Source organism: Electrophorus electricus, chromosome 12 (assembly GCF_041902795.1).
Source record: "Electrophorus electricus isolate QZ-2024a chromosome 12, ASM4190279v1, whole genome shotgun sequence".
Taxonomy (NCBI): domain Eukaryota; kingdom Metazoa; phylum Chordata; class Actinopteri; order Gymnotiformes; family Gymnotidae; genus Electrophorus; species Electrophorus electricus.
The window spans coordinates 25,636,422-26,132,500 of NC_137508.1; the positions used below are offsets into that span (position 1 = coordinate 25,636,422).

The window sequence follows — 496,079 nt, forward strand, 5'->3', positions numbered from 1 at the left end:
CTGACGTTGGTGAGGACAAATTTGTAGTCTGTGATGTAGGTGATGTCACAGTGGTCAGAGTAGTTGTTGTTGCTGCTGGTGTAGATAAAGTGGTTAAATATGGAGTGGATGTACTTTTGGGTGACAAAGTATCTGGAGATGTTTCTGTAGATCCACTACTCGTCTCTTGCGTGGATGCAGTAGAAGTGGTAAATGTGGTTGGAGTCGTTATTTGTGTGGATGCCGTACTTGTCACTGATTTGGATGTGGTGGAAGATGAGAATGATGTAGTTGTTGGCTCTGACGTAGATGTAGACAAACTTTCTGATGTTGGTGAGGACAAAGATGTAGTCTCTGATGTAGGTGATGTCACAGTGGTCAGAGTAGTTGTTGTTGCTGCTGGTGTAGATAAAGTGGTTAAATATGGAGTGGATGTACTTTTGGGTGACAAAGTATCTGGAGATGTTTCTGTAGATCCACTACTTGTCTCTTGCGTGGATTCAGTAGAAGTGGTAAATGTGGTTGGAGTCGTTATTTGTGTGGAAGAAGTACTTGTCTCTGATGTGGATGCCATGGAAGATGACAATGATGTAGTTGTTGGCGCTGATGTAGATGTAGACAAACTTTCTGACGTTGGTGAGGAAAAATTCGTAATTTGTGATGTAGCGGATGTCACAGAGATCAGAGTAGTTGCTGTTGTTGCTGGTGTAGATGCAGTGGTTGAATATGGATTGGATGTACTTTTAGATGTCAGAGTATCTGTAGATGTTTCTGTGGAACCACTGCTCGTCTCTTGCATGGATGCAGTAGCAGTGGTAAATGTGGTTGGAGTCATCATTTGTGTTGATGCCGTACTTGTCACTGATGTGGATGTGGTGGAAGATGACATTGATGTAGTTGTTGCCTCTGATGTAGATGTAGACAAACTTTCAGATGTTGGTGAGGACAAATATGTAGTCTCTGATGTAGGTGATGTCACAGTAGTCAGAGTAGTTGCTCTTGCTGCAGGTGTAGATAAAGTGGTTGAATATGGAGTGGATGTACTTTTAGGTGACAGAGTATCTGGTGATGTTTCTGTAGATCCGCTGCTGGTCTCTTGCGTGGATGCAGTAGAAGTGGTCAATGTGGTTGTAGTCGTTATTTGTGTGGATGCAGTGCTTGTCTCTGATGTGGATGCGGTGGAAGATGACAACGATGTAGTTGTTGGCTCAGCGATAGATGCAGTCAAACTTTCTGACGTTGGTGAGGACAAATTTGTAGTCTGTGATGTAGGTGATGTCACAGTGGTCAGAGTAGTTGTTGTTGCTGCTGGTGTAGATAAAGTGGTTAAATATGGAGTGAATGTACTTTTGGGTGACAAAGTATCTGGTGATGTTTCTGTAGATCCACTGCTGGTCTCTTGCGTGGATGCAGTCGAAGTGGTCATTGTGGTTGGAGTCATCATTTGTGTGGATGACGTACTTGTCACTGATGTGGATGTGGTGGAAGATGAGAATGAGGTAGTTGTTGGTTCTGATGTAGATGTAGACAAACTTTCTGACGTTGGTGAGGACAAAGATGTAGTCTCTGATGTAGGTGATGTCACAGTAGTCAGAGTAGTTGCTCTTGCTGCAGGTGTAGATAAAGTGGTTGAATATGGAGTGGATGTACTTTTAGGTGACAGAGTATCTGGTGATGTTTCTGTAGATCCACTGCTGGTCTCTTGCGTGGATGCTGTAGAAGTGGTCAATGTGGTTAGAGTCGTTATTTGTGTGGATGCAGTGCTTGTCTCTGATGTGGATGCGGTGGAAGATGACAACGATGTAGTTGTTGGCTCAGCGATAGATGCAGTCAAACTTTCTGACGTTGGTGAGGACAAATTTGTAGTCTGTGATGTAGGTGATGTCACAGTGGTCAGAGTAGTTGTTGTTGCTGCTGGTGAAGATAAAGTGGTTAAATAAGGAGTGGATGTACTTTTGGGTGACAAAGTATCTGGAGATGTTTCTGTAGATCCAATACTCGTCTCTTGCGTGGATGCAGTAGAAGTGGTAAATGTGGTTGGAGTCGTTATTTGTGTGGAAGAAGTACTTGTCTCTGATGTGGATGCCATGGAAGATGACAATGATGTAGTTGTTGGCGCTGATGTAGATGTAGACAAACTTTCTGACGTTGGTGAGGACAAATTCGTAATTTGTGATGTAGCGGATGTCACAGAGATCAGAGTAGTTGCTGTTGTTGCTGGTGTAGATGCAGTGGTTGAATATGGATTGGATGTACTTTTAGATGTCAGAGTATCTGTAGATGTTTCTGTGGAACCACTGCTAGTCTCTTGCATGGATGCAGTAGCAGTGGTGAATGTGGTTGGAGTCATCATTTGTGTTGATGCCGTACTTGTCACTGATGTGGATGTGGTGGAAGATGACATTGATGTAGTTGTTGGCTCTGATGTAGATGTAGACAAACTTTCAGATGTTGGTGAGGACAAATATGTAGTCTCTGATGTAGGTGATGTCACAGTAGTCAGAGTAGTTACTCTTGCTGCAGGTGTAGATAAAGTGGTTGAATATGGAGTGGATGTACTTTTAGGTGACAGAGTATCTGGTGATGTTTCTGTAGATCCAATACTCGTCTCTTGCGTGGATGCAGTAGAAGTGGTCAATGTGGTTGTAGTCGTTATTTGTGTGGATGCAGTGCTTGTCTCTGATGTGGATGCGGTGGAAGATGACAACGATGTAGTTGTTGGCTCAGCGATAGATGCAGTCAAACTTTCTGACGTTGGTGAGGACAAATTTGTAGTCTGTGATGTAGGTGATGTCACAGTGGTCAGAGTAGTTGTTGTTGCTGCTGGTGTAGATAAAGTGGTTAAATATGGAGTGGATGTACTTTTGGGTGACAAAGTATCTGGAGATGTTTCTGTAGATCCACCACTCGTCTCTTGCGTGGATGCAGTAAAAGTGGTAAATGTGGTTGGAGTCGTTATTTGTGTGGATGCCGTACTTGTCACTGATTTGGATGTGGTGGAAGATGAGAATGATGTAGTTGTTGGCTCTGATGTAGATGTAGACAAACTTTCTGATGTTGGTGAGGACAAAGATGTAGTCTCTGATGTAGGTGATGTCACAGTAGTCAGAGTAGTTGCTCTTGCTGCAGGTGTAGATAAAGTGGTTGAATATGGAGTGGATGTACTTTTAGGTGACAGAGTATCTGGTGATGTTTCTGTAGATCCACTGCTGGTCTCTTGCGTGGATGCTGTAGAAGTGGTCAATGTGGTTAGAGTCGTTATTTGTGTGGATGCAGTGCTTGTCTCTGATGTGGATGCGGTGGAAGATGACAACGATGTAGTTGTTGGCTCAGCGATAGATGCAGTCAAACTTTCTGACGTTGGTGAGGACAAATTTGTAGTCTGTGATGTAGGTGATGTCACAGTGGTCAGAGTAGTTGTTGTTGCTGCTGGTGAAGATAAAGTGGTTAAATAAGGAGTGGATGTACTTTTGGGTGACAAAGTATCTGGAGATGTTTCTGTAGATCCAATACTCGTCTCTTGCGTGGATGCAGTAGAAGTGGTAAATGTGGTTGGAGTCGTTATTTGTGTGGAAGAAGTACTTGTCTCTGATGTGGATGCCATGGAAGATGACAATGATGTAGTTGTTGGCGCTGATGTAGATGTAGACAAACTTTCTGACGTTGGTGAGGACAAATTCGTAATTTGTGATGTAGCGGATGTCACAGAGATCAGAGTAGTTGCTGTTGTTGCTGGTGTAGATGCAGTGGTTGAATATGGATTGGATGTACTTTTAGATGTCAGAGTATCTGTAGATGTTTCTGTGGAACCACTGCTCGTCTCTTGCATGGATGCAGTAGCAGTGGTAAATGTGGTTGGAGTCATCATTTGTGTTGATGCCGTACTTGTCACTGATGTGGATGTGGTGGAAGATGACATTGATGTAGTTGTTGGCTCTGATGTAGATGTAGACAAACTTTCAGATGTTGGTGAGGACAAATATGTAGTCTCTGATGTAGGTGATGTCACAGTAGTCAGAGTAGTTACTCTTGCTGCAGGTGTAGATAAAGTGGTTGAATATGGAGTGGATGTACTTTTAGGTGACAGAGTATCTGGTGATGTTTCTGTAGATCCACTGCTGGTCTCTTGCGTGGATGCAGTAGAAGTGGTCAATGTGGTTGTAGTCGTTATTTGTGTGGATGCAGTGCTTGTCTCTGATGTGGATGCGGTGGAAGATGACAACGATGTAGTTGTTGGCTCAGCGATAGATGCAGTCAAACTTTCTGACGTTGGTGAGGACAAATTTGTAGTCTGTGATGTAGGTGATGTCACAGTGGTCAGAGTAGTTGTTGTTGCTGCTGGTGTAGATAAAGTGGTTAAATATGGAGTGAATGTACTTTTGGGTGACAAAGTATCTGGTGATGTTTCTGTAGATCCACTGCTGGTCTCTTGCGTGGATGCAGTCGAAGTGGTCATTGTGGTTGGAGTCATCATTTGTGTGGATGACGTACTTGTCACTGATGTGAATGTGGTGGAAGATGAGAATGAGGTAGTTGTTGGTTCTGATGTAGATGTAGACAAACTTTCTGACGTTGGTGAGGACAAAGATGTAGTCTCTGATGTAGGTGATGTCACAGTAGTCAGAGTAGTTGCTCTTGCTGCAGGTGTAGATAAAGTGGTTGAATATGGAGTGGATGTACTTTTAGGTGACAGAGTATCTGGTGATGTTTCTGTAGATCCACTGCTGGTCTCTTGCGTGGATGCTGTAGAAGTGGTCAATGTGGTTAGAGTCGTTATTTGTGTGGATGCAGTGCTTGTCTCTGATGTGGATGCGGTGGAAGATGACAACGATGTAGTTGTTGGCTCAGCGATAGATGCAGTCAAACTTTCTGACGTTGGTGAGGACAAATTTGTAGTCTGTGATGTAGGTGATGTCACAGTGGTCAGAGTAGTTGTTGTTGCTGCTGGTGAAGATAAAGTGGTTAAATAAGGAGTGGATGTACTTTTGGGTGACAAAGTATCTGGAGATGTTTCTGTAGATCCAATACTCGTCTCTTGCGTGGATGCAGTAGAAGTGGTAAATGTGGTTGGAGTCGTTATTTGTGTGGAAGAAGTACTTGTCTCTGATGTGGATGCCATGGAAGATGACAATGATGTAGTTGTTGGCGCTGATGTAGATGTAGACAAACTTTCTGACGTTGGTGAGGACAAATTCGTAATTTGTGATGTAGCGGATGTCACAGAGATCAGAGTAGTTGCTGTTGTTGCTGGTGTAGATGCAGTGGTTGAATATGGATTGGATGTACTTTTAGATGTCAGAGTATCTGTAGATGTTTCTGTGGAACCACTGCTAGTCTCTTGCATGGATGCAGTAGCAGTGGTGAATGTGGTTGGAGTCATCATTTGTGTTGATGCCGTACTTGTCACTGATGTGGATGTGGTGGAATATGACATTGATGTAGTTGTTGGCTCTGATGTAGATGTAGACAAACTTTCAGATGTTGGTGAGGACAAATATGTAGTCTCTGATGTAGGTGATGTCACAGTAGTCAGAGTAGTTACTCTTGCTGCAGGTGTAGATAAAGTGGTTGAATATGGAGTGGATGTACTTTTAGGTGACAGAGTATCTGGTGATGTTTCTGTAGATCCAATACTCGTCTCTTGCGTGGATGCAGTAGAAGTGGTAAATGTGGTTGGAGTCGTTATTTGTGTGGAAGAAGTACTTGTCTCTGATGTGGATGCCATGGAAGATGACAATGATGTAGTTGTTGGCGCTGATGTAGATGTAGACAAACTTTCTGACGTTGGTGAGGACAAATTCGTAATTTGTGATGTAGCGGATGTCACAGAGATCAGAGTAGTTGCTGTTGTTGCTGGTGTAGATGCAGTGGTTGAATATGGATTGGATGTACTTTTAGATGTCAGAGTATCTGTAGATGTTTCTGTGGAACCACTGCTCGTCTCTTGCATGGATGCAGTAGCAGTGGTAAATGTGGTTGGAGTCATCATTTGTGTTGATGCCGTACTTGTCACTGATGTGGATGTGGTGGAAGATGACATTGATGTAGTTGTTGGCTCTGATGTAGATGTAGACAAACTTTCAGATGTTGGTGAGGACAAATATGTAGTCTCTGATGTAGGTGATGTCACAGTAGTCAGAGTAGTTGCTCTTGCTGCAGGTGTAGATAAAGTGGTTGAATATGGAGTGGATGTACTTTTAGGTGACAGAGTATCTGGTGATGTTTCTGTAGATCCACTGCTGGTCTCTTGCGTGGATGCAGTAGAAGTGGTCAATGTGGTTGTAGTCGTTATTTGTGTGGATGCAGTGCTTGTCTCTGATGTGGATGCGGTGGAAGATGACAACGATGTAGTTGTTGGCTCAGCGATAGATTCAGTCAAACTTTCTGACGTTGGTGAGGACAAATTTGTAGTCTGTGATGTAGGTGATGTCACAGTGGTCAGAGTAGTTGTTGTTGCTGCTGGTGAAGATAAAGTGGTTAAATAAGGAGTGGATGTACTTTTGGGTGACAAAGTATCTGGAGATGTTTCTGTAGATCCAATACTCGTCTCTTGCGTGGATGCAGTAGAAGTGGTAAATGTGGTTGGAGTCGTTATTTGTGTGGAAGAAGTACTTGTCTCTGATGTGGATGCCATGGAAGATGACAATGATGTAGTTGTTGGCGCTGATGTAGATGTAGACAAACTTTCTGACGTTGGTGAGGACAAATTCGTAATTTGTGATGTAGCGGATGTCACAGAGATCAGAGTAGTTGCTGTTGTTGCTGGTGTAGATGCAGTGGTTGAATATGGATTGGATGTACTTTTAGATGTCAGAGTATCTGTAGATGTTTCTGTGGAACCACTGCTCGTCTCTTGCATGGATGCAGTAGCAGTGGTAAATGTGGTTGGAGTCATCATTTGTGTTGATGCCGTACTTGTCACTGATGTGGATGTGGTGGAAGATGACATTGATGTAGTTGTTGGCTCTGATGTAGATGTAGACAAACTTTCAGATGTTGGTGAGGACAAATATGTAGTCTCTGATGTAGGTGATGTCACAGTAGTCAGAGTAGTTACTCTTGCTGCAGGTGTAGATAAAGTGGTTGAATATGGAGTGGATGTACTTTTAGGTGACAGAGTATCTGGTGATGTTTCTGTAGATCCACTGCTGGTCTCTTGCGTGGATGCAGTAGAAGTGGTCAATGTGGTTGTAGTCGTTATTTGTGTGGATGCAGTGCTTGTCTCTGATGTGGATGCGGTGGAAGATGACAACGATGTAGTTGTTGGCTCAGCGATAGATGCAGTCAAACTTTCTGACGTTGGTGAGGACAAATTTGTAGTCTGTGATGTAGGTGATGTCACAGTGGTCAGAGTAGTTGTTGTTGCTGCTGGTGTAGATAAAGTGGTTAAATATGGAGTGAATGTACTTTTGGGTGACAAAGTATCTGGTGATGTTTCTGTAGATCCACTGCTGGTCTCTTGCGTGGATGCAGTCGAAGTGGTCATTGTGGTTGGAGTCATCATTTGTGTGGATGACGTACTTGTCACTGATGTGGATGTGGTGGAAGATGAGAATGAGGTAGTTGTTGGTTCTGATGTAGATGTAGACAAACTTTCTGACGTTGGTGAGGACAAAGATGTAGTCTCTGATGTAGGTGATGTCACAGTAGTCAGAGTAGTTGCTCTTGCTGCAGGTGTAGATAAAGTGGTTGAATATGGAGTGGATGTACTTTTAGGTGACAGAGTATCTGGTGATGTTTCTGTAGATCCACTGCTGGTCTCTTGCGTGGATGCTGTAGAAGTGGTCAATGTGGTTAGAGTCGTTATTTGTGTGGATGCAGTGCTTGTCTCTGATGTGGATGCGGTGGAAGATGACAACGATGTAGTTGTTGGCTCAGCGATAGATGCAGTCAAACTTTCTGACGTTGGTGAGGACAAATTTGTAGTCTGTGATGTAGGTGATGTCACAGTGGTCAGAGTAGTTGTTGTTGCTGCTGGTGAAGATAAAGTGGTTAAATAAGGAGTGGATGTACTTTTGGGTGACAAAGTATCTGGAGATGTTTCTGTAGATCCAATACTCGTCTCTTGCGTGGATGCAGTAGAAGTGGTAAATGTGGTTGGAGTCGTTATTTGTGTGGAAGAAGTACTTGTCTCTGATGTGGATGCCATGGAAGATGACAATGATGTAGTTGTTGGCGCTGATGTAGATGTAGACAAACTTTCTGACGTTGGTGAGGACAAATTCGTAATTTGTGATGTAGCGGATGTCACAGAGATCAGAGTAGTTGCTGTTGTTGCTGGTGTAGATGCAGTGGTTGAATATGGATTGGATGTACTTTTAGATGTCAGAGTATCTGTAGATGTTTCTGTGGAACCACTGCTAGTCTCTTGCATGGATGCAGTAGCAGTGGTGAATGTGGTTGGAGTCATCATTTGTGTTGATGCCGTACTTGTCACTGATGTGGATGTGGTGGAATATGACATTGATGTAGTTGTTGGCTCTGATGTAGATGTAGACAAACTTTCAGATGTTGGTGAGGACAAATATGTAGTCTCTGATGTAGGTGATGTCACAGTAGTCAGAGTAGTTACTCTTGCTGCAGGTGTAGATAAAGTGGTTGAATATGGAGTGGATGTACTTTTAGGTGACAGAGTATCTGGTGATGTTTCTGTAGATCCAATACTCGTCTCTTGCGTGGATGCAGTAGAAGTGGTAAATGTGGTTGGAGTCGTTATTTGTGTGGAAGAAGTACTTGTCTCTGATGTGGATGCCATGGAAGATGACAATGATGTAGTTGTTGGCGCTGATGTAGATGTAGACAAACTTTCTGACGTTGGTGAGGACAAATTCGTAATTTGTGATGTAGCGGATGTCACAGAGATCAGAGTAGTTGCTGTTGTTGCTGGTGTAGATGCAGTGGTTGAATATGGATTGGATGTACTTTTAGATGTCAGAGTATCTGTAGATGTTTCTGTGGAACCACTGCTCGTCTCTTGCATGGATGCAGTAGCAGTGGTAAATGTGGTTGGAGTCATCATTTGTGTTGATGCCGTACTTGTCACTGATGTGGATGTGGTGGAAGATGACATTGATGTAGTTGTTGGCTCTGATGTAGATGTAGACAAACTTTCAGATGTTGGTGAGGACAAATATGTAGTCTCTGATGTAGGTGATGTCACAGTAGTCAGAGTAGTTGCTCTTGCTGCAGGTGTAGATAAAGTGGTTGAATATGGAGTGGATGTACTTTTAGGTGACAGAGTATCTGGTGATGTTTCTGTAGATCCACTGCTGGTCTCTTGCGTGGATGCAGTAGAAGTGGTCAATGTGGTTGTAGTCGTTATTTGTGTGGATGCAGTGCTTGTCTCTGATGTGGATGCGGTGGAAGATGACAACGATGTAGTTGTTGGCTCAGCGATAGATTCAGTCAAACTTTCTGACGTTGGTGAGGACAAATTTGTAGTCTGTGATGTAGGTGATGTCACAGTGGTCAGAGTAGTTGTTGTTGCTGCTGGTGTAGATAAAGTGGTTAAATATGGAGTGGATGTACTTTTGGGTGACAAAGTATCTGGAGATGTTTCTGTAGATCCACTACTCGTCTCTTGCGTGGATGCAGTAAAAGTGGTAAATGTGGTTGGAGTCGTTATTTGTGTGGATGCCGTACTTGTCACTGATTTGGATGTGGTGGAAGATGAGAATGATGTAGTTGTTGGCTCTGATGTAGATGTAGACAAACTTTCTGATGTTGGTGAGGACAAAGATGTAGTCTCTGATGTAGGTGATGTCACAGTAGTCAGAGTAGTTGCTCTTGCTGCAGGTGTAGATAAAGTGGTTGAATATGGAGTGGATGTACTTTTAGGTGACAGAGTATCTGGTGATGTTTCTGTAGATCCACTGCTGGTCTCTTGCGTGGATGCTGTAGAAGTGGTCAATGTGGTTAGAGTCGTTATTTGTGTGGATGCAGTGCTTGTCTCTGATGTGGATGCGGTGGAAGATGACAACGATGTAGTTGTTGGCTCAGCGATACATGCAGTCAAACTTTCTGACGTTGGTGAGGACAAATTTGTAGTCTGTGATGTAGGTGATGTCACAGTGGTCAGAGTAGTTGTTGTTGCTGCTGGTGAAGATAAAGTGGTTAAATAAGGAGTGGATGTACTTTTGGGTGACAAAGTATCTGGAGATGTTTCTGTAGATCCAATACTCGTCTCTTGCGTGGATGCAGTAGAAGTGGTAAATGTGGTTGGAGTCGTTATTTGTGTGGAAGAAGTACTTGTCTCTGATGTGGATGCCATGGAAGATGACAATGATGTAGTTGTTGGCGCTGATGTAGATGTAGACAAACTTTCTGACGTTGGTGAGGACAAATTCGTAATTTGTGATGTAGCGGATGTCACAGAGATCAGAGTAGTTGCTGTTGTTGCTGGTGTAGATGCAGTGGTTGAATATGGATTGGATGTACTTTTAGATGTCAGAGTATCTGTAGATGTTTCTGTGGAACCACTGCTCGTCTCTTGCATGGATGCAGTAGCAGTGGTAAATGTGGTTGGAGTCATCATTTGTGTTGATGCCGTACTTGTCACTGATGTGGATGTGGTGGAAGATGACATTGATGTAGTTGTTGGCTCTGATGTAGATGTAGACAAACTTTCAGATGTTGGTGAGGACAAATATGTAGTCTCTGATGTAGGTGATGTCACAGTAGTCAGAGTAGTTGCTCTTGCTGCAGGTGTAGATAAAGTGGTTGAATATGGAGTGGATGTACTTTTAGGTGACAGAGTATCTGGTGATGTTTCTGTAGATCCACTGCTGGTCTCTTGCGTGGATGCTGTAGAAGTGGTCAATGTGGTTAGAGTCGTTATTTGTGTGGATGCAGTGCTTGTCTCTGATGTGGATGCGGTGGAAGATGACAACGATGTAGTTGTTGGCTCAGCGATAGATGCAGTCAAACTTTCTGACGTTGGTGAGGACAAATTTGTAGTCTGTGATGTAGGTGATGTCACAGTGGTCAGAGTAGTTGTTGTTGCTGCTGGTGAAGATAAAGTGGTTAAATAAGGAGTGGATGTACTTTTGGGTGACAAAGTATCTGGAGATGTTTCTGTAGATCCAATACTCGTCTCTTGCGTGGATGCAGTAGAAGTGGTAAATGTGGTTGGAGTCGTTATTTGTGTGGAAGAAGTACTTGTCTCTGATGTGGATGCCATGGAAGATGACAATGATGTAGTTGTTGGCGCTGATGTAGATGTAGACAAACTTTCTGACGTTGGTGAGGACAAATTCGTAATTTGTGATGTAGCGGATGTCACAGAGATCAGAGTAGTTGCTGTTGTTGCTGGTGTAGATGCAGTGGTTGAATATGGATTGGATGTACTTTTAGATGTCAGAGTATCTGTAGATGTTTCTGTGGAACCACTGCTCGTCTCTTGCATGGATGCAGTAGCAGTGGTAAATGTGGTTGGAGTCATCATTTGTGTTGATGCCGTACTTGTCACTGATGTGGATGTGGTGGAAGATGACATTGATGTAGTTGTTGGCTCTGATGTAGATGTAGACAAACTTTCAGATGTTGGTGAGGACAAATATGTAGTCTCTGATGTAGGTGATGTCACAGTAGTCAGAGTAGTTACTCTTGCTGCAGGTGTAGATAAAGTGGTTGAATATGGAGTGGATGTACTTTTAGGTGACAGAGTATCTGGTGATGTTTCTGTAGATCCACTGCTGGTCTCTTGCGTGGATGCAGTAGAAGTGGTCAATGTGGTTGTAGTCGTTATTTGTGTGGATGCAGTGCTTGTCTCTGATGTGGATGCGGTGGAAGATGACAACGATGTAGTTGTTGGCTCAGCGATAGATGCAGTCAAACTTTCTGACGTTGGTGAGGACAAATTTGTAGTCTGTGATGTAGGTGATGTCACAGTGGTCAGAGTAGTTGTTGTTGCTGCTGGTGTAGATAAAGTGGTTAAATATGGAGTGAATGTACTTTTGGGTGACAAAGTATCTGGTGATGTTTCTGTAGATCCACTGCTGGTCTCTTGCGTGGATGCAGTCGAAGTGGTCATTGTGGTTGGAGTCATCATTTGTGTGGATGACGTACTTGTCACTGATGTGGATGTGGTGGAAGATGAGAATGAGGTAGTTGTTGGTTCTGATGTAGATGTAGACAAACTTTCTGACGTTGGTGAGGACAAATATGTAGTCTCTGATGTAGGTGATGTCACAGTAGTCAGAGTAGTTGCTCTTGCTGCAGTTGTAGACAAAGTGGTTGAATATGGAGTGGATGTACTTTTAGGTGACAAAGTATCTGGTGATGTTTCTGTAGATCCATTGCTGGACTCTTGAGTGGATGCAGTAGAAGTGGTCAATGTGGTTGGAGTCGTTATTTGTGTGGATGCAGTGCTTGTCTCTGATGTGGATGCGGTGGAAGATGACAACGATGTAGTTGTTGGCTCAGCGATAGATGCAGTCAAACTTTCTGACGTTGGTGAGGACAAATTTGTAGTCTGTGATGTAGGTGATGTCACAGTGGTCAGAGTAGTTGTTGTTGCTGCTGGTGTAGATAAAGTGGTTAAATATGGAGTGGATGTACTTTTGGGTGACAAAGTATCTGGAGATGTTTCTGTAGATCCACTACTCGTCTCTTGCGTGGATGCAGTAAAAGTGGTAAATGTGGTTGGAGTCGTTATTTGTGTGGATGCCGTACTTGTCACTGATTTGGATGTGGTGGAAGATGAGAATGATGTAGTTGTTGGCTCTGATGTAGATGTAGACAAACTTTCTGATGTTGGTGAGGACAAAGATGTAGTCTCTGATGTAGGTGATGTCACAGTAGTCAGAGTAGTTGCTCTTGCTGCAGGTGTAGATAAAGTGGTTGAATATGGAGTGGATGTACTTTTAGGTGACAGAGTATCTGGTGATGTTTCTGTAGATCCACTGCTGGTCTCTTGCGTGGATGCTGTAGAAGTGGTCAATGTGGTTAGAGTCGTTATTTGTGTGGATGCAGTGCTTGTCTCTGATGTGGATGCGGTGGAAGATGACAACGATGTAGTTGTTGGCTCAGCGATAGATGCAGTCAAACTTTCTGACGTTGGTGAGGACAAATTTGTAGTCTGTGATGTAGGTGATGTCACAGTGGTCAGAGTAGTTGTTGTTGCTGCTGGTGAAGATAAAGTGGTTAAATAAGGAGTGGATGTACTTTTGGGTGACAAAGTATCTGGAGATGTTTCTGTAGATCCAATACTCGTCTCTTGCGTGGATGCAGTAGAAGTGGTAAATGTGGTTGGAGTCGTTATTTGTGTGGAAGAAGTACTTGTCTCTGATGTGGATGCCATGGAAGATGACAATGATGTAGTTGTTGGCGCTGATGTAGATGTAGACAAACTTTCTGACGTTGGTGAGGACAAATTCGTAATTTGTGATGTAGCGGATGTCACAGAGATCAGAGTAGTTGCTGTTGTTGCTGGTGTAGATGCAGTGGTTGAATATGGATTGGATGTACTTTTAGATGTCAGAGTATCTGTAGATGTTTCTGTGGAACCACTGCTCGTCTCTTGCATGGATGCAGTAGCAGTGGTAAATGTGGTTGGAGTCATCATTTGTGTTGATGCCGTACTTGTCACTGATGTGGATGTGGTGGAAGATGACATTGATGTAGTTGTTGGCTCTGATGTAGATGTAGACAAACTTTCAGATGTTGGTGAGGACAAATATGTAGTCTCTGATGTAGGTGATGACACAGTAGTCAGAGTAGTTACTCTTGCTGCAGGTGTAGATAAAGTGGTTGAATATGGAGTGGATGTACTTTTAGGTGACAGAGTATCTGGTGATGTTTCTGTAGATCCACTGCTGGTCTCTTGCGTGGATGCAGTAGAAGTGGTCAATGTGGTTGTAGTCGTTATTTGTGTGGATGCAGTGCTTGTCTCTGATGTGGATGCGGTGGAAGATGACAACGATGTAGTTGTTGGCTCAGCGATAGATGCAGTCAAACTTTCTGACGTTGGTGAGGACAAATTTGTAGTCTGTGATGTAGGTGATGTCACAGTGGTCAGAGTAGTTGTTGTTGCTGCTGGTGAAGATAAAGTGGTTAAATAAGGAGTGGATGTACTTTTGGGTGACAAAGTATCTGGAGATGTTTCTGTAGATCCAATACTCGTCTCTTGCGTGGATGCAGTAGAAGTGGTAAATGTGGTTGGAGTCGTTATTTGTGTGGAAGAAGTACTTGTCTCTGATGTGGATGCCATGGAAGATGACAATGATGTAGTTGTTGGCGCTGATGTAGATGTAGACAAACTTTCTGACGTTGGTGAGGACAAATTCGTAATTTGTGATGTAGCGGATGTCACAGAGATCAGAGTAGTTGCTGTTGTTGCTGGTGTAGATGCAGTGGTTGAATATGGATTGGATGTACTTTTAGATGTCAGAGTATCTGTAGATGTTTCTGTGGAACCACTGCTCGTCTCTTGCATGGATGCAGTAGCAGTGGTAAATGTGGTTGGAGTCATCATTTGTGTTGATGCCGTACTTGTCACTGATGTGGATGTGGTGGAAGATGACATTGATGTAGTTGTTGGCTCTGATGTAGATGTAGACAAACTTTCAGATGTTGGTGAGGACAAATATGTAGTCTCTGATGTAGGTGATGTCACAGTAGTCAGAGTAGTTACTCTTGCTGCAGGTGTAGATAAAGTGGTTGAATATGGAGTGGATGTACTTTTAGGTGACAGAGTATCTGGTGATGTTTCTGTAGCTCCACTGCTGGTCTCTTGCGTGGATGCAGTAGAAGTGGTCAATGTGGTTGTAGTCGTTATTTGTGTGGATGCAGTGCTTGTCTCTGATGTGGATGCGGTGGAAGATGACAACGATGTAGTTGTTGGCTCAGCGATAGATGCAGTCAAACTTTCTGACGTTGGTGAGGACAAATTTGTAGTCTGTGATGTAGGTGATGTCACAGTGGTCAGAGTAGTTGTTGTTGCTGCTGGTGTAGATAAAGTGGTTAAATATGGAGTGGATGTACTTTTGGGTGACAAAGTATCTGGAGATGTTTCTGTAGATCCACTACTCGTCTCTTGCGTGGATGCAGTAAAAGTGGTAAATGTGGTTGGAGTCGTTATTTGTGTGGATGCCGTACTTGTCACTGATTTGGATGTGGTGGAAGATGAGAATGATGTAGTTGTTGGCTCTGATGTAGATGTAGACAAACTTTCTGATGTTGGTGAGGACAAAGATGTAGTCTCTGATGTAGGTGATGTCACAGTAGTCAGAGTAGTTGCTCTTGCTGCAGGTGTAGATAAAGTGGTTGAATATGGAGTGGATGTACTTTTAGGTGACAGAGTATCTGGTGATGTTTCTGTAGATCCACTGCTGGTCTCTTGCGTGGATGCTGTAGAAGTGGTCAATGTGGTTAGAGTCGTTATTTGTGTGGATGCAGTGCTTGTCTCTGATGTGGATGCGGTGGAAGATGACAACGATGTAGTTGTTGGCTCAGCGATAGATGCAGTCAAACTTTCTGACGTTGGTGAGGACAAATTTGTAGTCTGTGATGTAGGTGATGTCACAGTGGTCAGAGTAGTTGTTGTTGCTGCTGGTGAAGATAAAGTGGTTAAATAAGGAGTGGATGTACATTTGGGTGACAAAGTATCTGGAGATGTTTCTGTAGATCCAATACTCGTCTCTTGCGTGGATGCAGTAGAAGTGGTAAATGTGGTTGGAGTCGTTATTTGTGTGGAAGAAGTACTTGTCTCTGATGTGGATGCCATGGAAGATGACAATGATGTAGTTGTTGGCGCTGATGTAGATGTAGACAAACTTTCTGACGTTGGTGAGGACAAATTCGTAATTTGTGATGTAGCGGATGTCACAGAGATCAGAGTAGTTGCTGTTGTTGCTGGTGTAGATGCAGTGGTTGAATATGGATTGGATGTACTTTTAGATGTCAGAGTATCTGTAGATGTTTCTGTGGAACCACTGCTCGTCTCTTGCATGGATGCAGTAGCAGTGGTAAATGTGGTTGGAGTCATCATTTGTGTTGATGCCGTACTTGTCACTGATGTGGATGTGGTGGAAGATGACATTGATGTAGTTGTTGGCTCTGATGTAGATGTAGACAAACTTTCAGATGTTGGTGAGGACAAATATGTAGTCTCTGATGTAGGTGATGTCACAGTAGTCAGAGTAGTTACTCTTGCTGCAGGTGTAGATAAAGTGGTTGAATATGGAGTGGATGTACTTTTAGGTGACAGAGTATCTGGTGATGTTTCTGTAGATCCACTGCTGGTCTCTTGCGTGGATGCAGTAGAAGTGGTCAATGTGGTTGTAGTCGTTATTTGTGTGGATGCAGTGCTTGTCTCTGATGTGGATGCGGTGGAAGATGACAACGATGTAGTTGTTGGCTCAGCGATAGATGCAGTCAAACTTCCTGACGTTGGTGAGGACAAATTTGTAGTCTGTGATGTAGGTGATGTCACAGTGGTCAGAGTAGTTGTTGTTGCTGCTGGTGTAGATAAAGTGGTTAAATATGGAGTGGATGTACTTTTGGGTGACAAAGTATCTGGAGATGTTTCTGTAGATCCACTACTCGTCTCTTGCGTGGATGCAGTAAAAGTGGTAAATGTGGTTGGAGTCGTTATTTGTGTGGATGCCGTACTTGTCACTGATTTGGATGTGGTGGAAGATGAGAATGATGTAGTTGTTGGCTCTGATGTAGATGTAGACAAACTTTCTGATGTTGGTGAGGACAAAGATGTAGTCTCTGATGTAGGTGATGTCACACTAGTCAGAGTAGTTGCTCTTGCTGCAGGTGTAGATAAAGTGGTTGAATATGGAGTGGATGTACTTTTAGGTGACAGAGTATCTGGTGATGTTTCTGTAGATCCACTGCTGGTCTCTTGCGTGGATGCTGTAGAAGTGGTCAATGTGGTTAGAGTCGTTATTTGTGTGGATGCAGTGCTTGTCTCTGATGTGGATGCGGTGGAAGATGACAACGATGTAGTTGTTGGCTCAGCGATAGATGCAGTCAAACTTTCTGACGTTGGTGAGGACAAATTTGTAGTCTGTGATGTAGGTGATGTCACAGTGGTCAGAGTAGTTGTTGTTGCTGCTGGTGAAGATAAAGTGGTTAAATAAGGAGTGGATGTACTTTTGGGTGACAAAGTATCTGGAGATGTTTCTGTAGATCCAATACTCGTCTCTTGCGTGGATGCAGTAGAAGTGGTAAATGTGGTTGGAGTCGTTATTTGTGTGGAAGAAGTACTTGTCTCTGATGTGGATGCCATGGAAGATGACAATGATGTAGTTGTTGGCGCTGATGTAGATGTAGACAAACTTTCTGACGTTGGTGAGGACAAATTCGTAATTTGTGATGTAGCGGATGTCACAGAGATCAGAGTAGTTGCTGTTGTTGCTGGTGTAGATGCAGTGGTTGAATATGGATTGGATGTACTTTTAGATGTCAGAGTATCTGTAGATGTTTCTGTGGAACCACTGCTCGTCTCTTGCATGGATGCAGTAGCAGTGGTAAATGTGGTTGGAGTCATCATTTGTGTTGATGCCGTACTTGTCACTGATGTGGATGTGGTGGAAGATGACATTGATGTAGTTGTTGTCTCTGATGTAGATGTAGACAAACTTTCAGATGTTGGTGAGGACAAATATGTAGTCTCTGATGTAGGTGATGTCACAGTAGTCAGAGTAGTTACTCTTGCTGCAGGTGTAGATAAAGTGGTTGAATATGGAGTGGATGTACTTTTAGGTGACAGAGTATCTGGTGATGTTTCTGTAGCTCCACTGCTGGTCTCTTGCGTGGATGCAGTAGAAGTGGTCAATGTGGTTGTAGTCGTTATTTGTGTGGATGCAGTGCTTGTCTCTGATGTGGATGCGGTGGAAGATGACAACGATGTAGTTGTTGGCTCAGCGATAGATGCAGTCAAACTTTCTGACGTTGGTGAGGACAAATTTGTAGTCTGTGATGTAGGTGATGTCACAGTGGTCAGAGTAGTTGTTGTTGCTGCTGGTGTAGATAAAGTGGTTAAATATGGAGTGAATGTACTTTTGGGTGACAAAGTATCTGGTGATGTTTCTGTAGATCCACTGCTGGTCTCTTGCGTGGATGCAGTCGAAGTGGTCATTGTGGTTGGAGTCATCATTTGTGTGGATGACGTACTTGTCACTGATGTGGATGTGGTGGAAGATGAGAATGAGGTAGTTGTTGGTTCTGATGTAGATGTAGACAAACTTTCTGACGTTGGTGAGGACAAATATGTAGTCTCTGATGTAGGTGATGTCACAGTAGTCAGAGTAGTTGCTCTTGCTGCAGTTGTAGACAAAGTGGTTGAATATGGAGTGGATGTACTTTTAGGTGACAAAGTATCTGGTGATGTTTCTGTAGATCCATTGCTGGACTCTTGAGTGGATGCAGTAGAAGTGGTCAATTTGGTTGGAGTCGTTATTTGTGTGGATGCAGTGCTTGTCTCTGATGTGGATGCGGTGGAAGATGACAACGATGTAGTTGTTGGCTCAGCGATAGATGCAGTCAAACTTTCTGACGTTGGTGAGGACAAATTTGTAGTCTGTGATGTAGGTGATGTCACAGTGGTCAGAGTAGTTGTTGTTGCTGCTGGTGTAGATAAAGTGGTTAAATATGGAGTGGATGTACTTTTGGGTGACAAAGTATCTGGAGATGTTTCTGTAGATCCACTACTCGTCTCTTGCGTGGATGCAGTAAAAGTGGTAAATGTGGTTGGAGTCGTTATTTGTGTGGATGCCGTACTTGTCACTGATTTGGATGTGGTGGAAGATGAGAATGATGTAGTTGTTGGCTCTGATGTAGATGTAGACAAACTTTCTGATGTTGGTGAGGACAAAGATGTAGTCTCTGATGTAGGTGATGTCACAGTAGTCAGAGTAGTTGCTCTTGCTGCAGGTGTAGATAAAGTGGTTGAATATGGAGTGGATGTACTTTTAGGTGACAGAGTATCTGGTGATGTTTCTGTAGATCCACTACTGTTCTCTTGCGTGGATGCTGTAGAAGTGGTCAATGTGGTTGGAGTCGTTATTTGTGTGGATGCAGTGCTTGTCTCTGATGTGGATGCGGTGGAAGATGACAACGATGTAGTTGTTGGCTCAGCGATAGATGCAGTCAAACTTTCTGACGTTGGTGAGGACAAATTTGTAGTCTGTGATGTAGGTGATGTCACAGTGGTCAGAGTAGTTGTTGTTGCTGCTGGTGAAGATAAAGTGGTTAAATAAGGAGTGGATGTACTTTTGGGTGACAAAGTATCTGGAGATGTTTCTGTAGATCCAATACTCGTCTCTTGCGTGGATGCAGTAGAAGTGGTAAATGTGGTTGGAGTCGTTATTTGTGTGGAAGAAGTACTTGTCTCTGATGTGGATGCCATGGAAGATGACAATGATGTAGTTGTTGGCGCTGATGTAGATGTAGACAAACTTTCTGACGTTGGTGAGGACAAATTCGTAATTTGTGATGTAGCGGATGTCACAGAGATCAGAGTAGTTGCTGTTGTTGCTGGTGTAGATGCAGTGGTTGAATATGGATTGGATGTACTTTTAGATGTCAGAGTATCTGTAGATGTTTCTGTGGAACCACTGCTCGTCTCTTGCATGGATGCAGTAGCAGTGGTAAATGTGGTTGGAGTCATCATTTGTGTTGATGCCGTACTTGTCACTGATGTGGATGTGGTGGAAGATGACATTGATGTAGTTGTTGGCTCTGATGTAGATGTAGACAAACTTTCAGATGTTGGTGAGGACAAATATGTAGTCTCTGATGTAGGTGATGTCACAGTAGTCAGAGTAGTTGCTCTTGCTGCAGGTGTAGATAAAGTGGTTGAATATGGAGTGGATGTACTTTTAGGTGACAGAGTATCTGGTGATGTTTCTGTAGATCCACTGCTGGTCTCTTGCGTGGATGCAGTAGAAGTGGTCAATGTGGTTGTAGTCGTTATTTGTGTGGATGCAGTGCTTGTCTCTGATGTGGATGCGGTGGAAGATGACAACGATGTAGTTGTTGGCTCAGCGATAGATGCAGTCAAACTTTCTGACGTTGGTGAGGACAAATTTGTAGTCTGTGATGTAGGTGATGTCACAGTGGTCAGAGTAGTTGTTGTTGCTGCTGGTGTAGATAAAGTGGTTAAATATGGAGTGGATGTACTTTTGGGTGACAAAGTATCTGGAGATGTTTCTGTAGATCCACTACTCGTCTCTTGCGTGGATGCAGTAAAAGTGGTAAATGTGGTTGGAGTCATCATTTGTGTTGATGCCGTACTTGTCACTGATGTGGATGTGGTGGAAGATGAGGATGATGTAGTTGTTGGCTCTGATGTAGATGTAGACAAACTTTTTGACGTTGGTGAGGACAAATTTGTAGTCTCTGATGTAGGTGATGTCACAGTGGTCAGAGTAGTTGCTGTTGCTACAGGTGTAGATAAAGTGGTTGAATATGGAGTGGATGTACTTTTAGGTGACAAAGTATCTGGAGATGTTTCTGTAAATCCACTGCTCGTCTCTTGCGTGGATGCAGTAGAAGTGGTCATTGTGGTTGGAGTCATTATTTGTGTGGAAGAAGTGCTTGTCTCTGATGTGGATGCGGTGGAAGATGAAAATGATGTAGTTGTTCGCTCGGATGTAGATGTAGACAAACTTTCGGACGTTGGTGAGGACAAATTTGTAGTCACTGATGTAGGTGATGTCACAGAGATCAGAGTAGTTGCTGTTGTTGCTGGTGTAGATGCAGGTGTTGAATATGGATTGGATGTACTTTTAGATTTCAGTGTATCTGGAGATGTTTCTTTAGACCCACTGCTTGTCTGTTGCGTGGATGCAGTAGAAGTGGTCATTGTCGTTGGAGTCATCATTTGTGTGGATGCCTTACTTGTCACTGATTTGGATGTGGTGGAAGATGAGAATGATGTAGTTGTTGGCTCTGACGAAGATGTAGACAAACTTGATGACGTTGGTGAGGACAAATTTGTAGTCACTGATGTAGGTGATGTCACAGAGATCAGAGTAGTTGCTGTTGTTGCTGGTGTAGATGCAGTGGTTGAATATGGATTGGATGTACTTTTAGATATCAGAGTATGTGTAGATGTTTCTGTAGAACCACTGCTTGTCTGTTGCGTGGATGCAGTAGCAGTGGTAAATGTGGTTGGAGTCATCATTTGTGTTGATCCCGTACTTGTCACTGATGTGGATGTGGAGGAAGATGAGAATGATGTAGTTTTTGGCTCTGATGTAGATTTAGACAAACTTTCTGACGTTGGTGAGGACAAATTTGTAGTCTCTGATGTAGGTGATGTCACAGTGGTCCGAGTAGTTGCTGTTGCTGCGGGTGTAGATAAAGTGGTTGAATATGGAGTGGATGTACTTTTAGGTGACAAAGTATCTGGAGATGTTTCTGTAGATCCACTACTCGTCTCTTGCGTGGATGCAGTAGAAGTGGTAAATGTGGTTGGAGTCGTTATTTGTGTGGAAGAAGTGCTTGTCTCTGATGTGGATGCCGTGGAAGATGACAATGATGTAGTTGTTGGCTCAGCGATAGATGCAGTCAAACTTTCTGACGTTGGTGAGGACAAATTTGTAGTCTGTGATGTAGGTGATGTCACAGTGGTCAGAGCAGTTGTTGTTGCTGCTGGTGTAGATAAAGTGGTTAAATATGGAGTGGATGTACTTTTGGGTGACAAAGTATCTGGTGATGTTTCTGTAGATCCACTGCTGGTCTCTTGCGTGGATGCAGTAGAAGTGGTCAATGTGGTTGGAGTCAATATTTGTGTGGATGCAGTGCTTGTCTCTGATGTGGATGCGGTGGAAGATGACAACAATGTAGTTGTTGGCTCAGCGATAGATGCAGTCAAACTTTCTGACGTTGGTGAGGACAAATTTGTAGTCTGTGATGTAGGTGTTGTCACAGTGGTCAGAGTAGTTGTTGTTGCTGCTGGTGTAGATAAAGTGGTTAAATATGGAGTGGATGTACTTTTGGGTGACAAATTATCTGGAGATGTTTCTGTAGATCCACTACTCGTCTCTTGCATGGATGCAGTAGAAGTGGTAAATGTGGTTGGAGTCGTTATTTGTGTGGAAGAAGTGCTTGTCTCTGATGTGGATGCCATGGAAGATGACAATGATGTAGTTGTTGGCTCTGATGTAGATGTAGACAAACTTTCTGACGTTGGTGAGGACAAATATGTAGTCTCTGATGTAGGTGATGTCACAGTGGTCAGAGTATTTCCTCTTGCTGCAGGTGTAGATAAAGTGGTTGAATATGGAGTGGATGTACTTTTAGATTTCAGTGTATCTGGAGATGTTTCTTTAGAACCACTGCTTGTCTGTTGCGTGGATGCAGTCGAAGTGGTCATTGTGGTTGGAGTCATCATTTGTGTGGATGACGTACTTGTCACTGATGTGGATGTGGTGGAAGATGAGAATGAGGTAGTTGTTGGTTCTGATGTAGATGTAGACAAACTTTCTGACGTTGGTGAGGACAAATATGTAGTCTCTGATGTAGGTGATGTCACAGTAGTCAGAGTAGTTGCTCTTACTGCAGGTGTAGACAAAGTGGTTGAATATGGAGTGGATGTACTTTTAGGTGATAAAGTATCTGGTGATGTTTCTGTAGATCCATTGCTGGTCTCTTGCGTGGATGCAGTAGAAGTTTTCAATGTGGTTGGAGTCGTTATTTGTGTGGATGCAGTGCTTGTCTCTGATGTGGATGCGGTGGAAGATGACAACGATGTAGTTGTTGGCTCAGCGATAGATGCAGTCAAACTTTCTGACGTTGGTGAGGACAAATTTGTAGTCTGTGATGTAGGTGATGTCACAGTGGTCAGAGTAGTTGTTTTTGCTGCTGGTGTAGATAAAGTGGTTAAATATGGAGTGGATGTACTTTTGGGTGACAAAGTATCTGGAGATGTTTCTGTAGATCCACTACTCGTCTCTTGCGTGGATGCAGTAAAAGTGGTAAATGTGGTTGGAGTCGTTATTTGTGTGGATGCCGTACTTGTCACTGATTTGGATGTGGTGGAAGATGAGAATGATGTAGTTGTTGGCTCTGATGTAGATGTAGACAAACTTTCTGATGTTAGTGAGGACAAAGATGTAGTCTCTGATGTAGGTGATGTCACAGTAGTCAGAGTAGTTGCTCTTGCTGCAGTTGTAGACAAAGTGGTTGAATATGGAGTGGATGTACTTTTAGGTGAAAAAGTATCTGGTGATGTTTCTGTAGATCCATTGCTGGACTCTTGAGTGGATGCAGTAGAAGTGGTCAATGTGGTTGGAGTCGTTATTTGTGTGGATGCAGTGCTTGTCTCTGATGTGGATGCGGAGGAAGATGACAGCGATGTAGTTGTTGGCTCAGCGATAGATGCAGTCAAACTTTCTGACGTTGGTGAGGACAAATTTGTAGTCTGTGATGTAGGTGATGTCACAGTGGTCAGAGTAGTTGTTGTTGCTGCTGGTGTAGATAAAGTGGTTAAATATGGAGTGGATGTACTTTTGGGTGACAAAGTATCTGGAGATGTTTCTGTAGATCCACTACTCGTCTCTTGCGTGGATGCAGTAGAAGTGGTAAATGTGGTTGGAGTTGTTATTTGTGTGGAAGAAGTACTTGTCTCTGATGTGGATGCCATGGAAGATGACAATGATGTAGTTGTTGGCGCTGATGTAGATGTAGACAAACTTTCTGACGTTGGTGAGGACAAATTCGTAATCTGTGATGTAGCGGATGTCACAGAGATCAGAGTAGTTGCTGTTGTTGCTGGTGTAGATGCAGGTGTTGAATATGGATTGGATGTACTTTTAGATGTCAGTGTATCTGGAGATGTTTCTTTAGACCCACTGCTTGTCTGTTGCGTGGATGCAGTAGAAGTGGTCATTGTCGTTGGAGTCATCATTTGTGTGGATGCCTTACTTGTCACTGATTTGGATGTGGTGGAAGATGAGAATGATGTAGTTGTTGGCTCTGATGTAGATGTAGAAAAACTTTCTGATGTTGGTGAGGACAAATATGTAATCTCTGATGTAGGTGATGTCACAGTAGTCAGAGTAGTTGTTGTTGCTGCTGGTGTAGATAAAGTGGTTAAATATGGAGTGGATGTACTTTTGGGTGACAAAGTATCTGGTGATGTTTCTGTAGATCCACTGCTGGTCTCTTGCGTGGATGCAGTAGAAGTGGTCAATGTGGTTGGAGTCGTTATTTGTGTGGATGCAGTGCTTGTCTCTGATGTGGATGCCATGGAAGATGACAATGATGTAGTTGTTGGCTCTGATGTAGATGTAGACAAACTTTCTGACGTTGGTGAGGACAAATTCGTAATCTGTGATGTAGCGGATGTCACAGAGATCAGAGTAGTTGCTGTTGTTGCTGGTGTAGATGCAGGTGTTGAATATGGATTGGATGTACTTTTAGATGTCAGTGTATCTGGAGATGTTTCTTCAGACCCACTGCTTGTCTGTTGCGTGGATGCAGTAGAAGTGGTCATTGTCGTTGGAGTCATCATTTGTGTGGATGCCTTACTTGTCACTGATTTGGATGTGGTGGAAGATGAGAATGATGTAGTTGTTGGCTCTGATGTAGATGTAGAAAAACTTTCTGATGTTGGTGAGGACAAATATGTAGTCTCTGATGTAGGTGATGTCACAGTAGTCAGAGTAGTTGTTGTTGCTGCTGGTGTAGACAAAGTGGTTGAATATGGATTGGATGTACTTTTAGGAGACAAAGTATCTGGAGATGTTTCTGTAGATCCACTGCTCGTCTCTTGCATGGATGCAGTAGAAGTGGTCAATGTGGTTGGAGTCGTTATTTGTGTGGATGCAGTGCTTGTCTCTGATGTGGATGCGGTGGAAGATGACAACGATGTAGTTGTTGGTTCAGCGATAGATGCAGTCAAACTTTCTGACGTTGGTGAGGACAAATTTGTAGTCTGTGATGTAGGTGATGTCACAGTGGTCAGAGTATTTGTTGTTGCTGCTGGTGTAGATAAAGTGGTTAAATATGGAGTGGATGTACTTTTGGGTGACAAAGTATCTGGAGATGTTTCTGTAGATCCACTACTCGTCTCTTGCGTGGATGCAGTAGAAGTGGTAAATGTGGTTGGAGTCATTATTTTTGTGGAAGAAGTGCTTGTCTCTGATGTGGATGCCATGGAAGATGACAATGATGTAGTTGTTGGCTCTGATGTAGATGTAGACAAACTTTCTGATGTTGGTGAGGACAAATTCGTAATCTGTGATGTAGCTGATGTCACAGACATCAGAGTAGTTGCTCTTGTTGCTGGTGTAGATGCAGTGGTTGAATATGGATTGGATGTACTTTTAGATGTCAGAGTATCTGTAGATGTTTCTGTGGAACCAATGCTCGTCTCTTGCGTGGATGCAGTAGCAGTGGTAAATGTGGTGGGAGTCATCATTTGTGTTGATGCCGTACTTGTCACTGATGTGGATGTGGTGGAAGATGAGAATGATGTAGTTGTTGGCTCTGATGTAGATGCAGTCAAACTTTCTGATGTTGGTGAGGACAAATTTGTAGTCTGTGATGTAGGTGATGTCACAGTGGTGAGAGTAGTTTCTGTTGCTGCTGCTGTAGACAAAGTGGTTGAATATGGATTGGATGTACTTTTAGGAGACAAAGTATCTGGAGATGTTTCTCTAGATGCACTGCTCGTCTCTTGCGTGGATGCAGTAAAAGTGGTAAATGTGGTTGGAGTTGTTAGTTGTGTGGATGCAGTGCTTGTGACTTTTGTGGATGTGGTGGAAGATGACAATGATGTAGTTGTTGGCTCTGTAGTAGATGTAGACAAACTTTCTGATGTTGGTGAGGACAAATTTGTAGTCACTGATGTAGGTGATGTAACAGAGATCAGAGTAGTTGCTGTTGTTGCTGGTGTAGATGCAGTGGTTGAATATGGTTTGGATGTACTTTTAGGTGACAAAGTATCTGGAAATGTTTCTGTAGATCCACTACTCGTCTCTTGCATGGATGCAGTAGAAGTGGTAAATGTGGTTGGAGTCGTTATTTGTGTGGAAGAAGTACTTGTCTCTGATGTGGATGCGGTGGTAGATGACAATGATGTAGTTGTTGGCTCTGATGTTGATGTAGACAAACCTGACGTTTCTGAGGACAAATTCGTAATCTGTGATGTAGCTGAAGTCACAGAGGTCAGAGTAGTTGCTGTTGTTGCTGGTGTAGATGCAGGGGTTGAATATGGATTGGATATACTTTTAGATGTCAGTGTATCTGGAGATGCTTCTATAGAACCACTGCTTGTCTGTTGCGTGGATGCAATAGCAGTGGTAAATGTGGTTGGAGTCATCATTTGTGTTGATGCCGTACTTGTCACTGATGTGGATGTGGTGGAAGATGAGAATGATGTAGTTTTTGGCTCTGATGTAGATTTAGACAAACTTTCTGACGTTGGTGAGGACAAATTTGTAGTCCCTGATGTAGGTGATGTCACAGTGGTCCGAGTAGTTGCTGTTGCTGCGGGTGTAGATAAAGTGGTTGAATATGGAGTGGATGTACTTTTAGGTGACAAAGTATCTGGAGATGTTTCTGTAGATCCACTACTCGTCTCTTGCGTGGACGCAGTAGAAGTGGTAAATGTGGTTGAAGTCGTTATTTGTGTGGAAGAAGTGCTTGTCTCTGATGTGGATGCCGTGGAAGATGACAATGATGTAGTTGTTGGCTCTGATGTAGATGTAGACAAACTTTCTGATGTTGGTGAGGACAAATTCGTAATCTGTGATGTAGCTGATGTCACAGAGATCAGAGTAGTTGCTGTTGTTGCTGGTGTAGATGCAGTGGTTGAATATGGATTGGATGTACTTTTAGATGTCAGAGTATCTGTAGATGTTTCTGTAGAACCACTGCTCGTCTCTTGCGTGGATGCAGTAGCAGTGGTAAATGTGGTTGGAGTCATCATTTGTGTGGATGCCGTACTTGTCACTGATTTGGATGTGGTGGAAGATGAGAATGATGTAGTTGTTGGCTCTGATGTAGATGTAGACAAACTTTCTGATGTTGGTGAGGATAAATTTGTAGTCTCTGATGTAGGTGATGTCACAGTAGTCAGAGTAGTTGCTCTTGCTGCAGGTGTAGATAAAGTGGTTGAATATGGAGTGGATGTACTTTTAGGTGACAGAGTATCTGGTGATGTTTCTGTAGATCCACTGCTGGTCTCTTGCGTGGATGCAGTAGAAGTGGTCAATGTGGTTGGAGTCGTTATTTGTGTGGATGCAGTGCTTGTCTCTGATGTGGATGCGGTGGAAGATGACAACGATGTAGTTGTTGGCTCAGCGATAGATGCAGTCAAACTTTCTGACGTTGGTGAGGACAAATTTGTAGTCTGTGATGTAGGTGATGTCACAGTGGTCAGAGTATTTGTTGTTGCTGCTGGTGTAGATAAAGTGGTTAAATATGGAGTGGATGTACTTTTGGGTGACAAAGTATCTGGAGATGTTTCTGTAGATCCACTACTCGTCTCTTGCATGGATGCAGTAGAAGTGGTAAATGTGGTTGGAGTCGTTATTTTTGTGGAAGAAGTGCTTGTCTCTGATGTGGATGCCATGGAAGATGACAATGATGTAGTTGTTGGCTCTGATGTAGATGTAGACAAACTTTCTGACGTTGGTGAGGACAAATTCGTAATCTGTGATTTAGCTGATGTCACAGACATCAGAGTAGTTGCTCTTGTTGCTGGTGTAGATGCAGTGGTTGAATATGGATTGGATGTACTTTTAGATATCAGAGTATGTGTAGATGTTTCTGTAGAACCACTGCTCGTCTCTTGCATGGATGCAGTCGCAGTGGTAAATGTGGTTGGAGTCGTTATTTGTGTGGATGCTGTGCTTGTCTCTGATGTGGATGAGGTGGAAGATGACAATGGTGTAGTTGTTGGCTCTGATGTAGATGGGGACACACTTTCTGATGTTGGTGAGGACAAATTTGTAATCTGTGATGTAGGTGATGTCACAGTGGTCAGAGTAGTTGCTGTTGCTGCTGTTGTAGATAAAGTGGTTGAATATGGTGTGGATGTACTTTTAGGTGACAAAGTATCTGGAGATGTTTCTGTAGATCCTTTGCTCGTCTCTTGCGTGGATCCAGTAGAAGTGGTAAATGTGGTTGGAGTCGTTATTTGTGTGGAAGAAGTACTTGTCTCTGATGTGGATGTGGTGGTAGATGACAATGATGTAGTTGTTGGCTCTGATGTAGATGTAGAAAAACCTGACGTTTCTGAGGACAAATTCGTAATCTGTGATGTAGCTGAAGTCACAGAGGTCAGAGTAGTTGCTGTTGTTGCTGGTGTAGATGCAGGGGTTGAATATGGATTGGATATACTTTTAGATGTCAGTGTATCTGGAGATGCTTCTTTAGAACCACTGCTTGTCTGTTGCGTGGATGCAATAGCAGTGGTAAATGTGGTTGGAGTCATCATTTGTGTTGATGCCGTACTTGTCACTGATGTGGATGTGGTGGAAGATGAGAATGATGTAGTTTTTGGCTCTGATGTAGATTTAGACAAACTTTCTGACGTTGGTGAGGACAAATTTGTAGTCTCTGATGTAGGTGATGTCACAGTGGTCCGAGTAGTTGCTGTTGCTGCGGGTGTAGATAAAGTGGTTGAATATGGAGTGGATGTACTTTTAGGTGACAAAGTATCTGGAGATGTTTCTGTAGATCCACTAATCGTCTCTTGCGTGGGTGCAGTAGAAGTGGTAAATGTGGTTGAAGTCGTTATTTGTGTGGAAGAAGTGCTTGTCTCTGATGTGGATGCCGTGGAAGATGACAATGATGTAGTTGTTGGCTCTGATGTAAATGTAGACAAACTTTCTGACGTTGGTGAGGACAAATTCGTAATCTGTGATGTAGCTGATGTCAAAGAGATCAGAGTTGTTGCTGTTGTTGCTTGTGTAGATGCAGTGGTTGAATATGGATTGGATGTACTTTTAGATATCAGAGTATCTGTAGATGTTTCTGTAGAACCACTGCTCGTCTCTTGCATGGATGCAGTAGCAGTGGTAAATGTGGTTGGAGTCATCATTTGTGTGGATGCCGTACTTGTCACTGATTTGGATGTGGTGGAAGATGAGAATGATGTAGTTGTTGGCTCTGATGTAGATGTAGACAAACTTTCTGATGTTGGTGAGGATAAATATGTAGTCTCTGATGTAGGTGATGTCACAGTAGTCAGAGTAGTTGCTCTTGCTGCAGGTGTAGATAAAGTGGTTGAATATGGAGTGGATGTACTTTTAGGTGACAGAGTATCTGGAGATGTTTCTGTAGATCCACTGCTCGTCTCTTGCGTGGATCCAGTAGAAGTGGTAAATGTGGTTGGAGTCGTTATTTGTGTGGAAGAAGTACTTGTCTCTGATGTGGATGCGGTGGTAGATGAAAATGATGTAGTTGTTGGCTCTGATTTAGATGTAGACAAACCTTCTGACGTTTCTGAGGACAAATTCGTAATCTGTGATGTAGCTGAAGTCACAGAGGTCAGAGTAGTTGCTGTTGTTGCTGGTGTAGATGCAGGGGTTGAATATGGATTGGATATACTTTTAGATGTCAGTGTATCTGGAGATGTTTCTTTAGAACCACTGCTTGTCTGTTGCGTGGATGCAGTAGCAGTGGTAAATGTGGTTGGAGTCATCATTTGTGTTGATGCCGTACTTGTCACTGATGTGGATGTGGTGGAAGATGAGAATGATGTAGTTTTTGGCTCTGATGTAGATTTAGACAAACTTTCTGACGTTGGTGAGGACAAATTTGTAGTCTCTGATGTAGGTGATGTCACAGTGGTCCGAGTAGTTGCTGTTGCTGCGGGTGTAGATAAAGTGGTTGAATATGGAGTGGATGTACTTTTAGGTGACAAAGTATCTGGAGATGTTTCTGTAGATCCACTACTCGTCTCTTGCGTGGATGCAGTAGAAGTGGTAAATGTGGTTGGAGTCATTATTTGTGTGGAAGAAGTGCTTGTCTCTGATGTGGATGCCGTGGAAGATGACAATGATGTAGTTGTTGGCTCTGATGTAGATGTAGACAAACTTTCTGATGTTGGTGAGGACAAATTCGTAATCTGTGATGTAGCTGATGTCACAGAGATCAGATTAGTTGCTGTTGTTGCTGGTGTAGATGCAGTGGTTGAATATGGATTGGATGTGCTTTTAGATGTCAGAGTATCTGTAGATGTTTCTGTAGAACCACTGCTCGTCTCTTGCATGGATGCAGTAGCAGTGGTAAATGTGGTTGGAGTCATCATTTGTGTGGATGCCGTACTTGTCACTGATTTGGATGTGGTGGAAGATGAGAATGATGTAGTTGTTGGCTCTGATGTAGATGTAGACAAACTTTCTGATGTTGGTGAGGATAAATATGTAGTCTCTGATGTAGGTGATGTCACAGTAGTCAGAGTAGTTGCTCTTGCTGCAGGTGTAGATAAAGTGGTTGAATATGGAGTGGATGTACTTTTAGGTGACAGAGTATCTGGAGATGTTTCTGTAGATCCACTGCTCGTCTCTTGCGTGGATCCAGTAGAAGTGGTAAATGTGGTTGGAGTCGTTATTTGTGTGGAAGAAGTACTTGTCTCTGATGTGGATGCGGTGGTAGATGACAATGATGTAGTTGTTGGCTCTGATGTAGATGTAGACAAACCTTCTGACGTTTCTGAGGACAAATTCGTAATCTGTGATGTAGCTGAAGTCACAGAGGTCAGAGTAGTTGCTGTTGTTGCTGGTGTAGATGCAGGGGTTGAATATGGATTGGATATACTTTTAGATGTCAGTGAATCTGGAGATGTTTCTTTAGAACCACTGCTTGTCTGTTGCGTGGATGCAGTAGCAGTGGTAAATGTGGTTGGAGTCATCATTTGTGTTGATGCCGTACTTGTCACTGATGTGGATGTGGTGGAAGATGAGAATGATGTAGTTTTTGGCTCTGATGTAGATTTAGACAAACTTTCTGACGTTGGTGAGGACAAATTTGTAGTCTCTGATGTAGGTGATGTTACAGTAGTCAGAGTAGTTGCTCTTGCTGCAGGTGTAGATAAAGTGGTTGAATATGGAGTGGATGTACTTTTAGGTGACAGAGTATCTGGTGATGTTTCTGTAGATCCACTGCTGGTCTCTTGCGTGGATGCAGTAGAAGTGGTAAATGTGGTTGGAGTCGTTATTTGTGTGGATGCAGTGCTTGTCTCTGATGTGGATGCGGTGGAAGATGACAACGATGTAGTTGTTGGCTCAGCGATAGATGCAGTCAAACTTTCTGACGTTGGTGAGGACAAATTTGTAGTCTGTGATGTAGGTGATGTCACAGTGGTCAGAGTATTTGTTGTTGCTGCTGGTGTAGATAAAGTGGTTAAATATGGAGTGGATGTACTTTTGGGTGACAAAGTATCTGGAGATGTTTCTGTAGATCCACTACTCGTCTCTTGCGTGGATGCAGTAGAAGTGTTAAATGTGGTTGGAGTCGTTATTTTTGTGGAAGAAGTGCTTGTCTCTGATGTGGATGCCATGGAAGATGACAATGATGTAGTTGTTGGCTCTGATGTAGATGTAGACAAACTTTCTGACGTTGGTGAGGACAAATTCGTAATCTGTGATGTAGCTGATGTCACAGACATCAGAGTAGTTGCTCTTGTTGCTGGTGTAGATGCAGTGGTTGAATATGGATTGGATGTACTTTTAGATGTCAGAGTATCTGTAGATGTTTCTGTGGAACCAATGCTCGTCTCTTGCGTGGATGCAGTAGCAGTGGTAAATGTGGTGGGAGTCATCATTTGTGTTGATGCCGTACTTGTCACTGATGTGGATGTGGTGGAAGATGAGAATGATGTAGTTGTTGGCTCTGATGTAGATGCAGTCAAACTTTCTGATGTTGGTGAGGACAAATTTGTAGTCTGTGATGTAGGTGATGTCACAGTGGTGAGAGTAGTTGCTGTTGCTGCTGCTGTAGACAAAGTGGTTGAATATGGATTGGATGTACTTTTAGGAGACAAAGTATCTGGAGATGTTTCTCTAGATCCACTGCTCGTCTCTTGCGTGGATGCAGTAAAAGTGGTAAATGTGGTTGGAGTTGTTAGTTGTGTGGATGCAGTGCTTGTCACTTTTGTGGATGTGGTGGAAGATGACATTGATGTAGTTGTTGGCTCTGTAGTAGATGTAGACAAACTTTCTGACGTTGGTGAGGACAAATTTGTAGTCACTGATGTAGGTGATGTCACAGAGATCAGAGTAGTTGCTGTTGTTGCTGGTGTAGATGCAGTGGTTGAATATGGATTGGATGTACTTTTAGATATCAGAGTATGTGTAGATGTTTCTGTAGAACCACTGCTCGTCTCTTGCATGGATGCAGTCGCAGTGGTAAATGTGGTTGGAGTCGTTATTTGTGTGGATGCAGTGCTTGTCTCTGATGTGGATGAGGTAGAAGATGACAATGGTGTAGTTGTTGGCTCTGATGTAGATGGGGACACACTTTCTGATGTTGGTGAGGACAAATTTGTAATCTGTGATGTAGGTGATGTCACAGTGGTCAGAGTAGTTGCTGTTGCTGCTGTTGTAGATAAAGTGGTTGAATAGGGTGTGGATGTACTTTTAGGTGACAAAGTATCTGGAGATGTTTCTGTAGATCCATTGCTCGTCTCTTGCGTGGATCCAGTAGAAGTGGTAAATGTGGTTGGAGTCGTTATTTGTGTGGAAGAAGTACTTGTCTCTGATGTGGATGCGGTGGTAGATGACAATGATATAGTTGTTGGCTCTGATGTAGATGTAGACAAACCTGACGTTTCTGAGGACAAATTCGTAATCTGTGATGTAGCTGAAGTCACAGAGGTCAGAGTAGTTGCTGTTGTTGCTGGTGTAGATGCAGGGGTTGAATATGGATTGGATATACTTTTAGATGTCAGTGTATCTGGAGATGCTTCTTTAGAACCACTGCTTGTCTGTTGCGTGGATGCAATAGCAGTGGTAAATGTGGTTGGAGTCATTATTTGTGTGGAAGAAGTGCTTGTCTCTGATGTGGATGCCGTGGAAGATGACAATGATGTAGTTGTTGGCTCTGATGTAGATGTAGACAAACTTTCTGATGTTGGTGAGGACAAATTCGTAATCTGTGATGTAGCTGATGTCACAGAGATCAGAGTAGTTGCTGTTGTTGCTGGTGTAGATGCAGTGGTTGAATATGGATTGGATGTACTTTTAGATGTCAGAGTATCTGTAGATGTTTCTGTAGAACCACTGCTCGCCTCTTGCATGGATGCAGTAGCAGTGGTAAATGTGGTTGGAGTCATCATTTGTGTGGATGCCGTACTTGTCACTGATTTGGATGTGGTGGAAGATGAGAATGATGTAGTTGTTGGCTCTGATGTAGATGTAGACAAACTTTCTGATGTTGGTGAGGATAAATTTGTAGTCTCTGATGTAGCTGATGTCACAGTAGTCAGAGTAGTTGCTCTTGCTGCAGGTTTAGATAAAGTGTTTGAATATGGAGTGGATGTACTTTTAGGTGACAGAGTATCTGGCGATGTTTCTGTAGATCCACTGCTGGTCTCTTGCGTGGATGCATTAGAAGTGGTCAATGTGGTTGGAGTCGTTATTTGTGTGGATGCAGTGCTTGTCTCTGATGTGGATGCGGTGGAAGATGACAACGATGTAGTTGTTGGCTCAGCGATAGATGCAGTCAAACTTTCTGACGTTGGTGAGGACAAATTTGTAGTCTGTGATGTAGGTGATGTCACAGTGGTCAGAGTATTTGTTGTTGCTGCTGGTGTAGATAAAGTGGTTAAATATGGAGTGGATGTACTTTTGGGTGACAAAGTATCTGGAGATATTTCTGTAGATCCACTACTCGTCTCTTGCGTGGATGCAGTAGAAGTGGTAAATGTGGTTGGAGTCATTATTTGTGTGGAAGAAGTGCTTGTCTCTGATGTGGATGCCGTGGAAGATGACAATGATGTAGTTGTTGGCTCTGATGTAAATGTAGACAAACTTTCTGACGTTGGTGAGGACAAATTCGTAATCTGTGATGTAGCTGATGTCAAAGAGATCAGAGTTGTTGCTGTTGTTGCTTGTGTAGATGCAGTGGTTGAATATGGATTGGATGTACTTTTAGATATCAGAGTATCTGTAGATGTTTCTGTAGAACCACTGCTCGTCTCTTGCATGGATGCAGTAGCAGTGGTAAATGTGGTTGGAGTCATCATTTGTGTGGATGCCGTACTTGTCACTGATTTGGATGTGGTGGAAGATGAGAATGATGTAGTTGTTGGCTCTGATGTAGATGTAGACAAACTTTCTGATGTTGGTGAGGATAAATATGTAGTCTCTGATGTAGGTGATGTCACAGTAGTCAGAGTAGTTGCTCTTGCTGCAGGTGTAGATAAAGTGGTTGAATATGGAGTGGATGTACTTTTAGGTGACAGAGTATCTGGAGATGTTTCTGTAGATCCACTGCTCGTCTCTTGCGTGGATCCAGTAGAAGTGGTAAATGTGGTTGGAGTCGTTATTTGTGTGGAAGAAGTACTTGTCTCTGATGTGGATGCGGTGGTAGATGAAAATGATGTAGTTGTTGGCTCTGATTTAGATGTAGACAAACCTTCTGACGTTTCTGAGGACAAATTCGTAATCTGTGATGTAGCTGAAGTCACAGAGGTCAGAGTAGTTGCTGTTGTTGCTGGTGTAGATGCAGGGGTTGAATATGGATTGGATATACTTTTAGATGTCAGTGTATCTGGAGATGTTTCTTTAGAACCACTGCTTGTCTGTTGCGTGGATGCAGTAGCAGTGGTAAATGTGGTTGGAGTCATCATTTGTGTTGATGCCGTACTTGTCACTGATGTGGATGTGGTGGAAGATGAGAATGATGTAGTTTTTGGCTCTGATGTAGATTTAGACAAACTTTCTGACGTTGGTGAGGACAAATTTGTAGTCTCTGATGTAGGTGATGTCACAGTGGTCCGAGTAGTTGCTGTTGCTGCGGGTGTAGATAAAGTGGTTGAATATGGAGTGGATGTACTTTTAGGTGACAAAGTATCTGGAGATGTTTCTGTAGATCCACTACTCGTCTCTTGCGTGGATGCAGTAGAAGTGGTAAATGTGGTTGGAGTCATTATTTGTGTGGAAGAAGTGCTTGTCTCTGATGTGGATGCCGTGGAAGATGACAATGATGTAGTTGTTGGCTCTGATGTAGATGTAGACAAACTTTCTGATGTTGGTGAGGACAAATTCGTAATCTGTGATGTAGCTGATGTCACAGAGATCAGATTAGTTGCTGTTGTTGCTGGTGTAGATGCAGTGGTTGAATATGGATTGGATGTGCTTTTAGATGTCAGAGTATCTGTAGATGTTTCTGTAGAACCACTGCTCGTCTCTTGCATGGATGCAGTAGCAGTGGTAAATGTGGTTGGAGTCATCATTTGTGTGGATGCCGTACTTGTCACTGATTTGGATGTGGTGGAAGATGAGAATGATGTAGTTGTTGGCTCTGATGTAGATGTAGACAAACTTTCTGATGTTGGTGAGGATAAATATGTAGTCTCTGATGTAGGTGATGTCACAGTAGTCAGAGTAGTTGCTCTTGCTGCAGGTGTAGATAAAGTGGTTGAATATGGAGTGGATGTACTTTTAGGTGACAGAGTATCTGGAGATGTTTCTGTAGATCCACTGCTCGTCTCTTGCGTGGATCCAGTAGAAGTGGTAAATGTGGTTGGAGTCGTTATTTGTGTGGAAGAAGTACTTGTCTCTGATGTGGATGCGGTGGTAGATGACAATGATGTAGTTGTTGGCTCTGATGTAGATGTAGACAAACCTTCTGACGTTTCTGAGGACAAATTCGTAATCTGTGATGTAGCTGAAGTCACAGAGGTCAGAGTAGTTGCTGTTGTTGCTGGTGTAGATGCAGGGGTTGAATATGGATTGGATATACTTTTAGATGTCAGTGAATCTGGAGATGTTTCTTTAGAACCACTGCTTGTCTGTTGCGTGGATGCAGTAGCAGTGGTAAATGTGGTTGGAGTCATCATTTGTGTTGATGCCGTACTTGTCACTGATGTGGATGTGGTGGAAGATGAGAATGATGTAGTTTTTGGCTCTGATGTAGATTTAGACAAACTTTCTGACGTTGGTGAGGACAAATTTGTAGTCTCTGATGTAGGTGATGTTACAGTAGTCAGAGTAGTTGCTCTTGCTGCAGGTGTAGATAAAGTGGTTGAATATGGAGTGGATGTACTTTTAGGTGACAGAGTATCTGGTGATGTTTCTGTAGATCCACTGCTGGTCTCTTGCGTGGATGCAGTAGAAGTGGTAAATGTGGTTGGAGTCATTATTTGTGTGGATGCAGTGCTTGTCACTTTTGTAGATGTGGTGGAAGATGACAATGATGTAGTTGTTGGCTCTCTAGTAGATGTAGTCAAACTTTCTGACGTTGGTGAGGACAAATTTGTAGTCTGTGATGTAGGTGATGTCACAGTGGTCAGAGTAGTTGGTGTTGCTGCTGGTGTAGATGCAGGGGTTGAATTTGGATTGGATCTACTTTTAGATGTCAGTGTATCTGGAGATATTTCTTTAGAACCACTGCTTGTCTGTTGCGTGGATGCAATAGAAGTGGTAAATGTGGTTGGTGTCATTATTTGTGTGGATGCCATGCTTGTCTCTGATGTGGATGCGGTGGAAGATGACAATGATGTAGATGTTGGCTTTGATGTAGATGTAGATAAACTTTCTGACGTTGGTGAGGAAAAATTTGTAATCTGTGATGTAGGTGATGTCACAGTGGTCAGAGTAGTTGCTCTTGCTGCTGGTGTAGATAAAATGGTTGAATATTGACTGGATGTACTTATAGATGTAAGAGTATCTGGAGATGTTTCTGTAGAACCACTGCTCGTCTGTTGTGTGTATGCATTCGAAGTGGTCATTGTGGTTGGATTCGTTATTTGTGTGGATGCCGTACTTGTCACTGATGTGGATGTGGTGGAAGAAGAGAATAATGTAGATATTGGCTCTGATGTAGATGTAGACAAAATTTCTGACGTTGGTGAGGACAAATTCGTAATCTGTGATGTAGCTGAATTCACAGAGGTCAGAGTACTTGCTGTTGCTGCTGGTGTAGATAATGTGGTTGAATATGGAGTGGAGGTACTTATAGATGTCAGAGAAGCTGGAGATGTTTCTGTAGGTCCACTGCTCGTCTCATGCTTCGATGTAGTAGAATTGGTCAATGTGGTTGGAGTCGTTATTTGTGTGGATGCCGTACTTGTCACTGATGTGGATGTGGTGGAAGAAGAGAATAATGTAGATATTGGCTCTGATGTAGATGTAGACAAAATTTCTGACGTTGGTGAGGACAAATTCGTAATCTGTGATGTAGCTGAATTCACAGAGGTCAGAGTACTTGCTGTTGCTGCTGGTGTAGATAATGTGGTTGAATATGGAGTGGAGGTACTTATAGATGTCAGAGAAGCTGGAGATGTTTCTGTAGGTCCACTGCTCGTCTCATGCTTCGATGTAGTAGAAGTGGTCAATGTGGTTGGAGTCGTTATTTGTGTGGATGCCGTACTTGTCACTGATGTGGATGTGGTGGAAGATGAGAATGATGTAGTTGTTGGCTCTGATGTAGATGTAGACAAACTTTCTGAAGTTGCTGAGGATGAAGTCGTAATGTGTGATGTAGGTGATGTCTCAGAAGTCAGATTAGTTGTTGTTGTTGGTGTAGATGCCGCGGTTGAATATGGAGTCGATGTATTTATAGATGTAAGAGTAGCTGGAGATGTTTTTGTAGATCCACCGATCATCATTGTTGATCTGAATTCAGTGGTTTTCTTTGTAGTGGATGCAGTTATGGTTGTCAGACTTTCTGGTGTTAATGTTTTTGTGGGTGCAGTGGATTTTGATGCTCTTGTAGTTTTTGTCTTTGATGTAAATGGATTCAAGCTTTCTGAACCTGTCTGTCTTGATGTTTTATGAGCTGTTGCTTGAGTCCAATTTACAAAAGTTGTTGTTGTTGATTGTGATGTAGATGCAGTTGTTTGTTCATGGGATTCAGTTGAGTTGACCAAGGTTGGTACCATTGTTGTCGTTGTAATCCCAATAAATATCCACCAAAGATAAACTGTTATAAAAAGAACATTATTTGTTGCAATATTCTTTTTTATTATTTAAGAATATATGTGCTTGTTAAATCAGAAATATCAGTTAGAACTAGATTCCCATTTTTTCCTTTTTCATTTACTATTTACAGATTTAAATTGTAACTAATTTACTATTATTTCATAATTTTTGCATATAGTTTTAAAATAAAGGATTAAAGAAAGTAACAAGGACATTATAGGTTAAAAATATAGGTAAAAAAAAAAAAAAAAGTTTTTAAAAGTGTTTTTTAAGTTTAGCGCATGTCCGGTAAAGTGTGTGTGTGTGTGTGTGTGGGTGGGGCGGGGGGGGGGGGGGGGGGGCATGGTAGATGAGTGTAGGGCTCATCCCTTGCAAAGCAGCTGATGATGGTTGGGACTGATCACCCAATGGGATTGACGATCACAGATAGAAGATCATTGAAATAGGGCCTCCCATGGACAAAACAAAAGAAGGTCGGAAGTAACAGGTCAAGGGCACATTTTCTCCCTTGACATCAACAATTTGGCAACGTACCAGGAACATTGGATATATATTTTTTCCTACCCTGGGGTAATATTGACTGTCAAAGGAACATTTCTGAGGGATTTACAGACTATGTTTTCCACCCTACCTAAGGGAACTGTGGGGGTGAGCTTTAACTGGAACAGAGCGAGACCACCAAATCTCCAGTTTTGACTTTTCATGTTCACTAATCCACGGTTATGAAATATAATGTCATTTGTTATAATGTCGAATGTTATAATTTGCAGCGTGAGATCGTGTGTTCACAAAGTTTACATCGCTAAATTGTTAGTTGCACCACCCTGTCCTTGTTTGTGTATGTGATTAAGTCCTGAGGGAATCAGTATGGGGAACTATATTATGTTTGTAATGGTAGCAATGCACTTTTAGGGTTAGGCATTAGGTTTTTTTGCATTGTGTTTTGTAACCATTTCAGATTTATTTCTTTGGCCATCGTTTTGTCTGGTTTTAGAATTAGCCTATAAGGTTGAGACTAAGGGCTGTTACTGCACTTACTCACACCACAGTAAACCTTTATAAAGGAGGCAGCTAAGAGCCTTGGTGAGACCCCTAAGCATGTGACATGCAGGCAACCCCATGGGGATATCTTCGAGATCTCTAGTTTGTTGGAACAATTATACATAGACGAAGCAAGGCCACATGGATTAATAAACACGGAGAATCAAGAAGGTGAGAATGAGGATAATCTGGGCATATTGGAGGAACATGTCACAAATCTTGAGGAGAGATTGGACACCGTGGAAGGCAGACTAAGATATAGTTGATTCATCCCTTGTAAGTGAAGAGGGGTTGAGGTCTTCTGTGGAGAAACTTGCGGAAGATAATAAGACCTATATAGATGAGAGGTTCAGTCATCTTGATCGTGTAATTGTTGATTGCCTACACTGTCGAGAAGGTGGGGGAAGGGCAGATGAGAGAGAATATCCACCAAAGTATACGCTGCATGTGGAAACCAACCACTTTATCTACTCCCTCAGCAAGACTGTTCCACAGCGAGATAAGTGCAATTCTGTCAAGTGCAAAACCTTCTACCCCTCCTATTTGGATGGATTTCCCTAAGTTTGGGGAGTCAACCAGTACAAATTATGTCACAGATTTTATAGAACAATGTGAATTTTTTTTTAACCCTAAGACCCCTGAGTGACCCTGAGCTGTTTGTCATACTGAATGCTGTTCTCCTTGGGCCTGCTCAGAGTTGGTGGTTAGCATCCAGAGCCAAGATAAGGCAATGTTCAAAACTGCATTCTTAGAACCTTTTCTTCCAGAGGATTATTCAGATGAGATTGAGGATCATCTTTGTGCAATGGTGCAGGCTCCGAACCGAGGCCTCAGAGACTTCTGCTATGACTCACTTTGTACCTGAAGTGGCGACCTGAGATGGCTGAGGAGGAGATGGTCAGGAGGATTTTGAATGTCTGTAATCCTTGTCTTCATAGTGGATTAAGGGAAGTCATAACCACTGTGGACCAGTTTGTGAAGACAGGCTCCATGCTAGAGAGAGACTGGGCATCCTCAAAGGGGTACTGGAACAGAATGCGAACAGTGCCAATCGCCATGCCTCCAAGAAACCCCCAAAAAGTGGTGGGGAGCAGAACAGAGAAGGTGAGATTGCGTCTTTGCACGCAGAGCCTTCTCTTCTTGTGGTTCCTGTGTAAATCAGGGGAGTTGATTGTGACACCATGCTGGATACTGGAAGTACCTTCGCCCTCATGCAAGAAAGTCTATGGAAACATATAGCCATGTGATGGCTGATGGATAGGAGAGCCATGCTATCGAGAAGGCTCTATTGTTTCTTTGTCTTCATGATACCGCTTATAAGTTGGAGATATACATCCTCAAGGACAACAACATGCACATGCCTATTCTGCTTGGACTAGATTGTCTAGTAGTTAGCAAACTCACCCTCTCCAACCTTATCACTAAAAATATAAAACATCCAATGGCCAGGTTTACCAGTTTCAGTATAAGAAAACATCGTCACTAAGGGGAACTAGCACCAATTTTTATATGGCCGTTAAGAAGGAGCAACCTTTAGCACTCTATCAGAACATTGTCTCTCAACCTGAGATTGTTAGACCGCTGCTGCAGAAGTGGTGTGCCGTATGGACAGAGAGTTTAGGTTCTGTGAGGATGGTGCGACATCAAATCTACACTACTGATGAGGTGCCAGTCAGGTGATGAGTATAGTGGACCTCCTCCCATAAGCAGGAAGTAATTGAGAACCCAATGTCCAAAAGATGGTGACTGAAGGACTAATAGAACCGTCATCCTCTTCCTGGGCGACTCCTGTGGTCTTGGTGCCTAAACCAGATGAGTCCTTCTGGTTTTGTGTAGATTATCATGGGTTGAATGCCAAGACATGCCTGGATGCCTACCCAATGCCTCTGGTACATGAGATTTTGGAATCAATGGAAGGTGTGGCATACTTCAGTACATTGGATCTCTTGAGTGGCTATTGGCAAGTGGCTATGGATGAACAGAGCAAGCAAAAAAACTGCTGTCATCACTCCGCAAGGCCTGTATTAGTTCAAAGTTATGCCTTTTGTTCTCAAGAACACAAGTGCTACCTTCTAACAGCAGATGGAGCAGGTACTGGGTGAATTGAAAGGGAAGATATGTTTTGTTTATATTGATGACATCATTGTATTCTCTCAAACTTGAGAACATCTCCAAAATTTAGAAACCATGTTTTAAAAATTACATCTAGCTAATCTAACATTGAACATAAAAAAGTGTTAGCTTTTCCAAACCCACCTTATATTCTTGGGCCATGTGGTATCAGGTAGAGGGGTTGAAGTAAACTCAGAAAAGGTAAGAGTTATATGGGAATATCCACCGCTGACGGACCTCAAGAGTCTGCAGAGATTCTTGGGATTGGTGGGCTGGTACCACAAGTTCATCCCTTGTTAAGCAGATATTTCGGCCCCCCTAACCCGTTTGAAGAAGCAGAATGTGTGCTGGGAGTAGACAGAAGAGTTCCAACAGGCTTTCACAAGGTTGAAAGAGGCCCTTCAATTGTCCCCAGTACTAGCTCAGCCTAGAATGGGATCTGACATACCAAGTAAAGATGGGTGCCAGTGACGTTGGGCTGGGTGCCGTTCTTACTCAACAGCAGGATGGAGGAGAGAAGGTTATAACCTACACCTCACAGCCTTTAAGGGGTGCAGAGTTGAGATATTCAACTTTAGAGAAGGAGTGTTTGGCTGTAGTATGGGCAGTAGGGAAGTGGCACCATTACCTGGAGGAGTCTACATTTGATTTGTACACCGACCATGGCACTCTCACTTGGGCTTTTAATTAACCAAGAACAGCTTCCAGGTTGACTAGGTGGACATTGAGGCTCCAAGCCTTTGACTTCAGGGTTCATTATAGGAAAGGGTGCAACAATGTTCTCCTAGACACACTATCAAGGGCTCCCGCTGATTTCCAAGGTGTTATCTACTCAGCTGTGGCAAAGACTTATTGGTGTGATTTGCCGACCTCTCTCCAGGACATTGGAGCTGCACAAACCTTGAGCACCATCTGTGAGCAATTTAAGGAGATGAATCAGGACATCAAAGCAAGTAGGGTCCACTACCAGGAGCAACAAGGGATCTTGTACCGGGGTGTGCCCTCTAGACACTTACTTATCAACTAGTGGTCCTTGAGGGATTGGTACAACAATTTCTTCATTATTATCACACCAGCCTATTTGGAGGCCATCTAGGCCACATGAAGACCCTCAGGAAAATCCTGGAGGTGGCCTGGTGGCCTACCATCTGTAAGGATGTGTTGACATTTGTCAAGGCATGTCAAATGTGCCAACAGCACAAAAACCCTAGTGTCCTGCCTGCAGGATTAATACAACAGACTGAAGTTCACCAACCAGGGGAAATGCTAGGGGTGGACTTCATGGGACCTTTTTCAATGACTTGAGCAAAAAACACAGTACTTATGGTAGTGGTAGACTACTTTTCTAAATGGGTGGATTTGTTTCCATTAAGAGACGCTAAAACTACTCAGGTGTGTAATGTGCTACAGACCAACATCTTCACTTGTTGGGGGGTGCCAAAATTTATGGTGTCTGATAGAGGGTCTCAATGGATGAGCAAGCTCCTGAACAGGCTATGCAAAGCCTGGGGAGTCACCCAGAAGATGGACTACATTTTCCACCCTACCTAAGGCAACCATAGGGGTGAGCTTTAACTGGAACAGAGACGCTGAGTCTCCAGTTTTGACTTTTCATGTTCGCTAATCCACGGTTCTGAAATATAATGTTGATGTACACAATCAAAGGGAAAAATTAAATGGTATAATTCGCAGCATGAGTTCGTGTGCTCACAAAGTTTACATCGCTAAAGTGTTAGTTGCATCACCCTGTCCTTGTTTGTGTATGTGATTAAGTCCTGAGGGAATCAGGGTGAACGCCACACTGCAATTGTCCTTGTTTGGCAAGTTTCAAGACTAAAATGAATGTTCAGTGATACTGAGATCAGCTGATTAACGGAGATCAGTTCAAATGCTTAGGACTTTACACACAACCCTTAATTTTCTTTTGTTCCTTTTTATTGAGTATTAATTTTATCAACATTATTTGTCAAATAAATCAGGATAGAGGAATATCTCTTTATAGTGATCAGTTGGGGCAGTGGTAGCTCAGTGGTTAAGGTACTCAGGTTGCCAGTTCAAGTCCCCCCACCATCAAATTGCCACTGATGGGCCTGAGTATGGACCTTAACCCTCAACTACTCAAGTTGTGTCTAATCATAATTGTAAGTCTCTTTGAATAAAAGCATCAGCTAAATGCCTAAAATGTAAATGACAGAGACCATGGTTTTGAAAAACAAAATGTGTGTTGTTGCACTCAATCCACAAAAACAAATCAGAAAGACATTTCCTGTAGGTGCATGAAGCAAATACTAGAATATCTGCAAAGATGAAGAGCATTGCCAAAAAGGTCAGGAAAGTCCAGCAGATGTTTTAATGAATTTCCATTAGCATGTTGTGAGTCACACCAGTGAAGCAAGAGCAAATGTTTCAGCTTACATGCTATCATCAGTGCACATGGGAAACCTTCTTGCATACTGCTCACCTTTTATAGGCTAAAACATTTAGGCTACACCTGTACAGGTTGTCTTAAAGAGATAGTGACATCAAAAGAAATGCTAACACTTCTTCATGATAAGAAATACTACTTCACGCTTCATGTTATCCGCTGCAGTGGCTCGATTCTGTGTTAGTGAATGTATGAGCTTCATGCAGGAAAGCAGTCCAGAAGGTTGTATCAATGAACAATATGTTGTGTTCAGGATAACAAAAAGATTACTGACAACCACTGGCACATTTTAGAAAGTGATCTTTTTAAAAATCCTCCTCTTTGTGTCTTCTCCAGAGGAACAATTACATTGCAGACACATACACTGCACAAGGCTGTTTTTCATGCTATAATTGTACCTCTTATTCTCATTTGCTTAAATGTAAATCTTTTATACATCATGTGACTTTAAAAACATATCAGCCATTTCATTAATTGCAGATCCACATATGTGGTTTATGCTATCATGTGTCCTTGCCCTCTTTAATATATTAGCCTATAATCAGTGAGCAGGGTGCAAGATGGTTTAACATGAGCCCTGAAGATAGCATGTAAACTAAAACGTTTGTTCTTGCTTTACTGTTTAGACTCACATTATACATGGAATAAAATAGATTAAAACTTTTGTTGGACTTTCCTGATCCTTTTGGTAGAGTGAACGCAACAGTCTTCTTTTTTTTTGCAGAGATCATGGCTTTTAAATCTTTGGCTGGAAAGAATTAATTTATTTGAACATGTTTAAATAGGTTTGGGTATAATTGCACATCTTTATTCAAAATTTAGCCTACCATTTATGAGGTGATTAATTTTTGTACAGAGAGAGGAGTGTGTGTGGAACATATTATGAAGCTGTCACCAGACTGAGCATTACTGGACATGCCATCTCAGCATCATTCTCTATTGGCACAAGAGCCTCTCCTAACCAGCACAACAGTAAGACTGTTTTACACTGGGAACCAACACTATGTTTGGGACTCTCACATTAAATCAAACAGTTATGCACAACAATAATAGAATCTCAGCTGCAGAAATGTACATGTTTATTTATTTTAGATTTGTTATTTTTATGAATGGCCATTCCATTTTTTTTTTGTTTTGAATTGTGCAAAGTTGATTTTTGTAAAGGTAATTCTTTCAGTATACATTCACCAGCCACTTCATTAGCTACACCTTGCTAGTACCACATTGGACCCGTCTTGCCTTCAAATGCTTTAATTCTTTGTGGCATATATTCAACAAGGTGCTGGAAACATCCCTCAGAAATGTTGGTCCATATTGATATCATAGCAGCATGCAATTGCTGCTGATTGATCAGCTGCCCATCCATGATGCGAGTCTCCTATTCCACCATATCCGAAAGTTACTCTTTTGGATTGAGATCTTGTGAGTGTGGAGGCCATTAGAGTACAGTAAACTCACTGTCATGTCCAAGAAACCAGTTTCAGATGATCAGAGCTTTGTGGCATGGCATATTATCCTGCTGGAAATAACCATCATAAGATGGTCATAAAGGGATGGACATGGTCTGCAACAATACTCAGATAGGCCCAAAGTGTACCATGAAAATCCTCCACACCATTTCACCACTAACAGCAGCCTGAGCCTTTGATACAAGGTGGAATTAATTCAAGCATTCATTTTGTTTATGCTAAATTCTAATCATAGCATTTGAACGTTGCAACAGAAATTGAGCCTCAACAGGCAAGGCAATGTTTTTCCAATCTTCTGTTGTCCAGTTTTGCTTGGTTTGAACTTCAGCAGGATCTTGATGGTGTCTACATGCCTAAATGCATTGAGTTGCTAACATGTGATTGGCTGATGAGATGTTTGCATTATTGAGCAGTTGAACAGATGTGCCTAATAAAGTGACCGGTGAGTGTTTTTTTGTATATCTTAGCAGAATTTTAAACATGTAATATTTATTTCTTAAATAATATATTTCTGTGTGTTTGTGTGTGGGTTTGGTCTAAGAGTATTACTCAGTCAACAGAGAAGCATAAGAGAAAAGTTTTAAAAAAAATTGAGTCAGAAACTGGAACATTCTTACTTAATGGGTAGTGGTCATAGACCCTGTAGATTACTTTTCCAGCAGCCATATACACACATTTTTATTGTTGGGTTATACAGTTTAATGGGTCTCCTTGTTTAACATGACATTGGAATTCCCATTTCATTTGTGATACCTATAGGGACCACTAGGTGGCAATATTTATATTCACTGTTTCTATCGTTCTTTGCTGAGGTTCCAACCAGGAATTTACAGTATTGTTTTATTTTTTATTTTATCAAGGTAAACCATGTTGATTGTGTTACTGCGGTTAATTGGCATAGAACATCCAGCAAAGCTTTGCACAAATTTGGGCAGTAGTAATTCCTGTGTCATTTATTTTATTGTTTTATTGTTGGCTATGTTTACATTGTTGCAATTTTCTTTCTTAGAGGTGAATATAATCTGGATTGTAGAATTAAGGCAGCAGCAATTGTTATATACAGTATCAGTTTCTAAGAGAAAAAATGCTATTTACAATTACATTGACAGCATTTGTCAGATGCCATTGTCTAGAGCAACTGTGCTTTATTGTCTCATAAAATGTCCTATCAAAAGTATATATATGTTAGTGTCAATAATACTATCGGGCTAAAGTAACTGAGCTGAAGGAGACTGTTTAAGCATATAATTCAATTTGAGATGCAAATGGATAGGCCAAATGTTCCTACAATTTATTAAACAGTTTTGTTCAATTATTAAATGTAATTGACATCTGGAGATTTCAGCACCCTACCTGTTCCTACATAAGTACACTTTAGCGGGCCCATTGTGGCTCCAAGTCAAATCATTTGACAGCATTGAATATTCTTAAAACGCAGTCCAACACACCAAATGAAATTTCTTAGAACTAGTAGAACTGCCTGCTTAGAACCTTTCAGCCATTTACATGCAACCGCTCAACATAAATCCCATACTGCATACATTGTTTTTCCTCTTTGTTTACATGAAGAACATGCCTCTCCAAAATTGTAGCCTTTCAAAATATGTTTAGGATGTAAGAAAACTGCAGATTTTGTCATAAAAATTTCACTTATCATCAAAGCAGCTGTATAACACTTTTAAACATACATACATACATATACATATATATATATATACATATACATATATATATATATATATATATATATATATATATATATATATATATATGCAATGTTAGTAAAGTTCTTTATTTGCTTGCGCACATCCTCTTACAAAGCAAGCATTTATTTCCATTGTAACCAGAATGTAATATTCTCAAGATCTTAGCGAGTACACAGTATACATTTTTCAAATAGAGTTGTATGTGAATTAAAAACTAAACATGTCCTCTCTTAGATTCTGTGATTGTTATTGGGCCATACATAACTACTTTCTTTGAGTGTCATTTGTTAATACGTATTAATACGTTTTTTGTGTATAACTTGATCTCCAATACCTTTGTACACTGTGGAAAGTAAGAGGCTTACTTTGGCTGAAGTTAATGAGGAGTTATTTAGGTGCAATGATGAGCTGGAAAGCTGAAAGTGACAGCATGTGGCTTGCGTATGTGATTAGGTGGTTATATTAGTAGGTTACCATCTCATTTTAGATGCAAGCATGGTTGTTATAGCATCAAAAATGTTACAAAGTGTTATGAATAATACTGTGAAGACTTTGCTGTTATGAGAATTACTGGCAAGACTTTGCTGTTAGATCTAGTCCTAGTAATTTATTTCTTCTTCATACTGGTTTTCTCTTTTCTCTTCACCCCAGCCCAATGTGGATAGGTAAAAAACAGGCATGCTATGTTAGGAGGTCACTGTCTAGACTCACTAGGTAAGGGGTGCGGGCCACCCACTGTATTTTTGGATAGATGTGAATAGTTAGGCAGGGTAGAAGTGTTTTGTTCCTTTCATAAGTTTGTCACTGTCTTTATTCCTCCTGGTCCTTTTGTATCACCCTCTTATGTATTTTGTGCTTTGTACATAATAGCTTTTGTGTACACAACTTACTAAACACCTGTTGCATTTATTAACGCTGCAAATATACTACACTTGTAGCAAACCTAACAATTTGAAGGCAGCACAATGAAGTGATAGACAAAGAAGATGGTTTGACAATGAGAGAGAAAAAGATAATATTCCAGCCTGTTCAGATGATCTGGAGAGGTATATTAGCCTATTTGTTACTCTATTGGTGCCACATTTATAGAGTTTTATACAATATTTACTGTTAAATATGTCTAGTCTGTTTCAAACTTCTGTCACTGGGACATGATACCAGATTTCAATAACAAATCTTTCCCCATCACTTTTAGAAGTTTGATGTCACCTCTGAAAAGGAATGAATCTTGACATAAAGCCTACTCCACCTTCCTTCTACATCTTCCCATCTTCTTCCCAACACTGCCTTTGAATTAGGGTATACATTAATTAATGGGACTAGTGAGATATTATTTTGAAATATGGTTTCAAGTTGCCTAAAATTCAATGTTTTACTAATTTTTATATGTTAAAATGATAGCTTCTGTATTTTGTGTTTACTGTTGTTAGGAAAAGACAGTCCTTCCTGTCTAACTATCTATAGATGTGTTTAAGTAGGACAAAACTCTTCTGTAATTTCTTTTACATAAAAGTGATACATTTGCATCATTTACATATATTGGATATGCATGCATATATTCGATACTTGACTAGTAATTGGAAGGTTGCCAGTTCAAGCCCCACTATCGCCAAAATCCCACTGTTGTGACACTGTTGTCTTCAGTCATTGTAAGTCCCTTTTGATAAAAGCGACAACTAAATGTCATAAATGTAAATGCAGTTATGAAAGTAACAGCGATTTCGCTTACATATGTTGACTTGTGTTTTTCTGGCGCTGCCATATTCAGAGAGAGCAAACCTAGAAAGATACAATGAGATGAAAGTTATATTAATTTTTTGTTAAATGTTTTAAAATGCTCGTTGTCATTTTAAATCACCAACAATTAATTTCTAAGTTTAAAACCAAATCCTGGCATATGGCTTGGGTGTCTTAGTCTACATTTCACTAACCTACGACAGCCCTATGGTTACTTAGCCTTAAGTTTATTTGTTGCATTATTTGCATTTCTAGACAATGTGGCTTTTATCGCAAAATGTTATTTGGACAATCAGAATGTGTTGTTTATGAATCTATAGTCTTTAAAGCAAAGATTACCCTTCGCAGTATTTGCTGCGAATACCTATAGATTCAAATGCGCTTCATGTAAGAAAAGGAAGCCAACAACTAAAAAATTAAAATACTAAATTAACGGTAAAACGAAAAACGTTATGAACTTACCTTATATTATTTTCCAAAGTCATAACCATCCAATGTTAAACAGTAATCTTAGAGTAACGCGCCGACTGTCTTCAAGATAACAAGGGTAGAATAATTCTCAAAACGGTAAACTGACGTTATAAGGAGTGGTTATAGGTGTAACTTTGGTGGTTTATCATTTTGAACTCACTTCAACAATAATGGGTGTATATCAGGTCAGGGTAATTTTGACAGTATGAATGCTAAAAATGCGGTTCAGTAAGTTTACATAACAGTAAATGCTTTCACGGCATAAGGAGAAGATGACAGCCCACTAATTCCAATAATTTTGAAATCAGTCTATGCAACCAGCGAAATTATGCAATTATAAGCCTGTTTGAATTTACCTTGGATTTGTCTATAAGCTATATCACTACCACGAAAATGCTAAAAAATAAAGAGTGAATTAAAAACAAAAAATATGTATAATGAAAGTCATAGTAAGGTACTGTCATTTACAGAGCACATTCATAGTATATTAATTTTGTTATTTTTTGTTTAATCTCTTTTCTATAAAAGTATTTTATTTTACTAGGTTTTCTGAAAGGTGCATGGAATTACACTTGTGGATGTGTCCTACTCATTTATTTAAGTAATAGGTAGTTCACAACTATTTATTTCATGGAAGCTTCATATTCATCCCATTCTGCCTGTATTTATTTTAAATTCATTCATTTTGTAAGCAGCACATGATAAGTAAACCTCAAAATCAGGAAAGCAATGTATTTAAAAAAACAAACAAACCAGCACACAATACCTCCGTTTTGCTACCCTTTTCCATTTACAGCACTTCTAGGCTACATAAGACATATTGAGAGATTGTTTATTTTCATTTGAGCACATAAGACCACATCAGTTTTGGCACCACAGTTTTGAAATTCCCTCAAATCTTTTAGCACACTTTATGTTTGTGTACAAGACTGTCATATTGGCTTGTCGTACCCAACAACACTAATTCAGTCAGGCATAGAGTATGGACCTGTCTCTGCTTGTTTGTGTTTTGGTGGTGTACCTTTGCTTGTACAAACTTCACTGTTTATTGCATATTACTCTGTATGGTAACTGTAGTGTCTGGTATTATTTGTACACTGCAAGCCCCTCTAGCTAAAATCTTTTAGTGTCTGACTAATCCTAAATCTAATTCTAACCCTTGATAATTCAACATGTTTAATGATAACTTGTTATTTCTTCTTTAACTCTAGAAGTACTGCCTACTCCCTTGGGTGGCGCTTTGAACCCAGTTTTGTTTTTGTTTTTTTAAACCAACTTATATATGTTACTCATAAAGTTTGTAATTGTTAGCATAGTTGTTTCTACCATGATTCTATTGTTGTCAGGTTTGTGTGCCGGGCATTCCTTGACACAAATATTCATGAAATGCAAACCAAAAATATCACATTTCATATTTAAATCACATTGATTATTTCTGTTGCTACTGCTCCAACCCCATTGAAAATCATACCAGCAATTAAAATTTTGATCATGTACTAATTTTTAAATATGTATAACAAACTTAATAACTCTGTACATACTTAATGGTATCCAGCCAGCCATCACAGACCACATCCACCAATCGTAGCACATGTTCACTTCCCTGGCCTCAATTGCCTACTTATTGATTTATCACCCACACCCATCCCTTATTACCTGTTTAATCCCCAACAGGTGCCTGTGTTCAGTGATTTGCACTGATAAGCACTAGTTCCCTGGTATACTTTGCCTTCTTTGTAATGAGTTGCTTCCTGTCTTCATTTGTATTTCAATGTACAAATGCCTTTTTGACGTTCCTCACTGCTGACTCAATGTCATGATTAATCTGAGAATACTATTAGAAAAATGTGGTGAGGTGTGGACTAATTGTGGGCTTAGAGGTTGCTAAATCAGGAACATTATAATAAAAAAAGGAACAATAGATCACTACGTAATGTAAGATTTGTATGGAATGAAGGTATAGCTACATCACATTTTTTTAAAAATTGGCCTGTTGATGTGTTGGGATTAGAAGCCTTTGTGCTACTCAAACATGTTCCTCTAGCTGAAAACTTGTTTTGCTGTGCGTGTATCCAGACTCTTACATATTGTAACACCATGTCTAATAATATCCAATACTGTTTTTCATGGCAAAGGTCATTAGAAGCAATTTGTCTCATGGTATATTTAAAATATGAATATAGTACAGTGCTAGCATAAGTGGTTAAGTTTGGTTAAGATGATAATCACATATTTACTATTTTATTATAAATCTGTCTTTACTATTTTACTACTTTTATTATATGTTATTCAATGTATCCTGAACACTTCTGGAATTCTGTTGGAAAATTGTTCTGAGACCCTACTAATATATTTGTTCTACATAAACTGAAGTCTTAAATAGATATCTTGCAGTTTGTTTATTATATTATATATGTACCTATGTGATAATCACAGACATTCTTAGACATCTAAGAATGTCTTTGATTATCATATACATACACTTTTATCAAACAACATATTTTTCATATGGACTTTCTCACACATACTCTGTCAAATAAACAGGAATGACTGGTATGTAAAAATCAATAACAACTTTCAAGTCAAATAACAACTTGTAGCTGTACAGGTTTTGTTATGGGTGTGTCCATAAGAATATCTCTCTCAGAAAACACACACAAGTACAATTGTGTTAAATATCTCTATTTCTCACAGCCGCAGAGACACAAAACTGTGATGTCTGTCCCACAGATTGATGCACAAATTTAATATAATGGAATAGAATTCATGTTATTTAATAAGGGTATCTCTCAACACTAGGTGGAGTCTTGATCACCACACACACACACACACACACACACACACACACACACACACAGCTATTAAGCCAAACATAACTTAAAGGCCTGCCATTCGCTTCATGCTACAGAGATGCTGTTAACAACAAAATATATTTTTGGTTTCAGAAAACACAAATATAACCCCAGAACACTGCATGAATGTATTAACATGATGATATTATGATAGCATATGAGGATATTTTGGAGAATCTCCTGCCTACAACAAGAAAGGTGTTTAGAAGGTCATTCCTGCTTCATCAGGACACTCAGTTAAGACATTTTTAGTAACGTCTCATGCTTGGCACTATCTTTTTATGCTCTCTGCTTACTGCACTAGCTTTTAATCACTGCTCTAGCTTTTCAATCTCTTCCATTAGGAATTGCATTATAAAAGGTCAGCAACCCCCACTTCCCGCTCCATCATAGCACACCAGAAAGTCATAGCGCACCTCATCTGAATTCTGGTCCTGTTCCAGTCCCCGGCACTACAGATGCTACCCGTCCTGATCCTGAGCCTGTTTCTGGCACAAGAGACACTGCCTGGCCTGATCCTATTCCAGTCCCCGGCGTGAGAGATGGCGCTGGCCTGTTCTCGCCGCTGAAGAGGTCTCTCAACCAGTTCCTGTCTCCTATGTTAATACTGTGCCTGTAGGTGCACCCCCGGACCTCGCTGCAGTGCTGCTGACCAGCACAGCCACCCCACCGGACACGTCTCCGGTCCCTCCGCTGGCCGCTGCAGTCACACCCACAGACCTGCCGGTGACTGCTATGCCTCCGGACCTGCTGCCGCTGAACACCACAGCTGTGCCTCCGGACACGCCCCCGGCCACAGCAGTCAAGCCCGTGGACCCGCCGGTGACTGCTGCACTCCCGGAACCATCGCCAGCCACCACAGCCACACCCAAGGACCCCCTGGTGACTGCTGCACTCCTGGACCCGTCGCTGGTCGCCGCAGCCCCACCCAAGGATCCATCGCTGACTGCTGCGCTCCTGGACCCGACGCTGTACCTCCGGACCTGCCTCTGCCTCTGATGGCCGCTGCCACGCCTCTGCACCCACTGCCACCGCTGATGGCCGCTGCCGTGCCTCCAGACCCACAGCCACCAAATTCCTTAGCCACACCCTTGGATTCCCCGCCGCACCGCAGCCACAGCCCTGGGCCCGCCTGTTCCTGGAGGAAAAAAAGGCACTCCACAACTCCCCATGGCTCGTGCCAGACCCATCCCTGGGGTATCCACTATTGACTCTCCTGTGCCTAAGCAGGCTGCTACAGGTGCACTCCCAGAGACACCTAGGACTTCTCTGCTCCATGAGACTGCTGTGTCCACCCCAGTGACTGTTCCACCTGTTACCCTAGTTCCTGTGTTGGGTACATCCTGTTCCTGGTTTGGTCTATGTTCCAATTCATAAATCCAAGCCTGTTTGTGTTTCTGTGCTTAAACCCATTGCCCTGCCTTGTGGCATTAGAGTCACCCTACCTGTCCCTGTTCCTGTATCCATGCCTGTTGTGTTTTGTTCTGGTACCCTTATCTGTCATAGTTCATGTGGTGTGTGCCCCATATCTCGTCAAGAACCCTACCCAGAGTCTTGCCCCTGAACCTGAACCTACTCCTGTGTCTCCTTCTCGCATTGTCTCTGCCCCTGTGTCTCCTACTCGTGTTGGTCCTTCATTTGTCCCTTGTTGTTTTTTGGTTTCTGGTTCTTGTCCCTCCTTAGTTGGTTTCACGCCTCCGGAGTCGCGCGGGGGGGGCACTGTCTTGTCCACAGACCAGAGCGTTCCCCGTTTCCCGGGCAACCTAGTTACTTCCGAGTTTACGTCAGTCTCTGTGGTTCCCTGTCTCCTCCCCTTAGTCTCCAGCTGTTCTGCGTTTGTCCCTAATTGTAATCCTATAACCATCCTGTTCTCACATCTCTTGTTTGTGGGTTATTGTTTTTGGTAAGATATGTGTTTGATTAGCTCTCGGGTTTTCTCGTTTTCATTCGTTCAATTGTGTTTAATCCTGCTTCCCATTCCTTGCCCCACGTTCATATATATGTTATTTCCCCGTACTCTCTGTTAGTTATCCTTGCTGTTTTGTTGTTTTATTTGTCTTATGTTTTGTCTGTTTAGTCTTTCTTCTAGTCGGTATTGTTAGTCTGTGTCTGTTAATAAACATATTTCATTATTATATCCCTAATGTCATGGCATCCTTAGTTAGTTCCTTGCATCATAACATCCAAGGCACCGGCACTTCACACGTGTGTTCGCCCTTGCTCACCACCCCTCCCGCGTTACACTCATTCTCAAATGAATGTCCTATTTTAAACACTATTCATTCTTCCAGTTTCTCTTTTAATTCCAATTTGATTTTTTTAAAATTCTTTACAACAATTTTTCTTTTCTTTTAATTATAGATGAATTTTTATTTATTATTCATTCTGTTAATTACTTAAATGTATTCACTGTATTCTTAAATAACTTATTTTATTTCTTTCAATTTTGACTTCTCAAGTGTAAAGCACTTTGTAAACTCTATTTAAGAAACTGATATATAAATAAAGTTGTTTATTATTTTTATTTTAGTACTAATTGACCACACACAAACACATACATTGCCAAGATATGTGATTCAGCAGAAGTCCAAGCATTTCTCATAACACTGGAGGTAATACAAATAATTTAACTGTATTATCAGGAATAGCGGTGTAGATTGCCTATGATTCCTGTTTAAGAAACTGAAATGGACATTAGGGAAAAGCACTGAGTAGTTATCAAAAAAGCAATGCTCAGATGAAGACTTCAAATAGTCCTGAAAACATTTTCAACTCACTGGGTTTTCCTTTTGAAGGTGATCCCCCCCCCCCCCCCCCCCCATTTCTGACAAAGTCTCATATTTTGTGCAGTGCACCTTGGACCACAGGCTCATCAGAAGCCTGACATTGTGGTCAGTTTACTATTGATTATATGAGCCCTAAAATACTTAATCACAGCCACTTCCTCCTGTTTAGACCACAGTGTGTGCCCTATTCTTAGGCTGTTCTGTCCCTGCTGGAGTTTTGATTACGCTAAAGAAACAATAATCATTCAGCATAAGTCAGCATTAACTTGTATTAGTATTACTAATACTTGTATTAGTATTAGGGTGTCACAAATTGTATTAGTAAGAGATTTGTAAGAATGAGAACTGAATAGAAATAAGTTAAAACAGGTGCATGTCCATTGTGTAGTGAAAAAGAAGCATATGAATAACTCCTCTATAAAATGTTATGACAGCCTCCACATTTTTTTTTTTTTTTTTTTTTTTTCATTTAGGAGACCATATAACTACAAAGACAGATTGGTACATGCTGATTACTGTAAGAAGAAAAAAAAAACATTGACTATCCTACATGTTGCCACAGGTATTAACACACAAACCTCTCTTATGCATTGGACAAACTGGAATGACAAGTTCTTTTTGGTGTTCCGTTTACTTTGTTACCCAGATCCTTTCTCTGTAATAGCTACATTTTGAATTACATCTAAATTATACTGATAGTTACCCTTATTCCTAAGTTTTTCCAGCAGTCCAGCACTTTTTTTGTGTGCTTTGCGAATTACAGTGCTTCTGCAACTATTGTCTTATGGGTTTTTACATGTCAACTCCATCTGTTCTGTCATTAATCCCTGCCATTAATACATCCTCAAAATTTCCATGTAAAATCAGTGCCACCATTTGCACCTATTCCTAAAGTTGTTGCCTTGAATATTTTATAGTGACTGATTTTGTCTAAACCAGTCCCTAAAGCTACAACTTCTGTGAGTACCTAAGACTTGTTTAACATTAACCGCCCTTCAAAGTTCTCTACATCTGTCTGAAACAACATCCAATCGAACATGTATCAATTGCTCCTCATAACAAAATAAATCAATGTGACAGTGGCGGCACAGAGGGAGCGAGAGGTGAGACTAAAATAAAGTCCTCTTTATTTTCTATTAAAAAAAACCCAAAACGTTTGGTGCTGCTAATGTGCAGTGCTGACTTCAGAGCCTGTGGGCTTAAATAGTGAGATAGGAAAATAAGGAACAGGTGATTCTGGTTAAAATGCAGGTTATTGGGACTGTGGCAGGTGTGTGGTGCAGTTGAGCAGGAGTGGGTGTGTCCCTCCTGCTGGATGACTGGCCTACTGTGACAATCAACTTCTCCATATAAGTTAGATCTTTTCCTGCAAGTCTTTGCTTGCATCTTTTGGTGGCATTTCTCAGCTACAAATCTTGATGAACAGTTTTTCTTATTTTCTTATACACAGCTGTCCAAGAGTGCATATATATTTTGATGACCATTACCATGCCACTCTGATGTGTATGAACTCTGGAATAATATCATGGCTGAAATACAGCTGGCTTTGCCAAGTTACTCCTAGATTTGTACTTAATTAATGAACTAGAAATGTACTTAATTAATGAATTAAATTAATGAATGAAATAAGAGCCTACCTATGACCTTGACAACTCAAGGAGGTAGGGCAATTCTCTTTGTACACTACACTATATTTAATACTTATTAATAAACTGGGATAATGGACTGGGAGTCAGTGTAGGTCTTTTAACTTGTGGTTATATGTTGTCTTGATCTAATCTGCATGAGAACTCTTGCCACAGAATTCAGAAGACTGGCAGCGAGCCCAACTAAACTGAGTTGCAATAATCCAGTCTGCTGGATGTAATGATATCATAAATTTCATCTACAGAATCAGGGAGTGAGAGATGCACTCTAGTGATATTTTTAAGGTAGAAAATGGTAATTTTGGTGATGTTATTAATGTCAGCCTCAACAGAGAGTGTAGAGTCCATGATAACACAGAGGATTCTGAAAGGTCACAAAGGACGTGATAAAACCAAGGATAGATTTTTTTTTGAGAGGGGAAGAGGATGCTATGAGAATGCTTCAAGAGATGTTATGAGGGGATGCTTCAGATTTAGTGCTATTTATTTTGAGGAATTTCAAGGCCATCCAGTTTTTAATGTCAGCCAGGCAGATGATCAGTGAGTCAGGCAGCAGTGTAACAGAGGGGTTGTGCAGATATAGATATGAGCATCATCTGCATAACGGTGAAACTTTAGACTATGCTGTCCGATAATGTCACCAAGTGGAAGCAAGTAGATTATGAAAGAAAGGGGGCCAAGGACTAAACCCCGTGGGACACCATGAGCACGAGTAGAAGTATCTGACATGAAGCGTGATGAATTATTGAATTTCATTGAGATATGACCTAAACCAAGCAATTGCTGTGTCTGTGACACCAGTCCAAGTCTCTAGCCTATGTAGCAACATATGATAACAGACCGTATCAAACACTGCAGTAAGATCCAGTAGGACAAAGATGTTCACTAGATCAGCAAAAAAAGCTCATTCATCGACTACCAACAACAGATCATTCATAACCCTTACCAGAGCAGTTTCAATGCTGTGATTTACTCCGAATCCAGACTGAAACTGCTCAAAAAGGTTGTTGGAGGTCAGATGATCTTGGAGTTGGGCCGACACTGTACATTCCAGTATCTTACTGAGGAAGGGAAGGTTTAATATAGGACAATAATTAAAGATTATGTAAAGATTATGTGAGTCAAGGCCTGACTTCTTCATGACTGGGAAATAGCAGCTACTTTTAAGTTGGGAGGAAAATAACCTGAGCTATGAGCGGCATTGTTGATTGTGGTGATGAGTGGGCAGAGTGAAGGCTGGCAAGCTTTAATCAGGAGGGTGGGCAGTGGGTCTAAAACACAAGCAGTTGCTTCTCATCAGCTTGGTGAAAAGTTGAAAGCTGGTTAGCAACTGAGGGAAAGATAGAGTGAGATCTAAGGGACCGGAAGAAGCCAGAACTTGAATATGTTGCTGACTTTCTCAATAAAGGAAGCCAAGAAGTCATTGTAGAGGGCCAATGAAGGGGTTAAAGAGAAAATTCAAGCAGGCTGCAGCAGCTTATTAATTGTAAAAATAGGGCTCTTGGACTAGCACAGCAGTTGGTAATATTGGTGGATTGAAAGTCAGCCTTCATCTTTTGCAAAGCAGTTTTGTAAAAGAGAATGTATTCTCTATACGCAACCGTATTAACTGTCAGTTGACATTTTAATCTCTTATAAGATTATAACGGCATATTGTTGTGCCATCACAAGTCAGACAAAAAAGATGTCTCATGCCATGTAGTGGCTGGCTGAAGTATAACTTTTTAACCCCACCCATTCTCATATAAGTGAATGGCTCAGGTCACAATCTTTAAATTCAATTGGCACATCTAATAATTTTTTTGGCAATTGTGTTCTGTTAATTCTATAAGCTCTCCTTGCATTAATATATTTCCCAGTAATTTTCTTTACAATGAACAGGTTTTATAGAAGTCATATGGTAATAGTTAAAGGGGTGTCACAATGAGGTGATTTACAGCAATGGGCTGTGTTGATTGACAGCTTATACTAACAGTCAAATATGAATGGACATGCAGCTATATTAAACTTTGCTCGACATATATTTTTACCTTTGACTGCTCACTTTGACATTTTTAAAGCAAAGCATTGTCTTGTTCATCAGTAAATTGTTCTCCTCAGGATCAAGTTCATTTTAGCCAGCTAAGTGATTAGCTGTTAGTAGTAACTTCACTAATGTTAGAAAACTATCAAGCTAGTTTGTCAAAGTGTCACTGAAGCACTTCATAAGATTTTTTGTGATAAAGAAATTAAGTGGTTCATTCCAGAACAGTTGATGGAAATGAAAGCATATGTTTATAGATTATAAGTGATCATGAATCATTGGTGTCATAGAGAAGTTTCTCTTCTCCAGTTAAATTCAGGACAAAAGAACACAGCATATTACACAAGTACTAAGAATCGAGAAAAACTTTATTACAAAAAATCCATTCTCTGTTACAATTAACAGCTCATACTCAATCCCCATTTCTCCCTAGTGGCTGAACCACCACTGCCTTACTTATTCTGTCTCACCTACTCTTAATACCCCAATATCACCACTAATTGTCATCCTATAGCTATGCAGAGCTTACATGACTATCTCAGTGTGTGCCAGCGAAGAGGTTTTTACAGATGCATGCGCCTATGTTCAAGTTCAAGTTCAAGTTCAAGTTCGGTTTATTCGTCACATACATAGTCATACAGTATAACTCGCAGTGAAATGGTGGAGTGCTCTGTCCAAACTGAGGAAAGGAAACAGGGGTGCATAGAGAAAAATGTATATATGCAAGATAAATATATATACTCTATGTATGTACAAAATATATTAACAATGTATGTACAATATTTGTATATTATGATTATATACACAATGTACAATGTATATGGTTGGGTATACATGTACACAATCTACAGAATGTACAGTGCAGGTGTAATATGGTTGGGTATATATGTACACAATCTACAGAATGTACAGATCCATTTTGTATAATAACATCTACAGTTGTTGTGTAACAAGGTAATTGAGTATAAATCTATATATACAGGTGTACAGATATACAGTTAATGTTACATGGTGGTGGTGGTCCCCACAGTTTATCAGTTTCCCTGATTCAGGGCCCAAATGGCCTGTGGGAAGAAGCTCCTCTTCAGCCTCTCTGTCTTGGTCTTCAGGGAGCGGAAGCGCCTCCCTGACCTCAAGAGAGAGAAGAGTCTATTGTTGGGATGGGTGGGGTCCTTCACAATTTTCCTGGCCTTGGTCTGGCACCGCTTGTAGTAGATGGTCTGCAGATCAGGAAGTTCCGTGTGAGTGATGCGCTCTGCTGAACGCACTACCCTTTGGAGTGCTTGTCTGTCCTGGTTGGTGCTATTCCCAAACCAGACTGTGATGTTCCCCGTGAGGATGCTCTCGATAGTGCAGGTGTAGACGTTCTGCAGAAGTTCCGCAGGAGTGCAGTCTGAAGTCTCTTAGGCGTCTGAGGTGGTAAAGACGCTGACGAGCCTTCTTTGCCAGGGAGTTGGTATGGCGGGACTAGGACAGGTCCTGCGAGATGTGAACTCCAAGGTACCTGAAACTATCTACTCTCTCCACCGTGGTTCCACTGATCCTCACAGGTTGGTAGTGCCGCTCCTGCTTTTTGCTGCAATCCACGATCAGCTCCTTTGTCTTACTGATGTTTAGGAGGAGATTATTTTCCTGGCACCAGTTTTCCAGGTGTTTAATCTCCTCCAGGTAGGCCCTCTCGTCGTTGTCCGAGATCAGACCCATGACAATGGTGTCGTCAGCAAACTTGACAATGATGTTAGAGCTGGAAGTGGCTGTGCAGTCGTAGGTGTACAGTGAGTAGAGCAGGGGTCTTAGGACACAACCCTGAGGAGCTCCAGTGCTGAGGGTGAGGGTGGATGAGGCGCAATTGCCCACCCGTACTAACTGTGGTCTGTCTGTTAGGAAGTCGGAGGTCCAGTCGCACAGGGATGTATGCAGTCCTAGATCCCCCAACTTAGTAGTGAGTAGGGAGGGAATGATGGTATTAAATGCTGAACTGTAGTCGACAAATAGCATTTTAACATAATTTCCGCTCCCTTCGTCCACGTGAGTCAGTGTAGTGTGGAGCAGATGTGCAATTGCATCGTCAGTGGAGCGGTTGTGGCGGTATGCAAACTGCAGTGGGTCCATGGAGGCTGGCAGTGAAGATGTGATGAAGTCTCTGACTAGCTTTGCAAAGCACTTCATCACGACTGATGTGAGGGCGACAGGGCGGTAGGGTCGAGGTTTCTTCGGGACGGGGACGATGGTGGACCGCTTGAAGCTGGACGGGACGATACCGAGCGTCAGGGAGAGATTGAAGATGTCGGTGAATACCGCGGCTAGCTGATCTGCGCAGGCTTTGAGGACCCTCCCGCAGATACCGTCTGGTCCCATCGCCTTCCTGGTATTCACCCTTTTAAACACTCTCCTCACGTCACTCTCCGTGATGATGAGAGGGCGCTGTTCCATGGCGCATGTGCCATTGGCTGCGCCGATAGTGCCATTTGGATTAGCGCTGTTAGCACTAGCGCCGTTAGCATTGGCGCTGTTAGCATTAGCGCTGCTAGATGTAGCCTCGAAGCGAGTAAAGAATGTATTCAGCTCGTTCGCCAGAGACTCATCCCACCCTCTGGACTGATGAGGGCGGCTCCTGTAGTCCGTGATCATCCGTAGTCCCTGCCACAGGGATCTAGAGCCACTCTGCTGGAACTGTGTCTCTAGTTTCTTCCCGTAGCGCCGCTTCGCCTCTCTCACCATCCTGCGCACTCCGTATGCTGCAGACTCGTACTCGTCCATGTTCCCGCTGATGATCTCCGCATTGTAGGCAGCAGTGCGAGAGTCTCGCGGATAGTTCTGTCCACCCAGGGCTTCTGGTTGGAAAACTTCTTGATGGTAATTCTTGGGATCGTGTCGTACACCAGTTTCCCAATAAACTCCACTACTGCCGCCGTACACTCGCTGACATCATCAGTGCTGCGCCGGAACATGTCCCAGTCGGCGTCATCCAGAGCGTCCTGCAGAGCGGCCACCGATTGGTCTGTCCAGCGCGCGACCTCCCTCTGAACCGGAGCTTCCCGTTTCAGCCTTTGTTTATATTTTGGTAGGAGGAAAATGGCGGCGTGGTCCGACATACCAAACGGTGGATGAGCTAGTGCCTTGTAATTGTCCTTGTATGGGGTGTAGCATTGGTCTAGTGTCCTAGTTCCCCTGGTGGGGAAGGTTACGTGCTGGTAAAGGTTGGGCACTGCACGCTTGAGGTTAGCGCTGTTGAAATCCCCAACCACAATAAGTGCAGCGTCCCGGTGCTGTGCCTGAAACTGTGTGAGAGCCTCATGAAGTTCACACAGTGCAGTGTCCATGTTAGCCTGAGGTGGGATATACACGGTGTTGATGATGACCGAAGTGAACTCCCGGGGAAGGTAGAAAGGCCGAAGCTTGAGGGCGAGCAGCTCCAGGTTGGGTGAGCAGGAGCAGGCGAGAGTAACAACATTGGCATTGTTGCACCAGCTGTTGTTTACCATCACACACACTCCGCCGCCTCTCGACTTCCCCGAATCTGCCGTCCTGTCCATGCGGTGAACCGAGAAGAACTCGGCCGGCTGGATAGCGTGGTTTGGTACCGCTGGGTTCAGCCACGACTCGGTGAAGCAGAGGAGATTGCAGTCCCGAATGTCCCTCTGGAACTTTATCCTGGCCCGGAGGTCATCGAGCTTGTTATCCAGAGACTGGACGTTGGCTAGCAGGATGCTAGGTAAGGGAGCTCGGTGTGCCCGAGCCCTCAGCCTGTTCCTGACGCCGGCTCGCTTCCCTCGAGGCCTTTTCCTTGCGCCGCGTCTTTTTTCCCTCAGGATCTCCGTCGGCCATCTTGGGTCCGGGGTCACAGACGGCTTGAGGTGAGTGCTATGTAGATTAAGAGAAATAAGGGCGTCTCTGCTGTACGAGATACGCGCCGTGGTGTGTAGAAAAGGGCTGCGGAGAAATCAGGGGTAGCGGAAAGAGCGAAAAAAAGTGCCAGGTGTGGACGGAGCAGTCGTGACGGCAGCCGACCTCACCGGCGCCATTTCAGCCTATGGTGTCTGTAGTTTGGATCAAAATGTGTTCCTTTTAGAATGTGTTTGTTACTTGATAGCATAAAGAAGACTTATTCTCTGAGCTGTCAGGCCCTGAACTACTTTCCTAAGAGAGGATAGAAATTAATGTATTTTTCTGATCATATATTAATACTAAACCCTACCCATCACTTGATTATTCCATAAATATAAAATTATATGTTCTAATTTTCCCGCACTAGCTAATGTATAAGACAATGTATTATTTTGTTTTGTTGTGTTTGCTCGCAACATGAAGAGAGGTCATGCACTAAGAAATGTGACCAGGGTTTCACCTACATTCTGTACTACACATGCTCTGGTCCCAGTTTTGATCTACTGCACAAGTGTACACAAGATGCAGCTCCCACCCTGTTGCCTTCAAAAATGTACGATTCATGAGATGTACTATCCATTCACAGTCAGTACTACAGAATAAGTGTTAACTCATAATTAAACCTTTGTTTCTTTTGTTTATTTTTGACATTCATTCTCAAAAAAATGTGACAACAGATTTTTGAATTCTTATTGAATAATGAGATACATTTTTGCCTGTGCTTCCTGTGTGCTGTCCGGCTGCCTCTCGACACTACCTATTCAAACTCCACTACCCAGATTACCCCAGGCAGTCATGTGGAGAGCCATCAACATAATTCCACCAATCCAATTAGTCATAGGTGATCCACATCTCCCAAGTATTGTTTGAATCCACCTATTTCTCATCATTTCCCTGTGTTACCTGATCTGTTCATTTCCTCTTTGTGAAGTATTGCTGCTCTGTGTGTTCACAGTGAGCAGTCAATGATTTGGTTACTTTAGATAAATTACTTGTACTGCATTTTATTGCTATGGGTAGCTAGCATAGCTGCTTTACATGCAAATGCAAGTTCAAATTAGCGAAGTAATAGTAAACAATATTATTTTAAGCATTTAGTTTGATTGTGTCACTAACAGCTTTTTAACGTTACTGACAAGTATCCCCAGCCTCTGTGTTTTTCCTTATTTTTTTATTTCTATCTATATGTCTATCTATGATTATTTTTTGGTTTCTCTTGATTTCAGTTTATTCTGGCTCTGACTACATATTCCAAATTTCCTCTATATCCCAACTACATCCTGTCTCATAGATGATAATGGATTCACCCTAAATAAACATATCTCAACTTAGAACATGCATCATGCTTTCCCTTGCTTCTTGTGACTATCAACCCTTTTGTGAGCTATTAAATTGCAACGCTGGCGAATGTCTAGCAAATATCAAGCATCCAATATCAAGCAATATCAATATCCAATATCAAACTTTATATCAATTAACATTATTATGATATAATTAGCTAGCTAACCAGTCGTTTCTGTGAAAAATACAGCACAAAAACTTTTCTTCAAACCGCATGCAGGTTATAAATAAGGTTACATACTTGTCATTGTGATTTAGGGCATAGTTGACTTACTGCAAAACATAAAATTAACCAAATAGCTGCTGTCTGAAATGGCTGAATGTATTGTAAAATATTATTAACAAATGGGCTATTTGAGTGACTACTCAGTGTTAGCAATTTTGTAAATATGACTTCGGAATTCCTTTAAAATTGTCTTTATTATCTTTAATATTGATTAATGCTCCCCTGCCATCCTTTTAGTATACGATGTGACACAGAGGACTGTTGCATGGCACAGCAATATTCTGAAGACTTTAAATTGAACCCACCCATAATACAAGCTAGGTTTTATGAATTTGTTTTGTTGTATAGTTTGTATTCTTTGTATTTTATACTGTTAAATATAAACGAGTGGTTGCTGGAGACAGCCTAATGAATTCATATGAATTAATGAATATATTTTCACTACAATATTCCTAAAGACTGACATTTTCTTCATCATTCATCATAAACATTTGTGTCATCATTCAAAAGTTAGTATTAGTACAAATATATAGCATAGTTATCATCCATGCACAGGATTTGGCTGAATCTATACCTGTACCCATTCTTAATGTTGATCTGGTTGAGAGGATTCAAGCCTATGCAATATAGCAGTGAGGCCACAGAATCTCCATGGTATATATCTCACTTTATGGTGATCTGAGCAATTGTCTTTGAGTTGGCTTCTAGTGTTGTGATGAGGTACATTTTCATACGACCCTTTATATAATATATGTATATATAAAGCTGGCATTCCACATACAGCTAACCTAGATTGCCATCTGTATCTGTATCTATATCTGTAGGTGTGGATCATGTCAGAGCAAGATTGTGGTGCTGTGCTTTGAGGTCTATTAACCACTGAGCTCCGGTGTTGTGTGATGTTTCATTCTCCCATATGCTCTTTCTCTACTGTCATATTTCAACTCTGGGTGATGCACTGTCAGGGTTAAGTTGCATTGCAACTGAAAGTAAGCTTTGGTTGATTCATTGATGAAGAAGGCATTTACTCTTTTTGGTGTTGTTTCTTTTGTATATCTCTGCAGTCTTGATGCCACTGCTTTTGTCATGGTTGATCCCTCCTATTGTCCTTCTCTATGGTTTCCTTGTCTCATTTTTCACTTTTCCAGTCCCGTTCCAGTACTTGCTTTGGTTTTCACTGTTTAGTATTTGCACCTGTGCCTTGTTTAGTGTTCATTAGTTCAAACATTTAAACCCTTTCTGGTTCCCTTGGAGTTTTGTTGTTCATTATTTGAATGGTTGCGTTTGTGTGTTTGGATGTTTGGATGTTTGGATATGCCCGTCTGTTTTTCAAAGCCTGCGTTTGTTAGCCCTTGTGTTATCTTAACCGTTTGGTTTTCCTTGCCTCTGTGTGTTATTTCCTAGTTTCTGTTGTAGCCTGTTTCCCCTGTTTGCCTTCGTGTACTTATGTTTTTGGTTCATTTCCTTACTGCTCAACGTTACACCTTTGTTTAGCAGACTGTATAGCCTCACTTAGGGGTCATATCAGGGGTACATAAGAAAATGTATTTCAAGACTTTAATGGAATGATTTGATAATTAGTTTATTTTATAGAGATTCAAAATGTAGTGAACTGAATGGATATTTTGCATGTGTTTTCCATCCCAATACTCCAAATTCCTACAGTAAAAACACTTCAGTGTCATTTTGTGAATATGTTAGAACGTGTTCTCCAAGACTATAGCAGAGTGAATTGATAACAATTTGACTTTTTAAAATAACAATTTGACAGTTTTTTTTTTGAATTTTATATACTATTACTATTCTAATAATATTTTACTTTTACGGCATTTAGCAGACGCTCTTATCCAGTGCGACTTACAAAAGTGCTGTCATTTACTCATAGAATATATCTTAGTACAGTACAGTAGGTTAAAGTCCAACAAACCAATGAACTAGAATACTGTAGAATACAGGGATAAATGCGGATACCTAGAAGTACAAAATACATAAGGTCTATCTTAAAAAATGATAAGTGCTATAAACAATAAGTGCTAGAGTTTGTTAAACAACATAATTGTAATAAACAATACCCTACAATAAGTACTAATTTAGTCAGTCAATATGGGAGCAGTGTCAGTTGTCCTTTAAACATTCTGCAAATAGATGGGTCTTCAGTCTGCATTTGACGACTGCAAGGCACTCTGCTGTCCGGACAGCAAGTGGGAGTTCATTCCACCATCTTGGAACCAGGACAGAAAATAGTCTCAATGCTTGTCGTCCATGAGACCTGAAGCAAGGTATTTCAAGCTGAGCTGTACTTGAGGTTTGAAGTACTCGAGATACAGATTGGCCTTTGACCATTGACCTAAGGTATGAAGGGGCTGGTCCATTTTTGGCTTTGTAGGCAAGCATCAAGGTTTTAAATCTGATGTGTGGAACTACTGGGAGCCAAAGAAGGGAGCGCAGCAGTGGAGTAACGTGTGAACTTCAGAAGATTGAAGACCAGTCGTGCTGCTGCATTCTGGACAAGTTGTAGAGGTTTGATGGCTCTTAGAGGAAGACCAGCAAGTAGTGAGTTGCAGTAGTCTAGCTTTGAGATCACAAGAGATTGCACAAGCACCTGGGTAGCTTCCTGTGAGAGAATGGGCCGAATCCTTCGTATGTTACAAAAGAGGAATCTGCAAGACCAGGTAAGAGTAGAAAGATGAGTTGAGAATGACAACTGGTTGTCCAAAGTTATGTCCAGGCTACGGGCAGTTTTGGATGGTGATACTAGGGAGTTCTCATAGGAAAGTGTGAGGTCATGGTAAGGGTTGTGAGTAGCTGGGATGAACAGAAGCTCAGTTTCACTGGGGTTGAGCTTCAAGTGGTGGGCTCTCATCCATGTCAGTCAAGCATGCTGAGATACATCTTGAGACCTGCATGTAGAAAAGAAAGAAATAATTGAGTGTCATCAGCATAGCAGTGGTAGGACAAACCATGAGAAGATATTACATCACCAAGAGAATGAGTATACAAAGAGAAGAGAAGGAGGACTAATACTGAACCTTATGGAACACCAGTGGAGAGTCTACATGGTTTGGATGTAGATCCTCTCCATGTCACCTGATAGGACTGTCCCTCCAGATAGGACTGAAACCATCTCCAAGCAGAGCCAGTCACATCAAGCCTGGAGAGAACAGAGAGAAGAATGTTGTAGTTCACTGTGAATCAAGACAGATCAAAACAGATGACAGTTTGGCAGCTTTAGCAGAATGAAGTTTTTCTATCACTGCTATAAGGGCTGTTTCTGTAGAATTTGCCAGTTTATAGCCAGACTGTTTGGGATCATGCAGCTGGTTCTGGGTGAGTAAAAGAGACAATTGATTATAAACTGCTCATTCAAGGGCTTTTGAGAGGAAAGAAAGAAGTGATACTGGTCTGTATTTGGTAACATTGGAGCCATCAAGTGTGGCCTTCTTGAGGATTGGTACCACCCTGGCGGTTTTGAATGCACTTGGCATGTATCCAGAAGATAAGGAGTTGTTGATTATGACAGAGATGAAAGGAAGCAGATCTCTTGCGATTGTCTGAGTGGAAGCAATTTGATCCACCGGACATGTAGTCGAATTGCTGTGTAGTATAGGATTACTATGCTATACTATGCTATACTATACTATACAAATATACAAATATATTATAAATATACTAAATATACTATTGTCATGGTTACCCTGTCTCGTATCTTTGTTTTGTTTTGCTTCCTTGGTATTCCTTGTATGAGTTTCTCAGCCCTCCATGAGCCTGTGTCTTGTTAAATCTTATTACACACGAATTCAAACCCTGCCTTGTTGCCTGTGTGTTTGCTGGTCATTGTTATGCATGCCCTGTTCATTATAGCTTGTGTTATATACTAGCCACTCCTTGTGATTCCTAGCCTCTGTCTGTTAAACCCTAGCCTCGCTGCTATTCCTAGCCCACTTTATTGGTTAGTGTTAGTTTTTATTGTTACTTGTAGCATTGTTATTGCATGCTCCGTTTTGTTATCATGTGCTTTTGTTTTTATTTCAGATGCATTCCCAGACTCTACACATTGGAACATTGACCCTGGACTGTACTAACGACTGTGACTGTGAATTTGACCTTAATAAATCTCGCTCTTCTCAGCATATGCATTTGCTTCGTGATCGCGCCATGTTACAACTATAGTGAACTGATTGGCTATTTGCACAGTACAGCTATATATTTTCTTCATCTTGTCAGAGCAAAAACAAAGAAATCTTATCATGCATAGCTAATAAATTGGAATTTATCAATACAGTGGATTTAAGTGAAAAGAAATGGATTTCAACAGGGAAGGTGTAAATTTCCAACAAATTTAAGACTTCTCTTCTACATATGTTTTAACAAATTTTCTTTAGATGCATTAGACCTCAATAATATATGTTTAATTAAGCTTTTGAACAAATTTATTTTAAAATTTCCCCCCTATGTCATTTCACAGAAGGGTTATTGTAATACAAGATGTAGACAAGCACTTAAGCCTTAAATGTAAATAGCGCGACTGAGCTTGTACAGAGTGCCGATGGTGTAACCATGGTTTCAGTGTAGTAGTGCATCAATTCAAAAGTGCTTCAACACAGTCTACTTCAATCAAGAGGTTAACAATCGATACCATTTGCATGGCAGTCCTTTTATTCATCAAAAGTCACTACATGGATTAATTCACTCATGCTAGTGCTCTCATTCGTGCATTGAAACAGCTGAAAGTTCCGCCACTTTCTGTCCTTTCAGGAGTTCTGTCTAGATTAAAGAATCATGTTCTGCAAAACATGCTATCCCCATTTTACCACAACCCCCACAATGACGCATACACCTTACACAAAACACAAAACCAGTATAATTCTACACTACCAATACAGAGCTTTAATCACTGCTGGCAAATGTTCTGAACGTTTCAATATAAAGTGTTATATGCTGTGGTTTGTCAAATGGATAACCCATTTAATTCTTCGTGGTATATGTTATGCGTTTCAAATATCTTGCCTTGATGGGTTTTTTTTAAATCAAATTTATAATCTGTTGAATTATTTTTGTCACGGAATGCTCACCTCCTGCGAGTCACGTGGTTTGGCCAGCCACTTGTAGTGGGAGGATCTGTTTGTTGACACACCTGCACCTTGTTTGTCTGTATGTATTTAAACCCGTGTCAAAGTGTGCAGAGTGTTGGTCATTGTGGGTGTAACGTGTGGATGTAACTTGTTGATGTTTCATGGAAATTTTAAATGTTTTCGTTATTGTTAACTGTGTTCGTGCTTGTTTAATGTCAACCGTTTCATGTTCGTATTAACGTTTGTAATGCTTGTGAGTGCCATTATCGTTCCGTGTTTATATGTCAATAAATGTACGTCCCAGTCGCTGGAGTCTCTGTGTCCTGCACCTTGCCCTGCTGCACTCGGGCCACCACGTGTTACAGTTTTAAACATAAGTCTGTTGTCTTCATTGCTCATCTTTGAATTCTTATAGTTTGTGTGAATAGAGATGTTCATTGCACAGCCTTCGAAAAGAGTCCAGTCTGTCACAATACGGCCCCTCCTCCCTTCGCTTTGTCCCCTTTGGTGTCCGTCCCTGTGTCTGTTCTTGTCCTGGTCCCTGTCCTTCCCCCCTCAGTCTTGCTTGTGCTGGCCCGTGTCGGGTCGCTCAGTCCTTTGGCCTTGCCGTTTCAAGTTCAAGTTCAAGTTTGGTTTATTTGTCACATACATAGTCATACACAGTATAACTCGCAGTGAAATGGTTGAGAGTGCTCTGTCCAAACTGAGGAAAAAGAAAAACAGGGGTGCATAGAGAAATATATATATATATACACACAAAATATATTAACAATGTATGTACAATATATGTATATTATGTTTATATACACAATGTACAATGTATATATGGATATGTGTATATATATACATTTGGTGTTGTTTCAGGGCCGTAGCCCGATAGGCTGGCGTGCTGGGAGTCGAGCCGTCAGGGAGCGGCTCTGTTACAATATGGCACCCCTCCTCCCAAACGTCTCCTCGTGTGTGTGTGTGTGTGTGTGTGTGCTCATCAGTGTGGCCACACCCCCTGTGTTCCACACCTTCTCCTCATTGTGTCATTATTATGCGTGTATAAAAGTCTCCTGTTTACGTGTTGCTGTTGTCTGTGTTTGGATTTGATAGCCTACGAGCTACATCTTTCATGTTATGTGCATGAATAAATGTGTGGTCCTGTTTACGCGACTCGTCCCCACATCCTGCTTAACCTCCATATGCATTACAGAAACACAGACCGACGAAGGATGCCTGGGAAGGGGAGCAAAAGAAGGAAGGGGAGGAAAGGAAGCAAATGCCCTTCCACAACCCCGCAGAGAGACCCTCCGTCATCCTGGCCTCACTCCAGACTTCCACAACAGAGAAGGAGGCCACTGGACAATTTTGGGAGGGGCCCTGAGTATGATCCAGGGTCGGACTCTGCGGAGTCCTACAGACCTCAGCCAGACTACAAGGATCCGGCACTCGGAAGTGGACTCCGCTGGGTCCTTTGACTCCTACATGGACTACTACGAGGGTTACGCAGATTATGGAACTAGAGGGGAGTGTAGCGACGTCAGTATGCGGTCGGACTTGGGGTTCGACTATGTGGAGGATCTTCCAATGGAGGTGGAGGAGGACCTCTATGGGGATCCTCCCACTGACAGTGACGTTCAATGTGCTGTCTCCAAGAATGACTAGCCTCTGGCACCTAAGATACTGCCCAAGACTCTGCACAGGAGGTAACGCTTAGGGCAAGCAAGCCATCCTGTGCAACAGATCTAGAGGTGACCTCCTCCAAAGAGGAAACTCCCTTCACTAGGGCACACAGCCCCAGAATTCGTGCACCTGTACTGAAACCTCGCAGAGGCAAAAAGGAAGCGACACCAGTGCTCACCCCAGAGAGGGGTAAAGTAACTGGTGCGCCTCCTGAAACAGGGCAGCAAAAGTTACCGCCCCCCAAATCAGCAAGGGGCGATCCCTCACAGGTGGGTCGGACTACAGCCCAGCCGATGACTGCGGGACAGCCAAGGGCTCTTGCCAACTTACCTGGACTCCTTTATAGTCCTTTGTGTAATTTTGTACCTGTTGCTGTCACTGTGTCTGTCCCCATTACGTTGTCTGTCCCAGTCGCTTTGTCCCCCTTGGTGTCTGTGCCTGTACTTGTCAGTGTATCTGTCCCTGTGTCTGTTGTTGTCCTGGTCCCTGTTCTTCCCCCCTCAGTCTTGCTCGCGCTGGACCATGTCGGGTCACTCTGTCCTTTGGCCTTGCCATTTGGCGTTGGTTTCGGAGCTGTAGCCCAATAGGCTGGCGCGCCAGGACTCACACCGTCAGGGAGGGGCTCTGTTACGATACGGCCCCTCCTCCAAAACATGTCCTCGTGTGTGTGTGTGTGTATGTGTGTGTGTGTATGTGTGTTCATCAGTGTGGCCCCCCCGTGTTCCACACCTTCTCCTCATTGTGTCATTATTATGCGTGTATAAGTCTACAATTTATGTGTTGCTGTTGTCGGTGTTTGGATTTGATAGCCTACGAGCTACGTCTTTCATGTTATCTGCATGAATAAATGTGTGGTCCTGTTTATGCGACTCATCCCTGTATCCTGCTTAACCTCCTATGTGTTACACAGTCCACCATTCCAGTTCAAGCATGCATAAGAATCCAACTGAAACACCGACAAAGCCAAGACAGAGAGTCACCTTCACTTCTCTATTAACTCATCAGGAATCATGTACTATTATGCAAGTCACAACTAGAGGGGGAGGTGGTTGCAAAGTACAATTCTAAAATCTACTAAAATCTAAATCTAAAAATCTAGTTTATCCCGCTTTTAATTTATGATAATCTGTAGGTGTCCAAGCTCTAAAGATCATTTTTCACAAGTCAGGAAGGTGAGGAAGCCTGTCATGGTTTCCTCCTCCTGGTGTTGTGGTTCCCACCATGACATCTTCATGTGCTTGTTTTGGTTTTCCTGGTTTTATTTTGGCGCTTTTTTTATCCTTCCTTGTTTTGGTTTCATTCTATTCCACCCCCTTGCCTGTATCCCTGCCTGTAAATATATTTACTCATGTTTGTTTAGTTTTCATCAGTCTCAGTTATTTAAGACCTCATGTCTGTTTAGACTCTGTTAGCCTCCCATGTTTTTGTTTCCCTCACTCATATAAAGAACCTCCTGCACTTGCATTCTGCCTCTCACCTCATCCCTGCTAAAACGTTGCAGAGCCAGACAAGGGAGGGGACAGAAATGCACGCATGACATGCACACCAAAAATAGCCAGTAAACTGACAAGAGCTCTTACAGAGACTCAAAGGCATTGGTTTATTGCAAATACACTTAAATAAAATTAAACAAACTCCTTTAATTTTGAAATATAATGTGTACGTTTGGTAGGCGCAGACAGATAAATCCGCCAGCAGATGGAGCTGTTGTGTCATTGGTGTATGGCCCTACCTGTGAGCAGTAGTACTAGTTGGGAATCACTCAGAGGAAGAATCTGAATGTGTTTGGAGCTGGATGACCCATGGCTGTCCTCATTGTCAATGTGATGTGTGACATTTTACTAAGCACAAAGCAAGACGTGAGTGGTACACAAAAGAACAGAATTTAATAAAAGTCCAAAAAAAGGATAACATCAATGGAGTAAAGTTGATGAGTAAAGTCCATCTGTTAGGAAGGCACCTAGGCAGACAACTCACTAACTCAAATATGAAGCAGAGCAGATCGGATATTTATGGGAAGCTATTATTAATTATTTACTTTTAGTCTTATTAAATATTTAGTCAGTCAATTTCATTTTTAGAGCACAAAAGACTACAAAAGCCAACCAATGTGCTATACAACTTAAACAAGCACATCAAATTAAAAACATTCAACTTTCACATAAGTAAAAATAAAATGAATAGCAAAAATAGTACACCAATAAAAACCGATGCTTTACTTTTCAAATTTGTCAGCTGTGTTTTTTTGTTGTTGTTTTTTTTAAAATAAATGTCTCAGTATGTTGAGAGATGCTGCTGCAACCTGTTCCTTGCCTTGAGAATGTTTTAAATTTAATTTAATAAGGATGTTATCTACACTTAATATTGTTATTTATTATTACTCATATCAATATTATTATCCTTTCTGGTAATTCAATTATCCATTTTAATTGAAACAAAGAAACATAAGCAAAAACTATAGGAACATAAAACAAAGGCAAAGGCAATGCTAAAAGCTCAGGATAAAGAAAATAACAAGCTACAGAAGTAACAAACCATACAATAGCCAACAATGACACTAACAAAATACAGGGCTTAACAAAAAATAACTAGACTCCGCTGAAAGTACTCAGGAGCAGGGAACAAAACAAGGAGTCAGAACATGGAACGACCAAAACAAAGTTGTACATGGAATAGCTTTGCTGGGCAACAGCTAGCATGTATGCCTTAACCACCACCACCAGGTGTCCTAACTACACTGACTTCCCAGGTGTAGGAGCAATTATTTGACACCCCTGGAGGGCAAGGAGTTCCCATGATATGCAGATTAAAGAAATGCATTGTTTCCACAAAGAAGCACCAACACAGCAAGGCAGTAAAAGAACCATTAGTTTTTTGTTTTTTTTCTAGACAGGACGGCACTTACAGAACTTGCTGGACCTGGTGGACTAGGACTAACTGAAAGCCTATGTATACTCTGCAATTTCAGAGCATTCAATGGAGAAAAACACTGTAATAAGAAATACAATAAACTCAAGCATTCTTGGAACTCATGATTCCAAATTGTGGATGTTTGTCAGCTGCAGTGGTTCTAGGAAGTTTTACACAGGGTGGAAAGAGATTTAGTGGAGTAGCAGGAATTTTTGGGCAGGTAGCATGTTGGGGGTGGATAGGATCACATAATTTCTCAATGTTAATTTTTACTGAATTGTCTCCAATTTATTTTGTCATTTTGCGTGATATTGTGCATTCAGAATGCACATATTTATTGCTTCCCTTTATAGCACTAATGGAACAGTCCTGTCATGCTTTTGCTCTCTCTGGCACTGGGGTTCCCATGGTGACACCTTGTTCCTCCTCCTTGTCTAATTCCCTGCCTGTCATAGGTTTCACCTGTGTTTTGCATGTTTGTTTGTTGGTTATTGTCACTGTCGCTTCTATATCACTACCTTTATCCTTGTTGCTATTTAAACATTACTTTACCTAGCTCTTTCTCCATGCACATCTCTTTTAAGCAAAGTTATTTGGTTTATTGGTTGTACTTGTTTCTAGTTGTCTTCTAGTTTCCCAATTCCTTATGCTTTGTGCTTGCTTTCATTGTTATATTAGTTTCACTGTTTGTTCTGTTTATTTCCTTCATTTAAATGCCTCCTATCACTTGCTTGGCAATGCCCATCAGCACAGCCACTGAACACCTTAGTAAAATCCAGGCAGCACATAAATCTATGCCCATAAGTGAGCTGCGGGGGTGTTGTTGACAGCAGCAATTGTATTATTAACCTGACACAACTCTCACCTTTGAACCACCTCATATGCATGTTTGCAAAATTTGGTGTTTTACCATACTGAGGGGAAGAAGTGAACCATACTGCGAACACTTCCATGCCCTAACCTGAATTTGTTGAGCCAGATAGGGTGGGAATTCATCTGGAGCTACACATCTTGCATTTTTTATCCAAAAACCATTAGAATCAACGTACCTTTGTCCATCCAAGAGCAGACCTCAAAGGCTGGAGCATCATAATACATCTATAACAGTAAGGAACATCATTTTGCTTGTCATCCATTGGAGTAGTAATAGCAGCAATTGAAAGAATGGGCAACATTGCTGCAGCTTTGCTGCCCTGTCACCCATAAAGCCCAATGTTTGATTAGCTTAATGCTTTTTCCTGCTAAGTGTCCTGGAAGCTCACATGACGACATGAGATCAGAGACAAATGAAACATGTTTCTTGGGTGTAGCAAAGCCATGCTACCACCACATCTGACCAAAGTTATGTATTAAGCCAAAAGCATAATGAGAACATGTAAACCGTAGGGCTAGATGGTAAAACTCAAGCAGCGGTCAGTGCTACAAACTTGGCAGCTTGTGTGGAGAAATGATCAGGGAGACAAACCTACACCACCAATGGATGTGGCAATTAGACAGCCCACCCAATATGTTTACTGCCATTGATAACCTGAGCTTAGCCATCAGCAAATGAAATTAAATATGGATTCTCCAGAAGAATTTCTGAAATACCTAATGGTCAGATGGTAGATAGCACTGCATAGTCATCAGATTCACATTCATCATTATTAAAGTCACATTAAAGATAAGGGATTAGTGATCTGACCCTTTTGAAGGTGAATGTTAATAGCTGTAAGAACATCCAGCCAACTGCTCCAGCTTTGTGTAGTAACTGTGATAACCCAAACTGATGACAACAGAGAGACTACTACATGAGAACAAAGTACTGTTGACCAATGAGACAGGACAAAAGAGCATAAACCATGACAGTCGTACAAGTTGCTTAAAGCACACCCAGACATGGATCATACCCAGTGGCACCGATATCTAGCTCAACTGAAAAATAATGTACTAGCTGCAGCTGACCACCACGATCCTGCATAAGTCTTGCATTCATAAAATGATAATGTCCGTGCACATACAACATCAACTGTAATTCAGTTTGCACAAAGCCCGATGCTACATCAAATATATGCCACCCATGGTGTTATTTGAACTATGCACAAGGGCAGTGGTAGGTCAGTGGTTCAGGTACTCGACTAGTAATCAGAAGGTTGCCAGTTACATTTACGGCATTTAGCAGACACTCTCATCCAAAGCGACTTACAAAAGTGCTTTTTCATTTATTCATAGAATACATCCTAACCAGTAGAGTGGGTTAGTCAAATTTACCAACAAACTAGAATAATGTAGAAATACAGGGATCAGTGCTGATGCCTAGAAGTACAAAATACATAAAGCTTTATCTTAGACAATGATAAGTGCAATAAACAAGTACTAGAATTTGTTAGTCAACATCAGTGTAATAAACAATACCCTACACTAAGAAGTAGTTTCAGTTAGTCAACATAAGAGCAGGGTCAGTGGTCATTTAAATATTCCATGAATAGATGGGTCTTCAGTCTGTGTTTGAAGACTGGAAGGGACTCTGGACAGCAAGCGAAAGTTCATTCCACCATCTAGGAGCCAGGACAGAATAGTATCGATACTTGTCTTCCATGAGACTTGAAGTGTGGTATTTCAAGCCAAGCAGTACTTGAGGTTTGAAGTACACGAGGTACGAATTGGGCTTTGACCATTGACATCATGTATGGAGGGGCTGGTCTATTTTTGGCTATGTAGGCAAGCATCAAGCTTTTAAATCTGATGCGTGTAGCTACTGGAAGCCAATGAAGGGAGCACAGCAGCGGAATGACACGTGTGAACTTCGGAAGATTGCTGCATTCTGGACAAGTTGTAGAGGTCTAATGGCTCTTAGAAGAAGACTAAGAAGTAGTGAGTTGCAGTAGTCTAGCTTTGAGATTACAGGAAACTGCACAAGTACCTGGGCAGCTTCCTGCCAGAGAAAGGGCCAAATCCTTTGTATGTTACAAAGGAGAAATCTGCAAGACCGCATTAGATTTGAAACACGAGTTGAGAACGACAACTGGTTGTCCAAAGTTATGCCCAGGCTATGAGCAGCTTCGGACGGTGATGCCCGGGAGGTCTCAAAGGAAACTGAGGTCATGCTAAGGGCTGGGAGTTCCTGGGATGTACAGAAGCTCAGCTTTACTGGGGATGAGCTTCAAGTGGTCATCCTTTTCGCAGTGTCAGTCAAGCATGCTGAGATATGTCTGGAGACCTGCATGTCAGAGGGTGGAAAATAAAGAAATTGTTCAGTGACATCAGCGGAGCAGTTATAGTAGAAGATATTACATCACCAAGAGAACAAGTATACAAAGAGAGGAGGCGATGGCCTAATACTGAGCCCTGTGGAACACCAGTGGAGAGTCTAAATGGTTTGGATGTGGAGCCTATCCATGTTACCTTATAGGACCATCCCTCTAGGTAGGACTGAAACCATTTCCATACAGAGCCACTTACACCAGGCTAGAGAGAACAGAGAGGACAATGTTGTGATTCAAGCCCACTACTGCCAAGTTGCCATTGTTGGGGCCCTGAGCAAGGCCTTTAACCCTCAATTGGTCAAATTATACTCAGTCATAATTCTAAGTCACTTTGGATAAAAGCATCAGCTAAATGCCAATGAAATGAATGCACAAGTTTCCGATGTGGTAATCCACTGTCTGTAGCCATGGCTGAAGGGATTACAACATCTTTTGCAGCTGTATGTACCAAACAAATCATGCTCCTAATCATTCACAGATGTCTCTACATATAACCGTGCTCTAGACTGTTGTCACAGTTCTCATGTTTTTTAGTGTAAACATGCCCCTAGGGAAGCATGTTGGTCCACCTGCTGTATCAGTTTACCTAACTGAAACATGTGTTTGTGTTCTGTGCACTAGTGGCTGCACATTTATGATTGGCACACTGTTGTAACCACAGTACTCAGTTATTATTAAAGAAGTGACACTCCTGCAGTTCAGTCTTTAATAAAAAATGGCAATGTCTGAACAATTGAATGTCCCCATTATGCACTTGTCTAAGGCTCTAAGACATTGCTCCTGACCCCATTCTGACACTTCTTGTCCTTATTATTACTTAACTCTGTGACTGCAACAATATCACAAAGACAAACTACAGGAAACACCTCTGTACTTTTTTCCTAAAGAAACACTACTGGGAATAACCACACAAAAACAAATAAAAAAAGAATGATTGAGACACGTACATCTATGTTTCTCGAAGCAGAAACACTGTCTGCTCTCATAGACTAACATCTGATCTGTGATCTGGAAAACATCATTTACAGATCAATGCAACTCATAATTTTTGTCTTGTGGTTACATACAACAGGATAACATAGATGAGAAAACACAGTATGCCAACCTCCTAGATTAATATTCTAGGGATAGTCAAACAAAAACAAACATAAATGGACTGTTTGCCTTTGCTACTTCTTTGTCTAGAAGGTTTAACTCACCAAGTTTAGAGAGTGATCAACCATTCCACTTTCGTTGCTATAAATTGTTGTGTATCTTCGTCTATGCAAAGGAAGAGTCAAGAGAATCTGGAGGTTGAGGCAGAGTGTTGTTTATTGAGGTCAGTGTCTGTTTTCAATACTCACCACCTGTCTCACCAATAGGCTGCATCAATCATAATCCCCGGACCTCTGGCTAACACCACCTGTTACCAATTCATCTCAGTGAAATTAAGCACCATTACATTAAAGCAGTCTTTTGATGTGTTGCCTTGGTTATTGCCTGTGCATATTAAGAGGTTTTCTAATTTTGTTTCCTGTTGTGTTTTTGACACTGTTCTCTTGTTACTTTGCTTTTCTGGATTTGTCCCTTTGTACTCCTGCTAGTGGTGGGGTTCTTTGGGGGGGGGGGGGGGGGTTGGGTTGTGCCTCTGCCAGTGTTTGGACTATGTTATTGGATTGGCCTGTAATCAATAAAGCTACACCTGACCTTTTCCAAAAGTTTCTGATTCCTTACACAATAATAGAATAGAATATGGAAACAAATTCCACCTCCACGTCAGTTAGATGAGGGCGATAAGAGCTATATCCAGAAGGTTATTTAAAGCTATGTACTCATTTGACCTGATCCAAGTTCTGTTAGATAGAGTAGGTTAAATCCATGATCAATGGTGGTATCGTTTATGCTAATTTCTTTAGATGTTGGAGTGCTGGCAATATTCTGTGTGCCATTTCGTTTAATACTACTTAGGTTATTTAAACATTTTTTTTAAGGTTTTCTGTATTTCTGCTTAGCTCAGGGAACAGAAGTGTCAATACAGTGGACCTTGAGTGATGTCTCATAGCAATCAGGAGATGGTTTATCTTCTTTCTCTGCTATCTGGTCTCCACTCTGTATTGTCATTGAATAACTAAGACTGTCATAAAACTCTGAATTATGCTAAAGGAAAGGAGAGCAGCACCCTACCGAGCAGAATGTATACCATCCCACCATAAAAGGCCAGGCTTTTCCTCAAACGTAGCCCATTTATCTTTGAACCCCACATTGTTTTGTGAGAACCACTTAGACATCCAGCCAACAGTTCAACGATAAAACCGGTTGTACATTATATTTCCACGCAGCACTGGAGTGGGTCCAGAGCATACTACAGCATCAGACATTGCCTTCACACTTAAATTTTACTCTTAATAATCTCTGAAGGGTGAAGGCATATACCATTAGGTCCTATATGAATGACTGCCTTAAAGAAACTATGGTTGCCTAAGACCTTAAGATTATTTGCAATGTCTGGTAACCTGGAAGCCATTATGCAGCTAACTACAGCTACTGGTGTCCCTAAAGGCCTAGCTAATTTCACCTGTTGCAGAACAGAGCCCCCTATAATCAGAGCTCTTTCAACAGGTTTCTCAGTGGGTGCCTCATTGAGTAGGGCAAACCTGTTGTGTACACAAATGGAAAGGGTGTAATGCTGTCATGGGTGAGCTGACGTATGACTATTTCACCATGATGTCACTGATTCATGAAAGAAACAGGAAGAAAATGTCCTGTCAAAATCTCTTTAGTGCAGTACATTAATAACATCATCTTTTCTTCATTCAATTTAAGAGTACATTCGACTTCCATACCACTGACTTTTTGGCATTTCTTTCATATCTTAGTTGACATGGTAATAAAGCTAATTTGGCTGAAGCACAAATAGCCTCATCCTCTGTTCAGTTTTTAGTAGAGCTAATGACTTTGAGCTAGAGTGGCTGGAACATTCTGTTGTGCCTTCTAATAAAGGTATTCAGCCAAACCCTTTTGACTAGAAATATAAAGCAGCGAAAATTTTAAGCAGTGCTGTGTGTCTGTACTATGATTTTTCCTAAAACCTGAAAGATAATTCTAAACTATTGTACACATTGAGGTTAATAACTCTGCTTCACTTGATGCTAGAAAGACAGGGTTACTCTTCTTGGAAAGGAACATACGAGAACTACTTGTATTTAAAATTAGATGGATCTACATGCTGTCCTTGCAATATCTCTCCTGCTAAAAGCTGTGAAAAAAAAAACATTGCACTGATTGTATAAAACCCCTTATGGTATTTTTATGGATGTTTCAAGCACACATACTTTTTTCAGTTGTTTATTTGGCTCATGACTATTAGTCAGTTGCCCTTCACCACAACAATTAACCATTTAATTTTTCTTTGATGGTGAAGGGAAAGAGAGGACATACATCCTGCAAGATTTTACATCATCAGCTCTACCTTGCATCATCAAGGTGTCACAGAATGCTCCTCCCCCCATGTGTCATATGTTACAGCCTGCCGCGTGCAGGGGGATTCACATGTGTATTGTTTGTAACCATGCCCCCCTGGGATAGCACACACCTGCACAGGATTTAATGTTACATGTTTGGTTGTGTATTTAAACCCCTTTCAGTGTGTGCTCCTTGGTCATTGTCGCTACTTATGTGTTAGTATAGATCTCTGTAGCTGTAACGTTGGTTTGTGTTATCACCAATTCATGTGTATATGTTAGTTGTTTAATGTTTAACATGTAACTTTGTTCAACATAGATGTTGTATGTGAGTACCACCTTTGTCATCTATGTTTAATGTAAATAAACATTTTGCACCACCGAGGAAGTCTGTGCGTCCTGCTCCATGCCCAGCGGCACTCAGGCTATCAGTGTTACACAAGGTGGAATCTGTAAGAAGCAGAATGTCATTTCAACATGTCTTCCTTAGTGCAGTGTATAATTAACATCAGGTTTGCTTCATCCAATTTGAAAGTGCATACCACTGAATTGTTGGCATTGCTTTCACATGTTAGGTCACATGCTAAAAAATCAATGTGTCTAAAGCACAAATAGCCTCTCCCTCTGTTCAGTTTTTAGGACAGCTAGTGACTTTGAGTCAGAGTGGCTGGAACATTCAGTATTTGAAGGGTGACTCCCTGCCATGCCTCCTAATATAGGTATTTTGCTCAGCCCTTTTGTGTTTGCTTGAGTAGGTTTCATTCGCTGAAATAATTTCATTAATATGCTCATAAATTACTGCAACCCTTTGATTGTTAATGGCACAGGGAATAAGCACACAGCAGTAGTGTAGCAGCAGAATCAGGCTGGATAGAATGCTATCTAGCTGATAAATATCAAACACTTCCAAATTAGCCGAACCAAGCGTGATGTCATACAATCTATAGTGATCCACATTACATGTTTGGTTTCATAAATGATTTTGGTGACATTATATTTCATCCTTTTTAGATTAAATAAACATTCACACTCTCAATATAATAGTAGTGATTTAGCAGTAGTGAAGCATTGACCTTTATAGCATTTAGCTGACACTTTTATGTAAAGTGACTCACAATTATGACTGAATACAACTTGAGCAATTGAGGGTTAAGGCTCAGGGGCCAAACAGTAACAATTTGCCAGTGGTGGGACTTGAATTGGCAACTTTCCAATAACAAGTTGAATACCTTAGCCAGAGCTACCACTGCGCTGCATTTAAATACATTTCCTGCACCACATTTAAATACATTCAGCAAATTAATCAAAAATATTTTTAATTGTTTAAGTGTTTAAATAAGATTTGTTTATAATCTGACACATTCAGTTGTTTCTCACTGTATTTGGAGTGTCCAAATAAAAAACTGTAGAAGTTAACCTTAGAAGTCACTGAACATGTAACAGGTATAATACATACTGTCTCAGCACACTTAACAAGCTGTTATAGACATTCTGTTGACAACATTATGAAACTTGACTTGATTTTGGTTCAGGTAAGGGTCAAGATTAGGGCCGAGGTGAGGGATAGAATAAGATTTTGGGTTGAGGTTAAGGTTGGGATAAAAATTAGGGTGAGGGTGTTAATATTAGGTTCTGGATTTTGGTTGGGGTAAAAGATCTTCCCTTGACACTGAGGAAGTATGAGCAATGTTATAAATAATTATGTAGACCCATCTATTTGCAGAATATTTAAAGGACAACTGACACTGCTCCCGTATTGACTGACTAATTTAATACTTATTGTAGGGCACTATTTATGCTTTTTAACTCTAGCACTTATTGTTTATAGCAATCATTGTTTAAGATAGACCTTATGTATTTTGCACTTATAGGTATCAGCATTCATCCCTGTATTCTACAGTATTCTAGTTCATTGGTATGTTTAATTCTAACCTACTATACTGTACTTGGATATATTCTATGAATAAATGACAAAGCACTTTTGTAAGTCGTTCTGGATAAGAGCGTCTGCTTAATGCCGTAAATTTAAATTATGTAGACAAGGCTGCAGCAAAGTTTCCCAATGTGTGATTTTCTGCCACAAATTTTTGTTAATCCTCAGTGTCTGCATTCATTTCTAAATGTAATAAAACTTTCTAAATGCAGTAAGACATCGAAGGTTTAATTGTTTTTATTTAATGAAGAATTGAATGCATGAGAGAGAAGCAGCCAATTTAATCTCTTCTGATCAAATTCCACAAAACATTCAATTCATATCTACACACATGGCAGTGATGGCATGGATACATGGATACATACTGTTTTTCCTCAGATTACTCTGCACCAAACATAGCTCCATCTTAAAACACACGTGTATCAAAACAAGTACACAAAACAAGTTATTGTTCCTGACAGGATCCTTGTCCCTATTCCAGGCTTTGTCCCTATTCCATGCTGGCCCCTGCCCCAGCTCCCGTTCCTGTCCCAATTTTGGAGTCATTTTTGGCTCCTGTGGCCATTGAAGGCCCAGCTCCATCTTCTGTCCACATTACTAATTGAGCCACTGAGTTATTATAATAATTTCCTTGAGTAGGTAGTGCATGCAATACATGAAGACCATGTAAGAGAGTGGGTTGATAAATTAGTATGGGAGAGGCAACTCAACTTGTTCTCATCATGTTCATGCACTATTTATACTCTGGCAAAATGGTCTTTCTCATGTATAAACAACTTAAAAGGACTATAGTCTAAAAAGCAGATTAAAGCACTGCCTTCAATGTCTCAAAAGAAGTTTTACTCTCTGGACTCCATTGAATTGAGATAATTCTTTAAACTCATTTCTATAACTGGGAGGGATGACAATATCCTGCTCTCCCCCCAAAGTGGAATGTGTCTGAACCTAGATAACAGGCCTGAGGGCTGCACCATAAGCAGGCTGAAAAAAACTTGGGGGTTTCAGTAGGATAGCAAACTTCACTTAATAAAACATTTACATGCTGGTTTAATTGATATCGTGATGTGGGTTAGCAACTTTAGGTTTAACCAGGCTTTACTGATCAATTCCTATGAACTAGTGCAATAAATGCCTTGCCTTCAGCAACTTTGGGCTGAATGCAAATGCTGAAGCTGCAACAAAACCATAATAACCAGGTTCTTAACGCAGTATCAGGTTAAAATAATCACATCATATAAAAAATTTAATCATTCAATAAACATGGATATTACACGTTTCATTTGTGAAGCCCGAACCAGAATACAATAATCTTTTTTTCTATAGGTTTGTTCTGACTGCTATCTCTTAGAAGGGAAGTGATCTATAGGAAGACAGTAGTTTATTCAACTTAGTTGAAGATGAAATTAAATGGAGTGGAATAGATCACGCTTGGACAATGAGGATAAAAATGTAAAAATATAATAAAAGAAAAATAATCGAGAACTTATTTTACCATTACATTACTCTTAAAATATCCTTATGCTCCTACATAATCAATAAAAAAATAAATCACATATGTAAAACTTTATGTACACAGTGAGGCAATGATAAAAACAAACCTTCTACCCACCACAGTCAGGATAGCAGGCTCAATGTACCAACTTTATTTATATAGCAACTTTCTTACATACAGATGTTTTTATATATATATATATATATATATATATATATATATATATATATATATATATATATATATATATATATATATATATATATATAATGTGTGTGTGTGTGTGTCATAGTTAGTCCCTCCCAGCTTCTGTGTTCCATCGTTTCCCTCTCATGTGTGTTTTGGTTCCATTCCTTAGTTTCGTTTTCTCCACCCCTTGCTTGCTTTTCCACGTCCATCATTACTTTCACTTGTTCCTCGTTTCTAGTCTTATTAAGTTCATGTATTTAAATGAACAGCCATTGGCTCCCCTTGAAACACTAGAGAGGTAGTTTAGTGGAGTTGGCTAGGTCCCTGGCTGGTGTTGCTGTAGCCTATGTTCCAAGTACAGGCCATGAGCGCTGGACGGGTCTGCTCAAAGCCCATGAGGACTGTCTCAAAGGCTCCACCTCTAGGATGGGCTCTCCCTGGGTGGCTGGTGACAGGCGGGACATAGTCAGTAGCAGCACGTTTGGACCCAGGGCAGACGTGCCCCTCTGCAGGGCCAAGGACACGCCTCCACTGCCTGCCCTAGACTGCCTGCGTCTATGCGCCTTTTGCGTATGTATATAGGTGCATCTACTTGTCGTTGTGTGTACCCACGGGGCATGTGGGTGCGATATATTGTTTGTTCAGGCTGGGTCCCTCCGAGGATGCTTTCGCCATTGAACATAGTAGCTGCACCTCTGGACGCACTGCTTAACATTGTAGCTGTGCGTCTGTATGTATTTAAACTACTGTTGGTGTGTGCCCCTTTGTTGGTCTTTGTTATGGTTTTGGTTCTGTTTGTGATGCACATCTTGTTCCTGGTTGTTGTATCAATGTTGTATGTTACTCAACCTGCATGTTCTACATGAGTGCCATTATGTTTACCATTTGTGTCTCGTCAATAAATCTGTCCATGCCAAGGGAGTCTGTCCGTCCTGCTCCTTACAAAAGGTCTTTAGAGAAATATTGGTCAATTTTTTCCTTCAGTCTTTGTGTCTTTTGATTACACACACACACACACCCAGAGTTCAGTAATGCATAAGAATTTATTAAATATATTTTATTTTAATTACAATTAAGATCTTGGAATTATCATTCAAAATAGATAAATAACAACCACTGAGAAAACAGATTCTAACATAAATAGATTTAACAAATGTTAACAGATATATGCACATAAATATATTTAAAATATATTAACAAATAAGTTTGATTTTTGGGGCATATTTAAAATAATTTTGTCTTTTTTTCTTCAAAAGAGTCCATTCCGTGTTGTGTACTGGACAGTGTAGGACCGTCTTCTGTTGTAACGCCTCCTTATAGCAGCACAGCAACCACACAGTAAACACTGAGATATGCAGAGAGAAACATACACACACACAAATAGAAGGAGAGAGAAAATGACAGAACAACAGAGAAAAATAGTGGAGAGATTAAACAGAAGAAAACTTTATACCTTCTTGATAGGGTCTTATAGTTACTGTTTATTTGTGCTGATATTGATATTTAGCAAAATGCTCTGTTTTTAGCCAAATAGTAAATTGCAGATAAATGACTTTAAAAGAGCTTTAATGGTACTTACACAGAGTAGAATCCAGCATGGTACAAGAATGATGGCTATAGCACAGGGGATAATGATGCCCAGAACCCACCATGCTCCCACAGGTGCCAGACCACAAAGTTTAAGTATTTCAGCAAGAAATGCGCTTGGAAAGTTGAGATCACCTGGCTTATACACATACTGTTCCTTAGCCACGATCACTGTAAAATTAACTCTGCAAGAATTTGACAAATCAGTTAGTTAATCTGAAACATTAAAGTATCCAGTTGTTCTTCATTCTCTATAAACCTAAAATAGTAAATGTATCACTTACGTGATATTAGCTGGTGGAAAGGTAACATTTTGATTCTTGGTCAGTATTGTGTTCATCTGAAATTTAGTGTAAAGAATGATTGATTTTAAATGCTAAGCATTATTTTTATTTAAAAGTTGGTCAAATTTTAATTTCAGGACACGTAAAAAGAAAATAATTATGAGACCCAATGCCAGGGTAAGTCTGATGCAGGTATGATGGCAGCAGGTAGGGAGGGAGGGAGACATGGGCATAATTGGAGTTCCTTAATTCTCCATAAAGAATGAAAAAAGAAAGCTCATCAAAGACCTGGCATAATGCAACAAAGAAAAGGAAAGCAACAAGGACTGGCAGTAAAGCTTGAGGCATGTGGATGCAGCAAAGGTAAGAAGTACAGCAGTATCTAGCAGTAGACACACTTAGGGGCAAGACATAATGCACAGCACTGGACAAGCATTCGTGCAGGCTCAAATCAGAACAAGGCAGAGGTGCAAGTGGTCAGTAATCAGTATATTGGGAGCAGGGCACGTGCGTGCGTGCGTATGTGTGTGTGTGTATGTGACAGTGGGTGTGTCCCTGTAGTTTGGTGCCTTGCACACCATGACAATAGAAAATAAAAGTGAGTAATAAATGGTAATCAGAAAAGTAAATGCTAATTCCATTACCTAAATAGTAAGCAATATTTTTAAAGTTTTTTCCTAGAAAATAATTTTGGGACTCAATTCTAGGATAAATATAACCCAAAGCATAAACGTGGCTCACACTTACCAGGTTGTTGGTTGTTTGTTGAATTACATTATTTGTTTCACTGCTCAGCTCATTTTTTGTAACCATGGATACATTGCTGAGCATGAATCCAAAGTTGATGCTGAGCGAGGTATTGTCAATTTCTAAAAGACAGGTAGAGTCATTGCATGCTATCCAGACTTCTGATAATGCATTAGTTGTTTGAGGTCACTATTTGGGAAAGTGTATTCAGGAGGCCCTCCAATGCAGCACATAACATATTCAGGAACATTGACATTTTGTTAATTTTTTTCATTCACTACAGAGGAGACTCACTGTGCAATGTGGGAATTTGGATGCTCTTGGGGTCATTTAGGTTTTGGATTCTATTTTGTGTTGTTTTGACTCTTGGGTCCAGCAGATCATAAGCAGAGAGAAACTCATTCTCACTTGGCATGTGTGTGACATTCTTAAACACCACTTCAATATAAAACCATGCAGTCGCAATTCTGAAGCAGGAGAGAAAATAAGAAGTTATTACTGAGATAAACAGAATGAAAAGAGAACAATTTCTAATTCATTTTCTTCAGTACAACCAGTTATATTAATCTAAAAATTTGTCCACTTGTGTAGCAGCGTGTAATGTTAATGGAATGACAACACTTTAACCACTGCATGCAAGAACACACAGATGCACAATGCACAGCAATAATACTTTGGCATCAGTACACTCACAGAGTTGACTGAGCAGTTGACTGGATGGACTGGGCAGCTGTTGTTGTTGTAGCAGGAGTGGTCATGGATGCCAAACCACTAACTTGAAGTATTTGAGCAAGAAATCCACTTGGCGATTTGATATCTCCCCGCACATAGACATATTCTGTGTTAGCCACAATCACCGTAGCGTTACCCCTGGAAGAAACAAAGTGAATCATTGATGCATTCTGTTCCGCCTCCCCCCTCCCATCTACAGGATGATTCTGCATAAGGATTCAAATCAAATTGTGTGTCATTACTTACGAGAAGTTAACTTGAGGGAATACAAATGGAGTAGCATCTGGGTTGTTCATTATTTTGTTAAGCTGAGAATAGTAAATGTTAATGAGAATAACACATGTTAATTACATGACCTCAATTTTAAGCAATTTTTTTTTATTTTGAAAATGCGAAGATATTAATAAAGTACAATAAAGATCATAAAAGTATCTCACACTCACCAGGTTGTTGATTGATAGATTAATTAAATAATATGTTTCATTGCTCATTTCAATGTTTGTAGCCATGGACACATTACTGATCCTAAATACAAAACTGATGCTAAATGAAGTATTGTCCATTTCTAAAAGAGAAGTGGAGGCATTATAGAACATAATTAACAAATTCTGGGATGTCCAGACTTCTGATAATGCATTATTTGTTTGAGGTCATTATTGGCTAAAGTATATTTAGGATGCGCACAAAGAACCTACACATAACATATTCAGGGTCATTGACATTTTTGTTAAATTTACAACACAGGAGAGTAATCAGGTAAGAGACTCACTTTCGTAGGTAATGTTCTGTATGCTCACAGGGTCATTCAGCTTTTGGTTTCTGATATCTCGCTTTGTTCTGACACTTGGGTCCAGCTGAGCATAGGCAGCAAGAACCTGAGCCTTATTAGGTACAATCATGAGGTTCTTAAACATCACACGAATATAAATCAGTACTGTCACCTGCCTGAAGCTGGAAAGAAAAGAAGTCAAGATTATTGAAATTCATCGAGAATAAAATGTTACCAATTACTTATGTACAATGGTGTCTTGTTAATGGAATGAGGAGACCTTAAGCACACATGCAAGAATAGAATACATTACAATATTACTTTAGCATCAGTACACTCACAGAGTTGGGGTTGTAGTATTCTGTAGAGCTATGTTGGTTATGGATGGTGTGATGGATGGTGTGGTTGTTCTCATTTCTTAAAAAAAAAATTATGTAAGATAAATGTTTAAATATTTGGGCATAAAAAAAAAAAAACAAGAACCACTTGTAAGTAAATGTTAAAACATATGATTTATTTGTAACTAAAACTTTGAAATTGTGATGTGACAACATACCAGAAGTCAACATTAGATTGCTTGTGGATGTTGAAAGAACTGCTGTATTTGATGCTGCATGAAAGTAACAGTTAGTGACAGGTAAAGTTAAAAAATACAAACTCTTCTGAAACTAGCTGTGATAAGATACTGAACATATATTTTTCTCTAACATACCACTTTGTCTTTTGAGCTCATTTAGGTAGGTGACTGGTCTTCTGGTATCTCCATCTTGGAACTGGTACATCATGTTCCCTTCAATCAAATTTGAAAAGCTCCTACCAAAATAATTTAGAAACTATTTACTTTATGAACACTACTAAATGTAAATTTGAAAAGAATACAGATGTAACCTTACATGAATTTAGTACTCAGGGGTTCAATTGGTACTGAATCGGGATCATTTATAAGTGAGTTTAGCTGGAGAGAAAAGCACATTTTTTAGTTTTTACATTTTTGGATAAGTAATTTCACACGTCATGTTTTTAAAAGATTTTAAAAGATGCAAAACTTTACCATTAAAAAGTAATTGGATTAATTTCAAGTGTACCTGTTGTGTACATACTGAAATTGATTGTCTGTTGTGATTGTACGTTTTAAACATGATTTATGTAAGCAGCATTTTGCAGTTTAAAACCATCAGAATAGATTTTATTTTATGTGATTGTTTTTAAATTTTGGAACTTTGAAATTTACATGTTAAGGTCTATAAAACTGCAGAATATGCAAATGGGAGAAATATGTCCTTTTAGGCAGACTGTAAGGTACACTCACTGCTTTGTTGATGTAGCTCTGCACTTGGCTATAAGTGGAGTTCCTGAGGACGGGGCTGTTTGGCATGCTGATGTTACTAAGACTAAATATGAAGATGACGGCATAGGAGGTAATTGAAATTTCTGTGGAACAAAACAATTGTCCATAGATTTCATTGGGAAATAAGCAGTTAGTGTATAGTTACAGAAGTATTGTACAATTAGGAAAACTTACTCTCATAGGTAACATTTAGCACTTTGACAGAATCAGTGATATTTGTGAATCGTGAGCTGAGCAGATTTCTTGTAGCATTGAGGACCAAACTCTCACTGGGGACAGGAGAGGAGGAGTTGAAGACGAGCCTGGTGGTGACCACAGCTGAACCAGATCTAGAGGGAAACAAAACAATTTTTCAAAGTAAATTCACAATGAACACATCTCTAATAAATAACTTTGAATACCATGACTGAAACATACATTATAGAGGGTGTTGTTTCAGAAGTCACCACCAGACTGCTTGTAGATGTTGGAGGAACTGTTGTAGATGAGGCTGCAAAAAAATAAGTCATTAAGACAGAAATTTTAAAATCATGCATTAATTGTTTAGAAATTAGCTGTGACACCACATAAATGTTCTAAAACATACCACTCAATGTTTTGAGCTCATTGAGGAAGCTGACAGGTATTTTGGTATCTCCATCTTGGAAGTGGTACTCCATGTTACCTTTAATGACATTTGCTAAACTCCTATAAAATTAAAAAAAAAAAAAAGAGCAAAACTTTTACTGTACAAGTTTTGTCCTAATTATGATGAGAAACAAATGTCAGAAAATAAAACAATAAACTTACGTGAAGCCAGAGCTCTGAGGTTCAATTGGTTGTGCATCATGTTCATTCAGAAGTGTGTTTAGCTGGAGACAAACATGAACTGTCAATTCTAAAGATACTACAGATGACATCTCAGTGTATATATTGGGTTTGACATCACATTTCGGATTACAAGATAAAACTGGAATAATCTTCAACTCATTTTAATGTATTAAAAGCATATTAAATGCAAGTTTTTTCTAAGACAAAATTACTTTCCTTTCAACAATAAAGGTTATAATGTTTCATACAATGTGTATCTGTCCACCACATGTTCGAATTTGTAGAGATGTCACAAACATTCATTATACATAATAAAATATTCTTATCAGAGGAATCTTTTTAGTAAGAGAGATATTTATATATCCTTACCACTTTGTTAATGGTATTCTGCACCTGGCTGTATGTGTTGTTAACAAGAGTTTTATTGTCTGGCATGCTGATATTGGTTAGGGTGAATGTGAAGATGACTGCATAGGATGTGTCTGTAATTTCTGTGAAGTGAGGAAAATGCATTAATATCAATGATCAAGACAGAGAATTCATGAAGGTGGGATGGCGTAATGGATTGCTGTAGCAAGACTGTGGAACTGAAAAGGAAACATACTCTCATAGGTAACATTGAGCACTTTGACAGAATCGGTGATATTTGTGAATCGTGAGCTGAGCAGATTTCTTGTAGCATTGAGGACCAAACTCTCACTGGGGACAGGAGAGGAGGAGTTGAAGACGAGCCTGGAGGTGACCACAGCTGAACCAGATCTAGAGGGAAACAAAACAATTTTTCAAAGTAAATTCACAATGAACACATCTCTAATAAATAACTTTGAATACCATGACCGAAACATACATTATAGAGGGTGTTGTTTCAGAAGTCACCACCAGACTGCTTGTAGATTTTGGAGGAACTGTTGTAGATGAGGCTGCAAAAAAATAAGTCATTAAGACAGAAATTTTAAAATCATGCATTAATTGTTTAGAAATTAGCTGTGACACCACATAAATGTTCTAAAACATACCACTCAGTGTTTTGAGCTCATTGAGGAAGCTGACAGGTATTTTGGTATCTCCATCTTGGAAGTGGTACTCCATGTTACCTTTAATGACATTTGCTAAACTCCTATAAAATTTAAAAAAAAAAAAAAAGCAAAACTTTTACTGTACAAGTTTTGTCCTAATTATGATAAGAAACAAATGTCAGAAAATAAAACAATAAACTTACGTGAAGCCAGAGCTCTGAGGTTCAATTGGTTGTGCATCATGTTCATTCAGAAGTGTGTTTAGCTGGAGACAAACATGAACTGTCAATTCTAAAGATACTACAGATGACATCTCAGTGTATATGTTGGGTTTGACATCACATTTCGGATTACAAGATAAAACTGGAATAATCTTCAACTCATTTTAATGTATTAAAAGCATATTAAATGCAAGTTTTTTCTAAGACAAAATTGCTTTCCTTTCAACAATAAAGGTTATAATGTTTCATACAATGTGTATCTGTCCACCACATGTTCGAATTTGTAGAGATGTCACAAACATTCATTATACATAATAAAATATTCTTATCAGAGGAATCTTTTTAGTAAGAGAGATATTTATATATCCTTACCACTTTGTTAATGGTATTCTGCACCTGGCTGTATGTGTTGTTAACAAGAGTTTTATTGTCTGGCATGCTGATATTGGTTAGGGTGAATGTGAAGATGACTGCATACGATGTGTCTGTAATTTCTGTGAAGTGAGGAAAATGCATTAATATCAATGATGAAGGTGGGATGGCGTAATGGATTGCTGTAGCAAGACTGTGGAACTGAAAAGGAAACATACTCTCATAGGTAACATTGAGCACTTTGACAGAATCGGTGATATTTGTGAATCGTGAGCTGAGCAGATTTCTTGTAGCATTGAGGACCAAACTCTCACTGGGGACAGGAGAGGAGGAGTTGAAGACGAGCCTGGAGGTGACCACAGCTGAACCAGATCTAGAGGGAAACAAAACAATTTTTCAAAGTAAATTCACAATGAACACATCTCTAATAAATAACTTTGAATACCATGACCGAAACATACATTATAGAGGGTGTTGTTTCAGAAGTGACCACCAGACTGCTTGTAGATGTTGGAGGAACTGTTGTAGATGAGGCTGCAAAAAAATAAGTCATTAAGACAGAAATTTTAAAATCATGCATTAATTGTTTAGAAATTAGCTGTGACACCACATAAATGTTCTAAAACATACCACTCAGTGTTTTGAGCTCATTGAGGAAGCTGACAGGTATTTTGGTATCTCCATCTTGGAAGTGGTACTCCATGTTACCTTTAATGACATTTGCTAAACTCCTATAAAATTTAAAAAAAAAAAAAAAATGCAAAACTTTTACTGTACAAGTTTTGTCCTAATTATGATAAGAAACAAATGTCAGAAAATAAAACAATAAACTTACGTGAAGCCAGAGCTCTGAGGTTCAATTGGTTGTGCATCATGTTCATTCAGAAGTGTGTTTAGCTGGAGACAAACATGAACTGTCAATTCTAAAGATACTACAGATGACATCTCAGTGTATATATTGGGTTTGACATCACATTTCGGATTACAAGATAAAACTGGAATAATCTTCAACTCATTTTAATGTATTAAAAGCATATTAAATGCAAGTTTTTTCTAAGACAAAATTACTTTCCTTTCAACAATAAAGGTTATAATGTTTCATACAATGTGTATCTGTCCACCACATGTTCGAATTTGTAGAGATGTCACAAACATTCATTATACATAATAAAATATTCTTATCAGAGGAATCTTTTTAGTAAGAGAGATATTTATATATCCTTACCACTTTGTTAATGGTATTCTGCACCTGGCTGTATGTGTTGTTAACAAGAGTTTTATTGTCTGGCATGCTGATATTGGTTAGGGTGAATGTGAAGATGACTGCATACGATGTGTCTGTAATTTCTGTGAAGTGAGGAAAATGCATTAATATCAATGATGAAGGTGGGATGGCGTAATGGATTGCTGTAGCAAGACTGTGGAACTGAAAAGGAAACATACTCTCATAGGTAACATTGAGCACTTTGACAGAATCGGTGATATTTGTGAATCGTGAGCTGAGCAGATTTCTTGTAGCATTGAGGACCAAACTCTCACTGGGGACAGGAGAGGAGGAGTTGAAGACGAGCCTGGTGGTGACCACAGCTGAACCAGATCTAGAGGGAAACAAAACAATTTTTCAAAGTAAATTCACAATGAACACATCTCTAATAAATAACTTTGAATACCATGACTGAAACATACATTATAGAGGGTGTTGTTTCAGAAGTCACCACCAGACTGCTTGTAGATGTTGGAGGAACTGATGTAGATGAGGCTGCAAAAAAATAAGTCATTAAGACAGAAATTTTAAAATCATGCATTAATTGTTTAGAAATTAGCTGTGACACCACATAAATGTTCTAAAACATACCACTCAGTGTTTTGAGCTCATTGAGGAAGCTGACAGGTATTTTGGTATCTCCATCTTGGAAGTGGTACTCCATGTTACCTTTAATGACATTTGCTAAACTCCTATAAAATTAAAAAAAAAAAAGAGCAAAACTTTTACTGTACAAGTTTTGTCCTAATTATGATGAGAAACAAATGTCAGAAAATAAAACAATAAACTTACGTGAAGCCAGAGCTCTGAGGTTCAATTGGTTGTGCATCATGTTCATTCAGAAGTGTGTTTAGCTGGAGACAAACATGAACTGTCAATTCTAAAGATACTACAGAGGACATCTCAGTGTATATATTGGGTTTGACATCACATTTCGGATTACAAGATAAAACTGGAATAATCTTCAACTCATTTTAATGTATTAAAAGCATATTAAATGCAAGTTTTTTCTAAGACAAAATTACTTTCCTTTCAACAATAAAGGTTATAATGTTTCATACAATGTGTATCTGTCCACCACATGTTCGAATTTGTAGAGATGTCACAAACATTCATTATACATAATAAAATATTCTTATCAGAGGAATCTTTTTAGTAAGAGAGATATTTATATATCCTTACCACTTTGTTAATGGTATTCTGCACCTGGCTGTATGTGTTGTTAACAAGAGTTTTATTGTCTGGCATGCTGATATTGGTTAGGGTGAATGTGAAGATGACTGCATACGATGTGTCTGTAATTTCTGTGAAGTGAGGAAAATGCATTAATATCAATGATGAAGGTGGGATGGCGTAATGGATTGCTGTAGCAAGACTGTGGAACTGAAAAGGAAACATACTCTCATAGGTAACATTGAGCACTTTGACAGAATCGGTGATATTTGTGAATCGTGAGCTGAGCAGATTTCTTGTAGCATTGAGGACCAAACTCTCACTGGGGACAGGAGAGGAGGAGTTGAAGACGAGCCTGGAGGTGACCACAGCTGAACCAGATCTAGAGGGAAACAAAACAATTTTTCAAAGCAAATTCACAATGAACACATCTCTAATAAATAACTTTGAATACCATGACTGAAACATACATTATAGAGGGTCTTGTTTCAGAAGTCACCACCAGACTGCTTGTAGATGTTGGAGGAACTGTTGTAGATGAGGCTGCAAAAAAATAAGTCATTAAGACAGAAATTTTAAAATCATGCATTAATTGTTTAGAAATTAGCTGTGACACCACATAAATGTTCTATAACATACCACTCAGTGTTTTGATCTCATTGAGGAAGCTGACAGGTATTTTGGTATCTCCATCTTGGAAGTGGTACTCCATGTTACCTTTAATGACATTTGCTAAACTCCTATAAAAAAAAAAAAAAAAAGCAAAACTTTTACTGTACAAGTTTTGTCCTAATTATGATGAGAAACAAATGTCAGAAAATAAAACAATAAACTTACGTGAAGCCAGAGCTCTGAGGTTCAATTGGTTGTGCATCAGGTTCATTCAGAAGTGTGTTTAGCTGGAGACAAACATAAACTTTTAGTTCTAAAGAGTATAAAAATTCATATTGTCACCTATAACTGGAATAATGTCTATCTCATTTATACATATCAAAAACATGTTAATTTTAAATTTTTCCAAAGCAAAATTACTTCCCATTTTTAGGATTATTAGAATTCACTCCATTTTGTACCTGTCCAACACATTGGTATATGTAGAAATGTAATAAATATGGATGATACATAATGAGGTATTAATATACCCTTACCACTTTGTTGATCGTACTCTGCACCTTGTTGTATGTGTTGTTTCTGAGATCTATACTATCTGGCATGCTGATGTTGGTGAGGATGAATGTGAAGATCACTGCATAGGAGGATTCTGTAATTGCTGTGAAGTGAGGACAATGCCATTGATATTAAATGAGCTATGGAATTCAGGAAAGTGAGAGGGTGATATGGGTACTTGTAGCAATGTTGTGGAATTGAACAGGAAACTTACTCTCATAAGTAATATTTAGCACTTTCATTGAATCTGTGATGTTTGTTAATCGAGAGCTCAGCAGAAATTTGCTAGCACTAAGGACCAAGCTCTCACTGGGGATGGGAGTGGAGGAGTTGAACACAAGCCTGGTATTGACCACAGCTGAACCAGGTCTAGATGAGAAAAAGCACATAATGTATTGATTTTTCAATTAAAATTCATAATCAACACATTTCTACTGCATAACTTTGAATTTCATGAATTGAACATACATTATAAAGGATGTTGTTACAGAAGTCACCACCACATGACTTGTAGACAATGATGGCCTTTGTTGTGTTGAAGCAATTGTAGATGGCAAAAGTGTTGTTAACATTTTGATATTGATTGGGAGAACTGCACTTGAAGTGGATGGTATTGTAGTTGTTACAGTTTCTGGTGTCATTGGTTCTTCACTTGTTCTGTTTTCAAATGCTTTAGTTGACATTGTTATAGATGTTGCCTTAGGTGTGGATGAATTCATCATGTCCAATTTTGTAGGAGTTAATGATGTTGTGGATGCAGTGGTTGTCTGGGGAGTAGACATAGACAAACTTTCAAATGTTGTTGTTGTGTTCTGAGATATGGTTTCATCAGTTGGTTGTACATCAGTTGATGTAACCAATTTTGTTGGGTGTGTAGAGTTAGTTGAAGATGCCAAAGTTGTTGCTGCTTTCTGTGGGGTGGATGATCTTGATGTCTGTGAAGTAGATGCAGGTGAAGTAGCCAAAATTGACATGGTCATCTGGGGAATGACTGTAAATGAAGATGCTAAACTTGTTCCTGCAGTCTGTAGTCTGGATGGAGTGGATGTGCTCAAAGTTGTGGGAGTGGTTGGTGGCTTGGTTGAACTGGTTATCTGTGATGTGGAACCAGTTGATGTTTTCTGAGATGTGGTGCCAGGTGAAATGGCCCAATTTGTTGCTGTTGTCTGTTGATTTGATGCAGGAGTCGCTTGTGGTGCAGTCAAATTGGCAAGTATTGATGTTAACATCTGTGGTGTAGATATAATTGAAGATGCTAAACTCATAGCTGCTTTCTGTTGGTTGGATGCATTGGATGGGCTCAAAGTCATTGTAGTGACTGTTGGTGTGGATGCTATTGGATTTGACACTGGTGGTGATGTTTTCTGAAATGTGGTTTCAGCTGACATGGCCCAAGTTGGTGCTGTTACCTGTTGTGTTGTTAAAGGGGCCGGCTGTGACATATATGAAGACGAATTGGCAACTATTGAAATTGACATCTGTGGTGTGAATACAACTGAAGATGCTAAACTCAAAGCTGTATTCTGTTGGATGCTGGCATAGGATGGGCTCACAGTTGTTGGAACTCTTTTTAGTGAAGTTATCTGTGATATAGAAGCAGCTGAAGTTGAGACAAGTAAAGTTGTTTTGTGAGGTACGCTTTCAGCTAAAGTGGAGAAAGTTGTGGTAGAGGTTCGAGGGTTAGATGAAGTGGATGCATGTAGAGTGGATGATGTTGAGCTGGACACTGTTGATGTTTTCTGAGGTGTGGATTCAGTTGAAGTGGACATGCTTGTGGGAGATATTTGTGGTGTGGATGAAGTGCTGTACTTTGGTCTAGAAATAGATGAAGTGGACACTGTTGATGTAATCTCAGGTGTGGTGTCAGGTGTAGAGGATAGAGTTATGGGAGTGGTTGGGTTCGATAAAGTGCTAATCTGTTTTGTGGATGCTGTTGAACTGGAACCTGTTGATATAATCTGAGGTGTGGATTCAATTAAAAAGTCCAAAGATGTAGGAGTGGTTATTGGGTAGCCAGAAATGGGGATTTGTTTTGTGGATGCTTTTGAAGTGGTCACTGTTGATGTTATCAGAATTGTGGATTCAGTTGAAGAGGCCAAAGTTGTTGGAGTTGTAGGGGAATTAGATGAAGAGGTGACCTGTTTTGTGGATGGTGTTGAACTAGTATCTGTTGAAGTTTTCTGAGGTGTGGATTCAGTTGAAGAGGCCACGGTTGTGGCAGAGGTTGGTCGTGTGGATGAAGTGGTTAAATCTAGTGTAGAAGATGAGGAAGTGGACACACTTGATGTTTTCTGAGTTGTGGATTCATTTGAAGAGGCTAAAGTTGTTGGAGTTGTAGGGGAGTTAGAGGAAGAGGTGACCTGTTTTGTGGAAGCTGTTGAACTGGAACCTGTTGATGTAATCTGAGGTGTGGTTGCAGTTGAAGAGGCCATGGTTGTGGCAGAGGTTGGTGGTGTGGATGAAATTGATGGAGTCACCACCTTTGATGGAATCTGAGGTGTGGTCACAGGCATATAGGCCAAAGTTGTAGCAGTGGTTGTTGAGTTGGCTGAACTGGTGATTTGTATTGTAGATGCAGTTGAAGTGGTCACTATTGATATTTTCTGAGTTGTGGATTCAGTGGAAGAGGCCAAAGTTGTTAGAATGGTAGGGGAGTTAGATGAAGAGGTGACCTGTTTTTTGGATGCTGTTGAACTGGAACCTGTTGATGTAATCTGAGGTGTGGTTTCAGTTGAAGAGGCCACAGTTGTGGAAGAGGTTGGTGGTGTGTAGAGGGCTGATGAAGGGAACACTACTGATTTAATCTGATGTGTGGTTTCAGGTGTAGAGGCCAAAGTTGTGTGAGCGGATGGTGATTTAGATGAAGTGGTTATCTGGTTTGTGGATGCTGTTGAAGGGGAACCTATTGATGTAATTTGAGGTGTCATTGCAGTTGAAGAGGCCACAGTTGAAAGAGTAGTTGTTGGGTTGGCTGAAGTGGTGATTTGTTTTGTGGATGCTTTTGAAGTGGTCACTGTTGATGTTTTCTGAGTTTTGGATTCAGTTGAAGAGGCCAAAGTTGTTGGAAAGGTAGGGGATTTAGATGCAGAGGTGACCTGTTTTGTAGATGCTGTTGAACTGGAACCTGTTGATGTAATCTGAGGTGTGGTTTCAGGTGTAGAGGCCAAAGTTGTGGCAGTGGTTGGAGATTTAGATGAAGAGTTGAGCGGTTTTGTGGATGCTGTTGAAGTGGAACCTATTGATGTAATCTGATGTGTGGTTTCATGTGTAGAGGCCACAGTTGTAGGAGTGGTTGTTGGGTTGGCTGAAGTGGTGATTTGTTTTGTGAATGCTGTTGAAGCGATCACTGTTGATCTTTTCTGAGTTGTGGATTCAGTTGAAGAGGCCAAAGTTGTTGGAGTGGTAGGGGAGTTAGATGAAGAGGTGACCTGTTTTATGGATGCTGTTGAACTGGAACCTGTTGATGTAATCTGAGTTTTGGTTGCATTTGAAGAGGCCATGTTTGAGGCAGAGGTTGCTATTGTTGATGAAATTGAAGAATTGAACACTTTAGATGTAATCTGTGGTGTGGTTTGTGGTATAGAGGCCAAATTTCTGGGAGTGGTTGGCGAGTTGGATGAAGAGGTGACCTGTTTTGTGGCTGTTGTTGAACTGGAACTTGTTGATCTAATCTGAAGTGTGGTTGCAGTTGAAGGGGACAATGTGGTTGGAGTTTTTATTTGAGTGGATGCAGTGCTTATCACTGATGTGGAGGTAGTGGAGGAAGACAATGATATAGTTGTTGGCCCTGATGTAGGTGCAGACAAACTTTCAGAAGTTGGTGAGGATGAAGTCGAAATTTGTGATATAGCTGATGTCACAGTGGTCAGAGTAGTTGCTGTTGCTGCTGGTGTAGATAAAGTGGATGAATATTGATTGGATGTACTGATAGATGTCAGAGTAGCTGCAGATGTTTCTGTAGGTCCACTGCTCGTCTCATGCTTCGATGTAGTATAAGTGGTCAATGTGGTTGGAGTCGTTATTTGTGTGTATCCAGTGCTTGTCTCTGATGTGGATGTGGTGGAAGAAGACAATGATGTAGATTTTGGCTCTGTAGTAGATGCAGTCAAACTTTCTTGAGTTGATGAGGACAAAATCGTAATGTGTGATTTGGGTAATGTCACAGAAGTCAGAGTAGTTCCTGTTGTTGATGGTGTAGAGGCGGTGGTTGAATATGGATTGGATAGACTTTTAAATGACAGAGTAACTGGAGAAGTTTCTGTAGAACCACTGCTCATCTGTTGCGTGGATGCAGTCGAAGTGGTCATTGTGGTTGGATTCGTTATTTGTGAAGATGCCGTACTTGACACTGATGTGGATGTGGTGGATGATGACAATGAAGTAGTTTTTGGCTTTGATGTAGATGTAGACAAACTTTCTGAAGTTGGTGAGGACAAATTTGTAATCTGTGATGTAGGTGATGTCACAGTGGTCAGAGTAGTTGCTGTTGCTGCAGGTGTAGATAAAGTGGTTGAATATGGAGTGGATGTACTTTTAGGTGACAAAGTATCTGTAGATGTTTCTGTAGAACCACTGCTCGTCTCTTGCGTGGATGCAGTAGAAGTGGTAAATGTGGTTGGAATCATTATTTCTGTGGAAGAAGTGCTTGTCTCTGATGTAGATGTGCTGGAAGATGGGAATGATGTAGTTGTTGGCTCTGATGTAGATATAGACAAACTTTCTAAAGTTGATGAGGATGAAGTCGTAATGTGTGATGTAGGTGATGTCACAGTGGTCAGAGTAGTTGCTGTTGTTGCTGGAGTAGATGTGGTGTTTGAATATGGAGTGGAAATACTTTTAGGTGACACAGTATCTGGAGATGTTTGTGTTGATCCACTGCTCATCTGTTGCGTGGATTCCGTCGAAGTGGTCATTGTGATTGAATTCATTATTTGTGTGGATGGAGTGCTTGTCACTGATGTGGATGTGGTGGAAGTTGACAATGATGTAGTTGTTGGCTCTGATGTAGATGTAGACAAACTTTCTGACGTTGATGAGGACAAATTTGAAGTCTGTGATGTAGGTGATGTCACAGTGGTCAGAGTAGTTGCTGTTGCTGCGGGTCTAGATAAAGTGGTTGAATATGGGTTGGATGTACTTTTAGGTGACAAAGTATCTGGAGATGTTTCTGTAGATCCACTGCTCGTCTGTTTTGTGTAAGCATTCGAAGTGGTCATTGTGGTTGGATTCGTTATTTGTGTGGATGCCGTACTTGTCACTGATGTGGATGTGGTGGAAGTTGACAATGATGTAGTTGTTGGCTCTGATGTAGATGTAGACAAACTTTCTGACGTTGATGAGGACAAATTTGTAATCTGTGATGTAGGTGATGTCACAGTGGTCAGAGTAGTTGCTGTTGCTGCTGGTGTAGATGCAGGGGTTGAATATGGTGTGGATGTACTTTTATTCGGCAAAGTATCTGGAGATGGTTCTGTAGATCCACTGCTCGTCTCATGCTTCGATGCAGTAGAAGTGGTAAATGTGGTTGGAGTCGTTATTTGTGTGGATGCAGTGCTTCTATCTGCTGTGGATGTGGTGGAAGAAGACAATGATGTAGATGTTGGCTCTGTAGTAGATGCAGACAAACTTTCTGACATTGCTGAGGACAAATTTGTCTTCTGTGTTGTTGGTGAGGTCACAGTGGTGAGAGTAGATGCTGTTGTTGCTGGTGTAGATGCAGGGGTTGAATATGGATTGGATGTACTTTTAGATGTCAGAGTATCTGGAGATGTTTCTGTAGAACTACTGCTCATCTGTTTTGTGTATGCATTCGAAGTGGTCATTGTGGTTGGATTCGTTATTTGTGTGGATGCCGTACTTGTCACTGATGTGGATGTGGTGGAAGATGAGAATAATTTAGATGTTTGCTCTGATGTAGATGGGGACAAACTTTCTGAAGTTGGTGAGGACAAATTTGTAGTCTGTGATGTACGTGATATCACAGTGGTCAGAGTAGTTGTTGTTGCTGCTGGTGTAGATAAAGTGGTTAAATATGGAGTGGATGTACTTTTAGGTGGCAAAGTATCTATAGATTTTTCTGTAGATCCACTGCTCATCTCTTGCGTGGATGCAGTATAAGTGGTAAATGTGGTTGGAGTCGTTATTTGTGTGGGTGCAGTGCTTGTCTCTGATGTGGATGCAGTGAAAGATGACAATGATGTAGTTGTTGGCTCTGATGTAGATGTAGACAAACTTTCTGACGTTGGTGAGGACAAATATGTAGTCTCTGATGTAGGTGATGTCACAATTGTCAGAGTAGTTGCTGTTGCTGCAGGTGTAGATAAAGTGGTTGAAAATGGAGTGGATGTACTTTTAGGTGACAAAGTATCTGGAGATGTTTCTGTAGATCCACTGCTGGTCTCTTGCGTGGATGCAGTAGAAGTAGTAAATATGGTTGGAGTCATTATTTGTGTGGCTGCAGTGCTTGTCTCTGATGTGGATGCGGTGGAAGATAACAATGATGCAGTTGTTGGCTCTGTAGTAGATTCAGTCAAACTTTCTGATGTTGGTGAGGACAAATTTGTAGTCTGTGATGTAGGTGATGTCACAGGGGTGAGATTAGTTGCTGTTGTTGCTGGTGTAGATGCAGGTGTTGAATATGGATTGGACGTACTTTTAGATGTCAGTGTATCTGGAGATGTTTCTTTAGAGCCACTGCTCGTCTCTTGCGTGGATGCAGTAGAAGTGGTAAATGCGGTTGGAGTCGTTATTTGTGTGGAAGAAGTGCTTGTCTCTGATGTGGATGCCGTGGAAGATGACAATGATGTAGTTGTTGGCTCTGATGTAGATGCAGTCAAACTTTCTGATGTTGGTGAGGACAAATTTGTAGTCTGTGATGTAGGTGATGTCACAGTGTTGAGAGTAGTTGCTGTTGCTGCTGCTGTAGACAAAGTGGTTGAATATGGTTTGGATGTACTTTTAGGTGACAAAGTATCTGGAGATGTTTCTGTAGATCCACTGCTTGTCTCTTGTGTGGATGCAGTAGAAGTGGTAAATGTGGTTGGAGTTGTTATTTGTGTGGATGCAGTGCTTGTCTCTGATGTGGATGCTGTGAAAGATGACAATGATGTAGTTGTTGGCTCTGATGTAGATGTAGAAAAACTTTCTGATTTTGGTGAGGACAAATATGTAGTCTCTGATGTAGGTGATGTCACAGTAGTCAGAGTAGTTGTTGTTGCTGCTGGTGTAGATAAAGTGGTTAAATATGGAGTGGATGTACTTTTGGGTGACAAAGTATCTGGTGATGTTTCTGTAGATCCACTGCTGGTCTCTTGCGTGGATGCAGTAGAAGTGGTCAATGTGGTTGGAGTCGTTATTTGTGTGGATGCAGTGCTTGTCTCTGATGTGGATGCCATGGAAGATGACAATGATGTAGTTGTTGGCTCTGATGTAGATGTAGACAAACTTTCTGACGTTGGTGAGGACAAATTCGTAATCTGTGATGTAGCTGATGTCACAGAGATCAGAGTAGTTGCTGTTGTTGCTGGTGTAGATGCAGTGGTTGAATATGGATTGGATGTACTTTTAGATGTCAGAGTATCTGTAGATGTTTCTGTAGATCCACTGCTGGTCTCTTGCATGGATGCAGTAGAAGTGGTCAATGTGGTTGGAGTCGTTATTTGTGTGGATTCAGTGCTTGTCTCTGATATGGAAGCGGTGGAAGATGACAATGATGTAGTTGTAGGCTCTGATGTAGAAGTAGACAAACTTTCTGATGTTGGTGAGGACAAATGTGTAGTCTGTGATTTAGCTGATGTCACAGAGGTCAGAGTAGTTGCTGTTGCAGCTGGTGTAGATAAAGTGCTTGAATATGGTTTGGGTGTACTTTTAGGTGACAAAGTATCTGGAGATGTTTCTGTAGATCCACTGCTCATCTCTTGCGTGGATGCAGTAGAAGTGTTCAATGTGGTTGGAGTCATTATTTGTGTGGATGCAGTGCTTTTCTCTGATGTGGATGCGGTGAAAGATGACAACGATGTAGTTGTTGGCTCAGCGATAGATGCAGTCAAACTTTCTGACGTTGGTGAGGACAAATTTGTAGTCTGTGATGTAGGTGATGTCACAGTGGTCAGAGTAGTTGTTGTTGCTGCTGGTGTAGATAAAGTGGTTAAATATGGAGTGGATGTACTTTTGGGTGACAAAGTATCTGGAGATGTTTCTGTAGATCCACTACTCGTCTCTTGCGTGGATGCAGTAGAAGTGGTAAATGTGGTTGGAGTCGTTATTTGTGTGGATGCCGTACTTGTCACTGATTTGGATGTGGTGGAAGATGAGAATGATGTAGTTGTTGGCTCTGACGTAGATGTAGACAAACTTTCTGATGTTGGTGAGGACAAAGATGTAGTCTCTGATGTAGGTGATGTCACAGTGGTCAGAGTAGTTGTTGTTGCTGCTGGTGTAGATAAAGTGGTTAAATATGGAGTGGATGTACTTTTGGGTGACAAAGTATCTGGAGATGTTTCTGTAGATCCACTACTTGTCTCTTGCGTGGATTCAGTAGAAGTGGTAAATGTGGTTGGAGTCGTTATTTGTGTGGAAGAAGTACTTGTCTCTGATGTGGATGCCATGGAAGATGACAATGATGTAGTTGTTGGCGCTGATGTAGATGTAGACAAACTTTCTGACGTTGGTGAGGAAAAATTCGTAATTTGTGATGTAGCGGATGTCACAGAGATCAGAGTAGTTGCTGTTGTTGCTGGTGTAGATGCAGTGGTTGAATATGGATTGGATGTACTTTTAGATGTCAGAGTATCTGTAGATGTTTCTGTGGAACCACTGCTCGTCTCTTGCATGGATGCAGTAGCAGTGGTAAATGTGGTTGGAGTCATCATTTGTGTTGATGCCGTACTTGTCACTGATGTGGATGTGGTGGAAGATGACATTGATGTAGTTGTTGCCTCTGATGTAGATGTAGACAAACTTTCAGATGTTGGTGAGGACAAATATGTAGTCTCTGATGTAGGTGATGTCACAGTAGTCAGAGTAGTTGCTCTTGCTGCAGGTGTAGATAAAGTGGTTGAATATGGAGTGGATGTACTTTTAGGTGACAGAGTATCTGGTGATGTTTCTGTAGATCCGCTGCTGGTCTCTTGCGTGGATGCAGTAGAAGTGGTCAATGTGGTTGTAGTCGTTATTTGTGTGGATGCAGTGCTTGTCTCTGATGTGGATGCGGTGGAAGATGACAACGATGTAGTTGTTGGCTCAGCGATAGATGCAGTCAAACTTTCTGACGTTGGTGAGGACAAATTTGTAGTCTGTGATGTAGGTGATGTCACAGTGGTCAGAGTAGTTGTTGTTGCTGCTGGTGTAGATAAAGTGGTTAAATATGGAGTGAATGTACTTTTGGGTGACAAAGTATCTGGTGATGTTTCTGTAGATCCACTGCTGGTCTCTTGCGTGGATGCAGTCGAAGTGGTCATTGTGGTTGGAGTCATCATTTGTGTGGATGACGTACTTGTCACTGATGTGGATGTGGTGGAAGATGAGAATGAGGTAGTTGTTGGTTCTGATGTAGATGTAGACAAACTTTCTGACGTTGGTGAGGACAAAGATGTAGTCTCTGATGTAGGTGATGTCACAGTAGTCAGAGTAGTTGCTCTTGCTGCAGGTGTAGATAAAGTGGTTGAATATGGAGTGGATGTACTTTTAGGTGACAGAGTATCTGGTGATGTTTCTGTAGATCCACTGCTGGTCTCTTGCGTGGATGCTGTAGAAGTGGTCAATGTGGTTAGAGTCGTTATTTGTGTGGATGCAGTGCTTGTCTCTGATGTGGATGCGGTGGAAGATGACAACGATGTAGTTGTTGGCTCAGCGATAGATGCAGTCAAACTTTCTGACGTTGGTGAGGACAAATTTGTAGTCTGTGATGTAGGTGATGTCACAGTGGTCAGAGTAGTTGTTGTTGCTGCTGGTGAAGATAAAGTGGTTAAATAAGGAGTGGATGTACTTTTGGGTGACAAAGTATCTGGAGATGTTTCTGTAGATCCAATACTCGTCTCTTGCGTGGATGCAGTAGAAGTGGTAAATGTGGTTGGAGTCGTTATTTGTGTGGAAGAAGTACTTGTCTCTGATGTGGATGCCATGGAAGATGACAATGATGTAGTTGTTGGCGCTGATGTAGATGTAGACAAACTTTCTGACGTTGGTGAGGACAAATTCGTAATTTGTGATGTAGCGGATGTCACAGAGATCAGAGTAGTTGCTGTTGTTGCTGGTGTAGATGCAGTGGTTGAATATGGATTGGATGTACTTTTAGATGTCAGAGTATCTGTAGATGTTTCTGTGGAACCACTGCTAGTCTCTTGCATGGATGCAGTAGCAGTGGTGAATGTGGTTGGAGTCATCATTTGTGTTGATGCCGTACTTGTCACTGATGTGGATGTGGTGGAAGATGACATTGATGTAGTTGTTGGCTCTGATGTAGATGTAGACAAACTTTCAGATGTTGGTGAGGACAAATATGTAGTCTCTGATGTAGGTGATGTCACAGTAGTCAGAGTAGTTACTCTTGCTGCAGGTGTAGATAAAGTGGTTGAATATGGAGTGGATGTACTTTTAGGTGACAGAGTATCTGGTGATGTTTCTGTAGATCCAATACTCGTCTCTTGCGTGGATGCAGTAGAAGTGGTCAATGTGGTTGTAGTCGTTATTTGTGTGGATGCAGTGCTTGTCTCTGATGTGGATGCGGTGGAAGATGACAACGATGTAGTTGTTGGCTCAGCGATAGATGCAGTCAAACTTTCTGACGTTGGTGAGGACAAATTTGTAGTCTGTGATGTAGGTGATGTCACAGTGGTCAGAGTAGTTGTTGTTGCTGCTGGTGTAGATAAAGTGGTTAAATATGGAGTGGATGTACTTTTGGGTGACAAAGTATCTGGAGATGTTTCTGTAGATCCACCACTCGTCTCTTGCGTGGATGCAGTAAAAGTGGTAAATGTGGTTGGAGTCGTTATTTGTGTGGATGCCGTACTTGTCACTGATTTGGATGTGGTGGAAGATGAGAATGATGTAGTTGTTGGCTCTGATGTAGATGTAGACAAACTTTCTGATGTTGGTGAGGACAAAGATGTAGTCTCTGATGTAGGTGATGTCACAGTAGTCAGAGTAGTTGCTCTTGCTGCAGGTGTAGATAAAGTGGTTGAATATGGAGTGGATGTACTTTTAGGTGACAGAGTATCTGGTGATGTTTCTGTAGATCCACTGCTGGTCTCTTGCGTGGATGCTGTAGAAGTGGTCAATGTGGTTAGAGTCGTTATTTGTGTGGATGCAGTGCTTGTCTCTGATGTGGATGCGGTGGAAGATGACAACGATGTAGTTGTTGGCTCAGCGATAGATGCAGTCAAACTTTCTGACGTTGGTGAGGACAAATTTGTAGTCTGTGATGTAGGTGATGTCACAGTGGTCAGAGTAGTTGTTGTTGCTGCTGGTGAAGATAAAGTGGTTAAATAAGGAGTGGATGTACTTTTGGGTGACAAAGTATCTGGAGATGTTTCTGTAGATCCAATACTCGTCTCTTGCGTGGATGCAGTAGAAGTGGTAAATGTGGTTGGAGTCGTTATTTGTGTGGAAGAAGTACTTGTCTCTGATGTGGATGCCATGGAAGATGACAATGATGTAGTTGTTGGCGCTGATGTAGATGTAGACAAACTTTCTGACGTTGGTGAGGACAAATTCGTAATTTGTGATGTAGCGGATGTCACAGAGATCAGAGTAGTTGCTGTTGTTGCTGGTGTAGATGCAGTGGTTGAATATGGATTGGATGTACTTTTAGATGTCAGAGTATCTGTAGATGTTTCTGTGGAACCACTGCTCGTCTCTTGCATGGATGCAGTAGCAGTGGTAAATGTGGTTGGAGTCATCATTTGTGTTGATGCCGTACTTGTCACTGATGTGGATGTGGTGGAAGATGACATTGATGTAGTTGTTGGCTCTGATGTAGATGTAGACAAACTTTCAGATGTTGGTGAGGACAAATATGTAGTCTCTGATGTAGGTGATGTCACAGTAGTCAGAGTAGTTACTCTTGCTGCAGGTGTAGATAAAGTGGTTGAATATGGAGTGGATGTACTTTTAGGTGACAGAGTATCTGGTGATGTTTCTGTAGATCCACTGCTGGTCTCTTGCGTGGATGCAGTAGAAGTGGTCAATGTGGTTGTAGTCGTTATTTGTGTGGATGCAGTGCTTGTCTCTGATGTGGATGCGGTGGAAGATGACAACGATGTAGTTGTTGGCTCAGCGATAGATGCAGTCAAACTTTCTGACGTTGGTGAGGACAAATTTGTAGTCTGTGATGTAGGTGATGTCACAGTGGTCAGAGTAGTTGTTGTTGCTGCTGGTGTAGATAAAGTGGTTAAATATGGAGTGAATGTACTTTTGGGTGACAAAGTATCTGGTGATGTTTCTGTAGATCCACTGCTGGTCTCTTGCGTGGATGCAGTCGAAGTGGTCATTGTGGTTGGAGTCATCATTTGTGTGGATGACGTACTTGTCACTGATGTGAATGTGGTGGAAGATGAGAATGAGGTAGTTGTTGGTTCTGATGTAGATGTAGACAAACTTTCTGACGTTGGTGAGGACAAAGATGTAGTCTCTGATGTAGGTGATGTCACAGTAGTCAGAGTAGTTGCTCTTGCTGCAGGTGTAGATAAAGTGGTTGAATATGGAGTGGATGTACTTTTAGGTGACAGAGTATCTGGTGATGTTTCTGTAGATCCACTGCTGGTCTCTTGCGTGGATGCTGTAGAAGTGGTCAATGTGGTTAGAGTCGTTATTTGTGTGGATGCAGTGCTTGTCTCTGATGTGGATGCGGTGGAAGATGACAACGATGTAGTTGTTGGCTCAGCGATAGATGCAGTCAAACTTTCTGACGTTGGTGAGGACAAATTTGTAGTCTGTGATGTAGGTGATGTCACAGTGGTCAGAGTAGTTGTTGTTGCTGCTGGTGAAGATAAAGTGGTTAAATAAGGAGTGGATGTACTTTTGGGTGACAAAGTATCTGGAGATGTTTCTGTAGATCCAATACTCGTCTCTTGCGTGGATGCAGTAGAAGTGGTAAATGTGGTTGGAGTCGTTATTTGTGTGGAAGAAGTACTTGTCTCTGATGTGGATGCCATGGAAGATGACAATGATGTAGTTGTTGGCGCTGATGTAGATGTAGACAAACTTTCTGACGTTGGTGAGGACAAATTCGTAATTTGTGATGTAGCGGATGTCACAGAGATCAGAGTAGTTGCTGTTGTTGCTGGTGTAGATGCAGTGGTTGAATATGGATTGGATGTACTTTTAGATGTCAGAGTATCTGTAGATGTTTCTGTGGAACCACTGCTAGTCTCTTGCATGGATGCAGTAGCAGTGGTGAATGTGGTTGGAGTCATCATTTGTGTTGATGCCGTACTTGTCACTGATGTGGATGTGGTGGAATATGACATTGATGTAGTTGTTGGCTCTGATGTAGATGTAGACAAACTTTCAGATGTTGGTGAGGACAAATATGTAGTCTCTGATGTAGGTGATGTCACAGTAGTCAGAGTAGTTACTCTTGCTGCAGGTGTAGATAAAGTGGTTGAATATGGAGTGGATGTACTTTTAGGTGACAGAGTATCTGGTGATGTTTCTGTAGATCCAATACTCGTCTCTTGCGTGGATGCAGTAGAAGTGGTAAATGTGGTTGGAGTCGTTATTTGTGTGGAAGAAGTACTTGTCTCTGATGTGGATGCCATGGAAGATGACAATGATGTAGTTGTTGGCGCTGATGTAGATGTAGACAAACTTTCTGACGTTGGTGAGGACAAATTCGTAATTTGTGATGTAGCGGATGTCACAGAGATCAGAGTAGTTGCTGTTGTTGCTGGTGTAGATGCAGTGGTTGAATATGGATTGGATGTACTTTTAGATGTCAGAGTATCTGTAGATGTTTCTGTGGAACCACTGCTCGTCTCTTGCATGGATGCAGTAGCAGTGGTAAATGTGGTTGGAGTCATCATTTGTGTTGATGCCGTACTTGTCACTGATGTGGATGTGGTGGAAGATGACATTGATGTAGTTGTTGGCTCTGATGTAGATGTAGACAAACTTTCAGATGTTGGTGAGGACAAATATGTAGTCTCTGATGTAGGTGATGTCACAGTAGTCAGAGTAGTTGCTCTTGCTGCAGGTGTAGATAAAGTGGTTGAATATGGAGTGGATGTACTTTTAGGTGACAGAGTATCTGGTGATGTTTCTGTAGATCCACTGCTGGTCTCTTGCGTGGATGCAGTAGAAGTGGTCAATGTGGTTGTAGTCGTTATTTGTGTGGATGCAGTGCTTGTCTCTGATGTGGATGCGGTGGAAGATGACAACGATGTAGTTGTTGGCTCAGCGATAGATTCAGTCAAACTTTCTGACGTTGGTGAGGACAAATTTGTAGTCTGTGATGTAGGTGATGTCACAGTGGTCAGAGTAGTTGTTGTTGCTGCTGGTGAAGATAAAGTGGTTAAATAAGGAGTGGATGTACTTTTGGGTGACAAAGTATCTGGAGATGTTTCTGTAGATCCAATACTCGTCTCTTGCGTGGATGCAGTAGAAGTGGTAAATGTGGTTGGAGTCGTTATTTGTGTGGAAGAAGTACTTGTCTCTGATGTGGATGCCATGGAAGATGACAATGATGTAGTTGTTGGCGCTGATGTAGATGTAGACAAACTTTCTGACGTTGGTGAGGACAAATTCGTAATTTGTGATGTAGCGGATGTCACAGAGATCAGAGTAGTTGCTGTTGTTGCTGGTGTAGATGCAGTGGTTGAATATGGATTGGATGTACTTTTAGATGTCAGAGTATCTGTAGATGTTTCTGTGGAACCACTGCTCGTCTCTTGCATGGATGCAGTAGCAGTGGTAAATGTGGTTGGAGTCATCATTTGTGTTGATGCCGTACTTGTCACTGATGTGGATGTGGTGGAAGATGACATTGATGTAGTTGTTGGCTCTGATGTAGATGTAGACAAACTTTCAGATGTTGGTGAGGACAAATATGTAGTCTCTGATGTAGGTGATGTCACAGTAGTCAGAGTAGTTACTCTTGCTGCAGGTGTAGATAAAGTGGTTGAATATGGAGTGGATGTACTTTTAGGTGACAGAGTATCTGGTGATGTTTCTGTAGATCCACTGCTGGTCTCTTGCGTGGATGCAGTAGAAGTGGTCAATGTGGTTGTAGTCGTTATTTGTGTGGATGCAGTGCTTGTCTCTGATGTGGATGCGGTGGAAGATGACAACGATGTAGTTGTTGGCTCAGCGATAGATGCAGTCAAACTTTCTGACGTTGGTGAGGACAAATTTGTAGTCTGTGATGTAGGTGATGTCACAGTGGTCAGAGTAGTTGTTGTTGCTGCTGGTGTAGATAAAGTGGTTAAATATGGAGTGAATGTACTTTTGGGTGACAAAGTATCTGGTGATGTTTCTGTAGATCCACTGCTGGTCTCTTGCGTGGATGCAGTCGAAGTGGTCATTGTGGTTGGAGTCATCATTTGTGTGGATGACGTACTTGTCACTGATGTGGATGTGGTGGAAGATGAGAATGAGGTAGTTGTTGGTTCTGATGTAGATGTAGACAAACTTTCTGACGTTGGTGAGGACAAAGATGTAGTCTCTGATGTAGGTGATGTCACAGTAGTCAGAGTAGTTGCTCTTGCTGCAGGTGTAGATAAAGTGGTTGAATATGGAGTGGATGTACTTTTAGGTGACAGAGTATCTGGTGATGTTTCTGTAGATCCACTGCTGGTCTCTTGCGTGGATGCTGTAGAAGTGGTCAATGTGGTTAGAGTCGTTATTTGTGTGGATGCAGTGCTTGTCTCTGATGTGGATGCGGTGGAAGATGACAACGATGTAGTTGTTGGCTCAGCGATAGATGCAGTCAAACTTTCTGACGTTGGTGAGGACAAATTTGTAGTCTGTGATGTAGGTGATGTCACAGTGGTCAGAGTAGTTGTTGTTGCTGCTGGTGAAGATAAAGTGGTTAAATAAGGAGTGGATGTACTTTTGGGTGACAAAGTATCTGGAGATGTTTCTGTAGATCCAATACTCGTCTCTTGCGTGGATGCAGTAGAAGTGGTAAATGTGGTTGGAGTCGTTATTTGTGTGGAAGAAGTACTTGTCTCTGATGTGGATGCCATGGAAGATGACAATGATGTAGTTGTTGGCGCTGATGTAGATGTAGACAAACTTTCTGACGTTGGTGAGGACAAATTCGTAATTTGTGATGTAGCGGATGTCACAGAGATCAGAGTAGTTGCTGTTGTTGCTGGTGTAGATGCAGTGGTTGAATATGGATTGGATGTACTTTTAGATGTCAGAGTATCTGTAGATGTTTCTGTGGAACCACTGCTAGTCTCTTGCATGGATGCAGTAGCAGTGGTGAATGTGGTTGGAGTCATCATTTGTGTTGATGCCGTACTTGTCACTGATGTGGATGTGGTGGAATATGACATTGATGTAGTTGTTGGCTCTGATGTAGATGTAGACAAACTTTCAGATGTTGGTGAGGACAAATATGTAGTCTCTGATGTAGGTGATGTCACAGTAGTCAGAGTAGTTACTCTTGCTGCAGGTGTAGATAAAGTGGTTGAATATGGAGTGGATGTACTTTTAGGTGACAGAGTATCTGGTGATGTTTCTGTAGATCCAATACTCGTCTCTTGCGTGGATGCAGTAGAAGTGGTAAATGTGGTTGGAGTCGTTATTTGTGTGGAAGAAGTACTTGTCTCTGATGTGGATGCCATGGAAGATGACAATGATGTAGTTGTTGGCGCTGATGTAGATGTAGACAAACTTTCTGACGTTGGTGAGGACAAATTCGTAATTTGTGATGTAGCGGATGTCACAGAGATCAGAGTAGTTGCTGTTGTTGCTGGTGTAGATGCAGTGGTTGAATATGGATTGGATGTACTTTTAGATGTCAGAGTATCTGTAGATGTTTCTGTGGAACCACTGCTCGTCTCTTGCATGGATGCAGTAGCAGTGGTAAATGTGGTTGGAGTCATCATTTGTGTTGATGCCGTACTTGTCACTGATGTGGATGTGGTGGAAGATGACATTGATGTAGTTGTTGGCTCTGATGTAGATGTAGACAAACTTTCAGATGTTGGTGAGGACAAATATGTAGTCTCTGATGTAGGTGATGTCACAGTAGTCAGAGTAGTTGCTCTTGCTGCAGGTGTAGATAAAGTGGTTGAATATGGAGTGGATGTACTTTTAGGTGACAGAGTATCTGGTGATGTTTCTGTAGATCCACTGCTGGTCTCTTGCGTGGATGCAGTAGAAGTGGTCAATGTGGTTGTAGTCGTTATTTGTGTGGATGCAGTGCTTGTCTCTGATGTGGATGCGGTGGAAGATGACAACGATGTAGTTGTTGGCTCAGCGATAGATTCAGTCAAACTTTCTGACGTTGGTGAGGACAAATTTGTAGTCTGTGATGTAGGTGATGTCACAGTGGTCAGAGTAGTTGTTGTTGCTGCTGGTGTAGATAAAGTGGTTAAATATGGAGTGGATGTACTTTTGGGTGACAAAGTATCTGGAGATGTTTCTGTAGATCCACTACTCGTCTCTTGCGTGGATGCAGTAAAAGTGGTAAATGTGGTTGGAGTCGTTATTTGTGTGGATGCCGTACTTGTCACTGATTTGGATGTGGTGGAAGATGAGAATGATGTAGTTGTTGGCTCTGATGTAGATGTAGACAAACTTTCTGATGTTGGTGAGGACAAAGATGTAGTCTCTGATGTAGGTGATGTCACAGTAGTCAGAGTAGTTGCTCTTGCTGCAGGTGTAGATAAAGTGGTTGAATATGGAGTGGATGTACTTTTAGGTGACAGAGTATCTGGTGATGTTTCTGTAGATCCACTGCTGGTCTCTTGCGTGGATGCTGTAGAAGTGGTCAATGTGGTTAGAGTCGTTATTTGTGTGGATGCAGTGCTTGTCTCTGATGTGGATGCGGTGGAAGATGACAACGATGTAGTTGTTGGCTCAGCGATAGATGCAGTCAAACTTTCTGACGTTGGTGAGGACAAATTTGTAGTCTGTGATGTAGGTGATGTCACAGTGGTCAGAGTAGTTGTTGTTGCTGCTGGTGAAGATAAAGTGGTTAAATAAGGAGTGGATGTACTTTTGGGTGACAAAGTATCTGGAGATGTTTCTGTAGATCCAATACTCGTCTCTTGCGTGGATGCAGTAGAAGTGGTAAATGTGGTTGGAGTCGTTATTTGTGTGGAAGAAGTACTTGTCTCTGATGTGGATGCCATGGAAGATGACAATGATGTAGTTGTTGGCGCTGATGTAGATGTAGACAAACTTTCTGACGTTGGTGAGGACAAATTCGTAATTTGTGATGTAGCGGATGTCACAGAGATCAGAGTAGTTGCTGTTGTTGCTGGTGTAGATGCAGTGGTTGAATATGGATTGGATGTACTTTTAGATGTCAGAGTATCTGTAGATGTTTCTGTGGAACCACTGCTCGTCTCTTGCATGGATGCAGTAGCAGTGGTAAATGTGGTTGGAGTCATCATTTGTGTTGATGCCGTACTTGTCACTGATGTGGATGTGGTGGAAGATGACATTGATGTAGTTGTTGGCTCTGATGTAGATGTAGACAAACTTTCAGATGTTGGTGAGGACAAATATGTAGTCTCTGATGTAGGTGATGTCACAGTAGTCAGAGTAGTTGCTCTTGCTGCAGGTGTAGATAAAGTGGTTGAATATGGAGTGGATGTACTTTTAGGTGACAGAGTATCTGGTGATGTTTCTGTAGATCCACTGCTGGTCTCTTGCGTGGATGCTGTAGAAGTGGTCAATGTGGTTAGAGTCGTTATTTGTGTGGATGCAGTGCTTGTCTCTGATGTGGATGCGGTGGAAGATGACAACGATGTAGTTGTTGGCTCAGCGATAGATGCAGTCAAACTTTCTGACGTTGGTGAGGACAAATTTGTAGTCTGTGATGTAGGTGATGTCACAGTGGTCAGAGTAGTTGTTGTTGCTGCTGGTGAAGATAAAGTGGTTAAATAAGGAGTGGATGTACTTTTGGGTGACAAAGTATCTGGAGATGTTTCTGTAGATCCAATACTCGTCTCTTGCGTGGATGCAGTAGAAGTGGTAAATGTGGTTGGAGTCGTTATTTGTGTGGAAGAAGTACTTGTCTCTGATGTGGATGCCATGGAAGATGACAATGATGTAGTTGTTGGCGCTGATGTAGATGTAGACAAACTTTCTGACGTTGGTGAGGACAAATTCGTAATTTGTGATGTAGCGGATGTCACAGAGATCAGAGTAGTTGCTGTTGTTGCTGGTGTAGATGCAGTGGTTGAATATGGATTGGATGTACTTTTAGATGTCAGAGTATCTGTAGATGTTTCTGTGGAACCACTGCTCGTCTCTTGCATGGATGCAGTAGCAGTGGTAAATGTGGTTGGAGTCATCATTTGTGTTGATGCCGTACTTGTCACTGATGTGGATGTGGTGGAAGATGACATTGATGTAGTTGTTGGCTCTGATGTAGATGTAGACAAACTTTCAGATGTTGGTGAGGACAAATATGTAGTCTCTGATGTAGGTGATGTCACAGTAGTCAGAGTAGTTACTCTTGCTGCAGGTGTAGATAAAGTGGTTGAATATGGAGTGGATGTACTTTTAGGTGACAGAGTATCTGGTGATGTTTCTGTAGATCCACTGCTGGTCTCTTGCGTGGATGCAGTAGAAGTGGTCAATGTGGTTGTAGTCGTTATTTGTGTGGATGCAGTGCTTGTCTCTGATGTGGATGCGGTGGAAGATGACAACGATGTAGTTGTTGGCTCAGCGATAGATGCAGTCAAACTTTCTGACGTTGGTGAGGACAAATTTGTAGTCTGTGATGTAGGTGATGTCACAGTGGTCAGAGTAGTTGTTGTTGCTGCTGGTGTAGATAAAGTGGTTAAATATGGAGTGAATGTACTTTTGGGTGACAAAGTATCTGGTGATGTTTCTGTAGATCCACTGCTGGTCTCTTGCGTGGATGCAGTCGAAGTGGTCATTGTGGTTGGAGTCATCATTTGTGTGGATGACGTACTTGTCACTGATGTGGATGTGGTGGAAGATGAGAATGAGGTAGTTGTTGGTTCTGATGTAGATGTAGACAAACTTTCTGACGTTGGTGAGGACAAATATGTAGTCTCTGATGTAGGTGATGTCACAGTAGTCAGAGTAGTTGCTCTTGCTGCAGTTGTAGACAAAGTGGTTGAATATGGAGTGGATGTACTTTTAGGTGACAAAGTATCTGGTGATGTTTCTGTAGATCCATTGCTGGACTCTTGAGTGGATGCAGTAGAAGTGGTCAATGTGGTTGGAGTCGTTATTTGTGTGGATGCAGTGCTTGTCTCTGATGTGGATGCGGTGGAAGATGACAACGATGTAGTTGTTGGCTCAGCGATAGATGCAGTCAAACTTTCTGACGTTGGTGAGGACAAATTTGTAGTCTGTGATGTAGGTGATGTCACAGTGGTCAGAGTAGTTGTTGTTGCTGCTGGTGTAGATAAAGTGGTTAAATATGGAGTGGATGTACTTTTGGGTGACAAAGTATCTGGAGATGTTTCTGTAGATCCACTACTCGTCTCTTGCGTGGATGCAGTAAAAGTGGTAAATGTGGTTGGAGTCGTTATTTGTGTGGATGCCGTACTTGTCACTGATTTGGATGTGGTGGAAGATGAGAATGATGTAGTTGTTGGCTCTGATGTAGATGTAGACAAACTTTCTGATGTTGGTGAGGACAAAGATGTAGTCTCTGATGTAGGTGATGTCACAGTAGTCAGAGTAGTTGCTCTTGCTGCAGGTGTAGATAAAGTGGTTGAATATGGAGTGGATGTACTTTTAGGTGACAGAGTATCTGGTGATGTTTCTGTAGATCCACTGCTGGTCTCTTGCGTGGATGCTGTAGAAGTGGTCAATGTGGTTAGAGTCGTTATTTGTGTGGATGCAGTGCTTGTCTCTGATGTGGATGCGGTGGAAGATGACAACGATGTAGTTGTTGGCTCAGCGATAGATGCAGTCAAACTTTCTGACGTTGGTGAGGACAAATTTGTAGTCTGTGATGTAGGTGATGTCACAGTGGTCAGAGTAGTTGTTGTTGCTGCTGGTGAAGATAAAGTGGTTAAATAAGGAGTGGATGTACTTTTGGGTGACAAAGTATCTGGAGATGTTTCTGTAGATCCAATACTCGTCTCTTGCGTGGATGCAGTAGAAGTGGTAAATGTGGTTGGAGTCGTTATTTGTGTGGAAGAAGTACTTGTCTCTGATGTGGATGCCATGGAAGATGACAATGATGTAGTTGTTGGCGCTGATGTAGATGTAGACAAACTTTCTGACGTTGGTGAGGACAAATTCGTAATTTGTGATGTAGCGGATGTCACAGAGATCAGAGTAGTTGCTGTTGTTGCTGGTGTAGATGCAGTGGTTGAATATGGATTGGATGTACTTTTAGATGTCAGAGTATCTGTAGATGTTTCTGTGGAACCACTGCTCGTCTCTTGCATGGATGCAGTAGCAGTGGTAAATGTGGTTGGAGTCATCATTTGTGTTGATGCCGTACTTGTCACTGATGTGGATGTGGTGGAAGATGACATTGATGTAGTTGTTGGCTCTGATGTAGATGTAGACAAACTTTCAGATGTTGGTGAGGACAAATATGTAGTCTCTGATGTAGGTGATGACACAGTAGTCAGAGTAGTTACTCTTGCTGCAGGTGTAGATAAAGTGGTTGAATATGGAGTGGATGTACTTTTAGGTGACAGAGTATCTGGTGATGTTTCTGTAGATCCACTGCTGGTCTCTTGCGTGGATGCAGTAGAAGTGGTCAATGTGGTTGTAGTCGTTATTTGTGTGGATGCAGTGCTTGTCTCTGATGTGGATGCGGTGGAAGATGACAACGATGTAGTTGTTGGCTCAGCGATAGATGCAGTCAAACTTTCTGACGTTGGTGAGGACAAATTTGTAGTCTGTGATGTAGGTGATGTCACAGTGGTCAGAGTAGTTGTTGTTGCTGCTGGTGAAGATAAAGTGGTTAAATAAGGAGTGGATGTACTTTTGGGTGACAAAGTATCTGGAGATGTTTCTGTAGATCCAATACTCGTCTCTTGCGTGGATGCAGTAGAAGTGGTAAATGTGGTTGGAGTCGTTATTTGTGTGGAAGAAGTACTTGTCTCTGATGTGGATGCCATGGAAGATGACAATGATGTAGTTGTTGGCGCTGATGTAGATGTAGACAAACTTTCTGACGTTGGTGAGGACAAATTCGTAATTTGTGATGTAGCGGATGTCACAGAGATCAGAGTAGTTGCTGTTGTTGCTGGTGTAGATGCAGTGGTTGAATATGGATTGGATGTACTTTTAGATGTCAGAGTATCTGTAGATGTTTCTGTGGAACCACTGCTCGTCTCTTGCATGGATGCAGTAGCAGTGGTAAATGTGGTTGGAGTCATCATTTGTGTTGATGCCGTACTTGTCACTGATGTGGATGTGGTGGAAGATGACATTGATGTAGTTGTTGGCTCTGATGTAGATGTAGACAAACTTTCAGATGTTGGTGAGGACAAATATGTAGTCTCTGATGTAGGTGATGTCACAGTAGTCAGAGTAGTTACTCTTGCTGCAGGTGTAGATAAAGTGGTTGAATATGGAGTGGATGTACTTTTAGGTGACAGAGTATCTGGTGATGTTTCTGTAGCTCCACTGCTGGTCTCTTGCGTGGATGCAGTAGAAGTGGTCAATGTGGTTGTAGTCGTTATTTGTGTGGATGCAGTGCTTGTCTCTGATGTGGATGCGGTGGAAGATGACAACGATGTAGTTGTTGGCTCAGCGATAGATGCAGTCAAACTTTCTGACGTTGGTGAGGACAAATTTGTAGTCTGTGATGTAGGTGATGTCACAGTGGTCAGAGTAGTTGTTGTTGCTGCTGGTGTAGATAAAGTGGTTAAATATGGAGTGGATGTACTTTTGGGTGACAAAGTATCTGGAGATGTTTCTGTAGATCCACTACTCGTCTCTTGCGTGGATGCAGTAAAAGTGGTAAATGTGGTTGGAGTCGTTATTTGTGTGGATGCCGTACTTGTCACTGATTTGGATGTGGTGGAAGATGAGAATGATGTAGTTGTTGGCTCTGATGTAGATGTAGACAAACTTTCTGATGTTGGTGAGGACAAAGATGTAGTCTCTGATGTAGGTGATGTCACAGTAGTCAGAGTAGTTGCTCTTGCTGCAGGTGTAGATAAAGTGGTTGAATATGGAGTGGATGTACTTTTAGGTGACAGAGTATCTGGTGATGTTTCTGTAGATCCACTGCTGGTCTCTTGCGTGGATGCTGTAGAAGTGGTCAATGTGGTTAGAGTCGTTATTTGTGTGGATGCAGTGCTTGTCTCTGATGTGGATGCGGTGGAAGATGACAACGATGTAGTTGTTGGCTCAGCGATAGATGCAGTCAAACTTTCTGACGTTGGTGAGGACAAATTTGTAGTCTGTGATGTAGGTGATGTCACAGTGGTCAGAGTAGTTGTTGTTGCTGCTGGTGAAGATAAAGTGGTTAAATAAGGAGTGGATGTACATTTGGGTGACAAAGTATCTGGAGATGTTTCTGTAGATCCAATACTCGTCTCTTGCGTGGATGCAGTAGAAGTGGTAAATGTGGTTGGAGTCGTTATTTGTGTGGAAGAAGTACTTGTCTCTGATGTGGATGCCATGGAAGATGACAATGATGTAGTTGTTGGCGCTGATGTAGATGTAGACAAACTTTCTGACGTTGGTGAGGACAAATTCGTAATTTGTGATGTAGCGGATGTCACAGAGATCAGAGTAGTTGCTGTTGTTGCTGGTGTAGATGCAGTGGTTGAATATGGATTGGATGTACTTTTAGATGTCAGAGTATCTGTAGATGTTTCTGTGGAACCACTGCTCGTCTCTTGCATGGATGCAGTAGCAGTGGTAAATGTGGTTGGAGTCATCATTTGTGTTGATGCCGTACTTGTCACTGATGTGGATGTGGTGGAAGATGACATTGATGTAGTTGTTGGCTCTGATGTAGATGTAGACAAACTTTCAGATGTTGGTGAGGACAAATATGTAGTCTCTGATGTAGGTGATGTCACAGTAGTCAGAGTAGTTACTCTTGCTGCAGGTGTAGATAAAGTGGTTGAATATGGAGTGGATGTACTTTTAGGTGACAGAGTATCTGGTGATGTTTCTGTAGATCCACTGCTGGTCTCTTGCGTGGATGCAGTAGAAGTGGTCAATGTGGTTGTAGTCGTTATTTGTGTGGATGCAGTGCTTGTCTCTGATGTGGATGCGGTGGAAGATGACAACGATGTAGTTGTTGGCTCAGCGATAGATGCAGTCAAACTTCCTGACGTTGGTGAGGACAAATTTGTAGTCTGTGATGTAGGTGATGTCACAGTGGTCAGAGTAGTTGTTGTTGCTGCTGGTGTAGATAAAGTGGTTAAATATGGAGTGGATGTACTTTTGGGTGACAAAGTATCTGGAGATGTTTCTGTAGATCCACTACTCGTCTCTTGCGTGGATGCAGTAAAAGTGGTAAATGTGGTTGGAGTCGTTATTTGTGTGGATGCCGTACTTGTCACTGATTTGGATGTGGTGGAAGATGAGAATGATGTAGTTGTTGGCTCTGATGTAGATGTAGACAAACTTTCTGATGTTGGTGAGGACAAAGATGTAGTCTCTGATGTAGGTGATGTCACACTAGTCAGAGTAGTTGCTCTTGCTGCAGGTGTAGATAAAGTGGTTGAATATGGAGTGGATGTACTTTTAGGTGACAGAGTATCTGGTGATGTTTCTGTAGATCCACTGCTGGTCTCTTGCGTGGATGCTGTAGAAGTGGTCAATGTGGTTAGAGTCGTTATTTGTGTGGATGCAGTGCTTGTCTCTGATGTGGATGCGGTGGAAGATGACAACGATGTAGTTGTTGGCTCAGCGATAGATGCAGTCAAACTTTCTGACGTTGGTGAGGACAAATTTGTAGTCTGTGATGTAGGTGATGTCACAGTGGTCAGAGTAGTTGTTGTTGCTGCTGGTGAAGATAAAGTGGTTAAATAAGGAGTGGATGTACTTTTGGGTGACAAAGTATCTGGAGATGTTTCTGTAGATCCAATACTCGTCTCTTGCGTGGATGCAGTAGAAGTGGTAAATGTGGTTGGAGTCGTTATTTGTGTGGAAGAAGTACTTGTCTCTGATGTGGATGCCATGGAAGATGACAATGATGTAGTTGTTGGCGCTGATGTAGATGTAGACAAACTTTCTGACGTTGGTGAGGACAAATTCGTAATTTGTGATGTAGCGGATGTCACAGAGATCAGAGTAGTTGCTGTTGTTGCTGGTGTAGATGCAGTGGTTGAATATGGATTGGATGTACTTTTAGATGTCAGAGTATCTGTAGATGTTTCTGTGGAACCACTGCTCGTCTCTTGCATGGATGCAGTAGCAGTGGTAAATGTGGTTGGAGTCATCATTTGTGTTGATGCCGTACTTGTCACTGATGTGGATGTGGTGGAAGATGACATTGATGTAGTTGTTGGCTCTGATGTAGATGTAGACAAACTTTCAGATGTTGGTGAGGACAAATATGTAGTCTCTGATGTAGGTGATGTCACAGTAGTCAGAGTAGTTACTCTTGCTGCAGGTGTAGATAAAGTGGTTGAATATGGAGTGGATGTACTTTTAGGTGACAGAGTATCTGGTGATGTTTCTGTAGCTCCACTGCTGGTCTCTTGCGTGGATGCAGTAGAAGTGGTCAATGTGGTTGTAGTCGTTATTTGTGTGGATGCAGTGCTTGTCTCTGATGTGGATGCGGTGGAAGATGACAACGATGTAGTTGTTGGCTCAGCGATAGATGCAGTCAAACTTTCTGACGTTGGTGAGGACAAATTTGTAGTCTGTGATGTAGGTGATGTCACAGTGGTCAGAGTAGTTGTTGTTGCTGCTGGTGTAGATAAAGTGGTTAAATATGGAGTGAATGTACTTTTGGGTGACAAAGTATCTGGTGATGTTTCTGTAGATCCACTGCTGGTCTCTTGCGTGGATGCAGTCGAAGTGGTCATTGTGGTTGGAGTCATCATTTGTGTGGATGACGTACTTGTCACTGATGTGGATGTGGTGGAAGATGAGAATGAGGTAGTTGTTGGTTCTGATGTAGATGTAGACAAACTTTCTGACGTTGGTGAGGACAAATATGTAGTCTCTGATGTAGGTGATGTCACAGTAGTCAGAGTAGTTGCTCTTGCTGCAGTTGTAGACAAAGTGGTTGAATATGGAGTGGATGTACTTTTAGGTGACAAAGTATCTGGTGATGTTTCTGTAGATCCATTGCTGGACTCTTGAGTGGATGCAGTAGAAGTGGTCAATTTGGTTGGAGTCGTTATTTGTGTGGATGCAGTGCTTGTCTCTGATGTGGATGCGGTGGAAGATGACAACGATGTAGTTGTTGGCTCAGCGATAGATGCAGTCAAACTTTCTGACGTTGGTGAGGACAAATTTGTAGTCTGTGATGTAGGTGATGTCACAGTGGTCAGAGTAGTTGTTGTTGCTGCTGGTGTAGATAAAGTGGTTAAATATGGAGTGGATGTACTTTTGGGTGACAAAGTATCTGGAGATGTTTCTGTAGATCCACTACTCGTCTCTTGCGTGGATGCAGTAAAAGTGGTAAATGTGGTTGGAGTCGTTATTTGTGTGGATGCCGTACTTGTCACTGATTTGGATGTGGTGGAAGATGAGAATGATGTAGTTGTTGGCTCTGATGTAGATGTAGACAAACTTTCTGATGTTGGTGAGGACAAAGATGTAGTCTCTGATGTAGGTGATGTCACAGTAGTCAGAGTAGTTGCTCTTGCTGCAGGTGTAGATAAAGTGGTTGAATATGGAGTGGATGTACTTTTAGGTGACAGAGTATCTGGTGATGTTTCTGTAGATCCACTACTGTTCTCTTGCGTGGATGCTGTAGAAGTGGTCAATGTGGTTGGAGTCGTTATTTGTGTGGATGCAGTGCTTGTCTCTGATGTGGATGCGGTGGAAGATGACAACGATGTAGTTGTTGGCTCAGCGATAGATGCAGTCAAACTTTCTGACGTTGGTGAGGACAAATTTGTAGTCTGTGATGTAGGTGATGTCACAGTGGTCAGAGTAGTTGTTGTTGCTGCTGGTGAAGATAAAGTGGTTAAATAAGGAGTGGATGTACTTTTGGGTGACAAAGTATCTGGAGATGTTTCTGTAGATCCAATACTCGTCTCTTGCGTGGATGCAGTAGAAGTGGTAAATGTGGTTGGAGTCGTTATTTGTGTGGAAGAAGTACTTGTCTCTGATGTGGATGCCATGGAAGATGACAATGATGTAGTTGTTGGCGCTGATGTAGATGTAGACAAACTTTCTGACGTTGGTGAGGACAAATTCGTAATTTGTGATGTAGCGGATGTCACAGAGATCAGAGTAGTTGCTGTTGTTGCTGGTGTAGATGCAGTGGTTGAATATGGATTGGATGTACTTTTAGATGTCAGAGTATCTGTAGATGTTTCTGTGGAACCACTGCTCGTCTCTTGCATGGATGCAGTAGCAGTGGTAAATGTGGTTGGAGTCATCATTTGTGTTGATGCCGTACTTGTCACTGATGTGGATGTGGTGGAAGATGACATTGATGTAGTTGTTGGCTCTGATGTAGATGTAGACAAACTTTCAGATGTTGGTGAGGACAAATATGTAGTCTCTGATGTAGGTGATGTCACAGTAGTCAGAGTAGTTGCTCTTGCTGCAGGTGTAGATAAAGTGGTTGAATATGGAGTGGATGTACTTTTAGGTGACAGAGTATCTGGTGATGTTTCTGTAGATCCACTGCTGGTCTCTTGCGTGGATGCAGTAGAAGTGGTCAATGTGGTTGTAGTCGTTATTTGTGTGGATGCAGTGCTTGTCTCTGATGTGGATGCGGTGGAAGATGACAACGATGTAGTTGTTGGCTCAGCGATAGATGCAGTCAAACTTTCTGACGTTGGTGAGGACAAATTTGTAGTCTGTGATGTAGGTGATGTCACAGTGGTCAGAGTAGTTGTTGTTGCTGCTGGTGTAGATAAAGTGGTTAAATATGGAGTGGATGTACTTTTGGGTGACAAAGTATCTGGAGATGTTTCTGTAGATCCACTACTCGTCTCTTGCGTGGATGCAGTAAAAGTGGTAAATGTGGTTGGAGTCATCATTTGTGTTGATGCCGTACTTGTCACTGATGTGGATGTGGTGGAAGATGAGGATGATGTAGTTGTTGGCTCTGATGTAGATGTAGACAAACTTTTTGACGTTGGTGAGGACAAATTTGTAGTCTCTGATGTAGGTGATGTCACAGTGGTCAGAGTAGTTGCTGTTGCTACAGGTGTAGATAAAGTGGTTGAATATGGAGTGGATGTACTTTTAGGTGACAAAGTATCTGGAGATGTTTCTGTAAATCCACTGCTCGTCTCTTGCGTGGATGCAGTAGAAGTGGTCATTGTGGTTGGAGTCATTATTTGTGTGGAAGAAGTGCTTGTCTCTGATGTGGATGCGGTGGAAGATGAAAATGATGTAGTTGTTCGCTCGGATGTAGATGTAGACAAACTTTCGGACGTTGGTGAGGACAAATTTGTAGTCACTGATGTAGGTGATGTCACAGAGATCAGAGTAGTTGCTGTTGTTGCTGGTGTAGATGCAGGTGTTGAATATGGATTGGATGTACTTTTAGATTTCAGTGTATCTGGAGATGTTTCTTTAGACCCACTGCTTGTCTGTTGCGTGGATGCAGTAGAAGTGGTCATTGTCGTTGGAGTCATCATTTGTGTGGATGCCTTACTTGTCACTGATTTGGATGTGGTGGAAGATGAGAATGATGTAGTTGTTGGCTCTGACGAAGATGTAGACAAACTTGATGACGTTGGTGAGGACAAATTTGTAGTCACTGATGTAGGTGATGTCACAGAGATCAGAGTAGTTGCTGTTGTTGCTGGTGTAGATGCAGTGGTTGAATATGGATTGGATGTACTTTTAGATATCAGAGTATGTGTAGATGTTTCTGTAGAACCACTGCTTGTCTGTTGCGTGGATGCAGTAGCAGTGGTAAATGTGGTTGGAGTCATCATTTGTGTTGATCCCGTACTTGTCACTGATGTGGATGTGGAGGAAGATGAGAATGATGTAGTTTTTGGCTCTGATGTAGATTTAGACAAACTTTCTGACGTTGGTGAGGACAAATTTGTAGTCTCTGATGTAGGTGATGTCACAGTGGTCCGAGTAGTTGCTGTTGCTGCGGGTGTAGATAAAGTGGTTGAATATGGAGTGGATGTACTTTTAGGTGACAAAGTATCTGGAGATGTTTCTGTAGATCCACTACTCGTCTCTTGCGTGGATGCAGTAGAAGTGGTAAATGTGGTTGGAGTCGTTATTTGTGTGGAAGAAGTGCTTGTCTCTGATGTGGATGCCGTGGAAGATGACAATGATGTAGTTGTTGGCTCAGCGATAGATGCAGTCAAACTTTCTGACGTTGGTGAGGACAAATTTGTAGTCTGTGATGTAGGTGATGTCACAGTGGTCAGAGCAGTTGTTGTTGCTGCTGGTGTAGATAAAGTGGTTAAATATGGAGTGGATGTACTTTTGGGTGACAAAGTATCTGGTGATGTTTCTGTAGATCCACTGCTGGTCTCTTGCGTGGATGCAGTAGAAGTGGTCAATGTGGTTGGAGTCAATATTTGTGTGGATGCAGTGCTTGTCTCTGATGTGGATGCGGTGGAAGATGACAACAATGTAGTTGTTGGCTCAGCGATAGATGCAGTCAAACTTTCTGACGTTGGTGAGGACAAATTTGTAGTCTGTGATGTAGGTGTTGTCACAGTGGTCAGAGTAGTTGTTGTTGCTGCTGGTGTAGATAAAGTGGTTAAATATGGAGTGGATGTACTTTTGGGTGACAAATTATCTGGAGATGTTTCTGTAGATCCACTACTCGTCTCTTGCATGGATGCAGTAGAAGTGGTAAATGTGGTTGGAGTCGTTATTTGTGTGGAAGAAGTGCTTGTCTCTGATGTGGATGCCATGGAAGATGACAATGATGTAGTTGTTGGCTCTGATGTAGATGTAGACAAACTTTCTGACGTTGGTGAGGACAAATATGTAGTCTCTGATGTAGGTGATGTCACAGTGGTCAGAGTATTTCCTCTTGCTGCAGGTGTAGATAAAGTGGTTGAATATGGAGTGGATGTACTTTTAGATTTCAGTGTATCTGGAGATGTTTCTTTAGAACCACTGCTTGTCTGTTGCGTGGATGCAGTCGAAGTGGTCATTGTGGTTGGAGTCATCATTTGTGTGGATGACGTACTTGTCACTGATGTGGATGTGGTGGAAGATGAGAATGAGGTAGTTGTTGGTTCTGATGTAGATGTAGACAAACTTTCTGACGTTGGTGAGGACAAATATGTAGTCTCTGATGTAGGTGATGTCACAGTAGTCAGAGTAGTTGCTCTTACTGCAGGTGTAGACAAAGTGGTTGAATATGGAGTGGATGTACTTTTAGGTGATAAAGTATCTGGTGATGTTTCTGTAGATCCATTGCTGGTCTCTTGCGTGGATGCAGTAGAAGTTTTCAATGTGGTTGGAGTCGTTATTTGTGTGGATGCAGTGCTTGTCTCTGATGTGGATGCGGTGGAAGATGACAACGATGTAGTTGTTGGCTCAGCGATAGATGCAGTCAAACTTTCTGACGTTGGTGAGGACAAATTTGTAGTCTGTGATGTAGGTGATGTCACAGTGGTCAGAGTAGTTGTTTTTGCTGCTGGTGTAGATAAAGTGGTTAAATATGGAGTGGATGTACTTTTGGGTGACAAAGTATCTGGAGATGTTTCTGTAGATCCACTACTCGTCTCTTGCGTGGATGCAGTAAAAGTGGTAAATGTGGTTGGAGTCGTTATTTGTGTGGATGCCGTACTTGTCACTGATTTGGATGTGGTGGAAGATGAGAATGATGTAGTTGTTGGCTCTGATGTAGATGTAGACAAACTTTCTGATGTTAGTGAGGACAAAGATGTAGTCTCTGATGTAGGTGATGTCACAGTAGTCAGAGTAGTTGCTCTTGCTGCAGTTGTAGACAAAGTGGTTGAATATGGAGTGGATGTACTTTTAGGTGAAAAAGTATCTGGTGATGTTTCTGTAGATCCATTGCTGGACTCTTGAGTGGATGCAGTAGAAGTGGTCAATGTGGTTGGAGTCGTTATTTGTGTGGATGCAGTGCTTGTCTCTGATGTGGATGCGGAGGAAGATGACAGCGATGTAGTTGTTGGCTCAGCGATAGATGCAGTCAAACTTTCTGACGTTGGTGAGGACAAATTTGTAGTCTGTGATGTAGGTGATGTCACAGTGGTCAGAGTAGTTGTTGTTGCTGCTGGTGTAGATAAAGTGGTTAAATATGGAGTGGATGTACTTTTGGGTGACAAAGTATCTGGAGATGTTTCTGTAGATCCACTACTCGTCTCTTGCGTGGATGCAGTAGAAGTGGTAAATGTGGTTGGAGTTGTTATTTGTGTGGAAGAAGTACTTGTCTCTGATGTGGATGCCATGGAAGATGACAATGATGTAGTTGTTGGCGCTGATGTAGATGTAGACAAACTTTCTGACGTTGGTGAGGACAAATTCGTAATCTGTGATGTAGCGGATGTCACAGAGATCAGAGTAGTTGCTGTTGTTGCTGGTGTAGATGCAGGTGTTGAATATGGATTGGATGTACTTTTAGATGTCAGTGTATCTGGAGATGTTTCTTTAGACCCACTGCTTGTCTGTTGCGTGGATGCAGTAGAAGTGGTCATTGTCGTTGGAGTCATCATTTGTGTGGATGCCTTACTTGTCACTGATTTGGATGTGGTGGAAGATGAGAATGATGTAGTTGTTGGCTCTGATGTAGATGTAGAAAAACTTTCTGATGTTGGTGAGGACAAATATGTAATCTCTGATGTAGGTGATGTCACAGTAGTCAGAGTAGTTGTTGTTGCTGCTGGTGTAGATAAAGTGGTTAAATATGGAGTGGATGTACTTTTGGGTGACAAAGTATCTGGTGATGTTTCTGTAGATCCACTGCTGGTCTCTTGCGTGGATGCAGTAGAAGTGGTCAATGTGGTTGGAGTCGTTATTTGTGTGGATGCAGTGCTTGTCTCTGATGTGGATGCCATGGAAGATGACAATGATGTAGTTGTTGGCTCTGATGTAGATGTAGACAAACTTTCTGACGTTGGTGAGGACAAATTCGTAATCTGTGATGTAGCGGATGTCACAGAGATCAGAGTAGTTGCTGTTGTTGCTGGTGTAGATGCAGGTGTTGAATATGGATTGGATGTACTTTTAGATGTCAGTGTATCTGGAGATGTTTCTTCAGACCCACTGCTTGTCTGTTGCGTGGATGCAGTAGAAGTGGTCATTGTCGTTGGAGTCATCATTTGTGTGGATGCCTTACTTGTCACTGATTTGGATGTGGTGGAAGATGAGAATGATGTAGTTGTTGGCTCTGATGTAGATGTAGAAAAACTTTCTGATGTTGGTGAGGACAAATATGTAGTCTCTGATGTAGGTGATGTCACAGTAGTCAGAGTAGTTGTTGTTGCTGCTGGTGTAGACAAAGTGGTTGAATATGGATTGGATGTACTTTTAGGAGACAAAGTATCTGGAGATGTTTCTGTAGATCCACTGCTCGTCTCTTGCATGGATGCAGTAGAAGTGGTCAATGTGGTTGGAGTCGTTATTTGTGTGGATGCAGTGCTTGTCTCTGATGTGGATGCGGTGGAAGATGACAACGATGTAGTTGTTGGTTCAGCGATAGATGCAGTCAAACTTTCTGACGTTGGTGAGGACAAATTTGTAGTCTGTGATGTAGGTGATGTCACAGTGGTCAGAGTATTTGTTGTTGCTGCTGGTGTAGATAAAGTGGTTAAATATGGAGTGGATGTACTTTTGGGTGACAAAGTATCTGGAGATGTTTCTGTAGATCCACTACTCGTCTCTTGCGTGGATGCAGTAGAAGTGGTAAATGTGGTTGGAGTCATTATTTTTGTGGAAGAAGTGCTTGTCTCTGATGTGGATGCCATGGAAGATGACAATGATGTAGTTGTTGGCTCTGATGTAGATGTAGACAAACTTTCTGATGTTGGTGAGGACAAATTCGTAATCTGTGATGTAGCTGATGTCACAGACATCAGAGTAGTTGCTCTTGTTGCTGGTGTAGATGCAGTGGTTGAATATGGATTGGATGTACTTTTAGATGTCAGAGTATCTGTAGATGTTTCTGTGGAACCAATGCTCGTCTCTTGCGTGGATGCAGTAGCAGTGGTAAATGTGGTGGGAGTCATCATTTGTGTTGATGCCGTACTTGTCACTGATGTGGATGTGGTGGAAGATGAGAATGATGTAGTTGTTGGCTCTGATGTAGATGCAGTCAAACTTTCTGATGTTGGTGAGGACAAATTTGTAGTCTGTGATGTAGGTGATGTCACAGTGGTGAGAGTAGTTTCTGTTGCTGCTGCTGTAGACAAAGTGGTTGAATATGGATTGGATGTACTTTTAGGAGACAAAGTATCTGGAGATGTTTCTCTAGATGCACTGCTCGTCTCTTGCGTGGATGCAGTAAAAGTGGTAAATGTGGTTGGAGTTGTTAGTTGTGTGGATGCAGTGCTTGTGACTTTTGTGGATGTGGTGGAAGATGACAATGATGTAGTTGTTGGCTCTGTAGTAGATGTAGACAAACTTTCTGATGTTGGTGAGGACAAATTTGTAGTCACTGATGTAGGTGATGTAACAGAGATCAGAGTAGTTGCTGTTGTTGCTGGTGTAGATGCAGTGGTTGAATATGGTTTGGATGTACTTTTAGGTGACAAAGTATCTGGAAATGTTTCTGTAGATCCACTACTCGTCTCTTGCATGGATGCAGTAGAAGTGGTAAATGTGGTTGGAGTCGTTATTTGTGTGGAAGAAGTACTTGTCTCTGATGTGGATGCGGTGGTAGATGACAATGATGTAGTTGTTGGCTCTGATGTTGATGTAGACAAACCTGACGTTTCTGAGGACAAATTCGTAATCTGTGATGTAGCTGAAGTCACAGAGGTCAGAGTAGTTGCTGTTGTTGCTGGTGTAGATGCAGGGGTTGAATATGGATTGGATATACTTTTAGATGTCAGTGTATCTGGAGATGCTTCTATAGAACCACTGCTTGTCTGTTGCGTGGATGCAATAGCAGTGGTAAATGTGGTTGGAGTCATCATTTGTGTTGATGCCGTACTTGTCACTGATGTGGATGTGGTGGAAGATGAGAATGATGTAGTTTTTGGCTCTGATGTAGATTTAGACAAACTTTCTGACGTTGGTGAGGACAAATTTGTAGTCCCTGATGTAGGTGATGTCACAGTGGTCCGAGTAGTTGCTGTTGCTGCGGGTGTAGATAAAGTGGTTGAATATGGAGTGGATGTACTTTTAGGTGACAAAGTATCTGGAGATGTTTCTGTAGATCCACTACTCGTCTCTTGCGTGGACGCAGTAGAAGTGGTAAATGTGGTTGAAGTCGTTATTTGTGTGGAAGAAGTGCTTGTCTCTGATGTGGATGCCGTGGAAGATGACAATGATGTAGTTGTTGGCTCTGATGTAGATGTAGACAAACTTTCTGATGTTGGTGAGGACAAATTCGTAATCTGTGATGTAGCTGATGTCACAGAGATCAGAGTAGTTGCTGTTGTTGCTGGTGTAGATGCAGTGGTTGAATATGGATTGGATGTACTTTTAGATGTCAGAGTATCTGTAGATGTTTCTGTAGAACCACTGCTCGTCTCTTGCGTGGATGCAGTAGCAGTGGTAAATGTGGTTGGAGTCATCATTTGTGTGGATGCCGTACTTGTCACTGATTTGGATGTGGTGGAAGATGAGAATGATGTAGTTGTTGGCTCTGATGTAGATGTAGACAAACTTTCTGATGTTGGTGAGGATAAATTTGTAGTCTCTGATGTAGGTGATGTCACAGTAGTCAGAGTAGTTGCTCTTGCTGCAGGTGTAGATAAAGTGGTTGAATATGGAGTGGATGTACTTTTAGGTGACAGAGTATCTGGTGATGTTTCTGTAGATCCACTGCTGGTCTCTTGCGTGGATGCAGTAGAAGTGGTCAATGTGGTTGGAGTCGTTATTTGTGTGGATGCAGTGCTTGTCTCTGATGTGGATGCGGTGGAAGATGACAACGATGTAGTTGTTGGCTCAGCGATAGATGCAGTCAAACTTTCTGACGTTGGTGAGGACAAATTTGTAGTCTGTGATGTAGGTGATGTCACAGTGGTCAGAGTATTTGTTGTTGCTGCTGGTGTAGATAAAGTGGTTAAATATGGAGTGGATGTACTTTTGGGTGACAAAGTATCTGGAGATGTTTCTGTAGATCCACTACTCGTCTCTTGCATGGATGCAGTAGAAGTGGTAAATGTGGTTGGAGTCGTTATTTTTGTGGAAGAAGTGCTTGTCTCTGATGTGGATGCCATGGAAGATGACAATGATGTAGTTGTTGGCTCTGATGTAGATGTAGACAAACTTTCTGACGTTGGTGAGGACAAATTCGTAATCTGTGATTTAGCTGATGTCACAGACATCAGAGTAGTTGCTCTTGTTGCTGGTGTAGATGCAGTGGTTGAATATGGATTGGATGTACTTTTAGATATCAGAGTATGTGTAGATGTTTCTGTAGAACCACTGCTCGTCTCTTGCATGGATGCAGTCGCAGTGGTAAATGTGGTTGGAGTCGTTATTTGTGTGGATGCTGTGCTTGTCTCTGATGTGGATGAGGTGGAAGATGACAATGGTGTAGTTGTTGGCTCTGATGTAGATGGGGACACACTTTCTGATGTTGGTGAGGACAAATTTGTAATCTGTGATGTAGGTGATGTCACAGTGGTCAGAGTAGTTGCTGTTGCTGCTGTTGTAGATAAAGTGGTTGAATATGGTGTGGATGTACTTTTAGGTGACAAAGTATCTGGAGATGTTTCTGTAGATCCTTTGCTCGTCTCTTGCGTGGATCCAGTAGAAGTGGTAAATGTGGTTGGAGTCGTTATTTGTGTGGAAGAAGTACTTGTCTCTGATGTGGATGTGGTGGTAGATGACAATGATGTAGTTGTTGGCTCTGATGTAGATGTAGAAAAACCTGACGTTTCTGAGGACAAATTCGTAATCTGTGATGTAGCTGAAGTCACAGAGGTCAGAGTAGTTGCTGTTGTTGCTGGTGTAGATGCAGGGGTTGAATATGGATTGGATATACTTTTAGATGTCAGTGTATCTGGAGATGCTTCTTTAGAACCACTGCTTGTCTGTTGCGTGGATGCAATAGCAGTGGTAAATGTGGTTGGAGTCATCATTTGTGTTGATGCCGTACTTGTCACTGATGTGGATGTGGTGGAAGATGAGAATGATGTAGTTTTTGGCTCTGATGTAGATTTAGACAAACTTTCTGACGTTGGTGAGGACAAATTTGTAGTCTCTGATGTAGGTGATGTCACAGTGGTCCGAGTAGTTGCTGTTGCTGCGGGTGTAGATAAAGTGGTTGAATATGGAGTGGATGTACTTTTAGGTGACAAAGTATCTGGAGATGTTTCTGTAGATCCACTAATCGTCTCTTGCGTGGGTGCAGTAGAAGTGGTAAATGTGGTTGAAGTCGTTATTTGTGTGGAAGAAGTGCTTGTCTCTGATGTGGATGCCGTGGAAGATGACAATGATGTAGTTGTTGGCTCTGATGTAAATGTAGACAAACTTTCTGACGTTGGTGAGGACAAATTCGTAATCTGTGATGTAGCTGATGTCAAAGAGATCAGAGTTGTTGCTGTTGTTGCTTGTGTAGATGCAGTGGTTGAATATGGATTGGATGTACTTTTAGATATCAGAGTATCTGTAGATGTTTCTGTAGAACCACTGCTCGTCTCTTGCATGGATGCAGTAGCAGTGGTAAATGTGGTTGGAGTCATCATTTGTGTGGATGCCGTACTTGTCACTGATTTGGATGTGGTGGAAGATGAGAATGATGTAGTTGTTGGCTCTGATGTAGATGTAGACAAACTTTCTGATGTTGGTGAGGATAAATATGTAGTCTCTGATGTAGGTGATGTCACAGTAGTCAGAGTAGTTGCTCTTGCTGCAGGTGTAGATAAAGTGGTTGAATATGGAGTGGATGTACTTTTAGGTGACAGAGTATCTGGAGATGTTTCTGTAGATCCACTGCTCGTCTCTTGCGTGGATCCAGTAGAAGTGGTAAATGTGGTTGGAGTCGTTATTTGTGTGGAAGAAGTACTTGTCTCTGATGTGGATGCGGTGGTAGATGAAAATGATGTAGTTGTTGGCTCTGATTTAGATGTAGACAAACCTTCTGACGTTTCTGAGGACAAATTCGTAATCTGTGATGTAGCTGAAGTCACAGAGGTCAGAGTAGTTGCTGTTGTTGCTGGTGTAGATGCAGGGGTTGAATATGGATTGGATATACTTTTAGATGTCAGTGTATCTGGAGATGTTTCTTTAGAACCACTGCTTGTCTGTTGCGTGGATGCAGTAGCAGTGGTAAATGTGGTTGGAGTCATCATTTGTGTTGATGCCGTACTTGTCACTGATGTGGATGTGGTGGAAGATGAGAATGATGTAGTTTTTGGCTCTGATGTAGATTTAGACAAACTTTCTGACGTTGGTGAGGACAAATTTGTAGTCTCTGATGTAGGTGATGTCACAGTGGTCCGAGTAGTTGCTGTTGCTGCGGGTGTAGATAAAGTGGTTGAATATGGAGTGGATGTACTTTTAGGTGACAAAGTATCTGGAGATGTTTCTGTAGATCCACTACTCGTCTCTTGCGTGGATGCAGTAGAAGTGGTAAATGTGGTTGGAGTCATTATTTGTGTGGAAGAAGTGCTTGTCTCTGATGTGGATGCCGTGGAAGATGACAATGATGTAGTTGTTGGCTCTGATGTAGATGTAGACAAACTTTCTGATGTTGGTGAGGACAAATTCGTAATCTGTGATGTAGCTGATGTCACAGAGATCAGATTAGTTGCTGTTGTTGCTGGTGTAGATGCAGTGGTTGAATATGGATTGGATGTGCTTTTAGATGTCAGAGTATCTGTAGATGTTTCTGTAGAACCACTGCTCGTCTCTTGCATGGATGCAGTAGCAGTGGTAAATGTGGTTGGAGTCATCATTTGTGTGGATGCCGTACTTGTCACTGATTTGGATGTGGTGGAAGATGAGAATGATGTAGTTGTTGGCTCTGATGTAGATGTAGACAAACTTTCTGATGTTGGTGAGGATAAATATGTAGTCTCTGATGTAGGTGATGTCACAGTAGTCAGAGTAGTTGCTCTTGCTGCAGGTGTAGATAAAGTGGTTGAATATGGAGTGGATGTACTTTTAGGTGACAGAGTATCTGGAGATGTTTCTGTAGATCCACTGCTCGTCTCTTGCGTGGATCCAGTAGAAGTGGTAAATGTGGTTGGAGTCGTTATTTGTGTGGAAGAAGTACTTGTCTCTGATGTGGATGCGGTGGTAGATGACAATGATGTAGTTGTTGGCTCTGATGTAGATGTAGACAAACCTTCTGACGTTTCTGAGGACAAATTCGTAATCTGTGATGTAGCTGAAGTCACAGAGGTCAGAGTAGTTGCTGTTGTTGCTGGTGTAGATGCAGGGGTTGAATATGGATTGGATATACTTTTAGATGTCAGTGAATCTGGAGATGTTTCTTTAGAACCACTGCTTGTCTGTTGCGTGGATGCAGTAGCAGTGGTAAATGTGGTTGGAGTCATCATTTGTGTTGATGCCGTACTTGTCACTGATGTGGATGTGGTGGAAGATGAGAATGATGTAGTTTTTGGCTCTGATGTAGATTTAGACAAACTTTCTGACGTTGGTGAGGACAAATTTGTAGTCTCTGATGTAGGTGATGTTACAGTAGTCAGAGTAGTTGCTCTTGCTGCAGGTGTAGATAAAGTGGTTGAATATGGAGTGGATGTACTTTTAGGTGACAGAGTATCTGGTGATGTTTCTGTAGATCCACTGCTGGTCTCTTGCGTGGATGCAGTAGAAGTGGTAAATGTGGTTGGAGTCGTTATTTGTGTGGATGCAGTGCTTGTCTCTGATGTGGATGCGGTGGAAGATGACAACGATGTAGTTGTTGGCTCAGCGATAGATGCAGTCAAACTTTCTGACGTTGGTGAGGACAAATTTGTAGTCTGTGATGTAGGTGATGTCACAGTGGTCAGAGTATTTGTTGTTGCTGCTGGTGTAGATAAAGTGGTTAAATATGGAGTGGATGTACTTTTGGGTGACAAAGTATCTGGAGATGTTTCTGTAGATCCACTACTCGTCTCTTGCGTGGATGCAGTAGAAGTGTTAAATGTGGTTGGAGTCGTTATTTTTGTGGAAGAAGTGCTTGTCTCTGATGTGGATGCCATGGAAGATGACAATGATGTAGTTGTTGGCTCTGATGTAGATGTAGACAAACTTTCTGACGTTGGTGAGGACAAATTCGTAATCTGTGATGTAGCTGATGTCACAGACATCAGAGTAGTTGCTCTTGTTGCTGGTGTAGATGCAGTGGTTGAATATGGATTGGATGTACTTTTAGATGTCAGAGTATCTGTAGATGTTTCTGTGGAACCAATGCTCGTCTCTTGCGTGGATGCAGTAGCAGTGGTAAATGTGGTGGGAGTCATCATTTGTGTTGATGCCGTACTTGTCACTGATGTGGATGTGGTGGAAGATGAGAATGATGTAGTTGTTGGCTCTGATGTAGATGCAGTCAAACTTTCTGATGTTGGTGAGGACAAATTTGTAGTCTGTGATGTAGGTGATGTCACAGTGGTGAGAGTAGTTGCTGTTGCTGCTGCTGTAGACAAAGTGGTTGAATATGGATTGGATGTACTTTTAGGAGACAAAGTATCTGGAGATGTTTCTCTAGATCCACTGCTCGTCTCTTGCGTGGATGCAGTAAAAGTGGTAAATGTGGTTGGAGTTGTTAGTTGTGTGGATGCAGTGCTTGTCACTTTTGTGGATGTGGTGGAAGATGACATTGATGTAGTTGTTGGCTCTGTAGTAGATGTAGACAAACTTTCTGACGTTGGTGAGGACAAATTTGTAGTCACTGATGTAGGTGATGTCACAGAGATCAGAGTAGTTGCTGTTGTTGCTGGTGTAGATGCAGTGGTTGAATATGGATTGGATGTACTTTTAGATATCAGAGTATGTGTAGATGTTTCTGTAGAACCACTGCTCGTCTCTTGCATGGATGCAGTCGCAGTGGTAAATGTGGTTGGAGTCGTTATTTGTGTGGATGCAGTGCTTGTCTCTGATGTGGATGAGGTAGAAGATGACAATGGTGTAGTTGTTGGCTCTGATGTAGATGGGGACACACTTTCTGATGTTGGTGAGGACAAATTTGTAATCTGTGATGTAGGTGATGTCACAGTGGTCAGAGTAGTTGCTGTTGCTGCTGTTGTAGATAAAGTGGTTGAATAGGGTGTGGATGTACTTTTAGGTGACAAAGTATCTGGAGATGTTTCTGTAGATCCATTGCTCGTCTCTTGCGTGGATCCAGTAGAAGTGGTAAATGTGGTTGGAGTCGTTATTTGTGTGGAAGAAGTACTTGTCTCTGATGTGGATGCGGTGGTAGATGACAATGATATAGTTGTTGGCTCTGATGTAGATGTAGACAAACCTGACGTTTCTGAGGACAAATTCGTAATCTGTGATGTAGCTGAAGTCACAGAGGTCAGAGTAGTTGCTGTTGTTGCTGGTGTAGATGCAGGGGTTGAATATGGATTGGATATACTTTTAGATGTCAGTGTATCTGGAGATGCTTCTTTAGAACCACTGCTTGTCTGTTGCGTGGATGCAATAGCAGTGGTAAATGTGGTTGGAGTCATTATTTGTGTGGAAGAAGTGCTTGTCTCTGATGTGGATGCCGTGGAAGATGACAATGATGTAGTTGTTGGCTCTGATGTAGATGTAGACAAACTTTCTGATGTTGGTGAGGACAAATTCGTAATCTGTGATGTAGCTGATGTCACAGAGATCAGAGTAGTTGCTGTTGTTGCTGGTGTAGATGCAGTGGTTGAATATGGATTGGATGTACTTTTAGATGTCAGAGTATCTGTAGATGTTTCTGTAGAACCACTGCTCGCCTCTTGCATGGATGCAGTAGCAGTGGTAAATGTGGTTGGAGTCATCATTTGTGTGGATGCCGTACTTGTCACTGATTTGGATGTGGTGGAAGATGAGAATGATGTAGTTGTTGGCTCTGATGTAGATGTAGACAAACTTTCTGATGTTGGTGAGGATAAATTTGTAGTCTCTGATGTAGCTGATGTCACAGTAGTCAGAGTAGTTGCTCTTGCTGCAGGTTTAGATAAAGTGTTTGAATATGGAGTGGATGTACTTTTAGGTGACAGAGTATCTGGCGATGTTTCTGTAGATCCACTGCTGGTCTCTTGCGTGGATGCATTAGAAGTGGTCAATGTGGTTGGAGTCGTTATTTGTGTGGATGCAGTGCTTGTCTCTGATGTGGATGCGGTGGAAGATGACAACGATGTAGTTGTTGGCTCAGCGATAGATGCAGTCAAACTTTCTGACGTTGGTGAGGACAAATTTGTAGTCTGTGATGTAGGTGATGTCACAGTGGTCAGAGTATTTGTTGTTGCTGCTGGTGTAGATAAAGTGGTTAAATATGGAGTGGATGTACTTTTGGGTGACAAAGTATCTGGAGATATTTCTGTAGATCCACTACTCGTCTCTTGCGTGGATGCAGTAGAAGTGGTAAATGTGGTTGGAGTCATTATTTGTGTGGAAGAAGTGCTTGTCTCTGATGTGGATGCCGTGGAAGATGACAATGATGTAGTTGTTGGCTCTGATGTAAATGTAGACAAACTTTCTGACGTTGGTGAGGACAAATTCGTAATCTGTGATGTAGCTGATGTCAAAGAGATCAGAGTTGTTGCTGTTGTTGCTTGTGTAGATGCAGTGGTTGAATATGGATTGGATGTACTTTTAGATATCAGAGTATCTGTAGATGTTTCTGTAGAACCACTGCTCGTCTCTTGCATGGATGCAGTAGCAGTGGTAAATGTGGTTGGAGTCATCATTTGTGTGGATGCCGTACTTGTCACTGATTTGGATGTGGTGGAAGATGAGAATGATGTAGTTGTTGGCTCTGATGTAGATGTAGACAAACTTTCTGATGTTGGTGAGGATAAATATGTAGTCTCTGATGTAGGTGATGTCACAGTAGTCAGAGTAGTTGCTCTTGCTGCAGGTGTAGATAAAGTGGTTGAATATGGAGTGGATGTACTTTTAGGTGACAGAGTATCTGGAGATGTTTCTGTAGATCCACTGCTCGTCTCTTGCGTGGATCCAGTAGAAGTGGTAAATGTGGTTGGAGTCGTTATTTGTGTGGAAGAAGTACTTGTCTCTGATGTGGATGCGGTGGTAGATGAAAATGATGTAGTTGTTGGCTCTGATTTAGATGTAGACAAACCTTCTGACGTTTCTGAGGACAAATTCGTAATCTGTGATGTAGCTGAAGTCACAGAGGTCAGAGTAGTTGCTGTTGTTGCTGGTGTAGATGCAGGGGTTGAATATGGATTGGATATACTTTTAGATGTCAGTGTATCTGGAGATGTTTCTTTAGAACCACTGCTTGTCTGTTGCGTGGATGCAGTAGCAGTGGTAAATGTGGTTGGAGTCATCATTTGTGTTGATGCCGTACTTGTCACTGATGTGGATGTGGTGGAAGATGAGAATGATGTAGTTTTTGGCTCTGATGTAGATTTAGACAAACTTTCTGACGTTGGTGAGGACAAATTTGTAGTCTCTGATGTAGGTGATGTCACAGTGGTCCGAGTAGTTGCTGTTGCTGCGGGTGTAGATAAAGTGGTTGAATATGGAGTGGATGTACTTTTAGGTGACAAAGTATCTGGAGATGTTTCTGTAGATCCACTACTCGTCTCTTGCGTGGATGCAGTAGAAGTGGTAAATGTGGTTGGAGTCATTATTTGTGTGGAAGAAGTGCTTGTCTCTGATGTGGATGCCGTGGAAGATGACAATGATGTAGTTGTTGGCTCTGATGTAGATGTAGACAAACTTTCTGATGTTGGTGAGGACAAATTCGTAATCTGTGATGTAGCTGATGTCACAGAGATCAGATTAGTTGCTGTTGTTGCTGGTGTAGATGCAGTGGTTGAATATGGATTGGATGTGCTTTTAGATGTCAGAGTATCTGTAGATGTTTCTGTAGAACCACTGCTCGTCTCTTGCATGGATGCAGTAGCAGTGGTAAATGTGGTTGGAGTCATCATTTGTGTGGATGCCGTACTTGTCACTGATTTGGATGTGGTGGAAGATGAGAATGATGTAGTTGTTGGCTCTGATGTAGATGTAGACAAACTTTCTGATGTTGGTGAGGATAAATATGTAGTCTCTGATGTAGGTGATGTCACAGTAGTCAGAGTAGTTGCTCTTGCTGCAGGTGTAGATAAAGTGGTTGAATATGGAGTGGATGTACTTTTAGGTGACAGAGTATCTGGAGATGTTTCTGTAGATCCACTGCTCGTCTCTTGCGTGGATCCAGTAGAAGTGGTAAATGTGGTTGGAGTCGTTATTTGTGTGGAAGAAGTACTTGTCTCTGATGTGGATGCGGTGGTAGATGACAATGATGTAGTTGTTGGCTCTGATGTAGATGTAGACAAACCTTCTGACGTTTCTGAGGACAAATTCGTAATCTGTGATGTAGCTGAAGTCACAGAGGTCAGAGTAGTTGCTGTTGTTGCTGGTGTAGATGCAGGGGTTGAATATGGATTGGATATACTTTTAGATGTCAGTGAATCTGGAGATGTTTCTTTAGAACCACTGCTTGTCTGTTGCGTGGATGCAGTAGCAGTGGTAAATGTGGTTGGAGTCATCATTTGTGTTGATGCCGTACTTGTCACTGATGTGGATGTGGTGGAAGATGAGAATGATGTAGTTTTTGGCTCTGATGTAGATTTAGACAAACTTTCTGACGTTGGTGAGGACAAATTTGTAGTCTCTGATGTAGGTGATGTTACAGTAGTCAGAGTAGTTGCTCTTGCTGCAGGTGTAGATAAAGTGGTTGAATATGGAGTGGATGTACTTTTAGGTGACAGAGTATCTGGTGATGTTTCTGTAGATCCACTGCTGGTCTCTTGCGTGGATGCAGTAGAAGTGGTAAATGTGGTTGGAGTCGTTATTTGTGTGGATGCAGTGCTTGTCTCTGATGTGGATGCGGTGGAAGATGACAACGATGTAGTTGTTGGCTCAGCGATAGATGCAGTCAAACTTTCTGACGTTGGTGAGGACAAATTTGTAGTCTGTGATGTAGGTGATGTCACAGTGGTCAGAGTATTTGTTGTTGCTGCTGGTGTAGATAAAGTGGTTAAATATGGAGTGGATGTACTTTTGGGTGACAAAGTATCTGGAGATGTTTCTGTAGATCCACTACTCGTCTCTTGCGTGGATGCAGTAGAAGTGTTAAATGTGGTTGGAGTCGTTATTTTTGTGGAAGAAGTGCTTGTCTCTGATGTGGATGCCATGGAAGATGACAATGATGTAGTTGTTGGCTCTGATGTAGATGTAGACAAACTTTCTGACGTTGGTGAGGACAAATTCGTAATCTGTGATGTAGCTGATGTCACAGACATCAGAGTAGTTGCTCTTGTTGCTGGTGTAGATGCAGTGGTTGAATATGGATTGGATGTACTTTTAGATGTCAGAGTATCTGTAGATGTTTCTGTGGAACCAATGCTCGTCTCTTGCGTGGATGCAGTAGCAGTGGTAAATGTGGTGGGAGTCATCATTTGTGTTGATGCCGTACTTGTCACTGATGTGGATGTGGTGGAAGATGAGAATGATGTAGTTGTTGGCTCTGATGTAGATGCAGTCAAACTTTCTGATGTTGGTGAGGACAAATTTGTAGTCTGTGATGTAGGTGATGTCACAGTGGTGAGAGTAGTTGCTGTTGCTGCTGCTGTAGACAAAGTGGTTGAATATGGATTGGATGTACTTTTAGGAGACAAAGTATCTGGAGATGTTTCTCTAGATCCACTGCTCGTCTCTTGCGTGGATGCAGTAAAAGTGGTAAATGTGGTTGGAGTTGTTAGTTGTGTGGATGCAGTGCTTGTCACTTTTGTGGATGTGGTGGAAGATGACATTGATGTAGTTGTTGGCTCTGTAGTAGATGTAGACAAACTTTCTGACGTTGGTGAGGACAAATTTGTAGTCACTGATGTAGGTGATGTCACAGAGATCAGAGTAGTTGCTGTTGTTGCTGGTGTAGATGCAGTGGTTGAATATGGATTGGATGTACTTTTAGATATCAGAGTATGTGTAGATGTTTCTGTAGAACCACTGCTCGTCTCTTGCATGGATGCAGTCGCAGTGGTAAATGTGGTTGGAGTCGTTATTTGTGTGGATGCAGTGCTTGTCTCTGATGTGGATGAGGTAGAAGATGACAATGGTGTAGTTGTTGGCTCTGATGTAGATGGGGACACACTTTCTGATGTTGGTGAGGACAAATTTGTAATCTGTGATGTAGGTGATGTCACAGTGGTCAGAGTAGTTGCTGTTGCTGCTGTTGTAGATAAAGTGGTTGAATAGGGTGTGGATGTACTTTTAGGTGACAAAGTATCTGGAGATGTTTCTGTAGATCCATTGCTCGTCTCTTGCGTGGATCCAGTAGAAGTGGTAAATGTGGTTGGAGTCGTTATTTGTGTGGAAGAAGTACTTGTCTCTGATGTGGATGCGGTGGTAGATGACAATGATATAGTTGTTGGCTCTGATGTAGATGTAGACAAACCTGACGTTTCTGAGGACAAATTCGTAATCTGTGATGTAGCTGAAGTCACAGAGGTCAGAGTAGTTGCTGTTGTTGCTGGTGTAGATGCAGGGGTTGAATATGGATTGGATATACTTTTAGATGTCAGTGTATCTGGAGATGCTTCTTTAGAACCACTGCTTGTCTGTTGCGTGGATGCAATAGCAGTGGTAAATGTGGTTGGAGTCATTATTTGTGTGGAAGAAGTGCTTGTCTCTGATGTGGATGCCGTGGAAGATGACAATGATGTAGTTGTTGGCTCTGATGTAGATGTAGACAAACTTTCTGATGTTGGTGAGGACAAATTCGTAATCTGTGATGTAGCTGATGTCACAGAGATCAGAGTAGTTGCTGTTGTTGCTGGTGTAGATGCAGTGGTTGAATATGGATTGGATGTACTTTTAGATGTCAGAGTATCTGTAGATGTTTCTGTAGAACCACTGCTCGCCTCTTGCATGGATGCAGTAGCAGTGGTAAATGTGGTTGGAGTCATCATTTGTGTGGATGCCGTACTTGTCACTGATTTGGATGTGGTGGAAGATGAGAATGATGTAGTTGTTGGCTCTGATGTAGATGTAGACAAACTTTCTGATGTTGGTGAGGATAAATTTGTAGTCTCTGATGTAGCTGATGTCACAGTAGTCAGAGTAGTTGCTCTTGCTGCAGGTTTAGATAAAGTGTTTGAATATGGAGTGGATGTACTTTTAGGTGACAGAGTATCTGGCGATGTTTCTGTAGATCCACTGCTGGTCTCTTGCGTGGATGCATTAGAAGTGGTCAATGTGGTTGGAGTCGTTATTTGTGTGGATGCAGTGCTTGTCTCTGATGTGGATGCGGTGGAAGATGACAACGATGTAGTTGTTGGCTCAGCGATAGATGCAGTCAAACTTTCTGACGTTGGTGAGGACAAATTTGTAGTCTGTGATGTAGGTGATGTCACAGTGGTCAGAGTATTTGTTGTTGCTGCTGGTGTAGATAAAGTGGTTAAATATGGAGTGGATGTACTTTTGGGTGACAAAGTATCTGGAGATATTTCTGTAGATCCACTACTCGTCTCTTGCGTGGATGCAGTAGAAGTGGTAAATGTGGTTGGAGTCATTATTTGTGTGGAAGAAGTGCTTGTCTCTGATGTGGATGCCGTGGAAGATGACAATGATGTAGTTGTTGGCTCTGATGTAGATGTAGACAAACTTTGTGACGTTGGTGACGACAAATTCGTAATCTGTGATGTAGCTGATGTCACAGAGATCAGAGTAGTTGCTGTTGTTGCTCGTGTAGATGCAGTGGTTGAATATCGATTGGATGTACTTTTAGATGTCAGAGTATCTGTAGATGTTTCTGTAGAACCACTGCTCGCCTCTTGCATGGATGCAGTAGCAGTGGTAAATGTGGTTGGAGTCATCATTTGTGTGGATGCCGTACTTGTCACTGATTTGGATGTGGTGGAAGATGAGAATGATGTAGTTGTTGGCTCTGATGTAGATGTAGACAAACTTTCTGATGTTGGTGAGGATAAATTTGTAGTCTCTGATGTAGGTGATGTCACAGTAGTCAGAGTAGTTGCTCTTGCTGCAGGTTTAGATAAAGTGGTTGAATATGGATTGGTTGTACTTTTAGGTGACAGAGTATCTGGTGATGTTTCTGTAGATCCACTGCTGGTCTCTTGCGTGGATGCAGTAGAAGTGGTCAATGTGGTTGGAGTCGTTATTTGTGTGGATGCAGTGCTTTTCTCTGATGTGGATCCGGTGGAAGATGACAACGATGTAGTTGTTGGCTCAGCGATAGATGTAGACAAACTTTCTGACGTTGGTGAGGACAAATTCGTAATCTGTGATGTAGCTGATGTCACAGACATCAGAGTAGTTGCTCTTGTTGCTGGTGTAGATGCAGTGGTTGAATATGGATTGGATGTACTTTTAGATGTCAGAGTATCTGTAGATGTTTCTGTGGAACCAATGCTCGTCTCTTGCGTGGATGCAGTAGCAGTGGTAAATGTGGTTGGAGTCATCATTTGTGTTGATGCCGTACTTGTCACTGATGTGGATGTGGTGGAAGATGAGAATGATGTAGTTCTTGGCTCTGATGTAGATGTAGACAAACTTTCTGACGTTGGTGAGGACAAATTTGTAGTCTGTGATGTAGGTGATGTCACAGTGGTCAGAGTAGTTGTTGTTGCTGCTGGTGTAGATAAAGTGGTTGAATATGGAGTGGATGTACTTTTAGGCGACAAAGTATCTAGAGATGTTTCTTTAGAACCACTGCTTGTCTGTTGCGTGGATGCAGTCGAAGTGGTCATCGTTGTTGGATTCGTTATTTGTGTGGATGCCGTACTTGTCACTGATATGGATGTGATGGAAGATGAGAATGATGTATTTGTAGGCTCTGATGTAGATGTAGACAAACTTTCTGACGTTGGTGAGGACAAATTTGTAATCTGTGATGTAGGTGATGTCACAGTAGTCAGACTAGTTGCTATTGCTGCGGTTGTTGATGAAGTGGTTGAATATTTACCGGATGTACTTATAGATGTCAGATTAGCTGTAGATGTCTGTGTTGATCCACTACCCGTCCGTTGCGTGGATGCAGTCAAAGTGGTCAATGTTGTTGGATTCGTTATTTGTGTGGATGCAGTGCTTGCCTCTGAGGTGGATGTGGTGGAAGATGACAATGATGTAGATATTGGCTTTGTTGTAGATGCAATTAAATTGACTAAAGTTGGTGAGGACAAATTCATAATCTGTGATGTAGGTGATGTCATGGAGGTCAGAGTAGTTGCTGTTGTTGCTTCTGTAGATGCAGTTGTGGAATATGGATTGGATGTACTTTTAGATGTCACAGTATGCGTAGATGTTTGTGCAGATCCACTGCTTGTCTCTTCTGTGGATACAGTCGAATTGGTCATTGTGGTTGGAGTCATTATTTTTGTGGATGGCATGCTTGTCACTGATGTGGAGGTGGTGGAAGAAGACAATAATGTAGACGTTGGCTCTTTAGTAGATGCAGTCAAACCTTCTGAAGTTGACGAGGATGAAGTCGTAATGTGTGATGTAGGTGATTTCTCAGAAGTCAGATTAGTTGTTGTTCTTGTTGTTGTAGATGCCTTCGTTGAATATGGAGTCGATGTATTTATAGATGTAAGAGTAGCTGGAGATGTTTTTGTAGATCCACCGATCATCATTGTTGATCTGAATTCAGTGGTTTTCTTTGTAGTGGATGCAGTTATGGTTGTCAGACTTTCTGGTGTTAATGTTTTTATGGGTGCAGTGGAGTCTGATGCTCTTGTAGTTTTTGTCTTTGATGTAAATGGATTCAAGCTTTCTGAACCTGTCTGTCTTGATGTTTTATGAGCTGTTGCTTGAGTCCAATTTACAAAAGTTGTTGGTGTTGATTGTGATGTAGATGCACTTGTTTGTTCAGTGGATTCAGTTGAGTTGGCCAAAGTTGGTACCATTGTTGTCGTTGTAATCCCAATAAATATCCACCAAAGATAAACTGTTATAAAAAGAACATTATTTGTTGCAATATTCTTTTTTATTATTTAAGAATATATGTGCTTGTTAAATCAGAAATATCAGTTAGAACTAGATTCCCATTTTTTCCTTTTTCATTTACTATTTACAGATTTAAATTGTAACTAATTTACTATTATTTCATAATTTTTGCATATAGTTTTAAAATAAAGGATTAAAGAAAGTAACAAGGACATTATAGGTTAAAAATATAGGTAAAAAAAAAAAAAAAATTTTTTAAAGTGTTTTTTAAGTTTAGCGCATGTCCGGTAAAGTGTGTGTGTGTGTGTGGGTGGGGCGGGGGGGGGGGGGGGGGGGGGCATGGTAGATGAGTGTAGGGCTCATCCCTTGCAAAGCAGCTGATGATGGTTGGGACTGATCACCCAATGGGATTGACGATCACAGATAGAAGATCATTGAAATAGGGCCTCCCATGGACAAAACAAAAGAAGGTCGGAAGTAACAGGTCAAGGGCACATTTTCTCCCTTGACATCAACAATTTGGCAACGTACCAGGAACATTGGATATATATTTTTTCCTACCCTGGGGTAATATTGACTGTCAAAGGAACTTTTCTGAGGGATTTACAGACTATGTTTTCCACCCTACCTAAGGGAACTGTGGGGGTGAGCTTTAACTGGAACAGAGCGAGACCACCAAATCTCCAGTTTTGACTTTTCATGTTCACTAATCCACGGTTATGAAATATAATGTCATTTGTTATAATGTCGAATGTTATAATTCGCAGCGTGAGATCGTGTGTTCACAAAGTTTACATCGCTAAATTGTTAGTTGCACCACCCTGTCCTTGTTTGTGTATGTGATTAAGTCCTGAGGGAATCAGTATGGGGAACTATATTATGTTTGTAATGGTAGCAATGCACTTTTAGGGTTAGGCATTAGGTTTTTTTGCATTGTGTTTTGTAACCATTTCAGATTTATTTCTTTGGCCATCGTTTTGTCTGGTTTTAGAATTAGCCTATAAGGTTGAGACTAAGGGCTGTTACTGCACTTACTCACACCACAGTAAACCTTTATAAAGGAGGCAGCTAAGAGCCTTGGTGAGACCCCTAAGCATGTGACATGCAGGCAACCCCATGGGGATATCTTCGAGATCTCTAGTTTGTTGGAACAATTATACATAGACGAAGCAAGGCCACATGGATTAATAAACACGGAGAATCAAGAAGGTGAGAATGAGGATAATCTGGGCATATTGGAGGAACATGTCACAAATCTTGAGGAGAGATTGGACACCGTGGAAGGCAGACTAAGATATAGTTGATTCATCCCTTGTAAGTGAAGAGGGGTTGAGGTCTTCTGTGGAGAAACTTGCGGAAGATAATAAGACCTATATAGATGAGAGGTTCAGTCATCTTGATCGTGTAATTGTTGATTGCCTACACTGTCGAGAAGGTGGGGGAAGGGCAGATGAGAGAGAATATCCACCAAAGTATACGCTGCATGTGGAAACCAACCACTTTATCTACTCCCTCAGCAAGACTGTTCCACAGCGAGATAAGTGCAATTCTGTCAAGTGCAAAACCTTCTACCCCTCCTATTTGGATGGATTTCCCTAAGTTTGGGGAGTCAACCAGTACAAATTATGTCACAGATTTTATAGAACAATGTGAATTTTTTTTTAACCCTAAGACCCCTGAGTGACCCTGAGCTGTTTGTCATACTGAATGCTGTTCTCCTTGGGCCTGCTCAGAGTTGGTGGTTAGCATCCAGAGCCAAGATAAGGCAATGTTCAAAACTGCATTCTTAGAACCTTTTCTTCCAGAGGATTATTCAGATGAGATTGAGGATCATCTTTGTGCAATGGTGCAGGCTCCGAACCGAGGCCTCAGAGACTTCTGCTATGACTCACTTTGTACCTGAAGTGGCGACCTGAGATGGCTGAGGAGGAGATGGTCAGGAGGATTTTGAATGTCTGTAATCCTTGTCTTCATAGTGGATTAAGGGAAGTCATAACCACTGTGGACCAGTTTGTGAAGACAGGCTCCATGCTAGAGAGAGACTGGGCATCCTCAAAGGGGTACTGGAACAGAATGCGAACAGTGCCAATCGCCATGCCTCCAAGAAACCCCCAAAAAGTGGTGGGGAGCGGAACAGAGAAGGTGAGATTGCGTCTTTGCACGCAGAGCCTTCTCTTCTTGTGGTTCCTGTGTAAATCAGGGGAGTTGATTGTGACACCATGCTGGATACTGGAAGTACCTTCGCCCTCATGCAAGAAAGTCTATGGAAACATATAGCCATGTGATGGCTGATGGATAGGAGAGCCATGCTATCGAGAAGGCTCTATTGTTTCTTTGTCTTCATGATACCGCTTATAAGTTGGAGATATACATCCTCAAGGACAACAACATGCACATGCCTATTCTGCTTGGACTAGATTGTCTAGTAGTTAGCAAACTCACCCTCTCCAACCTTATCACTAAAAATATAAAACATCCAATGGCCAGGTTTACCAGTTTCAGTATAAGAAAACATCGTCACTAAGGGGAACTAGCACCAATTTTTATATGGCCGTTAAGAAGGAGCAACCTTTAGCACTCTATCAGAACATTGTCTCTCAACCTGAGATTGTTAGACCGCTGCTGCAGAAGTGGTGTGCCGTATGGACAGAGAGTTTAGGTTCTGTGAGGATGGTGCGACATCAAATCTACACTACTGATGAGGTGCCAGTCAGGTGATGAGTATAGTGGACCTCCTCCCATAAGCAGGAAGTAATTGAGAACCCAATGTCCAAAAGATGGTGACTGAAGGACTAATAGAACCGTCATCCTCTTCCTGGGCGACTCCTGTGGTCTTGGTGCCTAAACCAGATGAGTCCTTCTGGTTTTGTGTAGATTATCATGGGTTGAATGCCAAGACATGCCTGGATGCCTACCCAATGCCTCTGGTACATGAGATTTTGGAATCAATGGAAGGTGTGGCATACTTCAGTACATTGGATCTCTTGAGTGGCTATTGGCAAGTGGCTATGGATGAACAGAGCAAGCAAAAAAACTGCTGTCATCACTCCGCAAGGCCTGTATTAGTTCAAAGTTATGCCTTTTGTTCTCAAGAACGCCAGTGCTACCTTCTAACAGCAGATGGAGCAGGTACTGGGTGAATTGAAAGGGAAGATATGTTTTGTTTATATTGATGACATCATTGTATTCTCTCAAACTTGAGAACATCTCCAAAATTTAGAAACCATGTTTAAAAAATTACATCTAGCCAATCTAACATTGAACATAAAAAAGTGTTAGCTTTTCCAAACCCACCTTATGTTCTTGGACCATGTGGTATCAGGTAGCGGGGTTGAAGTAAACTCAGAAAAGGTAAGAGTTATATGGGAATATCCACCGCTGACGGACCTCAAGAGTCTGCAGAGATTCTTGGGATTGGTGGGCTGGTACCACAAGTTCATCCCTTGTTAAGCAGATATTTCGGCCCCCCTAACCCGTTTGAAGAAGCAGAATGTGTGCTGGGAGTAGACAGAAGAGTTCCAACAGGCTTTCACAAGGTTGAAAGAGGCCTTTCAATTGTCCCCAGTACTAGCTCAGCCTAGAATGGGATCTGACATACCAAGTAAAGATGGGTGCCAGTGACGTTGGGCTGGGTGCCGTTCTTACTCAACAGCAGGATGGAGGAGACAAGGTTATAACCTACACCTCACAGCCTTTAAGGGGTGCAGAGTTGAGATATTCAACTTCAGAGAAGAAGTGTTTGGCTGTAGTATGGGGAGTAGGGAAGTGGCACCATTACCTGGAGGGGTCTACATTTGATTTGTACACCGACCATGGCACTCTCACTTGGGCTTTTAATTAACCAAGAACAGCTTCCAGGTTGACTAGGTGGACAATGAGGCTCCAAGCCTTTGACATCAGGGTTCATTATAGGAAAGGGTGCAACAATGTTCTCCTAGACACACTATCAAGGGCTCCCGCTGATTTCCAAGGTGTTATCTACTCAGCTGTGGCAAATACTTATTGGTGTGATTTGCCGACCTCTCTCCAGGACATTGGAGCTGCACAAACCTTGAGCACCATCTGTGAGCAATTTAAGGAGATGAATCAGGACATCAAAGCAGGTAGGGTCCACTACCAGGAGCAACAAGGGATCTTGTACCGGGGTGTGCCCTCTAGACACTTACTTATCAACTAGTGGTCCTTGAGGGATTGGTACAACAATTTCTTCATTATTATCACACCAGCCTATTTGGATGCCATCTAGGCCACATGAAGACCCTCAGGAAAATCCTGGAGGTGGCCTGGTGGCCTACCATCCGTAAGAATGTGTTGACATTTGTCAAGGCATGTCAAATGTGGCAACAGCACAAAAACCCTAGTGTCCTGCCTGCAGGATTAATACAACAGACTGAAGTTCACCAACCAGGGGAAATGCTAGGGGTGGACTTCATGGGACCTTTTTCAATGACTTGAGCAAAAAACACAGTACTTATGGTAGTGGTAGACTACTTTTCTAAATGGGTGGATTTGTTTCCATTAAGAGATGCTAAAACTACTCAGGGGTGTAATGTGCTACAGACCAACATCTTCACTCGTTGGGGGGTGCCAAAATTTATGGTGTCTGATAGAGGGTCTCAATGGATGAGCAAGCTCCTGAACAGGCTATGCAAAGCCTGGGGAGTCACCCAGAAGATGGACTACATTTTCCACCCTACCTAAGGCAACCATAGGGGTGAGCTTTAACTGGAACAGAGACGCTGAGTCTCCAGTTTTGACTTTTCATGTTCGCTAATCCACGGTTCTGAAATATAATGTTGATGTACACAATGAAAGGGAAAAATTAAATGGTATAATTCGCAGCATGAGTTCGTGTGCTCACAAAGTTTACATCGCTAAAGTGTTAGTTGCATCACCCTGTCCTTGTTTGTGTATGTGATTAAGTCCTGAGGGAATCAGGGTGAACGCCACACTGCAATTGTCCTTGTTTGGCAAGTTTCAAGACTAAAATTAATGTTCAGTGATACTGAGATCATCTGATTAACGGAGATCAGTTCAAATGCTTAGGACTTTACACACAACCCTTAATTTTCTTTTGTTCCTTTTTATTGAGTATTAATCTTATCAACATTATTTGTCAAATAAATCAGGATAGAGGAATATCTCTTTATAGTGATCAGCTGGGGCAGTGGTAGCTCAGTGGTTAAGGTACTCAACTTGTAATCAGATTGCCAGTTCAAGTCCCCCCACCATCAAATTGCCACTGAGGGGCCTGAGTATGGCCCTTAACCCTCAACTACTCAAGTTGTGTCCAATCATAATTGTAAGTCTCTTTGAATAAAAGCATCAGCTAAATGCCTAAAATGTAAATGACAGAGACCATGATTTTGAAAAACAAAATGTGTGTTGTTGCACTCAATCCACAAAAACAAATCAGAAAGACATTTCCTGTAGGTGCATGAAGCAAATACTAGAATATCTGCAAAGATGAAGAGCATTGCCAAAAAGGTCAGGAAAGTCCAGCAGATGTTTTAATGAATTTTATTCCATTAGCATGTTGTGAATCACACCAGTGAAGCAAGAGCAAATGTTTCAGCTTACATGCTATCATCAGTGCACATGGGAAACCTTCTTGCACACTGCTCACCTTTTATAGGCTAAAACATTTAGGCTACACCTGTACAGGTTGTCTTAAAGAGATAGTGACATCAAAAGAAATGCTAACACTTCTTCATGATAAGAAATACTACTTCACGCTTCATGTTATCCGCTGCAGTGGCTCGATTCTGCGTTAGTGAATGTATGAGTTTCATGCAGGAAAGCAGTCCAGAAGGTTGTATCAATGAACAATATGTTGTGTTCAGGATAACAAAAAGATTACTGACAACCACTGGCACATTTTAGAAAGTGATCTTTTTAAAAATCCTCCTCTTTGTGTCTTCTCCAGAGAAACAATTACATTGCAGACACATACACTGCACAAGGCTGTTTTTCATGCTATAATTGTACCTCTTATTCTCATTTGCTTAAATGTAAATCTTTTATACATCATGTGACTTAAAAAACATATCAGCCATTTCATTAATTGCAGATCCACATATGTGGTTTATGCTATCATGTGTCCTTGCCCTCTTTAATATATTAGCCTATAATCAGTGAGCAGGGTGCAAGATGGTTTAACATGAGCCCTGAAGATAGCATGTAAACTAAAACGTTTGTTCTTGCTTTACTGTTTAGACTCACATTATACATGGAATAAAATAGATTAAAACTTTTGTTGGACTTTCCTGATCCTTTTGGTAGAGTGAACGCAACAGTCTTCTTTTTTTTTGCAGAGATCATGGCTTTTAAATCTTTGGCTGGAAAGAATTAATTTATTTGAACATGTTTAAATAGGTTTGGGTATAATTGCACATCTTTATTCAAATTTTAGCCTACCATTTATGAGATGATTAATTTTTGTACAGAGAGAGGAGTGTGTGTGGAACATATTATGAAGCTGTCACCAGACTGAGCATTACTGGACATGCCATCTCAGCATCATTCTCTATTGGCACAAGAGCCTCTCCTAACCAGCACAACAGTAAGACTGTTTTACACTGGGAACCAACACTATGTTTGGGACTCTCACATTAAATCAAACAGTTATGCACAACAATAATAGAATCTCACCTGCAGAAATGTATATGTTTATTTATTTTAGACTTGTTATTTTTATGAATGGCCATTCCCTTTTTTTTTGTTTTGAATTGTGCAAAGTTGATTTTTGTAAAGGTAATTCTTTCAGTATACATTCACCAGCCACTTCATTAGCTACACCTTGCTAGTACCACATTGGACCCGTCTTGCCTTCTAATGCTTTAATTCTTTGTGGCATATATTCAACAAGGTGCTGGAAACATCCCTCAGAAATGTTGGTCCATATTGATATCATAGCAGCATGCAATCAGCTGCCCATCCATGATGCGAGTCTCCTATTCCACCATATCCGAAAGTTACTCTTTTGGATTGAGATCTTGTGAATGTGGAGGCCATTAGAGTACAGTAAACTCACTGTCATGTCCAAGAAACCAGTTTCAGATGATCAGAGCTTTGTGGCATGGCATATTATCCTGCTGGAAATAACCATCAAAAGATGGTCATAAAGGGATGGACATGGTCTGCAACAATACTCAGATAGGCCCAAAGTGTACCATGAAAATCCTCCACACCATTTCACCACTAACAGCAGCCTGAGCCTTTGATACAAGGTGGAATTAATTCAAGCATTCATTTTGTTTATGCTAAATTCTAATCATAGCATTTGAACGTTGCAACAGAAATTGAGCCTCAACAGGCAAGGCAATGTTTTTCCAGTCTTCTGTTGTCCAGTTTTGCTTGGTTTGAACTTCAGCAGGATCTTGATGGTGTCTACATGCCTAAATGCATTGAGTTGCTAACATGTGATTGGCTGATGAGATGTTTGCATTATTGAGCAGTTGAACAGATGTGCCTAATAAAGTGACCGGTGAGTGTTTTTTGTATATCTTAGCAGAATTTTAAACATGCAATATTTATTTCTTAAATAATATATTTCTGTGTGTTTGTGTGTGGGTTTGGTCTAAGAGTATTACTCAGTCAACAGAGAAGCATAAGAGAAAAGTTTAAAAAAAAATTGAGTCAGAAACTGGAACATTCTTACTTAATGGGTAGTGGTCATAGACCCTGTAGATTACTTTTCCAGCAGCCATATACACACATTTTATTGTTGGGTTATACAGTTTAATGGGTCTCCTTGTTTAACATGACATTGGAATTCCCATTTCATTTGTGATACCTATAGGGACCACTAGGTGGCAATATTTATATTCACTGTTTCTATCGTTCTTTGCTGAGGTTCCAACCAGGAATTTACAGTATTGTTTTATTTTTTATTTTATCAAGGTAAACCATGTTGATTGTGTTACTGCGGTTAATTGGCATAGAACATCCAGCAAAGCTTTGCACAAATTTGGGCAGTAGTAATTCCTGTGTCATTTATTTTATTGTTTTATTGTTGGCTATGTTTACATTGTTGCAATTTTCTTTCTTAGAGGTGAATATAATCTGGATTGTAGAATTAAGGCAGCAGCAATTGTTATATACAGTATCAGTTTCTAAGAGAAAAAATGCTATTTACAATTACATTGACAGCATTTGGCAGATGCCATTGTTTAGAGCAACTGTGCTTTATTGTCTCATAAAACGTCCTATCAAAAGTATACATATGTTAGTGTCAATAATACTATCGGGCTAAAGTAACTGAGCTGAAGGAGACTGTTTAAGCTTATAATTCAATTTGAGATGCAAATGGATAGGCCAAATGTTCCTACAATTTATTAAACAGTTTTGTTCAATTATTAAATGTAATTGACATCTGAAGATTTCAGCACCCTACCTGTTCCTACATAAGTACACTTTAGCGGGCCCATTGTGGCTCCAAGTCAAATCATTTGACAGCATTGAATGTTCTTAAAACGCAGTCCAACACACCAAATGAAATTTCTTAGAACTAGTAGAACTGCCTGCTTAGAACCTTTCAGCCATTTACATGCAACCGCTCAACATAAATCCCATACTGCATACATTGTTTTTCCTCTATGTTTACATGAAGAACATGCCTCTCCAAAATTGTAGCCTTTCAAAATATGTTTAGGATGTAAGAAAACTGCAGATTTTGTCATAAAAATTTCACTTATCATCAAAGCAGCTGTATAACACTTTTAAACATACATACATACATATATATATATATATATATATATATATATATATATATATATATATATATATATATGCAATGTTAGTAAAGTTCTTTATTTGCTTGCGCACATCCTCTTACAAAGCAAGCATTTATTTCCATTGTAACCAGAATGTAATATTCTCAAGATCTTAGCGAGTACACAGTATACATTTTTCAAATAGAGTTGTATGTGAATTACAAACTAAACATGTCCTCTCTTAGATTCTGTGATTGTTATTGGGCCATACATAACTACTTTCTTTGAGTGTCATTTGTTAATACGTATTAATACGTTTTTTGTGTATAACTTGATCTCCAATACCTTTGTACACTGTGGAAAGTAAGAGGCTTACTTTGGCTGAAGTTAATGAGGAGTTATTTAGGTGCAATGATGAGCTGGAAAGCTGAAAGTGACAGCATGTGGCTTGCGTATGTGATTAGGTGGTTATATTAGTAGGTTACCATCTCATTTTAGATGCAAGCATGGTTGTTATAGCATCAAAAATGTTACAAAGTGTTATGAATAATACTGTGAAGACTTTGCTGTTATGAGAATTACTGGCAAGACTTTGCTGTTAGATCTAGTCCTAGTAATTTATTTCTTCTTCATACTGGTTTTCTCTTTTCTCTTCACCCCAGCCCAATGTGGATAGGTAAAAAACAGGCATGCTATGTTAGGAGGTCACTGTCTAGACTCACTAGGTAAGGGGTGCGGGCCACCCACTGTATTTTTGGATAGATGTGAATAGTTAGGCAGGGTAGAAGTGTTTTGTTCCTTTCATAAGTTTGTCACTGTCTTTATTCCTCCTGGTCCTTTTGTATCACCCTCTTATGTATTTTGTGCTTTGTACATAATAGCTTTTGTGTACACAACTTACTAAACACCTGTTGCATTTATTAACGCTGCAAATATACTACACTTGTAGCAAACCTAACAATTTGAAGGCAGCACAATGAAGTGATAGACAAAGAAGATGGTTTGACAATGAGAGAAAAAGATAATATTCCAGCCTGTTCAGATGATCTGGAGAGGTATATTAGCCTATTTGTTACTCTATTGGTGCCACATTTATAGAGTTTTATACAATATTTACTGTTAAATATGCCTAGTCTGTTTCAAACTTCTGTCACTGGGACATGATACCAGATTTCAATAACAAATCTTTCCCCATCACTTTTAGAAGTTTGATGTCACCTCTGAAAAGGAATGAATCTTGACATAAAGCCTACTCCACCTTCCTTCTACATCTTCCCATCTTCTTCCCAACACTGCCTTTGAATTAGGGTATACATTAATTAATGGGACTAGTGAGATATTATTTTGAAATATGGTTTCAAGTTGCCTAAAATTCAATGTTTTACTAATTTTTATATGTTAAAATGATAGCTTCTGTATTTTGTGTTTACTGTTGTTAGGAAAAGACAGTCCTTCCTGTCTAACTATCTATAGATGTGTTTAAGTAGGACAAAACTCTTCTGTAATTTCTTTTACATAAAAGTGATACATTTGCATCATTTACATATATTGGATATGCATGCATATATTCGATACTTGACTAGTAATTGGAAGGTTGCCAGTTCAAGCCCCACTATCGCCAAAATCCCACTGTTGTGACACTGTTGTCTTCAGTCATTGTAAGTCCCTTTTGATAAAAGCGACAACTAAATGTCATAAATGTAAATGCAGTTATGAAAGTAACAGCGATTTCGCTTACATATGTTGACTTGTGTTTTTCTAGCGCTGCCATATTCAGAGAGAGCAAACCTAGAAAGATACAATGAGATGAAAGTTATATTAATTTTTTGTTAAATGTTTTAAAATGCTCGTTGTCATTTTAAATCACCAACAATTAATTTCTAAGTTTAAAACCAAATCCTGGCATATGGCTTGGGTGTCTTAGTCTACATTTCACTAACCTACGACAGCCCTATGGTTACTTAGCCTTAAGTTTATTTGTTGCATTATTTGCATTTCTAGACAATGTGGCTTTTATCGCAAAATGTTATTTGGACAATCAGAATGTGTTGTTTATGAATCTATAGTCTTTAAAGCAAAGATTACCCTTCGTAGTATTTGCTGCGAATACCTATAGATTCAAATGCGCTTCATGTAAGAAAAGGAAGCCAACAACTAAAAAATTAAAATACTAAATTAACGGTAAAACGAAAAACGTTATGAACTTACCTTATATTATTTTCCAAAGTCATAACCATCCAATGTTAAACGGTAATCTTAGAGTAACGCGCCGACTGTCTTCAAGATAACAAGGGTAGAATAATTCTCAAAACGGTAAACTGACGTTATAAGGAGTGGTTATAGGTGTAACTTTGGTGTAACAATAATGGGTGTATATCAGGTCAGGATAATTTTGACAGTATGAATGCTAAAAATGCGGTTCAGTAAGTTTACATAACAGTAAATGCTTTCACGGCATAAGGAGAAGATGACAGCCCACTAATTCCAATAATTGTGAAATCAGTCTATGCAACCAGCGAAATTATGCAATTATAAGCCTGTTTGAATTTACCTTGGATTTGTCTATAAGCTATATCACTACCACGAAAATGCTAAAAAATAAAGAGTGAATTAAAAACAAAAAATATGTATAATGAAAGTCATAGTAAGGTACTGTCATTTACAGAGCACATTCATAGTATATTAATTTTGTTATTTTTTGTTTAATCTCTTTTCTATAAAAGTATTTTATTTTACTAGGTTTTCTGAAAGGTGCATGGAATTACACTTGTGGATGTGTCCTACTCATTTATTTAAGTAATAGGTAGTTCACAACTATTTATTTCATGGAAGCTTCATATTCATCCCATTCTGCCTGTATTTATTTTAAATTCATTCATTTTGTAAGCAGCACATGATAAGTAAACCTCAAAATCAGGAAAGCAATGTATTTAAAAAAACAAACAAACCAGCACACAATACCTCCGTTTTGCTACCCTTTTCCATTTACAGCACTTCTAGGCTACATAAGACATATTGAGAGATTGTTTATTTTCATTTGAGCACATAAGACCACATCAGTTTTGGCACCACAGTTTTGAAATTCCCTCAAATCTTTTAGCACACTTTATGTTTGTGTACAAGACTGTCATATTGGCTTATCGTACCCAACAACACTAATTCAGTCAGGCATAGAGTATGGACCTGTCTCTGCTTGTTTGTGTTTTGGTGGTGTACCTTTGCTTGTACAAACTTCACTGTTTATTGCATATTACTCTGTATGGTAACTGTAGTGTCTGGTATTATTTGTACACAACTGCAAGCCCCTCTAGCTAAAATCTTTTAGTGTCTGACTAATCCTAAATCTAATTCTAACCCTTAATAATTCAACATGTTTAATGATAACTTGTTATTTCTTCTTTAACTCTAGAAGAAGTACTGCTTACTCCCTTGGGTGGCACTTTGAATCAAGTTTTTTTTGTTTTTGTTTTTTTGTTTTTGTTTTTGTTTTTTTAAACCAACTTATATATGTTACTCATAAAGTTTGTAATTGTTAGCATAGTTGTTTCTACCATGATTCTATTGTTGTCAGGTTTGTGTGCGGGGCATTCCTTGACACAAATATTCATGAAATGCAAACCAAAAATATCACATTTCATATTTAAATCACATTGATTATTTTTGTTGCTACTGCTCCAACCCCATTGAAAATCATACCAGCAATTAAAATTTTGATCATGTACTAATTTTTAAATCTGTATAACAAACTTAATAACTCTGTACATACTTAATGGTATCCAGCCAGCCATCACAGACCACATCCACCAATCGTAGCACATGTTCACTTCCCTGGCCCCAATTGCCTACTTATTGATTTATCACCCACACCCATCCCTTATTACCTGTTTAATCCCCAACAGGTGCCTGTGTTCAGTGATTTGCACTGATAAGCACTAGTTCCCTGGTATACTTTGCCTTCTTTGTAATGAGTTGCTTCCTGTCTTCATTTGTATTTCAATGTACAAATTCCTTTTTGAGGTTCCTCACTGCTGACTCAATGGGATGATTAATCTGAGAATTCTATTAGAGAAATGTGGTGAGGTGTGGACTAATTGTGGGATTAGAGGTTGCTAAATCAGGAACATTATAATAAAAAAAGAACAATAGATCACTAGGTAATGTAAGATTTATATGGAATGAAGGTATAGATACATCACATTTTTTAAAAAATTGGCCTGTTGATGTGTTGGGATTAGAAACCTTTGTGCTACTCAAACATGTTCCTCTAGCTGAAAACCTGTTTTGCTGTGCGTGTATCCAGACTCTTACATATTGTAACACCATGTCTAATAATATCCAATACTGTTTTTCATGGCAAAGGTCATTAGAATCAATTTGTCTCGATGGTATATTTAAAATATGAATATAGTACAGTGTTAGCATAAGTGGTTAAGTTTGGTTAAGATGATAATCACATATTTACTATTTTATTATAAATCTATCTTTACTATTTTACTACTTTTATGTTATTCAATGTATCCTGAACACTTCTGGAATTCTGTTGGAAAATTGTTCTGAGACCCTACTAATATATTTGTTCTACATAAACTGAAGTCTTAAATACATATCTTACAGTTTGTTTATTATATTATATATGTACCTATGTGATAATCACAGACATTCTTAGACATCTAAGAATGTCTTTGATTATCATATACATACACTTTTATCAAACAACATATTTTTCATATGGACTTTCTCACACATACTCTGTCAAATAAACAGGAATGACTGGTATGTCAAAATCAATAACAACTTTCAAGTCAAATAACAACTTGTAGCTGTACAGGTTTTGTTATGGGTGTGTCCATAAGAATATCTCTCTCAAACAACACACAAAAATACAATTGTGTTAAATATCTCTATTTCTCACACTCACAGAGACACAAAACTGTGATATCTGTCCCACAGATTGATGCACAAATGTAATATAATGGAATAGAATTCATTCTATTTAATAAGGGTATCTCCAACACTAGGTGGAGTCTTGATCACCACACACACACACACACACGCACAGCTATTAAGCCAAACATAACTTAAAGGCCTGCCATTCCCTTCATGCTACAGAGATGCTGTTAACAACAAAATATCTTTTTTGTTTCACAAAACACAAATATAACCCCAGAACACTGCATGAATGTATTAACATGATGATATTATGATAGCATATGAGGATATTTTGGAGAATCTCCTGCCTACAACAAGAAAGGTGTTTAGAAGGTCATTCCTGCTTCATCAGGACACTCAGTTAAGACATTTTTAGTAACGTCTCATGCTTGGCACTATCTTTTTATGCTCTCTGCTTACTGCACTAGCTTTTAATCACTGCTCTAGCTTTTCAATCTCTTCCATTAGGAATTGCATTATAAAAGGTCAGCAACCCCCACTTCCCGCTCCATCATAGCACACCAGAAAGTCATAGCGCACCTTATCTGAATTCTGGTCCTGTTCCAGTCCCCGGCACTACAGATGCTACCCGTCCTGATCCTGAGCCTGTTTCTGGCACAAGAGACACTGCCTGGCCTGATCCTATTCCAGTCCCCGGCGTGAGAGATGGCGCTGGCCTGTTCTCGCCGCTGAAGAGGTCTCTCAACCAGTTCCTGTCTCCTATGTTAATACTGTGCCTGTAGGTGCACCCCCGGACCTCGCTGCAGTGCTGCTGACCAGCACAGCCACCCCACCGGACACGTCTCCGGTCCCTCCGCTGGCTGCCGCAGTCACGCCCACAGACCTGCCGGTGACTGCTATGCCTCCGGACCTGTTGCCGCTGAACACCACAGCTGTGCCTCCGGACACGCCCCCGGCAACAGCAGGGTCGCCGCAGCCCCACCCAAGGATCCATCGCTGACTGCTGCGCTCCTGGACCCGCCACCGTACCTCCGGACCTGCCTCTGCCGCTGATGGCTGCTGCTCTGCCTCCGGACCCACCTCTGCTGCTGATGGCCGCTGCCACGCCTCTGCACCCACCGCCACCGCTGATGGCCGCTGCCGTGCCTCCGGACCCACAGCCACCGAATGCCTTAGCCACACCCTTGGATTCCCGGCTGCACCGCAACCACAGCCCTGGGCCCGCCTGTTCCTGGAGGAAAAAAAGGCACTCCACAACTCCCCATGGCTCGTGCCAGACCCATCCCTGGGGTATCCACTATTGACTCTCCTGTGCCTAAGCAGGCTGCTACAGGTGCACTCCCAGAGACAGCTAGGACTTCTCTGCTCCATGAGACTGCTGTGTCCACCCCAGTGACTGTTCCTCCTGTTACCCTAGTTCCTGTGTTGGATACATCCTGTTCCTGGTTTGGTCTATGTTCCAATTCATACATCCATGCCTGTTTGTGTTTCTGTGCTTAAACCCGTTACCCTGCCTTGTGGCATCAGAGTCACCTTACCTGTCCCTGTTCCTGTATCCATGCCTGTTGTATGTTTTGTTCTGGTACCCTTATCTGTCATAGTTCATGTGGTGCGTGCCCCATATCTCGTCAAGAACCCTACCCAGAGTCTTGCCCCTGAACTTGAACCTACTCCTGTGTCTCCTTCTCGCATTGTCTCTGCCCCTGTGTCTCCTACTCGTGTTAAAATAATTTAACTGTATTATCAGGAATAGCGGTGTAGATTGCCTATGATTCCTGTTTAAGAAACTGAAATGGACATTAGGGAAAAGCACTGAGTAGTTATCAAAAAAGCAATGCTCAGATGAAGACTTCAAATAGTCCTGAAAACATTTTCAACTCACTGGGTTTTCCTTTTGAAGGTGATCCCCCCCCCCCCCCATTTCTGACAAAGTCTCATATTTTGTGCAGTGCACCTTGGACCACAGGCTCATCAGAAGCCTGACATTGTGGTCAGTTTACTATTGATTATATGAGCCCTAAAATACTTAATCACAGCCACTTCCTCCTGTTTAGACCACAGTGTGTGCCCTATTCTTAGGCTGTTCTGTCCCTGCTGGAGTTTTGATTACGCTAAAGAAACAATAATCATTCAGCATAAGTCAGCATTAACTTGTATTAGTATTACTAATACTTGTATTAGTATTAGGGTGTCACAAATTGTATTAGTAAGAGATTTGTAAGAATGAGAACTGAATAGAAATAAGTTAAAACAGGTGCATGTCCATTGTGTAGTGAAAAAGAAGCATATGAATAACTCCTCTATAAAATGTTATGACAGCCTCCACATTTTTTTTTTTTTTTTTTTTTTTTTTCATTTAGGAGACCATATAACTACAAAGACAGATTGGTACATGCTGATTACTGTAAGAAGAAAAAAAAAACATTGACTACCCTACATGTTGCCACAGGTATTAACACACAAACCTCTCTTATGCATTGGACAAACTGGAATGACAAGTTCTTTTTGGTGTTCCGTTTACTTTGTTACCCAGATCCTTTCTCTGTAATAGCTACATTTTGAATTACATCTAAATTATACTGATAGTTACCCTTATTCCTAAGTTTTTCCAGCAGTCCAGCACTTTTTTTGTGTGCTTTGCGAATTACAGTGCTTCTGCAACTATTGGCATATGGGTTTTTACATGTCAACTCCATCTGTTCTGTCCTTAATCCCTGCCATTAATACATCCTCAAAATTTCCATGTAAAATCAGTGCCACCATTTGCACCTATTCCTAAAGTTGTTGCCTTGAATATTTTATAGTGACTGATTTTGTCTAAACCAGTCCCTAAAGCTACAACTTCTGTGAGTACCTAAGACTTGTTTAACATTAACCGCCCTTCAAAGTTCTCTACATCTGTCTGAAACAACATCCAATCGAACATGTATCAATTGCTCCTCATAACAAAATAAATCAATGTGACAGTGGCGGCACAGAGGGAGCGAGAGGTGAGACTAAAATAAAGTCCTCTTTATTTTCTATTAAAAAAAACCCAAAACGTTTGGTGCTGCTAATGTGCAGTGCTGACTTCAGAGCCTGTGGGCTTAAATAGTGAGATAGGAAAATAAGGAACAGGTGATTCTGGTTAAAATGCAGGTTATTGGGACTGTGGCAGGTGTGTGGTGCAGTTGAGCAGGAGTGGGTGTGTCCCTCCTGCTGGATGACTGGCCTACTGTGACAATCAACTTCTCCATATAAGTTAGATCTTTTCCTGCAAGTCTTTGCTTGCATCTTTTGGTGGCATTTCTCAGCTACAAATCTTGATGAACAGTTTTTCTTATTTTCTTATACACAGCTGTCCAAGAGTGCATATATATTTTGATGACCATTACCATGCCACTCTGATGTGTATGAACTCTGGAATAATATCATGGCTGAAATACAGCTGGCTTTGCCAAGTTACTCCTAGATTTGTACTTAATTAATGAACTAGAAATGTACTTAATTAATGAATTAAATTAATGAATGAAATAAGAGCCTACCTATGACCTTGACAACTCAAGGAGGTAGGGCAATTCTCTTTGTACACTACACTATATTTAATACTTATTAATAAACTGGGATAATGGACTGGGAGTCAGTGTAGGTCTTTTAACTTGTGGTTATATGTTGTCTTGATCTAATCTGCATGAGAACTCTTGCCACAGAATTCAGAAGACTGGCAGCGAGCCCAACTAAACTGAGTTGCAATAATCCAGTCTGCTGGATGTAATGATATCATAAATTTCATCTACAGAATCAGGGAGTGAGAGATGCACTCTAGTGATATTTTTAAGGTAGAAAATGGTAATTTTGGTGATGTTATTAATGTCAGCCTCAACAGAGAGTGTAGAGTCCATGATAACACAGAGGATTCTGAAAGGTCACAAAGGACGTGATAAAACCAAGGATAGATTTTTTTTTGAGAGGGGAAGAGGATGCTATGAGAATGCTTCAAGAGATGTTATGAGGGGATGCTTCAGATTTAGTGCTATTTATTTTGAGGAATTTCAAGGCCATCCAGTTTTTAATGTCAGCCAGGCAGATGATCAGTGAGTCAGGCAGCAGTGTAACAGAGGGGTTGTGCAGATATAGATATGAGCATCATCTGCATAACGGTGAAACTTTAGACTATGCTGTCCGATAATGTCACCAAGTGGAAGCAAGTAGATTATGAAAGAAAGGGGGCCAAGGACTAAACCCCGTGGGACACCATGAGCACGAGTAGAAGTATCTGACATGAAGCGTGATGAATTATTGAATTTCATTGAGATATGACCTAAACCAAGCAATTGCTGTGTCTGTGACACCAGTCCAAGTCTCTAGCCTATGTAGCAACATATGATAACAGACCATATCAAACACTGCAGTAAGATCCAGTAGGACAAAGATGTTCACTAGATCAGCAAAAAAAGCTTATTCATCGACTACCAACAACAGATCATTCATAACCCTTACCAGAGCAGTTTCAATGCTGTGATTTACTCCGAATCCAGACTGAAACTGCTCAAAAAGGTTGTTGGAGGTCAGATGATCTTGGAGTTGGGCCGACACTGTACATTCCAGTATCTTACTGAGGAAGGGAAGGTTTAATATAGGACAATAATTAAAGATTATGTAAAGATTATGTGAGTCAAGGCCTGACTTCTTCATGACTGGGAAATAGCAGCTACTTTTAAGTTGGGAGGAAAATAACCTGAGCTATGAGCGGCATTGTTGATTGTGGTGATGAGTGGGCAGAGTGAAGGCTGGCAAGCTTTAATCAGGAGGGTGGGCAGTGGGTCTAAAACACAAGCAGTTGCTTCTCATCAGCTTGGTGAAAAGTTGAAAGCTGGTTAGCAACTGAGGGAAAGATAGAGTGAGATCTAAGGGACCGGAAGAAGCCAGAACTTGAATATGTTGCTGACTTTCTCAATAAAGGAAGCCAAGAAGTCATTGTAGAGGGCCAATGAAGGGGTTAAAGAGAAAATTCAAGCAGGCTGCAGCAGCTTATTAATTGTAAAAATAGGGCTCTTGGACTAGCACAGCAGTTGGTAATATTGGTGGATTGAAAGTCAGCCTTCATCTTTTGCAAAGCAGTTTTGTAAAAGAGAATGTATTCTCTATACGCAACCGTATTAACTGTCAGTTGACATTTTAATCTCTTATAAGATTATAACGGCATATTGTTGTGCCATCACAAGTCAGACAAAAAAGATGTCTCATGCCATGTAGTGGCTGGCTGAAGTATAACTTTTTAACCCCACCCATTCTCATATAAGTGAATGGCTCAGGTCACAATCTTTAAATTCAATTGGCACATCTAATAATTTTTTTGGCAATTGTGTTCTGTTAATTCTATAAGCTCTCCTTGCATTAATATATTTCCCAGTAATTTTCTTTACAATGAACAGGTTTTATAGAAGTCATATGGTAATAGTTAAAGGGGTGTCACAATGAGGTGATTTACAGCAATGGGCTGTGTTGATTGACAGCTTATACTAACAGTCAAATATGAATGGACATGCAGCTATATTAAACTTTGCTCGACATATATTTTTACCTTTGACTGCTCACTTTGACATTTTTAAAGCAAAGCATTGTCTTGTTCATCAGTAAATTGTTCTCCTCAGGATCAAGTTCATTTTAGCCAGCTAAGTGATTAGCTGTTAGTAGTAACTTCACTAATGTTAGAAAACTATCAAGCTAGTTTGTCAAAGTGTCACTGAAGCACTTCATAAGATTTTTTGTGATAAAGAAATTAAGTGGTTCATTCCAGAACAGTTGATGGAAATGAAAGCATATGTTTATAGATTATAAGTGATCATGAATCATTGGTGTCATAGAGAAGTTTCTCTTCTCCAGTTAAATTCAGGACAAAAGAACACAGCATATTACACAAGTACTAAGAATCGAGAAAAACTTTATTACAAAAAATCCATTCTCTGTTACAATTAACAGCTCATACTCAATCCCCATTTCTCCCTAGTGGCTGAACCACCACTGCCTTACTTATTCTGTCTCACCTACTCTTAATACCCCAATATCACCACTAATTGTCATCCTATAGCTATGCAGAGCTTACATGACTATCTCAGTGTGTGCCAGCGAAGAGGTTTTTACAGATGCATGCGCCTATGTTCAAGGTCAAGTTCAAGTTCAAGTTCGGTTTATTCGTCACATACATAGTCATACACAGTATAACTCGCAGTGAAATGGTGGAGTGCTCTGTCCAAACTGAGGAAAGGAAACAGGGGTGCATAGAGAAAAATGTATATATGCAAGATAAATATATATACTCTATGTATGTACAAAATATATTAACAATGTATGTACAATATTTGTATATTATGATTATATACACAATGTACAATGTATATGGTTGGGTATACATGTACACAATCTACAGAATGTACAGTGCAGGTGTAATATGGTTGGGTATATATGTACACAATCTACAGAATGTACAGATCCATTTTGTATAATAACATCTACAGTTGTTGTGTAACAAGGTAATTGAGTATAAATCTATATATACAGGTGTACAGATATACAGTTATGTTACATGGTGGTGGTGGTCCCCACAGTTTATCAGTTTCCCTGATTCAGGGCCCAAATGGCCTGTGGGAAGAAGCTCCTCTTCAGCCTCTCTGTCTTGGTCTTCAGGGAGCGGAAGCGCCTCCCTGACCTCAAGAGAGAGAAGAGTCTATTGTTGGGATGGGTGGGGTCCTTCACAATTTTCCTGGCCTTGGTCTGGCACCGCTTGTAGTAGATGGTCTGCAGATCAGGAAGTTCCGTGTGAGTGATGCGCTCTGCTGAACGCACTACCCTTTGGAGTGCTTGTCTGTCCTGGTTGGTGCTATTCCCAAACCAGACTGTGATGTTCCCCGTGAGGATGCTCTCGATAGTGCAGGTGTAGACGTTCTGCAGAAGTTCCGCAGGAGTGCAGTCTGAAGTCTCTTAGGCGTATGAGGTGGTAAACACGCTGACGAGCCTTCTTTGCCAGGGAGTTGGTATGGCGGGACTAGGACAGGTCCTGCGAGATGTGAACTCCAAGGTACCTGAAACTATCTACTCTCTCCACCGTGGTTCCACTGATCCTCACAGGTTGGTAGTGCCGCTCCTGCTTTTTGCTGCAATCCACGATCAGCTCCTTTGTCTTACTGATGTTTAGGAGGAGATTATTTTCCTGGCACCAGTTTTCCAGGTGTTTAATCTCCTCCAGGTAGGCCCTCTCGTCGTTGTCCGAGATCAGACCCATGACAATGGTGTCGTCAGCAAACTTGACAATGATGTTAGAGCTGGAAGTGGCTGTGCAGTCGTAGGTGTACAGTGAGTAGAGCAGGGGGCTTAGGACACAACCCTGAGGAGCTCCAGTGCTGAGTGTGAGGGTGGATGAGGCGCAATTGCCCACCCGTACTAACTGTGGTCTGTCTGTTAGGAAGTCGGAGGTCCAGTCGCACAGGGATGTATGCAGTCCTAGATCCCCCAACTTAGTAGTGAGTAGGGAGGGAATGATGGTATTAAATGCTGAACTGTAGTCGACAAATAGCATTTTAACATAATTTCCGCTCCCTTCGTCCACGTGAGTCAGTGTAGTGTGGAGCAGATGTGCAATTGCATCGTCAGTGGAGCGGTTGTGGCGGTATGCAAACTGCAGTGGGTCCATGGAGGCTGGCAGTGAAGATGTGATGAAGTCTCTGACTAGCTTTGCAAAGTACTTCATCACGACTGATGTGAGGGCGACAGGGCGGTAGGGTCGAGGTTTCTTCGGGACGGGGACGATGGTGGACCGCTTGAAGCTGGACGGGACGATACCGAGCGTCAGGGAGAGATTGAAGATGTCGGTGAATACCGGGGCTAGCTGATCTGCGCAGGCTTTGAGGACCCTCCCGCAGATACCGTCTGGTCCCATCGCCTTCCTGGTATTCACCCTTTTAAACACTCTCCTCACGTCACTCTCCGTGATGATGAGAGGGCGCTGTTCCATGGCGCATGTGCCATTGGCTGCGCCGATAGTGCCATTTGGATTAGCGCTGTTAGCACTAGCGCCGTTAGCATTGGCGCTGTTAGCATTAGCGCTGCTAGATGTAGCCTCGAAGCGAGTAAAGAATGTATTCAGCTCGTTCGCCAGAGACTCATCCCACCCTCTGGACTGATGAGGGCGGCTCCTGTAGTCCGTGATCATCCGTAGTCCCTGCCACAGGGATCTAGAGCCACTCTGCTGGAACTGTGTCTCTAGTTTCTTCCCGTAGCGCCGCTTCGCCTCTCTCACCATCCTGCGCACTCCGTATGCTGCAGACTCGTACTCGTCCATGTTCCCGCTGATGATCTCCGCATTGTAGGCAGCAGTGCGAGAGTCTCGCGGATAGTTCTGTCCACCCAGGGCTTCTGGTTGGAAAACTTCTTGATGGTAATTCTTGGGATCGTGTCGTACACCAGTTTCCCAATAAACTCCACTACTGCCGCCGTACACTCGCTGACATCATCATTGCTGCGCCGGAACATGTCCCAGTCGGCGTCATCCAGAGCGTCCTGCAGAGCGGCCACCGATTGGTCTGTCCAGCGCGCGACCTCCCTCTGAACCGGAGCTTCCCGTTTCAGCCTTTGTTTATATTTTGGTAGGAGGAAAATGGCGGCGTGGTCCGACATACCAAACGGTGGATGAGCTAGTGCCTTGTAATTGTCCTTGTATGGGGTGTAGCATTGGTCTAGTGTCCTAGTTCCCCTGGTGGGGAAGGTTACGTGCTGGTAAAGGTTGGGCACTGCACGCTTGAGGTTAGCGCTGTTGAAATCCCCAACCACAATAAGTGCAGCGTCCCGGTGCTGTGCCTGAAACTGTGTGAGAGCCTCATGAAGTTCACACAGTGCAGTGTCCATGTTAGCCTGAGGTGGGATATACACGGTGTTGATGATGACCGAAGTGAACTCCCGGGGAAGGTAGAAAGGACGAAGCTTGAGGGCGAGCAGCTCCAGGTTGGGTGAGCAGGAGCAGGCGAGAGTAACAACATTGGCATTGTTGCACCAGCTGTTGTTTACCATCACACACACTCCGCCGCCTCTCGACTTCCCCGAATCTGCCGTCCTGTCCATGCGGTGAACCGAGAAGAACTCGGCCGGCTGGATAGCGTGGTTTGGTACCGCTGGGTTCAGCCACGACTCGGTGAAGCAGAGGAGATTGCAGTCCCGAATGTCCCTCTGGAACTTTATCCTGGCCCGGAGGTCATCGAGCTTGTTATCCAGAGACTGGACGTTGGCTAGCAGGATGCTAGGTAAGGGAGCTCGGTGTGCCCGAGCCCTCAGCCTGTTCCTGACGCCGGCTCGCTTCCCTCGAGGCCTTTTCCTTGCGCCGCGTCTTTTTTCCCTCAGGATCTCCGTCGGCCATCTTGGGTCCGGGGTCACAGACGGCTTGAGGTGAGTGCTATGTAGATTAAGAGAAATAAGGGCGTCTCTGCTGTACGAGATACGCGCCGTGGTGTGTAGAAAAGGGCTGCGGAGAAATCAGGGGTAGCGGAAAGAGCGAAAAAAAGTGCCAGGTGTGGACGGAGCAGTCGTGACGGCAGCCGACCTCACCGGCGCCATTTCAGCCTATGGTGTCTGTAGTTTGGATCAAAATGTGTTCCTTTTAGAATGTGTTTGTTACTTGATAGCATAAAGAAGACTTATTCTCTGAGCTGTCAGGCCCTGAACTACTTTCCTAAGAGAGGATAGAAATTAATGTATTTTTCTGATCATATATTAATACTAAACCCTACCCATCACTTGATTATTCCATAAATATAAAATTATATGTTCTAATTTTCCCGCACTAGCTAATGTATAAGACAATGTATTATTTTGTTTTGTTGTGTTTGCTCGCAACATGAAGAGAGGTCATGCACTAAGAAATGTGACCACGGTTTCACCTACATTCTGTACTACACATGCTCTGGTCCCAGTTTTGATCTACTGCACAAGTGTACACAAGATGCAGCTCCCACCCTGTTGCCTTCAAAAATGTACGATTCATGAGATGTACTATCCATTCACAGTCAGTACTACAGAATAAGTGTTAACTCATAATTAAGCCTTTGTTTCTTTTGTTTATTTTTGACATTCATTCTCAAAAAAATGTGACAACAGATTTTTGAATTCTTATTGAATAATGAGATACATTTTTGCCTGTGCTTCCTGTGTGCTGTCCGGCTGCCTCTCGACACTACCTATTCAAACTCCACTACCCAGATTACCCCAGGCAGTCATGTGGAGAGCCATCAACATAATTCCACCAATCCAATTAGTCATAGGTGATCCACATCTCCCAAGTATTGTTTGAATCCACCTATTTCTCATCATTTCCTTGTGTTACCTGATCTGTTCATTTCCTCTTTGTGAAGTATTGCTGCTCTGTGTGTTCACAGTGAGCAGTCAATGATTTGGTTACTTTAGATAAATTACTTGTACTGCATTTTATTGCTATGGGTAGCTAGCATAGCTGCTTTACGTGCAAATGCAAGTTCAAATTAGCGAAGTAATAGTAAACAATATTATTTTAAGCATTTAGTTTGATTGTGTCACTAACAGCTTTTTAACGTTACTGACAAGTATCCCCAGCCTCTGTGTTTTTCCTTATTTTTTTTATTTCTATCTATATGTCTATCTATGATTATTTTTTGGTTTCTCTTGATTTCATTTTATTCTGGCTCTGACTACATATTCCAAATTTCCTCTATATCCCAACTACATCCTGTCTCATAGATGATAATGGATTCACCCTAAATAAACATATCTCAACTTAGAACATGCATCATGCTTTCCCTTGCTTCTTGTGACTATCAACCCTTTTGTGAGCTATTAAATTGCAACGCTGGCGAATGTCTAGCAAATATCAAGCATCCAATATCAAGCAATATCAATATCCAATATCAAACTTTATATCAATTAACATTATTATGATATAATTAGCTAGCTAACCAGTCGTTTCTGTGAAAAATACAGCACAAAAACTTTTCTTCAAACCGCATGCAGGTTATAAATAAGGTTACATACTTGTCATTGTGATTTAGGGCATAGTTGACTTACTGCAAAACATAAAATTAACCAAATAGCTGCTGTCTGAAATGGCTGAATGTATTGTAAAATATTATTAACAAATGGGCTATTTGAGTGACTACTCAGTGTTAGCAATTTTGTAAATATGACTTCAGAATTCCTTTAAAATTGTCTTTATTATCTTTAATATTGATTAATGCTCCCCTGCCATCCTTTTAGTATACGATGTGACACAGAGGACTGTTGCATGGCACAGCAATATTCTGAAGACTTTAAATTGAACCCACCCATAATACAAGCTAGGTTTTATGAATTTGTTTTGTTGTATAGTTTGTATTCTTTGTATTTTATACTGTTAAATATAAACGAGTGGTTGCTGGAGACAGCCTAATGAATTCATATGAATTAATGAATATATTTTCACTACAATATTCCTAAAGACTGACATTTTCTTCATCATTCATCATAAACATTTGTGTCATCATTCAAAAGTTAGTATTAGTACAAATATATAGCATAGTTTTCATCCATGCACAGGATTTGGCTGACAGTAGTTCTACCCCTGAATCTATACCTGTACCCACTCTTAATGTTGATCTGGTTGAGAGGATTCAAGCCTATGCAATATAGCAGTGAGGCCACAGAATCTCCATGGTATATATCTCACTTTATGGTGGTCTGAGCAATTGTCTTTGAGTTGGCTTCTAGTGTTGTGATGAGGTCCAGTGGTAGCTCAGAGGGCAGTGGTAGCTCAGGGTTTAAGGTACTTGAGTTGTAACTGGAAGGTGGCTGGTTCAAGCCCCACCGCTGCCAAGTTGCCACTGTTGGGCCCCTGAGCAAGGCTCTTAACCTTCAATTGCTCAAGTTGTACTCAGTCATAATTATAAGTTGCTTTGGATAAAACTGTCAACTAGATTCTGTAAATGTAGGCTCCAAGTGTGTGTGTTCTTGTAGCTGATCCACGCAACACTTAAGTTGGCCTCTGATGTTATTGCCTTCATCTATTTGAACATATGCTTACTGGCTAGAATTCTTTCTGGTGTTAATTTCCTGCCAATAGTTGAGAGTACATTTGTTTTAAATGTGAGAGTGTGATTCACATAGCATTCATTGATTTCCTTTGCTCGCATGTGATCACTCATAGTTACTCTGCTCTTGCTCAGATTCACTTTGCTCTGCTACAAAACTGCTTGCGCACACTTAGATATATCATGCTTTCACACAAACTTGTTCTTTTGTGCACTCAAACTCACCCTAAGCACTTCCGTATCTTTGTATTAACATGTGTTCAGGTTTTCATTGCTACACCACTGCCAAAAGTCATCGGCTAATTAGAAAGAAGTAGCAGATATTGACAAAATGAAATTGTTCCTGCTGCTCCTCTACATTCTCATTGGTTGCGAAGGAGCGATGAAAATGTCTGTAATCTATACCTTGCTTCACCATGGACTGACAGAGTCAATGGCCCCAAGTAATGCAATTAATTATTTTAAAACATTTTTGCTCAATTTTTTTAAAAGCATATTTAGGTTTGTTCTCTGTAGAGCATATGTAACATTTTTTATACAAAAGAAAAATCAATAAAACCTGAAATTTGATAGTGTTCAAACATTTTCATACGACCCTTTATATAATATATGTATATATAAAGCTGGCATTCCACATACAGCTAGCCTAGATTGCCATCTGTATCTGTATCTATATCTGTAGGTGTGGATCATGTCAGAGCAAGATTGTGGTGCTGTGCTTTGAGGTCTATTAACCACTGAGCTCCGGTGTTGTGTGATGTTTCATTCTCCCATATGCTCTTTCTCTACTGTCATATTTCAACTCTGGGTGATGCACTGTCAGGGTAAGTTGCATTGCAACTGAAAGTAAGCTTTGGTTGATTCATTGATGAAGAAGGCATTTACTCTTTTTGGTGTTGTTTCTTTTGCATATCTCTGCAGTCTTGATGCCACTGCTTTTGTCATGGTTGGTCCCTCCTATTGTCCTTCTCTATGGTTTCCTTGTCTCATTTTTCACTTTTCCAGTCCCGTTCCAGTACTTGCTTTGGTTTTCACTGTTTAGTATTTGCACCTGTGCCTTGTTTAGTGTTCATTAGTTCAAACATTTAAACCCTTTCTGGTTCCCTTGGAGTTTTGTTGTTCATTATTTGAATGGTTGCGTTTGTGTGTTTGGATGTTTGGATGTTTGGATATGCCCGTCTGTTTTTCAAAGCCTGCGTTTGTTAGCCCGTGTGTTATCTTAACCGTTTGGTTTTCCTTGCCTCTGTGTGTTATTTCCTAGTTTCTGTTGTAGCCTGTTTCCCCTGTTTGCCTTCGTGTACTTGTGTTTTTGGTTCATTTCCTTACTGCTCAACGTTACACCTTTGTTTAGCAGACTGTATAGCCTCACTTAGGGGTCATATCAGGGGTACATAAGAAAATGTATTTCAAGACTTTAATGGAATGATTTGATAATTAGTTTATTTTATAGAGATTCAAAATGTAGTGAACTGAATGGATATTTTGCATGAGTTTTCCATCCCAATACTCCAAATTCCTACAGTAAAAACACTTCAGTGTCATTTTGTGAATATGTTAGAACGTGTTCTCCAAGACTATAGCAGAGTGAATTGATAACAATTTGACTTTTTAAAATAACAATTTGACAGTTTTTTTTTGGAATTTTATATACTATTACTATTCTAATAATATTTTACTTTTACGGCATTTAGCAGACGCTCTTATCCAGTGCGACTTACAAAAGTGCTGTCATTTACTCATAGAATATATCTTAGTACAGTACAGTAGGTTAAAGTCCAACAAACCAATGAACTAGAATACTGTAGAATACAGGGATAAATGCGGATACCTAGAAGTACAAAATACATAAGGTCTATCTTAAAAAATGATAAGTGCTATAAACAATAAGTGCTAGAGTTTGTTAAACAACATCATTGTAATAAACAATACCCTACAATAAGTACTAATTTAGTCAGTCAATATGGGAGCAGTGTCAGTTGTCCTTTAAACATTCTGCAAATAGATGGGTCTTCAGTCTGCATTTGACGACTGCAAGGCACTCTGCTGTCCGGACAGCAAGTGGGAGTTCATTCCACCATCTTGGAACCAGGACAGAAAATAGTCTCAATGCTTGTCGTCCATGAGACCTGAAGCAAGGTATTTCAAGCTGAGCTGTACTTGAGGTTTGAAGTACTCGAGATACAGATTGGCCTTTGACCATTGACCTAAGGTATGAAGGGGCTGGTCCATTTTTGGCTTTGTAGGCAAGCATCAAGGTTTTAAATCTGATGTGTGGAACTACTGGGAGCCAAAGAAGGGAGCGCAGCAGTGGAGTAACGTGTGAACTTCAGAAGATTGAAGACCAGTCGTGCTGCTGCATTCTGGACAAGTTGTAGAGGTTTGATGGCTGAGTAGTTATCAAAAAAGCAATGCTCAGATGAAGACTTCAAATAGTCCTGAAAACATTTTCAACTCACTGGGTTTTCCTTTTGAAGGTGATCCCCCCCCCCCCCCATTTCTGACAAAGTCTCATATTTTGTGCAGTGCACCTTGGACCACAGGCTCATCAGAAGCCTGACATTGTGGTCAGTTTACTATTGATTATATGAGCCCTAAAATACTTAATCACAGCCACTTCCTCCTGTTTAGACCACAGTGTGTGCCCTATTCTTAGGCTGTTCTGTCCCTGCTGGAGTTTTGATTACGCTAAAGAAACAATAATCATTCAGCATAAGTCAGCATTAACTTGTATTAGTATTACTAATACTTGTATTAGTATTAGGGTGTCACAAATTGTATTAGTAAGAGATTTGTAAGAATGAGAACTGAATAGAAATAAGTTAAAACAGGTGCATGTCCATTGTGTAGTGAAAAAGAAGCATATGAATAACTCCTCTATAAAATGTTATGACAGCCTCCACATTTTTTTTTTTTTTTTTTTTTTTTTCCATTTAGGAGACCATATAACTACAAAGACAGATTGGTACATGCTGATTACTGTAAGAAGAAAAAAAAAACATTGACTACCCTACATGTTGCCACAGGTATTAACACACAAACCTCTCTTATGCATTGGACAAACTGGAATGACAAGTTCTTTTTGGTGTTCCGTTTACTTTGTTACCCAGATCCTTTCTCTGTAATAGCTACATTTTGAATTACATCTAAATTATACTGATAGTTACCCTTATTCCTAAGTTTTTCCAGCAGTCCAGCACTTTTTTTGTGTGCTTTGCGAATTACAGTGCTTCTGCAACTATTGGCATATGGGTTTTTACATGTCAACTCCATCTGTTCTGTCCTTAATCCCTGCCATTAATACATCCTCAAAATTTCCATGTAAAATCAGTGCCACCATTTGCACCTATTCCTAAAGTTGTTGCCTTGAATATTTTATAGTGACTGATTTTGTCTAAACCAGTCCCTAAAGCTACAACTTCTGTGAGTACCTAAGACTTGTTTAACATTAACCGCCCTTCAAAGTTCTCTACATCTGTCTGAAACAACATCCAATCGAACATGTATCAATTGCTCCTCATAACAAAATAAATCAATGTGACAGTGGCGGCACAGAGGGAGCGAGAGGTGAGACTAAAATAAAGTCCTCTTTATTTTCTATTAAAAAAAACCCAAAACGTTTGGTGCTGCTAATGTGCAGTGCTGACTTCAGAGCCTGTGGGCTTAAATAGTGAGATAGGAAAATAAGGAACAGGTGATTCTGGTTAAAATGCAGGTTATTGGGACTGTGGCAGGTGTGTGGTGCAGTTGAGCAGGAGTGGGTGTGTCCCTCCTGCTGGATGACTGGCCTACTGTGACAATCAACTTCTCCATATAAGTTAGATCTTTTCCTGCAAGTCTTTGCTTGCATCTTTTGGTGGCATTTCTCAGCTACAAATCTTGATGAACAGTTTTTCTTATTTTCTTATACACAGCTGTCCAAGAGTGCATATATATTTTGATGACCATTACCATGCCACTCTGATGTGTATGAACTCTGGAATAATATCATGGCTGAAATACAGCTGGCTTTGCCAAGTTACTCCTAGATTTGTACTTAATTAATGAACTAGAAATGTACTTAATTAATGAATTAAATTAATGAATGAAATAAGAGCCTACCTATGACCTTGACAACTCAAGGAGGTAGGGCAATTCTCTTTGTACACTACACTATATTTAATACTTATTAATAAACTGGGATAATGGACTGGGAGTCAGTGTAGGTCTTTTAACTTGTGGTTATATGTTGTCTTGATCTAATCTGCATGAGAACTCTTGCCACAGAATTCAGAAGACTGGCAGCGAGCCCAACTAAACTGAGTTGCAATAATCCAGTCTGCTGGATGTAATGATATCATAAATTTCATCTACAGAATCAGGGAGTGAGAGATGCACTCTAGTGATATTTTTAAGGTAGAAAATGGTAATTTTGGTGATGTTATTAATGTCAGCCTCAACAGAGAGTGTAGAGTCCATGATAACACAGAGGATTCTGAAAGGTCACAAAGGACGTGATAAAACCAAGGATAGATTTTTTTTTTGAGAGGGGAAGAGGATGCTATGAGAATGCTTCAAGAGATGTTATGAGGGGATGCTTCAGATTTAGTGCTATTTATTTTGAGGAATTTCAAGGCCATCCAGTTTTTAATGTCAGCCAGGCAGATGATCAGTGAGTCAGGCAGCAGTGTAACAGAGGGGTTGTGCAGATATAGATATGAGCATCATCTGCATAACGGTGAAACTTTAGACTATGCTGTCCGATAATGTCACCAAGTGGAAGCAAGTAGATTATGAAAGAAAGGGGGCCAAGGACTAAACCCCGTGGGACACCATGAGCACGAGTAGAAGTATCTGACATGAAGCGTGATGAATTATTGAATTTCATTGAGATATGACCTAAACCAAGCAATTGCTGTGTCTGTGACACCAGTCCAAGTCTCTAGCCTATGTAGCAACATATGATAACAGACCATATCAAACACTGCAGTAAGATCCAGTAGGACAAAGATGTTCACTAGATCAGCAAAAAAAGCTCATTCATCGACTACCAACAACAGATCATTCATAACCCTTACCAGAGCAGTTTCAATGCTGTGATTTACTCCGAATCCAGACTGAAACTGCTCAAAAAGGTTGTTGGAGGTCAGATGATCTTGGAGTTGGGCCGACACTGTACATTCCAGTATCTTACTGAGGAAGGGAAGGTTTAATATAGGACAATAATTAAAGATTATGTAAAGATTATGTGAGTCAAGGCCTGACTTCTTCATGACTGGGAAATAGCAGCTACTTTTAAGTTGGGAGGAAAATAACCTGAGCTATGAGCGGCATTGTTGATTGTGGTGATGAGTGGGCAGAGTGAAGGCTGGCAAGCTTTAATCAGGAGGGTGGGCAGTGGGTCTAAAACACAAGCAGTTGCTTCTCATCAGCTTGGTGAAAAGTTGAAAGCTGGTTAGCAACTGAGGGAAAGATAGAGTGAGATCTAAGGGACCGGAAGAAGCCAGAACTTGAATATGTTGCTGACTTTCTCAATAAAGGAAGCCAAGAAGTCATTGTAGAGGGCCAATGAAGGGGTTAAAGAGAAAATTCAAGCAGGCTGCAGCAGCTTATTAATTGTAAAAATAGGGCTCTTGGACTAGCACAGCAGTTGGTAATATTGGTGGATTGAAAGTCAGCCTTCATCTTTTGCAAAGCAGTTTTGTAAAAGAGAATGTATTCTCTATACGCAACCGTATTAACTGTCAGTTGACATTTTAATCTCTTATAAGATTATAACGGCATATTGTTGTGCCATCACAAGTCAGACAAAAAAGATGTCTCATGCCATGTAGTGGCTGGCTGAAGTATAACTTTTTAACCCCACCCATTCTCATATAAGTGAATGGCTCAGGTCACAATCTTTAAATTCAATTGGCACATCTAATAATTTTTTTGGCAATTGTGTTCTGTTAATTCTATAAGCTCTCCTTGCATTAATATATTTCCCAGTAATTTTCTTTACAATGAACAGGTTTTATAGAAGTCATATGGTAATAGTTAAAGGGGTGTCACAATGAGGTGATTTACAGCAATGGGCTGTGTTGATTGACAGCTTATACTAACAGTCAAATATGAATGGACATGCAGCTATATTAAACTTTGCTCGACATATATTTTTACCTTTGACTGCTCACTTTGACATTTTTAAAGCAAAGCATTGTCTTGTTCATCAGTAAATTGTTCTCCTCAGGATCAAGTTCATTTTAGCCAGCTAAGTGATTAGCTGTTAGTAGTAACTTCACTAATGTTAGAAAACTATCAAGCTAGTTTGTCAAAGTGTCACTGAAGCACTTCATAAGATTTTTTGTGATAAAGAAATTAAGTGGTTCATTCCAGAACAGTTGATGGAAATGAAAGCATATGTTTATAGATTATAAGTGATCATGAATCATTGGTGTCATAGAGAAGTTTCTCTTCTCCAGTTAAATTCAGGACAAAAGAACACAGCATATTACACAAGTACTAAGAATCGAGAAAAACTTTATTACAAAAAATCCATTCTCTGTTACAATTAACAGCTCATACTCAATCCCCATTTCTCCCTAGTGGCTGAACCACCACTGCCTTACTTATTCTGTCTCACCTACTCTTAATACCCCAATATCACCACTAATTGTCATCCTATAGCTATGCAGAGCTTACATGACTATCTCAGTGTGTGCCAGCGAAGAGGTTTTTACAGATGCATGCGCCTATGTTCAAGGTCAAGTTCAAGTTCAAGTTCGGTTTATTCGTCACATACATAGTCATACACAGTATAACTCGCAGTGAAATGGTGGAGTGCTCTGTCCAAACTGAGGAAAGGAAACAGGGGTGCATAGAGAAAAATGTATATATGCAAGATAAATATATATACTCTATGTATGTACAAAATATATTAACAATGTATGTACAATATTTGTATATTATGATTATATACACAATGTACAATGTATATGGTTGGGTATACATGTACACAATCTACAGAATGTACAGTGCAGGTGTAATATGGTTGGGTATATATGTACACAATCTACAGAATGTACAGATCCATTTTGTATAATAACATCTACAGTTGTTGTGTAACAAGGTAATTGAGTATAAATCTATATATACAGGTGTACAGATATACAGTTATGTTACATGGTGGTGGTGGTCCCCACAGTTTATCAGTTTCCCTGATTCAGGGCCCAAATGGCCTGTGGGAAGAAGCTCCTCTTCAGCCTCTCTGTCTTGGTCTTCAGGGAGCGGAAGCGCCTCCCTGACCTCAAGAGAGAGAAGAGTCTATTGTTGGGATGGGTGGGGTCCTTCACAATTTTCCTGGCCTTGGTCTGGCACCGCTTGTAGTAGATGGTCTGCAGATCAGGAAGTTCCGTGTGAGTGATGCGCTCTGCTGAACGCACTACCCTTTGGAGTGCTTGTCTGTCCTGGTTGGTGCTATTCCCAAACCAGACTGTGATGTTCCCCGTGAGGATGCTCTCGATAGTGCAGGTGTAGACGTTCTGCAGAAGTTCCGCAGGAGTGCAGTCTGAAGTCTCTTAGGCGTATGAGGTGGTAAACACGCTGACGAGCCTTCTTTGCCAGGGAGTTGGTATGGCGGGACTAGGACAGGTCCTGCGAGATGTGAACTCCAAGGTACCTGAAACTATCTACTCTCTCCACCGTGGTTCCACTGATCCTCACAGGTTGGTAGTGCCGCTCCTGCTTTTTGCTGCAATCCACGATCAGCTCCTTTGTCTTACTGATGTTTAGGAGGAGATTATTTTCCTGGCACCAGTTTTCCAGGTGTTTAATCTCCTCCAGGTAGGCCCTCTCGTCGTTGTCCGAGATCAGACCCATGACAATGGTGTCGTCAGCAAACTTGACAATGATGTTAGAGCTGGAAGTGGCTGTGCAGTCGTAGGTGTACAGTGAGTAGAGCAGGGGGCTTAGGACACAACCCTGAGGAGCTCCAGTGCTGAGGGTGAGGGTGGATGAGGCGCAATTGCCCACCCGTACTAACTGTGGTCTGTCTGTTAGGAAGTCGGAGGTCCAGTCGCACAGGGATGTATGCAGTCCTAGATCCCCCAACTTAGTAGTGAGTAGGGAGGGAATGATGGTATTAAATGCTGAACTGTAGTCGACAAATAGCATTTTAACATAATTTCCGCTCCCTTCGTCCACGTGAGTCAGTGTAGTGTGGAGCAGATGTGCAATTGCATCGTCAGTGGAGCGGTTGTGGCGGTATGCAAACTGCAGTGGGTCCATGGAGGCTGGCAGTGAAGATGTGATGAAGTCTCTGACTAGCTTTGCAAAGTACTTCATCACGACTGATGTGAGGGCGACAGGGCGGTAGGGTCGAGGTTTCTTCGGGACGGGGACGATGGTGGACCGCTTGAAGCTGGACGGGACGATACCGAGCGTCAGGGAGAGATTGAAGATGTCGGTGAATACCGGGGCTAGCTGATCTGCGCAGGCTTTGAGGACCCTCCCGCAGATACCGTCTGGTCCCATCGCCTTCCTGGTATTCACCCTTTTAAACACTCTCCTCACGTCACTCTCCGTGATGATGAGAGGGCGCTGTTCCATGGCGCATGTGCCATTGGCTGCGCCGATAGTGCCATTTGGATTAGCGCTGTTAGCACTAGCGCCGTTAGCATTGGCGCTGTTAGCATTAGCGCTGCTAGATGTAGCCTCGAAGCGAGTAAAGAATGTATTCAGCTCGTTCGCCAGAGACTCATCCCACCCTCTGGACTGATGAGGGCGGCTCCTGTAGTCCGTGATCATCCGTAGTCCCTGCCACAGGGATCTAGAGCCACTCTGCTGGAACTGTGTCTCTAGTTTCTTCCCGTAGCGCCGCTTCGCCTCTCTCACCATCCTGCGCACTCCGTATGCTGCAGACTCGTACTCGTCCATGTTCCCGCTGATGATCTCCGCATTGTAGGCAGCAGTGCGAGAGTCTCGCGGATAGTTCTGTCCACCCAGGGCTTCTGGTTGGAAAACTTCTTGATGGTAATTCTTGGGATCGTGTCGTACACCAGTTTCCCAATAAACTCCACTACTGCCGCCGTACACTCGCTGACATCATCATTGCTGCGCCGGAACATGTCCCAGTCGGCGTCATCCAGAGCGGCCACCGATTGGTCTGTCCAGCGCGCGACCTCCCTCTGAACCGGAGCTTCCCGTTTCAGCCTTTGTTTATATTTTGGTAGGAGGAAAATGGCGGCGTGGTCCGACATACCAAACGGTGGATGAGCTAGTGCCTTGTAATTGTCCTTGTATGGGGTGTAGCATTGGTCTAGTGTCCTAGTTCCCCTGGTGGGGAAGGTTACGTGCTGGTAAAGGTTGGGCACTGCACGCTTGAGGTTAGCGCTGTTGAAATCCCCAACCACAATAAGTGCAGCGTCCCGGTGCTGTGCCTGAAACTGTGTGAGAGCCTCATGAAGTTCACACAGTGCAGTGTCCATGTTAGCCTGAGGTGGGATATACACGGTGTTGATGATGACCGAAGTGAACTCCCGGGGAAGGTAGAAAGGACGAAGCTTGAGGGCGAGCAGCTCCAGGTTGGGTGAGCAGGAGCAGGCGAGAGTAACAACATTGGCATTGTTGCACCAGCTGTTGTTTACCATCACACACACTCCGCCGCCTCTCGACTTCCCCGAATCTGCCGTCCTGTCCATGCGGTGAACCGAGAAGAACTCGGCCGGCTGGATAGCGTGGTTTGGTACCGCTGGGTTCAGCCACGACTCGGTGAAGCAGAGGAGATTGCAGTCCCGAATGTCCCTCTGGAACTTTATCCTGGCCCGGAGGTCATCGAGCTTGTTATCCAGAGACTGGACGTTGGCTAGCAGGATGCTAGGTAAGGGAGCTCGGTGTGCCCGAGCCCTCAGCCTGTTCCTGACGCCGGCTCGCTTCCCTCGAGGCCTTTTCCTTGCGCCGCGTCTTTTTTCCCTCAGGATCTCCGTCGGCCATCTTGGGTCCGGGGTCACAGACGGCTTGAGGTGAGTGCTATGTAGATTAAGAGAAATAAGGGCGTCTCTGCTGTACGAGATACGCGCCGTGGTGTGTAGAAAAGGGCTGCGGAGAAATCAGGGGTAGCGGAAAGAGCGAAAAAAAGTGCCAGGTGTGGACGGAGCAGTCGTGACGGCAGCCGACCTCACCGGCGCCATTTCAGCCTATGGTGTCTGTAGTTTGGATCAAAATGTGTTCCTTTTAGAATGTGTTTGTTACTTGATAGCATAAAGAAGACTTATTCTCTGAGCTGTCAGGCCCTGAACTACTTTCCTAAGAGAGGATAGAAATTAATGTATTTTTCTGATCATATATTAATACTAAACCCTACCCATCACTTGATTATTCCATAAATATAAAATTATATGTTCTAATTTTCCCGCACTAGCTAATGTATAAGACAATGTATTATTTTGTTTTGTTGTGTTTGCTCGCAACATGAAGAGAGGTCATGCACTAAGAAATGTGACCACGGTTTCACCTACATTCTGTACTACACATGCTCTGGTCCCAGTTTTGATCTACTGCACAAGTGTACACAAGATGCAGCTCCCACCCTGTTGCCTTCAAAAATGTACGATTCATGAGATGTACTATCCATTCACAGTCAGTACTACAGAATAAGTGTTAACTCATAATTAAGCCTTTGTTTCTTTTGTTTATTTTTGACATTCATTCTCAAAAAAATGTGACAACAGATTTTTGAATTCTTATTGAATAATGAGATACATTTTTGCCTGTGCTTCCTGTGTGCTGTCCGGCTGCCTCTCGACACTACCTATTCAAACTCCACTACCCAGATTACCCCAGGCAGTCATGTGGAGAGCCATCAACATAATTCCACCAATCCAATTAGTCATAGGTGATCCACATCTCCCAAGTATTGTTTGAATCCACCTATTTCTCATCATTTCCTTGTGTTACCTGATCTGTTCATTTCCTCTTTGTGAAGTATTGCTGCTCTGTGTGTTCACAGTGAGCAGTCAATGATTTGGTTACTTTAGATAAATTACTTGTACTGCATTTTATTGCTATGGGTAGCTAGCATAGCTGCTTTACGTGCAAATGCAAGTTCAAATTAGCGAAGTAATAGTAAACAATATTATTTTAAGCATTTAGTTTGATTGTGTCACTAACAGCTTTTTAACGTTACTGACAAGTATCCCCAGCCTCTGTGTTTTTCCTTATTTTTTTTATTTCTATCTATATGTCTATCTATGATTATTTTTTGGTTTCTCTTGATTTCATTTTATTCTGGCTCTGACTACATATTCCAAATTTCCTCTATATCCCAACTACATCCTGTCTCATAGATGATAATGGATTCACCCTAAATAAACATATCTCAACTTAGAACATGCATCATGCTTTCCCTTGCTTCTTGTGACTATCAACCCTTTTGTGAGCTATTAAATTGCAACGCTGGCGAATGTCTAGCAAATATCAAGCATCCAATATCAAGCAATATCAATATCCAATATCAAACTTTATATCAATTAACATTATTATGATATAATTAGCTAGCTAACCAGTCGTTTCTGTGAAAAATACAGCACAAAAACTTTTCTTCAAACCGCATGCAGGTTATAAATAAGGTTACATACTTGTCATTGTGATTTAGGGCATAGTTGACTTACTGCAAAACATAAAATTAACCAAATAGCTGCTGTCTGAAATGGCTGAATGTATTGTAAAATATTATTAACAAATGGGCTATTTGAGTGACTACTCAGTGTTAGCAATTTTGTAAATATGACTTCAGAATTCCTTTAAAATTGTCTTTATTATCTTTAATATTGATTAATGCTCCCCTGCCATCCTTTTAGTATACGATGTGACACAGAGGACTGTTGCATGGCACAGCAATATTCTGAAGACTTTAAATTGAACCCACCCATAATACAAGCTAGGTTTTATGAATTTGTTTTGTTGTATAGTTTGTATTCTTTGTATTTTATACTGTTAAATATAAACGAGTGGTTGCTGGAGACAGCCTAATGAATTCATATGAATTAATGAATATATTTTCACTACAATATTCCTAAAGACTGACATTTTCTTCATCATTCATCATAAACATTTGTGTCATCATTCAAAAGTTAGTATTAGTACAAATATATAGCATAGTTTTCATCCATGCACAGGATTTGGCTGACAGTAGTTCTACCCCTGAATCTATACCTGTACCCACTCTTAATGTTGATCTGGTTGAGAGGATTCAAGCCTATGCAATATAGCAGTGAGGCCACAGAATCTCCATGGTATATATCTCACTTTATGGTGGTCTGAGCAATTGTCTTTGAGTTGGCTTCTAGTGTTGTGATGAGGTCCAGTGGTAGCTCAGAGGGCAGTGGTAGCTCAGGGTTTAAGGTACTTGAGTTGTAACTGGAAGGTGGCTGGTTCAAGCCCCACCGCTGCCAAGTTGCCACTGTTGGGCCCCTGAGCAAGGCTCTTAACCTTCAATTGCTCAAGTTGTACTCAGTCATAATTATAAGTTGCTTTGGATAAAACTGTCAACTAGATTCTGTAAATGTAGGCTCCAAGTGTGTGTGTTCTTGTAGCTGATCCACGCAACACTTAAGTTGGCCTCTGATGTTATTGCCTTCATCTATTTGAACATATGCTTACTGGCTAGAATTCTTTCTGGTGTTAATTTCCTGCCAATAGTTGAGAGTACATTTGTTTTAAATGTGAGAGTGTGATTCACATAGCATTCATTGATTTCCTTTGCTCGCATGTGATCACTCATAGTTACTCTGCTCTTGCTCAGATTCACTTTGCTCTGCTACAAAACTGCTTGCGCACACTTAGATATATCATGCTTTCACACAAACTTGTTCTTTTGTGCACTCAAACTCACCCTAAGCACTTCCGTATCTTTGTATTAACATGTGTTCAGGTTTTCATTGCTACACCACTGCCAAAAGTCATCGGCTAATTAGAAAGAAGTAGCAGATATTGACAAAATGAAATTGTTCCTGCTGCTCCTCTACATTCTCATTGGTTGCGAAGGAGCGATGAAAATGTCTGTAATCTATACCTTGCTTCACCATGGACTGACAGAGTCAATGGCCCCAAGTAATGCAATTAATTATTTTAAAACATTTTTGCTCAATTTTTTTAAAAGCATATTTAGGTTTGTTCTCTGTAGAGCATATGTAACATTTTTATACAAAAGAAAAATCAATAAAACCTGAAATTTGATAGTGTTCAAACATTTTCATACGACCCTTTATATAATATATGTATATATAAAGCTGGCATTCCACATACAGCTAGCCTAGATTGCCATCTGTATCTGTATCTATATCTGTAGGTGTGGATCATGTCAGAGCAAGATTGTGGTGCTGTGCTTTGAGGTCTATTAACCACTGAGCTCCGGTGTTGTGTGATGTTTCATTCTCCCATATGCTCTTTCTCTACTGTCATATTTCAACTCTGGGTGATGCACTGTCAGGGTAAGTTGCATTGCAACTGAAAGTAAGCTTTGGTTGATTCATTGATGAAGAAGGCATTTACTCTTTTTGGTGTTGTTTCTTTTGCATATCTCTGCAGTCTTGATGCCACTGCTTTTGTCATGGTTGGTCCCTCCTATTGTCCTTCTCTATGGTTTCCTTGTCTCATTTTTCACTTTTCCAGTCCCGTTCCAGTACTTGCTTTGGTTTTCACTGTTTAGTATTTGCACCTGTGCCTTGTTTAGTGTTCATTAGTTCAAACATTTAAACCCTTTCTGGTTCCCTTGGAGTTTTGTTGTTCATTATTTGAATGGTTGCGTTTGTGTGTTTGGATGTTTGGATGTTTGGATATGCCCGTCTGTTTTTCAAAGCCTGCGTTTGTTAGCCCGTGTGTTATCTTAACCGTTTGGTTTTCCTTGCCTCTGTGTGTTATTTCCTAGTTTCTGTTGTAGCCTGTTTCCCCTGTTTGCCTTCGTGTACTTGTGTTTTTGGTTCATTTCCTTACTGCTCAACGTTACACCTTTGTTTAGCAGACTGTATAGCCTCACTTAGGGGTCATATCAGGGGTACATAAGAAAATGTATTTCAAGACTTTAATGGAATGATTTGATAATTAGTTTATTTTATAGAGATTCAAAATGTAGTGAACTGAATGGATATTTTGCATGAGTTTTCCATCCCAATACTCCAAATTCCTACAGTAAAAACACTTCAGTGTCATTTTGTGAATATGTTAGAACGTGTTCTCCAAGACTATAGCAGAGTGAATTGATAACAATTTGACTTTTTAAAATAACAATTTGACAGTTTTTTTTTGGAATTTTATATACTATTACTATTCTAATAATATTTTACTTTTACGGCATTTAGCAGACGCTCTTATCCAGTGCGACTTACAAAAGTGCTGTCATTTACTCATAGAATATATCTTAGTACAGTACAGTAGGTTAAAGTCCAACAAACCAATGAACTAGAATACTGTAGAATACAGGGATAAATGCGGATACCTAGAAGTACAAAATACATAAGGTCTATCTTAAAAAATGATAAGTGCTATAAACAATAAGTGCTAGAGTTTGTTAAACAACATCATTGTAATAAACAATACCCTACAATAAGTACTAATTTAGTCAGTCAATATGGGAGCAGTGTCAGTTGTCCTTTAAACATTCTGCAAATAGATGGGTCTTCAGTCTGCATTTGACGACTGCAAGGCACTCTGCTGTCCGGACAGCAAGTGGGAGTTCATTCCACCATCTTGGAACCAGGACAGAAAATAGTCTCAATGCTTGTCATCCATGAGACCTGAAGCAAGGTATTTCAAGCTGAGCTGTACTTGAGGTTTGAAGTACTCGAGATACAGATTGGCCTTTGACCATTGACCTAAGGTATGAAGGGGCTGGTCCATTTTTGGCTTTGTAGGCAAGCATCAAGGTTTTAAATCTGATGTGTGGAACTACTGGGAGCCAAAGAAGGGAGCGCAGCAGTGGAGTAACGTGTGAACTTCAGAAGATTGAAGACCAGTCGTGCTGCTGCATTCTGGACAAGTTGTAGAGGTTTGATGGCTCTTAGAGGAAGACCAGCAAGTAGTGAGTTGCAGTAGTCTAGCTTTGAGATCACAAGAGATTGCACAAGCACCTGGGTAGCTTCCTGTGAGAGAATGGGCCGAATCCTTCGTATGTTACAAAAGAGGAATCTGCAAGACCAGGTAAGAGTAGAAAGATGAGTTGAGAATGACAACTGGTTGTCCAAAGTTATGTCCAGGCTACGGGCAGTTTTGGATGGTGATACTAGGGAGTTCTCATAGGAAAGTGTGAGGTCATGGTAAGGGTTGTGAGTAGCTGGGATGAACAGAAGCTCAGTTTCACTGGGGTTGAGCTTCAAGTGGTGGGCTGTCATCCATGTCAGTCAAGCATGCTGAGATACATCTTGAGACCTGCATGTAGAAAAGAAAGAAATAATTGAGTGTCATCAGCATAGCAGTGGTAGGACAAACCATGAGAAGATATTACATCACCAAGAGAATGAGTATACAAAGAGAAGAGAAGGAGGACTAATACTGAACCTTATGGAACACCAGTGGAGAGTCTACATGGTTTGGATGTAGATCCTCTCCATGTCACCTGATAGGACTGTCCCTCCAGATAGGACTGAAACCATCAAGCCAGTCACATCAAGCCTGGAGAGAACAGAGAGAAGAATGTTGTAGCTCACTGTGAATCAAGACAGATCAAAACAGATGACAGTTTGGCAGCTTTAGCAGAATTAAGTTTTTCTATCACTGCTATAAGGACTGTTTCTGTAGAATTTGCCAGTTTGTAGCCAGACTGTTTGGGATCATGCAGCTGGTTCTGGGTGAGTAAAAGAGACAATTGATTATAAACTGCTCATTCAAGGGCTTTTGAGAGGAAAGAAAGAAGTGATACTGGTCTGTATTTGGTAACATTGGAGCCATCAAGTGTGGCCTTCTTGAGGATTGGTACCACCCTGGCGGTTTTGAATGCACTTGGCATGTATCCAGAAGATAAGGAGTTGTTGATTATGACAGAGATGAAAGGAAGCAGATCTCTTGCGATTGTCTGAGTGGAAGCAATTTGATCCACCGGACATGTAGTCGGATTGCTGTGTAGTATAGGATTACTATGCTATACTATGCTATACTATACTATACAAATATACAAATATATTATAAATATACTAAATATACTATTGTCATGGTTACCCTGTCTCGTATCTTTGTTTTGTTTTGCTTCCTTGGTATTCCTTGTATGAGTTTCTCAGCCCTCCATGAGCCTGTGTCTTGTTAAATCTTATTATACACGAATTCAAACCCTGCCTTGTTGCCTGTGTGTTTGCTGGTCATTGTTATGCATGCCCTGTTCATTATAGCTTGTGTTATATACTAGCCACTCCTTGTGATTCCTAGCCTCTGTCTGTTAAACCCTAGCCTCTCTGCTATTCCTAGCCCACTTTATTGGTTAGTGTTAGTTTTTATTGTTACTTGTAGCATTGTTATTGCATGCTCCGTTTTGTTATCATGTGCTTTTGTTTTTATTTCAGATGCATTCCCAGACTCTACACATTGGAACATTGACCCTGGACTGTATTAACGACTGTGACTGTGAATTTGACCTTAATAAATCTCGCTCTTCTCAGCATATGCATTTGCTTCGTGATCGCGCCATGTTACAACTATAGTGAACTGATTGGCTATTTGCACAGTACAGCTATATATTTTCTTCATCTTGTCAGAGCAAAAACAAAGAAATCTTATCATGCATAGCTAATAAATTGGAATTTATCAATACAGTGGATTTAAGTGAAAAGAAATGGATTTCAACAGGGAAGGTGTAAATTTCCAACAAATTTAAGACTTCTCTTCTACATATGTTTTAACAAATTTTCTTTAGATGCATTAGACCTCAATAATATATGTTTAATTAAGCCTTTGAACAAATTTCTTTTAAAATTTCCCCCCTATGTCATTTCACAGAAGGGTTATTGTAATACAAGATGTAGACAAGCACTTAAGCCTTCAATGTAAATAGCGCGACTGAGCTTGTACAGAGTGCCGATGGTGTAACCATGGTTTCAGTGTAGTAGTGCATCACTTCAAAAGTGCTTCAACACAGTCTACTTCAATCAAGAGGTTAACAATCGATACCATTTGCATGGCAGTCCTTTTATTCATCAAATGTCACAACATGGATTAATTCACTCATGCTAGTGCTCTCATTCGTGCATTGAAACAGCTGAAAGTTCCGTCACTTTCTGTCCTTTCAGGAGTTCTGTCTAGATTAAAGAATCATGTTCTGCAAAACATGCTATCCCCATTTTACCACAAGCCCCCACAATGACGCATACACCTTACACAAAACAAAAAACCAGTATAATTCTACACTACCAATACAGAGCTTTAATCACTGCTGGCAAATGTTCTGAAAGTTTCAATATAAAGTGTTATATGCTGTGGTTTGTCAAATGGATAACCCATTTAATTCTTCATGGTATATGTTATGCGTTTCAAATATCTTGCCTTGATGGGGGGTTTTTTTAATCAAATTTATAATCTGTTGAATTATTTTTGTCATGGAATGCTCACCTCCTGCGAGTCACGTGGTTTGGCCAGCCACTTGTAGTGGGAGGATCTGTTTGTTGACACACCTGCACCTTGTTTGTCTGTATGTATTTAAACCCATGTCAAAGTGTGCAGAGTGTTGGTCATTGTGGATGTAACGTGTGGATGTAACTTGTTGATGTTTCATGGAAATGTTACATGTTTTCGTTATTGTTAACTGTGTTCGTGCTTGTTTAATGTCAACCGTTTCATGTTCGTATTAACGTTTGTAATGCTTGTGAGTGCCATTATCGTTCCGTGTTTATATGTCAATAAATGTACGTCCCAGTCGCTGGAGTCTGTGCGTCCTGCACCTTGCCCTGCTGCACTCGGGCCACCACGTGTTACAATTTTAAACATAAGCCCTTTTCTATAGGCTGTTGTCTTCATTGCTCATCTTTGAATTCTTATAGTTTGTGTGAATAGAGATGTTCATTGCACAGCCTTCAAAAAGAGTCCAGTCTGTCACAATACGGCCCCTCCTCCCTTCGCTTTGTCCCCTTTGGCGTCCGTCCCTGTGTCTGTTCTTGTCCTGGTCCCTGTCCTTCCCCCCTCAGTCTTGCTTGTGCTGGCCCGTGTCGGGTCGATCAGTCCTCTGGCCTCGCCGTTTCAAGTTCAAGTTCAAGTTTGGTTTATTTGTCACATACATAGTCATACACAGTATAACTCGCAGTGAAATGGTTGAGAGTGCTCTGTCCAAACTGAGGAAAAAGAAAAACAGGGGTGCATAGAGAAATATATATATATATATATATATATATATATATATATATATATATATATATATATATATATATATATACACAATGTACAATGTATATATGGATATGTGTATATATATACATTTGGTGTTGTTTCAGGGCCGTAGCCCGATAGGCTGGCGTGCCGGGAGTCGAGCCGTCAGTGAGCGGCTCTGTTACGATATGGCACCCCTCCTCCCAAACGTCTCCTCGTGTGTGTGTGTGTGTGTGTGTGTGTGTGTGTGCTCATCAGTGTGGCCACACCCCCTTCTCCTCATTGTGTCATTATTATGCGTGTATAAGTACAATTTACATGTTGCTGTTGTCGGTGTTTGGATTTGATAGCCTACGAGCTACATCTTTCATGTTATCTGCAGGAAAAAATGTGTGGTCCTGTTTATGCGACTCATCCCTGTATCCTGCTTAACCTCCTATGTGTTACACAGTCCACCATTCCAGTTCAAGCATGCATAAGAATCCAACTGAAACACCGACAAAGCCAAGACAGAGAGTCACCTTCACTTCTCTATTAACTCATCAGGAATCATGTACTATTATGCAAGTCACAACTAGAGGGGGAGGTGGTTGCAAAGTACAATTCTAAAATCTACTAAAATCTAAATCTAAAAATCTAGTTTATCCCGCTTTTAATTTATGATAATCTGTAGGTGTCCAAGCTCTAAAGATCATTTTTCACAAGTCAGGAAGGTGAGGAAACTTGTCATGGTTTCCTCCTCCTGGTGTTGTGGTTCCCACCATGACATCTTCATGTGCTTGTTTTGGTTTTCCTGGTTTTATTTTGGCACTTTTTTTATCCTTCTTTGTTTTGGTTTCATTCTATTCCACCCCCTTGCCTGTATCCCTGCCTGTAAATATATTTACTCATGTTTGTTTAGTTTTCATCAGTCTCAGTTATTTAAGACCTCATGTCTGTTTAGACTCTGTTAGCCTCCCATGTTTTTGTTTCCCTCACTCATATAAAGAACCTCCTGCACTTGCATTCTGCCTCTCACCTCATCCCTGCTAAAACGTTACAGAGCCAGACAAGGCAGGGGACAGAAATGCACCCATGACATGCACACCAAAAATAGCCAGTAAACTGACAAGAGCTCTTACAGAGACTCAAAGGCATTGGTTTATTGCAAATACACTTAAATAAAATTAAACAAACTCCATTAATTTTGAAATATAATGTGCACGTTTGGTAGGCGCAGACAGATAAATCCGCCAGCAGATGGAGCTGTTGTGTCATTGGTGTATGGCCCTACCTGTGAGCAGTAGTACTAGCTGGGAGCATTGGAATCACTCAGAGGAAGAATCTGAATGTGTTTGGAGCTGGATGACCCATGGCTGTCCTCATTGTCAATGTGATGTGTGACATTTTACTAAGCACAAAGCAAGACGTGAGTGGTACACAAAAGAACAGAATTTAATAAAAGTCCAAAAAAAGGATAACATCAATGGAGTAAAGTTGATGAGTAAAGTCCATCTGTTAGGAAGGCACCTAGGCAGACAACTCACTAACTCAAATATGAAGCAGAGCAGATCGGATATTTATGGGAAGCTATTATTAATTATTTACTTTTAGTCTTATTAAATATTTAGTCAGTCAATTTCATTTTTAGAGCACAAAAGACTACAAAAGCCAACCAATGTGCTATACAACTTAAACAAGCACATCAAATTAAAAACATTCAACTTTCACATAAGTAAAAATAAAATGAATAGCAAAAATAGTACACCAATAAAAACCGATGCTTTACTTTTCAAATTTGTCAGCTGTGTTTTTTTGTTGTTGTTTTTTTTAAAATAAATGTCTCAGTATGTTGAGAGATGCTGCTGCAACCTGTTCCTTGCCTTGAGAATGTTTTAAATTTAATTTAATAAGGATGTTATCTACACTTAATATTGTTATTTATTATTACTCATATCAATATTATTATCCTTTCTGGTAATTCAATTATCCATTTTAATTGAAACAAAGAAACATAAGCAAAAACTATAGGAACATAAAACAAAGGCAAAGGCAATGCTAAAAGCTCAGGATAAAGAAAATAACAAGCTACAGAAGTAACAAACCATACAATAACCAACAATGACACTAACAAAATACAGGGCTTAACAAAAAATAACTAGACTCCGCTGAAAGTACTCAGGAGCAGGGAACAAAACAAGGAGTCAGAACATGGAACGACCAAAACAAAGTTGTACATGGAATAGCTTTGCTGGGCAACAGCTAGCATGTATGCCTTAACCACCACCACCAGGTGTCCTAACTACACTGACTTCCCTGGTGTAGGAGCAATTATTTGACACCCCTGGAGGGCAAGGAGTTCCCATGATATGCAGATTAAAGAAATGCATTGTTTCTACAAAGAAGCACCAACACAGCAAGGCAGTAAAAGAACCATTAGTTTTTTGTTTTTTTTTCTAGACAGGACGGCACTTACAGAACTTGCTGGACCTGGTGGACTAGGACTGACTGAAAGCCTATGTACACTCTGCAATTTCAGAGCATTCAATGGAGAAAAACACTGTAATAAGAAATACAATAAACTCAAGCATTCTTGGAACTCATGATTCCAAATTGTGGATGTTTGTCAGCTGCAGTGGTTCTAGGACATTTTACACAGGGTGGAAAGAGATTTAGTGGAGTAGCAGGAATTTTTGGGCAGGTAGCATGTTGGGGGTGGATAGGATCACATAATTTCTCAATGTTAATTTTTACTGAATTGTCTCCAATTTATTTTGTCATTTTGCGTGATATTGTGCATTCAGAATGCACATATTTATTGCTTCCCTTTATAGCACTAATGGAACAGTCCTGTCATGCTTTTGCTCTCTCTGGCACTGGGGTTCCCATGGTGACACCTTGTTCCTCCTCCTTGTCTAATTCCCTGCCTGTCATAGGTTTCACCTGTGTTTTGCATGTTTGTTTGTTGGTTATTGTCACTGTCGCTTCTATATCACTACCTTTATCCTTGTTGCTATTTAAACATTACATTACCTAGCTCTTTCTCCATGCACATCTCTTTTAAGCAAAGTTATTTGGTTTATTGGTTGTACTTGTTTCTAGTTGTCTTCTAGTTTCCCAATTCCTTATGTTTTGTGCTTGCTTTCATTGTTATATTAGTTTCACTGTTTGTTCTGTTTATTTCCTTCATTTAAATGCCTCCTATCACTTGCTTGGCAATGCCCATCAGCACAGCCACTGAACACCTTAGTAAAATCCAGGCAGCACATAAATCTATGCCCATAAGTGAGCTGCGGGGGTGTTGTTGACAGCAGCAATTGTATTATTAACCTGACACAACTCTCACCTTTGAACCACCTCATATGCATGTTTGCAAAATTTGGTGTTTTACCATACTGAGGGGAAGAAGTGAACCATACTGCGAACACTTCCATGCCCTAACCTGAATTTGTTGAGCCAGATAGGGTGGGAATTCATCTGGAGCTACACACCTTGCATTTTTTTATCCAAAAACCATTAGAATCAACGTACCTTTGTCCATCCAAGAGCAGACCTCAAAGGCTGGAGCATCATAATACATCTATAACAGTAAGGAACATCATTTTGCTTGTCATCCATTGGAGTAGTAATAGCAGCAATTGAAAGAATGGACAACATTGCTGCAGCTTTGCTGCCCCGTCACCCATAAAGCCCAATGTTTGATTAGCTTAATGCTTTTTCCTGCTAAGTGTCCTGGAAGCTCACATGACGACATGAGATCAGAGACAAATGAAACATGTTTCTTGGGTGTAGCAAAGCCATGCTACCACCACATCTGACCAAAGTTATGTATTAAGCCAAAAGCATAATGAGAACATGTAAACCGTAGGGCTAGATGTTAAAAGTCAAGCAGCGGTCAGTGCTACAAACTTGGCAGCTTGTGTGGAGAAATGATCAGGGAGACAAACCTACACCACCAATGGATGTGGCAATTAGACAGCCCACCCAATATGTTTACTGCCATTGATAACCTGAGCTTAGCCATCAGTAAATGAAATTAAATATGGATTCTCCAGAAGAATTTCTGAAATACCTAATGGTCAGATGGTAGATAGCACTGCATAGTCATCAGATTCATATTCATCATTATTAAAGTCACATTAAAGATAAGGGATTAGTGATCTGACCCTTTTGAAGGTGAATGTTAATAGCTGTAAGAACATCCAGCCAACTGCTCCAGCTTTGTGTAGTAACTGTGATAACCCAAACTGATGACAACAGAGAGACTACTACATGAGAACAAAGTACTGTTGACCAATGGGACAGGACAAAAGAGCATAAACCATGACAGTCGTACAAGTTGCTTAAAGCACACCCAGACATGGATCATACCCAGTGGCACCGATATCTAGCTCAACTGAAAAATAATGTACTAGCTGCAACTGACCACCACGATCCTGCATAAGTCATGCATTCCTAAAATGATAATGTCCGTGCACATACAACATCAACTGTAATTCAGTTTGCACAAAGCCCAATGCTACATCAAATTTATGCCACCCATGGTGTTATTTGAACTATGCACAAGGGCAGTGGTAGGTTAGTGGTTCAGGTACTCGACTAGTAATCAGAAGGTTGCCAGTTACATTTACGGCATTTAGCAGACACTCTCATCCAGAGCGACTTACAAAAGTAGAGTGGTTTAATCAAATTTACCAACAAACTAGAATACTCTAGAAATATAGGGATCAGTGCTGATGCCTAGAAGTACAAAATACATAAGCTCTTAGACAATGATAAGTGCAATAAACAAGTACTAGAGTTTGTTAGTCAACATCAGTGTAATAAACAATACCCTACACTAAGAAGTAGTTTCAGTTAGTCAACATAAGAGCAGGGTCAGTGGTCATTTAAATATTCCATGAATAGATGGGTCTTCAGTCTGTGTTTGAAGACTGGAAGGGACTCTGGACAGCAAGCGAAAGTTCATTCCACCATCTAGGAGCCAGGACAGAATAGTATTGATACATGTCTTCCATGAGACTTGAAGGTGATATTTCAAGCCAAGCAGTACTTGAGGCTTGAAGTACACGAGGTACGAATTGGGCTTTGCCCATTGACATCATGTATGGAGGGGCTGGTCTATTTTTGGCTATGTAGGCAAGCATCAAGCTTTTAAATCTGATGCGTGTAGCTACTGGAAGCCAATGAAGGGAGCACAGCAGCAGAATGACACGTGTGAACTTCGGAAGATTGCTGCATTCTGGACAAGTTGTAGAGGTCTAATGGCTCTTAGAAGAAGACTAAGAAGTAGTGAGTTGCAGTAGTCTAGCTTTGAGATTACAAGAGACTGCACAAGTACCTGGGCAGCTTCTTTGTATGTTACAAAGGAGAAATCTGCAAGACCGCATTAGATTTGAAACACGAGTTGAGAACGACAACTGGTTGTCCAAAGTTATGCCCAGGCTATGAGCAGCTTCAGACGGTGATGCCCGGAAGGTCTCAAAGGAAACTGAGGTCATGCTAAGGGTTGGGAGTTCCTGGGATGTACAGAAGCTCAGCTTTACTGGAGTTGAGCTTCAAGTGGTCATCCTTTTCGCAGTGTCAGTCAAGCATGCTGAGATATGTCTGGAGACCTGCATGTCAGAGGGTGGAAAATAAAGAAATTGTTCAGTGACATCGGCGGAGCAGTTATAGTAGAAGATATTACATCACCAAGAGAACAAGTATACAAAGAGAGGAGGCGATGGCCTAATACTGAGCCCTGTGGAACACCAGTGGAGAGTCTAAATGGTTTGGATGTGGATCCTATCCATGTTACCTTATAGGACCATCCCTCTAGGTAGGACTGAAACCATTTCCATACAGAGCCACTTACACCAGGCTAGAGAGAACAGAGAGGAGAATGTTGTGATTCAAGCCCCACTACTGCCAAGTTGCCATTGTTGGGGCCCTGAGCAAGGCCTTTAACCCTCAATTGCTCAAATTATACTCAGTCATAATTCTAAGTCACTTTGGATAAAAGCATCAGCTAAATGCCAATGAAATGAATGCACAAGTTTCCGATGTGGTAATCCATTGTCTGTAGCCATGGCTATAGATCTCTGTAGCTGTAACGTTGTTTAAGTGTTTAAATAAGATTTGTTTATAATCTGACACATTCAGTTGTTTTTCACTGTATTTGGAGTGTCCAAATAAAAAAACTGTAGAAGTTAACCTGAGAAGTCACTGAACATGTAACAGGTATAATACATACTGTCTCAGCATACTTAACAAGCTGTTATAGACATTCTGTTGACAACATTATGAAACTTGACTTGATTTTGTTTCAGGTAAGGGTCAAGATTAGGGCCGATAGAATAAGATTTTGGGTTGAGGTTAAGGTTGGGATAAAAATTAGGGTGAGGGTGTTAATATTAGGTTCTGGTTTTTGGTTGGGGTAAAAGATCTTCCCTTGACACTGAGGAAGTATGAGCAATGCTATAAATAATTATGTAGACCCATCTATTTGCAGAATATTTAAAGGACAACTGACACTGCTCCCGTATTGACTGACTAATTTAATACTTATTGTAGGGCACTATTTATGCTTTTTAACTCTAGCACTTATTGTTTATAGCAATCATTGTTTAAGATAGACCTTATGTATTTTGCACTTATAGGTATCAGCATTCATCCCTGTATTCTACAGTATTTTAGTTCATTGGTATGTTTAATTCTAACCTTGGATATATTCTATGAATAAATGACAAAGCACTTTTGTAAGTCGTTCTGGATAAGAGCGTCTGCTAAATGCCGTAAATTTAAATTATGTAGACAAGGCTGCAGCAAAGTTTCCCAATGTGTGATTTTCTGCAACAAATTCTTGTTAATCCTCAGTGTCTGCATTCATTTCTAAATGTAATAAAACTTTCTAAATGCAGTAAGACATCGAAGGTTTAATTGTTTTTATTTAATGAAGAATTGAATGCATGAGAGAGAAGCAGCCAATTTAATCTCTTCTGATCAAATTCCACAAAACATTCAATTCATATCTACACACATGGCAGTGATGGCATGGATACATGGATACATACTGTTTTTCCTCAGATTACTCTGCACCAAACATAGCTCCATCTTAAAACACACGTGTATCAAAACAAGTACACAAAACAAGTTATTGTTCCTGACAGGATCCTTGTCCCTATTCCAGGCTTTGTCCCTATTCCATGCTGGCCCCTGCCCCAGCTCCCATTCCTGTCCCAATTTTGGAGTCATTTTTGGCTCCTGTGCCCATTGAAGGCCCAGCTCCATCTTCTGTCCACATTACTAATTGAGCCACTGAGTTATTATAATAATTTCCTTGAGTAGGTAGTGCATGCAATACATGAAGACCATGTAAGAGAGTGGGTTGATAAATTAGTATGGGAGAGGCAACTCAACTTGTTCTCATCATGTTCATGCACTATTTATACTCTGGCAAAATGGTCCTTCTCATGTATAAACAGCTTAAAAGGACTATAGTCTAAAAAGCAGATTAAAGCACTGCCTTCAATGTCTCAAAAGAAGTTTTACTCTCTGGACTCCATTGAATTGAGATAATTCTTTAAACTCATTTCTATAACTGGGAGGGATGACAATATCCTGCTCTGCCCCCAAAGTGGAATGTATCTGAACCTAGATAACAGGCCTGAGGGCTGCACCATAAGCAGGCTGAAAAAAACTTTGGGGTTTCAGTAGGATAGCAAACTTCACTTAATAAAACATTTACATGCTGGTTTAATTGATATCGTGATGTGGGTTAGCAACTTTAGGTTTAACCAGGCTTTACTGATCAATTCCTATGAACTAGTGCCTTCAGCAACTTTGGGCTGAATGCAAATGCTGAAGCTGCAATAAAACTATGGACCATAATAACCAGGTTCTTAACGCAGAATCAGGTTAAAATAATCACACCATATAAAAAATTTAATCATTCAATAAACATTGATATTACACGTTTCATTTGTGAAGCCCGAATCAGAATACAATAATCTTTTTTTCTACAGGTTTGTTCTGACTGCTATCTCTTAGAAGGGAAGTGATCTATAGGAAGACAGTAGTTTATTCAAATTAGTTGAAGATTAAATTAAATGGAGTGGAATAGATCACACTTGGACAATGAGGATAAAAATGTAAAAATATAATAAAAGAAAAATAATCAAGAGGGAATATGGTACTGGTTAACTCAGTACACCTGCAGGCCCTTAATACTTACTAGGTAGACATCTATCTCATCAAGCCACACCGCAAACTAGTGTAGAACACACGATGGACTGCTTTGCCACATGTATTATTTTATCATCAAATTAGTAGCTATTGTACTTAATGGCTTAAACTTAAAATGAGCAGTGTCAAAATAAGAGCATACATGATAAAAACAAGAAGGAAATAAAAACTTATTTTACCATTACATCACTCTTAAAATATCCTTATGTTCCTACATAATCAATAAAAAATAAATCACATATATAAAACTTTATGTACACAGTGATGCAATGAAAGAAACAAACCTTCTACCTACCACAGTCAGGATAGCAGGCTCAACTTTATTTATATAGCAACTTTATATATATATATATATATATATATATATATATATATATATATATATATATATATATATATATATATATATATATATATATAATGTGTGTGTGTCATAGTTAGTCCCTCCCAGCTTCTGTGTTCCATGGTTTCCCTGTCTTGTGTGTTTTGGTTCCATTCCTTAGTTTTGTTTTCTCCACCCCTTGCTTGCTTTTCCACACCCATCATTACTTTCAACTGTTCCTCGTTTCTAGTCTTATTAAGTTCATGTATTTAAATGAACAGCCGTTGGCTCCCCTGGAAACACTATAGAGGTAGTTTAGTGGAGTTGGCTAGGTCCCTGGCTGGTGCTGCTGTAGCCTATGTTCCAAGTACAGGCCATGAGCGCTGGACGGGTCTGCTCAAAGCCCATGAGGACTGTCTCAAGGGCTCCGCCTCTAGGATGGGCTCTCCCTGGGTGGCTGGTGACAGGCGGGACATAGTCAGTAGCAGCACGTTTGGACCCAGGGCAGACGTGCCCCTCTGCGGGGCCAAGGACACGCCTCCACTGCCTGCCCTAGACTGCCTGTGTCTATGCGCCTTTTGCGTATGTATATAGGCGCATCTACTTGTCGTTGTGTATACCCACGGGGCATGTGGGTGCGATATATTGTTTGTTCAGGCTGGGTCCCTCCGAGGATGCTTTCGCCATTGAACATCGTAGCTGCACCTCTGGACGCACTGCTTAACATTGTAGCTGTGCGTCTGTATGTATTTAAACCCCTGTTGGTGTGTGCCCCTTTGTTGGTCTTTGTTATGGTTTTGGTTCTGTTTTGTGATGCACATCCTGTTCCTGCTTGTTGTGTCAATGTTGGATGTTACTCACCCTGCATGTTCTACATGAGTGCCATTATGTTTACCATTCGTGTCTCGTCAATAAATCTGTCCACGCCAAGGGAGTCTGTCCGTCCTGCTCCTTACAAAAGGTCTTTAGAGAAATATTGGTCTATTTTTTCCTTCAGTCTTTGTGTCTTTTGATTACACACAGACACACACACACACACACACACACACACACACACACACACACACACACACACACAGAGAGACCCAGAGTTCAGTAATGCATAAGAATTTATTAAATATATTTTTATTTTAATTACAATTAAGATCTTGGAATTATCATTAAAAATAGATAAATAACAACCACTGAGAAAACAGATTCTAACATAAATAGATTTAACAAATGTTAACAGATATATGCACATAAATACATTTAAAATATATTAACAAATAAGTTTGATTTTTGGGGCATATTTAAAAAAAATGTGTCTTTTTTTCTTCAAAAGAGTCCATTCCGTGTTGTGTACTGGACACTGTAGGACCGTCTTCTGTTGTAACGCCTCCTTATAGCAGCACACCAACCACACAGTAAACACTGAGATATGCAGAGAGAAACATACACACACACAAATAGAAGGAGAGAGAAAATGACAGAACAACAGAAAAATAGTGGAGAGATTAAACAGAAGAAAACGTCATACCTTCTTGATAGGGTCTTATAGTTACTGTTTATTTGTGCTGATATTGATATTTAGCAAAATGCTCTGTTTTTAGCCAAATAGTAAATTGCACATAAATGACTTTAAAAGAGCTTTAATGGTACTTACACAGAGTAGAATCCAGCATGGTACAAGAATGATGACTATAGCACAGGGGATAATGATGCCCAGAACCCACCATGCTCCCACAGGTGCCAGACCACAGAGTTTAAGTATTTCAGCAAGAAATGCGCTTGGAAAGTTGATATCACCTGGCTTATACACATACTGTTCCTTAGCCACGATCACTGTAAAATTAACTCTGCAAGAATTTGACAAATCAGTTAGTTAATCTGAAACATTAAAGTATCCAGTTATTCTTCATTCTCTATAAACCTAAAATAGTAAATGTATCACTTACGTGATATTAGCTGGTGGAAAGGTAACATTTTGATTCTTGGTCAGTATTGTGTTCATCTGAAATTTAGTGTAAAGAATGATTGATTTTAAATGCTAAGCATTATTTTTATTTAAAAGTTGGTCAAATTTTAATTTCAGGACACGTAAAAAGAAAATAATTATGAGACCCAATGCCAGGGTAAGTCTGATGCAGATATGATGGCAGCAGGGAGGGAGGGAGGGAGACATGGGCATAATTGGAGTTCCTTAATTCTCCATAAAGAATGAAAAAAGCAAGCTCATCAAAGACCTGGCATAATGCAACAAAGAAAAGGAAAGCAACAAGGACTGGCAGTAAAGCTTGAGGCATGTGGATGCAGCAAAGGTAAGAAGTACAGCAGTATCTAGCAGTAGACACACTTAGGGGCAAGACATAATGCACAGCACTGGACAAGCATTCGTGCAGGCTCAAATCAGAACAAGGCATAGGTGCAAGTGGTCAGTAATCAGTATATTGGGAGCAGGGCACGTGCGTGTGTGTGTGTGTGTGTGTGTGACCGTGGGTGTGTCCCTGTAGTTTGGTGCCTTGCACACCATGACAATAGAAAATAAAAGTGAGTAATAAATGGTAATCAGAAAAGTAAATGCTAATTCCATTACCTAAATAGTAAGCAATATTTTTAAAGTTTTTTCCTAGAAAATAATTTTGGGACTCAATTCTAGGATAAATATAACCCAAAGCATAAACGTGGCTCACACTTACCAGGTTGTTGGTTGTTTGTTGAATTACATTATTTGTTTCACTGCTCAGCTCATTTTTTGTAACCATGGATACATTGCTGAGCATGAATCCAAAGTTGATGCTGAGCGAGGTATTGTCAATTTCTAAAAGACAGGTAGAGTCATTGCATGCTATCCAGACTTCTGATAATGCATTAGTTGTTTGAGGTCACTATTTGGGAAAGTGTATTCAGGAGGCCCTCCAATGCAGCACATAACATATTCAGGAACATTGACATTTTGTTAATTTTTTTCATTCACTACAGAGGAGACTCACTGTGCAATGTGGGAATTTGGATGCTCTTGGGGTCATTTAGGTTTTGGATTCTATTTTGTGTTGTTTTGACTCTTGGGTCCAGCAGATCATAAGCAGAGAGAAACTCATTCTCACTTGGCATGTGTGTGACATTCTTAAACACCACTTCAATATAAAACCATGCAGTCGCAATTCTGAAGCAGGAGAGAAAATAAGAAGTTATTACTGAGATAAACAGAATGAAAAGAGAACAATTTCTAATTCATTTTCTTCAGTACAACCAGTTATATTAATCTAAAAATTTGTCCACTTGTGTAGCAGCGTGTAATGTTAATGGAATGACAACACTTTAACCACTGCATGCAAGAACACACAGATGCACAATGCACAGCAATAATACTTTGGCATCAGTACACTCACAGAGTTGACTGAGCAGTTGACTGGATGGACTGGGCAGCTGTTGTTGTTGTAGCAGGAGTGGTCATGGATGCCAAACCACTAACTTGAAGTATTTGAGCAAGAAATCCACTTGGCGATTTGATATCTCCCCGCACATAGACATATTCTGTGTTAGCCACAATCACCGTAGCGTTACCCCTGGAAGAAACAAAGTGAATCATTGATGCATTCTGTTCCGCCTCCCCCCTCCCATCTACAGGATGATTCTGCATAAGGATTCAAATCAAATTGTGTGTCATTACTTACGAGAAGTTAACTTGAGGGAATACAAATGGAGTAGCATCTGGGTTGTTCATTATTTTGTTAAGCTGAGAATAGTAAATGTTAATGAGAATAACACATGTTAATTACATGACCTCAATTGTAAGCAATTTTTTTTTATTTTGAAAATGCGAAGATATTAATAAAGTACAATAAAGATCATAAAAGTATCTCACACTCACCAGGTTGTTGATTGATAGATTAATTAAATAATATGTTTCATTGCTCATTTCAATGTTTGTAGCCATGGACACATTACTGATCCTAAATACAAAACTGATGCTAAATGAAGTATTGTCCATTTCTAAAAGAGAAGTGGAGGCATTATAGAACATAATTAACAAATTCTGGGATGTCCAGACTTCTGATAATGCATTATTTGTTTGAGGTCATTATTGGCTAAAGTATATTTAGGATGCGCACAAAGAACCTACACATAACATATTCAGGGTCATTGACATTTTTGTTAAATTTACAACACAGGAGAGTAATCAGGTAAGAGACTCACTTTCGTAGGTAATGTTCTGTATGCTCACAGGGTCATTCAGCTTTTGGTTTCTGATATCTCGCTTTGTTCTGACACTTGGGTCCAGCTGAGCATAGGCAGCAAGAACCTGAGCCTTATTAGGTACAATCATGAGGTTCTTAAACATCACACGAATATAAATCAGTACTGTCACCTGCCTGAAGCTGGAAAGAAAAGAAGTCAAGATTATTGAAATTCATCGAGAATAAAATGTTACCAATTACTTATGTACAATGGTGTCTTGTTAATGGAATGAGGAGACCTTAAGCACACATGCAAGAATACAATACATTACAATATTACTTTAGCATCAGTACACTCACAGAGTTGGGGTTGTAGTATTCTGTAGAGCTATGTTGGTTATGGATGGTGTGATGGATGGTGTGGTTGTTCTCATTTCTTAAAAAAAAATTTATGTAAGATAAATGTTTAAATATTTGGGCATAAAAAAAAAACCAAGAACCACTTGTAAGTAAATGTTAAAACATATGATTTATTTGTAACTAAAACTTTGAAATTGTGATGTTACAACATACCAGAAGTCAACATTAGATTGCTTGTGGATGTTGAAAGAACTGCTGTATTTGATGCTGCATGAAAGTAACAGTTAGTGACAGGTAAAGTTAAAAAATACAAACTCTTCTGAAACTAGCTGTGATAAGATACTGAAAATATATTTTTCTCTAACATACCACTTTGTCTTTCGAGCTCATTTAGGTAGGTGACTGGTCTTCTGGTATCTCCATCTTGGAACTGGTACATCATGTTCCCTTCAATCAAATTTGAAAAGCTCCTACCAAAATAATTTAGAAACTATTTACTTTATGAACACTACTAAATGTAAATTTGAAAAGAATACAGATGTAACCTTACATGAATTTAGTACTCAGGGGTTCAATTGGTACTGAATCGGGATCATTTATAAGTGAGTTTAGCTGGAGAGAAAAGCACATTTTTTAGTGTTTACATTTTTGGATAAGTAATTTCACACGTCATGTTTTTAAAAGATTTTAAAAGATGCAAAACTTTACCATTAAAAAGTAATTGGATTAATTTCAAGTGTACCTGTTGTGTACATACTGAAATTGATTGTCTGTTGTGATTGTAAGTTTTAAACATGATTTATGTAAGCAGCATTTTGCAGTTTAAAACGATCAGAATAGATTTTATTTTATGTGATTGTTTTTAAATTTTGGAACTTTGAAATTTACATGTTAAGGTCTATAAACCTGCAGAATATTAAAATGGGAGAAATCTGTCCTTTTAGGCAGACTGTAAGGTACACTCACTGCTTTGTTGATGTAGCTCTGCACTTGGCTATAAGTGGAGTTCCTGAGGACGGGGCTGTTTGGCATGCTGATGTTACTAAGACTAAATATGAAGATGACGGCATAGGAGGTAATTGAAATTTCTGTGGAACAAAACAATTGTCTATAGATTTCATTGGGAAATAAGCAGTTAGTGTATAGTTACAGAAGTATTGTACAATTAGGAAAACTTACTCTCATAGGTAACATTTAGCACTTTGACAGAATCAGTGATATTTGTGAATCGTGAGCTGAGCAGATTTCTTGTAACATTGAGGACCAAACTCTCACTAGGGAAAGGAGAGGAGGAGTTGAAGACGAGCCTGGTGGTGACCACAGCTGAACCAGATCTAGAGGGAAACAAAACAATTTTTCAAAGTAAATTCACAATGAACACATCTCTAATCAATAACTTTGAATACCATGACTGAAACATACATTATAGAGGGTCTTGTTTCAGAAGTCACCACCAGACTGCTTGTAGATGTTGGAGGAACTGTTGTAGATGAGGCTGCAAAAAAATAAGTCATTAAGACAGAAATTTTAAAATCATGCATTAATTGTTTAGAAATTAGCTGACACCACATAAATGTTCTATAACATACCACTCAGTGTTTTGAGCTCATTGAGAAAGCTGACAGGTATTTTGGTATCTCCATCTTGGAAGTGGTACTCCATGTTACCTTTAATGACATTTTCTAAACTCCTATAAAAAAAAAAAAAAGCAAAACTTTTACAGTACAAGTTTTGTCCTAATTATGATGAGAAACAAATGTCAGAAAATAAAATAATAAACTTACGTGAAGCCAGAGCTCTGAGGTTCAATTGGTTGTGCATCAGGTTCATTCAGAAGTGTGTTTAGCTGGAGACAAACATGAACTGTCAATTCTAAAGATACTACAGATGACATCTCAGTGTATACATTGGGTTTGACATCACATTTCGGATTACAAGATAAAACTGGAATAATTTTTAACTCATTTTAATGTATTAAAAACATATTAAATGCAAGTTTTTTCTAAGACAAAATTAACTTCCTTTCAAAATTAAAGGTTATAATGTTTCATACAATGTGTATCTGTCCACCACATGTTCGAATTTGTAGAGATGTCACAAACATTCATTATACATAATAAAATATTCTTATCAGAGGAATCTTTTTAGTAAGAGAGATATTTATATATCCTTACCACTTTGTTAATGGTATTCTGCACCTGGCTGTATGTGTTGTTAACAAGAGTTTTATTGTCTGGAATGCTGATATTGGTTAGAGTGAATGTGAAGATGACTGCATAGGATGTGTCTGTAATTTCTGTGAAGTGAGGAAAATGCATTAATATCAATGATCAAGACAGAGAATTCATGGAGGTGGGATGGCGTAATGGATTGCTGTAGCAAGACTGTGGAACTGAAAAGGAAACATACTCTCATAGGTAACATTGAGCACTTTGACAGAATCCGTGATATTTGTGAATCGTGAGCTGAGCAGATTTCTTGTCGCGTTGAGGACCAAACTCTCACTGGGGACAGGAGAGGAGGAGTTGAAGACGAGCCTGGTGGTGACCACAGCTGAACCAGATCTAGAGGGAAACAAAACAATTTTTCAAAGTAAATTCACAATGAACACATCTCTAATAAATAACTTTGAATACCATGACTGAAACATACATTATAGAGGGTGTTGTTTCAGAAGTCACCACCAGACTGCTTGTAGATGTTGGAGGAACTGTTGTAGATGAGGCTGCAAAAAAATAAGTCATTAAGACAGAAATTTTAAAATCATGCATTAATTGTTTAGAAATTAGCTGACGCCACATAAATGTTCTATAACATACCACTCAGTGTTTTGAGCTCATTGAGGAAGCTGACAGGTATTTTGGTATCTCCATCTTGGAAGTGGTACTCCATGTTACCTTTAATGAAATTTGCTAAACTCCTATAAAAAAATAAATAAATAAATAAATAAATAAATAAAAAGCAAAACTTTTACTGTACAAGTTTTGTCCTATTTATGATGAGAAACAAATGTCAGAAAATAAAATAATAAACTTACGTGAAGCCAGAGCTCTGAGGTTCAATTGGTTGTGCATCAGGTTCATTCAGAAGTGTGTTTAGCTGGAGACAAACACAAACTGTCAATTCTAAAGATACTACAGATGACATCTCAGTGTATACATTGGGTTTCACATCACATTTTGGATTACAAGATAAAACTGGAATAATCTTCAACTCATGTTAATGTACTAAAAACATATTAAATGCAAGTTTTTTCTAGACAAAATGACTTTCCTTTCAAAAATAAAGGTTATAATGTTTCATACAATGTGTATCTGTCCACCACATGTTCGAATTTGTAGAGATGTCACAAACATTCATTATACATAATAAAAGATTCCTCTGATAAGAATATTTTTAGTAAGAGAGATATTTATATATCCTTACCACTTTGTTAATGGTATTCTGCACCTGGCTGTATGTGTTGTTAACAAGAGTTTTATTGTCTGGCATGCTGATATTGGTTAGCTTGAATGTGAAGATGACTGCATAGGATGTGTCTGTAATTTCTGTGAAGTGAGGAAAATGCATTAATATCAATGATCAAGACAGAGAATTCATGGAGGTGGGATGGCGTAATGGATTGCTGTAGCAAGACTGTGGAACTGAAAAGGAAACATACTCTCATAGGTCACATTGAACACGTTGACAGAATCTGTGATATTTGTGAATCGTGAGCTGAGCAGATTTCTTGTAGCATTGAGGACCAAACTCTCACTGGGGACAGGAGAGGAGGAGTTGAAGACGAGCCTGGTGGTGACCACAGCTGAACCAGATCTAGAGGGAAACAAAACAATTTTTCAAAGTAAATTCACAATGAACACATCTCTAATCAATAACTTTGAATACCATGACTGAAACATACATTATAGAGGGTGTTGTTTCAGAAGTAGCCACCAGACTGCTTGTAGATGTTGGAGGAACTGTTGTAGATGAGACTGCAAAAAAATAAGTCATTAAGTCAGAAATTTTAAAATCATGCATTAATTGTTTAGAAATTAGCTGTGACACCACACAAATGTTCTATAACATACCACTCAGTGTTTTGAGCTCATTGAGGAAGCTGACAGGTATTTTGGTATCTCCATCTTGGAAGTGGTACTCCATGTTACCTTTAATGAAATTTGCTAAACTCCTATAAAAATAAAAATTAAAAAAAAAAAGCAAAACTTTTACTGTACAAGTTTTGTCCTAATTATGATGAGAAACAAATGTCAGAAAATAAAATAATAAACTTACGTGAAGCCAGAGCTCTGAGGTTCAATTGGTTGTGCATCAGGTTCATTCAGAAGTGTGTTTAGCTGGAGACAAACATGAACTGTCAATTCTAAAGATACTACAGATGACATCTCAGTGTATACATTGGGTTTGACATCACATTTCGGATTACAAGATAAAACTGGAATAATTTTTAACTCATTTTAATGTATTAAAAACATATTAAATGCAAGTTTTTTCTAAGACAAAATTAACTTCCTTTCAAAATTAAAGGTTATAATGTTTCATACAATGTGTATCTGTCCACCACATGTTCGAATTTGTAGAGATGTCACAAACATTCATTATACATAATAAAATATTCTTATCAGAGGAATATTTTTAGTAAGAGAGATATTTATATATCCTTACCACTTTGTTAATGGTATTCTGCACCTGGCTGTATGTGTTGTTAACAAGAGTTTTATTGTCTGGAATGCTGATATTGGTTAGAGTGAATGTGAAGATGACTGCATAGGATGTGTCTGTAATTTCTGTGAAGTGAGGAAAATGCATTAATATCAATGATCAAGACAGAGAATTCATGGAGGTGGGATGGCGTAATGGATTGCTGTAGCAAGACTGTGGAACTGAAAAGGAAACATACTCTCATAGGTAACATTGAGCACTTTGACAGAATCCGTGATATTTGTGAATCGTGAGCTGAGCAGATTTCTTGTCGCATTGAGGACCAAACTCTCACTGGGGACAGGAGAGGAGGAGTTGAAGACGAGCCTGGTGGTGACCACAGCTGAACCAGATCTAGAGGGAAACAAAACAATTTTTCAAAGTAAATTCACAATGAACACATCTCTAATAAATAACTTTGAATACCATGACTGAAACATACATTATAGAGGGTGTTGTTTCAGAAGTCACCACCAGACTGCTTGTAGATGTTGGAGGAACTGTTGTAGATGAGGCTGCAAAAAAATAAGTCATTAAGACAGAAATTTTAAAATCATGCATTAATTGTTTAGAAATTAGCTGACGCCACATAAATGTTCTATAACATACCACTCAGTGTTTTGAGCTCATTGAGGAAGCTGACAGGTATTTTGGTATCTCCATCTTGGAAGTGGTACTCCATGTTACCTTTAATGAAATTTGCTAAACTCCTATAAAAAAATAAATAAATAAATAAATAAATAAAAAGCAAAACTTTTACTGTACAAGTTTTGTCCTATTTATGATGAGAAACAAATGTCAGAAAATAAAATAATAAACTTACGTGAAGCCAGAGCTCTGAGGTTCAATTGGTTGTGCATCAGGTTCATTCAGAAGTGTGTTTAGCTGGAGACAAACACAAACTGTCAATTCTAAAGATACTACAGATGACATCTCAGTGTATACATTGGGTTTCACATCACATTTCGGATTACAAGATAAAACTGGAATAATCTTCAACTCATGTTAATGTACTAAAAACATATTAAATGCAAGTTTTTTCTAGACAAAATGACTTTCCTTTCAAAAATAAAGGTTATAATGTTTCATACAATGTGTATCTGTCCACCACATGTTCGAATTTGTAGAGATGTCACAAACATTCATTATACATAATAAAATATTCTTATCAGAGGAATCTTTTTAGTAAGAGAGATATTTATATATCCTTACCACTTTGTTAATGGTATTCTGCACCTGGCTGTATGTGTTGTTAACAAGAGTTTTATTGTCTGGCATGCTGATATTGGTTAGAGTGAATGTGAAGATGACTGCATAGGATGTGTCTGTAATTTCTGTGAAGTGAGGAAAATGCATTAATATCAATGATCAAGACAGAGAATTCATGGAGGTGGGATGGCGTAATGGATTGCTGTAGCAAGACTGTGGAACTGAAAAGGAAACATACTCTCATAGGTAACATTGAGCACTTTGACAGAATCCGTGATATTTGTGAATCGTGAGCTGAGCAGATTTCTTGTAGCATGGAGGACCAAACTCTCACTGGGGACAGGAGAGGAGGAGTTGAAGATGAGCCTGGTGGTGACCACAGCTGAACCAGATCTAGAGGGAAACAAAACAATTTTTCAAAGTAAATTCACAATGAACACATCTCTAATAAATAACTTTGAATACCATGACTGAAACATACATTATAGAGGGTGTTGTTTCAGAAGTGACCAGCAGACTGCTTGTAGATGTTGGAGGAACTGTTGTAGATGAGACTGCAAAAAAATAAGTCAGTAAGACAGAAATTTTAAAATCATGCATTAATTGTTTAGAAATTAGCTGACACCACATAAATGTTCTATAACATACCACTCAGTGTTTTGAGCTCATTGAGGAAGCTGACAGGTATTTTGGTATCTCCATCTTGGAAGTGGTACTCCATGTTACCTTTAATGAAATTTGCTAAACTCCTATAAAAAAAAAAAGCAAAAAAAAAAAGCAAAACTTTTACTGTACAAGTTTTGTCCTATTTATGATGAGAAACAAATGTCAAAAAATAAAATAATAAACTTACGTGAAGCCAGAGCTCTGAGGTTCAATTGGTTGTGCATCAGGTTCATTCAGAAGTGTGTTTAGCTGGAGACAAACACAAACTGTCAATTCTAAAGATACTACAGATGACATCTCAGTGTATACATTGGGTTTCACATCACATTTCGGATTGCAAGATAAAACTGGAATAATCTTCAACTCATGTTAATGTACTAAAAACATATTAAATGCAAGTTTTTTTCTAGACAAAATGACTTTCCTTTCAAAAATAAAGGTTATAATGTTTCATACAATGTGTATCTGTCCACCACATGTTCGAATTTGTAGAGATGTCACAAACATTCATTATACATAATAAAATATTCTTATCAGAGGAATCTTTTTAGTAAGAGAGATATTTATATATCCTTACCACTTTGTTAATGGTATTCTGCACCTGGCTGTATGTGTTGTTAACAAGAGTTTTATTGTCTGGCATGCTGATATTGGTTAGGGTGAATGTGAAGATGACTGCATAGGATGTGTCTGTAATTTCTGTGAAGTGAGGAAAATGCATTAATATCAATGATCAAGACAGAGAATTCATGGAGGTGGGATGGCGTAATGGATTGCTGTAGCAAGACTGTGGAACTGAAAAGGAAACATACTCTCATAGGTAACATTGAGCACTTTGACAGAATCCGTGATATTTGTGAATCGTGAGCTGAGCAGATTTCTTGTAGCATGGAGGACCAAACTCTCACTGGGGACAGGAGAGGAGGAGTTGAAGATGAGCCTGGTGGTGACCACAGCTGAACCAGATCTAGAGGGAAACAAAACAATTTTTCAAAGTAAATTCACAATGAACACATCTCTAATAAATAACTTTGAATACCATGACTGAAACATACATTATAGAGGGTGTTGTTTCAGAAGTCACCACCAGACTGCTTGTAGATGTTGGAGGAACTGTTGTAGATGAGGCTGCAAAAAAATAAGTCATTAAGACAGAAATTTTAAAATCATGCATTAATTGTTTAGAAATTAGCTGACGCCACATAAATGTTCTATAACATACCACTCAGTGTTTTGAGCTCATTGAGGAAGCTGACAGGTATTTTGGTATCTCCATCTTGGAAGTGGTACTCCATGTTACCTTTAATGAAATTTGCTAAACTCCTATAAAAAAATAAATAAATAAATAAATAAATAAAAAGCAAAACTTTTACTGTACAAGTTTTGTCCTATTTATGATGAGAAACAAATGTCAGAAAATAAAATAATAAACTTACGTGAAGCCAGAGCTCTGAGGTTCAATTGGTTGTGCATCAGGTTCATTCAGAAGTGTGTTTAGCTGGAGACAAACACAAACTGTCAATTCTAAAGATACTACAGATGACATCTCAGTGTATACATTGGGTTTCACATCACATTTCGGATTACAAGATAAAACTGGAATAATCTTCAACTCATGTTAATGTACTAAAAACATATTAAATGCAAGTTTTTTCTAGACAAAATGACTTTCCTTTCAAAAATAAAGGTTATAATGTTTCATACAATGTGTATCTGTCCACCACATGTTCGAATTTGTAGAGATGTCACAAACATTCATTATACATAATAAAAGATTCCTCTGATAAGAATATTTTTAGTAAGAGAGATATTTATATATCCTTACCACTTTGTTAATGGTATTCTGCACCTGGCTGTATGTGTTGTTAACAAGAGTTTTATTGTCTGGCATGCTGATATTGGTTAGCTTGAATGTGAAGATGACTGCATAGGATGTGTCTGTAATTTCTGTGAAGTGAGGAAAATGCATTAATATCAATGATCAAGACAGAGAATTCATGGAGGTGGGATGGCGTAATGGATTGCTGTAGCAAGACTGTGGAACTGAAAAGGAAACATACTCTCATAGGTCACATTGAACACGTTGACAGAATCTGTGATATTTGTGAATCGTGAGCTGAGCAGATTTCTTGTAGCATTGAGGACCAAACTCTCACTGGGGACAGGAGAGGAGGAGTTGAAGACGAGCCTGGTGGTGACCACAGCTGAACCAGATCTAGAGGGAAACAAAACAATTTTTCAAAGTAAATTCACAATGAACACATCTCTAATCAATAACTTTGAATACCATGACTGAAACATACATTATAGAGGGTGTTGTTTCAGAAGTAGCCACCAGACTGCTTGTAGATGTTGGAGGAACTGTTGTAGATGAGACTGCAAAAAAATAAGTCATTAAGTCAGAAATTTTAAAATCATGCATTAATTGTTTAGAAATTAGCTGTGACACCACACAAATGTTCTATAACATACCACTCAGTGTTTTGAGCTCATTGAGGAAGCTGACAGGTATTTTGGTATCTCCATCTTGGAAGTGGTACTCCATGTTACCTTTAATGAAATTTGCTAAACTCCTATAAAAATAAAAATTAAAAAAAAAAAGCAAAACTTTTACTGTACAAGTTTTGTCCTAATTATGATGAGAAACAAATGTCAGAAAATAAAATAATAAACTTACGTGAAGCCAGAGCTCTGAGGTTCAATTGGTTGTGCATCAGGTTCATTCAGAAGTGTGTTTAGCTGGAGACAAACATGAACTGTCAATTCTAAAGATACTACAGATGACATCTCAGTGTATACATTGGGTTTGACATCACATTTCGGATTACAAGATAAAACTGGAATAATTTTTAACTAATTTTAATGTATTAAAAACATATTAAATGCAAGTTTTTTCTAAGACAAAATTAACTTCCTTTCAAAATTAAAGGTTATAATGTTTCATACAATGTGTATCTGTCCACCACATGTTCGAATTTGTAGAGATGTCACAAACATTCATTATACATAATAAAATATTCTTATCAGAGGAATCTTTTTAGTAAGAGAGATATTTATATATCCTTACCACTTTGTTAATGGTATTCTGCACCTGGCTGTATGTGTTGTTAACAAGAGTTTTATTGTCTGGCATGCTGATATTGGTTAGAGTGAATGTGAAGATGACTGCATAGGATGTGTCTGTAATTTCTGTGAAGTGAGGAAAATGCATTAATATCAATGATCAAGACAGAGAATTCATGGAGGTGGGATGGCGTAATGGATTGCTGTAGCAAGACTGTGGAACTGAAAAGGAAACATACTCTCATAGGTAACATTGAGCACTTTGACAGAATCCGTGATATTTGTGAATCGTGAGCTGAGCAGATTTCTTGTAGCATGGAGGACCAAACTCTCACTGGGGACAGGAGAGGAGGAGTTGAAGATGAGCCTGGTGGTGACCACAGCTGAACCAGATCTAGAGGGAAACAAAACAATTTTTCAAAGTAAATTCACAATGAACACATCTCTAATAAATAACTTTGAATACCATGACTGAAACATACATTATAGAGGGTGTTGTTTCAGAAGTGACCAGCAGACTGCTTGTAGATGTTGGAGGAACTGTTGTAGATGAGACTGCAAAAAAATAAGTCAGTAAGACAGAAATTTTAAAATCATGCATTAATTGTTTAGAAATTAGCTGACACCACATAAATGTTCTATAACATACCACTCAGTGTTTTGAGCTCATTGAGGAAGCTGACAGGTATTTTGGTATCTCCATCTTGGAAGTGGTACTCCATGTTACCTTTAATGAAATTTGCTAAACTCCTATAAAAAAAAAAAGCAAAAAAAAAAAGCAAAACTTTTACTGTACAAGTTTTGTCCTATTTATGATGAGAAACAAATGTCAAAAAATAAAATAATAAACTTACGTGAAGCCAGAGCTCTGAGGTTCAATTGGTTGTGCATCAGGTTCATTCAGAAGTGTGTTTAGCTGGAGACAAACACAAACTGTCAATTCTAAAGATACTACAGATGACATCTCAGTGTATACATTGGGTTTCACATCACATTTCGGATTGCAAGATAAAACTGGAATAATCTTCAACGCATGTTAATGTACTAAAAACATATTAAATGCAAGTTTTTTTCTAGACAAAATGACTTTCCTTTCAAAAATAAAGGTTATAATGTTTCATACAATGTGTATCTGTCCACCACATGTTCGAATTTGTAGAGATGTCACAAACATTCATTATACATAATAAAATATTCTTATCAGAGGAATCTTTTTAGTAAGAGAGATATTTATATATCCTTACCACTTTGTTAATGGTATTCTGCACCTGGCTGTATGTGTTGTTAACAAGAGTTTTATTGTCTGGCATGCTGATATTGGTTAGGGTGAATGTGAAGATGACTGCATAGGATGTGTCTGTAATTTCTGTGAAGTGAGGAAAATGCATTAATATCAATGATCAAGACAGAGAATTCATGGAGGTGGGATGGCGTAATGGATTGCTGTAGCAAGACTGTGGAACTGAAAAGGAAACATACTCTCATAGGTAACATTGAGCACTTTGACAGAATCCGTGATATTTGTGAATCGTGAGCTGAGCAGATTTCTTGTAGCATGGAGGACCAAACTCTCACTGGGGACAGGAGAGGAGGAGTTGAAGATGAGCCTGGTGGTGACCACAGCTGAACCAGATCTAGAGGGAAACAAAACAATTTTTCAAAGTAAATTCACAATGAACACATCTCTAATAAATAACTTTGAATACCATGACTGAAACATACATTATAGAGGGTGTTGTTTCAGAAGTCACCAGCAGACTGCTTGTAGATGTTGGAGGAACTGTTGTAGATGAGACTGCAAAATAATAAGTCATTAAGACAGAAATTTTAAAATCATGCATTAATTGTTTAGAAATTAGCTGACACCACATAAATGTTCTATAACATACCACTCAGTGTTTTGAGCTCATTGAGGAAGCTGACAGGTATTTTGGTATCTCCATCCTGGAAGTGGTACTCCATGTTACCTTTAATGACATTTGCTAAACTCCTATAAAAATAAAAATTTAAAAAAAAAGCAAAACTTTTACTGTACAAGTTTTGTCCTAATTATGATGAGAAACAAATGTCAGAAAATAAAATAATAAACTTACGTGAAGCCAGAGCTCTGAGGTTCAATTGGTTGTGCATCAGGTTCATTCAGAAGTGTGTTTAGCTGGAGACATACATAAACTTTTAGTTCTAAAGAGTATAAAAATTCGTATTGTCGCCTATAACTTTAATAATGTCTATCTCATTTATACATATCAAAAACATGTTAATTTTAAATTTTTCCAAAGCAAAATTACTTCCCATTTTTAAGATTATTAGAATTCACTCCATTTGTACCTGTCCAACACATTGGTATATATAGAAATGTAATAAATATGGATGATATATAATGAGGTATTAATATACCCTTACCACTTTGTTGATCGTACTCTGCACCTTGTTGTATGTGTTGTTTCTGAGATCTATACTATCTGGCATGCTGATGTTGGTGAGGATGAATGTGAAGATGACTGCATAGGAGGATTCTGTAATTGCTGTGAAGTGAGGACAATGCCATTGATATTAAATGAGCTATGGAATTCAGGAAAGTGAGAGGGTGATATGGGTACTTGTAGCAATGTTGTGGAATTGAACAGGAAACTTACTCTCATAAGTAATATTTAGCACTTTCATTGAATCTGTGATGTTTGTTAATCGAGAGCTCAGCAGAAATTTGCTAGCACTAAGGACCAAGCTCTCACTGGGGATGGGAGTGGAGGAGTTGAACACAAGCCTGGTATTGACCACAGCTGAACCAGGTCTAGATGAGAAAAAGCACATAATGTGTTGATTTTTCAATTAAAATTCATAATCAACACATTTCTACTGCATAACTTTGAATTTCATGAATTGAACATACATTATAAAGGATGTTGTTACAGAAGTCACCACCACATGACTTGTAGACAATGATGGTCTTTGTTGTGTTGAAGCAATTGTAGATGGCAAAAGTGTTGTTAACATTTTGATATTGATTGGGAGAACTGCACTTGAAGTGGATGGTATTGTAGTTGTTACAGTTTCTGGTGTCATTGGTTCTTCACTTGTTCTGTTTTCAAATGCTTTAGTTGACATTGTTATAGATGTTGCCTTAGGTGTGGATGAATTCATCATGTCCAATTTTGTAGGAGTTAATGATGTTGTGGATGCAGTGGTTGTCTGGGGAGTAGACATAGACAAAGTTTCAAATGTTGCTGTTGGTTTCTGAGATATGATTTCATCAGTTGGTTGTACATCAGTTGATGTAACCAATTTTGTTGGGTGTGTAGAGTTAGTTGAAGATGCCAAAGTTGTTGCTGCTTTCTGTGGGGTGGATGAACTTGATGTCTGTGAAGTAGATGCAGCTGAAGTAGCCAAAATTGACATGGTCATCTGGGGAATGACTGTAAATGAAGATGCTAAACTTGTTCCTCCAGTCTGTTGTCTGGATGGAGTGGATGTGCTCAAAGTTGTGGGAGTGGTTGGTGGCTTGGTTGAACTGGTTATCTGTGATGTGGAACCAGTTGATGTTTTCTGAGATGTGGTGCCAGGTGAAATGGCCCAAATTGTTGCTGTTGTCTGTTGATTTGATGCAGGAGTTGTTTGTGATGTATATGCAGTCAAATTGGCAACTATTGACATTGACATCTGTGGTGTAGATATAATTGAAGATGCTAAACTCATAGCTGCTTTCTGTTGGTTGGATGCATTGGATGGGCTCAAAGTCATTGTAGTGACTGTTGGTGTGGATGCTATTGTATTTGACACTGGTGTGGATGTTTTCTGAAATGTGGTTTCAGCTGACATGGCCCAAGTTGGTGCTGTTACCTGTTGTGTTGATAAAGGGGCTGGCTGTGACATATATGAAGAAGAATTGGCAACTATTGAAATTGACATCTGTGGTGTGAATAAAACTGAAGATGCTAAACTCAAAGCTGCATTCTGTTGGATGCTGGCATAGGATGGGCTCAAAGTTGCTGGAAGTGAAGTTATCTGTGATATAGAAGCAGCTGAAGTGGAGACAAGTGAAGTTCTTTTGTGAGGTATGCTTTCAGCTAAAGTGGAGAAAGTTGTGGTAGAGGTTGGTAAGTTAGATGAAGTAGATGATGTTGAGCTGGACACTGTTGATGTTTTTTGAGGTGTGGATTCAGTTGAAGTGGACATGGTTGTGGGAGAGATTTGTGGTGTAGATGAAGTGCTGTACTTTGGTCTAGAAATAGATGAAGTGGAAAATGTTGATGTAATCTCAGGTGTGGATTCAATTGAAGAGGCCACAGTTGAAGGAGTGGTTGTTGGGTCGGCTGAAGTGGTGATTTGTTTTGTGGATGCTGTTGAAGTGGTCACTGTTGATGTTTTCTGAGTTTTGGATTCAGTTGAAGAGGCCAAAGTTATTGGCGAGGTAGGGGATTTAGATGAAGAGGTGACCTGTTTGGTAGATGCTGTTGAACTGGAACCTGTTGATGTAATCTGAGGTGTGGTTTCAGGTGTAGAGGCCAAATTTGTGGCAGTTGTTGAAGAATTAGATGAAGAGGTGAGCGGTTTTGTGGATGCTGCTGAAGTGGAACCTATTAACAAAATCTCAGGTGTGGTTTCAGTTGAAGAGGCCAAAGTTGTAGGAGTGGTTGTTGGGTTGGCTGAAGTGGTGATTTGTTTTGTGGATGCTGTTGAAGTGGTCACTGTTGATGTTATCAGAGTTGTGGATACAGTTGAAGAGGCCAAAGTTGTTGGAGTTGTAAGGGAGTTAGATGAAGAGGTGACCTGTTTTGTGGATGGTGTTGAACTGGTATCTGTTGAAGTTTTCTGAGGTGTGGATTCAGTTGAAGTTGCCACGGTTGTGGCAGAGGTTGGTGGTGTGGATGAAGTGCTGATATCTAGAGTAGAAGATGAGGAAGTGGACACACTTGATGTTTTCTGAGTTGTGGATTCAGTTGAAGAGGCTAAGGTTGATGGAGTTGTAGGGGAGTTAGATGAAGAGGTGATCTGTTTTGTGGATGTTGTTGAACTGGTATCTGTTGAAGTTTTCTGAGATGTGGATTCAGTTGAAGGTGCCACGGTTGTGGCAGAGGTTGGTGGTGTGGATGAAATTGATGGAGTCACCACTTTTGATGTAATCTGAAATGTGGTTTGAGGTGTAGAGGCCAAAGTTATTGGAGTGGAAGGGGAGTTAGATGAAGAGGTGACCTGTTTTGTGGATGCTGCTGAACTGGAACCTGTTGATGTAATCTGAGGTGTGGTTGCATTTGAAGAGGCCATGGTTGAGGCAGAGGTTGGTGGTGTGGATGAAATTGATGAAATGAACACTTTTGATGGAATCTGAGGTGTGGTCACAGGCATAGAGGCCAAAGTTGTAGCAGTTGTTGTTGAGTTGGCTGAAGTGGTGATTTGTGTTGTGGATGATGTTGAAGTGGTCAATATTGATATTTTCTGAGTTGTGGATTCAGTGGAAGAGGCCAAAGTTGTTAGAGTGGTAGGGGAGTTAGATGAGGAGGTGACCTGTTTTTTGGAGGCTGTTGAACTGGAAGCTGTTGATGTAATCTGAGGTGTGGTTTCAGTTGAAGAGGCCACAGTTGTGGAAGAGGTTGGTGGTGTGGAAGAAGTTGATGAAGTGAACACTTTTGATGGAATATGAGGTGTGGTTTCAGGTTCAGATGCCATAGTTGGAGGAGTGGTTGTTGGGTTGGCTGAAGTGGTGATTTGTTTTGTGGATGTTGTTGAAGTGGTCATTGTTGATGTATTCTGTGTTGTGGATTCAGTTGAAGAGGTCATGGTTGAAGCAGAGGTTGGTGGTGAGGATGAATATGATGAAGTGAACACTTTTGATGTAATCTGAGGTGTGGTCTCAGGTGTAGAGGCCAAATTTGTGGGAGTGGTTGTCGAATTAGATGAAGAGGTGAGCTGTATTATGGATGCTGTTGAACTGGAATATGTTGATGTTTTCGGAGGTGTGGATTCAGTTGAAGTGGTCACAGTTGTTGCAGAGGATGGTGGTGTGCAGGGGGCTGATGAAGGGAACACTTCTGATTTAATATGAGGTGTGGTTTCAGGTGTAGAATAGAACGTTTTGGGAGTGGTTGGCGAGTTAGATGAAGTGGTTATCTCTTTTGTGGATGATGCTGAAGTGGAACCTATTAAGGAAATCTCAGGTGTGGTTTCAGTTGTAGAGGCCACAGCTGTAGGAGTGGTTGATGGGTTGGCTGAAGTGGTGATTTGTATTGTGGATGCTGTTGAAGTGGTCACTGTTGATGTTTTCTGAGTTGTGGATACAGTTGAAGAGGCCAAAGTTGTTGGAGTTGTAGGGGAGTTAGATGAGGAGGTGACCTGTTTTTTGGAGGCTGTTGAACTGGAAGCTGTTGATGTAATCTGAGGTGTGGTTTCAGTTGAAGAGGCCACAGTTGTGGAAGAGGTTGGTGGTGTGGAAGAAGTTGATGAAGTGAACACTTTTGATTTAATCTCAGTTGTGGATTGAGGTGTAGTTGCCAAATTTGTGGGTGTGGTTTGCGAGTTAGAGGTAGGGGATTTAGATGAAGAGGTGACCTGTTTTGTAGATGCTGTTGAACTGGAACCTGTTGAGGTAATCTCAGGTGTGGTTTCAGGTGTAGAGGCCAAATTTGTGGCAGTTTTTGAAGAATTAGATGAAGAGGTGAGCGGTTTTGTGGATGCTGCTGAAGTGGAACCTATTAAGGAAATATCAGGTGTGGTTTCAGTTGAAGAGGCCACAGTTGTAGGAGTGGTTGTTGGGTTGGCTGAAGTGGTGATTTGTTTTGTGGATGCTGTTGAAGTGGTCACTTTTGCTGTTATCAGAGTTGTGGATTCAGTTGAAGAGGCCAAAGTTATTGGCGAGGTACGGGAGTTAGATGAAGAGGTGACCTGTTTTATGGATGGTGTTGAACTGGTATCTGTTGAAGTTTTCTGAGGTGTGGATTCAGTTGAAGTTGCCACGGTTGTGGCAGAGGTTGGTGGTGTGGATGAAGTGCTGATATCTAGTGTAGAAGATGAGGAAGTGGACACACTTGATGTTTTCTGAGGTGTGGATTCAGTTGAAGTTGCCACTATTGTGGCAGAGGTTGGTGGTGTGGATGAAATTGATGGAGTCACCACTTTTGATGTAATCTGAAGTGTGGTTTGAGGTGTAGAGGCCAAAGTTATTGGAGTGGAAGGGGAGTTAGATGAAGAGGTGACCTGTTTTGTGGATGCTGCTGAACTGGAACCTGTTGATGTAATCTGAGGTGTGGTTGCATTTGAAGAGGCCATGGTTGAGGCAGAGGTTGGTTGTGTGGATGAAATTGATGAAATGAACACTTTTGGTGGAATCTGAGGTGTGGTCACAGGCATAGAGGCCAAAGTTGTAGCAGTTGTTGTTGAGTTGGCTGAAGTGGTGATTTGTGTTGTGGATGCTGTTGAAGTGATCAATATTGATATTTTCTGAGTTGTGGATTCAGTGGAAGAGGCCAAAGTTGTTAGAATGGTAGGGGAGTTAGATGAGGAGGTGACCTGTTTTTTGGAGGCTGTTGAACTGGAAGCTGTTGATGTAATCTGAGGTGTGGTTTCAGTTGAAGAGGCCACAGATGTGGAAGAGGTTGGTGGTGTGGAAGAAGTTGATGAATTGAAAACGTTTGATAGAATATGAGGTGTGGTTTCAGGTTCAGATGCCATAGTTGGAGGAGTGGTTGTTGGGTTGGCTGAAGTGGTGATTTGTTTTGTGGATGTTGTTGAAGTGGTCATTGTTGATGTATTCTGTGTTGTGGATTCAGTTGACGAGGTCATGGTTGAAGCAGAGGTTGGTGGTGAGGATGAATATGACGAAGTGAACACCTTTGTTGTAAACTGAGGTGTGGTTTCAGGTGTAGAGGCCAAATTTGTGGGAGTGGTTGTCGAATTAGATGAAGTGGTTATCTCTTTTGTGGATGATGCTGAAGTGGAACCTATTAAGGAAATCTCAGGTGTGGTTTCAGTTGTAGAGGCCACAGCTGTAGGAGTGGTGGTTGGGTTGGCTGAAGTGGTGATTTGTATTGTGGATGCTGTTGAAGTGGTCACTGTTGATGTTTTCTGAGTTGTGGATTCAGTTGAAGAGGCCAAAGTTGTTGGAGTGGTAGGGGAGTTAGTTGAAGATGTGACCTGTTTTGTAGATGCTGTTGAACTGGAACCTGTTGATGCAATCTGAGGTGTGGTTTCAGGTGTAGAGGCCAAATTTGTGGCAGTTGTTGAAGAATTAGATGAAGAGGTGAGCGGTTTTGTGGATGCTGCTGAAGTGGAACCTATTAAGGAAATCTCAGGTGTGGTTTCAGTTGAAGAGGCCACAGTTGTAGGAGTAGTTGTTGAGTTGGCTGAAGTGGTGATTTGTTTTGTGGATGCTGTTGAAGTGGTCACTGTTGATGTTATCAGAGTTGTGGATACAGTTGAAGAGGCCAAAGTTGTTGGAGTTGTAGGGGAGTTAGATGAAGAGGTGACCTGTTTTGTGGATGGTGTTGAACTGGTATCTGTTGAAGTTTTCTGAGGTGTGGATTCAGTTGAAGTTGCCACGGTTGTGGCAGAGGTTGGTGGTGTGGATGAAGTGCTGATATCTAGTGTAGAAGATGAAGAAGTGGACACACTTGATGTTTTCTGAGGTGTGGATTCAGTTGAAGTTGCCACTATTCTGGCAGAGGTTGGTGGTGTGGATGAAATTGATGGAGTCACCACTTTTGATGTAATCTGAAGTGTGGTTTGATATGTAGAGGCCAAAGTTATTGGAGTGTAAGGGGAGTTAGATGAAGAGGTGACCTTTTTTGTGGATGCTGCTGAACTGGAACCTGTTGATGTAATCTGAGGTGTGGTTGCATTTGAAGAGGCCATGGTTGAGGCAGAGGTTGGTGGTGTGGATGAAATTGATGAAATGAACACTTTTGATGGAATCTGAGGTGTGGTCACAGGCATAGAGGCCAAAGTTGTAGCAGTTGTTGTTGAGTTGGCTGAAGTGGTGATTTGTTTTGTGGATGCTGTTGAAGTGGTCACTGTTGATGTTATCAGAGTTGTGGATACAGTTGAAGAGGCCAAAGTTTTTGGAGTTGTAGGGGAGTTAGATGAAGAGGTGACCTGTTTTGTGGATGGTGTTAAACTGGTATTTGTTGAAGTTTTCTGAGGTGTGGATTCAGTTGAAGTTGCCACGGTTGTGGCAGAGGTTGGTGGTGTGGATGAAGTGCTGATATCTAGAGTAGAAGATGAGGAAGTGGACACACTTGATGTTTTCTGAGGTGTGGATTCAGTTGAAGTTACCACTATTGTGGCAGAGGTTGGTGGTGTGGATGAAATTGATGGAGTCACCACTTTTGATGTAATCTGAAGTGTGGTTTGAGGTGTAGAGGCCAAAGTTATTGGAGTGTAAGGGGAGTTAGATGAAGAGGTGACCTGTTTTGTGGATGCTGCTGAACTGGAACCTGTTGATGTAATCTGAGGTGTGGTTGCATTTGAAGAGGCCATGGTTGAGGCAGAGGTTGGTGGTGTGGATGAAATTGATGAAATGAACACTTTTGATGGAATCTGAGGTGTGGTCACAGGCATAGAGGCCAAAGTTGTAGCAGTTGTTGTTGAGTTGGCTGAAGTGGTGATTTGTTTTGTGGATGCTGTTGAAGTGGTCACTGTTGATGTTATCAGAGTTGTGGATACAGTTGAAGAGGCCAAAGTTGTTGGAGTTGTAAGGGAGTTAGATGAAGAGGTGACCTGTTTTGTGGATGGTGTTGAACTGGTATCTGTTGAAGTTTTCTGAGGTGTGGATTCAGTTGAAATTGCCACGGTTGTGGCAGAGGTTGGTGGTGTGGATGAAGTGCTGATATCTAGAGTAGAAGATGAGGAAGTGGACACACTTGATGTTTTCTGAGCTGTGGATTCAGTTGAAGAGGCTAAAGTTGTTGGAGTTGTAAGGGAGTTAGATGAAGAGGTGACCTGTTTTGTGGATGTTGTTGAACTGGTATCTGTTGAAGTTTTCTGAGATGTGGATTCAGTTGAAGGTGCCACGGTTGTGGCAGAGATTGGTGGTGTGGATGAAGTGCTGATATCTAGTGTAGAAGATGAGGAAGTGGACACACTTGATGTTTTCTGAGGTGTGGATTCAGTTGAAGTTGCCACTATTGTGGCAGAGGTTGGTGGGGTGGATGAAATTGATGGAGTCACCACTTTTGATGTAATCTGAAATGCGGTTTGAGGTGTAGAGGCCAAAGTTATTGGAGTGGAAGGGGATTTAGATGAAGAGGTGACCTGTTTTGTGGATGCTGCTGAACTGGAACCTGTTGATGTAATCTGAGGTGTGGTTGCATTTGAAGAGGCCACAGTTGTGGAAGAGGTTGGTGGTGTGGATGAAATTGATGAAGTGAACACTTTTGATGGAATCTGAGGTGTGGTTTCAGGTTCAGATGCCATAGTTGGAGGAGTGGTTGTTGGGTTGGCTGAAGTGGTGATTTGTTTTGTGGATGTTGTTGAAGTGGTCATTGTTGATGTATTCTGTGTTGTGGATTCAGTTGAAGAGGTCATGGTTGAAGCAGAGGTTGGTGGTGAGGATGAATATGATGAAGTGAACACTTTTGATGTAATCTGAGGTGTGGTCTCAGGTGTAGAGGCCAAATTTGTGGGAGTGGTTTTCGAATTAGATGAAGAGGTGAGCTGTATTATGGATGCTGTTGAACTGGAATATGTTGATGTTTTCGGAGGTGTGGATTCAGTTGAAGTGGTCACAGTTGTTGCAGAGGATGGTGGTGTGTAGGGGGCTGATGAAGGGAACACTTCTGATTTAATATGAGGTGTGGTTTCAGGTGTAGAATAGAACGTTTTGGGAGTGGTTGGCGAGTTAGATGAAGTGGTTATCTCTTTTGTGGATGATGCTGAAGTGGAACCTATTAAGGAAATCTCAGGTGTGGTTTCAGTTGTAGAGGCCACAGCTGTAGGAGTGGTTGTTGGGTTGGCTGAAGTGGTGATTTGTATTGTGGATGCTGTTGAAGTGGTCACTGTTGATGTTTTCTGAGTTGTGGATTCAGTTGAAGAGGCCAAAGTTGTTGGAGTGGTACGGGAGTTAGATGAAGATGTGACCTGTTTTGTGGATGCTGTTGAACTGGAACCTGTTGATGTAATCTTAGGTGTGGTTACACTTGAAGAGGCCTCGGTTGAGGCAGAGGTTGCTGTTGTGGAAGACATTGATGAAGTGAACACTTTTGATTTAATCTCAGTTGTGGATTGAGGTGTAGTTGCCAAATTTGTGGGTGTGGTTTGCGAGTTAGATGAAGAGGTGAGCTGTTTTGTGGATGCAGTTGAACTGGTATATGTTGATGTTTTCGGAGGTGTGGATTCAGTTGAAATGGTCACACTTGTGGAAGAGGATGGTGGTGTGTATGGGGTTGATGAAGGGAACACTTCTGATTTAATCTGATGTGTGGTTTCAGGTGTAGAGGCCAAAGTTGTGTGAGCGGATGGTGAGTTAGATGAAGTGGTTATCTGGTTTGTGGATGCTGTTGAAGTGGAACCTATTGATGTAATCTGAGGTGTCTTTGCAGTTGAAGAGGCCACAGTTGAAGGAGTGGTTGTTGGGTTGCCTGAAGTGGTGATTAGTTTTGTGGATGCTGTTGAAGTGGTCGCTGTTGATGTTTTCTGAGTTTTGGATTCAGTTGAAGAGGCCAAAGTTATTGGCGAGGTAGGGGATTTAGATGAAGAGGTGACCTGTTTTGTAGATGCTGTTGAACTGGAACCTGTTGATGTAATCTGAGGTGTGGTTTCAGGTGTAGAGGCCAAATTTGTGGCAGTTGTTGAAGAATTAGATGAAGAGGTGAGCGGCTTTGTGGATGCTGCTGAAGTGGAACCTATTAAGGAAATCTCAGGTGTGGTTTCAGTTGAAGAGGCCACAGTTGTAGGAGTGGTTGTTGGGTTGGCTGAAGTGGTGATTTGTTTTGTGGATGCTGTTGAAGTGGTCACTGTTGATGTTATCAGAGTTGTGGATACAGTTGAAGAGGCCAAAGTTGTTGGAGTTGTAGGGGAGTTAGATGAAGAGGTGACCTGTTTTGTGGATGGTGTTGAACTGGTATCTGTTGAAGTTTTCTGAGGTGTGGATTCAGTTGAAGTTGCCACGGTTGTGGCAGAGGTTGGTGGTGTGGATGAAGTGCTGATATCTAGAGTAGAAGATGAGGAAGTGGACACACTTGATGTTTTCTGAGTTGTGGATTCAGTTGAAGAGGCTAAAGTTGATGGAGTTGTAGGGGAGTTAGATGAAGAGGTGATCTGTTTTGTGGATGGTGTTGAACTGGTATCTGTTGAAGTTTTCTGAGATGTGGATTCAGTTGAAGGTGCCACGGTTGTGGCAGAGGTTGGTGGTGTGGATGAAGTGCTGATATCTAGTGTAGAAGATGAGGAAGTAGACCCCTTTGATGTTTTCTGAGGTGTGGATTCAGTTGAAGTTGCCACTATTGTGTTAGAGGTTGGTGGTGTGGATGAAATTGATGGAGTCACCACTTTTGATGTAATCTGAAATGTGGTTTGAGATGTAGAGGCCAAAGTTATTGGAGTGGAAGGGGAGTTAGATGAAGAGGTGACCTGTTTTGTGGATGCTGCTGAACTGGAACCTGTTGATGTAATCTGAGGTGTGGTTGCATTTGAAGAGGCCATGGTTGAGGCAGAGGTTGGTGGTGTGGATGAAATTGATGAAATGAACACTTTTGATGGAATCTGAGGTGTGGTCACAGGCATAGAGGCCAAAGTTGTAGCAGTTGTTGTTGAGTTGGCTGAAGTGGTGATTTGTTTTGTGGATGCTGTTGAAGTGGTCACTGTTGATGTTATCAGAGTTGTGGATACAGTTGAAGAGGCCAAAGTTGTTGGAGTTGTAAGGGAGTTAGATGAAGAGGTGACCTGTTTTGTGGATGGTGTTGAACTGGTATCTGTTGAAGTTTTCTGAGGTGTGGATTCAGTTGAAATTGCCACGGTTGTGGCAGAGGTTGGTGGTGTGGATGAAGTGCTGATATCTAGAGTAGAAGATGAGGAAGTGGACACACTTGATGTTTTCTGAGTTGTGGATTCAGTTGAAGAGGCTAAAGTTGATGGAGTTGTAGGGGAGTTAGATGAAGAGGTGATCTGTTTTGTGGATGGTGTTGAACTGGTATCTGTTGAAGTTTTCTGAGATGTGGATTCAGTTGAAGGTGCCACGGTTGTGGCAGAGGTTGGTGGTGTGGATGAAGTGCTGATATCTAGTGTAGAAGATGAGGAAGTGGACACACTTGATGTTTTCTGAGGTGTGGATTCAGTTGAAGTTGCCACTATTGTGGCAGAGGTTGGTGGGGTGGATGAAATTGATGGAGTCACCACTTTTGATGTAATCTGAAATGTGGTTTGAGGTGTAGAGGCCAAAGTTATTGGAGTGGAAGGGGAGTTAGATGAAGAGGTGACCTGTTTTGTGGATGCTGCTGAACTGGAACCTGTTGATGTAATCTGAGGTGTGGTTGCATTTGAAGAGGCCATGGTTGAGGCAGAGGTTGATGGTGTGGATGAAATTGATGAAATGAACACTTTTGATGGAATCTGAGGTGTGGTCACAGGCATAGAGGCCAAAGTTGTAGCAGTTGTTGTTGAGTTGGCTGAAGTGGTGATTTGTGTTGTGGATGATGTTGAAGTGGTCAATATTGATATTTTCTGAGTTGTGGATTCAGTGGAAGAGGCCAAAGTTGTTAGAGTGGTAGGGGAGTTAGATGAGGAGGTGACCTGTTTTTTGGAGGCTGTTGAACTGGAAGCTGTTGATGTAATCTGAGGTGTGGTTTCAGTTGAAGAGGCCACAGTTGTGGAAGAGGTTGGTGGTGTGGAAGAAGTTGATGAAGTGAACACTTTTGATGGAATATGAGGTGTGGTTTCAGGTTCAGATGCCATAGTTGGAGGAGTGGTTGTTGGGTTGGCTGAAGTGGTGATTTGTTTTGTGGATGTTGTTGAAGTGGTCATTGTTGATGTATTCTGTGTTGTGGATTCAGTTGAAGAGGTCATGGTTGAAGCAGAGGTTGGTGGTGAGGATGAATATGATGAAGTGAACACTTTTGATGTAATCTGAGGTGTGGTCTCAGGTGTAGAGGCCAAATTTGTGGGAGTGGTTGTCGAATTAGATGAAGAGGTGAGCTGTATTATGGATGCTGTTGAACTGGAATATGTTGATGTTTTCGGAGGTGTGGATTCAGTTGAAGTGGTCACAGTTGTTGCAGAGGATGGTGGTGTGTAGGGGGCTGATGAAGGGAACACTTCTGATTTAATATGAGGTGTGGTTTCAGGTGTAGAATAGAAAGTTTTGGGAGTGGTTGGCGAGTTAGATGAAGTGGTTATCTCTTTTGTGGATGATGCTGAAGTGGAACCTATTAAGGAAATCTCAGGTGTGGTTTCAGTTGTAGAGGCCACAGCTGTAGGAGTGGTTGTTGGGTTGGCTGAAGTGGTGATTTGTATTGTGGATGCTGTTGAAGTGGTCACTGTTGATGTTTTCTGAGTTGTGGATTCAGTTGAAGAGGCCAAAGTTGTTGGAGTGGTACGGGAGTTAGATGAAGATGTGACCTGTTTTGTGGATGCTGTTGAACTGGAACCTGTTGATGTAATCTTAGGTGTGGTTACACTTGAAGAGGCCTCGGTTGAGGCAGAGGTTGCTGTTGTGGAAGACATTGATGAAGTGAACACTTTTGATTTAATCTCAGTTGTGGATTGAGGTGTAGTTGCCAAATTTGTGGGTGTGGTTTGCGAGTTAGATGAAGAGGTGAGCTGTTTTGTGGATGCAGTTGAACTGGTATATGTTGATGTTTTCGGAGGTGTGGATTCAGTTGAAATGGTCACACTTGTGGAAGAGGATGGTGGTGTGTATGGGGTTGATGAAGGGAACACTTCTGATTTAATCTGATGTGTGGTTTCAGGTGTAGAGGCCAAAGTTGTGTGAGCGGATGGTGAGTTAGATGAAGTGGTTATCTGGTTTGTGGATGCTGTTGAAGTGGAACCTATTGATGTAATCTGAGGTGTCTTTGCAGTTGAAGAGGCCACAGTTGAAGGAGTGGTTGTTGGGTTGCCTGAAGTGGTGATTAGTTTTGTGGATGCTGTTGAAGTGGTCGCTGTTGATGTTTTCTGAGTTTTGGATTCAGTTGAAGAGGCCAAAGTTATTGGCGAGGTAGGGGATTTAGATGAAGAGGTGACCTGTTTTGTAGATGCTGTTGAACTGGAACCTGTTGATGTAATCTGAGGTGTGGTTTCAGGTGTAGAGGCCAAATTTGTGGCAGTTGTTGAAGAATTAGATGAAGAGGTGAGCGGCTTTGTGGATGCTGCTGAAGTGGAACCTATTAAGGAAATCTCAGGTGTGGTTTCAGTTGAAGAGGCCACAGTTGTAGGAGTGGTTGTTGGGTTGGCTGAAGTGGTGATTTGTTTTGTGGATGCTGTTGAAGTGGTCACTGTTGATGTTATCAGAGTTGTGGATACAGTTGAAGAGGCCAAAGTTGTTGGAGTTGTAGGGGAGTTAGATGAAGAGGTGACCTGTTTTGTGGATGGTGTTGAACTGGTATCTGTTGAAGTTTTCTGAGGTGTGGATTCAGTTGAAGTTGCCACGGTTGTGGCAGAGGTTGGTGGTGTGGATGAAGTGCTGATATCTAGAGTAGAAGATGAGGAAGTGGACACACTTGATGTTTTCTGAGTTGTGGATTCAGTTGAAGAGGCTAAAGTTGATGGAGTTGTAGGGGAGTTAGATGAAGAGGTGATCTGTTTTGTGGATGGTGTTGAACTGGTATCTGTTGAAGTTTTCTGAGATGTGGATTCAGTTGAAGGTGCCACGGTTGTGGCAGAGGTTGGTGGTGTGGATGAAGTGCTGATATCTAGTGTAGAAGATGAGGAAGTAGACCCCTTTGATGTTTTCTGAGGTGTGGATTCAGTTGAAGTTGCCACTATTGTGTTAGAGGTTGGTGGTGTGGATGAAATTGATGGAGTCACCACTTTTGATGTAATCTGAAATGTGGTTTGAGATGTAGAGGCCAAAGTTATTGGAGTGGAAGGGGAGTTAGATGAAGAGGTGACCTGTTTTGTGGATGCTGCTGAACTGGAACCTGTTGATGTAATCTGAGGTGTGGTTGCATTTGAAGAGGCCATGGTTGAGGCAGAGGTTGGTGGTGTGGATGAAATTGATGAAATGAACACTTTTGATGGAATCTGAGGTGTGGTCACAGGCATAGAGGCCAAAGTTGTAGCAGTTGTTGTTGAGTTGGCTGAAGTGGTGATTTGTTTTGTGGATGCTGTTGAAGTGGTCACTGTTGATGTTATCAGAGTTGTGGATACAGTTGAAGAGGCCAAAGTTGTTGGAGTTGTAAGGGAGTTAGATGAAGAGGTGACCTGTTTTGTGGATGGTGTTGAACTGGTATCTGTTGAAGTTTTCTGAGGTGTGGATTCAGTTGAAATTGCCACGGTTGTGGCAGAGGTTGGTGGTGTGGATGAAGTGCTGATATCTAGAGTAGAAGATGAGGAAGTGGACACACTTGATGTTTTCTGAGTTGTGGATTCAGTTGAAGAGGCTAAAGTTGATGGAGTTGTAGGGGAGTTAGATGAAGAGGTGATCTGTTTTGTGGATGGTGTTGAACTGGTATCTGTTGAAGTTTTCTGAGATGTGGATTCAGTTGAAGGTGCCACGGTTGTGGCAGAGGTTGGTGGTGTGGATGAAGTGCTGATATCTAGTGTAGAAGATGAGGAAGTGGACACACTTGATGTTTTCTGAGGTGTGGATTCAGTTGAAGTTGCCACTATTGTGGCAGAGGTTGGTGGGGTGGATGAAATTGATGGAGTCACCACTTTTGATGTAATCTGAAATGTGGTTTGAGGTGTAGAGGCCAAAGTTATTGGAGTGGAAGGGGAGTTAGATGAAGAGGTGACCTGTTTTGTGGATGCTGCTGAACTGGAACCTGTTGATGTAATCTGAGGTGTGGTTGCATTTGAAGAGGCCATGGTTGAGGCAGAGGTTGATGGTGTGGATGAAATTGATGAAATGAACACTTTTGATGGAATCTGAGGTGTGGTCACAGGCATAGAGGCCAAAGTTGTAGCAGTTGTTGTTGAGTTGGCTGAAGTGGTGATTTGTGTTGTGGATGATGTTGAAGTGGTCAATATTGATATTTTCTGAGTTGTGGATTCAGTGGAAGAGGCCAAAGTTGTTAGAGTGGTAGGGGAGTTAGATGAGGAGGTGACCTGTTTTTTGGAGGCTGTTGAACTGGAAGCTGTTGATGTAATCTGAGGTGTGGTTTCAGTTGAAGAGGCCACAGTTGTGGAAGAGGTTGGTGGTGTGGAAGAAGTTGATGAAGTGAACACTTTTGATGGAATATGAGGTGTGGTTTCAGGTTCAGATGCCATAGTTGGAGGAGTGGTTGTTGGGTTGGCTGAAGTGGTGATTTGTTTTGTGGATGTTGTTGAAGTGGTCATTGTTGATGTATTCTGTGTTGTGGATTCAGTTGAAGAGGTCATGGTTGAAGCAGAGGTTGGTGGTGAGGATGAATATGATGAAGTGAACACTTTTGATGTAATCTGAGGTGTGGTCTCAGGTGTAGAGGCCAAATTTGTGGGAGTGGTTGTCGAATTAGATGAAGAGGTGAGCTGTATTATGGATGCTGTTGAACTGGAATATGTTGATGTTTTCGGAGGTGTGGATTCAGTTGAAGTGGTCACAGTTGTTGCAGAGGATGGTGGTGTGTAGGGGGCTGATGAAGGGAACACTTCTGATTTAATATGAGGTGTGGTTTCAGGTGTAGAATAGAAAGTTTTGGGAGTGGTTGGCGAGTTAGATGAAGTGGTTATCTCTTTTGTGGATGATGCTGAAGTGGAACCTATTAAGGAAATCTCAGGTGTGGTTTCAGTTGTAGAGGCCACAGCTGTAGGAGTGGTTGTTGGGTTGGCTGAAGTGGTGATTTGTATTGTGGATGCTGTTGAAGTGGTCACTGTTGATGTTTTCTGAGTTGTGGATTCAGTTGAAGAGGCCAAAGTTGTTGGAGTGGTACGGGAGTTAGATGAAGATGTGACCTGTTTTGTGGATGCTGTTGAACTGGAACCTGTTGATGTAATCTTAGGTGTGGTTACACTTGAAGAGGCCTCGGTTGAGGCAGAGGTTGCTGTTGTGGAAGACATTGATGAAGTGAACACTTTTGATTTAATCTCAGTTGTGGATTGAGGTGTAGTTGCCAAATTTGTGGGTGTGGTTTGCGAGTTAGATGAAGAGGTGAGCTGTTTTGTGGATGCAGTTGAACTGGTATATGTTGATGTTTTCGGAGGTGTGGATTCAGTTGAAATGGTCACACTTGTGGAAGAGGATGGTGGTGTGTATGGGGTTGATGAAGGGAACACTTCTGATTTAATCTGATGTGTGGTTTCAGGTGTAGAGGCCAAAGTTGTGTGAGCGGATGGTGAGTTAGATGAAGTGGTTATCTGGTTTGTGGATGCTGTTGAAGTGGAACCTATTGATGTAATCTGAGGTGTCTTTGCAGTTGAAGAGGCCACAGTTGAAGGAGTGGTTGTTGGGTTGCCTGAAGTGGTGATTAGTTTTGTGGATGCTGTTGAAGTGGTCGCTGTTGATGTTTTCTGAGTTTTGGATTCAGTTGAAGAGGCCAAAGTTATTGGCGAGGTAGGGGATTTAGATGAAGAGGTGACCTGTTTTGTAGATGCTGTTGAACTGGAACCTGTTGATGTAATCTGAGGTGTGGTTTCAGGTGTAGAGGCCAAATTTGTGGCAGTTGTTGAAGAATTAGATGAAGAGGTGAGCGGCTTTGTGGATGCTGCTGAAGTGGAACCTATTAAGGAAATCTCAGGTGTGGTTTCAGTTGAAGAGGCCACAGTTGTAGGAGTGGTTGTTGGGTTGGCTGAAGTGGTGATTTGTTTTGTGGATGCTGTTGAAGTGGTCACTGTTGATGTTATCAGAGTTGTGGATACAGTTGAAGAGGCCAAAGTTGTTGGAGTTGTAGGGGAGTTAGATGAAGAGGTGACCTGTTTTGTGGATGGTGTTGAACTGGTATCTGTTGAAGTTTTCTGAGGTGTGGATTCAGTTGAAGTTGCCACGGTTGTGGCAGAGGTTGGTGGTGTGGATGAAGTGCTGATATCTAGAGTAGAAGATGAGGAAGTGGACACACTTGATGTTTTCTGAGTTGTGGATTCAGTTGAAGAGGCTAAAGTTGATGGAGTTGTAGGGGAGTTAGATGAAGAGGTGATCTGTTTTGTGGATGGTGTTGAACTGGTATCTGTTGAAGTTTTCTGAGATGTGGATTCATTTGAAGGTGCCACGGTTGTGGCAGAGGTTGGTGGTGTGGATGAAGTGCTGATATCTAGTGTAGAAGATGAGGAAGTAGACCCCTTTGATGTTTTCTGAGGTGTGGATTCAGTTGAAGTTGCCACTATTGTGTTAGAGGTTGGTGGTGTGGATGAAATTGATGGAGTCACCACTTTTGATGTAATCTGAAATGTGGTTTGAGATGTAGAGGCCAAAGTTATTGGAGTGGAAGGGGAGTTAGATGAAGAGGTGACCTGTTTTGTGGATGCTGCTGAACTGGAACCTGTTGATGTAATCTGAGGTGTGGTTGCATTTGAAGAGGCCATGGTTGAGGCAGAGGTTGGTGGTGTGGATGAAATTGATGAAATGAACACTTTTGATGGAATCTGAGGTGTGGTCACAGGCATAGAGGCCAAAGTTGTAGCAGTTGTTGTTGAGTTGGCTGAAGTGGTGATTTGTGTTGTGGATGCTGTTGAAGTGGTCAATATTGATATTTTCTGAGTTGTGGATTCAGTGGAAGAGGCCAAAGTTGTTATTGTGGTAGGGGAGTTAGATGAGGAGGTGACCTGTTTTTTGGAGTCTGTTGAACTGGAAGCTGTTGATGTAATCTGAGGTGTGGTTTCAGTTGAAGAGGCCACGGTTGAGGCAGAGGTTGGTGGTGTGGATGAAATTGATGAAATGAACACTTTTGATGGAATCTGAGGTGTGGTCACAGGCATAGAGACCAAAGTTGTTGGAGTTGTAGGGGAGTTAGATGAAGAGGTGACCTGTTTTGTGGATGGTGTTGAACTGGTATCTGTTGAAGTTTTCTGAGATGTGGATTCAGTTGAAAGTGCAACGGTTGTGGCAGAGGTTGGTGGTGTGGATGAAGTGCTGATATCTAGTGTAGAAGATGAGGAAGTGGACACACTTGATGTTTTCTGAGTTGTGGATTCAGTTGAAGAGGCTAAAGTTGATGGAGTTGTAGGGGAGTTAGATGAAGAGTTGATCTGTTTTGTGGATGGTGTTGAACTGGTATCTGTTGAAGTTTTCTGAGATGTGGATTCAGTTGAAGGTGCCACGGTTGTGGCAGAGGTTGGTGGTGTGGATGAAGTGCTGATATCTAGTGTAGAAGATGAAGAAGTGGAGACAAAAGATGTTTTCTGAGGTGTGGATTCAGTTGAAGTTGCCACTATTGTGGCAGAGGTTGGTGGTGTGGATGAAATTGATAGAGTCACCACTTTTGATGTAATCTGAAATGTGGTTTGAGATGTAGAGGCCAAAGTTATTGGAGTGGAAGGGGAGTTAGATGAAGAGGTGACCTGTTTTGTGGATGCTGCTGAACTGGAACCTGTTGATGTAATCTGAGGTGTGGTTGCATTTGAAGAGGCCATGGTTGAGGCAGAGGTTAGTGGTGTGGATGAAATTGATGAAATGAACACTTTTGATGGAATCTGAGGTGTGGTCACAGGCATAGAGGCCAAAGTTGTAGCAGTTGTTGTTGAGTTGGCTGAAGTGGTGATTTGTGTTGTGGATGCTGTTGAAGTGGTCAATATTGATATTTTTTGAGTTGTGGATTCAGTGGAAGAGGCCAAAGTTGTTATAGTGGTAGGGGAGTTAGATGAGGAGGTGACCTGTTTTCTGGAGGCTGTTGAACTGGAAGCTGTTGATGTAATCTGAGGTGTGGTTTCAGTTGAAGAGGCCACGGTTGTGGAAGAGGTTGGTGGTGTGGAAGAAGTTGATGAAGTGAACACGTTTGATGGAATATGAGGTGTGGTTTCAGGTGTAGAGGTCAAATTTGTGGGAGTGGTTGTCGAATTAGATGAAGAGGTGAGCTGTATTATGGATGCTGTTGAACTGGAATATGTTGATGTTTTCGGAGGTGTGGATTCAGTTGAAGTGGTCACAGTTGTTGCAGAGGATGGTGGTGTGTAGGGGGCTGATGAAGGGAACACTTCTGATTTAATATGAGGTGTGGTTTCAGGTGTAGAATAGAACATTTTGGGAGTGGTTGGCGAGTTAGATGAAGTGGTTATCTCTTTTGTGGATGATGCTGAAGTGGAACCTATTAAGGAAATCTCAGGTGTGGTTTCAGTTGTAGAGGCCACAGCTGTAGGAGTGGTTGTTGGGTTGGCTGAAGTGGTGATTTGTATTGTGGATGCTGTTGAAGTGGTCACTGTTGATGTTATCAGAGTTGTGGATACAGTTGAAGAGGCCAAAGTTGTTGGAGTTGTAGGGGAGTTAGATGAAGAGGTGACCTGTTTTGTGGATGGTGTTGAACTGGTATCTGTTGAAGTTTTCTGAGATGTGGATTCAGTTGAAAGTGCAACGGTTGTGGCAGAGGTTGGTGGTGTGGATGAAGTGCTGATATCTAGTGTAGAAGATGAGGAAGTGGACACACTTGATGTTTTCTGAGTTGTGGATTCAGTTGAAGAGGCTAAAGTTGATGGAGTTGTAGGGGAGTTAGATGAAGAGTTGATCTGTTTTGTGGATGGTGTTGAACTGGTATCTGTTGAAGTTTTCTGAGATGTGGATTCAGTTGAAGGTGCCACGGTTGTGGCAGAGGTTGGTGGTGTGGATGAAGTGCTGATATCTAGTGTAGAAGATGAAGAAGTGGAGACAAAAGATGTTTTCTGAGGTGTGGATTCAGTTGAAGTTGCCACTATTGTGGCAGAGGTTGGTGGTGTGGATGAAATTGATAGAGTCACCACTTTTGATGTAATCTGAAATGTGGTTTGAGATGTAGAGGCCAAAGTTATTGGAGTGGAAGGGGAGTTAGATGAAGAGGTGACCTGTTTTGTGGATGCTGCTGAACTGGAACCTGTTGATGTAATCTGAGGTGTGGTTGCATTTGAAGAGGCCATGGTTGTGGCAGAGGTTGGTGGTGTGGATGAAGTGCTGATATCTAGTGTAGAAGATGAGGAAGTGGACACACTTGATGTTTTCTGAGTTGTGGATTCAGTTGAAGAGGCTAAAGTTGATGGAGTTGTAGGGGAGTTAGAGGAAGAGGTGACCTGTTTTGTGGATGCTGTTGAAGTGGTATCTGTTGATGTTTTCTCAGCTGAGGATTCACTTGAAATGCCCATGGTTTTGGCAGAGGTTGGTGGTGTGGATGAAATTGATGGAGTCACCACTTTTGATGTAATCTCAGGTGTGGTTTCAGTTGTAGAGGCCACAGTTTTAGGACTGGTTGTTGGGTTAGCTGAAGCGGTGATTTGTTTTGTGGATGTTGTTGAAGTGGTCACTGTTGATGTTGTGAACACTTTTGATCTAATCTTATGTGTGGTTTCAGGTGTACTGGACAAAGTTGTAGGAGTGATTGGGTTAGATGTAGTGGTTATCCTTTTTGTGGATGCTGTTGAACTGGAATCTGTTGATGTTTTCTGAGGTGTGGATTCAGTTGAAGTGGCCATGGATTTGGCATAGGTCGGTGCTTGGGATGAAGTACTGATATCTAGTGTAGAATTTGAGGAAGTGAGCACTGTTGAAGTAATCTGAGGTGTGGATTCACTTGCAGAGGCCAGTGTTGTTGGAGTGGAAAGGAATGTAGATGAAATTATGATCTGTTTTGTGGATGCTGTTGAACTCGTCACTGTTGATGTTTTCTGATTTGTAGTTTCACTTGAAGGGGCTAAGGTTCTGGGACTGGTTGTTGGGTTAGATGAACTGTGTACCTGTTTTGTAGATGCTGTTGAACTGATCACTGTTGATGTTTTCTGAGCTGTGGATTCTGGTGCAGTGGCTACTGTTTTGGCAGCAGATATCAGATTTGTGGATTTAGTAGGGCTGGACGCTTGTGATGTTTTTTGGGTTGTTTCAATTCCTCGGTATGACCTACTTGTTTGTGTTTGTGGTGTTTTTGCAATTGACATAGACATTCTAAATCCTGTTTGTAATGTGGACTCAGTTGACATGACCAAACTTGTTGGTCTTATTTGTGTTGTAGATGCATTTGTTGTTGCCAAAGTTGTGTCCATTGCTGCTCCTGAAATTCCAGTAAGTACCCACCATATACACACTGTTACAAAAAAGAATATTATTGTATTATTGTATTATACTTTGTATTTACACTTTTTTGAATATATTTATCTTGCATTATGTGTTCTATTCAGCATTTTCTAATGACATCATTAGAAAATATAACATGGCTGAGATTGTTCATGACTCCATTCCATTTAGTTGAGTGTTGCATTCAATTAATCTTTCCCATCTAATTCATTTTCTTTAAGAAATCAAGCCATCAGGCATGTGCTCACGGAAAAGAACAACAGAGACTGAAATGTGGATGTCCATGAAATTTTGATGGCTGCATTTGTTAAGCCTTTAATTTAATATTTACATTTAATATTACAAGAAATATCAGCATTATGGTTTTAAAAATACTTGTATTACAATTGTTTTTTATTATTGGTTTGTTTATTTGATGGAAAAGTCATATGACTTTTCATCAGCAGTTCATTCAGCTTTTTCACAAAACTCATACACCATGACAGCCACTGGTCACATTTCAAGGCAAAGGTTGACCAAATACATTTTTTTCACATTTTAGTGCTGTTTTCACAGACTGTTCGAACTGATATCCAAATCAACCCTTCAATCACATTATCAGGGCCTTAGGTTTGTCATAAGAAGTGTGTGTCATCTATATAGAAATCTATTGTCATGTTATTTATGTCTAAGTGGAAATCCAGAAATGGAGGCATTCTGTCATATCTCTTCTGTTGCAATTTTGAGAATTACGGTGAATAGTAAATGGATCGAAGACATTCCCTACAATACTGTCCACAGCCACCAGCAGCCTCTCTTGAATAATAATATCTAATCATCAGCTGATTGCCTTCAGCTATTCCCAGGCACATAAATACTTCGTTTTTATGTTAATTGTGAAGTCTTGCTTTTCATTGTGTTCCACAATCTGAGGTAGCAGTATTCTCTATTGTACTCTGACTGACCGTGTTTTGTACTTTGGATCTCACCTTGGTTTGAACACCATATATTGTTTTGTATCACTGTCCACAACTTTTGCTTTGAATGTTACTTTTACTCTTTTGTACTGTGTTTTTGGTATTGCTGACCCTCACCCTCATCATCATAAAAAAATGGATCGTAAAAGTCTTTAAAGTTTAATTCCCCTATGTTACACATTTAATAAGAGTATGTTAATGTATTTTGCTCAAACAGTATCCTCTGAAAACAATGCACTCTTGTGGGAAAACTAGAAACTAAGATTGCAAACTAGAAACTAGAAATTTACAATCTAGAAACTAGAAATCAGAAATCTTACAATCTAGAAACTAGAAACAAAGTTTACAATCAATGCCTATTCAATAATATGTCCCACTGGGCCATGATAGCAGATTTCTATAACAAATTTTGCCCCATGACACTTGGAGATTTATTGCCTTCTCTAGAAATGACTACATTTTAATGTAAACGCCATAGCACCTCTCTTCTTTATAACTATTTGTCTTACCAACAGTGCCTTTGAAATGGGGTATAATAAGATATATTACAGTGATCAGTGAGACATTGTCTAATTTTTTTTACACAATTTTTCATTTATATAGGATAGTCTGTTTTTATTTAAAATGACTGTCCCATTTATCTATCTATCTATCTATCTATCTATCTATCTATCTATCTATCTATCTATCTATCTATCTATCTATCTATAAAAGGATATGTTTAATAAAGCATTTAAATTTACATTTCTTTTACATAAAAGTAATGGATTTGCATCATGTACATATATTGGATAAGCATGCAAAAAGTAATAGCGCTTTTACTTACATATGCATGTTTTTCTTGAGCTGCCATATTCAGAGAGAGCAAATCTGCAAGCATACAGTAAAATGAAATTTATATGAAATGATTTAAAAATTGTTTAAAAATTTGCTTTCATCAAATCAACCATCAAATAAACTCTATTATTATTAAGACAAACCCTGGCATATATGACTTAGTGTATCCTAGGATAATAAAATATCCTACAATAGCCTTAAGCCTACTTGATCCATCACTGATATGGCTATTGTTGTTAAATATTATTTGAAAAACTATCTGAATATTTTGTTTAGAAATTCTTAGTCTTTAAAGCACTAAGTTCCCTACACAATATGTAGGTATTTGTCAGAGAACACCTGTCAATGCTATGAATACCCATCATTTTAAATGAGCTTCATGTGAGGATGACAACTGAATGATTAATATACTAAATGAACAATAAAACAGAAAAACATGTTACCTTATCTTATTTTCCAAATTCATCACCATCTAAAGTTAAGTGATAATCTGAGCAAATGATTCCGTTCTTGTAATTCACTGACTTGTCTCCAAGATTTGTCTCCAAAACTTGTCTCCAACACAGGCAGGTTATTTCTGACATTTAAAAGAGTGGTTATAGGTGTAACTTATTATTTTCATCTCACTTCAACAATAACAGGTGTATATTAGGTCAGAGATCATTTTGACTGTGAATGCCAAATATGTGGTTCAGTAAGTTTACATAACAGTGACGTCAGCCCAACTCCAACAATTTTGAAATCAGTGAAACCAGTGAGTTTTGCAATAAGAATAAACTTATTTACCTTGATTTACCTTGATTTGTCTGAGAAACATCACTAATATGAAAATACTAAACAAAAACATGATTATTTTAAATTTCATTTACATGAGAAGTAAACCTCAAAATCAGGAAAACTTTAAAGGTGTTTAAAAACATCAAACAGCACACATCACCTTTTTCAATTTTCAAGAGTTCTATGCTACATAACACATTATGTTTAAAGATTTTTTTATTTTTATTTGAGCACATAAGACCATATCAGTTTGGCACCTCATTTTTGAAATTCACTCAAATCTTTTAACACATTTTCTGCTTGTGTACATTATAACGCTGAATCAGTAAACGCCTGCAATATGGACCGATCTCCATATGTGTTTGTGTGTTGGTGGTATGGTGACCTTTCCTGGTGCAAACCTCACTGTTTATTGGATATTTATCTATATGATAACTGTAGTGTCTTGTATTATTTGTAAACAGCTGCAAGTCTCTCCATCCAAAATCCTAAATCTAATTCTAAACCTTGATAACCCTGTTAAGATGTTTAATGATAAATTGTTATTCCTTGTTTAACTCTAACAGATATACTACCTACTCTTTTGTGTGCAGTTTTAAACCCAATTTATTAAACAACATATATGATCCAGGCTACAGGCAGAGCAGTCACCAAAGGCATTTCACTGCCAGTTATACTGTGACAAATTAACTTTTAACTTTGATCCTTGTTTGAAGGTTCAATAAACAGAACAACCACTTATAACAATTACTATTCATAGCTGTTGCTACAATGATTTAACCATTCTTAGGTTTATTGTGGGCTAAACTCTTAACACTGAGTATTGGTGAGTTTAAGGTTTATTAGATTTAAGGTAACTAGTATACTTTATGGATTAAATTTATGAAACTCTCTACCATCAGGGAGAACAGACAGTCCTAGAGCACCACACTGAAGGAATAGGATGAATATCTAACTGAACACTGGGTCTTTGCCATTACTTCATGCATTTCAGGATACATTAAATGCAAACCAAAAATAACAAATTTCATATTACAATGTATTTTTTTTCATTTATCTGATGCTACTGTTCCCAGCCAAGTGATTAAAATTGTGTTTATATACTACATTTTAATCCTGTATAACACACTAAAAAAAAGTTGGACATAATCCGTTTGAGAGACATTTGTAATGGGGTAAGTGTAGGATAAGGGATTGTTATTTCAGGAGCCTAATAATTAAACAGGAACAATAGACCACAAAATGGTGATGTAAGGCATGTATGGAAGCAAGGTTTAAATAGATCATATTATTTTTTAAAAATTAGCCTATTGATGTACTGTGAGTAGAAACTTTGTAACACCAAAATATGTTCCCTTAGATTAAAACTGGTTTTGCTGTGAGAGATTCCAGACTGTCACTCACTATAATGTCCTTTCTAATTATATCATGATAAAACATCATGACAAACATCAGTATATAATATTTTTCACTGTATATTTAAAGTATATACATAGTAAAATTATATCATAAGCAGTTATTTTTGTTTAAGTGATTATCACACAATTACTAATTCTATTTCATGAAAAGTCAATGTAGCCTGTATCATTGTGGAACATTGTTCTGAGAGCCCATTAATATGTTTGTTACATGTAAAAGTCTTATAAATTCACATAAATTCCCTTTAAATTAGTTGATTATATTATTCTGTATTATACATCTATATTATACTATGAAATCTCTCTTTGACATAATGAGCTATGCGCTCATAGACACAGTCATAAGAACAAGAATGACTAGTATTGCAAGTGTAATATCAACACCTATCTGCACAGGATTTGTTGAGGGTGTGTACACAAGAATATCTGTTGCTTTCTCTCAGGCAACAGACACACACACACACACACACACACACACACAAATACGTTTGGTTGACACAGACACAGACACACTCACCCACACACACAGGTTTCTGATGTATTAAGAGGACTTCTGTAATCAAATCATTTGAAACATGGTGTAAAGGGACAAACCTTTCCCTTAATGCTACATTTTTTTTTATTATTCTACATGGCACAAGTCTATTAACCTGACAACCTGACTTCATTGTAACATGAGAACATTCCAAGAATCTCCTGTCTATTGTGAGAAAGGTGTTTGAAAATTCACCATTTTTACTAGGACATCAATCACTGATTTAAGAAGCCTTTTAACTGTTTTCCTTTTTTAAGGCAATCCCCCTATTTCTGATAAAATCTCTGATACTTGCTAGCAGGGGATTATCAAAAGCCTTGTACTACAGACACTCTGTAATCAGTCCTTCAGTCCTTCATGTGAGATCTGTCAGTCCTTCATGTGAGATCTGTGATCCGGATTCAAAGTGTTTTTGGGCCATTATTTTCTTGGGCTAAGGCATGGATCCATTCAGTAAATCCACACATGAAGTTACGATATGTATGATTCAATTCTGGCACAGACTCTCTTTGCTATCTGGATGGACAGATACATCTTGAATAATAATCATAATATACATTGTATTATTCCAAAGATATAAAATTAACTAATGCAAAATATGCAGGGCCAACACCTATACAGGGCAACAGAGCTACCACAGAAATATAATTTTTCACTTTTATGCTTCTCAAAAGTAGCTTGCATGAGAAGAAAGATGGTGTTAGTTTAACTTTAAAAGCACTGGAGCTGAGAAGAACTCATCTTGGAAAAGCCAGTAGACTCCATTGTTATAACCACACCATTACCATTTCTAACACTATAACTTCACCATACGGATCAAGCTATATTCAGCATTTTGCCATTAATGGACATATTGATGGATTTTCTATAAATATAATTTGTTAAATGCATTTACCACAAGTAGTAAAGCAAAAAATTGATGGATGCTAATTTAGGGAAGCTGTAGTGAGATTTGGAGGTGTGACTTGGATGGCATGAGCACAGCCAGATAATGAATAGTTTATGAGTATACCAATGGAAAGAATCTATGGAATTCTTTATCTCTTTGTTCACTGACCTTAAGTACAATGAAGTCGAAGGGGTGTAGGTAGCCTAAAATACATTCAAATGGGCTTATGCCTGTAGTGGAACTTATAAAAGAATTTTGAGCCATCTCTGCCCACAAGAAGTTTGACTATTCAGAGGGATTATTAAGACAAAAGTACCATATCAATTTACTCAGTTCTTAGTTTGTTCTGTTCATACTCGCTGTTGGACTAAAGGTGATATCCTTTAGCAACAGGGCAGTGATAGCTCAGTGGTTAAGCTACTTGACTTGTAATTGGAAGGTTGCTGGTTCAAGCACCACCATTGTTCAGCAATGTCCTAATGTCCTGTCCAGAAAACAAAAAACAGTCTTAATGGGCGTTTTACTGCCTTGAGCTGTTGGTGTTTCTCCATGGAAACTGTAATCGTGAGCAGTTAGGAGGTGGATGCATGTGCAGAGAAGAGCGAGATTAATTATTGACAAATCCAAAATCAGAGTTGTTATAACGTTCCAGGGTCATAGAGCCAACATGGAGAGCATAGGGATACATTGCAAACAACCAAAACACATGAAGGCAAACAGGGGAAGCAGGCTATAACAGAGGCTAACAAGAAACAAGAAGGCTAAGATAACAACAGACTAACATAAACGAAGACTTTGAAACACAGACGGGCTTTCAGATTTTCACCAAACGCAATGAAGTAAACAATGAAAAGCCAAGGCCACAAGGCAGGGTTTAAATACATGAACTAAACAAGGGACAGATGTGGAAAATCAAACAAACTAAAATACACAAGACAGGGGAAACACGGAACACGGAAGCTGGGAGGGACTGATCATGAAACAAAGTAAAATATTTCTGATGCTTTTCCTCTATGCCCTCCAGGAGTTTCAAATAATTGCACCTACAGCATGACGCAGTTTGGTTTTTACTGGGGGTCACGGCAGACATGCTATCTTCAGAGTATCACACCCTGTTTGGCACCAAGTCAACTTCACACACCTGCCCTGATCACTCCCATTATCACAATCAGCCACTTATTAGTTGATTGTGTGCACATATGTATTGCTTTCTTTTGACTATTTTTTCCTGCAGGTCCCATCTAGTCTTACTTGCATTAGCTTTCACAGGAGACTGTGCCACTCCATTCTGAGACCTCCTTTCCAAGCCTGCATCCTGCAGCTAGCCTCTGAGTTTGCCTGGTTACCTGTTATGAAAGAATTAAGTTACATTTCTTTAGCAACTTTCAAGGAACCAAAGGTCTTGTAACATGGAACACACACAGATTTTACATGCAGTCACATGCTGTTGAGAAACAGCAGCCAATTATGCACCACATACTCTCAACCAGAAATGTCAACTCCCTGAGGAGCTGAATCAGATGCAAGGAAGAGAGAGAGGACAACACACAGGACAAACTACCATCCACCGCTGGGCACACACAATCATTCACACTCACTCACACTCACTCACACTAGGACAGTTTATTAGGACAGTCAGTTGACCTAACCTAACCTTCTAACCTCCTTGTTAGGATTATTGGAGGAAACCAGAGACCCCAGAGGAACCCCACCCCGGCAAGGGGAGAACATCTAAACTTCACCCAGATAGGGACTTGAATCCAAGACAAGCGCTAGGAGGCAAATGTGTTACCAACCACGCCACCATGCTGTCCTTGTAGGTTGTTAGGTTAGGATATTTTTTGTTTATTTAAATAAACCTCTGCCTACCGCTCCATTCGTGCCTCACTCCCTATCTCCAATGTCACATTACAGGTAGCTAATGATTTGAGCCAAGGAAAGGATACCGAAATTTTCAATATGGGTAACCAATAATATTTGGATTAGTAATGTTAAATAGTAGTCTATCTGTTTTTATAAGCATGTCACCTAATGTTTTTAAGTCTAATTTAAAAATATATTTATATTCCAAGGATTTTGAGTCCTCTTAAATGGTTTTAAATATCAAGCAGATCTATTTAGATTTAATAAGCATATCATATAATATATAAAATCACAGACAGGGCAATACTCACTAATAAAAAAATTCAGACACCTACATAGTACTTAGGCTATGTTCACACAACAGGTAAAAGTAAACAAACATATGATTTTCTGGCCAAATCAATATTTCTTTTAAGGTGATGGATGATGAATTTCACAACCTAATTCGAGAGGAACAAAACCTTTTCAGAAATTAAAGATATTGTACAATGATTATAAGAGTATAGCATTGGAAGTTAATTTAATAGCAGAGCAAAAAACTGGTGCATAAAACAAACCCAAAATCATTAGAATTCTTATTGAAAAACCTAAATAACACATAACATCCATATATACACCGTACAAATTAGTTTAGAGCAAAAATATAGAAACATCAGCTGTGCCTTGAGGCACATTCTCCTAAATGACATCTTAGACCTTTCTCACACTGGGGCAGGAATGTTTCTTTAAACTTTTAGAAATACAGGGGTCAGAGAGGGTTGGCATGGCTATTTGCAGTATGTTGAAATTGTCACATGCAAGGGTGCCTAAAAATCACACTTAATCCTACCATAAAATACTCAAATGCTTTGACTTTATTCTCAGAGAAAAGTGCTTAATATAAAATAATACTCAAATGTATACATTACTTTTAGTGTAATCAATATTTATGCATCAAGTTTATTGTAATAATTTACTACTTTTTTGTTAATTGTATCATATACGTTTTTAGCCTGTTGCCTTAAAATATTCTAAACACTCAAGTTTTAGGTTAACTGTGAAAGGATTTAGCAAAATTATGCTTCTGCTTTTTGTGGTACAGGTCTATCATGGGTCTTTTGTTATTCACAAATGCTCACAAATGTTAAAATATTTCTAAATGAATAATTCAAAACTATTGTACTCTTTCAGTACAGTCAGGATTAGAAAGTCAGGGTTAGTCTCGTGGGAAAGAAGCAGCAGAGAACTGCTTGTATTTAAAATTAGGTGGGTCTACCTGCTTTCCATGCCCAGACAATAGCTCTCCTATTGCTCTAACAGTGGTCACTTAAGAAAGCTGTTAAAAACATTGCACTGATTGCATAACACCCATTGTGACATTTTTAAGGGTGTTCCAAGCATGCATACTTTTTCAGTTAAATATAAGGCTCATGACTTTTTTGGTCAGTTGCCCTTCACCTGAAAAGCTAGCCATAGCATTCTCCTTTGATGGTGAACAGTACAAGTGGACACGCCTCCCGCATGGTATTACAGCAGCCGTTCCTATCATCAGGGTGGAATCTGGGTGAACCAGAATGTAATATCAAAGTGTCCTATTTAGTGCTGCACATTAATAACATGTTTACTTGATCCGGTTTGAAAGTGCATATCACTGAATTGTTGGCATTTGTATTCACATCTTAGTTCACATGGTCAAAAAGACAATTTGGCTAAATAGCTTCTCTAAATAGCAAGTGACTTTGAGGCAGAGTGGCTGGAACATTCAGTATTTGAAGGGTGACTCCCTGCCATGTCTTCTAAGAAAGGTATTTTCCTGAGCCCCTTTGAGTGGGCTTGAGTAGTTTTCATTTGCTGAACATTTGTAGGTAATTCAGTTTCTTCTGACCAAAACATATACCTAAGCCTATACCTAGGCAGTGATGACATGGATTTGTCAAACATAGCTCTATCTTAAACCACATACTAGTGTTGGAGCTAGTACACAAAACAAGTCACTGTTCCTGACTGAGCCCTTGTCCCCATTCCAGGCCTGGCCCCAACCCCTGCTTTTGATCCTATCCCAATTTCTGGCCCATCTTTGGCTCCTGTGCCAATTCTAGACCTGGCTCCATTTTGTGACCACATTAATAACTGGGCCACTGTCCATATTCTGAGTCGATTGAGGAGTTATTGTACATAATGCAGGGGCAAAGTCAGATTGCCATATAAGAGTATTTTCCTTACTATGAAAGGAAATATTAAAAAGATATTGTTAGAGGTCTTGCTATAAAATTTTGTCTTAATCTTCTTAAACAGCGACGCTACATTGGCAACAACTGAAGTAGTGTTGGTTTGTGTTTGTCTCTTATCTGTTTGCACTTTGCTGTAAATTGTTTATAACATGTTTGAGAACCATCTGCTGTAATTCAATACAGCAGAGCAGATTTACAATCTATACGGATTTACTCGGGGCTGACACAAGAAATGTATTAATTGGAGTTAACTGGAGTGTCGTTTAGACAGTGGGGCTACTGGTGGCTTGACATAACAAAGAAGCTGGGCAGGAGAGGAGGTGTACAGAAGCATCTCAGAGACCCACTAAAATTCAAAAAGACCCACCGTAACCATCACAAATGCTGGTAAATGTTAGAACACTGAGAAACAAATGATGAATACAAAGATGCCAATCTTATCTGTTTAATAGAAACTTGGCTTGATGGGACTGTGGATAATACAGAACTTGTCCTAGACGTTACCACTCAGATTAGAACTCGTACACATCACAAAGGCGGGTTATGTTTGTGCGTGCAGGAAACTTTGTGTAAAACTTCAAATATTTGTGCCACACTGCTCAGTGGGCATTGAATTATTACCAATTACACTCAGACCAAGGTACCTGTCTAGAAAAATTGGTCTGCTGAGTCTGGTTATTGTTTACATTCCTCCTTCCGGGAATGTCTCTCATGCAGCAGAGATAGTGGCTGTGTGTGTACAGCATATAGTGGATGACACATCAGACTCTCCTGTTTTAATCCTCAGAGATTTTAATACCTGCAGACTCAAAAATATTTTACCCACATATAAGCAGCATGTGTCCTGCACCACCAGAAGAGACAGAACAATTGATCTCTGCTATGGGAATGTAAACAACACATACAGCAAAACCTCTGACCACAATGCGATTCAGTTGGTACCCATATACCAGAAAGTACTTCAAAGAGAGGGTGTGGCTAAAAAGCATGTTAAACAGTAAAATAAGGATACAGTGGAAACCCTAAATGTACTGACTGGATATGCTGACATCCAGAGAAAGCCTGAAGGAGACTAGAAACAGGGTATCGGATTACATTCACTTCTGTGAAGACATGATTATACCCACAAAATCAGCTAAAGTGTTTTAGAGCAATACACCTTTACAGAGGACCAAAAAAACTCTTAATCAAAAGGAAACAGCATTTACCTACGGAAATAGATTAGAAGCTAAACATTTGCAGGCAAAATTTAAAAAGAAATAAAACAGGCCAAAAATAAACTAAGGACAAAGTGGAAAAACTCTTTCAGGAGGGTAAAGCCAAGGGATCATGGAAAGGCATCAGATTTATAGCTAGTATCTGTATCAAATTTGCAGAGGAACTGAATAGCTTTTTCTGACAATTTGATTAGTACAGTTTCACAGCAGAGAGAGAGGAGCTGATCTCCCGTCTTCTCTTGGAGGCATCACCAAACTCTAAAATACAGTTACCCTGCGGAATGGAGAGAGTTTTTAGCTGATTAAAATCCAGTAAGGCTCCAGGCCCCAGATAGCATCATGGACAGGGCCTGAAACTGTACCCTAGCCAGCTGGCAGAAATGTTCTGTCACTTCTTCAATTGCACCATGGCAGAACACACCATACCAATTTCACGGAAATCTGCCATGATCTGCCCAGTCCCTAAGAAGAGCAATCCCACCTGCAATAATGACTATGGTCCTGTAGCTCTAACATGCTAGTGATTAAATCCTTTGAGAGACTTCTCCTTGTACATCTACAACAGACAGTGAATGGATTAACAGTCCCACTTCAGTTTGAATATAAGCAGGAAGAGGTGTCAATGATGCAGTGCTGATGTTTCTTTCATCACACCTATGAACTGAAGAGACCCAAAGCATTTATTAGGTATTTATGGACTTCTCTAGTACATTTAACACTGTATAGCCTCTCCTCATGATACAGAAACTTCACAGTATGTGTGTTAATGTTTTCTGATGGACAGGTCACAGAGTATGAGATACAGTGGTCATCTGAGTACTAATAAATGTATAACAATAGGAGTACCACAAGGCTCAGTCATCTCACTGGTCTTGTTTACACTCTAAACATGATTGTAGAAGTGTACACCTGGGGAAGTAGTACATAAAGTACTTAGATGACACTGTTATCCTCAACACCGTCAATTCTGATAGCTGTATTTGACAGAAGGACAGATTTTCTGAGTGGTGTACAGACAATTTCCTGGACCTGAATCCCAATAAAACAAAAGAAATGCTGATGGATTTCAGGCAGCACCCACATGTGGCCCCAACAATGGAAATAAAGAGACAGAGAATTTTAAAAGGTTGGAGAATATAATACTTAGGAACAACCATTGACAACACTCTGACAAGAAAAGAAATGGTGAGCTGATGTCTTCCAAGTGACAAAAAAGGTTTTTCTTCCTTAGGAAGATGAGAAGACTTCAGATAAAGCCATCAGTTCTCCAAACATTCTATAATTGCTTTGCTGAGTCCATACTAAATTCTAACATAATGGCATGGTTTGGAGCAATGAAGACTATTACAATGCTTCAACAAGATTGTCAGAATCAGTAATAAAATCAGGCCAGGAACAGGAGTCTCTAAGCAGCGTCCACCAGACATGGACCCAAGCAAGTGACTAATGACCCCACACATACATTTTACAATACACACTCATGCACTTTGGCAATAGATTATGGGTTATAGGTCACTGAATGTAAGGACAAGCAGAGCATCAACAAGCTTTGTTGCTTCTTCTATTTGCCTTTTGAAATCGTAGATAGCATTTTATTGTTTTGTTATACTTTTTTTCTATTCATTAATGATTTATAAAACCACGAAGTAGATAAATACACCAGACAAACAACAGACACATATGTTTTGGTTTTTTTTACTACTTCTCAAATGAAGTTTCTCACAGAAAATAAAAAACTTGAACTGAAATGAATAGAATCAGTTGCTAGCCTAAGTAAGGATCCAATCATCAGGATCTTTTCTAGTATCTAAAAGAGCAACGGCTTTATGCAGCTCAATAACACTTTAAAGTTAAGTTTAAGTTTAAAGATTAAAGATAGTATGATTATCATAACAAACAGTAATGAAACATTGATTAATATATATTGAATAAAGATCCAGAAGTAATGAAATTATTAAAATTGTTAAGAATTTCTACATTATCAGTATTTTTTTTAGTCCTTAACACAGTATAATGGAAACCCTATATCATTATTATCTCCAGATAAAATAATCAGTATGAGTTGTATGTGCCCAAACACAAATGTCAATTTTAACACACATACATACATTCAAATGGATAAATCCAAGTCCTGTCCTTGATTTAAAAATCTGCAGGAGTGTTAAAACTTATAGCAGAGTCTGGGGCTGGATTGAGTTGTACATTTCCAGAGATGAGCAGTAAAATTAAAACATTTCTGCTTATGTGATTTTTTTTGTTAGTGGCTTTTGTTACAAAATGACAAAAATGCGTTAATGAAAGTAGAATTTTCTTATAGAACCATGACACTGGACAGACAGGCCAAGTACACAGGGTCAGAGAAGAAAGACAAAAGGAAAGGGAATGATTTCACACCTGGTGTAACATTTTGGGGGCTGAGGGCGAACACACACATGCAATAGCATCATCTCAGAGGAGGCAGTGTAAATTATCGGAGACATGGAAAACCATATTAAGAATGAAGAAACAGACAGGATAACACAAACAAGCAAGTTTAATACAGTATCACACAACTAGAGAAACAAAATGTAAATAGAACCAACTAACATAATAAACTAACATGCTAATGGGACTGAGAAGATTAATCAACAGGAAACGAAACACAAAGGAATAACGGAAGAGTCACGACGATGCATAAACCTAAGATAACCAAGCATGACTAACGAGTATGACAATACAAAGGAAGTTGAATAAGCAGAACTGGAACACTTAGCTAGACAAATGACAACTATACTAAAACAGAAAGCAAACCAAACAGGAAACATGACTAAACAGAAGACCAGAGAGTTACATAAAGACATAAGATGAAACCATTTTATAAGGAAAACCAGACAATACTTGCGTATATGAGCAGGGAGAGAATAACCTAGATGATATCAGAGAAGCATAGCGAAGAGAAGAGAACACAACAGACAAGGTGAAAATTACCAGCAAAGAAGAGATGAGAAAGCAAGGCTTAAATAGCAATGACAGACAAACAAGGAACAGCTGGAGATATTGAGAGGAGGAGACAGGTAACCATAGAAACAGACAAGAACCGGAAGGGAAAATATTTTTAAAAAGTCATTAATCATACTAGTGTCACCATCACTGAGCATGGGGCATAAGTATGCAATATTATGCAAATGGTAAAAAGTAGTGTTAGTGACTAACATTGTGAGACTCCACACAGAGACATCTGAGGTTTGTAATAACTTGGGTTGGCTTGATAGCATATACATTTATGGCATTTAGTTGACACTTTTATCCAAAGCGACTTACAATTATGACAATTATGACTAAGTGGGTTAAAAAACATTTCTCAAAAGACAATGCACGTTATTCCATACTGCGCTTGCTCAATCAAGGGCCTTGTCTGCAAATCAAGAGGTAAGGAAGGCTATCTCAGCTTTGTTGGAATAAGGTGGACCACTGCTAAAATACAAAGAACACTGTATCAAAACTTCCCCGACATTTATCTTGGGAGCCATCATGTTTGTCTGGTTTGTTGACAGGAAAACCAAAGTAATTACCAAGGGGAAGAGCAACCAAAGCTGAAGGAAGATATCACTGAGTAGATGGCTTGCAGTTTGGAGGTGAGTTCTCTCATACATCTCCCGAATTCTGCCATTTGGCTTTGTTGTTCAGCCTGCTGTTTGGTGATGCCCTCAATAGAGCGAGTAAACCTCCAGTAGCTGCTTATGTTGACCGAGAAAATGTCCTTTAGTGGACAAGGCTTTCATCAAAGCATCTGAATCCGCCATCTGCAAAGTATTATGTAACATTTCAGATAAAGCCAGACGCATGTAGTTAAGAGTTGCGGGTTTATTCAGGGGAGGACAATTCAATACGGTAGCCAAAAAACAAGCAAGGACCAGAACCAGCACTTTGGGATTAACAGAACCAGGGAGTAATACAAATAAAGTAAAAGTACAGTCCAGATCAAAAGCCATTCCTACCACCAGACAGACAAATGCAAACAGGAAAAGGCAAAAAGTTGTAGTGATCCAGGAAAATGGGTGGCATGACACATTCTTTGTTTAAGAAATGATTAAACATTTGTGTAACATGAATGTGTAATATCATAATTTTATGTAGTGTTTTATTACTCATCACCAAAATGGCAAATTCTGACTCCTTTTCTGAATCCTTTTCTTATTCTAAACTACATAGGTAACGAGAACATCAGCTATAAATGTTTTATAATTGAACCTCTGAAGTGAAAGTAGGCTTAAAGAATACTTAGTGTAACGCTGAGAGGTAAGAAGGTGGATGCAAGTGCGGAGAAGAGCGAGATTTATTACGGGCAAATCCAGAGTCGTAGCCATTATAGCAGTCCAGGGTCATAGAGCCAAGACAGAGATTACGGGGATACATTACAAACAAACAAAAACACATGAAGGCAAATAGGGAAAGCAGGCTATAACAGAGTCTAGGAAACACGAAGTCTAGGATAACAAAACAGGCTAACATAAACAAAGGCACTGAAACACAGATGGGCTTTCAGACTTCCACCAAACACAAACACACAGATTCAAATAAACAATGAACAGCAAAGACACAGATCATGACAGGGTTTAAATACATGAACTTAACAAGACTAGAAGCAAGGGACAGGTGTGGAAAATCAAACAAGGAGCGGAGAAAATGAAACTACAGCATGGAACTAAAATACACAAGACGGAAAACATCGAACACAGAAGCTGGGAGGGACTAATCATGACACTTAGAGTAACTGGAAACAAACTATTATTTAAAATATCCAACAATTAAGAAATAGGAAATATAATGGAAAATGAAAATAAATAAATACATTTAAAAAAAACATCAACAACCTTGAATTGATTTAATGGAAGCTTGTTGTTTTTTTTAATGGAAGCTTTGTTGTTTACAAGCTACAATTTAAAAATAAAAATGAATATTATATAATGAAGAAAAAATTAAGTAATTACAAATAAAAACTGTAATAATGTAAAAATATATATATAAAAAAAAAACCTGACAAATGTACAAAGCATCATGAATACAGGTAGTCTTGCAGACACACTATAATGTGGTGCAGCTACAGGTGCAGCCAGATTTTTGCATACATCTATATCTGACCTCACCTATGTATTTGCAGGGTCTTGTGGCTCATCACCATCTTCCACCAAAACGTTTACCAGACTATGCATACCAGTTCCTTGTTAAACCCACAGGAAATGCCTCTAGTGATTTTCATTTGCTTCCAAGCTTAAGACACCAGCTTGTGCTAAGAGACTTTTATTTAAAGATGTCCTTTTTCTTCATTCACTCGCATAAGATAATAAATGCCTCTTTTGCCAATATGCACTCATGCTTCGCTCTCTCTCTCTCTCTCTCTCGCTATGAGAAGTCACATATTATTATTATTATCATCATCATCATCAAAGACATATTATTCATTTATTTCTCTCCCAGAACTACCCCCCATTAAAAAGGTTGATTTACCTACATACTGTTGTTTACTCAAAGCCCACTATATGTTTGGTATGAAGGCAGGGAAGAGGACATGGGTCCAGTCATGGGTCCAGTTTGTGGAGAAGTGTGATTAGCTTAATGATGTCCACCCCATGAGTGAGTCTGAGCCCTTGTGTGAACTGCTAAGGAATGGTGGTCTGCAGCACATAGCCACAGTTAAAAGCTGTGTTTCTGAGATCCTTTCTGGTGGATGACCATGATGCAGAGGTAGAGAGCAGGGAGGCAGGTGACTGATCTATAATGTTGTTATCATGTTGTTGCAGAGTTTTCTTGAATCTTATAAAATGTCATAATACATGAGACATTGCTGAACTTAAATGAACATTTATTTAACCCTGTTATTGTCTGCATTGCCTCTGTTTGCTTAAAGGAAATTTTTGTATAGTGATTCACATTATGAAAGCCTGTATACTGATACATAGTGACCTGCATATTTAAGATATTCTGTATTAAATCTATTTTAATCATGTCTGCCTCTATGTGGGTAACCTATTCAACAGACAATAAACTGGTTCATTTGAGGACTATAAAGAAATTTGAAGAGCACTTTATGGAAAAAAATCAAACATAATAAATAATCACTTACCTTAAGAGTGTTTGCTACTTTATGGTGCTCAAAATTACTGATTGAGCCTTTAAGTAGATCTGCACACTGTCTGCAGTACGCTTTTTGTAAATGAAAGAAATGCATCCACTAAAGGTCCACAGGTTATCAAAATGCTAAACTTTGTTTAAAAAAACAAACAAAAAAAAAACTTTTGGTCCATGTGGAAGAAGTGGTTGCAGTGTTTCAGGAGCAGGCGTGTGGCTGAGGTTCCTGATGTGAGGGCACAGGAGGGCAGTATACACTAGGAAGGGCCAGCAGGGAAATTTCAGTGCTCAAAGAGCATGCATGGGCTGAGGCACAAATCTAATCAGATCTACATATGTTATGAAAAGGGGTTATAGATGGATGGTTGGTTTTATTGACAAAAAGGTTACCCAGAGTCAAAGTCGTTAACAATGCGGAGATCAAAAACCACAGAAAACAAAAGAAAAGCACAAGGGGCAGGCCAGAGCATAAGGAGCCAAAATGTATAGAGTCAAATATAAATCTATCAGAATAAACACACCAGATAGGGATAAGACAGACACAATAACTATGCAGCAAAACAGATGGGTAACTGGAGATACTAATAGGGATAATGATCAGTACACATGCAATGATCATGGCAATATTTCACAATGAATACGAATGACCAAACAGGCTTAAATAGATAGATGATAAATAAGGATCAGGTGTCATGAGTCAGTAATTAAGAGAGACAGATCTGATGAGCATGTGACCATTGGAGGAATGGGGTAGTGTGACTGGAGAACTGTCAACAGGCTAACAGGGGGATGCTAGGAAACAGAGCCCAAGCTAGCGATCATGACACTGAGGAAGCTGCAGAATTATTTATAAATGCTTAGCCGCATCTGAGGCAGGTATTAATGTGGAGTTGTATGTTCCTGGTATAACATGGTATTTCGGCTCATGTATGGGATGTTAGCAACCATTTTATTCTAAAAAGTGTTTTGAACAAACAATAATGTTTCTGATAGTTTGTTATACTTTGTAAAAGTTTGGTTTTGTTGTATATGAATGGTACATTTAGATGTCAACATGACAGCTTCAGTTCTACTGATTACTGCAGCATGATCTTATACACTTGCTCTTAAAGTGATTTCTGGTAGCAACAGTAGAGGGACTACATGAGGTGAGCTTGCAGTATTTGAAAATCTCCTCCCATTGAATGTTAATCAGTCACATTAATCTCAATTTACTGGCTGTTAAGCAAATATATTCATTCTGCCTTCAAGGCAGAGTTGCCTTCAGAACAGTTTTAATATAGTGATTTTCCAGATGAGCATGATCTGTGGTCCACCTCCCATCTCACTCTGTCACAGGCCTCTCCTTTGACGACTGAACAAAGTTTCTTTTTATGTCCTCATCATGTAATGGATATCACAATTTTGAAAATGTATTGTTTTAAACAGGATTTGATATTTCATTCATGACAGAACATGGTATATCTTGAATTTTCACATACAATTCAGGACAAGGAATGGATTAAAGCTTAAATGACATCCTTGCACAGCATATAGCAGGTCACAGGGTGTTATGAATGTGTTGTGAAATTTCTATTTCAGTGTTGTTAAAGAAATTTTTCTTATTAAAGTGTTTTTGTTTTTAAAGAGTTTGCAAAGTGCACACAGGCTACCAGTCCACTGGGTCAAGCAAGGTAATACACACTTGGCTAGAAAAAGTTCCTTAAGTGATGTCCTGTCCAGAAAACAAAAAAACGTCTTAATGGGTGTTTTACTGCCTTGAGCTGTTGGTGCTTCTCCATGGAAACTGTAATGGTGAGCGGTTAGGAGGTGGACGCATGTGCGAGATTAATTATCGACAAATCCAAAATCAGAGTTGTTATAACGTTCCAGGGTCATAGAGCCAAAATGGAGAGCATAGGGATACATTGCAAACAACGAAAACACATGAAGGCAAACAGGGGAAACAGGCTATAAAAGAGGCTAGGAAACAAGAAGGCTAAGTTAACAACAGACTAACATAAATGAAGACTTTGAAACACAGACGGGCTTTCAGATTTCCACCAAACGCAATGAAGTAAACAATGAAAAGCCAAGACCAAGGCCACAAGGCAGGGTTTAAATACATGAACTAAACAAGGGACAGGTGTGGAAAATCAAATGATGGTCGGAGAAATCGAAACTGTGGCATGGAACTAAAATACACAAGACAGGGGAAACATGGAACACGGAAGCTAGGAGGGACTGATCGTGACAGAAACAAAGTAAAATATTTCTGATGCTTTTCCTCCATGCCCTCCAGGAGTTTCAAATAATTGCACCTACAGCATGACGCAGTTTGGTTTTTACTGGGGGTCACGGCAGACATGCTATCTTCAGAGTATCACACCCTGTTTGGCACCAAGTCAACTTCACACACCTGCCCTGATCACTCCCATTATCACAATCAGCCACTTATTAGTTGATTGTGTGCACATATGTATTGCTTTCTTTTGACTATTTTTTCCTGCAGGTCCCATCTAGTCTTACTTGCATTAGCTTTCACAGGAGACTGTGCCACTCCATTCTGAGACCTCCTTTCCAAGCCTGCATCCTGCAGCTAGCCTCTGAGTTTGCCTGGTTACCTGTTATGAATGAATGAAGTTATATTTCTTTAGCAACTTTCAAGGAACCAAAGGTCTTGTAACATGGAACACACACAGATTTTACATGCAGTCACATGCTGTTGAGAAACAGCAGCCAATTATGCACCACATACTCTCAACCAGAAATGTCAACTCCCTGAGGAGCTGAATCAGATGCAAGGAAGAGAGAGAGGACAACACACAGGACAAACTACCATCCACCGCTGGGCACACACAATCATTCACACTCACACTAGGACCATTTATTAGGACAGTCAGTTGACCTAACCTAACCTTCTAACCTCCTTGTTAGAATTATGGGAGGAAACCAGAGACCCCAGAGGAACCCCACCCCGACAAGGGGAGAACATCTAAACTTCACCCAGATAGGGACTTGAATCCAAGACAAGCGCTAGGAGGCAAATGTGTTACCAACCACGCCACCATGCTGTCCTTGTAGGTTGTTAGGTTTTTATAAGCATGTCACCTAATGTTTTTAAGTCTAATTTAAAAATATATTTATATTCCAAGGATTTTGAGTCCTCTTAAATGGTTTTAAATATCAAGCAGATCTATTTAGATTTAATAAGCATATCATATAATATATAAAATCACAGACAGGGCAATACTCACTAATAAAAAAATTCAGACACCTACATAGTACTTAGGCTATGTTCACACAACAGGTAAAAGTAAACAAACATATGATTTTCTGGCCAAATCAATATTTCTTTTAAGGTGATGGATGATGAATTTCACAACCTAATTCGAGAGGAACAAAACCTTTTCAGAAATTAAAGATATTGTACAATGATTATAAGAGTATAGCATTGGAAGTTAATTTAATAGCAGAGCAAAAAACTGGTGCATAAAACAAACCCAAAATCATTAGAATTCTTATTGAAAAACCTAAATAACACATAACATCCATATATACACCGTACAAATTAGTTTAGAGCAAAAATATAGAAACATCAGCTGTGCCTTGAGGCACATTCTCCTAAATGACATCTTAGACCTTTCTCACACTGGGGCAGGAATGTTTCTTTAAACTTTTAGAAATACAGGGGTCAGAGAGGGTTGGCATGGCTATTTGCAGTATGTTGAAATTGTCACATGCAAGGGTGCCTAAAAATCACACTTAATCCTACCATAAAATACTCAAATGCTTTGACTTTATTCTCAGAGAAAAGTGCTTAATATAAAATAATACTCAAATGTATACATTACTTTTAGTGTAATCAATATTTATGCATCAAGTTTATTGTAATAATTTACTACTTTTTTGTTAATTGTATCATATACGTTTTTAGCCTGTTGCCTTAAAATATTCTAAACACTCAAGTTTTAGGTTAACTGTGAAAGGATTTAGCAAAATTATGCTTCTGCTTTTTGTGGTACAGGTCTATCATGGGTCTTTTGTTATTCACAAATGCTCACAAATGTTAAAATATTTCTAAATGAATAATTCAAAACTATTGTACTCTTTCAGTACAGTCAGGATTAGAAAGTCAGGGTTAGTCTCGTGGGAAAGAAGCAGCAGAGAACTGCTTGTATTTAAAATTAGGTGGGTCTACCTGCTTTCCATGCCCAGACAATAGCTCTCCTATTGCTCTAACAGTGGTCACTTAAGAAAGCTGTTAAAAACATTGCACTGATTGCATAACACCCATTGTGACATTTTTAAGGGTGTTCCAAGCATGCATACTTTTTCAGTTAAATATAAGGCTCATGACTTTTTTGGTCAGTTGCCCTTCACCTGAAAAGCTAGCCATAGCATTCTCCTTTGATGGTGAACAGTACAAGTGGACACGCCTCCCGCATGGTATTACAGCAGCCGTTCCTATCATCAGGGTGGAATCTGGGTGAACCAGAATGTAATATCAAAGTGTCCTATTTAGTGCTGCACATTAATAACATGTTTACTTGATCCGGTTTGAAAGTGCATATCACTGAATTGTTGGCATTTGTATTCACATCTTAGTTCACATGGTCAAAAAGACAATTTGGCTAAATAGCTTCTCTAAATAGCAAGTGACTTTGAGGCAGAGTGGCTGGAACATTCAGTATTTGAAGGGTGACTCCCTGCCATGTCTTCTAAGAAAGGTATTTTGCTGAGCCCCTTTGAGTGGGCTTGAGTAGTTTTCATTTGCTGAACATTTGTAGGTAATTCAGTTTCTTCTGACCAAAACATATACCTAAGCCTATACCTAGGCAGTGATGACATGGATTTGTCAAACATAGCTCTATCTTAAACCACATACTAGTGTTGGAGCTAGTACACAAAACAAGTCACTGTTCCTGACTGAGCCCTTGTCCCCATTCCAGGCCTGGCCCCAACCCCTGCTTTTGATCCTATCCCAATTTCAGGCCCATCTTTGGCTCCTGTGCCAATTCTAGACCTGGCTCCATTTTGTGACCACATTAATAACTGGGCCACTGTCCATATTCTGAGTCGATTGAGGAGTTATTGTACATAATGCAGGGGCAAAGTCAGATTGCCATATAAGAGTATTTTCCTTACTATGAAAGGAAATATTAAAAAGATATTGTTAGAGGTCTTGCTATAAAATTTTGTCTTAATCTTCTTAAACAGCGACGCTACATTGGCAACAACTGAAGTAGTGTTGGTTTGTGTTTGTCTCTTATCTGTTTGCACTTTGCTGTAAATTGTTTATAACATGTTTGAGAACCATCTGCTGTAATTCAATACAGCAGAGCAGATTTACAATCTATACGGATTTACTCGGGGCTGACACAAGAAATGTATTAATTGGAGTTAACTGGAGTGTCGTTTAGACAGTGGGGCTACTGGTGGCTTGACATAACAAAGAAGCTGGGCAGGAGAGGAGGTGTACAGAAGCATCTCAGAGACCCACTAAAATTCAAAAAGACCCACCGTAACCATCACAAATGCTGGTAAATGTTAGAACACTGAGAAACAAATGATGAATACAAAGATGCCAATCTTATCTGTTTAATAGAAACTTGGCTTGATGGGACTGTGGATAATACAGAACTTGTCCTAGACGTTACCACTCAGATTAGAACTCGTACACATCACAAAGGCGGGTTATGTTTGTGCGTGCAGGAAACTTTGTGTAAAACTTCAAATATTTGTGCCACACTGCTCAGCGGGCATTGAATTATTACCAATTACACTCAGACCAAGGTACCTGTCTAGAAAAATTGGTCTGCTGAGTCTGGTTATTGTTTACATTCCTCCTTCCGGGAATGTCTCTCATGCAGCAGAGATAGTGGCTGTGTGTGTACAGCATATAGTGGATGACACATCAGACTCTCCTGTTTTAATCCTCAGAGATTTTAATACCTGCAGACTCAAAAATATTTTACCCACATATAAGCAGCATGTGTCCTGCACCACCAGAAGAGACAGAACAATTGATCTCTGCTATGGGAATGTAAACAACACATACAGCAAAACCTCTGACCACAATGCGATTCAGTTGGTACCCATATACCAGAAAGTACTTCAAAGAGAGGGTGTGGCTAAAAAGCATGTTAAACAGTAAAATAAGGATGCAGTGGAAACCCTAAATGTACTGACTGGATATGCTGACATCCAGAGAAAGCCTGAAGGAGACTAGAAACAGGGTATCGGATTACATTCACTTCTGTGAAGACATGATTATACCCACAAAATCAGCTAAAGTGTTTTAGAGCAATACACCTTTACAGAGGACCAAAAAAACTCTTAATCAAAAGGAAACAGCATTTACCTACGGAAATAGATTAGAAGCTAAACATTTGCAGGCAAAATTTAAAAAGAAATAAAACAGGCCAAAAATAAACTAAGGACAAAGTGGAAAAACTCTTTCAGGAGGGTAAAGCCAAGGGATCATGGAAAGGCATCAGATTTATAGCTAGTATCTGTATCAAATTTGCAGAGGAACTGAATAGCTTTTTCTGACAATTTGATTAGTACAGTTTCACAGCAGAGAGAGAGGAGCTGATCTCCCGTCTTCTCTTGGAGGCATCACCAAACTCTAAAATACAGTTACCCTGCGGAATGGAGAGAGTTTTTAGCTGATTAAAATCCAGTAAGGCTCCAGGCCCCAGATAGCATCATGGACAGGGCCTGAAACTGTACCCTAGCCAGCTGGCAGAAATGTTCTGTCACTTCTTCAATTGCACCATGGCAGAACACACCATACCAATTTCACGGAAATCTGCCATGATCTGCCCAGTCCCTAAGAAGAGCAATCCCACCTGCAATAATGACTATGGTCCTGTAGCTCTAACATGCTAGTGATTAAATCCTTTGAGAGACTTCTCCTTGTACATCTACAACAGACAGTGAATGGATTAACAGTCCCACTTCAGTTTGAATATAAGCAGGAAGAGGTGTCAATGATGCAGTGCTGATGTTTCTTTCATCACACCTATGAACTGAAGAGACCCAAATCATTTATTAGGTATTTATGGACTTCTCTAGTACATTTAACACTGTATAGCCTCTCCTCATGATACAGAAACTTCACAGTATGTGTGTTAATGTTTTCTGATGGACAGGTCACAGAGTATGAGATACAGTGGTCATCTGAGTACTAATAAATGTATAACAATAGGAGTACCACAAGGCTCAGTCATCTCACTGGTCTTGTTTACACTCTAAACATGATTGTAGAAGTGTACACCTGGGGAAGTAGTACATAAAGTACTTAGATGACACTGTTATCCTCAACACCGTCAATTCTGATAGCTGTATTTGACAGAAGGACAGATTTTCTGAGTGGTGTACAGACAATTTCCTGGACCTGAATCCCAATAAAACAAAAGAAATGCTGATGGATTTCAGGCAGCACCCACATGTGGCCCCAACAATGGAAATAAAGAGACAGAGAATTTTAAAAGGTTGGAGAATATAATACTTAGGAACAACCATTGACAACACTCTGACAAGAAAAGAAATGGTGAGCTGATGTCTTCCAAGTGACAAAAAAGGTTTTTCTTCCTTAGGAAGATGAGAAGACTTCAGATAAAGCCATCAGTTCTCCAAACATTCTATAATTGCTTTGCTGAGTCCATACTAAATTCTAACATAATGGCATGGTTTGGAGCAATGAAGACTATTACAATGCTTCAACAAGATTGTCAGAATCAGTAATAAAATCAGGCCAGGAACAGGAGTCTCTAAGCAGCATCCACCAGACATGGACCCAAGCAAGTGACTAATGACCCCACACATACATTTTACAATACACACTCATGCACTTTGGCAATAGATTATGGGTTATAGGTCACTGAATGTAAGGACAAGCAGAGCATCAACAAGCTTTGTTGCTTCTTCTATTTGCCTTTTGAAATCGTAGATAGCATTTTATTGTTTTGTTATACTTTTTTTCTATTCATTAATGATTTATAAAACCACGAAGTAGATAAATACACCAGACAAACAACAGACACATATGTTTTGGTTTTTTTTACTACTTCTCAAATGAAGTTTCTCACAGAAAATAAAAAACTTGAACTGAAATGAATAGAATCAGTTGCTAGCCTAAGTAAGGATCCAATCATCAGGATCTTTTCTAGTATCTAAAAGAGCAACGGCTTTATGCAGCTCAATAACACTTTAAAGTTAAGTTTAAGTTTAAAGATTAAAGATAGTATGATTATCATAACAAACAGTAATGAAACATTGATTAATATATATTGAATAAAGATCCAGAAGTAATGAAATTATTAAAATTGTTAAGAATTTCTACATTATCAGTATTTTTTTTAGTCCTTAACACAGTATAATGGAAACCCTATATCATTATTATCTCCAGATAAAATAATCAGTATGAGTTGTATGTGCCCAAACACAAATGTCAATTTTAACACACATACATACATTCAAATGGATAAATCCAAGTCCTGTCCTTGATTTAAAAATCTGCAGGAGTGTTAAAACTTATAGCAGAGTCTGGGGCTGGATTGAGTTGTACATTTCCAGAGATGAGCAGTAAAATTAAAACATTTCTGCTTATGTGATTTTTTTTGTTAGTGGCTTTTGTTACAAAATGACAAAAATGCGTTAATGAAAGTAGAATTTTCTTATAGAACCATGACACTGGACAGACAGGCCAAGTACACAGGGTCAGAGAAGAAAGACAAAAGGAAAGGGAATGATTTCACACCTGGTGTAACATTTTGGGGGCTGAGGGCGAACACACACATGCAATAGCATCATCTCAGAGGAGGCAGTGTAAATTATCGGAGACATGGAAAACCATATTAAGAATGAAGAAACAGACAGGATAACACAAACAAGCAAGTTTAATACAGTATCACACAACTAGAGAAACAAAATGTAAATAGAACCAACTAACATAATAAACTAACATGCTAATGGGACTGAGAAGATTAATCAACAGGAAACGAAACACAAAGGAATAACGGAAGAGTCACGACGATGCATAAACCTAAGATAACCAAGCATGACTAACGAGTATGACAATACAAAGGAAGTTGAATAAGCAGAACTGGAACACTTAGCTAGACAAATGACAACTATACTAAAACAGAAAGCAAACCAAACAGGAAACATGACTAAACAGAAGACCAGAGAGTTACATAAAGACATAAGATGAAACCATTTTATAAGGAAAACCAGACAATACTTGCGTATATGAGCAGGGAGAGAATAACCTAGATGATATCAGAGAAGCATAGCGAAGAGAAGAGAACACAACAGACAAGGTGAAAATTACCAGCAAAGAAGAGATGAGAAAGCAAGGCTTAAATAGCAATGACAGACAAACAAGGAACAGCTGGAGATATTGAGAGGAGGAGACAGGTAACCATAGAAACAGACAAGAACCGGAAGGGAAAATATTTTTAAAAAGTCATTAATCATACTAGTGTCACCATCACTGAGCATGGGGCATAAGTATGCAATATTATGCAAATGGTAAAAAGTAGTGTTAGTGACTAACATTGTGAGACTCCACACAGAGACATCTGAGGTTTGTAATAACTTGGGTTGGCTTGATAGCATATACATTTATGGCATTTAGTTGACACTTTTATCCAAAGCAACTTACAATTATGACTAAGTACAACTTGAGCAGTTGAAGGTTAAGGGCCTTGCTCAGGGGCTCAACAATGGATAATTGGTGGTGGGGCTTGAACTAGCAACCTTCCAATTACAAGTCACGTACTGAGCTATCACTGCCTGTAACAATGCTACCAGGAGCAGGCAAGAGGCAGAATGCATATGCAGGAGACAGTTTATTACACGAAGGAAACACAAACAGCAAAATAAACAGAGGCAAGGGGAAAACACTAAGGCAGGTAATACACAAACTCGGCAAACAGTAACGCGTGGGCAACAACAACTACAATGAACCTAACTCACCAAAATAACCAACAAACTAGAAAATGAAACACATGGCTTAAATAACCAAGACAATCAGGCACTAAATAGACTCAGGTGAACATGGGAACAGGGAGAACCAAGCATGGACTGGAATCTAGGAACAGACGAGGGGCGGAGACAATGAAACCAAGGAGCGGAACCGGGAAGTAAAGGAAAACAAAGACGCGAGAGGGAAATCATAAAACAGAGACGCTAGGAGGGTAGCCAATTGTCACACTGTCCTAATAAAACTCATAGCAAACCTTGAAGTAGTGATTTGGCTCCAAGTAATAAAACTTCTGTTTTATCTGTGTTGGGTTTTAGGAAAAGTTTTAAATCTGCAATACAAAAAATCAGAGCCTGGGCAGAAGCAGTGTGGCAAGTAGTGCTAATATTAATCTGAATATCATTTATATTTACATTTGCATTCAGCAGAATGTCTTATCCAGAGCAACTTACCAAGCAGTGAAATTTAACTCTCTGAAGTCTAAGGGCATTTTCTCTGGTTTTGCATACATTTTAAATTCACTTTAAAGGTTCTTACTTATAGTATGATACCAATGAGTTTCATATCAAAATGTTCAGACCAGTCTCAACTCTGTCCTTAATGAGGTACCATTTGACAGAGCACTGCATAAAGTAATAATATGGCCATATGGCTGAAAATATGAGGTCCACTTTTAGAAATGTATCATATTTCATCTGAAAACATACCTTTACTCATGTGAACCAACTGTTTTGTTGTTTAAAGTAAGTTTACCAAAATGTTTGGTTCACAAAAGCAGTGAAATATATTAATAAGGTTGTATAAAAATGTGTAATAAATGTCTAAAATGACAGTTTGTACAATGGTTTACTGAGTAAAGGTGTGGTCTGTCACTCTACTTTCACCAAATCTTAGATGGAGTAAAAGAAAATGTTACTGAACAATGATTTTATATTACATATCATGCTTCATGGATTATCGGTATATCAAGCTTCATGTGTGCAATTGAAAAAAGATCATTACAATTATGACAACAGAAAAGTCAGCTGCAAAGAATAGTATTCAATATGGTCAAAACACATCTATTCATCTATACTATACGAGCTTACTTTCACACAAAAAACTTTAACAAAGTAAACATTTACTAATGGACAGTCAATTTTGTCAAACAAAAATTATGACTACTGTATGAGAAATCATTTTCACAAATATTGCACAGAAGCAGCATTTAGCTTGTTAGCTAGCTAGGAAGTCTGTCGACCACATCAGGTTATGAGCATGACTTGATGTAATGTGATCAAGAGGGGGAATATATATGATGAAGAGGAGAAATGTATATGATTAAGTGGAGAGGTCCTAGAGCAGATTTATGGGGTACACCTCGATCAATGAGACCATAAATGATTTGTGAGAGCCTATTGCACTGAATTGTTGTCTGTTGGTGAGGTGACCACAACTGGTTAAGGCTAGTTAAGGTTAAGGCCAATGCCAACAGATCACATCTTAGAAATTAGAAGATCTTGATTAACAGCATCAAAAGCTGCTGGTAGGTTTAAGAGAACCAGGATGTTTAGAAATCTGGCAGCAGCAAATCACTGACAACTTTTACAAGGGCACTCAGTGCTGTGAAAACCAGAATGAAAGGGCTTGTATAAATTGCTGCTTGATAGTAAGTCATGTAGCTGTGCGGCTACACTCTTTCCATGACCTTATATAGGAAAGGGAGGATGGAGATAGGTCTGTAAATGGCCAATAAAGGCTAATATCCCAGGTTTCTTTAGTATGGGAGTGACAGCAGCTAATATAAGAGATGGTGGAACCATACCAGATGAGAAACACAGGTTAATTGGACACGTAGCAGAAATAACAGAAGCAGAAGATTTTAGAAAAGTACAGACAGGGAGGCAATTATCAGGTATCTGAGAGATGGTGGCCTGTGAAAAGAGAGGAAGGGATATGCTTATAAAGTTGTATTAATCCCAGTGGCCCTAAGTGAATTTGGCAGCAGATTAAGACAAAATATAAAAAATATAATATAAAATGGTAAGGATGCCTTAATGTTGTTTGTGTTACTAACAGGTTTTCCATCCAAACAAAAACAAGCATGTTTCTCAGTCTCAGTCGTCAAATTCACTTAACACGAATGCTGCCACATTTCAGCATTTACAGAGATGGCCAAGAAAGGGGAATTGCTCAAAGGGAGCTATAATTAAAAAAAACCCAATGCTATTTTAAAGAAAAAAATAGTGATTTCGATTCATGTATAGTTCCCCAGTAGTTAAATACTGATTTAAAGTTTTTATCAACACATACTGGTTCTAACACAAACATACTGCTATAATTACCCATTTAAGTTTTAAGCCATTTGTGCCAATAGAATCATTTCACATTTGGATATTTATATAAATAAAAGCAATGTGCTATTCATTGTGCTAATAAGTTTGCACATAGGCTTATAGTTATTATTATTATGCAATGGATAACATTTAGCAGCTGTTTGAGTCTGACCATTTTGTCTTGTGACCTGTATCAGTTGTTATGGGAAAGTTAAGAAAGCCAAATGTGAACAATTTGCAACCTGCATGAAATTGCAAAGGAAAACATGTCAACCCAATTTTTTTGTCAGCAAACCACAACCCAAAAACAAGGTTTTGTCATGTAGTGATATCACGTAATGCATTTGTATTGTTAAAAGTCAGTTTCATGATAACTAGCTGCTGAACAGAAACTTTCTCATCTCATTTCACAAATTTCCATTATATTACTTGCAATTTGTGCTGAAAGTCAAGAGAAACATAACTAATGTGCTCTTATATTTCTTACAGTTAACAACAAAAAAAACAGAAAGAAATAAAAACAACTGGTGGTCTCCATCCCCTGAATACAATGTAGAAGAAAAAATGACCTTAAGCAGGGCCATTGTGTAATGGAGGGCATAGGTGGGAGTACATCTTCTGACCCTGGTGGCTGAAGCATTTGCAAGCCTTTGGTAGAAGGTTAGTACATTTGGATTAACATGTAGGTGATAATGTCACTAATGTTGTTTGCATAATAATTTTCGTGAAGGGAGGGGCCAACCGTGACACCAGATGTTTGGCCAGCAAAAACATTCTTTGTGATGCATATGAAAACATGTGGGATAATCCATGATAGAGAGAATAATGGCTGTGGTTTCTGCCTTTACTCTGTTTTTCACTACACTGCATTTTATGATAGACCACACAGTCCACATTTTTGTTATCTGCTAGACCTCATTTTTGTTATCTGTATATGATACTGTGAATACTATTTACTATAAGAATTTTTCAGCATTTCTGTCACTCTTTTAAATATTTTATATATTTCTTTAATTACTTTTATATTGCATCTTAATGAAGCCATGCCCTCTTTTATTATACAAATGTTCTTGCACATTGTGAATGACAATAAATTGAATTGAACTGAAGTAATTAATAAATTGAAATCTGTATTTGATGTAAGAGCATTGCAATCAATATTTTGGGCTTGGGTTTACTATGTAAGAATGTCTATGTACATACATATTGATCAGTTTTTGTACCATTTGTTTTTATCATAGCTCTACCATTGATCGTTGTACAATTGTCTTGTTTTGTTTGATAGTTTTGTGTTTTGTTTCTTCACACCTGTTGTGTTATATTCTTCTACATAGGACACCCAAACTATTCATCAGATCTAACAAAGTCTAAATAGTTCTCTGAAGTATAAAATTGTCTAAATCATTCTAAAACATTCCTGTACACTTAAATACAGCAGAAAGAATAAGGCAAACAAGGGACAGGTACAGAAAATCAATAATCAGGGGATTGGGGAGGTGCAACATGTGTGTCTGGCATTGGGTGTGTCCCTTGGGCTGGAGGCCTGCTGCCCCATGACACAGACCATATAAGAAATTCATTCATTCAATAAACATGCAGCTTACAGGTTTTATTTAACACTCTTGAAATACCGTTACATAATCAATACAAAACAAAATATCATCTAAACAGTGATGATCAAAACCCTGAGAATAGCAGGCTCAATCTCCAAAATTTAACTTTATTTATATAGCATCATCATATATACAAATGCAACTCAGTGCTTTACATCAAACAATATAACATAAAACCCATATATAAATCAATAAAAAACTAAAAGCATAAAAAAAAAAATATTCTTTAGAGAGCCCTTTCTTTCTCCCAGATTGCACAACCTGAGTCTCAGGCACACACCTCCATATGCAGTTGGTGACAAGTACTGTTAAGGACTATATTAGCAAAGCGACAAAGTCCCAGACTCCAACCTCAAAGGGAAGTTTTGGCATAAAATAATCCCTTATGCAGGGATTCTCCTGCAAGTGCTCAGCAAGTCAAGTGTTCAGCAAGAAGTTTATTGAGGATGGAGAAAGAATGTATATTTGTGTGTAACAAAAAAAGTGAAGTGGTGTAGGGAGGGGTGCAAAGATAAGCAAATGAGACAATGTGTTACTGATATAAAGGACATAAAGTATATGTTGAACTTATAGTCTAATAGGCTAACAAACATCAAAGCATGTATGGAAATGAGGGCGGAAGCATCTTCCCCAAGGACAGCAACTACACAGTGCTTCAGATACTATCTAAAGAGATATTTACATAGTATACATACAAGAGAGATATTTAATCAAGGAGATTGTTTACTCTTACAGGAGAAGGTTTTATTCTTATAAGAAAGGATTTTAATCTTACAAGTTGGCTCAGACATACATACACATAACAGTAAGGGTTATTTATTTTCTTTATAACACCAGAGTCCCAGGCTCACCTCCCAGTGCAAGTGGCCACAAATACTGACAATAACAATATTAGTAAAGAGACCAAGTACCAGGCTACAAACAGAAAAAAGTTGCATCTCTGATTGAACCACCAACCTAATTGATTATGAGCTTTACAATGATAGGGATTTTTCCAGGCCAGAGGCTGTCCAGATCTTTGTGCTGCTGACTCATTTTTGAATATCTGCTCATTCCTTGTTGCAAAGGTCTTTAGAGTTTGCCAAATATTTTGATACCAATTAATCCACTTTGGTCTGTTTTTCTCCTTTGGTCTTTGTTCCTTTTGACTTTCATTTGAAGTTATCAGCCCACTTACATATGTGCAAAACACTACATATTAATTTCAATGATACTTAATAATTTAACATTTTTTAATCAATGATTGAAATTAAGATCTTTGAAATATATGTATCAGCAAAAAGGAATAAATAACAACAAATCATAGTAAAATAATAAAAACTAACTTATAAACAGATTTAATAAATATTAATAGATATAAACATATAAATACATTTTAAATTATATAATCAAGTAAATTAGCATATTTTAAATATTTTGCCCTCAGTTTCTTTTCAAAAGAGCCCATTTTGTGTTGTGTACTGGACACTGTAGGACCGTCTTCTATTATAACGCCTCCTTAGAGCAGCACAGCAACCACACAGTAAACACTGAGACATGCAGAGAGCCACACATACACAGACATAGAGAGATGAATTAGAAATACTATTTAATTACTGTTCAATTAAAATTGTTCTTAATTCATAAATTGTAAAACAAAGCTATATTTCCTTTATTATTATTATTATTATTATTATTATTATTATTATTATTATTATTATTATTATTATTATTATTATTTCTGACTTTATTGATATTCAACACTAATATATATATATATATTACCTAACAGTAAATTGCAGATAAATGACTTTAGAAGAGCTTTGGTGGTACTTACACAGAGTAGAATCCAGCATGGTACAAGAATGATGACTATAGCACAGGGGATAATGATACCCAGAACCCACCATGCGCTTTCAGGTGCCAGACCACTGATTTTAAGTATTTCAGCAAGAAATGAACTTGGAAAGTTGATATCACCAAGCATATAGACATACTCTGCATTAGCCACAATCACCGTAGCATTATGCCTGCAAGGAACAGACAGACAAATTAAACAGAATCATTAAAGTTTCCAGTCATTCTTCATTCTCTATGAACTTCAGATAGTGCTGATGAAGTGCAGAAGGAATTTTGACAAAAGCAAAAATATCAAATAGTGCATCACTTACGTGATATTAGCTTGTGGGAAGGTAAAGTATTGATTCTTGGTCAGTAGCATATTCAACTGAAAATTAGTGTAAAGTTTAATTACTTGATTTGAATGTTTAATTACTTTGATTTAAAATGATAAGCAATACTTTAATCTTAAAACTGGTCAAATTTTAACTTCAGGACATACATTTCAGGACATAAAAATGCTACAGTTAGTATAATGCAGAAAATTAAAGTGAATAACAAATTCACTTAATGGTAATAGTATAAGTTAATTCCAGTACCCAAAATGTAAGCATTATTTTTTATTTTGAAAACAGACAGATATGGATTTCATGTTTTTTGGGGGTTTTTTTTCCCAGTCAATTATTTTGGGATCCAAAGCCAGGATAACTATAACAGAGAGCATAAATGTAGCTCACACTCACCAGGTTGTTTGTTGTTTGTTCAAGGACACCATACGTTTCAATGTTTAGTTGATCATTTGTAGATATGGGAACATAACTGATCATGTATCCAAAGCTGATTGTGAATGAGGTGCTGTCAATTTCTAAAAGAGGTGGAAGCATTATATGTTGTCCAAACTTCTAAAAATGCATTAGTTGTTTGAGGTCATTATTAGGTAAAATATATTTATGAGGCCCTCATAGAAAGTATACATAACCTATTCAGGAACTTAGACATTTTGTTCATTCACTACATAGGAGAGGTTAATCAGGAAAGATACTCACTGTACAAGGATACACTGTTCTGGATGCTCACAGGGTTGTTTAGCTTCTGGTTTTTACTGGCCGTTCTTGTGACACTTGAGTTCAGCAGAGCAAAGGCAGTAAGAAACTCAGTCTCACTGGGTATGTGTGTGACGTTCTTAAACACCACACTAATATAAATCAGTGCAGTCCCAAGTCTGGATAAGGACAGAAAGTAAGAAATTATAATAAATACAGAGAATAAAAAGAGAACACTTACTAGTTCATTTTCTTCATTATAACCAATAGAACGTATCTAGAAACATGTGTACTATGGTGTAATGTTAGTGTAATAAGGATACTTTAACCCGTGCATGCAAGACATAGATATCCAATACATTGCAATACTGCTTTAGCATCTGTTCACTCACACAATTGACTGGGTGGACTGGGCAGCTGTAATTGTTGTAGTTCTTGTAGTTGTTGTAGTAGGAGTGGTAGTGGATACCAGACCACTGTCTTGAAGTATTTGCTCAAGAAACCCACTTGGCAAGTTGATATCTCCACGCGCAAAGACATATTCTATATTAGCCAAAATTGCTGTATCATTCATCCTGGAAGAAATGGAGAAATAAATTAATCTGTATCATTAACTTATACACTTCTTCCCCTCTTCATTTTTATGTAAATTTTAAGTAGGGTCGATAATCTACAATTGGAATCTGTATAAGGATTCAACACAGCTTCTGTCTCAAAACTTACCTGAAATTAGCTGGTTTGAGTTCAAATTGTGTAGCATTTGGGCTGTTCATTATTTTGTTCACCTGAGAATAATAAATGGTAATGAGAATAGTACATGTTAATTATGTAATCTAAATTGTAGCCAATGTTTTTTTATTACCTTTAAAATTGTACATTTTTTATTTCAAGACATTTTTCCTAGGAAATAATTTTGAGACCCAAAGCAAGGATAAGTATAATACAGAGAATAAAAGTAGATCACACTCACCACGTCTTTGATGACATTGTTAATTGAAACATTTGTTTCATTCGTAGCCATGGGCACATCATTGATCCTGAATGCAAAGCTAATGCTGAATGCAGTGCTGTTAATTTCTAAAAGAGAGATGAAGGGATTATAGAATGCATGATTAACAAATGCTGAGATGTCCAGACTTCTAATAATGCAATAGTTGTTTTAGGTCATTATTTGCTAAAGTATATTTAGGATGCCCACAAAGAACCTACAAATAACAATCAGGAACATTGATATTTTTCTTTCATTTACAACACAGAAAAGTAATCAGGAAAAAGACTCACTTTTGTAGGTAATGTTCTGGATGCTCACAGGGGTATTTAGCTTTTGCATTGTGATATCTCGCTTTGTTCTTATTAAACTTGTGTCCAGGTAAGCATTGGCAGCAGCAAGAATCTGAGCTTCACTAGGCACGATTGTCAAGTTCTTAAACACCAAGCTAATATAAATCAGTACAATTCCCAATCTGAAGCAAAAAAAGAAAGTAAGTTGGAATTACTGAATTACATAGAGAATGAACTGTTGACAACTAGAACTGTTACAGTGCAATGTCTACATTACAGCCAATAACAGTCATCTAATTATTAGTTACATAGTTGTTACAATATTACTTTGGCATCAGTACACTTACTGAGTTGGTGTTTTGACGGACTGGGTAGCTGTAGATGTACCAAGCGTATTAGTGTTCTCCAGCGGTGTGTTGGCTATAGAAGTTGTGGTTGTGGTTGTTGTCATGCCTATAAAAATATAAATTTGACTTTAAAAAATGCCATAATTTTTGTAAGGTAAATCATTAAATGTTTGGGGATAACAAAACCATGAATCACATGCAAGTAAATGTTTTAATATATGACATTATTTGTATCTATAGCTATGCAAAAATAACATTTAGTGACATTTAAAATTACTGAAACAATATTGTTTTAGTATATACCATTCTGTCTCCGGAGCTCAGTGAGGTAGTTGACTGGTCTAGCATCTCCATCTTGGAACTGGTACACAATGTTTCCTTCAATCTGATTTGATGAGCTCCTATCAAGAAAAATAAAGTAAGAAACCTCTTACTGTGCAAAATAACTACAAAATGTAAATTCTAACATTCTAGAATACAAATGTAAACTTACTTAAAGTGAATAATCTGGGGTTCAAGTGATTCTGAATTGGGGCCATTTATGAGTGAGTTTAGCTGGAGAGAGAAAGATGTTTTAGTTTTAAACTATTATGACCAGTTAATTTGCATGTAATGCAAGTTTAAACTTATTCACACCTACAAAAAGAAGAACATGATTTATGCTGGCAAAACTTTACAATTTAAAATTACATGGGTTCATTGAATGTCTATCTGTACTGTACATACTGGGCACTTATATACAATGTCCAAACTTATGCATATGAAAATTATGCAAAACATTAATGTTGCTGGACTCCACAGCTTCTTTTAATCTCATGGACTCTCAAAGACAGGTAGTTGTTGAAGGAAAATTAAAATAAAAACTAAATCAGGATTATTTTAATCAGTACTGTGGAAGTACTATGAAGTGATTGTGTAACTGTATTAAAGAAAAGAATTTTGATGCTTGTCTTTCCTGTCTTTTGAGAGATGGTAGTACAAGTCAAGCTATATGTGTGATATTAAATGTGATTTATATATGCAACACCTTGGAGCTTAAAACTGCCAGGATTTATTTTACATATTATTGTTTGAAACTTGGGAATTTACAGGAGGTGTAATACTGCAGCAGATTCTAATAGGAAAAATCTGTACTATAAGGCAGATTGTAAAGTACACTCACTGCATTGTTCACGGAGCTCTGCACTTGGCTGTATGTGGAGTTCCTGAGTTCAGGACTGTTGGGAATGCGGATATTACTGAGACTGAATGAGAAGATGACTGCATAGGAGGTGTCTGAAATTTCTGTGGAAAGAAAGCAAATGTCTGTAGATTTGAAGGGGATGAAAGCAGTCAGAAAAAAAAGGATTAGAAGTATTCTGCAATTAGGAAAACATACTCTCATAGGTAACACTAAGCACTTTGACAGAATCGGTGATATTTGTGAATCGTGAGCTGAGCAGATTTCTTGTAGCATTGAGGACCAAACTCTCACTGGGGACAGGAGAGGAGGAGTTGAAGACGAGCCTGGTGATGACCACAGCTGAACCAGATCTAGAGGGAAACAAAACAATTTTTCAAAGTAAGTTCACAATGAACACATCTCTAATAAATAACTTTGAATATCATGACTGAAACATACATTATAGAGGGTGTTGTTTCAGAAGTCACCACCAGACTGATTGTAGATGTTGGAGGAACGGTTGTAGAGGAGACTGCAAAAAAATAAGTCATTAAGACAGAAATTTTAAAATCATGCATTAATTGTTTAGAAATTAGCTGTGACACCACATAAATGTTCTATAACATACCACTCAGTGTTTTGAGCTCATTGAGGAAGCTGACAGGTATTTTGGTATCTCCATCTTGGAAGTGGTACTCCATGTTACCTTTAATGACATTTGCTAAACTCCTATAAAAATGTAAAAAAAAAAAAAAAAAAAAAGCAAAACTTTTACTGTACAAGCTTTGTCCTAATTATGATGAGAAACAAATGTCAGAAAATAAAATAATAAACTTACGTGAAGCCAGAGCTCTGAGGTTCAATTGGTTGTGCATCAGGTTCATTCAGAAGTGTGTTTAGCTGGAGACAAACACGAACTGTCAATTCTAAAGATACTACAGATGACATCTCAGTGTATATATTGGGTTTGACATCACATTTTGGATTACAAGATAAAACTGTAATAATCTTTAACTCATTTTAATGTATTAAAAACATATTAATGCAAGTTTTTTCTAAGACAAAATTAATTTCCTTTCAAAAATAAAGATTATAATGTTTCATACAATGTGTATCTGTCCACCACATGTTCGAATTTGTAGAGATGTCACAAACATTCATTATACATAATAAAATATTCTTATCAGAGGAATCTTTTTAGTAAGAGAGATATTTATATATCCTTACCACTTTGTTAATGGTATTCTGCACCTGGCTGTATGTGTTGTTAACAAGAGTTTTATTGTCTGGCATGCTGATATTGGTTAGGGTGAATGTGAAGATGACTGCATAGGATGTGTCTGTAATTTCTGTGAAGTGAGGAAAATGCATTAATATCAATGATCAAGACAGAGAATTCATGGAGGTGGGATGGCGTAATGGATTGCTGTAGCAAGACTGTGGAACTAAAAAGGAAACATACTCTCATAGGTAACATTGAGCACTTTGACAGAATCGGTGATATTTGTGAATCGTGAGCTGAGCAGATTTCTTGTAGCATTGAGGACCAAACTCTCACTGGGGACAGGAGAGGAGGAGTTGAAGACGAGCCTCGTGGTGACCACAGCTGAACTAGATCTAGAGGGAAGCAAAACAATTTTTCAAAGTAAATTCATAATGAACACATCTCTAATCAATAACTTTGAATACCATGACTGAAACATACATTATAGAGGGTGTTGTTTCAGAAGTCACCACCAGACTGCTTGTAGATGTTGGAGGAACGGTTGTAGAGGAGACTGCAAAAAAATAAGTCATTAAGACAGAAATTTTAAAATCATGCATTAATTGTTTAGAAATTAGCTGTGACACCACATAAATGTTCTATAACATACCACTCAGTGTTTTGAGCTCATTGAGGAAGCTGACAGGTATTTTGGTATCTCCATCTTGGAAGTGGTACTCCATGTTACCTTTAATGACATTTGCTAAACTCCTATAAAAATGTAAAAAAAAAAAATTTAAAAAAAAGCAAAACTTTTACTGTACAAGCTTTGTCCTAATTATGATGAGAAACAAATGTCAGAAAATAAAATAATAAACTTACGTGAAGCCAGAGCTCTGAGGTTCAATTGGTTGTGCATCAGGTTCATTCAGAAGTGTGTTTAGCTGGAGACAAACACGAACTGTCAATTCTAAAGATACTACAGATGACATCTCAGTGTATATATTGGGTTTGACATCACATTTTGGATTACAAGATAAAACTGTAATAATCTTTAACTCATTTTAATGTATTAAAAACATATTAAATGCAAGTTTTTTCTAAGACAAAATTAATTTCCTTTCAAAAATAAAGATTATAATGTTTCATACAATGTGTATCTGTCCACCACATGTTCGAATTTGTAGAGATGTCACAAACATTCATTATACATAATAAAATATTCTTATCAGAGGAATCTTTTTAGTAAGAGAGATATTTATATATCCTTACCACTTTGTTAATGGTATTCTGCACCTGGCTGTATGTGTTGTTAACAAGAGTTTTATTGTCTGGCATGCTGATATTGGTTAGGGTGAATGTGAAGATGACTGCATAGGATGTGTCTGTAATTTCTGTGAAGTGAGGAAAATGCATTAATATCAATGATCAAGACAGAGAATTCATGGAGGTGGGATGGCGTAATGGATTGCTGTAGCAAGACTGTGGAACTAAAAAGGAAACATACTCTCATAGGTAACATTGAGCACTTTGACAGAATCGGTGATATTTGTGAATCGTGAGCTGAGCAGATTTCTTGTAGCATTGAGGACCAAACTCTCACTGGGGACAGGAGAGGAGGAGTTGAAGACGAGCCTCGTGGTGACCACAGCTGAACTAGATCTAGAGGGAAGCAAAACAATTTTTCAAAGTAAATTCACAATGAACACATCTCTAATCAATAACTTTGAATACCATGACTGAAACATACATTATAGAGGGTGTTGTTTCAGAAGTCACCACCAGACTGCTTGTAGATGTTGGAGGAATGGTTGTAGAGGAGACTGCAAAAAAATAAGTCATTAAGACAGAAATTTTAAAATCATGCATTAATTGTTTAGAAATTAGCTGTGACACCACATAAATGTTCTATAACATACCACTCAGTGTTTTGAGCTCATTGAGGAAGCTGACAGGTATTTTGGTATCTCCATCTTGGAAGTGGTACTCCATGTTACCTTTAATGACATTTGCTAAACTCCTATAAAAATGTAAAAAAAATAAAATTAAAAAAAAAGCAAAACTTTGACTGTACAAGCTTTGTCCTAATTATGGTGAGAAACAAATGTCAGAAAATAAAATAATAAACTTACGTGAAGCCAGAGCTCTGAGGTTCAATTGGTTGTGCATCAGGTTCATTCAGAAGTGTGTTTAGCTGGAGACAAACACGAACTGTCATTTCTAAAGATACTACAGATGACATCTCAGTGTATATATTGGGTTTGACATCACATTTTGGATTACAAGATAAAACTGTAATAATCTTTAACTCATTTTAATGTATTAAAAACATATTAAATGCAAGTTTTTTCTAAGACAAAATTAATTTCCTTTCAAAAATAAAGATTATAATGTTTCCTACAATGTGTATCTGTCCACCACATGTTCGAATTTGTAGAGATGTCACAAACATTCATTATACATAATAAAATATTCTTATCAGAGGAATCTTTTTAGTAAGAGAGATATTTATATATCCTTACCACTTTGTTAATGGTATTCTGCACCTGGCTGTATGTGTTGTTAACAAGAGTTTTATTGTCTGGCATGCTGATATTGGTTAGGGTGAATGTGAAGATGACTGCATAGGATGTGTCTGTAATTTCTGTGAAGTGAGGAAAATGCATTAATATCAATGATCAAGACAGAGAATTCATGGAGGTGGGATGGCGTAATGGATTGCTGTAGCAAGACTGTGGAACTAAAAAGGAAACATACTCTCATAGGTAACATTGAGCACTTTGACAGAATCGGTGATATTTGTGAATCGTGAGCTGAGCAGATTTCTTGTAGCATTGAGGACCAAACTCTCACTGGGGACAGGAGAGGAGGAGTTGAAGACGAGCCTCGTGGTGACCACAGCTGAACTAGATCTAGAGGGAAGCAAAACAATTATTCAAAGTGAATTCACAATGAACACATCTCTAATCAATAACTTTGAATACCATGACTGAAACATACATTATAGAGGGTGTTGTTTCAGAAGTCACCACCAGACTGCTTGTAGATGTTGGAGGAACGGTTGTAGAGGAGACTGCAAAAAAATAAGTCATTAAGACAGAAATTTTAAAATCATGCATTAATTCTTTAGAAATTAGCTGTGACACCACATAAATGTTCTATAACATACCACTCAGTGTTTTGAGCTCATTGAGGAAGCTGACAGGTATTTTGGTATCTCCATCTTGGAAGTGGTACTCCATGTTACCTTTAATGACATTTGCTAAACTCCTATAAAAATGTAAAAAAAAAAAAAAAAAAAGCAAAACTTTTACTGTACAAGCTTTGTCCTAATTATGATGAGAAACAAATGTCAGAAAATAAAATAATAAACTTACGTGAAGCCAGAGCTCTGAGGTTCAATTGGTTGTGCATCAGGTTCATTCAGAAGTGTGTTTAGCTGGAGACAAACACGAACTGTCAATTCTAAAGATACTACAGATGACATCTCAGTGTATATATTGGGTTTGACATCACATTTTGGATTACAAGATAAAACTGTAATAATCTTTAACTCATTTTAATGTATTAAAAACATATTAAATGCAAGTTTTTTCTAAGACAAAATTAATTTCCTTTCAAAAATAAAGATTATAATGTTTCATACAATGTGTATCTGTCCACCACATGTTCGAATTTGTAGAGATGTCACAAACATTCATTATACATAATAAAATATTCTTATCAGAGGAATCTTTTTAGTAAGAGAGATATTTATATATCCTTACCACTTTGTTAATGGTATTCTGCACCTGGCTGTATGTGTTGTTAACAAGAGTTTTATTGTCTGGCATGCTGATATTGGTTAGGGTGAATGTGAAGATGACTGCATAGGATGTGTCTGTAATTTCTGTGAAGTGAGGAAAATGCATTAATATCAATGATCAAGACAGAGAATTCATGGAGGTGGGATGGCGTAATGGATTGCTGTAGCAAGACTGTGGAACTAAAAAGGAAACATACTCTCATAGGTAACATTGAGCACTTTGACAGAATCGGTGATATTTGTGAATCGTGAGCTGAGCAGATTTCTTGTAGCATTGAGGACCAAACTCTCACTGGGGACAGGAGAGGAGGAGTTGAAGACGAGCCTCGTGGTGACCACAGCTGAACTAGATCTAGAGGGAAGCAAAACAATTTTTCAAAGTAAATTCACCATGAACACATCTCTAATCAATAACTTTGAATACCATGACTGAAACATACATTATAGAGGGTGTTGTTTCAGAAGTCACCACCAGACTGCTTGTAGATGTTGGAGGAACGGTTGTAGAGGAGACTGCAAAAAAATAAGTCATTAAGACAGAAATTTTAAAATCATGCATTAATTGTTTAGAAATTAGCTGTGACACCACATAAATGTTCTATAACATACCACTCAGTGTTTTGAGCTCATTGAGGAAGCTGACAGGTATTTTGGTATCTCCATCTTGGAAGTGGTACTCCATGTTACCTTTAATGACATTTGCTAAACTCCTATAAAAATGTAAAAAAAAAAATAAAAAAAAAAGCAAAACTTTGACTGTACAAGCTTTGTCCTAATTATGGTGAGAAACAAATGTCAGAAAATAAAATAATAAACTTACGTGAAGCCAGAGCTCTGAGGTTCAATTGGTTGTGCATCAGGTTCATTCAGAAGTGTGTTTAGCTGGAGACAAACACGAACTGTCAATTCTAAAGATACTACAGATGACATCTCAGTGTATATATTGGGTTTGACATCACATTTTGGATTACAAGATAAAACTGTAATAATCTTTAACTCATTTTAATGTATTAAAAACATATTAAATGCAAGTTTTTTCTAAGACAAAATTAATTTCCTTTCAAAAATAAAGATTATAATGTTTCCTACAATGTGTATCTGTCCACCACATGTTCGAATTTGTAGAGATGTCACAAACATTCATTATACATAATAAAATATTCTTATCAGAGGAATCTTTTTAGTAAGAGAGATATTTATATATCCTTACCACTTTGTTAATGGTATTCTGCACCTGGCTGTATGTGTTGTTAACAAGAGTTTTATTGTCTGGCATGCTGATATTGGTTAGGGTGAATGTGAAGATGACTGCATAGGATGTGTCTGTAATTTCTGTGAAGTGAGGAAAATGCATTAATATCAATGATCAAGACAGAGAATTCATGGAGGTGGGATGGCGTAATGGATTGCTGTAGCAAGACTGTGGAACTAAAAAGGAAACATACTCTCATAGGTAACATTGAGCACTTTGACAGAATCGGTGATATTTGTGAATCGTGAGCTGAGCAGATTTCTTGTAGCATTGAGGACCAAACTCTCACTGGGGACAGGAGAGGAGGAGTTGAAGACGAGCCTCGTGGTGACCACAGCTGAACTAGATCTAGAGGGAAGCAAAACAATTATTCAAAGTGAATTCACAATGAACACATCTCTAATCAATAACTTTGAATACCATGACTGAAACATACATTATAGAGGGTGTTGTTTCAGAAGTCACCACCAGACTGCTTGTAGATGTTGGAGGAACGGTTGTAGAGGAGACTGCAAAAAAATAAGTCATTAAGACAGAAATTTTAAAATCATGCATTAATTCTTTAGAAATTAGCTGTGACACCACATAAATGTTCTATAACATACCACTCAGTGTTTTGAGCTCATTGAGGAAGCTGACAGGTATTTTGGTATCTCCATCTTGGAAGTGGTACTCCATGTTACCTTTAATGACATTTGCTAAACTCCTATAAAAATGTAAAAAAAAAAAAAAAAAAAGCAAAACTTTTACTGTACAAGCTTTGTCCTAATTATGATGAGAAACAAATGTCAGAAAATAAAATAATAAACTTACGTGAAGCCAGAGCTCTGAGGTTCAATTGGTTGTGCATCAGGTTCATTCAGAAGTGTGTTTAGCTGGAGACAAACACGAACTGTCAATTCTAAAGATACTACAGATGACATCTCAGTGTATATATTGGGTTTGACATCACATTTTGGATTACAAGATAAAACTGTAATAATCTTTAACTCATTTTAATGTATTAAAAACATATTAAATGCAAGTTTTTTCTAAGACAAAATTAATTTCCTTTCAAAAATAAAGATTATAATGTTTCATACAATGTGTATCTGTCCACCACATGTTCGAATTTGTAGAGATGTCACAAACATTCATTATACATAATAAAATATTCTTATCAGAGGAATCTTTTTAGTAAGAGAGATATTTATATATCCTTACCACTTTGTTAATGGTATTCTGCACCTGGCTGTATGTGTTGTTAACAAGAGTTTTATTGTCTGGCATGCTGATATTGGTTAGGGTGAATGTGAAGATGACTGCATAGGATGTGTCTGTAATTTCTGTGAAGTGAGGAAAATGCATTAATATCAATGATCAAGACAGAGAATTCATGGAGGTGGGATGGCGTAATGGATTGCTGTAGCAAGACTGTGGAACTAAAAAGGAAACATACTCTCATAGGTAACATTGAGCACTTTGACAGAATCGGTGATATTTGTGAATCGTGAGCTGAGCAGATTTCTTGTAGCATTGAGGACCAAACTCTCACTGGGGACAGGAGAGGAGGAGTTGAAGACGAGCCTCGTGGTGACCACAGCTGAACTAGATCTAGAGGGAAGCAAAACAATTTTTCAAAGTAAATTCACAATGAACACATCTCTAATCAATAACTTTGAATACCATGACTGAAACATACATTATAGAGGGTGTTGTTTCAGAAGTCACCACCAGACTGCATGTAGATGTTGGAGGAACGGTTGTAGAGGAGACTGCAAAAAAATAAGTCATTAAGACAGAAATTTTAAAATCATGCATTAATTGTTTAGAAATTAGCTGTGACACCACATAAATGTTCTATAACATACCACTCAGTGTTTTGAGCTCATTGAGGAAGCTGACAGGTATTTTGGTATCTCCATCTTGGAAGTGGTACTCCATGTTACCTTTAATGACATTTGCTAAACTCCTATAAAAATGTAAAAAAAAAAATAAAAAAAAAAGCAAAACTTTGACTGTACAAGCTTTGTCCTAATTATGGTGAGAAACAAATGTCAGAAAATAAAATAATAAACTTACGTGAAGCCAGAGCTCTGAGGTTCAATTGGTTGTGCATCAGGTTCATTCAGAAGTGTGTTTAGCTGGAGACAAACACGAACTGTCAATTCTAAAGATACTACAGATGACATCTCAGTGTATATATTGGGTTTGACATCACATTTTGGATTACAAGATAAAACTGTAATAATCTTTAACTCATTTTAATGTATTAAAAACATATTAAATGCAAGTTTTTTCTAAGACAAAATTAATTTCCTTTCAAAAATAAAGATTATAATGTTTCCTACAATGTGTATCTGTCCACCACATGTTCGAATTTGTAGAGATGTCACAAACATTCATTATACATAATAAAATATTCTTATCAGAGGAATCTTTTTAGTAAGAGAGATATTTATATATCCTTACCACTTTGTTAATGGTATTCTGCACCTGGCTGTATGTGTTGTTAACAAGAGTTTTATTGTCTGGCATGCTGATATTGGTTAGGGTGAATGTGAAGATGACTGCATAGGATGTGTCTGTAATTTCTGTGAAGTGAGGAAAATGCATTAATATCAATGATCAAGACAGAGAATTCATGGAGGTGGGATGGCGTAATGGATTGCTGTAGCAAGACTGTGGAACTAAAAAGGAAACATACTCTCATAGGTAACATTGAGCACTTTGACAGAATCGGTGATATTTGTGAATCGTGAGCTGAGCAGATTTCTTGTAGCATTGAGGACCAAACTCTCACTGGGGACAGGAGAGGAGGAGTTGAAGACGAGCCTCGTGGTGACCACAGCTGAACTAGATCTAGAGGGAAGCAAAACAATTTTTCAAAGTAAATTCACAATGAACACATCTCTAATCAATAACTTTGAATACCATGACTGAAACATACATTATAGAGGGTGTTGTTTCAGAAGTCACCACCAGACTGCTTGTAGATGTTGGAGGAACGGTTGTAGAGGAGACTGCAAAAAAATAAGTCATTAAGACAGAAATTTTAAAATCATGCATTAATTGTTTAGAAATTAGCTGTGACACCACATAAATGTTCTATAACATACCACTCAGTGTTTTGAGCTCATTGAGGAAGCTGACAGGTATTTTGGTATCTCCATCTTGGAAGTGGTACTCCATGTTACCTTTAATGACATTTGCTAAACTCCTATAAAAATGTAAAAAAAATAAATAAAAAAAAAGCAAAACTTTTACTGTACAAGCTTTGTCCTAATTATGATGAGAAACAAATGTCAGAAAATAAAATAATAAACTTACGTGAAGCCAGAGCTCTGAGGTTCAATTGGTTGTGCATCAGGTTCACTCAGAAGTGTGTTTAGCTGGAGACAAACACGAACTGTCAATTCTAAAGATACTACAGATGACATCTCAGTGTATATATTGGGTTTGACATCACATTTTGGATTACAAGATAAAACTGTAATAATCTTTAACTCATTTTAATGTATTAAAAACATATTAAATGCAAGTTTTTTCTAAGACAAAATTAATTTCCTTTCAAAAATAAAGATTATAATGTTTCATACAATGTGTATCTGTCCACCACATGTTCGAATTTGTAGAGATGTCACAAACATTCATTATACATAATAAAATATTCTTATCAGAGGAATCTTTAGTAAGAGAGATATTTATATATCCTTACCACTTTGTTAATGGTATTCTGCACCTGGCTGTATGTGTTGTTAACAAGAGTTTTATTGTCTGGCATGCTGATATTGGTTAGGGTGAATGTGAAGATGACTGCATAGCATGTGTCTGTAATTTCTGTGAAGTGAGGAAAATGCATTAATATCAATGATCAAGACAGAGAATTCATGGAGGTGGGATGGCGTAATGGATTGCTGTAGCAAGACTGTGGAACTGAAAAGGAAACATACTCTCATAGGTAACATTGAGCACTTTGACAGAATCGGTGATATTTGTGAATCGTGAGCTGAGCAGATTTCTTGTAGCATTGAGGACCAAACTCTCACTGGGGACAGGAGAGGAGGAGTTGAAGACGAGCCTCGTGGTGACCACAGCTGAACTAGATCTAGAGGGAAGCAAAACAATTTTTCAAAGTAAATTCACAATGAACACATCTCTAATCAATAACTTTGAATACCATGACTGAAACATACATTATAGAGGGTGTTGTTTCAGAAGTCACCACCAGACTGCTTGTAGATGTTGGAGGAACGGTTGTAGAGGAGACTGCAAAAAAATAAGTCATTAAGACAGAAATTTTAAAATCATGCATTAATTGTTTAGAAATTAGCTGTGACACCACATAAATGTTCTATAACATACCACTCAGTGTTTTGAGCTCATTGAGGAAGCTGACAGGTATTTTGGTATCTCCATCTTGGAAGTGGTACTCCATGTTACCTTTAATGACATTTGCTAAACTCCTATAAAAATGTAAAAAAAATAAATAAAAAAAAAAGCAAAACTTTTACTGTACAAGCTTTGTCCTAATTATGATGAGAAACAAATGTCAGAAAATAAAATAATAAACTTACGTGAAGCCAGAGCTCTGAGGTTCAATTGGTTGTGCATCAGGTTCATTCAGAAGTGTGTTTAGCTGGAGACAAACACGAACTGTCAATTCTAAAGATACTACAGATGACATCTCAGTGTATATATTGGGTTTGACATCACATTTTGGATTACAAGATAAAACTGTAATAATCTTTAACTCATGTTAATGTACTAAAAACATATTAAATGCAAGTTTTTTCTAGACAAAATGACTTTCCTTTCAAAAATAAAGGTTATAATGTTTCATACAATGTGTATCTGTCCACCACATGTTCGAATTTGTAGAGATGTCACAAACATTCATTATACATAATAAAATATTCTTATCAGAGGAATCTTTAGTAAGAGAGATATTTATATATCCTTACCACTTTGTTAATGGTATTCTGCACCTGGCTGTATGTGTTGTTAACAAGAGTTTTATTGTCTGGCATGCTGATATTGGTTAGAGTGAATGTGAAGATGACTGCATATGATGTGTCTGTAATTTCTGTGAAGTGAGGAAAATGCATTAATATCAATGATCAAGACAGAGAATTCATGGAGGTGGGATGGCGTAATGGATTGCTGTAGCAAGACTGTGGAACTGAAAAGGAAACATACTCTCATAGGTAACATTGAGCACTTTGACAGAATCGGTGATATTTGTGAATCGTGAGCTGAGCAGATTTCTTGTAGCATTGAGGACCAAACTCTCACTGGGGACAGGAGAGGAGGAGTTGAAGACGAGCCTGGAGGTGACCACAGCTGAACCAGATCTAGAGGGAAACAAAACATATGGTTTCAAGGAAAATTTACAATTCACAAAACACATCTCTGTTGCAAAATTATATATCATGAATTAAACATACATCATAGATGGAGTTGTTTCTGATGTCAAGAGCATATGGCTTGTAGATGATGGTGGTCTTTTTTGTGTTGCAGTGCTTCCAGATGTTAGCATTGTTGTAGACATTTTAACATCGACTGATAGTAGCTCACTTGAAGTCAGTCGTACAGTAGTTACTTTTAGTGGTGTTTTTTGCCATTCACTTGTAGTACTTTCAAATGTTTTCACTTCTTTTGTTGTATCTGACTGTTGTAATGATTCTGTAGATGACGAAGTAGTTGAAACAGCAGCTAGTGGAATAGTTTTGTTGGGAGACTGAGATATTGCTGTTTTAGTAAACAACAATGCTGCTGTTGTTGGTTTAGGAGTTGGTAATATAATTGAAGTGTTTTTATCTGCCGTTGTTAGAATTACCATTGATGCTGGTGACTCAGCAAATGTAAATGGAACTGTAGTGGATAATGTTTTATTTCTCAGAAATAATATTGATTCTGAAGCAGTTGATAATGTATTTTTTGTGGTTGTATGAGTTTTTGTCTGTGCAGAAGATTTGTTTGAAGTGGGCAAAGCCAAAGTTGTGGTTAGTTGAGTGTAAGCAGTTGAAAAGGACCAACGTGGCATGATTGTCAAAGGTGTGGATACAGCGGTTGTGGTAAAGGCTGATGCTCTTGAATCTTGAGATGTAACTGATAATTTTAACTCTGATGTTGTTTTCTGTGGTGGTGGTGTAACTGATGTGTCCAAACTTTTTGCTGTTTTCTGTGGTGTAGATGCATCGGAAGAGGTCAAAGTCATTGGATGTGTTGTGGGTGCAGTTGAAGTATGCAATATTGAAGTTGTCTTCTCTATTTTGTAAGCAGATAAAGACGCCAAAGTGTTGGCTGTTTTCTGTGATGTTGATGCATCGTTTCTTTGTGTAGTAGATGCCATCGGAGTTTCTGAATGTGAAGAAATTGTCAGTGGTGTGACTGCAGTAGAAGAGACAAAATTATTTGCCCTTGTCCAGGCTGAAAATCGAGTTGATGTGCCCAAATATGTTGGCATTGTTTTTGGTGTGGTTGCAGTATTTGTCTGTGGATTGGATTCAGTGGAAATGAACAATGCTGGAGGTGAAGTCTGTGTTACGGATGATGTTGTAGTGCTTGTCTGTGTTGTACTTGCAGGGGAAGTAGCCAATGTTGATGATGATGTCTGTATTCGGGATTCAGATGGAGTAGACAAAGTTGATGTTGTATTTGCTGTTGTTGTAGAGGTTGTCTGTGTTGTACTTGAAGGTGAAGTAGCCAATGTTGATGTTGGTGTCTCTGTTGTGGATTCAGTTGAAGTGGCCAAAGTTGGTGTTGTATTTGCTATTGTACTCGTGGATGTCTGTGTTGTACTTGTAGGTGAAGTAACCAATGTTGATGTCTGCATTGTGGATACAGTTGGAGAGGACAAAGTTGGTGTGGATTTTGGTGTTGCTGTAGTGGTTGTCTGTGATGTACTTGTAGCTGAAGTAGCCAATGTTGATGATGATGTCTGCGTTGTGATTTCAGTTGAAGTGGCAGACATTGGTGTTGTATTTGCTGTTGTTGTAGAGGTTGTCTGTGTTGTACTTGTAGGTGAAATAGCCAGTGTTGATCTTGATGTCTGTATTGTGGATTCAATTGGAGTAGACAAAGCTTCTGTTGTCTTTGCTGTTGTTGTAGAGGTTATCAGTGTTGTACCTTTAGGTGAAGCAGCCAATGTTGATATTGTTGTCTGTATTGTGGACTCAGTTGGAGTGGACAAAGTTTCTGTGGTCTTTGCAGTTTTTGTAGTGGTTGTCTGTGATGTCCTTGTAGGTGAGGTATCCAATGCAGATGTTGATGTCTGCGTAGTAGACTCAGGTGGAGTGGACAAAGTTGGTGTTGTCTTTTTTGGTGTTGTTTTAGTGGTTGTATGTGTTGTACTTGTAGGTGAAGTAGACAATGCTGATTTTGATGTCTGTGTAGTAGACTCAGTTGGAGTAGATAAAGCTTCTGTTGTCTTTGCTGTTGTTGTAGAGGTTGTCTGTGTTGTTCTTGTAGGTGAAGTAGCCAATATCGATGTTGATATCACTGTTGTGGATTTAGTTGATGTAGCCAGATTTACTGTTGTTATTGGTATTGTACTCATTATTGTCTGTGTTGTACTTGTAGGTGAAGTATCCAATATTAATGTTGATGTCTCTGTTGTGGATACAGTTGGAGAAGACAAAGTTGGTGTGGATTTTGGTATTGCTATAGTGGTTGTCTGTGATGTACTTGTAGGTGAAGTAGTCAATGTTGATGATGATGTCTGTATTGTGGTTTCAGTTGAAATGGTGGAAGTTGGTGTTGTATTTGCTGTTGTTGTAGAGGTTGTCTGTGTTGTACTTGTAGGTGAAGTAGACAATGCTAAAGTTGATGTCTGTGTAGTAGACTCAGTTGGAGTGGCCGAAGTTGGTTTTGTATTTGCTGTTGTTCTAGAGCTTGTCTGTGTTGTACTTGTAGGTGAAGTAGCCAATGTTGATGATGATGTCTGCATTGTGGATTCAGTTGAAGTGGCCAAAGTTGGTGTTGTATTTGCTGTTGTTGTAGTGGTTGTCTGTGTTGTACTTGTAGGTGAAGTAGCCAATGTTGATCTTGTTGTCTGTATTGTGGATTCACTTAGAGTAGACAAAGCTTCTGTTGTCTTTGCTGTTGTTGTAGAGGTTGTCTGTGTTGTACTTGTAGGTGAAGTAACCAATGTTGATCTTGTTGTCTGTATTGTGGATTCAGCTGGAGTAGACAGAGCTTCTGTTGTCTTTCCTGTTGTTGTAGAGGTTGTCTGTGTTGTATTTGTAGTTGAACTATCCAATGTTGATGATGATGTCTGCATTGTGGATTCAGTTGAAGTGGCTGAAGATGTTGTTCTCATTGGTGTTATAGGCGTGGTTGTCTGTGTTGTAATTGTAGGTGAAGTATCCAATATTAATGTTGATGTCTGCGTTGTGGATACAGTTGGAGAGGACAAAGTTGGTGTGGATTTTGGTGTTGCTGTAATGGTTGTCTGTGATGTACTTGTAGGTGAAGTAGCCAATGTTGATGATGATGTCTCCATTGTGGATTCAGATGAAGTATCCAAAGTTGGTGTTGTATTTGCTGTTGTTGTAGTGATTGTCTGTGTTGTACTTGTAGGTGAACTATCCAATGCTGATGTTAACGTCTGAGTTGTGGACTCAGTTGGAGTGGCCGAAGTTGGTGTGGATTTTGGTGTTGCTGTAATGGTTGTCTGTGATGTACTTGTAGGTGAAGTAGCCAATGTTGATGATGATGTCTGCGTTGTGGTTTCAGTTGAAGTGGCCAAAGTTGGTGTTGTATTTGCTGTTGTTGTAATGGTTGTCTGTGATGTACTTGTAGGTGAAGTAGCCAATGTTGTTGATGATGTCTGCGTTGTGGTTTCAGTTGAAGTGGTGGACGTTGGTGTTGTATTTGCTGTTGTTGTAGAGCTTGTCTGTGTTGTACTTGTAGGTGAAGTAGCCAATGTTGATGATGATGTCTGCATTGTGGATTCAGTTGAAGTGGCCAAAGTTGGTGTTGTATTTGCTGTTGTTGTAGTGATTGTCTGTGTTGTAATTGTAGGTGAAGTAGCCAATATTAATGTTGATGTCTGAGTTGTGGACTCAGTTGGAGTGGCCAAAGTTGGTGTGGATTTTGGTGTTGTTGTAGTGGTTGTCTGTGATGTACTTGTAGGTGAAGTAGCCAATGTTGTTGATGATGTCTGCGTTGTGGTTTCAGTTGAAGTGGTGGAAGTTGGTGTTGTATTTGCTGTTTTTGTAGAGGTTGTCTGTGTTGTACTTGTAGGTGAAGTAGCCAATGTTGATGATGATGTCTGCATTGTGGATTCAGTTGAAGTGGCCAAAGTTGGTGTTGTATTTGCTGTTGTTGTAGTGGTTGTCTGTGTTGTACTTGTGGGTGAAGTATCCAATGTTAATGTTGATGTCTGCATTGTGGACTCAGTTGGAGTGGCCGAAGTTGGTGTGGATTTTGGTGTTGCTGTAATGGTTGTCTGTGATGTACTTGTAGGTGAAGTAGCCAATGTTGTTGATGATGTCTGCGTTGTGGTTTCAGTTGAAGTGGTGGAAGTTGGTGTTGTATTTGCTGTTGTTGTAGAGGTTGTCTGTGTTGTACTTGTAGGTGAAGTAGCCAATGTTGATGTTGATGTCTGCATTGTGGACTCAGTTGGAGTGGCCGAAGTTGGTGTAGATTTTGATGTTGCTGTAATGGTTGTCTGTGATGTACTTGTAGGTGAAGTAGCCAATGTTGATGATGATGTCTGCGTTGTGGTTTCAGTTGAAGTGGCCAAAGTTGGTGTTGTATTTGCTGTTGTTGTAATGGTTGTCTGTGATGTACTCGTAGGTGAAGTAGCCAATGTTGTTGATGATGTCTGCGTTGTGGTTTCAGTTGAAGTGGTGGACGTTGGTGTTGTATTTGCTGTTGTTGTAGTGATTGTCTGTGTTGTACTTGTAGGTGAAGTAGCCAATGTTGATGATGATGTCTGCATTGTGGATTCAGTTGAAGTGGCCAAAGTTGGTGTTGTATTTGCTGTTGTTGTAGTGGTTGTCTGTGTTGTACTTGTGGGTGAAGTATCCAATGTTAATGTTGATGTGTGCATTGTGGACTCAGTTGGAGTGGCCGAAGTTGGTGTGGATTTTGGTGTTGCTGTAATGGTTGTCTGTGATGTACTTGTAGGTGAAGTAGCCAATGTTGTTGATGATGTCTGCGTTGTGGTTTCAGTTGAAGTGGTGGAAGTTGGTGTTGTATTTGCTGTTGTTGTAGAGGTTGTCTGTGTTGTACTTGTAGGTGAAGTAGCCAATGTTGATGTTGATGTCTGCATTGTGGACTCAGTTGGAGTGGCCGAAGTTGGTGTGGATTTTGATGTTGCTGTAATGGTTGTCTGTGATGTACTTGTAGGTGAAGTAGCCAATGTTGATGATGATGTCTGCGTTGTGGTTTCAGTTGAAGTGGCCAAAGTTGGTGTTGTATTTGCTGTTGTTGTAATGGTTGTCTGTGATGTACTCGTAGGTGAAGTAGCCAATGTTGTTGATGATGTCTGCGTTGTGGTTTCAGTTGAATTGGTGGACGTTGGTGTTGTATTTGCTGTTGTTGTAGAGGTTGTCTGTGTTGTACTTGTAGGTGAAGTAGCCAATGTTGATCTTGATGTCTCCATTGTGGATTCAGATGAAGTGGCCAAAGTTGGTGTTGTATTTGCTGTTGTTGTAGTGATTGTCTGTGTTGTACTTGTAGGTGAACTATCCAATGCTGATGTTAACGTCTGAGTTGTGGATTCACTTAGTGTAGACAAAGCTTCTGTTGTCTTTGCTGTTGTTGTAGAGGTTGTCTGTGTTGTACTTGTAGGTGAAGTATCCAATATTAATGTTGATGTCTGCGTTGTGGATACAGTTGGAGAGGACAAAGTTGGTGTGGATTTTGGTGTTGCTGTAATGGTTGTCTGTGATGTACTTGTAGGTGAAGTAACCAATGTTGATGATGATGTCTCCATTGTGGATTCAGATGAAGTGGCCAAAGTTGGTGTTGTATTTGCTGTTGTTGTAGTGATTGTCTGTGTTGTACTTGTAGGTGAACTAGCCAATGCTGATGTTAACGTCTGAGTTGTGGACTCAGTTGGAGTGGCCGAAGTTGGTGTGGATTTTGGTGTTGCTGTAATGGTTGTCTGTGATGTACTTGTAGGTGAAGTAGCCAATGTTGTTGATGATGTCTGCGTTGTGGTTTCAGTTGAAGTGGTGGAAGTTGGTGTTGTATTTGCTGTTGTTGTAGAGGTTGTCTGTGTTGTACTTGTAGGTGAAGTAGCCAATGTTGATCTTGATGTCTGTATTGTGGATTCACTTAGTGTAGACAAAGCTTCTGTTGTCTTTGCTGTTGTTGTAGAGGTTGTCTGTGTTGTACTTGTAGGTGAAGTAGCCAATGTTGATGCTGATGTCTCCATTGTGGATTCAGATGAAGTGGCCGAAGTTGGTGTTGTATTTGCTGTTGTTGTAGTGATTTTCTGTGTTGTACTTGTAGGTGAACTATCCAATGCTGATGTTAACGTCTGAGTTGTGGACTCAGTTGGAGTGGCCGAAGTTGGTGTGGATTTTGGTGTTGCTGTAATGGTTGTCTGTGATGTACTTGTAGGTGAAGTAGCCAATGTTGTTGATGATGTCTGCGTTGTGGTTTCAGTTGAAGTGGTGGAAGTTGGTGTTGTATTTGCTGTTGTTGTAGAGGTTGTCTGTGTTGTACTTGTAGGTGAAGTAGCCAATGTTGATGATGATGTCTGCATTGTGGATTCAGTTGAAGTGGCCAAAGTTGGTGTTGTATTTGCTGTTGTTGTAGTGGTTGTCTGTGTTGTACTTGTGGGTGAAGTATCCAATGTTAATGTTGATGTGTGCATTGTGGACTCAGTTGGAGTGGCCGAAGTTGGTGTGGATTTTGGTGTTGCTGTAATGGTTGTCTGTGATGTACTTGTAGGTGAAGTAGCCAATGTTGTTGATGATGTCTGCGTTGTGGTTTCAGTTGAAGTGGTGGAAGTTGGTGTTGTATTTGCTGTTGTTGTAGAGGTTGTCTGTGTTGTACTTGTAGGTGAAGTAGCCAATGTTGATGTTGATGTCTGCATTGTGGACTCAGTTGGAGTGGCCGAAGTTGGTGTGGATTTTGATGTTGCTGTAATGGTTGTCTGTGATGTACTTGTAGGTGAAGTAGCCAATGTTGATGATGATGTCTGCGTTGTGGTTTCAGTTGAAGTGGCCAAAGTTGGTGTTGTATTTGCTGTTGTTGTAATGGTTGTCTGTGATGTACTCGTAGGTGAAGTAGCCAATGTTGTTGATGATGTCTGCGTTGTGGTTTCAGTTGAATTGGTGGACGTTGGTGTTGTATTTGCTGTTGTTGTAGAGGTTGTCTGTGTTGTACTTGTAGGTGAAGTAGCCAATGTTGATCTTGATGTCTCCATTGTGGATTCAGATGAAGTGGCCAAAGTTGGTGTTGTATTTGCTGTTGTTGTAGTGATTGTCTGTGTTGTACTTGTAGGTGAACTATCCAATGCTGATGTTAACGTCTGAGTTGTGGATTCACTTAGTGTAGACAAAGCTTCTGTTGTCTTTGCTGTTGTTGTAGAGGTTGTCTGTGTTGTACTTGTAGGTGAAGTATCCAATATTAATGTTGATGTCTGCATTGTGGATACAGTTGGAGAGGACAACGTTGGTGTGGATTTTGGTGTTGCTGTAATGGTTGTCTGTGATGTACTTGTAGGTGAAGTAGCCAATGTTGATGATGATGTCTCCATTGTGGATTCAGATGAAGTGGCCAAAGTTGGTGTTGTATTTGCTGTTGTTGTAGTGATTGTCTGTGTTGTACTTGTAGGTGAACTATCCAATGCTGATGTTAACGTCTGAGTTGTGGACTCAGTTGGAGTGGCCGAAGTTGGTGTGGATTTTGGTGTTGCTGTAATGGTTGTCTGTGATGTACTTGTAGGTGAAGTAGCCAATGTTGTTGATGATGTCTGCGTTGTGGTTTCAGTTGAAGTGGTGGAAGTTGGTGTTGTATTTGCTGTTGTTGTAGAGGTTGTCTGTGTTGTACTTGTAGGTGAAGTAGCCAATGTTGATCTTGATGTCTGTATTGTGGATTCACTTAGTGTAGACAAAGCTTCTGTTGTCTTTGCTGTTGTTGTAGAGGTTGTCTGTGTTGTACTTGTAGGTGAAGTAGCCAATGTTGATGCTGATGTCTCCATTGTGGATTCAGATGAAGTGGCCGAAGTTGGTGTTGTATTTGCTGTTGTTGTGGTGATTTTCTGTGTTGTACTTGTAGGTGAACTATCCAATGCTGATGTTAACATCTGAGTTGTGGACTCAGTTGGAGTGGCCGAAGTTGGTGTGGATTTTGGTGTTGCTGTAATGGTTGTCTGTGATGTACTTGTAGGTGAAGTAGCCAATGTTGTTGATGATGTCTGCGTTGTGGTTTCAGTTGAAGTGGTGGAAGTTGGTGTTGTATTTGCTGTTGTTGTAGAGGTTGTCTGTGTTGTACTTGTAGGTGAAGTAGCCAATGTTGATGATGATGTCTGCATTGTGGATTCAGTTGAAGTGGCCAAAGTTGGTGTTGTATTTGCTGTTGTTGTAGTGGTTGTCTGTGTTGTACTTGTAGGTGAAGTATCCAATGTTAATGTTGATGTCTGCATTGTGGACTCAGTTGGAGTGGCCGAAGTTGGTGTGGATTTTGGTGTTGCTGTAATGGTTGTCTGTGATGTACTTGTAGGTGAAGTAGCCAATGTTGTTGATGATGTCTGCGTTGTGGTTTCAGTTGAAGTGGTGGAAGTTGGTGTTGTATTTGCTGTTGTTGTAGAGGTTGTCTGTGTTGTACTTGTAGGTGAAGTAGCCAATGTTGATGATGATGTCTGCATTGTGGATTCAGTTGAAGTGGCCAAAGTTGGTGTTGTATTTGCTGTTGTTGTAGTGGTTGTCTGTGTTGTACTTGTAGGTGAAGTAGCCAATGTTGATCTTGATCTCTGTATTGTGGATTCACTTAGTGTAGACAAAGCTTCTGTTGTCTTTGCTGTTGTTGTAGAGGTTGTCTGTGTTATACTTGTAGGTGAAGTAGCCAATGTTGATGCTGATGTCTCTGTTGTGGATTTACTTGATGTGGCCAAATTTACTGTAGTTATTGGTGTTGTACTCATGGCTGTCTGTGTTGTACTTGTAGGTGAAGTAACCAATGTTGATCTTGTTGTCTGTATTGTGGATTCAGCTGGAGTAGACAGACCTTCTGTTGTCTTTCCTGTTGTTGTAGAGGTTGTCTGTGTTGTACTTGTAGGTGAACTATCCAATGTTGATGTTAATGTCTGAGTTGTGGACTCAGTTGGAGTGGCCGAAGTTGGTGTGGATTTTGGTTTTGCTGTAATGGTTGTCTGTGATGTACTTGTAGGTGAAGTAGCCAATGTTGATGATGATGTCTGCGTTGTGGTTTCAGTTGAAGTGGTGGAAGTTGGTGTTGTATTTGCTGTTGTTGTAGGGGTTGTCTGTGTTGTACTTGTAGGTGAAATAGCCAATGTTGATGATGATGTCTCTGTTGTGGATTTAGTTGATGTGGCCCAATTTACTGTTGTCACTGGTGTTGTAGGCGTGGTTGTCTGTGTTGTAATTGTAGGTGAAGTATCCAATGTTAATGTTGATGTTTCCATTGTGGATACAGTTGGAGAGGACAAAGTTGGTGTGGATTTTGGTGTTGCTGTAATGGTTGTCTGTGATGTACTTGTAGGTGAAGTAGCCAATGTTGATGATGATGTCTGCGTTGTGGTTTCAGTTGAAGTGGTGGAAGTTGGTGTTGTATTTGCTGTTGTTGTAGGGGTTGTCTGTGTTGTACTTGTAGGTGAAATAGCCAATGTTGATGATGATGTCTCTGTTGTGGATTTAGTTGATGTGGCCCAATTTACTGTTGTCACTGGTGTTGTAGGCGTGGTTGTCTGTGTTGTAATTGTAGGTGAAGTATCCAATGTTAATGTTGATGTCTCCATTGTGGATACAGTTGGAGAGGACAAAGTTGGTGTGGATTTTGGTGTTGTTGTAGTGGTTGTCTTTGTTGTACTTGTAGGTGAAGTATCCAGTGTTGATGTTGATGTCTGCATTGTGGTTTCAGTTGATGTGTCCAAAGTTATCATCTTTTGTGTCATTGCAGGGGTTGTCTGTGTTGTAGGTGAAGTATCCAGTGTTTCTTTTGTTGTCTGCATTGTGGATGTCGTCAAAGTAACCAAGTTTGTTTGTGTTGTGGATGCATTTGTTGTGTCCAACGCTGTTGCCATTGAAGTCGATGAAATTTCAATAAGTACGCACCATAGACACACTGTTACAAAAAAAGAATATAATTGTATTTTTCAGCAGTATATTAATTTTCTGGAATTATGAAATCTTCTCTCATGTTGTTTTTGTGGCTTATAGCAGTGATTAGCTCCAAAAAGGTCCATGACAATAATGTCCATCCATGTTTATTATGATTATGACCGTGATATATTATAGTACCACCCTGCTAAATCACAAATCTCTTAGTAGATACAAAAACTTTATTGATAACATCTTTACTGAGAAGAGGCATAACTGCAAATACCAGTCATCCCAAATCATTTAACATTATATAGTTTAAATATTGAAAATACATTTTCAATATTGTAGATTTTGTAAAAAGTTCACTGTTGATTGCTAACTAATGTAAAAAAAATTATTCCTCATATATACAGAAGTTGGAGAATATAGGTGTTTAATTTTGTGGTCTTTGTTACTGTTTTTAGAGATATCAACTTTAGAAACTTAACATTTACTGGAAGTGTCACTGGCTTGCAAGGTTGGAAATACAATATTTAGTGACACTGACATTATCAACTTTCATTCTCATTGCTTAGCTGGACTTTGCAATAGGCCTACAAACATGTTTTTTTGTTTTGTTTTGTTTTTTTTACATTTTTTAAACAATTTAACACATTTATGTGGCAAACACAATGCATCTGCATGTGGCCAAAATACAGATATTTGAAAATTTGAGATTTACCATTTCAGATGTTTGTTTGAGACCACACGCAACAATTACCATGCATATCCAATCCTAGATAACCACCTATTTGTAAAATCCACTTGATTTCACCTCTGCATGCAACAGTGTAAGATATAGCTTTTATAGGCTAATATGAAATATCACCAGCCCAATTTAATACAGATTATGTATACTCACCAAATACCATACAGTAGAATGACTGAAAACAACTGTTTTCAGCATTTTGGCACATGTATCTTCAAAGGTTTCTTAATTTTACATAAAATATTTGGAACACCAGCCAGTTTATTGCTCATGATTTAATGATTTGTGTCTTATTTGGCAAATGTCCTGATTACTGCAATAGACGTTTCAATTTCTGAATTTACTGAATATGCACTTGTTCATACTCAAGCTTTTCTTTTTATTATTTATGCCACTGATGCCCTTCATGTTATGGAATTATACCATATAAACATTTTATTCAATGATAGTGAGACAAAAAACCTTTTTTGTATTCAATTAGATTGGTAGCTGTCAGGTTAATGGAACTGTCAAAGCATGGCTTCAAAATTAACTTCACTGCCACATTTAATATGCCAGCTCAAATTGCAATAATATTGCAATAATGCTGTCATGTATATAATTGAGTGTACATGCTTAATAAAAGTTTGTGCAATTGAACATGTAAATTTGTCTCCAATAAAAGTATTAATGACCTTTTCTGTGTAGCACTTAGAAACTTCTTCTGGCAAGCCTGGTAAATTGTTTTGAGACATGGAGATTGCCTCTAAACTTAAAAACGTTTAGAAATAAGTTGTCTGAGTTCACTCTCCAACAGTTTCAGAATCATTCCCTATCCAACCATCACTGAAAGTAAGATCATTTCCAGCATAATTATTTTTCAGCCTTAGAACTCCAGGAAATATAATCCTTTTAACCAAGCAGTCGTTAAATGTGCATCTATAAAATAGATGTACCTAATAAATTGCCCCATGTATATATGTGCAAAGTAGGTTTTTGTAACAAAATGACTGCAAGGGTGTTTTAATTATATGAATTTCTTCTCATAATTGTGATGCATTTTAACAGCAACAACCAAAAAACATTTTACTTTTTCTTTAAATAATATTACCCCACTGAAACATTATATTTCGATTGTATTTTCACAGCTTGTTGAGTCCCTTTTGAAAAAAAATTGTCATAATCAGGGAATTAGCATATTTAGGGAGCATGATAATCACCAAACTGTGCTCAACTCAAGCCCTCCTGGACCAGACTGGTCAACACTGCCTTAGAGTCAGGGTGTAGCAAGTAAATCACATTAATGCACTGTAAGACATTATTTTCAAGGGTCTGTGCTTATTTCCACTTTTTAATTCCACGTTTAGGAGGTTTTTTTATTCTATCTATCTATCTGTCTACGCTAGTAAAGCATGGCAAGTACTTGTGCAAATTATTAGGCTGCATAAAATGAATACATCTGCATTTCGTACATATGTTGGCAAAGCATACAGTTTTATCTTCAGGTCTATCTTTCCATTTAATTTGTACTCTATCTTTCTAAGATGCACTTTATTAATATTCTTTTTAAAATGTTACATAAAGCAATTAAATATTATTATTATTATTATTATTATTATTATTATTATTAGTAGTAGTAGTAGTAGTAGTAGTAGTAGTAGTAGTATCTTGCGGTAAAAGTAGCATTTTTACTTACGTATGGTGATGCCCGTTTTATTGGCGCGATCATGTTTAGAGAGAGCAAACCTGAAAACATACAGCGAGATCAAAGTTTATTTTTCTTATATACCTTAAAAGTTGTTTAAATATCTCTGTTATTAAATATACCACCTACTATACAATAAATCTTTTTAAACATTTAGGCTGTTTTCCATTCATTATGGCCATTGCTGCTAAATATTTATTGAATAACAAAATTAAAATATGTTGATTATAAATTCAGTCTCTAAACTACAGAGTAGCCTAAGCAATATGTTCCGTCCTATTGTCGAACACCTGATATTCTGTTGTGAACAGCCATCGATTTAAATGAGCAGCATGCAAGCAAAGAACGAAAAAATAATTAAATTAAATTATTAAAATAAAGAAAGACGATGGATTACCTTTTTTTATCCTTCAAAGTCATAACCGTCCAATTTCAAATGATAAGCAAATGATTTGGTTCTTTTAACTCTCGCCGATTTAGATAATAACACTGGTAGACTAATTCTCAAAACGGTAGTGTCGTTATAAGGAGTGGTTATGGGTGTAACTTGGGTGGACAATCCTTTTCCAATGTGCGTACTAAGACGATTTTTTACTTCTTACTCACGTCGATTACGTGTGTATATCAGGAATGTGATAATAATAAATGTGTATAGCATATGCCAAATATGCGATTCAGGAAGTTCATGACACTGTAAAAATATGTTTGATATACGATATATCCCAGTGCTATACGATGGTATATTTACCCTTAATATGTTAAATACATATTTACTACATTTGTACTTATGGTGTTAACCAGACGCTCTTATCCACAGCGACTTACAAAAGTACTTTAGTTGTCTACACAAAAAATCTTTACTACAAATATGTTAGAGTCCCAAAATACAGAAATAAGTGTCAATATATAACTTAGAATGGCAGACACAATACATTACAAAACAATATAATCCTATAGAATAAGATTTCCCTTCACTGGAACTAAGGGGCCTAGGCCAACACCTGAAAAACAGCAGCATAGCATTAATACTCATCCACCAAGCTTTACACTTGGCAAAGTTCATTCAGACAGATAGGTTGTCCTGGCATTTGCCAAACCCACAGTCATCCATCAGCCTGCCAGATAGAGAAGCTTTAAATGCAGTGGCTCATAAATGCTTTCACTTATCAATATTACCACACACAGTTGAACATGGAATATCAAGGAGGAAAGAAATTTAACAAACTGAACTGTTGAAATAGTGGCATCCTATTAATTAACACGTTCCAATTCAGCTCTGTAGAACATCCTATTCTTTCACACATGTTTGCAAAGGTAAAACTGCATGGCTAGGTGCCTGATTTCATACGCCTGTGGTAATGGGACTCAATTAAACACCTGAATTCAATGATTAAGAGGTGTGATCTTTGTCAATTATATCACATTATATTATGTTTATTTGAGCACATAAGAGTACCTTAGTTGTTTTTGTTGTCTTATTTTTGGAATTACATCAAACCTTTATCACATTTTACACACAGCTGTAAGTAATAATAGTAAATTGGTTGATATTTAACTACCGCTGTATGTGTTTGCTTTGTGGTGTTGTGACGTCTAATGTAGACTAGAATTTATACTGCTCAGTGTGGTAACTGTAGTGTATTTTATTTATTATTTGTTCACAACTGCAAACTTGTTCTAATCCTAACTTTAACCCTCAGCCTTTTTTGAACCTGTTAACCCAAATATTTGGTACCTTAATTAATTAATTTCATCAAAGGGATTAAGTGTGAGAATTCCTACTTTTTAACTGTTAACTGTTTAACCTGTTTTCGCTACATTACATTTTTCTGATGCTACGGGTCCCCCTATACCTTTTTGATGGATATATTTTGGAGATCTAATAAGGAGTAAGATAGTTGTACGTTTAAGATGTATTAGATCAGAATCTATAATAAAGAACAATGCATCATAAACTGGTTATGTGCAGGAAACAAATTATAAATAGATCTAACTGTTAAACATGGTGTTGACGTCTAGGTCGTAGAACACTGTTACACCCAAACGTTCCTGAAGACTGAAACTTGTTTTGCTAGGTGTGTGCTCACACTGTCACAACATGTCTAATAATATCTTTACATGACAAAGGTTCCAAAATAATATTCAAATAAATATACAGCACCAGGTTACCATAGGCTGCTCAATTTTATTAATCAGTCCCACATTTTTACTCACCTCTATTTTTAAGTTGGCTTGCAAAAGCCACCTTTTATAACATTATTCATCTCACAGCTTTGGAGCCACCAAACTTTTCAGAATGAGGTGCTTGTGTTTTTTTAAGTGATACACCACCTGCATAATCTTCTTCATCCCTCCATTCAGCTACTTTCTCCCAGATTATTTCATGGGGAAGTCTATCAAATTACTCCCATTTAGATAAAAGTCAAGCTAAAAACAACAAACTTTCTATGAGAACACTGAGTAGTGATAGAAATTCATGTGTTAAACTTCTGTACCTCTTTTATCTCCTTTCCTTATGTAACGCTGCTGGCCCGAGTGCCACAGGGCAAGACGCACAGAATCCCTCGTTCGTGCAAGACATTTATTAACATTAAACAAGGACAACACAAGTGGCACTCACATACAAGTATACGAGTGAACATTATTAAACATTTAACACTAACGATATACACTTAAATACGAAACGTTGGAAACAAACACAGACGTTACGTGCTACAGCTACTGTTTATATTTACGACTCACAGGAGACATAGATAGCGACAATAACCGACAAAGGGAGCACATACGGACAGGAGTTTAAATAGACACACAAGACATTAGCTTTAAACCCTATACACGTGTGTGCAATCCCAGGGGGTGTGGTAACAAAAACAGAGACACACTATATTTGTGGAACTCCCTGCACTCGGCGGGCCGTACCACATGACTTATGCCTTCTCCACTGTCTGCTCTAACCATCAATATACATATACATATACATAATATAACTGACATAATCTATCTACACATTCATTTTTTCTGTTTATTTTTTCCTTTCTTTCCCCAATAGGAAACCAGTGACTTTGATAATCCTTGAATTTTCTAACTGGAACCACTAAACTTGCACTACAAATTCAACCACTGGTGCCAAGCACCAAAATATATTTTATCATTTATCTATCTTGTATCCTTTCATTATCCTGATGGCACTCATTTATCTAACACTGGTGTCCTTTGTTTCATTTCTCAAATGTACTAGAGAAACCTTTTAATTTTATAACTTTATGAAATTTCAAGCTACACTCATTGAACATGATTTTAAAAAAGACTCAACAACTGGTCCAAAGCAATAGACTGCATTGCAAATTAATGGAATTCACATAACCCTTCTATCCGTTTTTTTTTCCATCCTTGCAAAGAAACTACCATATGTAGACAGAAAGCTACATATATACCTACCTGAAGTAATTAAACCTTTACTAAATCTAATAAACTCCTCCTTGAATATTGGCTACATTCCTAAATCATTCAAATTAGCAGTAATCAAATTACTTGTCAAAAAAATCTAACCTCAACCCATGTCAGCTGTCAAACTACAGGTCGATCTCCAACCTTTCATTTATTTACAAGATCCTAGAAGAAGCTGTAGCTCAGCACTGAAGCTCAAACGTGAATTAGAACCACAAACATGAAGTCTTTCAGTCATGGTTTAGGCCTAATCATAGTATGGAGACAGCACTAATTAAAGTAGTTAATGACCTGTTGCTGGCTTCTGACCAGGGTGATGTCCCTTTGCTTTATATTGCTTTATCTGAGTGTAGCATTTGACACTAGATAACATTTTACTAGATAGACTCAAAAATGTTGTTGGCATTATGGGAATAGCCCTTTCCTGGTTTAAATTTTATCTAGTCAGTAGTTACTAGTTTGTTAACATAAATGGAGACTTCTCAGCATACAACAAGGTTAGCTATGGTGTCCCACAAGGATCTGTTTTAGGGCCTTTGCTTTTTTCTTTATATATGCTACCTCTAGGTGACATTATACGTAACCACTGTGCTAGTTTCCACTGCTATGCTGATGATACTCAGCTTTATGTCTCAGCCAAACCAGATCACAAATATCAGCTTAGTATTATTGATGAATGCATAAAGGATGACAGACACCTGATGTTGAGGAACTTTCTCTCTGAATCCTGACAAAACAGAGATGCTTCTATTAGGCCCAGAGATAGCTAGGTCCTCACTCTCTAATTACTCAATGGTCTCCCTACCACATCTTCTCTAACACTTAAAGATCTTGGCATTATTATGCATCCCAGTCTCTCATTTGAAGCTCATGTAACTAATATTTCTAGGACCACCTTTCTCTATCTCAGGAACATTTCAAAGATAATGCTCTCCTCGCATTATGCAGAAAAGCTAGTCCATGCATTTTTCGAGATTGGACTACTGTCATGCCTTACTCTCTGTACCATTAAGTGCCAGAGTTCTTACTTGAACTAGAAAATTTTATCACATCACTCCTATCTTAGCTACTTTACACTGACTCCCCGTAAAATTTCATATTGATTATAAATTACTTCTAATGACCCTCAAAGAACTGGATGGTCTTTCCCCACAGTACCTTAGAGAACTCCTAGTGCATTACAATCCACCACATTTGCTAGATCAAAAGGTGCAGGCTCTTTACTAGTACCAAGAATAAGAAAATCTACCACAGGGGGCAGAGACTTTACCTATAAAGCTTCAACATTATGGAATAACATTCCTGTAAATGTTTGAGACTCAGAAACAGTCTCAATATTTAAGGATAGGCTGAAAACCAATCTGTACAGTCAGATTTTATTAACTACTTCCCATCTTAGGTAAAGGTGTAGATCTGGGCATCTATGGGCATTGAGATTTATGGTAAACTGGGATGTTATGATGCTGTCACTGCACTTCTCTTTTGTCCCTCAAGTTTGTTGACTGACAGCAGCGGAGTGCTGATGTTCCAGGTTGCCCTTATGCCTGTAGATCCTTTTGGCATATCATCGGCACAAGACTAGACATTATTATGTATTTTTCTCAATTCTTACTATTATGGTGACCATTGTTGGCCAGAGAATAATGGAACCCCCCTTTGAGTCTTGGTTCCTCTCAAGGTTTCTTCCTCATGCTTTAGGGATTTTTTCCTTGCTACTGTCACCCTTGGCTTGCTCACTGGAGGCTTGGACTTGGACATTTGTAAAGATGCTTTGTTGTAAAAAGCATTATATAAATATATTGAAATCTTCTATTTCTCCATATCTGCACATAAACATCTACTTCCCTGAAAATACAATGGGAAAAGTTTACTTTTATTTTAACTTTAACTTTATATTATACTCTTTTTTTGTTCCTCAGTTAATTTGTGTGCCTCAGTGAGAACCATGAATTCAGCAACATGTGTAGAAATACTGGAGGGAAAGGGTAGTGAGACTAAAGTTTCAGTTTTGAGACGATGGCAAGATTAAAGAGCTGTGTTCCATTACTGAAGGAAGTAAAAATAGTCAGAGGCTGTGCAAATAACAAGGGTGAGGCCATTCATGGAACCTGGTATAGGGCAGTGGAAGCATGCAAACAAAGAGAATCAGAGACTGAAAAGCATCTCCACCCCCCCAACAAATCTGTAATCTAATGGATGGGAGAGAAGCATTAACTTTGAAAAACTGAGGTTCATTCACTAGAGCAAGGAACTAGATCAAGGAACAACAGGGCAAACAATGTGAGAGGAAAGGCATGAGGAGTGGTTATTAAGTAATAAAATACTAGAGCACAAAGCAAGCCAGAGAGAAGACAGGACAAATGTCCAGCCTGGAATGAGCTAAAGCACAGGGCATAAAAATAGACACTAACGAGGTCTAGATGAGGAATATGTGGAATAGATAATGGGCTTGGAACCAAGAAACAAACAGGAATAGAGCAAAACACAAGATCACTGGTGAAGGAAATGAAAACACTAGTTGAGGGCAATCGTGACAGAAATGGCTACAGCACAGATTGACAATATGTTCAATGCAAAATATGGGAGATGTCCTGTTGAATTCCATAATAAATAATTACCTGGATGACTGTAACTGTAGACTCAACTCAGAATTGTTCTGCATATCAATTGTAAGATGGAAATGTACATTGTGTACATACATATATACATATCCATATATACATTGTACATTGTGTATATAAACATAATATACATAGATTGTACATACATTGTTAATATATTTTGTGTATATATATATATATTTCTCTATGCGCCCCCTTTTTTTTTCTCAGTTTGGACAGAGCACTCTCAAACCATTTCATTGTGAGTTATACTGTGTATGACTATGTATGTGACAAATAAACCAAACTTGAAACTTGAAACTTGAAACATATAAAAGCTGTTATTGGGAAAGTGAGTGAGTACTTCCTTCTTCCAAATGACAACAGCTCCACCTTCATCATCTGGGTTAATAAGAATATGACTTGTTTTGTTTAAATCTTTAATAGCAGTTGAATTTTTACTTTACTTGTTACTAATTTTATATTGCAGATATTAATAAAAATATCCAGTGCTTGAAATTCTACTGTAGGAGGTGACCACGAGGATTTGGTAGAGAATTTACAGACTTCAGGAATTACAGAATGACATTTTTAAATTATCCTGGCCATCTCTATTAAAATGAGCATTTAGGCATAAGCAAGGAAGAATTAGTTTCATGAATGGACTTAAACTATTTATTTCACATGTAATTAAGGTACAGGTTGCTATGGAGAAGTAAAGTCTTAATCATTGGGAACTTTTTTATGGTTTAAATTGAATGAACAATCCATCTGGTGGTACTCTTGTTCTCATCAATGTTCATCCACCTTCTTGTTTTTATTATCAGTCATTAATAGAAAAATAACAGCATTAAGCTAGTGTATTAATTTCTGACATTTAAAAACTAAATTTATATATATATATTAGATACATGTCTAAGAATGTCTAAGATTATCACATTCACACATCTTTGTCAGACAACCAAAATAAATTTATTTTTCATTCTTCCTCACTCATAAGCAGTCATGCAAACTGGCATGACTGGTATTTCATAAATGCAATAAAAGCTTTTCACCATACAGGTTCTCTCATTCACTTACACACCCTGCCCAAACCCACAATTTAGGTAAAACTCCCTCTTACACAAATGCACACACACTTACAGAAAGGGAATTTTTATTTCATTATTTGAATCCTTAGAAATTCACATTCTTACTATAGAGTTATGGATTTAATATTTTATTCAAGTTGTGCTTGTTATGCTTGTTTGTGCATCAATGAACCTGTTTTTCAATGTTAATTCTTATCTTTCCTCTCCATTAGATTCACTTTTACAAACCTGTTGTGAGGGGTGGAGAATCTCTTCCTATGCTACTTTTACAAAAGGTCATGCCTGTGACCAGTGACTCAATCTGGCTAGAACATTCCTTATGTGAATGCTACCTGTCATGCTTTGTATTAAAGATACTTGGCTGAACCCTTTGAGGGAGCTTGAGTAAATTTCATTGCTAGAGATAATTTCCATAACAGTTTGGTAGAGAATGTGGGGAGCAGAGCAACCCACACTTGCGGTCAAGAGTTGGTCTTCCAGCCAGTAGACAGAAGGCATCCTACTTCCAGTTGGGCATGGTGAGATGTAGATTCTTTAACTGCTACATGATCCCTGTAAATTTAGGATTCAGGAAATATGATTCCCCCCCACCGTGAGATTAATAATAGCCCTGGGAAATGGGTATGGGTCAGTCCAAGAAGCTTATTGTTAATAGGGATATTTGGAGGAGTATATTATAGACATTGATGTGGCTCAGGATTTGGAAGTATAACGTAAAACCTTTCTTGTTGAGTATTTTATTGTCATTTAACCCACCACTGTCATTACTTTAGTTAGCACAGAGTCCAGTCATGTTGCTCTCTTTGTTACTTTCTTCCTACATCTGCAACTTGCTCTCAGTCCCCCTTTCTCTCTCTCTGTCTCTCACTTGTGCATTCCCTCTTGCTCACTCTCTCCCAAAAAACTCATTTTCTAGGATATTATATATAATGTAAGGCCCTACAACACTGCTATTTTCCAGTTTGGGTTGCACATTGATATATTTTTTTTAATGCATGTTGTGCTTTAGCTTGTTTGAACATCATGGGCATGACCTTTCTGTACTGCAGGACTGAGGTTGCAGCTGGTTTCAGTGAGAAGTCTTGTTTTTATGTAATCCTATGTAAATATGATTTTCTCGCCAATAGCAGCCCTGTTTGAGCTTCATTGCTGCTATGCTATAATGAAGCCGCCACATGTTATTATCTCTCATGAATTCCATGGCCTGAGCTCTCACGCTAAGCCCAGTTGTGCACTGCAATGTTTACTGCCTTTTGCTTTGTTTTAGCAGGGACATGTTTTTCAGTCTCTGATTCTCTTTGTTTGCGTACCTCCACAAGTTCCCATGAATGGCATCACCCTTGTTATTTGCACAGCCTTTGACTTTCTATTTCCTATTTCATAGTTAAGCTCAGAACAACTTTTAGCAGTCATGCTGTACTCAGTGAGAATGCACATTTATACCCTGACATTTCCATACAGTCCTGTACAACACGTCTCATTCATGGAAAATTCATCTTCCCCTGCTATAGTCTACCATGATTGCTCAGTTGCTCTTACACTTTATTCTCCTCTGCCTGGATCTGTGATCTTCTACTCATGAACACTGGCCTTGAGCGGTTTGCTGATGTGTTCTACTTTATCTATTTTGCACAGTAATGGAACACAGCTCTTTAATCTTGCCATCGTCTCAAAACTGAAACTTTAGTCTCACTACCCTTTCCCTCCAGTATTTCTACACATGTTGCTGAATTCATGGTTCTCACTGAGGCAAGCAAATTAACTGAGGAACAAAAAAAGAGTATAATGTAAAGTTAAAGTTAAAATAAAAGTAAACTTTTCCCATTGTATTTTCAGGGAGGTAGATGTTTATGTGCAGATATGGAGAAATAGAAGATTTCTCATATGCTTGGGCCTGTCTACAAGACTAATTTTGTCAATAATTTTGTCGGTTGCCTCTTTAAAGACCTTTTTACTACCAGACAAAGTTCCTGTTGTCAAATGTGTTGTTAAAAGCACATTCTACAGGGGTGGAAGGTATCATTAGGGGAAATGCACATGCTTATCAGATGGCCGGCCTCCAGCCTAGGAATACAGTTCAGGCCCCAGCTAGCTCAAACTCCTTGGATGGACTGACCCTGTGGAAGACAAAGCCACTTTTGGTGAGGTGATTTTAAAGCAGTTTTCTTTAATAGAAGCATGCAGGGAAATCCCTCTCACAAAGTGACTCCACTTAAGGTTACAGAGTAAGATGCTTAAATATAGATGAATACATTGTACATTTGATCAGTTAGTTGAACAGTCAAATAAGCATTATTTAATCCTTAATTCTTGGTCTTTTGGTTTGAATAGATTATGCAAAGTACAATGAAACTTCCAAACTCACTCTCTTTTAGAATCCACAGAGAAGTAGATCAAGAATTACAAAAGAAAACTAGAGGCATTACTGGAGACTGATGAACTGAATATTTTTTGAGCTTCTACAATCCCTAGGTTAGGATCACTCTCACAGTGTTTGGAGGTTCTTCCTTTGTGAGGTTCAATTTTATTTAAATTAAAGTTTATTTCGTACATACAAGAAACATCATAGTGTACATTCCTTGCAGTGAAAAGATTGGCTGCAATCTTTGCAAAAACATAAGCAGCAATAAATAATAGCAGTTACCATTAAACAGTAGACAGTACATTATAAATAACAAGTTGAAATATAAGACAGATGATAAATAGATATATAGAAGTTAAAACAATATGCATGTCATTTTACCCAACCAGCCCTGACAGTGTAATGATAAGATGTGACGAGGAAGCAGGATGCTGAGGCAAGTCTCCATGACAAACATATTTTATTGAAACAGAAACAAAACACAAAGAACAAGGACAGACTACACTAGACTAAACTGACGTTGTAAACAAGGAAACTGGTAATACTTGTGATAAGGAACAATGTGTGAAACACATTGGGTCAAATACAGACATAGAATGACTAACATACAAGCACATAAATATACCTACTAATGATGACTAACTAGTGACAGGTGTAACACATAATTGATCAACAAAGGAGGGGTGTGGCCTTGTAGACACACACACACACACAGACACACTACAAACATCAGTAAGATATCAGACTGACATTGGGAGGAGTTGAGGAGGAGGGGCCCATGACGTGCCAGACAGATTACACACACAAATGCTTTTGAGCACTTTACTCATACCGCACTCCTTACTTCCTGTGTCATTATGCAAATAATATGTTGGAACCTAGCAGTGTTTTAAAGATTTTTAGAGTGTTCTATAAAGGGGGAGAAATGAAAAACTGAAGCATCAGAAATATTACAAGTGTAATGTGCATACCTGTGTGTGGAATGGGATAAATAGCATTTATTTTCCATCTGTGGATATATATATATAATATATAATAACTCCTCTTCTTGTTTGCTCTCAAGCTGAGAATTTTTTTTTTTTTTTTTCTGATGGCATTTGAAATAAGAGTGTGGTTAGGGTGTCTGGAGAGTTTAGTGATCCTGGCCTTGTTTCTGCAGTGCCTGTGTCGAATATAAACCTGTAATCACAGATGGAGATCAGAGGTTCCATCGCAAGAATTATGATGCATGAGGAGGAGGAGGAGTCAATTCAGTTTCCACTACTTAACTGCCACAAAGCACCCAACCTATGCCTCTGATCATCATCCTAATATGAGTTTTTTATATGCAGAACTAGCAAACACTGGAAGATAAATAGGGCCTCTTTTGTGATTATAAGTCTGGCAGCCCACGCTGTCCTCTGGTAGTACAGTATGTTCCTGTTTTTGCCCTCTTCAAGCTCCAGCTCTCCCCTCTCCGGCAGATATTAACGTGGCTTGTAGGGGCCTATGGAGCTCAGGATTAGCCTGAACATTAGATCACATATCTATTCTCCTCAGACAATTTTTACTTTATAAGTGAATTGTGTACAGGAAGCCTGCAAAAAGATGTGGGCCCTTGGTGAATGCAGAGAGGCTCCACATGTATCCATCATAAGACATGTCTGACAAATGTATGGTCTTGCTGTTATATCCATCATAAGACACCTCTGACAAAGATCTGGGCGTGCTGATGAATCATTGCCTCTCCACCACAGACTGGGAGGAGATTGCTCCTGGATTCGATAACATGGAAGCTCCATAATTAGACTGAGTGATGGATTTTATATTTTCTTCAAGTGCAAGATTCTGTTTGCATTATCAGTGAACTTCCTGTTTTTAATACTTTTCTTTTCGTCTTGGTAGATTAACAACTGTTTTACGTACACAGCAGGTTTATGTACATTTGCTCTGTTAATGTTCCAAATGACCATGTCTCTGTCCATTGAGTCTGTCTGTCTGGAGCATTCCATTTGTGAAAGTTGGCTCCATAGTGCACCATGGAAAAAGATACTTATCTGAACTGCTAGACCTTTCCTTTTCTAGAGAGAATTTCACTAACATCACACACACACACACACACACACACACACACACACACACGCACACGAGTGGGCATGATGTATTGGAAAATGGAATTGCGAAGCTAGCAGCACAGTGGGAGCGAGAGGCAAAGGTAAAGCAAATGAGCCTTTATTCTCCACGATTTAAATAAGACAAAGTAACAGGCAACAATGCAGTGGTAAAAAGGAAATAGAAACAGCCAAGGCACAGGCTTTCTTTGTGAGGAAGCGCAGTAGGTAGCTTGGTCGTCTGACAATGTGCAGCTCCAATATGACCCTCCTGTATTTTACTGGCAAGAAATAGATTTACAAGATGAGTGGGATGGTGCTTTGCCATTGTATGCAAATCAGAAGCTATACATTGAAATGCCAAGGTTATAAGAAAAAAAAACTGACTATCAAACTCACACATAGTCAACCTCTCATGTATACACACTAACATACTCTTATGCATTATATTTCAAACCTTCTCACACATTATTAAAGTTTCACGCATACTCTGTCAAACTTCTCACACTGTTTATCAAAATATTATGCATTCACTCATGCTGCCAATTGCTATCTGTTGGCAGAACAGCTGAAAACAGACTCCTGAAAAGCGAAAAATGATAATGGAAATGTAAAGCCATAGGAAAACCACTTCCTAGTGGCACTTTTTTAAGTATAGCAGGCCTACCTAGTTATAGGTATTGGGTAGTGGGAAGCCAGTGGGTAGGATACATTTTCAGAACACACTATTAAAAAATCTATATCTAAATAAAAGACAAGGGATTTGGGCCAACAATAAAATCATAATGTACCAGCAGATTCAAAAGCTGTTTACTATCTGAAATCCCAAACCTAACCTGTCCTGGAGCAGGTTAAGCAGGTAACAATTATTAGGTACCTGTAACCAGGTAAAAATGATTTACTGTCTTCTCTAAGAGAGCAAGGGAGTAAGCAGAAGAAAATGTGTTTTTCTGCATTTCATTGGCATTTCATCTATGGAGCTCCAAGGTCTCACTGTTCTTTCACTGCCTCAAGCACAATAACCCTTAACCTACTTCCACTAAAGATGACAGTAAACAACCCCAGCATGCTAACTACAGATCCCTGCAAAGACTGTGCTGCATTTCTCACAGCAGGTCACTGCCTGTTTGTGCTGAGAGCCACCAATGATAGACAGTTTGTCAAGCTGTTTTATCAGACCCCAAATCTCATAGGAAACTTAATAATCAGAGGGGTGAGGGACAAGTTGATAAAAGGGTGATTGTCCAAGATATATATTTAATAATACTGCAAATTTTCTTAACCCATCCCACTACTGAGAGAATATTTATCAATTTAGGATTTAAATGACTTGATCCCCACTTAGCCCTCAGGTCTCTCAGGTCTCAGTTACTTAGCTACTCTTTTCAATTAAAGACTTGGAAAAAACTTGTATATATTAGCATTAAAATATTTTAAGTAAAGTGAATGGTTAATTTGTTTCCTTTGTATCTGTATGCTGTTGTTATGCATGTAGCTTCAAAATGTCCCATAAATGTTCACAAAGTATTCAGACCTCTACTTGCTTTATATTATATTATGACTTGAGTTTGAATTGTTATAATTATTATTATAATTGTCAATTTTATCCATCAGTATGCACTGCATCACTCTCAATGATGAGTGAAAACATATCTAGAGATTTTCAAAAATTTATTTAAAAAATCAAGTATTCCTATTCACAGTTTTTGGATCCTTGCTGTGACACTCCAAATTCTGGTCAGGTGCATCTTCTTTCCTTTTCTTTGTGATATGTCTAAAACTCAGTTGGAGTTCACCTGTTGCAATTTCAATTGATTGTTTTGAAAGGCACATACCTTATCTTCAAGGATCTCAGTGTGGAGATTTCAGAGGCTGCAGCCTTGGAGCCTGGACCTCCCAGATATCCAACAGAAAAGTGTATGTATTTAGGGATTGATCTGGTCATCTAGGCACACATATCCATTTACTTAGCAGTGCAGAGACCCTTAGAAAGGCAGGTACTTAAAATTTAAAAACAGTCATGCAACCAAAAGGCATTCACCCCATCATCCGGAGTTCAATCTCCAATAATGCCATAGCCAAACATGACCGGAAGCCTCATAGATTGAAATTGGCCATTATTTAAGGGGAGAGGAGTGGGATACTCTCTGTCCTCATCAATTGCGATGAAAACGACCAATCATGCAACATGAGCTTCAGCTTGAAAACATGCCATGGAGGATGCATGTGACAACCCTCTTCCTCCCTGGTTTGTAGCTGTTGTCATAGGAGAGAATTAACTGACAGGTGGCAATTGCCAAATATTGCCTTTTTTTCCCATAACTAATACACTCCTCCGAGAGTGGTTTCCAGTCTCCATATTCATGAGGTAGCTATGCATGTAATATATTCTGTGTACTTTGTAAATACATTTTAAAAACTTGCTAATGGAGCTAATTTGCTAACCAATCTAACTTAGCGCTAAGTTCCTAATGGATCTTACCAACTCGGACCCTGGAAATAAAGGGATGCATATTTGCATGTCTGAAAATCTGATATAAGAACTACTAAACGGTCCTTGCGGGAGTGCATTAAGAATAGGGAAGTGAGTTTGGGCCCTATAGCATCTGCGGAGTAATAGCAGCTCATGTAATGTAATGTAAATCTATTGTAAACAGGAAATATTATGGCCTTTTTAAATGATCATTAACTCCTCCTTTTGATGAGAGCCTCAGGCAAGCCTTTACAATAAGTAAATAAATACATTTTCAAAAGGAAAACTGCACACATTAAGACACCTACCCTTTGTGTATGTTCATCTCTACTGATTACCCATTGTTAACAATTGTTGATGGAATGATACTAGCGGCTGTGCCTTTCCACCACTGCACAACAGGTCTCCTCCTGTTTGATGTGCACCCAGAGGTAGACCGTCCTGAACCCCCTCAAGAGAACGGACCAGCTCCAGTACTTAATTGACTGGGGGGTTTGTAGTCCATAGAAGAGCTCCAGGATTCTAGCTGAGGACATGTTGGACCCCATGTTCATAGCATACTTCCATTATCATCAATTGTTTGCAGATGGAAAACCTTCAAATTGCAGATCTTCCAGGATTGGGTGTTCCAGCAAATTCAGTCCAAGATCAGACAATTTAATACACAGAGATAAAGAGGAAATACCAAGAGCTAAAATCACATGCCCCACAAGCCTCTGTAAGCACATTAAATGTTTATGTTCATGACATCATAATTAGAAAAAGCCTCAATATGTATGGATTTCATGAGTGGCTGGGAAAAGCCCCTTCTCTCCAAAACTAACACGGCAGTGGTAGCTCAATGGTTAAGGTACTTGGAAGGTTACTTGTTCAAGCCCCACCACAGCCAAATAGCCACTGTTGGGCTGCTAAGCAAAGCCCTTAACCCTCAATTGCTCCACTTGTGCTCAGTCATGATTGTAAGTCAACTTGGGTAAAAGCATCAGTTAAATGCTGTAAATGAATGAGCCACAAACATTCTGAATAATATTCTAATATTGGTTGGAGTTATGAGACCAAGAGGGAGATGTTTGGACATCATGCATGGCACCATGTTTAGCAAAACATGCAGGGGTGATGATTTGGGCTTGTTTTGCAGTCACTGGAACTGTAAAATATGCAGTTACTTAGAAAATAATGAACTCCAACTTACACAAGAACATGCTTCAGGCAAATGTGAAACCATCTGTCCTGCAGCTTAAGCTGGTCTGAAATTGATTCATCCGATATTTACATTTACGTTTCATTTACAGCATTTAGCAGACGCTCTTATCCAGAGCGACTTACAAAAGTGCTGTCATTTACTCATAGAATATATCCAAGTACAGTACAGTAGGTTAGAATTAAACATACAAATGAACTAGAATACTGTAGAATACAGGGATGAATGCTGATACCTAGAATCAATGATTACAAACATACCAGAAAATTTATATCAAAGTGGAATGGCCATCTTAAAATTCTCATGGAGATGCTGCTGCAGGATCTTAATAGAGCTGCATATCAACAAATTATCTCAAACATAAATTAATAGAAACAGTGCTGTAAAGAAGAGTGGGCCACAATTTCCACTTGGTCAGAACTGTGGATTTCAGTGCAGGAGTGCCATCTCCTGGCTTTTACGTTATATCTTCTGGTAGTGTACAGTCATTTAAAAATAAATACCTCAAAATACCTAAATAAATACCTCAAATGATTAGTGTGCTTGTGTTTATTATTCCCCAGTCACACAAAGAGCAGAACACATAACTTGCCTCAAATACCTCCACACTCAGTTGAATATTGTGGGTATCCACAAAATAGAAGCAATCATACAAAGACTGTCTCATGAAATGGGGTTTACTACTTAGTCAACTAACTTAATCAACTTAATTTGATCTAACCTTGGATTTTCTGTCTCACAACAATGGATCATTATTTAACAGGTTACATTAAGCAAGGTATTTTTTACAGCTAGGGAATAACTATAAAAAGAGCAAAGCTTACATGTCATCATTTAGAACCAGTGTGTTATACATGTTAATGAGATATTTCAAAAATGTTTAGCAAGAAATGACACTAGTGTAGGTAAGCCAAATATTCAGTCCTCTAAATACTTTGGACATACTAGAATCCAGATAATGGAATCCATCAAATAGTATGGACAGAGTGCAGAAGGAGTTCATTTGCAGGAACATTCAATTCAAAGAGTGCCTTATGACTATCTTAATTTTTTTTTTTTTAAAGATTAAATGACATTATTTAATTTCATAATCTATGTTTTTCAAAAATAGGCAAATTATAGGATACTAATTTTAGAAATTTTGAAATATTTTTCAAAACCAAAAGCTATGTTAAGAATAGTACAGAGCTTAAGAGTGACTCACACTCTCCATGTTGATGATATTTTCAATTAAATTGTATGTTTCATTCCTCAATTCCATAATATAGCAGCCATGCTCACATCGACAATCCTGAATCCAAAGCTGATGGTGTATGAATTGTCTATTTCTAAAGGAGATGTGGAAAGTGATAGAGAACAGATCATTAACAAATGCTGAAATATCATTGTTTCTTATTCTACAACTAAAAATTCAGGAACATTGGCATTTTTGCTTACAAGAAAAAAATTAATTTTCAACATTGGTGTTGTAACAGTGAGTGGTAAGGAAGCAGAGGCATGTGCGGAGAAGAGCGAGATTTATTAGGGGCAGGGTCATAGAGACAACAGAGAGCTATTGAGAGTACATGATAAACAAAAGCACACAAAGACAAACAGGGGAAGCAGGCTAAAACAGAGGCTAGCAAGAAATTTGAGGTTAAGGATCACAAAGGCACAGAGTACAAGCTTACATATATACAAATACGGGTCTTCAAAAACATCCAAACATATATTAAATGAACAGACAAGACAAACAGCACAAGACCGGGTCTAAATACATAAACTAATCAACTCTAAACCAGGTACAGGTGAAAGTAATGACAGGTGTACAAAAACAGACAAGGGGCAGAGAAAATGAAACTATGGAATGGAACTAAAACACACACAACAGGGAAACCATGGAAGCAAGGAGGGACCAACCATGACAAGAGTAATGACGAAAGAAACTACCTCACAGGTAATTGTTCTGGTTGCTCACAGGGTGGTTCATCTTTTGGATTCTGATATCTCAGTTTGTTCCGACTCCAGCAGAACATTGGCAGCACTGAGAACATGAGCCTCACTTGTTTCCATTCATCACGTGAACATAAATCAGTACAGTTCCCAAATATAAAGCAATACAGAAAGTAAGAAGTGGTTACTCAAATACATTGAGAATGAAATGATAAATAGAATAGTTATTCCCTACATGTATTCCTGTAACATTGAGCAGTAAGGAGGCAGATGCATGTGCAGAAAAGAGCAAGATTTAATAGAGGCAAATCCAGAATCAGAGTTGTTAAAGGAGTCCAGGGTCAAACAGCTGACACAGAAAGCATGAGGATACATAACAAATGAGACAAGGGCTAGGATACTCGGGTAACTAAACACAAACAGCAACGAGAACTAAATGCACAGAAGCACACAGGTTAAGCAGGCTATAACAGACTAGGAAACACAGAGACTAGGATAACACAAAGACACAGAGTACAAAGAACTACCATTAGAATAAACATACATTCCACCATCAATGAACAGCAAAACACTGGGATCAAGACAGGGTTTAAATACATTAACTTAACAAGACTAGAAATGAGGGACAGGTGTGGAAAATTAAACGAGGGTCGAAGAAAAGGAAACTACAGAATAGAACTAAGGTACACAAGACAGGGAAAAACAGGGAATCTGGGAGGGACTAATCATGACAATGCCAACAATAATTATTTAGAAATTATGTCACATGTGATTATGCTATAATTTTAATGGAATGAGGAGCAAAAGAATAATAATAACAATACATTACAATATCTTTGGCATCTGTATACTTACAGAGTTGGCTTATAAAAAAAATATTATTATGTACTATAAAAATTATAATAAATAAATAACAGAACAGATAAAAATCAGAACAGAACACTCAAGTAAACTCTAGGGTTCAAATATAACTGCATCAGGTTAATTTAGAAGTGTGTTGTGCTGTGGAGAAAAACAAATTTTTGTATTTTAATTATAAATATTATCATTAGTATATCATTAAATATATCTACAATTATATATAATATTACTTTACTACAATTATATAGATACATGAAATATATTTACAATTAATTATATCATCTACAATAAATTATATTTAATATTATATAATTAAATATATTTACAATAAATTAATCAGCAGTTGTAGATGTAGGCAACACCTTGTAATTTAAATATCATTTTCAAGATTTATTCTATATATATCCATGTTAATTACATACTGGAACGTAAATACATCAAAACTAAGAGAAGTGTTTAGAATTTCCAACATTATGTTTTTAAATTATGTAAGAAAGATGCTACATCACCTAAGGTACACAACCTTAGAGGCCGTATGCCTACTCATTCGCCTAGATGAAGCGAAAAGGAAGCATCACCATTGCCCACTCCAGAGACAGGCAAATCATCTGGTGTGCTTCCCAAAAAGCAGAGATGCCATCACCACCCAAGTTGGCTGTGGAAGCCCCCCTGGACTCAGCAGACCTTGACTCAACCAACAACAGTGGGACTGGCTGTGGTTCCTGCCAGCCTCCCCGAACTCTTTTCCAAGCCTTTGTGTGTTTTGGTGTGTGATCTTAAAATGCCTGAAGATCCAGGAATACTTGAAGATGAGCCTACGATAGAACAGAAAATGGAAAATACACATTTATTTATCCAAACAACTGGTTTACACCAATTAATGTACACCATGAATAAATGCTTATGGATACTGATTTTGGCCAATGTACTTCAGATTTATGAAAAAAAAAAAATTATTAGAACATTCAGAAGAACCTAAACTTGATTAGCTAACCCTTCCATCTACCAGTCATTCGAGAAAGCTGAGCCTTTAGGAATTCCTTGCCTTCTTGAAGATCTTTTATTGTTTCCTGAAGACTTTACACTTTCTGCCTTTCAGCTTCAAGGAGCATGTTTGCTTTCCATAAATTATGCAAGGCAGTGGGTGATACTGAAATAAGACCAACAGTTTTTATTTGTTATGCATTTGGCACAATTTATTAACTCTACATTTACAGCATTTAGTTGATGCTTTTATTCAAAGTGACTTACAATCATTGTTGAGTACAACTTGAGCAATTAAGGGTTAAGGGCCTTGCCCAGGGTCCCAACAGTGGAAACTTGGCAGTGGTGGGGTTTGAACTGGTAACTTTCCAATTTCAACTTAAGTACCTTAACCAAAGCTACCACTGCCCAACTCTAATTATTTATTCATTTTTTAATATGCTTGTCTAATGTAAAGTCTAAATTAACTGAACCTTCATTACACCTTTGATTTGGACTCAGTGTATTTGATCTTTTACAAATTTTAATTCACTGGACCTAAGAATGTGTTGCACCAGCAGTTTATTCAATAAATTTATATATGACTTATGTAACGTGAGGTGGCCCGAGTGCCGTAGGACGTGGGGCAGGACGCACAGGCTTCAATGATGGGGATGAACATTTATTAACATTTAAAGACAATGGCACTCACACGTGACACAAAGAAACATGAAACGATTAACATTAAACAAACACGATAAACACTTACACATCTAACAACAAATATAACATTTAACATCACCGTCAACAACAACACGTTACGTCAACAATGACCAACGACACTGCAAACCCTGACATTGGTTTAAATACACACAAACAAAATGAGGTACAGGTGTGTGCAGGCGTGGCCACAAATGAAAGTCCTCCCACTGCACGTGGCTGGCCAAACCACATGCCTCATGGGAGGCGAGCGTTCCTTGACAGAAACCCCTCCCAAGGGTCGCGGCTCCCGTCCCGTCCGTCCAATGAACACGAACCTCCGGGCACTGTGTACACGTAAACACAGACACACAGCACAGCAGTGCCCGGCCCCCACCCAGTACCAGGCGGGCCAGGTGCTGCCAGCAAGGGAGACCTCGTGGCAAGAGGGAGAAAGGCAGCTTCCCTGCCTCTCTCAGGGCAGTCCGGTATGCTCCACAAGACATTGTGCCTATAAAAACAAAAGGCGCAAACACAAACACAACAGCGCCCACGACCAAACATAAGGCGCTGTGACGTGACACTCGCTGTCTCCACAGGCGTCTTGACATGTCCTTGGCCTCGACGGACACGCGGGGGTGCACGTCTGCCCCAGTTCTAGACGTGCCACCTCCCTAAACGGTCCTCCTTCTTCCCACCGCCCTAGGAGCATCCCAGAGGAGGTTTGCCTCTGAGGCTTTGGGCAGACCCTCCCAGACTCACTGGTGAGTGCGCTGTGGGGAAGGGACTCAAGACATCCCTTTGGCTCCACCTGACCACCCTCTTTCTGGTCGTCATGTTGCCCCTTGGTCCTCCTCGGCCCTGGATCAAGAGCCTCAGGCCCCCCCCACCCCCACCCCCACCCCAAGAAATACCCGGTGGTGTTCCCCTTGGCCTCTGTAGAAGACATGGACAACGGTTGAGGTCCTCTCCCCAATTTCCTGGGATCCAGGCAGCAGTGCGGGGGGTACCTACGCACCTCCCGCTAGGAAGTCCGTTTTTCGCCAAGAGAGTAGGCGTCCTGTGGTGGTTGGTCATTTTGTAACATGAGGTGACCCGAGTGCCATAGGACAAGGGGCAGGACGCACAGGCTAAAACGACTGGGACGAACATTTATTAACATTTAAAGACAATGGCACTCACACGTGTTACAAACAAAGAAACATGAAATGATTAACATTAAATGAACACGATAAACAAGTACACATCTAACAATGACAAGTACAACATTTAACATCACCGTCAACAACACATTACATCAATAATGACCAACGACACTGCACACCCTGACGTGGGTTTAAATACACACAGACGAAATGAGGTACAGGTGTGTGCAGGTGTGGCCACAAATGAGAGTCCTCGCGGGACAACTTATATATGACTTATACACTGCCTGGCCAAAAAAAGGTCACACACTCTAATATTTCCTTGGACAACCTTTAGCTTTGATTACAGCATGCATTTGCTGTTGCATCATTTCCACAAGCTTCTGCAATGTCACATCATTTATTTCTATCCAGAGTTGCATTAATTTTTCCCCAAGATCTTGTATTGATGAAGGGAGATTTGGACCACTGCACAAAGTCTTCTACAGCACATCCCAAAGATTCTCAGTGGGGTTCAGGTCTGGACTCTGTGGTGACCAATCCATGTGTGAAAATGATGTCTTATGCTCCCTGAACCACTCTTTCACAATTTGAGCCTGATGAATCCTGGCATCATCATCTTGGAATATGCTTGTGCCATTAGGGAAGAAAAAATCCATTGATGGAATAACCTGGTGGTTCAGTATATTCAGGTAGACAGCTGACCTCATTCTTTGGGCACATAATGTTGCTGAACCTAGACCTGACCAACTGCAGCAACCCCAGATCATAGCACTGCCCCCACAGGCTTGTACGGTAGGCACTAGGCATGACGGGTGCATCACTTCAGCCGCCTCGCTTCTTACCCTGATGGGCCCATCACTCTGGAACAGGGTAAATCTGGACTCAGCAGACCACATGACCTCCTTCCATTGCTTCAGAGTCCAATCTTTATGCTCCCTAGCAAATTGAAACCATTTTTGCTGGTTAGCTTCACTTACAAGTGGTTTTCTTAAGGCTACACAGCTGTTTAGTCCCAATCACTTGAGTTCTTTTTGCACTTTGCATGTGGAAATGCTCTTACTTTCACTATTAAACATATCCCTGAGTTCTACTGTTGTTTTTCTACGATTTGATTTCACCACACGTTTGTGATCGCCAATCACGATCATTCAAATTTTTTTTTCCGACCACATTCCTTCCTCAAAGATGATGTTTCCCCACTGTCCTTCCACTTTTTAATAATGCGTTAGACAGTTCTTAACCCGATTTTAGTAGTTTCAGCATTCTCTTTAGATGTTTTCTCTGCTTGATGCATGCCAATAATTTGACCCTTCTGAAACAGATTAACATCTTTTCCATGACCACAGGATGTGTCTTTCAACATGATTGTTTAACAAATGAAAAGCTACTCACTGCATCAGTTAGGGTTAAACAACTTGTTGCCAGCTGAAACATAATCACCCATGCAGTAATTATCCAATGGGAGGCTCTTACCTATTTGCTTAGTTAAATCCAGGTGGTGACTTTTTTTTTTTTTTTTTGGCCAGGCAGTGTATGTTAACTTGTGTTCTAATCAGTCAGTTGGTTGGTATAGTTTTGTGGGTAAAATGAGGTACTCTGTGTTTGATTCCTGAGCTGGGCAAATAATTACTAGATTATTTCTCAACATAATAAAACATCAAATCAGTTTTACAGGATATTTCAGCCTGATAAAATAAGCAAAACGTTGAGGTTTGCCCAAACTTAGTTCTTTTCCTATTGGACAGATTAATTTTAAGATATTTGGGTAAAATCATAAATCCTGATTAGTGAAATTTAAAAAAACCCATGAGCTCATGTGGTTGTTATCCAGCCCTAATGAGTTGAATAAGATGTGTTTGGTGAACAGCTGAAACTATGCAGTGCTGTGAGTCACCATGAGTGAAATTAAAAATGACTAAACAGTTAACATCAGACAAATACAATTATATATGTTGCATTTTCACAAAAATGTTATACTACATTCAATGTTTATTTTATTACCAAACAAGAAAACAGACTAGCTTAGACAACTAGGTTAAGTTTTACACTTCTGTCATGTCAGCTAAAGGAGGTGTATCCCAGATATTAGCGTTAGTTCATAAGCAGCACATCGTATTAATGATTTACGATAACATTAGGTAAAAAGCTAGCGCACTTTCAGCTGCATCTGTTCTACAGTCAGTTATTAATGTACATTGTTGTTAAGCAGAAGCAACAATTAAATCATTTCTGCCATTCAATTTATAGCACAGAATTTATTGAGAAAAGCAGAAAATTGTTTACCTGTAGATTAATTCCAGATGCTGTTGAGGATGGATCTGACACCATTACCTGTTTTTAAATTGATCTTTTACCAAGTGCAACTTTTAAATATTTTTGTACATTTTGTAAATAGTGCACACTGTGTTGCTTGGAGTACGGAGCTTGACACCATCTGTTTTCCTGGCTCACGAAAGTTAGGGAAGTCTGGCATCTTTTATATAAATTCAATTCAAATGAGTTTGTATAGTATTCTTACATGCATAGTCACAAATAAGCTTTAAAGAAACCATCTATGCAGAGAATTTAGATCTATGACCCTAATGAGCAAGCAAAGGTGACAGTGTGATGTTGTGAACCACTAGGGGAAGATTGTGCATGCACAATTTCTGTTTCTGCTGTGATGCTGCTTATGTAAAGTCACAGTACTGTCAAAGAGCTTGCACGTTTTGGTACTTTTTTTTTTCCATCCAGCAATGTTTTGCACATATTGGAGATGTAGAAACCACTATGTCATTTGTTTGGTGATCATTATTTTTGTATTAACCGTGTGATATATGTTAAAGTAGCAAGCTAATCCAGATGTGGTTTTAAGTCATCTGTTATGTTCATATACTTTATTCAATGTCTCCTAAAATGCTGTTTAATTTCTTTTTATTTCTTTAAAATGTTAGTTACAAAAACATATTAAGGTTAGAATATGTCCCAAGCTTTTCATGTTTTTTGTGAATTCCAACTTCAGCTGTGCTGTCAAGTGCAAGCAAAACAGACAGCAAATTAAGAGACTAATAATATTAGCTATGTAACTCATTTTATCCTAACCAGTTTTTAGGCAACTGAGCTTATTTGACACAGTAGTATTTTATATCATGATGGGGGAATTTGCTGCCTGTTCTGGTCCAAGAAGGAGAAGTCTGCAAATAAAGCAGCGCCACCAGCTGGTGCACCACAGGTTTGCAGTCCCTGGTTTCTTTTATGCCATCAAAACACACTGCAGAGCCTCACTAGGGAGCTCCTTGAGAGAGAAAGCTCCCTGAGTGAAAGAGGAAGAAATGTTGAGAGAAACTAAGACACAAGGGGGAACCCATCCTCCAGTTGAAACCAAATGGGAACCAAAAGCTAATGAATGCTTTTTGCTTTTAACTTTAAATTGCTGTAAACCTATAAGAGTAGCAACTATGACATTCCATATGTTGACTGACTGGTCCTCGTCCCCACTTCCTATTAGAAGTATATCAAATACTCCAGCTCACAGAAATCTGCCTTGCTTCTTCTAGTGGGTGTTTGATACTTGGATATTTGTAACTTTGAATTCTTGTAAGTGTGCCTAACCCCTTTGCCTGTTTTATTTTTCCTTGTCTATTTTGGATTGTAAATATCTTTAGTACATTTTACCTCTTGTAAATGGTGTGCATTGTGGGTAGTTGGGAGTAGGCAGCTTGTCACCTTTTGTGTTTATGGTCATTTTTTTCTTGGATCACACTAGTTGGAGAATTAGAGAAGTCATGTGTCTTTAATTTCACTTTGGTTTGGGTAGGTAAGGTACTTTCCTTCTTCTATCTCACTTTGTATTTACTTATTGTTTTGGCCATTTTAGCTGCTACATATATGTAGCAGGAAGTTTCAGCCTGCTACATAAATCCACATAGATTTGCAACAGCAAATGAAATAGTGCCTCACCTCCCTTCTTTTTGCAGTCTGAACCAAGACCAGGTCGTAACAATATTCATTATGTAGATAAGGTAAACATCCCATGCTTTCCTGCATATTATAATAATCAGGAGCATACTGTATTGCTTTTTCCTGTTCTAAGTGCTTTAACTACTGTTAGTCATATTTATATAGAAGGCTATGAAGCCAGAAGTGGAATAGGGTTGTTCCAATAGTTGTGCCTCAGGAGTACAGATACCAGGTTTTAGCTTTAGCACATGTTAATTTTCCTAGCAGGTCATTTGGGGGTGAACAAAACATACAAACGTATCTTGCAGCATTTCTTTTGGCCAGTGTTAAAGTCTGGCGTAAGAGACTATTATAAGGTGAGAGGACCTCTGAAACTTTGGAAAGATAGATGGCTACAAAGCGATGAGTTGCAGTTGGGATTGCTAAATTATGTGATTCAATTAAAGAACGGTTAAAATGCGCTTGTGAACTCACTAAAATGAGGTGGCTACAGTACAATTGAAAATGAAGAAAAGATACGAAAGAACTGCTTAGACTGTTCTTTTCAGCAAGGTGACAAGGTGTTGGTTTTGTTGCCACATGTAGGGTCTTTATTACAAACGAGATTTTCAGGACCATACGTTATTGTATTGTGTATATCGTATTATGTGATAGACCCTGCAGACCTAAAACGTAAAACTCGTGTTTGCCATATCAATAGGCTAAAGCAGTATATTCCACAGTCACGTTTAAAACCTGATGTTGTTCCTTCTGCTGTTGCTACTTTGGTACCTGTAAAGGAAGAGGACGATGAGGATGATTGGTTAGTTCCTTCTGAGCCAGTAACAGCTGCACGTTTGCCCAACTCCACTATACTACAGGACTTGGATGGTTATTTATTGCATCTAGAGCCAAACTAGTATTCGGATGTTAAGTCTTTAATTACCTGATATCATGTTTTGTTTTTTTTCTGATATACCAACTCAGACCTCTGAGATCGTTCATGGTATAGTTGTGGGATAGATGTGGGAGATCATCCCCCAATTAAGCAACATGCATATCGAGTTAATCCAGTTAAGCATGTAAGCAGGCCAAAGTGCGATACTTGATAGAGAATGGATTTGCTGTTCCAAGCTCCAGTACTTGGAGTTTGCCGTGCATCCTTATACCTAGGCCTGATGGTACATCACATTTTTGCATGGACTACTGCAAAGTGAATGCTGTTACTCGATCGGACACTTTTCCTTTGTCACGAGTAGAAGATTGTATAGACAATATAGGCTCAGGTTGGTATGTGAGTAAATAAGATCTGGTGTACCAAAAACACTGCTTTAACACTGTTTAACATTCCTGTAACAACTCGACGCTACTATTGGAGAAGCATTACATGTAACTACTTGAGGCTCTGTGCATAAAGCCTCTAAAGATTAAGTACACTCCTAAGGCTCTATCTAAGAACCTAGCTAGACAGCAAGTACTAACTCATAAGGCCCTATTCAAGAACCTGGGACAGAAAAAGGACAGTAACAATCAGCAGTACTGACTAACATGAAAGTGCATTGTGAGAAAGGCCACATTTCATCAGACTTAAACATTCTTGTATTGTTGCTCACAAAGAACAATTAAATCCGGTTTTCATTCTTTCTATTTTAAACATATTATATAATTAAAATATGACATTTTAAATAGGTGCATTTACAGTTCAATGATCAACAATTTCATAAATATGTAATTTGCATTGTTTCAATAATACATAAAGGTTCAACTGGCTACTGTATGTATAAATTAAAACAGATAAATATCAACCAATAAAAATAAAATAGACTTTCTTATAACAAAATAGATATCTTTCAGTAGAATATATTCAGTAGCATTTTAGTATTTTTTTGCCCCTAGTTTCTTTTCAAAAGAGTCCATTCCGTGTTGAGTACTGGACATTATAAGATTGTCTTCTGTTGTAGCGCCTCCGTAGAGTAGCACAGCAACCACACAGTAAACACTGAGACATGCAGAGAGAGAGAGAAAATGACAGAGAGACAAATAGAGAACAATATAATGGAGAGGTCAAACAGAAGGAAACTTCACATGGCTTCTTGATGGGTTGCTACAGTTACTGTTTATTTGGACTGACAATGATATTTAGCAAAATACTAAATTGTTTTGCCAAATAGTATATTGTAGATAGATGGCTTTACTTACACAGAGTAGAATCCAGCATGGTACAAGAATGATGGCTATAGCACAAGGAATAATGATGCCCAGAACCCACCATGCTCCTCCAGGTGCCAGATCACTGATATGAAGTAATTCAGCAAGAAATGCACTTGGAAAGTTGATATCACCCGGCACATAGACATACTCTGCATTAGCCACAATCAACGTATTGTTAACCCTGCAAGAAATAAACAAACAAACTGAATCATTAAAGTGTCCAGTCATTTTTCATTCTCTATGCACTTCAAATAGTGGTGATGAAGTGCAGAAGGAATCTTGGCAAAAGGATTCATCTTACATGATATTAGCTGGTGGGAAGGTAACATTTTGATTCTTGGTCAGTATTGTGTTCATCTGAAAAAAAATATTTTAATTTAATTAAGTTTAATTACTTGATTTAAAGTGATATGCAATATTTTCATTTTAAAACTGGACAAATGTTAATTTCAGGACATAAAACACCAGTGTAAAAATAATGCAGAAAATAAAAGTGAATAATAAATGGTAATGAAAATAGTAATGGTTAATTTATTTAATATTGCATACATATTTTTATTTAAATATATATATTTTTTTTTTTTAGAAAATAATTTTGGGATCCAAAGCTAGTATAAATATAACAGAGCATAAAAGTGGCTCACGCTCACCAGAATGTTGGTTGTTTGTTCAAGTAAGCCATATGTTTCTTTGTTCAGTTCAGTTTTTGTAGCCATGGGTACATTGCTGATCATATATCCAAAGTTGATTCTGTATGAATTGCTGTCAACCTCTAAAAAAGAGAGGTAGAGGTATTATATGCTGAGCTGTCCAGAAGTCTAATAATGCATTAGTTGTTTGAGGTAAAGTATATTTTGGAAGCCATCAAAGAAACTACACATAACATATTCATGAACTTTGACATTTGGTTTTTGGTTCATTCACTACATAGGAGAGAGTAATCAGGAAAGCGACTCACTGTGCAAGGTGGCGTTCTGGATGCTCACAGGGTTGTTTAGCGTTTGTATTTTACCTGGTGGTGTTGTGACACTTGATTTCAGTTGAGTATAGGCAGTGAGAAACTCATTCTCACTAGGTATGTGTGTGATGTTCTTAATCACCAGAGTAATATAAATCAGTGCTTTCCCAAATCTGAAGCAGGACAGAAAATAAGCAATTATAACTGAAATACACAGATTATGAAAAGAGAACATTTACTAGTTCATTTTCCTCATTATAGCCAAGAATACTTATGTAGAAATTAGCTCAACCTGTGTAGTATAGTGTAATGTTAACATAAAGATGATACTGTAATCAGTACATGCAAGGGCACACATGTGCACAATACACTGTCAGTACACTCACAGAGTTATAGTTGAATGGGCAGTTGACGCAGGAGTGGTAGTGGATGGCAGACCACCATCTTGAAGTATTTGAGCAAGAAATCCACTTGGTGATTTGATATCAACCGGCTCATAGACATATTCAGTAGTAGCCACAATCACAGTAGCATTATTCCTGGAAGAAATGGGCAAATTAAATGGAATCATTCAATTATCCAGTTATGTTTTATTCTCCATAAACATCAAATGTTGGTAAAGTGCAGAAGGAGTCTTTTTGCAGGAGAAGCCAATTTAATTTAAGTACCACTTACGTGTAGGTAGTGTTTGAGAAAACAACTGGGGTAGCACCTTGGGCGTTCAGTATTTTGTTCATCTGAGAATAAGTGCATATGTTAATTACATAAGCAGCATTCTGATTTAGAAAATGAGCAAGTTTTATTTACATGGTATATATTTACATTTAGAAAAATATTTGAGAAGTTAGTGTAAATAACATACAGAGTATTACAATGGCCCACACTCACCAGATTGTTGGTGGTATTACGAATTAAGACGTATGTGTCATTTCTCAAATCTTTGATAGCAGCCATGCTCACATTACTGATCTTGAATGCAAAGCTGATGGCATATGAGCTGTTGTCCATTTCTAACAGAGAGGTTGGAGCATTATAGAACACATGGTAAACAAGTGTTGAAATGTCACCAAATCTAATATTGAATTGGCTGAAATGTCACTACTTCTAATATTAGACATATTCAGGACCATTTAAATTTTTGTTCATTTACAACACAGGGGTGAGTAATCAGGTAAAAGACTCACTTTGGTAGGTAATGTTCTGGATGCTCACAGGGGGATTTAACTTTGAGATTGTGATATCTCGCTTTACTCTAACACTTGGGTCTAGCAGAGCATAAGCAGCGAGAACCTGAGCTTCCGTAGGTAGACCCACGTTCTTAAACATCACATGAATATAAATCAGTACAGTCCCCAATCTGAAGCAGGAGGGAATATAAGAAGGGATTATTGAAATTCAATAAGAATGAAATGTTGATAAAGAGAACAATTATGGTCCATATGTTTACAGTGAAATACTTAAAATTAGGATATGTCTAATATGTTGTAACGTTATTACAATGAAGAATCATTAGACATAACATATACGTGAATAAAGATGCACAAAACATTACAATATCATTTTGACATCAGCACACTTACAAATTTGGAGTTGTAGTACTCTGCAAGGGGAGGTTGGCTGTAGGGGGTGTGGTTCTTATCACACCTACAAAAATACAAATTTAATGAAAAAATGTCAGTCAATGTAACCACTGATGTGCTTTTACTTGTTGGCGAAACTGTTGTAGATGATTCAGTTAAAAAAATTTAAAAATTAAAACATTTTAAAAAATCACATGTAATGTCAGGGGAAGTTCATAACACATGCGAGAATTTGAAATCAGATGTCAGGAACAAAAATTATTTTAGATGTTGGACTGTAACATACCCAACAGTATTTGGAGCTCATTGAGGTAGCTGACTGGTATTCTGGTATCTCCATTTTGGAAGGTATACTCCATATTCCCTTGAATTTGATTGGCTGATATTTTGCTAAACAAAAGCCAAGACACCAAGATAGTTGTAATACACCTAACTCTTGAAGGACAAGAAGTTCAAAACATAATTTTCAAGCAGGATTCTGTAATTATCTAAACTTACGTGCAAGTAGAACTCTGCGGTTCAATCGGACTTGCGTTGGGTTCATTTACAAGTGTGTTTAGCTGGAGACAAATCATATTTTCAGGTTTTAACTGAAAGTAACACATTGTTTTACACAACATTTATTGATGGAACTTAGTAAATCAAGCTTATTGAAAAGTTTTCCTTGTAAGACACTGGAAATACTTTAATCAATATGAACAATTGGAACAGGGATACTTGTTAAGCTATTTTAACATTGCCAAGCTTTGCCAAAACATTTTGTCCCGAGTATCATACAGAAGTCCATTGCTGTATATTTTTATTGATCTGATATCAAAATTTGGTTCTTTGCAACAACGCATTTTAACTGATCTTTACAGAAGCATCATCTGGCTGTGTTTTTAGTGTTGCTACAAGCCGTACTTGTGAAGGAAAACAATTTTATGGTAAGAATTTTCAATAGAACACTGATTAGCAGCATGGATTTATATGTTACTCTTTTTGTAAGATGCAACTGTGAATCTTTTTAAATGAGAAAATGGTAGCAAATAAAGGAGCATTTTATGACCAGAAGAATGTGTTCGTCAAGGCAGTTTGTAATGTACACTCACTGCTTTGTTGATGGAGCTCTCCACTTGGCTGATGGTGGAGTTCCTAAGTTCAGTGCTGTTTGGCATGCTGATGTTACTGAGACTGAATGTGAAGATGACGGCATAGGATGTGTCTGAAATTTCTGTGAAACAGAGCAAATGTACTTTTTGTCTGGCACAACAAAATTCTGATTTCCAAAAGAGGCACACCAGCAGTGTATGTATGGAGTTGCAAATTGGAATTAGCAAAACATACTCTCATAGGAATCGCTCAGAACTTTCACAGAATCACTGATGTTTGAGAGCCGAGTGCTCAGCAGAATTCTGACAGCACTGAGGACCATACTCTCACTGGGGATGGGAGATGAATTGTTGAAGATGAGCCTGGTGTTGACCACAGCTGAACCAAGTCTAGAGAGGAAATTCATAATGGTAAATCTCTTTCAATGACAATTTGTAATAAATCAATGTCTTTTAATCATTCATCTAAAACAGAACCTACATTGTAGATGGAGTAGCAGTCGGTGTAACCACTGATGTGCTTTTACTTGTTGGTGAAACTGTTATAGATGATTCTGTAAAAAATAAAATCACATGTAATGTCAGGGGAAGTTCATAACACATGCCGGAATTTGAAACCAGATGTCAGCAACAAAAATTATTTTAGATGTTGTAACATACCCAACAGTATTTGGAGCTCATTGAGGTAGCTGACTGGTATTCTGGTATCTCCATTTTGGAAGGTATACTCCATATTCCCTTGAATTTGATTGGCTGATATTTTGCTAAACAAAAGCCAAGACACCAAGATAGTTGTAATACACCTAACTCTTGAAGGACAAGAAGTTCAAAACATAATTTTCAAGCAGGATTCTGTAATTATCTAAACTTACGTGCAAGTAGAACTCTGCGGTTCAATCGGACTTGCGTTGGGTTCATTTACAAGTGTGTTTAGCTGGAGACAAATCATATTTTCAGGTTTTAACTGAAAGTAACACATTGTTTTACACAACATTTATTGATGGAACTTAGTAAGTCAAGCTTATTGAAAAGTTTTCCTTGTAAGACACTGGAAATACTTTAATCAATATGAACAATTGGAACAAGGATACTTGTTAAGCTATTTTAACATTGCCAAGCTTTGCCAAAACATTTTGTCCCGAGTATCATACAGAAGTCCATTGCTGTATATTTTTATTGATCTGATATCAAAATTTGGTTCTTTGCAACAACGCATTTTAACTGATCTTTACAGAAGCATCATCTGGCTGTGTTTTTAGTGTTGCTACAAGCCGTACTTGTGAAGGAAAACAATTTTATGGTAAGAATTTTCAATAGAACACTGATTAGCAGCATGGATTTATATGTTACTCTTTTTGTAAGATGCAACTGTGAAATTTTTTAAATGAGAAAATGGTAGCAAATAAAGGAGCATTTTATGACCAGAAGAATGTGTTCGTCAAGGCAGTTTGTAATGTACACTCACTGCTTTGTTGATGGAGCTCTCCACTTGGCTGATGGTGGAGTTCCTAAGTTCAGTGCTGTTTGGCATGCTGATGTTACTGAGACTGAATGTGAAGATGACGGCATAGGATGTGTCTGAAATTTCTGTGAAACAGAGCAAATGTACTTTTTGTCTGGCACAACAAAATTCTGATTTCCAAAAGAGGCACACCAGCAGTGTATGTATGGAGTTGCAAATTGGAATTAGCAAAACATACTCTCATAGGAATCGCTCAGAACTTTCACAGAATCACTGATGTTTGAGAGCCGAGTGCTCAGCAGAATTCTGACAGCACTGAGGACCATACTCTCACTGGGGATGGGAGATGAATTGTTGAAGATGAGCCTGGTGTTGACCACAGCTGAACCAAGTCTAGAGAGGAAATTCGTAATGGTAAATCTCTTTCAATGACAATTTGTAATAAATCAATGTCTTTTAATCATTCATCTAAAACAGAACCTACATTGTAGATGGAGTAGCAGTCGGTGTAACCACTGATGTGCTTTTACTTGTTGGTGAAACTGTTATAGATGATTCTGTAAAAAATAAAATCACATGTAATGTCAGGGGAAGTTCATAACACATGCCGGAATTTGAAACCAGATGTCAGGAACAAAAATTATTTTAGATGTTGTAACATACCCAACAGTATTTGGAGCTCATTGAGGTAGCTGACTGGTATTCTGGTATCTCCATTTTGGAAGGTATACTCCATATTCCCTTGAATTTGATTGGCTGATATTTTGCTAAACAAAAGCCAAGACACCAAGATAGTTGTAATACACCTAACTCTTGAAGGATAAAAAGTTCAAAACATAATTTTCAAGCAGGATTCTGTAAATATCTACACTTACGTGCAAGTAGAACTCTGCGGTTCAATCGGACTTGCGTTGGGTTCATTTACAAGTGTGTTTAGCTGGAGACAAATCATATTTTCAGGTTTTAACTGAAAGTAACACATTGTTTTACACAACATTTATTGATGGAACTTAGTAAATCAAGCTTATTGAAAAGTTTTCCTTGTAAGACACTGGAAATACTTTAATCAATATGAACAATTGGAACAGGGATACTTGTTAAGCTATTTTAACATTGCCAAGCTTTGCCAAAACATTTTGTCCCGAGTATCATACAGAAGTCCATTGCTGTATATTTTTATTGATCTGATATCAAAATTTGGTTCTTTGCAACAACGCATTTTAACTGATCTTTACAGAAGCATCATCTGGCTGTGTTTTTAGTGTTGCTACAAGCCGTACTTGTGAAGGAAAACAATTTTATGGTAAGAATTTTCAATAGAACACTGATTAGCAGCATGGATTTATATGTTACTCTTTTTGTAAGATGCAACTGTGAATCTTTTTAAATGAGAAAATGGTAGCAAATAAAGGAGCATTTTATGACCAGAAGAATGTGTTCGTCAAGGCAGTTTGTAATGTACACTCACTGCTTTGTTGATGGAGCTCTCCACTTGGCTGATGGTGGAGTTCCTAAGTTCAGTGCTGTTTGGCATGCTGATGTTACTGAGACTGAATGTGAAGATGACGGCATAGGATGTGTCTGAAATTTCTGTGAAACAGAGCAAATGTACTTTTTGTCTGGCACAACAAAATTCTGATTTCCAAAAGAGGCACACCAGCAGTGTATGTATGGAGTTGCAAATTGGAATTAGCAAAACATACTCTCATAGGAATCGCTCAGAACTTTCACAGAATCACTGATGTTTGAGAGCCGAGTGCTCAGCAGAATTCTGACAGCACTGAGGACCATACTCTCACTGGGGATGGGAGATGAATTGTTGAAGATGAGCCTGGTGTTGACCACAGCTGAACCAAGTCTAGAGAGGAAATTCATAATGGTAAATCTCTTTCAATGACAATTTGTAATAAATCAATGTCTTTTAATCATTCATCTAAAACAGAACCTACATTGTAGATGGAGTAGCAGTCGGTGTAACCACTGATGTGCTTTTACTTGTTGGTGAAACTGTTATAGATGATTCTGTAAAAAATAAAATCACATGTAATGTCAGGGGAAGTTCATAACACATGCCGGAATTTGAAACCAGATGTCAGCAACAAAAATTATTTTAGATGTTGTAACATACCCAACAGTATTTGGAGCTCATTGAGGTAGCTGACTGGTATTCTGGTATCTCCATTTTGGAAGGTATACTCCATATTCCCTTGAATTTGATTGGCTGATATTTTGCTAAACAAAAGCCAAGACACCAAGATAGTTGTAATACACCTAACTCTTGAAGGACAAGAAGTTCAAAACATAATTTTCAAGCAGGATTCTGTAATTATCTAAACTTACGTGCAAGTAGAACTCTGCGGTTCAATCGGACTTGCGTTGGGTTCATTTACAAGTGTGTTTAGCTGGAGACAAATCATATTTTCAGGTTTTAACTGAAAGTAACACATTGTTTTACACAACATTTATTGATGGAACTTAGTAAGTCAAGCTTATTGAAAAGTTTTCCTTGTAAGACACTGGAAATACTTTAATCAATATGAACAATTGGAACAAGGATACTTGTTAAGCTATTTTAACATTGCCAAGCTTTGCCAAAACATTTTGTCCCGAGTATCATACAGAAGTCCATTGCTGTATATTTTTATTGATCTGATATCAAAATTTGGTTCTTTGCAACAACGCATTTTAACTGATCTTTACAGAAGCATCATCTGGCTGTGTTTTTAGTGTTGCTACAAGCCGTACTTGTGAAGGAAAACAATTTTATGGTAAGAATTTTCAATAGAACACTGATTAGCAGCATGGATTTATATGTTACTCTTTTTGTAAGATGCAACTGTGAAATTTTTTAAATGAGAAAATGGTAGCAAATAAAGGAGCATTTTATGACCAGAAGAATGTGTTCGTCAAGGCAGTTTGTAATGTACACTCACTGCTTTGTTGATGGAGCTCTCCACTTGGCTGATGGTGGAGTTCCTAAGTTCAGTGCTGTTTGGCATGCTGATGTTACTGAGACTGAATGTGAAGATGACGGCATAGGATGTGTCTGAAATTTCTGTGAAACAGAGCAAATGTACTTTTTGTCTGGCACAACAAAATTCTGATTTCCAAAAGAGGCACACCAGCAGTGTATGTATGGAGTTGCAAATTGGAATTAGCAAAACATACTCTCATAGGAATCGCTCAGAACTTTCACAGAATCACTGATGTTTGAGAGCCGAGTGCTCAGCAGAATTCTGACAGCACTGAGGACCATACTCTCACTGGGGATGGGAGATGAATTGTTGAAGATGAGCCTGGTGTTGACCACAGCTGAACCAAGTCTAGAGAGGAAATTCGTAATGGTAAATCTCTTTCAATGACAATTTGTAATAAATCAATGTCTTTTAATCATTCATCTAAAACAGAACCTACATTGTAGATGGAGTAGCAGTCGGTGTAACCACTGATGTGCTTTTACTTGTTGGTGAAACTGTTATAGATGATTCTGTAAAAAATAAAATCACATGTAATGTCAGGGGAAGTTCATAACACATGCCGGAATTTGAAACCAGATGTCAGGAACAAAAATTATTTTAGATGTTGTAACATACCCAACAGTATTTGGAGCTCATTGAGGTAGCTGACTGGTATTCTGGTATCTCCATTTTGGAAGGTATACTCCATATTCCCTTGAATTTGATTGGCTGATATTTTGCTAAACAAAAGCCAAGACACCAAGATAGTTGTAATACACCTAACTCTTGAAGGATAAGAAGTTCAAAACATAATTTTCAAGCAGGATTCTGTAATTATCTACACTTACGTGCAAGTAGAACTCTGCGGTTCAATCGGACTTGCGTTGGGTTCATTTACAAGTGTGTTTAGCTGGAGACAAATTATATTTTCAGGTTTTAACTGAAAGTAACACATTGTTTTACACAACATTTATTGATGGAACTTAGTAAATCAAGCTTATTGAAAAGTTTTCCTTGTAAGACACTGGAAATACTTTAATCAATATGAACAATTGGAACAGGGATACTTGTTAAGCTATTTTAACATTGCCAAGCTTTGCCAAAACATTTTGTCCCGAGTATCATACAGAAGTCCATTGCTGTATATTTTTATTGATCTGATATCAAAATTTGGTTCTTTGCAACAACGCATTTTAACTGATCTTTACAGAAGCATCATCTGGCTGTGTTTTTAGTGTTGCTACAAGCCGTACTTGTGAAGGAAAACAATTTTATGGTAAGAATTTTCAATAGAACACTGATTAGCAGCATGGATTTATATGTTACTCTTTTTGTAAGATGCAACTGTGAATATTTTTAAATGAGAAAATGGTAGCAAATAAAGGAGCATTTTATGACAAGAAGAATGTGTTCGTCAAGGCAGTTTGTAATGTACACTCACTGCTTTGTTGATGGAGCTCTGCACTTGGCTGACGGTGGAGTTCCTAAGTTCAGTGCTGTTTGGCATGCTGATGTTACTGAGACTGAATGTGAAGATGACGGCATAGGATGTGTCTGAAATTTCTGTGAAACAGAGCAAATGTACTTTTTGTCTGGCACAACAAAATTCTGATTTCCCAAAGAGGCACACAAGCAGTGTATGTATGGAGTTGCAAATTGGAATTAGCAAAACATACTCTCATAGGAACCGCTCAGAACGTTCACAGAATCACTGATGTTTGAGAGCCGAGTGCTCAGCAGAATTCTGACAGCACTGAGGACCATACTCTCACTGGGGATGGGAGATGAATTGTTGCAGATGAGCCTGGTGTTGACCACAGCTGAACCAAGTCTAGAGAGGAAATTCATAATGGTAAATCTCTTTCAATGACAATTTGTAATAAATCAATGTCTTTTAATCATTCATCTAAAACAGAACCTACATTGTAGATGGAGTAGCAGTCGGTGTAACCACTGATGTGCTTTTACTTGTTGGTGAAACTGTTATAGATGATTCTGTAAAAAATAAAATCACATGTAATGTCAGGGGAAGTTCATAACACATGCGGGAATTTGAAATCAGATGTCAGGAACAAAAATTATTTTAGATGTTGTAACATACCCAACAGTATTTGGAGCTCATTGAGGTAGCTGACTGGTATTCTGGTATCTCCATTTTGGAAGGTATACTCCATATTCCCTTGAATTTGATTGGCTGATATTTTGCTAAACAAAAGCCAAGACACCAAGATAGTTGTAATACACCTAACTCTTGAAGGACAAGAAGTTCAAAACATAATTTTCAAGCAGGATTCTGTAATTATCTAAACTTACGTGCAAGTAGAACTCTGCGGTTCAATCGGACTTGCGTTGGGTTCATTTACAAGTGTGTTTAGCTGGAGACAAATCATATTTTCAGGTTTTAACTGAAAGTAACACATTGTTTTACACAACATTTATTGATGGAACTTAGTAAGTCAAGCTTATTGAAAAGTTTTCCTTGTAAGACACTGGAAATACTTTAATCAATATGAACAATTGGAACAAGGATACTTGTTAAGCTATTTTAACATTGCCAAGCTTTGCCAAAACATTTTGTCCCGAGTATCATACAGAAGTCCATTGCTGTATATTTTTATTGATCTGATATCAAAATTTGGTTCTTTGCAACAACGCATTTTAACTGATCTTTACAGAAGCATCATCTGGCTGTGTTTTTAGTGTTGCTACAAGCCGTACTTGTGAAGGAAAACAATTTTATGGTAAGAATTTTCAATAGAACACTGATTAGCAGCATGGATTTATATGTTACTCTTTTTGTAAGATGCAACTGTGAAATTTTTTAAATGAGAAAATGGTAGCAAATAAAGGAGCATTTTATGACCAGAAGAATGTGTTCGTCAAGGCAGTTTGTAATGTACACTCACTGCTTTGTTGATGGAGCTCTCCACTTGGCTGATGGTGGAGTTCCTAAGTTCAGTGCTGTTTGGCATGCTGATGTTACTGAGACTGAATGTGAAGATGACGGCATAGGATGTGTCTGAAATTTCTGTGAAACAGAGCAAATGTACTTTTTGTCTGGCACAACAAAATTCTGATTTCCAAAAGAGGCACACCAGCAGTGTATGTATGGAGTTGCAAATTGGAATTAGCAAAACATACTCTCATAGGAATCGCTCAGAACTTTCACAGAATCACTGATGTTTGAGAGCCGAGTGCTCAGCAGAATTCTGACAGCACTGAGGACCATACTCTCACTGGGGATGGGAGATGAATTGTTGAAGATGAGCCTGGTGTTGACCACAGCTGAACCAAGTCTAGAGAGGAAATTCGTAATGGTAAATCTCTTTCAATGACAATTTGTAATAAATCAATGTCTTTTAATCATTCATCTAAAACAGAACCTACATTGTAGATGGAGTAGCAGTCGGTGTAACCACTGATGTGCTTTTACTTGTTGGTGAAACTGTTATAGATGATTCTGTAAAAAATAAAATCACATGTAATGTCAGGGGAAGTTCATAACACATGCCGGAATTTGAAACCAGATGTCAGGAACAAAAATTATTTTAGATGTTGTAACATACCCAACAGTATTTGGAGCTCATTGAGGTAGCTGACTGGTATTCTGGTATCTCCATTTTGGAAGGTATACTCCATATTCCCTTGAATTTGATTGGCTGATATTTTGCTAAACAAAAGCCAAGACACCAAGATAGTTGTAATACACCTAACTCTTGAAGGATAAAAAGTTCAAAACATAATTTTCAAGCAGGATTCTGTAAATATCTACACTTACGTGCAAGTAGAACTCTGCGGTTCAATCGGACTTGCGTTGGGTTCATTTACAAGTGTGTTTAGCTGGAGACAAATCATATTTTCAGGTTTTAACTGAAAGTAACACATTGTTTTACACAACATTTATTGATGGAACTTAGTAAATCAAGCTTATTGAAAAGTTTTCCTTGTAAGACACTGGAAATACTTTAATCAATATGAACAATTGGAACAGGGATACTTGTTAAGCTATTTTAACATTGCCAAGCTTTGCCAAAACATTTTGTCCCGAGTATCATACAGAAGTCCATTGCTGTATATTTTTATTGATCTGATATCAAAATTTGGTTCTTTGCAACAACGCATTTTAACTGATCTTTACAGAAGCATCATCTGGCTGTGTTTTTAGTGTTGCTACAAGCCGTACTTGTGAAGGAAAACAATTTTATGGTAAGAATTTTCAATAGAACACTGATTAGCAGCATGGATTTATATGTTACTCTTTTTGTAAGATGCAACTGTGAATTTTTTTAAATGAGAAAATGGTAGCAAATAAAGGAGCATTTTATGACCAGAAGAATGTGTTCGTCAAGGCAGTTTGTAATGTACACTCACTGCTTTGTTGATGGAGCTCTCCACTTGGCTGATGGTGGAGTTCCTAAGTTCAGTGCTGTTTGGCATGCTGATGTTACTGAGACTGAATGTGAAGATGACGGCATAGGATGTGTCTGAAATTTCTGTGAAACAGAGCAAATGTACTTTTTGTCTGGCACAACAAAATTCTGATTTCCAAAAGAGGCACACCAGCAGTGTATGTATGGAGTTGCAAATTGGAATTAGCAAAACATACTCTCATAGGAATCGCTCAGAACTTTCACAGAATCACTGATGTTTGAGAGCCGAGTGCTCAGCAGAATTCTGACAGCACTGAGGACCATACTCTCACTGGGGATGGGAGATGAATTGTTGAAGATGAGCCTGGTGTTGACCACAGCTGAACCAAGTCTAGAGAGGAAATTCATAATGGTAAATCTCTTTCAATGACAATTTGTAATAAATCAATGTCTTTTAATCATTCATCTAAAACAGAACCTACATTGTAGATGGAGTAGCAGTCGGTGTAACCACTGATGTGCTTTTACTTGTTGGTGAAACTGTTATAGATGATTCTGTAAAAAATAAAATCACATGTAATGTCAGGGGAAGTTCATAACACATGCCGGAATTTGAAACCAGATGTCAGCAACAAAAATTATTTTAGATGTTGTAACATACCCAACAGTATTTGGAGCTCATTGAGGTAGCTGACTGGTATTCTGGTATCTCCATTTTGGAAGGTATACTCCATATTCCCTTGAATTTGATTGGCTGATATTTTGCTAAACAAAAGCCAAGACACCAAGATAGTTGTAATACACCTAACTCTTGAAGGATAAGAAGTTCAAAACATAATTTTCAAGCAGGATTCTGTAATTATCTACACTTACGTGCAAGTAGAACTCTGCGGTTCAATCGGACTTGCGTTGGGTTCATTTACAAGTGTGTTTAGCTGGAGAAAAATTATATTTTCAGGTTTTAACTGAAAGTAACACATTGTTTTACACAACATTTATTGATGGAACTTAGTAAATCAAGCTTATTGAAAAGTTTTCCTTGTAAGACACTGGAAATACTTTAATCAATATGAACAATTGGAACAGGGATACTTGTTAAGCTATTTTAACATTGCCAAGCTTTGCCAAAACATTTTGTCCCGAGTATCATACAGAAGTCCATTGCTGTATATTTTTATTGATCTGATATCAAAATTTGGTTCTTTGCAACAACGCATTTTAACTGATCTTTACAGAAGCATCATCTGGCTGTGTTTTTAGTGTTGCTACAAGCCGTACTTGTGAAGGAAAACAATTTTATGGTAAGAATTTTCAATAGAACACTGATTAGCAGCATGGATTTATATGTTACTCTTTTTGTAAGATGCAACTGTGAATATTTTTAAATGAGAAAATGGTAGCAAATAAAGGAGCATTTTATGACAAGAAGAATGTGTTCGTCAAGGCAGTTTGTAATGTACACTCACTGCTTTGTTGATGGAGCTCTGCACTTGGCTGACGGTGGAGTTCCTAAGTTCAGTGCTGTTTGGCATGCTGATGTTACTGAGACTGAATGTGAAGATGACGGCATAGGATGTGTCTGAAATTTCTGTGAAACAGAGCAAATGTACTTTTTGTCTGGCACAACAAAATTCTGATTTCCCAAAGAGGCACACAAGCAGTGTATGTATGGAGTTGCAAATTGGAATTAGCAAAACATACTCTCATATGAACCGCTCAGAACGTTCACAGAATCACTGATGTTTGAGAGCCGAGTGCTCAGCAGAATTCTGACAGCACTGAGGACCATACTCTCACTGGGGATGGGAGATGAATTGTTGAAGATGAGCCTGGTGTTGACCACAGCTGAACCAAGTCTAGAGAGGAAATTCATAATGGTAAATCTCTTTCAATGACAATTTGTAATAAATCAATGTCTTTTAATCATTCATCTAAAACAGAACCTACATTGTAGATGGAGTAGCAGTCGGTGTAACCACTGATGTGCTTTTACTTGTTGGTGAAACTGTTATAGATGATTCTGTAAAAAATAAAATCACATGTAATGTCAGGGGAAGTTCATAACACATGCCGGAATTTGAAACCAGATGTCAGCAACAAAAATTATTTTAGATGTTGTAACATACCCAACAGTATTTGGAGCTCATTGAGGTAGCTGACTGGTATTCTGGTATCTCCATTTTGGAAGGTATACTCCATATTCCCTTGAATTTGATTGGCTGATATTTTGCTAAACAAAAGCCAAGACACCAAGATAGTTGTAATACACCTAACTCTTGAAGGATAAGAAGTTCAAAACATAATTTTCAAGCAGGATTCTGTAATTATCTACACTTACGTGCAAGTAGAACTCTGCGGTTCAATCGGACTTGCGTTGGGTTCATTTACAAGTGTGTTTAGCTGGAGAAAAATTATATTTTCAGGTTTTAACTGAAAGTAACACATTGTTTTACACAACATTTATTGATGGAACTTAGTAAATCAAGCTTATTGAAAAGTTTTCCTTGTAAGACACTGGAAATACTTTAATCAATATGAACAATTGGAACAGGGATACTTGTTAAGCTATTTTAACATTGCCAAGCTTTGCCAAAACATTTTGTCCCGAGTATCATACAGAAGTCCATTGCTGTATATTTTTATTGATCTGATATCAAAATTTGGTTCTTTGCAACAACGCATTTTAACTGATCTTTACAGAAGCATCATCTGGCTGTGTTTTTAGTGTTGCTACAAGCCGTACTTGTGAAGGAAAACAATTTTATGGTAAGAATTTTCAATAGAACACTGATTAGCAGCATGGATTTATATGTTACTCTTTTTGTAAGATGCAACTGTGAATATTTTTAAATGAGAAAATGGTAGCAAATAAAGGAGCATTTTATGACAAGAAGAATGTGTTCGTCAAGGCAGTTTGTAATGTACACTCACTGCTTTGTTGATGGAGCTCTGCACTTGGCTGACGGTGGAGTTCCTAAGTTCAGTGCTGTTTGGCATGCTGATGTTACTGAGACTGAATGTGAAGATGACGGCATAGGATGTGTCTGAAATTTCTGTGAAACAGAGCAAATGTACTTTTTGTCTGGCACAACAAAATTCTGATTTCCCAAAGAGGCACACAAGCAGTGTATGTATGGAGTTGCAAATTGGAATTAGCAAAACATACTCTCATATGAACCGCTCAGAACGTTCACAGAATCACTGATGTTTGAGAGCCGAGTGCTCAGCAGAATTCTGACAGCACTGAGGACCATACTCTCACTGGGGATGGGAGATGAATTGTTGCAGATGAGCCTGGTGTTGACCACAGCTGAACCAAGTCTAGAGAGGAAATTCATAATGGTAAATCTCTTTCAATGACAATTTGTAATAAATCAATGTCTTTTAATCATTCATCTAAAACAGAACCTACATTGTAGATGGAGTAGCAGTCGGTGTAACCACTGATGTGCTTTTACTTGTTGGTGAAACTGTTATAGATGATTCTGTAAAAAATAAAATCACATGTAATGTCAGGGGAAGTTCATAACACATGCGAGAATTTGAAATCAGATGTCAGGAACAAAAATTATTTTAGATGTTGTAACATACCCAACAGTATTTGGAGCTCATTGAGGTAGCTGACTGGTATTCTGGTATCTCCATTTTGGAAGGTATACTCCATATTCCCTTGAATTTGATTGGCTGATATTTTGCTAAACAAAAGCCAAGACACCAAGATAGTTGTAATACACCTAACTCTTGAAGGACAAGAAGTTCAAAACATAATTTTCAAGCAGGATTCTGTAATTATCTAAACTTACGTGCAAGTAGAACTCTGCGGTTCAATCGGACTTGCGTTGGGTTCATTTACAAGTGTGTTTAGCTGGAGACAAATCATATTTTCAGGTTTTAACTGAAAGTAACACATTGTTTTACACAACATTTATTGATGGAACTTAGTAAATCAAGCTTATTGAAAAGTTTTCCTTGTAAGACACTGGAAATACTTTAATCAATATGAACAATTGGAACAGGGATACTTGTTAAGCTATTTTAACATTGCCAAGCTTTGCCAAAACATTTTGTCCCGAGTATCATACAGAAGTCCATTGCTGTATATTTTTATTGATCTGATATCAAAATTTGGTTCTTTGCAACAACGCATTTTAACTGATCTTTACAGAAGCATCATCTGGCTGTGTTTTTAGTGTTGCTACAAGCCGTACTTGTGAAGGAAAACAATTTTATGGTAAGAATTTTCAATAGAACACTGATTAGCAGCATGGATTTATATGTTACTCTTTTTGTAAGATGCAACTGTGAATATTTTTAAATGAGAAAATGGTAGCAAATAAAGGAGCATTTTATGACAAGAAGAATGTGTTCGTCAAGGCAGTTTGTAATGTACACTCACTGCTTTGTTGATGGAGCTCTGCACTTGGCTGACGGTGGAGTTCCTAAGTTCAGTGCTGTTTGGCATGCTGATGTTACTGAGACTGAATGTGAAGATGACGGCATAGGATGTGTCTGAAATTTCTGTGAAACAGAGCAAATGTACTTTTTGTCTGGCACAACAAAATTCTGATTTCCCAAAGAGGCACACAAGCAGTGTATGTATGGAGTTGCAAATTGGAATTAGCAAAACATACTCTCATAGGAACCGCTCAGAACGTTCACAGAATCACTGATGTTTGAGAGCCGAGTGCTCAGCAGAATTCTGACAGCACTGAGGACCATACTCTCACTGGGGATGGGAGATGAATTGTTGCAGATGAGCCTGGTGTTGACCACAGCTGAACCAAGTCTAGAGAGGAAATTCATAATGGTAAATCTCTTTCAATGACAATTTGTAATAAATCAATGTCTTTTAATCATTCATCTAAAACAGAACCTACATTGTAGATGGAGTAGCAGTCGGTGTAACCACTGATGTGCTTTTACTTGTTGGTGAAACTGTTATAGATGATTCTGTAAAAAATAAAATCACATGTAATGTCAGGGGAAGTTCATAACACATGCGGGAATTTGAAATCAGATGTCAGGAACAAAAATTATTTTAGATGTTGTAACATACCCAACAGTATTTGGAGCTCATTGAGGTAGCTGACTGGTATTCTGGTATCTCCATTTTGGAAGGTATACTCCATATTCCCTTGAATTTGATTGGCTGATATTTTGCTAAACAAAAGCCAAGACACCAAGATAGTTGTAATACACCTAACTCTTGAAGGATAAGAAGTTCAAAACATAATTTTCAAGCAGGATTCTGTAATTATCTACACTTACGTGCAAGTAGAACTCTGCGGTTCAATCGGACTTGCGTTGGGTTCATTTACAAGTGTGTTTAGCTGGAGAAAAATTATATTTTCAGGTTTTAACTGAAAGTAACACATTGTTTTACACAACATTTATTGATGGAACTTAGTAAATCAAGCTTATTGAAAAGTTTTCCTTGTAAGACACTGGAAATACTTTAATCAATATGAACAATTGGAACAGGGATACTTGTTAAGCTATTTTAACATTGCCAAGCTTTGCCAAAACATTTTGTCCCGAGTATCATACAGAAGTCCATTGCTGTATATTTTTATTGATCTGATATCAAAATTTGGTTCTTTGCAACAACGCATTTTAACTGATCTTTACAGAAGCATCATCTGGCTGTGTTTTTAGTGTTGCTACAAGCCGTACTTGTGAAGGAAAACAATTTTATGGTAAGAATTTTCAATAGAACACTGATTAGCAGCATGGATTTATATGTTACTCTTTTTGTAAGATGCAACTGTGAATATTTTTAAATGAGAAAATGGTAGCAAATAAAGGAGCATTTTATGACAAGAAGAATGTGTTCGTCAAGGCAGTTTGTAATGTACACTCACTGCTTTGTTGATGGAGCTCTGCACTTGGCTGACGGTGGAGTTCCTAAGTTCAGTGCTGTTTGGCATGCTGATGTTACTGAGACTGAATGTGAAGATGACGGCATAGGATGTGTCTGAAATTTCTGTGAAACAGAGCAAATGTACTTTTTGTCTGGCACAACAAAATTCTGATTTCCCAAAGAGGCACACAAGCAGTGTATGTATGGAGTTGCAAATTGGAATTAGCAAAACATACTCTCATATGAACCGCTCAGAACGTTCACAGAATCACTGATGTTTGAGAGCCGAGTGCTCAGCAGAATTCTGACAGCACTGAGGACCATACTCTCACTGGGGATGGGAGATGAATTGTTGCAGATGAGCCTGGTGTTGACCACAGCTGAACCAAGTCTAGAGAGGAAATTCATAATGGTAAATCTCTTTCAATGACAATTTGTAATAAATCAATGTCTTTTAATCATTCATCTAAAACAGAACCTACATTGTAGATGGAGTAGCAGTCGGTGTAACCACTGATGTGCTTTTACTTGTTGGTGAAACTGTTATAGATGATTCTGTAAAAAATAAAATCACATGTAATGTCAGGGGAAGTTCATAACACATGCGAGAATTTGAAATCAGATGTCAGGAACAAAAATTATTTTAGATGTTGTAACATACCCAACAGTATTTGGAGCTCATTGAGGTAGCTGACTGGTATTCTGGTATCTCCATTTTGGAAGGTATACTCCATATTCCCTTGAATTTGATTGGCTGATATTTTGCTAAACAAAAGCCAAGACACCAAGATAGTTGTAATACACCTAACTCTTGAAGGACAAGAAGTTCAAAACATAATTTTCAAGCAGGATTCTGTAATTATCTAAACTTACGTGCAAGTAGAACTCTGCGGTTCAATCGGACTTGCGTTGGGTTCATTTACAAGTGTGTTTAGCTGGAGACAAATCATATTTTCAGGTTTTAACTGAAAGTAACACATTGTTTTACACAACATTTATTGATGGAACTTAGTAAATCAAGCTTATTGAAAAGTTTTCCTTGTAAGACACTGGAAATACTTTAATCAATATGAACAATTGGAACAGGGATACTTGTTAAGCTATTTTAACATTGCCAAGCTTTGCCAAAACATTTTGTCCCGAGTATCATACAGAAGTCCATTGCTGTATATTTTTATTGATCTGATATCAAAATTTGGTTCTTTGCAACAACGCATTTTAACTGATCTTTACAGAAGCATCATCTGGCTGTGTTTTTAGTGTTGCTACAAGCCGTACTTGTGAAGGAAAACAATTTTATGGTAAGAATTTTCAATAGAACACTGATTAGCAGCATGGATTTATATGTTACTCTTTTTGTAAGATGCAACTGTGAATATTTTTAAATGAGAAAATGGTAGCAAATAAAGGAGCATTTTATGACAAGAAGAATGTGTTCGTCAAGGCAGTTTGTAATGTACACTCACTGCTTTGTTGATGGAGCTCTGCACTTGGCTGACGGTGGAGTTCCTAAGTTCAGTGCTGTTTGGCATGCTGATGTTACTGAGACTGAATGTGAAGATGACGGCATAGGATGTGTCTGAAATTTCTGTGAAACAGAGCAAATGTACTTTTTGTCTGGCACAACAAAATTCTGATTTCCCAAAGAGGCACACAAGCAGTGTATGTATGGAGTTGCAAATTGGAATTAGCAAAACATACTCTCATAGGACCCGCTCAGAACGTTCACAGAATCACTGATGTTTGAGAGCCGAGTGCTCAGCAGAATTCTGACAGCACTGAGGACCATACTCTCACTGGGGATGGGAGATGAATTGTTGCAGATGAGCCTGGTGTTGACCACAGCTGAACCAAGTCTAGAGAGGAAATTCATAATGGTAAATCTCTTTCAATGACAATTTGTAATAAATCAATGTCTTTTAATCATTCATCTAAAACAGAACCTACATTGTAGATGGAGTAGCAGTCGGTGTAACCACTGATGTGCTTTTACTTGTTGGTGAAACTGTTATAGATGATTCTGTAAAAAATAAAATCACATGTAATGTCAGGGGAAGTTCATAACACATGCGGGAATTTGAAATCAGATGTCAGGAACAAAAATTATTTTAGATGTTGTAACATACCCAACAGTATTTGGAGCTCATTGAGGTAGCTGACTGGTATTCTGGTATCTCCATTTTGGAAGGTATACTCCATATTCCCTTGAATTTGATTGGCTGATATTTTGCTAAACAAAAGCCAAGACACCAAGATAGTTGTAATACACCTAACTCTTGAAGGACAAGAAGTTCAAAACATAATTTTCAAGCAGGATTCTGTAATTATCTAAACTTACGTGCAAGTAGAACTCTGCGGTTCAATCGGACTTGCGTTGGGTTCATTTACAAGTGTGTTTAGCTGGAGACAAATCATATTTTCAGGTTTTAACTGAAAGTAACACATTGTTTTACACAACATTTATTGATGGAACTTAGTAAGTCAAGCTTATTGAAAAGTTTTCCTTGTAAGACACTGGAAATACTTTAATCAATATGAACAATTGGAACAAGGATACTTGTTAAGCTATTTTAACATTGCCAAGCTTTGCCAAAACATTTTGTCCCGAGTATCATACAGAAGTCCATTGCTGTATATTTTTATTGATCTGATATCAAAATTTGGTTCTTTGCAACAACGCATTTTAACTGATCTTTACAGAAGCATCATCTGGCTGTGTTTTTAGTGTTGCTACAAGCCGTACTTGTGAAGGAAAACAATTTTATGGTAAGAATTTTCAATAGAACACTGATTAGCAGCATGGATTTATATGTTACTCTTTTTGTAAGATGCAACTGTGAAATTTTTTAAATGAGAAAATGGTAGCAAATAAAGGAGCATTTTATGACCAGAAGAATGTGTTCGTCAAGGCAGTTTGTAATGTACACTCACTGCTTTGTTGATGGAGCTCTCCACTTGGCTGATGGTGGAGTTCCTAAGTTCAGTGCTGTTTGGCATGCTGATGTTACTGAGACTGAATGTGAAGATGACGGCATAGGATGTGTCTGAAATTTCTGTGAAACAGAGCAAATGTACTTTTTGTCTGGCACAACAAAATTCTGATTTCCAAAAGAGGCACACCAGCAGTGTATGTATGGAGTTGCAAATTGGAATTAGCAAAACATACTCTCATAGGAATCGCTCAGAACTTTCACAGAATCACTGATGTTTGAGAGCCGAGTGCTCAGCAGAATTCTGACAGCACTGAGGACCATACTCTCACTGGGGATGGGAGATGAATTGTTGAAGATGAGCCTGGTGTTGACCACAGCTGAACCAAGTCTAGAGAGGAAATTCGTAATGGTAAATCTCTTTCAATGACAATTTGTAATAAATCAATGTCTTTTAATCATTCATCTAAAACAGAACCTACATTGTAGATGGAGTAGCAGTCGGTGTAACCACTGATGTGCTTTTACTTTTTGGTGAAACTGTTATAGATGATTCTGTAAAAAATAAAATCACATGTAATGTCAGGGGAAGTTCATAACACATGCCGGAATTTGAAACCAGATGTCAGGAACAAAAATTATTTTAGATGTTGTAACATACCCAACAGTATTTGGAGCTCATTGAGGTAGCTGACTGGTATTCTGGTATCTCCATTTTGGAAGGTATACTCCATATTCCCTTGAATTTGATTGGCTGATATTTTGCTAAACAAAAGCCAAGACACCAAGATAGTTGTAATACACCTAACTCTTGAAGGATAAAAAGTTCAAAACATAATTTTCAAGCAGGATTCTGTAAATATCTACACTTACGTGCAAGTAGAACTCTGCGGTTCAATCGGACTTGCGTTGGGTTCATTTACAAGTGTGTTTAGCTGGAGACAAATCATATTTTCAGGTTTTAACTGAAAGTAACACATTGTTTTACACAACATTTATTGATGGAACTTAGTAAATCAAGCTTATTGAAAAGTTTTCCTTGTAAGACACTGGAAATACTTTAATCAATATGAACAATTGGAACAGGGATACTTGTTAAGCTATTTTAACATTGCCAAGCTTTGCCAAAACATTTTGTCCCGAGTATCATACAGAAGTCCATTGCTGTATATTTTTATTGATCTGATATCAAAATTTGGTTCTTTGCAACAACGCATTTTAACTGATCTTTACAGAAGCATCATCTGGCTGTGTTTTTAGTGTTGCTACAAGCCGTACTTGTGAAGGAAAACAATTTTATGGTAAGAATTTTCAATAGAACACTGATTAGCAGCATGGATTTATATGTTACTCTTTTTGTAAGATGCAACTGTGAATTTTTTTAAATGAGAAAATGGTAGCAAATAAAGGAGCATTTTATGACCAGAAGAATGTGTTCGTCAAGGCAGTTTGTAATGTACACTCACTGCTTTGTTGATGGAGCTCTCCACTTGGCTGATGGTGGAGTTCCTAAGTTCAGTGCTGTTTGGCATGCTGATGTTACTGAGACTGAATGTGAAGATGACGGCATAGGATGTGTCTGAAATTTCTGTGAAACAGAGCAAATGTACTTTTTGTCTGGCACAACAAAATTCTGATTTCCAAAAGAGGCACACCAGCAGTGTATGTATGGAGTTGCAAATTGGAATTAGCAAAACATACTCTCATAGGAATCGCTCAGAACTTTCACAGAATCACTGATGTTTGAGAGCCGAGTGCTCAGCAGAATTCTGACAGCACTGAGGACCATACTCTCACTGGGGATGGGAGATGAATTGTTGAAGATGAGCCTGGTGTTGACCACAGCTGAACCAAGTCTAGAGAGGAAATTCATAATGGTAAATCTCTTTCAATGACAATTTGTAATAAATCAATGTCTTTTAATCATTCATCTAAAACAGAACCTACATTGTAGATGGAGTAGCAGTCGGTGTAACCACTGATGTGCTTTTACTTGTTGGTGAAACTGTTATAGATGATTCTGTAAAAAATAAAATCACATGTAATGTCAGGGGAAGTTCATAACACATGCCGGAATTTGAAACCAGATGTCAGCAACAAAAATTATTTTAGATGTTGTAACATACCCAACAGTATTTGGAGCTCATTGAGGTAGCTGACTGGTATTCTGGTATCTCCATTTTGGAAGGTATACTCCATATTCCCTTGAATTTGATTGGCTGATATTTTGCTAAACAAAAGCCAAGACACCAAGATAGTTGTAATACACCTAACTCTTGAAGGATAAGAAGTTCAAAACATAATTTTCAAGCAGGATTCTGTAATTATCTACACTTACGTGCAAGTAGAACTCTGCGGTTCAATCGGACTTGCGTTGGGTTCATTTACAAGTGTGTTTAGCTGGAGAAAAATTATATTTTCAGGTTTTAACTGAAAGTAACACATTGTTTTACACAACATTTATTGATGGAACTTAGTAAATCAAGCTTATTGAAAAGTTTTCCTTGTAAGACACTGGAAATACTTTAATCAATATGAACAATTGGAACAGGGATACTTGTTAAGCTATTTTAACATTGCCAAGCTTTGCCAAAACATTTTGTCCCGAGTATCATACAGAAGTCCATTGCTGTATATTTTTATTGATCTGATATCAAAATTTGGTTCTTTGCAACAACGCATTTTAACTGATCTTTACAGAAGCATCATCTGGCTGTGTTTTTAGTGTTGCTACAAGCCGTACTTGTGAAGGAAAACAATTTTATGGTAAGAATTTTCAATAGAACACTGATTAGCAGCATGGATTTATATGTTACTCTTTTTGTAAGATGCAACTGTGAATATTTTTAAATGAGAAAATGGTAGCAAATAAAGGAGCATTTTATGACAAGAAGAATGTGTTCGTCAAGGCAGTTTGTAATGTACACTCACTGCTTTGTTGATGGAGCTCTGCACTTGGCTGACGGTGGAGTTCCTAAGTTCAGTGCTGTTTGGCATGCTGATGTTACTGAGACTGAATGTGAAGATGACGGCATAGGATGTGTCTGAAATTTCTGTGAAACAGAGCAAATGTACTTTTTGTCTGGCACAACAAAATTCTGATTTCCCAAAGAGGCACACAAGCAGTGTATGTATGGAGTTGCAAATTGGAATTAGCAAAACATACTCTCATATGAACCGCTCAGAACGTTCACAGAATCACTGATGTTTGAGAGCCGAGTGCTCAGCAGAATTCTGACAGCACTGAGGACCATACTCTCACTGGGGATGGGAGATGAATTGTTGCAGATGAGCCTGGTGTTGACCACAGCTGAACCAAGTCTAGAGAGGAAATTCATAATGGTAAATCTCTTTCAATGACAATTTGTAATAAATCAATGTCTTTTAATCATTCATCTAAAACAGAACCTACATTGTAGATGGAGTAGCAGTCGGTGTAACCACTGATGTGCTTTTACTTGTTGGTGAAACTGTTATAGATGATTCTGTAAAAAATAAAATCACATGTAATGTCAGGGGAAGTTCATAACACATGCGAGAATTTGAAATCAGATGTCAGGAACAAAAATTATTTTAGATGTTGTAACATACCCAACAGTATTTGGAGCTCATTGAGGTAGCTGACTGGTATTCTGGTATCTCCATTTTGGAAGGTATACTCCATATTCCCTTGAATTTGATTGGCTGATATTTTGCTAAACAAAAGCCAAGACACCAAGATAGTTGTAATACACCTAACTCTTGAAGGACAAGAAGTTCAAAACATAATTTTCAAGCAGGATTCTGTAATTATCTAAACTTACGTGCAAGTAGAACTCTGCGGTTCAATCGGACTTGCGTTGGGTTCATTTACAAGTGTGTTTAGCTGGAGACAAATCATATTTTCAGGTTTTAACTGAAAGTAACACATTGTTTTACACAACATTTATTGATGGAACTTAGTAAATCAAGCTTATTGAAAAGTTTTCCTTGTAAGACACTGGAAATACTTTAATCAATATGAACAATTGGAACAGGGATACTTGTTAAGCTATTTTAACATTGCCAAGCTTTGCCAAAACATTTTGTCCCGAGTATCATACAGAAGTCCATTGCTGTATATTTTTATTGATCTGATATCAAAATTTGGTTCTTTGCAACAACGCATTTTAACTGATCTTTACAGAAGCATCATCTGGCTGTGTTTTTAGTGTTGCTACAAGCCGTACTTGTGAAGGAAAACAATTTTATGGTAAGAATTTTCAATAGAACACTGATTAGCAGCATGGATTTATATGTTACTCTTTTTGTAAGATGCAACTGTGAATATTTTTAAATGAGAAAATGGTAGCAAATAAAGGAGCATTTTATGACAAGAAGAATGTGTTCGTCAAGGCAGTTTGTAATGTACACTCACTGCTTTGTTGATGGAGCTCTGCACTTGGCTGACGGTGGAGTTCCTAAGTTCAGTGCTGTTTGGCATGCTGATGTTACTGAGACTGAATGTGAAGATGACGGCATAGGATGTGTCTGAAATTTCTGTGAAACAGAGCAAATGTACTTTTTGTCTGGCACAACAAAATTCTGATTTCCCAAAGAGGCACACAAGCAGTGTATGTATGGAGTTGCAAATTGGAATTAGCAAAACATACTCTCATATGAACCGCTCAGAACGTTCACAGAATCACTGATGTTTGAGAGCCGAGTGCTCAGCAGAATTCTGACAGCACTGAGGACCATACTCTCACTGGGGATGGGAGATGAATTGTTGCAGATGAGCCTGGTGTTGACCACAGCTGAACCAAGTCTAGAGAGGAAATTCATAATGGTAAATCTCTTTCAATGACAATTTGTAATAAATCAATGTCTTTTAATCATTCATCTAAAACAGAACCTACATTGTAGATGGAGTAGCAGTCGGTGTAACCACTGATGTGCTTTTACTTGTTGGTGAAACTGTTATAGATGATTCTGTAAGAAATAAAATCACATGTAATGTCAGGGGAAGTTCATAACACATGCGAGAATTTGAAATCAGATGTCAGGAACAAAAATTATTTTAGATGTTGTAACATACCCAACAGTATTTGGAGCTCATTGAGGTAGCTGACTGGTATTCTGGTATCTCCATTTTGGAAGGTATACTCCATATTCCCTTGAATTTGATTGGCTGATATTTTGCTAAACAAAAGCCAAGACACCAAGATAGTTGTAATACACCTAACTCTTGAAGGACAAGAAGTTCAAAACATAATTTTCAAGCAGGATTCTGTAATTATCTAAACTTACGTGCAAGTAGAACTCTGCGGTTCAATCGGACTTGCGTTGGGTTCATTTACAAGTGTGTTTAGCTGGAGACAAATCATATTTTCAGGTTTTAACTGAAAGTAACACATTGTTTTACACAACATTTATTGATGGAACTTAGTAAATCAAGCTTATTGAAAAGTTTTCCTTGTAAGACACTGGAAATACTTTAATCAATATGAACAATTGGAACAGGGATACTTGTTAAGCTATTTTAACATTGCCAAGCTTTGCCAAAACATTTTGTCCCGAGTATCATACAGAAATCCATTGCTGTATATTTTTATTGATCTGATATCAAAATTTGGTTCTTTGCAACAATGCATTTTAACTGATCTTTACAGAAGCATCATCTGGCTGTGTTTTTAGTGTTGCTACAAGCCGTACTTGTGAAGGAAAACAATTTTATGGAAAGAATTTTCAATAGAACACTGATTAGCAGCATGGATTTATATGTTACTCTTTTTGTAAGATGCAACTGTGAATTTTTTTAAATGAGAAAATGGTAGCAAATAAAGGAGCATTTTATGACCAGAAGAATGTGTTCGTCAAGGCAGTTTGTAATGTACACTCACTGCTTTGTTGATGGAACTCTGCACTTGGCTGACGGTGGAGTTCCTAAGTTCAGTGCTGTTTGGCATGCTGATGTTACTGAGACTGAATGTGAAGATGACGGCATAGGATGTGTCTGAAATTTCTGTGAAACAGAGCAAATGTACTTTTTGTCTGGCACAACAAAATTCTGATTTCCAAAAGAGGCACACAAGCAGTGTATGTATGGAGTTGCAAATTGGAATTAGCAAAACATACTCTCATAGGAATCGCTCAGAACGTTCACAGAATCACTGATGTTTGAGAGCCGAGTGCTCAGCAGAATTCTGACAGCACTGAGGACCATACTCTCACTGGGGATGGGAGATGAATTGTTGAAGATGAGCCTGGTGTTGACCACAGCTGAACCAAGTCTAGAGAGGAAATTCATAATGGTAAATCTCTTTCAATGACAATTTGTAATAAATCAATGTCTTTTAATCATACATCAAAAACAGAACCTACATTGTAGATGGAGTAGCAGTCAGTGTAACCACTGATGTGCTTTTACTTGTTGGTGAAACTGTTGTAGATGATTCTGTAAAAAAAAAAAAAAAAATCACATTTAATGTCAGGGGCCGTTCATAACACATGCAGGAATTTGAAACCAAATGTCAGGAACAAAAATTATTGTAGATGTTGGACTGTAACATACCCAACAGTATTTGGAGCTCATTCAGGTAGCTGACTGGTATTCTGGTATCTCCATTTTGGAAGGTATACTCCATGTTCCCTTGAATTTGATTGGCTGAACTTTTGCTAAACAAATGCCAAGACACCAAGATCGTTGTAATGCAGTTTACTCTTCAAGGAGCAGAATTTCAACACATAATTTTCAAGCAGGACTCATTAGTTATGTAAACTTACGTGTAAGTACAACTCTGCGGTTCAATCGGACTTGCGTTGGGTTCATTTACAAGTGTGTTTAGCTGGAGACAAATCATATTTTCAGGTTTTAACTGAAAGTAACATTGTTTTACACATTTATTGATGGAACTTAGTAAGTCAAGCTTATTGAAAAGTTTTCCTTGTAAGACACTGGAAATACTTTAATCAATATGCACACTTGGAACAAGGATACTTCATGAGCTATTTTAACATTGGCAAGCTTTGCCAAAACATTTTGTCCCGAGTATCATACAGAAGTCCATTGCTGTATATTTTTATTGATCTGATATCAAAATTTGGTTCTTTGCAACAAAGCATTTTAACTGATCTTTACAGAAGCATCATCTGGCTGTGTTTTTAATGTTGCTGCGAGCCGTACTTGTGACGGAATACAATTTTATGGTAACAATTTTCAATAGAACACTGATTAGCAGCATGGATTTATATGTTACTCTTTTTGAAAGTTGCAACTGTGAAATTTGTTAAATGAGAAAATGGCAGCAAATAAAGGAGCATTTTATGACCAGAAGAATTTGTTCATTAAGGCAGTTTGCAGTGAACACTCACTGCTTTGTTGATGGAGCTCTTCACTTGGCTGGAGGTGGAATTTCTGAGATCAGTGCTGTTTGGCATGCTGATGTTACTGAGACTGAATGTGAAGATGACTGCATAGGATGTGTCTGAAATTTCTGTGAAACAGAGCAAATGTACTTTTTGTCTGGCACAACAAAATGCTGATTTCCCCCAGAGGCACACAAGCAGTGTATGTATGGAGTTGCAAATTGGAATTAGCAAAACATACTCTCATAGGAATCACTCAGAACTTTCACAGAATCACTGATGTTTGAGAGCCGAGTGCTCAGCAGAATTCTGACAGCACTGAGGACCATACTCTCACTGGGGATGGGAGATGAATTGTTGAAGATGAGCCTGGTGTTGACCACAGCTGAACCAAGTCTAGAGAGGAAATTCATAATGGTAAATCTCTTTCAATGACAATTTGTAATAAATCAATGTCTTTTAATCATTCATCTAAAACAGAACCTACATTGTAGATGGAGTAGCAGTCGGTGTAACCACTGATGTGCATTTACTTGTTGGTGAAACTGTTATAGATGATTCTGTAAAAAATAAAATCACATGTAATGTCAGGGGAAGTTCATAACACATGCCGGAATTTGAAACCAGATGTCAGCAACAAAAATTATTTTAGATGTTGTAACATACCCAACAGTATTTGGAGCTCATTGAGGTAGCTGACTGGTATTCTGGTATCTCCATTTTGGAAGGTATACTCCATATTCCCTTGAATTTGATTGGCTGATATTTTGCTAAACAAAAGCCAAGACACCAAGATAGTTGTAATACACCTAACTCTTGAAGGATAAGAAGTTCAAAACATAATTTTCAAGCAGGATTCTGTAATTATCTACACTTACGTGCAAGTAGAACTCTGCGGTTCAATCGGACTTGCGTTGGGTTCATTTACAAGTGTGTTTAGCTGGAGACAAATTATATTTTCAGGTTTTAACTGAAAGTAACACATTGTTTTACACAACATTTATTGATGGAACTTAGTAAATCAAGCTTATTGAAAAGTTTTCCTTGTAAGACACTGGAAATACTTTAATCAATATGAACAATTGGAACAGGGATACTTGTTAAGCTATTTTAACATTGCCAAGCTTTGCCAAAACATTTTGTCCCGAGTATCATACAGAAGTCCATTGCTGTATATTTTCATTGATCTGATATCAAAATTTGGTTCTTTGCAACAATGCATTTTAACTGATCTTTACAGAAGCATCATCTGGCTGTGTTTTTAGTGTTGCTACAAGCCGTACTTGTGAAGGAAAACAATTTTATGGAAAGAATTTTCAATAGAACACTGATTAGCAGCATGGATTTATATGTTACTCTTTTTGTAAGATGCAACTGTGAATTTTTTTAAATGAGAAAATGGTAGCAAATAAAGGAGCATTTTATGACCAGAAGAATGTGTTCGTCAAGGCAGTTTGTAATGTACACTCACTGCTTTGTTGATGGAGCTCTGCACTTGGCTGACGGTGGAGTTCCTAAGTTCAGTGCTGTTTGGCATGCTGATGTTACTGAGACTGAATGTGAAGATGACGGCATAGGATGTGTCTGAAATTTCTGTGAAACAGAGCAAATGTACTTTTTGTCTGGCACAACAAAATTCTGATTTCCAAAAGAGGCACACAAGCAGTGTATGTATGGAGTTGCAAATTGGAATTAGCAAAACATACTCTCATAGGAATCGCTCAGAACGTTCACAGAATCACTGATGTTTGAGAGCCGAGTGCTCAGCAGAATTCTGACAGCACTGAGGACCATACTCTCACTGGGGATGGGAGACGAATTGTTGAAGATGAGCCTGGTGTTGACCACAGCTGAACCAAGTCTAGAGAGGAAATTCATAATGGTAAATCTCTTTCAATGACAATTTGTAATAAATCAATGTCTTTTAATCATACATCAAAAACAGAACCTACATTGTAGATGGAGTAGCAGTCAGTGTAACCACTGATGTGCTTTTACTTGTTGGTGAAACTGTTGTAGATGATTCTGTAAAAAAAAAAAAAAAATCACATTTAATGTCAGGGGCCGTTCATAACACATGCAGGAATTTGAAACCAAATGTCAGGAACAAAAATTATTGTAGATGTTGGACTGTAACATACCCAACAGTATTTGGAGCTCATTCAGGTAGCTGACTGGTATTCTGGTATCTCCATTTTGGAAGGTATACTCCATGTTCCCTTGAATTTGATTGGCTGAACTTTTGCTAAACAAATGCCAAGACACCAAGATCGTTGTAATGCAGTTTACTCTTCAAGGAGCAGAATTTCAACACATAATTTTCAAGCAGGACTCATTAGTTATGTAAACTTACGTGTAAGTAGAACTCTGCGGTTCAATCGGACTTGCGTTGGGTTCATTTACAAGTGTGTTTAGCTGGAGACAAATCATATTTTCAGGTTTTAACTGAAAGTAACATTGTTTTACACATTTATTGATGGAACTTAGTAAGTCAAGCTTATTGAAAAGTTTTCCTTGTAAGACACTGGAAATACTTTAATCAATATGCACACTTGGAACAAGGATACTTCATGAGCTATTTTAACATTGGCAAGCTTTGCCAAAACATTTTGTCCCGAGTATCATACAGAAGTCCATTGCTGTATATTTTTATTGATCTGATATCAAAATTTGGTTCTTTGCAACAAAGCATTTTAACTGATCTTTACAGAAGCATCATCTGGCTGTGTTTTTAGTGTTGCTGCGAGCCGTACTTGTGACGGAATACAATTTTATGGTAACAATTTTCAATAGAACACTGATTAGCAGCATGGATTTATATGTTACTCTTTTTGAAAGTTGCAACTGTGAAATTTGTTAAATGAGAAAATGGCAGCAAATAAAGGAGCATTTTATGACCAGAAGAATTTGTTCATTAAGGCAGTTTGCAGTGAACACTCACTGCTTTGTTGATGGAGCTCTTCACTTGGCTGGAGGTGGAATTTCTGAGATCAGTGCTGTTTGGCATGCTGATGTTACTGAGACTGAATGTGAAGATGACTGCATAGGATGTGTCTGAAATTTCTGTGAAACAGAGCAAATGTACTTTTTGTCTGGCACAACAAAATGCTGATTTCCCCCAGAGGCACACAAGCAGTGTATGTATGGAGTTGCAAATTGGAATTAGCAAAACATACTCTCATAGGAATCGCTCAGAACGTTCACAGAATCACTGATGTTTGAGAGCCGAGTGCTCAGCAGAATTCTGACAGCACTGAGGACCATACTCTCACTGGGGATGGGAGACGAATTGTTGAAGATGAGCCTGGTGTTGACCACAGCTGAACCAAGTCTAGAGAGGAAATTCATAATGGTAAATCTCTTTCAATGACAATTTGTAATAAATCAATGTCTTTTAATCATACATCAAAAACAGAACCTACATTGTAGATGGAGTAGCAGTCATTGTAACCACTGATGTGCTTTTACTTGTTGGTGAAACTGTTGTAGATGATTCTGTAAAAAAAAAAAAAAAAAATCACATTTAATGTCAGGGGCCGTTCATAACACATGCAGGAATTTGAAACCAAATGTCAGGAACAAAAATTATTGTAGATGTTGGACTGTAACATACCCAACAGTATTTGGAGCTCATTCAGGTAGCTGACTGGTATTCTGGTATCTCCATTTTGGAAGGTATACTCCATGTTCCCTTGAATTTGATTGGCTGAACTTTTGCTAAACAAATGCCAAGACACCAAGATCGTTGTAATGCAGTTTACTCTTCAAGGAGCAGAATTTCAACACATAATTTTCAAGCAGGACTCATTAGTTATGTAAACTTACGTGTAAGTACAACTCTGCGGTTCAATCGGACTTGCGTTGGGTTCATTTACAAGTGTGTTTAGCTGGAGACAAATCATATTTTCAGGTTTTAACTGAAAGTAACATTGTTTTACACATTTATTGATGGAACTTAGTAAGTCAAGCTTATTGAAAAGTTTTCCTTGTAAGACACTGGAAATACTTTAATCAATATGCACACTTGGAACAAGGATACTTCATGAGCTATTTTAACAATGGCAAGCTTTGCCAAAACATTTTGTCCCGAGTATCATACAGAAGTCCATTGCTGTATATTTTTATTGATCTGATATCAAAATTTGGTTCTTTGCAACAAAGCATTTTAACTGATCTTTACAGAAGCATCATCTGGCTGTGTTTTTAGTGTTGCTAAAAGCCGTACTTGTGACAGAATATGATTTTATGGTAAGAATTTTCAATAGAACACTGATTAGCAGCATGGATTTATATGTTACTCTTTTGGTAAGATGCAACTGTGAATTTTTTTAAATGAGAAAATGGTAGCAAAGAAAGGAGCATTTTATGACCAGAAGAATGTGTTCATCAAGGCAGTTTGCAGTGAACACTCACTGCTTTGTTGATGGAGCTCTTCACTTGGCTGGAGGTGGAATTTCTGAGATCAGTGCTGTTTGGCATGCTGATGTTACTGAGACTGAATGTGAAGATGACTGCATAGGATGTGTCTGAAATTTCTGTGAAACAGAGCAAATGTACTTTTTGTCTGGCACAACAAAATGCTGATTTCCCCCAGAGGCACACAAGCAGTGTATGTATGGAGTTGCAAATTGGAATTAGCAAAACATACTCTCATAGGAATCGCTCAGAACGTTCACAGAATCACTGATGTTTGAGAGCCGAGTGCTCAGCAGAATTCTGACAGCACTGAGGACCATACTCTCATTGGGGATGGGAGACGAATTGTTGAAGATGAGCCTGGTGTTGACCACAGCTGAACCAAGTCTAGAGAGGAAATTCATAATGGTAAATCTCTTTCAATGACAATTTGTAATAAATCAATGTCTTTTAATCATACATCAAAAACAGAACCTACATTGTAGATGGAGTAGCAGTCAGTGTAACCACTGATGTGCTTTTACTTGTTGGTGAAACTGTTGTAGATGATTCTGTAAAAAAAAAAAAAAAATCACATTTAATGTCAGGGGCCGTTCATAACACATGCAGGAATTTGAAACCAAATGTCAGGAACAAAAATTATTGTAGATGTTGGACTGTAACATACCCAACAGTATTTGGAGCTCATTCAGGTAGCTGACTGGTATTCTGGTATCTCCATTTTGGAAGGTATACTCCATGTTCCCTTGAATTTGATTGGCTGAACTTTTGCTAAACAAATGCCAAGACACCAAGATCGTTGTAATGCAGTTTACTCTTCAAGGAGCAGAATTTCAACACATAATTTTCAAGCAGGACTCATTAGTTATGTAAACTTACGTGTAAGTAGAACTCTGCGGTTCAATCGGACTTGCGTTGGGTTCATTTACAAGTGTGTTTAGCTGGAGACAAATCATATTTTCAGGTTTTAACTGAAAGTAACATTGTTTTACACATTTATTGATGGAACTTAGTAAGTCAAGCTTATTGAAAAGTTTTCCTTGTAAGACACTGGAAATACTTTAATCAATATGCACACTTGGAACAAGGATACTTCATGAGCTATTTTAACATTGGCAAGCTTTGCCAAAACATTTTGTCCCGAGTATCATACAGAAGTCCATTGCTGTATATTTTTATTGATCTGATATCAAAATTTGGTTCTTTGCAACAAAGCATTTTAACTGATCTTTACAGAAGCATCATCTGGCTGTGTTTTTAGTGTTGCTAAAAGCCGTACTTGTGACAGAATACGATTCTATGGTAAGAATTTTCAATAGAACACTGATTAGCAGCATGGATTTATATGTTACTCTTTTTGTAAGATGCAACTGTGAATTTTTTTAAATGAGAAAATGGTAGCAAAGAAAGGAGCATTTTATGAAAAGGAGAATGTGTTCATCAAGGCAGTTTGCAGTGAACACTCACTGCTTTGTTGATGGAGCTCTTCACTTGGCTGGAGGTGGAATTTCTGAGATCAGTGCTGTTTGGCATGCTGATGTTACTGAGACTGAATGTGAAGATGACTGCATAGGATGTGTCTGAAATTTCTGTGAAACAGAGCAAATGTACTTTTTGTCTGGCACAACAAAATGCTGATTTCCCCCAGAGGCACACAAGCAGTGTATGTATGGAGTTGCAAATTGGAATTAGCAAAACATACTCTCATAGGAATCGCTCAGAACGTTCACAGAATCACTGATGTTTGAGAGCCGAGTGCTCAGCAGAATTCTGACAGCACTGAGGACCATACTCTCACTGGGGATGGGAGATGAATTGTTGAAGATGAGCCTGGTGTTGACCACAGCTGAACCAAGTCTAGAGAGGAAATTCATAATGGTAAATCTCTTTCAATGACAATTTGTAATAAATCAATGTCTTTTAATCATACATCAAAAACAGAACCTACATTGTAGATGGAGTAGCAGTCAGTGTAACCACTGATGTGCTTTTACTTGTTGGTGAAACTGTTGTAGATGATTCTGTAAAAAAAAAAAAAAAATCACATTTAATGTCAGGGGCCGTTCATAACACATGCAGGAATTTGAAACCAAATGTCAGGAACAAAAATTATTGTAGATGTTGGACTGTAACATACCCAACAGTATTTGGAGCTCATTCAGGTAGCTGACTGGTATTCTGGTATCTCCATTTTGGAAGGTATACTCCATGTTCCCTTGAATTTGATTGGCTGAACTTTTGCTAAACAAATGCCAAGACACCAAGATCGTTGTAATGCAGTTTACTCTTCAAGGAGCAGAATTTCAACACATAATTTTCAAGCAGGACTCATTAGTTATGTAAACTTACGTGTAAGTACAACTCTGCGGTTCAATCGGACTTGCGTTGGGTTCATTTACAAGTGTGTTTAGCTGGAGACAAATCATATTTTCAGGTTTTAACTGAAAGTAACATTGTTTTACACATTTATTGATGGAACTTAGTAAGTCAAGCTTATTGAAAAGTTTTCCTTGTAAGACACTGGAAATACTTTAATCAATATGCACACTTGGAACAAGGATACTTCATGAGCTATTTTAACATTGGCAAGCTTTGCCAAAACATTTTGTCCCGAGTATCATACAGAAGTCCATTGCTGTATATTTTTATTGATCTGATATCAAAATTTGGTTCTTTGCAACAAAGCATTTTAACTGATCTTTACAGAAGCATCATCTGGCTGTGTTTTTAGTGTTGCTAAAAGCCGTACTTGTGACAGAATACGATTCTATGGTAAGAATTTCAATAGAACACTGATTAGCAGCATGGATTTATATGTTACTCTTTTTGTAAGATGCAACTGTGAATTTTTTTAAATGAGAAAATGGTAGCAAAGAAAGGAGCATTTTATGAAAAGGAGAATGTGTTCATCAAGGCAGTTTGCAGTGAACACTCACTGCTTTGTTGATGGAGCTCTTCACTTGGCTGGAGGTGGAATTTCTGAGATCAGTGCTGTTTGGCATGCTGATGTTACTGAGACTGAATGTGAAGATGACTGCATAGGATGTGTCTGAAATTTCTGTGAAACAGAGCAAATGTACTTTTTGTCTGGCACAACAAAATGCTGATTTCCCCCAGAGGCACACAAGCAGTGTATGTATGGAGTTGCAAATTGGAATTAGCAAAACATACTCTCATAGGAATCGCTCAGAACGTTCACAGAATCACTGATGTTTGAGAGCCGAGTGCTCAGCAGAATTCTGACAGCACTGAGGACCGTACTCTCACTGGGGATGGGAGATGAATTGTTGAAGATGAGCCTGGTGTTGACCACAGCTGAACCAAGTCTAGAGAGGAAATTCATAATGGTAAATCTCTTTCAATGACAATTTGTAATAAATCAATGTCTTTTAATCATACATCAAAAACAGAACCTACATTGTAGATGGAGTAGCAGTCAGTGTAACCACTGATGTGCTTTTACTTGTTGGTGAAACTGTTGTAGATGATTCTGTAAAAAAAAAAAAAAAATCACATTTAATGTCAGGGGCCGTTCATAACACATGCAGGAATTTGAAACCAAATGTCAGGAACAAAAATTATTGTAGATGTTGGACTGTAACATACCCAACAGTATTTGGAGCTCATTCAGGTAGCTGACTGGTATTCTGGTATCTCCATTTTGGAAGGTATACTCCATGTTCCCTTGAATTTGATTGGCTGAACTTTTGCTAAACAAATGCCAAGACACCAAGATCGTTGTAATGCAGTTTACTCTTCAAGGAGCAGAATTTCAACACATAATTTTCAAGCAGGACTCATTAGTTATGTAAACTTACGTGTAAGTAGAACTCTGCGGTTCAATCGGACTTGCGTTGGGTTCATTTACAAGTGTGTTTAGCTGGAGACAAATCATATTTTCAGGTTTTAACTGAAAGTAACATTGTTTTACACATTTATTGATGGAACTTAGTAAGTCAAGCTTATTGAAAAGTTTTCCTTGTAAGACACTGGAAATACTTTAATCAATATGCACACTTGGAACAAGGATACTTCATGAGCTATTTTAACATTGGCAAGCTTTGCCAAAACATTTTGTCCCGAGTATCATACAGAAGTCCATTGCTGTATATTTTTATTGATCTGATATCAAAATTTGGTTCTTTGCAACAAAGCATTTTAACTGATCTTTACAGAAGCATCATCTGGCTGTGTTTTTAGTGTTGCTAAAAGCCGTACTTGTGACAGAATACGATTCTATGGTAAGAATTTTCAATAGAACACTGATTAGCAGCATGGATTTATATGTTACTCTTTTTGTAAGATGCAACTGTGAATTTTTTTAAATGAGAAAATGGTAGCAAAGAAAGGAGCATTTTATGAAAAGGAGAATGTGTTCATCAAGGCAGTTTGCAGTGAACACTCACTGCTTTGTTGATGGAGCTCTTCACTTGGCTGGAGGTGGAATTTCTGAGATCAGTGCTGTTTGGCATGCTGATGTTACTGAGACTGAATGTGAAGATGACTGCATAGGATGTGTCTGAAATTTCTGTGAAACAGAGCAAATGTACTTTTTGTCTGGCACAACAAAATGCTGATTTCCCCCAGAGGCACACAAGCAGTGTATGTATGGAGTTGCAAATTGGAATTAGCAAAACATACTCTCATAGGAATCGCTCAGAACGTTCACAGAATCACTGATGTTTGAGAGCCGAGTGCTCAGCAGAATTCTGACAGCACTGAGGACCATACTCTCACTGGGGATGGGAGATGAATTGTTGAAGATGAGCCTGGTGTTGACCACAGCTGAACCAAGTCTAGAGAGGAAATTCATAATGGTAAATCTCTTTCAATGACAATTTGTAATAAATCAATGTCTTTTAATCATACATCAAAAACAGAACCTACATTGTAGATGGAGTAGCAGTCAGTGTAACCACTGATGTGCTTTTACTTGTTGGTGAAACTGTTGTAGATGATTCTGTAAAAAAAAAAAAAAAAAATCACATTTAATGTCAGGGGCCGTTCATAACACATGCAGGAATTTGAAACCAAATGTCAGGAACAAAAATTATTGTAGATGTTGGACTGTAACATACCCAACAGTATTTGGAGCTCATTCAGGTAGCTGACTGGTATTCTGGTATCTCCATTTTCGAAGGTATACTCCATGTTCCCTTGAATTTGATTGGCTGAACTTTTGCTAAACAAATGCCAAGACACCAAGATCGTTGTAATGCAGTTTACTCTTCAAGGAGCAGAATTTCAACACATAATTTTCAAGCAGGACTCATTAGTTATGTAAACTTACGTGTAAGTAGAACTCTGCGGTTCAATCGGACTTGCGTTGGGTTCATTTACAAGTGTGTTTAGCTGGAGACAAATCATATTTTCAGGTTTTAACTGAAAGTAACATTGTTTTACACATTTATTGATGGAACTTAGTAAGTCAAGCTTATTGAAAAGTTTTCCTTGTAAGACACTGGAAATACTTTAATCAATATGCACACTTGGAACAAGGATACTTCATGAGCTATTTTAACATTGGCAAGCTTTGCCAAAACATTTTGTCCCGAGTATCATACAGAAGTCCATTGCTGTATATTTTTATTGATCTGATATCAAAATTTGGTTCTTTGCAACAAAGCATTTTAACTGATCTTTACAGAAGCATCATCTGGCTGTGTTTTTAGTGTTGCTAAAAGCCGTACTTGTGACAGAATACGATTCTATGGTAAGAATTTTCAATAGAACACTGATTAGCAGCATGGATTTATATGTTACTCTTTTTGTAAGATGCAACTGTGAATTTTTTTAAATGAGAAAATGGTAGCAAAGAAAGGAGCATTTTATGAAAAGGAGAATGTGTTCATCAAGGCAGTTTGCAGTGAACACTCACTGCTTTGTTGATGGAGCTCTTCACTTGGCTGGAGGTGGAATTTCTGAGATCAGTGCTGTTTGGCATGCTGATGTTACTGAGACTGAATGTGAAGATGACTGCATAGGATGTGTCTGAAATTTCTGTGAAACAGAGCAAATGTACTTTTTGTCTGGCACAACAAAATGCTGATTTCCCCCAGAGGCACACAAGCAGTGTATGTATGGAGTTGCAAATTGGAATTAGCAAAACATACTCTCATAGGAATCGCTCAGAACGTTCACAGAATCACTGATGTTTGAGAGCCGAGTGCTCAGCAGAATTCTGACAGCACTGAGGACCATACTCTCACTGGGGATGGGAGATGAATTGTTGAAGATGAGCCTGGTGTTGACCACAGCTGAACCAAGTCTAGAGAGGAAATTCATAATGGTAAATCTCTTTCAATGACAATTTGTAATAAATCAATGTCTTTTAATCATACATCAAAAACAGAACCTACATTGTAGATGGAGTAGCAGTCAGTGTAACCACTGATGTGCTTTTACTTGTTGGTGAAACTGTTGTAGATGATTCTGTAAAAAAAAAAAAAAAATCACATTTAATGTCAGGGGCCGTTCATAACACATGCAGGAATTTGAAACCAAATGTCAGGAACAAAAATTATTGTAGATGTTGGACTGTAACATACCCAACAGTATTTGGAGCTCATTCAGGTAGCTGACTGGTATTCTGGTATCTCCATTTTGGAAGGTATACTCCATGTTCCCTTGAATTTGATTGGCTGAACTTTTGCTAAACAAATGCCAAGACACCAAGATCGTTGTAATGCAGTTTACTCTTCAAGGAGCAGAATTTCAACACATAATTTTCAAGCAGGACTCATTAGTTATGTAAACTTACGTGTAAGTACAACTCTGCGGTTCAATCGGACTTGCGTTGGGTTCATTTACAAGTGTGTTTAGCTGGAGACAAATCATATTTTCAGGTTTTAACTGAAAGTAACATTGTTTTACACATTTATTGATGGAACTTAGTAAGTCAAGCTTATTGAAAAGTTTTCCTTGTAAGACACTGGAAATACTTTAATCAATATGCACACTTGGAACAAGGATACTTCATGAGCTATTTTAACATTGGCAAGCTTTGCCAAAACATTTTGTCCCGAGTATCATACAGAAGTCCATTGCTGTATATTTTTATTGATCTGATATCAAAATTTGGTTCTTTGCAACAAAGCATTTTAACTGATCTTTACAGAAGCATCATCTGGCTGTGTTTTTAGTGTTGCTAAAAGCCGTACTTGTGACAGAATACGATTCTATGGTAAGAATTTCAATAGAACACTGATTAGCAGCATGGATTTATATGTTACTCTTTTTGTAAGATGCAACTGTGAATTTTTTTAAATGAGAAAATGGTAGCAAAGAAAGGAGCATTTTATGAAAAGGAGAATGTGTTCATCAAGGCAGTTTGCAGTGAACACTCACTGCTTTGTTGATGGAGCTCTTCACTTGGCTGGAGGTGGAATTTCTGAGATCAGTGCTGTTTGGCATGCTGATGTTACTGAGACTGAATGTGAAGATGACTGCATAGGATGTGTCTGAAATTTCTGTGAAACAGAGCAAATGTACTTTTTGTCTGGCACAACAAAATGCTGATTTCCCCCAGAGGCACACAAGCAGTGTATGTATGGAGTTGCAAATTGGAATTAGCAAAACATACTCTCATAGGAATCGCTCAGAACGTTGACAGAATCACTGATGTTTGAGAGCCGAGTGCTCAGCAGAATTCTGACAGCACTGAGGACCGTACTCTCACTGGGGATGGGAGATGAATTGTTGAAGATGAGCCTGGTGTTGACCACAGCTGAACCAAGTCTAGAGAGGAAATTCATAATGGTAAATCTCTTTCAATGACAATTTGTAATAAATCAATGTCTTTTAATCATACATCAAAAACAGAACCTACATTGTAGATGGAGTAGCAGTCAGTGTAACCACTGATGTGCTTTTACTTGTTGGTGAAACTGTTGTAGATGATTCTGTAAAAAAAAAAAAAAAATCACATTTAATGTCAGGGGCCGTTCATAACACATGCAGGAATTTGAAACCAAATGTCAGGAACAAAAATTATTGTAGATGTTGGACTGTAACATACCCAACAGTATTTGGAGCTCATTCAGGTAGCTGACTGGTATTCTGGTATCTCCATTTTGGAAGGTATACTCCATGTTCCCTTGAATTTGATTGGCTGAACTTTTGCTAAACAAATGCCAAGACACCAAGATCGTTGTAATGCAGTTTACTCTTCAAGGAGCAGAATTTCAACACATAATTTTCAAGCAGGACTCATTAGTTATGTAAACTTACGTGTAAGTAGAACTCTGCGGTTCAATCGGACTTGCGTTGGGTTCATTTACAAGTGTGTTTAGCTGGAGACAAATCATATTTTCAGGTTTTAACTGAAAGTAACATTGTTTTACAAATTTATTGATGGAACTTAGTAAGTCAAGCTTATTGAAAAGTTTTCCTTGTAAGACACTGGAAATACTTTAATCAATATGCACACTTGGAACAAGGATACTTCATAAGCTATTTTAACATTGGCAAGCTTTGCCAAAACATTTTGTCCCGAGTATCATACAGAAATCCATTGCTGTATATTTTTTTTGATCTGATATCAAAATTTGGTTCTTTACAACAAAGCATTTTAACTGATCTTTACAGAAGCATCATCTGGCTGTGTTTTTAGTGTTGCTGCGAGCCGTACTTGTGACGGAATACAATTTTATGGTAACAATTTTCAATAGAACACTGATTAGCAGCATAGATTTATATGTTACTCTTTTTGTAAGATGCAACTGTGAATTTTTTTAAATGAGAAAATGGTAGCAAAGAAAGGAGCATTTTATGAAAAGGAGAATGTGTTCATCAAGGCAGTTTGCAGTGAACACTCACTGCTTTGTTGATGGAGCTCTTCACTTGGCTGGAGGTGGAATTTCTGAGATCAGTGCTGTTTGGCATGCTGATGTTACTGAGACTGAATGTGAAGATGACTGCATAGGATGTGTCTGAAATTTCTGTGAAACAGAGCAAATGTACTTTTTGTCTGGCACAACAAAATGCTGATTTCCCCAAGAGGCACACAAGCAGTGTATGTATGGAGTTGCAAATTGGAATTAGCAAAACATACTCTCATAGGAATCGCTCAGAACGTTCACAGAATCACTGATGTTTGAGAGCCGAGTGCTCAGCAGAATTCTGACAGCACTGAGGACCATACTCTCACTGGGGATGGGAGACGAATTGTTGAAGATGAGCCTGGTGTTGACCACAGCTGAACCAAGTCTAGAGAGGAAATTCATAATGGTAAATCTCTTTCAATGACAATTTGTAATAAATCAATGTCTTTTAATCATACATCAAAAACAGAACCTACATTGTAGATGGAGTAGCAGTCAGTGTAACCACTGATGTGCTTTTACTTGTTGGTGAAACTGTTGTAGATGATTCTGTAAAAAAAAAAAAAAAATCACATTTAATGTCAGGGGCCGTTCATAACACGTGCAGGAATTTGAAACCAAATGTCAGGAACAAAAATTATTGTAGATGTTGGACTGTAACATACCCAACAGTATTTGCAGCTCATTCAGGTAGCTGACTGGTATTCTGGTATCTCCATTTTGGAAGGTATACTCCATGTTCCCTTGAATTTGATTGGCTGAACTTTTGCTAAACAAATGCCAAGACACCAAGATCGTTGTAATGCAGTTTACTCTTCAAGGAGCAGAATTTCAACACATAATTTTCAAGCAGGACTCATTAGTTATGTAAACTTACGTGTAAGTAGAACTCTGCGGTTCAATCGGACTTGCGTTGGGTTCATTTACAAGTGTGTTTAGCTGGAGACAAATCATATTTTCAGGTTTTAACTGAAAGTAACATTGTTTTACACATTTATTGATGGAACTTAGTAAGTCAAGCTTATTGAAAAGTTTTCCTTGTAAGACACTGGAAATACTTTAATCAATATGCACACTTGGAACAAGGATACTTCATAAGCTATTTTAACATTGGCAAGCTTTGCCAAAACATTTTGTCCCGAGTATCATACAGAAATCCATTGCTGTATATTTTTATTGATCTGATATCAAAATTTGGTTCTTTACAACAAAGCATTTTAACTGATCTTTACAGAAGCATCATCTGGCTGTGTTTTTAGTGTTGCTGCGAGCCGTACTTGTGACGGAATACAATTTTATGGTAACAATTTTCAATAGAACACTGATTAGCAGCATAGATTTATATGTTACTCTTTTTGTAAGATGCAACTGTGAATTTTTTTAAATGAGAAAATGGTAGCAAAGAAAGGAGCATTTTATGAAAAGGAGAATGTGTTCATCAAGGCAGTTTGCAGTGAACACTCACTGCTTTGTTGATGGAGCTCTTCACTTGGCTGGAGGTGGAATTTCTGAGATCAGTGCTGTTTGGCATGCTGATGTTACTGAGACTGAATGTGAAGATGACTGCATAGGATGTGTCTGAAATTTCTGTGAAACAGAGCAAATGTACTTTTTGTCTGGCACAACAAAATGCTGATTTCCCCAAGAGGCACACAAGCAGTGTATGTATGGAGTTGCAAATTGGAATTAGCAAAACATACTCTCATAGGAATCGCTCAGAACGTTCACAGAATCACTGATGTTTGAGAGCCGAGTGCTCAGCAGAATTCTGACAGCACTGAGGACCATACTCTCACTGGGGATGGGAGACGAATTGTTGAAGATGAGCCTGGTGTTGACCACAGCTGAACCAAGTCTAGAGAGGAAATTCATAATGGTAAATCTCTTTCAATGACAATTTGTAATAAATCAATGTCTTTTAATCATACATCAAAAACAGAACCTACATTGTAGATGGAGTAGCAGTCAGTGTAACCACTGATGTGCTTTTACTTGTTGGTGAAACTGTTGTAGATGATTCTGTAAAAAAAAAAAAAAAATCACATTTAATGTCAGGGGCCGTTCATAACATGTGCAGGAATTTGAAACCAAATGTCAGGAACAAAAATTATTGTAGATGTTGGACTGTAACATACCCAACAGTATTTGCAGCTCATTCAGGTAGCTGACTGGTATTCTGGTATCTCCATTTTGGAAGGTATACTCCATGTTCCCTTGAATTTGATTGGCTGAACTTTTGCTAAACAAATGCCAAGACACCAAGATCGTTGTAATGCAGTTTACTCTTCAAGGAGCAGAATTTCAACACATAATTTTCAAGCAGGACTCATTAGTTATGTAAACTTACGTGTAAGTAGAACTCTGCGGTTCAATCGGACTTGCGTTGGGTTCATTTACAAGTGTGTTTAGCTGGAGACAAATCATATTTTCAGGTTTTAACTGAAAGTAACATTGTTTTACACATTTATTGATGGAACTTAGTAAGTCAAGCTTATTGAAAAGTTTTCCTTGTAAGACACTGGAAATACTTTAATCAATATGCACACTTGGAACAAGGATACTTCATGAGCTATTTTAACATTGGCAAGCTTTGCCAAAACATTTTGTCCCGAGTATCATACAGAAGTCCATTGCTGTATATTTTTATTGATCTGATATCAAAATTTGGTTCTTTGCAACAAAGCATTTTAACTGATCTTTACAGAAGCATCATCTGGCTGTGTTTTTAGTGTTGCTAAAAGCCGTACTTGTGACAGAATACGATTCTATGGTAAGAATTTTCAATAGAACACTGATTAGCAGCATGGATTTATATGTTACTCTTTTTGTAAGATGCAACTGTGAATTTTTTTAAATGAGAAAATGGTAGCAAAGAAAGGAGCATTTTATGAAAAGGAGAATGTGTTCATCAAGGCAGTTTGCAGTGAACACTCACTGCTTTGTTGATGGAGCTCTTCACTTGGCTGGAGGTGGAATTTCTGAGATCAGTGCTGTTTGGCATGCTGATGTTACTGAGACTGAATGTGAAGATGACTGCATAGGATGTGTCTGAAATTTCTGTGAAACAGAGCAAATGTACTTTTTGTCTGGCACAACAAAATGCTGATTTCCCCCAGAGGCACACAAGCAGTGTATGTATGGAGTTGCAAATTGGAATTAGCAAAACATACTCTCATAGGAATCGCTCAGAACGTTCACAGAATCACTGATGTTTGAGAGCCGAGTGCTCAGCAGAATTCTGACAGCACTGAGGACCATACTCTCACTGGGGATGGGAGATGAATTGTTGAAGATGAGCCTGGTGTTGACCACAGCTGAACCAAGTCTAGAGAGGAAATTCATAATGGTAAATCTCTTTCAATGACAATTTGTAATAAATCAATGTCTTTTAATCATACATCAAAAACAGAACCTACATTGTAGATGGAGTAGCAGTCAGTGTAACCACTGATGTGCTTTTACTTGTTGGTGAAACTGTTGTAGATGATTCTGTAAAAAAAAAAAAAAAATCACATTTAATGTCAGGGGCCGTTCATAACACATGCAGGAATTTGAAACCAAATGTCAGGAACAAAAATTATTGTAGATGTTGGACTGTAACATACCCAACAGTATTTGGAGCTCATTCAGGTAGCTGACTGGTATTCTGGTATCTCCATTTTGGAAGGTATACTCCATGTTCCCTTGAATTTGATTGGCTGAACTTTTGCTAAACAAATGCCAAGACACCAAGATCGTTGTAATGCAGTTTACTCTTCAAGGAGCAGAATTTCAACACATAATTTTCAAGCAGGACTCATTAGTTATGTAAACTTACGTGTAAGTACAACTCTGCGGTTCAATCGGACTTGCGTTGGGTTCATTTACAAGTGTGTTTAGCTGGAGACAAATCATATTTTCAGGTTTTAACTGAAAGTAACATTGTTTTACACATTTATTGATGGAACTTAGTAAGTCAAGCTTATTGAAAAGTTTTCCTTGTAAGACACTGGAAATACTTTAATCAATATGCACACTTGGAACAAGGATACTTCATGAGCTATTTTAACATTGGCAAGCTTTGCCAAAACATTTTGTCCCGAGTATCATACAGAAGTCCATTGCTGTATATTTTTATTGATCTGATATCAAAATTTGGTTCTTTGCAACAAAGCATTTTAACTGATCTTTACAGAAGCATCATCTGGCTGTGTTTTTAGTGTTGCTAAAAGCCGTACTTGTGACAGAATACGATTCTATGGTAAGAATTTCAATAGAACACTGATTAGCAGCATGGATTTATATGTTACTCTTTTTGTAAGATGCAACTGTGAATTTTTTTAAATGAGAAAATGGTAGCAAAGAAAGGAGCATTTTATGAAAAGGAGAATGTGTTCATCAAGGCAGTTTGCAGTGAACACTCACTGCTTTGTTGATGGAGCTCTTCACTTGGCTGGAGGTGGAATTTCTGAGATCAGTGCTGTTTGGCATGCTGATGTTACTGAGACTGAATGTGAAGATGACTGCATAGGATGTGTCTGAAATTTCTGTGAAACAGAGCAAATGTACTTTTTGTCTGGCACAACAAAATGCTGATTTCCCCCAGAGGCACACAAGCAGTGTATGTATGGAGTTGCAAATTGGAATTAGCAAAACATACTCTCATAGGAATCGCTCAGAACGTTGACAGAATCACTGATGTTTGAGAGCCGAGTGCTCAGCAGAATTCTGACAGCACTGAGGACCGTACTCTCACTGGGGATGGGAGATGAATTGTTGAAGATGAGCCTGGTGTTGACCACAGCTGAACCAAGTCTAGAGAGGAAATTCATAATGGTAAATCTCTTTCAATGACAATTTGTAATAAATCAATGTCTTTTAATCATACATCAAAAACAGAACCTACATTGTAGATGGAGTAGCAGTCATTGTAACCACTGATGTGCTTTTACTTGTTGGTGAAACTGTTGTAGATGATTCTGTAAAAAAAAAAAAAAAAAAATCACATTTAATGTCAGGGGCCGTTCATAACACATGCAGGAATTTGAAACCAAATGTCAGGAACAAAAATTATTGTAGATGTTGGACTGTAACATACCCAACAGTATTTGGAGCTCATTCAGGTAGCTGACTGGTATTCTGGTATCTCCATTTTGGAAGGTATACTCCATGTTCCCTTGAATTTGATTGGCTGAACTTTTGCTAAACAAATGCCAAGACACCAAGATCGTTGTAATGCAGTTTACTCTTCAAGGAGCAGAATTTCAACACATAATTTTCAAGCAGGACTCATTAGTTATGTAAACTTACGTGTAAGTAGAACTCTGCGGTTCAATCGGACTTGCGTTGGGTTCATTTACAAGTGTGTTTAGCTGGAGACAAATCATATTTTCAGGTTTTAACTGAAAGTAACATTGTTTTACACATTTATTGATGGAACTTAGTAAGTCAAGCTTATTGAAAAGTTTTCCTTGTAAGACACTGGAAATACTTTAATCAATATGCACACTTGGAACAAGGATACTTTATGAGCTATTTTAACATTGGCAAGCTTTGCCAAAACATTTTGGCCCGAGTATCATACAGAAGTCCATTGCTGTATATTTTTATTGATCTAATATCAAAATTTGGTTCTTTGCAACAAAGCATTTTAACTGATCTTTACAGAAGCATCATCTGGCTGTGTTTTTAGTGTTGCTAAAAGCCGTACTTGTGACAGAATACAATTTTATGGTAAGAATTTTCAATAGAACACTGATTAGCAGCATGGATTTATATGTTACTCTTTTTGTAAGATGCAACTGTGAATTTTTTTAAATGAGAAAATGGTAGCAAAGAAAGGAGCATTTTATGAAAAGGAGAATGTGTTCATCAAGGCAGTTTGCAGTGAACACTCACTGCTTTGTTGATGGAGCTCTTCACTTGGCTGGAGGTGGAATTTCTGAGATCAGTGCTGTTTGGCATGCTGATGTTACTGAGACTGAATGTGAAGATGACTGCATAGGATGTGTCTGAAATTTCTGTGAAACAGAGCAAATGTACTTTTTGTCTGGCACAACAAAATGCTGATTTCCCCCAGAGGCACACAAGCAGTGTATGTATGGAGTTGCAAATTGGAATTAGCAAAACATACTCTCATAGGAATCGCTCAGAACGTTCACAGAATCACTGATGTTTGAGAGCCGAGTGCTCAGCAGAATTCTGACAGCACTGAGGACCGTACTCTCACTGGGGATGGGAGACGAATTGTTGAAGATGAGCCTGGTGTTGACCACAGCTGAACCAAGTCTAGAGAGGAAATTCATAATGGTAAATCTCTTTCAATGACAATTTGTAATAAATCAATGTCTTTTAATCATACATCAAAAACAGAACCTACATTGTAGATGGAGTAGCAGTCAGTGTAACCACTGATGTGCTTTTACTTGTTGGTGAAACTGTTGTAGATGATTCTGTAAAAAAAATGACATATAATGACACTTAACACATGGTCAGATATGCAACCAAATGTCAGAAATTAAAATGTATGTAATATGTTTTGCTGTAACATACCCAAGTCTCTCTGGAGCATAATGAGGTAAGTGATTGGTCCTGTTTTTTGTTCTTTTTTGAAGGTGTAATTCATATTGCCCTTTATCTCAATTGCAAAATCTATATTAAAATACACCCTAGAAAAGAGAAATTTGCCACTTTCTATAAAAAAATTACAGAATGCAATATTATAACTGGATTTACATCATCTAAACTGCTTCTATACACTTACGTAAAAGTATAGGTCTGGGGTTCAAACTTCTCATCATTAGGTTCATTAAGAATTGTGTTTAGCTGGAGATAAAAACAGATTTTTACTTTTTTTAATGACAACAGACATTATTTTACAAATATGATTTATTAAAGAACTAATTGCTTTAATTATATAGTTATATTTACATGTAATTTTTAATGCAGAAAGATTTTCATGTATTAATATATCTGTAAACTCATTCAACCAGTACATTTTACCACACTCTTTCAAAGAGAATGAGTGGTTCAGTTGGCAAAAATGGCTTGGACTTCCATGTTGTCTCAACATTATGTGCCTACATGGATATGCTGCTCTGATATACTTAGTCAGGAACTTAGTGGGCCAGAGTCAAATGAAATACAACTCTGACTGGATCTCAAGATCCCATCTTACAAAGACTTGTTAACAGATTGGTTACTGGAAGTAAATGGACATTTGAGGACATTTTATAAAGAAAGCAACAGCTGTTCTCAGACATGGAGACATAGTCAAGTGCAATATGAAAGAAGCATGTTTGGTCTTGGAAAATGCAGACCTATATGTCAACAGCAACATCTACTCAGAGGATCAAACTTGTTGTAGAAGACATGTGGTGTCAGGAAGAGGTATAACATTTTGCAAAGGCATTGTACAGGTAAAAAAAAAAAAGTCAGTAGGAAACATGGGAAAATGTAGGTGCTAGAATTAGTTTCACAATTAGAGCCAACCAACATGTTGTGCCAACTCTTTATAAATTAAGACAATGGATTCATGAAAACCCATTATGTACCCTCTACCAAGCAAAAGCAATATCAAATACATTTTCATATAATTCACAACTATCCTCTCTCATGGGTGTTTTACTTGGAGACATAACCAGGTCATTTGACAACTAGCAACTGACCTAGAAGGGAGAACAATCATCAAGGCTCCTTCCCATGAATAACTCCTCATACATCATGACTTTTGTACCAAGAGAACTACTCCCATGGAACCTATCCTTAAAAAGGGATTCTAGTCCCATAAGATTTTTATACATTGTGCAGCTAACAATCCTATAGTTGTAAGGCAGCCACATCAGGTCCTTATATTGAAACGATTTGAACACTAATGAATCTGGATGACAGTATTCTCACTAGGAGCAGCAGTGTATTGAAATGAATAGGAAGGCAAAGCGTGCTAACAACTGAAGATTAAATAAACATCAGCTCTTGGGTGAGCTGAACACCACACTGAGCACTCTGATTGTAGGGGATTCCAATACCTGGAACACTTACAAATCAATGCTAACATGTTCCCTACCCATTGCTATGGTCTGTGACAAAAACAAGGAAATTCTTAACAGTCTATTTCACCACCAAATGATCAGTCCGATTTTTATATATTTGGGAGAGACTGACATTTGGAGAGCAAAATCAGAAATTCTGAAAAAGGACTTTATTTAACTGTTTAATACATTTTCATTAGTGGACCTCTTCCAGACAGAGGAACTCTGCTCAGTTTCAACATGTAGCTTTGAACTAGTAGTTTAAAATGAGGAAATTATACTGATCATTTTAATTGGTTCTGGGAGAATTGTAAAGAATTTTTGGACTGGATTTGTCAACTTGATAGTGCTGGAGTGAAGATGCTGAACTACTTTTTTCACCAATTGGCACTTTGCATTGACATCTGACATCTATCTAGAAACTACTCAGTCAACCCCCTCAACATCCACCCTCTCTCTCTCAACATTCTCCACTCCACATTTGGGAGAGGAAGTGCGGTGGGAGGATTAAATACATCATCTTGTGCCTGTCTGAATCTGAACTACGGCCACTGCACACGCTGAACCACATACTCCATGATATAGGGGATTAAACAATTAAATATGGCTCAAAAGAAATTACACTAGTTGGACAGCAAGATAACCATCAAGGGATAAGAGCAGACGGGAGTGCCCCGGGACATCAGTGGTCAGAGCTGAGCCCTTTGGAGGCATGGTGTGTTTAGCAATAAAACAGCAATGAAGGAGGGTGCCCATCTGATGACAGTAGTGAAGTGATTACTCACCAACACAACTGTCAGTAATAATTTGAAAAGTATGCAACATCAAGTCCTATAAACTCATTTTAGGTCTTATTTCAAATGAAACTGTTTTATACCTGTTGCATCTTTGAAATGTATTATACAAGGTTAAAGTATAAAATACTGCAGCATATTCTGATAAAATCAATCTGTCCTGCTAGGCAGATTATAATGTACACTTACCGCATTGTTGACAAAGTTCCACAACTCATTGAATGTACTGAAGACAGCCTGTGATATGCCGAGACTGAATATGAACGTGATTTCATACGAGGTGTCTGAAAGTTCTGTAAAATAAAGTAAATGTCCTTCTTTTAAAACAGATTATACTAGATTTTTTGGTGTGTAAAGCACTCAGCATACTTGTGAAACAAGGACTGTGGGGGTTGTGTGAAATTAAAAGTGCTTTTGTGAGAAGCTCTTTACCAAGAGTTTCTCTGATTTCTCTCCATGATTTTAAAACAATCTGAGTGTTTTTGTAATCTCTCAGCAAGTAATCTCTCAGTACCTTCATACCTGCTCTGAGAGCCTCAAAGTTTGTTTCAGGCACAAGTCTTTTATGCTGACAAATCCCAAGCTTTGTAGTGGACTGTTTTCATCTATAAAGTTTGCCAAGCTGCTATGTGTGCAGTGTGGTGTGTAAAGCCTCTGCACAATGTCTGAGGTTGTTTGTTTTCTCCACAACTATCTTACATAATAATGTTCACCAAAGCTAGGAAAACATCATTTCCACAAAAAGTATGCTGAGGGCTTAAGCATGCAGTATATAGTAGGAGCTTTACTATGCAATTAGGAGAACATACTCTCATAGGTAATATTCTGTACTTTCACAGGACCAGTGATGTTTGCGCCTCGAGAGCTCAGCAAACTCTTGACAGCATTGAGGGCCATACTCTCACTGGGGACGGGAGAGGAGGAGTTGAACACGAGATTGGCGTTGACTACAGCTGAGCCAATTCTAGATGGGCAAAGCATAATGATGATTATTTTTCAATTACAATTTGTGATAAGCAAATCAATGTCCATTAATTATACATCCGAAATTGAGCCTACGCTGTGGATGCAGTCGTAGCAGCCATTATCATCATGGAACTGCTTGGAGAAGCTATTGCAGAAAAAAATGAGATTTAGTTACATTTCATCACACATGGTTTGACTTTTGGATTTGCAACCAATAATCACAAACAAAAACTAGACTAACATAAGATATGCTGCAACATACCTGTCTGTCCCTGGAGAGCATTGTGCAAGGGGACTAGAACTATGGCTGTACTTTCACTAAAAGAATGACAACAAAAGCAACATAGTTACAATACTACAAAGTTTTGGAGTGGATGAAGTTGGATGTGAGTGGATGAAGTGACCAGCATTGCTGTTGTGTTTGTTTTGGATACAGTTGTAGTGGTTACCTTTTTTTTTTTTTTTGTCTATATTTTTTTTTTTGACAGGTATGATGTCATTGATTAGTTTAACTTGTTCTTGTTGGTTCTGTCATTGGTTAGGTTTGTTTCTGCATTTGTTCTGGTGAAGCGTTTAATCCATCTATTGATGTAACTATAGTTACATATTTATTTATAGGTGTAAATGGGTGTAAACAATATAGATTGAGGCAAAACTGATTTTAATCATGACATTGAACTTCTCAGCATAACCTTTGGGTTGTTTTATCTCCCAATAGAATACAGAAATATTAATGACTGCAGAGTGTATGTCCAACCCAGCAGGACTGAGGCAAGAGCAGCATTTGATATATCAGACTGTAGTCAAAACCTGTTTCATTGCTTAATGTGTTTCTTTTATACTGATTGGGATGTTTTTGGGATGTTTATTTTGTATAATACACAATACAATACAAAAAACAAGATAGGTGAAGATTTTATCAACAAAATAAAAGATGCTTTTAAGAGTCATGACCAAGAAGAGTTGAAAATGGTGCAAACTGAATTCAAATGGCTATTCAGGGACACCATTTGTGGTGAACCTGCACTGGTGGTTACTTCCATTGTAGTAGAAGCTTATTGAATGTTTGTGGAGTTTCCTAGTAGTTGTGTTTTCCATGAACAAATATATACTGCAAAAGGGATTGGTAAATTAATTGTGGAAAGTAGATAAATATGTATTATACTTATTTTTATGATTGCCTTCTGTCCTAATTTTAATAATCTTCATATTAGTAAAAATTATTTGCAGTCTCATTTTATTTAAGAACAGTTTTTTTTTATTACTAGGCTTCATCTACTTAATCTCTTAATCTATTTAATCTACTTAATCTCTTAATCCCGTGAGCTCTCAACACTGAGGATTAATAGTCAAATTTACAGTTTATGAGCTGTAGAGAGGGCAAGCAGAAGTTAAGGTAAGATCTATACTTTATGCAATTCATTTTGACAATTATCTATTTGACATATTTATTTGAAAAATATACTGAGGAGTAGTTGGAGGGTTGGGGACTGTTAAATCAGAAAAAAAGTATCATAAACTAAAGAAGCAGATCATGTATAAGGAAACATGTAGATGAGTGATGATATGTTGGAAAGAGAAACCTTTATTACACCCAAACGTGTTTCTCTAGATTAAAACGTGTTTTGCTGTGTGTACTCAAACCGTCATTGTTTCATCATGTCTAATAATATCAGTAGATGATTTACATAACAAAGGTGGGTAGAATGAATCTTACTAAGCTTACATCAATGTGTATAGTGCAGTGCTACTATAGTTTATAACCTGCATAAACATTTAAAATGGCTGTTTTCAAAGGCTGCATTTGTTCATTTTGTACATCATAACACCTATTTTAAATTGTGCAATTTAAAATTTGCTGTGTATTTCTGAATGGAAATTTGCTAGTTGGAAAACCAATTAAACAAGTGCATTTTAAAATATGCTTTTCTGTATATGTAGCACCTGGAACTTGGACAGAAAATGATCTTTAAAATTATATAGGCTTTAATAATATTAAGTTACATAGATAAATATATTTTCTTTTACTTCATGTTATGGTATTGCCATAGGTATTCATAACAGCATTTCATGAAAACCACTTCATTCACCATTCATGCAAGAGGAAATATATACAATTCCATTATTAAAGTGTCTTGAATGAGAGTTGAAAATTCTACTTACTTTGCAGTCATAGTTGAATTCCCAGCAAATATCCATAATAAACACACTGTTTCAGATAAATAATAATGTGATCAAATTAATGTGTATGTTTTCAGAACTGACACCACTTTGTTTTAGCTCACATGTAAACAGCAGTTAATTTTGTGGTTTATCCAGTAAAGTCCTAAAGCCACAGCACAGAACACACCTAACAGAGGCAATGCGATTACAGTCAAGACCATTCATGCTCGTAATGATCATGATGTAGTTATATACCCCTATGACATCACATAAACATATGACAAAGGCTAAATCCCAAAAGGCCTGATCCAAGTGATAATTGGGGGAGGTATGGGGGGGGGGGGGCTTCAATAATAGAATCAGTCAGAACTTGAACAGGTAGCTGGGGCTGCCATATATTCTGAGCATCATTGCTCTGTATGGAAAGAGCACCAGGTTGAGTTCATGGTCGCCTGTGCAAGAATGATGCTGAAGAATATAGGGATTTGTGTGAACCAAAGGTATCCATTAAGGTAAGAAGGGGGAGAACATGGAGGGCCAGATAGGGTCATGTCTCTGGTGAGGGGCTCTATTTTACGGAAAAGTGACGAATTTGCATTATGTTTAGTCCAACTGATGGTGAAAGAAGTAGCCGTTATACTTACGTATGGTGATGTGAGTTCGTCTTGTGCAGACATGCGTGGAGAGTGCGAACCTGGTGACATTCGAAATGAAAGTTTCAAACGATGAAAGATGAAAGATTTGTATTAGATGAATTAAAGCTGTTTAAATATTGCTGTCATTAAATCAACAATCTAATTAACTATTTGGGTTAAAAGCCCTAGTATGTATAGGACATTGTGTCGTAGGTTACAGTTAATTTAGTTTCTTTTTCTTTACCTGAAATATGACCGACACGTAGTCACCGTGTCCACTGTTACTTAATATTTATCGTATAACAAAATCTGCAGATATTTATTATACATTCAGATTCTTTTGTGTATAATGTGCGACGCAAAACACGTGGGGTTGCTTGTCCAGAAATGAGGTGTGTACACATATTTCTGCGAGTGTTTCCTAAAACCCCGAAATTTAACGAATGAGTTTAAAGTACTCCAACGTTGACTCCGCCCGTGGACCAGGTTTGGAAGACTAGTGCTAATCGAAAACTGATCCATCGATTTCATTCAGTCAAATATACAGCAGCCTATGTCTTCACAGTTACACCGGGAAAAACGTTTATACCTTCTAAAAGCAATCGATTAGGAAAGAAATGATTTGCTGAGTCAAGTTCGAAGCCGAAGGGTGACAAAAATTTGATATGCAAGCCCACACATGATTACGAATGAAGCTAATTTATTACGGCAAGTTACATAACCATTAAAATCAGCCGACAGCGACGAAAAGCATTTGTCACACATGAGCGCACACAGCGAATACTGTAGTCAATCAACTAGTAACATTCAGTGGCGATTTGGAGAAAATGCAATTCAGCAATATAGTCACCTTTCCATTCAAATGATTTTTTTAGGAACGTTGCTTTAGCGCTTACAATGTTTGTCGATATTAACTGTTTGTAACATTTTCAGATAGAGTTTTAAAGACAGTTTCCACTGCCTATATTGACAAACATTTTAAGGGCTAAAGCCATTTTCGTAAAAAATAAAAATAAAAAATTTACTTGGAAGCATGACCAATATCTTTTCCTCACAGTGAAAATATGCAAGTGTAGAATAAAATGTGTGCATGCGGTTTATGTAATTTTCTTCCTTAGAGCTAATCAGTGCTTCCAGATTACGATTCAAATTCCTCCCTCCCCCAAAAATTTATTTTCTGTGTAACGTATGATTTTTTTTCTGGACTAAAATGGGACATAAAGTCAGTTTTAAAAAAGAGATTATCTTCTCTGCACCCTTGTTCTTTCGCAGAAAGCGACATGTAAATGTCACTTTACCTGACACTTTTATCCAAAGCGACTTACAATTAAAACTAAGTACAAGTTGAGCTTTAAAAGTATTGCTCAGGGGCCCAACCATAGCAACTTAGTAGTGGTGGAGATTGAACCAGCAACCTTCCGATTACAAGTCAATTGCCTTAACCACTGAGCTACCATTGTCCTGTTTTCCTAGTGACATTTCATTATACATGTAAACAAAGTATGCATGTAAGCAAGAATGAATAAATTAGCAAATTAACAGTAAAACGAAAAAAAGTAATGTTACCTTGTTTTATTCTTTGAAGTCATAACCATTCAGTCTCAAATCTGACCAACTAATATTGTTAAAGTATCCCTCGTCGATTTCTCTTCTTTAGACTAGCCCTGCAAAAGTAAAGTGCATTATTAAAGCGGTACATTGACGTTATAAGGAGTGGTTATAGGTGTAACTTTCTGACCTATCCTATTTTGCGTGCGTATTGTTGGGACTGTTTTTACTTCTCGCATACTACAACAATAACGGGTGTACATCAGGACAGGGACAATTATGATGCTGTGAATGCCAAAATACGTCTTAAGTATTCAAAACAGTAAATAGCAATGCTTTCGCAACAGAAGACGACAGAGAACTATTTCCATCTATTAGGATTTAGCCCAACCAATGAAATGATACAAGTATAAACTGGATTACATGGGTTTATCTGGATTAAAGAAATGAGAAACAGGTGTATTTTTATTATGCTAAATAAATACACACTGATAAAATCCACTAATATATATGATAACAATTATAGCAAGATACTTTCATTTGCTGTCCAATAAAATTCAGAGCAAATTCCATTTTTTTTATCCCATTTCAGTAAGATATTAATTTTTACTTGCTTTAAAGGTCCATGCAACTACACTTTATAAGTATCCTACACATTTCTATATTAGTTAGGTCTCAACTATTTAGTTTATATATATCTTAAATAAATTCCATTTTGCTTGTAATTATTTTAAATTCCATTTGTACCAGTTCTTGCATTAGGAACATCTGAGAAGTAAACCTCAGAACTAGAAAAAGATCGATGTTCTTGAAATAACAGAACAGTATGCAGCCTCACCTTTCCATATGCAGCAGTTCTATTCTACATACTACAATGTACTAATAGATTTGTTTATTTCAGCACATAATTAAGGCTGTCATATTAGCAGCTGCAGGCAATAACATTAAAAATGAATTAATGCATACATTGCTTGTGTTTCTGTTTTGGGGATGTACTGACCTCTCCTGATGCAAATTTTAATGTTTGTTGTATAATAATATGTGGTAATTGTAGTGACTTTTATTATTTGTTCATATCTGCAAATCTCTGTAACCAAACAAATATTACCATATGGTTGACTAATTCTAATATTTAAGATTAATCTTCTAATAAATTTGTTAAGCCATTTAAAGATGCCTTGGTTAATTTAGTTAAAAGATTTTACCTTAACTTTAGCAGATGTACTGTCTGCTGTTTTCTTTTGGCCTTTAAATAAATATATTGCTCTCATTACAGGTACAATAAACAGAAATCACCTCCTGTCATAGTTGTTTCCACCATGACACAACCATCGTCAGTTTTATTGTGAGCCACGAGCTCTCAACACTGAGGATTGATAGTCAAATTTACAGTTTATGAGCTGTAGAGAGGGCAAGCAGAAGTTAAGGTAAGGTCTATACTTTATGCAAGTAATTTTGGCAATTATCTATTTGACATATTTATTTGAAAAATCTACTGAGGAGTAGTTGGAGGGTTGGAGACTGTTAAATCAGAAAAAAAGTATCATAAACTAAAGATGCAGATCATGTATAAGGAAACATGTAGATGAGTGATGATATGTTGGAAGGAGAAACCTTTATTACACCCAAACGTGTTTCTCTAGATTAAAACGTGTTTTGCTGTGTGTACTCAAACCGTCATTGTTTCATCATGTCTAATAATATCAGTAGCTGATTTACATAACAAAGGTGGGTAGAATGAATCTTACTAAGCTTACATCAATGTGTATAGTGCAGTGCTACTATAGTTTGTGTTATTCTTTTGCTCACAAAAATTTCAAGTAGTCTTTCTCTGACAACTTTTAAACTAGAACTACCAGCCAGAAACTTTTGCACTACACCCAAAAGAGGCTCTTGTGTATTTTAGGGCCATCATTGCTCCCTTCTCTCCCCAAGTGTTATATGTAAGCGATACTAGCTTTAACAAAGCTCGTAGGTTCCACAGAGGTTGACCTAGAGCCCTAAAAATTAACATAAACCACTGCATGTTATGATGAGTGTGTAAAGTTGGCTAGTTGTCCAGAGAATAAAGAGAGCAGTGGTGTGTTGTATAGGGGGCATTTGTAATAAAATGAAGAGCTGAGTAATAGAGACCATGAAGCCTCTTAAGGGCAACCTTTAAAATACAGTCTGTAAACTTCATCAACACAATCAAAAAGTGGGAGAATAGTAATTTTGGCAGAATGAGAAAAAAGAAGAACAGTTTCTGTCTAAAAAATCTACTTTGGCCTTGACTTTAGAGTAAAATTTATCAAAATGGTTAGAGAAAGATAAAGAGAGATCTAGCCATTTGCCTAGATATTTATATGTCATTCCTGTTCCAGAATATATCCTTCACTTATGTTTAATTTAAGATTAGAAACAGTTGAAGCAGTGTTCCAATCAAATCATATGATCTTAGACTTTGAGATGTTTAGTGACAATTTAAGATTGGCAAAGGTGTTTTGAATCTGGAGGAAGCTATCCAGACATCATAAATATATGTGAAGGGCCAATGGCATATAAAACTATATCATCAGTATAAAAATGTGCCATGCACAGATACTGAAAGAGTTGATTCTGTTTGGTTAGATAAGAAATGAAAGAAAATTGGCATATGAAGAGAGAGTTCTGTCAAAATATTATACAGTCTTCCAACTTCTGTACACTAGGTTGCAGGAACTGACGTCAATGAACAAAGCAGGAACTGGTCCCTAGGCACAAAGCTTTATTCTTAGATTAAGAATGTGCTGAGTTTCATTTTTGATATTCAGGTGCCCTCACCCAATTCTCATGGATGACATGCAGTATGTGGCTTTCACTCATACAATCATTCAAATAGGGAAAACCCAATGGCATCTTGTAGGACCTATCATAATCTGTAAAGCTTGTAAAGTGTGTGTAACAAACTTAGAATCCTCAGAAGTGAGAATCTCTTTCAGGATTTCATCTCGGGAGATTATATGGCACAGTGCCAAACCAAAACTGCATGTTGATGTTGAGGTGGAAACAATGGTTGCGAGCATTGTGTGACATACCCAAATAATACAACTAATATACATACTTATTACAATACCCTACAAAACCAAATAAATCCTTCTGAAGAGGACCTTAGTCAATAATGGCACTTTTTTGGATGACCAGTATGTTAACTAGCTCACATTTGCTGGAGAACATCACATGTAGAAAACACTGAATGCCTGGCCAATAGGTGCTATAGTGCTCTGCAATAGAACTATAAATGATACACAAAGAAAATAATTTCTCCATGGCTTCTCAATAACAACAACTTTGTGTCTCATCTGTTTGAATGTCCCACATCACTCTATAAAAAGTGGGTGGGTCTCTGGGTGATTCATCCTTTTGAATTGATGCATCTCTCTGTACAACCTATAATTAATAATGGAAAAGTGGATGTATGACAGCAACCCCTGGCTTAAGCAACCTGAACAATGATTGCACCATCTTGGTCAAAGGTATGCTTCAGGATGTTATCTTGTGTCTGCACCAAGAGGGAATCAAGAAGAGGAATCTCAAAGGATGGCTGGTGCCCAGTGCATACCTTCCCTTTCAGAACTGGCTGAGGTCCCATCCCCCTGACTCCTTGGCTGAGTGCTCGATGGCCCTGAAAGTGCTTCTGACTCAAGAGCTACAGAAGTCACACACCTGTGGGACCTAACCCCAGTTAGCCCCTTTATTAACTGCTGAAATTGCTGCCATCTAGTACCCAAAAGCAAGAATGAACCAATGCCTTGAAACTGTGTTTTTGCCCCAAATGTTAGTAACAACACCATGCACGTCTCAACTTGGCCTGATATGCATTCTCCAATGCCTCATCTGAAACCAAGCATTGGTGGATTGTGTACTAGTTGCAGCATGAATCCGCCAAGACTTGATACATTGCTTCCTAAGGATACTCACTGGTGTATGGTAACTGCAAATACCAAACCAATTTTTATAATTTTTAAAATACTTTTTATGTAGTTAAATAATAATCATAGCATATAACAAATATAATTATAATAATATATATTATTATAAAGATGTGCAAGGACTCCTTGCACATGCCAGTGGAACCTAGTATTCGTGTTTCCCAAATTCACACAGATCACCCTACTACTGCATTCTTTTCGCTGTCTTCCTGTTGTCTATTACATAACATTTTAAAACCTGACACTTTCCTATGAAGCCAAAAATAGACCTACCCCTTCTTACCTCAAAGCACTTGTCTCACCCCAGAGAGAATACCCTTCATGCCTCAAATACTGCATGTTTTGAACCAACACCCCTTGAAGGACAGGGCAGACATGTCTCAAGACTCTTCTGTACCAACCACACCCAGCTGCTGGCATGAATTAATCAAATTACATTGATATAACACCTTTCAAGGAAACCAAGGACACTTTACAATCAATACACAGCTTTTACTGTGAGAAGCAGCAGCCAGTTGAGCACAGCATAATCTCAAACAGAAACCACAGCCCTCCCGGGGGACTAAATCAGCCATAGGGAGGGGAGAAATGATAACACCCAGGATGGACCACCATCCACCTCTATACATGCAGATATGCAGTCATTCACAAACACTCACACCACACCAAGACAATTTGTATTAGGTTATCCAATTTGACCTAAATTCCATGTTTTTGGACTGTAGGAGAAAGCCAGAAACCACAGAGGAAACTCACACAGACAATTGAGTGGACTCCCATGGGCAGTAGAGTCCATTGCTCTATTCAAACATAGGCTGAAGACTCACCTCTTCAAAAAGCATTTCCTTCTGTGCTTTTTTTCTGGCAGTGTTCTAGTTTAATGGTATTTTAATACTAGAACAATATACTATCATGAGGATTTTTCCATGCTGGTTTAAGTCACACTGTTCAAGAGAAAATAATTGTTGAACCCATTTAATCCCAATTTTTAATACATGTGTAAATTCATGAATTATGCTAATTGAACAGCCATAAGATACAAACAGTATGTCTTTAAAAATGTTTTGGGAAAACTGGTGAAAATCAAAGTTTGTATTATGTAATAGCCACTGAGTAGCCAGACATTAATTTTTACCATTTTTTCATAACATTCATTTTATTCATGTCAAGTTTGCATGCATAACAGCAATGCAATCCATGCAAATTACACATTTACAAAGAGGTGCTAGGTTATCCCACCATTAACATTTTTACATATCCTTTGAACATGACATAAATGGGACAATATAATGTTATTAAAATATCAAAAGTAGACCCATTGAGGTTTATGTGTACCAAATATGGTAGTTGTATCAGTATTACAAAATATTAAACTTATTTCCTTTTGTTGAGCTTTAATGTAAAACAATATTCATTCTCAGATGCATACTTGAAATAAATAGCTTTGGTCATGTGACTAATTACCAGCAAAAAAAAAAAATAATAATAAAAAATTCATACTAAATCAAGACAAATTGTCTTTAACAAACAATTAATTTATAGATTGCCTTTCAGTAAAAAAAAAAAAATCAGTATATTAATAGCATTTAGAAAATATTAATATTATTATTATTGTTACCAGGGGGATTGAATAGTCATCAAACTAGATATAAATTACATTTAGAACACAGAATACATATCTGCACAGAACACATATCCCACAGAATAGGCATGTTTTAAACTGCTGCCAGTTTCAAGATGAAACCTCTTGCTGTGAACATTGTTAATTATGACAGAAATTACTCTCCCACTTTTTGTACCTCTATCAATCACACAGTTATCTTTTCATTTTCAACCATTGCTTTACATCCCATGAATCTCTGTTTTTATAGACTCATTTTATTGTTTCTTTTTCATTCCTCTATGCCTGATATAAAGCTATAGTTTTTAGGTACACTTTTAGAGTTTTTGATGCTCCAAACTATAGCTATCAAACTTGCTATAAAGATCACCTGACCAGAAGCACCAAATTGCGTTTCCTAATGACCGCATTTGTTTCGCTTCTTCTATCCTTTCTTTCCTCCTTCCATCATCCCATAAAAACCCATTGATTTGAAACCCCTTCAAGATTAAAGTTAAAGCTACAAACCTTCCTGTAAAGATGTATCTGCTGGCCCAAAGCACCAAACACTATTGTGTAATAGTGATACATGCCAAGTAAACCCTTCTATATCTTTTTTTATCCCACCATATTTAAATAAATAAATAAATAAATCACTTTCATAACTGTTGATACTCCAAATTACAGCCATCAAACTGTATCCCAATAAACATTTATCTGCTAACCCCAAGCCCAATTTGCATTCCATATTGAAGGAATTCATTTTCTTCTGATTTTTAAAAATTAAGATTCAGTTTATTGTTATTGCTCAGTAGAAGTACAAGGCAACAAAATGGAGTCTCCACATATCCCAGATTCTCTAGAAGCTGGGGTCAGAGCACAGGGTCAGTCACTGAAAAACACACCTGGACCTGAGAGGGTTAAGGGCATTGCTCAAGGTCCCAACAGTGGCTACATGGCAGAGCCAGAATTCTAACCTACAACCTTCTAACTATTACCCAAAGTCCTATCCACTGACTGAATTTTTAAAGTACAATCATAAGATATAAACTCAAGGTTTATGAACAAACTTTACATTTTAGGTTTACTATAAATTCACTGAATTTAATCTTTGTAATTCTGTAATGTTTTGATTGCATAATCTGTAATGCACAAACTGATGTCTTGAAGTCTAAGGTCTTACGCAGCTCTAAATGTGTCTACTATATATGTATCTTTTTCAGACAACCAAATTACATTTTTCTCATATTCCATCACTTATACTCATACAGTGGAACAGGAATAACTGGTGTTTCATTTAAATGGAATAACAGTTTGTACCTATACAGGTTTTATGCACTAGGGTGTGTTCAGAACAAGTTGAATGTCTCTACATTTATCTGAAACTTTTATCCAAAGCAACTTACAGTCCTGGCTGAGTACAACTTTGAGCAATTGAGGGTTAAGGGCCTTGCTCAGGGGCCCAACAGTGGTAACTTGGCAGCAGTGGAGCTTGAAATGACAACCTTCCAATTAAAAGTTGAATACCTTAATCATTGAGCTACCACTGCCTGCCAGTTTCTACACCCCATCATCTCTCAATCACACACACACACACACACACACACACACACACACACACACACACACACACACTATATATATATATATATATATATATATATATATATATATATATAGCTACCTTTCACACACATACACAAAACTGTAATGAATCTCTCTCACATGCACAACGTGAGAGCATGTGACAGAATAAAGCAAAATGTAGTTAGACACCTTTGATAAGGGTGTGACCAATACAGGTGGAGTCTCCATCACCAACAAAAGTTGAATGCCTCTCTCTTGTCCCCCCCAAACACTGGAATGCCACACGTACATGCACACGTAACACACACACACACACACACACACACACACACACAAAGACACAGAGAGAATCATGAAAAGAGAACTGAGCAACATCACCATAGTTCTTCTCCTATTTAAGATAAGCCTATAGTGTAAACTCCATAAAGTGACTAAAATGATGATGAACAAAAATTATTCTGCAACTGAAGCTGTAGTAAAGCATTTGGGCTGAAATGTACTGAACCAAGAGTTTTGTACACTCTACCAGACAATGGCAGTTTGTACTATGTAATAGCCACTGAGAAGCCAGACATTCATTTTATGGCAAGTTAGAATGCATAACAGCAAGGTAATCCATGCAAGTTACATATTTGCAAGGAGGTACTAAATTATCCCACCAATCAGAATTGTGACCATTAACATTTTTACATTTCTTTTAAGCATGACATTAATGAGACAATATAATATTATTAAAATATCAAAATTAGACCCATTGAGGTTTATGTGTACCAAATATAGTAGTTGTATCTGTATTACAAAATATTAAACTTATTTCCTTTTGTTGAGCTTTAATGTAAAAAATATTCATTCTCAGATGCATACTTGAAATAAATAGCTTTGGTCATGCGACTAATTACCCTACCAGCAAAAAAATAAAAATAAAAAATTCATACTAAATCAAGACAAATTGTCTTTAACAAACAATTAATTTATAGATTGCCTTTCAGTAAAAAAAAAATTCAGTATATTAACAGCATTTAGAAAATATTAATATTATTATTATTGTTACCAGGGGGATTGAATAGTCATCAAACTAGATATAAATTACATTTAGAACACAGAATACATATCTGCACAGAACACATATCCCACAGAATAGGCATGTTTTAAACTGCTGCCAGTTTCAAGATGAAACCTCTTGCTGTGAACATTGTTAATTATGACAGAAATTACTCTCCCACTTTTTGTACCTCTATCAGTCACACAGTTATCTTTTCATTTTCAACCATTGCTTTACATCCCATGAATCTCTGTTTTTATAGACTCATTTTATTGTTTCTTTTTCATTCCTCTATGCCTGATATAAAGCTATAGTTTTTAGGTACACCTTTAGAGTTTTTGATGCTCCAAACTATAGCTATCAAACTTGCTATAAAGATCACCTGACCAGAAGCACCAAATTGCGTTTCCTAATGACCGCATTTGTTTCGCTTCTTCTGTCCTTTCTTTCCTCCTTCCATCATCCCATAAAAACCCATTGATTTGAAACCCCTTCAAGATTAAAGTTAAAGCTACAAACCTTCCTGTAAAGATGTATCTGCTGGCCCAAAGCACCAAACACTATTGTGTAATAGTGATACATGCCAAGTAAACCCTTCTATATCTTTTTTTATCCCACCATATTTTAAAAAATAAATAAATAAATCACTTTCATAACTGTTGATACTCCAAATTACAGCCATCAAACTGTATCCCAATAAACATTTATCTGCTAACCCCAAGCCCAATTTGCATTCCATATTGAAGGAATTCATTTTCTTCTGATTTTTAAAAATTAAGATTCAGTTTATTGTTATTGCTCAGTAGAAGTACAAGGCAACAAAATGGAGTCTCCACATATCCCAGATTCTCTAGAAGCTGGGGTCAGAGCACAGGGTCAGTCACTGAAAAACACACCTGGACCTGAGAGGGTTAAGGGCATTGCTCAAGGTCCCAACAGTGGCTACATGGCAGAGCCAGAATTCTAACCTACAACCTTCTAACTATTACCCAAAGTCCTATCCACTGACTGAATTTTTAAAGTACAATCATAAGATATAAACTCAAGGTTTATGAACAAACTTTACATTTTAGGTTTACTATAAATCCACTGAATTTAATCTTTGTAATTCTGTAATGTTTTGATTGCATAATCTGTAATGCACAAACTGATGTCTTGAAGTCTAAGGTCTTACGCAGCTCTAAATGTGTCTACTATATATGTATCTTTTTCAGACAACCAAATTACATTTTTCTCATATTCCATCACTTATACTCATACAGTGGAACAGGAATAACTGGTGTTTCTTTTAAATGGAATAACAGTTTGTACCTATACAGGTTTTATGCACTAGGGTGTGTTCAGAACAAGTTGAATGTCTCTACATTTACATTTATGGCATTAATCTGAAACTTTTATCCAACACAACTTACAGTCATGGCTGAGCACAATTTATATATAGCTACCTTTCACGCACATACACAAAACTGTAATGAAATTTTCTCATCTTTCTCAAAGTGAGAGCATGTGACAGAATAGAGCAAAATGTAGTTAGACACCTTTGATAAGGGTGTGTCCACTACAGGTGCAGTCTCTATCACCAACAAAAGTTAAATGCCTCTCTCTCTTCTTCCCCTCACACTGGAATGCCACGCACATGCACACATGCGCACACACGCGCACACGTGCACACACACAGAATCATGAAAAGAGAACTGAGCAACATCACCATAGTTCTTCTATTTAAGATAAGCCTATAGTGTAAATTCCATAAAGTGACTAAAATGATGATGAACAAAAATTATTCTGCAACTGAAGCTGTTGTAATAGATTTGGCCTAAAATTTACTGAAGCAAAAGTGGCTCCCATTCAGAAATGTGTCTGAAAAATAATCCTGAAGAACAAGTCTATTGTTGTTGGCTTTAAAATGTTCCTTTATGTAAGCACAGAACCCAGTGGTTAATAAGATGAATATTCATTGTTATACATTTTACCCAAGGGTGTGACAATTGAATCATGAGCATGTGCAAATGCATGCACACACACACACATACACACACAAAGTCCTTTAAAGATATGAAACAACTCTTGTAATCCCCCCTCTTTTTGAAATCAAAAGCTTTTAAATGTAATTAATATTAAAGTATTATTCGGCAAGGCAATCTTTTTTGCTGGCTTTACACATTTATGATATGATTGTGTTGTGTTCTCTAGTCTGAAAATATATTGTTTGTACCACTAGATGTCACCCAGAGGTAAAGAAAGAAAAAAAAAAGAAAAGGGGTACTTGCTGTGTGCATGTCCTTTTCTTGCTGGACTCCTTTGAAAAACATTACAAAATTTGTCAGTTAAGTTGCTTCAATACACACATCTGGCCAGCAGAGGTCTTCATCCCCTGAATTCTAAGGGTCTCCATGGCAGCTGATGTCAATCACCTCCAACTCACTATCATCACTGTTCTATAAAGCCTCCGGGACTTTGGAACCTTTGTGAAGTATTGCCTACGGGTTTTGTGCATACTAAGCTGTTCTCTTGTATTCCTTCTGCTTTTGCCTATTGATCTCTTGCCTGTTTTTGTGGATATTGGATTTTTTTTACTTACCCTTCTGTACTGTACTGTTGTCTGTCCCGGTATTCTCTTGGTCCACTGCGGATATCCGATCTTGGGGAAAGTATTGTTTTTCTCAGTGTTTAGCCATAACCCTGCGATTCACTACCATAGTAAATTCAAATGACCCATGCGATGTAATTCTTCCTTCAGAGTATTCAGATTTTTCTGTCGTTTTTAATAAAAGCTGCAAAATTTCCTCCTAACAGGCCTTCAGCTTGTGCTATAGACCTCCTGCCCATATTATACAGAATTGTTTCCCTCTCCCTCCAGTGCCTGCTGCTATTGAATAAGTTAGTGAAGCCAAACTTTTCACTAAGATGGACCTTTGAAGTGCTTATAACCTGGTACGCATCTATGAAGGAGGCAAATGGAAAACTGCTTTTATCACCATAGCTGGACACTATGAGTACCAAGTAATGCTTTACAGTTTAGCCAAAGCCCCTTCCTGCTGCTCCACCTATCGTTGTATGTGCCTACACCTGTGTGCTTGTGTGTGTGTGTGTGTGTGTGTGTGTGTTTGTGTGTGTGTGTATATATATAAATTTTTTTTTTCATTTTATTTTATTTGGATCTGTAGGAGTGGGTGCCATTTTCTTTTGCTCTTTTTCTCCTGCTTTGATGTTAGGAAGTTAGGGAAGTTATGTTGTATTTTTCATTTGTTTTTCTTTTTGTTTAAGGAAGTGAGCTTTTGAAGAAGTGAGGGTTGTTTATTGTTTAGTTTCTTTTATTGGCCTACGCCAACCCTGTTATGCCTGATATTGTGAGTGTGTGATTAAATATATATAACGATAACAAATATTTTTACAACAAATATACTTCTATTACAAATCTTGTATCTCCGTGTGTTTTCTTTTATGTTGTGTCCTTTTGGTTTGCATCCCTTGACCACCAAGCCAGTAAGTATGGTTCCCACTTGTATATATTGCAGAGTGATGTGTGCAGAGTGCAACTAAGCACATATTGAAAAAGAGACACTAGGAGCAGCATTTAGGTGCAAACAATTTCATGAATTTGTCTATGGTCTGTTGTGCTGGAGATGAATCACTAATCATTAATAGCCATATTCACTAAACCTTTGAAGATATGCTACCATGTATTCAACAGCCAATGCTGCAACTGCAAAAATATTACTTATATCATACCCAGGAAACACCTTGAAGTGGCTGATGTATTCATCTTACCCAACACTGATGAGACAACTGAACATGACCTGCGAGGCCATGTTGACTCTATAAGAGCAAAAATACATGTTTCTCAAGCTAAATGGGAAAAGATTGCCAAAGAGATAGCGAAGGATGATGAATTACAAAAGGTCATGGTAAACATGTGCTTACCTGCAGGAGAGATGCTGATTAATACATTCCAGATCTTCAGAGGTGAACTGTCAATAGAAAAAAGGTGAAAGGACCAAAAATAGATGTTCTTCGTTCCATAAGATCACAGATGGTAAGAGTATTGTATGAAGGCTGTCTGGGCATCGAAACGTACAAAAGACAGGCCAAAGATATTAGCCTGATATTAGCCAAAGATATTAGCCTGACATTAAAGATATATTCTGTATTAGCCATTCATGCACAGGGACATACAAGCATTTGTGCGACAATGTGAAAGGTGTCAGCATTACCAGTACCTGCAGCCAAGAGAGCCAAGAGGGCATGGACTTGTTTGAACTGAAGGGCAGATGCTACGTGATAGTTCTAGACTATCATTCCAGTTACCTGGAGTTTGCAATGCTATTGAAATTGTCAGCAGGGCAGGTCATCACACACTGTAAGTTCATATTTTCTTGTCATGAGATTCCACTGACTATATAAGTGACAATGGCCCACACTCTATCAGCAGAGAATTCAAGGAATTTGCATGTTATGAATTTCAGCATGTAATGAACCTCTCACCATGAGACCCTCACCAGACAACATGGTGCATGTGAGACATGTGGGGTACTGGGGTCCTCTTGCAAAGGTGACTCAAGAAACAACCATAATTATGTGAGGTGATTACAGAGGGACGTACACTGTGCAGAACCAAGAGATGAACATGCAGCTGTGACATGACCACTTTTCCAGAGACAGAGTCTTCAACATCACAAACCTTACCCACAGCAGAAAATCAACTACCTCCAGTGGCAGCAAGTGAAAGTTCAAAACCACATAGATAATATTTAAACCAGAAGGACTCTATAAAGAATTTTGAAGAAAGTAGTGCACTTTTGGTAATAGTTTCTATGAAGCCTATATTTATGTCATTATAAATGCTTTTAGAACTCTTAGCAACTTCATAATAATGCTTTGTATACATACTTATAAACTCCAATAATGTCTATTAAGGCTCATAATGAAATAAACATGTAGTAACATGTAGTAACACAAGTGTCACTATTCATTATAATGCCTTTTAAGTGGATAATGACCTATGCAAAATTGTAAAGCATCTATAATATATATTAATAGTTATAAATACAGTTCAAAATGCCATCACATTATAACAGTTCAAAATACCATCACTGAGTGCTTCATGTGATTGATAGTTTGTCATTCTTTATTGATTTATAAATAAATCATAAGGTACTATAAAGCACTATACCACAGACACAGTATACACAATATTTTTTACATTAAAAACAATTGTTTTGAACATCTATTTTTCTTTATGTCTCCAAAAATGACCAGAATACAGATGTGACACCTAATTAGTGTCACGGTAGACCGGTCCCCTACATGGGGGGACACGCCTCCGCCAGACCAGGACCGTACCACTTACCTCCCCCGCTCGCAATCACCTGTCTTGTGACAGGAGACACCTGCGTCTCATTAACCCTGCGCACTATTTATACTCCCACAGGTTCGGAGGAACAGCGCTGCAAATTAGCGGTCAGAACCACGCTCATCTCTTTCCAAGGAGACTTTTTCAAGATCTGCCATGTTTAATCCAGCTGTCACATTTCCTGTGCGATAGGATGGCTTGCCTGAGCATTACAAAAACTTCCTAAAGCAATGCTTCATGTACATTCCGTACCACGTTTTTCAGTTACTTGCCGAAACTCAGCGCATCCTTTTGTTTTATCCTTACTCACGGGTGAGGCAGGTGCTTGAGGGAGAGCCTTATGGAATAGTCAAGATCCCTCTCTACAGTCAGAAGGAGCATCTTTTTATTTAAATGTAACCAACTAACTTTACAATCCTTAGTATTGTGGGGGGCAGGTCTGAAGCTTTTTCAGCTCTTGTATACTCCGGCACAGCTGGGAATTTTTAGATTCCAGAATAGTCACTATGCTGGGAATACCTACCATACCCATTGGGCCACCCTTGCAAATTCATTCTCTCAATGGTCAACTCATCGAAAAAGGGTTGGTTACACTACAGACTGTTCTCATTTTTTCCAAGTGGGACTGTTTCATTCTGAAACTATACAGTTTTTTTTTTTTTTCTGATGCAGCTTTCTCATGACAATTTTACCCTGGGATAACCCTGGTTGGCTACACATGACTCCCACATTTCTTGGTTTCTGTCTGAACTGCTATAGTGGAGCTCACATTGTCATAAGAATTGTTTGAGTCTTCCACTTCACTCTACCACAGTGGAGAGACCAGGGATGCCAGATCTCAAGACAATACCTCTTCCTTATAAAGAATATGCATTCAGTAAGACTAGAGCTGTTGTTTTACCACCTCACAGAAAGTGGGACTGTGCTATAAACCTCCTTTCCAGAACACCACTTCCCAGGCATGCTAAACCATACCCTCTCTCTTGTCAAGAGGATGTTGCTATGGAGGAGTATGTACAGGAGGGTCTTCAGCAAGGTTTTGTCCATCCTTCAACATCTCCCCACGCAGCCAAACTCTTCTTTGTGGAGAAGAATGGAGGAGGTTTACGACCATGCATTGATTACAGAGTTGTAAATGAGGTAGCCTTAAATACCTTAAATGAGGTAAAAGTATTCTTATCACCTACCCATGATCTCTATTACACATGAAAAACTGCAAGGAGCTACAGTCTTTGCTAAGTTAGACTTGCAGAGTGTGTACAGTTTAATCCTCATAAGGGATGGTGATGAGTGGAAGACTGCTTTTGTCACAGCATGCGGATATTATCTGGTAATGCCATATGGCCTGGCCAACAGTCCTTCTGTATTCCAGGCATTCATGGAAGAGATATTTTGTAACATGTTAGACATTGTATATTGATGATATGATTACTCTCATTCACTTTCAGAGAGTACACATAGAACAATGATCATTCAGGATTCAAATTGAAGTAGACACTTGGGACAAGACAACATCCAGGTTTGTTTTTCCATCAATTAGGTTCTATTTGTGCTCATGTAATACAGAAGAAAATGTCAAAGAAATAAACAAAAAAAAAAAACACCTTTTATTTTGGGCTTTATAATGTGTATTCTGATGCTGGAGATTCATTTTCAGTCATGCTCTACATTTCCTGGTTCACCAGGGTCTTGTCTAATAACTTTAACACTACATGAAATTATTTAGAAACTACACAGTATTTTGCACTGGGTGTCCTAGACGTCTCCAACATGCCTAAAAACCTCTCCAAATGCACACAAAGTCATCAGTCATTATACATCAAATGTGCAAGATTTTTTTTTTTGCTAAAACATCACAACACAACAGTGTTCTGCAACTGATTAAAAGCCAATATTAGATTCATTGTTAAAGGCTAAACAATATCAGCTTCATTGCTATTAGGCTAAAACTTTATGCTGGGGAAAATACTGAAATATTGTAAATACTGTAATACTGTAAAGAAATAGTATGCTTTCTCATTTATACTTGCAATTTAAACTTCTGCTAAAATAAGCCTCTTCATTTCCATGATGTCCAATAGTATTGGTGATCAATTTAACTAAAAGCAATATGGATTACTGCATCAGTTTATCCAAATAGCATCACACACATGCACAACACTTTATATGTCTTAGAATGCAAAGCAATTTTAGGCATTGCATATGACTCTAGTATTGGGTAAACAAATAAGGCAAGCAAGGTGTCTACATTTTCATCTAAGTGTCCTCTATTTGTTGAAACAGCTGTCAATTATGCCAATTGCGCCTGGAAAACACTTGTGAGATAATTTGATAACCACCCTCCTCTTCCAGCAATCGAATAGGCACGATTGTTGTGGAAATTTACCAAAAAACACGGTGCATTTAGCATTGGATTTCTGGCGAATGGTTGTACATAGAAGGCTGAAAAATGGTAAGTAGGTAATTATATTAGTCCTAAGAAAATTTTATGTTCATAGATGAACTGTATTTTAAGAATAGTCGATGCTATCAAATGATTTATTTGAGCATGCCAGATCTGTCCGTCCATGGGACCAATAGAGGGCACAGGTGCAGTAACCATTCAAATGTAAAAACAGTTCATTACATTTACAGCATTTAGCAGATGCTCTTATCCAGAGTGACTTACAAAAGTACTTTGTCATTCACTCATAGAATACACCCTAGACTGTACAATAGGTTAGATTCCAATTGTCAATGATCTAGAATACTGTACAAATACAAGGATCACTGTTTATGCCTAGAAGTACAAAATACATAAGGTCTATCTTAAACAATCATGTGTAATAAACAATAAGTACTAGAGTTTGTTAGACAACATCAGTGTAATAAACAATACCCTACAATAAGTACTAATTTAGTCAGTCAATATAGGAGCAAAGTCAGTTGTCATTTAAATATTCCACAAATAGATGGGTTTTCAGTCTGCGTTTGAAAACTGCAAGGGACTTTGCTGTCTGGACAGCAAGTGGAAGTTCATTCCACAATCTGGGAGCCAGGACAGAAAATAGTCTCAATGCTTGTCTTCAATGAGACTTGAAGCATGGTATTTCAAGCTGAGCCCTACTTGAGGTTTGAAGTACTTGAGGTACGGATTGGGCTTTGACTATTGACCTCATGTATGAAGTGGCTGGTCCATTTTTGGCTTTGTAGGCAAGCATCAAGGTTTTAAGTTCAGTCTTAATGCATACAACTCCAGAAAAAATAAGAGACCACTTAAAAAGTGATCAGTTTCTCTAGTTTTACAATTGATGGGTATGTGTTTGACCAGGCTGAGCAGTTTTGTTTTATTCTATAAACTACTGGCAACATTTCTTCCAAATTCCACACATTTCCCATTGCTGTTGGGTAACTACACCACTCCTGGCACAGAAATTCCATGAGCTCAGCTTTGTTTGATGGCATGTGACCATCCATCTTCCTCTTGATCACATTCCAGAGGTTTACAATGGGGTTCAGATCTACATATTGGGCTGGCCATGATAGGGTCATCCACACTTTGATTGACCTAGCTGTATGACATGGAGCATTGCCTTGTTGAAAAAACAATCATTAGAGTGGGGAAACATTGTCAGAGCAGAAGGAAGCAAGTTTTCTTCCAGCACAGTTTTGCAAGTGGCTTGATTCATTTGTCCTTCACTATGACAAATCTGCCCTATTCCAGCCTTGCTGAAACACCCCCAGATCATCACTGATCCTGTACCAAATTTCACAGCGGGTGTGACACTCTGACTTGTAGGCCTCTCCAGTTCTCCGTCTAACCATTACACAAACAGGTGTTGGATAAAGCTGAAAATTGCACTCATCAGAGAAGATGACCTTATTCCAGTCCTCTACGGTCCAATCCGTATGGTCTTTTGCAAACTTTAGTCTGGCTCTTCTTTGCTTCTCATTGATGAAGGGCTTTTTTCTAGCTTTTCACGACTTCAGTCCTGCCTCCAGAAGCCTATTTTGAACCATCCTCGCTGTGCAATTCACCCCAGATGCTGCATGCCATTCTTTTTGTAGGTACCTTGACATTGTCTTACAGTTGTTAAGTGACCTTCGAATGAGGTGGTGATCACGGTCAGTAGGGAGTCATTTTCAACCTCTGCCAGTCTGTAGCTGTTATTGTCTCATGTCTTTGCTGCTTGACCTTGTTCCTATGAACCGTAGTTTTTGAAATTTTCAAGATAGAAGCAACCTGATGCTCACTGTATCCCTCTGCCAGTAAAGCTACAATTGAACCCTTCTTTTCCTCATTCTTTTCTTTTCAAATCTTTTGGCACAGTCTGCAGCTGTATTTTGACTACACTTACTTTTTTGGGTAGTCCTAGCACTGCTTTTCCCATCCAGCTGGTTCTATAACAAGAGAATAATGATTACAGCTGTGGTTTTTATACTGTTGCTCATTAGAATAGGAATTTGTTAAGGTGATCACCTATACGGCATCTCATTGAGTAAAATGAGGTGTGTCTGTAAAGGAATTCAACAAAAACTTGAGTGGAATGACTGCTGTACATGTGGAGATGCTGATTTAATAAAAGATTTGAGTAGTCTCTTATTTTTTTTCCAGAGCTGCATGTAGACACACTTACAGTGGTGTGAAAAAGTGTTTGCCCCCTTCCTGACTTTTTTTTTTTGCATGTTTGTCACACAAATCTTTCAGATCAAACAAATTTAAAATATTAGACAAAAAACACAAGTAAACAAAATGCAGTTTTTAAATGAAGGTTTTTATTATTAAGGGGAAAAAAATCCAAACCTACATGGTCCTGTGTGAAAATGTGATTGCCCTCAAACCTAATAACTTGTTGGGCCACCCTTAGCAGCAACAACTGCAATGAAGCATTTGTGATAACTGGCACTGAGTCTTCTACAGTGCTGTGGAGGAATTTTGGCCCACTCGTCTTTGCAGAATTGTTGTAATTCGGCCACAAGCATGAACCGCCTTTGTAAGGTCATGCCACAGCATCTCAATTGGATTCAGGTCAGGACTTTGACTAGGCCATGCCAAAGTCTTCATTTTGTTTTTCTTAAGCCATTTAGAGGTGGACTTGCTGGTGTGTTTTGGATCATTGTCCTGCTGCAGAACCCAAGTGCACTTCAGCTTGAGGTCACGAACAGATGGCCGAACATTCTCCTTCAGGATTTTTTGGTAGACAGCAGAATTCATGGTTCCATTTAGCATAGCAAGTCTTCCAGGTCCTGAAGCAGCAAAACAGCCCCAGACCATCACACAACCACCATCATATTTTACTGTTGGTATGATGTTCCTTTTCTGAAATGCTGTGTTACATTTATGCCAGACATAATGGGACATACACCTTCCAGAAAGTTCAACTTTTTTCTCATCAGTCGACAGAGTATTGTCCTAAAAGTCTTGGGGATCATCAAGATGTTTTCTTGCAAAACTGAGACGAGCCTTTGTGTTCTTTTTGCTCAGCAGTGGTTTTCGTCTTGGAACTCTGCCATGCAGGCCATTTTTGTCCAGTCTCTTTCTTATGGTGGTGTCATGAACACTGACCTTAATCGAAGCAAGTGAGGCCTGCAGTTCTTTGGATGTTGTTGTGGGGTCTTTTGTGACCTCTTGGATGAGTTGTCGCTGTGCTCTTGGGGTAATTTTGGTCGGCCAGCCACTCCTAGGAAGGTTTGCCACTTGTGGATAATGGCTCTCGCTGTGGTTCGCTGGAGTCCCAAAGCTTTAGAAATAGCTTTATAACCTTTTCCAGACTGAATTTCTTTGGACAGCAGCATGATGTCTAGCTTTTGAGGATTTCTTTTGGCTATTTCACTTTGTCAGGCAGGTCCTATTTAAGTGATTTCTTGATTGAGAACAGGTGTGGCAGTAATCAGGCCTGGGTGTGGCTAGAGAAATTGAACTCAGCTTTCCAAAGATTTGATAAACCACAGTTAATTTATGTTTTAATGGGGGGAGGGGGGTAGAGCACCTTTTCATACAGGGCCATATAGGTTTGATTTTTGATCAACAAAGTGCCCTTTGTGGCATACTTTGTGATGGTTATGGCCTTCTTCTGTTAGAACTCTCCTGAAGGCTTTCCTTTAATCTGTCACAACACACAACACATCTCTGAACAACTACATTCTTAATTAAGTGTACATGCAGGAGTATTTGTATTTTATAGGATGTTTTTCTTTTTCTTATATATATATATATATATATATATATATATATATATATATATATATATATATATATATATTCATATATATTCCATTAACAAGAGTGACAAATCCTGTGTATGCACAATAAAAACACTCTTATTCTGAGTTGCCTAGACCTCCTGTTCTTGTATATCTAACCTCTCCAATTCACAGATCGACTGGATGACCATGGAGCAGTCCATTGGCTCTTCTTGATGGATAACAAAACACAAAAAAATGGGGGGTGGACAGACCACTTTGTTACAAGGGGTTAAAGAATGATAACTAGCCAAATAGCTAGCTAGGTGTGTTAGCCAGCAAGTGCACAAGCTTGCACTAGAATAGTTCCCACTTAAAAAGAGTTTAAGAATTTCTACACTGTTGTGAATAATTACCTGTCAGGGTCTTTGGGGAAACAGTGGAGACTGGAGTTGTGGGCTTGACATAACATGGGATTTTCCACCTACTGTCAACTTGCCCACCTTCTTTTTATATACACACCCACTCTCCTTTTTATATGACCAGTAAGGTTTTGAAATGCTCACTAACTCCAACCTGTAGAGACCCATGTCTCCTCTTTGTTGCAGTTCTCCACAAATTTCAGGATTTTTTTGTGCATACACAGAGTATATCCATAGCGTATGTATCTGACAGAGCTGACACAAAGTTGTTCTCTGTGACTTTTTTTTTTTTTTTTTAATGCTGAAACTAGAACCCTTAATAAATTAAACATGTTTTGTAAGAAAGGACGCAGGTCATCAGAGATTACACTGTTCATAAATGATTTTGCTTCCTGCAAAAATCATCTAAGTGTAAGAATTTCGCTACTACCCAGTTTTTTTGTTTGTTTGTTTGTTTTTTTTTGGGGGGGAGTGTTCTTATATATTTATACATCATTATGTCATTATGTACAATATGAAATAGCAATATCAGGGAAAGTGGATCCCTATGTTGGCAGATTGCAACGTCATCAAAAGTAGATTTTAGGAGTATGTCTTCACAAATTTTAAGTGCAAAAATGGCCTTATTTATGAGTAAGTAATTTACAATTGATTTAAAATGTTATTGCCCTGTCACTTAAAAACCATATGTGACAGAAATGTCTAAAAACAAATTTGAATTCTGCATAATAGTACAAAATGGTCCACCTATTTTAGTTTGGGAAGTGAAAAAAAAGTTCAAATGTTGTTCTCCAGTGTTATATTTGTGTTACTGATAATAACAAAACAAAATAGTATTATAAGTGATTATGCAGTTATATATAATATAAAGATCTATTAAAACATTAAGACAAAACATTATACATATGTAAGTACAGTTCCATGATCCATAATAATTTCATATATATATATATATATATATATATATATATATATATAATTTTAATATTACAATTAGAAATGTCTAACATTGAAGAGCTGAGAAATGTTTTTTTAACTAATAATAGTAAAATAGATTTTAGTTGCAATTTTTGATAGCATATTTTAAGTATTTTTGCCCTTAGTTTATTTTTTAAAACAGTCCATTCCGTGTTGTGTAGACGATATTGCGGGATTGTCTTCTGCTGTACCGCCTCCTTAGAGCAGCACACCAACCACACTGAGATACACAGAGAGAAACAAACACACACAGAGGAAGAGAAAGACAGAGGACACAAGAGTGAAGTGAAACAAAAAAAATTCTGATCACTTCTTGATAGGCAACTACAATTACTTTTTCATTGCCATTACTGTTTAACTAAAAATTTGTTTTAATTTAAAAATGAATGTTATTGACATTCAACATCACAAAATATATTTCTTAACTGCATAGAACCATACAAACAGATGGCTTTAAAAGAGCTTTAGTAATACTTACACAGAGTAGAATCAAGCATGGTATAAAAATGGCGGCTATGCTGCAGGAGACAATGATGGCCAAGACCCACCACACCCCTGTGTTGGTGCTATTTCCAGGGTTTGTGGTGTTGAGTACTGAGGGGTACTGCATGGTGGTTGTAGCAGGAGTGCTGGTGGTTGTAGCAGGAGTAGTGGTTGATGCCAGACTAAGTATTTGAGCAAGAAATCCACTTGCCGTTTTGATATCATCCCGCACATAGACATATTCAGCAGTAGCCACAATCAAAGTAGCATTGTCCCTGGAGGGAATGGACAAATTAAACTGAATCATTAAATAATATTGTTATTTTTAATTCTCTATAAAATTAAATGAGTGTATACAAAGCACAGGAGGTGTCTGTTTGCAAAAGGCCTCAGCTGAAATTGTTTTATCACTTACATGTAGTTAGCTTGTGGGAAGACATGTGGTGTAGCATCTGGTTTGTTCAATATTTTGTTCATCTAAGAATAAGTGTAAAGGTTAACTACATGTCTTAAAATTACAAGCAATGTATTTATTTAGAAAATGTAGTTTTAATTGCAGGTCATATATTTTTTTTCCTTTTAGAAAATAATTTTGAGACCCAAAGTAAGTGGAAGTATAATACAAATTACAGTGGTAGCTCAGTGGCTAAGGTAATTGGTTGTAATTAGTTGTTGGTTCAAGCCCCACCACTGCCAAGTTGCCACTGTTGGGCCCTTGAGCAAGGCCCTTAACCCTCAATTGCTCAAGTTGTACTCACTCATAATTGTAAGTCGCTTTGGATAAAAGCATCAGCTAAATGCCATGAATATAAATGTACAGTGAACATGAACAGTGGCTCACACTCACCAGGATGCTGATGGTATTGTAAATTAAGTCATGTGTATCATTCTTCTGTTCAGTATTCATAGCCATGCTCACATTGCTGAGCTTAAATGCAAAGTTGATGGTGAATGAGCTGTTGTCCAATTCTAAAAGAGAGGTGGGGCATTACCAAACACTTGATAAACAAAAGCTGAACTGTCACTACTTGTAATATTTTATTGTTAGAAGCTAGTCAAATATATTTAGTTAATTAACAACACAGAGTAAATTAATAAAAAATTATCAGGACAGAGACTCAGTCTGACTATTTGTTTTTAATGCTGCAACTAGAACCCTTACTAAGTTACACATGTTTTGTAAGACAGGATGCAGGTCATCAGAGATTACACCAGTCATAAATGATTTTGCTTCCTGCAAAAATCATCTAAGTGTAAGAATTTCTCTACCACCCAGTTTTTTTTTGGGGGGGGGGGGTTTGTTCTAATATATTTATACGTCATTATGTCATTATGTATAGTATGAAATAGCAGTATCAAGGAAAGTGGATCCATATGTAATATTTTATTGTTAGAAGCTAGTCAAATATATTTTGTTAATTAATAAAAAATGATCAGGACAGAGTCTCACTCTGATAAGTGACTTTCTGAATGCTCACTTTCACATTCAGGTTATTTTTGATTTGTTCTGATACGTGAGTCCAGCTGAGTACTGGTGGCGGCGAGAACTTGAGTTTCACTAGGTATGTTTGTGAAGTTCTTAAACACCACACAAATATAAATCAGTATAGTCCCACACCTGAAGGAGGAGAGAAAAAAGAAGAGGTTACTGAAATACATGGAAACTGACAAAGTGATAGTTACCAAGTTATTTCTTATATGCCAACAATAATTATCTAGAAATGAGGTCCCATGTGTAATTATGGTGTAATTGTAAAGGAAAAAGGAGACATTAGGCACAATATGCAATAGCACATTGAGGCGCAATACATTATAATAATATTTTTGCAACAAGACACTTACATATTTGGAGTTGTGATGGACTGGGCAAGTGTAGATGTACCAGGAGTGGTTGTGCTCTGCAAGGGTGTGTTGGCTGTGGAGGGTGTGGTTGATCTCATGCCTATAAAAACACAAATGTGACCAAAAAAAATGAATGACAGCAATAACAAAAATGCCATGCTGAAATTGAAAGGTAATATAAATTAATTACACTGAAGACATATAAAAATATAAAATTTTATATTACTCTTGAGTAAATTTTACATTACATGATTTCATTTATAAATAACAATTCATATCAATTATGATACAAGGTATTGTGCTACAACATACCATTCTGTATACTGAGCTCATTGAGGTACTTGATTGGTGTTCTGGTATCTCCATTTTGGAAAAGGTACTCCATGTTACCTGTAATCTGGTTGGCTGAACTTCTACCAAAAAAAGCAGTTGTTACTTTGGCCTGTCGAGTGTATTCATTAGAAGTTGCCATTGGTGTTGTAGTTTGTTGTGTTGAGGTAGGGGGAGTGGACAAATTTGTTGTCACTGTTGTCTGTGGAGTAGATTCAATAGAAGTTGATATTATTGTAGTTGACTGGAGTGTGGTGTCAGGGATAGTTGTTGTCAGTATTGTCTCTGGGGTTGATCCAGTATAGGTTGCCACTGGTGACATTATTGTCTGTGGCATTGAGGCAAGGATAGTTGATGTCACTGTTGTCTGTGTAGTGGATTTATTAAAAGTTGCGATGGGGGTTGTAGTTTTCTGTTGTGTGGAAGTATGTGTTGTTGACAACATAGTTGTCACTGTTGACCTTTCAGTAGATTCTATAGAAGGTGCCATTGATGTAGTTGCTGTATGTGGTTTGTTGATAGGGATAGTTTTCACTGTTGTCTGTGGTGTAGTTTCTGTAGGAGTATGAGGTATTGTTGTCTGTTGTGAAGAAGCAGTGGCCACAGTTGTCCCTGTTGTCTGTGGAGTAGACTCAGTAGAAGTTGTCATCGATGTCACTGTTGTCTGTGATGTGGAGGCAGGGGTAGTAGCCAATGTTGTCATCACTGTCTGTAGAGTAGATTCTGTAGAAGTAGCAGTCGACGTTGTCTGTTGTGTGGAAACAGGGGCTGTGGCCAAAATAGTTGTCAATGTTGTCAGTTTAGTGCCTTCAGTAAAAGGTGTTATTGTTCTGGTTGCTGTCTGTGGTGTATTGACAGGGATAGTTGTCATTGGTGTCTGTGGTGTAGTTTCTTTAGGAGTATAAATCATATTTGTCTGTTGTGGGGAAGCAGGGATAGTGGTCAAAGTTGTTAATGTTGGCTGTTCGGTGGATTCAGTTGACAATTCCGTTCTTATAGATGTTGTCTGTGATGTGGTCACAAGGGTAGTGTTGAGGGTTGTCTCCGGAGTAGTTTGTGTAGAAACAGCCATTGTAGTTGTCTGTTGTGTGGAAGTAGGGGTAGTGGAAAAAGTTATCAATGTTGTCCGGGCAATGGATTCAGTAGAAGATGCCGTTCTTGTAGTTGTTTTTTGTGCAGTGACAGGGATTGTGAATGGTCCCTGTGAAGTGGATCCAACTGAAGTTTCCATTTGTGAAGTTGTCTGAACTGTGGATGCAGGGATATATGTTGTTTTTATTGTTGTCTTTGTAGTGAATTCAGATGAAATTAGTATTGGTGACATGACTGCCTTTTGTGTGGAGGAAGGTGTAGTGGACAAAAGTATTGACATTGTACTCTGTGGAGTGGACTCAGTAGAAGGTGTCAAAGATGAAGTTGTAGTCTGCAGTATCGAGACAGGTGTAGTGGACAAATACGTTGTCAGTGTTGGCTGTGGAGTTGTCATCGATGTAGTTGGTCTGTGGTGTGGTGACATGGATAGTTGACACTGTTGCCTGTGGAGTATACTCAGTAGAAGATGCCACTGTGGTAGTTGTTGTCTGTGGTGTGATGACAGGGATAATTGTTTGTGGTGTGGTGACAGGGATAATCACTGTTGACTGTGGAGTAGATACTGTAGAAGATGCAATGATAGTTATCTGCTCAGTGGATTTAGTAGAGAATGCTATTGCTTTAGTTGTAGTCTGTGGTGTGGTGACAGGGACTGTTGAGGAAACTAAGGTCTGTGACTTGGTTTCATTAGAACTTGCCATTTGTGTAGTAGTTGATTTTTGTGTCGAGATAAGTGTAGTGGACAATTTTGCTGTAGTGATACTCTGAGGAATGGACTCAAATGAAGTTGTCAAAGATGGAGTTTTAGTCTGAAGTGTGGAGGCAGGAATAGTGGACAAAGTTGGTGTCACTGTTGACTGTGGAGTATACTCAGGAGAAGATGCCATTGTGGTAGTTGTTGTCTCTGGTGTGGTGACAGTAATAGTTGTTAACACTGTTGACTGTGAAGTAGATTCTGTAGAAGTTGCAATGCCAGTTGACTCTTCAGTGGATTCAGGAGAAGAAGCCGTTACTGCAGTTGTAGTCTGTGGGGTAGTGAAAGGGACAGATGATGACAATAAGACCTTTGGAGTAGTTTCAGTAGAACTTGCCATCTCTGTAAAATTTGTCTGTTGAGTGTATGCAGGTGAAGTGGGCAAAGTTGTTATCACTGTTGACTATGGAGTAGATTCTGTAGAAGTTGCAATGTTATTTGTCTGTTCAGTGGATTCAGAAGAAGAGGGCATTGCTGTAGTTGTAGATTGAGGTGTGGTGACAAGGACAGTTGATGTCAATAAGGTATTTGGTGTGGTTTCACTAGAACTAGCAATCTGTGTAGTATTAGTCTGTTGTGTCGAGTTAGGTGTGGTGGCCAAGGGTGCTGTTGTTATACTCTGCGATGTGGACTTAGTAGAAGTTGTCATAGATGTAGTTGTAGTATGAGATGTGGATACAGGTGTAGTGGGAAAAGTTGTTGTCATTGTCAGCTGTGGAGTATACACATTAGAAGTTGCAACTGTGGTAATTGTTCTCTGTGGTTTGGTGAGAGGGATAGTTGTTGTCACTTTTGACTGTGGAGTAGATTCTGGAGAGGTTGTGATGCTAGTTGTCTGTTCAGTGGATTCAGTAGAAGATGCCAATGATGTAGTTGTAGACTGAGGTGTACTGACAGGGACAGTTGATGACAATAAGGCCTGTGGAGTGGTTTCAGTAGAAACTGCCATCCGTGTAGAAGTTGTCTATTGTGTATGCAGGGGAAGTGGGCAAATGTGTTGTCACTGTTGACTGTGGAGTAGACTCTGGAGAGGTTGCAATGCTAGTTGTCTGTTCAGTAGATTCAGTAAAAGAGGCCCCTGCTGTAGTTGTAGACTGAGATGTAGTGACAGGGACATTTGATGACAATAAAGCCTGTGGAGTGGTTTCAGTAGAACGTGCCATCTGTGTAGTAGATCTTTGTTGTTTTGAGGCAGATGTAGTGGCCAAGGTTTTTGTTGTTGTACTCTGTGGAGTGAAATCAGTTGAAGTTGTCATAGATGTAGTTTTAGTCTGAGGTGTGGAGGCAGGAGTAGTTTGCAAAGTTGTTGTCATTGTTGGCTGTGGAATATATACATTAGAAGCTGCAACTGTGGTAGTTGTTGTCTGTGGTGTGGTGACAGGGATACTTGTTGTCCCTGTTGACTGTGGAGCAGAATCTGCATAGGTTGCAATGCTAGTTGTGGGTTCAATGGATTCAGTAGAAGATGCCATTGTTGATGTTGTAGACTGAGCTGTGGTGACAGGGACAGTTGATGACAATAAAGCCTGTGGAGTGTTTTCAGTAGAACTTGCAATGCTAGTTGTCTGTTCAGTGGATTCAATAGAAGATGCCATTGTTGATGTTGTAGTCTGTGGTGTGGTGACAGGGACAGGTGATGACAATAAGGCCTGTTGAGTTGTTTCAGTACAACTTGCCATCTCTGTAGAACTTGTCTGTTGTCTGTATGCAGGTGAAGTGGGCAAAGTTGTCATTTCTGACTGTGGAGTAGATTCTGTAGATGGTGCAATGGTAGTTGTCTGTTCAGTGGATTCAGCAGAAGATGCCCTTGCTGTCATTGTAGTCTGTGGTGTGGTGACAGGGACAGTTGATGACAATAACATCATTTCAGTGGTTTCAATAGAACTTGCCATCTGTGTAGTAGTGGTCTTTTGTGTCGAGGCAGGAGTACTGCCCAAGGTTGTTGTTGTTATACTCTGTGGAGTGGACTGAGTTGAAGTTGTCATAGATGGAGTTTTAGTCTGAGGTGTGGAGGCAGCAAAAGTGTGCAAAGTTGTTCTCAGAAGTTGCAATTGTGGTAGTTGTTGTCTGAGCTGTGGTGACAGGGATAGTTGTTGTCACTGGTGACTGTAGAGTAGATTCTGTAGATGGTGCAATGGAAGTTGTCTGTTCAGTGGATTCAGTAGAAGATGCCATTGTTGATGTTGTAGTCTGTGGTGTGGTGACAGGGACAGTTGATGACAATAAGGCCTGTTGAGTTGTTTCAGTAGAACTGTGGAGAGGACTCAGAAGAAGTTGTCATCGACAAAATTTTCTTCTGTGGCTTGGTGACATGAATGCTTGTGTAGTACAGTCAGTAGGATATGGGACTCTGGTACTTGTTGTCTTTGACGTGGTGACAGGGATAGTTGTTGCCACTGTTGACTGTGGAGTAGGTTCTTTAGAAGTCACAGTGGTTGTTGTCTGTTCCATGTATTCAGTAGAAGATGCCTTTGTTATAGTTGTAGTCTGATGTGTGTTGACACAAACAGTTGATGTCAATGTGGTCTGTGGAGTGGTTTTATTAGAACTTGCCATCTGTGTAGTAGTTGTCTGTGCAATGGAATCAGAAGAATTTGTCATGGATGGAATTGTATTCTGTGGTGTGGAGGCAGTGATAGTTTTTATTGTTGTCTGTGGCATGGATTCAGTAGAAGCTGACTTGCATGTAGTAGTGGCATATTGTGTTGATGCAAATGTAATGGCCAAAGATGATGTCACTGATGTCTGTGGAGTGGACTCAGTTGAAGTTGACAGGAATGGATTTGTAGTTTGCAATGTGGATTCAGGTGTAGTGGATGAAGTTGTTGTCTGTGAAATAGATTCTGTAGAAGTATCAGTCCTAATTGTTTGTTGTGTGGAATTTGTCACTGCGATCTGTTGTGTGGCATCCTTAGATGTAGCAATCTTAGTTGTCTGTTGTTTGGAAGCAAAGCTATTTGACAAAGTTGTCTTTGGGACTGTGGACTGGACTCAGTATATGATGACAATTTTGTAGTTGTTGCCTGTGGTGTTGTGACAGGGATAGTGGTTATCACTGTTATTTCTTGAGAAGATTCTGTAGAAGGAGCAATCATAGTTTTCTGTAATGTGGAAGCACGGTTCATGGCCAAAATTGTTGTCACTGTTTTTTGTGGAGTGGAGTCAGTAGAAGTTTGGAGTCACCAAATTCAGGGTCTAGACAGCCTCCATTAACCGAGCTGGCGATCGACACTCTAGTAGGCTAGTAGCCGTCCGACCCAGCCGATGGCTGGGGCTCCCCCACTTTTCCCCGGACTATTTCATTTGTGTGGTGTCCCCGTCACCGTGCCTGTCCCCGTTACCTTAAATGTGCCGATCACTTTGTTCTGTTGTATGTCTGTCTGTCCCCGTTAGTATGTACGATCCTGTATCTGTTATCGTCCTGGTCCCGGTACTTCCCCCCGCGCTCCTGCTCGTGCTGGCCCGTGGCGGACTGCCCGGTACGTTGGCCTTGCCGTTTGGCGTTGGGCAGGGGGGCTCTGTCATGTTACGGCCCCACCCCCCTACTCAAACATCTTCGTGTGTATTCGTCTGTGTCGCCATGCCCTCTCAGGTCGTCCACCTATTCTGTATTATGTGTATTGAGTGTATATATGTCTCCTGTCTCGTAGTAAGTTTCAGGTGTGCATAGTGTGTGTGGTTTATTATATGTATCGCTTGTGTGTGAAATAAATGTCTGTTTGATCGTGCCTCTTCCCCACACCCTGTTTGCCTCAAATCGTCACAATATTCATAGTTTAAAAATAAAACAGGAGTACAAGGTAGATTGCTGAATAATTGTAAATAAAAATGATTTTTAGTCATATCACAGAAACATTTTAAAAATTAAATGAGAGAGCGCAGGTGCCTCATGGTGTGCCCTGGGTCACTGTAGCTTCTGCATAATACACTGCAAAGCTAATACATACTCCAAGTATCACTATGGCAAGGTTCTATGGTAAGAACAATATTGTTGACAATATCAGTGACAGAGATATAGGTTTCAAAATCAACATTTTGTAAGACCAGTGAGATTGAATTTTTCAAGATGGGTTAGAATATTAACATGTTTATTTTAACAAAATCTTGTGTCAAGTAAAAGTGACTGTTCTGTACATTCTCTTCACAAAAAAGAAAATGTAAAAAATATGTATTTTTATGACATTTATAACAGACACTCTTATCAAGAGTGAGTTCAGTATTAATCAATGTTGCCCTACCTGCTTTACTATACAAGAATCCCACAATATGTTAAATAGCTTAGGGCTCCATCTAAAGGTACATATTAGTTGTTCTTTTGTAATCAGTGTGGTAGAGCAGGGGGTTCTTTAAACCTCTTTGAAAATTTTAAGTGTACTTATTACAATTACCAGAAATTGTTGCCATACTAAAAATGTATTAGCTTTATCTCCCAGTTCATATTAGCAATGAAATTATGTTTCTTATGTTCTCTTATGTTTGAGCACATCTCCAAATATCTTAAGTCCATAGTTCAAAGAAATGTACTAATTGCTTTTGTACATTTATCAGTAGGTGTATTTTTTGTAAACAACATATCCAAGGATGAGTACAGAATTAATATTTAAACTGGAAATTATTTTACTATCCATGTTTTTTATATTTAGAAAAACAGAAAAAATAATGCTCATAATTAATATATAACTAGATTTATATTTTACTGCAACCAGTGTACATCATTCAATACAATTGCTTTCCAGCTTTTATATACAAAAATGTATATATTTCTATATATTCTATATATATTATGTTTATATGACTGACCATCAATGTTAATTTTAATCAAGAGAATCTCACCTACACTCACCAAGATCTCCTAACCATCGGATTCCAGTGTAGCCAGAACACTGGGCTCTCCATGGATTGTTATCGGCTCCAGCAAGTGGCGGAGGCAGAGCAGATTCATGAAAATAAGGATGCCGGTCTGGGCTACTCACTATATTTAAGAGTCAACCACACAACCCACTGCTACCCAGAATTCTTCTGGCCAACACAAGACCCATCTCCAACAAAATGACTTGAAGCTACTGATCTCCTCAAACAAACTCATAGAGAACTGTTGCATTTTGTTGATAACAGAAACACGGCTTCATACTTATCCTGGACGTAGCCATGGAGCAGGCAGGCCACATTTTGCTGGGACAGAAACAAAGACTCTTCTAAGAGTTAGGGAGAGTGCATCTATGTACATAACAACTGCTGCACCAACACCAAAATCATAGAGTTCTTCTGATTTGGAGTCCCTGACAGTTAACTGTAGGTCATTTCACCTTCATTGTGAGCTATCCAACATCACTGTAGCTGCAGTTTACATTCCTCCAAATGCTAACAATAACATTGCTTTATTCTGCATGTTTAACACTCCAAACGTACAACAAAGTAATTACCCAGAAGCAGCCCACATAACAGATAGTGATTTAAAGGAGGTAGATTTATAGGAGTTTCTCCTGAAATTCAAACACCACATAAAATGTGCTACCAGGGGGAAAAATACACTAAATAAGGCCTTCTTGGTGATGCTCACCTGTTCCTGTCCCCTGAGCAAGGCCCTTAACCCTCAATTGCTCAAGTTGTACTCAGTCATAATTGTAAGTCACTTTGGATAAAAGTGTCAACTAAATGCCATAAAAGTCATGTAAATGCTATGTTAATGCTAAATAAGGCAATCCAATACCTCACCAACTACAAGGCCAGCAACCATATGAGTACTGAGGAAATTAACGGTTTCTTTGCCTGCTATAAGATATAGGCTGCAGAGACAGATATGCTACCTCCACCAACCTCCAACAGCAATTTTCTCACTTCCCAGGAAAAGATTGTTTCCTGATGTGATAGTATTGGGGCTAGCTGAGTTTCTGCTGCTGTGGGAAAGCTGTAGAAGACTCACTTCAATAAATAAGCACAATTTGGATTTTACTCAGTGCATCTTTAGTTGAGGGTTGTTGTTTTTTTTATAATGGAGATCAAGAAGATGCTGGATGCAAACTTAATGGTAAATATGTAATGGTAAATATTGTAGTAATCCCAATGACACGGAACACTCGCCTACCGCGAGTTGTGTGGTTTGGCCTGTCACGTGCAGTGGGAGGATTCTCATTTGTGGCCACACCTGCACACACCTGTACCTCGTCCTGTCTGTGCATTTAAACCCGCGTCAGTGTGTGCAGTGTCGTTGGTGATTGTTGATGTAACGTGTTAATGTTGTTTTCGTCATTGTTAAACGTATACATGTTTATCGTGTTTGTTCAGTGTTAACCGTTTCATGTTCATGTTCTTCGTTTGTAATACATTTGAGTGCCGTTGTCTTTATGTGTTAATAAATGTTCGGCCACTTCGCTGGAGTCTGTGCGTCCTGCCCCTCACCCTTCGGCACTCGGGCCACATGCATTACACCAAAAATTGATATCAAGACAGTCCAAGGTCATAATGCTGTATACAAATTTGTATACAAATACAGTGATGTGCCAAAAGTCATAGGATAGCAGTATATAAATTGATTTGAAGTGGTGTTACCTCAGGGGACAGTGTGGGATCACCCACACCTGTATAAATTGTGAAGTGTTATTTTGTGAGTGAATGCTGGCTGAACACTGGTCAGTGTGCTCACAGCAAGACAATGTGAAATATCAGACTTCAAAGAAGGCATGATAATGAATGACAGATGGATGGGACATTCCATTTCCAAAGTTGCATGGGCATTTAACATTTCTCAATCCACAGTGTCATGTGTGCAGCGGGAATACAGCGGGAAAAGTACTGAGTAACATTACTGTAGTTCTTTTATATAAGATCATCCTATAGAATAAACTCCATAAAGAGGCTACTAAGACTATGTGAAGCTGCTCACCGCTGTGCTGTTTTGTTTTCGTTACCTTATGGAGAATAAAGATGCTCCTTGTTTGTACTTGCATCCCTCCCTTCCCAATGTCACACTTAACATGTCTGTGGTGAGAATGAATGACAATAAAGTTAATTTTGACAAGCCTCATATTCCATACTGAGGGCACCCATTTATCTGTCCCACATATCATTCTTTCATCCCTTCATCATCCCATAGAAACAGACTGATTCAGCCGACCCCTGAATTTTATACTAATGCAAGTTGCCTATCTACCCTTTATAAGCTTTCATCTGTGCATATTCCTTTGCCTTCTTGTTTTAATAAATAATCATAATTTAGTCTTTCTAGTTCTGCAACATTGTTAGCTTATTCTCAGTATGTACTCTATAATACACAAACTGATCTTGTAAATGCAGTTTTAAGAATTTCTTCTATAATATGCAAATTTATGATCATCTCAGAAAATCTGAAAAATGTTTAATCACAGAAAGTCTGTGATTAAATATATATACATATATTTTTGTCTGAAAACCAAATAAAATCTTTTTTTTTTTTCATACTCCACTCATACAAAATGACTGGAACAGGAAATACTGGTTTTTCATTTAAATGTAATAACAGTTTGCTTCTGTACAGGTTCTGAGGACTAGGGTGTGTGAACAAGTTGAAAGTATACCTTTCTCTCTCCTTCTTTCTCTCTCTCACACACACACACACATACACATGCACAAAAAGACTCTGTGATAAATCTCTCTCACAAAGACACAAATTTGTGATAAATTTCTCTTTCTCTCTTTCACACACATACATGCAAAGGAAGAGCATGTGACATAATGAAATAAAACAACATGCACTTAGGTTGGGTGTGTCCATTACTGCTGGAATTTTTATCACCTCACACACTCCCATACACACAGTGGTGGGAAAAGTACTGAGTAACATTACTGTAGTTCTTCTATATAAGATCATCCTATAGAATAAACTCCATAAAGAGGCTACTAAAACTATGTGAAGCTGTGGTAAATTTAGTCTGATATTTACTGAATCAAATGTGGCTAACATTCAGAAATGCATCTGAAAATAAATTCTTAAAACCTTTTTGTATGTTACTTTATTTACCATCTCGTATAATTTATGATGGTTATGGAAATAGATAATTGTGAACTGTCAGCAATTGCCACAATTGCCCACAGGGCATAGACAATGAGAGTGTTATTAGAAACATCTCTGGGGAAGAATATAAGAACAATCTTAAAATTTTATCTTTTTATCCATTAATGGCATTTTGTATGTATCTGTAAAGATCTCTTTTCTGCCTGTCCCTCTGTTTCAAGTTTCAAGTTTGGTTTATTTGTCATAGTCATACACAGTATAACTCGCAGTGAAATGGTTCACCTATCGCTAGTCAAGTTCATATTTATGGACTGGGTGGGCATACTTAGGAGGAATTATGCTAGATGACTCATGGTCTTGTTAATTGACTTGGGCGTTGAAGTTAAGTAGAAAGAGCACATTTCTTATCTCTGCTGAACTGAGGAAGATTAATCTAATCACACTGTTGGCTAGCTGCCTAGTTATTCTGCCCTGGTACCATGTCCATGTATAATTTTTATCAGAGAGTTAACACTATGAAGAAGACACATTTGGATAAAGTTGAGCTACTTTCCTATTTTTCACATCCTTCCTATCTTTGTACATCCTTTGTTTTGTAAAACTGAAATGTGGAACTAAAATAAAGCCTGTCACTAACCCATACATCAGTCTATTATTTCTAAAGGTTTCCTCATTAACAGAACATGCCATTCTTGGGACTGCGATCTAAATAATCAATAAGGCATTATTTCACAACTTATAGCTATAAATTCCTAAGTTACAATGATGAAAGAGAGAGGAGCGTCTGTCGTCTGCGTCTGCACTCAATAGTTTTATCTAAAACAGCAATACCAAATTCTGACAGCAGGTGGAAACAATTAAGGGGCAGAATACTAGTTATACATCTACCTTAAAGTAAATTTAGCAAAAGCATGCTGGCAAAATAGTAAACAGCATGATTATACAAGTTACCTATAAAGTTTTATAAAATCAGTTCACATGTGTCTACTTAATTAAGACATGTTTGAATTAGTTAGGGGAACATTATTTATTGTTTAGCTACCTATGTGGTGGATCACTTAGAAGTTCATTTCAACAAACAATACAAAAGGGGAAAAACAATGGAAATAATTTAGGCTTTTTCAAATGAGATTTGGGTCCTCATGAACTAATAATACAGGCAAGTAGATTATCTCTAGTTTGCTGCCCATGGGCTATTTGACAGCTCAATGATTCCCACTACTGCCATGCTGGGCCTCTTTCTTAGCCCATGGAAGGCAGTGGGGACAAAGCCAAATCTGTGCACTATTACCTGCGTTAAATCTATCTATCTACCACACCTATCTTCATGGTTTACTGCATCCCATCATGCAAGAGTGGAGGAAAATCTTTCACAAGTGAATAGAACGTTCATGTGATCCCATTGTATGGTTTGCGTTTGTTGCATACTAGATACTATACTGCATTCTACTATGGGGATTAGCATGCAGTATACAGTATATACTGAGTGCAGTATAAAGTATGTGGATTCGAACATAACCATACATTTTTTTGTGTGTTTATGAATCTGTGTTGACTCCTGTCCCCAATAGGGCTTTGACTTGATGTATCCTAAATCTCTATCTGCACTAGCATAAGGATAGCCAAGGAGTTAGCAAAGGACTCTCCTGTAAATTTATGTCTCATGCAAACACTTTTACGGTCATGGACTGCTGCAGTGCACTCCTGGTCCAATTTGAGATTTGGGTCTTAACAATACACACACACACACACACACTCACTCAATCAAGCCCCCCACCCCTCCCCACAGACACACATGTGCATATAATTTTTTTAAGTCAGTAAATTACATCTTGATCTCCCCAAATTACTGTCCCTGAACACTCTCCACTAATATCCTGTTTCAAATAAATATTTTCTACCTAAGAGTAAGTAGTTAACCAACAGCTCTACTCATATTTTAAAGGCGCATTAAATATTTTAGGGTGGTTTTGGGATGCTTCATAACACAAAACTAGCATTAGCTAAAGTGTCTGATCTCATTTACACCTTGCAATCACATTTCTGATCAGGATGGAATCCAGATATACTTTAGCCATTACATTTACAATTCTCATTAAATATGTCTCCAGTGTGGCCTAATAGAGGCCCAGTTTTAAAAAATTTGAATGTGGTCCATCCCTGAACACCTATGGTTTGAATAATACATTAAAAGTCTGGGCACAATGTCACCTGCTTGCATTTAAATCTGGCTTTTGAATTGATCAAGAGAAATCAGTTCACACATTACTGCATATTATTACACTGTTTGTGCAATTATTAGGCACGAGATTATTTTGACCATATCATCATTTTAATGAATATTTTCCAAGTCCAAGCTGTATAAACCTGAATGCTTATTACATTTAAGCATATCAGGTGATGTGTATTTGTGTAATGAGGGAGGGTGTGGCCTAAGGAGATCAACATTAAGGTGTACATATTCATTAGACAGCTTCTTTTTCTCAGGCAAAATGGGCCAAAAAAGATATTTCACTTACTCTGAAAAGTCCAAAATTGTAAAAAGTCTTTCAGGAGGATGTAGAATTCTTAAAATTGCTAAAATATTTGGGTGTGATCACAGAACTATCTAACATTTTGTTGCAAATGGTCAACAGGGTCACAAGAAACATGTTGAGAAAAAAATATGCAAATCAACTGCCAAAGATTTGATTAGAATCAAACATGAAGCAACTAGGAACCCATTGTGCTCCAGTGCTGTCATATTTCAGAACTGCAACATACCTGGATTGCCCAGAAGTACAAGGTGTTCAGTACTCAGAGACATGGCCAAAGTAAGGAATGCTAAAACCCAACCACCACTGAACAAGACACATAAGATGAAACATCAAGACTGGGCCAAGAAATATCTGAAGATAGATTTTTCAAAGGTTTTATGGACTGATGAGACAAGAGTGACTCGACAGACAAGATGGATGGGCCTGTGTCTGGATCAGTTACAGGCCCAGAGCTCCACTTCAACTCAGACGCAAGCAAGGTGGGATACTGCTATGGGCTGGTATTATTAAAGATGAACTAGTTGGACCTTTTTAGGTTGAAGATGGACTCAAAATCAACTCCCAAACCTACTGTCAGTTTTTAGAAAACAATTTCTGCAAGCAGTGATACAGGAAAAACCATGATTTTTATGCTGCACAATGCTCCATCACATGCATCCAAGTACTCCACTGCGTGACTAGCCAGTAAAGGCCTTATAGATGAAAGAATAATGAAATGGCCCCCTTCCTCACCTGACCTAAACCCTATTGAGAACATGTGGGTCCATATTAAATGGGAGATTTACAGTGACGGAAAACAGTATAGCTTTCTGAATCGTGTCTGGGAGGCTATGGTTGCTGCTGCACAAAACGTTACTGCTCAGATTAAGAAACTGACAAACTCCATGAATGGAAGGCTTATGACTGTTATTGAAAAGAAAGATGGCTATATTGGTCACTGATTTTTTTGTTGTTGTTGTTAAACGTTAGATATATTTATTTGTAAATTTTAAGTTGTTTGTTTATTCTCACTTTAACAACTGAAAATAAACAAGTGAGATGAGAAAATTTCAGTGTTTCATTTAGTTGCATAATAATTCTACTCATTAATAGTGTACAATGTGAAGCCTGAGTCTGGAAAGGGGCCCAGCTGTGCAGAAATATCCTGTGCAAAAAGAGAAATACATCCTGTCGTCTGCATCTATTACATTTTACAATTTGCCATCATAAAATTAAATGCCTAATCAGTTTGATGCAACTTGAGATTATGGAACTAAAAATGAAAAAACTAAAAAACTAAAAACTACCTATACACTTTTCTCTTATTCTTATCGTCTTCTTCTTATTGTTGTTGTATATACCAATATGTAGTGTGGTTGGACTGTGTGTCAGGCATTGTATGTTTGGAACTGAATATGTTTCAGACTGCATGTTCAACTGGGTGTTTTCAGACTGTGTGATGTCTGATTGCTTGTCAAACTGCACATTGAACTGTGTGAGTGTGTGTCAGACTATACATTACAGACTACATGTGTTTTGGACTGAGTGTCAATGTGGCAAAGGCAGAGTGCTGCAACCTCACCAAGTCTCAAACTAAATAGGACGTGCAAGTAATACCAGCATTAGCATTCTGAGGGTCCCTGTTATCTCACTTGTTTCTCACCTTTTATAAAACAAAACACATATACAGCATTGCCAAATATATATGTATCATCACTGCTAAATCACAGATATTGGCTCCCTTCCTATTTAATCTTAGACTTTAATTAAAAGAGTCATGTTATCGGCATCTACAGTATAATATTATGATGTTATAATATTATTATTTTTAATAACTTATTGTCATCATGAAATTAAATGCCTAATTAGTTCAATGTTCTATGAGATTACTGACCTAAAAATAAAGAAACTTCTTCCTTTTCTTCTTTTTCTCATTCTTCTTTGTATTACTTCAATATATAACGGTATGTTATTAGACATCTATGGTTTGGGATCTTGAAGAACTGGTTTAACATAAGTTTCTCAAACCTCTATGTAAACAGAGGAGGTTAAAGAAAATACATTTCTATTGTTTCACAGCTTTAGCTAAAGCGTTTCTTCAAAATACATGAAATATCTTGCTCTTGCTCTCTCTCTCTGTCTCACTGTCACTTTAGCTCTCTGTCTCTTTCCTCTCCCCTCTCTCTCAAACGCATATTTTATCAGACACAAAGCATATCTTGAACCTCACCTTTTCTATCTCGAGCACAAATCACGCAAAACCATTGTCTCATGAAAATAAACATGAGAATGAGTCACAGATGTACACACTCCCCTCTATTGTTAAAATACATAAACCTTGTGCTACCGTTCACCTGCTGTTTTGCTATGTTTACTACGTGCTCGTTTCCACTTACACTTAACTGACTTCTTTCCTTTGATTTTAAGGAGAATTTACAGAAGGCCTGTTGTTGCATGTTTGTTTTGATGCTAAGTAAAATACATATTTATATGTAATAAAAAAGCTATTAATGCATAAAAGAACTTGATCACTTTTGAGCTTTTAGTTGTTCTTACCTCCTTCCCCAAGAGTTTCCCATCACGCTATCATTGTCTATTCCCTATGACACTTCGTACTACTTGTTGTACATGTAACATTTACCACAAAAAATTAAACACATTGAAAAATATTTGGGTTTCTAGAAACTGCCGGCAGACCAGACCATGTTTCTGGACTACTCACACTTAGTAGCAGTAGCATTGCAATTCCCAGACATTTGTCAGTGACAGGAAAATCTGGGGATAAAATCATATGGTGAGCACTTGGCTAAGACATGCATGTAACATGGCTTAATGCAGTAGTCTTTTACATTTAAAACAAATGTACTACTATTCTTAGAATTAGTTTTTAGTGATCACCTAACACATGATTCAGATGACAGCTAAGAACTGAACTTTGTAACAGACTTGTTGGCCTAACTCACTTATTTGCAAAGTTATGTTTAAAATAACTGGGTTTAGTGAGGTCCTGGACAGAAGCAGAGGACCGAGTGAGAGCTATACAGTACAGGGAGAATTCTTATTATTGTAGCGGTTTAACATTTTAATAAATTGTCAGTCACCACCCTGACTAACAGGGAAAATAAAATAATTTAAACTAATTATAGAATTGAGGAGACTGCATTGCAGATGAGAGGAAAGGGTAACTGAGCTAATTTTGATATACAAACAGTAACATTATTATTGATTGCAACTGTTAACTTAAAAGGGGAACTTCTTGTCCTTATAACTCAATGGGCTCAACCATGTCAAAGTGTCTAGCGGCAGTGAGGGAGATTGTCAATTTTTCATCAAACCATTTGGGTGTGATTGAGAGAGAATGGCAGTTTTCCATTGCTTTGCTGTCTTGACCCGGTACAAGCAGTGTAGGCCGATGACAATGAGACGACTGGGCTTCTTGATCCATGAGACTTAATTTTTAGAGCTGGCTCAGTTAGATAGTGCTAGGCCTGTTCAGGTAGGTGATTCATAAGTAAGAGTTTTGGGTATCAGTGGTCATGCATCCCATCCTTGCTTTTGATGACGACTCTGGAATGGTTTATCACCAGCCATACAATGAAACTTTCTCACAATCAACACAGCCAGGCAAAGTTTGCTTGAAATGAGCTGTGATGAGCGAATTCCAAGGAACACGAAATAAAATATAAGAAATTAAGCATAACCAACAAAAGAAAGCAAATATAAAGATTTAAAAAAGGTCAAATGTTTTCAGGTTTTGTGAGATATTGTATAAACAAAGTCAAAATGGTGGCATGTGCAATCATACTCAGTCAATAAAACCTGATTCTGATTTAGATAAATGGCACATAAAATGTGAAAGTTTTGGCTAGTTATACTTTACACAAAATGATTTTGCTTCACATCTCCAACCAGATTGTATTTTTATACTGCTTTTCTGTTTCAGGATATTGGCAAACCCAGATTAATAATGCTTTTTTTTTTTTTTTTTAACAGATGCCATACTATGTGAATAATAGTGCAGTTATAAGACACTACTAGGAGGCTACAGAGGATTTTTTCATGAGTGAAAAAAACTCATTAGCTATAAATGATTGTCTGTAGCATGTTAGACCAAGCATCTGTTAGACAACCTACTGATGAAAGTTTTCATATCGTATAAACTTCAAATTCTTTACTAACCACAAAGGAACAAATACTGCTATATTTCCCCTCTTCCCTTATGCATGCTTTGCCCACAGTGGGAAAATTTTAACATGTGATGATACCTTAATTAAATATCGTATATTCTCAAAGAAGAAAAAGCAAGTCCCATAGACACACTATTACAGACAATAGATAAACAAACTAAACAAATGTAAACATTAATTACCTGTTGAAAGTATTTATCTGATTAGGTTTATTATAAGTCATCTTAAAGAATAAATTTGTTTAAGACAAAACATTATTAGTGCTTATTATTATTAGTAGTAGTATTAGTACATAATTACTGCTTATTATTAGTAGTAATAGTAGTAGTACATTATTAGTGCAAAACATACATGAATGCTTAATTCATTTACCAAAATCAGTCAATGGTCAATCAATTGCAGTAAACAGATTATATGATTACAAATAATTTTTAAAAGAGTCCATTCTGTGTTGAGTACTGGACATTATAGGACCGTCTTCGGTTGTAGCGCCTCCGTAGAGCAGCACAGCAACCACACAGTAAACACTGAGACATGCAGAGAGAAACACACACACAGAAGGGGGGGAGGCACAGACAAAACAAAAAGGAAATGGAAGAAATATTCAGTGAGCCCTTCATGGGTTACTACCATTGCTGTTTATTTTACTGTTGTTATTTAGCAAAACACTCTGTTTTTGGTCAAAGAGTGCCTTGCAGATAGAGGGCTTTAAAGGAGTTTTGGAGAGACTTACCCAGAGTAGAATCCAGCATAGCACAAGAATGACGGCTATACTACAGGGGATAATGATAGGTAGGACCCACCCAGGAAACTGCCCCCCAGTGTTGGTGTTGTTTGCAGGCCTTGTGGCATTTAGGAGTACAGGATGAGGAGTGGTGGTCTGGGCAGGAGTTACTGGAGTACTAAAGGTAGTGGTGTACATTAAACCACTAACTTTGAGTATCTGAGCAAGAAATCCACTTGGCGACTTGATATCACCTTCCCCAAAGATATATTGTGCATTTGCTTGAATCACAGTAGCATTACCCCTGGAAGGAGTAAAAACAAAAAAACAAAAAAAACTCCATCACAAATGCAAAAGTCAAAATTAAGTAGAAGTCTACTTGCAGTAGTTATTTCTTGTTGAGTCATCACTTACATGTAGTTTGCTGAGTCATTACTTACATGTAGTTTGCTCGCTGGAAGATAAATGGTGAAGCATTTGGGGCATTTAGGATTTTGTTGAGCTGAATATAAATGTAAAGAAAAAATCCATAACTCAATTATATCAGCAATGTTAATATTGAAAATGAAAATAATATTACTTTTTTTTTTCAGGACAAAGCAATTCAGAAGTTTTGGTTTTGATTATTTTGGTAAAACTTGTTCATACTTACCAGGATATTGATTGTGTTTTGGATTAAATCATATGTTTCATTCCTTAGTTCAATGTCCAAAGCAATGCTCACATTGCTAAGTATAAATCCAAAGCTTATGATATATGAGTTTTCACTTGTTCCTAAAAATGATATGAGTGTCATTGTAGAACTGATGATTATCAAATGCTGAAATGCTACTTCCTGTAATTTAGAATTAGTTGTTTCAGGGCTCATAAATTAAATGTAAAAAGTCACAAAAATATACAACTAAAAATCTAGGACAACTACATATTCTCTTGCAATGCAGGTGAGGGTAATTAGGAAAGACACATACTCTGATAGGTGATGTTGTGTATCCTCACAGGGTTATTTAACTTTCTAATACTTCGCTTTATTTTGACACTTGAGTCCAACAGAATGTTGGCAGCACTGAGAACCTCCGCCTGACTAGGTACAGATGTCAGATTCTTAAATACCAGGTCAATATAAATGATTACACTGCCCAATCTGAAGTAGGGTAAAAAAATAAAATTAAATTAAATTTTTTAAAAAACATATTTGATTAGTGAAATACATAGAGAGGGAGATGGTGAGAAAAAGAACGCTTTTGTGCAATGGGCCACTGCAAAAAAACAATTCCTAATTATGTTAAACCACTAAGGTTATTATTAAAATATAAGTCATGACTTTATGAGTTCATGTGTGAGCATATGTGATTACAAATGTGCACAGTATGAAAAAAAACTGCCATCATTATACTTACAGAGTTGGAGTTGTAGTGCTGTTCAAAGTGATGCTGTCTGTGGAAAGTGTGGTTGTCATCATATCTAGAAAAATATGGATATGCCTTATACATGTTGATAAAAACAAATTAACATAATAGACAAAGTAACGTAATAGACAAAGTAGATTATAAATTGTATAAGGATGTTTAAAGGTAATGCACCATTTAAAGGTGAAATCAGATTCAATAAACTGACTGGTTTCGTAACATCTTCCTCCTGGAAAATGTAAAGCATGAATCCAAAAATTTCATTGAATGTACTTCTGCAAACCAAATAATGAGAGGTTAGTTATGTCTAATTCAGTGTTATTTAACAGTAACTGTTTTGTTGCAAATTAGTGTGAACAAGTAATTTGGCTACATACGTAAAGCTGGTGATTTGAGGATTGAAAGAATAATTCTCAGGATCAGTCAAGACTGTGTTAAGCTGTTGAAAAAATATTTGATTAGGTAAGCCTAAACACCTGAAAGAAAGTTGTCCTGAATGTTTAATAGAGCGCTCACAAGTATAAACATGTGTCTCTCCATGAAGGACGTTTTCACAAAATTTCATGAAATCGACGTTTCATGAAATTTAAAAATTTTAGTGCCCCCTGCCCCTTTTTTTTCCTTCTTGCCAATTCATCACTTTTTTTGTCATAAGAAATTTTTATGCACCCTTAATAATCAAAATAAACAAAAACATTGTAAGACTTAAAAGACTTACAGCATTGTTGATGGAGGTCTGCACTTGGCTGTAGGTGGAGTTCCTGAGGTCTGTGCTGTTTGGCATGCTGATGTTACTGAGACTGAATGTTAAGATGACTGCATAGGATGTGTCTGAAATTTCTGTGGAAGAAATATTTCTTATTTGGTTGATCAAATTGAAAATATGATACAATGGGTAGTTTTGGGTATTAGGAACACATACTCTCATAATTAACATTTAACACTTTCATGGAATTTTGTAACAGTGGAAATCGAGAGCTCAGCAGACTGCTGACAGCATTGAGGACCACACTCTTGCTGGGGATGGAAGATGATATGTTGAACCTGAGCGTGGTGTTGACCACAGCTGAACCAAGTCTAAAGAGGTAAAGCATAATGGACATTATTTTTCCACAATTAATAATGTATGTTTCAATATATAATAAATATAGAAATCAAGAATTAAACATACATTTTTGAGAAATTTGCAGAAGTCAACCCCAAATCTTTGGGCATTGTTGATGACACTGTCGTATATGGGGCTGCAAAAACAAATATTTATTGACAGGTAAATTTAAGAAAATGTAGTTTGATTTTCGATAGGCTCTAGGCATAAACCATTAAATCAGTGAAACAAAATTAAATAGTCTTGCTTAACATAGCAAAATAGTACATTGGCACAAAAAAAAACATTGGTACAAGGGTGTGCTGATGTGAAAGTGATTTTACATAAGAAACTGTTTTTACATAATAAACCAATCTATGTTTACAGAGCTACTCAAAAATAACAAAAAATGGTGCAGCCCAAAAACACCACAGCATCAGTATTCTGTCCTTTCTTGAATTTGTTCTTGGTAACATCTGACACTGGTGTACTCATTCCCTATGTATTCCCTATGTATTTTCACCAGTGCTCCCAACTTCTGCATTTTTGCCAATGACCTTACACTTCCTGTAATGCCATCAGGGGGAAAGGTTTGGATTTCCGTTTACACCATTTATATTTGTGTTTCAGCTCATTTGGTATGTCCAAATTGTGCTGGAAAAGCAAAGGAAAAAGCAGATAACCTACATTTACTTTTACATCAACAGTATTTGGCTGATGCCCCTGTCCATAGTGACTTTTCCAAACACCTTTGTAGTCTATATCAAAATTATATCCTGATGCTAAAATTGGTTAGGGCCAAGAATATTACCAGGCTAAAGCCCAGACCTGAATCAGGAAAAAATAGTCAGGGTTATTTGTTAGTGTATATTTAAGGGTCCAGTGACTTGGTGAAGAGGTGAAGTCATCAGACTTTGAAGACAGCCAGACATGAACATAGAGGCATTGAGGGATGATGAGTCAAGTCTAACTCGAAGGGTGCTTTTATTTATGTTGGAGGATGTCCAGTTTTAGCCAGTATCTGTGTTATATATATATAAAAATTCTTGTTCTTCACATTCAGCTGATTTCTCAGGACTTGCCTCACTCTTTTTAGATATTTGGTTATAGCTGCTTTCCTTGTGGCCTTTTCATTATTCCCATTTGCCTGTGGGATTCCAAGGTACTTATAGCTGCTCTCAACATCTGCTATGTTGCCTTATGGTGGTATGATTTCAGTTCTAACTACCTTTCCTTTCCTTGTAACTATCTGGCCACATTTATTTGGTCTGAATGACATTCCGATGTTGTTACTATATATCCTGGTGAGATTGATTATGGACAATGTCTTGTTCATGTCTGGCATACATATATTTTAAAACAGCAGAGGTGACTGACATCCCAGTGTCTGGAAAAGGCAGAAAGGACAGCACACTAATCATGACACCAAAAAGTCAAGTATTAAGCATTAGGTCAGATGAAGCAGGGGTGAGTCACACCCTACATATGTGTATGTATAGCATTGAGTGAGTTAAGGCAGAAGCCAATGAGACAACCTGAATATATAACACACACAGAGCAAAGTGAAACCAAGGACGATCACAGAGAACAATAACAAACTGAAAAAAACAAGAAAGCTCACAGAGACACCACTAAACAGCTGTGAGTCTCCCAAAACAATGACCAAAAACAATACACAGAAAAATCAGGATAAATAAGTCTGGAAATAATGCAGAACAGGGGTTGGAATGAAATGGGTCAAAGGAGGAGATAGAAACTACAACAAAAGCACATGGCATTCAACACCATGGGAATCGCCAACACTAGAGCAGGAAACCATGACAGTGTGTAATAGTTCCTGCAGCGGGTACATGGCCAAGCCTCATCTGCAGGGTGGAGAGACAACCTGGATGTAGCACTTGCGTCTCATTGCGGATAGCCTGTCAGTAGGCCATGAAAGGCTGTGAAAGTGAAAGTTCCCATAGAGACAAGCTGAAAAGTGGACCAAGAAAAAATGAAGGAGTGAAAAGTTGTCCTGAATGCATTTCCACTTCGGTAGATATTTTTATATTTTTGTGAAAAAAAATCTTATTCCTTATTCCTGCCTCCTACATCCTTTCCCCCTTCCCCAACCTAGAGATTTCTACAATGGTCTTATCATACTCAGGCCTTCTACCAGATGCCTGGGAATTTAAGGATGCAGCACAGTATTTTGTCTGTTCTTAGGACTGTGTTCTTCTTGAATGAGATTGATGTCATTTCTGGCACCTGTTAGAAGTACTCCTACAGCTAGCTTAGAGGTCACAGCCCTGAGTACCCAAAGAGGTTCTGTTTTCAGAGGGTCTGTTTTCAGACCCATAAGGTTCTCAACATTTTGGTATGTTTCATATTCATGTTAAAATGAAATGGATTCACCTGTTTTTTTAATTACTTTACACACAATTCTCCACAAGGTCCAAACAAAATAATTTGTTTATTAAAAAGTTTAAAAGAAAATTAGAAATTAAGCATTCATTTACATAAGTATTCAAATGCTTCACTTAGTATTTGATCCTATGCAAGCTTGGAACACCTTCTGTTGGCTGTTTCTCTTGTTAATTGTTTTTTTTTTTTTTAATGTGTATATAAGTTCTTCGTGTCTCAGTGAAGAGGTGGGTCTTCAGACTGTTTGAAGCTAGCCAGGTTAGTTTCAATAATATTACTAGACTAAAGCCCAGGCCTAAATTCAGGGAAAAGACAGTAAAGGTTTTTTAGTGCATAATGAGTGTTCAGTGACTCAGTGAAGATTTGAAGTCTTCAGTTTTTGAAGACATCCAGGGGTGCACAATACCTGGGTGCCAGGATAGAGAAAAGTATTGATGTATATATTCTTTGTATGTTGCGAGATGGTAGATCAAACTGAGCAGTACTAAGGGCACAAAGGCAGTGTGATGCAGAACAGGGTTTGGTTACAGGTTTTATGTATGTGGGAGTTAGTCCATGGCTTTAGAATCAAGTGTCAGTGTTTAATAACTGATGTGAGCTGCTACATGGAGTCAGTGGAGGGAACGCAGTAGGGAAATGACTGAGACAGGTGAAATGACTGAGACAGGTGTATGTCTTTCCTAATTATGTCCAATCAATTAATTTAGGCACAAGTGGACTCCAATTAAATTGCCGATAGAAGTAGGATGCACCAGAGCTCAACTGCAAAGGTCAACTGCAAATTTTTGCCTTGTCATTGCTGAGTATTGCATGTAGAGTAGTGAGGAAAAAAACAGTCAAATCTGTTTTAACATGAGTCTAAAACATACCAAAATTTGGAAAACTTTGGAAAGTCTCCCCCTTTCACCTTTCACCTGTCACCCATGATGCAGGATATTGCATATTAGTGTACCACTCTGAGCATTGAGTTTGGTGAGGAAGCTGATTGGTCTTTTGATATCTCCATCTTGAAATATGTAGTCCATGTTACCTTCAACCTGGTTTCCTGAAGTGCTGTGAAGAGAAGTAGAAAACAAAGGTAGTCAAGATATCACTTGTATATTAATAGGATAATAAGAGAAAGTGATTTTAGAATTTAATTTAATTTTGATATTAACTTACATGAAGACAGAGGTCTTGGGCTCAAATGGTTCTGCACCAGGTTCATTTAGAAGTATGTTTAGCTAGAAATGAGAAATGCAACATTTTATTTAAAAAATATTGTAACATTGTGCAGCCTTGTGTAAAGTTTCAGATTTGAACGGTGAACCCAGTTTTCAATTTTTAATATATTGAATCTGGAATATATTTAGAATTTACCATTTTTACAACTTCACAACTGGATTACACCTGTTCATAATGCCAAGAGAATCTCAGGGTTGGATCAAATTGAATTTAATAGGTGACAAAAACTTAGATATTCCAAGCACATAAACCAGAAACACATTGCAGAATTAAAACAGGCAATGAGACAATATGGGAAGAAGAAGCTCAGCAATGGACTACACAAGTGGAAAGACTTTGCAAAGGCGAAATCCAACAGGGAAATATATTTTTGATCAACAAATTAATGGGTGGCAGCCCAACACAAAGCTCAACCCCAGTAAAACTTATCTTCTGTACATCCCAGGAACTCCCAACCTTTACCATGGCCTCACAGTTTCCATAGAGAACTCACTGGTATTACCATCTGAAACTGCTCATAGCCTGGGCATAACTTTGGACAATCAAATATCGTTCCCTTTATTGGCTTCCAGTAGCTGCCGCATCACATTTAAAACCCTGATGCCTGCCTACAAAGCAAAAAAATGGACCAACCCTTCCATATATGATGACAGTGGTCAAAGCCCCATCTGTACCTTATGTACTTCAAACCTCAAGTATGGCGCGGCTTGAAACTCCATGCTTCAAGTCTCATGGAAGACAAGCATCAAGACTCTGTCCTGGCTCCCAGATAGTGGAACAAACTTCCATTGGATGTCCAGACAGCAGGATCCTTTGCTGTCTTCAAATGCAAACTAAAGACTTATCTATTTGTGGAATATTTATTTTAAATGACCATTAATCCTGCACCAATGAAATTCATACTACTGTTGGGTAACAAAACTCTAATATGTATAGTTTGATATTGGTTGTAATTGCACTTAACATTGTCTTATATAGAGCTTACACTTGTTTCACACTTGTAGGTATCAGCAGTGATTCCTGTATTTCAACAGTATGCTAGTTCATTGGTATCTTGAATGCTAACCTACTGTACTGGCTAGGATACATTCTATAACTAAATGACAAAGCACTTTTTTAATTCACTCTGGGTAAGAGCATCTGATAAATGTCAAAAATGTAGATCTAAATGTAACTATATTTAACCCCTTCCTTAATCAAACAATTAAGGAGTCATGAGCCAACTGTTAAAAACAAGAAATATCATGCAAGTATAGATAATAAAAGAAAGTAACAAAAATACTGAAATAAGATACACCAACATGGAAAAATGATGCAGGATTGATAGTTATAGTCCCAAATTGTGATCTTTGTTAATATCTTATATCTCCTTTGAGGATTTTGTATCACCATAGTATAAATTGATTAATCATATTAGTGGGACATGACATACCATTTTATAAACAGCAAAAAGTGAACAGAGATCTCTCATGTCCAGTCAGGGGCATCTGTATGCAGACTCTAATTTCATTAGAGCCCATTGATCTGTAACTATATCACTACTGTATTTGATCCACCTTAAAAGAGAACCATATACCTCACACAATCCAAATTTTCTTAGGTATTCTCAACCAGTTCTGACCATTAGAAATGGTTATTTTATAGCCAGGTGATCTCCATTCATGCGTGATTCTTCTAAAACAAAGTTAATGTAGTCTGAATGGTATTACATTTGATTAAACTTAAGTATGTGTTTGGCAAGCACTAAAATAATATATTAGAATAAAATCATAGATCAAATTCAGATAGAAATGTACACTTACCATATTGTTAATGGAGTCTTGCACTTGTCTATAGGTGATGTTCCTGAGGTCAGTGCTGTCTGGCATACTGATATTACTGAGGCTGAATGTGAAGATGATGGCATAGGATGTGTTTGTCTTTTCTGTGAACGAATGGAACATAATTAGGTTGGATTAAGAAACAGATTTTAGGAAAGTAGAGCAGTGTTTTGGGAATTTATGGATGTATTGTGCAATGAGAAAAACCTACTCTCATAATTAAAATTTTGCACTTTCACAGAATCATTGTAGTTTATGAGTCGAGAAGACAGCAGAGATCTGGTAGCATTTAGGACAGAAAACTCACTGGGGATGGCATACAAAGTGTTGAAAGCCATCACGGTGTAGACCAAACCTGAAAAAACTCTAGAAGAGGAATGTAGGATATTAATTGCTACTTCTTAATGCTATTAAAATTAAGATTAAAATGAAAAACCTTTGCTTACATTCTTTGTGAATATGTACTTGTAGATGATGCTTCATTTACCACTTTTGTGAATTCAGTGGAAACTGGTCTTGAGGTGTTGTAAGTTTCAATTAATGGGATCACACTGGTATGTGCAGGAATCAGATTTGGATTTGAAATGGCAAAGCTTTCAGGTTTAGTAGCAGTGGGAAAATTGGTGGTCTGAGTCTTTGAAAATGACTGGGAACTTTCATGAAAATCAGATGAATTTATTTTTGTGATTAAAACAATGCTATTTGTTCCAATAGATGTTGAAGGCAAATCAGAATTATTTGCTAATACATGACTTGTCACAGGAGCTGTAGTACTTTTCAATGTAGCAGAAATGGTGGATATAAAATCTAATGAAGGGGATGTAGGTCTTGTTGTCATTAATGTGTCAGTTGTTACAGTGGATCCTATCTGTGTTGTTGTGACTGAAACAGATGAAGTATTGGCACTATTGCTTGGACTGGAATTTGTCCCAGCAGAAGTCATGGTAGGTGCCAAAAACGAGTGAGTCTGTTTATATGTGGTTAGGTTTGCAGCACTTGTTCCAATGGATGCTGAGATTGAATCCACTAAGGTAGTGAATGATGATGATGGTAGTTCAGTATTATTTGGTAAAAAAGGACGTGTCACAGCAGTAGTTACTGTTCCTGACACACCTAACTCAGCTGAAGATGTAGTCCTTGTTACAGTAGGAGTAGTGGTGCGAGCAAAACTTGATGAAGTCACTGTGGGTGGAATTTTCTTTGGTGCTTCAGGTGTTGCAATGGTTCCTGAATGTGTTGTTGGAAATGAAACTGTTGAAGCCTTGCTACTAAAACCTGGTCTAGAATTTAACGCAGTAGAAATGAATGACACAAATAATGAAGCCTGTTTATTTGTGATCACAGCAGGACTTGTTCCGGTGAATGCTGAGGTGGCATCTGATATATTAGAGAATGCTGTTGATGGCCAGTCAGTATTATTTTTTAATACAGGATGTGTCACACCAGCAGACACAGATGACTGAGATTTAGCTTTTGTTCTTGTAATAGTTGGAATGGTTGTAGGTGTAAATCCTGATGAAGTCACTACAGGTTGTGTTGTCATTAAAGTGTCAGTTGTTACAGTGGTTCTTGGCTTTGTTGTTATAAATGAAAGCGAGGAAATATCAGCAATATCACTAGTAATATAATTTGTCCCAGCAATGGTCATAGTGTGTGCTACAACTGATGAAACCTGGTTATTTGTGACCAAAATAGGAGCACTTCTTCCAAAAGATTCTGAGGTGGAATACATTAGGATAGGATATGATGTTGTTGGAAATAACATTGGTGAAGTATCAGTACTATCGCTTGGACTAGAATTTGTCCCAACAGAATTCATGGTGGTTGCAACTGATGGAGTCTGTTTATTTGTCACATTAGCAGCACTTGTTCCAATGGATTCTGAAATTGAATCCACTAAGATAGAGAATGCTGTTGATTGCACTTCAGTAATGTTTCCTGCTGCTGGACTTGACAGGGCAGCAGGCATGGAACCAGATACACTTGAATGAGCTAGAGATGAAGTACTCATGACAGAAGGAATGGTGGTTGATGTAAATTCTGATAAAGTCAATGTATGTGGGATTGACATTAAGGTGTCAGATGATGCAATATGTCCTGTCTGGACGGTTGTGATTGAACTTGCAGAAGAATGGAAAATATCATTGGTAATAGAATATGTCCTAGGAGCAGTGGTGCTCTGTGACACAACTGATGCCTGTTTATTTGGGACCAGGTTAGGAGCACTTGATCCAATAGATGCTGAAGTGGAATCCTTTAAGTTAGAGAATGCTGATGACTGCAACATTGAAATACTTGCTAAAGCACTTGTTCCAATTGATTTGAAATCCACGAAGTTAGGCAATGCTGTTGATTGCACGTCAGTAGTAGTTACAGCTACTGGAGAAGCAGGCATGGTGCCTGACACAGTTGAATTAGCTGGAGATGTAGTACTGCTCATAGTTGGACTGGGGGTTGGTACAAATTCTGATGGACGCATTGTAGATGTCATTAATGTGTCACTTGTTACAGTGGTTTCTGTTCGTCTTTTTGTGAATGAAACTGATGAAGCATTAGGATCATCACTAGTAATAGCATTTCTCCAAGTAGAAATTGTGCTTTGTGCCACGCTTGATAACGTTTCTTTATTTGTGATCAAGTTAGCAGCACTTGATCCAACAGACACTGAGCTTGAATCTGCTAATGTAGGCAATTCTGTGGTTTGGAAATCAGTGTTGCCTGCAAATCCTGAAATTGTCACAAGAGCAGTCATTGAGCCTGAAACACTTGACTGAGCTGGAGTTGTATTATTCATGACAGTAGTGGTGTGCACAATATCTGGTGAAGGTAGTCTAGCCGGTGTTGTCATTATTGTTTCAGTGGTTGTAGTAATCCCTGTCTGTCTTGTTGGTAATGAAACTGTTGAAGCCTCAACAATATCCTTTGGACTAGAATTTAACAAATCAGAAGCCATCGTGGGTGCAACAGCCGAGCGATCCTGTTTATTTGTGATCAAGCTAGCAGCACTTGTTCCAATAGGTGCTGAGGTGGAATCAACAAAGTTAGGCAACACTGTTGATTGCAAATCAGTACTTGGTGGAAATATGTGACCTGGCACAGAAGGAGTCATGGTGACTGAAAATCTTGACTGAGATGGAGATGTAGAATTTGTCACAATCAGAGAAGCTGTTTGTGAAAACTCAGATGAAGTGACTGAAGGTGATGTTTTCTTAATTAAAGATTCAGTTATTGCTGTGCTGCCTTTCTGTGTTGCTGACAATGAAACTTCTGAAGTATCTTCACTTTCGTCTGTATCGGAATTTGTTCCAACAGAAGTCATGGTGGTTACACTTGATGTAGTCTCTTTATTTATGATCACATTAGCAACACTTGTTCCAATAGATTTGGAATCCACTAAGTTAGTGAATGCTGTTGATTGCACGTCAGTAGTGTTTACAGGTTCTGGACTTGTCAGAGCAGCAGGCATGGTGCCTGACACAGTTGAATTAGCTGGAGATGTAGTACTGCTCATAGTTGGACTGGGGGTTGGTACAAGTTCTGATGGACTCATTGTAGATGTTGTCATTAATGTGTCACTTGTTACAGTGGTTTCTGTATGTATTTTTGTGAATGAAACTGATGAGGCATTAGCATCATCACTGGTAATAGCATTTGTCCCAGTAGAAATTGTGCTTTGTGCCACGCTTGAAAACGTTTGTTTATTTGTGATCAAATTAGCAGCACTTGATCCAACAGACACTGAGCTTGAATCTGCTAATATAGGCAATTCTGTGGTTTGGAAAGCAGTATTGCCTGCAAATTCTGAAATTGTCACAAGAGCAGTCATTGAGCCTGAAACACTTGACTGAGCTGGAGTTGTATTATTCATGACAGTAGTGGTGTGCACAATATCTGGTGAAGGTAGTCTAGCCGGTGTTGTCATTATTGTTTCAGTGGTTGTAGTAATCCCTGTCTGTCTTGTTGGTAATGAAGCTCTTGAAGCCTCTACAATATCCTTTGGACTAGAATTTAACAAATCAGAAGAAATCGTGGGTGCAACAGTCGAGCGATCCTGTTTATTTGTGATCAAGCTAGCAGCACTTGTTCCAATAGGTGCTGAGGCAGAATCAACAAAGTTAAGCAACGCTGTTGATTGCAAATCAGTACTTGGTGGAAATGTGTGACCTGTCACAGAAGGAGTGATGGTGACTGAAAATCTTGACTGAGATGCAGATGTAGAATTTGTCATAATAAGAGAAGCTGGTGGTGAAAACTCAGATGAAGTGACTGAAGGTGATGTTTTCTTAATTAATGATTCAGTTATTGCTGTGCTGCCTTTCTGTGTTGCTGAGAATGAAACTTCTGAAGTATCTTCACTTTCGTCTGTATCGGAATTTGTTCCAACAGAAGTCATGGTGGTTACACTTGATGTAGTCTCTTTATTTATGATCACATTAGCAACACTTGTTCCAATGGATTTGGAATCCACTAAGTTAGTGAATGCTGTTGATTGCACGTCAGTAGTGTTTACAGGTGCTGGACTTGTCAGAGCAGCAGGCATGGTGCCTGACACAGTTGAATTAGCTGGAGATGTACTACTGCTCATAGTTGGACTGGGGGTTGGTACAAGTTCTGATGGACTCATTGTAGATGTTGTCATTAATGTGTCACTTGTTACAGTGGTTTCTGTACGTATTTTTGTGAATGAAACTGATGAGGCATTAGCATCATCACTGGTAATAGCATTTGTCCCAGTAGAAATTGTGCTTTGTGCCACGCTTGAAAACGTTTGTTTATTTGTGATCAAGTTAGCAGCACTTGATCCAACAGACACTGAGCTTGAATCTGCTAATGTAGGCAATTCTGTGGTTTGGAAATCAGTATTGCCTGCAAATTCTGAAATTGTCACAAGAGCAGTCATTGAGCCTGAAACACTTGACTGAGCTGGAGTTGTATTATGCATCACAGTAGTGGTGTGCACAATATCTGGTGAAGGTAGTCTAGCCGGTGTTGTCATTATTGTTTCAGTGGTTGTAGTAATCCCTGTCTGTCTTGTTGGTAATGAAACTGTTGAAGCCTCAACAATATCCTTTGGACTAGAATTTAACAAATCAGAAGCCATCGTGGGCGCAACAGCCGAGCGATCCTGTTTATTTGTGATCACACTAGCAGCACTTGTTCCAATAGGTGCTGAGGTGGAATCAACAAAGTTAGGCAACACTGTTGATTGCAAATCAGTACTTGGTGGAAATGTGTGACCTGTCACAGAAGGAGTGATGGTGACTGAAAATCTTGACTGAGATGGAGATGTAGAATTTGTCACAATAAGAGAAGCTGTTTGTGAAAACTCAGATGAAGTGACTGAAGGTGATGTTTTCTTCATTAATGATTCAGTTATTGCTGTGCTGCCTTTCTGTGTTGCTGAGAATGAAACTTCTGAAGTATCTACACTTTCGTCTGTATCGGAATTTGTTCCAACAGAAGTCATGGTGGTTACACTTGATGTAGTCTCTTTATTTATGATCACATTAGCAACACTTGTTCCAATGGATTTGGAATCCACTAAGTTAGTGAATGCTGTTGATTGCACGTCAGTAGTGTTTACAGGTGCTGGACTTGTCAGAGCAGCAGGCATGGTGCCTGACACAGTTGAATTAGCTGGAGATGTACTACTGCTCATAGTTGGACTGGGGGTTGGTACAAGTTCTGATGGACTCATTGTAGATGTTGTCATTAATGTGTCACTTGTTACAGTGGTTTCTGTACGTATTTTTGTGAATGAAACTGATGAGGCATTAGCATCATCACTGGTAATAGCATTTGTCCCAGTAGAAATTGTGCTTTGTGCCACGCTTGAAAACGTTTGTTTATTTGTGATCAAGTTAGCAGCACTTGATCCAACAGACACTGAGCTTGAATCTGCTAATGTAGGCAATTCTGTGGTTTGGAAATCAGTATTGCCTGCAAATTCTGAAATTGTCACAAGAGCAGTCATTGAGCCTGAAACACTTGACTGAGCTGGAGTTGTATTATGCATCACAGTAGTGGTGTGCACAATATCTGGTGAAGGTAGTCTAGCCGGTGTTGTCATTATTGTTTCAGTGGTTGTAGTAATCCCTGTCTGTCTTGTTGGTAATGAAACTGTTGAAGCCTCAACAATATCCTTTGGACTAGAATTTAACAAATCAGAAGCCATCGTGGGCGCAACAGCCGAGCGATCCTGTTTATTTGTGATCACACTAGCAGCACTTGTTCCAATAGGTGCTGAGGTGGAATCAACAAAGTTAGGCAACACTGTTGATTGCAAATCAGTACTTGGTGGAAATGTGTGACCTGTCACAGAAGGAGTGATGGTGACTGAAAATCTTGACTGAGATGGAGATGTAGAATTTGTCACAATAAGAGAAGCTGTTTGTGAAAACTCAGATGAAGTGACTGAAGGTGATGTTTTCTTCATTAATGATTCAGTTATTGCTGTGCTGCCTTTCTGTGTTGCTGAGAATGAAACTTCTGAAGTATCTACACTTTCGTCTGTATCGGAATTTGTTCCAACAGAAGTCATGGTGGTTACACTTGATGTAGTCTCTTTATTTATGATCACATTAGTAACACTTGTTCCAATGGATTTGGAATCCACTAAGTTAGTGAATGCTGTTGATTGCACGTCAGTAGTGTTTACAAGTTCTGGACTTGTCAGAGCAGCAGGCATGGTGCCTGACACAGTTGAATTAGCTGGAGATGTACTACTGCTCATAGTTGGACTGGGGGTTGGTACAAGTTCTGATGGACTCATTGTAGATGTTGTCATTAATGTGTCACTTGTTACAGTGGTTTCTGTACGTATTTTTGTGAATGAAACTGATGAGGCATTAGCATCATCACTGGTAATAGCATTTGTCCCAGTAGAAATTGTGCTTTGTGCCACGCTTGAAAACGTTTGTTTATTTGTGATCAAGTTAGCAGCACTTGATCCAACAGACACTGAGCTTGAATCTGCTAATGTAGGCAATTCTGTGGTTTGGAAATCAGTATTGCCTGCAAATTCTAAAATTGTCACAAGAGCAGTCATTGAGCCTGAAACACTTGACTGAGCTGGAGTTGTATTATGCATCACAGTAGTGGTGTGCACAATATCTGGTGAAGGTAGTCTAGCCGGTGTTGTCATTATTGTTTCAGTGGTTGTAGTAATCCCTGTCTGTCTTGTTGGTAATGAAGCTGTTGAAGCCTCAACAATATCCTTTGGACTAGAATTTAACAAATCAGAAGCCATCGTGGGCGCAACAGCCGAGCGATCCTGTTTATTTGTGATCACACTAGCAGCACTTGTTCCAATAGGTGCTGAGGTGGAATCAACAAAGTTAGGCAACGCTGTTGATTGCAAATCAGTACTTGGTGGAAATGTGTGACCTGTCACAGAAGGAGTGATGGTGACTGAAAATCTTGACTGAGATGAAGATGTAGAATTTGTCATAATCAGAGAAGCTGTTTGTGAAAACTCAGATGAAGTGACTGAAGGTGATGTTTTCTTAATTAATGATTCAGTTATTGCTGTGCTGCCTTTCTGTGTTGCTGAGAATGAAACTTCTGATGTATCTTCACTTTCGTCTGTATCGGAATTTGTTCCAACAGAAGTCATGGTGGTTACACTTGATGTAGTCTCTTTATTTATGATCACATTAGCAACACTTGTTCCAATGGATTTGGAATCCACTAAGTTAGAGAAGGCTGTTGATTGCACGTCAGTAGTGTATACAGGTGCTGGACTTGTCAGAGCAGCAGGCATGGTGCCTGACACAGTTGAATTAGCTGGAGATGTAGTACTGCTCATAGTTGGACTGGGGGTTGGTACAAATTCTGATGGACTCATTGTAGATGTTGTCATTAATGTGTCACTTGTTACAGTGGTTTCTGTACGTATTTTTGTGAATGAAACTGATGAGGCATTAGCATCATCACTGGTAATAGCATTTGTCCCAGTAGAAATTGTGCTTTGTGCCACGCTTGAAAACGTTTGTTTATTTGTGATCAAGTTAGCAGCACTTGATCCAACAGACACTGAGCTTGAATCTGCTAATGTAGGCAATTCTGTGGTTTGGAAAGCAGTATTGCCTGCAAATTCTGAAATTGTCACAAGAGCAGTCATTGAGCCTGAAACACTTGACTGAGCTGGAGTTGTATTATTCATGACAGTAGTGGTGTGCACAATATCTGGTGAAGGTAGTCTAGCCGGTGTTGTCATTATTGTTTCAGTGGTTGTAGTAATCCCTGTCTGTCTTGTTGGTAATGAAGCTCTTGAAGCCTCTACAATATCCTTTGGACTAGAATTTAACAAATCAGAAGAAATCGTGGGTGCAACAGTCGAGCGATCCTGTTTATTTGTGATCAAGCTAGCAGCACTTGTTCCAATAGGTGCTGAGGCAGAATCAACAAAGTTAAGCAACACTGTTGATTGCAAATCAGTACTTGGTGGAAATGTGTGACCTGTCACAGAAGGAGTGATGGTGACTGAAAATCTTGACTGAGATGAAGATGTAGAATTTGTCATAATCAGAGAAGCTGTTTGTGAAAACTCAGATGAAGTGACTGAAGGTGATGTTTTCTTAATTAATGATTCAGTTATTGCTGTGCTGCCTTTCTGTGTTGCTGAGAATGAAACTTCTGATGTATCTTCACTTTCGTCTGTATCGTAATTTGTTCCAACAGAAGTCATGGTGGTTACACTTGATGTAGTCTCTTTATTTATGATCACATTAGCAACACTTGTTCCAATGGATTTGGAATCCACTAAGTTAGAGAAGGCTGTTGATTGCACGTCAGTAGTGTATACAGGTGCTGGACTTGTCAGAGCAGCAGGCATGGTGCCTGACACAGTTGAATTAGCTGGAGATGTAGTACTGCTCATAGTTGGACTGGGGGTTGGTACAAATTCTGATGGACTCATTGTAGATGTTGTCATTAATGTGTCACTTGTTACAGTGGTTTCTGTACGTATTTTTGTGAATGAAACTGATGAGGCATTAGCATCATCACTGGTAATAGCATTTGTCCCAGTAGAAATTGTGCTTTGTGCCACGCTTGAAAACGTTTGTTTATTTGTGATCAAGTTAGCAGCACTTGATCCAACAGACACTGAGCTTGAATCTGCTAATGTAGGCAATTCTGTGGTTTGGAAAGCAGTATTGCCTGCAAATTCTGAAATTGTCACAAGAGCAGTCATTGAGCCTGAAACGCTTGACTGAGCTGGAGTTGTATTATTCATGACAGTAGTGGTGTGCACAATATCTGGTGAAGGTAGTCTAGCCGGTGTTGTCATTATTGTTTCAGTGGTTGTAGTAATCCCTGTCTGTCTTGTTGGTAATGAAGCTCTTGAAGCCTCTACAATATCCTTTGGACTAGAATTTAACAAATCAGAAGAAATCGTGGGTGCAACAGTCGAGCGATCCTGTTTATTTGTGATCAAGCTAGCAGCACTTGTTCCAATAGGTGCTGAGGCAGAATCAACAAAGTTAAGCAACGCTGTTGATTGCAAATCAGTACTTGGTGGAAATGTGTGACCTGTCACAGAAGGAGTGATGGTGACTGAAAATCTTGACTGAGATGCAGATGTAGAATTTGTCATAATCAGAGAAGCTGTTTGTGAAAACTCAGATGAAGTGACTGAAGGTGATGTTTTCTTAAATAATGATTCAGTTATTGCTGTGCTGCCTTTCTGTGTTGCTGAGAATGAAACTTCTGAAGTATCTTCACTTTCGTCTGTATCGGAATTTGTTCCAACAGAAGTCATGGTGGTTACACTTGATGTAGTCTCTTTATTTATGATCACATTAGCAACACTTGTTCCAATGGATTTGGAATCCACTAAGTTAGTGAATGCTGTTGATTGCACGTCAGTAGTGTTTACAGGTGCTGGACTTGTCAGAGCAGCAGGCATGGTGCCTGACACAGTTGAATTAGCTGGAGATGTACTACTGCTCATAGTTGGACTGGGGGTTGGTACAAATTCTGATGGACTCATTGTAGATGTTGTCATTAATGTGTCACTTGTTACAGTGGTTTCTGTACGTATTTTTGTGAATGAAACTGATGAGGCATTAGCATCATCACTGGTAATAGCATTTGTCCAAGTAGAAATTCTGCTTTGTGCCATGGTTGATAACGTTTCTTTATTTGTGATCAAGTTAGCAGCACTTGATTCAACAGACACTGAGCTTGAATCTGCTAATGTAGGCAATTCTGTTGTTTGGAAATCAGTATTGCCTGGTAATGCTGAAATTGTCACAAGAGCAGTCATTGAGCCTGAAACACTTGTCTGAGCTGGACTTGTATTATTCATGACAGTAGTTGTGTGCACAATATCTGGTGAAGGTAGTCTAGCCGGTGTTGTCATTATTGTTTCAGTGGTTGTAGTAATCCCTGTCTGTCTTGTTGGTAATGAAACTGTTGAAGCCTCAACAATATCCTTTGGACTAGAATTTAACAAATCAGAAGCCATCGTGGGCGCAACAGCCGAGCGATCCTGTTTATTTGTGATCACACTAGCAGCACTTGATCCAATAGGTGCTGAGGCGGAATCAACAAAGTTAGGCAACACTGTTGATTGCAAATCAGTACTTGGTGGAAATGTGTGACCTGGCACAGAAGGAGTCATGGTGCCTGAAAATCTTGACTGAGATGCAGATGTAGAATTTGTCACAATCAGAGAAGCTGTTTGTGAAAACTTGGATGAAGTGACTGAAGGTGATGTTTTCTTAATTAATGATTCAGTTATTGCTGTGCTGCCTTTCTGTGTTGCTGAGAATGAAACTTCTGAAGTATCTTCACTTTCGTCTGTATCGGAATTTGTTCCAACAGAAGTCATGGTGGTTACACTTGATGTAGTCTCTTTATTTATGATCACATTAGCAACACTTGTTCCAATAGATTTGGAATCCACTAAGTTAGTGAATGCTGTTGATTGCACGTCAGTAGTGTTTACAGGTTCTGGACTTGTCAGAGCAGCAGGCATGGTGCCTGACACAGTTGAATTAGCTGGAGATGTAGTACTGCTCATAGTTGGACTGGGGGTTGGTACAAGTTCTGATGGACTCATTGTAGATGTTGTCATTAATGTGTCACTTGTTACAGTGGTTTCTGTACGTATTTTTGTGAATGAAACTGATGAGGCATTAGCATCATCACTGGTAATAGCATTTGTCCCAGTAGAAATTGTGCTTTGTGCCACGCTTGAAAATGTTTGTTTATTTGTGATCAAGTTAGCAGCACTTGATCCAACAGACACTGAGCTTGAATCTGCTAATGTAGGCAATTCTGTGGTTTGGAAATCAGTATTGCCTGCAAATTCTGAAATTGTCACAAGAGCAGTCATTGAGCCTGAAACACTTGACTGAGCTGGAGTTGTATTATTCATGACAGTAGTGGTGTGCACAATATCTGGTGAAGGTAGTCTAGCCGGTGTTGTCATTATTGTTTCAGTGGTTGTAGTAATCCCTGTCTGTCTTGTTGGTAATGAAACTGTTGAAGCCTCAACAATATCCTTTGGACTAGAATTTAACAAATCAGAAGCCATCGTGGGCGCAACAGCCGAGCGATCCTGTTTATTTGTGATCACACTAGCAGCACTTGATCCAATAGGTGCTGAGGCGGAATCAACAAAGTTAGGCAACACTGTTGATTGCAAATCAGTACTTGGTGGAAATGTGTGACCTGGCACAGAAGGAGTCATGGTGCCTGAAAATCTTGACTGAGATGCAGATGTAGAATTTGTCACAATCAGAGAAGCTGTTTGTGAAAACTTGGATGAAGTGACTGAAGGTGATGTTTTCTTAATTAATGATTCAGTTATTGCTGTGCTGCCTTTCTGTGTTGCTGAGAATGAAACTTCTGAAGTATCTTCACTTTCGTCTGTATCGGAATTTGTTCCAACAGAAGTCATGGTGGTTACACTTGATGTAGTCTCTTTATTTATCATCACATTAGCAACACTTGTTCCAATAGATTTGGAATCCACTAAGTTAGTGAATGCTGTTGATTGCACGTCAGTAGTGTTTACAGGTTCTGGACTTGTCAGAGCAGCAGGCATGGTGCCTGACACAGTTGAATTAGCTGGAGATGTAGTACTGCTCATAGTTGGACTGGGGGTTGGTACAAGTTCTGATGGACTCATTGTAGATGTTGTCATTAATGTGTCACTTGTTACAGTGGTTTCTGTACGTATTTTTGTGAATGAAACTGATGAGGCATTAGCATCATCACTGGTAATAGCATTTGTCCCAGTAGAAATTGTGCTTTGTGCCACGCTTGAAAATGTTTGTTTATTTGTGATCAAGTTAGCAGCACTTGATCCAACAGACACTGAGCTTGAATCTGCTAATGTAGGCAATTCTGTGGTTTGGAAAGCAGTATTGCCTGCAAATTCTGAAATTGTCACAAGAGCAGTCATTGAGCCTGAAACACTTGACTGAGCTGGAGTTGTATTATGCATCACAGTAGTGGTGTGCACAATATCTGGTGAAGGTAGTCTAGCCGGTGTTGTCATTATTGTTTCAGTGGTTGTAGTAATCCCTGTCTGTCTTGTTGGTAATGAAACTGTTGAAGCCTCAACAATATCCTTTGGACTAGAATTTAACAAATCAGAAGCCATCGTGGGCGCAACAGCCGAGCGATCCTGTTTATTTGTGATCACACTAGCAGCACTTGTTCCAATAGGTGCTGAGGTGGAATCAACAAAGTTAGGCAACACTGTTGATTGCAAATCAGTACTTGGTGGAAATGTGTGACCTGTCACAGAAGGAGTGATGGTGACTGAAAATCTTGACTGAGATGGAGATGTAGAATTTGTCACAATAAGAGAAGCTGTTTGTGAAAACTCAGATGAAGTGACTGAAGGTGATGTTTTCTTCATTAATGATTCAGTTATTGCTGTGCTGCCTTTCTGTGTTGCTGAGAATGAAACTTCTGAAGTATCTACACTTTCGTCTGTATCGGAATTTGTTCCAACAGAAGTCATGGTGGTTACACTTGATGTAGTCTCTTTATTTATGATCACATTAGCAACACTTGTTCCAATGGATTTGGAATCCACTAAGTTAGTGAATGCTGTTGATTGCACGTCAGTAGTGTTTACAGGTGCTGGACTTGTCAGAGCAGCAGGCATGGTGCCTGACACAGTTGAATTAGCTGGAGATGTACTACTGCTCATAGTTGGACTGGGGGTTGGTACAAGTTCTGATGGACTCATTGTAGATGTTGTCATTAATGTGTCACTTGTTACAGTGGTTTCTGTACGTATTTTTGTGAATGAAACTGATGAGGCATTAGCATCATCACTGGTAATAGCATTTGTCCCAGTAGAAATTGTGCTTTGTGCCACGCTTGAAAACGTTTGTTTATTTGTGATCAAGTTAGCAGCACTTGATCCAACAGACACTGAGCTTGAATCTGCTAATGTAGGCAATTCTGTGGTTTGGAAATCAGTATTGCCTGCAAATTCTGAAATTGTCACAAGAGCAGTCATTGAGCCTGAAACACTTGACTGAGCTGGAGTTGTATTATGCATCACAGTAGTGGTGTGCACAATATCTGGTGAAGGTAGTCTAGCCGGTGTTGTCATTATTGTTTCAGTGGTTGTAGTAATCCCTGTCTGTCTTGTTGGTAATGAAACTGTTGAAGCCTCAACAATATCCTTTGGACTAGAATTTAACAAATCAGAAGCCATCGTGGGCGCAACAGCCGAGCGATCCTGTTTATTTGTGATCACACTAGCAGCACTTGTTCCAATAGGTGCTGAGGTGGAATCAACAAAGTTAGGCAACACTGTTGATTGCAAATCAGTACTTGGTGGAAATGTGTGACCTGTCACAGAAGGAGTGATGGTGACTGAAAATCTTGACTGAGATGGAGATGTAGAATTTGTCACAATAAGAGAAGCTGTTTGTGAAAACTCAGATGAAGTGACTGAAGGTGATGTTTTCTTCATTAATGATTCAGTTATTGCTGTGCTGCCTTTCTGTGTTGCTGAGAATGAAACTTCTGAAGTATCTACACTTTCGTCTGTATCGGAATTTGTTCCAACAGAAGTCATGGTGGTTACACTTGATGTAGTCTCTTTATTTATGATCACATTAGTAACACTTGTTCCAATGGATTTGGAATCCACTAAGTTAGTGAATGCTGTTGATTGCACGTCAGTAGTGTTTACAAGTTCTGGACTTGTCAGAGCAGCAGGCATGGTGCCTGACACAGTTGAATTAGCTGGAGATGTACTACTGCTCATAGTTGGACTGGGGGTTGGTACAAGTTCTGATGGACTCATTGTAGATGTTGTCATTAATGTGTCACTTGTTACAGTGGTTTCTGTACGTATTTTTGTGAATGAAACTGATGAGGCATTAGCATCATCACTGGTAATAGCATTTGTCCCAGTAGAAATTGTGCTTTGTGCCACGCTTGAAAACGTTTGTTTATTTGTGATCAAGTTAGCAGCACTTGATCCAACAGACACTGAGCTTGAATCTGCTAATGTAGGCAATTCTGTGGTTTGGAAATCAGTATTGCCTGCAAATTCTAAAATTGTCACAAGAGCAGTCATTGAGCCTGAAACACTTGACTGAGCTGGAGTTGTATTATGCATCACAGTAGTGGTGTGCACAATATCTGGTGAAGGTAGTCTAGCCGGTGTTGTCATTATTGTTTCAGTGGTTGTAGTAATCCCTGTCTGTCTTGTTGGTAATGAAGCTGTTGAAGCCTCAACAATATCCTTTGGACTAGAATTTAACAAATCAGAAGCCATCGTGGGCGCAACAGCCGAGCGATCCTGTTTATTTGTGATCACACTAGCAGCACTTGTTCCAATAGGTGCTGAGGTGGAATCAACAAAGTTAGGCAACGCTGTTGATTGCAAATCAGTACTTGGTGGAAATGTGTGACCTGTCACAGAAGGAGTGATGGTGACTGAAAATCTTGACTGAGATGAAGATGTAGAATTTGTCATAATCAGAGAAGCTGTTTGTGAAAACTCAGATGAAGTGACTGAAGGTGATGTTTTCTTAATTAATGATTCAGTTATTGCTGTGCTGCCTTTCTGTGTTGCTGAGAATGAAACTTCTGATGTATCTTCACTTTCGTCTGTATCGGAATTTGTTCCAACAGAAGTCATGGTGGTTACACTTGATGTAGTCTCTTTATTTATGATCACATTAGCAACACTTGTTCCAATGGATTTGGAATCCACTAAGTTAGAGAAGGCTGTTGATTGCACGTCAGTAGTGTATACAGGTGCTGGACTTGTCAGAGCAGCAGGCATGGTGCCTGACACAGTTGAATTAGCTGGAGATGTAGTACTGCTCATAGTTGGACTGGGGGTTGGTACAAATTCTGATGGACTCATTGTAGATGTTGTCATTAATGTGTCACTTGTTACAGTGGTTTCTGTACGTATTTTTGTGAATGAAACTGATGAGGCATTAGCATCATCACTGGTAATAGCATTTGTCCCAGTAGAAATTGTGCTTTGTGCCACGCTTGAAAACGTTTGTTTATTTGTGATCAAGTTAGCAGCACTTGATCCAACAGACACTGAGCTTGAATCTGCTAATGTAGGCAATTCTGTGGTTTGGAAAGCAGTATTGCCTGCAAATTCTGAAATTGTCACAAGAGCAGTCATTGAGCCTGAAACACTTGACTGAGCTGGAGTTGTATTATTCATGACAGTAGTGGTGTGCACAATATCTGGTGAAGGTAGTCTAGCCGGTGTTGTCATTATTGTTTCAGTGGTTGTAGTAATCCCTGTCTGTCTTGTTGGTAATGAAGCTCTTGAAGCCTCTACAATATCCTTTGGACTAGAATTTAACAAATCAGAAGAAATCGTGGGTGCAACAGTCGAGCGATCCTGTTTATTTGTGATCAAGCTAGCAGCACTTGTTCCAATAGGTGCTGAGGCAGAATCAACAAAGTTAGGCAACACTGTTGATTGCAAATCAGTACTTGGTGGAAATGTGTGACCTGGCACAGAAGGAGTCATGGTGCCTGAAAATCTTGACTGAGATGCAGATGTAGAATTTGTCACAATCAGAGAAGCTGTTTGTGAAAACTTGGATGAAGTGACTGAAGGTGATGTTTTCTTAATTAATGATTCAGTTATTGCTGTGCTGCCTTTCTGTGTTGCTGAGAATGAAACTTCTGAAGTATCTTCACTTTCGTCTGTATCGGAATTTGTTCCAACAGAAGTCATGGTGGTTACACTTGATGTAGTCTCTTTATTTATGATCACATTAGCAACACTTGTTCCAATAGATTTGGAATCCACTAAGTTAGTGAATGCTGTTGATTGCACGTCAGTAGTGTTTACAGGTTCTGGACTTGTCAGAGCAGCAGGCATGGTGCCTGACACAGTTGAATTAGCTGGAGATGTAGTACTGCTCATAGTTGGACTGGGGGTTGGTACAAGTTCTGATGGACTCATTGTAGATGTTGTCATTAATGTGTCACTTGTTACAGTGGTTTCTGTACGTATTTTTGTGAATGAAACTGATGAGGCATTAGCATCATCACTGGTAATAGCATTTGTCCCAGTAGAAATTGTGCTTTGTGCCACGCTTGAAAATGTTTGTTTATTTGTGATCAAGTTAGCAGCACTTGATCCAACAGACACTGAGCTTGAATCTGCTAATGTAGGCAATTCTGTGGTTTGGAAATCAGTATTGCCTGCAAATTCTGAAATTGTCACAAGAGCAGTCATTGAGCCTGAAACACTTGACTGAGCTGGAGTTGTATTATTCATGACAGTAGTGGTGTGCACAATATCTGGTGAAGGTAGTCTAGCCGGTGTTGTCATTATTGTTTCAGTGGTTGTAGTAATCCCTGTCTGTCTTGTTGGTAATGAAACTGTTGAAGCCTCAACAATATCCTTTGGACTAGAATTTAACAAATCAGAAGCCATCGTGGGCGCAACAGCCGAGCGATCCTGTTTATTTGTGATCACACTAGCAGCACTTGATCCAATAGGTGCTGAGGCGGAATCAACAAAGTTAGGCAACACTGTTGATTGCAAATCAGTACTTGGTGGAAATGTGTGACCTGGCACAGAAGGAGTCATGGTGCCTGAAAATCTTGACTGAGATGCAGATGTAGAATTTGTCACAATCAGAGAAGCTGTTTGTGAAAACTTGGATGAAGTGACTGAAGGTGATGTTTTCTTAATTAATGATTCAGTTATTGCTGTGCTGCCTTTCTGTGTTGCTGAGAATGAAACTTCTGAAGTATCTTCACTTTCGTCTGTATCGGAATTTGTTCCAACAGAAGTCATGGTGGTTACACTTGATGTAGTCTCTTTATTTATCATCACATTAGCAACACTTGTTCCAATAGATTTGGAATCCACTAAGTTAGTGAATGCTGTTGATTGCACGTCAGTAGTGTTTACAGGTTCTGGACTTGTCAGAGCAGCAGGCATGGTGCCTGACACAGTTGAATTAGCTGGAGATGTAGTACTGCTCATAGTTGGACTGGGGGTTGGTACAAGTTCTGATGGACTCATTGTAGATGTTGTCATTAATGTGTCACTTGTTACAGTGGTTTCTGTACGTATTTTTGTGAATGAAACTGATGAGGCATTAGCATCATCACTGGTAATAGCATTTGTCCCAGTAGAAATTGTGCTTTGTGCCACGCTTGAAAATGTTTGTTTATTTGTGATCAAGTTAGCAGCACTTGATCCAACAGACACTGAGCTTGAATCTGCTAATGTAGGCAATTCTGTGGTTTGGAAAGCAGTATTGCCTGCAAATTCTGAAATTGTCACAAGAGCAGTCATTGAGCCTGAAACACTTGACTGAGCTGGAGTTGTATTATGCATCACAGTAGTGGTGTGCACAATATCTGGTGAAGGTAGTCTAGCCGGTGTTGTCATTATTGTTTCAGTGGTTGTAGTAATCCCTGTCTGTCTTGTTGGTAATGAAGCTGTTGAAGCCTCAACAATATCCTTTGGACTAGAATTTAACAAATCAGAAGCCATCGTGGGCGCAACAGCCGAGCGATCCTGTTTATTTGTGATCACACTAGCAGCACTTGTTCCAATAGATGCTGAGGTGGAATCAACAAAGTTAGGCAACGCTGTTGATTGCAAATCAGTACTTGGTGGAAATGTGTGACCTGTCACAGAAGGAGTGATGGTGACTGAAAATCTTGACTGAGATGGAGATGTAGAATTTGTCATAATCAGAGAAGCTGTTTGTGAAAACTCAGATGAAGTGACTGAAGGTGATGTTTTCTTAATTAATGATTCAGTTATCGCTGTGCTGCCTTTCTGTGTTGCTGAGAATGAAACTTCTGATGTATCTTCACTTTCGTCTGTATCGGAATTTGTTCCAACAGAAGTCATGGTGGTTACACTTGATGTAGTCTCTTTATTTATGATCACATTAGCAACACTTGTTCCAATGGATTTGGAATCCACTAAGTTAGTGAATGCTGTTGATTGCACGTCAGTAGTGTTTACAGGTGCTGGACTTGTCAGAGCAGCAGGCATGGTGCCTGACACAGTTGAATTAGCTGGAGATGTAGTACTGCTCATAGTTGGACTGGGGGTTGGTACAAATTCTGATGGACTCATTGTAGATGTTGTCATTAATGTGTCACTTGTTACAGTGGTTTCTGTACGTATTTTTGTGAATGAAACTGATGAGGCATTAGCATCATCACTGGTAATAGCATTTGTCCCAGTAGAAATTGTGCTTTGTGCCACGCTTGAAAACGTTTGTTTATTTGTGATCAAGTTAGCAGCACTTGATCCAACAGACACTGAGCTTGAATCTGCTAATGTAGGCAATTCTGTGGTTTGGAAAGCAGTATTGCCTGCAAATTCTGAAATTGTCACAAGAGCAGTCATTGAGCCTGAAACACTTGACTGAGCTGGAGTTGTATTATGCATCACAGTAGTGGTGTGCACAATATCTGGTGAAGGTAGTCTAGCCGGTGTTGTCATTATTGTTTCAGTGGTTGTAGTAATCCCTGTCTGTCTTGTTGGTAATGAAGCTGTTGAAGCCTCAACAATATCCTTTGGACTAGAATTTAACAAATCAGAAGCCATCGTGGGCGCAACAGCCGAGCGATCCTGTTTATTTGTGATCACACTAGCAGCACTTGTTCCAATAGGTGCTGAGGTGGAATCAACAAAGTTAGGTAACGCTGTTGATTGCAAATCAGTACTTGGTGGAAATGTGTGACCTGTCACAGAAGGAGTGATGGTGACTGAAAATCTTGACTGAGATGGAGATGTAGAATTTGTCATAATCAGAGAAGCTGTTTGTGAAAACTCAGATGAAGTGACTGAAGGTGATGTTTTCTTAATTAATGATTCAGTTATTGCTGTGCTGCCTTTCTGTGTTGCTGAGAATGAAACTTCTGATGTATCTTCACTTTCGTCTGTATCGGAATTTGTTCCAACAGAAGTCATGGTGGTTACACTTGATGTAGTCTCTTTATTTATGATCACATTAGCAACACTTGTTCCAATGGATTTGGAATCCACTAAGTTAGTGAATGCTGTTGATTGCACGTCAGTAGTGTTTACAGGTGCTGGACTTGTCAGAGCAGCAGGCATGGTGCCTGACACAGTTGAATTAGCTGGAGATGTAGTACTGCTCATAGTTGGACTGGGGGTTGGTACAAATTCTGATGGACTCATTGTAGATGTTGTCATTAATGTGTCACTTGTTACAGTGGTTTCTGTACGTATTTTTGTGAATGAAACTGATGAGGCATTAGCATCATCACTGGTAATAGCATTTGTCCCAGTAGAAATTGTGCTTTGTGCCACGCTTGAAAACGTTTGTTTATTTGTGATCAAGTTAGCAGCACTTGATCCAACAGACACTGAGCTTGAATCTGCTAATGTAGGCAATTCTGTGGTTTGGAAAGCAGTATTGCCTGCAAATTCTGAAATTGTCACAAGAGCAGTCATTGAGCCTGAAACACTTGACTGAGCTGGAGTTGTATTATTCATGACAGTAGTGGTGTGCACAATATCTGGTGAAGGTAGTCTAGCCGGTGTTGTCATTATTGTTTCAGTGGTTGTAGTAATCCCTGTCTGTCTTGTTGGTAATGAAGCTCTTGAAGCCTCTACAATATCCTTTGGACTAGAATTTAACAAATCAGAAGAAATCGTGGGTGCAACAGTCGAGCGATCCTGTTTATTTGTGATCAAGCTAGCAGCACTTGTTCCAATAGGTGCTGAGGCAGAATCAACAAAGTTAAGCAACGCTGTTGATTGCAAATCAGTACTTGGTGGAAATGTGTGACCTGTCACAGAAGGAGTGATGGTGACTGAAAATCTTGACTGAGATGCAGATGTAGAATTTGTCATAATCAGAGAAGCTGTTTGTGAAAACTCAGATGAAGTGACTGAAGGTGATGTTTTCTTAAATAATGATTCAGTTATTGCTGTGCTGCCTTTCTGTGTTGCTGAGAATGAAACTTCTGAAGTATCTTCACTTTCGTCTGTATCGGAATTTGTTCCAACAGAAGTCATGGTGGTTACACTTGATGTAGTCTCTTTATTTATGATCACATTAGCAACACTTGTTCCAATGGATTTGGAATCCACTAAGTTAGTGAATGCTGTTGATTGCACGGCAGTAGTGTTTACAGGTGCTGGACTTGTCAGAGCAGCAGGCATGGTGCCTGACACAGTTGAATTAGCTGGAGATGTACTACTGCTCATAGTTGGACTGGGGGTTGGTACAAATTCTGATGGACTCATTGTAGATGTTGTCATTAATGTGTCACTTGTTACAGTGGTTTCTGTACGTATTTTTGTGAATGAAACTGATGAGGCATTAGCATCATCACTGGTAATAGCATTTGTCCAAGTAGAAATTCTGCTTTGTGCCATGGTTGATAACGTTTCTTTATTTGTGATCAAGTTAGCAGCACTTGATTCAACAGACACTGAGCTTGAATCTGCTAATGTAGGCAATTCTGTTGTTTGGAAATCAGTATTGCCTGGTAATGCTGAAATTGTCACAAGAGCAGTCATTGAGCCTGAAACACTTGTCTGAGCTGGACTTGTATTATTCATGACAGTAGTTGTGTGCACAATATCTGGTGAAGGTAGTCTAGCCGGTGTTGTCATTATTGTTTCAGTGGTTGTAGTAATCCCTGTCTGTCTTGTTGGTAATGAAACTGTTGAAGCCTCAACAATATCCTTTGGACTAGAATTTAACAAATCAGAAGCCATCGTGGGCGCAACAGCCGAGCGATCCTGTTTATTTGTGATCACACTAGCAGCACTTGATCCAATAGGTGCTGAGGCGGAATCAACAAAGTTAGGCAACACTGTTGATTGCAAATCAGTACTTGGTGGAAATGTGTGACCTGGCACAGAAGGAGTCATGGTGCCTGAAAATCTTGACTGAGATGCAGATGTAGAATTTGTCACAATCAGAGAAGCTGTTTGTGAAAACTTGGATGAAGTGACTGAAGGTGATCTTGTCATTATTAAAGATTCAGTTATTGCTGTGCTGCCTTTCTGTGTTGCTGAGAATGAAACTTCTGAAGTATCTTCACTTTCGTCTGTATCGGAATTTGTTCCAACAGAAGTCATGGTGGTTACACTTGATGTAGTCTCTTTATTTATGATCACATTAGCAACACTTGTTCCAATGGATTTGGAATCCATTAAGTTAGAGAAGGCTGTTGATTGCATGTCAGTAGTGTTTACAGGTGCTGGACTTGTGAGAGCAGCAGGCATGGTGCCTGACACAGTTGAATTAGCTGGAGATGTAGTACTGCTCATAGTTGGACTGGGGGTTGGTACAAATTCTGAAGGACTCAGTGTAGATGTTGTCATTAATGTGTCACTTTTTACACTGGTTTCTGTTCGTATTTTTGTGGATGAAACTGATGAAGCATTGGCATCATCACTGGTAATAACCTTTGTCCAAGTAGAAATTCTGCTTTGTGCCATGGTTGATAACGTTTCTTTATTTGTGATCAAGTTAGCAGCACTTGATTCAACAGACACTGAGCTTGAGTCTGCTAATGTAGGCAATTCTGTTGTTTGGAAATCAGTATTGCCTGCTAATGCTGAAATTGTCACAAGAGCAGTCATTGAGCCTGAAACACTTGACTGAGCTGGACTTGTATTATTCATCACAGTAGTGGTGTGCACAATATCTGGTGAAGGTACTCTAGCCAGTGTTGTCATTATTGTTTCAGTGGTTGTAGTAATCTCTGTCTGTCTTGTTGGTAATGAAGCTGTTGAAGCCTCAACACTATCCTTTGGACTAGAATTTAACAAAGCAGAAGCCATCGTGGGTGCAACAGCCGAGCGATCCTGTTTATTTGTGATCACACTAGCAGCACTTGTTCCAATAGGTGCTGAGGTGGAATCAACAAAGTTAGGCAACACTGTTGATTGCAAATCAGTACTTGGTGGAAATGTGTGACCTGGCACAGAAGGAGTCATGGTGCCTGAAAATCTTGACTGAGATGCAGATGTAGAATTTGTCACAATCAGAGAAGCTGTTTGTGAAAACTTGGATGAAGTGACTGAAGGTGATCTTGTCATTATTAAAGATTCAGTTATTGCTGTGCTGCCTTTCTGTGTTGCTGAGAATGAAACTTCTGAAGTATCTTCACTTTCGTCTGTATCGGAATTTGTTCCAATAGAAGTCATGGTGGTTACACTTGATGTAGTCTCTTTATTTATGATCACATTAGCAACACTTGTTCCAATGGATTTGGAATCCATTAAGTTAGAGAAGGCTGTTGATTGCACGTCAGTAGTGTTTACAGGTGCTGGACTTGTCAGAGCAGCAGGCATGGTGCCTGACACAGTTGCATTAGCTGGAGATGTAGTACTGCTCATAGTTGGACTGGGGGTTGGTACAAATTCTGAAGGACTCAGTGTAGATGTTGTCGTTAATGTGTCACTTTTTACACTGGTTTCTGTTCGTATTTTTGTGGATGAAACTGATGAAGCATTGGCATCATCACTGGTAATAACCTTTGTCCAAGTAGAAATTCTGCTTTGTGCCATGGTTGATAACGTTTCTTTATTTATGATCAAGTTAGCAGCACTTGATTCAACAGACACTGAGCTTGAGTCTGCTAATGTAGGCAATTCTGTTGTTTGGAAATCAGTATTGCCTGCTAATGCTGAAATTGTCACAAGAGCAGTCATTGAGCCTGAAACACTTGACTGAGCTGGACTTGTATTATTCATCACAGTAGTGGTGTGCACAATATCTGGTGAAGGTACTCTAGCCGGTGTTGTCCTTATTGTTTCAGTGGTTGTAGTAATCTCTGTCTGTCTTGTTGGTAATGAAGCTGTTGAAGCCTCAACACTATCCTTTGGACTAGAATTTAACAAAGCAGAAGCCATCGTGGGTGCAACAGCCGAGCGATCCTCTTTATTTGTGATTACACTAGCAGCACTTGTTCCAATAGGTGCTGAGGTGGAATCAACAAAGTTAGGCAACACTGTTGATTGCAAATCAGTACTTGGTGGAAATGTGTGACCTGGCACAGAAGGAGTCATGGTGCCTGAAAATCTTGACTGAGATGCAGATGTAGAATTTGTCACAATCAGAGAAGCTGTTTGTGAAAACTTGGATGAAGTGACTGAAGGTGATCTTGTCATTATTAAAGATTCAGTTATTGCTGTGCTGCCTTTCTGTGTTGCTGAGAATGAAACTTCTGAAGTATCTTCACTTTCGTCTGTATCGGAATTTGTTCCAACAGAAGTCATGGTGGTTACACTTGATGTAGTCTCTTTATTTATGATCACATTAGCAACACTTGTTCCAATGGATTTGGAATCCATTAAGTTAGAGAAGGCTGTTGATTGCACGTCAGTAGTGTTTACAGGTGCTGGACTTGTCAGAGCAGCAGGCATGGTGCCTGACACAGTTGCATTAGCTGGAGATGTAGTACTGCTCATAGTTGGACTGGGGGTTGGTACAAATTCTGAAGGACTCAGTGTAGATGTTGTCATTAATGTGTCACTTTTTACACTGGTTTCTGTTCGTATTTTTGTGGATGAAACTGATGAAGCATTGGCATCATCACTGGTAATAACCTTTGTCCAAGTAGAAATTCTGCTTTGTGCCATGGTTGATAACGTTTCTTTATTTATGATCAAGTTAGCAGCACTTGATTCAACAGACACTGAGCTTGAGTCTGCTAATGTAGGCAATTCTGTTGTTTGGAAATCAGTATTGCCTGCTAATGCTGAAATTGTCACAAGAGCAGTCATTGAGCCTGAAACACTTGACTGAGCTGGACTTGTATTATTCATCACAGTAGTGGTGTGCACAATATCTGGTGAAGGTACTCTAGCCGGTGTTGTCATTATTGTTTCAGTGGTTGTAGTAATCTCTGTCTGTCTTGTTGGTAATGAAGCTGTTGAAGCCTCAACACTATCCTTTGGACTAGAATTTAACAAAGCAGAAGCCATCGTGGGTGCAACAGCCGAGCGATCCTCTTTATTTGTGATCACACTAGCAGCACTTGTTCCAATAGGTGCTGAGGTGGAATCAACAAAGTTAGGCAACACTGTTGATTGCAAATCAGTACTTGGTGGAAATGTGTGACCTGGCACAGAAGGAGTCATGGTGCCTGAAAATCTTGACTGAGATGCAGATGTAGAATTTGTCACAATCAGAGAAGCTGTTTGTGAAAACTTGGATGAAGTGACTGAAGGTGATCTTGTCATTATTAAAGATTCAGTTATTGCTGTGCTGCCTTTCTGTGTTGCTGAGAATGAAACTTCTGAAGCATCTTCACTTTCGTCTGTATCGGAATTTGTTCCAACAGAAGTCATGGTGGTTACACTTGATGTAGTCTCTTTATTTATGATCACATTAGCAACACTTGTTCCAATGGATTTGGAATCCACTAAGTTAGTGAATGCTGTTGATTGCACGTCAGTAGTGTTTACAGGTGCTGGACTTGTCAGAGCAGCAGGCATGGTGCCTGACACAGTTGAATTAGCTGGAGATGTAGTACTGCTCATAGTTGGACTGGGGGTTGGTACAAATTCTGAAGGACTCAGTGTAGATGTTATCATTAATGTGTCATTTTTTACACTGGTTTCTGTTCGTATTTTTGTGGATGAAACTGATGAAGCATTGGCATCATCACTGGTAATAACCTTTGTCCAAGTAGAAATTCTGCTTTGTGCCATGGTTGATAACGTTTCTTTATTTGTGATCAAGTTAGCAGCACTTGATTCAACAGACACTGAGCTTGAGTCTGCTAATGTAGGCAATTCTGTTGTTTGGAAATCAGTATTGCCTGCTAATGCTGAAATTGTCACAAGAGCAGTCATTGAGCCTGAAGCACTTGACTGAGCTGGACTTGTATTATTCATCACAGTAGTGGTGTGCACAATATCTGGTGAAGGTACTCTAGCCGGTGTTGTCATTATTGTTTCAGTGGTTGTAGTAATCTCTGTCTGTCTTGTTGGTAATGAAGCTGTTGAAGCCTCAACACTATCCTTTGGACTAGAATTTAACAAAGCAGAAGCCATCGTGGGTGCAACAGCCGAGGGATCCTGTTTATTTGTGATCAAGCTAGCAGCACTTGTTCCAATAGGTGCTGAGGTGGAATCAACAAACTTAGGCAATGCTGTTGATTGCAAATCAGTACTTAGTGGAAATGTGTGACCTGTCACAGAAGGAGTCATGGTGCCTGAAAATCTTGATTGAGATGGAGATGTAGAATTTGTCACAATCAGAGAAGCTGTTTGTGAAAACTCAGATGAAGTGACTGAAGGTGATGTTGTCTTTATTAACGATTCAGTTATTGCTGTGCTGCCTTTCTGTGTTGCTGAGAATGAAACTTCTGAAGTATCTTCACTTTCGTCTATATCGGAATTTGTTCCAACAGAAGTCATGGTGGTTACACTTGATGTAGTCTCTTTATTTATGATCACATTAGCAATACTTGTTCCAATGGATTTGGAATGCACTAAGTTAGACATTGTTGTTGATTGTACTTCAGTAATGTTTACTGGTGCTGAACTTGCTGCGGGCATGGTGCCTGATACATTCGAATGACTAATCACAGTAGGAGTGTTGGTCCGAGAAAATTCTGATAATGTTATGGTAGGTGTGGTTGTCGTTAATGTGTCAATTGATACAGTGTTTCTTGGATGTGTTGTTCTGGACAAATCTGATGGAGTATCACCTGTAATACAGTTTTTTCTAGCTGATTTCATGCTCTGTGCCACTTCTGACTCATAGTGTTTAAGATCACTTGTTCCAGTGGAGCCTGTGTTGGAATGCACTAAAACACGCAATTCTGTTGATAGCAGATTATTGCTTTTTACTATAGAAGGACTTGTCACAGAAGGAGACACCTGTGACTGAGCATGGCTTATAGATCCCATTCCATTACTAGTTGTGAGTTCAAATCTTGATGAAGTCACTGTGGCTGGAACTGTCTTTAATGTGTCAGGTATGGATGGTATTGCAATGGATTCTGTCTGCGCTGTTGGGATTGTAACTGCTGAAACCCTGACACTCTCTCTTAGACTATAATTTAACACAACAGAAGTCAATGTTAATGCTATAACTGATGGAACATGTTTACTTGTGATCAAGTTAGCAGCACTTTTTCCAGTGTATTCTGCAGTGGAAGTCACTTTGGGTGGAAATGTTATTATTTTGTCTTGTATGGCAGTGATTCCTGTCTGTATTGTTGGGAATGAATCCGAGGAAACATCTACACTATCACTTGGACTAGAATATGGAACGACAATGAATCCTTGTTCAGTAGATGATGTTGGAAAAGCAGTAAGACTAATCCCTTCTGCTTTAAATGATACTGGATTTCCAGTTGCTTCAAATCTTGTTTCTTGTAACATGTTTTTTGTTGACATCAGTGTTGATGTCACTTCTTCATTAGCTATGAGATTAGTTGTTTTGTCTTGATCCACAGATTTTGTCACATTTGTTGAAAAAAACAGATTTTCTGAAGATGTTGCATCATTTTTTGCAACATTAATGTTGCAAATAACCAGTACTGTTTAATAAGGAAGAGACAATAAAATATAATCATGATCATTGAATGCTATAAATTATAGATCAACCAAGGTAATTATTTTATTCTTAAAGTGAACCATAAATTTCAAAGGAAATTTTCTTACCCACTACATAAAAGACTGCTGTGCTTCCTCTTTTTCTGTAATTACAAATAAGACTATATATATATGATGTACAGTACATTAGTAAAATCTGTGCAGAGAGCTTGTCTGTCACAACAGTAATATAAACATTGTTCATTGTTTCAGCATGTTTCTTTGTTTTCCCAATTAAAAGGTTAATCTTGAAATGAACATATTATTTTATTGGTTTGTTTAAAATTATATGTATATAATATATTTTTTTTCATTATTTGTCATTTTTAATCTTGGTCAATAATTAATATATTATAAAATATTAAATTGCATTAATATATCACATGTAATCATAGGGTTTGTGTGAGATAGCCTGCTTTTCAAACATGGGCTTTAACGTTGCCTTTTACATTATTTACAGTACAGTATGAATTATGTTCAGTACAGTGTGTCAAATTCTACAGAATATCAATTAATGTAGTTATGCAGATGACACTCAGATACACCTGTCTCTCTCACCAGATAATTACAGCTCAATAGACTCACTGTGTCATGCCTGTATCATGTAAACAAATTGATGGAGCCAACATTTCCTACAGTTAAATAAGGACAAAATAAAGACTGTCGTGTTTATCGTGTTTCCATCATCATTTCACCTTCATGAAAACCTTTATAACAAAAAGTTATGAAATATCACAGAAATATACCCTCTCTCTTGGGTGCGTGACATGCCGCGATACTTCCAAACCTTGCAAAGTTGGCTGGACGGTCCTAATTCCACAGACAATTCAAATTAATAGCCTGAGCCCGATGGTTTAGCAGTGTGGTCCTTTTTCAGTTGTTCACTGGCGTTAAGGTTCACCGTGTGATGAACGATAAATATACTGCCTCGCGAAGTGCATTTCTGATTTCTTGACGTAACATGCAGGGAAGGATGGACGTTGACCAATTAGAAAAGTGACACAAATAAATGAAAAGTGAAACAAGCTGGCCCCTACGTCTTTCTGTTATGGTGTTGTGGTATGTTGTACTGTCAGAAATTCGAGTTTATTAAAATTTCAGAAATCCGTACTAGGTTATTTTGTTCCTATGTAAGACGCTGACAAATTTTGTCTGATAGATCATAGACGTGATGGAAAAATACACATTACTATAAAGAATTTGCTTCTTATAATGCTAAAATATATCAAAGATATGTTATAAGATGAGAAATCATTAGAACTATATTGGGCACATTCAATTCCAGCGTCGAATTACACCCGAATTTATAGTTATTCTTTCGCACTACAAAAGATTGAGAAACAAAGGAGTCCGAGATTGTTGATAATTACAGGGGGGTTGTGGTTTCAGGGAAGTTGCTTTGCCTTGAGGCAGACGAATGTACTTACAGATTTCGGACACACCCTCTTATTTTATGCCTGTTGTATAATGGGAATTCCTGTTTCATATCTAAAGTCATATCGTAGCATAGACCCCCCCCCCCCCCCCCACACACACACACACACACACAAAGATAGACATTGAGGGGACAGTTGCTAGCCTTTAGCTCTTTAATTTTTGTACATCAGCGTGGTTTATCAGATCGCAGTTAAATGGATTTTACGAAGACAATGTTACAAATGATTTACATTTCCTTAAAATTACTCAGCTCCGTTTGTCAATCATACACCTAAAAGTCTAGTTCCCAAAAGTCTAGTTTTCCTGGAAATACTAAATATTATATTATGTATATAATTTAATCTACTGTATTTTATTGTTGTTGTTGTTGTTGTTGTTGTTGTTCTTGTTATAGCTCATGTATAAATTGTAAAAAGCAACATAAATAAATAACAGCTACCATAGACTAATAGTACACCATATACTAAACCATATACTAAATAGTTGTTTATCAATTAATATGTAGTAACCAGGTGTGTTGAATAGTTTTTAACAATAATAGACCAGTAAAATAGTAAGGTTATGTATATATGTGCAACACACACTCATGATGAAAATGATAAAGGAGATCTGAGATTTGGGTGGCAAACGATCAAATTACACTGCAATTATTGCATTTGAAGCTGAAAAAATGCACCTTTTTTCCTGAGCTTTTTATTCTTGTTCTTGTTCTATATTTGTCTACTCCAGATAAACGTGTTCCGGACAAGGTTACAGTGCAACAGACTTGTGTAAAATTAAAGTATTCCATATTTCCATGCATAAATTCCATTTTTATTACAACTTTAAAAATCACAACCAACTCAACCAGCCATTTCCCAACTAGAGCAGTCTTTTCCTGTTTCAATCCAGTGTACCAAATTCTGAAACTTTGTTGTACACTAGATCACCCCCATGTACATCTTGATCTCAGTCAAGTGTGTCAGAGCAGAAAAATAAAAAAGCACACCGTGCATAGAGTTGACATAACTGGAAGCATCTACTGGACTGGGATTCTTTTATTTCGGCCATTTAGGCAAAGGAAAACTACATACAATGCTGCAGTTAAGAATCAGAAATTAGGCCTTATTGGTCAAGTGTATTACAAGGAATTTGTCTTTTTTACACAGTAGCTCACAATACATAGCAGACCTATGTAGTGTTTGTGCTCTACTTCAGATCCCTACTGTTAGTTGGTTTTATTTCTTTTCTCTTTAAAGTTTTTCCATTTTAATCTCTTTTGGGGGCCCAACAGATAGATGCATTATAAGTTAGCTGTGAATTAATTGGATAATTAATTCAGAAAATAAACCTGACCTTTTTGCACCTAGCGTCATCTTATTTCTGATATAATGAAACAGAATACCTTACAGTCTTGAACAAGAGTGTGAGAATGAGCTTCTGGGCTGTGTGATACTTGCCTTTTCAAACTTGCATTAGTTCATATTCAACCAGTTAACAATCACCCTTTGTGTGGGATAATGAGCTTTTATAGCAGGTTATGTCCAGCAAGCCTTTCTACATCTTTGTCATCAGGTAGTCGGGCTTTGTTATCGGGTTGTTTTTTTGAAAGCATTCTCCTCAGCTCACTGGTGTTTCTTGTTTAGCTGTACACTGTCTTGTCTCCACCTCTGTAAGCTTTCTCTTTGAACCAGTGAAGCTTACAAAAGAAGAACCCAATTTTGTCATTATTGTGTCTTCAGAAGTCTCCACAAAATCTAATAAACAATGTCATAGTGTTAGAATGTTCATCTAGATCATCGACCGCATGAAGGCACTCCAGATAAGATTTTGCAGACCTTCTTGTCCACAATCATATATTTAAAAAACAAAAAAACGAAACACGGATAACATGTGTAACACGGATCTAGTGGTGCTATTCTCTTGTGGAGTGTTTGGCAAGAAACTAGAGCTTTACATTTTCCATGATGTTTATTGTGCATCAATCACTGAGGGCAAAGGTATGATTCCCTTTGTAGTAAGGGAGGGAGGCATCGTCCATCACCTATGACCTTGGTTCTGACACACACTGTTCCAAGACAGCCCTGATGAGGCATAAGCTCAGGCCTAACCCTAAACAAATTACAAGAAATATGACACAGGCCTGCAAAACAAAATGATAGTAAAGTGACTATAGTGCTAATAAAGCTGTTATTTAATATAACACTGCATATTAAAAGTAATTGTAGTGGTAGTGGTAGTAGTAGTTATAATAATAATAATAATAATAATAATAATAATAATAATAATAATAATACATATAATTCAACATCAAATACATTTAAGAAAAAGATTTTCTAACAATTGGCCGATTTCCCCCCATAAAGGAGAATCATAAAGCAAGGTCAGTCAGCTTAAGCCTTATTGAACATCATCAGTAAGCAAACAATTATGAGCACAATGGTAGAGAAATAATCACTCCTATTTTGTTGACATTGTTTCAGAAAGATCCAAAAAGCCATTTTAGCCATCTTAGTCCAGAGAAGCAACTTCACAGAGAAGAGACGTCAATCCTTAAGAAAGTCCTTGAGGTTCCTCCTGGGTTCAACAGTGTTAGTGCAGCACTCACACTGCATGTGACTTGATGTCACATGTCAAAGCCAGGAGGTTTTGCATACTCACTATCCTGTGCAATGGCACTGTAGTGGTCATATTGCTAATAGTGAGAACTAGATGTGCAGTCCTATGTTTACACTGCTGAGGTCAAAGACAAATAGATTTCAAACAGACAAATGGAACAGATAAATAAATTGTGCCTTTTTCAATTAACAGATAGTCATAAAGGTATGAAGCATATAATCATACAATCCCGTTGCTATTTTCATGACTTTACTTACCTTTTGGATTTAATATTGTACATTTTCACATGTATTGGTTTTTGTTCTCATGTGCTTTTTGCAAACATTTAACAGTCCTTTGAGCAGCGAACAGTGCTATGCGACTGCCTTTGCCGAAAAGGACACATACAGCACTGCCTTCATGGTTATAATAAGGCACCTTAGAAGACAGATGGCTTATGCTACCTTCTGAGTTGGACAGCCTTCATCTCTAGAGCATGCACATACTGCCTAAAACTGCTTCCTCCCAAACTGGCCCTAGCTCATGTCTTTATGACCTCACACAGGGTAATGTTAATGAAATTGAACAGAACAGGAAATGGCTCATTCCAAATTGTTGCCGCAAAACTGGAAGCAGGAATATCTATATGTTCATGTTCTGTGTATTTACACAGTTTATGGCAGTGTTATCACTTGGCAAGACTGCTGTATAGATCTGGGTTTCATTTGAGAAGCTATGGCAGGCATTTTTTTTTATCTAGCAAGACTTGGCATAACAGAAGTTTTAGCTGGTAGATAAGGCTTTAAACTGGCTGAAGACGGTTACAAAGAGTCTCAGTTTGTCTAAAAGTACATTCTGGTTGATAGTTGATATTCAAACATTATAACTGGTGTATTTCTTTGCAGTGATAGGTGTGACCTAGGTTTTTTAACTGACATGGAGATATTGATGGCCAGTGTGTAATTTGATTTGATTTTATGTGATGGCCGATTTTTGAACCTGTAGACTGGCAAATGGAGTGTTTTTGTAAATGATATTGAGGAAGAATGCTTGACAGGCCTTTTAAAAAATGTTTGATTGTAGGTATGTAGACTCTTATAGAAGTGTTCGTAGCTCTGAAGTTTAGCTTGCCCACATAAGGCTTAGCATTCCTGTATGCTCTCTTAGGGTTTTTACTGCCAGGACATTTTTCTGTAGTATTTTCTGCTTGCCATCTGATATCCGTAAATTGCTGTGAACATCAGAACATCAAAAACATTTACAGTTTTATAACTGAATTTCTCAACATATTGTATAATTGCCATCACAATTAAATGGGCACTGACGTACTACTGACTGTACTACTGTTTTCTCACAGTTTTTCTCTTTTATTATAAGCTCTAGTAATAAAGGTTCTCTGTGAAAATCTCAGACTAAAGTGTCTGTAATCAACATAATCTCAAAATCTCCTGAGACTGGTTTATGCCTTCAGGCAGGTGTAGCACAGTCCTTGCATCCTGCCAGCAGGGTGTTTGAGGCTTACATTCACCCCAAATAAGTGGGTGTTGTAGCCGTGTTGTATCCATGCTGTAGCTGTTTTGTAGCTGTGTTACCATGTTGCTCACATTGTAGAATCTTCAATAATGGTATTTCTTTATATTGTTTTTAAATATGTTTTACTATTAATTGTGAACTAGACCTGCCAAAGAGTGCGTCTCTGCTAACTGTGTTTAATAGTAAAATTATTTTGTTCTCTTCCTTGCCAAGTGCCCATGTTAATTTAAGCCTCTACACAGGCATTCTGCTGTTATTTCGTTATTGTCCATTGTGGCAATTGGAAATAAACAGCTGAGAAATGTCATTAGCCCATGGTTACTAACAGTTGTGGCACAGCCAGAAATAATTAAATAAAAATAGCCTGAACTTGTTTCAACTACATTTATTAAAGGCATCTATTTTGTTTGATATTTGGTTCAGAAACTCATTCAAAATTAGCAGTAATAAATGTGATATTCAATTTACCTATGTGCCTGTCTATTGACTGTGTCTGTCTACTCAGTGTTTTCTTTTAGTGTGTGAGTAGTCTTTCAGATGACCATTTTTCTATTTTTATTTTGTATTACAAAGGTCCTTTAACTTCCAATAGTGTATGTATGTTAGTAGCTCTAACTGAAGTCATGTTGTTCCCATATTGTGGAACAGCTAAATGTTGTGGGAAATATGACATCACATCATTGTATGTGTGTGTGTATGTGTGTACTAGCTGTGTTGTGTTTAACATCCACTGTGTAAAATGTTATGCAGTAATTTGTGTTTGCTGACCCCCACACCACAGCCTTTGGCTATATGGTAGATAAATACATTTAATCTCAGTAAGGTATGTCATTATGTTGTCACAGTAATGTAGTCAGACTCATTTGAAGATTAGACCTTGTATGACGAGTGGTTTGGACAACCCCAAAACAGTGTTAAACAGTGGTTTCCACTGTGGCTTGGCTAGAGTCATAAAAGGCTGATAGTGGACCCAGACAGCACATCACCAGATGACCTCTCTGGGAGCACTACATTTAAGGTGCAGCACGTTTCTTTTTTTAATATATTTTAAATAACCAGTTATATGTATTACTATTCTGGAAACAAGACGTGATTACAATTTTACAAATGTATAATTTTACCAATGAACAAATTCCATTTTTTACAGAGCATCATGATTTGTTTACTGTGGATTCTTTTAAAATCTTTTCTGGTAAGAATTACAGTTGGATTCCAGAGGTTGTTTATATAACTTTGTTTCATCATTGTCCAGTTAAGACCATGTTAAGATTTTAAATTATCTAAAATTTAAGGTTGAATTTTAGTTACTGAATTGTTCTTCTGCTGATCTCTGGGAATGGGTAAAATGTTTTTGTTTTTTTCTCCAATCACGTTTAGGTACAAGCAGCAGCGTCTTCAGGGAGTGCTGAGGTATAGTGAAACCGTGCTGTGGGATTCCAGAGTCAGAGAGCTGCTTCATAGCTGAATTATAAAGCGCTGATCTACTGTCTTGTCAGTACTCTGATACATTTCAATCATGCTGAAACCTGTTTGTAACTAAATCTGCTACCAGAAACCACTTTTAACAAATCATGTCTTCTTGTGAAGCGGATCAGAGCACGCTAGCATGTTGTAATTGTTATTTTTACCTGAGACAGGCTGCTGGCGCGAACAGAGCTGCCGTGAATGGGGGTGGAGTCCCAAACGCAGCCGCAAATCCTATAGCTCTCCCTGGGCTCATTCTTCCACAGGTATGGCAAGCAAAAAGTAAGAACTTTTATTTCATGCACTTATTCTATGTTTTGTGCAGAGAATCCAGTTTCTCTGTGGTATTGTATCTAACCCTCACATTATTATTCATTTTTTCTTCTTTTCTTACTGTAGTTGGTGCTTATTCAGCCAGGTCCTGCTCCCAATGGTCAGGTGGCTCTGGCTCTAGCACAAGAGCCTGGTCTTTCTGCAACACTTCCTGTTCTCCAGCAGCAGGCTGGCATGGTCCCTCCCCATGCTCCAGCTGCTCCAGCTGCACCAGCTGCGGTTTGCTTGCACTTCACTGCCTTTTTTCTTATGACCAGAGAACAGCACATCACGCAGATACTCAGAATGTGAAAGAGCAACTTCCCTGACTTCATGTTAAGTTTAACCACTTAAGTTTAATGGTCTCTCTGTGTTTTCTAGCTTGTTCCACTTTTTGCTGTGCTGCCACAAGCAAATGGAATGAGCAATGCTCAGTCTCCCATCTTAAACAATGGCCAGCCGATTCAGGTATAAATTACAAACCAGAAAGATGAGTTACAGTTCCTAGGCTCCTAGAGTTCTACCTGACATCACCTTACTCACCCTGGTTTACTACCAGTTGGAGATGACTATGTATTTTTTTGTAACTTGTACCTGTGCCTGGGCTGAACCCTCAGCATGGAGGTGGTGCAGCAGGCAAGGCTCGAATCAAGGTACAGTCACAATGCTGCTCCACCTTCCACTGACAGCTACATGACTTCCACAATCATTTGCATCTGTATGGGATTTTTAGTGTTTTATCATGTTCATCCTTCTCCACAGCACTCTGCTGCTGATTGGCTGATGGTGCGCTCAGCTGGTGACTTTCCAATGGTAACCATGTACCCTCCAGCCTTCCTTTCATATCAACAAATGTACATTTTACATAATTATGTATCATGTCTCTTTTTTAGGTGACCCAAGGCACATCAATTCCAGCTTCTGCGGCTGCTAGACGTTAAGATGTCATGGTAATATTTCTTCCCGTCTGTTCTATCACTCACTCACACACACACTATTTTGTAGTAATGTCTATTCTCCTTGAAGCTGTAGTGGAGATAAACATTTGTTTTGCTGGCTCGATATTTTACAGGGGTACTTAAAGGTTTCCTGGGTGATGGCATGCGGGTTCTCCTACGCATTACGGCTAGTCTTTTCAGCATCCAGGTCTCCACTCCCATTTCATGATCAAATCTGCAACCTTATCAAAATAAATACAGCCATGACAAACTTGTCCTGTATGTGGTGCATCAGCTGTACTATTACATCAACCCGATGGTGTTGTCTTTAGACAAAATCCAGACTTACAGCTCATATAATTCTGAACATGTACCTGCATGTACCTGAAAATAAATTGCCATTATTAGTCCTTATAACCCCAGATTGGTAATTACCATTATCACACAATTACACCATCAGCATTTAAAGTATGTGTACAACCAAATGAACTAGATTATAGTTCTTTACCATCTACATGGGGGCTATTTTACACTTTGCATTTTGTTGTTGTTGACTGTGCCAGGACTTGGTGAGAGTCGACTTGTTACATTTAGGGTTTTTCCTATTTACTGCTGCTGTCAAATGGAAGTCTTGAAATGCAATGCTTGATAGTCTGAAACTTTTTTTAGGGTTTTTTTTTGTAAACCATTTACTCAGAAATTTCTGATAAAGAGAAACACTTTCACAATATCCTTGTTAAAAAGGAGAACATACTAGAATATATATATTTTTTATTTCAGAAATAATTACAGTGTCAAAATGTCCTGTATATTTAATGCTGAGACAAACAGTTGGCTGGTCAAAAATAATGCTTTTGTTCTGAAACCTGTATGAACACCGATATAAAACACAGGGTTTATGTACAGGCAAAAAAAAAAACAAAAAAAACATTTTGGTTTCTGTTAGACCCATAATCTGATTAGACAGAGCTAGACTTGACACCCAAGCTATATGGCTGGTTGTTTACACCAGGACCTCTATCCAAATCTGTGTATTCACAAATGGAGCAGCTAAACCAATGAACTGTGTTGCTGGCAAAACCACCAGCATGGAAAATGGACCGCTTGTTTTCAAAAGCCTGTGAAAAGGCAGGAAAAGTGTGTGTACATGTTTTGTGGTGGTGGGGGCAGGGTAGGAGTTTAGAAAAGAGACACCACACCCTCAGAAGCTGTGGAACACACAATGTAATGCGCTCCTTCTACCCTCTAAAACCAAACCAAAACCCTGACACCCCTCTATCCAAAGAGTAAATGAGATCATTATGAGACATGGAAGTTCAAAAACATCACCAGTTTGCTAAACAGGCTTAAAGTAAACCAGTTTGGGACTGGGTACTAGAAAAGCCCAAATGACCAGCTGTTCAGTGAAGAACTGTTCAAAACTGAATGACAAGTAATACTACAAGTGTTGCAGCTTCTTGGCACCAACAAGATGTAAAAAAAAAAAATAATAATAATAATAAAAAAAAATTTAAAATGCTGAGAAACTAAAGCTGCTTGAACATGAAGAATTTAGACAATCCCACAGTCCTCACAAAGTGGCATTTGTGCCACCCCAGCCTTTACTGTACAAGCTGTGTTTCTCAGATTTTGGGGGGGGGGGGGGGGGGGGATTTTTTTTTTTTGCTTTCTTCTTTAATTTTTTAATTATTTTGCTTCATATATGCATTATACATGCAAACTGTTGCGAAAAACAAAGCATAACCATTGTAGCAAAGCAGATTAAGCCCCACCCACAACCAGAAACCTCAAAAAACAAATCAAACACAACTAGAACCAAAACTATCCTCTGAGGAAGAGAAGGAAGGAAAGTAGCACCCTCCCCCTCTGTGTACCCCCCGCCTCCTCCGCTGGGCTGAGTGGTGCTGGCTGTGTAGAGGATGGGCAGACGACTGGGTTCCAGGGCGGCATCAAAGACAGTGAGGCAGGGCATGCAGATCTGTCGTCCCTCTTAGTTTTTAACAATGCCTCCATCACCCTCGCTCACAAACCGCTTTCGCCCTCTAGTGGACAAAAATTTGCCCATAAACATACACGTGTATTTGTGAAGACCACTTCCAGTAGGTTTGTATCTGTCAGAATACTTTGAGAAATGTAACGTCTTATGACCTTCACTTTTTTTTTTAAACTACTACATTACTACAAGGACTTCCACCACCCACTGGACTGTTTCATGCTCACACTGACAGCTGCAAGAAGATCTGAGATATTTTTTAATCCATAATCTAACAGTCAATCAAGATGTAATCGACTTCAAGCCTTCATGTAGCTCCATCACTGAACAGAAGGCAAGAGCTAAAACATCTTTAATATAGCTGGGGATGACCACCTAAGATGTTTTATTGATTTTCTTTAGCTATTTAGCTACATAGCCATTTTTAGCTAAAAAAAGAAACGTTTTGTTCTCTGCAATGGTCCATTCACGTAACAAATGTAACCTAAGTGAATGAAACCATTTTGTCATGATTTGGACATTGAGGGCTGACTAAATTAAGTCCCAGTCCATGAAAAGGCATAAGATGTCAAATTTCTCAAATCCTGTACCAGTTTAAAAATGTTTTACACATTATTTTTTAATTCATATTGTGAATTAATATGGGATGCCAACTTGACAGAGATCGCTGTCAATGTCAGACCTGGAGGGACAGGCATCTCTCAGCTGCGCAGTGATAACAGCCTCCTGGTAGCAAACATCCACAAACGCCTCCATGATGGAGTGGGCAAGAGGCACATCTAGGCAGATCTCAGGTAGCTCGTCATACACGCGCTGGAAACCCTGCAGCACCCACAAGTGGCCAGATTAGATACTGTAACACCACCATGAAGAGGTAAAAAAAAAAAAAAAAACACAGCTGGGTTTTCAGTGATTATGGCCCTAGTGCCACAGAACAATCATTACAGCAGGCACAAGCTAAATAATTAAATAAATCTCTATTTTTGAAGTGTTCTGAATGTTCAGATACAAATCAAAGCCATACGTGAGATATCAAGCACTTAAAAAAAAAAAAAAGACTGAAAAATAAAATGCAAAAATTACTATTACTATAAAACAATAGATACTAGAGAAATACTACAATCAGGCAATACTATTCGGTTAAGATATTTGTTAAATCACCAATAAAAAAAGTGTAAAATCAGTTATTTAAATATTACATATTTAAATTTGTGCACTCTCGAACACTGCTGAACTTGAACAAATTACCACATATCAAGTTAAACATTACTGTCTGATCCTATTGAAGTGCACCATAACCAAAAATTGATATGTTGCACCTTCGGTACAGTCAGTGAGCTGACCAGAGTATAAACATGATGGCAGAAGTGGGCTTCAACAAGTTAATTTACTTAACAGCCTACAAGGTACATATATAATGTGCATATTTGTTGGAGATAAGAGGAATACTGCAGTACTCAGTCAGTGCAAATGATGATCTACAAACGATCACAAAGCAAAGACCCATTTTAGAGACACTGAGCTAGAGTAATTGTAGGTGCAAATGGACACTGGCACATTCATTTAATGCATTTGGCAGACGCTCTCATCTAGAGCAACTTACAATTTTCAATCGTCTTACAGAAGGTAGGCAAGCATAGTGTTAGGAACCTTGCCCAAGGGTTCTTAGTATAGTGCAGAGCACTTGCCCAGACAGAGATAGCGTTGTTACCCCCTACACTATACCAACCACTTTTATACTTCATACTCAGTAACACTACTGGCACTGATGGGTCCACTGCTCACATGTAGCTTAAGGGTGTCGTTTCAGTCCTTGTGCTGTCTCTTCTCCATCCTCTTATGTCCTCTTTTTGTGCAAACCAAGCTGAACCCATGGAACAGAAGTGGTCAGAGGATGGAGTAGAAGTGACCTACAAGCACCATTAGAAACCACGCAAATGCAGCTAAACAACTATGTCAGTTAATCGGACCACCTAAGTATATATTTTTTTAATTTGAGATTAGGCTATGCACCTCTATGTTGTACATACAAGTAGACATGTGACGATGTTCTTTTGGCTGATCTAGTCACCTATCTTGGAAGGAAGGAAGGAAGGAAGGAATTTATATATATATATATATATATATATATATATATATATATATATATATATATATATATATATATATATATATATATATATGCGCATTCCAGTGCCCACAGTGGGTAATAATGCACTTCACTTACTCTGTTACATCTACTTTAAAAGTAACTTTCTGACCAAATAGTATTAAGAGTCAATTTAAAAGAGGGTACTGTAAACTCTTACTCAAGCAATTTACAAGGCCAAAGACACTCATCTGCGTGCCTTCCGTTATATATTAAAATATCAGCGTGAGCCTAAAGTGGAGCCCTCTGCTTTTAAATGGTGCATTATACCATCTATGAAATGTAGCTGTATCCTTATCTTTAAGGCTCACATGTGTACATAAATCAGTGCCCTCTCCTAATGTGCATTATTAATATGAAACAGAGTTGTAATCCAACATAAAGGATATTCCAATAGAAAAACAATGGCTAATTTGCTACAGCAGCTGAACCAAGTCATGGCAGCCAGCAATACATGCTCCATGAGGATTCATTCTTTGTAGAGAAAATGTTTTCTGCCATTATAAAGATTACAGTTTGTTACCAATTTTATATATTGAGATTTCTTTCTACCAGCTGCGTGCAGTCATGTTTAGCTATGCAATGTGGCTAGCTACACTAGTTAGTTAGCTAGCTAGCTAACGATGACCCATATAGCAAGCCAGTGCCATTAGCCAGTCACCCAATAGGAATGTAAAGATCATGAAAATATCTAGGTACTTTTGGCGAGAGCTCCAGAGTATTCCTGTAAATTATGCTAATCACAAATCCAGTATGATGATTGTTACACTCATAACATACTTCTTAAGTGATCATTTAAATGTCTACCCCATGCTGCAAAGAGCAGGGGGGGGGTCCCCCACGCTCCAGAGTGGAGGTCCGAGTCCACCCCCCACCCCCCACAGTAGAGGTCTGAGCCCCCCCGCCCCCTCGCTCTAGAGTGGCCTCAAGAATATCTGCACATGCCTCCCACCCTAGACATCATTTCAGAAGCTGTTCTCTGGAAAATGTTTATTTTAATATTTACACAACTGCACCTTACATGTCACAATCTTAAATTCACTCTGTATTCAGAGATGTATATACTGCAAATCGTGTTTTTGGGGGGTTTTTTTTACCTGCCACCTCGTACATGTAACCCCAATGTTACTATGCACTGTAAAATGCAGGATTATGTTGTGGCCCGGTTGCCTTGCGTTTTTATTCCACAGTTGTCAGTATTGTCAGTGTACTTGTGTCCTGCTGATGCTGTACTCTGTTGAGCAGTTTCCACCATACCAAAGCCAATTCCTGTACCTGACAAGTCATGTTGCATGAAGGCGATTGTGAAGTTCGTTTACCCTGTTCATCTGGTCCAGAGTGATGAGGCCTGATTTCCAAAAGGCCTGCAGAAGCTTCACCATCATCTGAATGGCTGTCTCCCCATTAGACTCCAACACCATAACAATAGCCTACAGCAAGACACAAATTATCATTTAGAAACCAAGTTTGCATTATCACATTATCTATAAATGAAAACAGAAAACCATAACTATAGGGCTCATCTGTTGCATATTGCATATATTCATTATTTTAATAAACACATTCTCCTGACATTTGCTCACACAGGTTTTTTTTTATAATTACGAATGTACCAAACTTGAATTATGGTGAAATGTGTAATGCAATGAATAATTTTCTAAAGAATCCAAATTGAAATCAAGCCATAGTGTGGCCGGAAGCTCACAGGCCTGGTATTGCATAAAAAAACAGAGCAGAGCAAATGAAGCATGTGTGTGGGGCGGGGGGCATCAGGATGTGCAGGTACCTCATAGACGAGCTCATGGTGGAAATGTGGCACTTCAAGGTCCCGCAAACAGTGCTCCGCCTCCGACAGCTCACCTGAGACAAGGTACTCCTTCAGCAACAGGTTCATCTGTCACACACAAACCCACAGAGACAGTTTAAAATCTCTACATTTTCTGTCCATCTGTACTTCAGATTTTTTAAAAAAAATAAAATAAAATTTTAAAGAATCACACTTCCATACAATACTCAACTGCTCCCCCTACTGGAGAGCACAAGGAACATGTAAACAGTTTTGGCGGGTGGACATTCAAGAATAAAAACGTATACAAGTTACCCGTTCGGTATCTGCACTGGGCTGTGCCCCACAGAGTTTTAACTGCAGTTTCTCTGGCTCTAAAGATAACTAAGAAGCTTTAAGAAACTACAAAAGCATTTTGTTAAGGGCTGGTCTGGAAGCATTTGATCATGTGATTGCTCCTGGGATGCCTCACCCACCAGTTCTGTTTGCAAAAAGGTGGAGGTGCATACATTCAGAAAAGGAGAAAGAAAGAAACAATGCAGGAAATGCGTTCTCCTACCAGGAGATAAGGGTGGATCCGGAGCTTTTTTAATCAGGGTCCAACACTGCTCTCCTAGTTCTGTAATGGCTATTCCAGGCCCATACACACTACATATGCACAAGCGTTTCATTTGACATGAAGTAGTCAGGATACACTCAGACACTACATCAGAATAAACATCAAACTTGCAGATCTACATTGCACTTGTAGTTTGAATGTGTTGCCATGAACAGTTAACTGCTCTAGACTTCACTCATCCTCCAAACCTTCATCAGCAATCAGTTTCTGACCACAGAACCTCTCCTGAGTACATATTTCAGTGACAGACCACTCTAAACCTGTACCACTGAGTATCCTGCGTTGCTCCGCTCCCAATGGTTTATCCCATAAATGATGTTAGTGATTCTGTGGTCAGAAACAATGAACGGGGTAAAGAGCAGAGTGCATAGCCACAAATGAGCCATTGTGTAATATAGTATGTATAACGTGCTTATTAAAGTGTACCTATAAAAGATGTACCCACTAAAGCGACCAGTGACTGTAGATAAACAAGGTAGGTGTTTCTAAAACAGACTGGTGAGTGTATATAGATCAGCAATGGATGATCAGCACATAACGGTCCAAATGCATATGGTATTTATACAGGAGACTTGTTTCCATACCTCTTTAATAAGATGCTTAACAGGCCTCTGTCCACCACCCACTCCCCACACGTTATCCAGCCGTACCATCTCTCTCTTCATGGACAGCAGCACGGACGCTCGATCTAAAGCAGCTCTGAAGACACACAGACCCAGAGAGAAGAGAGAACATGTGTCAGATATAAAAATCTATGGCTTGGTTTCCTGGACAGCTGAGGTAATAAAATCTCCCAGTCAAATGACCACCACTGCTATGTCAGTTATGTTCAGTGATGGGAGCTACTCCCTGTTGAAATGACAAGCACTTAAAAGAGCTCCTGGTGTAGTTTGAACGCAGAATCACGTTTGGCTCCAAGTGAGACCAATCCCAGAATGCACCTGGCATGGTCACAGTCCACTTTGCCTTTGTAGCGGTTGAGAAAATTCATGGGCAGCGCGTGGTCGGCGATGGCTCGTGCAATAAACTGCCCGAGCATCTGGAGAACAGGGAAAGAGGCGGTGAGCAAACAGAGGATACAAACATCATCGGCTTCCACATGCCGTATGGGTGAGAGTTCCCACATCTGTCAATTACATGAATATACTGAAATAAATTATCAAGTTATTTGACTATAATCATTTATCAGGGCTAATAACCAAAGTGTAATTCTAAATGCATAATTAAATATTTAAGTAAAAAAAAAAAAAATTGTTGCCTTATATTGCTTGTGGTGTGCATGAGCAAATTCTTTGCGGGATTTATTTAATCCCTCACATCATAATCCAGCAAGAGTTTGTACTGCTGCCTCACTCCTCCTCATCGCATCTATTAATGTTCTTGTATCACCATTTTATACATTTGAGCTTTGCTTAGGGCACACACTGCTTGGATGCCATTTTCACCTGTGGAGCCTCAGGTGTGTCGAGGATGAGATCCGGCAGCTCCTGAAGTGTCTTGTGGAAGGCACGGGCCATGTCACTTTCAGTCAGCACCTTCCCAATCAGGTCCGACAGCAGGCGGGACGTGAGCTCCCGGTGGCTAGCTTTGCCCTCCAGAGACAAAGACAGCGCCAGGGAGGAGAACTCGTACTTCCGGGGGCCCAGGTTCAGCTCCTTCAGCAGCATCTGCGGAAGGCGAGACGCACCGAAGCAGGGAGGGAAACGCACACTCATCACAGCGGGTTACTACCACCACATTCCCATGCAGGCAGACATTTACGACTGAATCTCTTCTCAGAAGACGTTTCTTGTAACGCACACCGTCCCGGCCGAGGGTACCGAAGCTCACCTCGACTTCTCTGGTGTCTCCATGTTCAAAGTACTCCTGCACAATGGGGTTCACCGCCTTCTCCAGCTCTCCCTCTTCTAGCTCAGGGACTACTGTTGCATAAATAGTGTCTCCCTACACACATTTGCACACACACACCAGCCAGCAATAAACAAGGTCTCCTTGCACAAACACATGAACATGAATCACCAACGCATAATGTGACTGCTAGTCTACACCCAAATAACCCATTAGGAGTTAGAAATGGGGGGAGCTGGTAGTGCTATGGTTTAGTGGAAAAATGTTACAGTTTAGTGGGTGGGCACAACGGCTTCGGCTGGGCAAACTCCAGGGGACTGGACACGGTTTCAAAACCATTGTTCTGACAACCACTTAAGACTTGAACGTAAACTCTAACTGCAGAGGGAACAAGCGTTACTGGAACTTTACATTTTTCAACGTCAACACTGACTCAGTTTCCTGTTTTTCTTCCTTCTCTCTGAATTAGTCACATCAGTGCACACGTGTGTACCATTAACCTCTCATGTTATAAAATACACAAAACTTTCACTCTCAGAACACCAAAGAAACACTATTTGTTTATTGAAATGAGTCTTAGAAGAAAGAGGGGCTGTTTGTTAAAACATATGACCAGCAGACACTAGCCACCGCAGTCGGGTGATCCTTCCTGCCGCCACACACCTGAGCAGACTCATCGTAGTTTGGGTCTTTGGAATCTGGCTCCTCCATCTCATACACCATCCCTGCAGCTCCCCAAACCCCCTTACCCCCTGCTCCACCTGCACACAGCAGCGCACACAGACAATGCATGAGCCTGCCCCCAAAAACCCACACAGCCTTCCTAGATACACACCCATGATGATATATACAGAAACGCATCAGGTGATCAAGTTGTCATTTGTATGATGGCAAAATCGAAAAACACCCAAGACTCCCATGCAAAAGTGCCCATCACTGCCACATTACTGCAGAATGACTACTTATTAAGAACACTACTTATTAATACAAACGTTACTACACACATCATGACTATTCATGCCACAGTAGTACAAATTGCTACAAAAGCAGAGTTGGCAGCTCCCTGCTGCGGTGCAGCAGTGCATGCGTGAAGCCCCTCAGAAACAGAGCCCTGCTACCAGTCTTCACAGGCCTTCTCAGCACCAACTCACCCTTCTTGGGCAGGCCACGGCCCTTGCCAGTGCGGGACTTGCGGTCATTGCTGTGGGTCTTGCCCTTGGGGCTGTGGGGGTCAGTACCCGGCTCCCCAGACAACGGTTCAGACAGAGAGTCTCGCGTGGAGTCGCGAGACGAAGACTTGCGCAGACGACGCTTGGCTTTGGCCTTCAGCCGGGCCTCATGGAGAGCTTTCTCCTGTGGAGTCCAGTTCCCATTTGCCTCAGCCTCGTTCAGATCGTCATACAGACCCTCATCTGCCCCCTGCTCTTTCTCAAGGGAGAAAACACCTGGGGGGGGAGAAACACACACAAACAGTCGTTTACTGAAGGGATGTGGAATGTGATAGAGGGACGTGAGGAACTGTGAAATGTGAACACCACATTACGAGTCTCCTGTATTTAAAGAGATTTGCATCTACTGCACACAAATGTGTGGCCTGAACTTTAAGAACAGGAATGACGGTCAGCATGCCTGACTCAAAGGACTGCAGTCACAGGGTTGCCAGGTTAACACAATCATTTGGTTTTATCCATTTTAATGCTACAACATGAAAGGTTTAAGTGCATGATTTCAGATTCAAAAAGTCAAATGTGATATTAAAAAGGTAATCATGTTATGTAACCTTTGTTCAAATAAACATACATGAAAAAGTTTGACTACACCGAGTTCTCCTTTTTTCAAAATGAGATGCATCTTGGTGTTTGGATCTTTTGTAGTTTCAAAAATTCTCACTTGTCCTATTTAAATTTGCAATGGAAAACCTCAAAGTAATGAGACGTTTCTCAGTCCTAAACCTAGCTGTATTAGGACAGTTTATAAAAGGATGGGAGACAATTTTTTCCAGCAAAGGCAAAAACACAGAAACAACAGCAAGTCCTTGGTTATATCAGAGTTGGTGTGTTAAACAGAGAAATCTAGGAACAGCATGTGTGGCATGTGGTTATTTCCACAAGAACCTGAATGGCAAGATCTTCAAGGCCCTATTAAAATGCAACACAAAACATATGTACATGCACACCCATCAGCAACATAGAGGGACCAGGTCTAGTGTCAATGTTTCAGGTTGTATAGAATATTTAAAGCTAACTGCAAGTGCTGTAGTACATTTGGAGAACATACAAGAAAATGTCTGAATAAAATTAAAGAACAGAGCAGAAAAAAAACAGGTGTGTAGTTATGCTATTGATATGCTTAAGTGAGGCTTAATTTCTTTCATATGCGTCATGGGCAGGATTTTCTACTGCGCCAAGAAAGTGTAAAAATGTCCACCTAAGCAATGCATTTCTATAAAAAAAAAAAAAAAAAAAAAAAAAAAAAGTGTGTAATATTTAGGGGGCTCCATTAGCCCAAATGGAATACAGTATACAAAACCATATACTCATTAGTGTATAATCACCTGCAACTACAAATTAGTCCTTCATATCTACGTAGGGAGCAGGTCGTCTTCCACCAGTCACCTCAAAAGGTGCAACTTTCTGCCCCATGTCAAATATTGAAAAATCTCATTGCTACCATTATTTAGATTTTATATTTATGTGCAAAAACTACCATTTATCTTAGTATTAACCCCCCCCCCCGCCAAAAAAAACCAAAAAAAAACAAAAACAAACAAACACACACAAAACGGTGGGATTACAGAGGTGAACTGATGAGTTACTGTCAAAGTGTAACGTAAGGCCTTTTTTTTTTTAAGAACACTATGGCTGTTTTTAAGCCCCTGTAATGTTACTGGGTAATCTATTCAGTCTCACTCTGCACATGGAGAAAAATATATCCTGCCAATGTTCTCACAATCAACCTTAACATGTAGAATGAAATAGCCTTCACCTTTACTTTGCTAGAGAGCTACCTAGCAGCTATGTATCGTCAGCAGTGAAACATGTCACAATACTGGCTTTTACATACAACCTATAACTTAGTTATTTGGTCTGTAAAACTAAGTACAATTTCTAAACATCCATCTAAAATAACCTCTTCACTTAACATATGGGTACTTGATGCGGCTGTAGCCAATTACATCATTTTGGATGCAGCTTGGCACCTGACAGCCAACTTATGTTCTACTTCTACATGCTTGGAAGGGGAGGGGCTATTCAGTTGGATGCGTTGTGCAACCACACTGCTAGATACCACTAATCTTACACACTGCCCCTTTAAGTTGGACGTATGACTATGTACATACACGCCAACTCCCACCTGTCTTCAGTTGAACACAAGATATGGGCATTGAATCAGTATAAAGACCAGATTCTACTTTCACATGGTAGCTCAGTCAGGTTCAAAATAAACAAATGTTGCTTTGAGCCGCATTTCAGAGTCGCCGCTTACGATGATGCAACTGTGAAGATCCAGTTAACTTCTAACCGTCGCCCCGGTAAAACCATGGTGATCTGCACCAGAGTGCTCGAATTCAGTATGGGCAGTCTGGGCATCACTGAACACCTGTCTCAATCCCATGCGCCCGATAAGATGTGATAAGGCACTGGAGATACAGGGTGTGTGCCAATCACACTGCCTCATTCCAGTCAGCCCCCACTCAGCCAACACCATCCACCTCACAGTTCCCCACTTCCCATCAGCCCTCAGCACAACCTTTGTCCCAGGACCTGTGGGGGGGGGGGGGGGGGGGGGGGGGGTCCTGAGCAGAAGTGCTGACTGGAGAATTTCTCACCGTCTGTCTGTCTGCCTGCCGGTCCCGCCACCCCACTCCCACAGGCTATCTACATAAGACTATGCAGACCTGGCAGTAAAGTAATGGCCATAGAGGTGTCACCCTTGGGCCAGAGTTGACAGTGATCTGCCTGCTACTGTGAGGCATAAACAGCTACAGCAAATGTTTAAGAGCTGCTGCCTCACAGTACAGAAACAGAAGACGGCACTGTTCTCAAATAAGGACAAGAGAACATCAGGAGGCAAGACTAAGGATGATGATGATGATGATTTGGGGCAATGTTCAGCTAAAGGCCTCTGAGATACTCTCACTGCATGCATACGAGAACAAAAATCACTGCATTGAGACCAGCATTACAAAAGCCATCATGTCAAAGGCCAGTGATTACTGTGGTGATACCATTTACAAGGGCAGAGTCCTGAAGTTTGCTCTTGGAATATCCAGAATATCTGGTCATATTCCCCTACTTTCCAGCATTCCAAAACAGTGCAAGCATCAGATGGGGGTTGATGTTTGGTGTGGTACACAATGTGACTCCGCCCAAGTGCAGTGCCTGGCCTTTTAATGTCTATGTTAGAAACAACAAAAAATGCATTTACTCAAGGGCCAGCCCTACCCATACAACATGTCAAAACCAGTGTAGGTTTTTTCTTATTCAAATGGGACTTGGACATGTCGGTAAGAAATCTGAGTGTGTAAGTAATCTGGAAATTAAAATCTGGGTAAATTAGTACCAAGAGCTCCAAAGTTACTAAACATTTTAAAGGTGCAGCAAAGCAGAACAGTGCAAGTGCTCAAGGAAACACACACTTGCTCATGCACATATAAAAGGAACTGTATAAACAACTCCCAGTCACGAGACACAGGAAGTGCCCCTTGCCTGTGATTTAACCTACAGGTGTAAGTTCTCCTTGCCAAGTCTCTCCACTGACTTTAGCAGACTTGGACCTAAAAAACAAGCTATATAAATAAAATGCTGCATCAGCATCTTAATGAGAGCAGTAAAACAAACAAACAACCAACACTGTAAACCTGCAACATGAACAGCAGAGTAAAGCTAAACACCAACTTCTGTATGTGTATGATCACAAGTCAGCTGCACTGCACATGTGCTGTAGACATAAACATGGTCTGCATGCAGACTGGTTTAAATCGGACTGTGGCTAAAAAAAACAAACAGAATTTTTTCCCCCTTCCTGAAATCATTCTCAGCTTTAGACACTGACCACGAGAGTTCCCATCTGCACTGTGCCATGTGTGATTATACAACACCAACTACACAGCCTCCACAAAAACAGCCCTGATGAACTTCTTTTCATGCCATGCGCCAAACTCCAACTGAAATTCAGGAACTTGTTTCTCCTAACATTATGGAGAACTACGGGGGTCTCGTCATCCTGCTTCGATTGTCTACTAGGAAAAAAGTAAACAGCAAGACTGTACACAGGTCTGTCTACAGTTCAGAGAGAGAGAGAGAGAGAGAGAGAGAGAGAGGAGAGAAAGAACGAACGAACATGTTTAGTTATGTAACATTACGAATGTCAGGGTTGGGTTACGCAACACCAGTACAACCAATGTGAAAGGTTTGTTGATCTATGAAGCCACAGCAAACAACTCCCACAGTAATTAAATAAATAAATGATTCTCCCAGAATGCCTCAGTGTGGCAGGTGTATGGTAGGACAAGATCAAGCCTATTTTTTCAAGAAAACATTTTTGCTTTGATCCTTCATCAAAGGTTTGCAGTTGTCTTCTTAAACTAGTCAACAGGTCTATAAAAGGCTAAAACACTAACTGTGATTTAAAAAGTGGAACAGGGTTTCAAACATTATATTTGGCATCTCTACATCACCCACAAGGTATATGTGGGAGAGGTGCCCAAATACTGAACAGCCAGAGGAGGTCAGGTCTTTACCCCATAAACAGACATCCTCCAACAATATAGAGAAACTAATATATGTGGGTCATGCCACCAGCAGAACTCAGCATCTCCACCATGCTCCAACACACACACACACACACACACACACACACACACACACACACACACACACACAGTACAGCGTGTGCATAAGTGTGTCTTTGATAATCCTTATCAAACACAGAGCACAAAGCTGCAGTAAGGCAAGGAGAACATGAGGTTACAAGGCTGGGTGTGGCTCACCACTGGCTCAACTGTCAGAAACTGGAGAGCAGACACTCATCTCAGCACAGTTAACCAAAAGGGTAACAAGCCCATGCCTTTGCCCGCCAGTGCACTTTAAAGGGATTTAAGGAAAAGAGCAGCTGCAAAACAGGGCTGTGCTGCGTTCAGCAGGTCCATGCAAAAACTAATCTCAAAGATATAATTTCTTTGGTAATCAGCAACATCCAAGGCAATCCACATCGATTACAATAATTAACTAACCGGGTGATAACGGCACATGTTTAATAAAAAGGTTCCCAACTCAGAAGCGCTAGACAGACCACATCGCGATTACACCTTTTTTTCTTTACGTAACTCCATAGCCAGTACAGAACAGGTTATGTAAGGCCTTATGAGTGGTCAGTGGGGTGAGATGCACAACGCTACTCGAGCTTGTGATGGATCTTAAGTGCATGTAATTAATGCACATACATACACTCTAACTGAAAACGCAATAAGATTTTTTGAACCGGCACACAGTGTGAAAAAAAACGGTCTGTGCAACTACCTAACCCATAATCTATTAAGCGTTTTAGACGCATTTAATCAGTCGTAAAAGAATAAACTCCGGACAAAGGCCGTGCGATTGTTAAGCGCCATGTCCTTATTTCTGATACGTTTCAGAGACGCTAGGATATGCGCGAGGGGGCGTGGTGCACAAACAGGAATCTGCATCACATTGACACAAAGACGTTTACCACGGCAATATCGCACTATAGGACTGGGTTTATGCAAGTGTGCCAGTAATGAATGTAGTTTATTTACGCGCTTAGATTAAAACATACCACGTACGAACCACAAATCTATCTAGGTAATTAGTGTCGACCGCGAACAAAGGCACCAGGCTGCCCAGCTATCGTGAGCTTGGTTAGCTTGCTCGTGTCGTTATAGTTCACATCTAAAATGTCATTATATTCGCTACCTTTAATTTGCAAAATTAAGTAAAAAAAAACTGGTGCTGGCTACCTAGCTACACATTCCGCCTACAAAATCCACCCTGCAGCTAAAGCTGTACAACTTCGCAGGGAAGGCTTAGCACAGCCAGCTATATGAACGTGCTCTTACACGTGCAACTTTACCCGCACAAACCGAAACAACGAATATTTATCTAGCCAATAATATTATATTTACGTCAAAGCACACGGTCACCCCCCACCCCCCCCACCCCCCCACCCTTCAAAACAAGCCCACCCTCATTACTAAGGCTGGCTTAGCTACGTAGTTTTGCAGCTGTCCTCGTCTCAATGGCTGCGCGCGAGCACATGGTGGAGTGAAGCTGCAACTGCATGCACTTCACCCCCCCCCCCCCCCCCCCCAAATAAAAAACAATAGCAGGACAGACAAATCCGCAATACCTAAAGCTAATCTGTTATTTTGCACCGATTATTTTTAATGCACATGCACGTTCACCGTCGGTCTGAGGAGCGGAGGTCCACGACTCCACTTCAGTCGCCATTGCACGCGTTACGGTGGGCGGCTCGCGGGCTAAGTCAGCACTTGGGTCGTCGTCTTCTCGTCGTTTACACTGATGCCTGCTGTCATGAAAACAAAATCACAAGCGCCGTAACGCGTCAAACATGCCATGCGGCTACATGCTACAGTTCTGAGATGTCTTAGCTCATCCATACACACTACAGCTCTTCGTCCAGCTAAGAAAATGTTTTCTGTAAGTCACAAACTTGCATTCTCGCCTCTTAAACTGACTGCTAGCTGCTAGCTTATTAGCTCACCACTTGAGAACCTTGAAGCGTGTTCGCTGTAACTTGCTTTTGTGTTGAAATGTAGAGAGAAAAAAACCGAAAACAGGCATATAATTTCTTGAAAAGATAAATGCGAATCCGATTGCTAATAAGTAGTCTTTAAAAGGGCAGAAAAAATATTGCAATGCAACGCGCACGCTGCAAGTGTGTGCTGCGATGTGGACTGTTTTTAACTTTCCAAAGCATACAAAACGTCACGAGTGATGGACGACGTTGAGGATTGGCAAGCGAGGGGGCGGGATAACGCGGTCTTAACCTATCAGAGATATGTATTACAAATAATCAAAGATATTTAAATATCACGTACTCGGACTCTGAATCTGTGGTATTAAATAACAAGCGATTTACATAAACCCAGGTAACGTGCGTTGATCGTCAACGTGGAGCTACTGGTCATTTGTTGGTTTATATTGCCAGGCTGTTGCAAAACCAACCAACCAACGTGACTGGCTATTTTTATGGTTGTATGTATACGTTTTACCTTGTGAAATAACTGTTGTGCTTATTATTTAATTCATTCATTCATTCATTCATTTAGTTATGCAGTATATTGATGTATTATCAAACAAGATATAGAGAGTACTATTTATATTGATACGCGGTAATGTGTTAAATTTCAGCAGTGCACAAATCTAAATATACATAAATATAAATCTGATTTTACTCTTTTGACTGTTGATTTGATCAAAATAGTTTAATAGTATTTTCTGAGTAGACTGACATCTTAAACTCTGTCTTTGCATTTTATTTTGATCACAGTCGGTTTTAATTAAAGTGCCTTTGACATCTCACAAGTGGGTTTGACCTGTAACCTGAACATTTAGATCACTTCAAAAATACAGAGAGATGCATTTTTGGTCCATGTCACCCAGCACTACGTTAGTGTTTGCCTGCTGTAATGATTGCTCTCTGGCACTAGGGGGCATATGTACAACTATTTACTGAAAACCCGGCTGTGTTGTGTATGCAGAATTTTCACCTCTGCATGGTGCTGTTGCAGTATCTAATCTGGCCACATGTGGGTACTGCAGGGCATCATCTGGGTTTCGAACCCATAAACTTAGTGCTGTTTCCTAGATACACATTAATGCTTCGCCAGACCAATATGGATTCTAAATTGGGACTCCTGGATTAATAAGAATATACTCATAATTTTTTTCGGTGCCAAAAAGAACCAGAGAATATAATTTTTTAGTCAAGTAAATGTTATTTTATTGTAAGTGAAGCCTCTAGAAAGTCTGATACAAAAGCCAACAAGGAAAAAAAAATAAAATAAACGGGAAAGGGAAGGTGGTAACCAAACGATATATACACAAAGATGGCATTAAATTTAAATGAACAGCACTAAACAATTACATTTTAAACTAAATAAAGTCTTCAGAGGCACATGGCATTCTGGGAGTTGTAGTCCCAGTGAAGACAGTGAGCTGAGTGTTGAGTGTCTGGTTGAAACGCTCCACCAGGCCATTGCTCTGAGAATGGAGCAGAGTGGCTAGTTCTTCCAGACGTCCAGCCAGTTACAGACCTCGGCCAAGACATCAACTCAAAGTTACGTTCCTGGTTGCCGTGGAGCTCCTGCCAAACCATGTATGCCTCAGGCTCCTTGGTGAAGGAATCCATGGGCATAGTGATCCTTGGTGTTGGTCACTGGTCGCAGAAGGACATGCACTCTTGCATGTCCATGTGACAGCCTGGCCACTGTAATGGAATTTCGTGACATCACATCTCTCCAGTCTGGTTTTTGTCCCACCTGGAGCCATCCTCATGCCCAGGGGAGCTCAGCATCCTTATCCTGTGAGTGGATGAATTCCCCACATCTGCTCCCCTCTCAGCCGCCCCTGCTGTCTCTTCGAGATGTGCACAGTGCAGGCATTCTTTAGCGGTGCTTGCGCAGCGAGACAGGATATCGTTGTTACTGTGTAAACTTCCAACGTGGTGTCAGGTGGTGACGTGGGATTCCTGCAGCACTGTGATCCACTTTGCAACTTGACGCTCAGAGCCAAATCAGCAAGGTGTGATGAGTACACAGGACGAAAGGGTCCCCATGAAGGTGGAAATAATGCAACCCCATCATGACGGCAGAAAAGGCTCTCTCTCCATTTCACAGTAGTTACATTCTGGCTTACTCAAGCATGGGCTGTAGTATACAATAACTCTCAGTCCCATACTGTAACTGTGAGAGGTCAGCCCTGGCCTCTAAGTCCATGAAGAACTCACCAGCGGCCCCGGGTGGGAATACCAATACCAGTGTCTCCCATGCACAAAGAGCAGAAACATGGGCTCATCCTCCTCATCCCACTAGAATATGGTCTTCTTTGCCATGAGTCAGCATAGCAGTTTGACTATGTCGGCGAACCATGCACGAAACGCTGGTAATATCAAGACCAAAGCAGGAAGCTCCACAGCTGTCACTGTCTGCCAGCCAGGCTCTACTGCTGAGACTCACCACACTGTTTTCCTTGTCATCGTTCCCAACCACCCACCTCACTTTTTCTTCACATCCCACTTCTGACACCAATGTAACATTGGCACAGAGGAATTACCAGAGAATGCCATTTTCTACAAATGGAACAACTCTTATATTGCAGTTAAAACTTTTAGAAAGAGTCACACATAGTAAACAAGCGGAAGGGGACAATAAGGGCAAAAGGTAACCAAATGGTAAACACACTACAAATATGGCAGGAAATTTCCAAATGCTAATTAATAAAAGTCACATTTAACTGAATAAAAATGCACATACAACTGCAAATAAATAACACAATGAACAACATTACATTGTAAACTAAAGTCTGTGGAGAGGCGCGCAGCATCTCTCCCAATGGCCCACTCCCTGCAGTCCAGTGGTGGATGCCACATTGTGTAAATGTAAACTGATCAAAACAACTTTTAGAGAGGTTTTGATGCCAAGTGTTATGTTATACAGTGTTCTGTGCAAAGTGCTTTCTTCAACATTTGTAACAGGCTTACAAGCTACGTATTGTGTGCATGGACATGAGTGTGTTGTTGTAGCTTGCTGTGCAACTAGTTTCCTTTGCCTCATTTCTAGCCTGCACGTTTGTATTCTGTTTAAGATATTTGGATAGTAATGTGAGAGTACCTGCCTATAATTAATACTTAACTACTTTACTCTGTACAGTGTCACTATTTGCCCCTAAAGGAGAAGGCTATATGTTAATTTTCCACAAAATGTATGTTACATGTTATACAAATGCTATACAGTGTTCGATTGAGACTGCTGTAATGAGGGTTATACACTGAGCTTCACTGTGTGCTGTATTAAGGGCTTAGCTAAATGCTTTACTATTTGTCATACTGTTATATACTCAGGGGTACGCTCAATACTACACTGTGTGATATATGTGGAGTGCTGTTTTGAGAGCGAATACACCACATGAACCTGATGCTGTTGTGGTCTGTTGCCTGTGGGCATATGTGGTTGTTTAGTTTAGTGTGAAAAGCCTCTGTTTTAATAATGCTTAGAGAGAGGCGGGAGTCGTACATCTGAGCTCCTCCATAGTGCTTGGACTTGCATCCAAGATGATCATGGTTTATTCTCACCCCAAGACTGCAAAGGGTGGGGGGTGGGGGGGGTCAGTAAGACAGCTAAGGTCTGTTTAGGGTACGTTGGCATTAATAAGATAGTTAACGTAGTCGAAAATGTGAACAAATAAAGCTAATTTGGCTTATTTACAATTTACAAGATTCATATACATTATGAGACAATAAAAAGCATGTACCTAATAGTGTGGTAAATTTCAAGACATTTTTAGTGATTAAAATAAATTTTAGTATAGTCAGGATTAAAGTGAAAATTATTATACCACCTATGGCCAACTTCATTTGTGTTCTGCAATCCTATTTTTAGCCATGTGATGGAGCCAGAGATCCAAAAAATGCAGTTGTATTGCTCAGCAACACTCTTGGGTCACCAATGCTTTTCACAGTTCTGTTTCCCACACTGCATCATGGACACACAGGCCAGTTCTGTTTCCCCCCCCTCCCACTGTACACCAGTGGGCCAGCTCAATTCCTTATCAAACCCTTCATGGGCTGGAGCAGGTGTTCGAGAGCAGGGAAAACATGAGACCTCAGCTAAAAACTCCAGACCGTGTGAACCAAATCTTTCACTCGTGAAAGCTCAAAGTAAAACACTGTTTGAAAGGATAGTGAGTAAATTGAACAGTCCTCCAGAGGGAAAAACTCTAGTAGTGTTTAAAATGTCAAAATTAAAAGGAGTGTCCCACAGTGATGCTGAAAAACAAGGGTGTGGTTTTGTCCTGCAGTCTAAAGAGCACCAGCTGCAGTATATGTACTGGCTCTCAAAGAAGACACTGCACACCTACACACCAAGTAAACATTTTCTTCTCATTATGCTACAGACTATGGTGTCACCCATATTTGTTGAACAGTCCCATTACCTTCAATCTGCTCCAATGTCATGATCAATATCTCTGCAAATTAGCAGACATAACACTGGGAACCAGACTGCCAAGTTAATACAACTCTTTCTATTAGTATGTCCAGTTTTGATTCTGGATCCTCCTAACGTCTCTTCCTTATGCCACCCAGGGAGATACTCCTGCATCTCTTGCTTTTTCATTTTGTCATTTTAAACACTACAGGAGTTCTTCACTATCCTTTTAGTTTTACACCTGGATATCTGTAAAACAGTTTTAAGACAATGATGTTGTTAAAAGAACCATATAAATAAGATTGGAAAAAAATAGCTGTATGGATTTGCTGGTGAACTGTTGCCACCATCACTAGTATGCAGGATCCAAGGCCTGAACCAGTGAAAACACCTTCTGTTCTTCTTCCTGAGTTAGGTGTGGCACATCAGGTACTGATTGACTTTGAATGCATCACACACACAAACACTCCTCACACATACAGTTTTAAAGCAATGGTATATGAAATCGGAAGAAACAATAAAGTTCTTTGTAAGTTAGTTTATTGTTTGTAATTTAACAGTGTTCTCTGCCCTACTGGACTTGTGTTTGAATCATGACAGTGCAAGACAATTATAAATAAACGTACAAATCCTTTGCCTTTAACACCATGTATCTATAGTCACAGTGACACCATGCACTGCCTGACAGGTACCGTGGCAACATGAACTTCTACTATCTACCACATAAAACAATGACATGTTCATTGCAAACAGAAGCAAGGCAAGACATTCTGTTGTGGTATGAAACATAGAACATAAACATAATTAAAAAATGGAAAAGTGACTCTAGTTGAACAGGTCCAGTCTCAGCTCCAGACCCAGCACAGGTGATTGAAGCACAGAGTGCAGACATAGCACAGGTGAGCAAGTGAGCGAAGCACAGAGTGCACAGCCAGCACAGGCTCACAAGGAGCTTTCTCAGAGCAAGTTAAACAATTCTTATAATAATAAAAAAATAAATAAAACACAACCCCACAATGACATCTTGTAACTGTGCAAGTGTTCTACAGGAATCTACTGAAGCACACATCACTGGCTCCACATCCAGTTTCATTATAAACTCAAAATGGTGTCAGCTATCAAATAAAATACCAAATGCATCCAAATGGAGTGACGGCTAGCAGCTGTTGTCCAAGTACATGTGAAAGAGCGAGCGTGTGCGTGTGTTTCAGAGAGACAGAGAGGGTGTGAGAGTTAGGGTGGTTCTCCTGATGAGCTCATGGCCTGTGCCAGCCACTGGGTCTCACTATTCAAACATTCCTCCACTGTTGCTTCATTAGTTTTCATTTATGCTTGGATGGAGGAGGTTGTTGATTTCATTAAGCACATCTAATTCAACAAGCCACAAAAGTATGAACACTATTATTTATTGGTAGGTTTGTTGTTTTTGTATCGTTCTGGGTGTGTTCCTGCCAAATAAAGCACTTCTAAAACAATTCATCATACTGAACATGGACCAATTCATCATACTGTTAAAACTACAGTTTATCACTGCTTTAGCATGTTTATAATGGCACTCATATTTTTATAAATGGCTTTCAATTTCACACATTTACACTCTCACTACAGTGAAACAGACTTTCCACACGTCTATCTGGGTGGAGATACACTGTGAAGTCAGGCACACTAAGACACTTATATCCCACTCTTCCTCCATTTCATTACACCGTTTCATTTCTGGGTTAAAGTGGAATGGATTCCAACTAACAGATTATGTTGCATTGAGGATCCAAGCAACTTCCTAAATGGAGGAAAAGCAGAGCTCTCCTCCAGGGTGGAAGAAATTAATCATGCATATAAACATAAATGAACAGAAAATTAAAAAATCAAAATGGCGCTTTGGTTTAGGCTTAAATGATGACCCTCTTAAACAGCCTGTTGTGAGGCAAAACCCATCCATTTCTTTCCAACATGTTTGCCATTTGTGGGTTGCAGCCACTACAATGGGGAAGATTAACATTTACACTGACATGTTAGGAGGTCAGAGGTTACAATCACTAGCTAGTCTCCAGAAAATCCACCAGATGCCTGGTCAACTACTGAGTTCATGCAGTCAACAGATGAGGTGCGATCCTGTTCCTTCCACAGGAGATGTTCAATCATCAGAGCTCAGCCGCACCAACAAATACATTCAGAAAAGCATCTCCACCTTCAGCCATGTTCCTCAAATGGTCTCTGGTACAAAGTATAAGAGTTTGTTATCATCAGCACGCTATTCATTATTGCCCAGGCACTGCCAAGCATTGTGGTAGTAAGCAGCATTTTTAAACATCTTTTAAGTGCAACAAGAAATGGAGTCTCCAGGAATGGCGGCTCAGTGTGCTCTCCCCAAAAACAGCAGAAAGTGAGACAGAGCAGGAGCCGCAGAGCTCAAGACGGCGGGGGAGAGCAGAACCCTTTTCACCAGCCCTGCTGGGACAGTCAAGAGGCTCAAAGAACAGACAACACGTCTCAGAAAAATTAAGGGCCTCAATACTACAATTAAGATGTGAGACAGAGAAAGAGAGTGAGAGGAGAAAAGACTGAGAGAATTATGAGACAGAAGAGAATTTGTTGACATCCTTAATTTTCCAGCAGTGTTTTTGTCTTTTTTTTTTTTTTCCTGCAGAGAAAAGTCATGCTGTCATCGTCACAGCAACAGTGTGTCTATGCACAGCAAAATCTGCTCTGTTGCCCCTCCCACTGCATCAGGTACACACTGTTTTAGGATGACAGACCGCTCATGTTGCTGCTTTCAGGAATCACATTAGCTGGTCTCAAGAGGATTGCACAGTGACGATGGAATCCCCGCCTCTTTCTTTGACACAGGTTGGGCCAGACTGACTGTTGTCCCCAGCCAGTAGTTGCGATTGGCTGTTATCCCCAGCCAGGAGCTGTGACTGAACAGACAGCGCTCGGTGCGAGCAGTCCGCACTGTCATGGACAAGCCCCACCTCCTCAGGAATTTCCCCGCCCTCTTTCCCACTCTCTCCAGTCTCTTCATCATCTTCCTCACACCTAACCTGGCACCGACATACCTCGATGCCAGAGTCGCCCGTCAGACTGCGATGACGGAAGTGGTTCTCACTCAGACCCTCCTCACTGCACTGCTCTGAACACTTGGTGCCGGGTTCCCTTCCTTCAGCCTCAAATACACATACACTAGAGGAGAAAAATGTATGTTTGAGAGGAGAGTGTGCGACTTTCGAGTAAGGACTCTCCCCACAAAGGCTAGACTCCGCCCCCTGTGGGTACTGCAGCAGCATGGGGGTCACAGAAAGAGGCGGACTAGGCTGCGGGGGGGCGCTCTGCTCTGCAGCAGGGGGTGGGGAGGGATGTGGCCCTGGAAAATGAGAGGCCCTGCAGGCATGCCCGGAGTCACTGGGTGTGGTGGCATTGCTGGTCAGAGCATCGTCGGTCACCTGCACAGAGAAGGAGGTGCTACAGGGGGAGGAGAGGGAGCACGAGTCACACGAGCAGGAGGTGCAGTTCCCTGAGCTGTGCGAGGAGGTCATGCCACTGGGGCCGGCGCGAGCATAAAGAGCGCCGCTCTGCTGGGCCACGTCTGCGCTGTACGGTGGGGGAGGAGTGTTGGGCTGGGCTGCCACTTCTTCATAGGATGGCAGCTTAAAGGCAGCAAGAAAACCTGGCAAGAAAAGAAGAGCATTAACTCTCTACCTCTGTCACACCTCATGATTAATTCAGACACAAAGGGGCTTTCCACACAAATTTCACTTGTCCACATATCAGCTTAGTACGAAAGCAAATCACGTGTTGTGTGAACCACCATAGATATTCAACAGACAAATGTTGTCTTCCTGTGCTTGGCTAACAACTTTTCAAAACTGAAACACCAAAAGCTAAGGCAAAATGAGCATGCAGTCTGCAGCATTTTCAGTAGAGGCTGAGCACTTTTTAAACACACTGACAAAATACAGTTGATTATTAAAAGGTGATTTCAGAATTGACTTATTCCCTAAGAAAATATATTAAGGCACCTTTCACAAACTGAAGACATTCCCCAGATTTTGCTGGTTCAGAACTCTATCAGTTTCAGCTGGAATGTCTAATTGTCTCACTCTGTCAGGTCCCATCTTACTGACTTTAGAGTGCAAACAGCCATCTTGGACTGCAGGCAACTCTTGGGAAACAGAGCAGGGAGAGAAGCATACTGAGGTCGAGGGTGGGGTCTGGGTAGCTGCAGGCTCTGTGATAGGCCATCAGGTTGATTTCTCTCTGTCGCTGCTGCTGCTGGAGGCGGAGCTTGGCCCGCCTGTGTCTGTAGGCACAACAGCAGCTAAACAGAAGCAGAACCGTCCACAGCAACCAGAACCCTGCACGCATAAACACACAAAGATACATACATAAGCACACACACACACACACACCTGCTAACACATACACAGAGACACACACAAGCACACAGACTCAAACACACACAGACACATTCGGATACGCACAGACACAAAGTCTGATTTAAACTTCACTGAATCTAGTGCACTTTTCTGTCACTACCAACCATGTAATTAACTAGTTGTTTCATTCGTGCATTCTTTCATTCGTAGTTATGTCTCACCAGACAGTAGCACAGGGGAACATGTACTCACACCAGAGTTCATAGTAGTAGGTGCAGCAGCCGCTTTCTCCACAGCAGTAACCCGTCTCACACAAATACGGAGGCCTGTTGTTCGCCCCTGGGCAATATGTGGGGCTGGAGGCTGTGTGTTGGCTTGCTTGATACTTAACACCCTATAGAGACATTACCCATCATTATTAGTTATACAACACCCTAGACAGACATTACACATCGTAACAGAACACCCTGGAGGGACATATACACATCGGTATCATAATTCCCTAAAGGGGAATGGTAGTTGTTAAGGTACTGGACTTGTAATCAGAATGTTACCAGTTCAAGCCCCACCAAGTTGCCACTGTTTGGCCCTTGAGCAAGGTCCTTAACTCTGAATTGCTCAAGTTGCATTCAGTAAAAGTGTGAGCTAAATGTATATGTAAAGAAAAAAACATTACACGTCACTATAGTAACAACATCCACCAGAAACATTAGGCTACACATCGCTATAATATCAAAATAATAACATCAGGTTGGGTTATCCTATGGCCCAGCAGCTAGAGGATTGATCGATCTGTCATATATATATATTTATTTATTTATGTATTTATTTAAGAGTAATAAATGTTTTGGTAAATTTTACCCTGGTCAGAGTTCCCATGTCTGTATCCTTTGTAGCTAGAGTCACCTGTAGGTCACACAATAAAATCCATTTCAGAAATTCACAAAACAAATGATAGAAAGAGAAGCAGTCACTTAGAATTAACTGAAAGAGGGACACAGTCTGAGATAGGCAGACAGAGGAGGATGGATAAGACAAAGCTGGTTAATTTTATGGATATATACACACTGTGATATATACACACTGTGATATATACACACTGAGAAAATCCTGACCTTTCTTTAATTTTCCAAAACCTGCAGTCTCCGGGCTTGTCCGAGATTAGTCAGGAAGCTAACAGCACAGTACAACACCTGATATGCTAACATTTGTATTCTGCAGTCTTCAACATTACAGATACTGATTTTGCAATCATAATTCACCAATGATACATACATTGTGCACACCTAAATTACACATGCAGCCATGCAATCAGTTTTTATTAAAACACTGATAGTCATAACCATGCAGTCAATTTCCATTAAAAACACTGACAGTCACAAGCAGAGGCCAAGTTCAGATGTACTCTCCTGGCTGTCCATGTATCAACACCAACCACTTCAGTGTCACCACCAATGCAGCACAATAACTCTTTAATTGTGGAGCTTCTCTTTCAAAGGCTCTATGAAGGACAACTTGATATACATATATATTTAGACACACACACTCATTTGGGTACACACACAAGTGCATGCAAATATGTGTACTGACACACAAGTATGCAAAATGCACCCACATATGCAGGCACACACACATTCACATACAGACATACACAAACACAGACACAAAGACATCTTCACCCATCAAAACAGCTACAATACAATAACACAGTCCGGTCCAAAATGCCCTGATGTCACTCCGTCCATGTTACTCCACAGCCTGGTTTTACAGTTTCCCCCTAGTGTCCAAGCAGGCTACCACACATCATACGTGAACAACCCAAACGTGAATGTGACCTTTGGGGAAATGCCTTAGTAGCTCCTATTGCTTTGGTATTCACTAAACAGAACTGGCATCATGTTTTATTCCACTTAGGTGAATTGAGTTTATTTGTTCTGGGAAACAGATCTGCAGTTATGAAGATAACATGACCCTAGCACACAAAAAACAAGCTTTGTTTAAACAGAACTTTTTATACACTGCATAACTGTGGTCATGTATGAACTCACCCTCACATGCACCCATAACCACCCACAGGTTAGAGGTCAGCATGCATCACTAGTGAGTGAAAAGGCTGCACATTGGAGGGAGCACAATGCTCATCTGTAGGACTGCCACTATCCGCCAACCCCCTCCCCACTCCCCCACTCGAGACAGCTTGGAGAAGAGTCTTTCTGTTGCAGGGCACAGACACCTCCACCAACACACAATGGCTGCAGAGGCACCCCAGCATCGTCTTACAACTCTGGACAAACCCTAAGTTTGTGTTCCCGATCAGGCTGTAGCCTGTTTAGAAGTCAGCAATGACATAATGTGTCGTTTTCATAGAAGCATTCTGGGGCTATTCATCTATTGTTGCATTGTGTGTATTTACCCATAAGGTGACAACTGACATCAGTTCACCTCTACAGGCAGATGTAAGCACGTAAACAGCAAACAAATATCAGTGCTGGCTTAGAATAGTCCAAACCATGCATGGCCAGCAACAGTAAGCTGCAGTACCCCACACCCCAGCTATAGAGCCTGGCTCAAAGCCTAAAGTGGAGCGTGCTAGAGTCCTTCATGCCCTCCCCTCCCCCACCGCTCTGTAGTACCAGCACGGCGCATTGAGAGTTTAGCACAGTAAACGGCAGAGGACCGCAGAGGGCGCGTGGCAGCGGTGCAGAGACCCGGCCGGGCGCTGTTGCAGGCAGGCAGGCCGCCGGTGCAATGAGCTCCGAGTCCACAGCCATTTACCGTGCATTTCCCCAACCCATAGAATTAACGTGTTTTCATACAGAGAAACAGACTGATACATCCCTTAGAGCTGGCCTATGAGGAACGGTATATCTGGCAACAAGCAGAAATGTATTACAGCATTCGTGTTTTCTTTCTGTCACCTACAACCATAAAAACAGCTCAAAGGGGGGGGGGGGAAGCCATGTAGCCCTCGTGAAAGCTGAACGGAAAAGTTTTTAAGCCGTTTATGTTTGACTGACTACAACAACAACAACAAAAAAAACAGTTTAAAGCGAAAGATCTGAGTGGTACAGTTATGAATGCATAAAATAGTTTTTAAAAAACGCCAAACTTCAACTATAACACCTAACCTCCAACTGAGGTCTAACCATTTTCAGTATCCTGTAAACGTTTGAGAATCAAACCACGTAATATGCGTAAGTCATGCAGCACAGCTAAGTACCGGCTACTTTTTGAGATGCATGTTTTTCCATAAATTAAATCGACATGACTGATAAATCTATCCTCCCAGTATTAACATGTCCAGGAAAATCAGTCAGCGGATTGAGTAAAGGCGCCGTTGGCGACGACATATTCGCTCGCAGCTAAACGGAGCCCGCAGACTGTGACCTGCATGTGAACTACATGAACTTACCTGCACGCTTTTCAGTACCTCGGTGAACGTTAACGTCTCGCCTGAACCCATGACTTCAAACCCATACTGAAACCCGCGGAAGTACGGGGGAATTAGCAGGAAACCCGTCTGATGCTCTTCTACAGCCCATATCTACCCACAAACATAAATGCACCGCATCCGCCATTCTGGACCCGAAACAGACGCCCCCTCCCCAAGACCTCCACAACATCAGATGCCCCGACCAATCCGAAATGGGACGGGTTATTTTACACGAGAAAACTGCGTAGTGAAATAATATTGATTTAATTCAAAACAGATGGTTCGTGCTGTCTTTTAATGCCAGTCCTCGAAAAGTAGTCATGAAAGGAGACGTCCGTGCATAGTAGGATGTTCATCCTTAGCAACAGATGCTGAGATGCGGCTCTGCCTTGACTACCGACTTTTCTAAGAGTGGACTGAGGCTCACACTCACCACTGTAGCTACAGCTTAGTTATATGTGCATTCTACTGACAGCTAAGAAAAAGCATAGTCACTCACATTAAGAGACATTAGGCTTTTAGGGTAATTAGCAGCCATAAAATAACGGGATAAGCGTGCACTTACGTTATTATTTAACAGCCGTAAAACAGAACTAACTTCTCTAACTTGCATTTGTCGCTATAGTTTAGTTACATAAAATCAAGTGTACTTTGCTGACCGTGCGGCGGGCCATCACATTTTTTTCTTTGTATCGTCCGAGTGCTTTTTTTCTGTTTCTATAACTTTACCACGTTTCATTTCCTTCTATTTTCACTATGCGGGCAAAGAGACGACGGAACATCGATTTGAAAATGTGTGCATTTATCAGTTTGAGAAAAGGCCAATGTTCCAATGTATCGCATAGCCTACAATAGTATATAACGATGCAATTTAATTTCGTATAGGCCTATAACGAAACGTCTCTAGTGTCTCAGTCAAAATTCGATGCACATTTTCTTGCAATGTTAACATATTCCTGCAGGATCTTCGCCCAGTGTATGAAAAACACTTTTGAAAGATGCAGGGAACTTTTTTCCTTACCAGTAGAAGGCAGTGTAGTACGAAAAAATTATTTACTTTGCTGTTTCTCCCAGTTCCTACAGCGTGCGCACCAGTTTCTGAGAGTTCAGAGTTAATGCTGGGTCGATTTCTTCGATAAAGTTTACATCGTGGATGAACATATTTGACAACCTGTACGTGATATGGTGGCTTAGCTCATCAGTGACCCATCAGTGGTGTGTTAATTTTAAATGTAATCTGATACAGATTAAAATACAAGTGACAACTCAACTAATGTTTTGCTTAGGAAATAACAAAAAAGAAAGGCTGGGTATGTGGAAAGAAATACAGAGAAAGGCATTTAATGTAAAATATTGAAGAGAAATGGCATTCCAAGGTAATAGTGAAAATCATGAAAAAGAACGTCACAGGAAAACATTACATTTGCTGAGAGCAGTGAAATACAAATTCTATCCACATGGGGGCGAGGAGAGTGCAAAGAATATGAGGACTGCAGAAACCATGACCCATTAAGCAACCCTTTGCTTCCCTTCTCAATATATTTTTGCTTCCTCCCTCCCTACCCCCCCCCCCCTCTCTCTCTCTCTCTCTCTCTATATATATATATATATATATACACACACACACACACACACACAAACACACACTAACCAAGTATGAGACAGTATGTACAGAGGATGTGGGAACTATGGATACTTCGAAACCCAACTTCTATATTAACATCAAAACAACTAGTAGCTCAGCATTCTAACATCTGCGAGCAACAACTGCTCTAACAACTAAAGATCGACAAGGTACAACACAAATGCTACAGCAAGGGGGAGTGACACGTCAGAAGGGAGACATCATCATCATCCCCACACCACAAAACTGGGAATCAAGACCCAGTCCATTCACCAAGCTCACCAGAGCTGCTGACCTGAGACTGAAGATCATGGTTAAGATGGACAGACTAACAAGACGCAGCAGTATACCAAGACCAAGTGAAGTACCAGAAGGGCCGCTGGAAGATGTCAATGCAGCGTTACAGACACTCTGAGCACTGTGACCATCACTGAGACCAACCAGATGATATACGTCACAGAAGCAGTGGTACTCGAGAGGTTTGGTTACAAGATGAACACCATCAAGGAGCAGCATCCTCCATGGAGTAGGCGGTTGGAGGCCAAGATAAGGGCAACACAGAGAGAACTCAGCCAGCTATAAGAAATGCCAAATAATGTGATGAAGGTACCTAAGAAGTACAACAAGCTGTCAATACTTGAGGCCTTGGAGACTGCTAAGCAAAGATTAATAGCTCTGGCCACCTGCCTGAAGAGGTACACAAGAAAAGCAGAAGCCAGGAGAATTAACTGGATGTTCTCCCATGAGCCATCCAAAGTGTTGTCTCAGTGGCAGGGTAACAGCATAAGAACAGACAAAGCTGGAGGCTGAAAAATACTGTAAATGCATATGGGAGAAGGGGGCATCACAAATAAACAACAATGCCTAACGATTAGAGAACCTGAGAGCAGACCACTGACATCAAGACAAGGAAACTCCTTACAATGCACAGAGGATTTCTCCCCAACTCCAGCACTCTGAAACTGTACACTAAGCAGAAGGAGGGGGGCCAAGTGCTAGTAAGAGTCACTATCCAGGAGGAGATCTACCAACAGAGCCACTATCCAGGATGAAACAACCAAGATCCAGGAGTGCACCAGGATGATGGCCCAAAGTGATGAAGGGCTTAGTGAGTACCTCAGATAATGGAAGTTGGAAATGAGGATTAGCATGGATGATCATGGGAGGATAAACACCTGCAAGGTATGTACCACTGACAAATAGTGGAAGTGGCTGATATGGAGAAGTTCTGCCAATGGCTGGAAAAGGCTTAGTTGAAAGACAGCACAGAGGCAGTAATCGTGGCAGTACAGAAACAAGCTCTGAATACGAGATCAATAGAGGCTGGGATCTACCACATCAGGTAGGATCCCAGATGCAGACTGTGCAAAGATACCCCTGAAACAATCTAGTACATAACAGTGGGATGCAAGATGCAAGCAGACAGAGCATACATGGAATGCCATTACCAAGTGGCTGATATAGTATACATAAACATCTGTGCCAAGTACAGGCTGGAAGTTCTAAGGTCAAAGAAGGATATACCAAGGATATCCAAAGGCGACAGAAAATGACCATGTTAAGATCCTGTGTGACTTCCAGATACAGACAGATTACATGGTAATGGCTAATCAACTGAACATAGTAGTGGTGGATAAACAGCAGAAGAGGGCCATAGTGATAGATGTCCCAAGTGATAGCAATATCAGGATCAAGGAACACAAAAAGCTCAAAAAACACCAAGGGATGAAAGAAGAGCTATAAAAGATGTGGAAGGTGAAGGTAACAGTGGTTCCCATGGTAATCGGAGTACTAGGGGTTGTACCCCCCCAAACAGTTGGAATAGCTCCAGCAGTTCCCAGGAACAACATCCGAGATCTCTGGCCAGAAGAGTGCAGTCCTAAGATACTATGCAGGACTATGCAGGACCCTCAACTCCCAGGCCTCTGGTAGAATCATCTTTATCACTGCTACAGTGAAATGGTTGGGCTTGTATTCCCAGAGCACTGGTGTATCTGTCATCACTTGCAATTCACTGAGTCAGTTACCTAAGAAAAAAAAAACAGCTGTGAATTCATTGAAAGTTATTATGTTACTAAAGATCTAAATCAAGTGCCAGAAACAACACTGATACTACAATGATACAACATTGAGGTGTCTGGTGCATATGAATGCTGGGCTAACACCTGCAACAACAAAAAAAAGTATTTCACAGTATGACTACTTGTCTTTGTTGTTTAGTCACCATAGTCTCTCTCCCATACATACTTGTCCAATCACTATACGTTTTCCACAGAGATCCAGCCCTAACAAGCAATCTGAAATTTGCCCAAGAATTCCGAAACATGACCAATAGTTGAAGAAAAGAAATCTTAAAAATAATGTATTCTTACAACAGAAAATGAGCAATTCCTCTGCCCATGGATGTTCCCACTGGGAAAGGCTTGCCTAAGTTGCCTAAGGCTTGCCTAAGTTGCAGAGTCTTGAATAAGTTGCAGAATCTCGAATAAGCTCACAAATGAGTTTTGGACTGAGTTCTGTCAAAAAGAGTTCTGCATATCTGTGCTTGACTCAGTAAGAGTTTCTGTCAATATGACATCATCTAGCAGCACCATGACCTTTAAGAATTCCATTGAAAAAAAATGTAAAAGATCAATTTTAAGAGTTGGATGCATCACAAAATCAATGAATGTATGTAAATATAAATTACGTACATAAATTATATAAGTTTACATAAGCAGATTCTCACTGAAGGATAGTGAGACAGACTGGGGCCTTAGAGTGTGTCTGGCCCACAAACTCCAACTTATTTAGAAAGGGTTAATATTACATATATTTGCAGTAGTTTCATAGCTACAAGAATAAAGCTTCCAGGATATCAGTAAGTGTATCTGAATGATCTTCACACACTACTGAAGCTGTGCTCCAGTTTCACTCTTAGTTGCTCTACTACACTCTGTCCTGGTCAGGCCTCCTGGCCTGAAGCAAGAAGAAGAATGTAGAGCTCCTACCTGTGCTGAGTACAAAAGATTTCTGAACTATTGGAGGACATCACAGGATTGCAAGGTTGCCTTTAGTCACAGGTTTTATGGTTCAGGCAACCTAAGCACATCATTTAGTACTATTACTCTCAGTCATTTTAGCAGCTGGAAGTACCAAACCTGTCTGCTGTGAAATTACTATGCCAAAGTATGTTCTGCTAATGTACTTTGGTCAGCCAAAGTGACAGTGCCAGAATAGGCAAGATCTCAACTGGTACTTACAGTGGGCTTTGCTTTTAATATAATGTAAGCTGTTGTAAATTTGTTGCAGGGCTCTGTAAAGCTGTTTTACAGTTCAGTAAAGCTATTGTAGAGCTCACCTACATACAAGCTATATGCAAACACATTGAGCATGTCTGTAAAATATGTTCATTAATGATAATTCATAGTTCAGATAAGTGATGAGCGGCTAGCCACACTATTTCCATTAGTCCAAACAGAAAATGCAGTCTATGCAAGATAGGAAGTAATAGAAAATAACCAACAATCAGTAGTGTGGATCAGTTGTCTTTAATGTAAGCAAATACTGAACCTGAATATGCTAATACATTTAGCAAGGCCATTCAGAGTGACTAGGTAACTGAATGGACTCTGATTGCTTGCACTCACCCACTGTGAATGAAAAAGGTCCAAATAGATGGGACTGATGTTTCTGTTTCTGGTGATGATCCATCACAGGTCTCCACACATTTTTTTCATTCACTCTGCCTGCACTAATATTTCATCCACTCTTACTCTGCATATGTTAGTATAAGTTGACAGAAACTTTCCGCTGCGTTGGCTGAACAGAAGAGACCAGACTCTTGTGTGCTTAATGCCTGCACTTTCAGAGAAAGTTGGTTGCATGTGCAAGAAGGAACACACACACACACACACACACACACAAATATAATCTGCATGCAGAGACATATTCAGCCTACCGTAAAGCCAGGGTCCTGTGACAAACCCTGGTAAGTCAGCTGTCTCTAACTTAGTCAGAAGGTGTGTACACACACTCAGCAAACACAGTTGGTACAACTGCAGCAAAACAGACCACAGCATTGGAAGCAGATTATAATAAACCAAACTTGAAACTTGAAACTTGAAACTTAATAGGTGCATAG

At 39.4% G+C, this 496,079-nt stretch overlaps 13 protein-coding genes and 2 long non-coding RNA genes across 22 annotated transcripts; 1 reads left to right on the forward strand and 14 right to left on the reverse strand.

Annotated features, from left to right (window-relative positions):
- Window positions 1–64,865: 64,865 nt before the first annotated feature.
- Window positions 64,866–77,992, reverse strand: LOC145660171 (uncharacterized). 2 transcript variants are annotated; one of them, XR_014126350.1, is made up of 5 exons: window positions 77,857–77,992; window positions 76,797–76,859; window positions 72,235–76,611; window positions 66,792–66,913; window positions 64,866–66,662 (listed from the first exon to the last, which is right to left on the reverse strand). It is a non-coding gene; the product is annotated as an uncharacterized LOC145660171 (long non-coding RNA). The 2 variants fall into 2 exon arrangements; XR_014126349.1 differs by having other exon boundaries at window positions 64,866–66,913.
- A 6,743-nt stretch (window positions 77,993–84,735) lies between these two features.
- Window positions 84,736–89,630, reverse strand: LOC145660165 (uncharacterized). Its single transcript, XM_081724285.1, has 15 exons — window positions 89,353–89,630; window positions 89,140–89,261; window positions 88,724–88,785; window positions 88,543–88,643; window positions 88,387–88,440; window positions 88,172–88,247; window positions 87,831–88,012; window positions 87,505–87,626; window positions 87,308–87,369; window positions 87,023–87,199; window positions 86,624–86,796; window positions 86,330–86,451; window positions 85,583–85,638; window positions 85,291–85,483; window positions 84,736–85,056 (listed from the first exon to the last, which is right to left on the reverse strand). Exons 2-15 carry the CDS (start codon window positions 89,203–89,205, stop codon window positions 84,961–84,963), a joined length of 1,542 nt encoding a protein of 513 aa, XP_081580411.1. The 5' UTR covers window positions 89,206–89,261; window positions 89,353–89,630; the 3' UTR covers window positions 84,736–84,960.
- Window positions 89,339–102,342, reverse strand: LOC145660318 (uncharacterized). Its single transcript, XM_081724805.1, has 27 exons — window positions 95,670–102,342; window positions 95,416–95,570; window positions 95,183–95,304; window positions 94,872–94,933; window positions 94,674–94,774; window positions 94,505–94,577; window positions 94,262–94,416; window positions 94,044–94,165; window positions 93,654–93,715; window positions 93,453–93,553; window positions 93,284–93,356; window positions 93,041–93,195; window positions 92,823–92,944; window positions 92,433–92,494; window positions 92,228–92,328; window positions 92,059–92,131; window positions 91,816–91,970; window positions 91,598–91,719; window positions 91,208–91,269; window positions 91,005–91,105; window positions 90,836–90,908; window positions 90,593–90,747; window positions 90,358–90,479; window positions 89,968–90,029; window positions 89,765–89,865; window positions 89,596–89,668; window positions 89,339–89,507 (listed from the first exon to the last, which is right to left on the reverse strand). The coding sequence occupies exons 1-27, from the start codon at window positions 101,642–101,644 to the stop codon at window positions 89,339–89,341; spliced, it is 8,709 nt and encodes a 2,902-aa protein (XP_081580931.1). The 5' UTR covers window positions 101,645–102,342.
- Window positions 102,343–144,425: 42,083 nt separating this feature from the next.
- LOC145660174 (uncharacterized) lies at window positions 144,426–155,605 on the reverse strand. Its single transcript, XR_014126355.1, has 3 exons — window positions 155,552–155,605; window positions 155,082–155,131; window positions 144,426–144,627 (listed from the first exon to the last, which is right to left on the reverse strand). It is a non-coding gene; the product is annotated as an uncharacterized LOC145660174 (long non-coding RNA).
- Window positions 155,606–179,446: 23,841 nt separating this feature from the next.
- LOC145660169 (uncharacterized) lies at window positions 179,447–463,003 on the forward strand. 4 transcript variants are annotated; one of them, XM_081724291.1, is made up of 13 exons: window positions 179,447–180,269; window positions 248,747–248,827; window positions 392,657–392,727; window positions 460,177–460,248; window positions 460,378–460,422; window positions 460,608–460,640; window positions 460,868–460,960; window positions 461,094–461,246; window positions 461,388–461,474; window positions 461,594–461,659; window positions 461,769–461,819; window positions 461,900–461,956; window positions 462,079–463,003. In XM_081724291.1, the coding sequence occupies exons 5-12, from the start codon at window positions 460,384–460,386 to the stop codon at window positions 461,945–461,947; spliced, it is 570 nt and encodes a 189-aa protein (XP_081580417.1). In that variant the 5' UTR covers window positions 179,447–180,269; window positions 248,747–248,827; window positions 392,657–392,727; window positions 460,177–460,248; window positions 460,378–460,383; the 3' UTR covers window positions 461,948–461,956; window positions 462,079–463,003. The 4 variants fall into 4 exon arrangements, with proteins under 4 accessions (XP_081580417.1, XP_081580418.1, XP_081580416.1 ...); XM_081724292.1 differs by lacking the exons at window positions 248,747–248,827; window positions 392,657–392,727; XM_081724290.1 differs by lacking the exons at window positions 179,447–180,269; window positions 248,747–248,827; window positions 392,657–392,727 and adding an exon at window positions 421,073–421,179.
- LOC145660166 (uncharacterized) lies at window positions 197,777–203,003 on the reverse strand. Its single transcript, XM_081724286.1, has 15 exons — window positions 202,813–203,003; window positions 202,600–202,721; window positions 202,184–202,245; window positions 202,003–202,103; window positions 201,847–201,900; window positions 201,634–201,709; window positions 201,293–201,474; window positions 200,967–201,088; window positions 200,770–200,831; window positions 200,485–200,661; window positions 200,086–200,258; window positions 199,792–199,913; window positions 199,051–199,106; window positions 198,759–198,951; window positions 197,777–198,526 (listed from the first exon to the last, which is right to left on the reverse strand). The coding sequence occupies exons 2-15, from the start codon at window positions 202,663–202,665 to the stop codon at window positions 198,431–198,433; spliced, it is 1,542 nt and encodes a 513-aa protein (XP_081580412.1). The 5' UTR covers window positions 202,666–202,721; window positions 202,813–203,003; the 3' UTR covers window positions 197,777–198,430.
- On the reverse strand, window positions 213,672–234,439 carry LOC145660319 (uncharacterized). Its single transcript, XM_081724806.1, has 2 exons — window positions 216,689–234,439; window positions 213,672–216,586 (listed from the first exon to the last, which is right to left on the reverse strand). The coding sequence occupies exons 1-2, from the start codon at window positions 234,415–234,417 to the stop codon at window positions 214,129–214,131; spliced, it is 20,187 nt and encodes a 6,728-aa protein (XP_081580932.1). The 5' UTR covers window positions 234,418–234,439; the 3' UTR covers window positions 213,672–214,128.
- LOC113592240 (uncharacterized) lies at window positions 264,466–282,143 on the reverse strand. Its single transcript, XM_081724807.1, has 57 exons — window positions 282,078–282,143; window positions 281,691–281,752; window positions 281,479–281,579; window positions 281,310–281,382; window positions 281,067–281,221; window positions 280,832–280,953; window positions 280,444–280,505; window positions 280,233–280,333; window positions 280,064–280,136; window positions 279,821–279,975; window positions 279,586–279,707; window positions 279,196–279,257; window positions 278,985–279,085; window positions 278,816–278,888; window positions 278,573–278,727; window positions 278,338–278,459; window positions 277,948–278,009; window positions 277,740–277,840; window positions 277,571–277,643; window positions 277,328–277,482; window positions 277,093–277,214; window positions 276,703–276,764; window positions 276,492–276,592; window positions 276,323–276,395; window positions 276,080–276,234; window positions 275,845–275,966; window positions 275,455–275,516; window positions 275,247–275,347; window positions 275,078–275,150; window positions 274,835–274,989; window positions 274,600–274,721; window positions 274,210–274,271; window positions 273,997–274,097; window positions 273,828–273,900; window positions 273,585–273,739; window positions 273,350–273,471; window positions 272,960–273,021; window positions 272,748–272,848; window positions 272,579–272,651; window positions 272,336–272,490; window positions 272,101–272,222; window positions 271,712–271,773; window positions 271,502–271,602; window positions 271,090–271,269; window positions 270,874–270,995; window positions 270,205–270,266; window positions 270,015–270,112; window positions 269,712–269,817; window positions 269,365–269,546; window positions 269,054–269,160; window positions 268,807–268,868; window positions 268,476–268,658; window positions 268,087–268,262; window positions 267,784–267,905; window positions 267,373–267,428; window positions 267,039–267,231; window positions 264,466–266,751 (listed from the first exon to the last, which is right to left on the reverse strand). The coding sequence occupies exons 1-57, from the start codon at window positions 282,141–282,143 to the stop codon at window positions 266,656–266,658; spliced, it is 6,078 nt and encodes a 2,025-aa protein (XP_081580933.1). The 3' UTR covers window positions 264,466–266,655.
- LOC145660163 (uncharacterized) lies at window positions 282,195–295,269 on the reverse strand. Its single transcript, XM_081724283.1, has 4 exons — window positions 295,191–295,269; window positions 294,785–294,834; window positions 282,561–292,383; window positions 282,195–282,467 (listed from the first exon to the last, which is right to left on the reverse strand). The coding sequence occupies exons 1-4, from the start codon at window positions 295,211–295,213 to the stop codon at window positions 282,248–282,250; spliced, it is 10,116 nt and encodes a 3,371-aa protein (XP_081580409.1). The 5' UTR covers window positions 295,214–295,269; the 3' UTR covers window positions 282,195–282,247.
- On the reverse strand, window positions 321,201–324,711 carry LOC145660168 (uncharacterized). Its single transcript, XM_081724289.1, has 11 exons — window positions 324,614–324,711; window positions 324,328–324,391; window positions 323,932–324,104; window positions 323,636–323,757; window positions 323,423–323,484; window positions 323,134–323,286; window positions 322,748–322,920; window positions 322,440–322,561; window positions 322,091–322,146; window positions 321,778–321,970; window positions 321,201–321,577 (listed from the first exon to the last, which is right to left on the reverse strand). The coding sequence occupies exons 1-11, from the start codon at window positions 324,684–324,686 to the stop codon at window positions 321,482–321,484; spliced, it is 1,287 nt and encodes a 428-aa protein (XP_081580415.1). The 5' UTR covers window positions 324,687–324,711; the 3' UTR covers window positions 321,201–321,481.
- LOC145660167 (uncharacterized) lies at window positions 416,822–424,782 on the reverse strand. 2 transcript variants are annotated; one of them, XM_081724287.1, is made up of 13 exons: window positions 424,743–424,782; window positions 424,496–424,634; window positions 421,266–421,335; window positions 421,017–421,171; window positions 420,813–420,934; window positions 420,472–420,533; window positions 420,269–420,369; window positions 420,086–420,149; window positions 419,657–419,829; window positions 419,341–419,462; window positions 419,129–419,190; window positions 418,698–418,992; window positions 416,822–418,491 (listed from the first exon to the last, which is right to left on the reverse strand). In XM_081724287.1, the coding sequence occupies exons 2-13, from the start codon at window positions 424,521–424,523 to the stop codon at window positions 418,396–418,398; spliced, it is 1,350 nt and encodes a 449-aa protein (XP_081580413.1). In that variant the 5' UTR covers window positions 424,524–424,634; window positions 424,743–424,782; the 3' UTR covers window positions 416,822–418,395. The 2 variants fall into 2 exon arrangements, with proteins under 2 accessions (XP_081580413.1, XP_081580414.1); XM_081724288.1 differs by lacking the exon at window positions 424,743–424,782 and having other exon boundaries at window positions 424,489–424,612.
- Window positions 448,679–450,021, reverse strand: LOC145660322 (uncharacterized). Its single transcript, XM_081724814.1, has 2 exons — window positions 448,923–450,021; window positions 448,679–448,684 (listed from the first exon to the last, which is right to left on the reverse strand). The coding sequence occupies exons 1-2, from the start codon at window positions 449,982–449,984 to the stop codon at window positions 448,679–448,681; spliced, it is 1,068 nt and encodes a 355-aa protein (XP_081580940.1). The 5' UTR covers window positions 449,985–450,021.
- LOC145660323 (uncharacterized) lies at window positions 450,097–455,113 on the reverse strand. The gene is made up of 2 exons (XM_081724815.1): window positions 450,608–455,113; window positions 450,097–450,158 (listed from the first exon to the last, which is right to left on the reverse strand). Exons 1-2 carry the CDS (start codon window positions 453,483–453,485, stop codon window positions 450,097–450,099), a joined length of 2,940 nt encoding a protein of 979 aa, XP_081580941.1. The 5' UTR covers window positions 453,486–455,113.
- Window positions 462,699–478,301, reverse strand: pdcd4a (programmed cell death 4a). Of its 3 annotated transcripts, none has more exons than XR_014126348.1 (12): window positions 478,083–478,301; window positions 477,763–477,887; window positions 471,491–471,784; window positions 471,003–471,100; window positions 470,322–470,435; window positions 469,937–470,158; window positions 469,433–469,530; window positions 469,076–469,190; window positions 467,873–467,980; window positions 467,406–467,516; window positions 464,620–464,790; window positions 462,699–463,986 (listed from the first exon to the last, which is right to left on the reverse strand). XR_014126348.1 is itself a non-coding variant. In XM_027021003.3 (12 exons), the coding sequence occupies exons 1-12, from the start codon at window positions 478,160–478,162 to the stop codon at window positions 463,935–463,937; spliced, it is 1,554 nt and encodes a 517-aa protein (XP_026876804.2). In that variant the 5' UTR covers window positions 478,163–478,301; the 3' UTR covers window positions 462,699–463,934. The 3 variants fall into 3 exon arrangements, 2 of the variants coding, with proteins under 2 accessions (XP_026876804.2, XP_026876803.2); XM_027021003.3 differs by having other exon boundaries at window positions 464,620–464,759; window positions 477,763–477,884; XM_027021002.3 differs by having other exon boundaries at window positions 464,620–464,759; window positions 478,083–478,300.
- A 4,748-nt stretch (window positions 478,302–483,049) lies between these two features.
- On the reverse strand, window positions 483,050–490,671 carry LOC113584232 (uncharacterized). Its single transcript, XM_027021019.3, has 5 exons — window positions 490,312–490,671; window positions 487,761–487,805; window positions 487,152–487,293; window positions 486,717–486,878; window positions 483,050–486,190 (listed from the first exon to the last, which is right to left on the reverse strand). Exons 1-5 carry the CDS (start codon window positions 490,360–490,362, stop codon window positions 485,322–485,324), a joined length of 1,269 nt encoding a protein of 422 aa, XP_026876820.2. The 5' UTR covers window positions 490,363–490,671; the 3' UTR covers window positions 483,050–485,321.
- Between the last annotated feature and the right edge of the window lie 5,408 nt (window positions 490,672–496,079).

Bases quoted from the DNA above. Each gene is read 5' to 3' on its own strand.
- LOC145660165 (XM_081724285.1), bottom strand. From the start codon at position 89,205: ATGCCAAACAGCCCCGTCCTCAGGAACTCCACTTATAGCCAAGTGCAG. The intron at 88,644-88,723 runs GTAAGGTTACAT...TTATTTTGGTAG, and splicing joins CCCCTGAGTACTAAATTCAT to GAGCTTTTCAAATTTGATTG. The intron at 87,627-87,830 runs GTGAGTCTCTTA...CTTCTCTTTTAG, and splicing joins ACAGAACATTACCTACGAAA to AAATGGACAATACTTCATTT.
- LOC145660323 (XM_081724815.1), bottom strand. From the start codon at position 453,485: ATGTCAACAAAAAACATGTTACAAGAAACAAGATTTGAAGCAACTGGA. The intron at 450,159-450,607 runs GTGACACATTAA...TCTGCATCTCAG, and splicing joins AACAGAAACCAGTGTAAAAA to TCAAGATTTTCAGGCACCAT.
- LOC145660322 (XM_081724814.1), bottom strand. From the start codon at position 449,984: ATGGCTTCTGCTTTGTTAAATTCTAGTCCAAAGGATAGTGTTGAGGCT.
- pdcd4a (XM_027021002.3), bottom strand. From the start codon at position 478,162: ATGCCTGTTTTCGGTTTTTTTCTCTCTACATTTCAACACAAAAGCAAG. The intron at 470,436-471,002 runs GTGTGTGGCGGC...AAATGTGTGTAG, and splicing joins ACTACGATGAGTCTGCTCAG to GGAGACACTATTTATGCAAC. The intron at 467,517-467,872 runs GTACCTGCACAT...GTCTTGCTGTAG, and splicing joins ACCATGAGCTCGTCTATGAG to GCTATTGTTATGGTGTTGGA.
- LOC145660166 (XM_081724286.1), bottom strand. From the start codon at position 202,665: ATGCCAAACAGCCCCGTCCTCAGGAACTCCACTTATAGCCAAGTGCAG. The intron at 200,832-200,966 runs GTGAGTGTGAGA...TACTATTCTCAG, and splicing joins ATCTATCAATCAACAACCTG to CTTAACAAAATAATGAACAA. The intron at 198,527-198,758 runs GTAAGTACCATT...TGCATATCTCAG, and splicing joins CATGCTGGATTCTACTCTGT to TGTTTACTGTGTGGTTGGTG.
- LOC145660318 (XM_081724805.1), bottom strand. From the start codon at position 101,644: ATGACTCCAACCATATTTACTACTTCTACTGCATCCACGCAAGAGACC. The intron at 91,270-91,597 runs GTAAGGATATAT...GTTTGTCTCCAG, and splicing joins AGAATACCATTAACAAAGTG to CTAAACACACTTCTGAATGA. The intron at 89,508-89,595 runs GTATGTTTCAGT...GTTTCCCTCTAG, and splicing joins GAAACAACACCCTCTATAAT to ATCTGGTTCAGCTGTGGTCA.
- LOC113592240 (XM_081724807.1), bottom strand. From the start codon at position 282,143: ATGCCAGACAATAAAACTCTTGTTAACAACACATACAGCCAGGTGCAG. The intron at 278,460-278,572 runs GTATGTTTCCTT...CTCACTTCACAG, and splicing joins GCTCAATGTTACCTATGAGA to AAATTACAGACACATCCTAT. The intron at 268,659-268,806 runs GTAAGTTTTGAG...CATTTCTTCCAG, and splicing joins CTCAAACCAGCTAATTTCAG to GATGAATGATACAGCAATTT.
- LOC145660319 (XM_081724806.1), bottom strand. From the start codon at position 234,417: ATGTCAACTGAGTCCACATTACAAACAGGATTTAGAATGTCTATGTCA. The intron at 216,587-216,688 runs TTCAACATCATC...GATTCCATCAAA, and splicing joins AAAATATCAATATTGACCAC to AGTGTTCATTTCATCAATTT.
- LOC113584232 (XM_027021019.3), bottom strand. From the start codon at position 490,362: ATGGGTTCAGGCGAGACGTTAACGTTCACCGAGGTACTGAAAAGCGTG. The intron at 486,879-487,151 runs GTGAGTACATGT...TTATGCGTGCAG, and splicing joins CTACTACTATGAACTCTGGT to GGTTCTGGTTGCTGTGGACG. The intron at 486,191-486,716 runs GTATGCTTCTCT...TTTTCTTGCCAG, and splicing joins AGACCCCACCCTCGACCTCA to GTTTTCTTGCTGCCTTTAAG.
- LOC145660167 (XM_081724287.1), bottom strand. From the start codon at position 424,523: ATGCAATATCCTGCATCATGGGTGACAG. The intron at 421,336-424,495 runs GTGAAAGGTGAA...TTGTTTTTGCAG, and splicing joins TCCTGCATCATGGGTGACAG to CCCCATATACGACAGTGTCA. The intron at 419,191-419,340 runs GTAAGTATGAAC...ATTTATATTCAG, and splicing joins AAAACACAATCAATATCCTG to CTCAACAAAATCCTAAATGC.
- LOC145660168 (XM_081724289.1), bottom strand. From the start codon at position 324,686: ATGGAGTATACCTTCCAAAATGGAGATACCAGAATACCAGTCAGCTAC. The intron at 324,392-324,613 runs GTATGTTACAGT...GTATTTTTGTAG, and splicing joins TGAGCTCCAAATACTGTTGG to GTGTGATAAGAACCACACCC. The intron at 323,485-323,635 runs GTGAGTGTGGGC...ACTTATTCTCAG, and splicing joins GTAATACCACCAACAATCTG to ATGAACAAAATACTGAACGC.
- LOC145660169 (XM_081724291.1), top strand. From the start codon at position 460,384: ATGATTTGTTTACTGTGGATTCTTTTAAAATCTTTTCTG. The intron at 460,961-461,093 runs GTATGGCAAGCA...TTCTTACTGTAG, and splicing joins CTGGGCTCATTCTTCCACAG to TTGGTGCTTATTCAGCCAGG. The intron at 461,247-461,387 runs GTTTGCTTGCAC...TGTGTTTTCTAG, and splicing joins CTCCAGCTGCACCAGCTGCG to CTTGTTCCACTTTTTGCTGT.
- LOC145660163 (XM_081724283.1), bottom strand. From the start codon at position 295,213: ATGACTTTGAAGGATAAAAAAAG. The intron at 292,384-294,784 runs GTAAGTAAAAAT...TTTTTGTAACAG, and splicing joins TAAAACGGGCATCACCATAC to TGTGTCTATGGTGCGTACTT. The intron at 282,468-282,560 runs GTATGTTTAATT...GTTTCCCTCTAG, and splicing joins GAAACAACTCCATCTATGAT to ATCTGGTTCAGCTGTGGTCA.